Source organism: Amia ocellicauda, chromosome 2 (genome assembly GCF_036373705.1).
Source record: "Amia ocellicauda isolate fAmiCal2 chromosome 2, fAmiCal2.hap1, whole genome shotgun sequence".
Classification (NCBI taxonomy): domain Eukaryota; kingdom Metazoa; phylum Chordata; class Actinopteri; order Amiiformes; family Amiidae; genus Amia; species Amia ocellicauda.
In genome coordinates, this window is record NC_089851.1 from 47,457,580 (window position 1) to 48,034,295 (window position 576,716).

Consider the following 576,716-nt stretch of genomic DNA (forward strand, 5'->3'; position numbering starts at 1 on the left):
GGATGTCTTTGTAAATCTTTCCACTCTTCTGGCGTTCTATCTATGTATACATAAGATCTTTGGTATAATCACTGGACATACGACAACCTGCCGTCTCTTTCTGTTTACATTGTGACGCGAGAACCCAACTCTCGTTCCGCCCTCAACGCAGTGTGCGCGCTGACGTCACCGAACCGTTCCCGTCCACACCCTTTCGCCATATTTTCAGACCGAAACATACAAAAAAAAAAAAAAAAAAGGGGCGAGGCTTAAATTAATGTGTTGTTGGGAAGAAACAGCATCCGGAGCGCCGCAGAAGGGAACACGAAAACCTGTGAACTGTAGAAGATAAGAGGATACAAACGCAGTTCGTATTCCTTAAAACGAGTAGGTAAGACTTTGGAAATTTCAATGCTGAATTTCCATTCATGATGAATCAGTTTTTAAATCCCGTTCAACTCTCTGCGACTGTCATTATTTTCCGTATACACTCCACTGTTCAGGCTTGTGACACTGAAACTGACACACCGTACACCAGAATAGAGCCGAGCCTGTTTCCCAGGCACAATGCTGAAGTACTTCTTGTCGCGCTTCTTTTGTATTCCTAATCGAGTAAACTACCCCTACAGCTAGTGTAAGAAATGCACCTTTTCCATTGGGGATTACGTAATTCTGACCTCTTCGCTGTTTTTAGTAGTACTATAATATATTACCGGTGCCTTCCCTTTGTATATAATTACACATAGTCTGTTTTCTTCGGCAGTCTGGAGCATCCATGGATAATACAATATGGACGTACTAATAACTTATCGACACAGGTATTAGTATTCGAATTAATTGGTACGTCTCTGACATCATTGATTGCGTTTCACGGTGCATTTACTAGGTAAAATATACTTTCGGTTATGTAGGTAATTGTAATTAATCAGAAGGTAGGTTATATATTGTATATATTTGTATCACTTATTCGCATCGTATATGCATTACAACAGTGTACAATCAGTTTTGTGGTACCTTTCACATTCACACAACGATCTGTTTATTGGTGCAGTACTGGAAAGTTGATCGCTTTTAATAATCATTAAAGTAATTTTCCCGATGATTGTAGATTAAAATAGTTTGAACAGCCAATTCAAAATTTAACTTAACACGTGGTAATCCTAGCAGTGTTGACACTATTAACCTCTTGTATCCTTAAAGTGGTTAAAGCGGGTTGGTGGGCTACTGGAAAGTGGGTAGTATTTTATTTGTATTGTATTTTATCCACCACACCCTAGGAGAATGGACAAATTATGGTACTTCATTGCACAGTGCAATTCGCTACAGTTTTATGATCTGGTTTACTACAGGGCTGATATTTTGTGTAATCATTGTTTTGAAAACGATTGTTTGTTATCGGTTGCAGACATTCTCAGGTGAGGATACTGCGAAGAGAGTGTGGAAAAAGTTTTAATTAGGTATTTGTTTAGGTTTTATGCTCATAGAAATTGCAAAATAAACTATTCCAGTCTGGTTGTAGCTGTAAGTATTTATTTGCTACACTAGCTTAATTTACGAGCAACACAAACAATTTCTACAACATAATGATATCCTTACATCTACTAATTTAACAATAAAACATGGGTGTATTTTAAGAAATCTATCCGGAAAAAAACATTTATGATCAGATACCCGTTTTCTAATAAGAACTGGTTAATAATTGTATTTTTTTTCTTTCACTTTTAATGGTGTTTAATACGTTTGTTTGTTATATGCCCGTGTATTCTACATACATTCCAATTCTGTTTCGTAGACATAAATAAATATAGATTTTATTTTTAAGTTTCCCCAAAGTTTTGAATATAAATGCAAATGCTTGTTCAGTTGTAATTTAGATCGCTTGAGTTTTTTTCTACGTATTTTAAATTACACAAATGTTAAAACCAGTTTAGTAAATAATTAGTCTTCAACTATACATGCATACTTAACATTTAGTACTATCCTGAACACTTGATGTTTGCACATAACTTAATTAAATAAATTAAATAGTATACCTTACAGTTGATTTCTGAAAGTTAGCTTATTTAAACCAATTTAAATTAACCATTTAGAATATACCTAACTTTTTTTTTACTTAGAATTCTAATACTTTATTCTAAACCTTATTTAAACTGACTTTGAAATAAAAGTGCACTCTGGGGTATATAGCCTACATTAATTTAAATTGTAAACTAAATAAGATTTAATTAAATAGTTTTATTATTATTATTATTAATAATAATAAGAAGAAGAAGAAGAAGAAGAAGAAATGAAACAGAAAAGCTTTATAATACTTTTTTTTTTAACTAAGCCTGTATGTTGGAAACTGATACATTTCCTGTTTGTAAATATTGTAAACCCATATGAGTAATGCTTATTTAAAGCCCTATGTAGTATTTACCCATTTGTTCACTATTTGGAGAGTCCTAGCTCACTATCATACATACATATATCATACATATAACTATTTTTATGTGCACTGGGAGTAGACTGTGTGCTTACTTTAAGCCACAATTACCATTTCCAAACTACTTTTATCCTGATTTATGTTTATTGATACAAAATTGAATTGCAGTTATAATTAATGATTACATGAGCAATAATTTCAGAGGTATGCAAAACCTACTTTATGATGACCAAACAAAATAAAAAACTGTGTGGAACATACATGACTGTGATATAGGCCCTAGACTACAAATAAAAGATTGCTGTTGACAGTGTAGATATACTTGACACTTAGTAGTTTCACAGCTGTAACGTTATTTGGAGCGCTGAACATAAACCTATTTTTTCATTTTGGGGAATATTTAAAAAAGGATTATTGCTTTAGTAACTGGTCTTACGACTCATAAAAGAAATTCTGAAACGTACTGTTTTACTGCACAGATTTTGACTATTTTCATGAAAGAGGCACATGGGGGAGCTGGTGGAGCTGAAATGTCATCTGTGTCTTTTTCAATTGTTAAACATCTCACGTTTACATTCTGTTTAGATATACAATCTTACAGCTGCTGGTGGGATGAGAGCAGGGGGGTGGAAATATAGGTTTTTGTGTACTTTTTTTTTTTTGATGTTCAAGCATTTGTTTTGTTAAGGCGGCATCCTTTTTTTATATATAGGTGCATACATTATGTATAAGGTATGGGAATATGGACTTAATTTCCCAACAGGACCTCCAGGATTTAAAATGCTAAGTTTAAAACGCCAACATTTTCATAACAATGGACTTCGCAGGATAATCATTGATAAGCCCATTGCTAGGAATGACATTCTACTGACCTAACATACTCTGAACAACTGCACTGACTTCAGCAAATACCTAGGTAGACCCCTGACAAATCTTAACTGCTATGCAGATTATTACTTAATTTTCCACATGTGAGTGAAGGTCGCTTTGGCGTATCAGAAGCTATAAAATTATAACTTTTATTGGTTGTTTTCACTCATACCGGAAGCTACAGCAACAAGTGTGAAGTGGCAGAAGAGGCATTGCTTTTTACAGTTCTTTTACAGGTCGTGTATGGTGGCTGAAAGGTGTTAAAAATATGTTTTTAATGTGTTCCCATGATGTGCTTTTCTCAAAGCCTCTAATTATACAAAACATTCATATTTCAATATTAATTTTCCCAAAACATGTACCACTGAGGGTGATCACCAACGTGGCAATAGTTAGAAGAAGCAACACATTAATACAGATCTTAACATACATTGTTATCATGCATACAAAATGATTAAATAAATTATAGTTTTTCAGGTGCCATTTTGTCATTTGGTTTGTTGTCATCACAAACACAAGTAGCCTACATTTAACTAAAATGGCCCAGCATTATTGTCTGCCTTTATTCAATATAAACAGAATTCAGACTTTTAACATTTTAATTCATAACTAAATTAAACATTTAGGTAATTATTTACTATTTTTCTCCTGAACACTCAGTGTCTTTAAAGTACACAATTTTGTTGCCCATCGTAGTATTAAATAGAAACTATAGGGTCATGATATTATCGGCTGCATATTACCGCATAAATATAGGGTCGGTTTTGTACAAATGTGGATGAGTGTTATGTAGGGTCATTGTATTGTTTACCGTAAGGTTCGAAGGCTTGTTCGGTCTTTAGACCTTCAGAGGTTTTTATAAACTAAATTAAAACATTCGATTTGTATACTGCCATTACTTAGGCTAAATAAAAGTTGTTGGATATAACAACATTCAAAATCGTCATAAAAAGCCCCTCAATTGCTACTGTTGTATCCGCAGGCATTGGAGCAGATTAAATTTAAACAATGTATTTTGAAAATATAGGCTTTGATTGCACTGATATATATTTTTACTTCTTCTGAAAGAGCAGTATCTCCCATTTGCCAGCATGCCTGTGGACCACTCTGCGTTATTCTGCCCTATTGTTTCTTTATCCACCATCTTTACAGCAAAGTTGTGTGCAATATAATGGAAATGTAAAACAAAAATGTTTCAAAAAACATTGTTCAACTGAAAATTGGTACATCACGGAGGAACAATCAATCTCCGACATCATTTAACCATCTAAATTTAAATTACTATGTGTTATTTATTAGGCTTAATAATGGGTCAAATGAATAGAACTGAAAGCAGCGCACTAACTGGGGATGATCCCGTGTTTAGTATGCAGCTTCATACTAACTCGGCAAGTGTGTTGAAATCGGATTGCAGAGGATCAAGGAGTGAGTGTTGGGACAGAAAGCCCGCTCAAGAGTCTTTGAGAGGAAAGGGAATAGGGAGACAGGGCCATAGTTCTGAGGAGAGGTGGTGTCAAGGGTTGGTTTCTTGAGCAGTGGGATGACAGCAGCTTGTTTAAATGCAGAGGGTAAACAGCCAGAGAGGAGTGAGGAGTTGAGGAGGGAGGAGATGAAGGGGAGAAGATCAGGAGCGGTCACTTGGAAGAGGCGAGAAGGGAGAGGGTCCAGGGCACATGTTGTAGGTTTGTGACATAGGAGGAGAGCATAAGTTAGAATAAGATAGAATAAAGGAACAATATAAAAATATACTGTTCTATACTTTAGAACAAAGACCAAGCACAATTTCACACACACATAAATATATGCATGTTCTATACATTAGAGCAAATAATATGGTGTTAAGTGCTAGTCTAGCTTATATTAGCATTTTACACAAGTCAGGTTCTCTCAAATTCAAAAGTCATGCTCAGTGCTCAATCCTGCCGATACAACAGTGGCAAGTTATAGTGCAGGCAGCACAGCTGCATTTGTTTTAAAGAAATGTATTTAAAAATGCACTCGATAGTGTAACTTAATACGTGTGTTAAACCCCATTCACACTGAAACCATTGTCGGCATTTTGTTGCCAGCAAGGTCTGTGTGAATGGGTAATTGTCGGCAAATCGTTGCTGGCAATTTTCCGGAAAGGCTCCTAGTCTAATTGCCGGCAATTTTCCGGCAACGTGTCTGTGTGAATGTAGCAGGAAAATGATTGCCGGCAAATTCAGCATCAAGTCCTTGCGTGTCGACGCAGTGCGTTAGCTAACTGATGTAACCAATCAGAATAGGGGCACATTTTTGCGACCACAACATGACAAGGTTAAGCCACCTTTGAACAAGAACTTGTGACCATAACGAGAAACGGACCGGGTTGTTAAAAATGGTGGAGGTTGAAAATAATATAGTATAATATAGCAAATCTGAGTGTTACTATGTTATTGATATTGATTTGTTTGCTTAGAAACAATGTATCACTGTGCTCGCTGTTCACTTGTCTTGTGTACAGTTCTTAACTCGGGTTCGTTTTTGTGATTCACTTCCGTGTTTTCTCAGGACTCCGATCATATTGCAATAATCAAGTTAGCTCAGTTCCTTTTGTATTAATAAAACACCGGATATTTACATTTTACATGATTAATGCATATAAGAAATGACAGCATAACGCGTACAATAACAAATACATATGACTACATTGTATTGTTTACTGTATATTTCCTATACACGTGTGTAAATTGTAAATTGCATTATGCTTTGAACTGTACTGTACTTTTTCACTTTGTATTGCTCTTATTTGTAAGTCGCCCTGGATAAGGGCGTCTGCCAATAAATAAATAATAATAATGACGGCAATAAAGTTACTACATGTAGTCTAACACATTTGATACTGATACAACCAAATAATACATGGGTGCATTCACGTTGTGCAGAATGTGCGCAGATCTGACCAGCAAAGCAATTCATTTTCATAATCGTATGACAACAGTCTGAATAGTGACTGCATCCAACTGTCTATTTAAACATACTGTATGCAGTTATACAGAACACAACAATAGGCTACTATATTTGTGAATATTTTAAGCAGCATTGAGTGTGACGTCTCATAAATATCTATCTCGGAGTATTTTACTGCTACTGCCATATCTTTAAATGTGTCTGTGTCAGTCTGGGTCTGCTCTCAGAATCCACGGGCTTCTGTAGCGTCTCGTTCCCATGGCCACAGCGCTCTTGCCGGAAATCTGTTTTCTGTGCGAATGCATCCTTGCCGGCATTCAAACCCAGTGTGAATGGGGCTTTAAACATATTGCAATATGATTATAGCCAAAACACAATGTAGTATTTGAAATAGTGTATAGTTTCAGTTTTATCCAACATTGTCCGAGAGATGTGTTTTTCACAATTTTTTGGGGATTTTTTACTGTGATCTGAGCTTGCTTGTCATTTGTCAACATCTTCAGTGAACATTTACTGTTTTTCTTTATTTGAATTGCTTTTGAGAATTTTGAAAAGCGATTTAATTAACTTTTCAGTAAAAATGCACCTCTATGCCATGGTAATCTATGGTAATCTTCAATCATGATGAAAATAAACAATAGTCAAAACCATGGGTACTCAAATGCACTGCAGCTTTCAAAAATACTTTCTATTGATTATGAGGGTTTTAGTAAAACACATGTTTATTGGTTTATAAGCCCTGTGTTTCTCAGTGGGTGTATTTTTGTTTCACTGTGGCGCTCAGAAGTGTGCACGTGGCGTTGCTGCGCATGAGAATCAAAGGAGTCGGAAGCTTCCAGCAAAAACTAAAGCACCATATTTTTGTTAAAAAGTAATGGTAAATTATAATAACGACTAAAACCAAATAAACATGTATTTATTTATCTATCGTCTGAAGTATGAAGGATTTTATGGTAATTTGAAAAAATATTTAGCCAATAATTTGAGAAAATATATTGGTGGAATATGTGCCAATACAGGTATTTATGTAAAAGCCCATTATTGGCCGATGCTCCGATATCTGTCGGGCCCTACTTAATATATTTACAGTACACATCTACTTCCTTGAGTTAGATTCCTGCTCATCATTGCTAGTTACAGTTGCAGAACAAGGGGGTTTCAGAGAAGCCTCTTTTTTTTTTTTTTTGCTATGGCAAGAACAAATGCCCTGCTGTCTTTGACACTACATTACTTCTGATAACATCTACTCAATACACCGTTGACCATGAAATTTTGACTCCCTGTATCTCGGCCATTTATACATGAAAAACCACTTGGTTGTAATCTTCTTGTTCACCTTCTGAGGCAGTTTTGGGATTGCCATCTCATTAACCTCTTAAGCTGACAGTTGGTACTGTTACCCTTAAAAAAAAAAGTTTCCATTTAATATAAAGTGCACTCGTCACTGTTGTGTTGTTCGCCGATAGGGTTGTGACGGAGTTCGAATCTGCATTCGCTGATGTCAAACTTCGCACATGTTTAGTAAATCCCAACTCTGTCGCATACTAGGGTTGGGTATTGTTTGAATTTGATCGATTCTGATTCTGCTTATCGATTCCCAGTTTCGATTCCAATGTGGTAAAAAAGTCAAACGTTTTGATATCAAACACATTTATTCTGTGTTTTATTTTACAAAACATTTAGTTGCAGCTGAATACCATGAACAAAAATCAGCAGGCTACATAAAAACTGAGGACTCGTTTAAGAGCTATATGTGTGCAAAACTGTTAAATTAACACTAGAAGCGCTGACATTTCGAACTACCTACAACCGCCAAAGCCGGTCATTGTAACCGATAGCTCTTTAACAGTTTTGATATGAATGCCAACCAATGTATAAAACTCAGATGTTTTATTCATGAACATCAAATCCAACATTTACATAGCACAAATGGAGTATTTAAATTGAAATATGATCATAAAACATTAATATTATTGCTATGAATAACAAACCACTTTTTTTCTAAAAGTACACACTGCAGTCAAAACATTAATAACTGTATAGCCTACAATAAGCAAAAAGCTCAAAAACAGCATACAATAAGGGAATGAAAAAAGTGCAAACGTAAATATATGAATAATGCTCAAAAGCATTATTTTATAGTTCAAAAATAACTTGCATTTATCAAAACATAATTGTACACTAAAGTAAACTTTGTTTTCGACATACAGTGCTTGTATTCACTGTAGCTTTGTATTTCAAGAAACTATTTACTATATATTTAGCCTGCATACATGATAGCTCGGTACAGTCCACACAGGACATGTTTCTGCACTTTCCCTGCGTGAGCTCATACCTCACACTGCATTTTGACAGCCCTCTCCAGGTGAACACTTCACGAATATATAGCATTGTAATAAATGCTCCTCTGCTGATAATGTCCATGAATCATTATTTTGCATGTGATGTGCCTGTGCTGTTGCACTCTGTACTATTGTGCAGTAGCAATCACGCATTAATCAGTTAGAGTAAAAGCACTCTGTGCCATGTGGACCTGGCGTTTCACTTGCAGTGTTTTCACAGCACTGGCACAATTTGCCGATTCCGATTTTCTTTCTAAGAACTACAGTGAGGGAAAAAAGTATTTGATCCCCTGCTGATTTTGTACGTTTGCCCACTGACAAAGAAATGATCAGTTTATAATTTTAATGGTAGGTGTATTTTAACAGTGAGAGACAGAATAACAACACAAAAATCCAGAAAAAGGCATTTCAAAAAAGTTATAAATTGATTTGCATGTTAATGAGGGAAATAGGTATTTGATCCCCTATCAATCAGCAAGATTTCTGGCTCCCAGGTGTCTTTTATACAGGTAACGGGCTGAGATTAGGAGCACTCTCTTAAAGGGAGTGCTCCTAATCTCAGCTCGTTACCTGTATAAAAGACACCTGTCCACAGAAGCAATCAATCAATCAGATTCCAAACTCTCCACCATGGCCAAGACCAAAGAGCTGTCCAAGGATGTCAGGGACAAGATTGTAGACCTACACAAGGCTGGAATGGGCTACAAGACCATCGCCAAGCAGCTTGGTGAGAAGGTGACAACAGTTGGTGTGGTTATTCGCAAATGGAAGAAACGCAAAATAACTGTCAGTCTCCCTCGGTCTGGAGCTCCATGCAAGATCTCACCTTGTGGAGTTTCAATGATCATGAGAACGGTGAGGAATCAGCCCAGAACTACACGGGAGGATCTTGTTAATGATCTCAAGGCAGCTGGGACCATAGTCACCAAGAAAACAATTGGTAACACACTACGCCGTGAAGGACTGAAATCCTGCAGCGCCCACAAGGTCCCCCTGCTCAAGAAAGCACATGTACAGGCCCGTCTGAAGTTTGCCAATGAACATCTGAATGATTCAGAGGAGAACTGGGTGAAAGTGTTGTGGTCAGATGAGACCAAAATGGAGCTCTTTGGCATCAACTCAACTCGCCGTGTTTGGAGGAGGAGGAATGACCCCAAGAACACCATGCCCACCGTCAAACATGGAGGTGGAAACATTATGCTTTAGGGGTGTTTTTCTGCTAAGGGGACAGGACAACTGCACCACATCAAAGGGACGATGGATAGGGCCATGTACCGTCAAATCGTGGGTGAGAACTTCCTTCCCTCAGCCAGGGCATTGAAAATGGGTCGTGGATGGGTATCCCAGCATGACAATGACCCAAAACACACAGCCAAGGCAACAAAGGAGTGGCTCAAGAAGAAGCACATTATGGTCCTGGAGTGGCCTAGCCAGTCTTCAGACCTTAATCCCATAGAAAATCTGTGGAGGGAGCTGAAGGTTCGAGTTGCCAAACGTCAGCCTTGAAACCTTAATGACTTGGAGAGGATCTGTAAAGAGGAGTGGGACAAAATCCCTCCTGAGATGTGTGCAAACCTGGTGGCCAACTACAAGAAACATCTGACCTCTGTGATTGCCAACAAGTACTAAGTCGAAGGGGTCAAATACTTATTTCCCTCATTAACATGCAAATCAATTTATAACTTTTTTGAAATGCCTTTTTCTGGATTTTTGTGTTGTTATTCTGTCTCTCACTGTTAAAATACACCTACCATTAAAATTATAAACTGATCATTTCTTTGTCAGTGGGCAAACGTACAAAATCAGCAGGGGATCAAATACTTTTTTCCCTCACTGTATAATTGACAGTATATACAAACAAAAATCTACTTTTCTTCAATGCAAATTTTTATTCTCACTTCAACAACTCTCAAAATAAAGTGCTCTGTGCAATTAACTGAAAATGAGTTGATTTATATAACAAAACAGATGTCAATTTCCACTATGTTAAAAAGGTCAATTTATACTATTTTTTTTTTTTTACTCATCTCACAAACGTCCAGTCTTGTTCATAGGCTTGTAATCTTTGAAGTGTACAATACTCTTCCAAATGATAATAGGTGCAGTGGGTAATACTTAAATAACAAGGCACCTTTTCTTTGTTGCCAACATATGTATAGGCAAAATGCTATTACTTGAGCATTAATGGCAGGTTTTTCTTCACAAACAGAAGCATCTCTGCCTTGTCACCTGATAATCGGTTTCTCCTTTCATCTATCACATGTCCAGCAAAGCGCTCACTTTCAATGGTTGTACATGGAGCAGAGAGGTAGGCTTGGGCAAGTGGAGCAAGCGCAGGGAAACTGTCTTTGTTGATCCTCCAGTAGGTCAATGTGTTTTTGCTTCTGCTGCTGGGCAACTCGGAGAGGTAGCTCTGTATCTTCACAGATGAGGGGCTGGCCAGCAGCTGCTCCACGTCAGCATTCTCCTTCAGTATTTCATCATGTACTGAAAGTAGTAGACTACATGGTTTTTTGGCTGCAGGTGCTTCTGTGACAGGACCAGGTACTGCAGACACAGGTTAATCAACTGCATGTCTGGTCTCCCCCTCCAGCATAGCCAAAAGCGCCTGTTTCACTTGGTCTTTAACTTCTGCTGAAAAGTAGCAATTCTCGTACCTTTTGCATAAACAAAGACAAGAAGGATTGGTCAAATCATTTTCAATCAAAGAATCGCTACTTTTTCCAAGCTATATTTGAAACACAATCATTTGACTCAAATGATTGTGTTTCAAATATAGCTAGGAAAATATAAAGCATAACTATTAACCTATAGCTATATAGCTATGTTCATCAAATTTGTTTTATACTCTAGGCTACACAAGTTTTTAACATGATGATTATTATTATTATTATTATTATTATTATTATTATTGGCAATAATTATATTGTTTTTGTTATATTATTATTATTAGTAGTAGATGGTAGTAGCAGAAATATTGCTAATAATCATCATCATGTTTACAGTATATAGTTACAGTTGGCTATTTAACCTACCTGCGATCAATAACAGTATACAATATACAATATACAGTGGCACCTTTTCAATGTTGCTGAACCGTCTCTGAACCGCCTCCAGCAGTGTGGTTTTCTCAATAAGCCCCCACTGATGTGTGTAGAGTGGCTGGTAGCTGGTGTTCATTGAGCAGTCATCATTGACATTAAGCTTACATTAGATGTCCAAATATCAGTTGTAAAACTGATTGCTGCTTCGGGATTGGCTTGTAACAGGCTGCGTGTGTGACATGACACGAGATTCAACAACCCGGGCAACGCGACATCGGAAAAGTAGCTCCTACTCGGTATTGTGTATTTTGGGCTGAAATATATCAGATTTCTGAAGCCTCTGTCTTCAACTATGGGCAGCAATATCTTTCTTGAAGTGTGGTGCCCAGAACTGTACACAGCATTCCAGATGAGGTCTAACTAGTGCATTGTACAGTCTTAACATTACTTCCCTTGTTTTAAATTCTACACTTTTGACAATATACCCTAACATTCGGTTTCCCCACACTGTTTGGATGGAGAGGAGTGAGGAGTCCACATAGACTCCTAGGTCTTTCTCATGCGATACTTCATCTAGATCTGTACCTCCCATAGTGTAATTATAGTGGACATTTTTGATACCTGCGTGTATTACCTTGCACTTGTTCACATTGAATTTCATCTGCCAGGTGTCGGCCCACAACTGAATATTATCCAAGTCCCTTTGAATAGCCTGTGCTGCCGAGATTGTATCTGCTGAGCCACCTATTTTAGTATCATCTGCAAATTTGACAAGTTTGCTAACTATCCCAGAGTCCAGATCATTAATACAGATTAGAAAAAGCAAAGGCCCTAGTACTGATCCCTGTGGAACTCCACTAAAAACCTCATTCCAGTTAGAAGCGACTCCTCTAATCGACACCCTCTGTTTCCTATACATCAACCAGTTCATAATCCATCTACTTACATTACCCTGAATGCCTATAGCTTCCAATTTGAGGAGCAGTCTTTGGTGTGGAACCTTATCAAAAGCTTTCTGAAAATCTAAGTATATCATATCATATCATATGCTTTAATATGATCTACAGCTGCAGTTGCATTTTCAAACAATTCTAATAAATTAGTAAGACATGATCTGCCTCGTCTAAACCCATTATGACTATCTCCAAGAATATGGTTTTCATTTAGATGCTCCTCTATTTTCTGTCTAATCATTTTTTCCAACATTTTACAGGTGATGCAGGTGAGACTGATTGGTCTGTAATTTCCTGGCTCAGTTTTGTCATACCAATCCACAAGAAAGGGGACATTAGCTGTCTCCAGTCAGTTGGCACATCCCCTGTTCTAAGTGTCATTTGGAATATTTGACTTAGCGGCCTATAAATAATTTAATAATAAATAAAATACTGTTGGAAATATCCCATCTGGCCCAGGTGATTTTTTTTTTTTTTTTTTAATTCTGCTAGTCCCTTTAGTACCTCCTCCTCATTTATCCTGATCTCTCTTAGGATTTGCCTGGACTGATTGTTAACCTGTGGCATGTTATCCGTCTTTTCTTTTGTAAAAACCTCTGTGAAATACTAATTTAGAACATTTGTTACATCTTGTTCGTTTTCCAAGATACTTCCATTTTTGCCCAACAATATATTATTGTTATATCGTTGTTTTCATGACGTGCTTTAAACTTACCATTACTATGTGTACATTCACAGTTATAGGCACTTTCTAATACTATGAATAAAGGATGGATGTGCTCTGACAAACTATGATTATGGCTCATACTTTTAAACAGCCATGCGCTCACGTGTGCTAATAATCGGTACTAAAGTCCCGTATATACAAATTTAATGTGGCGTTATCATTATTAGTAACCTTAGTGGAATACGTATTAGTATATAAAGCAGTTAACGAATGTATTTAGTATATAAGTAGTAGCAGTGAATAAATATTAGTATATAAAACAGTATTATACTGATATAATGTAGTTTATATGATATGATACAGTATTGTATGGGGATATCGTATGGTGTAAGCTTCTTTAAAGCAAGGTAAAATCATAGAGAACATGCTGTATTATAGGGAATGAACTGAGATATGTAGGCTTTTTTCTAACAAAGTCTCGTAGTGCAGTTAACAAGACTGAATAATATGGAATAACATTACAAATGATCCGTATTAAAGTCCCGTATACACACATTTAATGTAGTATAATTATTATTATTAGTAGTAGTGGTATAAGTATTATAATTATACAGTATTTAATACAGAAATCCATAATACACGCTGTGACCGCAGTGGGAAATCGCAGTGCAACGCGCAAGGCGCAGAGAATAGCCGAGACAGAGAAGGGGAATCGGACGATGGGAATCGTGACCGCTGATTGGGGTACAATGGGTACAAATGTAAGTTGCCCTGGATATGAGCGTCTGCTAAATGACAAATAATGTAATGTAAATAATATACTACCGCTGATTGGCTGCCAGTCTTTCAGTTGGTCTGTCTGTGCGCGAGAATCCGTTCCACCATTCAAGTTTTTTGGGGTTTTTATCGATCAGAACTCAATAAATGTCGATCCTAGCTGAGCAAAGAGCACAAGCAACCTCAACGGTATCATAATGAACCACTGTGTGAAGTTTATGCTGGGGTCACACTACACGATTTTAAGCCCGATTTGGCCCTCACAACTCGTCACGACAGGTAGCCTGGTCGGGGTGCGTCCCTGCCACCGATGGTCGTTTAGTGAGAGATGGGCTGCGATGTGATCGTTTGCCCGCTGATCTGATAGTAGGCTCGTTGGAGCCGTTACGATTTTATGAAACGTTTAATATTTACGACTCAATCGGTGCCGATCGTGGAGAGTGACGTGATCAGCAGCCAATGAGAGCTGAGCTGACTGAAGAAGAGAAAAGAAACTGGAAGAATAAACATGACAGGAGAATAAGATTTCCATTCATATTTAGTAAAATACTTCAAATACCAATGGTTGTTTCGGGGCACGTTATTTTTAAATACTATACGCTTTTTGTGTTTGTCCGCAGAGCGGACTGTGGTCGCGTTCTTTCTGCAGTTTTGCACAGATCTGCAGAAATCCCACGGATCCCATTGGTGGAGCAGCGCAGATCTGCACTACACAAACGTGACCTGTACATGTGCATGTCTCTGTTTGTTGACCTTTTCGCTGTGTGGATCACACGTATTTCTGCGAGATTTGGAGGCTGTGACGCAGATCGCCACGATTTCAGATCAGTCATGTATTGTGTGTGCTCTTGTACTTAAGCGACCGGTAGTGTGCGCTCCTTCACGACGCAAAAGACATAAATTCGGTGCAAAATAGTCGTTAAGTGTGAGCTGCCCACTGTTCACAAAATCGGGTCGGATTGTAGAAATCGTGTAGTATGACAGTGTCTGTATGTTAAGAATTGTAGGAGGAGTAGCAGTCCAGACGAAAGGAATAATATTATTATTATTATTATTATTATTATTATTATTATTAATAAAGCTTTTGTAAGAGAACAAGACTCTGCATGTTTTCACATGCAGACTAATAAAAACTGTTTTACCACTTAATAAAAAGAAAATGAAACTTTCTGCATCTGTTTGCATTGCTTTCCAATTTATTAAAATGCAAACAATTATTAATTATTCTTAAATTTTATACAATCTAAATAACACTATCGCACCCCCCACCCCTGCTTTGTCGGGGGTGCTTGCAGATCGAGTTTAGCCCGGCGACAAGAGCGGGGCAGAACGTGTGCACTTGTGCATTAAAGTATCTTTTGGTTATTCTGTGTCAAGTTCACTCTCCTCCATGTTTGTTTGTGTTGTCTGAATGCAAATTTCTTTCTTGCATCCGGCACGTGTGGAAGAACGCAAAGCGTCGTCCAAATGACAAAAAAAAAAATGCCATAAAGTGTGGGATTTGCGAGACAACGAAATAAACGATGGAGCATAATATGAAACGATAGACGTTTTTCTTCGTCGCACGATATATATCGTCATATCGCACAGCCCTAATATTGGATATCAGTATTGGCCCAGAATTTTCATATTGGTGCATCCCTAGTTACAATTAAAACAAAATACAAACGTTTCAAGAATAAGCATTCAGTAACAGCAGATACAATATCGCAGGTTATAATTTAAGTAAAGTGTGCACATTTCTGTCATGTCGTTTATAAATGTGAACGGAACACCTGTGCTGTGTGGTGAGAAAACTGGTCTGCCCAGGACAATTTATCATTGCATTGTTCTTCAGGAAGCTTTGTGTGGGAAGGTGCTGAATTTGGATCATGTAATGCACATGGCAACAAAAACTGTACATTTGATCAGGGCTAGAGGTTTAAATCACAGCCAACTGGCTGAGTCGGGGGCATCGTACTCAGCTACGGGGAGAAACCAGACTTTTTCTGCAAAACAAAGGGAGACAAATATCAGAGCTCTCGGATTAAAGCTGGCTGTGTGATATTGCATTTCTATGTGATGTTACCGAGCATCTTAACACCTTAAATATGAAGCTACAGGGCAGTAAACGGGTCATAACCGAGATGTATAGCATGAGATTTGTGAAAGCATTTCAGCTTAAATTACGTTTATGGGACAACCTTTTCCGTTTCCCGACTTGCCAAGCCATCTGTATCTCTCTCACAAATGTCACTTTTGCAAACAGGAATTCAGTTTCCAGCTTTTCTCCAACATGTTTGGTGTTGATGTGAACAGTGCTCCAGAGGACATCCAGATGGGACTGATCGAAGTGCAATACAATGGCACACTTAAAGCGAAGATCAATTCCGTTGGTGCTGCAGAGTTTTACCCCTTATTACCAGTCCCGCCTGCAAGCTGCACAAGTCCTCAATGTTGGGAAGCACATACTTCTGCAAAGTTCAACAAATCCCCCCCAAAAATCATGACTGAATGACTGCATCTACAATTCCATACTGAAGATCGCTTCAGCACAAGACGAAAAAGGTGTCGCGTCTCCTCCACAAATGAACCCCCTCAGAGAAGCAATTAGGTCAGATGTGTGTTTTGAATAATCGTCAGTGTAAATTCTAACTAATTCATTTAAATTGAGTGTTGCAAATTTTGTTGAAACAACAGTGAATTATAAATAGGGACGAGCAAATATTTATGCAGCCCTTGAATGAAACTTGAAATGATCATATGGGCCATTGTTAAATTTGAGTTTGACACCCCTGCCTTAAAGGTATGACCATTTGTAAAGCAGTTTAGTCTCTATTTGTTGGAAAATGTAATCTTATATTAGTCACAATTCTCTGTGATTTTTCCTTTTTGTTTCTTACTTTGTCTTCGTTATGTGAACAGACCAGATGCAATCACTTTATTCTTTTACATAACATACATACATAATTTCAACCATTTTAACTTCAGCTGGGGTCCCAATTGTGTACCCCAGTCTATACAATGATAGTTGCAAGTCCCACATTATAGTACTCTCTCCCTTGCAACATGCAGTATTGAATACATAAGAGAATAGAGCTTCAGTGTTGTAGTCAGAATTGGGTAGGCCTAGTTTGTAATATCAATTTATAATTTTACTTTTAGTTTATTTTTATGAATTTTGATCCATACAGATTCATAGACAATAGCTTAATCTGTGTTCTGCCTCGTATTTTTGATACTACTGTTTCTCCTAAACATTGTGTTCCCATTGATTTTATATTCATTGGCATCCCTCTAAAGGTCTACAGTATCATTTATTCCTGCATCTTATTCCTAATATTCCTAACATTGACATACATCTTGACTTGTCTTTTATTTTGTAATTTAAATATTTTAATTACAACCATCTGGTGGATTGAGATGCATCTATTAATAACTCTGGCATTATTATAGCCAGATACATTTTTATATCCCTGGAAACTACAGACTTGGGGTTTTCAAATGAGACCAAGCTTGATAAGATCGTTGCTTGGCGTTGGTGTTGCTGTTTCGGTGTGGAGATATTGACTGTGCAAAGTATGGAAAAAATATACAGGGCTGGAACAAACAACTATTTTGGTAATTGAGTAATCTGTCGATTTTTCTAGTTGGATAAATTGATTTAATTGAATAAAAAAATAATAATACCTTGCATTAAAGGCAAGTGTTTTATTACAAATTAAGTTTTGAGTTTTTCCCTCATCTTGCACAATGCTCTATTTTTAAAACAACTTGCAATGGCAGTTATAAAACCAAAAGAAAATATGTGGAAAAAACTAAAGGGTTTTATAAAGTGCATTCAGCAACAGGTGTTTTTACATTGTTCTCAAAGCACAAAGCTGTTTACTCTTCAGTTTGAAAGATGCTAAACAAATAAATAATGAAGAAAAAAAATCAGTCTGTTTAAATTCAGTGTTTACAGGCTTTTCTACATCAAATAGCTTCAGCAGCACTCCAATACTGGACTATGGAGGTAGAATATATATATATATTTTTTTTTTTCTGAAATGAGAGACAATATGAGTATGCATAGTAGCAAAATATTTGCATTTACATGCACATTGGATCCGATAATGCATCCAATCTTTACATGCGTGAAAAGGGGGGAAAAAAGGGCGCATATTACCTTATGATTCAATCTGATTTTGAGTGCAATAAAAATGGCACTGACCAATGAAACGTGAGGAAGACGTGGATTGGTGGAAAAGTTTCTGCGTGTCTAACCATGAAGAACAATGTAACTGAGAATGGTATCTACCGTCTGATTTATCTAGAATTCAAAAAGTGGTTAATAACAGATAAACAACAAATAAACAGTTTAACATTTAAAACATGCACTCTGCGTTTGAGTCTTGATGGTGAGGTGTAGCCTAGTTTGTGTGCTTTTTTTTTTTTTTTTTAATAACATCTTTGTAAAAATTATGTAAAAGCTCCTTATTTCTTCAGCAGCCCCATTGCAAACTCGAAACAAAGGTCAAACGTTTTCAATTTGTTTTTCGTTTGATATACATATCTTTAGCCTATATTTTTGAATTCAAAATCCGTGGCTCTAATTTCATCCCATAGTCTGAGCCTTCTGCAGCACTGCACCATGGAGACTCGGAGAAGCACCCCTACACATGATAGTTTAAAGAAATGTCTTCTAAATCACCTTTTAAAAAGTATGTAAGGATATCTGTTATTTGTAAGTTTTTAAATCCTATTAGCCTTTTTTTTATTGCTTGCTCCTCTTTTTTGGCTAACCTGCTTTTTTTCTTGCTTACTTAGTTTTCTCTGTATACATACAGCCGTGGTGACGGAGGATGAAAATGGCTCGGCTCAGTACAATGTGCAGTGTCCTTGACAGACAACATTTTGGATGACGGACAACAAATGACATGTCGGATCCAGTGTGCAATGGCCTTTACCGTGCTGAGCTGTCTTCATCCTCTATCATCATGGCTCCAATGATTTTCTCTTCAGCCCTATCTTTTATGAGTTGTATTTTGATTAGTACTAAAAGGAAGAAGAAGAAAAAATTAACTAAAAAAAAAAAGACATAACTTTTAAAATTCATAATTATGGTATTTATCTTGGGCGGGGGGAGATGGTAGTGTTACAATATAGTGTCTAATCATGATCAACAATGCAGACATTTATTCTGTAGTTTATATGCTTTCATTTGAATGGTTCCACATGCTTGTGGCCCTTATAATGTAATAATGGCAATTTTGTGGTGCAAATTTTCTCAAAACTGTTACACATAGGCTAGGTCAGGGGTTCCCAATGGAGATGGAGGGCCAATTTCCAGAGGTTGCATGGGATCGGGAGTCTAGTAGATAATTTATCACAGATGAAAATGAAATATGTCCTAAATCATGCCTTTTTATTTCCTATACTTCTGCGTTAGGGAACATTTATGAACTTTAATTATTTTATTATTTTTCCCCAAATTACATATGCAATTTGTAACAGAAAAAAATCTGAAAATTTAAAAATCTAGTAAAGGTTCAGAAAAGGGGTGGTTGAAGGTTGGCTTTGGGGGGCCGCACCAAACATCCTTGAAGGCTGCATTTGGCCCCCGGGTCGCAATTTGGGAACCCCTGGGCTAGGTTCTTTCCTTGTGAAATTGTGAACGGGACCAGGTAACTTTATTAATTATCTGAATTTTGCATTAAAACAATTTAAATTTAACTGAAGCAGGTTTCCATTCAAATCAATGCATTTTAAAACGAGACCAGCTATTTTCTATGCAATCCGAAATGCGATTATATTGAGCTGAGCAGTATAATCACAAATGCCGGCGTTGGAGGAAACAATTGGGACGATACAGAAATTAAACTGCTGTTTACAATGTGGATGGAAGATAAAGTTAAAACGGAAACCGTGGGAAGTGTACAGCGCTGCTGTCTGAGGATATAACTATAGACGCATACTAATGCATATGATTTCTTGTGATTTAATGTAGATGTCCTTATAAAGGTGCTTCGCTTTCGGGTGAATTGTATAACGGCACTTTTAGACTTGCAGAACCGAAGATCGACATTTGAAAAGGGAAATGTATAAATTTGTTTCCCCATTGAACCAGCACATTTTAATTGTATTAGAAAGCTTTGGCTGCAAAGGGTTAAGATTACTTTCAAAGAAAATATAGAACTGATCAATAGCCTATATATTTACATAAATATGAATAAGTTGTGCTTATAAATACATCGCATACACCTGTAAGCAGACCTAATGTCCTGCGTCACTTTTTTTTTTTTTAGCAGATTTGTTTACTCCCAGCATGCATTTAGTTTAGGCCGCCTTTTCGCCCGCATATGTGAACGCACTTAGGCTCCTAAAACCGCAAGTGTGAACGGGGTGTCTGAAAAAAGCTGGACTAAATTTGAGGCTGCCCAGGGCCGGCCTAATAAGTATGAATGGAGTCTATGATAAATGTAATTATTTTTTTAAATATATGTATTTTTTTTCCAGATCAATTTGTCTGGTCCCATTTGTTATTGTAACTCATCTCTCTCAAGATGGCAGCAAACAAGCCCAAAGGACAGAACTCCCTGGCCCTACACAAGGTGATAATGGTTGGCAGTGGTGGTGTGGGGAAGTCTGCACTGACGCTGCAGTTCATGTACGACGAGGTAAAATAATTTGTTACCCCCCTTAATGCTGCAGTGGGAAAATGTACTTTTATTATGTTCTGTATAATATTTCTATTATAAATTGTGTAATGTTGTTATAGTATTAATTTTCAGTTTTATCTATGCAGCTATCATTTGTATTAACCCCTTTGTGCGAGCTACTTTGAAGGTTGTTTCGCTAAAATATTTTTGATCTGTAGCTTCCTGCAAAACTATGGAATCTACAGACATCTACCAGGGTCATGTTGCCCTGCCTCCACCTTGAGGTTAATTGTTTCTTGAATTGTATACAGTTATTGTATTTTGAATACTTAATCAACGACTATTGGTATGCATGGGGTAACTTGAGCTCCTCCAACTGGTTTGAACTCGTACAACTGGATTTGATTGGGAAGACTACATTCTATTGTCTATCAAAACATACAAAGGGTCTTCTTCCGACTCGCATCTTTAGTTCTTTTCCTCACTCCTCATGTGAGAGGAGAGGTTAACTAGTATTTGTTTTGTATAATAAACTTGTTACTTCTTCATTGGTGTTTCCTGGGATTTACTGAAACCACTACAATGCAATGTCTGTTGCCTCACGATTTATTTTCTTCATGACGAGCTTTCCTGTGCTGGTTCTGCCCTGTGCTGAGGATTACACACGGCCACTCACACCTTGCTCTCCCCTTGACAGTTTGTGGAGGACTATGAGCCAACCAAAGCAGACAGCTACAGGAAGAAGGTGGTGCTGGATGGGGAGGATGTGCAGATTGACATCTTGGACACTGCTGGCCAGGAGGATTATGCTGCTATCCGGGACAACTACTTCCGGAGTGGGGAGGGCTTTTTGTGTGTTTTCTCCATCACAGAACTTGAGTCATTTGCAGCTACAGCAGACTTCAGGTAACCAGACTGGCCATACAAAGAGAGAGTGTTGCATCTGCTTGGAACTAGATCCAGACCTATAGCAATGTTAAAGGAAAATACTATAGAAGTTCATGCAATTTATCATACCAAACCATAATGGAAATGAAATTCACACCCCGTTTTTTAGGCCAGGGTAGCACTGTTGCCTCGCAGCTCCTTGGACTTTGATTTGATTATACCCTTGGGTGTTTGCCTGCCTGCCTGCGTGCAATTTGCATATTCTTCCCATGGTTGTGTGAGTTTTTGACGGGTACTCCGGTTTCCACCCACATCCCAAAGACATGCTGCCTTGGTTGAATCACTACTCCATATTTCCTTGTAGGTATGCATGTGCTGCCCTGTGATGGACTGGTGTCTGTACTGGACAAGCCGTTTTTGAAAAATTGATAGATTAATGGATGGAATTTGGGTTAGTTTGTGCTCTTGGTTAACAAAACTGCTACAAAAGCCTATTTTGACCCATTAAGAAGAGCTGTAAGGGTCTAACAACAAATCTTTTTTCAGCTACAGATGTGAATGAAACTTTTAGGACATACACTACCGGTCAAAAGTTTTTATTGAAATTTACAGTTTAATGTCTCAATGTACTCAAATTAAAGCATAGAACAAATAAACCATTAAAAAGAAATCATGGAATCATTTTGTTTAACAAAATTTAACCCCTTAAGCTTAAAAATCCCATGTGTACTCTTCACTGTTGTTGTTTGCCAAGTGTTTGGTATCCCCTGAAAGCTGAGACTCTCGTGTGAAGTATTCACTGATTCGTTTTTATACCCCCCCATATTTACACCCCTCTGAAATGGAGGGGGTGGGGGGATACTTGGTCTGAGTAGGAATACAAAATCTCAGAAAATATTGACAATTATGACCATATTCTGGAACCAGACAGTCTACTGATCAAAACAAGACCATCCACGTTTTGGTAGAAGCAACACACACCCGTAGAGAGCTCACAATTTCAAGATGGAAAACTGTGTTTACAGTGTACGAATACACAACGATTTTACATATAATAATATATACTGGATTAATCGATGGGTTGTTCTGAACAAAACAAGCCTATTTGCAGAAATCCAATTGAAACTGAGTGATCTGTGACCATCCGAATGAGACCCCCCCCCAGCAGACTGTGCGTTTACCCCCCGGGCACTGAATGACGGTGGGCATCATGGAAATTGTAAATCGGATGTGTTTGAGAATGAAATGCCCTGGTAGCCAAGAGAATATGCTTTCAAACTATGTGCACATTGTAGGAATACAGTTCAACTTTTTTTATTTTTTAACGTCTGGCAGTTTACCGCTTACCTTACCGGAGTGTTTTAAACCTTTTGACCGGTAGTGTATTTATAAAGTATAGGTACACCCTTTTAATGTTAAAAAAATAATAATACTCCACCTTTAAGGCATACACACACTGGACACATGGGTGGCACAGCAGTTTTTTTATTTAAAACAAATTGCAGTGAATGGGAACATTCACAAGAGGCATGAGTGGTATGGCCAAAATAACATGTTGCTATAGAACATTACATTTTTTACATCCATGGCATCTCGAAAATGACCAATTTAAAACAAGGTTTATTTGTCAGCTACACATATAATATCATAAAAATGAGATGTACATTCAGTTTAGCTTGTTTAGTTTAGGAACCTGTAACTGAACGCTACCTATTTGTATTATTTATTTATTTATTTATTGGAAATTTTTGGGACAACCATGTAGCCTGCATACTGGGGCCGTAGAGTTCAACCAGGTGTATATAGCATTATGAGCTCGTAAGGGTATTGAGGTGCTAACCCATTTAGCACTTTATAGGTCAATAACAACAGGACTTTAAAATCAATTATGTGTTTCACTAGCAGCCAGTGAAGAGATGGTAGAACTGGAGAATTTGTGTTGTTGTTAAAATCCTGGCAGCAGCATTTTGGTCTAACCGAAGATTAGAGATAGATGTAGTTAATAGTACTAGCGAGTATTGAATTGTAGTAGTCAAGATGTGATGAAAGCATACATTCATTTCTCAATTACCTGAAAGAAAGAGAATGTCTTAATTTAGAGATTTCGGAGCTGAAGGAATGACATCACATTTTGAATGTGCATACTTAAGAGAGGTCTGTATAACTTACTTGCTGCTGTTTTAAGACAGATTATAATCATCAAAATGTAGGCCAATTTAAATCTACAGTGTCATAAGGGTTCAAGGATAAATATAATTGCATCGTCAGCATAACAATGAAAGAGCAATAATAGCAGTGGTCCAGTACAGAGCCCTGTGTCATGCCACACTTGAGATATGAGAGATGTGTGTTACTATTTATCTGTATTGAAATCTGTTTGTTAGATAGGATTAAACTAGCTAAGAACAATGCTTGAGAGGCCTAAGTTTTTGAGGTGGTCTATAAGGATTTGATGGTTGATAGACTTAAGTCCCGCCTTTGACACTAAAGAAACAATGGTTATGTTACCTACGTCAGAGGATAAAAGGATTTCAACTACTTTTAGTTAAGGCTTGTTCAGTACTTACTGTGCCCAGGGCGAAACCCCAAGTTTTAATGTATATTATTTACAGAAACAACTGTACTTGGAAAAAAAAACAAAAAAGAAATGGTGTAAATAAATATTGTAACAATGTATGGCTTACATTATAGAGTACATTGGCAATGGTGAGACTATTTACCAATTACCAGTATTACACAAGGACACATTTGCCATTAAATGTTTGGTTCAGAATTATTCTTCAATATAAACCAGTTTCAACAATTAAGCAATCAAAAAGGAACATAAAATGGGGGTTAATACCCTAGTAGTTTTTACTGATTTAATAGCAGGCCTAAAACAAAAACTTAAATTATATTTATGTTGTCAAATATATATGCTGCTCTAGTTTGCAGAAAGTCAGAAGTACTGACTTTACAAGGTGGTTTCCAGTTAAGAATGAACTTAATTATTAATAAAACTTCTAGGGGGGAAAAAGCATTAATTGTTTTAAAAAACCTTGAGATACGGTAATTCACAACAGTACTGAGTAAGTAACAAATAAAATGTACTAAAGTTGCATTATAAAAGTGAACAAATCACTACCACAGTTACACAGTCTGAGTATAATAGTTTAATTTGACCCAGAATTTAATCTTGTGTAGCAAAGTCACCGAAAAGTTGCACTGCAAGCTGGGACCCATTCTTCCAGCATATGGAGTCGCAATCCGCCTGTTTCAAATTCACTCAGCTGAAAACTCTGTGAGTAAGAAAAGTCTTGGTTTCTATTCTAATACAGTATAGTACACTCATCTCCAAAATTGTTGGTACCCTTGATAAAGATGATAAAATATGCTAATATTTGATATTTTCATTTTTAATGAGAATGTACAAGTTCTACTAATGTTATCGGTTACTTATATAAGAATAAAATAACAAAACTGGTTAATTAAAATATTTATTAAAATAACTTTTGCAAACCATTAATGCCCCGTTTCCACTGGCGGACACGTCCAGACATTTAAACGGGTGTTTCCACTGGCTAAGCGTCCGGACGCTTCAGTGTTTTGTGGACGGTTATATATCTGGTGCTAGACGTCTCAGTAAGCGTCCGCCCTGCCCACTGAGGAAATTATTCGCTTTCAAGAGCGTAGGTGTGTGCTTGACTTGTAGACAGACAGGGAATAGATCAGCTACATTATGTCGGAAGATATAATCTCAAGTGCCGTGTGCGATCACAAAGAAATTGCCGTTTATTAGTAGCATGGAGTGAAATCCACGTAGAGACAATGCGTGTTTACAGTTAATATCCGAGTGTATTAAAACTTGGATTTCAAAGGACACCGGTGCAGTGTCCTGACTAGTTAAAAATAAACTGAAGGATAATAATCGGATCCTATTAGCCGGTTTTATTAATATTTTATGAATAACTGGACGGTGTTTCAGGCTGTCGTTTTTTGAATGGTGTGCAGGGACAATCCGTAGAGACAATCAGTATGAAGGCGAACACGATTCAGTTAACGTGTGCCATTTCACAAGTTAAATTAATGAATAAATAAATACAGCAGATCTGGGTTTCCGTCTAAAACATTAAGGACTGGTTTAATAAATGCGTCCATAAGTCCATTGTATATTGTATATTGTATCTGGATGATTAATCGTGAAGTGTGTGTATTTTGTTTCAACTGTAACTTACCCTGGTTAAGCACGTCTGATAAGTAAATTATAAATAATTTGGCAAAAATTATTGTTTGCAGTTACAAATCTGCAGAAAGAGTAATAAGTTAAACGCTGTGTCGTTTAAAATACATATATACTAGCACAAATGACTATAATAATAAAACATTTGCGATTTAGTATTATTGTTGCACATGGAAACATTTTCTTACAGTAACGTAATGCTTGTCTGAATATAATGTTGTCTATACACGTTTAGCTCTTCCTAATATCTCTTAACAGAAACGTTATTATGCGGTTTACAACCATGTAAAGCAGAAAGAATAAAATAGACACAAAAGTCCTCTCCACGTCAGGCTGTGTCGCTCGTAGTGTTGTTCTCGGTCTCTGTTTTTAAAACGAAACACAGACCAAACCCACAGTCGCTGCTCCTCCCATAAGAGGGACGGACTTCACAACAGCCTGGTTTTACAAGAAAAGCTCTGGGACAGCACGGCACGGACGCTTAAGCCAGTGGAACCGAGGCGTAATAGAATCGACCTTAACTACAGGAGCAAAGTGCTAGCAAATCTCAATATAGTGAATATATGTAGTTTAAATTATAACAAAATTTGTCTAAATTAGACTTCAAAATAAACGTGACGTGCAAGAAACTGAAATTAATTGAAGTGAAGCTGTATTTTCTTCTCTCCCATTTACCCTTAGATCTGCAATTGGTAGGTAAATTTACCGCTGTGCTTGTAGCTGACTTTACCACCAGTTGCCAAGAAGCCGCCGCATACAAGGAAGGTAGTTCATCGCTAAAGTTTAAATAAAAACTGTCAAAAAACAAATGTGTATGATGTATAGATCATTAATTCAACATAACACTTTAAATTATTGATTCTGTGAGTCACCTTGGATACATTGTAATAATAAATGCCAATTATTTAAAATCTCATATTCAATTAAGTTTTCGCAGAACCATAAGGACATAGCAATAACATATTAACATGGCAAAGTAGTGTACTCCATTCGTCTACCAAGCTCCCCAGTCTTATTTCCAGTCCTGTCCCAACTCCAAAAAAGACAAGATGGGAGTCACTGGATGAGTCTCATTACAGCTATCTTTCAACAGACTGTGATGGTAACAAATTTAACTTGTGAGTGTCATGTTTTTTGTTTTGTTATTTACTTTATAACATGTATAATTAAATATTATTTAATAGGAGTTATATGGCCAAATGCTGATATGCTGTATGTCCCTTCCTTACTTGATACACAAACATGCATCGTATGACTGTACACTATGAAAATGTTGATTTTTATCCTTGAGAACCACCAAAATCAACTGTTTTAAACTGTGATTAAATTATCAATTTACCAAAAACAATTGTTTTGTAGTGCCCTTACAATTTTAGTATATTATTCTTTGTGAGTACTGTGTAGATAATTATTTGCAGTAGTTTATAATATTGCTTAAAACACCAGAAACACCCCAAACAGTCACTTTCGCTGTCAGAAGCCTTGTCATCTTAAATTTGTGATGCCATGCCATCAGGAGAGTTTCTCTATTTTTCATTGCTCATTATGAAAGAATACTAAGTAAGAGCCCATAGCCAAAAACTTGTTTTCTATGTGTGATATGGAATACAATTTCAGTGAATATTAAGACATGAGGCAGTCAATCATTCAATCACAGTTCAACAATAATAAAATGGTGTGCATTATGGTACTCCAGAATATTTTCAATAGTTATGTTGATATTACCCTGTGTATTTTCGTAGCATGAATCATATATTTAGGGTGCCAAGCAATGAATTTGCTGGACACCTATTGTAATTGTTAGGTTTATTATTAGGATTCCATGTATGTTTGTAAGGATTTTTATTTTATTTTTTATTTTTGCCATCAAAATTTGATTTGCCACTAGAACTCATACATGCATGAAAACTTGCCAGTGTTGTAGAGGCATATGCTTTCCTCAATCCCAGTGAAAACTACACATGCTGGTCACATGGTGCGGCTGCCATACTGCGTTTAGCGGCAAAGCTTTGACATGCTACAAAAATCTCCTCCAAAAGTTCTTGACACAATCATGTGCAACTGCATACACTTTATACCTTATACACTACTGTCACGGTTGTTCAAGTCAGTGTGTCGCACAGTTTGGCAGGCATATTACGTCATTGGTTCCAACTTCCAGCGACAACGACTTCAGAACCATAAGGCCTATGCCAAAACACAAGCATGAAAACTTCATATATATGCTAATTGGAATACAATTGAACCCTACATAATACAAGCATGCAATCAAGAAATGTACATCAAAGTCCACTGAGATTGAAACACTTCCCTCAAATAACACAAGCATGAAAACCTCAAATGTATACTATATTGCATTGACATTTAAATTCACACAGATTTTAAAGGCAAACTGATTTAAACAAATTTCAGCAATGGTTAAATGGCATAAAGTTGCATATACTGCAGTATTTAACTATATTATGATGTTTTGGAGTCATTGTTACATGACAGAATTAATGCCATAGGCAATATGGTGGTCATAGGTCACGTGGGTAGGTGGCCATTTTGAAATAGAAAAAAAAATGAAAACTCACAACACTTCATACAATTTTAGAGGCTTATGAAGAGCTATGCCATACGGAATATGGTGGCCATATGTTACATGACATGGCACCCATCTTCGATTTAATTCCAATTTTGGACAATCTACAAAAAAAAATTCTGAAAAAGGACTGAGCAATATGGACAAAAAATCATATCATGGTATTTTGACTATTACATTTTTTGTTTGTTGTTGGTTAGATTTTTTACAACAGAAAGGTCTAAATATGTTTAGACTGTTTCATGACCACAGAATGGCAACAAAATAAAGTGTTTTAATGGCCATTTTATAATGTTCGTATAGCAAAAATTAAAGGACACAACTAACATTGAATTAGGTCCACACTATCAACAATGTTGCACCTTTCTTCGGGACAAATTCACTGGGGTCAGTTTGCTGGGAAGTTTCCCCTACCCTACACTCCTCTATCTCATCTTCATTCATTGTGCATTTCTCATGTTTATTTTAAAGCTGCTGATTGGCTATCTATGTAGCAGTAATGAAGATTTACGGGAGGGTGGGGATTTGTTATTTCTTGTCTGTGATTGGCTTAACTTGAATGTACCTTGGCTAACGATGGGCTTCTTCACATAAACGTGCTGTGTGGAAATACTTTGACAAAGTAAATGAAAGCACTTACAATTTACAATGTGCAGTAAAAAAATTTAACTACCACAAATCTACAACTGGTATGTTAACCCACCTAGTAAAAGCCAAACACCCTTCTGCGACATTAACAATGACTGAAAAAAGTACTGCAAACAAACATTAATATTACACTAGCTCCATACATAGCCAGCTATTGCCTATGCTATTTATTTTTTTATTCACTGGAACTCGAACACACAGGTATGTTTCCAATTTGATTTAGCATAGACTGGTAGTCTATATGGTGAGTGTGGTTTGAAAACGTGGGAAAAGTAAATTGTTCAGTTAAGTACATTGTATAAATTAGCTAGTCTACTTTTGTATTTCACGGTTATGACTGGAAAACATTGCCACAAGGGGGGTGACTATTTGAATAGTCATCAACAAAAGTTGTGGAATTATCGTTTTAACATCCCTTGTTTTAAATTCTACACTTCACAATACACCATAGCATTTTGTTTGCCTTCTTATATTGGTTCCCCATTGTTTGGATGGGGAAAGTGATAAGTCCACATAAACTCCTAGGTCTTTCTCATGCATTACTTCTTCTATTGCTATTCCTCCCATATTGTAATTATAATGGACATTTTTGTTACCTGCATGTAAAACCCTGCACTTTGAATTTTGTCTGCCAGGTGTCATCCCACAACTGAATATTGTATTTATTTTATTTTATTTAGATGTATTATATTAAGTTCCTTTGAATGTGCTGCCAAGATTGTTTCTGCTGAGCCACCTATTTTTGTATCATCTGCAAGAGTCCAGATCATTAATCTAGATTAAATAAAACACAGGCCCTTCTTATGTGCAGACTAAAATGTGAGCAATCAAACATATATATATATATATATATATATATATATATATATATATATATATGGACATTTTAACACAGGGTTTAGAGTTAAGTAATTACGACTTTACGACTTGGGGGGTGGTTCAGAGTACTACATTAATAACTCAAATATTACCATTTTGGAGAGGATTTTAAATAAACCAAAGGCACGAATGTAACTTAAAATTGAAAGATCATGGTAATGTAAAGCATTTTCATATCCACTGTACCTTCTCTCTTGACTTTTAATGTAAACTGTCTGGCTTTTGGGTTTTGTTTCTGTAGAGAGCAGATTTTGAGAGTGAAGGAAGATGAAAATGTACCATTTTTGCTGGTGGGCAACAAGTCCGACTTGGATGACAAAAGGCAGGTGTCTGTGGAGGAGGCAAAAACACGAGCAGAACAGTGGAGCGTCAACTATGTGGAAACGTCCGCAAAAACGCGAGCCAATGTGGACAAGGTAATGAGGCATCACTGTGGTGCCTTTGGTCAAGATTAAATTAGATACGAATTTAACAGATATAGGTATAAATTCTGATATATGAAAGGATGTATTATAAACTTTTAGGGTATAATGAGTTCAGTTCTGTTTTCGACTTAAGAGGCAAGCTACATTGTACACTGCATTGTGTATCTGTGCAAATAGCCTCAAGACTTTATTATTGGACTACAAATGCATAAAGTTATCAACACTTGTATTCACTCATAGTATGTGGGAGCTCATGTAAGAGTTCACTTGCCCATATAAATAAATAAATAAATATGTTGAGTATATTTATCAATGTCAATACAAGTTTCATTCATGGTCAGTTCTATCAAAATGTTGACAGAAGCAGTGACAGTTGGGACAGATGTCACACAAAATCAACAAAACAACAATTATGGAGATGGATTTGGGTGGAGGAAAAAGATGAAAATGAGGGGGTGGTGGGGGGAGTCTTCAGCCATCAGTCATCAGCCTTCATGCATGTGATTCAAAACATAAAGCTGCAGTATGGGTACTTTTTGAGTCTTATTGATTCATGGTGCAATTGCTAAATACATGCATTATTATTTTATTTATTTTTAATAGATTTAAGGTCTTATTCAGGGTTTGCATGTCAAACTAATTCTGAATTTTTGAAAACTTGTCATACTACGTGTAAATAGTGGTTGAGTAACTAAAACATGAAATATTGTATTGCTATTTATAAATGTGTATAGTTGTGATTTGAAATATCAGAAAGTATGATGTGGCACTAAAATGTACAGTGTTTCAATCACTAAGCTGTATTCATAGTCATACATTCCATAATAGTTTGGTATTGTATGTTAAATATACAAGTGTACCCATGCAGTATTTATATGTCTGGTTTCTAATACCCAATTAAGTAATACATTGTTTTTTTTGTTTTGTTTTACCATTAACAAGTCGTATAGCAAAATTTGTCACTATCCTCTGAATTTCTGGAGTTGTAATACTTTTCAAATTTCTGAATTGTCAAGAAGTATATTAAGAATGAGCCCAATTGTAGTAAAATCACACACACATGCTCCAGCCTAGGTGGCCCCCAGACCTTCAGCCTATGGTGTGCACACTATCAAACTTATAGCTTTTAGTATCTTTTAGTATATTTTTCTATCTTTTCCTAGCTTTATCCCATGAGTGGCACAACCCCTAATCAATATTTCAGTATGTTACTAAATAAGTAACTATTAAATTTAAAAGGTGTGGGGAAAAACACACAAATAAAACATTTAACACCTTATTGGTGTTTTCAACTCTTCTATAGGGCGCCAAAAGTAAAACAACGCACACTTTTTTTTCACATCCTTTTTTTCAGATTTAACTAAAATCTTGTTTTTCCATATTTATAAATAAAAAAAATTATACATTAAATAAATGCTAAATCTCCATTTTGAAAAATAGAGTACTGCGGTTTGACTAATTTATTGAAATAAATCCTCAATCTGCTTTGCAAACTAAACTTTAACTTTAAAATACATATTTTGCTTTTAAATAAATGTCTCACCCATTTGCTTTACATCAGCCTTCTCATAGTAGGGGGGTGTGGAATGATCTCTGTAAATGGTGGAGGCCAAAGGGTAGTGACCACGAGTCCAATAGTTAAATTTTTCTGTTATTAAATTAACTTTGAGGAAAATGTAAAAACATGTTGAAACTTCACAAATTCATATCTTATTTTGTTGCATTCTAAATTAAACTGAATCTCACAATCTTTCATAATTGTGAATGTTTGATAGTCACTCGTTTCCTCCACTAACCCACAATACATCTGTTTATAACCAAGAACCGTGCCACAAACCCAGTACACTGGTTCAGTGGACCAGTTATGACCAGGACTATATGTAAAAAAAAAAAAAAAAAAAAGTTTTTTAAAAATGAGCTGGTGGGATTGTGGGCCAGTGTACGAAAGAAAAAAAAAATGTTCTCTGTGAATTTACCACTTCACTCCCTGAGCCAACTGCTAGTCATCTGGCTGCTGACTACATACATATATGCCCTTGGTGCATCTCTGTGAGATGATGATGATGATGAGTTTTCGGCTTTTTAACTGGGCTGACGACTGTCCACTGACTGCATCACAAAAACAGTCTGACAACTTGATGACCTAAACACAACTCAGATTATAGAGTTTACTCCAATACCATGCCCCCTCTGCTATGAGAAGGTTGATGTGCAGCAGAGGGATGGGACTAATTTGCATGTTAGCTAAATATTTATTTAGTAAAACCTAGATTGAACATTTAGATTTGTGCTAAATATTTATTTATTGAGTTGGGGATTGAAGTTAAAATGTATTTATTTAAAAGTTTAAATGTTTTTAATTTACAAAGCCCATATTTAGGCTTTAGTGAAATATATTTTGTCAAAGGGCAAATATTTATGCTTAAATAAATGCAAATATTTTAAACATTTCTTAAAAAAAGAAAAAAAGAACACGATTTAAATCTGTGGAAAAAAAAGATGTGAAATGGTATGAATTTCATATCACGATTATAGTGACCAAAATTATCAAGGTTATCAGTATTATCGCGGTATTGTTAAAATGTGCTGCAAATGTTCAAAAAGTATTGATACACACTGAAATCATTTCACCAAGTTCTATACTGAAAACCAACAAATACAATTAGCAGCACTATGCACTTTTTGTGTGCATAAACATTAAAATAATGACATTAACATTAAAGATGGCACCATGTGGCCATGAGAGGTAAAAGTTTCCCTAGTGCAGGTGTTCATGAACACAACCTTAAGTAAGCAAATGTGCATATAAAAGCAACACAAGTAAATCAATGTGCATGTAAGAACAATACAATTATATGTAAACAAATCCAATGTGCAGGTGTTGACATTAAAATAACACAAAATATGTATACAAATCAAATGAACAGCACTGATTGTATGTCTGTTCTCTCCTTCATAAAGAAATAAGGTGCTACTGGTCTAACATCCTGTATGTGTGCATCTTTGTTCACTTGAGATTGAAATGTAGAAATGTCAGCATATTTACTTTGTCCGATTTAAGTAGTGATCTGCAAGGGGAGACAATGTGCCTGCTGGCACTGAACACACTCTCTGATGGCACACTGGTTGCTGGGATGCACAAAAGCTTCCTGGCAACCCTGGCAAGGTGAGGCAGCTCTGATACATGCCCCTCCACCACACCATTGAATCCTCTTCTGTTGGAATGGGTGGCAGAGACAGGTAGACCTTGATCTCTTCTTTCACTCTGTCTTCTGGGGTGGTCAGAATCTGACCCTCTTCACCTCTCTTGCCTTGTTGAGGTAATGTTTCTCAGCAACCCAGCCAAGCCTTTCCCTTCTGAATCTGATGTGGGAGTGTTGGTGGTGGAGGTGCTGCTGGTGCTTTGTGGTTCTTCCCTGACTCGTGCAGCTGCCAGCTTCAAGGCCTCCTGGACACAGCTGTCAGTGTCACCTTTTGCAGCCTCAGGCTCATCTAAAAAGCTAATTTTGAAGCGGGGGTCAATGAAACAAGCCATGTGCATGACTCTCTTTGCCAGCTCCATGACACTTATGTCGGCATCCTTGGGCATCAGATGCCATGTTCCTCTTTCTCCAGCCATTGTCGCACAGACTGGCTGCTGTTGGCTGAGGAAACGCTCAATCATCTTGTGTGTAGATCCCTATCGGGTCACCACATCATGGATCAGAGCCTTCTGTGGCATGTTGAGGTCAGCTTGCTTGCCAGACTGGGGTGAGGTAATGGATAGTGAAGCTGATGTAGGCTTGACCACCCCCGCTTTCACTAGAAAAAGTTTGGGTCAAGACACATGGTTTGCTGCAACTACTGACCTTTGGACCAACCTCGGCTTTAACCTGGTTGTACAGGTTTGGGATTTTGGTCTTGGAAAAAATGTTCGTGATGGCACTTTGTAGTGAGGCACGGCTTCATCAGCCTCAGAAAGCCCACTCTGTAAACAAGGGTATAGCAAATGTATTAGTATTATTATTATTGGTGTTGTTACATTATAATAATTATTCACTCACTCACACACACACACACAGTCTATCTTCTGTGTGAGTATATGCAATGACCCCATGCACAATTTACATAAATACAAATGAGTCTTAAGAAGACGGTGATAGTAATTGCAGTGAGCCCAGCAAAAGGAGTCTATAGTGTTTCTCCTGTTGGAACACTTTTACAACCAAGTCGATGACTGACAGATTTTAAATGAACAAAATATGTTGGTTGGGTGACTAAACTACATAACGTGTTATCATGTGCAATGGGCGAATAGAGTCTGCAGACGCACAATGCATACAGTAGCAGAACAATGTGTAGTGTTTTTACAAGAGTAGATAACACTGAAAGCTTCAGTTTACATTATTGACAAGCTATTGGAAAGTTAGACAGACAAACCATGACCATAAGTTTCCCTCAGCACTCTTATAAAACCCAAAATACGACCACACGTCAGATTTGATCCTCTTAGAAGGCAGAAAAAATTCCCGAGCGCTGTCACTGCCTTCTGCCATGTTTTCACACAAAACAAAACCCATGTTGCATACTGCACCTGCATCAGACTGTTGCTAACTTTGGTTGATGCTGGACAGTATTTACCATGAGTTTTTCAAACCGCGGTAATCAAACAGAGTTTTAATGATAATTAAAATTTGAAACTGTAATACTAACCGTCGGGAATTTCACCGTGGTTTATCGTGAAACAGTTTCATCCCTACGTGCGATTAAAGTATGCATGTTACATTTGGCACTCCATACTCTTCAACATGTTTTAACAAATACAGTTCCATTCTGATGTGTATCATGACATGCTCATTTGAACTTCTTCTGAACAAGAGTTTACATTCACATTACAATTAACTTTTTATAGAAAATAGACATGCATGACAACAGGCAATTAAACAATAACAGTAGCAACAAATAATCTGTGAATTACATGATTACATTTGAGCAAGGCTACACTAAGAACACTTCCTTACTTTTCAGATATATTAGGTACATTATGTCAATAGTTGAATAAAAAATATCACTACTGTTGAGCAACATTTAAATGGAATTGAGAATTCCAGTGCCTTTTAAAAATGCCAATTCTAATTCCAAATCTTTCATCTTTAATTCCAATTAATGATCCATTCCACACTTGAGCACACTAATTAGAATTGACCTTTGTTCATACATGTTTTTGTTCCAGGTTTTCTTTGATCTAATGAGAGAGATACGTGCACGGAAAATGGAGGACAGCAAAGAAAAGAATGGGAAAAAGAAGAGAAAAAGCCTTGCTAAGAGAATTCGGGAGAGATGCTGCATTTTATAATGGGCAGAGCTGGAGACTTCTCCAATTGTTTTTTGTTTTTTACATTTTTATTTCTCCCTCCTGCCTCTTGAGCAGTTGGTTTATGTGCATCCCTGGCTTGAGATACCCAAAACATCAGTTGAATATTTCTTGATGGAGGGAGATACAAATCGCAAAAAAAACCTACATTAAATGCGCATGAATTTGGAGCTACTTCAGGAAGCAAATGTACATTTCATAAGGTGCCAGGAAAATAAGCACTTTTTTTTTTTTTTTTTTTTTAATCATAAATTCCTTATTGTCAAGAATTAATTTCCTTAAAGGCAATGTTTGTCTGAACATGGTGGGGGGGTCCTGCAGTCGTACACTCCATAGTTGTCTGCTTGTAACATCTGATGCCTTGATATAAATTGCAAATGTTAATAAGCAGCATACCACAAAACTACTCCTTGCAGTCTCTTAATATGCAATTTAGAGAGTGTAAGTCAGACATTGCCTGATTATTTATTACTGTATTTCATATTTAACTTAATGTGTATAAAGCACAGTTTTTCATGAGAAAAGCTTTGTAATACCAGTTTGTAGAAATATTTGACTATGCCTTAATGAAGAAAGAATAAAAAATTATAAAAGCAGGAAATTACATTGGTAGTTAAAGATAATATTAAAGTAGTTTGAAAGTTGTGTCCATATATACTGTGTGTGCCATAGGCCTGGGCACCTCAGGCTGTCTTGTCATCGCTAGGTGTACCACTCCAGTCCTGGAGGGCTTCAATACACCAGCTAGGAAATGTTGTTAAATCGGTCTAGTTTAATAGGACAGTTAAGAGCTTGGGTGGAATGAAAACCTGAAGACACTGTGGCCCTCCAGGACCAGAGTTGTTTTGTTTGACCTTTGTTCTAGCCTCTAACTTCCAAGATTCTTCACCTCAAACATCCTGCTCAAAAATATCTAGGATACTTAAAACACTTGGAGCAGCCATAAACATTACAATAGCTGTCTTCAATAGAAAATAACTGTTTAGGGTTCATATAAACCCATTATTGTAAAATTTGATTACTTGTCATGGTTCCCAAAAATGTGCATTCTGGTGGGCAATGAATTTGAGCCTTTACAATTGGTTGCTTTGTTCTTCCCAAAGTTAGAGGATGTGACCTTCGAAACAGTTTAGATTAAAATAAGATTTCCTTCAACTTATTGTGGCTTCAGCAATTTCTGGACATTTGTACAAAAAGAAAGCAAAAAAAGATATCGGAGAAAGAAAGCAAATCAAATCTTTATTATAATCCATCTAGTTGTCTGTGGATTGGTACTGTTTTTTTTTATTTTTTTATTAACTGATATATTCCTAAAGGGCTGTATAATTACAATGGTTGTGCCAGAGATCACATTGTCATGTTCTATTACTTCCAGGTCAATGGCCACCACAATTACAAGTACACGTTCACATTTATATATTTGCTTCACATTTTAAAATTGCCCTCCAGAATGACAGTTTTTGAAAAGTTATCAAATAATGTTCAGTTATTTAAGGATCCTGAGAAGTTAGCAAAGGTATGTAATCTTATATTGATCGATTTTAAAAGGAAACCTTTAAAATGATCTATTTCTAGACTAACAATAAAAGTCAGTGAGACAGTAGTCAGAAGTATCAGACGCATACTCATTTAACCCTGCTCTGGTACCATGAAAAAAGTTACACTGACAGTACCATTGGGGTGGGGTCACAGAGACCCCATGGTACCACAGCAGGGTTAAAAATGTGTATATATATTTTTTTTTGGTGTAATGAAGTAAAAAAAAAAAAAGTAATCTTTCCATCTAAGAAACCCAGAAAGTATTTGTCAATAATAGTGTGTGCGTGTGGGTGTAATGATTCAACCCCAAAATATTCTTATTAGAATTGCAGAGGACATTTATTAAAGAACTTAAACTGAGGGATAATCAGGGATAAACTGAAGAGCATTGTCTTCAACTAATACCACATATTGCAATCAACTGCAAGAAAAAAGTGAATCTATGAAGAAAACTGGAGTCTGCCTTTGCTTGTAATTTGTAGTTACAGCAACTGTATGTGATAAAACACTATTTAGTTTTTCATATTTAAAATGCACTAATCAGTCAGTTCTTTTTATATATTTTTAAATTGTGCTTTAGCTTTTTTGTGTTTATATAATGTGATTTGCCTCAAACTCATTCAAAACATTGTAGTCCTGCAAATATGCAAGCGCTGTTGGACACTACTATACTCTATACTGAAGTCCTTGCATAGGTGCAGCTCAATAGAAATCCCACTTATACATTACCAGAATAAATAGTCTGATTTGCTAAACCTCCTTGCTTACATTTTCTACATGCTCTAGAATAGAGTAATCCTGGAAAACATGATTTTGTTGTTTTTGTCTTGTTGTCAATTATACATTTGAAAACACTTATACATCAGTTTATTCTCTTAGAAAGCTAATCTGTCAGAAATTCCCTTTCCCTCGGGAAAAGGGAATTTTGTATAGGATAATGAACCTTGCCGTTTGAATGTGGGATCTTTGGAGCCCCATGGACAACAAAATGAAAATTGTAATCACCTTTTAACCTTCTCTGCCTAACTGTTGTCATTGTCCCCAACGACAACAAATAAAATCATGTATGGTATGAGCTTTGAATTTCTTCCATGTGGTGGATGATGCTAAATATGAAAACCTTTCTCCCTACCCTTTTAAGGTTAAAAAAAAAAAAAAAAGTTAATGCAAATCAGACATTAAGGTCCCCTCTCTCCTTACACTGTCTTGTACAATTAAATGAACACAGTGAGTTGAAGGATCTCCTTTTATGTAGTGTCCCCTCAATGTTTTTTTTTTTAATGGTACAGTATGCTGTGCAGTGAGCATTTTAGTTCAATAATTAAGAAATGATTGTGTGTTTTTGTTTTTAAAAATAACTTGTTCATATTTAAAACTACTATACTTTGTATACTACTATACTAAATATAAACATTTTTTTCAAATGCAGAGACTGAATATGAAGACAAGGTTAATTTCAAGCAGGATTTCTAATTCTAAAGGAAGTTAAAATAGTTCTACTCTAAAGTAACCCTTGCTAAGCCTCACATAGTCCCTTTCTGCCAGCTCTAAATTAATACCTGGTTTACATGCAAAATCCCTTTAAACACTAAGGGCTTTGAGGGACTTCTATTAAAAAAATAAGTTAGCCCCAGCTATTGATTTATCTGTTAATCATATTTTTATCTGAAGACACTATGGTACTTCCTTTGTTGGTGTTCACTAGTGAGTCTTAACTTAACCGGTCTGTAGCTTTAACAACATACACAGGTCAAAGGGGTGTGTGTCTAAAGAATGTGTTCAAAAGTTTCAATTCAATTTGTGAGGAACCTGAGATGTTTTTTTTTTAACTTTTGCTTTTTAGTTTGTTACATTTTAATTTGCAGCTAGATTCCAACTGTTTGATTTAATTTTAATGTGTTATTTGGGGTGGCTCTACTCTCATGTTGTGTAGATGCTTTGTTTTCTGCTACACATTTCTTAACCAGTCCAATTTAACCAGGGATCCTAAAACCACTAATATTAATACTTGCTGTTGGTGTGTGGTGGGTTCTGAGGTGCAATGATGCTAACTTGATGTGACCATCACCCATTTAAGGCTGATGCCCTTTTACCCACAACTTGTATGCTTTATTTTGAGACATTTGTGAGAGAAATAAATGAATAAATACCTTTTTTTTAAAAAAAATATTTCCTGTGTTCTTTTGTTTTTCTCAATACAAAAACATAGTATTGAATCCATTTTGGCAGGTCTTTTTGATTTATTTATTTTTCTTCAGATTGGACAAAACAAAAAACATTTGTCTGGTAAATATGGCGACATTTGATGAAGAAAGTGTTTAGTGGCAGCAGCCAAGGTTCTTATAGATGTATTATACAAGGATATTCATGGAGGAGAGCACACTCCCTACACACAGTTGATTGCATAAGTATTCACCTCCCAAAAACTTTTACAATCTGGAACTAAAATGGATTTAAATGGGATTTTCTGTTACTGATCTATACAAAGTATTAAATAATGTTGATGTTGGAGAAAATGTCTATTATCTTTTCTAAAAATGGAAAAGTCGTGATTGCATATGTATTCACTTCATTTTCTATGATACACTATGATCAATTTGCTACTGGTGCAGCCAGTTGCCTTAATTAGATTAATATAGTCTACTTGTGTGCTATTAAAGTGTCACATGATCTCAGATTAAACGCACCTATTTCTGGAAGGCACTAGGGCCCGGGAGTTCAGCCGTGATCTGGGTTATCAGAGTGGATTCAGTCCTGCAAATGGGTAGTTCAAAACCAAGAAAGTGGATTTGCATCAATTAGAAATCCGATCAGATCAGGTAGTTGAATCCAAATCCAGCTCACATCTTCTAAAGATGTAGTTCACAATTTATAGGGTAGGATTGGGATCATTTTGATCCACAAAATCAGGATTACCTAGATCCCAGGAGAAGGGTGGATTTAGAGTGAATTACTGAAACAAAATGTACTATACAATTAATTAAAAAACACATCTCAATATAAATAAGGTGGAAAAGATTGTAAATAATAAAAATACAATTGTACTTGTAACGAAATGGTTGAAAAATGCATATTTATGTTTTTATGTAACATTTACTGTAATACAGCAGACAACATGCATATTCTGTAATTTCTGAATAGTGGAGTCAACCAGAGTTTATCTGCACAACATGAATATAACATAATAATAAAAAAAATATATATATATATATATATATATATACACTCACCTAAAGGATTATTAGGAACACCTGTTCAATTTCTCATTAATGCAATTATCTAACCAACCAATCACATGGCAGTTGCTTCAATGCATTTAGGGGTGTGGTCCTGGTCAAGACAATCTCCTGAACTCCAAACTGAATGTCTGAATGGGAAAGAAAGGTGATTTAAGCAATTTTGAGCGTGGCATGGTTGTTGGTGCCAGACGGGCCAGTCTGAGTATTTCACATTTTGCTCAGTTACTGGGATTTTCACGCACAACCATTTCTAGGGTTTACAAAGAATGGTGTGAAAAGGGAAAAACATCCAGTATGCGGCAGTCCTGTGGGCGAAAATGCCTTGTTGATGCTAGAGGTCAGAGGAGAATGGGCCGACTGATTCAAGCTGATAGAAGAGCTACTTTGACTGAAATAACCACTCGTTACAACCGAGGTATGCAGCAAAGCATTTGTGAAGCCACAACACGTACAACCTTGAGGCGGATGGGCTACAACAGCAGAAGACCCCACCGGGTACCACTCATCTCCACTACAAATAGGAAAAAGAGGCTACAATTTGCACAAGCTCACCAAAATTGGACAGTTGAAGACTGGAAAAATGTTGCCTGGTCTGATGAGTCTCGATTTCTGTTGAGACATTCAGATGGTAGAGTCAGAATTTGGCGTAAACAGAATGAGAACATGGATCCATCATGCCTTGTTACCACTGTGCAGGCTGCTGGTGGTGGTGTAATGGTGTGGGGGATGTTTTCTTGGCACACTTTAGGCCCCTTAGTGCCAATTGGGCATCGTTTAAATGCCACGGCCTACCTGAGCATTGTTTCTGACCATGTCCATCCCTTTATGACCACCATGTACCCATCCTCTGATGGCTACTTCCAGCAGGATAATGCACCATGTCACAAAGGTCGAATCATTTCAAATTGGTTTCTTGAACATGACAATGAGTTCACTGTACTAAACTGGCCCCCACAGTCACCAGATCTCAACCCAATAGAGCATCTTTGGGATGTGGTGGAACGGGAGCTTCGTGCCCTGGATGTGCATCCCACAAATCTCCATCAACTGCAAGATGCTATCCTATCAATATGGGCCAACATTTCTAAAGAATGCTTTCAGCACCTTGTTGAATCAATGCCACGTAGAATTAAGGCAGTTCTGAAGGCGAAAGGGGGTCAAACACAGTATTAGTATGGTGTTCCTAATAATCCTTTAGGTGAGTGTATATATATATATATATATATATATATATATATATATATATATAATCTTCGTCATGGTCAAACATTTGTTAACTAAATATGTCCATCTGTAATCAATCTTAAACTTGTTTAAGGTAGTTGTTGACAATAGCATCTCTAATTGCATGACCACTAAGTCTGTCATGTAGAGAGAAGTCCACAAGTGGGCCTGGATCCTCAACAGGAGCAAGGGGCACTGGAAGCCCTATAACTGGGGTGAATACACAGATGTGGTACTAGAGATCATTGGTGGCCAGGATTCCCAATCACTGCAAGGGATACCAAATGTTCCACAGGTAAACATGTATGTGTTGAATCAGCCTGCAGTCAAGAGGTCACAAGTCTGCACCCCTGTTGAACCAGAAGCTGGACCCTCCGATAGCAGTAGGCCTACACCACCAGCTACCTTTTAAAAATGTTCAAGCGCACCAGGAATGCAGAGAGAAGAGAATCGGATGCCTTTTACAATGTGAGACAAAGAGGGCAGAGGTGCAAATCCATCTTGCAAAGGAGCAAATACAACTGACTCTACTTCAGCAAACAGAAGCCAGACTTCATATTCAGCTCCAGCATGCCTGGGGATGCTCTGCCTTTGAATGAAGAGGAGGCCTGAACAGTTTTTTGTTGTTGTTGCAGTATTATGTGTATTTTTGTACTTTACAAATGAGCTTTAGATCAGTGATTCACAAAACCCTAGAACCCACGTGACAATCGCTTCGTTCTTTTTTCTCTTGTTAATATAAATGAGATGTATTCGAAACTGCAGTACTACCCATACTACACAAACTACATACCAGTATTACTGAAATGCTGGTATGTAGTATGGGTAGTATTGCAGTTTCGAATACATCCAATTTATATTAATGAGAAAAACTGATTGACTTCAGATGTCACTCGTAGCCTGTCTAAATTAAAACATCAGATTTGTATAAAGCCCATTAGTGTATTGTGGGGGGGGCTTGGTGCAATAGGTAGCACTGTGGAGTAGTGGTTAGGGATCTGGTCTCATAGTTGGAAGGTTATGGCTTCTAATCCTGGGTTGGGCAGTGTTCCAGTTAGATTGCTCTAGTAAAATGCCCAGCTGTATAAATGGGTACAAATGTAAGTCGCCCTGGATAAGAGTGTCTGCTAAATGACAAATAATGTAATGTAATTTTGAGAAAAAAATATATATATATTATTTTGTAGGTTGGAGCTCCCGTTCGGGAATCGAACGTAGCACATCAGGTGCTCCTCCATGCATCTGCACATAAATAAGGACCTCGAACTAATATATGGAGATGTTTTGTTATTGATTAATTCAGGCATCACAACAGGAGACGTTATGGGAATTTCTAGTGTACATCAGCGGCGGAAACAGCTGATTTCCAATGAAGACGCATATGTCTAATTGGTGCACAAATCGAAAATTGTGCATACTCACCCGAAATAGATCTCTGTGAATGACAAGCACCAGAAACAGCATCTAGTTTGCCTGCATAATGTCGGTTGATGTGAGAATTTGAGCTAAGTTTTTCGACTTCAAAATTACTCATTTCAGGTCTCCAATTTTCAAAATGTTCAAGCCAGGCCATTAGGGGGGCCCCCGAGGTTATTGATAACATAGTCTAATGGTGATGAATGCTGGTTGGAGGGGCCCCCTGGGAATTTTTGCCTAGGGCCCCAACAGACTCTAGAATCGCCACTGGACCATCACTTAAATAAAAGTTGATGGATATAACAAAGTTCAAAAGTCATGTCAGCAGGTAATGGACCAGATTAAATTTAAACAATGTATTTTGAAAATGGATGATTACACTGATAATTTACCTTTTTTTTTTTTTGGTTCGAAAGAGTACTATCCCCCCATCTACCGGCATGCATGTGGACCTCTCATTTATTCTGCGTTATTGTTTTTTTGTCCACCATCATTTAAAGTGTTGTGCAATATAATGCAAATGTAAAAAAACTAATGTTTTGAAAAACATCTGCTGTTTGGGATGTTTTGCTAAATGCACAGAAAACCCCACAAGTTGAATGTAAGCTGTGTAACTGAAAAGTGGTATATCACAGAGTGAACAACCAGTCTCTGGGATCATTTAATCAATCTAAATTATTATGCATAATTGATTAGGCTTAATGGGTCAATTGCAACGCACTGAAAGGAGTGCACTGGAGATGATCCCGTGGTTAGTGCGCAGATCTGTACTTATTATTATATATTGAAAAATATATAATGTTGACACAAACTGTAGAAGGGAGTCTTTAACTTATAGTTAACCCACTATTTAATACAAATTAAAGTTAACACACATACGTCACCATACAGTTTATTATGAGTAAAATTAAATCAATAGCCTAACTATATACACTGCTCAAAAAAATTGAGAACACTTAAATCACACATCGGATCTCGATGAATGAAATATATTAAAGATCAATATCTTTACTGTATAATGTGTAATTCGTTGAGAACAAAATGACGTAACAACGGTCAATGGAAACCAAAATCACCAACCGATTGAGGGCTGGATTCAAACTCACACCGAAAATCAAAGTAAACAATTGAAATCACAGGCTGTTCCAACTTGCCAGGTCTGGGGAACGTGAGGGCCAGTCAATGGCATCAATGCCTTCATCATCCAGGAACTGCCGACACAGTCTGGCCACATGAGGCTGGCTATTGTCCTGCACCAGAAGGAACCCAGGGCCCACTGCACCAGCGTAAGGTCTGACGATGGGTCTGAGGATTTCATCCCGGTACCTAACAGCAGTCAGGGTACCGTTGGCTAGCACGTGGAGGTCTGTGCGACCCTCCAAGGATATGCCTCTCCAGACTATCACTAACCCACCGCCAAACTGGTTATGCAGGATGATGTTGCAGGCAGCATAACGTTCACCATGGCGTCTCCAGACTCTTTCATGTCTCTCACATGTGCTCAGTGTGAACCTGCTCTCATCTTTGAAGAGAACGGGGTAACAATTGGGGACCTGCCAATTCTGGTGTTCTCTGATGAATACCAATCGAGCTGCATGGTGCTGGGCTGTGAGCACAGGTCCCACTAGAGGATGTCAGGCCCTCATGCCACCCTTATGGAGTCTGTTTCTGACAGTTTGGTCAGCAACATGCACACCAGTAGCCCACTGGAGGTCATTTTGTAGGGCTCTGGCAGTGCTCCTCCTGTTCCTCCTCACACAAAAGAGCAGATACCAGTCCTGCTGCTGGGTTGATGCCCTTCTACAGCCCTGTCCAGCTCTCCTCGTCTCTTGGTATCTCCTCCATGCTCTTGAGACTGTACTGGGAGACAACAAACCTTCTTGCGACAGCATGTATGGATGTGCCATCCTGGAGGAGCTGGACTACCTGTGCGACCTGAATGGGCTGCAGGTATCGCCTCATGCTACCAGTAGTGACAAGGACACTAGCAAAATGCAAAACTAGAGAAGAATCAGTCAGGAAGGATAAGGAGAGAGCAATTGTCTGTGGCCACCACCTACAAAACCATTCCCTTTCTGGGGGTTGTCTTGCTGTTGGCTCTCCAGTGCACCTGTTGTCACTTTCATTTGCACCAAAAAAGGTGACATTGATTCACAATCACTTAGGCTTCCTAACTGTCGGTGGAAAAGCGCTAAAAGAGATCTTAAGAAAGGGATCAGGAAAGCAAAGAGGGAAATAGAAAGAAACATAGAGTGAGGGAAAAAAAATATTTGATCCCCTGCTGATTTGGTACGTTTGCCCACTGACAAAGAAATGATCAGTCTATAATTTTAATGGTAGGTGTATTTTAACAGTGAGAAACAGAATAACAACAAAAAAATCCAGAAAAATTTCAAAAAAGTTATAAATTGATTTGCATGTTAATGAGGGAAATAAGTATTTGATCCCCTATCAATCAGCAAGATTTCTGGCTCCCAGGTGTCTTTTATACAGATAACGAGCTGAGATTAGGAGCACTGTCTTAAAGGGAGTGCTCCTAATCTCAGCTCGTTACCTGTATAAAAGACACCTGTCCACAGAAGCAATCAATCAATCAATCAATCAATCAATCAGATTCTAAACTCTCCACCATGGCCAAGACCAAAGAGCTGTCCAAGGATGTCAGGGACAAGATTGTAGACCTACACAAGGCTGGAATTGGCTACAAGACCATCGCCAAGCAGCTTGGTGAGAAGGTGACAACAGTTGGTGTGATTATTCGCAAATGGAAGAAACACAAATTAACTGTCAGTCTCCCTCGGTCTGGGGCTCCATGCAAGATCTCACCTGGTGGAGTTTCAATGATCATGAGAACGGTGAGGAATCAGCCCAGAACTACACGGGAGGATCTTGTTAATGATCTCAAGGCAGCTGGGACCATAGTCACCAAGAAAACAATTGGTAACACACTACGCCATGAAGGACTGAAATTCTGCAGTGCCTGCAAGGTCCCCCTGCTCAAGAAAGCACATGTACAGGCCCGTCTGAAGCTTGCCAATGAACGTCTGAATGATTCAGAGGAGAACTGGGTGAAAGTGTTGTGGTCAGAGGAGACCAAAATGGAGCTCTTTGGCATCAACTCAACTTGCCGTGTTTGGAGGAGGAGGAATGACCCTAAGAACACCATCCCCACCGTCAAACATGGAGGTGGAAACATTATGCTTTGGGGGGTGTTTTTCTGCTAAGGGGACAGGACAACTGCACCGCATCAAAGGGACGATGGACGGGGCCATGTACCGTCAAATCTTGGTTTAGAACCTCCTTCCCTCAGCCAAATCAAATACTTTTTTCCCTCACTGTAGCTCTTGGAGCTAAAACTAATGCAAAGAGCTTTTTTCAATACTACAACAGCAACAACTAACAAGATGAGTATTTCACAGAGGTTTTTACAAAAGAAAAAATGGATAGCATGCCACAGGGTAACAATCAGTTCAGTCAAACCCTAAGAGAGATCAGGATAAATGAGGAGGAGGTATTAAAGGTTCTAACAGAATAAAAAACAAACAAATCACCTGGGCCAGATGGTATATTTCCAACAGATCTGCAGGGACACACGGACCCGGGGACATGGAAAGGCATTCAAGATGGAGAACAGGAGACACTTCTTCACACAGAGAGTTGTCACAATCTGGAACAAACTACCCAGCGATGTGGTTGAAGCTGAAAATTTGGGAACATTTAAAAATAGACTGGATAGGATTCTTGAATCACTTGGTTACTAATGGACACCAAACGAGCATGATGGGTCGAATGGCCTCCTCTCGTTTGTAAACTTTATGTTCTTAATTGATGAATTCAGGCGTCACAACAGGGGACTTGCATTCAATTTGAAACTCCTACATCGGTTTCAGCTGCTGATGATTTCCAATGAACAGCTGCTAGTTTCTTCCTATAATAAATGTAACCACTATTTATTTAAACAATTACATTCACATTGTGCACACATGCCCCTGGGCTTGTCCCCACAGAAAATCAACACCACACACTACCACCACTAGGTAAGATTTTCTCATCGCAAGCCGATTACCTTTTACCTTGTTGTTGGTCTCATCCAGATGTTGTCCAACCAGACGGCGCTCTCACCACAACAGGCGTGTGCCTCCGCCTGGCGCCACAATCTAAGGGTCAAGAACAAAATTTGGAAACACGCAGTTTCTTTTCATGTGCAAAAATATACAATCTTCAGGGGATGCAGCAGGGAGAACGATGGGAGGCACAGGCAGTGGGGACTTTCCATTTATAATCCAATCCAATGGCATGTTCCACCATGCGTCAGGGATTGCCGTCTTCTGACCATGGGTTCACAGTTCTTGCAAGCCATTTTCCACCCACACCTGGAATTGCCATCTTCTGGTCACAGGTGTGCCATCCACTGTAAAAAAGAAAGCCATCTTTGCCACCACTGCCACACACTTTCCTCAGTCTCGTCCAGGTCCCATGCACTGCACTCTGCAGCCTTCACCCTGGCTCCAGTTCAGTCCGCAGCATAACCTGCTGCCTGCTGGAGGTGGCGCTCTCTCAGCTAGGGGTCTGCAGGTACAGAGGGCAGAGGCAATGCGACCCCGGGGTCTGTGACTCCTTCCTCCGTCCGTCCGGATGTTCAGGAATTCCGGAGCTCTGGGGCTACCCATCTTCTGCCTGTGCTGCTACCAAGCTTCCACATGGACAGTCAGGGGGCACGGGTGCACACGCACACGCACACGCACACGCACACGCACACGCACACGCACACGCACACGCACACGCACACGCACACGCACACGCACACGCACACGCACACGCACACGCACCATCCACTTGACCCCCAGGCTGGGCACCGGGGCACCTCATGCGCTGCCCAGCCCCATCTCCTCCCAAGAGAGAGTGGCCTGTGCTCCAGCCTGCCACATATTCTGCTGGACCACCCAGCCTTTATCTACCTGGGGGTCAGGGCTTGATTGAGGGTTTGCAGTGAACGGTGTGTCTACGAAGGCAGGTGATTGGCTGGGTGGTGACGTAATAAACAAAACACACGTGCAAATAATAAACCAATTAAGTGAATAAGTAATTAAACCAAGCAAACCAATAAGAAACTACATATGCATATAATAAAAAGTGTCTGTGACACTAGGTCAATGTATTAAAACAAGTTGTACGGATACAGCATTTAGTCGCCATCATCCATGTCCCGGCCGTAACTGCTGTCAAACAACGATATGCCAACATCGACCATACGTCACCCCGCGACCTGTCCAACCACGCCAACATTTATTTATTTATTTATTTATTTAATAATAATAATAATAATAATAATAATAATAATAATAATAATATGTATATTTTAATAATAATTAAGAACACTGATTGGTGGGCGGGCCGGAGTTTGAGTGACAGTAGTGTACTCTAGGTATGCGAGTAATTCGCGGTACACTTTACAAACACTGTGACGCGGGAATCTCTTGCTTGGAATACAATCTTCCAAAAACATAAGACAAATTGCAGAATTGACTGTCTTCAAACAGGTCCGTGTGTCAGTGCTGGCATGTGCACAGCATTTGTTTCATTGTTATTTTAGAAAAAAGCGAGAAGTGTTTGTTTGCCAATTTAAGTTTCAGAAAAATGTTGTTTTCTAGATTGCAGAGGTTAGAAAAATATTAGCAATTGAAATGGTTCAATGTTCAAAAGATGATACATTCGTTTTTTTGTTATTCTGATTTATTTATTTAAATGTTAATAATCTATACTCTATAATTGTTATTTTCAGTTTGAACAATTTCAGACTAGAAAAAAAATGTAATTGCTGTTGATTTAACTGAATTAAGACGAAGTGTGCAAACTCTTGACTGCCACTCCATATATATAAAAACACAATCCATTTAAGGAAGGATGGACAGCACCTCCCGTCCAAAAATAGTCCGTATTCACCAATTTCACAAAAAACTATTTATTTGTATTCACATTGGTGAATACCGACGGGAGCTATATCCTTCCTTAAATTGATAATCTGTTTTATATAAACTCCCTGGGAGTTTTTTTTTTAAACTAATGTAGCGCCAGGAATTTTTGAAACTCTCTCTCTCTCACACACACACACACACACACACATATATATATATATATTAGAGAGAGAGAGAGACGAGTGGGGAGATTTCAATAATAACAAACATTGCAACTGATTAATCTGCATAGTATATAATTGCCCAACCACACAATTTATACTTCCAAACGTCCTGTTTCATAAAGGAAGCTCTCTGTTCGTGTGTATCGAACTCTAACCTCCGGCACACTTTCCCTGAAACCGGATGTTCCAGGTACGCTGGTGCAGCAGGAAAGCGGCCATGTCGCAGATATCCTTCTCTCTGTGTTTACCGGTTTGAATCGTCTGGCACCGGGGATCATCTTATTTTCTTGGTCAAAACAGTGCTCAGTGTTACTTATAAGATTTAAAACTCCGTGCTACCAAAATTGAGGGGGTTGGTCTGAAACGCTGGAGTCGGTTTCAGTTTTATTTAAAGAATCTGTTTTTTCTTTGGAGGAGGAACTTGTTAACCGGTGTCAGGGGTTTCCTTTATTGTAGTGACGTATTAGAGCGACAGACAGAGGGCATGTGTAGTAAACTAGATTGCAACAAAAAAGATTTCGTTTTTATCTCTATATATATTCCCATATTAAAAATATGAAATTTGGACCTACCTTTACATGTGTTCCGTGATCTTTACAGAACGAATAAAACCAAAGACGGAGTTTTATTTTTTTTTATTACTTAATGTTTTATTGAATCTGCCGGAGTTGAACTGAACAGTGTGCCGGATAGACACTTCCGTGTTAGACAAGAGTGCGATGGTGGCGAGCAACAAGAAGTTTATGAACTGCGAGAAGGGGGTGATTTCTTTCTGCATTTTATTCTTGTAGAAACTTTTCCCCCTCAAGTCGACGGGTGGGAATTTTCTAACAAGTCTTCGAACATTTGTTTTCTGGAATTCGTGTTAGGCGTTCCAGTTATCCTGTGAAATACCCACAACATGGGGTGGATTACAGGGGGTGCTTTTTAATTTTGGTTTCGTCGCGTGTTTTCTGTGAATATATGACTGGAGGATTGTACTGCATAGGTGATCAACCATCGAAATACAGGTATTTTAACTAGTTATTTAACTGTCATTGGATTGCGCTGTTGGGGATATACATAAACGAAAGAAAACCAAACGCAGAGGATCCGGCTGATTAATAAATGCCGAGCTCGGAGGTGGTGAAAGAGGGTCGGGGACGGAGCCCCTCTGAGCAGAGAAAGCCCCGACAGGAGAGGAGGAGTAAAATACCCAGTGGCGGCGCACAATCACAAGGTGAAAAACACCGAGACAAGCAGCGATCGTCGTCTTCTCGGCGGAGGAAGCGAAAGCAAGGAAAGGAACGGGCGCATCATCTGCCAGAGGATCCTAGCAGCGAGCGGAGAAGCGTGTTTGAGAGGGACGGTGAACTCCGGACTCTGGTGGAGTATGACGATGTCAGTTCCCAGTCAGAGCGCTTCTCTGGAAGTCCTTCTCCCAAACCCGATCACCAGAACCCGCGACTGTTACTTCAGCGGCTGGGCGAAACGGAGCTTCTGGGAAGCAGAGGGTCAACCCCAGGAAGGAGAACGAGAAAAGAGCGACCCTCCTCTCAAACCACGAAAGAGCAGAGCAGCCAGTTTACAGAGGGAAATAAGACCGAGAAGGAGCACAAGAGAAAGGACCACCATAGCAGGGAGAGGGATTCTTCCAGAAGCGGCAGCTACGGTAAGCAGCACAACAGGGATGGTATGCGAAATAGTGATAGTAACGGCAAGAAAAAAACGTTGTTGCCACTGCCATCATTGGACAAGAAAGAGTCTAAATCGCACAAAAGTAGGACGAAGCCTGAAAAGGAGCCACCATCTGCTTACAGAGACACTCCGAAAGCATATAGAGACGATCGGGAGGAACCCAAGGCCTACAGAAAAAGACATTCAGTGAGTCCGGGGTTCAAGGAGGATAGTCCGCACAGAGCCCCTTACGCCCAGAGTTATGGGTACCAGTCCCCCGGTGCTGGTTATAATCAGTTTATTTCGAGGAGGAGTCCCAGTTATAGTAATCGGAGACGTTCCCCAAGTCCTGGTTATTGTGGCCGGGATTTAGAGATTTATGGCGTGTACGGCATCTCAAAGTCCCCCGGCTCCTACTCAAACAAAAGACAGCGCTCTCCCATTAGTCCATACAACAGGCGCAGATCCCCAAGTTACAGCCGACATAGTCCATACGAACAAGGAGAAATTTCTTCCAGTCCATACAGTAACCGGCGAAGATCGAGAAGTCCCTACAGAAAGTCCTATAGCCCTTGTCCGGATCTGAGGTAAGTCGACTTTTTCCATTAAACATTCACATTCCTATTTCAAGTTACTGACACTGTAAAAAGTTACTTTGTACAGTTGAATAACGTATCACGCATTTGTTTTTGATAATCAAAACTTAATAGTTTTGTTTTGAGAGACGAGACCTGTCACTTGTCAACTTTACTTTCGTGTTGCCTTGATGTAGGCGAACTACTAGGCCTGATAAGCACTGCATTCAGGCATTACGTTGAAGTATTCAAATAAGAGTTGAGTGGTGTACACAATGTACAGGAATCACCACTTACAGTATTTTCACGGTTTTATGACTACAAATACTCATCAATAAATCTTTTTTTTACAATTAGTGCCTGACAGAACTGAACCCCGACGTGAATGGGGATGAAAAAATATATGTTTATCTCTCTCACTCGCTATCTAGGACGAATACATACTTATGAATAGCTAATCAAACATTGATATTTATACTTGCATCTTTTAAAGGACTTTAACGTTGGTCTCGTCAATACAATAATATTTTTAAAGAAATCGACTGGTTCGTTTATATATTATACCCTTTCAGAGTAAAGTGTGTTACAGGGAAGTTCAAGGTGTCTGTGTGTGCATTCATTTTAGGCCCTCATCCTATACATATTTTTGTCTTTGAATGGTGTTAATATTGATGTTTCCCATTTCCACAAAACTGTTTTGTTGATAATACAATTATACTGTTATACTGGTCTTCATTATATACATCTGGTTCAACAGATTACATAACCTTATTAACGTTTAGAAATGTATATTTGTATATTGGCCTCTTAATTTCATGAAGTTTCTGAACTAAAATGAGTGATTATGACATGCACGTTTTAATGTAATGCCTTATACAGAATATAACTACATTTGAAAAACACATAATTTGCAACAAACAAAGAGGTCATGGACTTTAAAACTTTACTGCACAATGACAGTTCCATTTGAAGGTACAAATATAAAAATGTAAGCTTTGCATGAATAATATACAGCTAGTAATATTCTGAAGAAAATAACAGGAAACTTTATTTACTAATGACTCAATCAGGGGCCATTGAGCCCATCTTGCATGTTCAGGTTTTAGTAGCTAACTGACCCCAAAATGTGCTAGTAGTAGTTAGGAACCATCTGTCTAAACAAGCACTTCCTATTTTATTATGTTAAATGTACCTAAACTTATTTTCTGTCTTTAACCTCTGATGCTTGTTTAGTTATTGATCTTGAGTAGTAGTAGAATAATTGTATCATATCTCTTTCAACAGTGTTCATGATTAAAGAGATTCAGTACAGCTATCTTTTTGGATTAGCCTAGACAAAAAGTTGCTCTTTATTGATCAGCAATGTCCTTCTTATGGCAAACATACTAATAGTTTACAGAATTAGGCTTTCTTAAATTAGGTTTTACAAATGTATTGTTTAAATTTAAAGGTTAATTTAAATTCCACTCTTCATTATAGCCCAACATTCTAGCATCCTCACGTTGTCTAGTATACTTCTTATAAGCAGGAAGAATTGACTACTGCTAATGTATTGTTAGATTTCCCCCCCTTTCTTTGGTCATCTGTAACACACTTAAATGTACAGGGTTTGAACTTATTAATTAAAATGAATAAGAGTAGTACTCCTAAAAGTGCTGCTTATTACTTCTTTTATCATTATTCTTTGTTTTACACAGTTCAGTTATTTCTCAGTCCACGGTCATCTCTTCTTGGATTTCTACAGATTTCAATTTTAGAATTAAGTAATTTTTTCTGGACAGCCCTGGTTTTATTCTATGTAATGCATTTAGAGCTGTCAATGATTTGCGAACAGTTCCAATAATATAATTTTCTCTGTTGTTCTGAAAAACACAAATCCGCAACCTCTATGCCTCTGCATAGTAGATCAGTATTGAATTAACCTTATAAAGGCTAAGATCCTGTAGTGCGCTAAACAAGTGTTGAGAGGAAACAATGATTGAAGCAATAAAGCAAACTTTACAAAGCAAACAAAACATTTGAAAGAAAGAAAAAAAGGCATGACGAATAATTGTTTGTACAGTTAAAGCAGTGTCACAGTCTGTGATATTACAGACATCAAAGGTAATAAGGAAAAAATGGAAAAGCAGGGTGTAATATTTTAAGTCTAATACATTTGCATGTTTGAAACAAAACCGTATATAATTAATATCTTCAAGATATACTTCATGCTTTTTAGATAATCACAATGTTGTACTGTACTCAATTGTAGTTCTATCAATATGTCACACATTACGAATTTAGCATAATTATTTGGATATTGACACAATTTGCTCAAATGCACTTGTTCTTAAACTTGATTTGTCACTGCAACAACTGCAAATCAGATACAATTACTGAAACTACACTTACGTCATTGTTACTCAAATAGGCCTTGGGATTACAGTAGTCTGAAAATTGTAGGCAAACTCGATAGTGCATAATTAAATGTTGGGATGGTGCTGCGATGTTGCAAGGCAATTTCTTTAATGCAGCTGATTTTAAAATAAGACTTATTTCAACCAAGAAACTGCAGATTTTTGTGTTTTATTGGTGTTTAATGTCACTGTTGCTTGTTCAAATAAATTAGATAAACAAAATCTGACTGATCTAAATCTAAATCCCCTAAAATACAATTACCATATTATCCCTTATAGCAATTAATTCATACATAACTTTAATTGTGACAGAATTAAGATTAATTGTTTTTTAGTTGTCATTTTTTTGCTGCTTTAATGCTATTACATTGGCAGTTTTCTAATTGTTGGGTACTACTCCTTTCTTAATTGCCTGTTTGAAAGAGCCTAGTTAAAGTAATTTGAATAAAATTCCTGATTTCCTTCACCACAGCTGGACAAATATTATCAGGTTGTAGTGACTTATCTGAGGACTCCCTAGTGTCATTAATACTCCTTCCAATTTTATTGACGGTATGATTCAATACTGCACCCAGTCCAACCTGGTCCTGGGACACTTTTGTCATTTTCTTCCCTATGTAAAATGTGATTTTTATATCCTTTTATCTTTTGATTCCTATCACGTGACTGAACTCTTTGTATTATTATATTGTTATAAAGCCCTTTTTGTCTCAATAATAGTTACTCATGTGACATTCTCAGAAAAAAATAGGACAAAAATGATTAGTTTTGATTATTGAGACACTGAAGCTTGGACTAAACCATTTAGTTACAGTGAGGGAAAAAAGTATTTGATCCCCTGTCTTTTTTTATACAGGTAACGAGCTGAGATTAGGAGCACTCCCTTTAAGAGAGTGCTCCTAATCTCAGCTCGTTACCTGTATAAAAGACACCTGGGAGCCAGAAATCTTGCTGATTGATAGGCGATCAAATACTTATTTCACTCATTAACATGCAAATCAATGTATAACTTTTTTGAAATGCTTTTTTCTGGATTTTTTTGTTGTTATTCTGTCTCTCACTGTTAAAATACACCTACCATTAAAATTATAGACTGATCATTTCTTTGTCAGTGGGCAAACGTACAAAATCAGCAGGGGATCAAATACTTTTTTCCCCTCACTGTATGGTTCCTCACGTGATAAGCAAATTACACTGAATGTTTTCATTCAGCAAGTAGGTGGTTTTATACTGCCATTTCTGATCCGGATCAACTGCATCTGTAGCATTTGATCATTATCAGAAAAGGCTGTGGCCCTACTTCCCATATTATAAATAAAGTACTTAAAATTAACACAAAATGGTTTGTTACTTTATCATAGCAAAACAATTGTATTTTAATTCAAAATGCTTTGGTTGCAAAACAATATGCAAGTGCATTGGTTTTAGCCTACTTGTTTGAATAATTTGTAATTAGATAAAATGACCAGCTTTTATTTTTTAACCAAAGAACAACTTTAATTAAAAAAAAATGTCCCCATTGTGGTGTGAAATCTTAAAAATACATTGGAACAAAAAAAAGATAAAATGATACAATATGCCTGCTTCTTTCAGTTCACAAATAACAATATCAATAACTACTTCCACTAAAAGTTCAAAGCAGCATAAGCAGGTTCAGCTGGTTACTTGAAATTGGAGAGACTGCTGCATTTAACTTGACAGTAGTGATGTTGCCGTTTCATAGACCCTGTTCACACTTATTAGGCCGGCCCTGGGCCGCCTCAAATTTAGGCCGGCTTTTTTCAGACACCCCGTTCACACTTTCAGTTTTAGGAGGCCTAAGTGCGTTCACATATGAAAAAGCGAAAAGCCGGCCTAAACGAAATGGATACCGGGAATAAACAAATCTGCTCAAACAAACCAGTGACGCAGGACATTAGGTTTGCTTACAGGTGTATGCGCTGTGTTTAAAATCACAACTTATTAATATCGATTGGCTATTGTTCGGTTCTATATTTTATTTGAAAGTAATCTTAACCCTTTGCAGCCGAAGCTTTCTAAAATAATTAAAAATGTGCTGGTTCAATGGGGAATCTAATTCATATATTTCTCTTTTCTTCCCTTTCAATCTTCGGTTCTGCAAGTCTAAAAGTGCTGTTATACAATCCACCCGAAAGCGAAGCACCTTTATTAGTACATCTGCATTAAATCACAATAAATCGTGTGCATTAGTATGCAATCGTCTGCATCGAAAGCAGCCTCTGTGTCTATAGTGATTTCAGACAGCAGCGCTGTGCACTTCCTGCGGTTTCTGTTTTAACTTTATCTTCATCCACATTGTAAACAGCGGTTTCATTTCTGCATCGTCCCAGTTTTTACCTCTAACGCTGGCATTTGTGATTGTACTTCTCAGCTCAATCTAACTGCATTTCGGATTGCATAGTAAATAACCGGTCTCGTATTAAAATGCACTGGTTTGAATGGAAACCTGCTTCGGTTACATTTATATTGTTTTAATGCAAAATTTGGATAATTAATAAAGTTATGGTCCCTTTCACGATGCAATTTCCACGTGTAAAATGCATACTGTTAAATTTCAGACTTCAATCATACTTAGTACAAGAACAAACAATAGCAAGTTTACCAGCTACACACTTTTATTTTAATCGACCGAGTAGTTTGAACTGTTTACATTATAACTCATTACTTAGCCTAGACTTTTATAATATATATATAAAGATGTGAGCTAGTGAAATGTAACAGTACATTTAAGGCTATAGATCGATATGACATTCAAACAATACAGAGACAATACTGTGTGTCCTGCAGTGGTGCAGCTGTTTCGGTGCCCATGTTTACTCTGTGTTTATTCTGTGTTTATTCCGCGTCTCTCAGACACGCAGTCTCTGGGGGCGGGGCTTGAGTTGCATCACACGCTGACGGTTTTCACCCGGCCCAGGGCCCGGCGCGTTCACAGTTACATTTAGGCCGGCATTAGGCCGGGTGGAAAGATTTAGGCCGGGTCGAAAAGTGGGACCAGTTTTGACCCGGCCCTGGGCCGGCCTAAATCTTTGACCCTGTTCACATATGAGTTAGGCCGGCCCTGATCTCAAGTGTGAACGGGGTCATAGTTTGTTTTAGACTGCCTTTAAAAAAAATCTATATTCAATACATTTTTATTCGTATAGCACCCTTCACAGGGTAGCCACAGAGCATATTACAGAATGATAAACATTCAACAACAAAATATATAATAAACCATTAGGCATGGAGGAGAAAAAAACAAAAAACTCCTATAGATGGCAGATTAGTATAGGAGAAAATAAATCTCTGGGGATCTACGGCTTAAGGCCTTGGCCAGGGATGGCAAACCTATGGCACGCGTGCCTACAGCACACCAGGTGAGCGACTATCTGCTTTTTTTTAATGTTTTTTTTTTGCCACCCCACCCCTCAATTGTTTGAACTGATTGGCACTTTAGAAAACCAGTCAGTATATTTAGCAATGACAGCACTGCCCCCCCAAGTAATTGAGCAGCAGGTTGGGTTCTTCCACATTTCTGCATAGATCTGCAGAATCCCACCACTCCCACTGGTGCAGAACTACGGAAATCTGCACTTCACGAATGCAATCTGAATGTTATGATGACTGTTTATGCTGCTGTGTGGCACTCAGGGACAGGGAGAAAGAGATGACAAAAACTGTCTAACCACATTCACACTGAAACAATTGCCTGCAATTTGATGGTAAGTTCTGTGTGAATGGGTTCTTGCTGGCAAATTGTTGCCTAGTCTAATTGCCGGCAATTTTCCGGCAACGTGTCTGTGAATGGAGCAGGAAAATAATTGCCAGCAAATGACGTGTCACGTCCTTGCTTGTTCGACACAGTGCTCAGCAAATGGATGTAACCAATCAGAAGAAGGGTGCATTTTTGTGACTGCAACACAGTCACCTTTGTGACACCTGTCAGTGGGTGGGATATATTAGGCAGCAAGTGAACATTTTGTCCTCAAAGTTGATTTGTTAGAAGCAGGAAAAATAGGCAAGTGTAAGGATCTGAGCGACTTTGACAAGGGCCAAATTGTGATGGCTAGACGACTGGGTCAGAGCATCTCCAAAACTGCAACTCTTGTGGGGTATTCCTGGTCTGCAGTGGTCAGTGCCAATCAAAAGTGGTCCAAGGAAGGAAAAGCAGTGAACATGACAGGGTCATGGGTGGCCAAGGCTCATTGATTCACGTGGGGAGCAAAGGCTGACCCGTGTGGTCCGATCCAACAGACAAGCTACTGTAGCTCAAATTGCTGAAAAAGTTAATGCTGGTTCTGATAGAAAGGTGTCCGAACACACAGTGCATCACAGTTTGTTGCATATGGGGCTGTGTAGTCACAGACCAATCAGGGTGCCCATGCTGACCCCTGTCCACTGCTGAAAGCGCCTACAATGGGCACGTGAGCATCAGAACTGGACCACGGAGCAATGGAAGAAGGTGGCCTGGTCTAATGAATCACGTGTTCAAGGGGTTGACTTGGACTCCAAATTCCCCAGATCTCAATCCAATCGAGCATCTGTGGGATGTGCTGGACAAACAAGTCCGATCCATGGAGGCCCCACCTCGCAACTTTCAGGACTTAAAGGATCTGCTGCCGAAGTCTTGGTGCCAGATTCCACAGCACACCTTCAGAGGTCTAGTGGAGTCCATGCCTCGACGGGTCAGGGCTGTTTTGGTGGCAAAAGGGGGACCTACACAATATTAGGCAGGTGGTCATAATGTTAACTGATTGGTGTATAATATCTATATGCAGGCAAACATGTTACACCCTCACACTGGGTTAGTTTCAAACGGGGTTCAGTTCAGTTCATTTGCTTTGAAACAATGTATCAGTGTGCTGGCTGTTCACAATTATGTACAAACATGCTCAGTTTGTTTGGAAACTAACTCGGGTTCGTTTTTGTGGTTCACTTCCATGTTTTCTCAACAATTTCTGTTTTCTGTGTGAATGGATCCTTGCCGACAATTTTCCGGCATTGAAAGCCAGTGTGAATGGGGTACAACAGGAAAATGGCCAAAGGTTGCCTGCAATTTTCTGGCATTTCATTGTGAATGGGGCTTCTGTATGGAGCGCCATTTGTGCCAAAAGTGTTCGTCCGTCAATTTGGTAGTTCGTTCGGAAATTCATCAATTTGGCCATACAGTAGTAATAGACAAATAGACAAACAGACCAACTTCCATGCAAACTTCCAGACGGCCCGATGAACTTCCAGAAAAACCAATGAACTTCCAGATGAACAGACCAATTGTCAATCATGCACTGTGCCAAACCCACTTCAGTCCTTCTTGCCAATCGGAGCAGATGCGCCTATTTTAACCAATAAAACTCCAGGCTCAAAACGGCTTCAGCCAAATAGGCACAGTTTATTAGAAAGGGCATTACTGGCGTCTCTGTGTAACCGTATGGAAATTAAAATCACCATTAACATAGGCTCGTTTATTAGAAGGTTAATTGTTAGAATAGGCAGGGCTTAACCACAGCTTTGCCTAGAGTAAATAAGTGTTTAATCACTATATATTTTACACGCAGCGTAACACATTTTTAAAATATTTGAAACTGGTGTTTATCAAAGACATTGTTGTAAGTCCTTAACCAAATACCTGTGCTCCAAAACACATAATCTCTATACTGTTTGAATATCCAGAAGACACTGGCTGAATGACATCATGAGAAGACAATGCTTGATTGAAGTAACCTCTCGGACAGAATAAATACAAACTAATGATTGCTTCATAGATAAACTGAAACAATGTATACTATAACAACATGAAACTATTAATATATACAGAATATAAAGGAAATTTATAAAAGTAAATTTTCCCACTACATGGTAAACAATGGGGATGTGTCTGTTGGACACATGGGAAAGAAGCATTTTGCTTACCATTATCTCCTGTATCAAATGGAGAAATGGCCACATATTCATATTGAACACTATGACAATTTTAAGTTGGCAAAATACAGCTGTAAATTCTAAAAAATTAATTATGCCTATGATTTGTATAGTACATTTGTAAAGAAAGAAGAAAAAAAAAAAAAAACAACAATCAGGCCACTGTGAGTGTCACAACATTAACAAAAAGTGCATCATACAATTAATACATCATTTAAATGTTGCAGTATTGCTACAATGCAGTAACATGCGTGAATCACATTTCATCATGCATTACACTGTAAATACACAGTACACTGCAGCAGAGGGACTCATGGTTGGTGACATCACACACGTGCACTGCTTTCTATCACCCATTAGCAGACTGGAGCTCACATGTTCTCCAGACTGCAGAGGGATGGGGGGTGGGGGAGGAGTTCAAGGTGGGGGGAAGTTAGCAGTGGATACAAGTAGTGGGAGCATGGGTGGGATGGGTTCTGTCTGCCCATAGTTTTTTGATTATGTGAATTGCAGTTTTTTTTTTTGGCTTATTTGCTTAACATAATTACAACAAAAAATAGATATTCTTTACTAAAATTGTTAGCCCCAGTATAAACTTATAAACATCCCTAATTTATAATTGGCACCCTTGGCACTTAGCAATGTAAACAATGCTCCATCAAGTTGGATGGGGACCTCTGGTGAACAGCAATTGTCAACTCTTTCCACATATTCTCAATTGGATTGAGGTCCAGGCTTTGGCTGGGTCACACCGGGACATTGACCTTTTTGTTTTTAAGCCACTCTAGTGTGGCTTTGGCTGTATGTTTGGGGTCATTGTCCTGCTGGAAAATGAGCCTTCTCCCAAGTCCCATGTCTCTTGCAGACTTCAGCAGGTTTTTTTTTCCAGGATTTCTCTGTACTTTGCTGCATCTATTTTGCCCTCTATCTTTATGAGGTTTCCAGGCCGTGATGTAAAGAAGCATCCCCATAGCATGATGCTGCCACCACCATGCTTCACAGTAGGGATGGTGTTCTCAAGGATGATGTGCGGTATTAGGCTTGTGCCTAATGTAGCACTTGGCGTTGAGGCCAGAAAGCTCTAATTTGGTCTCATCAGATCATACAATCTTCCTCCACTTGGTCTCCGAGTCTCCCACATGCATCAAATCTGGGCTAGAGTTTGCCAGAAGGCAAGTTTTTTTTTTTTTCTCACCTCCTCCAACAACAGCTTTCATTTTGCCAACTTTGTGAAGCACCCGGGCTATTGTTGCAGTATGCACAGTGTCTCCCAGCTCAGCCGTGGAAGACTATAACTCCTTTAGAGTTGCCATAGGCCTCTTGGTGGCCTCTGACTAGTGCCCTTCTCGCCCGGATTCTCAGTTTTTGAGGATAGCCTGTTCTAGGCAGATTCACAGTTGTGCCATATTCTCTCCATTTCTTAATAATGGGCTTTACTGTGCTCAATGGCATATTCAGTGTCTTGGAAATGCTCTTATATCCTACCCCTGATTGGTGCTTTTGAAGAACCTTATTCCGGATTTGCATTTAATGTTCCTTCGTCTTCATGATGTAGTTTTTGTTAGAAATTGTAATAACCAACTGTGGGACCTCCCAGAGACAGGTGTATTTAACCTGAAATCACATGACACCCCTTAATTGCAGGTGGACTCCAATCAACTAATTACTAAACTAATTAGTTTGGGCAGAAAATCGTCCCTCTAGTTCTCTAGCAACATACCTGCGCTGGCCAAAAACTTGTCCTGTAGTCCTCTGTGGGTTAAACATACTGTATGTGAAGTAGGGCTGTGTGATATGACGATATATATTGTATGACGATAGAAAAACGTCTATCGTTTCATATTATGCTCTATTGTTTATATTGTGGTGTCGCAAATCCCACTCTTTACGGCAATATTTTTCGTCATTAGGATGGTTTGCGTTCTTCCCGGTTCTTCCACACGTGCCGGATGCAGCAAGAAATGTGCATCAGAAACACAGACAGACATGGAGGAGAGTGAACTGACAGAATAACCAACATAAACAAGAGATTCTTTAATGCGCAAGCGCACGTTGCGCCCCGTTCTCGTCGCCGGGCTAAACTCGATCTAATTTAGATGGATAAAATTTGTATAAAATTAAAGAATAATTGTTTGTATTTTAATAAATTGGAGAGCAATGCAAACGGATGCAGAAAGTTTCATTTTCTTTTCATTATGACGGTGAAGTGGTACAACAGCTTTTATTATTATTATTTGTATTATTATTATAACTATTTAGTACGTGCTGTACTGGTAAGTAGAATCGAAACGCGACAGTCAGAGAAGAAATGTCCCTGTATAGCAGATGTTAATGCACCACTATAAACCCGACTGTGGGAAATCTACCTGAATCTGTACCATTTTATAGCACATGTGTTGCATGATTACTATTACTTGTGTTATTGTTATGTTATGTGACAGTAAATCATGTGTATGTGTGTGTGTATATATATGTGTGTATATATACACTCACCTAAAGGATTATTAGGAACACCATACTAATACTGTGTTTGACCCCCTTTCGCCTTCAGAACTGCCTTAATTCTACGTGGCATTGATTCAACAAGGTGCTGAAAGCATTCTTTAGAAATGTTGGCCCATATTGATAGGATAGCATCTTGCAGTTGATGGAGATTTGTGGGATGCACATCCAGGGCACGAAGCTCCTGTTCCACCACATCCCAAAGATGCTCTATTGGGTTGAGATCTGGTGACTGTGGGGGCCAGTTTAGTACAGTGAACTCATTGTCATGTTCAAGAAACCAATTTGAAATGATTCGACCTTTGTGACATGGTGCATTATCCTGCTGGAAGTAGCCATCAGAGGATGGGTACATGGTGGTCATAAAGGGATGGACATGGTCAGAAACAATGCTCAGGTAGGCCGTGGCATTTAAACGATGCCCAATTGGCACTAAGGGGCCTAAAGTGTGCCAAGAAAACATCCCCCACACCATTACACCACCACCAGCAGCCTGCACAGTGGTAACAAGGCATGATGGATCCATGTTCTCATTCTGTTTACGCCAAATTCTGACTCTACCATCTGAATGTCTCAACAGAAATCGAGACTCATCAGACCAGGCAACATTTTTCCAGTCTTCAACTGTCCAATTTTGGTGAGCTTGTGCAAATTGTAGCCTCTTTTTCCTATTTGTAGTGGAGATGAGTGGTACCCGGTGGGGTCTTCTGCTGTTGTAGCCCATCCGCCTCAAGGTTGTACGTGTTGTGGCTTCACAATAGCTTTGCTGCATACCTCGGTTGTAACGAGTGGTTATTTCAGTCAAAGTAGCTCTTCTATCAGCTTGAATCAGTCGGCCCATTCTCCTTTGACCTCTAGCATCAACAAGGCATTTTCGCCCACAGGACTGCCGCATACTGGATGTTTTTCCCTTTTCACACCATTCTTTGTAAACCCTAGAAATGGTTGTGCGTGAAAATCCCAGTAACTGAGCAAAATGTGAAATACTCAGACTGGCCCGTCTGGCACCAACAACCATGCCACGCTCAAAATTGCTTAAATCACCTTTCTTTCCCATTCAGACATTCAGTTTGGAGTTCAGGAGATTGTCTTGACCAGGACCACACCCCTAAATGCATTGAAGCAACTGCCATGTGATTGGTTGGTTAGATAATTGCATTAATGAGAAGTTGAACAGGTGTTCCTAATAATCCTTTAGGTGAGTGTATATATTAGGGCTGGGCGATATGACTTAAAAATATCTCTATTTTTAGAAGTTTGGGCAATACACGGTATATATCTCTTTCTTGTTTTTATCCAATCAAGCCACAAAATAAGACCAAAGACATTCAAACTACAAGTATTTCGTTAATCCTCCAATAAGCAAAACTAACAAATACTACATGCAGGCTGTCATGGTAAATATATGTAGAATGCAACACATTACAGGGCAAGTGTTGTGTGATTACTATTAGGTGTGTTATGTTGTTATGGGATATATATAAGTTTAAAAATAGCTGGCGTTACAATAGTTTTATTAAATCTTAAATGATCCCAGGGATTTTATATAGAACAATTATCCGGTCAAGGAAGGACAGCAGCTCCCGTCTAAAAACAGTCCATATTTACCGATGTCTCAAAAAAAATGTATTGGAGAAAAAGTGAACATCATAATTCTTACGCGTTTCAACTTATCTTCCTCAGAGCACATATATACATATACACAGTATGATTTACTGTCACATAACAACGATAACACAAGTAATATTAATCACGCAACACATGTGCTGTAAAATGATTCAGGTAGATTTAGCACAGCTGGGTTTATAGTGGCGCATTAACATCGGCTAGACAGACATTTCTCCTCTGACTGTCGCGTCTCGATTCTACTTACAGCACGCATCGTGTGCGCTTGCGCATTAAAGTATCTCTTGGTTGTGTTGGTTATTGTGTGTCAGGTCTCTCTCCTCATGTCTGTCTGTGTTTCTGATGCTCATTTCTTGTCGCATCCGGCACGTGTGGAAGAACCGGGAAGAACGCAAAGCGTCCTAATGACAAAAAATACTGCCGTAAAGATTGCAATTTGCGACACTACGATATAGCATAATATGAAACGATAGACGTTTTTCTTTCGTCATACGATATATATCGTCATATCGCACAGCCCTAATATATATTTTATACACAGTGAGGGAAAAAAGTATTTGATCCCCTGCTGATTTTGTACCTTTGCACACTGACAAAGAAATGATCAGTCTATAATTTTAATGGTAGGTGTATTTTAACAGTGAGAGACCAGAATAACAAAAAAAAAATCCAGAAAAACGCATTTCAAAAAAGTTATAAATTAATTTGCATGTTAATGAGGGAAATAAGTATTTGACCTCTTTGACTTAGTACTTGGTGGCAAAACCTTTGTTAGCAATCACAGAGGTCAGACGTTTCTTGTAGTTGGCCACCAGGTTTGCACACATCTCAGGAGGGATTTTGTCCCACTCCTCTTTGCAAATATTCTCCAAGTCATTAAGGTTTCGAGGCTGACGTTTGGCAACTCGAACCTCCACAGATTTTCTATGGGATTAAGGTCTGGAGACTGGCTAGGCCACTCCAGGACCTTAATGTGCTTCTTCTTGAGCCACTCCTTTGTTGCCTTGGCTGTGTGTTTTGGGTCATTGTCATGCTGGAATACCCATCCACGACCCATTTTCAATGCCCTGGCTGAGAGAAGGAGGTTCTCACCCAAGATTTGATGGTACATGGCCCTGTCCATCGTCTCTTTGATGCGGTGCAGTTTTCCTGTCCCCTTAGCAGAAAAACACCCCCAAAGCATAATGTTTCCACCTCCATGTTTGACGGTGGGGATGGTGTTCTTGGGGTCATTCCTCCTCCTCCAAACACGGCGAGTTGAGTTGATGCCAAAAGCTCGATTTTGGTCTCATCTGACCACAACACTTTCACCCAGTTCTCCTCTGAATCATTCAGATGTTGGCAAACTTCAGACGGGCCTGTACATGTGCTTTCTTGAGCAGAGGGACCTTGCGGGCGCTGCAGGATTTCAGTCCTTCACGGCTTGGTGTGTTACCAATTGTTTTCTTGGTGACTATTGTCCCAGCTGCCTTGAGATCATTAACAAGATCCTCCCGTGTAGTTCTGGGCTGATTCCTCACCGTTCTCATCATCATTGAAACTCCACAAGGTGAGATCTTGCATGGAGCCCCAGACCGAGGGAGACTGACAGTTATTTTGTGTTTCTTCCATTTGCGAATAATCGCACCAACTGTTGTCACCTTCTCACCAAGATGCTTGGCGATGGTCTTGTAGCCCATTCCAGCCTTGTGTAGGTCTACAATCTTGTCCCTGACATCCTTGGACAGCTCTTTGGTCTTGGCCATGGTGGAGAGTTTGGAATCTGATTGATTGATTGCTTCTGTGGACGGGTGTCTTTTATACAGGTAACGAGCTGAGATTAGGAGCACTCCCTTTAAGAGAGTGCTCCTAATCTCAGCTCGTTACCTGTATAAAAGACACCTGGGAGCCAGAAATCTTGCTGATTGATAGGGGATCAAATACTTATTTCCCTCATTAACATGTAAATCGATGTATAACTTTTTTGAAATGCGTTTTTCTGGATTTTTTTGTTGTTATTCTGTCTCTCACTGTTAAAATACACCTACCATTAAAATTATAGACTGATCATTTCTTTGTCAGTGGGCAAACGTACAAAATCAGCATTGGGATCAAATACTTTTTTCCCTCACTGTATATATATGTGTGTGTGTGTGTGTGTATATATGTGTGTATATATATATATGTGTATATATATATATATATATATAATATCCCATAACATAACGCACGTAATAGTAATCACACACCACTTGCGCTGTTATATGTTGCATTCTGCATATATTTACCATCCTGCATGTAGTATTTGTTATGCTTTGCATATTTAATGATTAAATAAAGACTTTGTTGTTTAAATGTTTTTGGTCTTATTTTGTAGCTTGATTGGATAGAAACAAGTCATATCGAGATATATATCGTGTATCGCCCCAACTTCTAAAAATATCGAGATATTATTTTTAAGTCGTATCGCCCAACCCTAATGTGAAGTTACTGAACAAATTGTAACCAAAAGATGACTTAACAGAATACATTTAAGTGTGCACTCATTTGTTTTCCTCAAAATAAAGGAAATATGTAAAACTGTAATACTAACTATATTACAAAATCATGTACAATAACATCGAAAATCACATTCTGATTGCAGATTATTAAGTGCCTAAAACAGATAATTTAGGCCCTGTTATTTTATTGTTTGCATTTTATATGCTTATTATGTTACATAATGTCTTTACTAGGCCTGTCTCTGAAGGTTCGAAGGTTCGTTCGCTCTCCAGACCTTTGAAGATTCGTCACATGATAATCACATCGTTTTTTTTTTTTCTCTCTAGTTGATAGAAATTGATCATGTTTGAATATTGCAGCACCACCACACCCAATAAAGGGTTAATGAGGTAACGGCAGTGCGGTGGGGAGGAGCATAGAGACAGTGGATAAAAGGTGAAGGGAGGTGGAAGAACGAGTCAGTGTGTTGTTGCACCCACAATGATGAGTTGAGTCTACTTCTTGGAAACCCCCCAATTAAAACATTTGATAAACAGCTCTGGAAAAAATTTACACCACTTCACTCTGGTTTTACTATTTATAGGTATGTGTTTTGGTAAAATTAACATTTTTGTTTTATTCTATAAATGTATTACTGACAACATTGCTCCCAAATTCCAAATAAGAATATGAAAGGGATGGAATGGCTGCCATACATGTAGAGATACGGATTTAAGAAAAATGTGCAGTGGTCTCTTAATTTATTCCAGAGCTGTATATACTGTCCATTACTTAAATAAAAGTTGCTGTAATAGTGTAAACAAACAAAAAAAAAACCTCAATTGCCACTGTCGTGTCAGCGGACATTGGACCAGATTTAAATGTAGACAATGTATTTTGAAAATATATGATTACACTGATTCAGAAGAAACTTAAAAAAAAAAAAAAAAAGAGAACTATCCCCCATTTGCCAGGATCCCAGCTAACACACAACTAAATTACATTGCTACAACATTGTGGCAACATTGTGTGTTTGCAGGGATACCTGTGGACCACTGTGTTATTAAGCATTATTTTTTCTTCAGTTTCAATTATGCGTTATTTATTAGGCTTAACGGGTCAATTGCATACAACTGAAAGCAGCGTACTGGATATGATCCATAAAACTCTGCAAGTTCTTTGCAATTGACCCATTATTATTATTATTATTATTGTTGTTTTGTTGTTGTTGTTGTTGGAAAAACATGATCAATAACTTATTTTAAACTACAAGGGGATGTTTTATTTTGTTTATATAGATTACCTGTAAACCAAAAAAGTAGGCTGTTCATTCAAATCAATACATTAGTAGCTAATGTGACATCATCAATAAATTATGCAAATTACCACCTTCAAAGGTTAAAATTTACCCTTCAGTACAACCCTAGTCTTTACTCTTAATACCTTTTGACTTTATTTAGCTAATATTCCCCTCCCTCTTTGTTTCCCTTTAAGCAAAATGCATTTTTAAAATGTAGCCTATATTAAAACAATATAACTTCTATATAATGCGTTAAAATAGAATGCCTTTTATTTCACATTTTCCCATAAAATTTCTTATATCAATTACATTGACTTATTACAATTACTAATATTATCATTAATATTTAAAATGATTTATCTTTCAAGCTTAGATTTAATATCTGTCATAGTTTTCTTATTGTGTCCGTTGTCTTTTTCTCCAGGAGAACAGGCAAGTCGCGAAGCCGCAGCCCCTATACCTCCCGTCACTCACGCTCACGCAGCCGGCATCGCCACTCACGTTCCCACAGCCGCCCTTCCAGCATCTCCCCCAGCACCCTCACCTTCAAGACGAGCCTGGCTGCTGAGCTAAGCAAACAGAAAAAGGCCAAAGCTGCAGAAGCAGCACGCACAGGGGCCAAGAACTCCAATGCGTCCACACCCACCAAGGGCCCACCGCCCACTGCCACCGCCACTGCAACACCCCAGCCTTGCCCTAACAGCCAAACCAAGGAGGCCAAGAAACCAAGGTTAGACCCCCCCCCCTCCCCACATCCTGAGAGGCCCACCAAGCCCCAAACTGAGGGCCTGAGCCAACCTCAGTCTCCAGCTGAATGGTCTGCTAAAAGGACAGCTCCTAAAGATGCCAAAGTGAAAGATGAACCTCCCTTGCCACCCAAGGAGAAGAGAAAGCCCCCAGTGCCCAGCAGCCAGGGATCCAAGGAAAAAGAACGTGTGTCAGTTCTCCCTAACTCTACCCTCACCTCCTTACCACTGCCTCCTGTGCTATCTGAAGACTTGGGAAATGCTGAAAGGTGGGTGAATTATTGTTTGAATACAAACTGAGCAGTAATAACATTTCTCTTAATTTACACAATCAAAAAATACAACTTTAAATTAAATGGAAAACATGACAATCTAGGGAAAATCATATATTAACCCTATATCCGGTATATGAGGCACAGGCATTGTAAACCTACCATTTTGTAATTTCGTAAGTCTCGAAGTAGAGGTTTGCGTCTAACTTCATGCCAAATGTTAGCATTGTACATCTCCATATAAGGAAATTACAGACATTTCAAATTGAGGTTTGGAAAAGGGGATGAGGGAAGCTGGAATTAGTCACCTCAATTTGTTTACACATTTTGTTTGTGATAATTACACCAACAAAATAAACAAATTGAAGCGCAAAGCAGATCAGGTGTCGGTTACATAATAAAGTGACGGCAAGCTGTAGTCTCACATTAAGAAGAAAACGCCATTGGTCAATGAATTTGTGCTAAAGTTGAGATGTAAAGTACTGTTGTTTTTGTATCATTATGCTATAAAAGTGTGCATAATATAAATTTCAGAATCTTATTTGCATTGTTTTGACTTTCTTAGCTATTGATTGACATCTGTGCTGCCAAAATGTTTTATCTGTCATTTCAGAATATAGTACTGTGCCTACATATTACAATGCAAGTTTATTTTAAATAGTGTATTAGTGGAATTTATAAATTAATTTCAGGAGTAAACAACTCCGATGTCATCACACTCGCTTCCGGTCAAAGAGTATAAATATCCCATCATCAACGCACACCCCTAGCGCTTCATTCTTTTGCATCATTCAAGCACGCCGCCGCACACCTGTCAGCCCATCGCTCTGTTCACCTGCGTTGCATCTTTCACTCTCCTGCCTTTCATCTGGATGATTACTTACACTAATGGATTCCTCACCATGGAACCTGTGTTCCTCCATCGCCTTCTCACCTTGCCGTGCCCCCAATCCTCTGCATGTCTCTGCCTCTGGATCCTTCAGTGCCGCGAGCCCTATTTCCTGGTTCTTCCCCGCAGTCTGGCTCCGGTCCCAGTTTCTTTCTCATGCCCTCAGACCTCTGCTGTCTCCCTCCGGCTCCAGGGGACTGGATTATTGCTCGCCTGCCTAGGTTTTTTGTGGTTCACGCATTCTCGACGTCTTCCTCTGCCTCACATCTTTTCCTCCACACAGGTACACTCAATGACTCTCGGCCTGCGCCCCCCCCGCCACCTCGACGCCAGCCCCCCCCTCCGTCTCAGTCCTTCCTATGGCCCCGCTCCCCACCCAGCTTGCTTAATAATATTAACAACAACAACAGAAGAAAAAAAACAATAACCTCACTTCCCTCCTCCCACGGTGGCTCTTGCTCACTGTCCCCCACCGCTGCTGTTTACATGTTCTTTGTTCCTGCCCAGCATCCTTGTTTCGGGCCCAGCACTGTCCTCCATGTCTGATCTGCGTCCATTTCCTCTATCCTCCATCCTCCCTCCTCCTTCCTGTCTCCACACTGCCTTCTGTCTCGACTGTTGTGCCGCTTAGCATGGGCTGCGTCCCACCATATGCCCCGCAGTGCTGGCAGTGGGTCCCACCTTCTCAAACCCCTCCTTCGCTGGTGCCCTCCCTGCACCCCCAGACGGCTGTTTCTCTGCCCCACCCCTTGCCCTGCCTGTCAACACCCATGGCCCTCGTGCAGCCCTCGTCGCCTGCAGCCCTCTTGCGGCCCCCTTCACCAAAAGCACTTATTGCCAGGGGCCCTCATACGGCCCCCATCGCCAATGAACTAGTTTCAGGAGGCACAGTTTCGTACACCGTATCGTTTGAGTCCCAAACTGGTCTGGGTCACATACTGTGACGTCCCTTATGCAGCCTGACACAACGAGTCTGTATTCTGAAATTGTAAGTACAGTAATGGCGGACACTCTCGATGCGATAGAAACTTTTGCAAAGAAAGAATGTGTGTTTACCTTGGTAAAATGATTAATCTGGAGCAGTTATTAATGCCTGGTGGAAAAGTGCAACACAGGATTAATTGCTTGGAGCAGAAAGACATTTAAGAGTCTTTGAAAAGATCACGAAAATCCTGCTGGAGAAAGGACCACATCGTACTGCAATACAATGTGCCCTGACAAAATACATTCCTTTTTTTGTTATAAATACATGCAAACGAACTATTCGTCCTGGATTTAAATTAAATATCCCAATATCTTGTAAATGATCTTAAAATTATTCAAATGGCATGGTTTTTAGATTCCCTCTGTTTACACTATCTTAAAACTATTAAAATGTTTAAAACGGAGGCTAATTTTTAAGTGATCAATCGCATGAAGAATCGTATATTTTAATTATATTTGTAATCCCTCATTATCGCTATAACTATATGTTAATGGTAATCCAACCTTACAAAACTTAGTGATTAATACAACCGATCCATTAGTTATAGTGTCAAAGGTATTTTTAAAGGAATCCCATTCGTGATAAAAGCTGATCCCACGCACAATGTTATTGATGTGTGATTCTTTTATTTTGATAAATATATATAATTGATAAAGCTGCAGGTGTAGAGAGAAAACATGCTAACACTGAATTTGTGGAAAAAACGTTCGAGTAAGTTATGGATCCCAGAGTGTTGTAGCCGTATTTATATACACATGTATTCGTTTTGCTTAAAAAACTGGTTGTGACTGTCATACTGTATATTTCATGATATAGAAATATACAGCACACTGTATTTCATAATACAACGCAGTTCATTCCCCCACAGATAAATAATAAGGGAGAATATCTAGGATACTTAAGCTATACTGTCAAATGTTAATCAGATCATGATACAGGGAGAAGTAACATGGTTATTTACGATGCGCTAGTAAACAAAATAAACTACATTTAAATTTTAAGTGATGTAATTTGTTTTATATATTGTTTCAATGTGTCCCGGTTTCTACTTTTGAATATCTGGTATAACTTATACTATAAGACTGTGTTAGATATCCTAAAAACATTTCAGCTCAAAGTTTATTGCACTTAGTGGTATTTCAGCCTCCAGTTAAAACACTAAATCCTAGAATGCTGAGCGTCCCAGACTGCGTTTTGACCTTTCGTGTCTCACTGTCACTTCCTAGGGCAGCTGTACTTCATGACAATGAGTGGAAACGCTGCCGGGCATAGTTTAGGTGTACAGTTACAGCACGGCCACGCTGAGGTGCACCTGAACATGGCTAGTGGAAACGGGGCATAATTGCCTCGTCGCCTTGAGCCCTCTTCGCCAAATTGCACCAAACTACTGTAGTCTCTTTCTGGTTAGTGCCACACAAATCATCATTTGTCATATCTCAAGAACCATGCTTGCTCAAACGATGTTGTGTGTGTGTGTGTGTTTCGTGCCTTTATTTTGCTTTGTCTTGAATTACACTCCGCCCCTGCGAAGGTATCCGTGTATCTTTGGTCACGTCGGTGTAGTGCAGATTTCTGCAGTTCTGCAGAGATTTGCGCTGCTCCACTAATGGGATCGGTGGGATTCTGCACATCTGTGCAGAACTGCAGACATTTGCAATACATGAACGTGACCTTTCTCTCTTTCTTGTGCTTGTTTTACTGTTATGTTTAATGCTTTGTGAGTCTGACAAGGCTCATTCTACCGATCTATCGTTGTAGTAATGTAATTGTATGTTTTTGTCTGTATTTTGATTACAGTGATCATGTAAATACACATAAGCACAGTTATTATTTAGTCTCTCTCTTGGTTGCACTTGTTCCGCAGGTGTGTTTCTTGCTGCGAGTCTTACAGAAAAATAATGAAAAATAAATAAATAAAAAATTCTAGTAATTCTATTGTCATCAAAACTAGTGTTTACAGTGATCATTTAAATGTGTATAAGTACAGTTATTCTACACCAATGCTTGTATATGCATTGTACACTGAATGTCTGCAATATTCTTAATATGAGAAGTTCCTAAAAAAAAAAAAAAAAAAAAAAAAAAACTCGTTCTCACCAATTCAGAGTAATTACTAGACCGACTTGATTCTCCAATCTTTATGACGTGAGACAAATTTGACAGAAGTACCAAACTTTACAAACAAAATTGTATCAAACAGTTTTTTTTTTCGGAATACCCTGCAACACTAATTCTTTCTATATTGTTGTATCTTGGAGAGCATATTTATTGTAGTTATTTCTTACATATAGCTAAATTAATTCTAGTATGTAGATATTAGGGATGGGCATTTGTAGTGTTTTCACTTGGAATAATCATATTATTTTGAGTATTCCAATATTTAAAAAAGTAGAAATCGAACAAACTACGGGCCTGATATTACAATTTTGCACAATTTCCTTGCACAATGTGTGCCGTGCAAGAAGGAAAGCGACTTGGCCAAAAAAAAGAGAGATTCAAACATGGCACACAGTTTTGCACGACATTTGGATATAGCTTTTTTTTTTTTTTTTTTCTGTATCTCGCAAACCTGTTTGTGCCGTGCAAACCTGCATGCACACACACTACCAATATACTAGCTGCTCAGGACAGCCAAAAGTTATCATTAACCACACAAGCTGCTCTCAGTGGTGTTGCTACAGTATATATGACAGCAGAGGAGACTACACAAATAAAGAAACATATACACACAATTATTGCCATGCTGTAACTGTTACATAGTATCGTCTAGGCCAGCGGTTCTCAAACTGGGGTCTGTGGCAAAATACACCCCCCCCCCTCCCATGTTAGGAACCACCCCCTCCCGCTCTCACAACACCCCCTTCTTTTTACAATGACATTTTACCATGAACAACCTCCCCAGCTCTCACAAAATTTTACTGTCCTCCCCCCCGCTTTCACGAAATTGTATTATTAAGTGCTAGCTTCATATTTTGGGGATGAACAATTGAACAATAAAGGCGGTTGTTACGTGTGTGTACTGATGTTCTGTAGTGCACCTTCAGAATTGCATTGCAGCATGTGATGTGAATATCACTAATATTGTAAAATAACATGGACAATTTACCTTTGAAGCCTACTGACCACAGCTTACTGTCCACCTACCTCACCCGTAATGATTTCTCAAGGGCATGCATCTGTGTCTGGCTGTGGCATGTAATACTCCTTAATTTTGCTGACACTTATTAAGCAATTATACTGCACATGGGTACAAAATGTTTCCATGTAAAACAGCTGGGTATACTGGGTATAGGTATGCATCCCCACAGTGGTCTGTTATTCCCACTGTTTGCACCAGCTTTTCGCACATAATGGATGAATGTGTTGCAAATATCACGTAAAAATGTGTATTTTCAGTCTAATTAGGGCTTTCACGCAATTCAAATTCGGTTGCGCTATGTGAAAAGGTTCCATTCCCTCAGTCCCTCTGCGTAGGACATTCCCTTCAAACCTGGAATAAGTCTGATTTGCTCTCCTCTGAACTGCCTGTTGAGCAGCGATATCTTTCTTGAAGTGTGGAGCCCAGAACTCTACACAGTATTCCAGGTGAGGTCTAACTAGTGCATTGTACAGTCTTAACATTACTTCCCTTAACATTACTTACCTTGTTGTAAATTCTGCACTTTTGACAATATACCCTAACATTCTGTTTAGTTATTGGCAAAGGTGCACTTTATTTTTGTGTCGAGGGTATAGATCAAATCAGCCTGACGTCATCAAAACAAAACAACTTGCTTCCAGGTAGAAAACTCACTTCTGGTGGTGCTTGATTTAGCAGCATTGTTATACCAATACCTGCCAGTAATAAGTAACCTAAGACTGATAGCTAAAATGTTGTAAACAATAAACATAGTAACAGCAATGAATACATATCTTCGTCAATTAGCAACAATACTCAGGAATATAATTATTGAGGAATATAGTGGGAGTGAGGCATAACTGTCTGTTTTCAGACAGCGCCCAAATAGGGATATGAACCTGTATAGTATTATGTACTTGTCTCATTTAATAATGTTTTAGAAGTCATCTCTGTGTTTATTCTGAGATGGTGTCTACCTCCAGACAGTAACATTTGAGACAAGTCATACACGTATGTGTCCTTATTTGAGTGACATGTAGTCCATAATGTCTGAACTTTCAATCTATGCACTTAAGTTAGAGACTGCTGATCGTGAGGTACAGTGAGGGGAAAAAAGTATTTGATCCCCTGCTGATTTTGTACGTTTGCCCACTGACAAAGAAATGATCAGTCTATAATTTTAATGGTAGGTGTATTTTAACAGTGAGAGACAGAATAACAACAAAAAAATCCAGAAAAACGCATTTCAAAAAAGTTATACATTGATTTGCATGTTAATGAGGGAAATAAGTATTTGACCCCTTCGACTTAGTACTTGGTGGCAAAACCCTTGTTGGCAATCACAGAGGTCAGACGTTTCTTGTAGTTGGCCACCAGGTTTGCACACATCTCAGAAGGGATTTTGTCCCACTCCTCTTTGCAGATCCTCTCCAAGTCATTAAGGTTTCGAGGCTGACGTTTGGCAACTCGAACCTTCAGCTCCCTCCACAGATTTTCTATGGGATTAAGGTCTGGAGACTGGCTAGGCCACTCCAGGACCTAAATGTGCTTCTTCTTGAGCCACTCCTTTGTTGCCTTGGCTGTGTGTTTTGGGTCATTGTCATGCTGGGATACACATCCACAACCCATTTTCAATGCCCTGGCTGAGGGAAGGAGGTTCTCACCCAAGATTTGACGGTACATGGCCCCGTCCATCGTCCCTTTGATGCGGTGCAGTTGTCCTGTCCCCTTAGCAGAAAAACACCCCCAAAGCATAATGTTTCCACGTCCATGTTTGACGGTGGGGATGGTGTTCTTGGGGTCATAGGCAGCATTCCTCCTCCTCCAAACACGGCGAGTTGAGTTGATGCCAAAGAGCTCAATTTTGGTCTCATCTGACCACAACACTTTCACCCAGTTCTCCTCTGAATCATTCAGATGTTCATTTGCAAACTTCAGACGGGCCTGTACATGTGCTTTCTTGAGCAGAGGGACCTTGCGGGCGCTGCAGGATTTCAGTCCTTCACGGCGTAGTGTGTTACCAATTGTTTTCTTGGTGACTATGGTCCCAGCTGCCTTGAGATCATTAACAAGATCCTCCCATGTAGTTCTGGGCTGATTCCTCACCGTTCTCATGATCATTGAAACTCCACGAGGTGAGATCTTGCATGGAGCCCCAGACCGAGGGAGACTGACAGTTATTTTGTGTTTCTTCCATTTGCGAATAATCGCACCAACTGTTCCAGCCTTGTGTAGGTCTACAGTCTTGTCCCTGACATCCTTGGACAGCTCTTTGGTCTTGGCCATGGTGGAGAGTTTGGAATCTGATTGACTGATTGCTTCTGTGGACGGGTGTCTTTTATACAGGTAACGAGCTGAGATTAGGAGCACTCCCTTTAAGAGACTGCTCCTAATCTCAGCTCGTTACCTGTATAAAAGACACCTGGGAGCCAGAAATCTTGCTGATTGATAGGGGATCAAATACTTTTTTCCCTCACTGTATATTCAAAAATTTGAGCATCATCTACTATTGCTGCCAGACCCATACAGTCTGAATGATGGGTGGTATACAGACCCCCACAAATGCTTCCTGTTAAGTTAATTGCCATCTAAAACTACTTAATTAATACCTCGGGTCTCTGCATAGATGAGTCTTTGAGTCTATAAATTATTGGAGGCTTACAATTTTGGTATACACGGATCAGCCATAACATTATGACCACCTGCCTAATATTGTGTAGGTCCCCCTTTTGCCGCCAAAACAGCCCTGACCCGTCGAGGCATGGACTCCACTAGACCTCTGAAGGTGTGCTGTGGTATCTGGCACCAAGACGTTAGCAGCAGATTCTTTAAGTCCTATAAATTGCAAGGTGGGGCCTCCATGGATTGGACTTGTTTGGCCAGCACATCCCACAGATGCTCGATTGCATTGAGATCTGGGGAATTTGGAGGCCAAGTCAACACCTTGAACTCGTGATACATTAGACCAGGCCACCTTCTATTGCTCTGTGGTCCAGTTCTGATGCTCACGTGCCCATTGTAGGCGCTTTTGGCAGTGGACAGGGGTCAGCATGGGCACCCTGATTGGTCTGTGACTACACAGCCCCATACACAACAAACTGCGATGCACTGTGTGTTCTTACACCTTTCCATCAGAACCAGCATTAACTTTTTCAGCAATTTGAGCTACAGTAGCTTGTCTGTTGGATCGGACCACACGGGCCATCCTTTGCTCTCCACGTGCATCAGTGAGCCTTGGCCGCCCATGACCCTGTCGCCGGTTCACCGCTTTTCCTTCCTTTGACCACTTTTGATAGGTACTGACCACCGCAGACTGGGAACACCCCACAAGAGCTGCAGTTTTGGAGATGCTCTGACCCAGTCGTCTAGCCATCACAATTTGGCCCTTGTCAAAGTCGCTCAGATCCTTACGCTAGCCCATCAACTTTTGAGGACGAAATGTTCACTTGCTGCCTAATATATCCCACCCACTGACAGGTGCCATGATAATGAGATTATCAGTGTTATGGCTTATCGGTGTATGTGTACAAGTAAAATGCATTAGACATATAAAAGGGGAGGGGGGAGGAATTGTGCCCCACAATTGCTTCTTGCTTTTATGTTGTTTAAAATTGTCTGTCTTGTGTATACGTTTAAACAATTTTAATCCTTTATGGGTATTTAAAATGCATCTTACTGTACTAATGTTGAATGTTATTTAAATCCAGTGTTTTCATATCATGTTTTTTCTTTTTCTTTTTCTTTAATGCAGTTTAAAAGACTATCTCTCCTCAAGATCAGACAAGAAGAGGTCTGAGAGAAAGCCTCGCCATCTCCTTAGTGAGCTCCCTCTGCCTCCAGAACTCCCTGGAGGAGATCCTTCTCCTCACAGTCCTGAGGACAGGAAGGTTGCAACCCTGCCAGTCCTCAAACGCAGACCAAAGTAAGGCTTTGAAGGTCTTGGCATGGAATGATGACTGCATTATAATAAAATGGACAAATAATTCAAATGCAAAATTTGAATTATCCATAGGCATGGATAAGACAGATGTCATGTATATGGAGTCATAACTGTTAGAATATAAGAGGTTATGAAAGAGAAAAGGGGACATTTTATTTATATGTATACACACAGTGCCCTCCACATTACAGTAGTCATACCCCTGCGTACATAACAACGAAAATAAAAATTCAGATGTAAATATGAAGATTCATGGATTTGATAGCAGTATAAAAAGAAAATCAGCAAGACACTATCTTACTGACATTGCACAGAGCAAGTACTTTAATTCCAGAAAAGGAATCTTTAGAGGTGTGAATAAACGTGACCCTCTTGTCAAATGTTTTCACACCTCTGAATATTCCTTAAAAAAAAAAAAAAAAAAAGACAACAACTTCCTGCTCTGTGGAAGTTCAATAGAAGCATTTGGAACTATATAAAGGTTTCCAGTTTCCCTGGGTTATTAAAGGAGGTAACACATAGAAGACATTCAGTAGTAGCATGCATCATAATGATTAAGATTATAGAGCTGTCCTGCAGGCAAATTAACTACTACATGTTGGGGGATGATTATAAAATAACCCATAATAAACTGAATCTATGACTTTCCAAATTGTCATAATTGCCAAAAAAAACCTGAAGACGTATAGCTTCAAAATCATGAACGCTCAGATGCCAGTAAGAAAACTGGACTCAAAATTATCTTAAAACGTAAAACCTTCATTAGGAGCAGAGGATTGACAAAGGCTGCTGATGATATAGGTTCTCATTTTGGATCCAGAAACTACATACTTAAACACAACTAAATGAATACACAACAAGCCTTCTTAATGCTTGATATCTTGAGAGCTTGAAATTTATATTTTAAAAACTAATACTTAGAAACCTGAAACGCCTGAGGCTATTATACTACAATGTAGGAGAAACTACAATGGTTATGAAATTATTCTGGTATTAATCCACATGGAATTGGATATAGCTTAATAAATACTAAAATTAACAAATTTTCTAACCAAGTTTACATTCTCACTAAGAACTTACTGATAACTGCGCGTAATAGGTATTTGTATAGGTATAAATCATCTGAAAAGTAGTTTCAGAACATCTTAAATCGTCAAAGGTATGGATTTTCTCTCTAGAAGAGAGTTCCATTGGGTGGGGGTGGTGATATATCTGATATAAGAACATAAGAAAGTTTACAAATGAGAGGAGGCCATTCGACCCATCGTGCTCGTTTGGTGTCCATTAATATCTAAGTGATCCAAGGATCCTATCCAGTCTATTTTTAAATGTTCCCAAACTTTCAGCTTCTACCACATCGCTGGGTAGTTTATTCCAGATTGTGACTACTCTCTGTGTAAAGAAGTGTCTCCTGTTTTCCGTTTTGAATGCCTTGAAGCCCAATTTCCATTTGTGTCCCCGGGTGCGTGTGTCCCTGCTGATCTGGAAAAGCTACTCTGGTTTGATGTGGTCGATGCCTTTCATGATTTTGAAGACTTGGATCAAGTCCCCACGTAGTCTCCTCTGTTCCAGGGTGAAAAGGTTCAGTTCCCTCAGTCTCTCCGAGTAGGACTTTCCCTTCAGACCTGGAATAAATCTGGTTGCTCTCCTCTGAACTGCCTCTATAGCAGCAATATCCTTCTTGAAGTGTGGTGCCCAGAACTGCACACAGGATTCCAGTTCTAACTAGCGCATTGTACAGTCTTAACATTATTTCCCTTGTTCTAAATTGTACACTTTTGACAATATACCCTAGCATTCTGTTTGCCTTTTTTATTGCTTCCCCACATTGCTTGGATGGAGAAAGTGAGGAGTCTACATAGACTCCTAGGTCTTTCTCATGCGTTACTTCATCTAGATCTGTTCCTCCCATAGTGTAATTATCGTGGACATTTTTGTTACCTGCATGTATTACCTTGCACTTGTCCACATTGAATTTAATTTGCCAGGTGTCGGCCCACAACTGAATATTATCTAAGTCCCTCTGAATAGCCTGTGCTGCCGAGATTGTATCTGCTGAGCCACCTATTTTAGTATCATCAGCAAATTTGACAAGTTTGCTAACTATCCCAGAGTCCAGATCATTAATATAGATTAGAAAAAGCAAAGGCCCTAGTACTGATCCCTGTGGATCTCCACTAACAACCTCACTCCAGTTAGAAGCAACTCCTCTAATCGACACCCTCTGCTTCCTATACATCAACCAGTTCATAATCCATCTACTTACATTACCCTGAATGCCTACAGCTTCCAATTTGAGGATCAGTCTTTGGTGTGGAACCTTATCAAAAGCTTTTTGGAAATCTAAGTATATCATATCATATGCTTACACGTGATCTACAGCTGCAGTTGCTTGTTCATGTCTTACTTATTTATTAGAATTTTTTGATCTGCCTCATCTAAACCCATGTTGACTATCTCCAAGAATATGGTTTTCATTAAGATGCTCCTCTATTTTCTGTCTAATCATTTTTTCCAACATTTTACAAGTGATACAGGTGAGACTGATTGGTCTATAATTTCCTGGCTCAGTTTTGTCCCCTTTCTTGTGGATTGGTATGACATTTGCTGTCTTCCAGTCAGTGGGCACATCCCCTGTTCTTAGTGTCATTTGGAATAATTGAGTTAGCAGCCTATAAATAATTTCCCTCATTTCTGTAAGTACTGTTGGAAATATCCCATCTGGCCCAGGTTTGTTTTTAATTCTGCTAGTCCCTTTAGTACCTCCTCCTCATTTATCTGATCTCTCTTAGGGTTTGACTGGACTGATTGTCAACCTGTGGCATGTCATCTGTTTTTTCTTTTGTAAAAACCTCTGTGAAATACTCATTTAGAATTTTTGCCACATCTTGTTAGTTTTCCAAGATACTTCCATTTTTGCCCTTTATTGACCGCTTGCTGTTGTAATATTGAAAAAAGCTCTTGGCATTGGTTTTGGCTCCAAGAGCTATGTTTCTTTCTATTTCCCTCTTTGCTTTCCTGATCCCTTTCTTACGAACTCTTTGCAGCTCAACATATTCTATGTATTTTGTTTCGTCACCATCCCTTTTGTATGTGCTATACAACATTTTCTTTCTCTTGCTATTTTTTTGCATACCTCTATTAAACCATTTTGGCCAGTGTTTTTTTGGTCCTCAATTTGCTAAGTTTTGGTACAAATTGCTCCTGAGCCTCAAGTACTATATTCTTCAAATATACCCATCCATTTTCAACTGACTCTGTATCCAATGGGCTCCAGTCTACCTCTTCTAAGTGCCGTCTCATACCTTCAAGGTTTGCTTTTCTAAAATTGTAGACCATTGTTTTAGACTTGGACCTTGTTTTTTGAAAGAATGCCTCAAAGCTAACCATATTGTGATCACAATTTGCCATTGGTTCTCTAACTACTGTCCCCCTGACTCTATCTTGGTCATTTGAAAAGATCAAGTCAATACATGCACTCTCTCTGATTGGGTCCCTGACAAATTGAGTTAGAAAGCAGTCATTTACCATCTAAACCATTTTGATTTCTGCTTCTGTAGTCTCCACTGGGCTTTCCCAGTCTATGTTTGGGAAATTGAAATCCCCCATTATAACAGCCACATCTTTGCTACATGCAATCCTGATTACACTGTACAATGCAGCATCTTTCTGAATATCTGAGTTTGGTGGCCTGTAACACACTCCTACCGTTAATCCTCCAGATCTCTTCACCCACAAGGATTCTGTTCCGTTACTGGGATCTAATACAAGTTCTTCTGCCTCAATGTCATTTTTCACATATAATGCTACCCCACCCCCTCTTCGATTTTGCCTGTCTCTCCTAAACTGCGTGTATCCTTCCAACTTCTATTCATCCCCATCATTTTCTGTAAGCCATGTTTCTGTCACTCCTACAACATCATAGTCACATGCTAGCACTGTGGCTTCCAAGTCTAACATCTTGTTCCTTATACTCCTGGCATTGAGGTACAAACATTTCAGGACTTTCCTACTAGCAGTTTCCCTTGTTTTTTTTTCCTTAGAGGAACATCTCCCATTGTCAGAGCTCCCTGCCCCCCTGGTTCCTAGTTTAAATGATTCTCAATTTCACTGCACATACGCTCTCCCAATGTATTAGCTCCCCTTCTGTTTAGACCGTCCGGTTTGTACAGGTCCCATCTATCCCAGAAGAAAGACCAATGCTCCATAAACCTAAACCCCTCTTCCCTACACCAAGCTTTCAACCACGTGTTAATCTTTCTAATCTCTGCCTGTCTCCCTGGCCTGGCACGTGGTACCGGAAGTATTTCAGAGAAAACTACCGTTGAGGTTCTGCTCTTTAGATTTGTCTTGCAGAACCTCTGTCCTACCTTTTCCTATGTCATTGGTTCCATTGTGGACCATGACCAGTGGATTCCCCCCGGCTTTGGCCAGTAGCCGTCTACTAGTTTAGGGAGATCTGCAACCTGAGCACCAGGCAGGCAAGATACCATGCGGGTCTCCTTGTCACTAGAACATACTGTGTGATCTACACCTCTAAGAATTGAGTCTCCTACTATAACTACCTCCTTCTTCTGGGGGGGAGTGGGCACCATGGTGCTCTGGTGCTCAACTGCCCCCCCATCACCCCCTGAGCTGTCACTGTCCAACTTGGTGTCCAGCAGTTGGAACCTGTTGGGCAATTCAAGCTCTTGGGGTGTCTCTAGGGGTTGTGCACGCCCTTTTCTGCGGTTACGACCTACTGTAACCCAGCAGTTCTCTACGCTGTCCTGCTCTAAGGTCTCAACTCTCCTAGGTTTTGGCGTGCACACCATCTCTCTCATGGGCTGATTGACCAATTCTTCTATATCCCTAATACAGCGCAGATCAACAAGCTGAGCCTCAAGATCACGAACCTTGATCGATTTCAACCTGCTGACAACGTTCACAAATGAAGCCTTCTTGGATGAGTTCATCCAGGAAGGCAATCATTCTGCAAACCTGACACTGTAGTGGCCACATTCTTCTAAATGTTAGTTGCCGCCTAACTAGCCCCACCTGGCTCCTCCTGCAACAGAATTCCTGCTAGTCCTAGACAAAATCTCCCTTCTCCAACCCGTTTACTTTCACCAACTCAGCAGCTGAACTGAATTGACTTCAATTTAGGCAAACTACAGACAATGCTAACATCAATTAAGGCAAACTTAAATCAAAATGAGCAATGCTAACTAATACAAGTTTTACTTATGACTGATTTGGTATCAGCATGTTAATTATCTTAAATTACTCTTGATGCCGTGCATTTGATAAAATCAGTGTCGTCTTATAACTATCTCCTTGTATAATTCTTTTTTTTTTTTTTTTTTTAAGAATCTGTGGCCCTCGGTTTGGTGAAATAAAGGAGACTGAGATAGACTGGGGAAAGAGATGTGTGGACAAGTTCGAGATCATTGGCATAACAGGAGAGGGAACTTACGGACAAGTCTTCAAAGCAAAAGACAAAGACACGGGTAACAGTATTATTATTTATTTATTAGCAGACACCCTTATCCAGGGTGACTTACAAAATATAAGCAAAATAACAGTACTAACTGTTCTGGATTAATTGTTTTAGCTGTGAAGTAACATTCTTACAATCTGTAATAATAATTTTTAGTTTGTATTGTTTTTAAATTGATAATTGTGGCAATTTAATCTGGGGCCTAAAAGCGGATGATCACATTCAACACATACTATTTTGGTATTACAGTTCATATCTGTTTACCCTTAAAAATGGCAAAACCACATTCTAGCATTCATTTGAGTTGTCTTTAGATTAGATTAATATATTTTTTGTTTGTGTTTAATAATTATATTCAGAAGAATTGATTCAGAAGAACATACTGTGTTCAAAAGTTTAAATATGTGAGCTACTTGAAAACTCTTGCCTTTATTTCTCAGTATTTTGGGGTGCTAAAGTCAAGTTTTCTCGCCCCCATAGCTGAGATGGTAGCACTGAAGAAAGTGCGTCTAGACAATGAGAAGGAAGGTTTCCCCATCACCGCCATTCGAGAGATCAAAATACTTCGACAGTTGAATCACAAGAGCATCATCAACATGAAGGAAATTGTAACTGATAAGGAGGATGCCTTGGACTTCAAGAATGACAAAGGTGCTGCCAAGACTCACTTGACTATAATTTATTTATGATCATACATTAAACATTTTTAATGATGTAGAGTTTAACATTTTCGTTTTTTGATCAAATCTCATGTCTTAGTATCTTGTTTACACAAACTGTGAATTTTACAATATGGTACTGCACAGACTATTGCATTATTCAGGTCTGGTTTTCTATTTTTCTATTCCATTTATTTTTTTAATTGGGCTATTAGGTTGTTTTCTCAGTGTAAATTAACCTGAAAGACTTTGAGCGTAATCATCAGCCACCTTCAGCAGGGTCTCGGGGCCATAACTACAGTGTAATACAGTCAACTTTTCATCGGGAGATTATTGCATTACAAGCAGTAACTGACAGCAATAACAAATTACTGTTTCTGTCTATTAATACCCTAAGAAATAAATAACCTTTGTTAGCAATACAGCTTGCCTGAAGATTTCAATTGCATGTTATATTTGGATGGAAAAAGTGAAGGTTTGAACTATAATACTTTTTTAAACACACAGTTCATTTATAAAATAAAATACGGGTCTCTATTATTATAAAGGTTTTTGAACAGACATTTTAAATCGCAATTTAACAACTTCTAAATCTAACACATTATTATAAAACTACAAAATGTGTTTTAAAAAAGTAGCTGCACCTGCTGATCAGCAAGATAAGAACATGTCTTTCATACTCCTTAAGTTGTGCTATGAACAACAATAATGTGTTTCAAATGTTAAACAACCTTTTATATAAAAATAAGGCATATATGAAATTAATAGATACTGCCATACACCTAAAAAGACTTGTAAAAGGTCTTCTTAAAATACTATCAATGAGAAAATGGTAATCTCTGTCTATCCTTGCCACTTACAGTTACTAGTTATAATTCTAACATTAGGAACATTCATTCTTAAAAGAACTATAGTTGACAATGATGCAAAAGTAGAGTGCAAGTAATACATTTTCAATGTATTAATAAGTATGATGTCAACAGGGACCACATGTAATATGTTTTTTAAAATCAAATTAATAAATGTGGTTAATGCACATGGTTGGTCACCCTTTCCAACCACTGATACTATATTCCCCTACTGTTGCGGTTGGTAGGATGCCATTAAGCATGTGATATAATTTGGGTGAATCTACATTCATCTCGAATCTGTAGAAACTCAGGGCCTTGAGTATTTATGTACAGGCACTCCTTGGGTTATGTAGATTATGAAAGTTGGGGAACGTCTATATTTATTATTGGTTAATCATTGGTTTGGATACAAATTTAAGTTTGACCATTGTAATAGGTTCCATATACAGGGAACAAGACTGTAATATGAGGGTTAGCATAGCATAAGAATGCTGTAGGCAAACTGAAGGTCTGGAGCATTATAAATCTATGCCTAATAAAATGCTGTTTTCTGAAGAAAATTTGTAGTTTTCTTCTTTCTCCTTTTTGCCATTTATTTACAAAAACATGACTGAGCATTGTAACACATAGTAATGGAATAAATACTATTTAAATAATGGGGTTAAGATTAAATCTGTTGCAGGGTGTTCTTTTTTACACATTGTTGAAAATAAAGAAAACATGGATGGGTTGTGTTAAAGTTTGCAGTGTTATCTGAATTTGTTTGTGGCTGCTAATGATGTGATCAGACTAATTTACCATGTATTTGATGCACACAGTAACAGTAGGCTTTACACACCATATAACCTCACACCTTTTCAAATTTTACATAATTACAATATGAGTGTGGCTTCTGTGATGTGTGCATTTTATTTAGTGTCTGTTTCAAATGACTGAATGTAATTGTTATTATGTGTTCTCGTTGATGATGCTTACCTTCATTTTTCATTTTAGGTGCATTTTACTTGGTGTTTGAATACATGGACCATGATCTCATGGGCCTGTTGGAATCTGGATTAGTACATTTCAATGAAAGTCATATTAAGTCTTTCATGAGGCAACTAATGGAAGGACTGGATTACTGTCACAAAAAAAACTTCTTACACCGAGACATCAAGTGTTCAAACATCCTTCTTAATAACAGGTATTTACAGTGATTCAGTTTCAGTATGAGATCATAAAAAGGTTACAAACTAGGGTTGGCATTCAGCCTATTTTTGCTTATTAGGGCTTTATTTGGAATTGACCCCAACACTGCTTGACTTTATTTGATCATTTAGATTTCTAATCCACTAATAGTTGCAAGTGTTTAGGGATAAATAGATTTATATATTAATTCCCCTTGACATCACTACTCTCTCTCCTCTTCCACAACAAAAACCTTGGTGTCACCCTTGATCCTCCATTTTACTACTTTTGCATGCCCTTGCCATTTCTTTCTCAGTAACTTCTACAACATAATATGCTTTAGTAACTACTTCATTTACTCAGCTTTTAGTCCAGGCTCTTGTCTTATAAAGACTACAACTGTATTGCAAGTTGCTTCTCCCCAACTTTATTTCCTTCTACCAATTGCAATGAGTGCAAAGCTCAAAGAATAGAAAGTGGCTTCCGACCATAAATTAAACAGTGAAAGATTACATGTTTGTAATTTGCTCTACCAGAAATAGCATTTACCTTACAAAAGTACATTTTAAAATGTCTCTACCGAGCCTAAATAACAGCTTGTCTTTTTGTTTGTGTAGCTCTATGTACATGGAATTTAATTTTATAGGGATGAAATAGCTTATGAGCTGAAGAGTTAGGTGGACACCAAGAAGACGGTATGTTCACAGGATTGACAAACACTACTTTTACTGATACTTTGTCCTACTAAAATGTTTCTTCTTTCCACAAGGGGGCAGATTAAGCTTGCTGATTTTGGTCTGGCACGGCTGTACAATTCAGAAGAAAGGTAAGTGTGCATACAAACAGTCCTGAACACACTGTATATTTATCATATTTAATCACATTTGTTTTTATCTTTGAGTCACAATAATAATTTTGTGAATTACTTTTTCTACACTCATTTCTATTTGCAAAGGTCAATACCTACAAAAATACTTAAATATTCCCACAATGCAATGTAAATTAAAATGTGTGTATACATGTGTGTGTGTGTGTGTGTGTGTGTGTAATATATATATATATATATATATATATATATATATATATATATATATATATATATATATATACACACACATACATACAGTGAGGGGGAAAAAAGTATTTGATCCCCTGCTGATTTTGTACGTTTGCCCACTGACAAAGAAATGATCAGTCTATAATTTTAATGGTAGGTGTATTTTAACAGTGAGAGACAGAATAACAATAAAAAAATCCAGAGAAACCCATTTCAAAAAAGTTATAAATTAATTTGCATGTTAATGAGGGAAATAAGTATTTGATCCCCTATCAATCAGCAAGATTTCTGTCTCCCAGGTGTCTTTTATACAGGTAACAAGCTGAGATTAGGAGCACTCTCTTAAAGGGAGTGCTCCTAATCTCAGCTCGTTACCTGTATAAAAGACACCCGTCCACAGAAGCAATCAGTCAATCAGATTCCAAACTCTCCACCATGACCAAGACCAAAGAGCTGTCCAAGGATGTCAGGGACAAGATTGTAGATCTACACAAGGCTGGAATGGGCTACAAGACCATCGCCAAGCAGCTTGGTGAGAAGGTGACAACAGTTGGTGCGATTATTCGCAAATGGAAGAAACACAAATTTAACTGTCAGTCTCCCACTGTCTGGGGCTCCATGCAAGATCTCACCTCGTGGAGTTTCAATGATGATGAGAATGGTGAGGAATCAGCCCAGAACTACACGGGAGGATCTTGTTAATGATCTCAAGGCAGCTGGGACCATAGTCACCAAGAAAACGATTGGTAACACACTATGCCGTGAAGGACTGAAATCCTGCAGCGCCCGCAAGGTCCCCCTGCTCAAGAAGTTTGCAAACATCTGAATGATTCAGAGGAGAACTGGGTGAAAGTGTTGTGGTCAGATGAGACCAAAATCGAGCTCTTTGGCATCAACTCAACTCGCCTTGTTTGGAGGAGGAGGAATGACCCCAAGAACACCATCCCCACCGTCAAACATGGAGGTGGAAACATTATGCTTTGGGGGTGTTTTTCTGCTAAGGGGACAGGACAACTGCATCGCATCAAAGGGATGATGGACGGGGCCATGTACTGTCAAATCTTGGGTGAGAATCTCCATCCCTCAGCCAGGGCATTGAAAATGGGTCGTGGATGGGTATTCCAGCATGAGAATGACCTGAATCACACAGCCAAGGCAACAAAGGAGTGGCTCAAGAAGAAGCACATTTAGGTCCTGGAGTGGCCTAGCCAGTCTCCAGACCTTAATCCCATAGAAAATCTGTGGAGGGAGCTGAAGGTTCGAGTTGCCAAACGTCAGCCTCGAAACCTTAATGACTTGGAGAATATCTGCAAAGAGGAGTGGGACAAAATCCCTCCTGAGATGTGTGCAAACCTGGTGGCCAACTACAAGAAACGTCTGACCTCTGTGATTGCCAACAAGGGTTTTGCCACCAAGTACTAAGTCGAAGAGGTCAAATACTTATTTCCCTCATTAACATGCAAATCATTTTATAACTTTTTTGAAATGCGTTTTTCTGGATTTTTTTGTTGTTATTCTGTCTCTCACTGTTAAAATACACCTACCATTAAAATTATAGACTGATCATTTATTTGTCGGTGGGCAAACGTACAAAATCAGCAGGGGATCAAATACTTTTTTCCCTCACTGTGTGTGTGTGTGTGTATATATATATATATATATATATATACTCACCTAAAGGATTATTAGGAACACCTGTTCAATTTCTCATTAATGCAATTATCTAACCAACCAATCACATGGCAGTTGCTTCAATGCATTTAGGGGTGTGGTCCTGGTCAAGACAATCTCCTGAACTCCAAACTGAATGTCTGAATGGGAAAGAAAGGTGATTTAAGCAATTTTGAGCGTGGCATGGTTGTTGGTGCCAGACGGGCCGGTCTGAGTATTTCACAATCTGCTCAGTTCCTGGGATTTTCACGCACAACCATTTCTAGGGTTTACAAAGAATGGTGTGAAAAGGGAAAAACATCCAGTATGCGGCAGTCCTGTGGGCGAAAATGCCTTGTTGATGCTAGAGGTCAGAGGAGAATGGGCCGACTGATTCAAGCTGATAGAAGAGCAACTTTGACTGAAATAACCACTCGTTACAACCGTGGTATGCAGCAAAGCATTTGTGAAGCCACAACACGTACAACCTTGAGGCGGATGGGCTACAACAGCAGAAGACCCCACCGGGTACCACTCATCTCCAATTTGCACAAGCTCACCAAAATTGGACAGTTGAAGACTGGAAAAATGTTGCCTGGTCTGATGAGTCTCGATTTCTGTTGAGACATTCAGATGGTAGAGTCAGAATTTGGCGTAAACAGAATGAGAACATGGATCCATCATGCCTTGTTACCACTGTGCAGGCTGGTGGTGGTGGTGTAATGGTGTGGGGGATGTTTTCTTGGCACACTTTAGGCCCCTTAGTGCCAATTGGGCATCGTTTAAATGCCACGGCCTACCTGAGCATTGTTTCTGACCATGTCCATCCCTTTATGACCACCATGTACCCATCCTCTGATGGCTACTTCCAGCAGGATAATGCACCATGTCACAAAGGTCGCATCATTTCAAATTGGTTTCTTGAACATGACAATGAGTTCACTGTACTAAACTGGCCCCCACAGTCACCAGATCTCAACCCAATAGAGCATCTTTGGGATGTGGTGGAACGGGAGCTTCGTGCCCTGGCTGTGCATCCCACAAATCTCCATCAACTGCAAGATGCTATCCTATCAATATGGGCCAACATTTCTAAAGAATGCTTTCAGCACCTTGTTGAATCAATGCCACGTAGAATTAAGGCAGTTCTGAAGGCGAAAGGGGGTCAAACACAGTATTAGTATGTTGTTCCTAATAATCCTTTAGGTGAGTGTATATGTATAATGTACACACACACATCTATCAAAAATTTGAGGTCAAAGTACACCTTTACATCAGCCCAGGTCACACATACGTTTATTGTGAAAAATAGCATACTTTTCCTGTGCAGAAGCAACCTGGATTAACTTTCTATACTGTCACACAAGACATTGCATCTTTTCAAGGGAGTGATTAAGTGGTTAAGTTCATGGTCTTCATTGATAAATCTAAAATTAAAGAAAGTTCTTCTGATAATGTTTTGGCCACAAGTGGATCACAACTGCAAAGAGTGTTAAGAGAGGGATCAGGAAGACAAAGAGGGAAATACAAACATAGCTCTTATAACTGAAACTAATGCAAAGAGCTTTGTTTAAAAAAACAGAACAGATAAAAGCTAAAAACTGAGTATTTTACAGAGGGTTTTAGAAAATAAAAAAACAGATAACATGCCACAGGTTAACAATCAGTCCAGTCAAACACTAAAATATATCTGGGTAAATGAGGAGGAGATACTAAAGGGACTAGCAGAATTTAAAATGAAAAGGATTTTTTTTTTTTTTTTTGAGCATGTACATCCATTTAGTTTTTTTTCTGTTATTGCACGCTTGCTGAAAAGCCTAAATGAAAATGCCTATTGGCACCGTTTGTGCTGAACTCCCCGTTTTAAAACTAACCTTTTATAGGGATGAACTTGCTGTAGTGAATATGGTATTACTGGACACTCACTACCTCAGAGTTAATTGTCCCGTTTTTAATATGATACTCACTGACAAATAGTTTACTTTATAATAAACTAAATAATACTTTGACCGATAATCGCAAATTTACATTTCAGACCAGGGTGTATGTTTAATCCGTACAAAGCTTGTAACAGTGAGTTTTGATCTGACCGAAAGGGTCCAAAATAACAAGACCGAGACCCAATTAAATGAATTACAGTAACTTATGGTTGTCAAATTATTTTTTTAAAGAAAGATAGTTGTAGGTAGTTTTATATTGTTTCAAGGGCTAAATATGATTGTTAATTTTAATTTAGTGTATCATTGTAATGTTAATTCAATTTAAAATCACAATGGGTCAGATATAAAATTCTAGTCTTATTCAGTTTTAGAAGTTATGGGAGATAATGATCTGGGCCTGCAGATCTCAAGCTAAATGCTGTAGTTCATTCTTAGTGGAAATTAAGATGAAATGTGGTCTCATTTTAGTGGTGATGTAATTTAGCCAGAAGGGTTTTGCTTTTCTGTTTTAAGTGGTTAAAGGTTTTTTTTGTTCATGTGTTTTTCAGCCGACCTTACACAAACAAAGTAATAACGCTGTGGTACCGTCCACCAGAGTTGCTGCTGGGAGAGGAGAGGTATTCTCCAGCCATTGATGTCTGGAGCTGTGGGTAAGAGTCTTGAGACTAATCCTAAACTTATTCCTTTTAGTTTTTTTAATTACTTATTTGCTTGTTTCCTGCCAGCCCCCATACTATTTTTCTTTTTTTTTTTCTTCTTCTCTCCAAGGTGTATTCTAGGGGAACTGTTCATGAAGAAACCTATCTTTCAAGCAAACCAGGAGCTTGCTCAGCTAGAACTTATCAGGTAGGTCCTTATAGTTGCAGGCCTGCATCAACCAGTAAATAACTTATATTGGTTGATTACATTACCTGTCAAAATGTATTACGTTATGATTTTTCCAATTTATATTGTAATAATAAATCAACCAATAATGTAATAACATCCACAAACGTTCTACATGGAAATACTTTGACAAAGTAAATGGAAAACAATGTTAAGTGTATAATATGTGTAGTGCAATTAAATTACCACAAATCTACAACTGGTATGTTAACCCACCTAAAAGCCAAACACCCTTCTGTGATGCTAGCAATGACAGAAAAGGAAAGAGAACCCGAAACAAACAAATTCATGTTATTAATCTACACACACCGCCAGCTATTGCTATTTATTTTTTATTAACTGGAACTCAAACGCACAGGTATGTTTCCAAACGTAGACCAGCAGTCTGTATGTTGAGTGTGGTTTGGAAACGTAGAAAAGTAAACGTTAACTATATTGTATAAATTAGCTAGACAGATCTAATACATTTTGTATTCTGCTGTTATGACCGGAAAATGTTGCCATAAGGACGCTAATGTTAAGGCATTTTCATTGCAGGTCACATTGCTAAACTATTATTGAATTAAATTTTTTATAAAAATTGGAAAAAAAAAACATTTTGGTCAGTCAGTTACAGCTGTAATTGCAAAATATTCCTTTATCCAGAAATAATCACAACCTTTATAGTTAATTTGAAAAAAAAAAAAAAAAAACTTATGGCAATATTGGGAAACAATAATAATACAAGAGTCTGACACGAGACCTGTGGGAGTTGACATACGATATGCATATTGCTGCTGTTATGCCATTTTTTACTCACATCTTCTAACGGGAAGGTATTTTTACATAACCTGATGTTTAGTTATTTAAGATTTTTAAATTAAAGTTCAGAACTTTTTCAGTCGTGAACAACTGCTGTGGAATTATCGATAGTCAAAATATTTGTCATGCACATCCCTATAAATTACCTCAAAGGATGTCGTCTCCTCAAAAAATCTTCTGAACCGATGCCTTGCAGGTGTCACATCTCATGCGCAAGGGGAGAGGAGAGGCTGACTGTCTGAGCTGCTTTACTGAAGCGACGGTGCAAAGCACATAGCAATCCTTTGTTTATTATGAGAGTATTTTTTTTTTTTTTCCTTCATTCTGAAACTGGTGGGACAAATTAAACTGTAGTGGGCTGCAATTAATGCTTAATGGATATACAGATGGGTGATTAAGAAAAACCTGGAGGAACATAACAAATGCAGATGCCTCCAAACAGGTGTACTGCATGATACAATCAAACAGTTAACATCCTATCATGCTCTGTGGCGTGTATAAAAATGCTGAGCAGGCCCAGTTGACCTCATTGTTGATCAAGATGACAAGAGGAAAGGATCTAAATTACTTGGAAAGAGGGGTCATTATTGGGGCACAAATGGCAGGAGCTTCAGTCACAAAGACTGCTCAACTGGCTAGTGTTTCTGGGCGCACTGATCTACAGAGATGTGGAAAAAAGTTATATGGTCAAATGAGTCTTCCTTCACCATCTTCTCGACAACAGTACAGGCCTGACTGCTTGACCCCTACAGTGAGGGGGTCCGGAGGCTCTGTTATGCTGTGGGGGGCTTTTTCCTGGCATGGTTTGGGTCCACTTGTCTCCTTAGAGGGAAGGGTCACTGCAAATCATTACAAAGTTATTCTGAGTAATCACCTTTATCATATGGTGAAACATTTCTATCCTGATGGGAGTGGTCTCTTCCAGGATGACAATGCCCCCATCCACAGGGCACGACGATTGGTTTGAGTATGAAAATGATGTGAATCATATGCTGTGGCCTTCACAGTCACCAGATCTCATTTTTGTATATATAAATATATAAATGTGTATATATTAACACATTCACAGGGCATAAAATGGCAAACTGTGGGTTGCCACACACGACTATGTACATGAATGGTGAATATAATAAAGTATACAATCGCCAGGTAGCAAATATATTTTGTTACATCCCCAATATCAGTGTTAATCTTGAAAAACAAAATTTGTTTCATGTTTCTGGAAGCAGGAAACATATGTGCCACTTTTGAGACTAGCGTGAGTTCGTAATGACAGCTGTTAAAATTGTTTTGCATTTTTGAAATCATACATTTTAATTTTATATTTTTCACAATTACATATAATACAAATATAAAGCTTATATTCTACAAACTGTTACACATCACTAAACATGTTTTAGAATATATATCTACACAAGCTAAGGTTTCATTTTAAGTGTTCAGTATTTGAGTTCTGTACTATTATGTATTTTTTCAGATGTAGCTATATTGTTCATGGGCTCACATGTAAAACCTCAAAAAAATGTAATCGTTATTGGTGATCATATGTTTAATACACAGTATGCAAGGTCTATTGTATATTTGTGTAGTTAATTGATAACCAAACGTACACAAAACTTTTTTTTATCTGGTGTATATAGGTATTTATGAACCCATACAAGATTTCTTTAACCGTGATCAAAGTTTTACATCCGCGGGTGGATTTGTCAAGGCCATGGAATGCAGCCCGATGATTAATAAAATGGAATTTGGCAGTCAGATAATTAATTTTAATTATAGCAATCTACCCAGTCAGAACCGAAGGAAAATGGTTTCAGATTCTAAAAGAATTGGGTTCTTTCTCTCTTGTTCCACTTTTTGGTCCACTTAGGTTGTTTTCACATAATCATTTTTAAAAGAACCAAACTCAGTCCTCTTTATGTGGACCAAAAAGTGGACCAAGAGAAAAATAACCCAGTTCTCTTTGATTTCACACTGTCCCCAGATCTTTTTTGGTCCAGTTCAGCTGTGATGGGGTCTCAGTCCATTTACCATTCACATTATTGTTCATTGAGAACACAGAACACGCTAGTGTATAAATATGTTACAATTAAATTGTGTATTTATATATGTACAGTGAGGGAAAAAAGTATTTGATCCCATGCTGATTTTGTACGTTTGCCCACTGACAAAGAAATGATCAGTCTATAATTTTAATGGTAGGTGTATTTTAACAGTGAGAAACAGAATAACAACAACAAAATCCAGAAAAACGCATTTCAAAAAAGTTATAAATTGATTTGCATGTTAATGAGTGAAATAAGTATTTGATCCCCTATCAATCAGCAAGATTTCTGGTTCCCAGGTGTCTTTTTTTATACAGGTAACGAGCTGAGATTAGGAGCACTCTCTTAAAGGGAGTGCTCCTAATCTCAGCTCGTTACCTGTATAAAAGACACCTGTCCACAGAAGCAATCAATCAGATTCCAAACTCTCCACCATGGCCAAGACCAAAGAGCTGTCCAAGGATGTCAGGGACAAGATTGTAGACCTACACAAGGCTGGAATGGGCTACAAGACCATCGCCAAGCAGCTTGGTGAGAAGGTGACAACAGTTGGTGCGATTATTCGCAAATGGAAGAAACGCAAAATAACTGTCAGTCTCCCTCGGTCTGGGGCTCCATGCAAGATCTCACCTCGTGGAGTTTCAATGATCATGAGAACGGCGAGGAATCAGCCCAGAACTACACGGGAGGATCTTGTTAATGATCTCAAGGCAGCTGGGACCATAGTCACCAAGAAAAAAATTGGTAACACACTACGCCGTGAAGGACTGTAATCCTGCAGCGCCCGCAAGGTCCCCCTGCTCAAGAAAGCACATGTACAGGCCCGTCTGAAGTTTGCCAGTGAACATCTGAATGATTCAGAGGAGAACTGGGTGAAAGTGTTGTGGTCAGATGAGACCAAAATCGAGCTTTTTGGCGTCGGCTCAACTCGCCGTGTTTGGAGGAGGAGGAGGAATGACTGCAAGAACACCATCCCCACCGTCAAACATGGAGGTGGAAACATTATGCTTTGGGGGTGTTTTTCTGCTAAGGGGACAGGACAACTGCACCGTATCAAAGGGACGATGGACGGGGACATGTAACATCAATTCTTGGGTGAGAACATCCTTCCCTCAGCCAGGGCATTGAAAATGGGTCGTGGATGGGTATCCCAGCATGACAATGACCCATAACACACAGCCAAGGCAACAAAGGAGTGGCTCAAGAAGAAACGCATTAAGGTCCTGGAGTGGCCTAGCCAGTCTCCAGACCTTAATCCAATAGAAAATCTGTGGAGGGAGCTGAAGGTTCGAGTTGCCAAACGTCAGCCTCGAAACCTTAATGACTTGGAGAGGATCTGCAAAGAGGAGTGGGACAAAATCCCTCCTGAGATGTGTGCAAACTTGGTGGACAACTACAAGAAACGTCTGACCTCTGTGATTGCCAACAAGGGTTTTGCCACCAAGTACTAAGTCGAAGGGGTCAAATACTTATTACCCTCATTAACATGCAAATCAATTTATAACGTTTTTGAAATGCGTTTTTCTGGATTTTTTTGTTGTTATTCTGTCTCTCACTGTTAAAATACACCTACCATTAAAATTATAGACTGATCATTTCTTTGTCAGTGGGCAAACGTACAAAATCAGCAGGGGATCAGATACTTTTTTCCCTCACTGTATGTATATTGAATTAAGAACATATCATTAGTCTATAATAATGAGAATCATAACAAAAACAATAATAATGCTATTCTGGTTATTAACTATTTAATTATATTCTTTGCATAGTGCACTGTTTACTGTTTGAATTTACTGTTATTGTTGTAGGCTAATTTCAGCAGGTAATGAAATTATGATTTAAAAATTGTATAAACAAAAAAATACAATACGGCTCACAAGCTGGGAATCCCCAGTACCGAGGAGCTCTTCAGTCAAGATTCAAGTATGCACAGATGGATGATGTACAGATAATTCTAAGCTCCAAAACCCTTGCTGTGTGATGATCTACAGATCACGTTCTGCACACAATCTGCTCATCGAACATGTACATTGATGTTGCAGCCAGAAGTGGCGGAGGACAGATATGTAAATCTTAATGTGATCTTGCATCATTGAAGTTAGTTCAGCATGAATCAAAATACCAAAGATGCAACAATCTAGCAAAATGAATTGCGATAAACCACAGGGGGGAAAGGTTGTATTTTTTATTTATTTTTTACTAAATCCTACGGAAGGTGGGCTAGCAATTCATATTTGTCACTTACCCTATCTTAATTCCCAGCCCTGGTCCTCGTTCCCCATTTGGAGGAGTGCCGTCCTCTCCTTCTCGGACCACACAACCCCACGTCCAGCAGTAGCCATGACTCTTTTGATTTTGAGCGCTGCAGACCGTGATATTATCATGTGAGCTATGCATTGTAAATTGCGAGAGCCAAGAAAGTAATTGAAAAAGCAATTCTTCAAGCAAGCGACCCTGGAGCACAGGTTAAACTAACCACACCGCAGATCTGAAACAAACCGTACTCTGACCACCTCCCGAGATGGTCTGAGATCAGTTTGCTTTAGAGAGGCCTGAGTTTGTTTGCAGCGTTCACATATGCATGACATTTTTTGCGAACTGTTGAGTTCACTTAAAACCGCTGAAATGAACCCAGTGTGAAATCACCCTTAAACACTATACGTTTGTGAATGAATGTATAAGATCCTTTTTACATTTGAAATTAATGCATTAACTACCTGTAACCATGTTTATGTATAGTATACCATAATATAAATAATATCTGAGTTCTTTATATGTATGCATGATAGTTATGTAGAAGTTATGTGTACATGTAGTTTAATCTGTATGACCATGCAGATATCTAGTCATTTTTCATGGTGCTGGGGACAATGATTGATGTTCCAGAAATTGATACATTGTACAAGTAGTAGATTCCATGATACCATAGGGGTATTAGTTCTAGTTAATTATTCTAGTTTTTTTTTTTTTTTTTTTTTTATACAGGTTGTTTGTTTTTCTGGCATCTGGCCCTATTTCCAAATATCACCTCACATTGTGAACTAAAGAGACTTTACTAACTTCAAGGCATACATGAGATATGACATGACATATAAACAGGAGCTTAATGGCCCCTTGAAATTGGGTTTGGCTACTGACAAAAAAATATTCAGGAGCCAGATGTATTGAAGCATATAGTGGACTTTATTCAAATGCTAATGTAATTGGAAAATGAAAATGCAATCCCACAATTGCATATTCATTTTTCATTTATGCACACATTAATTGGGTCAGAATGAAAATGCATTTGCATTTTCATATACTAGTATGCACATTCGCTGACTATTAAAATGTTAATGCAAAAGCCAATTGCATTTTCATAGACTTCACCCACTTCATGGTGGACTTTATTAAAATGCTAATGCAATTGTGAAAAGTGAACAGACAGCTGGGAGGGGCCTAAAAGGATGTGGGTCCATGACAATTTGTCACTGTCAATTCACCAATTGGTCCCCACGACAGTTCCCCCTTTGACAAATCCTACATGAGCATGTTTAACTAAGTGCATTAACTTACTGTAGAGCTATAGAACATATACATGCATATATGGTTATATTATTTTAATAAATGTATTAACCCTCACACTAAGCTCACAGGGAACGTTCTACGTGTCAGGACTACAGCACTCTCTCACAAATCACAGTGCTTGGTATAGCGCAGCAAATTACTTAATTTTACATAAATATAATGATCAGATGAAACCTATATATCACAAGAAATGTAAGACATTGAAGTTTTTAATGCTTAATATTAATTTATTTTTGGAGTGAATATGGGAATGTGCATTAGCAAAAAAACGTATGTTATACAGACACAATTTCTATTATCAAAACAATGTTTACAAAGTTAACACAGCATATAAACACTTAAACAAATCAGTTTTGGCGGATATTCAATAGCATCTCTGCACAAGAGCAATGCTTTATCATACTGAGCAGTGTCTTTCCGTTCAGGTACAGTCACGGACCACCTGGTGACACACAAAGCTGCAACACGCTTGCAGAGTCTCAGTTTCAGAAAGATTGTATCCAGTTTTCGATTTGCAAGTAGTAGTATTTGGTTATTTGTATTTCAACTACAGTTTTGTTTGGCCACTCGGGTATGTGTTTGGACTGCACCTAGACACCTCTGACAAATGCCCTTGTACAGTGGATTCGGTTTGTCCTATCAATACACAAATTGGTACCGTTGTCAATAAGCCACTGAAAGGATATGTGTAGACATAGAGGTAGACATGATTTTACTTGTTGAAACAACATGCAGAAAAACTTTTTTTTATTATCTTGTGTTTTGTGTAGTGTGTTACTCCAGGCTATGTTCTGAGCACATATATAAAGATTTTCCTTTCAAATGAGTTATGGGCTTTTGAAATTGGGCCAGTCCTTTTAGGAGGAAATCCCATTTTTTTTATGTCAGATGAAGAGGTTAATATTATATGCATTGAAAAGTTTGGAGCCTTTGAATCAAATTATAATTTTGTATTTTAAGATATAAGTTGAGCTGTGCATATGTAATATAACTGATGTCTAGTGTTTTTCTTTTTCTCCTTTACAGCCGGATCTGTGGTAGCCCTTGTCCAGCAGTTTGGCCTGATGTTATAAAGTTGCCATATTTTAATTCCATGAAACCAAAGAAACAATATCGAAGACGATTACGGGAAGAATTTGCATTGTACGTATGGTCTTTGCTTACCACGTAATAAAACATTCTGCATTTGAAAAAGCTATATTTTATCTTAGTGTATTGTTGTTGTTGTTATTATTCAAATGGATGGGTTAACATTGCCTCTCACTGTACAAAAGTACTTTATTTTACTTTTATCATTTAATTATAAGAGTGATTCAGTCACTTTAAACTTGAGGTTTTGGAATCTCTTGATAGTTGAAATTAGTATTAAATAACAATAATATTGAAAGTGTGAAACTGGATACCATTAATCCTTTTCAAGAAAGGTAATAATTTCTAAAAATCTAATATGCCTATAATATGGTGATTTTATCTCTACCTGTAGCCTACTTCATTGACAGATTGAATCTCATACATTACTGCATTGCTTTGCATTTGTTTTATTGATATATTTGCTTCTTCCCGTTGTCCATGTTCCATTCCATGTATTACTGTCATAGGAACTTTGTCCCTCTCATACCTTAGAAAACTATTTCTGGGGTATATTGTGTATACTGGTATTATCAAACTCCCCCCCCCCCCCCCCTCTCTTTTCATTAGTATCCCAACAGCAGCACTAGATCTCTTTGATCATATGCTTGCACTGGACCCCAGCAAGCGTTGTACTGCTGAACAGGCTCTTCAAAGTGATTTCCTCAAGGATGTGGATCCTGCCAAAATGCCTACCCCTGAGTAAGTATCTCTTTTCCAACCATACTTTTTAGTTGAAAATCAAAAATAAGTAATGTGGTTTCTTGTATGATGGTATTTATTAAAGGACTACTTACTAGTATTTCATAAACTTATTATCATTAACAAATATTTTAAAAAGTATAAACATTTTGTATTTTGTTGATTTTATTGTTTCCTAAAACTCATTTAACTATCATAAATGTCTGTTTTTGGTGTGGTGTTACCAACATTTGTTGGTTCTACTTTCAGCTCTACTGGCAGCTTTTGTAAGAAACTAGCTGGTTTTCAGGTGTCATAGGTCTTGCTCAAATTTAACTGCTAATTAAATACAAATAAATGTTTATAAGTGAAGGAAAGAGCAGACAAAGCAGCACTGCTTGGTTTATTGATACATTACTGTACTGCAAATGGGTAGACTTCTGCCAGATGTCTTCACCACTCAACAGGTCAGTGGATTAATGAGGATTCTCTAAAGCAGATTAAAATGTCATTCACAACATGTAAGATCAATAATTATTTATCTAAACATATAATCATAATGTGACGTATAGTAGTTTTTCCTTATAATATGATACTGATTCGGGGAGGCTAAAATGCTGTCTTTATCTTTTCTTGTAGCTGTGCTACAAACTGATCTTCTAGAGTTCTGCTAGTTTTGATTTTTTATATATATATATGTGTGTGTGTGTGTGTGTGAAATATATGACAGAGGTCTCGTATTATTTAATATAACTTGTAAACATTTGTAAAAGGCATTTTCAGTCTGTCCGACAATTTCTGTAACATCTTTTTCTGAAAATCCATTTGATAGTTACACGGGCACATGCCAAATGGCATTGAAAGACGGAGAAAGCATACTTTCGAAAGTCATGTTTAAACGAGAAACTGTCTGCCTCCCTTGTTATCCCTTTTAGGTAAAGATAAACAGAACCCTGTTTTATTAAAATGAGCAGCATTGGCATTAGGATAATAAGATTACAGTACAACAGACGTATCTTGTGGTGGGAATCTTGATGTTACATTGCAGGGCTCTGTATTGTAAATGTGGGGGGAAATAAAAACAAACTCCTTCAAACTGTTTCCATATCTGTAATCAATATTTGATTTAATGTATTTATATGTGGGTTATACTTGCTTAATGAGGCATACAGTGGGGGAAAAAAGTATTTGATCCCCTGCTGATTTTGTACGTTTGCCCACTGACAAAGAAATGATCAGTCTATAATTTTAATGGTAGGTGTATTTTAACAGTGAGAGACAGAATAACAACAACAAAATCCAGAAAAACGCATTTCAAAAAAGTTATAAATTGATTTGCATGTTAATGAGGGAAATAAGTATTTGACCCCTTCGACTTAGTACTTGGTGGCAAAACCCTTGTTGGCAATCACAGAGGTCAGACATTTCTTGTAGTTGGCCACCAGGTTTGCACACATCTCAGGAGGGATTTTGTAGATCCTCTCCAAGTCATTAAGGTTTCGAGGCTGACGTTTGGCAACTTGAACCTTCAGCTCCCTCCACAGATTTTCTATGGGATTAAGGTCTGGAGACTGGCTAGGCCACTCCAGGACCTTAATGTGCTTCTTCTTGAGCCACTCCTTTGTTGCCTTGGCTGTGTGTTTTGGGTCATTGTCATGCTGGAATACCCATCCACGACCCATTGTCAATTCCCTGGCTGAGGGAAGGATGTTCTCACCCAAGATTTGATGGTACATGGCCCCGTCCATCGTCCCTTTGATGCGGTGCAGTTGTCCTGTCCCCTTAGCAGAAAAACACCCCCAAAGCATAATGTTTCCACCTCCATGTTTGACGCTGGGGATGGTGTTCTTGCGGTCATTCCTCCTCCTCCTCCAAACACGGCGAGTTGAGCTGACGCCAAAAAGCTCGATTTTGGTCTCATCTGACCACAACACTTTCACCCAGTTCTCCTCTGAATCATTCAGATGTACAGGCCCGTCTGAAGTTTGCCAATGAACATGTGCTTTCTTGAGCAGGGGGACCTTGCGGGCGCTGCAGGATTTCAGTCCTTCACGGCTTGGTGTGTTACCAATTGTTTTCTTGGTGACTATGGTCCCAGCTGCCTTGAGATCATTAACAAGATCCTCCCATGTAGTTCTGGGCTGATTCCTCACCGTTCTCATGATCATTGAAACTCCACGAGGTGAGATCTTGCATGGAGCCCCAGACCGAGGGAGACTGACAGTTATTTTGTGTTTCTTTCATTTGCGAATAATCGCACCAACTGTTGTCACCTTCTCACCAAGCTGCTTGGCGATGGTCTTGTAGCCCATTCCAGCCTTGTGTAGGTCTACAATCTTGTCCCTGACATCCTTGGACAGCTCTTTGGTCTTGACCATGGTGGAGAGTTTGGAATCTGATTGATTGATTGCTTCTGTGGACAGGTGTCTTTTATACAGGTAACAAGCTGAGATTAGGAGCACTCCCTTAAAGAGAGTGCCCCTAATCTCAGCTCGTTACCTGTATAAAAGACACCTGGGAGCCAGAAATCTTGCAGATTGATAGGCGATCAAATACTTATTTCCCTCATTAACATGCAAATCAATTTATAACTTTTTTGAAATGCGTTTTTCTGGATTTTGTTGTTGTTATTCTGTCTCTCACTGTTAAAATACACCTACCATTAAAATTATAGACTGATCATTTCTTTGTCAGTGGGCAAATGTACAAAATCAGCAAGGGATCAAATGTTTTTCCCCCACTGTATTACATGAGTACACCTATAACTTTCCCCTTGCCATCCTTAGTCTTCCTCTCTGGCAGGACTGTCATGAACTCTGGAGTAAAAAACGTAGGAGGCAGAAGCAGATGCCTGAGGAGGTGACTGCTCCCAAGGTCCCTAGGAAAGATACTGCCTTTGGAATGGATGACAGCAGAAACAACACACCTCAAGGAATTCCTCCCAGTCAACACAAATCTCAGGGCACATCCAGCATAGGACTTGGTCAGTAATTCACAATTAAACCAATTCATAAACTAGTTAGAAACCAATACAGCATTGGTATTATTGTTCCTCAGTTGGTTTCTGTGCTTAATTAGAAAAATAAATAGCACGATACCATATAAATTAGCCATATGGTCCACACAGTGCTGGTTCTAATCTAGACTGTAGTAGGTCTTGTCCAAACTGCTCTTATACTAAAGGAGACAGCCTTTGCAAAATGTATGATCTTATAGATGTCGTCTTAAATGCACACATATCAGTATATTTGCAGTGGATTTAATTTTATTTTATTTATGTAAAAACAACAAATGTCATGGGTTGATGTCACAGCAGTAAATATATTTTTGAGCTTGCATGTACAAAATATTGGTCTTCCCTTGTTTAGACTAGATTGTGTGTAAGGGGGGGCATATTGTAAAAATTCAAAAATGTTCTTCTGGTTTGAAATTCACTTTGCATCCCATGTATTTGGTGCAGATACTAAAGGCACTGGATCTCAGCTGACCCAGGAGCAGCTGACAGTTCTGCTGAATCTGCTCCAGTCAAAGACCTCAGTCAGCATGGCTCAGTTCGCTCAGGTCATGAACATCAAAGTTAACCCAGAGACGCTTCAGCAACTCAACAAGCTGTCACTTCCTGCTGGGATCCTCTCTGAGGCAGAAAAGGCCCAGGAAATCCAGCCACCTCAACCCCTCCAGGAGCCTCATAAGGCAGCTGCAACATGTCCACATCCTGCCCCCTGTGTGCCTCGAACACCGCCACTGCCACCTCAGCTCAAAGTCGAGGGGGAGGCTGCCCCTACTGCTATCCAGAACGCCTTCACTGTGCTACTCGCCCAGCTGCTGAAGGTCCAGCAGACGCAGAAGAAAGAGCCCACAGTTCAAGGAGAGGTAGAGTTCAGTGCTGGGAACGATGTGCCTCAGGAGGATGAGCAGGCCATAGAGGCCAGTACTTCTGCTACACCAGGTAAACCAATGCCTTGCACTGAACACATCTTATACTGAGATTTTTTTTTCCCTCTTGTGGAAATTTTTATAACCCCATGTTAATTTTGAACCATTAAACCTTCACGCTTGAAATTCAAAGTACTGAGGCTTACTGCTCCACAGCTAAGACCTGCAACTCAATTATTATTTTTTTTTACTTAATTGAGTAATGTCTAATTTCCAAATTAGCCTTTCAATAAACAATAAATATGGCTACTACCTTCAGTGTGTTTAATATAAATTTGATGTAATGTAATACACATTTACATTCTTTATTTTCTTTCTTTGCTTTCCAGTGTCAGAAGATGGTGTCGCACAACAAGAGAATGTCCCTGCTCCTGAGCCTCCACGTATCCTTCCTCCAGATCAAAGGCCCCCTGAACCTCCTGAGCCCCCACCAGTCACAGAGGACTTGGACTACCGGCCAGAGATGCCACCTCAGTCGGGATGCGTGTCCCTTGCAGGCCCCTCGGACCCGCATGGTGAAGTCAAAGCTGCCCTTTTGCAGCTCTTAAACCAGAATAGTGCCCCTGAACCGGAATTTCAGCCTGAGGGTACCTATCGCCCAGATGGCAGCGATTACAGAGACCGCTTTGGGCTAGTTCCTTCATTTTCTTCCAGTGGGTACTCCACCGAGGGTTTTGGGAGCAGCTACCTGGGCAGTGGGGAGAGGTCAAGCTTCTTGAGTGGGCTAGGGGGAGGATTGCAGTCTCATGCACTGAGAGAGATGTTTAGTGGTGCAGTCTCTGCTTCTCAAGCTGGTAGCAGTGGGTGCCCCCTGACTCCTGGCTACCAGGAGCCTTTCTCCAGTACTTTGACCTATGGAGATAGTGGGGCCAGTGGAAGCAGCTATTCAGGGCGGGGAGGAGCCAGTATGATGTTCAGTGGGGATAAGGACCATCGCTTTGAGTATAATCACAGCCCCATACCTGTGCTGGTGAACAGCAGCAATTCAGAGTGTGCTCACGGGGGAAGCTTTCCCCTGCCAGGCAGTGTCCACACCTACAACCATGGCCTGAGCAGGCAGGACAGTGCTCCGACAGGGGGACATCCACAGTCCCAGAGCTGGGGATCCCCCTCTCAAGGTGGGGCCTACCCCCAAGGCTACAGGTCACACATAAACACATCCACACTGAGGGGCAGGGGGTTACCATACTAAACCTTAGGATGGATATTTAAAAAAAAAAAAAAAAAAACACTCAGGCTTTGTCTTTGAAATTAACAGACTTGTGTAAACAAACAAAAACAAAAACAAACAAAAAAAAAATTCCCCTCTTACAAAAAGTTATATGAACTGGGGAGGGGGATGCTCTTACCATTTCGTATTGTTTTTAATCTATTGTACTGCTGTCTTTTAAATTAAATTGACACTTTTGAGTGTATATTTACCAAACCAGGTTATTGTTTTTATCTGTGCTTTAGCATTTTTTTTATGGCTTTAGACAGATTAGTATTAAACACATTTTAAAACTGCTGAACAGATAGTAAAAATGTATTAGGCAAATGCCAAGGAGATCCTTGTGCACAAAGAATAAATATAGATTTGGACCAGCTGTGTTTTGCACATAGCCAAGAAAGGTTATATTTAAGGTACTTGGATACATTTGCCTCCCTGCTCTAGGAATCCCATTGTTTGGAAAGGTCACTGTTGGTCTTGGACTGAGTGTCAGTCCTTTTGCTGAAAATTCTTGAATATTTTAGTATGCCAAGTGTCTATATTTATTAAGTTACATAATTTTTACAGTTGTGCTCTATATATGACCTTTACCCATGTAAATTGGAAAAGGAGAAAAAAAGCATTTAACTCGAGCAAATCATTTTTTGTACTTTTAAATTTTCTGGAAAATGTTTATTAAATAAATTAATTAAAAAGTGGTCTTGTAGCTACCCTTTACTAATGTAAGTCAAAAATAAATAAATTGTGAACCCAAATTTCTGGATGGTTTTACAGTACTACACCCTTGTAGTGGGGACTTAAGTAAATCTGAAAAATATTATGGATGCTTATACATACCATTTTCTCAAATTTAAGAAGCACATCATTTTAAGTCATAAATTCAATTATTGTGATAATTTGGCCTTACATTTCTCATTGGTAGTGTGACAGATTATGAATTTATATTCTGAAATAAGTACAATCAATTTTTAAACATTGAAGGAACTGATCTTTTCTAACTGGTTTACCAATGTTATGTTATGAAAATCAGTGACAATTAAAAACTTAAGAAACCAATACTAAAGTTCAAAACTGAAAACAAGTGCTCACTGTATGACTGTATTTTTGTATATTCCATTTACATTTCATATCTAGTAATTTCTTTTGTGATTCCAAATATATCAGTGTGGATGGAAATTACTATAGAATTATACAAGTACAATGAAATGCTGAGTATTAAAATATATTTGCTTAAAGCAAGAGGGTAGAATGCAGACCTGGGGCCAAGTAGACGTACTTTGTTAAAGGGTGGGTACAAGTACAGATATGAGTACATATTTATCTTTGTATTTCAGTATATTTCAGTACAAGGATAAGTACACTACCGGTCAAAAGTTTTAGAACACCCCAATTTTTCCAGTTTTTATTGAAAGTCCAGTGAGTCCAGTGAATAACCTGAAATGGTACAAAGGCAAGCGGTAAACTGCCAGAGGTTAAAGAAAACTGTTTAGGTTACCAAAAATTGAAAAATAATATAAATTTCAGAGTTATATGTTAGTGTGTTACTTCACCCTCATGCATTATTTGGCAGTGTTACATGCAGCTCCTGTGCATAGAAGTTACACTGTATTCCTACAATGCGCACATCGTTTGAAAGCTTATTCTCTTGGCTAGTGGTCCATTTCATTCTCAAACAAATCCGATTTTCCACGTCGCCCGCCGTCATTCAGAGCCCAGGGGGTAAACGTGCAGTCTGCTCCGAGGGGTCTCATTCAGACAGTCACAGATCACCCAGTTTCGATCATATTGCAAATAGGCTTGTTTTGTTCAGAACAACCTAACTATTAATTCAATATATATTGTTTGATGTACTCTAAAACACAGAGAAGTTCAGATCTAATTATGTAAAATCATTGTGTATTAGTACACTGTAAAAAGTTTTCCATCTTGACATTTTGAGCTCTCTACAGGTGTGTGTTGCTTCTACCAGAATGTGGATGGTCTTGTTTTGATCAGTAGACTGTCTGGTTCCAGAATATGTCATAATTGTCAATATTTTATGAGATTTTGTATCCCTCCACCACCATATTTTAGAATGCATTTTAGAGAATGCTTCACATAATTAGAAAGCTGAGAGTCTCAGCTTTCATGGGATACCAAACACTTGGTAAACAACACAACAGTCAAGAGTACACATGGGATTTGTCAGTTTAAGGGGTTAAATTTTGTTAAAGAAGTCAAACAATTGGAGATAAAACAATTCCATATTTGTTCTGTGCTTAGTACATGGAGACACTAAACTGTGTACATTTCAATATAAACTGGAAAAATTGAGGTGTTCTACATATATACAGACTGGTGACAAATTAAACCACAAAGCAACATAAAGTGTCTCAGTAAGGTGTTGGGCACCACGAGCCGCCAGAACAGCTTCAATGCACAGATTCTATGAGTCTCTGGACTGTACTGGAGGGATGGAACACCATTCTTCCAAAAGATATTCCCTCATTTGGGGTTTTGATGATGGTGGAGGAGAGCGCCGTCTAACACGTAGGTCCAAAATCTCCCACAGGTGTTCATTTGGGTTGAGATCTGGTGACTGCAAAGGCCATAGCATGATTCACATAATTTTCATAGACATCAAACCATTCAATCAACCCTCGTGCCATGTGGATGGGGGCACTCCCATCAGGATAGAAATGTTCTGCATTCTTTATGTTCCTCCACTAATTTATTTAGTTTTTTCATTTAATTTGTCACCCATGTGTGTGTGTATAATATGTATATAATGCATGAATGAAATCTGATGAAAACAATTAGTTGAAATGTGTAATTTGATCAGAATGTTTTACTTTTTTAAAGTTTGTTCCTTTAATTTTTATTTATTTACTTATTTTTTTTATTTTAAATGTTGAACTTCGAAGTAGTGTGGATCATTGGGAACATGTGAAAAGTGTATGCCGAAGTCTCTCCACAATCTCATTAGCCCCTTCAGACCTGAATTATGTTTCAACGTTTTGAAATATTTAACAATGCCTTTTTCTTATCTTTAATGCAACCACAAATGAGACTATATACACATATATATATATATATATATATATACATATATATACATATATATATATATATATATATATATACACACGTCTATATACATATACATATATACGTATATGTATACGTGTATATATATATACACACACACACACACACTCACCTAAAGGATTATTAGGAACACCATACTAATACTGTGTTTGACCCCCTTTTGCCTTCAGAACTGCCTTAATTCTACATGGCATTGATTCAACAAGGTGCTGAAAGCATTCTTTAGAAATGTTGGCCCATATTGATAGGATAGCATCTTGCAGTTGATGGAGATTTGTGGGATGCACATCCAGGGCACGAAGCTCCCGTTCCACCACATCCCAAAGATGCTCTATTGGGTTGAGATCTGGTGACTGTGGGGGCCAGTTTAGTACAGTGAACTCATTGTCATGTTCAAGAAACCAATTTGAAATGATTCGACCTTTGTGACATGGTGCATTATCCTGCTGGAAGTAGCCATCAGAGGATGGGTACATGGTGGTCATAAAGGGATGGACATGGTCAGAAACAATGCTCAGGTAGGCCGTGGCATTTAAACAATGCCCAATTGGCACTAAGGGGCCTAAAGTGTGCCAAGAAAACATCCCCCACACCATTACACCACCACCAGCAGCCTGCACAGTGGTAACAAGGCATGATGGATCCATGTTCTCATTCTGTTTACGCCAAATTCTGACTACCATCTGAATGTCTCAACAGAAATCGAGACTCATCAGACCAGGCAACATTTTTCCAGTCTTCAACTGTCCAATTTTGGTGAGCTTGTGCAAATTGTAGCCTCTTTTTCCTATTTGTAGTGGAGATGAGTGGTACCCGGTGGGGTCTTCTGCTGTTGTAGCCCATCCGCCTCAAGGTTGTACGTGTTGTGGCTTCACAAATGCTTTGCTGCATACCTCGGTTGTAACGAGTGGTTATTTCAGTCAAAGTTGCTCTTCTATCAGCTTGAATCAGTCGGCCCATTCTCCTCTGACCTCTAGCATCAACAAGGCATTTTTGCCCACAGGACTGCCGCATACTGGATGTTTTTCCCTTTTCACACCATTCTTTGTAAACCCTAGAAATGGTTGTGCGTGAAAATCCCAGTAACTGAGCAGATTGTGAAATACTCAGACCGGCCCGTCTGGCACCAACAACCATGCCACGCTCAAAATTGCTTAAATCACCTTTCTTTCCCATTCAGACATTCAGTTTGGAGTTCAGGAGATTGCCTTGACCAGGACCACACCCCTAAATGCATTGAAGCAACTGCCATGTGATTGGTTGGTTAGATAATTGCATTAATGAGAAATTGAACAGGTGTTCCTAATAATCTTTTAGGTGAGTGTAATTTATATATATATATATATATATATATATATATAGTGTTCAATTTTTATTTAATTTTTTTAATCAAAACTCTTTAATTGAATCCATCCACTTGAATGGACATTGGGTCCAAACAATTTTAAAATACCAATACAATAGCATAGCATCATATATAGCACTTTAGTTATGGTACAGTGTGAGGTCATTAGACTGCACTATAGTTTCAGTTTAGTTTTTAGGTGCACCTCCATGTGGCTGGGCTATAACCATGTACCTAAACTTTGCTGTGTGCTTTTCCACTCATTGTCGTGAGGTACAGCTACCCTAGGAAGTGACTGTGAGATACCAAAGGTCAAAACGCATTCTGGGACCCTCGGCACTCTGAGATTTAGTGTTTAAAACTGGAGGCTGAAATACCTTAAACATTAAAGTGCAATAAACTTTGGACTGAAACGGTTTTATGATATCTAACAGATAGTCTTATACCAGATATTCAAAATTAGAAACGGGGACATATTGAAAAAAATATGAATAAAACAAATGACATCACTTAAAAATATGACAGTGTTTGTTAGGTCAAAATTAACACTTAATTTTCTATCGGTTTTATTTAGTTTATTTTGTTGAGCAACGCATCGAAACACTGCTAACTCCTGATTTATGCTTCTGCATCTCTGTGTACATGCGTGGGCGTTGTCCGCAGATGTTTGCATAGGTGTCTTCATTCTTGCACGCATCGTTGACTCGTATATAGGCGGCAGTATCTCATTTACCACTTCACAATCTACAGAAAACGTGCACCTAGGGTTGCCAACTTTCTATCATCCAAATATGGGACAGAAGGCAGGGTGCCAGGGCGGTGTGGGTACTTTTAATGAATGTTACAGGAACTACACACAAATTGCCATATTGCATCCTGTATTTGCAGATCTATATTGTCTTGCTATAGGTGGACACTAGAACCGCCAAAGCCGCTTTTTCAATTAAAAAGTAAATCTGTGTATGTGAATTTCTTGCCCGCATAGCTGTACTTATAAATGTTTCAGCTGTAAACTCCTCAAACTTGATGATGATGTTATCCGGTCAGTCAGATCTGATTCTCAGCGATTCTATAGGCCATCTCTCGCCACGCTTTCCGGTCTTGGACTTTCCCTTTCAGCTGTTCTATGCCTAAGCCAGTGTCCATTTTGATGGTGTCGAGCCACAGCGTTCTTTGGTCCTCAAACTTAATAAGCTATAAATACTTACTTATGCAGTAGGTTATACTGAATATAATATAGCCCACAATCTGGTCTTTGTAATACAATTAGTAATTGTGAAAGATTTATGATCACGTTGATTGGTGAAACACATGATTTTCTACATATCATATATTCATTATCATCATTGTGTATTAGATTAGTCCTGATCGGCTCAGCAAGTTTCTAACTTTCCTTTGGAATTCAGTCATGATCACATTGCAAACCCAGGTCTCTGGCTCAATGCATTGATCAGTCCTCCCTGTTATCGTACAATGTTGACACAACATTGTAGCAACATAATACAAAATAATTTACATTGCTACAACATTGTGTGTAAGCAGGGTTTAATCATGAATGCTAATTCTTTTGTATTCAGTATTGACTGGTGCACAAAATATATTTTTCCTTACTTCATTTTGTGGATATAATGCATACTCGGGTGTTCGTTCCATCCACAGAAGGCAAAGTACATAAAACTTTCCGTCTACAAAATTGCCAAGCACAAAATAAGTGGGCATTTCATGGGACAAAATGTGAGTTATGTTCACAAAGTGTGCATCTCAGGGGACAAAGTACTCATTATGTGCACGAAATTATGAATGACACAAACGGCACCCCATAGTTTTGTGAGACCTCTGCACGGTTTTAGCATTTTCTCTGTATAATCTACATAAGCTTAATCAATGTCACTAAATAAATTAATCACACATCAGTAACACTGCATGCGGCAACAACTTTTATTTTGTCTGGGTTCCTTTAAAAAATGTCTTGTCCTGACAAGTAATTAATGCATCAGGTAGGGGTTGTATTAATCGCTAAGTTTTCAAGGCAGTGATGTATTACTGTAGTGGGTAAAGTGTCTGTACTAGGATTACCATTATGCTAGTAGTAGTATACATATAGTTAACGATAATGAGGGTTTGCAAATATAATTAAAATATTGTTCATGTAAAAACAAGCCTTTTTAAACATTTTAATAGTTTAATAGAGAGTGTAAACAGGGGGAAAGCTAAACATTTAAACTATTTTGAGAGAACTGATATCAGGACATTTAATTTAAATCCAGGATGTATGGTCATCATAGTCTTTCACGTTTACGTGTATTTATACCACAAAAATGTAATGTATTTTGTCATACCACAGTATTGCAGTAATGCAGTCCTTTCTCCTACAGGATTTTTGTGATCTTTTCAAACACTTTTAAATGTATTACTGCTCCAAGCAATTGATCCTGTGTGGCACTTTCTATCGTACATTAATACCTGCTAAAATGAAATACTCTTCCCAAGGTACACACACATATTCCTTCTTGTGAAATGTTTCTACTGCATCTCTCGCATTGATAGTGTCTGCCTTTACTGTAAGGGACGTAACAGTATGGGCCCCAGACCAGTTTAGGACTCAGCCAGAAAGATTATGAATCTGTGCCTCCTGAAACTAATTCGGGCACAGGCGGAGGTGCAGCTGAGTCCTAGTAGAAATGCCCTGGACTTGAACGGCCACGCTGAGGAGCACCTAAATGTGGCTAGTGGAAACGGGGCATACTCAATAGTGTGAGGTCATTAGACTGTGCTACATTTACTTTACAGTATATGAGTTTTGTTGGACCTTTTTAGCTGGGATCAAGTGGGTTGGGAGACACGACTACCTTTTTCAATAGATATTGCCTTCTATTGGACAGCACCTTTGTGAACAAACAAGCATTGCAGTGCACAAAATATTTTAGTTTTTTGTTTAGGGAAAAAAAAAAAATACATACTATGAAAAAGTTTTAGGCAGGTGTAAAAAAAATCAAAATTTGGTGTGACCACCCGTTGCCTTCAAAACAATATCAATTCTTCTAGGTACACTTGCACAAAGTCAGTGATTTTGTAGGCATATAGTCAGGTGTATGATTAAACAAGTATACCAAACAGGTGCTAATGATCATCGATTCAATATGTATGTTGAAACACAATCATTAACTGAAACAGAAACAGCTGTGTAGGAGGAATAAAACTGGGTGAGGAACAGCCAAACTCAGCTAACAAAGGTGAGTTTGCAGAAGACAGTTTACTGTCAAAAGTCATACACCATGGCAAGACTGAGCACAGCAACAAGACACAAGGTTGTTATACTGCATCAGCAAGGTCTCTCCCAGGCAGACATTTCAGGGCAGACAGGTTTCCAGATGTGCTGTCCAAGCTCATTTGAAGAAGCACAAAGAAACAGGCAACGTTGAGGACCATAGACGCAGTGGTCGGCCAAGGAAACTTACTGCAGCAGATGAAAGACACATCATGCTTACTTCCCTTCGCAATCGGAAGACGTCCAGCAGTGCCATCAGCTCAGAATTGGCAGAAAACAGTGGGACCCTGCTACACCCATCTACTATCCGGAGAAGTCTGGTCAGAAGTGGCCTTCATGGACCTCCAACGTGGCAACAAGGACAAGCGACTCAACTATGCATGAAAACAGGAACTGGGGTGCAGGAAAATGGCAGCAGGTGCTCTGGACTGATGAGTCAAAATTTGAAATATTTGGCTGTAGCAGAAGGCGGTTTGTTCACCGAAGGGCTGGAGAGTGGTACACGAATTAGTGTCTGCAGGCAACAGTGAAGCATGGTGGAGGTTCCTTGCAAGTTTGGGGCTGCATTTTTGTAAATGGAGTTGGGGATTTGGTCAGAATGAATGGTCTCCTCAATGCCGAGAAGTACAGGCAGATACTTATCTATCATGCAATACCTTCAGGGAGGCATCTCATTGGCACCAAATTTATTCTGCAGCATGACAACAACCCCAAACATACAGCAAGTCATTAAGAACTATCTTCAGCATAAAGAAGAACAGGGACTCCTGGAAGTGATGGTATGGCCCCCACAGAGCCCTGATGTCAACATCATCGAGTCTGTCTGGGATTACATGAAGAGAGAGAAGCAACTGAGGCTGCCTAAATCCACAGAAGAACTGTGGTTAGTTCTCCAAGATATTTGGGCCAACCCACCCACCGAGTTCATTCAAAAACTGTGTGCAAGTGTGCCTAGAAGAATTGATGCTGTTTTGAAGGCAAACGGTGGTCACACCAAATATTGATTTGATTTAGATTTTTCTTCTGTTCACCAACTTGCATTTTGTTAATTGATAAATATAATCTATTTTTATATAATGTCTATTTTTGAAAGCATTTTTACTTTATAGCATTTTTTCACACCTGCCTAAAACTTTTGCATAGTACTGTATATATATATATATATATATATATATATATATATATATATATATATATATATATATATATAAATATTTACTCGGAACACCTGTTACACATGTAAATACAGCTATAACAGAAAATCTTAGTAGAGCTCTATAGAACTGAATACAGTGAGGGAAAAAAGTATTTGATCCCCTGCTGATTTTGTACATTTGCCCAATGACAAAAATGATCAGTCTATAATTTTAATGGTAGGTGTATTTTAACAGTGAGAGACAGAATAACAACAACAAAATCCAGAAAAACGCATTTCAAAAAAGTTATAAATTGATTTGGATGTTAATGAGGGAAATAAGTATTTGATCGCCTATCAATCAGCAAGATTTCTGGCTCCCAGGTGTCTTTTATACAGGTAATGAGCTGAGATTAGGAGCACTCTCAAAGGGAGAGCTCCTAATCTCAGCTCGTTACCTGTATAAAAGACACCTGTCCACAGAAGCAATCAATCAATCAGATTCCAAACTCTCCAACATGGCCAAGACCAAAGAGCTGTCCAAGGTTGTCAGGGACAAGATTGTAGACCTACACAAGACTGGAATGGGCTACAAGACCATCGCCAAGCAGCTTGGTGAGAAGGTGACAACAGTTGGTGCGATTATTCGCAAATGGAAGAAACACAAAATAACTGTCAGTCTCCCTCAGTCTGGGGCTCCATGCAAGATCTCACCTGGTGGAGTTTCAATGATCATGAGAACGGTGAGGAATCAGCCCAGAACTACACGGGAGGATCTTGTTAATGATCTCAAGGCAGCTGGGACCATAGTCACCAAGAAAACAATTGGTAACACACTATGCCGTGAAGGACTGAAATCCTGCAGTGCCCGCAAGGTCCCCCTGCTCAAGAAAGCACGTGTACAGGCCCGTCTGAAGTTTGCCAACATCTGAATGATTCAGAGGAGAACTAGGTGAAAGTGTTGTGGTCAGATGAGACCAAAATCAAACTCTTTGGCATCAACTCAACTCGCCCTGTTTGGAGGAGGAGGAATGACCCCAAGAACACCATCCCCACCGTCAAACATGGAGGTGGAAACATTATGCTTTGGGGGTGTTTTTCTGCTAAGGGGACAGGACAACTGCACCGCATCAAAGGGACGATGGACGGGGCCATGTACCATCAAATCTTGGGTGAGAACCTCCTTCCCTCAGCCAGGGCATTGAAAATGGGTCGTGGATGGGTATTCCAGCATGACAATGACCCAAAACACACAGCCAAGGTAACAAAGGAGTGGCTCAAGAAGCAGCACATTAAGGTCCTGGAGTGGCCTAGCCAGTCTCCAGATCTTAATCCCATACAAAATCTGTGGAGGGAGCCGAAGGTTCGAGTTGCCAAACGTCAGCCTCAAAACCTTAATGACTTGGAAAATATCTGCAAAGAGGAGTGGGACAAAATCCCTCCTGAGATGTGTGCAAACCTGGTGGCCAATTACAAGAAACGTCTGACCTCTGTGATTGCCAACAAGGGTTTTGCCACCAAGTACTAAGTCAAAGGGGTCAAATACTTATTACCCTCATTAACATGCAAATCAATTTATAACTTTTTTTAAATGTGTTTTTCTGGATTTTTTTGTTGTTATTCTGTCTCTCACTGCTAAAATACACCTACCATTAAAATTATAGACTGATCATTTCTTTGTCAGTGGGCAAACGTACAAAATCAGCAGGGGATCAAATACTTTTTTCCCCCACTGTAGGTCTATTTATACTGCATGTTCAGTATATAAAAGTGGTGAGCATTTTACTCTGTGAGCCAGGAGATGGTAATGCAAGTCAAGAAACAAAATGGTGAACAATAGCAATTCAGTTATTGCCAATATTCCACACTTTTTTTTTTTCAAATGTCAATACTTTCAATTTATACTTTTCTTTATCAGAGGCATCTTTCATCAGCTCACACACACACACACACACACACTAAAAATGTCCATTAGGTATCGGGTTGTAATTTATGAATTGGGTTTTGATTTAATCTACCCTCGTGTCAATGATCAATAAATGGTGCTGGTCTGTTTTTGTGTATATATAATCTGAAAACAAATTGCTCTCCCAATACTGTTAGAATCAGCCATCTCAAAATCCATTCTAATCTTAGTTTTATATTGCTCCAGGGTTATAGGTCATGCCTCATGTTGGGTGAGTTTCATAACATAACAACTGTAACCCACCCAGACAAAATAAAGTGTGACTCCACTCCGCCCTTCTTCTACCCACCCCCAAAATCTTTACACAGGTAGGCAAATTTCAGGCCTTTTCTGAGTAAAAAAAATCTAAAGCCATTTAAGTTACTCATAATTTATAAAAAATAATCAGTATATAAGTCCTTAAAACGAAACGCATTTGATATGTCATCTTTGTGAAATGACATGTAAAAGTTGAATAATGAAATTCTGAACTTCAGCTTGCAAAGTGTGTTTGAAGATTGAACATACCTCCTGCTGTTTCAGCAATACTAATGGAAAATGAATAGTTATTCAGCAAAACATTAAGTAGCACAGATAACAAATGTGATGATGTAATTTGTAGTTCCACTTTAAGTACTGTAACATGATCATCAAGGACAACAAATAACTCATAAAGCCCTGACAATACTTGAAACAAAGGAATTAGGAGATGTGCTGCCCCATGTAAAACCTGAACAGCCTATGACTACTTTCTAGGACCCCGTTCACATTTGAGATTTAGGCCGGCCCAGGGCCAGGTCAAAACAGTCCTGCTTTTTGACACGGCCTAAATCTTTCGACCTGGCCTAAAGGCGGCCTAAATGTGAACGTGAACGCACCGGGCCCTGGGCCGGGTGGAAAGCGTCAGCGTGTGATGTAAATCAAGCCCCGCCCCCAGAGACTGCGCGACTGAGTCAAAGAGATGCGGAATAAACACAGACACTGAAACAGCTCACATACTGCAGAGGACACACAGTATTGTCTCTATATTGTTTGAATGTCATATCGATCTATAGCCTTAAATGTACAGATACATTTCGCTAGCTCACATCTTTATATATATTAAAAAAAATTATAGGCTAATGAGTTATAATGATGTAAACAGTTCAATCTGTAGATCATGTGAAAGCATATGATATGAAATACTTAGATTTTCAGAAAGCTTTTGATAAGGTTCCACACCAAAGACTGATCCTCAAATTGGAAGCTGTAGGCATTCAGGGTAATGTAAGTAGATGGATTATGAACTGGTTGATGTATAGGAAGCAGAGGGTGTCGATTAGAGGAGTCACTTCTAACTGGAGTGAGGTTGTTAGTGGAGTTCCACAGGGATCAGTACTAGGGCCTTTGCTTTTTCTAATCTATATTAATGATCTGGACTCTGGGATAGTTAGCAAACTTGTCAAATTTGCAGATGATACTAAAATAGGTGGCCCAGCAGATACAATCTCGGCAGCACAGGCTTTTCAAAGGGACTTAGATAATAGTCAGTTGTGAGCCAACACCTGGCAGATGAAATTCAATGTGGACAAGTGCAAGGTAATACACGCAGGTAACAAAAATGTCCACTATAATTACACTATGGGAGGTACAGATCTAGATGAAGTAACACATGAGAAAGACCTAGGAGTCTATGTGGACTCCTCACTTTCTCCATCCAAACAGTGTGGGGAAGCAATAAGAAAGGCAAACAGAATGCTAGGGTATATTGTCAAAACTGTAGAATTGGGCTCCACACTTCAAGAAGGATATTGCTGCTCTAGAGGCAGTTCAGAGGAGAGCAACCAGACTTAGTCCAGGTCTGAAATGAATGTCCTACTCGGAGAGACTGAGGGAACTGAACCTTTTCACCCTAGAACAGAGGAGACTACGTGGGGACTTGATCCAAGTCTTCAAAATCATGAAGGGCATCGACCACATCAAACCAGAGGAGCTTTTCCAGATCAGCAGGGACACACGCACCCGGGGACACAAATGGAAATTGGGCTTCAAGGCATTCAAAATGGAAAACAGGAGACACTTCTTTACACAGAGAGTAGTCACAATCTAGAACAAACTCCCCAGCAATGTGGTAGATGCTGAAAATGTGGGAACATTTAAAAATAGACTGGATAGGATCCTTGGATCACTTAGTTATTAATGGACACCAAACGAGCACGATGGGTCGAATGGCATCCTCTCGTTTGTAAACTTTCTTATGTTCTTAACTACTCGGTCGATTAAAATAAAAGTGTGTAGCTGGTAAACTTGCTATTGTTTGTTCTTGTACTAAGTATGATTGAAGTCTGAAATTTAACAGAATGCATTTTACACGTGAAAATTGCATTGTGAAATTGTGAACGGGACCAGGTAACTGTATTAATTATCCGATTTTTGCATTAAAACAATATAAATTTAACCGAAGCAGGTTTCCATTCAAATCAGTGCATTTTAAAACGAGACCAGCGATTTACTATGCAATCCGAAATGCGATTATATTGAGCTGAGAAGTACAATCACAAATGCCGGCGTTAGAGGTGACAACTGGGACAATGCAGAAATTAAAGCACTGTTTACAATGTGGATGGAAGATAAAGTTAAAACAGAAACCGCAGAAAGTGTACAGCGCTGCTGTCTGAGGATATAACACGATTTCTTGTGATTTAATGCAGATGTCCTAAATAAAGGTGCTTCGCTTTCGGGTGAATTGTAAGAGCACGTTTAGACTTGCAGAACCGAAGATACAGACATTTGAAAAGGGAAATATATCAATTCGATTCCACATTGAACCAGCACATTTTTAATTATTTCAGAAAGCTTCGGCTGCATAGGTTTAAGATTACTTTCAAAGAAAATACAGAACCGAACAATAGCCTATATACATCGATATTAATAAGCTGTGATTATAAATCCATCGCATATAGCTGTAAGCAGACGTAATGTCATGAGTCACTGGTTTGTTTGAGCAGATTTGTTTAATTCCCGCGCATTCATTTAGTTTAGGCTGCCTTTTCGCCTGCATATGTGAACGCAATTAGCCCTCCTTAAACCGCAAATGTGAACGGGGTCTCTAAAAAAAGCCAGACTAAATTTCAGGCGGCTCAGGGCCGGCCTAATAAGGTCTAGGAGAAAGCAAAAGAATGAGTGGCATGTTATACTCATACACCCAAATATGTTTGGATATTGGTGAATACTCTGGCACCTGAAATAAAAGCAAAATGAAACACCGCTAATAAAATTGGGCAGGTTTTTTAGCATTAGATGTTCTAACAATGAAGTAGGCTAACTGATTTTAAGTAAGCCATAGAAATCTAAAAAATATTAATTTTCAATAAGTGCACTACTGAAATAGGGCGAAAGGCGAAATATGAAAAAAACACCCTAATTTGTGGAAACAGGTGATGGGAAAACCACATATGCCAGTAAGACAATAAAAAGAGAAGCTGAAATGGTTTAAAAGAAAATGTAAAACAATTGTGTGACGGACATTTATGACACCCATGATATCAACTACAGATTCGCCGAATAGGCCAGTTCCAAAGATGAATGGCTCTCGGATACTAACAAATTATTGTAAAGCATTACATAAAGTTATTCCCCCATCTTACACTGATTGTTTAAAATCCTAAATAGCGATGCAAAATAATTTTGTGTAATAGACATCAGTAATGGTTTTTGGAGTTTAACATTAAGAAAACATGATAATGGAATCAAAAAAAGCAGAGTTATGTCAACAAGCTCATATTTGAAAATAGACACAAAATGAGTGAAAGTAAAAGATCTATCGATGCAGCTAAAAGACTAATAAGAAGTTAATACCAACAACTGTTGGATAACTATACAGTATATTATTGCAATGAGTATTCCTATAGGAAATACATTTACAATTTCTATATATTAAGCATCACAGATTGAAAAAGGAAGATTTAGAATATAGTGATTCTTTCTGTGGTTAAACATGCCATTTTGCCTGCGTATGTAGAAAAATTTAAAGGGATAACAAGAATTAAGTGTCAGGATTGAGAATGAAATAGACATAATCTGGGAATATGTAGTACAGAAAAAACATTGCAGTTTTTGTTTGAAAGAGTTATTCCACTTTGGGTAATAAGTTTACATATACATAATGATCAGTTACACATTTAACAGTAAGAAAATATATATTTTTTAATGTCTGGCTGACATTAAATGTAATTATTGTGGCACAACATGGGGAGGGAGCCGTGCATGGTTTAGGTTGTGGCTTAGGTGCTTAATACAGTTTCACTGTTCTGTGTCAGCTGTCCATGACAACATGTCCATGATCATCTTAGGGACAAGTTCACTTTGCTGGGAAGTTTCACCCAAACTACTCTCCTCCATCTCGTCTTCATTCATTGTGCATTTTTCACGTTTCTTTGTTTACGTCAACACGCAATACACATGGCATTTCTTGTCATTTATTGGCGGCGGAGCAGCACAATCAGTTGACCGCACGGCAGCTGACATAGACGTGAATGAGCTGCGCATGTGCAAACAGCGTTGTCAAGGACCAATAACTCAAGCACAGAGAAGCAAACATGTAAAAGCAGGACACTATGCAAAATGCAAATTAGATGCGATGACGTCACGAATACGATAATGACTGTATGACGTAATCTAGTGACATTTAGCGACTTTTCAAGCAGGCTTTAGCTACTTTCCATTGAAACTAGTTGACAACACTGGCCCAGAGCGGCTCTGAGAATATGCTGCGGGAGGCGAGCTGTGGCTGTGAGACAAAAGAGACGATGCAGAGATCAAGAGAAACATGTTAAGCTGAATAATGTAACTTAAACTATTGACAATTCCAATTTTTAAAATAAAAACTAAAATAATATAAAAATGAAGTGATCCAATTACATAGATTTCTGCAGGGTTTGAGATGAAAGGCAGTCACATTTTTGTAGCACAGATTTACATTCAGATTTATCTGCAAAATACCACCGATCCCATTGGTGGAGCTGCGCAGATCTGCGTTACCAGAATGCAACTGGGGAATGATCAGATGCATGTGGCACAGTTTATTGGTTGCTGAATGATAAAGTAATTAGTAAATTATTCAATTTAGCATAGATATTTTTAAAATACTGATATGAAGCTATAGTAAATGTCCAGACCGTCCGTTAATGAATAACAGTATATAGTTATTTTTAAGGTATACCCGTGTACTACTCTCCTCTCATGCTATTAAACAATTCAAATTGCGTTGGCCAAGTCTATGGAGTGATACTGTGACCTTAAGATGATGTTTTCCTGCAATTTTATTAAGACACACAGGAACACATTCAAAGCAACTAAATACATAGCTTTTTAGTTTATGACCGGAATCATATTTAATCAAAGTAATCAAAGTGAAAAACGCACAGTGGACTGAGACCGCTACATATTTAACAGTTAAAACTGTATAAAACCATACACAATCAACGTCATGCTTATCAAAAGGGATAAGCGGTGATTCAGACCACTCGGTCCATGTGGTCCGGACCTCAGCAAGTGTACACAGATGAAGGCTCAAAATATATAATTTCAAGCAGGCAGACAAAACAGACTTAACTCCACTACTGTAGGAATAATAACGACAGGAAAGGCATAAGTATTATAGTAATAACAATAAATACGCATATGACCCAACTCGGGATTCAAACCTGGTTCATTGAGCGTCCTCACCTCTACAGCGCTGTATTCAGTCCACTACACCACAACACATTACTTTCTTATAAAGGAGATTTAAAGCCGTTCTGAGGGGTTACCTCATTTGTAATGTGTTTATTATGTAGAATGAGTGTATTTACGAATAGGCACACGTAAAATATGCTAATATGAACATGTGTATGATTATTATAATTGTAGTTTGGATAGTTTTTATGAGTTGTGTCAAGAAAACTAAAACAAACGCCAGCGCATTCAGTTTGCTCTAGAGCAGTGCGCGGTGGTCCCACTCGGCAGAACAGCGGACACACACTCACAACGGTCACTTTTGAGTGACAATTAACCTGAACCGCATGTCTTTGCACTTGGTGGAAATGGGAGGAACCCAGAATACACTTAGAAAAGAAGCGAGATACGGAGAGAATAAACAAACTTCACAGAAGCTTAAATGCATTACGCAAATTTCAGTCCAGTGGGTAGCCTATACATCAACCAAGAAGTTGTGTTGTATTTAAATTCGCGACAGTTTCAGGATCACTTCATTATTGAAAGGCATAAAACAATGTGTCTGCATTATCCTTGCTGAAAATAAACCCGAATGTGTTGACAGCACTGCTGCAGTCTCAGCACTGTCTAATTAAAATGACATCACTTCCGCTTTCTCTGATTGCGACGTAACGTTATCTCGTGATCACGACATAACGGCAAAACAACTTATGTCGTGATCACGAGATAACCAGAGGGGCTTTTTTTTTTTTCCATATCCTCAACGAGCCACCGTTTATTCCTCGTAGAGCTTTGTAAAATACTAAAGTAAAATTACAAACATTAAAAATAATTAAATACAATTTATAGAAAGACTAGAACACGTACATTAGACACAATATAAAACTATATTACATTGAAGTAAACACAGAGAAACATGAATACAATGAAAAGTAACAAAAACGTGTTTTAAAAACAAGTCACTATATTGAATAAGCTATTGTTGTGCAAGAAAAACAACATTACAACGTGGTAATAATTTGTATGAGTAAATTATAGTTTAAGTTCCATAGATACAAACTAAATAGAAATGTATGTGGTTTCTTGTGTCGTTGAGGTTTAAAATTAACATACCAATATGAATCCAAGCTTCACAACTGATGGCAATTCTGGACAGTTAATTAATAATAAAAAATACAATTCATCCAATCAGTGTCAGTACAACATAATAATTTAAATATCCCCAAATAAATGATCAAGAATATTAAATCAGCCCAAAGAAGTTACTGTCAAACTAATTCTGCAACATATCACCTTGTCACATTAAAATTGGGAGACCTATTAGTTATATACCAAAATATAATATCTCTATGCATAGGAAAATGTGTTAGACTGCATTACACTGTACACACAGTAGTTTGGTTCAGTAGTAGCACAGTAGTTATTTTATATTAAGGCAGTAATGTCAAACGTTGCCTGCATTGTGCTGGTATTTCAGTGTGACTGGGGCTTTAGTAAACAGGAAACAACAATGGTATAGACATATCTAATGTTATATTGAACTAGCTTGTGGTTGTAAACAAATGCAACCTGTACAACCAAATTTACTTTTAAAATTGCACCCTTACTGGGAACATCACAAAATGTACAGAATGGTGAATTATTGCAGATAGAGATCATTTTGATTATGAGGATCCCATGTTGTGTGATGATCTGCAGATTATCGATTCAGTCCACATGGGAGATAACCACATTGCGGGTCATACCCTAATAGGATTGATGTTAAAGATGAATTTGGAAGAAGAAAACATTGAAGTGCTCAATTCTGACGTGATGGTTGACATGACAGAGAATTAAACTAAAACAGTAGAAGCTTCCCAGATTAAAGGGCTCCATAATATATGGGGGGAAATGGCATTTGCAGCAGCATCAATCCATGTGTAATTGTCAATGTGTTTTATTTCAAATTAAACAAATCATTAGAATAAAAGCCATAAAGTAATTAAATCTGATATACTAAAGATAATAATATATATTATACAAAACTGTTTAATTGCCTCTCTTTAGATTGGTCAACATGCTTAGGTCAACAAGATGCACTACAATTACGTGCAACAGTTGTGAAGTAACCTGTTTGACCTGAAACATTAATTGTTCCTTGGACAGTCTATATAGATAATAGGTTAAATGAAGACCCGAAGACAAAAACTGTAACAATCACCCATTAAGGAGAGTCTTTTGAAATTGGGAAGATATAGTACTTGCTGATATACATATGTATAAATACATGAATATATCATAAGAAATATATATTTATAAAATATATACAAATTAGGGCTGCCTCAATTAATCAGGTCTATTAATCAACTAATGAATTGATCAACGATCAATATTTTCTCTATTGAATCGAGCAGATTGTTTCCCCCTATAATAAGTATAATGACTGGTGATTATACAGTTAGAATAATACTTATTATTTGTGGGGTAATCACTCTCAGTGTCCACACAATCTGACAACGGTTGTAAGACACTTGTAATGCTATACAATGCGTGTTTTTGATTTGTGTTTATGCAGCTTAAAAGCTGTAGGCATATTTAATACATATATTTAGGAAAAGTCACGAACGGGTATGCACCAGCGGAGGCTGGTCCATAGAGGCAGAGGAGGTTGCTCCTCCTCTATTTTTGAAAGACAATGGAGATCCAAATATAAAAAGACTAATTGGTTGAAATAAACCATTACCAAATCTCAGTATTATTTATAAAATAATTTATCTTCTTGTGAAAATCCATTATTGAAATTCTGATTAAAATGCTTCAACAGCGACACCTTCAGGCAGAGGGGAAGGGCAGGCTATGTGAAGTGGTGGTGGGAGGCAGAGGAGGACAGGTGCCTGCTGTCCTCCTTAGGGTGGGATCTCTTATATCAATTTAATGTAGTTCATTTTTTTTTCATGCTAATCTGTTAGCGATAGATACAACTACAGGGAGTTGGTGGACTTCATAGCATTCTATGACAGCATATTAGCGGAGCATATTGAAAATTCTAGTGTGTTCTCTGGCCTGTCTGAAACCATTCAGAATGATTTGATATCAGCAATTGCATCAACAATTAAAAGTGAGGTCAAAGGAGAGGTGGATGCAGCTCCGTTTTTTGCACGGCAGTTTGACGAAACAACTGATGCGAGCTGTCACTATCAATTGTCCGTTATATAGATGATAATTCAGGAGTGCTTTTTGGGCTTTTTTGATGTGTCCAGTGGAAGGGATGCCCAGACCATTTTTGAGTTACTGCAGTCAGAGATGTCTGGTTTGAACTTTGTGGAGAAACTCATTGCATAAACTTATGACGGCGCTGCCGTAATGACATCAGATCTTAATGGCTTACAAGCTAAGGTGTGAGCAGTTGCCCCCAGTGCAGTCTTTGTGCATTGCTATGCACACTGCTTCAATCCTCAACCAAGGATTGAAAAGCAAGACCAACATTTTCTTTGCTACTCTTGGTGGGTTCAGTTCTTATTTTTGCAAATCAACCAAAAGAGTAATGATGCTAGAAGAATCTGGGTGCTCCAAAGTGCCAAGAAGTGCACCCACACGTTGGAACTTCACCTCTCGTATCATCAACACAGTTGGTCTTAACAGAGAAAGCATGATAGACACATTCACTCGCATCCACTATCACCCCTCAATGGATGATGAGTATATAAGAACAGCAAATGGGCTGAAGACAAAGTTAGAAGACTTTGAATTTATGTTTTAGCTTTTTACATACGAGCAGATTTTCTCCCAGACAGATGTTATCTTTGACGTGTTGGAGACAAAAGCAATGGATGTTTCATTTTATAAAAGGAGTGTTGAGAGTCTCATTGACACTATGGAGGAGCTGAAGTCAGAGGAGGCATTTGAGAGGATTTTCAATAGAGCAGCAGATGTTACAGAGGATCCGGAGCTCATGCACAGAAGAAAATGTAGACAAGATAATGAGGATCACAGACAAGTTTATAGGCGACTGTATGACTCCATCCATGCCAGTGTTAAAAGTCAGATTGGTCAGTGTTTGACATTCATGGAGCTTCTAGATTTTGACAAATTCCCATTGTTCAGAATAGACTTTCCCATTGCTGCATTCAGAAGTCTGACACATAACTATGGCCATTTCGTTGACTTGACAAAACTGAAGTCAGAGTTGCAGGTGTTTTACGGTGACAAGGAGATCCAAGGTGGAAGCATTAAGCTATGCGATTCATTAAAGTCAATGAATGCCAGTGGACTGAATGATGCAATGCCCGAATTGTACAGACTTATATCACTCATTGACACAATCAGGGTTACATCTGCTGGGGTTGAGAGGAATTTCTCTTGTCTGAAAAGAGTGGAAAGTTATACAAGGAACACAATAGGACAAGAACGACTGAGGAACATAGCAATCCTTGCATTTGAGAGGAATATTCTCAAATCTCTTCGAAAGAATCCTCACTAGTATGAGAAGACCATAGACACATTTGCTGCACAGACTTCTAGAAGAATTGACTTCTCTTTTAAGTAAATTGGTCACTCTGCCCCACTGTCATGGTCCTGATGACAACAGCCACTCTGCCTTTTGACTTTACAAGATCTAAAAAAAGGTATTCATAGCTCAATTAAGTTACTATTACTATTAAACTTCCAAAGCTTTATTTGTGTTGATATTTTACTGACTAGACTTTTCTGACCTTACAAGATCCAAAGAAGAAAGCTAGCCTAAACTCCTCTCTTGCTCTTGGAAGACTGGATGCAACAACAGGCCAGCTATGAAGATAAACTCCCAACATGTAAAGTGAGTGGAACCCTTCCACAGGCAGAAGAACCCATAACACACCTAATTTTTGCTTTGTTTTTAATAATTCCAGATTTTCATGGTTTTTGTTTTTCCTTTTTAAATCAGAGGGTGTTGTGTAAAATTCCCACTGTTAACGTACTGGGTGCTATGTCACCCGTAATTGGACTGACAGGCTTCTACTGACACATTACGCACACACGAGGTTCATTCCCATCCAGAGCCCGCAGTGATTAGATGCGTCTTTCCCTCTTGTTCACCTGGCCCCTTTTTATATTCAGCCTTTGTAATATGATACTATGATATTTGTTCCTTATGGAAGATGGGGATAAACATTGGGTGCATTACCTTACCTTAGTTGTATAGTAAGTTTGCATTAGGTTGCTAGTTGGATTATTGCTACATTTGAACATAAGAAAGTACAGATAAGTAGCCAACTAGTGTAAAATAACATGATGCAGTGGGTTGGTTTTCCTCCTATCCTCCCCATTTTTTTGAGTCACCAGCCGCCACTGGTATGCACAGTGTATTCAGGAACACAGAGTAATTCAAATTAAATTGGTCAAACTGACCAGCTCAGGGCTTCTAGTGCTAAATTATCAAGGTGAATCACGCAAGATATCACATCACAAGAGCTACAGTACAGTGTCCACATACAAACTGAAGGGTTACAAGCCGCTAAAAGGAAAACTACAGTCTAGCTTTGGATTCAAACTGGATTCGTAAGGAAACACTGAAGAGAAAGGAAAGGTCTTCGGTGTCATTTGCAAGCAATGCTTTTCTTACAAGGGCAGTGTGAGTAGTTTACAGTATTCTGTGAGCACAACAACCGTATTCTGTAGCCATTTAAAAAAAAAATTGTTTGCCGATTATAATTTAAAGATTTTTTTCAATATACATATTTTATCCTTACCATTGCAGGTCAGTGTTTTTATACTGTAATAGCAATGCCTACAATTTATTTAAGTATTACTGTGTGGCACAACCACTTACTTATTTTAATACGTTTCCGATTAATCTACCAATGAATCAGCTAATGCCCATTGATTAACCCATCAAATATTCTAATCGACTCACAGCCCTAATTATTATTACTCTTATAGATTTACATTATATTTGTGAAAATAATTAATGTAATTATTTGAGAAAGCATTAGCATTGCCAAAGTGTCGATCTAAAATTGTATCTATGGTGTTGACAATGTTCACAGCTTTGTCGATCACCGCTATCTAGGGGGCAGCAGTAGTCGTCATTCAACTTCACATGTCCCTCTTGATCTCTTCATAGTGTTTTGTCTCTCAGCCACAGCTCGCTTCCTGCAGCAACTTTTCGGAGCTGCACTGGGCTCCGCCAATTCTGCACAGATTTCTGCAGGTGGGGCTTAGTGACATTTTTTTCTTCTTCCTGGGTAGTAAGTGTTATTTCCTAATTGCTTATGCCTCAAAAGTATAGAAAATGGCTATTATTCCCCACAATCTTTGCTTTTGTGACCAGGACAGTGATATTTTGAAATGTACCGATTTCCAACGAGAAAACGGGCGAATGTGTGTCTTTTCGTTCACATAAAATCAGAAAAAAACAAAATATGAATCCAAATTAACATGTATTTATACTAAAGTAATACAAAAATGACTACAAAAGATTTAGAATGTTCTCATTATACTGACCTTGGTAGCAGCATTCAAAGTCCAGTATATCCTGGTGGAAGCGCTCGCCTTGCTCCTCCGAGTACGCACCCATGTTCTCCTTGAATTTATCAAGATGAGCATCAAGGATATGGACTTTGAGGGACATCCTACAGCCCATTGTGCCGTAGTTCTTCACCAGAGTCTCAACCAGCTCCACATAGTTTTCTGCCTTGTTATTGCCTAGGAAGCCCCGAACCACTGCGACAAAGCTGTTCCAAGCCGGAGGAGCAAGGTGAGCAATTCCACCAAGATATACTGGACTTTGAATGCTGCTACCAAGGACAGTATAACGAGAACATGATGGGAGACTACATTTGGGGGCTGATTCGTGAAAGTGATTTACAGTATAACCGTAAATCTCTAAAAACTACTCGCTTCTAAATCTTTTGTAGTCATTTTTATATTACTTTAGTATAAGTATAAGTATAAGTGGTCACTCCTGAAGTCCTGCCAGCTGCTTTTGTAAACTTTACTGGGCTGGACCCGTCAGGTTTGCTGCAGTAGACCCTGTAAGATATCTAGAGAGCACAACGGAATGATCCATTGATTTCCTGTGTTCTGGATGCAAGGAAGTCTGGAAGGAAACCTATTTCAGAAAAAGACTTTTCCCCGGATGAAGCCATGTTATTGAGATTTTGGGATATACTTACTGTGAAGAATGGTGTATTGTACAGGTGTATAATGTTTTAACAGAAAGCCGCTCATCCTTCCAAGGGAGTATCACACAATCGTTATGAAATCCCTCCACAACGAATAGGACATTTAGGAATAGAAAGAACGCAGGACCTTGTTCTGGCATGCTTTTATTGGCCTCAGATGGCTAAGGACATTGAACATCATTGCAAGTCCTGCGCAAGATGTATACGACAGAAAAGCTTACTAACTCAGTCAGTGGCCTTAGTCAATATTACGACTGAAGCCCCACTAGAATTAGTATGCATAGATTTTCTTTCCATTGAAAATGACAATAACTTCAACAGTATCCTACAAGAGACCAGCGTACTAGTACAATTGCGAAGATCCTCTGGGAGAAGTTTTTTGTGCATTATGGGTTGCCAAGGAGAATCCACTAGGGGAGAGACTTTGAGAGTCATCCGATTAGTGAATTGCTGCAGCTTATGGGAATCAAGAAGTCTCGATCCTTGCCATACCATCCCCAGTGAAATCCCAAGCCTGAAAGATTCAACCACACCTAATTGAATATGCTCAGGACCCTTGGACCTTCACAGAAGACTGAATAGAGCAAGCACTTGGGCTACCAGGTCTATGCTTATAATTGTACCAGAAACAATTCTACAGGATTGTACCCCCTATTACCTCATGTTAGGGAAACAAAAAATAGCAAACAGTTGGAAGTCTGAACCATATGTTATCGAGAAGAAGCTACCAGGACTGCATATGAACCAGGTGAGGCCAGAAAATGGGACTGGACCAATGAAGACACTACACCGAAACCACCTTTTGTTCTTTGACTGTGGGACAACTAATGGAGGAACCAGATTGTGAACCCCAGGAATGTACTTAACCTATCAGGACTCGAAGCAAGACACAAAAAAAGAAAAAACTTACACAGTTAGTGGGTGACATTTCAAGTGAAGGTGTCAATCCCCTTTTTTCAACTGTGCTTGCAGACGATGTTCCGATGATGACATGGGATCTTTTTGTTTTTGTGTTTCTCTTTTTGCATTTGTTTCCTTTTGCAATTGCATTTTTCACTTCAGGGCCACCATAAGAGAGCGGTCTGAGCATGGGAGAAACGAGAGAAGAAAGAAAGAAAAGTACATGAAAGTACATGTACAAACCAAAGTTCTTGGTTTGAGAATTAAAAGAAAGAAGAGAACCTTAAGATCATTCCTGTTTAGTGAGTATTGAAGACATTGATGCTGCTAAAAGAAACAAAACTTACAAAAAGAAGAAGAGAAAGAAATGGATCCTGGTAAAGTGAGTACTGCACACAACTATATTGATTTTTCATAAAAAGGAAAAAGGAGCTTTAGTTAGCTAAATAGAAAATAATTTAACGTTTTCAACGGAAGTGTGGACTGTTGTTTAAATTTCATTTATAATTCTGTTTGGGACTATTATTCAAAAACAATTTTCCTGGACATTCAGTGTGTTTTGTGTTTAAGAAATTCATCCAAGGGGAGGAAAGAGGCCTTTAAAAACTAATTCAAAGACTGATGTTTTATTTTGGGGATCCCCACTAATTTAACATTTGAAAGTGGTACCACTACAAAGAAAACCTGTCTCTATTATTATTTTGATTTTGACAAAGGACCTCCCACAGATGCTCGATTGGATTGAGATCTGGGGAATTTGGAGGCCAAGTCAACACCTTGAACTCGTGACTCATCAGACCAGGCCACCTTCTTCCATTGCTCCATGGTCCAGTTCTGATGCTCACGTGCCCATTGTAGGCGCTTTCGGCAGTGGACAGGGGTCAGCATGGGCACCCTGACTGGTCTGCGGCTACGCAGCCCCATAAGCAACAAACTGCGATGCACTGTGTGTTCCGACACCTTTCTATCAGAAACAGCATCTTCAGCAATTTGAGCTACAGTAGCTCGTCTGTTGGATTGGACCACACGGGCCAGCCTTCGCTCCCCACGTGCATCAATGAGCCCTGGCCACCCATGACCCTGTTGCCGGTTCACCGCTTTCCCTTCCTTGGACCACTTTTGATAGGTACTGACCACTGCAGACTGGTAACACCCCACAAGAGCTGCAGTTTTGGAGATGCTCTGACCCAGTCATCTAGTCATCACAATTTGGCCCTTGTCAAAGTCGCTCAGATCCTTATGCTTGCCCATTTGTCCTGCTTTTAACACATCAACTTCGAGGACAAAATGTTCACTTGCTGCCTAATATATCCCACCCATTGACAGGTGCCATGATAACGAGATTATCAGTGTTATTCACTTCACCTGTCAGTGTTCATAATGTTATGGCTGATCTGTGTATTCTGCATACACAGTACAGATATTGTTCTACGTGTAGCTATTCAACAGTGACATTTAATTTGTGTATTAAGATAAATCCATCGAATATTTAGTAACTAACTGTATGTTTGCATAAAATCCTCACATCACCCATTACAATATACACAATTAAGCAACAGAGAGAAGAACCCAGGCCCCATCTCTCTCTCTTAGTATTGTGGGCACCTTGAAAAATACTGAGCAGAGAAGTGGGGTTACATAAATAAACATTTCAATTGGTTAAAAAAAAAGTGTATATGGTTATACTTACTTCTATCTCTCAGTGCCTTGTATTTATTAAAGTATTACTGTGGCACAACAACTTAAAGACCGATTAATCAACTAATGCCCTTTGATTAACCAATCCAATATTTGAAATCGACTGACAGCCCTAATAAAAATATATAATATATAAAAATGTATAAATGCATGGGTATTTCACTTGTACTTTAGAGATTCATTGGAAAGCATATGGAGATTCTTACTTCTCTCTACAAAAGCTTTTGTAATAAAACATGTGTTATTCTTCCCTGGACTACAGTTGTGGCTTTTTGGACTAACCCTACACATTGTTTCAAAAAAATATTTAATGGAAGAACTGTAAGTGACATTATTTAAAAATCTGAAGACTGTGATACTTGTGCATTACTGTGATATGTAAGGCAAAACAGAAGAGCAACTCTTTCCCAGGTGACTGAGAATGTCAATGCAGGACGTGATCAGACTGTGTCAGCAAGAACAGTCCAGAGAACTACACAGAGAGAAATATTATAGTAGGGTTGTAGTGCATAAACCCCTCATTACAAAGACAAATGCACATTTGAGAGTTCAGTGGTGCAAAAAAGGCACTGGTCTACAGAGACGTGGAAAAAAAAGTGATATGGTCAGATGAGTCATCCTTCACCATATTCTCGACAAGTGGGCGAGTGCATGTGTGGCGACACCAAGAGAAAAGTACAGGCCTGACTGCTTGACCCCTACAATGAGGGGTTATGCTGGGGGGGGGGGGGGGGGCATTTTCCTGGCATGGTTTAGTGAAACATTTCTATCCTGATGGGAGTGGTCTCTTCCAGGATGATAATGGCCCCATCCAGAGGGCATGAGGGGTCACAGAATGGTTTGAGGAGTATAAAAATTATGTGAATCATATGCTATGGCTTTCGCAGTCATCAGATCTCAACCCAATTGAACACCTATGGGAGATTTTGGACCAATGTGTTAGACAGCGCTCTCCACCACCATCATCAAAACCCCAAATGAGAGAATATCATTTGGAAGAATGGAGTTCCAGAGACTCATAGAATCTATGCCAAGAGCACTGAAGCTGTTCTGGCGGCTTATGTTGGCATAACTCCTTACTGAGACACTGTATGTTGGTTTTTCTTTGTCACCCATACACAAACGGGTGACAAAAGCAAAAACCAACATAAAGTGTGTCAGTACAGTGGCCTGTACCGTTCTCTTGGTGTACACCACACATGCACTCACCCATTTGTCAAGAATATGGTGAAGGATGACTCATCTGACCATATCACTTTTTTCCACATCTCTGTAGACCAGTGCCTTTTTGGTTTTTGTACCACTGAATTCTCAAATGTGCATTTGTCTTGGTTTACGCACTGCAACCCTACTATAATATCCCTCTCTGTGTAGTTCTCAATGGACTGTTCTTGCTGGCAGTCTGATCACGTCCTGCATTGACATTCTCAGTCACCTGGGAAAGAGTTACTCTTCTGTTTTCCTTACATATCGCAGTCATGAACCAGCAATTTCCAACCCTATTTACTGATGTCTTTCCCATAGATCTAAATGCAGATGTAACTTTAGTCACTGTTCCTATTGAAATACTAGCCCATTGAGCAGTCTTTGTTACTTAAGCTCCTGCCATGTGTGCCCCTATAATGCCCACTCTTTCAAAGTCATTTAGATCCTTTCTTCTTGCCATCTTGATCCAAAATCAAAGTCAACTGGACCTGTTCAGCATTTTTATACATGCCACAGAGCATGATAGGATGTTAATTGCTTAATAGTATCATGCAGCACACCTGTTTGGAAGTATCTGTATTCCTTATGTTCCTCCACTCATTTATTCAGGTTTTTCCTTTAATTTGTCACCCATCTATATACAGCTCTGGAAAACTTCAAGTTCAGAAATCAAAGTTAAGTGGTCTCAATTTTTTTCAGAGCTATATATATATGCAAACTTATCCCCAATGGTCCAAGTTACTCAGCCATCATCAGCATACAATGTCTCAAAAAGTACCATTACACATCAGCTGCATGAATCTGGTGTTAAAAGTCAAGGTGCAAGAAATAAACCTTTTCTTACAGTACAAAATCAAAAGACGACATGAATTTGCCAAACTACATCTAATTGACATGTTTTATGGTAAAATGAAACAAACCTTTTGCTTTACTGACATGCTCCTCAGCATTGTTTCGTGAAGCTCAAGTTGGTAAGAACATCATCCTCTCTGAAGTATGGAGGTGAATCTATTTTGCCACATATATCAGGGTAAATGAACAGGAGGTACTAAAGGGACTAGCAGAATTATGGTATATTTCCAAAAATAAATTTTGGCCGCTAACTAAAATATTCCAATTGACACTTAGAACAGGGGATGTGCCAACTGATTGGAAAACTACAAATGGCATACCAATCCACAAGAAAGGGGAGAAAACTGAGCCAGGAAATTACAGACCAATCAGTCTCACCTGTATTACTTGTAAGATTTTGGGGAAAAAAGTATTAGATGGAAAATAGAGGAGCATCTTAATGAAAATCATATTCTTGGTGATAGTCAACATGGGTTTAGACAAGGCAGATCATGTCTTACTAATTTATTACGTTTTTTTTCAGTTCACGTGAAAGCATTTGATAAGGTTCCACACCAAAGACCTATCCTAAAATTGGAAGCTGTAGGTATTCAGGGTAATATAAATAGATGGATTATGGCCGAAGTTGTTGCATAGGAAATAGAGGGTGCTGATAACAGGAGTTGCTTGTAACTGGAGTAAGGTTGTTAATGGAGTTCCACAGGCATCAGTATTACGGCCTGTGTATTTTTCTAATGTGTTCACTATAATTACACTATGGGAGGAATACATACATGCATGAGAAAGACCTAGGAGTCTATGTGGACTCATCACCTTCCCCATCCAAACAAAGTGGGTAAGCAATAATAAAGGCAAACGGAATGTTAGGGTATATTGCCAAAAGTGTATAATTTAAAACAAGGAAAGTAATGTTCAGACTGTACGATGCACTAGTTAGACCTCATCTGGAATACTGTGTATAGGCACCCTACCTCAAGAAAGAAACTGCTGCTCTAGAAGCAGTTCAGGGGAGAGCAACCAGACTTATTCCAGGTTTGAATGGAATGTCCTACTGAGAGACTGAGGGAACTGAACCTTCTTTTCACCCAGGAACAGAGAAGACTACGTGGGGACTTGATTCAAGTCATCAAACTCATGAAAGGCATTGACCACATCAAACCAGAGGAGCTTTTCCAGATCTGCAGGGACACATGGACCCGGGGACACAAATGGAAATTGGGCTTCAAGGCATTCAAGACAGAAAACAGGAGACACTTCTTCACAAACTCCCCAGCGACGTGGTTGAAGCCAACAATTTGGGAACATTCAAAAATAGACTGGTTGTGATCCTTGGATCACTTAGTTATTAATGGACACCAAACAAGAACGATGGGTTGAATGGCCTCCTCTCCTTTGTACACTATGTTCTTATGTCCTAATTTGTAAAACACATGGATGTTGCTATGCTGCTTTAACATTTTCATTTGATCAAAAATAATTGCACTTGCAATCTGTATATTTTTATATATTGTTTTACAATTTATCAAGTATTTGAAAAATATTTTAACTTTTCAGGTTAATCTGGGAAGTATCAATCTTTAATCCAAATGTCTTTCAAAGCCAATCCACTGTGGTTTTCTTTTGCATGTGGTAGGCATTTCTGCAGGTCTCATTTACAGTAAGCAGTATTTGAATTTTCCGGATCCAAACTACGCGTTACGTTCTACTGCCTCTAAAAAATAGTGAGCGGAGTTGAGAATATTTTTTTTTTCCCATTGATCCATGTTGTAATTATTCAGATTTTTCAGAATAAGAAATACAGTCCCTACAGATAATGTTTTCATGAATAAGTCTATGACACTTTCCTTTAGGACTTAAAAAGGGAACATGGCTGTTAAGTCATAATAAAGGCTACATAATTATAACAATTAAAATCATTTTAGTTCATGTGTTAATGTCCCCCCAGTGTCTTTCATGTTAAGTATTTAAACTTTTAGTAGGTATTAAAGGTTAACAAAGAACTAGATTAATACTATATTTCAGTAAATTGCACTATCAACTGCAAAAGTGTATTTTTAATTTTTCTATTATAAATCAGCGGGAACAAAACGAATACCACCTTGAAAGGCTTTTCTTGCTTTATTTGCTTTTTAACATTTGATTTCATTCTTTGTTATAAATGAATTATATAAATATGAATTATAAATCAAGTTAACTGGAGACAGATATTTGAATTTCAGAAACTTAAGTTTGTTCAGTCTTATCCATCAATTCTACTCCTTAACAAACTTCCCAATGTAGAATAACAGTGTAAATAAACCTGTTAGGACAGTTTTGGGTGATATGACGAGCTGAATATTAGAGAGGCGCAGCGAGAAAAAGTGAAAGGCACATTTGTTTTGGTATACTATTCCAAAATTCATAACCTATGATTAAATAAAACTGTTAGTTGTTCAGTTCTCAATGTATGTAGAAGTTATAACATCATATAAAATGTGTTAATCAATTAACTATTGATTACTTGTGCATTAGAAACAATGAAACAGCATGGTGTAAGTAATGTATGCAAATACAGTGGACCAAAATAAATCTTAACTGTAGTGAAATGATAAACACCTTTATCAATTCTGCTGCTAAAGATGAAATTTTACAATGCTGTGGAAAAACTAAATGACAGGTATAGCTAGGAGGAAATAATGTGTTAAACAAGTATATATCATGCACCAGATATGTATGTTGAGCCAGTGGCAAAAAACAGGTAGAGCCCCCTCATTATTATTTTAAATTTGAATCAGAACATTTTAAAACTACATGATAAAAAAAGTAATCAAAACTAATAATTGAAATTTTATTAATCAGTTTGTTCACTTGAAAAGGAATGTATTTCCTTCCCACCCAGTCCACGATTTACTGAAACAAAATACAAGTAGCCAGCATCTTTCATGGAAAGGGTCTGTTTAAAGGCAACATATCTGTTGCCTAGCAGATCTCTTTGCAAACATTGTTTACCAAGCATCACAACTTGATGGCATATGATAGGGTAACAAACAGTCCAAAGTAATACAGCATAATGTAAGGAAAACAAAATATAAAAAAAGGGATAAAATTACGATAGCACGAGGAATCACATGCTACAACAGTCTGAAGCCTCAAATAAGAATATACCCCCAAAAACTTGTATTTGGTCATTCTTTATACAAATCCTAAACGGTTACAACACACGATTCCATTCAGAAACCTATATATCATATATATAATACAAAGTATACGATGGCATACATATTCATGTGTCCTACAACAATCTTTTTCCCCAGTGAGATGTTAAACAGAATACATAAGATTTAATTCAAATCTAAATTTTCCAATTCTCTTAAAATATATACACAATTAGAAAAACCTGAGGTGGTTACAAAAAATTATTGAATAGTTGATACTGTCAATTTATTTTAATGACCTATGAAATATTTGTAAACCTACTGTAAACCATACCATTTCAACACCAATTCTATAAAGTATGTTATTTACACTGCTTTTGTGACACATGGTCACAAAATTGTCTAGGGTCACTTGATATTTATAATTGTAAAAACGAACAAGCTTGTACAAACATCCATTATAGTAAAGTATTTTCAAAAACAGTTTGGTAACAAAATAAAACGTTTTTAACCCTTTAACAGTCTCTAGTGTCAGATGGTTACAAAATACAATTAAAATCAGTGTAGTCTGAACACCAGAGTTTAACAGAAAGAAAATTATAAATAATAAACCCAGCATATACACAACCAGCTGCTGCTGCAGCAGTTCTGACTAACAAATACTAGGCATAGTCACTTAACTTTACAAGCAGTTATTTCTTACTTTTAAATCCAGTCCAATAAGTAAAACTAAATATGGACATCACCAATGTCCCATAATAGTGTTGGAAAAGTATATTACTATTTTTATTTCTTTATATTAAATGAAGAGAAAGTTGTAAATAGGGTTATTATTTATGACCTTCATTTCTGCATAATCTTCTGCAACTGAAAAAGCCTGTTAAGGGGTCAAAAGTTATCCGAGTAAAAAACAGGCATTTTATCCTGTATGAATGTAAATGAGAGGTACGATAGTGGAAGAGCTGCTGCATAAACAGTCAAAGACTGATTGCTGGTGATTGAAAAATACTATTGAAGGAAGGCAGTATATAAAGGATTATATTGTATACTTACTCCCTTTGACCAGTGCCCAAAGTAGCAGGTTTTTTGTGTTTATTTATTTATTTATTTTTTAAGAAATTTTAAGTGTTCATTTGTGGCACTGAAGCAGTACATTATCGCTAATAAAAACATTAAACAAAACAAAAAAACAAAGTAATGCTGCTTCTTATTTTGCCTTGCTGCATTAAAAAGGGATCTGTATATATTTAACTGAAATACCTCCCTTTTCTACCAGTGTTTGTTGTTCTCTCTGTGTTGTACTTCAGGTTAGTGTCTGTGACAGTAACTGGCTGTAGGCTAGCCCAGGGATCCTCAAGCATTGACGGTCTGTAATACTTTTCCACATCATTAGCCACTCTCTCCCTGCCATGCGCTGAACCAAACGGTGTGGATGTCCTGGGTGAACCCTTCGAGAGAAAATCATCATGTAAAGAAACATTTCAATGAATGAATAAAAAAAAACTAATTTAAAAAGACACCAGCTACATAAGCTTATGCTAGTCTCTTAAAATTAATAGAACTGGACCATATAATTGATTGTAGATTCAAAGTTTGTAACCATAAATTAAATCAATGACATAAACAAAAACATTGCAAGACTATACCCTGCATGTGTATGGATTTCTGGGGTGTTTCAGGGCTAGCATCTGGCTGAGGGGGGGTGGGGGGAAAGTGTCAATTGTTACATTAATCACTACATTAATTTCTACTAATTTAATAAGACCGTCTGGTTTCACCAAGTCTTTGAAAATGCACAGCTTCAGTCTCACTGAAACAAACTAAATCGTATATATATATGCTTTGTTTTTTATTGGAAGAAATGGTTTGGCCAGCAATTCAGAAGTTATAAGACGGCAGCTTTCAGTTTTGAACAAACTTCTTGAAATTCAGTTTTATCCCAGAATCCATTTGAGCTAGATTTATTTTTATTTTTTCCCCCTCTCAAGTAACTCCTGCAAACTCATAAATGTCATATACAGCAAGATTCTACTTTGCCTCAAACAGCTTTAGACAACAGAAAAAATACATTAACAAAATTATAAGTATTTCCACTTGTAGTTGGCATTTGCAAATTAGGCCTAAAAATATAAGTATTATAAACATGCAATAAGTTCCTAAAATGTATTTCCATGCATTCAATTCAAAATCCCATGTTCATGATGATCTCAAAGGCCTCATAATTCTCACCTTGAAAGGCTGAGAAGATCATGAACATGTGATTTGAATGAACTGACGTGGGAAAGCATTTAAGTAATCATAAAAGCATATGAAAAATGCATTTGAACCCATGTCTGATTTAGGTTGCAAATGTTGTATTCAGTGTAAGCTGCCTTGGATAGACCTCCATTAAAATGGTAACATAAATTGCACAAATATTTGTGCGTTGACTAACCAATTAATGTCGGTTAGGCTAAATAAAAGTATTAAAAAAAAATAATATTCTTTTCCCTTATCAGACAATTGAAAATGGTTTCACTCTAAAGTAATACAATCAGGTTCAGTTTCCCCAATTGTTTGTGAGTACATTTGTAGGCCTACATTATGAAAATAGAGCAAAACAATTGTTACATCCATTTACAAAATATTACAAAATTAAAGTGCTCCCTCTGGTTGTTGGAACTACTTCTTTCCTGTAAGCACATGGCCTTACCCAAGTTAGAAAGATTTCCATACAGACAACATACTGAGTACACAACATTGCTTTGGATGGGGGCTGTATTTTAGTCAACATTAGGCCTCGAGACTCATAGTAAACTGCATGGCAGGACCAATTTGGTATGTTGGCATTCTGAAAGTTGTTGGGAGAATAGTATTAATATAAGTAGAAACATGTTTGTTTAATTGTGGAATATTGTAGGGCTATCTCCGAAGGTTTGTCACATTGATTGTTTTTCTTTTGTGGATACAAATGTACAGTGTTTGAATACTGCAGCGTGCCACCTCAACAGATAAAGCAATAATGGGGTAAAGGCGGTGTGGTGGGAGGAGCGTGAAGGGGTGTAAAAGGGAGGCAGAAGAACAACTCAGTGTGTGAGTGTGTTCAGTCCATGAGACCTGTGTGCGCTGCAGTAATAATTAATAGGGATGAGCGAATACACCATTACCTGTATCTGTGTCTGTTCATCCAACTAAATTATCTATATCCGTAGTCAGAATGTGCCTGGCATAAACCGGAAGTGGGCGGAGCAAAATAAATGAATCGATGAACACATGAAGTATGAAGTAAAAAGCATGAACTACAGTTATGTTGACTATAAAAACTTTTCTTTTTTTACGCTTTAAAAAATAATTTTAAACAGTGTAATGCTAATGCCTAATGCTTTTCTTTTTGGGGGAACGGTATTTTTTATTTCTACACAAAGTAAAACACAAGGTTAATTATTTATTTGGTGTGTGTAAGTGTGTGTGTGTGTGTGTGTGGGGGGGGCTGGTTTAATTATTTTCTTAAATGAACTGATGGTGTGAAGCTGGGTGATTTATGCACAGACACAGCATTCAGCCTTGCAGCTGTATTCTTGAAGTCAGATGCTTTACAGAGGTAGGAGCGAGCCGAAAATCGAATTAACGGTAGAAGCAGTGAGAGTCCCGAGCTGTAACTTGCGACTGCAGTGCATCCAGTTCGAGCTAAGTTCTCAAACTAACTTGGCTGAATTTATGAGAGATGACCTTTTAAGATAGAAGAATGGCGAGCTAACAGAGAGGCTGCCTGTGATGTTGGCAAGATCGCGTCTGTGTGGGCAGCAGAACAGCAGCAGTCTGGCGGAGGCGGAGCTCTGTGTGTAGCTGGCCTATCACAGAACAATGTGGACAGACACAGCTAGCAGCTGGTAGTACTTCCCAATGAGGATTTTTCTTCGTTATGATTACGAATATTGACATATTTCACTCGGATGATACTCGTACATAAGTACATAATCTGTACCGGATACTTGTTTCAGCAGAGTACTTGCTCAACCCTAATAATTAATACATCATTGCACCCACAATGATAAGTTGGGTTTACTCATTGTAACACTTGCGGGGGTTTCCAAGACTAAACCACAATTCAGATGTCCTATTATCTAAATTAAAACATTTGATTTGTATTCTGCCCATTACTTAAATATAAGTTGTTGGATATAAAAGTTCGAAAACGTCATAAAAAGCACAATCGACGTGTCAGCAGGAATTGGACCAGATTACATTTAAACAAGTTTCTTCTGAAAGAGCACTAGCATCCTGCCAGTATGCCTGTGGCACCACCGCGATACTCTGCTTTATGGTTTCTTTATCCGCGATCTTTACAGCAAAGTGTTGTACAATATAATGGAAATGTAAAAAGTGTTTTGACTAAGTTTTGCGGTTTGCAATTTTGTTAAATGCACAGAAGAAAAAAAAAAAAAAATAAAAAGCTTAATGTACGTTTGCAACTGAAAATATCACAGAGGAAAAAGCATTTTCCGGGATCGTTTAACCAAGGTAAGTTAAAATTATTATGCGTTATTTAGGTTTAATGGGTCGACTGCATACTAAAAGCAGCGGACTGGAGATGATCCCATATTTAGTACGCAGCTCCATACGAACTCTGCGAGTTCATTGCAATTGAGCCATTATTATTATTATTAATATATAATGTTGACAAACTCTGAACTGTAGAATGGAGTCTCTTATTATAGTTAACCCAAATCTTAAGGTACTGTTCCGGTGTCTTTAGTATTTACTACTTTCAGTAGTTGTAACATTAAAAAATACACTGAACACTGTGGTATTTTCATCAAGGGTTTTACACCGATTCGCTATTTCCGAAAATTTTCCCTTATTGAATAAAATGCAAATGAAATTTAACATACATACGTCACCACGCATACATTTTATTATGAGTAAGGTGCTTTTACTTGAAGGTTAACATTTTTCATGCCAATAAAATCAATATAAACCATGTGCTTGTAAAGAACAAATGAAAACATGATTACTGTTCGAGATAACATTTTAAAATACAAAGGGATGTTTTGTTAAATTGATTACCTGTGTATATATATATATATACACACACATACAGTGAGGGAAAAAAGTATTTGATCCCCTGCTGATTTTGTAAGTTTGCCCACTGACAAAGAAATGATCAGTCTATAATTTTAATGGTAGGTGTATTTAAATAACAGACAGAATAACAACAACAAAAATCCAGAAAAACGCATTTCAAAAAAGTTATAAATTGATTTGCACGTTAATGAGGGAAATAGGTATTTGATCCCCTATCAATCAGCAAGATTTCTGGCTCCCAGGTGTCTTTTATACAGGTAATGAGCTGAGATTAGGAGCACTCTCTTAAAGGGAGTGCTCCTAATCTCAGCTCGTTACCTGTATAAAAGACACCTGTCCACAGAAGCAATCAATCAATCAGATTCCAAACTCTCCACCATGGCCAAGACCAAAGATATCAGGCACAAGACTGTAGACCTACAAAAGGCTGGAATGGGCTACAAGACCATCGCCAAGCAGCTTGGTGAGAAGGTGACAACAGTTGGTGCGATTATTCGCAAATGGAAGAAACACAAAATAACTGTCAGTCTCCCTCGGTCTGGGGCTCCATGCAAGATCCCACCTCGTGGAGTTTCAATGATCATGAGAACGGTGAGGAATCAGCCCAGAACTACACGGGAGGATCTTGTTAATGATCTCAAGGCAGCTGGGACCATAGTCACCAAGAAAACAATTGGTAACACACTACGCCGTGAAGGACTGAAATCCTGCAGCGCCTGCAAGGTCCCCCTGCTCAAGAAAGCACATGTACAGGCCCGTCTGAAGTTTGCCAATGAACATCTGAATGATTCAGAGGAGAACTGGGTGAAAGTGTTGTGGTCAGATGAGACCAAAATTGAGCTCTTTGGCATCAACTCAACTCGCCGTGGAGGAGGAATGACCCCAAGAACACCATCCCCACCGTCAAACATGGAGGTGGAAACATTATGCTTTGGGGGTGTTTTTCTGCTAAGGGGACAGGACAACTGCACCGCATCAAAGGGACGATGGACGGGGCCATGTACCGTCAAATCTTGGGTGAGAACCTCCTTCCCTCAGCCAGGGCATTGAAAATGGGTCGTGGATGGGTATTCCAGCATGACAATGACCCAAAACACACAGCCAAGGCAACAAAGGAGTGGCTCAAGAAGCAGCACATTAAGGTCCTGGAGTGGCCTAGCCAGTCTCCAGACCTTAATCCCATAGAAAATCTGTGGAGGGAGCTGAAGGTTCGAGTTGCCAAACGTCAGCCTCGAAACCTTCATGACTTGGGGAGGATCTGCAAAGAGGAGTGGGACAAAATCCCTCCCGAGATGTGTGCAAACCTAGTGGCCAACTACAAGAAATGTCTGACCTAAGTTGAAGGGGTCAAATACTTATTTCCCTCATTAACATGCAAATCAGTTTATAACTTTTTTGAAATGCGTTTTTCTGGATTTTTTTTGTTGTTATTCTGTCTCTCATTGTTAAAATACACCTACCATTAAAATTATAGACTGATCATTTCTTTGTCAGTGGGCAAACATACAAAATCAGCAGGGGATCAAATACTTTTTCCCCTCACTGTATATATATATATATATATATATATATATATATACACACACACACATTTGTAAAATGTATTATGCCTGAACTGCACTGTATTATTGCACTTTGTATTGCTCTTATATTTTGTAAGTCGCCCTGGACAAGGGCGTCTGCTAAGAAATAATAATGTGACATCAATGCATTATGCAAATTGGCACCAATGAAGCCTCGAACCTTCGTTTGGTTATGTGTTCCGAACCTTCGAAGGTTAAAATGTACCCTTCTCGACAGCCCTAGACTATTGATTTACCATTTAGAATGCAAGATAATATTTTTTTCTTCATTGTATTTAACTGTTTTCACATATGAAACTATTTACTTTTAAGGTCAACATCCTGAAAGGACACAATGAACAAGAAATTCCTAACCACAGTTAATGGATTCTGACATAAAGCAGTTTCAATGCAATTCAATTTGTTCAAAATCTAAAACTGTAATCCTCAGTAACTTTCTATTTATTTTAAGTAACTTTTTCTCTGGACCAGTGTTTCGCTCACACCATTTTTTATGATGGTAAATTCCAAGATCAACAAAGACATTTGAAATTTCAGTGCAGCATTTTAGTACATAGTCAGGTCTAGAAGACAGGATTAGAGAAAGAGAACAAATGTAAATACATTCTTGAAAATTGGAATACATTGGTGACTAATGCTCATATTCATAACTTATCTTGGTTCTCCTCATTTAGAGGAAAAAAAATTGAGTGTATAGCTAATGTCATAATTCAAGTATCCTTCCCTATCCCACAAACAATGAATGTTCTTTCAGGAACAAACTGATTGAGCTGAACCCTTAAAAATCTGACAAGGTTAGCAGAAGCCTCCAGCATTAATGAACAAAATTTAAATATATATTGGTTGTGATCTTTTAAATCACACTGGAGAAGACCCGATTTACTTATAGTTTGTAAGTTTTATGACTGCCCTACTCTCAGACATTACTGATGGACAGCTCCAAATACGAGTGAGTGGGATACAGTAAATAATGTTATGATGAAAGAATAGATGTGGTTATTAAATTTAAATATACTGTAGCACTGAGCATTTCAAACAAAACAAAAACATGACTTGTCATTGAATTTTTGATTGCATCGTTATACCAATGCAGTTCTGTTAAATTACTGAAAGTTGTATAGGCCTAGTGTTTTGGTGCGCTTGCATTATGCTTGTATCTGCAGTGGTGCGACTGCTATGCATATTGAAATGTGTGCAAGAATTTTAAACATATACATTAATGTAAAATAAAACTACCATAACTAAAATTGTTTAGGGAACGATACAATCCATGATTTTCATTGCACCTTCCCCCGAGTTTAAAAATAGTCAAACCTTAGCAAAATAAACTTAACTCAGATGCTTCAAACGGTTTGATTCGCGTATAGATCAATTTTATATTAATCCCTCTCCTCCAATGTGATTCAAATAATTTTGAAATTAATACAATTTTAAAAACTGCGATCTTAAGATATACAGTTACAAATGCACTGATGTTGAAAAGTATTCACCAAGTTTAGAGTATTTAAAATGAATTTAAGATATTTCAACCAAATATTAAGTAACAAAATAAAACGTCCGTGGCACAGAAACAGACATTCATTTCACCCACATCTTTAACATTTGGATTAGACCAATTGCTTTAAGTATTAACTAATCGTACGAAATAACACTAGGGAGGAAATGTGTAAATAGTTTGTTAAAACGGTAACTTTTTGGAAGGATAAGGTTTTAAGGCCCCTTTATTACCTGAAAGCCCATCTGTCCGGGGCTCTGATGAGAACGGAAGGGAGATTGTTTGTATGGAGGAGTATACCTAGGGCTCCCTCTGCGCGGGGTCTGACAAGGGCTATGAACCCTTCCCTTGCCTCCACTTGCAACCCCGCCGCTGTTATTATTGCTATAAAATTCCTTTGGCGGTGTATTCGGAGATTTCCCTGAAAATTGCATCGGTCTGTGACAATAAGACGGAGATGCAGTATTAGAATATCCCCGAAAAGCATGTGGTGGTACACCGGCCTGCATGCCTCCTAATCCTCCCCCATTATCGAATCTAGGAGCAGGACTGCGATACAACCCAGGTCTCGAGCCCATTCCGCCTGGTGGAGTGGGGTGTCGGAAACCCGGTCTGTACATTTCACAAGACTAAAACTACCTATTTTCCAAACTTAAAATATATTTGTGAGTCTTATAAAATAACAACACCAGTAACCCTCCACCATATTGTTCTGAAACAACAGGAAATCCTACACTACACGACTCCGGTGCAACACACACTGAATAGAAAAGTTCCTACCGTCACAGATATTTGGTTTTAATCAGAACCCCACCCCTCTCCCCAACAGATAATTAGTTTAAAGTCATTGAAAATAATATAAAATATATATATATATATATATATATATATATATATATATATATATATATATATATATACCACAGGCATTCAACAGATAATCTAGTTCATTATTCTATCGTTTAAGTATTGCTAAAATAACACTAAGGCTTAAAGTTGTGATACCAAAGCTTGTGTTGCATATATTCACAAACATATTTCAAGGTCTATATTAAAATAATACAGAAGTATTTGATTTAATATAGGCAAACTTGCGATGTATAACTAATCTGATATGTTTCACAGAATCTGCTACTAAAATAAATACATAAATAAATAATACATTGCCTGTACTAGGGTACGGCACTAGAATAAATCCTTTCGAACATTATGCTGCTTGAGTTCCGGTCCCTAGTTTAAGCACACACCCCTCCTGCCCGTACTGTTAACCCGTCAGATGTTCACGCTATATGCCACTACTAGCAACCCAACAAGAAAATGTCGGGAGTGACAGCGTTTGCGAAGGTCTTCTCGGGATTTTTCAGGTTTTATTCGAGTCCTTCAATTCATCGAATACAACAAGAATTCACGAAATACAACAAGACGAGGCTGCTCAGCTATACGCAGCCAGGTACAGCTTACAAGTTACTATAATAACTTATTCTGTGTTTATTAGTCTACATATAGAATGTAATATAATAATAATAATAATAATAATAATAATAATAATATGTCATAAATGTATACATATGTGGTTCAGTTGTATTATATTATACACAATGTATAGTAACATATTTTATGGACAAAAAACAAAACAAAAAAACTGAATAGTAGTAATGGTGACCTTTACCCAACACGCAGGATTGTAGTAAGCTAACAGCAATGCATTTGCATTATTTTATTCCGTATAACTATAATGATAAACGGAAAATTACACGAACGACAGAAAGTGTTCAAGATTGTTCACTTGGATACGTCAAATTAGGCTATTATGTAAAACGCACCTTTTCCCATTTTCTATGTATTTATTTAGTGTAGTCTGTACTCCCTCGCACACCATTCCACCCCATCATCTCCACTAGCAACATCATTTAAACCCCAGAAAATACATAGGACTTATTTGAACTGTCTCCAAAACAGTAATATAACACGAGGAACACATTGTAAACACATGTATTTGAAATTGAACTTTATTTATATATAGCGCTGCCATTTTTCAAATTATAAGCTGTTACATTCACACATAAATGCAAACTCGTAATTTATGCACAGTGAACTAAGCTGGTAACTTATGTATACTTATACTCTCTGTGATATAAACATTATTTCTGTAGTTTCCTCATAGAATATAATTATCTGTTTCTAATTCTTCTGCTTATTATTTGCATTGTAAAACAGTTCTTCAGCCATCAAAGTGTTCACTTTTTGCACTATATCTGAAGATTTATGCTGTTGTTTTTGGTGTTGATTGGTTGTCCAAATGAACTTGAGGCACCCCAAGGACCCCAAAACCTTTTCTGATAGGTTACTTTTAGCACAATACTTGAACACTAATAGGAAATCATAGATTCCCTTTCTGAATATATCATTTTTTCTGATCTTTGATCTTCTCAGAATCAGAAGCTGTTATGAGTAATGTTACTGTGGAGCCGAGATAGGAAACTGTGTGAAGTTTCCAGAAATGCTATTCGTTTTCTGATCTGAGCTATGTATCACATGGGATATCGCCAAAAAACATCTTCACTTTTGAAGGCTTATAACTCCTTACGGGTGCCAGATACAATGATGGTCACTATAGAACACGTATAAGAAACCATATGGTCTGTATCCATGAATGACCTTCAACTGGACCTCTGACCTCTCCTTCAAGGTCAGATCAGATTATCTTGCATTTCAGGGTTACAGTTTGCAAAATCAATCACAGTTATCATAAATCATGTCACAAGGAGCCAAATATGTTCTTGTGAAAAAATAATATTTGATCTTTGATGTTTCCTTTTGAGTTCAAAGGTAAATTATATATTTAACTACTTTCAGTTTGAAGATAGAGACACATGCTATTGCACCATATGGAAACCATAAGTGATCTATTTAGAAATGTCCTTGATTTTGACCTTAAAGATTTTACCACTTTTAGCTCTATAACGCCTCACAGAGAGGAGATCGACCCATGGTCTATAGGTAACACATATAGGAAACCATATATAGGCTTTCAAAATATGACCTTGAATTTGACCTTTGACCTTTCCTTCCAGGTCAAATGTACTATGAGTATTAAAAAACATTTTCTTTATCCTAGAAGCAAGGCTCAAAGCTACAATCTGTCTTAACACAGTACTGATTTGTTCATATACTATATGAACACCGATACACATTGGCAATGCTAATCGTGTTAAAAATGCCCTATAACAGGGGTCCCCAACAGGTCGATCACAAGCTACTCTCTGAGGGACTCGCCAAACGATTTAGAAAATACAAGCAAAATAGCGGCAGCCCTCCCGAAGCCTGGAGAAACCACTGCCTTGCCCTAGGCACGATATACAAATCAATACTGGCATAATATACTAATGTCTAGGTCACACTACATGATTCCTAGCCCAATTTGGCCCTCCCTACAAATCTGCACTGATCGTCACGACAAGCAGCCTGGTCGGGGCCTGTCCCCATCACCGATGGTCATGTAGTGTGAGACGGTCTGGGATGTTATTGCTTGCCCTCTGATCCGAACGTAAGCTAGTCGGAGTGCCTACAATTTTATTAAACATGTTTAATATTTATGACTTGATTGGCACTTATCGTATAGCGTGACGTGATCAGTGTCACACAGAGACCGGCAGCAGCCAATGAGTGCTGAGCTGATTGAAGAAGAAAAAAGAAACAGGAAGACTAAACACGACATTGAATAAGATTTTTATTAATTTTATTAATTTATTAAAATACTTCAAATAGCAATGGTTATTTCCGGGCAGGTTATTTAAAAATACTATAATACAGGGAAAATAATATTTTCAAATACAAATACCAATTAATATTGGTAATTGACCCAGGTCTGCGCAAAATATCGATACCTACAATGTGATGATCATTCTGTGGGATGGATATAGCCTGTAAATGTTGCTCAGCTCCAGCTTTCACATGGAGTATACAGGCTATTGACCTTGCCTCCCCAGCCATGTCTTCACACACACTCTATTTTCTCTCAGTTTTTTGTGTTTGTCCAAACAGACAAACACAAACGGCAAAAGCGGCTTGTGGTCATGTTCTTGTTGTGCAGATTTCCTCAGTTCTGCACAGATGTACAGAAAACCACTGATCCTGTTGGTGGAGCAGCACAGATCTGTGCAGAATTGCGGACATCTGCTCTACACGAACGTGACCTGTAAATGTCCATGTCCATGTTTGTTTATCATTTCTCTGGGTGTATCACGTGTGTTTCCACGAGATATGGGGAGTTTAGAGGCTGTGTCAGAGCTCCCTACGACAAAGAATTTCAGATCAGCCATGAAGTATGTGACCGCCCAAAAAGTAAATTAGCAGTTGGGGGGGGGGCTGGTTCTGTCATCGTTTATCCTTCACATTAAACGTAAATGTCTGGTTGCATACTTATCACAGTCATGTTTTCTTTTCTCTTCATCCTCTTTTTTTTTTTTTTTTTGCTACCGGAGAGATATGTCCTCTTCATCGTAGCTACATGTGTTCGCTTCAAAACAAACTTGCATGAAAATCATGGGGCCCCTTTAGGGAGATTTGTGAGATGCAGTCATTGCACTTGCAACAGTAGGAGGGGCGGGGAATCCAGGGATTTTTATTTAGATGTTGCTGTCCATGCTGCAGATTCGATTTGGTTGCCCCTCGGGGGCCCCCACAGGCAGTTGCCTGCCTTGCCTGTCCTTACGCTTCACCTCTGTGTAATGTGCGCTCCTTCACGATGCAAAAGACATGAATTCGGTGCAAAATAGTCGTTAAGTATGAGCTGCCCACCGTTCACAAAATCGGGTCGGATTGAAGAAATGTGACCCCAGCTTAAGCCAATATTATATTCTAGCAGGTTTGCATTAACCATAACCTTTCTGGGTTCTAGCAAGAAGGCACACACACCAAGAGGCAATTAATATGCTCTTAATTTTACACATGCGCTTTACACTCCACCTTTAAAAAGGCTTTTCCTTTTGAAAGAACTGCTCAACACATGAGAAAATGGGAGTATTTTCTGCCCAAGAGCAGGCATAATACAAGGGATACAATAGCCTATAGTCTCCGTTATATCATAGTATTTACTGAAAATTTCAACCGACAATTTGTACAGTTTTTTTTTTATTTTTGTTTTTTAACTGTGGTGTCAGTTTTATCCATGTGAGCATTTGCTGCTATTCATAAATTACAAATTTGTTTTGTTGTCAATGCCAAAAACAAAAACGTAAATGTATATGTATATGTAACAAAACAAAAAAAATCTGGGTATGAATCAGGTTATGAGTTCAGTTACAAAAGTTGTCAATAAATTATGTTTTTTCACAATTTGTTCCACTACTATCCATAGTTAGTCTGTAGCAGGAGTAGGAATAATTTAGCCCCATACTTAGTCTCCTCTAGAGGGCAGCAGCAGTGATTTTGGGGTTTGTTGCACTGGAAACCTTTTTTAGTCCGCAGTTCATTACAATGGGTACAACATGCGTACTAGTTTAGTACGGACCTGCAAACTAACCACAAGATCCTCCCCAGTTAATATACTGCTTTCAGTTTGTTGCATTGTTGACCCATTGTTCTTGCTCGGCTCCCTTATTATTATTATTATTATTATTATTATTATTATTATTATTATTATTATTATCTGAGTTGTATTCTGATCTTTGATCTTTACAAAAGCCAGATACTGCTCTTGGCTATTAATACTTTATTTAAACAGGGAAAACCACATTGAGGCTGAAGTCTCATTTTCAAGTGTGCCCTGCAAGACAAGCATCACAAATAAGAAATATAAACATTTAAAAAGTTAAAATACAAACACTATAAATTTTAAATAAATACAATTATCAACATACACATGACAAATAACAATTGCATTTAACATAATTAAAATAAAAAATGTACCCTTTGAACTGTCCTAAAGGCACCAACAATTCCAATTTTAAAGAATTCTGCCATTTATTCTACAAATAGGACAACAACAAACCTAAAGCAACTTTGCCTAACTGAGAGGAAACCAAAGGAACCACTAGTGTAATCCATTCATGGAATCTAGTTACAATTAATGAATGTTGACAAATATGATGGAAGTTTTTGCATACGTGCTTTATAAATAAATATTATAGCATGCAGTTCCCTTCTAATATACAAAGATGTGCATCCCACCACTTCATACAGAATACAATGGTGTGTTCTGTACCCATGACCAGTGGTGTAGTCTAGTTTTTTGTAGTGAGTATACTGTGCTTTTCCCTCCCAGCCTCATACTCACCCATCCCAGAGCGACACCCCATAAGCACCACCACACTCACTAATGCATACAGTATGCATCTACATGTAATTGAGAGCATTCTGAAAGACTGCTTATGTGTTATCAACATGTCAATTTATTATAAGCAACACAAGACTTTAACAGCCAATGACATTTATAGCTGGGGAGACTGGACTGATTTTCTAATGTTTAGTGTTAATCACCATCTAACTCAGCCAGTTAAGAGCTACATTTAGTCTTAGATGTTATATGAATATGGTCCGTGGAGCACAGGTTTTATCAGCTGGCAATTTTCAATGCACATTTAAGAGTGTAAGTTGCAGCTATTATTAACAATAATGGAAAGCTGGGGCTTATCAGTAGCAGTATTAACAATGAACATGTGTGCAGTTCTATCACCAACACTCATTCATTTCAGAATATTATGAACTAAATTATGAGGACACAACAAGTGGTCCACATCTTCTCAAGCACACTTATCTTCCAAAACCATTGTCAAACTTAGGCTATGTACTGTATCAACTTAAATGCATGAGAAAGCATCCAGGAACTGCTACAAGACAAATAAGCTTCAAATAAGAAAAAACAAACAAGGTTAATTAAGAAATAAGCCTCACCTCAATAAATGAAGGCTGAAAAGGCACTTAACATCGTCAAAGTAGGCCCTGGGAAAAGAATGGACACTTACAGACAGCCAAGCTCCTGTTCCACCTAGATTGCTGGCAGTGTCCTTGGGGTGGGGTAAGAAGTGGAGGAGTGGGGTCACTAAGAGATCAACTCTTGCGCCCTCCGCTTACAACAGCAAAGCCGGCTGCTCTACTAGTGCAGCTAGGAGTGAGGCCTTAATCTACTTGCACAATATATGGTGCGGGGCAATCAAGCAATTATGTGCTACCTCCACGCATTATCATGGCAGTGGACCCCTGATCCAACAGGAGTGGGGCCACAGGCCCACTGAAACTCAACATAATACACAGTTGGCTAGTCAATCAGATTAGCCGAGCTGAAAAACAACAGTGTGTATAGTGTGGCAGCAAGAACATTAATGCTGCCTCCGCACAGCACAGGAGCACCCTACTCAACTGAACAGGACTGTGGAGAGCTCCACTGTGCTGACAACTTAAAATGTCATACAAACAAACTATATACACCACTGGGCACAGGAACCAACTTATGCGCCACACGTGGAACACAGGAGTAGTTGACGCCTGCTGATTAGTCCAGCTAAAGCAGGGCAACGTTAGCTCAACTGTGTTGACAAATGAACTATGTACACAGCGGAACACTAAAGTCAACTCAAGTGCTTACTGCTGAGGACAGCAGCGCAGCCAGAGCGCCATCAGCTGGGAACAGCGGCAGTGAGCTCAAGTCTTCTAACAAGCTAGAACGGAGCCACAGTCCTGCTGTTTACACATGTTATATATACATGTTGGGGTATAGGCCAGACACATGCACCACCGCAACACAATGCAATAATGTACTAACTATATACAGGGTGGCCTCATAAGGCAACGTACCAGGAATCTGCATGAGAGACCCTGGGAACACATCGACAGGGCTGTCAGTAAGTCCAGGAGCAGCTCATGCGGGTGCTCGACTGGAAGGCATAGTCTGGTGGAAGGGAAAAACATGGTTCAGGTAGCTCCATCCAGGATGCGCAGACTACGAAAGGAAATTCGGAGCCAGAGCCTGTGTTGTAGGGTTGGCAGTGCTCCGAGTTTGCAGGCTACAGAGTCGCTCCAGAGGTTCAACTCCAGCTCCGGAGCTGATGGAGGCCCTCTGCTCCAGTTTTAGGTCGGCTCCAGCAGCCCCAGCTCCAGCTCTGGAGCGGCTCTGGTGCAGCTCCACACTCCTGCTCCAGCTCCGGCTGCTTTTAACCAGCTCCAGCTCTGGAGCCACAAAAAACAGTGCAAACTAGGATGCGATCATTATTTATAATGTATCCTTTATTTATTTTATGTTAATAACTTGAACAGAAACAAAATATTAATAACAAACATCTGTTTAACCATTCAAACATGAAAAAGTAGAACATTGTAAAGATGTCTATGGCAATTAGGATTGCCAGCCGGCCAGTATTTTAGTGGACTATTTGTACACTACATGGTCAATAGTATGTGGACACCCCTTCTAATTACTGTGTTTGGCATGTGGGAGACTCTGAGTAGAGAAAGATTCTATGGTCTGATGAGACCAAAATAGAGCTTTATGGCCCCAACAACGGTAAGGGCGACATTTGGTGCAAGCCTAACATCGCACATCATATGTGGAAAGAGTTGAACATTGCTGTTCACCGAAGGTCCCCATCCAACTTGATGGAGCTTGAGCAATTTTGCAATGAAGAATGGGCAAAAATTGCTGTGTCCAGATGTGCAAAGCTGGTAGAGACTTGTACACATAGACTCATGGCTTTAATTGCTGCCAAAGGTGCCTCTAGCAAATATTGACTGAAGGGGTGATTACTTATGCATTCAATTTTTTTCTGTTTTGTATTTGTATTTAATTTAGAACAAAATGCATATCATATGTTTCACTTTGACATTATGGAAATGTTCGATGTTGATCAGTGGCAAAAACTCGATTCTGATTTCATGTTGTAACACAATGACGTGGAAAAGACCAAGAGGGGTGAATACTTTCGAGAGCCACTGTAAAATCAAGCCACACAGCAATCTCCTTAGACAAGCATTGGCAGTAGAATTAACTTTACTCAGAGCTCAATGACTTTTAACGTGGCACTGTCATAGGATGCCACCTTTCCAACAAGTCAGTTTTTCAAATTTCTGCGCTGCTAGAGCTGACCTGGTGAGCTGTAAGTGCTGTTATTGTTAAGAGGAAACATCTAGGAGCTACAACAGCTCAGCCGCGAAGTGGTCAGCCACACAAGCTCACAGAATGGGACTGTTGAGTGCTGATGTATGTCTTACATAAAAATAGTCTTTCATTGGTTGCAACAATCACTTCCGAGTGCCAAACTGCTTCTGGAAGCAACATCAGCAGAAGATCTGTTTGTCGGGAGCTTCAAGAAATTGGTTTCCATGGCCGAGCAGCCACACAAGCCTATGATCTCCATGTGCAATGCCAAGCATCGGCTGGAGTGGTGTTATGCTCGCCACCATTTGACCTGGGAGCAGTGGAAATGTGATCTCTGGTGTGATGAATCACTCTTCAGCATCTGGCAGTCGGACGGAGGAATCTGGGTTTGGCGGATGCCAGGAGAACACTACCTGCATGAATGCATAGACTAACTATAAAGTTTGGAGGAGGAATAATGGTCTCAGGGCTCGGCCTCTTTGTCCCACTGAAGGGAAATCTTAATGCTACAGCCTACAGTGGCAACAGTTTGGGGAAGGCCCTTTCCTGTTTCAGAATGACAACCCGTGCACAAAGTAAGGTCCATACAGAAATAGTTGTTGAGATCGGTGTGGAAGAACTTGACTGGCCTGCACAGAGCCCTGACATCAACCCCATGCCACCTTTGGGATGAATGGAAAAGCCGATTGTGAGCCAGGTCTGATCGCCCAACATCTGTGCCCAACTTCACTAATGCTCTTGTGGCTGAAATCCCCTCAACAATGTTCCAACATCTAGTGCAGGGGTGAGGAACCTTTTTCCTATCAAGGGCCATTCCAGTGTTCACAAATGTATTCACGGGCCACATCCTATATTAATACACCTACATCAAAACATTAATACAGATTAAACTTACATTCTAATGCAAGAACAAATCACTTTTTTCTAAACGCACACACTGCAATCAAAACATAAATAACTATATAGCCTACAATAAGCAAAAAGCTCCAAAACAGCAAACAATAAGATCATGAAACAAGTGTAAACGTAAATATTGGAATAATGCTCAAAAGCCATATTTTATAGTTCAAAAATAACTTTTGCATTTACCAAAACATAATTGTACAATAAAGTAAACATTTTCAACACTGTGCGAACTTTGTTTTTAACATACTGTTTTTATTCGCTTTATATATTTCAATAAACTATTTACTATATATTTAGCCTGCATACCTGACAGCTCGAGACTCTCCACTTTCCCTGCATGAGCTCGTACCTCACACTGCATTTTGACAGCCCTCTCCAGGTGAACACTTTTACTCCACGAAAATATAGCATTGCAATAAATGCTCCTCCGCTGATAATGTCCATGAATAATTTTTTTGCGTGCGATGTGCCTGCGTTATTGCACTCTACTATGTGAAGTAGCAATCGCGTATTGATCAGTAGAGTAAAAGCACTCGGTGCCATTTGGACCTGGCGTTTCACTCGCAATGTTTTCACAACACTGGCACAAACCCACAAATGATCTGTCATTCCCAGTATCACTGATGCCCCTGAATCAGTCATGTTCATATACATGACATGTCCAAAACGAGCTCTCTTCAATCTCCATTTCCAACCCATGTTTATTTGCGGGTAATCAGTGTATCCACTCAATCTGACTACAGTTGTAAGAAAACACCTGTAATGCTGTACAATGCGTGTGTTTTTCAAGCACATGAAAAACTGTAGACGGGTAGAGATCACCACTTGAGCGCCAAACTGACTCTATTGTAACGGGCAGGCAGGATTATGGGTTATGTTTGAGTTATTATGTATTTTAATGACTGGTGAAAATAACCTGATTTTGGCTATTCTAGGTACATGTGTTTATAACTTATTTATTTTCGTGTTTATGCAGTTAAAACGCAGTACAGATGTTTATTACATATACTCGGCGCTTCTAGTGTTTAGTGTATGTCACAGAAATTATTTTTTTCAAATGGAATCTAGGGCCGGAGCAAACAGGGGCCGTATACGGGCCGGAGGCTGGATGTTCCCCACCACTCATCTTGTGGAAAGCCTTCCCAGAAGAGTGGAGGCTGTTATTGCATGAAAGGGGGGACCAACTCCATATTAATGCCCATGATTTTGGAATGAGATGTCTGATGAGCAGGTATCCACATACTTTTGGCCATGTAGTGTATGTACTTTGACCCCCTGTCCAGTATTTTTGGAAGATGTCCGGTTATTTTAAGTACTGTATTGAATATGTAGTTTAAAATGTCATCAGTGTACAATTTGCCCTCAAACACCTGCCCATCGTCGTCTAATTACCAGCACCCCCTTTAGGTTTACATTTCGCAAACCCCCCCCCCCACCAGGGGTCCGGTATTTTTGTATCTCAAGAGTGGCAAACAAGGTGCAGGGGGCAACCAACTTTTGGACAAAATAGTCAGGACATTTCAGATAACAGATGGCTATAAAATGAGGTTAATTTAGGTAGAATTTGGTTGGAATAAAATAAATTTGGAAATACTTAAAACTTTAGAGTTATAATGGACTTTACTTCTTTTGCAAGTGGTTTATTAGAGATGCCCTGAGATTATGGAATCACTTCTTGAACGGAGTGAGAAAGTGAAGTTGTCATATAATTACAATTAATTAAAAAATATTATTATTATTATTATTATTATTAATATTATTATTATTATTATTTCTTGGCAGATGCCCTTATCCAGGGCAACTTAAAACATAAGTGCAAAACAAAGTGCAACAATACAGTTAAGTACAAGACATCAAACATTACAAATTCAATTTACATTAAACATACCAATTCAAAATATAATACATTTTACAACTTCCAGTTTACACAGGCAAGTACAGTAAGTGAGGTCATACATCATGGACAGTAAAAACTAAGTGCTGTCAAGATGTAGGGTCACAGTCAAGGGCTACGGGAAAGGGAGCAAGGAGGGAAAACAATAAAAAACACAAGAAGCGTAATAAAACTCTGTAAAGTGCTATCTAACAGGGATTAAAAGGACTAATATTACAAGTACTGTCTGAAAAGATGTGTCTTGAGTAAGCGCCGGAAGGAGGTCAAGGACCTGTTCTGACTTCAGTGGGAAGGTTGTTCCACCATTTAGGGGCCAGGGATGAGAAGGAGCGGGCTCTGGAGGAAGGAGAGTGGAGAGGAGGCAGAGTTAGTCTTCTGGCACTGGAAGACTGCAGTGGTCTGGAGGGGTTGTTTGGAGAGATGAGTGTCTGAAGGTAACTTGGTGCAGTGTGGTCGAGACAGTGGTAGGTTAGGGTCAATGTCTTGAACTGAATGCGTGCCGGTATTGGGTGCCAGCGGAGGGAGCAGAGCAGTGGAGTAGCGTGTTTCGAATCGGGGCAGATAGAATATCAGACGAGCCGCTGAGTTCTGGATGAGCTGGAGTGGGCGGGTAGTAGTTGCAGGGAGGCCAGCCAGGAGGGAGTTGCAGTAGTCCAGGCGGGAGAGGACCAGTGACTGGATGAGCAACTGAGTCGAGTAGTCGGTGAGGAAGGGATGGATTCGGCGTATGTTGCTCAGGAAGAATCTACAGGTGCATAGGTGTGGAGAGCACAGGATCGAGGGTGACTCGAAGAAGGAGAGAGTGTGGTGGATTCCAAGGGGATTGAGATGGAGAGGTCAGCAGAAGGTGAGGAATAGTGGGGGAAAAACAGGAGATCCGATTTGGAGAGGTTGAGCTTGAGGTGGTGCGAGTGCATCCAGCCGGAGATAGCTGACAAGCAGGAAGAGATACGAGAGGGGATGAGAGGGTCAGAAGAGAGAAAAGACAGGAAGATCTGGGAATCATCAGCATAGAAGTGGTAGGAGAAACCATGGGATGCGATGAGGGGGCCCAGGGAGCGAGTGTAGAGAGAGAACAGGAGGGGGCCCAGGACGGAGCCTTGGGGAACGCCTGTGAGGAGAGGTTGGGGGTTGGATAAGGAACCTCGCCATGTTACTTGGTAGGTCCGGTCCGGTCCAGTAGGAGGAGAACCAGGTGAATGAAATCCCAGAGATTCCAAGGTCAGCGAGGCAGGAGAGGAAGATGGAGTGATCGACAGTGTCAAATGCTGTGGAGAGGTCAAGGAGGATGAGGACTGAGGAGAGGGAGGCCACCTGAGCACAGCTGAGGGAGTCAGTGACAGCCAGAGGGGAGTGAGGAGTTGAGGAGGGAGGAGATGAAGATCAGATCAGTAGATCAGGAGCGGTTGCTTAGAGGAGGCGAGAAGGGAGAGGGTCCAGGGCACATGTTGTAGGTGTGTGACGTAGCAGGAGAGCGGAAACTTCAGCATCTGAGAGAGGAGAGAATGAAAAAAAGGAAACTTGATCAGTGGGAGGTTTGGGTGTGATGGGAGAGGAGGGGGGACGGATGTGGATGTGGATGTCTGCAATCTTGGAGCGGTAGACTTTGAGGGCAGCTGGGAGGTTGGTCCTTTTCCACTTCTGTTCGGCGGCACGCAGACTAGTTTGGGTTGAGTGGAGAAGAGCAGAGATCCAAGGCTGAGGAGGGAAGGGATGGGCAGGACGAGACGTGAGAGGAGAGAGAGAGAGTCAAGGGAGGAGGTGAGGGAGGAGAACAAAGAGGAGGTAGCACAGTTGACAGATAGATGGGAAAAACAGTCAATGGAAGGTAAGAGAGTGAGGGCAGTGGAAGCATGGGTGGAGGGGGAGACCGGGAGATTACGGCGAAAGGTGACAGAGAGAGTGGGTGGAGTGGGGAGGGAGGGGAGGGAAAGGGAGAAGGAGATGAAGTGGTGGTCTGAGATGTCCATGGGTGTCACGGAGAGTGTTGAAGGGGTGCAGCCTCTAGAGAAGATGAGGTCTAGCTGGTGGCCAGCCCTGTGAGTAGGGGGAGATGGGGAGAGAGAAAAGTTAAAGGAGTGAAGGAGAGGAAGAAGTCTGTCACAGTGGGAAGGGTTGGAGAGGTGGATATTGAAGTCTCCCAGGAGGATGGTAGGTGAGGACAGTGAGGGGAGGGAAGAGAGAAGAAAGTCAGGTTCATCCAGGAAGGAGGTGAGTGGACCAGGTGGACGGTAGAGAACTAGAAGGAAGAGGTGAGAGGGAGAGGTGAGTTCCACTGCAATTAATTCAAAGCTGTGGTTCATGATAGAGGAGAGAGAGGGGGAGATCAGGAGCCCTGTTCCTCCTCCCCACCCGGTAAGATGAGGGGAGTGGGACAGGACAATCAGAGAGGATAAGGCAGCAGGGGTGGTAGAGTTGTCCGGGGAGATCCATGTCTCGGTGAGAGTGAGGAAATCCAGAGATTGGTGAGAGGTGAGTGGCAGTTCCACAGGCCACCAGAGAGTGGAGTAGAGGGGAGGGAGGAGGAGGGGAGAGGCAGAGAGATGAGGTTAGAGGGATTAGGGAAGCAATGGCGTGCAGCTGCACGCCGAAAAGACAGAGAGAGCAGAACAGGAATCTGATAAATTGTCATGGCTTCTTGCCGGTTCTGTACGGCGTCTCCTCGCAGTCTTCTCCTCGCTGGAGTCCCGCAGCTAGTGTCCCTGCCCTTTGGAGATGGGACCCTACAGAAGGGCTGGTTAGGATGACCCAGGATTAATGGCCGCTTTATATCTGAAAACAGACAAAGACAGTGCCAGACACACGCAGTTAAACTGAACAATAGCTCATAGTACTGCTAAATTAATGCTAAATAATCACAGCCTGCAATGTAATGCTTCTGATTTACAGAAAGTACATGTCGAGTGTGCTAAGTAAGTTGCTAAATTAACTTAAATAATGTATTATGTACTAATAGCTGGAATGAGAACTGATCTTATTTTATAACCCCCAACATACAACAATACCTATGAAGTTATATATTTTGTTAATTTAAGAGAACTGGACTTAATATCTGGGTGAATTTAATGGAGGGGGGAATGAGTGGAGCAGCTCCAATGACCTCAGCTCCGGCTCTAGGCTCTGGAGCGCTCCAATGAGCTCCACTGTGGCTCCAGCACTTACAGCTAACTAACTAACAAAAACTGTCCAGCTCCGCTCTTGCTCCGGGTCCTGGAGCTGGCTCCGTGCTCTGGAGCCGGTGTACGGCAAACCCTACTGTGTTGTCCATCTGAACCAGCTCATGTCTGTCCCACAGGACTGGCAGGAAATGACATGAGCACTGTTTGTAACTCCAGGACATTGGTATGGAGGGCCTGTGTGGGCTCCATCCACCTGCCTCGGACACAACATCTGTCACAGACTGCTCCCCAACCTTGTTTGGAGGAGTTTGTCGTCATGAGTGCTCTGTGGCAGACTGGGCCCAGGGGCACACCGAGGGTCAAATTGTGAGGGCTCCACCACCAATGGAGCGCCTTCCAGCACACCGGAGTGACTATGACTCGGCGTGCTTGATCGCGGCGAGGGTGCATCTGTAGAGACCTGAACCACCACTACAGCAGCCTCAATTGGAGGAGGGCGAGGGGGAGGGTCTGTAATGCAGCCGCTAGGAGGCCCAGCAGCCTCTGGCAAAGGAACACCCTGACACAAGCTCTCAGTCGAAAGAGGGAGAGACACGTGTATATGGAGGCAACACTCTCGAATCGAGGTACAGTCCATGAAACTGTGCTTGCCGAGTTGGTGTCAGGCGGCTCTTTTCTCGATTGACCCGAAGGCCCAATTAGGAGAGACGGCATAGAATCAAGTTCTTGTGGCTCTGAACCTTCTTCGAATCTCTCACCCCTATGTATATCTCCTGCTAAAAATGACTGGCACAATATGCAGGGAAAACAGAATACTGTATTCCATGTAGAGCAACCACAGCAACCACATAGACAGGTTTTCTTATCATTCTTATCATTCATATTTTCTTATCACTCTTGAAAGTGTCCTGTTGCAAGTTTTCCCCTTGTCATTTGTTTGTTGAGTAATGCATGAATGTCTGGTCTGTTGGGGCCAAGCTATTTCATTACAAACTTGTCTTTTTTAAGAAACTCTACACCCACACAGCAGGCTCAGCTGCATTGGTTGCCAATCTTTACAGGTGCCTAAACGTGCGGACTGACACAAGAGACAATGGAGGACTCAGAGTTGTGGAGTGTGAGGGGCAGCCTCTATTAGTGCTTCCTACAGTTCCCATATTTGACCACAAGGCACCACTTGTTGTCAAATTTTATCCATTGATTGTACAGAAACTGGGTAATATTTATTACAAAGTAATTTATGATGTATTTGTAACGTACCGCGGAGCATGGGCACAGGGGGACCCAGTTGTGGTGCATGGTAGAGGTGGTCAGACAGGTGTGGGTCAGATAGGGCAATCAAGGACAAGGTGAAGACGTGGTCATGGTCACAAGCAAGGGTCCGGCAATCAGGCAAACAGAGTCAAGAGGAAAGTCCAAAGTCATGGTCGGGAGGTCAGGCAAGGAATCAACGGAACAAGGTGATAATCAAGGCACGGGGAGTAACACTCGGATATGTAGTACAATACTGACAAAACTTTTTAGTGACTGAGAGTGAGTGAAGGGTTTAAATGTGGAGCAGAGAAACAAGATGGGAGGTGCAGGGCGAATGGGAGCAGGGGGTGATCACAGAAGTGCACAAGGGTTCCAGGAATGTTGATAGAATGATCGAAAGGAGCTGGGAGAATTGACTGATAAGGCAGGGTGATGGTGACATGTAGTGGGGGAAAGTGGAAGTGCTAGATGGTAGCCGTGACAGTATTCATGTGGATAATGAGTTTATAGGGAAGAAGTATTTTTGAGTAGATATATTTTTTAGTGGTCCTCTGCCCCTGCCCATTTTAACAAGCTGCGCCTGCTGAATATGTTGATTGCAAAGTTATTGTCTAGGACAGTATAATTAGACTGGCTGCAATGCAGTTACAACTGAATTTCAATAGCATACATTGGGCTAGATATTCAAAATGAGTGCCACGCAAGGAAAATGCGACTTGGCCAGTACCTATCAAAAATGGTCCAAGGAAGGAAAAGCGGTGAACTGGTGACAGGGTCATGGGCGGCCAAGGCTCATTTGATGCACGTGGGGAGTGAAGGCTGGCCCGTGGGGTCCGATCCAACAGACGAGCTACTGTAGCTCAAATTGCTGAAAAAGTGAATGCTGGTTCTGATAGAAAGGTGTCAGAACACACAGTGCATCTCAGTTTGTTGCGTATGGGGCTGCGTAGCCGCAGACCAGTCAGGGTGCCCATGCTGACCTCTGTCCACTGCTGAAAGTGCCTACAATGGGCACATGATCATCAGAACTGGACCACGGAGCAATGGAAGAAGGTGGCCTGGTCTGATGAATCACGAGTTCAAGGTGTTGACTTGGCCTCCAAATTCCCCAGATCTCAATCCAATCGAGCATCTGTGGGATGTGCTGGCCAAACAAGTCCGATCCATGGAGGCCCCACCTCGCAACTTACAGGACTTAAAGGATCTGCTGCTAACGTCTTGGTGCCAGATACCATAGCACACCTTCAGAGGTCTAGTGGAGTCCATGCCTCGACGGGTCAGGGCTGTTTTGGCGGCAAAAGGGGGACCTACATAATATTTGCCAGGTGGTCATAATGTTATGGCTGATCGGTATACATCCTAGATTTGTGAGCTAATAATTGTAGACAAGATATAGTCATAGTTAATAGCTCAGGGGAAGGGGACAGAGAGGCAATCAATATAAACAACACGAGTACTAGCAATGACCACATACATGCAGCATGATACTAACTACCTTCCATATGTATGTATGTATGTATTGTCATTCTGTCAAAAAGAAAAACAATTGTTAGGAACTTGTTCTGGTACAGCACACATACAACCATCAATAAAAACAGACTGGCTGTGTTGACTGTGTGTTGGAATGTCGCTGTCCAGTCGCTGCCCCCTGAAATAATGCTGTTAACGCCATGGTTTTCAACACATTTTGTGCATCGCCAACCTGTTTTTTGGGCGGCTCCCAGCTACGAAAATAGCAGGAATCACACATAATGTCAGCCACTCCCCTATTTTGCACCTTGCATACAATTAAAGGGTGAACTGCGCAGAATGGATTGCGAGGCACAAAACGGGGTTTTGAATATAGGAAATAATGAGCATTTTTGCGCGCTAACCCCTCTGCGCTGTGCACAAACCCTACGAATATCTAGCACATAATGTCTTAAAACATAATTCATGTTTTTTCATTGAAAGTGAGATAAATTATATGTAGACATTAATTTTGCATTCATTTCTCTGTTTCTTATTCTAGGCAAAAAGAATGTGAAGCCACTAGAAGGGATAACAATCCTGGATCTTACAAGGCATGTTTTCTTATTGTATTTTTGGTTATGTATATACCCACATTTATTACACTTATGTATAAATGCAATTTGCCATATATATATTTTTAACCTAATTTGTTGCAGACATTTTTACAGGAAAACCAAACTAGTGTTAATCATTTGAAAACTATGTTTTTATTTTACTCCGACTCTTAATGTAACAAACTTAACAAGACATTAAAGGTTGATGACCACATATCCTGTAACAGGACAGCAATTATTGAAACACACATGTTATTGTAATTTCAAAGTCAATAAAAACATATTCAGAGGTACATCTTACTATACATTAGATTATTACCTACATACATTATTTTTTATTTTATGAGAAAATAAAGTTACTAATTCATGCAGCTTGAATGGGTGCTACTGCCTGCACCACTGCACAGTGTGCTGTTATGCCTAGTGTTAAAACACAGTTTTGCGCAGTTATTAGCTGAATGCACCTTGCAAAAACTGGTATATTCAGTCTAATTAAGGCTTTCACACAATTCAAATTCGATTGTGCTATGCACATGTTTATTGTCAGTCCGGAGTACATTTGCATCTCATATTTCCAATTACCAAGTCATTACCATATGTTAATAAGCCACGGCATTAAAGGAACAGGACACTGCAGGTGGATAAATGAAGGCAGTGTCCTAGACAAAGGCGAGTGCTATGTTTCACATTCTGTTATTTGTACACACACACACACACACACACACACACACACACATATATCTAATGAGATATAGTGATATAGTAGTGCACACCTCTATGCCATTGTCCTGAAAGGGCAAACAACAAGGCTCATACAAGTATTATTGTGAACGTAGTAGTAATAAATATTATCCAATACCCAAAATTGCCATAATTGCCTGTATGTATGTAGGTCAACACAAAATCAAATATAATAGTATGTACATGACTGCTGCTGTGTGTCCAAAACAGGTGTGTAGCACCTAGTGCTGTGTAGCTGCCATATCCTGTTGATTTCCATAAGTATGCTTGTTTTTATTGTTTGAAAATATATTACTTACACTGTGCAAAGGGATGATTTATTTATTTTACTTACATTCAGTACATATTTGGATGTCCTATTATTATTATTATTATTATTATTATAAAGCTATTGTTTTTGATTTCTTACATTTAGTTTGGCTGAATTCGCTTAATGATCCACTCTAACTGGATATCAAGGAGTTATCAATGAGCTCGGATTTAACATTCCCTGAACCGTGTTATTGAAATGCAGTTCTAATGAAGAGAAACTGTATAAAAGCCTTATTAATTGCCTTATAACTGTTCATTCTCATTTAACTTCAGGAAAAAAAAAATCATTAAAATATATATAATGTAACGATATGGCCTTTTTGTTTGCCTTCATTGTTGGAGTTCGACACTAACGGCAGGAATAATGGAGAGGACACAGGGTTCAACACGAACTACAGGAACTTTATTGTCCACAGTCAATCTCAGGCTGGAATGACGCTCCTCAAGCACGCTACCCTCTCAGGCTCTCCACTCTAACACTCTATACCACTGAACTGTACACAACTCCTCCGCACGAGAACCGGGCAACCCTATTTATGCCCTCTGGCCCTGTGACTGGGTCCTCCAATCATAGCGCCTCCCGTGTTCCCGTGTGGGGCTAACCCTTAACCCCGGAACTAACCCCGCTACACTAACCAACACGCACATGCACCCCACGTGAACATCCAAGCACGCACGCACAGTATTAACCGCCCCACCCCCAACACACAGACAGACCCCCAAACACACATATATACATACAGATGCACCCTCCCAATCCCAGATGGCTACAATAATTTAAAAAAGAAAAACCAAATCAAATAAATTACAGCCCGCTAATTGTAGACAAGATTTAGGGTCGGATTAAATCAAAAACTTTGACCCACCCGCTAATAGAAAACTACAGAACTATACTCAGTTATTTTCAGTAAGATGGCCTTTCTTCTAATAATAAAATGTAACCGCTATGATGTATAGGTTTGTAGCTTGCCATTAGTGGGTGGGTCAAAGTTTTGATTTAATCATTTCATATATGTATTTATGTCATTCTGTAAAAAAAAAAAAAAAACCTGTGGTGCAGCACACATACAACCATAAATAAAAAACACAGAGCCCTATTGTTGATTGTGTGCTGGAATTTCGCTGTCCACTAGCTGTCCCCTGAAAATGGCATGGTTATCCACGCATTATTGTAAGCATCGCAGACCTGTTTTTTGCGTGTTGCACAGCTACGAAAATAGCAGGAATCACGCATAATTTCAGCCACGCCGCCCATTCTACGCCTTTAAAGGCGTAGAATGGATATCCATGTGCACTGCGCAAACCCCTCTTTCATTTAATTTAATTTACATCACAAAACTTCATAATTGTATTTATTCAATCTTTACATTCATCTTTTCTTTAAATAATAAGTTTGTTATATTCTGCAATGCAGGAAAATAATTGACTTGAGTAGGAGTAGTATTTACTGAGATTATTTTGATTACTGAAAGTTTCAATTTACATTTCCTGTATTCCATTGCTTTTAATTTCATATATATGAAAGAATTTCTAAACTTATGACCATTTACACTGACTTTTCATTATTTTTCTCTGTAAGTAAAAGTTGCTAACTAGTAAAAATTAGATTTCCAAAGTTAAAGCATTTTAAAATGACTTGTTATTTCAATATTTTATACTTGGACAGTTGAGATCTAGGATCTTTGGATGATCCTAATACAGAATGTTTAGAAAAAGTGTCATGTAACTCTAATGCCCCGTCCCCACTGGCGGATGCTTCCAGGTTTTGTGGACGGTTAACTATCTGCTGCCAGACGTGGCCGTAAGTGTCCGTCATGCCCACCAAGGAAATACTTCGCTTTCAGAAGCGAGATGTGTGCTTGACTTGTAGACGGATAGGGAAGAGATCAGCTACATTATGTTGGAAGATATAATATCAAGTGCCGTGTGGGATCACGAAGAAATTACTGTTTTATTAGCAGCATGGAGTGAAATCCACGTGCAGAAACAATGACTGCTTACAGTTAATATCCGAGTGTATTAACACAGGACCCCGGTACAGTGCCCTGACTAGTTAAAAATCAACTGAAGGATAATAATCGGATCGGTAGCAGCCGATTTTATTAATATTTTATTAACAACTGGACGGTGTTTCAGGCTGTCGTTTTGTGAATGGTGTGCAAGGACAATCCGCAGAGACAATCAGTTTGAAGGCGAACTTCAAAAGGCGATTGAAGGCGATTTACTGTTTACAAGTTAAATTTACAAGTTAAATTAATGAATAAATAAATAAATACAGCAAATCTGGGTTTCCCTCTAAAACATTAAGGACTGGTTTAATAAATGCGTCCATAAACTCCATGACTGAAACGTGCACACTTTAGTTAAATTATAACCTGCTATATTGTAGCTGGATGATTAATCGTGAAATGTGTGTAATTTGTTTCAACTGTAACTTACCCTGGTTAAGGACGTCTCCTAAGTAAATTATAAATAATACCGCAAAAAGTATTGTTTGCAGTTACAAATCTGCAGAAAGAGTAATAAGTTAAGGGAGTCACATTGTGCCATTTAAAATACATATATACTAGCACAAATGATGCACAGCAAAATCTGTAGTGTTGAAATCCCAGTGTTAAAATCAGTGTTGTTTCAACACTAAAAAGATTCAGTTGACACTTTTAGAGTTAAACCATCTCAAACACCAAAAATTGTTGTTTTATGGTTTTATTTTTTTCTTTATAATTGTATGTTAATTATTGTACATTAATTATTGTTTGATCGTAAAATGTATCTTTACCCACCAATGTATATATATTTGTGTTGTTTTGATTTAATCCCAGCCTAGATCTCATTTGAAAAATTACATGCCATTACAAATATGTTCAGATCTGGTTTAGCTATGGAAAAAGTTAAAGAAAATGTTATAAAAAATGTACTATAAACATGTTACTGAGTCCTATAACGTACAATAAGATCCTTTGAAATTTGACCACTTTAAGTAGTTGTACACCTGGAACATGAACAGCTTTTGAGGTGCTGTGCTTGTGTGTGAGTTACAGGTATTACAAAAAATACTAAAAATCAGCCTACACATTCTCATACTGAGGGAAACTCAAAATTATTTTATCTCTTTGCAGACAATCCCATACTATTTAATTTATAATATTCTCTTTAAATTATTGCAGAGTTTTGGCTGGTCCTTTTGCAAGTATGATTCTTGGAGATCTAGGTGCAGAGGTAATTAAAGTGGAGAGACCAGGTAAGGGAATAATACAAATCATAAATTATGCTTGAACATCATGCTGTTTTATATGTTATATTTATTGATTAAACTTCAGAAAAATGTTGTTCATTTATTGATAATATACATTATTATACAATTTTGGGGTTTTGTATTTTTAGAAATGCCAGTTGTTATTCAGCATGGCTTACTGTGGTGCTGGTGAAGGATGCATAGTTCAAGCAGCAGAGCTATGGCATTGCACAGATTATTAATTCAGTTCTCACTGATGTCACTTGATCTCAAGGTAAACTTTATTGTTGCATGAGAAGGTAAAGAAATGCTGTCCACTCAATTTTGGCAGTGCTATTTAGACTATGACATATCCAGAACAATTAGAACAGTGTTTATAGATAAAATTATACGTAGCTATATGTTTTACGTAGCTTATACATTTTAGGAAAACAAATTGTGATGGTTGTCTTTCCAACATGTAATGTTGTAGTTGTACAGGGTACTATATCTTCAAATATGTACTGTACCTGTTTTAGCCAGAAGGACATATATGTACTATATGGACAGAATATGTACATAAATAATTACAATAATACTATTGGATGGTAAGAGGAAATATGGGTATGTTACTATACCTTTCATAATATTACATTGCCATAGTTTACATAACTCCATTTTATAAACATAAAACCTGTTTTAGGTTTTCCCTTTATTATAATGTTTTATTTAATAATCATACTACATGTATAGTTATAAGTATACTCTACCTATTTTTTATTTATTTATTATATAATTTGCAACAAAAAATATTAATGTTACACAGTAATAAATAATAGTAATAATAATGGTATTGCTATTATGATGGTAGAAACCATCAGAATCAAAGTAGATTGCACAGTAGACTTTTAAACTCAATGACACTTTAAAAATAGATGTGTAGCACTTTATTATTTGGCTAAGCATAAGTGCTGGACACCTATTTCGAGAGTGTGGTTGTGTTTAAAAGTCTACTGTGCAATCTACCTTGATGCTAATGGTTTCTATGTAAATACAGTGTGCTTATTACATTGTATTATTCTATTTTTTAGCTTTTTACGGGACATTCTTTTTTGAAATATGTTTTAGTTTTTACATCATTTGGTGTTTGATGGTGTTTTCCCTATCTTTATAATGGAAAACTTATTTAATTTAATATTCAAAGCTTTCTCTTTAAAACAAAAACTATTGAATGTTTTAACACAGTCCTTAACATACACGTTATTATTTAAACAAACAATGTTTTCACATGACATGATAAGAATACTTTGTGGACAAAGTGCTGTCACTAATTCATGAGCAATTCAAGACTTATGCTATGGCCACACTACACGATTTCTACAATCTCACACAATTTTGAGGACAGTGGGCAGCTCATACTTAACGACCAAATGTATGTCTTTTGCATCGTAAAGGAGTGCACACGACAGGAACGTTAAGTATAGGGGTCACACAATTCATGACTGATCTGAAATCCTTTATCATGGTCAGCCCCAACACAGCCTCGAAACTCCCCAAATCTCGTGGAAACACGCGTGATCCATCCAGACAAAAAGTAAACAAACATGCACCTGGATATTTACAGGTCACATTTGTGTAGTGCAGATGTCTGCAATTCTGCTGTTCCACCAATGGCATCGGTGGATTTCTGCAGATCTGTGCAGAACTGCAGAAATCAGCATATTTCTGCGTATGTGTATTCATTGGCATTTTCTATGGAATTAAAATCAATCAATATGGAACACCCTACTAGCTACTATACAGTAACCTTTTATTCAGACACATTGTACAAAAAAGTGATGTACCTAATACATTTGAACTGTATCCAGGTACTGTTACTCTAGTAGTATTTTCCCAAACAAAAGATCGAAGTTGAACACCAAAACTCCTGTACAAAGAGCATTTTCCTGATGTAATTGAAGCTAAATTTAGTTTTAAAATAATCAAATCAAATCTACAACAGATAATGTGTCTGTATACTTTATAAGTTTCTTGTAGGTGCTCTGATAACATTATAGAAGCTAGCTAGCTTTTTCAACTACATAAAATAGTGTTGTTTATGGTACATTCACATCTTGATACCTGTCACAGTTCCCTAGCCTTGACCCTCTTTCCCCACTAGAGGCCACCAATGTTCCCTTGTCTTTTCCTGCTCCCTTCACTGCTTTCCTTTTTCACTCTGTCAATTAACATTCCTTCACACCCTTGTGCACTTCTGTTCCTGTCCTCTGCTCTTATTGGTCCTGCTCCTGCCTTCCTAGTTTCTGCTCTCCTTTATAAACCCCTCACTGCCCACACTCTGGGCGAAGTGTTGTCAGCTCCACCTGCATCACCAAGCCTGGCTCCTTGTTGTCCCTGGCTCCTTGTTGTCCCTGGCTCCTTGTTGTCCCTGGCTCCTTGTTGTCCCTGGCTCCTTGTTGTCCCTGGCTCTATCTTTGTCCTGTATCTCTGTCTCTCTCGCTCCCAGTCCTCCCTCTTTCGCTCTCAGTCCTGTCTTTGTCTCTATCTCTCTCTCTCTTTGTCCTGTATCTGTGCCTGTGACTTTTAGCCTGTGACCTCGACCACGTCTTTGATTTCTCCTTGGCTCCTGTCTGCTCATTGTACGAGCTCTGCACTTGGGTCCTTAGTCCTAAGCTCTGCGGTCCTCCCCCGAGGCAACTGTGACAATACCACAGTCATTGAGCATCATTCCCCATGGAAAGTGATAGGAGACGACAAAATAATTAAAGAAAAGTAGAAGTGCTGAGGGCTCAAGTACTATCATAACATGTGGAGGGATGGGGCTGACTGCAAAAAACAGAACAGAAATAAACTAAGCAATTGTTTTCATTATTGAACAAAGAATGGAACTGAAACGTTTCACTAAGTTACTTTAGTTATTATTATTATTATTATTATTATTATATACAATTTAAAACAAGGGAAGTAATCTTAATACTACAATGCACTAGTTAGACCTCATCTGGAATACCGTGTACAGTTCTGGGCTCCACACTTCAAGAATGATATCGCTGCTCTAGAGGCAGTTCAGAAGAGAGCAACCAGACTTATTCCAGGTCTTATTCCCTGCTAGACTAAGGGAACTTTTCACCCTGGAACAGAGGCATCATGAAAGGCATCGACCACATCAAACCAGAGGAGCTTTTCCAGATCAGCAGGGACACACGGACACAGGGACACAAATGGAAATTGGGCTTCAAGACATTCAAGACAGAAAACACAGAGAGTGATGCAATGTGGTTTAAGCTGAAAAATTGGGAACATTCAAAAATACACTGCATATTATCCTTGGATTAAATGGCCTCCTCTCATTTGTAAACTTTCATATGTTCTTATGTTTTTACATTATTATTGTTATTGTGGTGTTTTTTTCTTATTGCTGTTTTATGGTTGTTACCTGCTGGTAGGAGTGTGTGTGTGTGTGTGTGTGTGTGTGTGTGAGAGGGTGAGCACTGCAAACTAAATGGGGGGGAGTTACAGAATGGAGGGGTTAGTGCACCTGTTAAGGGAGGGGCCTAAGGTATATAACAAGAGTGAGGAGAACAATGGGGTTGTGTTTTGGTTTTGGCTTGTGTTTGTCTGAGTGCAGAGACCGTGAAGGAGGGGGCCAGAGCAAGTAAGGGAACTTAATGCTGAACTCAGGTCACACCCCTGAGAGTAGATTCACCCTTAGGCTGCCATCTTGGAAATTGCTTGGAGTGACGTGTTGGAATTTCCTTTTTTTTTTTTTGTGTGTTTTAAGAGATGCAATTTCATGGAGAACCCATACTGAGCCTGCCAGAATAAATGTGTAGTTTAAATGTATCCAGTGTCTCTGACTATTCTTGAAAGGGAAATCACAAACTTTCATTTTTGACAGAGAGAGAGCAAGCTCCGGTCACAATCCCACTCCCCTTCTCATCCCAGTGAAGGGAAACCTGCAAAAGTGCAGTTTTTCAATGTTAAAGTGAAGTTTTGATACCTTGTAGCTGTAACATGTAAACGTTTGCATCAGCTTTCGTGATACAATAACTGATTTATTCCAGCACATAGTTTTAATTGTGTTCTAAATTACCTAATTGAACCTTCATTGAAAAAAATGTTGCTTAATAAAACTTTAAAATCATGTTTTAATCTTATAGGGAAAGTATGAATTAAAAGTAATGTATAACATTTTATTGAGGAAGATCTGATTTTTTGTAGTTGTATCTGTAACTTTAGGTGGTGTAAAATTAATGTAACTGATTTGGGCTTCACCACTGTTCCAATCAGAACATTTTGTTATGCATTTATTTAATTCATTAATTAAATTTCATACAGAGAATTTCACACAGAGAATAGTCACAATCTGGAATAAACTACCCAGCGATGTGGTAGAAGCTGAAAGTTTGGGAACATTTAAAAATAGACTGGATAGGATCCTTGGATCACTTAGATATTAATGGACACCAAATGAGCACGATGGGTCAAATGGCCTCCTCTCGTTTGTAAACTTTCTTATGTTCTTATGTTCTTAATGTTATTGATTAATAACACATTAAAGTTGAATTGATAATATATCACATCTCTTGAGATGCATAAGGTTGTGTAATACAAGGAATGGAAGTTTAATTGTATGCAATCTTTTCCTGTTGTGGTTTTAGGATCAGGGGATGACACCAGGGCCTGGGGACCTCCATTTGTGGGCTTTGAAAGTGCTTATTTCCTAAGTGTGAACCGTAACAAAAAGGTAAAGTAATTTTGCTGAGCATAGTATTCATTTTACCATTTTAATGGCAATCATAACAGTGATCCATGTTTAAAATATTTACATTAGCATATTATAATATTATAACTAATAATATTATAACTAATTTGTATTAACATGTGCTGCACCGGTAAGTAGAATCGAAATGGCGACAGTCAGAGGAGAAATGTACCTGTCTAGCAGATGTTAAATGTGTCACTATAAACCTAAATCTACCTGAATGTATACCATTTTACAGCGCACGTGTTGCGTGATTACTATTACTCGTGTTATTGTTGTTATGTGACAGTAAATCATACTGTGTATATGTGTAAATATTTATATCCCATAACAACATAACACACGTAATAGTAATCACACAACACGCTGTAACGTGTTGCATTCTGCATATCTTTACCATGACAGCCTGCATGTGGTATTTGTTAGTTTTACATATTTAATGATTAACAAAATAATTGTAGTTTGAATGTCTTTGGTCTTATTTTGTAGCAATATATATCGTGTATCGCACAAACAAAATATCGAGATATAATTTTTAAGTCATATTGCCCAGCCCTACATAACATTATATGATATTTTGTATTATATGATACACTACCGGTCAAAAGTTTTAGAACACCTAAACTTTTCTAGTTTTTATTGAAATTTATGCAGTTTAATTTCTCAATGTAGTCTGAAATTGAAGCATAGAAAGCAAATAAACAATTGTGATTAAAAAAAAAATGGAATCATTTTGTTTAACATAATTTAACCCCTTAAATCCGTGTGCTTCTATTTAATCCTATGAGAACTCTTGCATTCTAAAATGGGGTGGGGGGGGGGGATGCAAAATCTCAGAAAATATTGACAATTGTGACATATTCTGGAACCAGACAGTGAACTGATCAAAACAAGACCATCCACGTTTTGGTAGAAGCAACACACACCCGTAGAGAGCTCAAAATGTCAAGATGGAAAACTCTGTTTACAATGTACTAATACACAACGATTTTACATAATTGGATCTGAACTTCTGTGTTGTTCTGAACAAAACAAGCCTAAAGCCTAATCCCAAAGAATTGCAGCTGAGGTTCATCCACCTTCCAAAAGTGCCTATGATATCATCCAAACAACTTTTAAAAGACAATGTATGAATTACAAATTATTTAAAAACAAGATCTAAAACTTAAGGGTTTATGTATGTTAAGTGTACATTTTGTTTTGAACAATTCTTTGTCGTCAAGACAATTCTTTGCAGACATATGCTGGCCTTTCCTTTCTGAAAGCTGCTTAAATGTATATGGAAAACAATCCCCATTTTCTTCTTGTGTCCTAGCCAGTACTTCATTCACATTTATGTGTCCAAAACTGATGAAGTTAATTGTGAATGTCTGGTAAGGTAGTGTTTAGTTTAAAAGCTTAATTGGATGTACAGAGATGTCGTCACATCTCTGTACATCCAATTAAGCTTTTAAACTAAGTCTTAGTTATGTTGTTATATTCCTGTGATGTCCTGAGAATGTTTTTATTTTTTAATGAAACAAGTAACTCTTTATTTAGCAATAACAATATACAAACATTACAAAATCATAGTTACAAATTAATAATATAAGATAAAGTGGTCCCCCCAATTTTAGGGTCTCTAAATTATTTGGACAAACTAACAAAATCATGAATAAAATTGTGAGTTTCAATACTTGGTTGCAAATCCTTTGCAGTCAATGACTGCCTGAAGTCTGGAACCCATAGACATCACCAGATGCTGGGTTTCTTCCCTGGTGATGCTCTGCCAGGGCTGTACTGCAGCTGTCTTTAGTTCCTGCTTGTTCTTGGGGCATTTTGCCTTTGTCCAAATGTCCACAGACATGCACTGCATGCTACTAACTATGTGTCCTATGTATGTATGTATTGCCATTCTGTCAAAAATAAAAAAGACTAAGGAATTTGTTCTGATGCAGCACACATACAACCATATATAAAAACAGACAGCCCCATTGTTGACTGTGCACTGGACTGCCACTGTCCAGGAGCTATCGCCTGAAACAGAGCTGTTTAAGATCCTTGTTAGAATTATTTTCAAGATAGGTTAAACTACTTCTCTGTCTTCTTATAGACTTATATGCTTACAGAGATGATTCCAATTTAACAAACTTACCTACCTAACCTACCTTGTAAAAATTAAGTTTGTTGTTTTAGAAAAATTGCAACATAAGAGAATCATGGGAGAATTTAGAAGAAGAAAATGTGGCTTGGTGACTGTACAGACAGTTTGCTTTGAGCGAGTTGAGTGTGCTACAAAATCCGTTTCCACAAGCGGTCCCTATCATTGCGGGTGATTTCAACCACTGCAACCTCAAGAAAGTGAGGTCAAAACTCTTCCAGCACATTTCATACCCGACAAGAGATGGTAAAACTTTGGACCACTGTTACACGACCCAGATTCAGCAAGTCAGATCATGCTTCTGTGCTACTACTTCCTGTTTACAAACAGGAATTGAAGACCATGCCCATCACAGTGAAAACAGTGAGAAGCTGTTTGAATGAAGCTGGTCGAATGATGCCAGTCTAAAGCTTTAAATGCTGTCAGCCACTCCATCGAAAATACTGTCAGCATAAATAAACTGGAGTTCCAGTATGGCGGGGTTTGGGGGAATGTCCCAAGGTGCACGTGGCAGGGGTTAAGGGTCCTCACCAATCAAAAGTGTCTTCATGACCTGCATGAAACAGCTGGCTCCAGTGTATACAGACATTTACAATATGTCACTCCAACAGTCCATTGCCCCACTGTGCTTCAAGGAGACCACCATTGTGCCGTTACCCCAAAAGACCAAGATAACAGGTCTTAATGATTACCACCCTATGGCTTTAACACCCATAGCCACGAAATGCCTGGCAAAACTGGTTATGCAGCATATTAATACCATCATAGCAGATTCCTTGCATCCGCTCCAATTTGCATACAGGGAGAGAAGGTCGGTGGATGACGCCATAGTATTGTCACTGCACACTTGATCATCTGGACAGGAAGGGCACATACCAGGCTGTTGTTCATTGACTACAACTTGGCGTTCAACACCATTGTCCCGGCTAAACTGGTGCTGAAATTGAGGGACCTGGACCCAGACATATCTACCTGTAACTGGATTCTTGATAGGTAGGCCCCAAGTGATGAAAATAGGACACTATACTTCATCCACTCTGGTCCTTAACGTGGGGACACTGCAAGGCTGCTGCTTTAGCCCCCGGCTGTATTCCCCGTTTACTCATGACTGCACTGGCATTCACAGCAACAACCGGATCATCAAGTTTGCAGATGATACCACTGTGATTGGACTGATTAGTGATGACAGTAAGACAGATTACAGATATCCGATAGCACAACTGGAGAGCTGGCAGTAGTGTGGATTGGTGGTTAAGGCTTTGGACTCTGGAGCGGAGGGGTGTTGGTTCAATCCCATGTGGGGGACACTGCTGTTGTACTATTGAGCAAGGTACTTTACCTAGATTGCTCCAGTAAATGCCCAGCTGTATAAATGGGTAAAATGTAACAAAAAAAAAGTGATATATTGTAATAATTGTAAGTCACCCAGGATATGGGTGTCTGCTAAGAAATTATACAAAAGTAATAATAATACAAAAAAAATAATAATGGTGCAGTGACAACAATTTAGTTCTGAATGACACCACTAAGCAATCCACCACCATATTTATATCAACGGGTCACCAGTGGAGGTCATCAATTGTTTCTGTTTTCTTGGCGTGCAGATCTTAAATGACTTGGCCTGCAATGTTGAAATAAAGCACACCAGCGCTCTACCCCCTACATTGCCCGAGGAAATGCGGCATCAGCACTCGGTGGCTGGTGAATTTTTACAGAGGCACCGTAGAAAACGTCCTGACATGTGGCATTACTGTGTGGTTTGGCAACACCACTGTCCAAGACAGAAAAGCCACCGAGAGGGTTGTGAAGACAGCAGAGAAGATCATTGGGTGCAGAAGATTTCTCCCCCAAAGTTACCAGAATTCCTGAGCTCATCGGCCCATGAACTGTTCTACATCAAAGTGATAGTCTTGGGAGGATGGCACCGAGAATGGGCCAAATGGCTTGGAATCCCTTCTGTGAAATGTCTGGGGAATAGGGCCTGGAGGTAATAAAAAAGCTTCGAAGTGGACGACAGCCGAAATCCCGACACAGAGCTACGAACCCAGGCCAACCGGCATTTCCAAAAGATGGCATGGATTGACATCAGTCACAAATCAAGCCTCCTCCAATAGAACACTGCGGTCTGAAACCAAAATCCAATCTCGCAAACTCAAGAACCTATCATCTATGATCTGACAGGCGTATAAAAGCTAGTGCACGGCATCTCTCTCTCTTTCTCTCACTTGAACCGATAACTCGCTGCCACAGCTCAACCTGTAGCTCTGTCGCCAGAAACGGAACCGGAAACCAACCAAGTCTTTGCCGGCAACAGAAGAGTTAAACTGGGAGAAGGAGATTGAGCTGTACGAATAATTATTTTAAAGGACTTTTTCAAGTAAAGAACTTTAGAAACTGCGCATTCCCGCCTGTACCCATCTGATCAGTGGAGTTTTACAGCTGGACAATTGACTAAGTCGACTGCAATACGAAAGTGTTCAGTCATTTGAATAGCTATTAACTCTTAAGAAACTTGAGCCTTGGAAATTTACAGGGCCCTGCTTTCCTCAAAGACTTTGTCTTCAAGTAACTATGGTGGAACACCCTGCTTGCAAAGAAGATCCTGTGCACAACCTTGGAACCAGTGGAAAATCTGTTTGGAAAAGACTCTACTTTCGCGAAACCCCAACTTCCAGGTTCCAGCTGAACCATTTAACAGTTTGGAGTTTATTATTCATGACATTTGAGAAATCAATTAGAAATGTTATTCTGTGAGTCATAAACTTTAGAATGTGTAATATCATTTAGTATTTTCTTAAATATAAATGAGTGCTGCATTAAACTGTTTTGTTTGACAATTTTAGAAATAAAATCTGTCAACGCCGAGAAATATCTTCTCATTCCTGTTTAGTCTGAAATTGACACAGTTTAATAGACACTAGATTATAGGTGTCCCTGCCTATCCTTAATCATTGAACAGTAATCAATTAGGGAGAATTGTGGTAACAAGGAATGGTATAATCTTTCTCGGCACCCAAACGTAAATGAGACTGATATATGTACCGAGAAGTTATTTGACTTAAATACTAATCTGCATTAGTTATTTAATGTCCGACTAACAATACTAATGAGAGACTCACCTTCGTCTTATTAACCGGTATTGTTGTTAATGTGTTTGTAATTTTGTGTAACGTTTTGTGAGTCATCATATGCGATTACATGGTCTTTGATTTGGTCACGGAAGTGATTTGTCTTTGATTTGTTGATTTGATTTGTTGGTCTAGAATTTTAATTAGTTTTTTCCTTTTTGTATAACTAGTGTAGTGCTACATTTTATCTTTGTTTTTAATAAATTTGAGAATTTATATCTTTGGAATTGGTGTCTGCATCCAATTATTGCAGAAATTGAGTTCTACAAGATTCTAGGATTCTTGATACTTAAATTCACTGAAACTGAAAACTGAAATTTGTTACGCTACACTAACCTAAATATAAATGGATACTGGACGGCATTACCTTTGCCCTTCTGTTGGAAATACCCTTCTAGAATAAGCTGTTTCTCACTGGTGAGTGCATTGTCTCATTTTAAAATTGAAAGGAACAAAGCCCACCTTTCTGTTACGTGTAAATCTTTAAACTAATGCCAGATGTATCATGCATGGAAACACCACCCTTATACACCGATCAGCCAAAACATTATAACCACCTGCCTAATATTGTGTATGTCCCCCTTTTGCTGCCAAAACAGCCCTGACCCATCGAGGCATGGACTCCACTAGACCTCTGAAGGTGTGCTGGGTATCTAGCACCAAGACGTTAGCAGCAGATCCTTTAAGTCCTGTAAGTTGCGAGGTGGAGCCTCCATGGATCGGACTTGTTTGGCCAGCACATCCCACACATGCTCGATTGGATTGAGATCTGGGGAATTTGGAGGCCAAGTCAACACCTTGAACTCGTGATTCATCAGACCAGGCCACCTTCTTCCATTGCTCCGTGGTCCAGTTCTGATGCTCATGTGCCCATTGTAGGCACTTTCGACAGTGGACAGGGGTCAGCATGGGCACCCTGACTGGTCTGCGGCTACGCAGCCCCATACGCAACAAACTGAGATGCACTGTGTATTCTGACACCTTTCTATCAGAACCAGCATTTTCAGCAATTTGAGCTACAGTAGCTCATCTGTTGGATTGGACTACACAGGCCAGCCTTCACTCCCCGCGTGCATCAATGAGCCATGGCCGCCCATGACCCTGTCGCCGGTTCACCGCTTTTCCTTCCTTGGACCAATTTTGATAGGTACTGACCACTGCAGACTGGGAACACCCCACAAGAGCTGCAGTTTTGGAGATGTTGTGACCCAGTCGTCTAGCCATCACAATTTGGCCCTTGTCAAAGTCACTCAGATCCTTACGCTTGCCCATTTTTCCTGCTTTTAACACATCAACTTTGAGGACAAAATGTTCACTTGTTGCCTAATATATCCCACCCACTGACAGGTGCCATGATAACGAGATTATCAGTGCTATTCACTTCACCTGTCAGTGGTCATGATGTTATGGCTGTATATGATATAGGCTGTATATACATAACTTTGTAGTGAGTACAAGTGAGGTATAATGTTTATTCGATATTAGGCACTACTCCCACGAAAGATGTGTTAAGAAGGAAACCATTTTAAGACATCAAATAGTTTTCAGAACAACCAACAAAGCAACAGCAGAATAAACGAACAAGTGAATTAAAGTCATGAAAAAAACGTAAAAACATAAATCAAAACACTGACATATTGCTGAACAAAATATAATATAAAATTACATTCAATAACAACATATTTTCTCTCTGTGCACAAACAATAGGTAACATTTGGAACAATCTGGAACAAACTACACAGCGATGTGGTTGAAGCTGAAAATTTGGGAACATTTAAAAATAGACTGGATAGTAATCCTTGGATCACTCAGTTATTAATGGACACCAAACGAGCACAATGGGTCGAATGGCCTCCTCTTGTTTGTAAACTTTCGAATGTTTCTTATGTTTGTTATCTTGTATGTGTGGATGTTAGGCGCAACATGTAATTTGTTACCCGCACTGTACACCTGTATTAGTTACTGTAGCAATAATCAGTTATTTCCACTGGACACACAGAGCCGCGGAGGCTTGATTTAAAATGTAACCACTCCCACTGTATTATTGGGTGGGATTAACTACAGCTTTAACCAGCCGCTATTAGAAAACTACACAACTGTACACATGGGATTTACATTAAAAATTAGGAGAGTAGCATCTATGTAAACATGAAAGCACGACTAAGTACAGTGGTGTAGTTTTCTAGTAGCGGCTGTGGGAAAGTTGGGTTTTATTCTCTCGCGTTGTGCAAGAAAGGAGCTGCGAGAAGGTCATTTTGTGGCGCATATCGGGTTAGATTTAATACAGCAATAGTTTAGCAGTGCGATTTCCATTTGCAGACATGCCACTAATGTTTCTGCGAGCGACTCGCAGCGCGAACATTTCTGATTTAATCCTGCCCTTGGTTTCAGAGCCATAAGTGAGCACTATTACTATATGTTAATCAAAGACATTTCTCTTCAGGCAAATGGTTAGATTTCCTTGCAACAGCGTGTGGTTTCTTCCAATTCCATCTATTTTTCACTTTTCTTTTGATTTTCTCTATAATATCTTTATCTGCACTGATTTGTTGTCCAAGGTAGACATGACTTGTGACTTTAAGTATTTTCTTATATTTATTAAAGCTGTTAAACATAACTTTGGTTTTACTCAAGTTAATTTAAAATCCAGTTTTCTTGCTTGTGTCTGAAAGTTCATGAATTTGAAGGTGAAGTCATCTGCAAATCGTAAGTGGTTCTCACAAGCTCCATTTAACTTATTTTCCTCCCAGTCCAGAGTCTTAAACACTTCAAGATTTGCCATGAAAAGTGTTGGAGGGATTGGGTCTCCTTGACATGCTCCTTTGATCTTGTTTGTGTCTTGGACCTGGCAATTCACAATTTTTCATTTTGTGTTGAGTCTTTTTATTATTATTATTATTATTATTATTATTATTATTATTATTATTATTATTATTATTTCTTGGCACACGCCTTTACCCAGGGCGACTTACGACATAAGTGCAATACAAAATTATATTTATTTTATTTTTGTAGAGCATAGCTGTGAATATGAAGCATCCAGAAGGAAAAAAAGTTATTCTGCAGGTAAGAATGATTTTTTTGTTTGTTTTTTTAGTTTTTTGTTAAGGGCGGGGGTTTGTCTGATATGCTGTGTGTCAGTGTTATGGGCCTATCTGGCCTGAATTAATACAACTGGGACAGAAATAAGAAAAAGACTGGTCTGTTTTGTTTTTAACCAATAGTTTTTTTTTTGGCATTTTACTGTAAGCATATATTAAAAAAGCACATACATTCACACTTACAGTGAGGGAAAAAAGTATTGATCCCCTGCTGATTTTGTGCGTTTGCCCACTGACAAATAAATGATCAGTCTATATTTTTAATGGTAGGTGTATTTTAACAGTGAGATACAGAATAACAACAAAAAAATCCAGAAAAACGCATTTCAAAAAAGTTATAAATTGATTTGCATGTTAATGAGTGAAATAAGTATTTGACCCCTTCGACTTAGTACTTGGTGGCAAAACCCTTGTTGGCAATCACAAAGGTCAGACGTTTCTTGTAGTTGGCCACCAGGTTTGCACACATCTCAGCAGGGATTTTGTCCCACTCCTCTTTACAGATCCTCTCCAAGTCATTAAGGTTTCGAGGCTGATGTTTGGCAACTCGAACCTTCAGCTCCCTCCACAGATTTTCTATGGGATTAAGGTCTGGAGACTGGCTAGGCCACTCCAGGACCTTAATGTGCTTCTTCTTGAGTCACTCCTTTGTTGCCTTGGCTGTGTGTTTTGGGTCATTGTCATGCTGGAATACCCATCCACGACCCATTGTCAATGCCCTGGCTGAGGGAAGGAGGTTCTCACCCAAGATTTGACGGTACATGGCCCCGTCCATCGTCCCTTTGATGCGGTGCAGTTGTCCTGTCCCCTTAGCAGAAAAACACCCCCAAAGCATAATGTTTCCACCTCCATGTTTGGTGTAACCGGTGGGGATGGTGTTCTTGGGGTCATAGGCAGCATTCCTCCTCCTCCAAACACGGCGAGTTGAGCTGACGCCAAAGAGCTCGATTTTGGTCTCATCTGACCACAACACTTTCACCCAGTTCTCCTCTGAATCATTCAGATGTTCATTGGCAAACTTCAGATGGGCCTGTACATGTGCTTTCTTGAGCAGGGGGACCTTGAAATGCGTTTTTCTGGATTTTTTTGTTGTTATTCTGTCTCTCACTGTTAAAATACACCTACCATTAAAATTATAGACTGATCATTTCTTTGTCAGTGGGCAAACGTACAAAATCAGCAGGGGATCAAATACTTTTTTCCCTCACCGTATAGGTATTCACTGACTCAGTTTAAGAGCTTATTATGTTAAGTTCATCCCATAATATTTAAGTCCTTCTTTCTTATGTAAGTAATGCTATCAAAGAACATGACCCACAACGACAGGTTCCCTAGCTGAAAGTACATCAGAGCAAATAAGAATGGTATTAGGCCTATATTATTTATTTGCAAATATACCCTTTTCTCAAGAGTTTTCTAAAGAGAATTTCTCTTTATGCCTTTAATACATTGTATAGTTGCCACTTGTTTTCAGCTTTTGAATGTGATCTGCACTGTGTGGTGTGTATGGGCTTTTATTGTCATTTCACAGTTGTAAACATAATTATAGAAACACAGGCATTCAATTGTATCTACTTCTCTGCGGAGTAACTTAATCTGTTGGAGATAATTCCACACCTCTCTTTTATAAATTAGTTTTAATTCGTTTTTTGTCTTTTGTTTTAAGTGATAACGAAATCTTACTCTCCATTGCAAGGAGTACAAGTTGTGGTAAAATGGCATAAAGACCTTTCCCAATTCCAGTTGAAGTTTTTTGGTTAAAATGTGGAAATTGAATTAAAAACCCAAGCAAATAACAAGTGTCTAGCTCCCCATTAAATTAAATCTCTTATACAGTATCACTCATTTATCCCTCACTTTGCTGACTTTTCTGAATCATTATGCAATGTGATGAAAAAATCTATTGAATTAGCCTTAAAATTGCTTTACTTGCTAACTCATTACTGTTCCAGCCATATCTTTCACTGCAATTTCAACTTCATAGTGATGCTAGTGATATAGCAGTATTGACTAAGAAGACAACAGAGGGGGAAAAAATCACTTATGCCTCAAGAGCCCTGAGAGGGGCCGACTATCCCACATTAGGAAAGAGTGTTTATCAGTGCTAAGGAAGTTCATTTCAAAGTATATACTGATCAAACTGCATCATCATATGCATTCAACAGTCTAAAAACATGTTCTAGACTTACCCAATAGACAATGGAGACTGCATCAATTCAAATGTAAAGTACAGTATCATAAAGAAAGTAGTTCCCGATCTCATGCCCTTGCATCTTCATCTATCACTACTTGTTACTTATTCCATTGTCAGCTCTTACCTTCCAACCAATACCAATATCAGAGCAAAGCCTAAGAATCCATTGCCAAATGACATTTGGAATAAAATTCCATTTACAGACCCTGCTAAAAAAGTCGGCATTTGTAATGTGGAGTTCCAAGTGTTTGGTGTACAAAATAATACCTGTCAAATAAAGGGGAGTCAGGTAGCAGTTTATTCCCCCGGTTGGCATTGCACTGTTTCCTTGATTACGTCAATACAATCTACTTGGGGGTCACCTCAGATATCGTAGAACCTTACTGGGTATCCTGGAAAAAGACAAACACTGGCCAACCATAAGGAAAGACACCTATGAATGTGCTACACTCGATGGAAGCATCTAATTTGAATTTGAATAATTTTCATAGCCAAGGGGCCAGATTAAATCAAAACTTTGACCCACCCACTAATAGCAAACAACAAACTTGTTCATCATAGCGGTTACATTTATGATTAGAAGAAAGTAGCATCTTACTAAAAATGAAGCTGCAACTGAGTACAGTTCTTCAGTTTTCTATTAGCGGGTGGGTCAAAGTTTTGATTTAATCCTGCCCAAGGTCACTTTTTCACTTTTAGATGATCTTTCCCAGGTCACAACTTAAAGGGGGAACTACTTGAAAAAACAATGACTAGCATTTTTTAACTTTGGTTAATGATGTAGCGTAAGGTACACTTATACATTTCAGTTCAAAGAAGTGAATTTAAGTATCACCTTATCAAGAATCCTAGAATCTTGTAGAACTCAATTTCTGCAATAATTGGATGCAGACACCAATTCCAAAGATATAAATTCTCGAATGTATTAAAAACAAAGATAAAATGCAGCACTACACTAGTTATACAAAAAGGGAAAAACTAATTAAAATTCACTCAAGATCAACAAATCAAAGACAAATCACTTCCGTGACCAAATCAAAGACCATGGAATGGCATATGATAACACACAAAACGTTACACAAAATTACAAACACATTGACTACAATACCGGTTAGTAAGATGAAGGTGAGTCTCTCATTAGTATTGTTAGTCGGACATTAAATAATTAATGCAGATTAGTATTTAAGTCAAATAACTTCTCGTTATATATATATATATATATATACACTCACCTAAAGGATTATTAGGAACACCTGTTAAATTTCTCATTAATGCAATTATCTAACCAACCAATCACATGGCAGTTGCTTCAATGCATTTAGGGGTGTGGTCCTGGTCAAAACAATCTCCTGAACTCCAAACTGAATGTCTGAATGGGAAAGAAAGGTGATTTAAGCAATTTTGAGCGTGGCATGGTTGTTGGTGCCAGACGGGCCAGTCTGAGTATTTCACAATCTGCTCAGTTACTGGGATTTTCACGCACAACCATTTCTAGGGTTTACAAAGAATGGTGTGAAAAGGGAAAAACATCCAGTATGCGGCAGTCCTGTGGGCGAAAATGCCTTGTTGATGCTAGAGGTCAGAGGAGAATGGGCCGACTGATTCAAGCTGATAGAAGAGCAACTTTGACTGAAATAACCACTCGTTACAACCGAGGTATGCAGCAAAGCATTTGTGAAGCCACAACACGTACAACCTTGAGGCGGATGGGCTACAACAGCAGAAGACCCCACCGGGTACCACTCATCTCCACTACAAATAGGAAAAAGAGGCTACAATTTGCACAAGCTCACCAAAATTGGACAGTTGAAGACTGGAAAAATGTTGCCTGGTCTGATGAGTCTCGATTTCTGTTGAGACATTCAGATGGTAGAGTCAGAATTTGGCATAAACAGAATGAGAACATGGATCCATCATGCCTTGTTACCACTGTGCAGGCTGGTGGTGGTGGTGTAATGGTGTGGGGGATGTTTTCTTGGCACACTTTAGGCCCCTTAGTGCCAATTGGGCATCGTTTAAATGCCACGGCCTACCTGAGCATTGTTTCTGACCATGTCCATCCCTTTATGACCACCATGTACCCATCCTCTGATGGCTACTTCCAGCAGGATAATGCACCATGTCACAAAGGTCGCATCATTTCAAATTGGTTTCTTGAACATGACAATGAGTTCACTGTACTAAACTGGCCCCCACAGTCACCAGATCTCAACCCAATATAGCATCTTTGGGATGTGGTGGAACGGGAGCTTCGTGCCCTGGATGTGCATCCCACGAATCTCCATCAACTGCAAGATGCTATCCTATCAATATGGGCCAACATTTCTAAAGAATGCTTTCAGCACCTTGTTGAATCAATGCCACGTAGAATTAAGGCAGTTCTGAAGGCGAAAGGGGGTCAAACACAGTATTAGTATGGTGTTCCTAATAATCCTTTAGGTGAGTGTATATACGTCTCATTTACGCTTGGGTGCCGAGAAAGATCCTATCATTTCTTGTTACCACAATTCTCCCTAATTGATTACTGTTCAATGATTAAGGATAGGCAGGGCCACCTATAATCTAGTGTCTATTAAATTGTGTCAATTTCAGACTAAACAGGAATGAGAAGATATTTCTGGGCATTGACAGATTTTATTTCTAAAATTGTCAAACAAAACAGTTTAATGCAACACTCATTTATATTTAAGAAAATACTAAATGATATTACACATTTTAAAGTTTATGACTCACAGAATAACATTTCTAATTGATTTCTCAAATGTCATGAATAATAATTTCCAAACTGTTAAACTTATCTGAACTTCGTTACAGAGAGGCCTCTCTGTCTTCGGGCTCAAATAAAACACACGGCATGAGGTCCGTGTGGTTTGGAACAAAGGCAGTCAGGTTCGGCTTTGTCCAATAACTTCCACTCAGTCGATGCACCTGGAAGTTGGGGTTTCGCGAAAGTAGAGTCTTTTCCAAACAGATTTTCCACTGGTTTGAAGGCTCCAAGGGTTGTGCAAAAAATCTTCTTTGCAAGCAGGGTTTCCACCGTAATTACTTGAAGACAAAGTCTTTGAGGAAAGCAGGGCCCTGTTCGTTTCCAAGGGTCAAGTTTCTTAAGACTCAATAGCTATTTAAATGACTGAACACTTTCGTATTGCAGTCGACTTAGTCAATTGTCCAGCTGTAAAACTCCACTGATCAGATGTTGCCGGCAAAGACTTGGTTGGTTTCTGGTTCCGGTTCTGGCAACAGAGCTACAGGTTGAGTTGTGGCAGCAAGTTACTGGTTCAGGTGAGAGAGAGAGAGAGAGATGCCGTGCACTAGCTTTTATACGCCTGTCAGATCATAGATGATAGGTTCTTGAGTTTGCAAGATTGGATTTTGGTTTCAGACCGCAGTGTTCTATTGGAGGAGGCTTGATTTGTGACTGATGTCAATCCATGCCATCTTTTGGAAATGCCGGTTGGCCTGGGTTCGTAGCTCTGTGTCGGGATTTCGGCTGTTGTCCACTTCGAAGCTTTTTTATTACCTCCAGGCCCTATTCCCCAGACATTTCACAGAAGGGATTCCAAGCCATTTGGCCCATTCTCAGTGCCATCCTCCCAAAACTGCCACTTTGATATAGAACAGTTCACGTGCCAATGAGCTAAGGAAATCTGATAACTTTGGGGGAGAGGTCTTCTTTAGATCAGAGCTTCAGCTCAGAGCTAAAATGCTCTATCAAAATACACCCCCCCCCTTAATGCTACAATGATGATGATGTGGCAATCCCATATACAACGCTTACATTGTAAATAGTATGTGTCCCATTCATAAAAATATATTTTATTGGGAAATCTTAATGTTCTTAGCTGTTATTTATAACTCATAGTCATTTCACCATATGTCATTTTACCATATATCATGCATTTCAACATGATTTCTCTTTATTTTCAGTTGGCAACAATTTGTGATGTTTTAATGGAAAACTACATTCCTGGCAAACTAGGTGAAATGGGACTGGGCTATGAGGATGTAAGAAATGTTGCCCCACACCTTGTGTACTGTTCCATTACAGGTATGTAGATTATCAAACAATTGTGATTCCCAAACACAGTTGGTATATCAGTAGTAACCAAAACACTTAATTCACATTCATTTTCTTTGTGATTTGGATGCAAACAGACACAAATGGATGACATTCGACTAGTCCTAATTACCTTTTCATAAAATATGGTGAGGATGGTGGGTGGTATTTTTAAATTATAATAAACTTTATACATATGTGAAACAGGTTTTAAGCTTGCAATATATGGATTTAATGTTGTTTCAATTATTAAAAATATACTCCAATTATTTTATCACACTTTGCTTGTAATAAAAGTAATATGTTTTATGGATTCTAAGTTTATAATGTCCATGAATATGTTTTGTACAGTTTGGTATTCCTTTCTTAGCACAATATAGTTTATTAATGTCACGTGTTTCCTATTAATTTTTTTGTAAAAAGAGTAGACTGAGGGTAAAACAATGTACAGAAACTATCTAGGGAGGCAAAGGAAATATGACAGAAAGAAGTGCAACCATGGACTTGTACAGGCTGTTTACTCATAGTCTGTGTATGGATGCATGTAAATTGTTACAACAGTGTTAAAACAGCAAAATAAAGATTTCAGCTAATCCACAGTAGATTTGTGACAAGAAAAGAAGGATAGAGAAATGTTTTCTGTATTTTACTCTCCTAGGCCAGACATGACACAAGCATAGACCATAGGCTACTTAAAAACTGCAAAGATTTGAATGTTATTTGGAAATAAGTATTTTTAAACCATATTTTTAAAAATGTAAGTCTTACTCTGTGAGAGACATTTCAGAATGTATGTATCTAAGCATATTCAAGTTGTCACAGACACAGGACAGTACAGGGGAGAGGCAGCCATCTTGTTGTGTTCCTAGTTTCAGACAAACTTAGCATTCCTGATTTTGTTTTAATTGCCTTAATTGAAGATAATCTTGTCTGTAGTTTGCCTTAATTTAAGTCAATGCAGTACAGATGCTGAGTTTGTGAAAGCAAATAGGTTGAAGGACAGGTGATTTAGTCTATGACTAGCAGGATTTCAGTTACAGTAATTGTGTTGTGCCAAGTGGATCCAGTTGGAGACAGTTAGGTGTGAATTGGGGCAGGTAGACAAAAGGGTACTTAAAGCTGCTCTTGAGAAAGAGCTACGCTGTTTCTCAGGGACAAAGAAGTCAAGCAGTTGACCGGGGGACAGAAACCAAGGGCCCAAAAAAAATTAAATTAAAATGAAAAACTTGCAAAATTTAGAGGCATGTGGCCACTACAGTGTCATGTTTGCAGAATGATTGCCTTCCTGGATTAACTCATCCGAGGTTGATGGGAGGGCAGTTGAGAACCAGTTAAACTTTTGAATAAAAGATCCAGATGATTAGTGGTAGGAGTGTTACAGACCACCCAATTCAGATATTCAGAAAGATGTTGCATTGTACAATGTAATCTGGACTGCATGTAGCAAGGATGGGGCTGTTTGGGGGGTTTCAATTTCCCAAGCATAGACTGGGAAAGCCCATTTGGGACTACAGAAGCAGAAATAGAAATGGTTGAGATGGTAAATGACTGCTTTCTAACTCAATTTGTCAGGGAAACAACCAGAGAGATTTGATTGATTTTATATTTTCAAATGACCAAGATAGAGTCAGAGGGACACTAGTTAGCATCGGCGTCGTTAGACACGGGCTTCCGGGGCTTAAGCCCCCGATATTTTAGTAATAGCCCCGGGTCTTTTGATCCAATTATTTCCCATAACTGCATTTCTGCACGATTATATTATACCCCGGTCTTACCAGAGAAATCACCGTCAGCACCCTTCCCCCCCGCTCGTACCGGAGAAATCACCGTCAGCACCACCACCCCTCCTCGTACCGGAGAGATCACTGTCAGCCCCGGGTGACCGGGCTCAAGCCCGGTTAAAACCTGAAGTCTAGCGACTTATATATATGGTTAAAATTGAGGCATATCTTTAAAAAAACGAGGACATGGGACAGGATTCAATAAAAAATGTTCGCAAAGTGCGACTGCGAAAAGTCGCAGAAGAGTCGCAGGAGGGGATCTCACAGCTCAGCTCCTCGCCGAATTAAATCTAAAATATGAGGAGCTGCCAACCAGGAGGAGCCTGATTTTCTGGCGTGGCTTCCAGGATGGGCGGGCAGCGCGAAACCGCGAGCCAAACAGAGTGTCTGAAATTGGAGAGATAGCGGGGGCGGTAGAGCAGGACGGGCTGCGAGAATAGCGATATTTGGGGGCAACATTTGTATGGGGGATATTATTTTGAACTTGGGGGAATTTAGGAGTTTGGCACAATCGATTTCTCCCACCACTGGATCTCACCTCACCAGCACCTTCCCCCACGGACCTCACTTCACCAGCACCAACCCCCCCCCCCCCCCCCCCCGGACCTCACCTCACCTCACCTCACCACCACCACCCCCGACCTCACTTTATCCAGCACCCCCTTCCCCCCCAACCTCATTTCACCAGCAATCATATTTTGGGGGGGATACGTGATTTGGGGGATTTGTACGACCAGATGGGGGGGAATTTATGTAGAGGACCTAGCAACACTGGCGATGGGTCAATAAAGCAGAGAAACAGCGGGATTAAATCAAAACTGTGACCCGCCCGCTAATAGCAAACTACACAACTGTACTCAGTTGCGGCTTCATTTTCAATAAGATGACACTTTCTTCTAATCATAAATGTAACCGCTGTGATATACAGGTGTGTAGTTTGCTATTAGCGGATGGCTCAAAGTTTTGATTTTATCCGGCACCACGATAAGCATGAATCTACCCACTGAAACACAATTACAAACCTGTACTTTGTAGCGGCTACAAATATGAGTAGGAGAAAAAATAATACAATAAAAACAAAAGCCACCATTGATGACAGCTGTGTATTTTATTTTTTTATGTTTTCGCTGACAACCTTATCCAGGCGTTATCTATTAGCCGGTGGATCAATGCTGATATCTTCGGTTATATGTGAATACCAGAACAATGCAAGTCTCTTATTCAGGGACGCCTTAAATCAGCGTTTGATTGTCATGTGCACTTTGTATTGCTCTTTTTTGTAAGACTGCCAATAAATAAATAAATAAACAAATATAATAATAATAATAATAATAATAATAATAATAATAATAATAATAATATGTGTAGCGGGTGCATTCAATAAAAACTGACCCACTGGCTAATACAAAACTACAAAATGAACATCATAGTTGTTACATTAATTATTAGAATAAACGATCAACTGAAGAATGAAGCCGCAACTGAGTCCAGTTCTGTAGTTTTGTATTAGCGGTTGGGTCAAAGATTTTATTCAATCCGGCTCCTAGTTTGCCTGCATACTGTCGGTTGATGTGTGGTTGTTCAGTTGATGTGTCCCATTGTGATATGTGGTTGTGAAGCAAATATATATTTCATGGAGCTATTGATATAAGTTGTTCGACTCCGAAATGACTCAGAATCGCTCATTTCAGGTATTTAATTTTCTACATTTTCTGGTGGAGGACCCCCAGACCACCGCCGTGAATCCCTCATTATGCCTCGCCCTCATTTTCCTGGCTACGCCACTGATCCATACATAAATACTCTTTACAGTACACGTTGTAATATGACAGTGTAATATAATTGTGTATATGTCAGTTGTATATATGTCAATCTACATCATTGATTTTCCACAGTGCCAGCTGTGATAGCGGTGCTGATAGTCGCTTGGCGCTCCCACAACGTCCCCTACTGTAGTTTGAAAGGAGCCTGTAGCATTATAGGCTAACGCGGCACATAATTGTCTCCACAGTGAGATGATGGTTGCGTGCAAATCCATTATTCAATGTATCCTTCAGCATGTGACACAATAACGCTATGCTGTATCTATCAAAACGATAACATTTTATTAAAAGGTGATCTGAAGGTCTAGAAAGTTCCGATGGATCTGAAAGTGTAGGGCTGGCATCGTCTTTCACGCCTTCAGGCAAGGAGAAGGACGCAGGTATCGATATCTGTCATTATAATTTTAATTGTCATAATAGTCCACTTTCTCTTGTATAGACGGCGATGTGGTGCGCATTCAATCCAATTTCGTCATGCGTGTGTGATCTGTGATTTGTAAAAAATGATTGACTGATGTTACATTATTACAGGTTTCGTTATGCTGTTGCGTAAAATGTTATATATATATATATATATATATATATATATATATATATATATATATATATATATATATATATACACTTATTTATATTTGAAATTGGCCATATCTCCCCTTCGAAAACCTATGATTACCTATACATTGAATAGTTTTACGGGTTATTGTGGCAATTAAATCGACCAATTAGTGGCAATTGCTATTAACATTGCAACCTTCTTTCTATATTGTGTGTGTGTCAATGTAACGGTGCGGAGCAGTACAGTAGTGTATCCTTATCATTTCCGTGTTATATAGGCTGTTGTGTCTAGGATAAAGGCATAACGTTGGCCACCTGCTACTAGATAATTGATTGTTCAGATTATTCAATATTTTTCTAGATTAAAAAAAAAAATGTGTGTGTGGGTTTTTACACCCAACGTGCAGTGCACAAACGTGATACACTTGTATGTGTACTGGCTTGCAAGTTATACAACCATCTGTGCCTGTAACTATATTCTATAAATCTCATCCAGACGTCTCCAGATGCTTTACCTTTTTATGTACATCTTCATAATAGCAATTATACAGCTGCTGACAGCAGTGCAATTCGATTTAGTGTTCGTGTCTTAAAAGTCGCCTTCATCATACCAATAGCCCATGGGACCCTATTCAGTGGCGTTTCAGTCCCCCTATATTTTCTGTCAGCCCCTCTAAAAATATTACGATCAAAGACGTACGAAGCAACGGAGAACACCGTCCAAACTCCGCCCCCATTACGCCGTCTTTAGAAACACCGTTTTCCAGCCCCTATAACTGTCACTGAGAAGTGCCCCGAGCAGCCTATAGAGAGAGATGCGTGAACTGTAGAAATCTGTACTGTCCCAACATCGGGTACAAAATGCATACATCAAAATCCACATTTAATCCGTGGTGAGCGCGTTGTATCACAAAGTATAATGCATCGAAAAACCACCCTTACAAAGGGTATATGCTGAATTTATGTCAGTGTAGTGAGTACGAGTTAAGTGTAATAATATACACTCGATTGAAGACACTTTTCCCACGAAAGATCTCATAAGAAGGAATCAATTCTTAAAACATGAAAGGAAGAAAGCAAGGGCAGAATAAACGAGTTAAACAAGTAATTAAATGAAAACGAAACGAACACTGACACATTGCTGAACAAAACACAATATAAAATGACATTCAATATCAACATATTTTCTCTATGTGCACGAATAATAAGCAACATTTCGTTAATGTGGATGTAGGGCGCAACATCTAATGTATTATTATCGCACTGTACACAGTTATTTCCACTGGACACACAGAGGCTGTGAATAAAGCCGGAGCTGCGCTTTCTCTCCCCTGTGCCTCAACCGCGAGAGGCTTTAGACAGCTCCGAAGTTGTCTAAAACTAGAGGAGCTGCGAGAGCATTTTCAGGGTGTTTTCTCGCAGATATTTTCAGATTTAATGCAGCGAAAATGTAACCACTCCCACTGTATTGTTGGGCGGGATTAATTACAATTTTAACCAGTCGCTAACAGCAAACTACACAACTGTACATCATGGGGTTTACTTTAAAAATTAGAAGAGAGTAGTATCTAACTAAAAATGAAAGCGCGACTCAGTACAGTGGTGTAGTGTTGTAGTAGCGGCTGTGTGAAAGCTGTGTTTTATTCTCTCTCATTGTGCCAGAAAGGAGCTGCGAGAAGGTCGTTTTGCGGCGCAAATGGGGTTAGATTTAATACCGTGATAGTTTAGCAGCGCGATTTCCACTCGCAGACATGCCCTAATGATTCTGGGAGCCACTAGCATCGCGAACATTTTTGATTTGAACCTGCCCTGGATGAGAAAATTAGCTGTGACTGGATGAACACATTTGAAGAGCCCTCACAAATCTTTAGGCCTCCCAACTGTAAACTGAGCCACATAAACAATAACAATAATTAAATAATAATAAAAAAAACAGATTAAGTATTGGAACAAGCTCAGTGCTTCCCAAAGTGCATTTGTGCTTTTATTATGTAACTAAGGCAGGATTGATATAGTGAACTTTGAGTCAACCTACTAATTGTAGCTTCCTTGCATTTCACACTTAAATAAAATCTGTATTGTTTCAACAGTTTCTGTCTGAAGAACAGCTGGATTATTTATTCTGTCATGTCTGTTTGTATTGGACTGTAAAAGGGGTGGGACTATGTGACTAACAAAAAATGGTTAGACATTTAAATGATGCAAGGGAGGGTTTATACAATGTCATGTTGTTAGTATACATTTAAAGGTATGTTTCAATTTTTTCTTTATTTTAATATTACCCCTGACATTTCAGCAATCTTAGAACTTTAAGATCAACATGTTGGACCTCATTATGTGATTTTTAAACATTCTCAGTCTTGCTTTCAGTCAGATTGTGTCATTTACACTCACCCAGTGCTCTGACTCTGAGAGTAAACTGGCATTCTCAATAAGGAATATATTTTTTCTCAGACAAATAATAAAATCTGAGTAATAATCCAACATAATTATCAAGCTGTATCAAGTAGTTCAGCATGAGAGAAAAGAGATAAAGACACTTGGGTTCTTTATAAGTAACTTAGTCACTTTGATTTAGTAATGTTTAAAAAAAATGCTGTGCAGTATTTACATTGAGGAAGTTATTTGCAAATATATATATATATATATATATATTTAGTCCTGAACTTGAGAGAATTTATAACACAACATGACCTGAATTTACTGCCCTTGTAGATATGTCAAGAAATATAACCTAACCATGTAAAGAACCTACTTAACCCACTGACGCCCCTGCAATTTAATGCAAAACAGAAAACATTCAGTGGCAGTTAAAAGATTACACTACCTGTCTTGAACAACTGTAATTTTTGTAACAAGACTATTTTTTTGCTTACAATTAATGGTTTTCTTATAATACTGGGACCAGCACTACACAATATTCTTGGTTCAATCACACTAGTATACATTGTGTTAACTCTCTCTTGAGGCTTCTGACTTTCAAAAGTTTAAAAATCAGTTACTTATTAGTTTTCTAACTAAAACTTTTGCAGCCCTTTCAAAATAGCTTTAAAATAATAATAAAAAAAAACCATGTCACAATGTTTTGTACAATAAACTTGTGATGATACTCTAAGGGTTCAGCCAGATCTACTAGTTGAATATTAACCAGATACGACCTTCTTTATTACTTGATCTGTGAAAAAACAAACTTCAGGGGGCATGACTTCAGACTTTGCAACCGTGTTAGTACATTGCCATTGATATTATATTGGATTTGTAAAGATTGGAGCTGGTTTGTGAAACTTTAACGGTTAACGGTATAATGCCATTTTACAAAAACATATTTATATACAAAACAAGGTGTAGAGCCCACATAAACAGCCCTGGTCCTTTTTTAATTCCTTAACCAAACATTGTGAAAGCATATCAAGTGAAATGCACCAAACATTTGTATGTAGCCTTTCACATTGGAAAACGTACATTCTATAATATACGGTAAAAGCATCAAGGCCATCTTGGATTTTGACTAAAGAAATTGAGGCTTTTCAGCTTTGACAAGAGAAAAAATTACAATAAAATACAAAATAACAAATTTCAAAGGCAGCAATCTTGACAAATCACCCAGGGTTCACTGTATGTTGCCACCTCATGAGCATGATGGGTTGAATGGCCTCATCTCATTTGTAAACTTTGTTTCTTTTGTGACTTAATCACCCAGGATGCACCATATATTGTCATGTGGCTTTCCTAAAGATCAGAAAGGGGATTTGTTTAACTGTAGTTGCAAATTAGTTTGTGACATTAATATACTACATATGCAGCAACATTTGTTTAAGTAGATAGATTTATAATAATAATAATAATAATAATAATAATAATAATAATAATAATACATAATTAAGCAGGCATCTAACATGGTTTTATACTTTGAAAAATGAATGCCCCATTTATTGAATGGCTATGTGGTTTCCAGTGGATTCTAATAGATTAATTGTGTTAATATATAGCATTCAATAAGAAATTAGACTAATTAAGGAGAAAATAAAATGAGAATTAAGAAAAATAAGTGAAAATATAATAATGCTAAGTTTCTCAGTCTCAGACATATTAAATAGGCAGGTGTACATGGGACATTTATAATTTGACACTTTTAGATATCTGTGCCACCCATATACAAGCCTTGAAGGATGTAATTGTGGCATTTTACTGTGAATGGCATTTCTAAGGAAATGTTTAAAAACAAATTAAATAATTATGACTGTGTTCATATCAACAGCTTGACAAAACTCTCCATGAAATAATAACAAAGTTGATTCTTATGGTAAAGGTAAAACTTTTTGTATTTAAAGATAAAACTAGCTATGAGATCTTTAAATATACATATAAAAAAACCTGTGTACTTTTAATTTGGAATATTAAACAGAATTATTTATTTTCTAGCTCAGAGGTAGTCTATTTCTAGACATCAGAGAAAAAAAAAAATCACATCTTGAAATGCCCCTACCTTTCCAACACACACACAATTCTGTGAATTAGTAATATACTCCGTTGCTTATATGTAGTACATTCATTTGACAAAGTGCAAAAACAAAATGTTTAAATAGATGTAAATATAAGTATTATAGCACTTTCAGACCACTTTTAATTGTTGTAATTTGTTAAAGATTATTGTAGGCATATAGATAAACATAATAGAAACTTTCAAGCATTTTGTGTCTTATTAGATTCAAGTCTTTACCACTTTACATTTATCACTGTCCACTGTTCAAAATGAATGTTGCAAAATGAGGGCAAAGAGGATTGAGTAATTCTGGGGGGGAAGGGGGGATCTGGGGGTCCTCCCACTGAAGATTTTGAAAATTGAAGACCTGAAATGCACAATTCTGAGTCATTTCGAAGTCGAAAAACTAGGCTCAAAATCTCCATGAAATCATGAAATCAGGCAGATTTGGACTCAAACATATCTTTGCTTCACAACCACATATCTCTAGCAAAAAATCGCAGATCAACTGAGATTATACATGCAAACTAAATGCGGTTTCTGGTGCTTGTCAATCATAGATCCATTTCTGTGGAGCTCTGTAATTGTAAAGGGTGAGGATGCACCATTTTCTATTTGTGCGCCTGCTAGAAATGTGTCTTCATTGGAAATAAGCTGTTTCCACCCCTGATGTAGGAGGTTCTAGGTGAATACAAGCTATGGCACAGCGAGCCCCCCAGCCCCCCTCCCTGGTCATGTGTATGCACTTTTATATTTTGGAGGCAAGGTTGAAACATGTCCACACGACAAACGATCCGCAGTTTAGCTGTTCATTTACAGAAATCAGGAAAACAAACCAAATACCTGTGTTTTGGCAAGTACAATGCTCTAGCTCCAGTCAAGAACATGTATAGAGTCGTCTGAACTGGGAATCTGCGAGCAATCATCTAATCATTGAGCTCTATATAGGACATCCCATATTAATACTAGGTGCAACAACAAGCACTGAGTGCAACAAACTTCCATAATAATACGTAAAGAAAAAAAAAATCATGATTAACATTTAATTAAAATTATTCTCTGGGTCCATTCAAAAGCATCTGGAGATCCGGATTTGGCCCGCGGTCCATCTATTGACTACCCCTGTTCTAGCTATTTGACATTTATGTTCAGATTGCCTGCAATTTGAAGTTTACTACCAAGAAGTACTGAAACAATTAATTTGGTTTCTAAGAATTATTGTGTGATTTGAGTGGAACTGAGAATTCGAGTGATCACCAACATATGGTATACATTAAGGCTGTGTGCTTTAAATGACAATGTTTAATAAAACTTTCTTGAATCGTGAAACTTTATGAACTGAAAACTGATCTAATAATAATTTCAAAAAAGTAGTATGAATTTTATAACTTTCAATTGCTGGAGTAATTTTTTATTTATTTTTTATGTAGAAGCTATAAGTGTAATTGGGTATTTTGTAACTTTCTGGCAATGCTCCTGTTTTTAAGTAAAACTTGACCTTTCAACAAATATCCCGCCTTTTCCTTGTGAAAGCAAAACACTTATTTTTATAGAGGCTTCTTATCTTTATCCTTTTTTTCTGGCATGTAATCTGAATGTGTGTAACCTATGCATTTTATAAAACCAATGTTGGTAACTTAAAAGCATCAATAAATAAAACACACACAGGAGCCTAACAATAGTGAAACAGCACTTTCAGTGGGGTCCCCATCTGTAACAGTTCAAATACATATTTTTCCCAAGACTGAGCAGTTAAGTTCTATATTAACTAAGCAAAATAAGCAATAAAAAGTGTAATAAAAGTTAAGATCACATTTGTGTAGTAACTGTAAAGGCAAATACAGCAAGTAACAATAAGACAATACAGCTCTGGAAAAAATTAAGAAACCACTCCAAGTTCATAAATCAATGTTAAGTGGTCTCTTAATTTTTTCCAGAGCTCTGTTTTCAGCAGAGTTACATTTAAAAGTTTGTTGCAATATATTCACAAGGAGAGCAGTCTTTTTTAAACATATCAGTTTGTTAAATGCCTACAAATACTCATGATTATGTTTAGGGGCAAGGTTCTAGGTTGATTATCATGTGGCTTGTACTTGTAAACCTGTACCTCTTTATAAGTTTTGATTTAGTCTAGGCCATTGTAACCTTCTTGCTGCAATCACAGTGGCCATTCTTAGTAGACAACTCTCCTACATCACCTTGCCTTTTAGATACTGTATCATTGCACCAAATTACCCTGCTTTTTAAATTCCTTAAAACAATTAGACAAGTGTGAGGCCTGCAGTCACCAGCAGCTTTAATAAATTAGACAGAATGTGTGTTTATATAATAGTGTGTGTTTTATTAATCCCATCCACAAATTCATAACTCTCACAACCAGTTTCATGAATGAAAACATGCTCAATTTAGTAACCCCATATGTATAAATTATGACAGACATAAAACCATAAATACAAAATAGATCATAATAGAAACCATAAATTACATTAATAGCAAACTCTAACTACACAATGATCAGATATTACCCATCTCTATGCAGTCAGATGTTGCTGTCAGCTGAAGCTAGGCTGCTTTGACAATGGTCTTCCTCTGGTCTTCATTAATATATTTCTGTTCTTTTCTTGGTGTCTGTGCTATTTTATAGCATTAAAAAAACTCTTAAAAAGAGAAAATTGATTTAACCTTCAGCTGTACTCCAGAACTGTTCCTGTGTCCATAAAAAAAAAAAAAAAAACTCCAAAAAATGCCGAACAATAGGGTTAAATACTCTTGTATGTTGTTATTTTAATGCCCTGGCTACAACACTGCTGAATACAATATATTGATAATACTTTCTCTGTTCACAGGTTATGGACAGACTGGTCCAGCATCCCATAGAGCTGGATATGACTCGATAGCATGTGCGGTTTCAGGCCTTATGCACATAACAGGCCCAGAGGTTAGTTGCTTTTAGTTTTTTAATTTAATTTGTGTGAGAAATTATATGATGCACTGAGTAATTCCAATCATACTATTTTGTAAGTTCCTACAGAGTTTAACACCAACCAATTTTTCCCTATAAAGGTCAAGCAGCTAGATGTAATATAAATTTAAAAATATTATGTGTGGCTTTACAAGTAGTGAACCCTGAGCCCTGAGTGTAATGCAGAATGTGAAATGCAGTGGGAAAAGAAACTATCAACCTGAAAATGTCTTGTAGCAAGTATGTGTCTGTGGTCAGTGGGGTGTTGCAATTGTAGATCGAGTTGAGTCATAGGGCAGGATTAAATAAAAAAATTGTGCAAGACGCGAATACAAAAGGTTGAGGAAGAGTCTCAGGAGGGAATCTCGCAGCTCAGGCTCTCACTGAATTAAATCTAAAATATGAGGACCTGCGAAGGGTAAGGAGACATGTTTTGCTGTCGTGACTTCTGCAATAGGCAGGCAGCACGCCAATCACAGTGTCAACCAGAAGTTACAGATGGTCCTCTGAGGGGCAGTGAAGGTGCATGAAGGGATATGCACACAACAATGTGGTGCTCCGTGATGTAAATCCAAAGCATTAATCTCTCTACTAATCTCCAAAACTACAAGCCCCTTTGTAGCGGTTAAAAATATGAGTAGAAGAAAAAATTATAAAATAAAAACAGAAGCCACCATTGATGACAGATGTGTAGTTATTATTATTATTATTATTGGCAGACGCCCTTATCTATCCTATGTAGCCTATCTGTAAGAAAGTATACTTAGATAGGCGGCATCTGGATGTGAGTAACAACAGTGAATGCTCAACTTGAGAACTGCTGCTGTGGATACATTTTAACAAGAATATGTATGCTAACCTAATATAAATGGATACTGGCCAGCATTACATTTGCCTTCTGTTGGATATACCCCATCTGAGATAAGCCATTTGCTCACTGGTGAGTACATTTTCTAATTTCAAAATTGAAAGGAACACAGCCCTGTTACATGTAAAACTTTAAACTAATGCCAAATGTATCATGCATGGAAACATCCCCCCTATATAGGATTTAGGCTGAATATAGATAACGTTGTAGTGAGTACGAGTAAGGTTTAATATTTACTCAAAAGATCCACAAAACACCCACAAAAGATCTGTTAAGAAGAAAACATTTTTAAGACATAAGAGTTTTCAGAACAAAGAACAAACGCAAGACCAGAATAAACGAACAAGTGAATTAAAGAAATAAGTAATGAACAAATACGTAAAAAACATAACCAAAACGAACCCTGACACATCACTGAACAAAAACGTAATATAAAATGACGTTCAATATCAACATATTTTCTCTCTGTGCACAAACAATAAGCAACATTTCGTTTGTATGGATGTTGGGCGGCTTTCTTTACACTTTGCCTTAGCCACGAGAGGCTTTAGACAACTCCGAAGTTGTCTAAAACTAGAGAAGCTGCGAGAGCATTTTCAGGTTGTTTTCTCTCAGTTATTTTCTTGATTGGATACAGTGAACATGGGACCACTCCCATTGTCCCATTGTTGGGCGGGATTAAATACAACTTTAACAGAAACAGTACATCATGGCGTTTACATAAAAAAAATAGAAGAAAGTAGCATCTAACAGTTTTGTAGTAGTGACTGTGTGAAAGTTGTGTTTTATTCCCTCGTGTTGTGCAAGAAAAGAGCTGTGAGGTTGATTTGTGATGCAAAATGGGTTAGATTTAATAACATGAAAGTTTAGCATATTCATTCACTAATGCTTGTGCGAGCGACTCACAGCGTGAACATTTTTTATTTAATCCTGGCCATAGTTTCTGGGCATTTTTGGGCTATTTCCAAAGAAATCTAAAGGTTTGTTTATATAGGAAGGAAGTGCTGGCATGCCTGGAATTTTGGGTCAAAGACCTTCACATGAGCTTTCATTATATACCAGCAGTCAGTCCAATTACATTGAATGAAGGTTACCTGGCACCTGGCAAGGATACAATTAGAGCTTGTGTAACAACGTTTCACTTGTGTTGGACTGGCTATGTGTAAATTAGTACTGTCAAGTTTGTAACTTGTTAGTTTATACTGAGTTTTGATAATTTAAGAGATGAGAGACTAAAACAAGTAATGTTTTACTCTTCTCAGAAGCCAATTCGCAAAAATAATTAACTTATTTACCTAGAGTTATTTGGTAGTGATTAACATTAAATCAGTCTGTTGCTGTGAATCAGGACAATGCTCCTGGCCAGTAGGCCACAAATGTGGATTTCTATAAGTAAGGCAATAAAGAGTGAATACTCTTTATTGCCTTACTTATAGAAATCCACATTTGTATAAGACTTTATACAATGTACTTGTTTATATGATTATATATTGTTTTAAGTATTGAATTCTTCATTAGCAGCCCATGAGAGAGATGGTATGCACACCAAAACCTAGGAAGGTTGAGCCCTTCCTAGGTCCTAAGTGAAGAGAACTGCTGGGTTACAGTAGGTTATAACTGTATAAAAGGGTGAGCACACTCTGTAGAAGAGACAATCCAAGAGCTAGACATACCCAACAGGTTTGAACTGCTGGACATCGAGTTGGACAGTGACGGCTCAGAGGATAATGGGAGTGCAGTTGAGCACCAGAGCACCACGGTGCTCACTCCCCCCAGAACAAGGAGGTAGTTAGTAGGAGACTCAATTCTTAGAGGTGTAGATCACACAGTGTGCTCTAGTGATAAGGAGACCCGCATGGTATCTTGCCTGCCTGGTGCTCAGGTTGCAGAGCTAAACTATTAGACAGGCTACTGGCCAATGCCGGGGGGAATCCACTGGTCATGTTCCACATTGGAACCAATGACATAGGAAAAGGTAGGACAGAGGTTCTGCAAGACAAATTTAAAGAGTTAGGAACAAAACTAAAGAGCAGAACCTCCACGGTAGTTTTCTCCGAAATACTTACGGTACCACGTGCCAGGCCAGGGAGACAGGCAGAGATTAGAAAGTTTAACACGTGGTTGAAATCTTGGTGTAGGGAAGAGGGGTTTAGGTTTATGGAGCATTGGTCTTTCTTCTGGGATAGATGGGACCTGTACAAACCGGACGGTCTACATCTAAACAGAAGGGGGGCTAATGCATTGGGAGAGCGTATGGGCAGAGAAATTGAGAATCATTTAAACTAGGGACGGGGGGGGCAGGGAGCTCTGACAATGGGAGATGTTCCTCTAAGGAAAGAAAACAAAGGGAACCCACTAGTAGGAAAGTCCTGAAATGTTTGTACCTCAATGCCAGGAGTATAAGGAACAAGATGTTGGACTTAGAAGCCACAGTGCTGGCATGTGACTATGATGTTGTAGGAGTGACGGAAACATGGCTACAAGTTAGAAGGACACACACAGTTTAGGAGAGAGGGGCAAAATTGAACAGGAGGTGGGGTAGCATTATATGTGAAAAATTACTGAGGCAGAAGAACTAAAATTAGATCCCAGTAACGGAACAGAAGAGGTAGACAGGCGGCACTTAGAAGAGGTAGACTGGAGCACACTGGATACAGATTCAGTTGATAATGGATGGTTATATTTTAAGAATATACTACTTGAGGCTCAGGAGAAATTTGTACCAAAACTTAGCAAATTGAGGACCAAAAAACAGAGGCCAAAATGCTTTAATACAGGTATGCAAAAAAATATCGAGAGGAAGAAAATGTTGTATAGCGCATACAAAAGGGACGGAGACGAAACAAAATACATAAAATATGTTGAACTGTAAAGAGATCTTAAGACAGGTTTCAGGAAAGCAAAGAGGGAAATAGAAAGATACTTAGCTCTTGGAGCTAAAACTAATGCAAAGAGCTTTTTTCAATACTACAACAGCAAGAGGACAATAAGGGAGGAAGTGAAACAGATAAAGGGCAAAAATTGAAGTTCTAAATGAGAATTTCACAGAGGTTTTTACAAAAGAAAAAACAGATGACATGCCACAGGTTAACAATCCAGGCAAATCCTAAGAGAGATCAGGATAAATGAGGAGGAGGTACTAAAGGGACTAGCAGAATTAAAATCAAACAAATCACCTGGGCCAGATGGTATATTTCCAACAGTACTTAAAGAAATGAGGGAAATTTTTTATAGGCCGCTAAGTCAAATATTCCAAATGACACTTAGAACAGGGGATGTGCCAACTGACTGCAAGACAGCAAATGGCATACCAATCCACAAGAAAGGGGACAAAACTGAGCCAGGAAATTACAGACCAATCAGTCTCACCTGCATCACCTGTAAAATGTTGGAAAAAATGATTAGACAGAAAATAGAGGAGCATCTTAATCTTATTCTTGGAGATAGTCAACATGGGTTTAGATGAGGCAGATCATGTCTTATTAATTTATTAGAATTGTTTGAACACGTAACTGCAGATGTAGATCATGTGAAAGCATATGATATGATATACTTAGATTTTCAGAAAGCTTTTGATAAGGTTCCACACCAAAGACAGATTGGAAGCTGTAGGCATCCAGGGTAATGTAAGTAGATGGATTATGGACTGGTTGATGTATAGGAAACAGAGGGTGTCGATTAGAGGAGTCACTTCTAACTGGAGTGAGGTTGTTAGTGGAGTTCCATAGGGATCAGTAGTAGGGCCTTTGCTTTTTCTAATCTATATTAATGATCTGGACTCTGGGATAGTTAGCAAACTTGTCAAATTTGCCGATGATACTAAAATAGGTGGCTCAGCAGATACAGTCTTGGCAGCAGAGGTTATTCAAAGGGACTTAGATAATATTTAGTTGTCGGCCGATACCTGGCAGATGAAATTCAATGTGGACAAGTGCATGGTAATACACGCAGGTAACAAAAATGTATTATATATAATTACACTATGGGAGGAATAGAACTAGATGAAGTATCGCATGAGAAAGACCTAGGAGTCAATGTGGACTCCTCACTTTCTCCATCCAAACAGTGTGGGGAAGCAATTAAAAAGGCAAACAATGTTAGGGTATATTGTCAAAAGTGTAGAATTTAAAACAAGGGAAGTAATGTTAAGACTGTACAATGCAATACAATACTGTGTACAGTTCTGGGCTCCACACAGAAGGATATTGCTGCTCTAGAGGCAGTTCAGAGGAGAGCAACCAGACTTATTCCAGGTCTGAAGGGAATGTCCTACTCGGAGAGACTGAGGGAACTGAACCTTTTCACACTGGAACAGAGAAGACTACGTGGGGACTTGATCCAAGTCTTCAAAATCATGAAGGGCATCGACCACATTAAACCAGAGGAGCTTTTCCAGATCAGCAGGGACACACGGGGACACAAATGGAAATTGGGCTACAAGGCATTCAAAACGGAAAACAGGAGACGGTTCTTTACACAGAGAGTGGTCAGAATCTGGAACAAACTCCCCAGCATGTTGTAGATGCTGAAAATTTGAGAACATTCAAAAATAGACTGGATAGGACCCTTGGAACACTAAGTTATTAATGGACACCAAATGAGCACGATGGGTCGAATGGCCTCCTCTCGTTTGTAAACTTTCTTATGTTCTTATGTAATAAATAATTTAAATTTGCCCCAGGCAAAATTAATTGATAATTTTGATTCCTGATTCCAATGAATGTGGCAATAACTGGCTTCAATATTAATCTTAGGTTTAATATATGTATTTTAACAGAGCACCAGGTAAACAAGCCATCTTGTAATGATGTGTATATTGTTATTCAGCTCGGCTACTCTGTTGACTAGCCGGCTATGTATTATGTCACAAACCCACAACGTGTGCCCTGGACCCTCTCCTTTATCGTCTCTTCCAAGCAACCGCTCCTGATCTTCTCCCCTTCATCTCCTCCCTCCTCAACTCCTCACTCTTCTCTGGCTGTTTCCCTTCTGCATTTAAACAAACTGCTGTCATCCCACTGCTCAAGAAACCAACCCTTGATGCCACCTCTCCTCAGAACTACCGCCCTGTCTCCCTACTCCCCTTCCTCTCCAAGACTCTCGAACGGGCGGTCCACCGTCAGCTCTCTGACATTCTGTCCCAACACTCACTCCTTGATCCTCTGCAATCCGGCTTCCGCACAGCTCACTCCACTGAGACTACTCTCCTGGCTGTCACTGACTCCCTCAGCTGTGCTGCGGCGGCCTCCCTCTCCTCAGTCCTCATCCTCCTTGACGTCTCCACAGCATTTGACACCGTTGATCACTCCATCCTCCTCTCCTGCCTCGCTGACCTTGGGATCTCTGGGACTGCTCTCACCTGGTTCTCCTCCTACCTCAGTGACTGGTACTAGCAAGTGACATGGCGAGGCTCCTCATCCACCCCCCAGTCTCTCCTCACAGGTGTTCCCCAAGGCTCCGTCCTGGGCCCGCTTGTCTGCTATTTCCGCCTGGATGCACTCGCACCACCTCAAGCTCAACCTCTCCAAATTGGATCTCCTCTTTTTCCCCCACTCTTCCTCACCTTCTGCTGACGTCCCAAGTCCAGTCACTGGTCCTCTCCCGCCTGGACTACTGCATCTCCCTCCTGGCCGGCCTGCCTGCATCTACTACCCACCCACTCCAGCTCCTCCAGAACTCTGTGGCTCGTCTGGTATTCTCTCTGCCACGATTCGCACACGCTACTCCACTGCTCTGCTCCCTCCACTGGCTCCCGATACCGGCACGCATTCAGTTCAAGACTTTGACCCTCACCTACCGTTGTCTCGACCACACTGCACCGAGCTACCTTCAGTCACTCGTCTCTCCATACATCCCCTCCAGACCACTGCGTTCCTCCAGTGGCAGAAGACTAACTCTGCCTCCTCTCCACTCTCCTTCCTCCAGAGCCCACTCCTTCTCATCCCTGGCCCCGAAATGGTGGAACGACCTGCCCACCAAAGTCAAAACAGCAGAGTCCTTGACCTCATTCCGGCGCTTACTCAAGACACATCTTTTCAGACTCTACTTATAATATTAGTCCTTTTACCCCTGCTAGATAGCACGTCACAGTTTTTTATTATGGTGCTTGCATTCTTGATTTGTTTTCCTCCTTGCTCCCTTTCCCATAACCCCTGACTGTGACCCTACATCTTGACAGCACTTAGCTTTCATCGTCCAGGATGTAGGAAGTCACTTATTGTACTTGTGTAAATTGTAAATTGGAATTTGTAAAATGTATTATTTTGAATTGCTGTTTTAGCTAAATTGAATTTGTAATGATTGATGACTTGTACTTCACTGTATTTTTGCACTTTGTTTGCACTTATGTTGTAAGTCGCCCTGGATAAGGGCGTCTGCAAAGAAATAAAAATAATAATAATAATAATAATGTTGTGTTTTTCAGTGGGTCTGTGGCCCCGCTTCTTTGGATCAGGGGTCCACTGCCATGATATGCGCGGAAGCCGCACAAGTTGATTGATTGCCCACGCCAGATATTGTGCAAGTAGATACGTACTCACTCCTAGCTACACTAGTAAAGCAGCCGGCCTTGCTATTGTTTGCAGACGGCATATAATATGATTCTAGACAGTTCCTGGTAATGGCGTGACAATGGTCCTCACTTCTGTGTGGCTCAGGTGTGGCTCTACAGGGCCCCAGAGGTTACTGTCTGGAGTTGAGTTGCCGAGGCCCCTAGCAGTGCACCTCGGGGCAGGCTTCCTTATCAGCTCGCTGCCTCCTCCCTTGCAATGGTTTTGTTATACAGTAACCCCTCCCCCTTGGGCAGTGCTTCCGACTTGAAAGATAACGATAGGTTGTGAATACAACCCTGGTTATCTGACAAAGGAAGCACTGCCCATGGGTTGCAAGGTCGCACGGGAGTCCTATCTCTTGGCAAAAGAGGACGAACCTGCGCTGATGTCACGTTTTATAGAACAGGAAGGGGGAAGGGATAGAGTGACGTTTCATTCGGGTTCCTACAGAAGTGTACAGAAACCCGTCCACCTTGGGCATTGCTTCCTTTTTCAGATAACCAGGGTTGCATTCGCAACCTATCAATTTATATATTTGAGTTCATGTAAATGTTTTTTTATTAGAGTTTATATAATTTAGTTATTTTTTTCAGTTATTTGTTTTTTTATAGTTTGAAGATTACATTTGGTAATGTTTAATCTGCTATAATGTGAATGTTGATAAGTTAAATGGACTTTGGGTATGCATCTTCCTATGTTCTTTATGATAAGTTAAATGGAAACGATAGTTTAAATATTATATATATATGATCTGGTCAGATGAGTCATCCTTCACTGTATTGTCAAGTGGGCGAGTGCACGTGTGGCGCACACCAAGAGAACGGTACAGGCCTGACTGCTTGACCCCTACAGTGAGGGGGGTCTGGAGGCTGTGTTATGCTGTGAGGGGTATTTTCCTGGCATGGTTTGGGTCCACTTGTACCCTTAGATGGAAGAGTCACTGCAAATCATGACAAAGTTATTCTGAGTAATCACCTTTATCCTATGGTGAAACATTTCTATGCTAAAGGGAGTGGTCTCTTCCAGGATGACAATGCCCCATCCACAGAGCACGAGGGCTCACTGATTGGTTTGATGAGTATGAAAATGATGTGACTCATATGCTATGGCCTTCGCAGTCACCAGATCTCAACCCAATTGAACACCTATGGGAGATTTTCGACTGACATGTTGGATAGCGCTCTCCACCACCATCATCAAAACACCAAATTAGGGAATATCTTTTGGAAAAATGGTGTTCCATCCCTCCTCGTAGAATCTATGCAGATTGAAGCTGGAGGCCCGTGGTGGCCCAACACCTTTTTTTTTTTTTCTGGCAGTGTGTATCTGTTTGTGTATGTGTGTGGGGGTGGGGGTTGGGGGTTGTCAGGTTTCTGCTCCACCTTACAAAAACCCCACCACCACTGATTTTTGCTATGTGTGTTCCTGAACGTTTATGTTGTGCTTTTAACGTTTTACGTTTTTCGCTCCACTAGGATTTGTTCATTCCATCATGACTAGCTAACTAGTGGCCTAGTAAGAGTTGCTAATATGCATATCATATTGTTATGAGTTTTTTTATATATATATATATATATATATATATATATGAAATACGTATGAGTGGAATAGCTAATTATAATGGGAAGTAAGTGCATCATGATCTTTGTTGTAAATCAGAGGAAATTTTGATACATTTTACATGTTTAGAATTTTATTCAGCATTTCCATGTAATACAAGTAATAAGATGATCAAACAATAGGACATGTATGTCGCTTGGCCAAAAGCCAGCCATGCCTTGTGCTGCCTTATATGTTACTCTTCGGGTGAGAAAAATGAAAAGTGAAATTACAGGTATGTTTCCAAAAAAGTGATAGCAACATGAAATAATGTGTAATGCTTTGTTTTATATTGTATTGATCAGTTTAACCCCATTAAAGGCTTCTTGAAGGTACAAGTTATGCCATTACTTGGATTTTAAGATTCTCTTGGAATGCACCTCTTGAGATAATAGTGGAATAAATGTGACAGTTCTTTCATATGGTATACTGTCTTCATCTCAACAAACAGTACCCAAATTGTTCACAGCAGAAAGTAATTATTTCCACTGCCTAAGATATTCTGGACTCTCCTGTCCTGTTTAGTTTGGAAATTCTAGTGAATCTTCATTTCAGCCATTTTACTAAGCATGAAATAAGAAAGGCTGCACCTTCTTCATAGACTTCTGTATTGTTCCCATTATAAATACATCCAAGACAGGCTATAAAAAAGTTGTATTTCTATAGCAGTTTACCAGTATTCAAAATAGTTTGGTCAGAACTTCAGTTGATGTTGTCAAAAAGCATTTGTGGCAAACATCTACTATCCTTTTAAAATAATATCTTGTTTATGCAATTCTCCAGACTATGATATGAGTTTTCTTAAGCATAGATTGAAATATCTCACAGTGTTCAAAGATTCAGGATTTACATGGCTGCTCAGTACAATATTTTAATCATTAACCCATGCTGTTCCCCTTCATTAGGATGGTGATCCAGTAAGGCCAGGCGTGGCAATGACAGATCTTGCTACTGGACTCTACACCCATGGTGCAATAATGGCAGGACTTCTACAAAGACAGAAGACTGGAAAGGGGCTTCATATTGACTGCAATCTCCTGTCTTCACAGGTACTTCAAATTCACATACCTTTTAAATAGAGCATCCTGAGCCTATGCTTGTTCATAAGTACACATAAACATTATCTTCATGTGTGGTCTAAACTTTAGTCTGCCACTGTGTGGGGAAGCAGCCCCTGTACTAAGGGGTTAAATTGGGCCGGGGCTCAACCCGGCTCCGGCAGCCTCCGTGGTCTGGGGAAAAAAGTTTGCAATACGTTAGAGCTTAACACAATGGAGAAAACACCGTCACCCCCCATCCCCCCTCCCCCACTAACTCTGTGGAGGAAACACCATCACCACCCCTCCCCCACCACTAACTCTATGGGAAAAACATTGATTAATTATTTTTTATAATCACAATAACATTTCACAATTGGTAATGTACAGATTACAGGAATACATTTATAAAGGACTAAAGAAGAGAAGAAAGATAGAGAAAATAAAACCGAAAAAAGGCAGAATGAAGAGAAAAGAGAAAGACAAGAAGTCAGAAAAAGATAACTATAGCAGGTCTTCTAAAGGCAAAGTATGGAGAGCATCAGCCAAATTATTAGGGCAAAGATGGGAACTGGAAGTGATTAAAATAAGACAAATAAGGTTGCCAAGCTGTGCAAAAGTTCTCTGTGGAACCCCAAAGGTTATATTTATTTTTTGAGGAAGTGTAGTACATCCCTAATCAAGCAGATGTAAGTAGATGGGGCAGCTTGTTTCCAGTTTAATAGAATTAAATGTCTAACTAGGAGAGTTACAAACGCCACAGTGTCCAACCTTATTTTGGACACACAGACTGTGCCAGGTACAGCACCAAACAAAGCAATCAGGGGTATGGGTTCAATGCACAATTGTTTGACATGTGATACAGCTCCAAAAATAGAGGACCAATAAGAATGTAGCCAGGGACAAGACCAGAACATATGCAAAAGTGTGGCTGGTGCTTGTTTACATCCGTCACATGTTTGATGAGATTCAGGGAAGATTTTGGAAAGTTTAAGTTTGGTCAAAAACCTGTGATGAAAAATGTTAAACTGTATGTGACAAAACAATAAACAACAGTGCTAACAGAAAAAAAAAAGTATATGATATCTGAACGCAATGCTAGTAGGATTGCTAAGAGTAAACACAACAGAGTAGAGCAGACCTGGGCGTTTTACGGCCCGCGGGCCACATCCGGCCCTTTGGCAGTCCCTGTCCGGCCCGCGTAAGGTCAGAAATTAGAAATTACATGTAAGTAAGTGTACGCCATGCACGCAATACAACTGCATTGCTTTTATTTTGAAGGTGAACGCTATTTTTTTTTTTCAATTTACGTATGTGCGTGTGTGCCTACGCATCTTCACAGTAATGTGTTGGAGAACTTTGATGGGGAAAAATGTCGGACTTTTGAAATGGTTGCAGGTTAAAGTGACTGAAATTAACCCTGAACAGAAATTGGTATTTTTACATTGTATTATACATCAGGAGGTGTTGTGTAAGTCAGTGCTATAAATTAACCATGTTATTGATGTTGTAACTAAAATAGTTAATTTCATCAGGTCAAGAGCATTGAATCACAGACAGTTTGTTTCACTTTTGGAGAAGCATAAGACTGAAACATCGTGACATAGGCTACCACAGCTGTCAGATGGCTAAGCCTGGGCAAAGTGCTTAAAAGAGTATGGGACCTAAGAGCAGAGATTCAAGAGTTCTGTGAGAAGAAAGGGAATGACATCCCAGAGCTCTCAGATGCAGACTGGATAGCAGATTTTGGATTTGCTGTTGATGTAACTGCACTAATGAATGAGCTAAATACCAAACTGCAATGCAGGGGCATTTTTGTATATGAAATGTACAGCTTGGTGAAGGCTTTCATGAAGAAGTTGCAGTTTCTTTCAAGCCAAATAGAGGACAACATTCTCACCCACTTGCCAGCACTAAAGGAAGCCACACCATCAACTGATCACCTCTGCAGGTACTCATCCATGTTAGGAGCACTGCATGGTGAGTTTTCAAGGCGATTTCAAGACTTTAAAACAGTTGAGAATGAAATGCACATGACTTTTTCCTCCCTTTACCTGCAGTGTGAATAATACACTCAGCGATGTTCAGCCCGAACTCATTGACCTGCAGTCTGATACACTACTGGCAGAGCACTTTAAGTCAGTATCACTGGATCTGGATTTTTACTTTTCTCTCAAAGAGGAGAACTTTCCACACATGAGGAGGCATGCTCAAAAGATGTTAGTTCTCTTTAGATCTACCTACATATGTGAACAAACATTCTCAGTGATGAAGTTTAACAAATCCAGATACAGATCCTCTCTCACTGATGATCACCTGTCAGCTGTCCTTCGCATATCCACCTCAGACATTCAAACAGACTTCAGTGCACTTGTTCAAGCCCAAGACAAAGAAGAAAAAAGTACTGGAAAACATCAAAAGCACTTATTGCTTTTTGGATAAAGTTAATTAATTGTTGGTCTTTAACATACTACGAAACATACGCATTTTCAGTATTGTTATTGTGAAAGTTAAGTATTGTAGTGATCTCGGACTTGGGGGGTGCATGTATATTTGTGTGTGTGTGTGTGTGTGTGTCAGGTTATGTGTGTTGGGGGATGGGCTGTTTAGAGCGGGTTAGTTTAGCATGGTTTAGTTCTGGGGTTACAGGTTAGCCCTGCGTGGGAATGCAGGAGGCACCGTGACTTAAATAGAGGTGCCCGGTTCCCACACGGAGGAGTCAGGGAGTAGTTCAGTTCAGGAGGAGTAGTTCAGTAGTTTCATGAGAGTTTAGTGAGACAGATGGTCGCTCCAGCCTGAAGATCACTGTGTTCTGAATAAAAGTTCCTGTTGTGGTTAACCCTGTGTCCTCTCCATCATTCCTGCCGTTGGTGGTGAACTCCAACAGCGATATGGCAAACAAAAACCCCGTATCGTTACAGTATGTTATGTTAAAAATATAATTAAATAGTGATATAATAATTGGTATTTTTACTAATTTTTAATGCTATATTTGACCTACTCCCCATTTTCATAGCCTTATCGTAATATGAATTCCTACCAATAGCAGCTAATCAAAACCATATAATTTACTGCTTTTTATAAAGCAATAAAATTAATATTGAGCAGAATTAAGTTCATCCTATTGGTTTGGCCCTCCACAACAGTCCCAGTTTCTCATGTGGCCCCTAGGCAAAATTAATTGCCCACCCCTGGAGTTGAGGATCGAGAAAGGATTACCAAAACAATGGAGTCACCCCACCTGTGACTGCCCTGTATATACTAACAGGTGCTGTCTAGTCTGTGATTGGACAATGGAGGATTTGGATTAGTCAATGGGGGGAGAGATAAAACCAGAGGACTGTGGAAAGTGAAGTTTTTACCTGGCCAGGTTACTGTCTCTAGTTAAAGGGACAGGTGGGTGTTTAACCACCCACTTGTGTATCATTGTGAATGTCATTTCATGCTATGTGGATGAGCTCTAGTTTTGTAGTTTTCCATTAATATCTACAGCATGCTGTTTTATGTGATCTAGAACTTGCTTGGATGAAAGAGTCTTAGAACATAAGAACCAGGGAATAAAATTAACACCCACCACCCGCCAGATGTGGGTAGATTTAGCCAGTGGTGGGTAAATCTGTCAATTTTACCAGCTACTTTGGCAGGTAGCCAACAAGTGTACAGGAACTCATCTTGTTTTCATTTCTCCTAGCGTATTGGTCAATATGTTTCAAAATACAAATTCATTAGTTGACTTTGTAGTGTTGGTATCTTAGTTGATTTGGTCAACCGCAATATCTTATTTTTTGAAAATATATGGCAGTTGGACAGCCTTCTGTCCAGGAGGACATATTTCATGGAGAGCAATGAAGCAGAAGAAAGGTTCCTGCAGGTTAAGGATGTGGAAAGATAATGACTTTTAATTACTTTTCATAGTCATAATTACTGACTTTTTAATGACCTGGATCAACGTGTTTTCGAATTATAATAGTTGCATTGACAAAGTTCATACACGCACAATTGGTGGAATTCTGCATTAATGTATAATAATGTGCAGTGCAATTAAACTACCAGGAATCTACAGCTGATATGTTAACAAACCTAAAAGCCAAACACCCTTCTGTGAAACTAGCAATGACAGAAAAGGAAAGAGGAGCAACAAACACATTCATATTACATACACAGCAAGCTATTGCTATTTATTTTGTATTCGCTGTAACTCGAACGCACAGGTGTGTTTCCTAACGTAGACTGGCAGTCTGAGTGTGGTTTGGACAGGGAAAGTCAATCGTTTAGTCAAGCAGATTGTATAAATTAGCTAGCTAGATAGGTCTTAAACATTTTGTATTTCGCTGTTGTGACCGGAAAACATTGTCACAAGGACGCTAAAGTTAAGACATTTTCGTTGCAGCTCACATTGCTAAACTGGCAATTGAATGAAAATGTATAAAAATTGAAAAAGAAAAACATATTGGTCGGTCAGTTACAGATGTAATGGTAAAATATTCCTTTATAAACAAATAGTCACTACCTCTATATTTAATTTGAAATTGTCACAATAAAAAGTTTATGTCGACAACAATAATAATACGAGAGTTGACAGGTCTGCTGTTATAATGCCATTTCCATACATCTTCTAATAATGCATTTTTACATAGATATTTATTTAACAAAGTTGTTGTTAGATAAGTATTAATAATTTATGATGTATTAATTATAATCCATTTTACATTTTGAATTGCTATGTTTAATGTGAATTGAATTTGTGATGCTTGGAATTAACTGTATGTTTGCACTTTGTTTTGCACTTATGTTGTAAGTCACCCTGGCTAAGGGCATCTGCCAAGAAATAAAAATAAAATAATAATAATTAATTTATGAGGAAATGATAGAGACATGCATTTTTTGCTGCTTAGCAGAGATTGTGCTAAAGAGAAACGTGCGGTTTGTTTACATTGCGTCTTTGCTGGCGTGGATGGTATTGACCAATGGAAAGGACGTTACTGTCTGTTATCATCCCTATAGATTATATTTTGTACCCAATCCAAAGGACCTGACTCAGCCCTGGCACTCTATACTGATAAAGCAGGTATCAGGTTATGCGCTGCCGCGAGAGCAGATGAGAGAGAGAAACAGACTTTTACATTGTAGTTTATAAACAATGACTTTTAATGAAAACATTAATTTTAATTACTTTTAAGGGCCTTAAGAAAATACTTTGAAATGTAATGACTTTTAATGACATGCAAGAGACCCAGAGAAGGGAGTAGCAGTGAAGAGGAAGAGGAGTATGAAGAGCAATAATGTGTCACCATATAACACCCCTTCTCATGTGTTAGTTTAGTGTGTTTATACAGATCACCATTATCTGCCATGTTATTTCATATGTGATTGATTAATTTGAAAATGATGCTTCCATCTCCACTATCAAGTGTTATAATTCAATAAGAATGCAATGTTTTGGTCAAAGACCTTATAACACTTGCAAGTAGAAACAGTGTGTGGATGCATGTTTTTTCTATCCAGATCCTTTTCCCTCATGTGCATATATGTCTAAAAGTCTATACAGGTGTGGGATTAGCTTTTGTTATTGTGATTGATTAATTACCCGAATAAGTGTCATGTTTTAACGTGTTCACTACACATTTATACACCCTCATGTATTTCTGGTGATGTTTGCCTTTGGCTGGTAAAAATACTGTGACGTCCTCAAGGACCAAAGGAAAGGATCCAAGTGCAGGCTTAGAGTTGAAGCAGATAATCCGATAAGGGCAAACGAGAGAGAGTAAACCGGGAGAGTACAAGGTCAATCGATCAAGCGAACAGGCTAGTGGGGAGATCCAAAAGGAGTAAACGAGAGAGGGAAGCAAGAGGTCAAAATACACGGTAAGGCAATCAAGAAACAAGGCTCAGAATTGATCCAGGAGAGAATGCAAGACTTCGCTATAAAGCTAGGAAACAGAGGGGTTTAAATACTGTGTAGCAGAGAGGGTTTGAACTAGGTGAATGAATGATTAGCCAATGATAGGAGAGGAGGACAGAACAGGTGCACCTGGAAGGAAAGAATGTGGAAAGACTGGTTTGACTGAACAAAGAAAAGGAGAAGCACTAGACTAGTATTCGGGAGAGGGAGACCTCTGGTGGTGAACTAAGGTGGAAACAGGGGAGACTGTGACAGTAGCCCCCTCCCCAGAATCGGCCTCTGCCGGACCGGAGCAGTGAGGACGGCGGCGAGGACGGCCACAAGGCCAAGGAGCAGGAGCAGTGGGATGAGCTCTGTGAAAGTCCGCAATGAGAGACGGATCCAGGATATCCGAGGCTAGAACTCAAGAACGTTCCTCTGGACCATACCCCTCCCAGTCGACCAAGTACTGCAGGCGTCCTCTGTGGCGACGAGACCGTAACAGGGTATTGACTGCATATGCCGGACCGTCGTCTAGATCCAAGGGAGGAGGAGGCGGAGAATCAGAAGGAGAGAAGGGATCGGGGCCTACAGGTTTTAACAAAGAAACATGAAATGATGGAGCTATCTTGTAGTGAGGAGGTAACTGGAGACGATAGGTAACAGGATTGATTTGGCGGAGAACAGGAAAGGGACCGATAAAGCGAGGGCTCAATTTCTTGGATGGGAGTTTAAGTTTAATATCTTTAGTAGATAGCCAAACCAACTGTCCTGGGTGGTATTGTGGAGCGGGTTGTCGATGTCAGTCTGCCAAGGTCTTTTGACGGCGGATAGCTCTTTGGAGACGGACGTGTGTAGCATTCCAGACATCTGCACTGCGACGGAACCAATCATCGACTGCTGGGATGTCGGTAGACTCCTCATTCCAAGGAAACAGAGGCGGTTGGTATCCTAAGACACACTGAAAGGGGGTGAGGCCTGTGGAAGAACTGGTCAGGGAATTCTGGGCGTACTCAGCCCATGGCAAAAAATGACTCCAATCATCTTGGGAGGTACTACAATATGAACGAAGAAAGCGTATGACCTCTTGATTAAGACGTTCTGTTTGACCATTAGATTGTGGATGGTAACCGGAGGTGAGAGTGACCTTAATATTCAGAGCCTTGAAGAAAGCAGACCAGACGCGGGAGGTGAATTGAGGGCCTCAGTCGGAAACAATGTCTTCAGGAATCCCATAACTGCAGAACACGTGATGGAACAGAACTTTTGCAGTTTCAAGAGCGGAGGGAAGCTTCTGTAAGGGTATAAGCCGACATGATTTAGAAAAACGATCTATTGCTACTAGAATGGTGATATAACCCTGATAGCTGGGAAGATCAATAACAAAATCAATAGAAATATGAGACCAGGGACAGCGTGGAATTGGAAGAGGTTCCAGGAGACCAGAGAGGGGATGTCGTGAAGATTTAGACTGGGCACAGATGGAACAGGCATTAACAAACTGGGTAGTATCTTGTGCTAGAGTGGGCCACCAGAATTTCTGTTTGATCAAGGTAATGGTGCGATGGATTCCTGGATGTCCAGAAGCGGGATTAGAATGAATCCATTGAAGAAGTGTAGGACGTTTGGATGTAGGTACATAGATCTTATTGGAAGGACATGTGGAAGGGGCAGGATTGGAGGAAAGTTCCCTTTGAAGTTGATCCAAGAAATTACATTTGATTGGAGCGACAATACAGGTAGAGGGTGGAATTGGATCATCAGATAGGGGTTCATGAACTGAGTCAAACTGACGAGAGAGAGCGTCTGCTTTGATGTTTTTGGATCCTGGGCGATAAGTCATAGTGAATTGGAAACGGGTGAAAAATAATGCCCAGCGTGCTTGACGGGTTGAGACGTTTTGCTGCTCGAATGTATTCCAGATTTCGGTGATCTGTGAGTACCAGAAATGGGTATTTTGATCCTTCCAGCCAATGCCTCAACTCCTCAAAGGCCAACTTCACTGCCAAGAGTTCCCTGTTACCGATGTCATAATTCCTCTCCGCAGGTGATAATTTCCTACAGAAGAATGCACAGGGATGGAGCTTAGATGGTTGACCGTGTCGTTGAGAAAGCACTGCCCCGACGCCGTTTTCAGAAGCATCTACTTCCACAACGAAAGATTAGGGTCTGGGTGCTTGAGGACTGGAGCAGTGGTGAACAGGGACTTAAGTTTCTCGAAGGCGAAATCAGCAGAATCCGTCCATAATAAACGACGAGCAGAGCCTTTTAATAAAGAGGTTAAAGGAGATGCGACTGAACTGAAGTTACGGATGAAGCGACGATAAAAGTTAGCAAAACCCAAGAAACGTTGCAACTCCTTAATTGTTTGAGGCCGAGGCCACTCAGTTACTGCTCTGACCTTCTCAGGATCCATGTGCACTCCACTGGCATCGATGATGTATCCCAGAAACGCCACACGCTGTCGATGAAATTCACATTTCTCAGCCTTGACATAGAGTCCATTTTGTAGCAGACATTGCAGCACCTGTTGAACCTGGGAGATGTGTTCAGAGAGAGTAGAGGAATAAACCAGAATGTCGTCTATCACAAAGTGATGAAGATAAGGACGTAACACCTCATTCACGAAAGCTTGAAAGAGTGAAGGTGCGTTGACCAGACCAAAGGGCATGACTAAATATTCATAGTGGCCAGAGTTAGTAATAAATGCCATCTTCCACTCGTCTCCTTTTCATATCTGGATTAGGTTATAAGCACTACATAGATCTAGTTTTGTAAAGTATCGAGCTCCTCTTACCTGTTCCAAGGCGGCAGGAACTAAAGGTAAAGGATATCTATACTTGACCGTAAGTGCATTAAGTCCCCTATAATCGATACAAGGTCTTAAACCTCCGTCTTCTTTGCCACTAAGAAGGAGCTTGCCGCAGCAGGTGAAGTGGATGGCCGGATTATGCCTTGTGCTAATGCCTCCTTGATGTACTCCTCCATGGCCTGCAACTCTGGAAGAGAGAGAGGAAAGATTCTGCCCAGAGGTGGAGTAGAACCAGGGAGAAGATCAATAGCGCAATCCCAAGGACAATGTGAGGGCAGAGAGGAGGCTTCGGGATTTGCTAAACACGGCAGCCAAATCTTTGTATTCAGGTGGAAACTCGGGCGGGGTTTATAGAAACGGACTCTCGATGTGGGTGGCTCTGCAAGGTGAAGAAAGACAATTAATAAGGCAATGTTCTCCCCAAGAATACCCCCTGAGTCGTCAAAGCTGCAGCAACGTCAGGTAAAACCACTGGATCCATGTTAAAGGCGAAGTCTTCTGTGACGTCCTCAAGGACCAAAGGAAAGGATCCAAGTGCAGGCTTAGAGTTGAAGCAGATAATCCGATAAGGGCAAACGAGAGAGAGTAAACAGGGACAGTCCAAGGTCAATCGATCAAGCGAACAGGCTAGTGGGGAGATCCAAAAGGGGTAAACGAGAGAGGGCAGCAAGAGGTCAAAATACACGGTAAGGCAATCAAGAAACAAGGCTCAGAATTGATCCAGGAGAGAATGCAAGACTTCACAATAAAGCTAGGAAACAGGGGTTTAAATACTGTGTAGCAGAACTAGGTGAATGAATGATTAGCCAATGATAGGAGAGGAGAACAGAACAGTTGCACCTGGAAGGAAAGATGGGGAAAGACTGGTTTGACTGGACAAAGAAAAGGAGAAGCACTAGACTAGTATTCGGGAGAGGGAGACCTCTGGTGGTGAACTAAGGTGGAAACAGGGGAGACCGTGACAAATACCAAGTGTCTACTAAGTTTTTTCCTTCTACCAGACACAGTGGCTAGTGGCCAAAATAGTTAATTTTATCCTCTAATAAGAACATAAGAAAGTTTACAAATGAGAGGAGGCCATTTGACCCATCGTGCTTGTTTGGTGTCCATTTAATAACTAAGTGATCCAAGGATCATATCCAGTCTATTTTTGAATGTTCTCAAATGCCTTGAAGCCCAATTTACATTTGTGTCCCCTTGTCCATGTGTCCCTGCTGATCTGGAAAAGCTCCTCTGGTTTGATGTGGTCAATGCCTTTTGAAGACTTGAATCAAGTCCCCACATAGTCTTCTCTGTTCCAGGGTGAAAAGGTTCAGTTCGGTCAACCTCTCCCAGTATGACATTCCCTTAACCATAAGTCTGGTTGCTCGCCTCTGAACTGCCCCTACAGCAGCGATATCTTTCTTGAAGTGTGGTGCCAAGAACTGTACACAGTATTCCAGATGAGGTCTAACTAGTGCATTGTACAGTCTTAACATTACTTCCCTTGTTTTAATATACCCTAGAATTTGGTTTGGCATTTTTATTGCTTCCCCACATTGTTTGGATGGGGAAAGACTCCTAGGTCTTTCTCATGCGTTACTTCTTGTAGTTCTATTCCTCCCATAGTGTAATTATAGTGGACATTTTTATTACCTACATGTAATACCTTGCACTTGATCACATTGAATTTCATCTGCCAGGTGTCGACCCACAACAGAATATTATCTAAGTCCCTTTGAATAAGCTGTGCTGCCGAGACTGTATCTGCTGAGCCACCTATTTTAGTATCATCTGCAAATTTGACAAGTTTGCTAACTATCCCAGAGTCCAGATCATTAATATAGATTAGAAAAAGCACAAGCCTTAGTACTGATCCCTGTGGAACTCCACTAACAACCTCACTCCAGTTAGAAGTAACTCCTCTTATTGACACCCTCTGTTTCCTATATATCAACCACTTCATAATCCATCTAATTATATTTTCCTGAATTCCCTTGTGAGAAGCTTTCAGAAAATCTAATTATATCATATCACATGCTTTAACGTGATCTACAGCTGCAGTTGCATGCTAAAAAAAACTCTAATAAATTAGTAAGACATGAGTAAGACTGCCTTGTCTAAACCCATGTTGACTATCACCAAGAATATGGTTTTCATTGAGCTGCTCCTCTATTTTATTTTATTTTATTTCAGGTAATGTAATTTCCTGGCTCAGTTTTGTCCCCTTTCTTGTGGATTGGTATGACATTTGCTGTCTTCCAGTCAGTTGGCACATCCCCTGTTCTAAGTGTCATTTGGAATATTTGAGTTAGTGGTCTATAAATAATTTCCCTAATTTATTTAAATACTGTTGGAAATGTACCATCTGGCCAGGGTGATTTGTTTGTTTTTATTTCTGCTTGTCCCTTTAGTACCTCCTCCTCATTTATCCTGATTCTCTTAGGGTTTGACTGGACTGATTGTTAACCTGTTGCATGTTATCTGTTTTTTCTTATGTAAGAACCTCTGTAAAATACTAATTTAGAACATTTGCTACATCTAGTTTATTTTCTAAGATACTTCCATTTTTACCTTTTAGCCATCTCCATTCCTCCTTGTTTGACCTCTTGCTGTTATAGTATTGAATAAAGCTTATTTTCTTATGTTTATTTCTATTTCCCTTTTTGCTTTTGTAACAACCACAAAGGCACCTCCACATATCCCCACCAGAGGTCACCATCACCCTCTCCATACCAGTCACCTCTCCCAGCTTAAGTCATTCAATCAACATTCCTGAACACCTTGTGCACTTGCTCAATCACCCTCTGCTCCCATTCACCCTGCACCTCCCAACTTGGTTCTCTGCTTCCCTCTGCTCAACATATAAACCCCTCACTGTCTCTTACTCATAGCGAAGTTTTGTCAGTTCTGTGTACAACGCTGAACAGTCTCCCTGTGCACTTTGTACATTCACTTACAAATTAAACACACGCACTCTACACACACACAGTCTATTTTGATTTAGATTGAATATTCATTAATGACCTATGATTCCAAAACAGACTTTTGTCAGATCATACAGTGATAGCAGTTGTAGTCTGTTTTTCAACAATTTAATTTCACCCACCCCTTAGTTCTAATGTTTTTCAACACTTTAATTTCTCCCTTTTATTGATTAATGCATCACTCAGTCGGCTTGTTTACACAGGGCGCATTAACTCGTGCAGACTTTCTGCAGTAAGTGTGAAGGAAGCTGTTTACATGATCTAATATTCCATTAATACATATTGGGAGGAATACTTGCATATGAACCAGCTTCGAGGAAGTCTTTTACCACCCTGGAAGTAAGTTTCTTGGGTTACATCATCGATGCCAGCAGCTTGCACATGGACCTGGAGAAGGTGAGCTGGCCTCTTGAACCTGCTTGCAGTGATGCTGTACAGTATTGTTACGCATTGCTCATGTGCAGAGATGCTACTGAATATCTTCCAAAGCTGCATATCACTTGAAAGCTGAGTTTATTGGCTTCACGTGTGTGTCAATCTCACAATGATATGGGGGGAGGGACCCACTCAGACGCTCACAGATTCCTCAAATTCAATCGGATTTATTTGCAAATAGGCTTGTTTTGTTCAACCTAACGATTAATCCAGCATATATTATGTATAATATTTGATGTTCTATCAAATACAAGAAATTTCATATCCGATTTTATAAAATAGTTCTGTGTCAGTACACTGTACAGAGAGTGTTTACTTCTTAGCTCTTACTTCAGCAGACTCTCTGCTTCCAGACTGTGTGTAAATTGTCGGTATTTTCTGAGATTTTTTTATTCTGACCAAATAACCCCCGCCTTCAGAATGCGGAGGAGGGGTGGGAGGGTATGAAAATGGGGGGGGAGCAATTTTTTTAGTATCAGAGAATGATTGACAGCATTAGAGAGCTGAGAGTCTCAGCTTTCACGGGATACCAGTCACTCGGCAAACAATACAATGGTGAAGAGTACACTTCATATTAAACACAAAAACACGTTTTTGGTGCCCTTCTGAGGGCCTGGTTTTTAGCATGACATCACCAGGTTCATTATTGCCTGCTCCACCTGTGTGCAGTCAAAAGCCTCCAGACACCTCCCCGCAGGTTTGCTTGAGCCGCTTCCTGTCCCTCACTGTCCGTGGTCCCACATTGCCATGGATTTCTCACCGATCTCCCCAAATCAAGGCTACACTACCATCCTGGTAGCCATCATTCGGTTTTCAAAGGGCTGCCGGCTCATTCCACTGAAGGGACTCCCCACTGCTCTTGAGATGGCAGAGATGCTTTTCAACCAGGTTTTCTGCATCCACAGGCTGCCAGAGGACATTGTATCTGACAGAGGTCCCCAATTCACCTCCTGAGTCTGGTCTGCCTTTTTCAAGGCACTCAATGTAAATGTCAGCCTCACGTCCGGCTATCACCCCCAGTCAAATGGACAAAGCGATCGCCTGAACCAGGAAATCGATACGTTTCTGTGCTTCTACTGCAGTATGTCCCAGACTGAGTGTAGTTGCTTCTTACCATGGACAGAATACATGCAGAACTCCATCACCAGCTCTTCCTCTGCTCTTACCCCATTCCAGTATACACTTGGCTACCAGCCTTCTCTGTTCCCCTGGGATGAGGAATCCACAGATATCCCGGCACTGGATGACTGGTTTCACCGTAGTGCTGCGATCTGGCAACTGGCTCACACCTGGCTGCGTGATCCGCCGTCAGAAGAGCAAAGCAGACCGTCACTGCTGTCCAGCGCCACAATATCTGCCGGGACAGGAGGTTTGGCTATCCACCGGGGACATCAAAATGAAACTGCCCCCTAAAAAACTCAGCCCATGATACATACAGTCGCCTACTGCAGTTGCCCCCTCACTACCAGATCACACCCACTTTCCATGTCTCCCTGTTTAAGCCTGTGGTGTCGGATCCCTTGCCTTCTCCTTCTCAGCCTGTCTCGTATCTGGCTGCTCCTCCTCCTCCTCCTCTCCCTCTGGATCTGGAGGATGGTCCTGCTTATACGGTGTGCTCCCTGCTCCGCTGCTGTTGCCTCCGGGGGGCGACTAAAATACCTGGTGGACTGGGAGGGCTACGGTCCAGAGGAGTGCTCCTGGGTTCCCGCTGCTGATGTGCTCGGCCCTTCCCTCATCTCAGAATCCTGCTGCTCCTGCTCCTCGGCCCCGTGGCCGCCCTTGCTGTGTCGGGTTTGGCTGCGTCCGATTGTGGAGAGGGGGTAATATAACAACTACTGTATGAATGCACCTCCACATATCCCCACCAACGGGTCGAACTTTCTAATCTCTGCCTGTCTCCCTGGCCTGGCACGTGGTACCGGAAGTATTTTGTGGAGGTTCTGCTCTTTAGTTTCTTTCTTAACTCCTTAAATTTGTCTTGCTGAACCTATGCACTACCTTTTCCTATATCATTGGTTCCAATGTGGACCATGACCAGTGGATTCCCCCCAGCTTTGGCCAGTAACCTATCTACCAGTTTAGGGAGTGGGCACCATGGCACTCTGGTATTACCCTCACATTACCCTCTGAGCTGTCAGTTCAACTAGGTTGGAACCTGTTGGGCATTTCTAGCTCTTGGGTTGTCTCTTTTAAGGTGTGTGCACTCCCTTTTCTGCAGTTATGACCTACTGTAACCCAGCTGTTTTACTGCTCAAAGGGCTCAACCTTCCTAGGTTTTGGTGTGCACACCATCACTTGCAAAGTTTTTGGTCTCTTGGTTTCTGTCCCCTAGTCAACTTCTTAACTTTTTGTTACCGAGCAACAGCGCAGCTTTAAGTACATTTTGTCTAGCTGCCACAAATTCACACCTAGCTGGCTCCACCTGGCTCCATCTGGCACAAGCCACTTAAGAGTGTTTCTTTGGTTTAATTACTTTGGTCCCTTTACACTCACCCCCATTTTCACTTGGTTGGACTTCTTAAATGAGCAAGTGTTTAATATGGACATTATAAGGAGTACAGGTATGTGACATCTGTCAAATGAAACTAGACAACCTGTACTATAATACTATCCATAGATCATCCTTAGACCAACTATATTACAGTACTACCAAGTTTTTTTACAAAAACAAAATGCGTTTTTTGACATTTTGACCCTTTTGACCCTTTTCCTCCATTAAAGTATTAAAATAATTACAATCTGCATTATTAGGGCCAGAAATACGTGGGGCCACTCAAATGAAAGCATACAAACTACAGAATTAGCTTCTGCATTGATGATCATGATTAGACACACTATATTGCAACACTACCACCTTTTTTCTAAGATAAATAATAGCATAATTATGAATTATATTAGGATTTTATGAAAAAAAAAATCTTTCAAATTTCCCTTAAAGTACTAGTCAAAATACAACTTTTAAAACAAACTGGGTAAACATTTGATAGAAACAGAAGGAGTTATGATGATTTATTTTGTATGTATTAATAGCAATTCTATAACCTGAGTAAATGTTTCCCCTACTTTGCAAGTCAGTATCTCCACACAGCAACATCTGATCTTAACAGTCTTGGTATCATTTGAAAGCACCATCACTTTCCCTGTTACACAAGCATATCTGTCTGATAAACAACATGTAGGCTCTACATCTGCATCTCTTGGATCATTGCACAACCACATCCCTAGATACAGTTAGGTCCATAAATATTTGGAAAGTGACAGAATTGTTATCATTTTGGCTCTGTACGACACCACAATGAATTTGAAAGGACATAATTAAGATGTACTTTAAGTGTAGACTTTCATCTTTAATTTGAGGGTATTTACATCCAAATTGGGTGAACGGCGTAGGAATTACACCCATTTATATATGTGGTCCCCCCAATTTTAGGGGCTCAAAAGTAATTGGACAAACCAACATAATCATTAATTAAATTGCGAGTTTCAATACTTGGTTGCAAATCCTTTGCAGTCAATGACATAATATAACATACATGCAGGATAACTAATGAATTGTAATGTAAATAATTAAGTTGCAATTTAAGTTCTAACAGATATCATATTCACTTTTTTAGTGCATTGCAATAGTATTATTTATGTATCAGTACTAAATTACATGATCAGATTCTGAGACCTCAGTGATAGAAATGCTACTGCTTGACAGGATATGACAAATATACCATAATAAAAGGATGCCATAGAAATTAGACAATTTCAACTGTAAAAGCTTTGACAAATACACACTATTAGGCATAAAAAAACAAGAATGATTAGCTTTTTGCACAATTGGGTGGATAGTGAAATGCCAACAATAATACATTTAATTAATCTCTACATTGTAATCCACTATCACAAGCAGCTAGTTGGTTGGGTGCACTGTTCAGTTTTTACAATTTTTTAAATGATCACAATGTGTTAAACAACTAGGAATGCATCAATTAAAAGAATACTGATTTGTTGTTGCACAAATATGAAAGGCACAGGATCTACTGGATGCTTATAAATTGTTTGGTCCATTTAGACAAATTTATTGTGAAGACTCTTAGGCAATGAAACTTGGGACTATAGAGAAGCAACCTTAAAGTGACCACCATTTGTGTCCAAGTTGAATTGCATATTTTGCAAGTCATGGTATAAAGATGCTCTTGGAGGCCATGTTCCTCAGGATTCCATTGTATGTGCAGCAAATTTCATATGAACAAGTCGGCTAATTTGATCAGCAACCCCTACTTTTTAGTATCATGATAAAAACATGTATTAATCAGTCTTATTTTATCTCTACACATTTCCATGTAACATATAAGTCACTGTGCACAGTGGTGTGTCCAGAAATTTTTGAAGGGGGGGCATATACCCAATTTTATGGGGGGCCATCTTTAATCAATGCAATTATTCAACTTAGGTTTAGTACATTTCCCTCTTCAAATAAATAATAATTCAATTCCAAGAAGGTTAAGATTTTATTTTAATAAGGATATTAGCATTGCATTAGTAAATTTGTGCCTTCACTGATTTGTACTGAACTCAGTGAAGATTAGTCAAAATGCAGCTGTCATTCTACTCCCCACTCACCCATTATAGTTTTATAGAAGGAATAATGGATTAAGTTATTCAAGCAGGTCTATTCCCAATTTGTAATAATGTCCAGACATTTTAATAACCATTTTCCTATTGGTCAGTATAGCATACATCTCTTTGCAAGTCAGGTTAGGGCAGTGGTTCCCAAACTGTGGGAGGGCGTGGGTAAAGAGCTGAAACCACTCTTTACATTTATATTGAATAAACTGATTTATTTTGCAACAACCTATCTCTGTGAAATGACTTTTTCTACACTTACATACATTAAAAACAAACTGTACTATTGCGTCACAAGAGTGTAAATTGGTTCTCGGTTATTGGATTGTTCCATATCCAATCATGGCCAATCAGAAAAGAGGACTGTCAGGTAGCAGCATCTGTCAAAGCTGCTAATTGGTAGTTTCAGACCAAAATACACAGCAGATTATGTGAGGTGATAATTACGGTAAAATAAATACATAAAAATAACTTGCAGCTCCAAAATGTCAACGAGCTCACCAGGATTCTCTGCTACAATATTTTGGAAACGCATTAACAACAAATACAAGGGCAGTAACAAAAAAATAAAATAATTGAGTTTGCGCAGTTGCAACTGAGGCAGACAGTGAAAAGACGTCCGTGAAGTCCCTGGGCAAACATTTGGAGTTCAGAGGTATGGGAAGAAAAAAAACAACTTTACATGTCCCTTGATTGTGCAGCTAATCTGGGGTGTCATGTGTGTAGAGGTGTTTGTACCGTCAGTTTTAAAAAGTGGGCAACTAAATAATTTTAATTACAAAGAGTTCCAGTGGATACAAAATACATTTCAATATCTGGCTGGTAGCTTAATAAAATGAATGTATTTGTTGTGGTCCTTTTTCCTTTTCTGTCATTTTTAATTGCACTGCACATATTATACTCTTAAGTGTTTTCATGCACTTTGTCTTTCCATGCAGAATTTCTCTGTGAAGACGCCATTGTTTGTGTCCTTTTAGCACAGATTTCTGCAAATATGTGCAGATGTTCAGAATTCCACTGATCCCATTGGATCTGTGCAGAACTGCATGAATCTGTGCTACACAAACGTGACCACTGTCAGTCAGTCAATCACAGACAAGAAATAACAAATCCCACCCTCCCGCCAATCTTCATTACAGCTACATAGAGAGCAAATCAACAGTACAGGCTTATACACTCAACTAAAAGATTATTAGGAACACCTGTTCAATTTCTCATTAATGCAATTATCTAATCAACCAATCACATGGCAGTTGCTTCAATGCATTTAGGGGTGTGGTCCTGGTCAAGACAATCTCTTGAACTCCAAACTGAATGTCTGAATGGGAAAGAAAGGTGATTTAAGCAATTTTGAGCGTGGCATGGTTGTTGGTGCCAGACGGGCCGGTCTGAGTATTTCACAATCTGCTCAGTTACTGGGATTTTCACGCACAACCATTTCTAGGGTTTACAAAGAATGGTGTGAAAAGGGAAAAACTTCCAGTATGCGGCAGTCCTGTGGGCGAAAATGCCTTGTTGATGCTAGAGGTCAGAGGAGAATGGGCCGACTGATTCAAGCTGATAGAAGAGCAACTTTGACTGAAATAACCACTCGTTACAACCGAGGTATGCAGCAAAGCATTTGTGAAGCCACAACACGTACAACCTTCAGGCGGATGGGCTACAACAGCAGAAGACCCCACCGGGTACCACTCATCTCCACTACAAATAGGAAAAAGAGGCTACAATTTGCACAAGCTCACCAAAATTGGACAGTTGAAGACTGGAAAAATGTTGCCTGGTCTGATGAGTCTCGATTTCTGTTGAGACATTCAGATGGTAGAGTCAGAATTTGGCGTAAACAGAATGAGAACATGGATCCATCATGCCTTGTTACCACTGTGCAGGCTGGTGGTGGTGGTGTAATGGTGTGGGGGATGTTTTCTTGGCACACTTTAGGCCCCTTAGTGCCAATTGGGCATCGTTTAAATGCCACGGCCTACCTGAGCATTGTTTCTGACCATGTCCATCCCTTTATGACCACCATGTACCCATCCTCTGATGGCTACTTCCAGCAGGATAATATACACTCACCTAAAGGATTATTAGGAACACCATACTAATACTGTGTTTGACCCCCTTTCGCCTTCAGAACTGCCTTAATTCTACGTGGCATTGATTCAACAAGGTGCTGAAAGCATTCTTTAGAAATGTTGGCCCTTATTGATAGGATAGCATCTTGCAGTTGATGGAGATTTGTGGGATGCACATCCAGGGCACGAAGCTCCCGTTCCACCACATCCCAAAGATGCTCTATTGGGTTGAGATCTGGTGACTGTGGGGGCCAGTTTAGTACAGTGAACTCATTGTCATGTTCAAGAAACCAATTTGAAATTATTCGACCTTTGTGACATGGTGCATTATCCTGCTGGAAGTAGCCATCAGAGGATGGGTACATGGTGGTCATAAAGGGATGGACATGGTCAGAAACCTCTTTTTCCTATTTGTAGTGGAGATGAGTGGTACCCGGTGGGGTCTTCTGCTGTTGTAGCCCATCCGCCTCAAGGTTGTACGTGTTGTGGCTTCACAAATGCTTTGCTGCATACCTCGGTTGTAACGAGTGGTTATTTCAGTCAAAGTTGCTCTTCTATCAGCTTGAATCAGTCGGCCCATTCTCCTCTGACCTCTAGCATCAACAAGGCATTTTCGCCCACAGGACTGCCGCATACTGGATGTTTTTCCCTTTTCACACCATTCTTTGTAAACCCTAGAAATGGTTGTGCGTGAAAATCCCAGTAACTGAGCAGATTGTGAAATACTCAGTCTGGCACCAACAACCATGCCACGCTCAAAATTGCTTAAATCACCTTTCTTTCCCATTCAGACATTCAGTTTGGAGTTCAGGAGATTGTCTTGACCAGGACCACACCCCTAAATGCATTGAAGCAACTGCCATGTGATTGGTTGATTAGATAATTGCATTAATGAGAAATTTAACAGGTGTTCCTAATAATCCTTTAGGTGAGTGTATATATATATATATATATATATATATATATATTTATATGTTAGATTCACTTGTGATAGTGGCCATCTTTATCGAATATATATATAAACTGGTAAAATCGAATGAAATGGATAGGGGGTGTTACTGTATCTTTTGTATCTATGAATATTAATTCAAATGAGTGGTACTAGATGGAGTAAGAATAGGTGATAGAGAGATTCCAATGGAAATGGCCAAATACAATTGTGAAAAGTGAAATGCAAACAAGTATTAAAGTGTATTCCTCCTTGTTAAGCATTCAAAACAATAAATGGTAATATAAATATGAATGTGTGAGCCAGGGAGGGGGGGGAGCGAGCTGTGACCATAATGTTTTTGGGGGGGCGCCACGCAAAAAGTTTGGGAACCACTGGGTTAGGGCAGTTAGCTTTAGAGTCACCATTAGAAATAAGAATATTGGCACTAAGGAGCCCGGAGCCAGCTCCAGGACCCGGAGCTGGAGTGGAGCTGGACAGTTTTTGTTAGTTGTACTCCGGAGCCAAAGCGGAGCTGGAGCTGTAAGTGCTGGAGCCGGAGAGGAGCTCATCGGAGCGCTCCAGAGCCTGGAGCCGGAGCTGAGGTCATGGAGCTGCTCCACTCATTCCCCCCTCCATTAAACTCACCCAGATATTAAGTCCAGTTTTCTTAAATTAACAAAATATATAACTTCATAGGTATTTGTTGTGTGTTGGGGATTATAAAATAAGATCAGTTCTAATTCCAGCTATTAGTACATAATACATTATTTTTAATTAATTGTAATAATATGACACCTTCACTTTCTCACTCCGTTCAAGAAGTGATTCTAGAATCTCAGGGCATCTCTCATAAACCACTTGCAAAAGAGCGGAGCCCCACCTTTTCCCCCTCCCCCTCCAGCTGTGACTCTTATCTGTGCTCACCACGCCAATGGAATTGCAGGGGAGCCTCTCTATCCACTCTGCAGAGAAGGACAGTCAGCAGGCGACCTGGGAGGAGGATCATATATGTCTTAGCCCACATGGGGGCTCAGATTTGGAGGCAGAACTCATCTGGGGGGGAAGCCGCTTCCCTCCTGCTTTGACAGAACAGCAGCTTGGGTTCTGTTCAGTCATCCAGCAAGCTGTGGAGTAGTCCCTCCTGATCCCCTGGCCAGTGGAACCCACCCCGCCACCCTTCAGGTTTGAGAGAGGATGAGCAGTTGCAGCGGCCCACCCGGGCCCTCGTGCTACTGCCTGACCTCCTTGCCAAGCTGCACTCCGCCTGGGATCACCTGGCAACGCTCCCCCCACCCAGGCACAGGCAGGTGAGATAGATCTCACAGGACCCAGGGTGCGAGAGAGGCAGGATTGGTGGATTTCCTGCAGGTACATTCCACCATCTCAGCATTAGTTTCCTTGCCCCCCCTCTCAGCGGCGCCACTGGACCTGTCCACAGGCAGCAGCCTCACCCCCTGCTGACCTCCACTAGTGCCTCACCCAGGCCCACCGCCATAAAGCTAGGCCAAATCCCAGGAACCCAGGATGGGTAGCCGTGTTGGCCTCCTGCAGTGGTTTTTCGGTTCCCATGGGATGCATCCTCGCTGCGACCGAGCACATCTAGTGATGGTCACTCAGGCATGCTGGAAGGCGCTCTGTTGGTGGCGGAGCCCTTCAAATTTAGCCGAGCTGGCTCTTGTTGCCCTGCTGTGTAAATAGTTTGTATACAGTAAAATCTGCTCCTGTTGTTAGTGGAAGATACATATGTGCCCTGCTATGTATATAGTTTCATTCTATATATATTGTTGTCCAGCAGTGGCAACCCAGACTGGTTAGTCTGCTGTGTATGTTGAGCACAGGGTACAAGAATGTACCCTGGTGCTGATATGGTGCTCCTCCCCATTGGGCAGTGCTCCCAACTCAAAAGATAATGATAGGTTGCGAATAGAAACATGGTTATCTGAGAAAGGAAGCACTGCCCAAGGGTTGGAAGGTGGAAGTGCTTGTGCAGACGTCACCTTTTATACTAACAGGAAGTGGAGTCCTGTTGAGTGACTGGCACAGGGGCCAATGGCAGCTTTGATTGACAAACGTCTCTGATACGTTCCAGTGGATGTGTGCTGAAACCCCTTCCTGTTGGGCAGTGCTTCCTTTCTCAGATAACCATGGTTGCATTTGCAACCTATCGATATCCTGGCTTCTTATCATGTCTGGCTCTGGCTATCTGTCTGGGTGAGGAAATCTGATTAATTAACTCAATATTCTTTTTCTTTTTTTACTGTATTGCACATTTTCCACTCAAATACCGTCTTATAAGTACATGCATACTACTTTTAGCTGAAGTTGTTCTGAATCCATAACTACCATAAACATTGTGGTTCATAGCAAAAGCATGTTGTTTAAAAGCTATAATGTAAAAGTCTCTCTCTCTCTCAAATGATTTCAAATTAAAGAGCTTTATTGACATGACAAACAAATTAATGTTTGCCAAAGCAATTGGAAATAAATACAAAAAAATAAATCACAATGCTTTATTAAAGTACAGAAAAAGAAAGGACAATATAAATTATGTTATACATAGAGGGGGAAAAAGAAAGGATAGTGATCTTAATATTCATAAACATACATTTACTTTTTTTATCAAACAGAAATAACAAGAACATACAAGAATAGTATTTACAATTCCTCTGCTCTCTCTCCCAGCTGTGGCGCAGCATGTAATCTGACACCTGCCTTTTGAGCTCAGCGTTCTAGGGCCGAGAGAGGTCCTTTGGATAGCCTACATATTTGTAAAGTCATGGTTTACGATTGATTACAACAAATATCAGATCTTTATGGCTGATGACAGCCATAATAACATCCTTTCCATTTGTCAATTCTGTGCCCATGTTTTGCAGTTGCACATTGGATTGCAAAAGACACAATTGTAAACAAACCGCACACGTTGTTTTTCAGCAGAATCTCAGCTACACAGCTAAAAACAAACTTATGTCTTTTCCCCATAATTAATACTTTGCATTTAATGCCCCAATTTTGGGTGGACCCGCCCAATTCGTGATCTAAGGAAAGACAAAAATATCTGTGCAAATACATACTGGTAGAACATGACGACCAACCTGTTTAGTCCGTTTGGTGTTCATGTGGTGTCTTCTGGCTTCACTTTGACTTGGGCCGGCTCATTGACTCATTGGCTTAATTGGCTTGGTATTTGTCTAAAGGGGCTTTCACACTAGACGCGGTGCGGCAGCATAGAGGGGCAGAGTTAAGTGGCAACACTGACATCAGATCAGCTCTTCCAAGTGTCGCTGGTTCCACCTTTCGGTTTGATGAACTTGACTAATGACCAATCAGACCTCAGAATTTCGAAACATAACCCATTGTGCACTGTTCAGTCTTCATTGAATTTAGTCAATGAGATTGCTTGTGAGTTTAATAAATCTGTGGTTTAAATGCTAGTATTGGAAAAATATGCAAAATGTCAAAATGCCAACATCATGACAGTACTAAAACATTAAAACAATTAGTTCTAGTGTATAGAATTTTTCTTAATGTTTTTCTATTATTCACGATCATACAATATGAGCATATACTTATAGAAAAGGTAAACAGAGCAAAATATTTGTATTAACATTATCACCTCATGCTTTTTGTATTTATTTTTATTAAATATGATATACAGTTCCTATAGAAAATATACAACCCCTTGAACTTGTTCCACATTTTGTTCTGTCAGAATTTCATGCATTTAAATTAGGATTTTTTTTCTTTTCCCCCATGTATCAACACACCATACTCCATACTGATAAGGGGGGAAATGTTTTTATTGTGATATAAATTATATATTAAAATAGAAAACTTAAATATTTAAACTTGTTGGAAGAACCTTTGGAAGCAATTACAGTGAGGGAAAAAAGTATTTGATCCCCTGCTGATTTTGTACGTTTGCCCACTGACAAAGAAATGATCAGTCTATAATTTTAATGGTGTTTTTTAACAGTGAGAGACAGAATAACAACAAAAAAATCCAGAAAAACGCATTTCAAAAAAGTTATAAATTGATTTGCATGTTAATGAGTGAAATACGTATTTGATCCCCTATCAATCAGCAAGATTTCTGGCTCCCAGGTGTCTTTTATACAGGTAACGAGCTGAGATTAGGAGCACTCCCTTTAAGAGAGTGCTCCTAATCTCAGCTCGTTACCTGTATAAAAGACACCTGTCCACAGAAGCAATCATTCAATCAGATTCCAAACTCTCCACCATGGCCAAGACCAAAGAGCTGTCCAAGGATGTCAGGGACAAGATTGTAGACCTACACAAGTGTAGCATTATGTTGGGTGTATTTTGATAAGAGCATTTTAGCTCTGAGCTGAAGCATTGATCTAAAGAAGACCTCTCCCCCCAAAGTTATCAGATTTCCTTAAAGTGTGGAACTGGTTTACATCAAAGTGACAGTTTTGGGAGGATGGCACCGAGAATAGGCCAAATAGTTTGGAATCCTGCTGTGAGATGTCTGGGGAAGGGGGCCTGTAGGTAATAAAAACTCTTTGAAATGGACGAGAGCCGAAATCCCGACACAGAGCTACGAACCCGGGCCAACCGGCATTTCCAAAAGATGGCATGGATCGACATCAGTCATAAATCAAGCCCCCCTCCAATAGGACACTGGGGGCTGAAACCGAAATCCAATCTCAAAAACTCAAGAACCAATCACCTATTGATCTGACAGGCGTATAAAGAACAGCGCACGGTCTCTCTCTCTCTCTCTCTCTCTCTCTCTCTCTCTCTCTCTCTCTCTCTCTCTCTCTCTCTCTCACCCTCACCTGAACCAGTAACTCGCTGCCACAGCTCAACCTGTAGCTCTGTTGCCCGAACTGGAACCAGAAACCAACTAAGTCTTTGCCGGCAACAGAAGAGTTAAACTGGGAGAAGGAGATTGTGCCGTACGAAGAATTCTTTTAAAGGACTTTATTAAATAAAGAACTTTACAGACTGCGCATGCCCGCCTGTGCCCACCTGATCAGTGCAGTTTTACAGCTGGACAATTGACTAAGTCGACTGTATACGAAAGTATCAGTCATTTAAATAGCTATTTGAGTCTTAAGAAACTCGACCCTTGGAAACAAACAGGGCCCTGCTTTCCTCAAAGACTTCAAATAAGTACGGTGAGAGACCCTGCTTGCCAAGAAGATTTTGTGCACAACCTTGGAGCCTTCAAACCAGTGGAAAATCTGTTTGGAAAAGACTCTACATTCGCGAAACCCCAACTTCCAGGTGCATCGATTGAGTGGAAGTTCTTGGACAAAGCCGAACCGGACTGCCTTTGTTCCAAACCACATGGACCTCATGCCGTGTGCTGTTATCTGAGCCCGAAGACAGAGAGGCCTCTCTGCGAAGAAGTTCAGATAAGTTTAACAGTTTGGAGTTTGTGATTCATGACATTTGAGAAATCAATTAGAAATGTTAATCTGTGATTCATAACTCTAGAATGTGTAATATCATTTAGTTTTCTTAAATATAAATGTGTGTTGCATTAAACTGTTTTGTTGATAATTTTAGAAATAAAATCTGTCAACGCCGAGAAATATCTTCTCATTCCTGTTTAACTGTTTAGTCTGAAATTGACACAAATTAATAGACACCAGATTATAGGTGGCCCTGCCTATCCTTAATCATTGAATAATAATCAGTTATGATTAAGTAATGATAGGATCTTTCTCGGCACCTAAACGTAAATGAGACTGATATATATATAACGAGAAGTTACCTGACATAAATACTAACCTGCGTAGTTATTTAATGTCTAAATAACAATACTAATGAGAGACTCACCTTCGTCTTACTAACCGGTATTGTAGTCAATGTGTTTATAACCTTTTTTGTTTAACGATTTGTGTGTTATCATATGCGATCCCATGGTCTTTGATTTGGTCACGGAAGTGATTTGTCTTTGATTTGTTGATCTAGAGTTGAATTTTAATTAGTTTTCCCCTTTTGTATAATTAGTGTAGTGCTACATTTAGTCTTTGTTTTTGAATAAATTTGACAATTTATATCTTTGGAATTGGTGTCTGCGTCCAATTATTACAGAAATCGAGTTCTACAAGATTCCAGGATTCATGATATGGTGATACTATAAATTCACTTCTTTAATTGAAATTTATAAGTGTACCTTACGCTACACAAGGCTGGAATGGGCTACAAGACCATCGCCAAGCAGCTTGGTGAGAAGGTGACAACAGTTGGTGCGATTATTCGCAAATGGAAGAAACACAAAATAACTGTCAGTCTCCCTCGGTCTGGGGCTCCATGCAAGATCTCACCTCGTGGAGTTTCAATGATCATGAGAACGGTGAGGAATCAGCCCAGAACTACACAAGAGGATCTTGTTAATGATCTCAAGGCAGCTGGGACCATAGTCACCAAGAAAACAATTGGTAACACACTACGCCGTGAAGGACTGAAATCCTGCAGCGCCCACAAGGTCCCCCTGCTCAAGAAAGCACATGTACAGGCCCATCTGAAGTTTGCCAAGAGGAGAACTGGGTGAAAGTGATTTGTTCAGATGAGACCAAAATCAAGCTCTTTGGCATCAACTCAACTCGCCGTGTTTGGAGGAGGAGGAATGCTGCCTATGACCCCAAGAACACCATCCCCACTGGTTACACCAAACATGGAGGTGGAAACATTATGCTTTGGGGGTGTTTTCCTGCTAAGGGTACAGGACAACTGCACCGCATCAAAGGGACGATGGACGGGGCCATGTACCGTCAAATCTTGGTTGAGAACCTCCTTCCCTCAGCCAGGCATTGAAAATGGGTCGTGGATGGGTATTCCAGCATGACAATGACCCAAAACACACAGCCAAGGCAACAAAGGAGTGGCTCAAGAAGAAGCACATTAAGGTCCTGGAGTGGCCTAGCCAGTCTCCAGACCTTAATCCCATAGAAAATCTGTGGAGGGAGCTGAAGGTTCGAGTTGCCAAACGTCAGCCTCGAAACCTTAGTGACTTGGAGAGGATCTGCAAAGAGGAGTGGGACAAAATCCCTCCTGAGATGTGTGCAAACCTGGTGGCCAACTACAAGAAATGTCTGACCTCTGTGATTGCCAACAAGGGTTTTGTCACCAAGTACTAAGTCGAAGGGGTCAAATACTTATTTCACTCATTAACATGCAAATCAATTTATAACTTTTTCTGGATTTCTTTGTTGTTATTCTGTCTCTCACTGTTAAAATACACCTACCATTAAAATTATAGACTGATCATTTCTTTGTCAGTGGGCAAACGTACAAAATCAGCAGGGGATCAAATACTTTTTTCCCTCACTGTACTTCTGTGAGTCTGTTGGGATAGATCTGTACCAAACTTTGCACACCTAGATTTGGCAATATTTCTTTGTTATATTTGATCATTCTTCTTTACAAAACTGTTCAAGCTCAGTTAAGTTGCTTGGGGAGCGTTGATGGACTCATGGAAACAGGAAGATCTTCAAGTCATGTCACAAATTTCCGATTGGATTTAGGTTGGGACTCTGACTGGGCCATTCAAGGACCACTCAATTTACCTTTTTCCTTAGCCACTCCAGTGTAGCATTGGCTGTGTGCTTCAGTTGTCACATTAAATGCACTTCCATCCCAGTTTCAGCTTCCTTGCAGAGGGCAGCAGGTTTTCCTCAAGGACTTTTCTGTACTCTATTCCATTCCTTTTCCCTTCTATCCTGACCCAGTGCCCCAGTCCCTGCAAATGAGAAACATCCCCATAATATCACGCTGCCACCGCCATGCTTCACAGTAGAGATGGTGTTCTTTGAGTGATGTGCTGTGTTGGGTTTTTGCCAAACATAATGCTTTGCACACAAAAAAAAAAAAGAATTCACATGGTTACAGAATCTCCTGAGTGTTTCAGGTGGGCTTTCTTGGGTAATGTCTTCTTGCCACCCTACCATACAGGCCAGATTTGTGCAGTGCTTAGGATATTGTTGTCACGTGCACACTTTCACCAGTCTTCGCCATAAAAGCCTGAAGACTGGTTTCTTGCAAAATTGCCATTGGGTTCTTGCTATCCTCTCTGATCAGTCTCCTTCTTGCTTAGTCATACAGTTAAGAGGGTGAAGAACCTTTTTTAAAAAGTGGAAAAAGACTGTGTGGTAAAGCAAATAGAAACTTTATTACAAGCTAGCTTGGAAGCTTCACTCTTGGGAGCAATCCCTTAGTGAGACTTAGTTCTTTGCAAAAATGATCACAGTTTTAAAAGAAAGATGACGTAGGATACTGTGACTGTTTATCCAATCAAAACTTCAAAAGGTGCAAGCTCTGCAAAGATTGTAGGCTGTTTTTCTGGGGGGGGGGGGGGGCATATGGCATCCAAGGTGTCCAATCTCACGGTTTTCTTTAACAATGGGACAATGCAATCATTAATCAATCCAATGTGATATTTTCAGCCTTAAGTGGAAAAACAGGAAACCCACAAACAGACACTGAGCAAGCTGGCAGAAGCTTGTGGGCTGTACATCTGTGGGTTGTCCTCTTATCATGGAAACAGGAAGATCAGAACTGGAATCGGTGAGAGGAATTTCTCGAGGATATGCCCTTAACAACCAGCTTTTGCTAGCTTGAAAATAAATTTTGCTGAGTCTGTATACATGCTATATATTAATGCTAATATTAATATAAAACATTATACAGGGTTCTTTAGACAGCACAAGGTCAAGGCACTGTGTAAATCAGGGGTAGTCAATTATTTTGTATGTCAAGGTCCAGAAATCGGGGGGTGTCACACCTTCAAATCACCCTTTCCAACACACACACACAATTCTGTGCATTAGTAATATACTTCATAGCTTATATTTAGTACATTCATTTGACAAAGTACATAAATAAACCGTTTAAATAAATGTAAAAATTAGTATTAAAATGGTTTCAGACCACATTTAATTTAAATTTCTTTATTATTGATTATTGTGGGCATTTAGATAAATATAATAGACACTTTCATGCATTTCATGTCTTATTAGATTCAAGTCTTTAGACATCTTCCCCTTTGTCCCACTGTGCACTGCACAAAATTAATGTTGAAAAATGAGGGCAAAGACGATTGAGTAATTCAGGGTGGGGGGTCTAGGGGTCCTCCCCCCAGAAGATTTTGATAATTGGAGACCTGAAATGCGCGATTCTGAGTCATTTCGAAGTCGAAAAACAGCTCAAAATCTCCATGAAATCGGGCAGACTCAAACATATCTTTGCTTCACAACCACATATCACCAATGAACAATCACACATCAACCAACATTGTGCTGGCAAACTAGACGCTATTTCTTGTGCTTGTCATTCACAGAGATCTATTTCGGGTGAGTATGCACAATTCTCAATTTGTGCGCCTGCTAGAAATATGCGTCTTCATTGGAAATCAGCTGTTTACACCACTGATGTATGAGTTTATAGGTGAATGCGAGCTATGGCACCGTGCACCCCCAGGTCGTGTGTATGCACTTTTATATTTTGAAGGCGAGGTTGAAATATGTCCACAAGACAAACGATCCGCAGTTTAGCTGTTTATTTATAGAAATCAGGAAAACAAACCGAATACCTGTGTTTTTGATGAGTTCAAAGAGACGCTCTTGCCCCAGTCCAGACCATGTATAGAGACGCCCAAACCGGGAATCTGTGAGCAATCAACTCACTAACTAACTGGATCACGGGCTCTATATAGGACATCCCATATTAATATGTCACATCCTATCGGCTAATAACCAGGAAGGGCTGCTACTAGGTTCCTCACAACAAGCACTGAGTACAACAAACCTCCATAACAATACATAAATAAATAAATAAAATCATGATAATAAGTTAATTAAAATGATTCTCGCGGTCCAGTCATAAGCATCTGGCGGTACGGATTTGGCCCCTGGTGTAAATTAGGCATAGATCAAGTGATGTACCAATAATTCTCAAAACCCCTGGTGTGTGATGATATACAGATCACATATTGTGTGCACAATCTGCTCATCAACTTGGCTTAAGAACCTCCAGATGCGGCACGAGGACAGATGTGAAGAGCTTAAGGTGGACTTGCCTCTTTGAAGTTAGTTCAACACGAAACAAAATACAAAAGACTCAGCAGTGTAGTAAAACTCAAGGTATTGTGATAAATCACATGTGGGGAAAAAACTGTCTGTATATGTTTTTTTTATTAACTAAATGGCTGCTCACCAGGTGGGCTAGTAATTCATATTTCTCACTTGCTCTGGCTTCAAAATATGTGCCAGTGGCGAGCAGGCAGTCTTAATTTCCAGCCCTGGTCTTCGTTCCATATCTGGAGGAGTGCTGTCGCCTCTTCCTTGGACCACACAACTCCACGTCCAGCAGTAACCATGACGGCTTTGATTTTGAGAGCCCCAGACAGTGTTGTTGTATAACATGAGCTATGTATGGTAAGTTGTGAGGGCCAAGAAAGTAATCAGAAAAGCGATTGTGAAAGCAAGCAAACCTGGAACATTTTATATGCACAACGCACATGTTAAGCAAATAGTGCAGACCTGAAAAGAACCCTACTCAGACCAACTCCCGAGATGGTCGGATTTCGGTTTGCTTTAGAGGGGTCTGAGTTCGTCTGGAGCTTTCACATGTGTGAACATTTTTTTTACCACTCTGAGTTCTCTTAAAACTGCTGAAACGAACCAAGTGTGAAACACCCTTATTTAAACAAATTTACAGAACTTCCCACATAAACATTTAAAAATGGTAAAAAAGTAAAAAAAAAAGTATACATCCTATAATAATTAATCAATAAATATCCATTTATAATTTTAAATACATTTTGTAAATATTTGTATTTAATTTTATTTTACAGGAAAAATAAATAAACCAATTATTAATTGCTTTTAAACCCTTACAAATACTGAATCAGCAAATCTGGTGTATGCTATGAGTCCTTTACTAACACATGAGTAGGGAGTAGGGAGTAGACACTGTGGGATACATTTTCAAAGGTGACTAAGGGCTAGACCAAATCAAAACATTTGACATTTCTGCAAATGGCAGCTCATCACAGGTTTCTAATTTGCAACTTTCAATACATGCTGTTAAAACAAAAACTCTCTGTACAGCAAAAGGGGGTGGAGAACCATACTGCTTAAAGTGGGAAAGTAAAGAAAAACACGTCAACCAATATTGAAATGTAGCTTTTAAATATTAGGAAAACAAATTGTAATATTTGTCTTTGCGGAGTTATATATTGTAATACACTATGCAATCACAGGGTACTATTATACATTACATTTCAATTGTGCTTGTTTGAGACAGAAATAAATATAAAATATGCACTTATAACCAAGTTATCAGATGGTATGGGGAGACCCCAGTCCTGTATACTGGAATTTACTTTTGCGTGATCTCAATTATTATGTAAATGTTCTTGCATAATATTATACTGCATTCTGTATCAGCGGTACAGCTGTACTGGGGGATGACACATTCAGTGGTGTCCAGGAGGACTGGAAATATAGTCGTATAATTAACCTGTACTGTAATGATGCTGATAAGCATGAATTCATATTAAGAGCTTTGTGTGGATTGATATAAATGTTAATCACGATCATATTATTATTATAGGTGATATTTATTCTACTGCTAATATTATTAATGTGCACCTCACTGATATATATATATATATATATATATATATATATATATATTATACATTTAAGTGATTTTTCCAACTACAAGAATGTTTTTGTTATGCTGTTATTTCTTTTACCTCAATTTGTGAAAAATGTGAACAGCTTGGAAGTCTATAAAAAGCAGAAAGATTTGTTCTGAAATTATTTATCTTTGAAGGTTCTTTGCTTTGGTAAAGTGAAGTGAATCCACACCCCTTCCCTTGACAGTGAAAGGGATCCTGCAAATGTTTAAAAGTGAAATTGATTTGTTATACTACTGGGATAATTCACAGGACTGTTTAATGAATTTTGATCTGGTAATAGGAAAGCTTTTGAGTAAACTTTTGTGAAACCTTATATTCTCAGGCCTTTCATTCTCAGTTTCTTCCGTTATAATATATAGTTTTGTATTTGAGACCTTGGAACTCCTAGATCTAAATGGTGTCCTTTGGATGATGCTTGTAAATAAGAAGGATGTGGGTTTTGGAAGTGGTTCTAATTATGTAATTGTTTGTATTCTTCTATTGTGGTATATGAATTATTTTCAAAGCTTTGTGAATATCCTTCCTGCATATAATTGCATCCAGGTCTCCAGACCAACTATTTAGTTGATTTACTTTTGTGAGTTGTAAGTCTTCATTTTTCATAGAACATTTTCACACTTTTTATGTTTTGTCCCTTTTGTGAAATACTTCTATATTTAGTCCAACACATTGAGCTTTGTGGTTTTAGAGTCATGTAATACATTTTGTCTCAAAGTTTCTCTATTGCATGACTGCTGTTGTCGTACATGGTACATGCTTTATTGCCGAGAGATTGTATTTTTGTTCCAAAGAGAGACTTGTTAGGAGAATGATCTAGTGCTTAAAAAATGTTTATGTATTACTGTGGAAGCACTGCAAATCCCACTGAAATTAATTGTACTTTATTATTCAGATTTAGAAATTGTTACAATTAATGCCTTACATGATTTTTTAAAAACTCGCTTTGTTAACATTTATTTTTCTTCCATCTCTTCTGTAGGATAATTAATCGAGACAGACTCAAATACTAACATAGTTGTGGTGGAGATGGCTATGAAATTACATACTGAGCTAATGTATTGTTTTTTGTTTCAATAGTATGCATAAACACATTCCAGGAAAGTATGGAATTAACTTCTCAAAGTGTAGCAAATGTCTCATACTAGGTCTGCATAAATCTTTTTTTTCTCACGATAGACAATTTGAGTTTTGGGCAAACAAACTCCTTTCATATTTACCTCTGCCCTACATTAATACCTATGCACATTTAATATCATTTAGGTTGTTGTAGCAACAAAAACAAAAATGCTTCACAAGTTATTTTTAAATGAATTTGTAATGATTTTAGCCAAGTATGGTTTTATTAGGACATGAGGCATTGCAAATGTACAATTGTATTTTATATTATTGCAATAAAATACTGTTCTAAATTACTTCCAGTAGCTAATAAAGCCAGCAACGTTTTCTTAAATTGTTTATATAGGTCTTTACATTTTTCATGTAGTACTATTGATTCATATTGTAGCATTCTCTGCTTTTTGTGTTTCTTCAGTAATTCAACAATTATCAGAGAAAAGTGGGTTTCATGAATGGACTACAGATTAAGTGGAGCAACACTCCTATCTACTACCCACACTACCTCTATCTCACTACCTCTCTCATACTACTTCTGCAACTCTCCCTGTGGGAACAGGGACACCCACGCGGGTTCCTACGTGGGGCTAACCCCTGACCCCGGAACTCACTACTCCCTGTTAACTAACTAAATAACTAACAAGCATAAAACATGAACTGCCCCACCCGCAACACACTGACAGACATAATGCAGTCCCCACGTATCCACAGACCCAGATCGTTACAATTTAAAAAACAATATGAATTACTAAAAAATCAAACCTTTTATATTTAAATTAATTTCTATTAATTGTTTATAGATTTTAAATGAGAAATGGTACAATATATTTACTTGCAATAAATAATCACTCTGTGTAATACAACAGCTGATTAAGTGTATTCATGACAACACTTTGCATATCTACAGTGAGGGAAAAATCCCCTGCTGATTTTGTGCGTTTGCCCACTGACAAATAAATGATCAGTCTATAATTTTAATGGTAGGTGTATTTTAACAGTGAGATACAGAATAACAACAAAAAAAATCCAGAAAAACGCATTTCAAAAAAGTTATAAATTGATTTGCATGTTAATGAGTGAAATAAGTATTTGACCCCTTCGACTTAGTACTTGGTGTCAAAACCCTTGTTGGCAATCACAGAGGTCAGATGTTTCTTGTAGTTGGCCACCAGGTTTGCATACATCTCAGGAGTGGCTAGGCCACTCCAGGACCTTAATGTGCTTCTTCTTGAGCCACTCCTTTGTTGCCTTGGCTGTGTGTTTTGGGTCATTGTCATGCTGGAATACCCATCCACGACCCATTTTCAATGCCCTGGCTGAGGGAAGGAAGTTCTTACCCAAGATTTGACGGTACATGGCCCCGTCCATCGTCCCTTTGATGCGGTGCAGTTGTCCTGTCCCCTTAGCAGAAAAACACCCCCAAAGCATAATGTTTCCACCTCCATGTTTGACGGTGGGGATGGTGTTTTTGGGGTCATAGGCAGCATTCCTCCTCCTCCAAACACGGCGAGTTGAGTTGATGCCAAAGAGCTCGATTTTGGTCTCATCTGACCACAACACTTTCACCCAGTTCTCAACTTTATCGTTATAATGCGCCAAGACTGGACTTCATTGCCATATTGTATCTTTAAGTCAAGACTAAGTTTACACAAAGGCAAAATAGCAGTAGGCTCACAGGGCATGCTCTACACGTCAGGCCTAGAGCACTCTAAAAAAAATCACAGCATTTAATATAGCGCAGCAGATTACTTAATTTTACATGAATAAATATAAAGATAATATGAAACCTATATATCACAAGAAACATAAGACACTGACGTTTTTCATTCTTCTATAATTCAATAATTTTTGGAATGAATACAGGAATGTGCATTGGAAAAGAAACTAAACCTATGCAGACGCCATTTTTATTTTCAAAACAGCGCAGGATTTAATATGAACCTGGCTTATAAACACTTAAAAATCATATACATACGAATCAGAATGTTCTTTTCAAAATACAAAAATCACAGATGTTTACAAGGAGCACACCTGTCTAGAAACTAATCAGAATTACACGATAAAACAACAAAAATGAAACGAATTGGCTGGTCGGCTTGTTCTGTGTGTTGAATAAATATAAAAACATCTTCAAAATGTACAGATTATTATTGTTGTCGTTATTACTTCCAGTAATATTTAATAATAATAGCAATAATAATAATAAATGTAAATTGCTTACTTTGCATTGTTTGTAAATGCGTGTGTTTGGCTCGGTGCAAATGTGATATTTCTCCTTTGCGGAGAAATTGGCCGGTCAGGGTTGCCGTGTTGAAATACATCTCGGACTATTATTACTTATTTATTATTTATTAATTTTAGTGGCTTTCTTTTGTGTCAATTTGTCTGTTATCTGTTATTCGTGTTGAAAAGGGGATTGTGACATTTAGGTTGACCAACGGAAATAAACTAGAAACGTTTAATCTGCACCGTCACTTCCTCGCATCTACATTCCCGTGATAAACTTCTGCCTCCCCCTCTTCCAAATTGCTGTCATAACTGTCTACAATACTAATCAATGTGCCTAATTAAAAGTTAACAGTACTAAACACTTTGTTTAATTTAGTTTTACCGGTCTCAGAAGCAGTAAAATTTTGAAAACATTTGACTCCTTTAAAAGCACCCTCATGTAGTGAGCATTTTCAGCGCGCTACCATCTTTTCCCATCTTCTATAAGAGACAGGTGTTTTTTAACCAATACAAAAAATCTGTTCGTTTTAAAAGCTTTTTGAATAGCTTTTTTAATTCTCACAATAAACATCTCTGCTATTGGTTAAAACAATGTGTTGCTATTGCAGATTTGTTCAATAAAAACCCTTTTAAGGCTGAAAAGGGGGCGGATGGTTGGGCCGAAATTCGGCCCTGTAGTCCTCTAGCTTCGCCCTTGGGCGGGCCGATTTTCGACCCTGTACTCTTCTGGGGGTTAACTGTATTTTAAACATTCTATTAATTACATTTTCTTTGGACAGCACTTTGAGCTGTTTTTAGTATGAAAGGTGCTATATGAAGTTTAATTATTATCATATTTTTTGTTAAATGAACTCAAATAATGTATTCGGTATTCAAACTGTCATTAATTACTACAGGAGATCAGTGTTTCTTCCTTTAAATTCCCTTTGTCACATTCCCCCTTTTTCTCCTGGAAAACAGTATCAAATATATGGTAACATTACATTACTGTGAGACAAAGACCGTGACTACAGCACCTGCCCTTTACACCACAGCACTGCACCCGACATTTGTGCCTGCCTTGTACAGCACACACCCATCTCACACACACCCGCTCCTCTCAGCTCCCATCTCACCAGCTCTTCCTTATTACTATATAAATATAAAAGAATACATAAATAAATGTTGTTGCATATTGGGTCATAATTGTATTCTATGTTTTTTCCCCCTATGAATCATAAAGAGTGGTAAAATATAGTTCATTATTGCTTGACTTGACAAAACCAAACTGCTCTTATATGAACATAAGAAAGTTTACAAACGAGAGGAGGCCATTCGACCCATCGTGCTCGTTAGGTGTCCATTAATAACAAAGTGATACTATCCAGTCTATTTTTGAATGTTCCCACATTTTCAGCTTCAGCCACATTGCTGGGGAGTTTGTTCCATATTGTAACAACTCTATCTGTGTGTCCCTGCTGATCTGGAAAAGCTCCTCTGGTTTGATGTGGTCGATGCCTTTCATGATTTTGAAGACTTGAATCAAGTCCCCATGTAGTCTCCTCTGTTCCAGGGTGAAAAGGTTCAGTAGGACATTCCCTTCAAACCTGGAATATGTCTGGTTGCTCGCCTCTGAACTGCCTCTAGAGCAGTGATATCTTACTTGAAATGTGGAGCCCAGAACTGTACACAGTAGGGTTGGCAGTTCTCTGTGTTTGCTGGCTCCAGCTCCGGAGTGGCTCCAGAGGTTCAGCTCCAGCTCCAGACTGGCTCCGGAGTTGATGGAGGCCCCCTGCTCCAGCTCCACACCAGATCCAGCATCCCCAACTCCAGCTCCGGTGCAGCTCCACACTGCTGCTCCAGCTCTGGCTGCTTTTAACCAGCTCTAGCTCCGGAGCCACAAAAAACAGTGCAAACTAGGATGCAATCATTATTTATAATGTTTCCTTCTTTTATGTAAATAACTGTTTAACAAAAACAAAATATTAATAACAAACATCTGTTTAACCATTCAAACATGAAAAAGTAGAAAATTGTAAAGATGTCTGTGGCAATTAGGGTTGGCAGCCGGCCAGTATTTTAGTGGACTGTCCGGTATTTGTACACTACATGGCCAACAGTATGTGGACACCCCTTCTAATTACTGTGTTTGGCATGTGGGAGACTCTGAGACCAAGTAGAGGAAGATTCTATGGTTTGATGAGACCAAAATAGACCTTTTTGGCCTAAACAACGGTAAGGGCGACAATGAAGAATGGGCAAAAATTGCTGTGTCCAGATGTGCAAAGCTGGTAGAGACTTATACACATAGACTCATGGCTGTAATTGCTGCCAAAGGTGCCTCTACCAAATATTGACTGAAGGGGTGATTACTTATGCATTCAATGTTTTTCTGTTTTGTATTTGTAATTAATTTAGAACAAAATGCAGATCATATGTTTCACTTTGACATTATGGAAATGTTCAGTGTTGATCAGTGATTAAATCCATTCTGATTTCATGTTGTAACACAATGACATGTAGAAAAGTCCAAGAGGGGTGAATACTTTTGAGAGCCACTATAAAATCAAACCACACAGCAATCATCATAGACAAGCATTGGAAATAGAATGAACTTTACTGAGAGCTCGATGACTTTCAACGTGGCACCGTCATAGGATGCCATCTTTCCAACAAGTCAGTTTTTCAAGTTTCTGCCCTGCTAGAGCTGACCTGGTGAGCTGTAAGTGCTGTTATTGTTAAGAGGAAACATCTAGGAGCAACAACAGCTCAGCCGCGAAGTGGTCAGCCACACAAGCTCACAGAATAGGACTGTTGAGTGTTGAAGTACGTAGCGCATAAAAATCATCTTTCGTTGGTTGCAACAATCACTTCCAAGTGCCAAAATGTTTCTGGAAGCAACATCAGCAGAAGAACTGTTTGTTGGGAGCTTCATGAAATTGGTTTCCATGGCCGAGCAGCCGCACAAGCCTAAGATCTCCATGCGCAATGCCAAGCGTTGGCTGGAGTGGTATTAAGCTCGCAACCATTAGACCCGGGAGCAGTGGAAATGTGATCGCTGGCAGTCCGACGGAGGAATCTGGGTTTGGCGGATGCCAGGAGAACGCTACCTGCATGAATGCATAGACTAGCTGTAAAGTTTCAGGTTCTTGTGGCTCTGAACCTGCTTCAAATCTCACCCATATGTATATGTCCTGCTAACAATGACTGGGACAATATGCAGGGAAAACAGAATACTGTATTCCATGTAGAGCAACCACAGCAACCACATAGACAAGTTTTCTTATCATACCATGCTCTTGAAAATGTCCTGTCCAAGTTTTCCCCTTGTCGTTTGTTTGTTGAGTAATGCATGAATGTCTGGTCTGTTGGGGTCAAGCTATTTAATTACAAACTTGTCTTTTTTTTTAAGAAACTGTACACCCACACAGCAGGCTCAGCTGCATTGGTTGCCAATCTTTACAGGTGCCTAAACGTGAGGACTGACACAAGAGACCGATGGAGGGCTCAGAATTGTGGAGTGTGAGGGGTAGCCTCTATTAGTGCTTCCTACAGTTCCCATATTTGACCACAAGGCACCACTTGTTGTCTAATTTGATCCATTGATTGTACAGAAACTGGGTAATATTTATTACAAAGTAATTTATGATGTATTTGTTACATACCACGGGGCACGGGAACAGGGGGACCCAGTTGCGGTGCGTGGTAGAGGTGGTCAGACAGGCGTGGGTCAGATACGGAAATCAAGTACAAGGCGAAGACGTGGTCGTGGAAACAGGCAAGGGTCGGGAAATTGGGCAAACAGAGTCAAGAGCCAAAGTTGTGGTCGGGAGGTCAGGCAAGGAATCCTGCAGACAAGGCAATAATCTAGGCATGGGGAGTAATGCTCAGAAATGTAGTACAATACTAACAAGACTTCACAGTGACTGGGAGTGAGTGAAGGGTTTAAATGTGGAGCAGAGAAACAAGATGGGAGGTGCAGGGCGAATGGGAGCAGGGGGTGATAACAGAAGTGCACTAGGGTTCCAGGAATGTTGATAGAATGATTGAAAGGAGCTGGGAGAAGTGACTGATAAGGCGGGGTGATGGTGACATCAAGTGGGGGAAAGTGGAAGTGGTAAATGGTACCCGTGACCATACCCCCCCTCCATGATTGGCTATAGCCGAACCGGGCCGGAAATGCATTCCTGCCTACAGAATGAACTATGTACAAGTCAAGGAAAGGAAAGGAAAACAGTTCTGCGCTGCTTTTCCCCAAGCACACTCAACAGGGGCAGACAGGGATAGAAAAGCCAGGAGCCAGTGCCTGATAGGCTACTGAGGCTCAACTGAAGCCAACACTGGATTCCCAATAGAAGGAACCGGGCCCGTCACATCCAGCCTGTAGAACCGAACAAAGGTGTGCGGCGAGACCCAACTCGCAGCTGTGCAAATGTCTGCTAGTGGGGCGCCTTAAAAAAGGGCCCACGACGTGGCTACACCTCGAGTCAAGTGGGCCACCAGGTATTGAGGCAGTGGGGCTCCAGATGACTTGTAGGCCGTGGTAACGGTGTCCACAATCCACAAACAAAAGTGTGAGAGGTGCTGCTTTGAAAATGCCTGTCCCCGCGTCCATAGGATACAAACAATTGGTCCGAGCACCGAATGTCCTTAGTGTGCTCCAAATAACACCTGAGAGCATGCACTGGGCACAACAGGTGTAGTCTACTCTCCTCCTCAAAAGAGAATGGAGGAGGATGGAAAGCTATCAACTCAATAGGCCTGTTGATATGGAAAGGAGACAGCACTTTCAGGAGGAGTGCAAGATTAGGCTGATGCGTAACCCTGGAACCATCTCCCGCAATACGGACACAAGAAGGGTGAATGGACAGGGCATGTAACTCACTCACGCGTTTTGCAGACGTGATTGCCAACAAAAACGCAGTCTTAAGTGACACTAGCTTCAGCTCAGCTATCAGCCAACAAAAACGCAGTCTTAAGTGACACTAGCTTCAGCTCAGCTGAGTTCAATGGCTCAAATGGGGCTTGGAAAAGTGCATCCAGCACTACATCAATGTGCCACGCAGGCAGGGAAGGAGTGCGGGTAGGCCTCAGCCTGTGCGCACCTTTCAGAAACTGCACCACCAAAAAATGTAGGAGGCCCGGGTTTGGATGCTACAGTGTGCCCTGCACCTGAGACAGCAAGTCCACCCACAGAGGAAGCTGCCAAGGCTCTCTGACCAAGAGGGAAACCAGGTTCACAAACCACGGGGCCAACGAGGCACTACCAACAGAACTGTCACTCGTTCCTGCCTGATCTTCTCCAGAATCCCTGGGAGAAGAGGGAATAGTGGGAATGCATAGAGGAGACAGCGCGGCCACGTGTGGGCTAGCGCGCCGATGACCAGGGTTCCTGACTGATCCTGAATGGATAACCATAGGGGACAATGTGTGGACTCCGCCGAAGAGAAGAGGTTTCAACAGAGTTTCTTCCAGCATGCCTAAGTGACTGTCACTCGACATGCTCTGTCGCAGCGAGGATGCATCCCATGGGACCCGAACCACCACTGCAGAGGCCTTAGATGAAGGAGGCTGAGGGGGAGGGTTTGGGATGCAGCCACTAGAAGACCCACTTCAGTTAGGACAGGACAGGTCCCTTGGTGTCGCAGAGAGGAGGGGCATGGACACCAGTGCCGAGATTATGGAATTAACCCTAGAGAAATCCACCAGCCCCGCTTCCTGCACACCCTGTGTCCTGGCGTAGACCTCATCTGCCTGTGCTTGCCTGGGCAGGGGGGCGGGGTCCACTGGCCAGGGGATCTGGAGGGACTCCACAGCCTGCTGGGCGACTGCCCAGAACTCGGCCTGACAGCCTGCCAAAACAGGGACAAGATCCTCACCTGTGGGAGGAGGAGGGGGAGAAGCCACATAACTCCCTCAGATCCCTCTCCAAATCGGACCCCCCCATGAGGGCTGAGGGAGATGACATCATCTCCCCAGGACGCCTGCTGACTGTCCTCCGCAGAGTGGACAGACAGGCTCCCCTCAGACTCCATAGACACTGCCGGTAGAATGGCAGGTGGAGGAGGAGGAGGGGGGCCGCTCAGGTCATCTCCGCAGCAAGTAGGGCGCAGATCTGGTCCATCCTGGTGTCGAGAGCCAGGATGGCAGCATCTCGCCCCCTGTCCGCAGAGCTCGGACCCTTGCGCCGGCATATTGATTGAGATGAGAGCGATGGTGAGGAAGAGGAGGGGGAGGGGGCCTTCCTCTCTGTCTCCTAATTGTCACGGCCAGCAGTAGGGCAGAGGCCCCAGCAGTCACTGGCCTGACAGAGGAGACAGAGGGGCTGAGGACTAGGTGGAAAGAGACATCCACTGAAGCCCTGCCCTCGCTTGTAGAGGAGGACAACCGCGTCGGTGGCGGCCAGGACATGACTGGGACCGCGTACATGCCCGAGCGGGGGCGGGGCCCACAGATGCTCCGGCCCCTTGGCTGGTCCCAGACAGAAGTAAAGGGTAACTTGTGGTGGCCGGTCAGTGTGGGTACCGAAAGCACACCAGCAGCCGAGGTGCTTTCGCGAAAGCTGAGCGCCTGGTGGGACTTGCTGCTGTAAGCACGTCTCCACTGGCAACGCAACGCAACGCAACACAACACAGTGGGGGAGGGGGACCTAAACGCCGACAACATGTTACTGCACTGGGGCACTGGGTTGAAAAACCAGGGAACACATCAAGTTATGACTTTTCTTTTGTTGCAACAACACGGGAGGTCCCAAGGACTAACACCAAGCACCGCCGAAGTGCGACGAACAAAGCAGTGCACACTGCAAGCGCAACACAGGCTGTTCAGGCCTAGTCACACCACGTGTGCCGGGGGGGGGGGGGGGGTACTGGGGACACTGGGCTCCACACTGTTCAGTATCCGGTATTCCAGTATTAAAATAGCACAATAACACACAATCGGTGTAAGGAAAGCAAAGTATGTACTGCCAGCCAACACAGATTTCTGGTTTTTACAAACACAGAAGGCTCTCTTACGTGTCTTGACGAACCAAGGCAAAGGGCAAATAGAGGAAGTCTTTGTGCAGACGTCATCTTTTATACAAACTGTTTGAGTGATGGGTACAAGGGCCATTGGCAGCTTTGATAGACACATGTCTTTGATATGTTCCAGTGATGCACGCTGAAAACCCCATCCCCCTTGGGCAGTGCTTCTAACTTGAAAGATAACCATCGTCTTTCTTCTCAGTGAGCACCACCGGAGAGGCCCATGGAGAGTTGGAAGGTTCAATGACGCCACCGAGGCACATGTCCTGGAGGTGCTCATTAATCAAGGCTTTCTTCAGAAGGAACACTCTCTACACTCGTCCTCTGATTGGCATCTCATCCTATGTGGTGATGGAATGCCTTGTGCCTGTCAGTACACACTGTGGATCCTTTTTGCTGGAGCAATTTTAGTTGAGGCTCAGGTATCTCCTTCACACTGGCAGTAGTGATCTCTGCTGCTGGATGAGATGGCGTGGACTTGGTAGGAGGCTTCTGAGGAGAAACAGTGACATACAAGCTGATGTTTGATGCAGGACTGTTCCATGCTTCCCAATCAGCCAATGGTTGAAAGGTATGATAGGAGAAACCCTTCTGATGTTTCACTCCATAACATCAGTTAGGAATATCAGTCCTGGTTTGAGTCTTCTCCAGGAAATCCAAGCCGACAATAAGAAGAAATGCTAGATGGGAGTCCTCTAGAACATGAGTGTCCAGAAACCAGACCTCACCGTGCAGCATGTTAGTCAGAGGTATGTGACATATGGCCTGATGGACCTGTCCATCTGCCAAGGAGAAGAACTGGTCTGGGGCAGGGCTGAGTTCCTCACCAGCGCGAGTGATCTTTCTCCATATACCCTCTCTCATGAGAGAGGACGAGCTGCCTGTGTTCAAGATAGCAGGCCTGTGGAGCTGTCGGACGCTAATCAGCATGACCAGCAATGACATACACGGGACCGGATCCTGTTTTTTTTAACTCTTGACCATACTGGCCTCTGCTGGCTTCCTCACAGCTGTTTTCTGCCCCTTCTTGTCCAGGTTACTCTTGAGAGGGGTTGCCTTGGCCCAGTAACTTCTCTGAGCGGCACAGTCTCTCCCCGCCTGGTTGCCAACTCGTACCAGGTTTGCCACCGTCTGTACCGTTCCTCTTAAGCAGCTGGCATACTTGGGAATCCTCACCATACCTGTCTCTTCCAAGGTTGGTTTCCAATACAAGAACAGTGCCCCGTTAATCTTTCCCATTCCTCCCTAAGGTATACAGTGCATCCGGAAAGTATTCACAGTGCTTCACTTCCATATTTTGTGTTACAGCCTTATTCCAAAATTGATTAAATTTATTATTTTCCTCAAAATTCTACAAACAATACCCCATAATGACAATTTGAAAGAAGTTTGTTTGAAATCTTTGCAAATTTATTACAATTAAAAAACAAAAAAAGCACATGTACATAAGTATTCACAGCCTTTGCCATGACACTCAAAATTGAGCTCAGGTGCATCCTGTTTCCACTGATCATCCTTGAGATATTTCTACAACTTGATTGGAGTCCACCTGTGGTAAATTCAGTTGATTGGACATGATTTTGAAAGGCACACACCTGTCTATATAAGGTCCCACAGTTAACAGTGCATGTCAGAGCACAACCCAAGCCATGAAGTCCAGGATTGTATCGAGGCACAGATCTGGGGAAGGGTACAGAAAAATGTCTGCAGCATTGAAGGTCCCAATGAGCACAGTGGCCTCCATCATCCGTAAATGGAAGAAGTTTGGAACCACCAGGACTCTTCCTAGAGCTGGCCGCCCGGCCAAACTGAGCGATCGGGGGAGAAGGGCCTTAGTCAGGGAGGTGACCAAGAACCTGATGGTCACTCTGACAGAGCTCCAGCGTTTCTCTGTGGAGAGAGGAGAACCTTCCAGAAGAACAACCATCTCTGCAGCACTCCACCAATCAGGCCTGTATGGTAGAGTGGCCAGACGGAAGCCACTCCTCAGTAAAAGGCACATGACAGCCCACCTGGAGTTCGCCAAAAGGCACCTGAAGGACTCTCAGACCATGAGAAACAAAATTCTCTGGTCTGATGAAACAAAGACTGAACTCTTTGGCCTGAATGGCAAGCGTCATGTCTGGAGGAAACCAGGCATTGCTCATCACCTGGCCAATACCATCCCTACAGTGAAGCATAGTGGTAGCAGCATCATGCTGTGGGGATGTTTTTCAGCGGCAGGAACTGGGAGACTAGTCAGGATCGAGGGAAAGATGAATGCAGCAATGTACAGAGACATCCTTGATGAAAACCTGCTCCAGAGCGCTCTGGACCTCAGACTGGGGCGAAGGTTCATCTTCCAACCGGACAACGACCCTATTCACACAACCAAGATAACAAAGGAGTGGCTACAGGACAACTCTGTGAATGTCCTTGAGTGGCCCAGCCAAAGCCCAGACTTGAACCCGATTGAACATCTCTGTAGAGATCTGAAAATGGCTGTGCACCGACGCTCCCCATCCAACCTGATGGAGCTTGAGAGGTCCTGCAAAGAATGGGAGAAACTGCCCAAAAATAGGTGTGCCAAGCTTGTAGCATCATACTCAAAAAGACTTGAGGCTGTAATTGGTGCCAAAGGTGCAAAGTATTGAGCAAAGGCTGTGAATGTACATGTGCTTTTTTTGTTTTTTATTTTTAATAAATTTGCAAAGATTTCAAACAAACTTCTTTCACGTTGTCATTATGGGGTATTGCTTGTAGAATTTTGAGGAAAATCATGAATGTAATCAATTTTGGAATAACAAAATGTGGAAAAAGTGAAGCGCTGTGAATACTTTCCGGATGCACTGTATGTCACTAAGACGGGTGGTTATTTCAGTAACTGTCTCAAAAACTGTAGAATATAAGGATAGAGAAGGGATATGAACAGAAAAGTACTGGGAATATAATGGGAGAAGAAGAAAGAGAAAAATAAAGTGTTGAGCTGGAGCAGGAGCCCAAAACACTCACTAACATTCAGACCATCCACAGACAAACAACCCAACAAACACACCCTGTAGAAAACAATTAGAATAATTACAATGGAGATACATGAGACTGAAATAGATGCTGTCCAATAAATACAATTGAAACAGGCTGGAGCACAGTATCAAAGTAAAGGCAAAATGGACTGTCCTGCAAAGTAACAAAGGAAATTGGCCAAGTCTTGATGAAAATGATCATGGAAAAACAAACCAATGTCAACAGAATGGAGTGAGCTCACCCAGCAGAAGTCCAATGAAAACAGCATGAATGTTGAGGAGATTGGAAAAATGTAGAGCATTGCAATGGTCTTGGTGAATAAGGTATGAGGAGTGGAGATGAATGTAGCAATGCCAAAACAGGCCAACACACAAACTGTAAAACAACACTCAACAGGATTCCACACTAGACAAAACAATAAACACCTACATAAACACACATGGAGTGAGGTCTGTCTCTGATTGAATCATATGTATTTGTCAGACAGCGGTCATTTATTGTTTTGAAGCTGTGGCTGCTACAGCGCAGTACCTCTTGAGAAGCTGCGTGGCTGTGCAGACTTTTTAGTCTGTGGATGTGTGACCTGGTGACATCTTTTCCAGCTGAGTTCACGCAGACGGCTTGACTTGGACAGGTTTGTCACAGAGTCTGTGCAGATTCTGTGCAAACTCGACAATGCGTATGCGTGCCATGAACGCATTCCAGCTACGGCTGCTCTGCATATACTAACAGGTGCTGCCTAGGCTGTGATTGGACAATGGATTATTTGAATGAGCCAATGGTGGGGTGAGATAGAACCAGAGGACTGTAGGAAGTGAAGTTGTTACCTGGCCATGCTACTGTCTTTAGTTAAAGGGACAGGTGGGGGTTTAACCACCCACTTATGTAACATTGTGAGTGTTACATTATAGCACCTGACAGATACCCACCCAACAATTGCAAATTTAAATTCCAATACTCTGTTGGGTCTTTTTGTTTACCAGTGGATTCTTCCTTCAACTTTGTTTTTAGTTGGGATTTTAATTTAGATTTGGGGATGGGACAGTTTAATCTTGGACTGTGCCTGTGTCTTGCCAACAAACCAGAAATTCTCCACCCCCTGGCACAAAAACAAAGAAAAGAATAAAGGTATAATACATTGTATTTTTCAGTGCCACATAGGTTGATGTAGTCTGAAAAAGTGTGTAGAGTTACAATGAATCATATCTGTTTTCTGTGTTCATGCTTCTGTGAAATCAGAATGCTGTACAGATATTTCAGTTTCAAAGCATAATTATCTGCAAAGAGTTCTAACCGTTTGATTTAGAATTGCTTGTAGATTCATTTTGATTCTGTGTAGAAAAACCTGCTGCAACTAGGGCTGTCACTAATGACTGTTTTGGTAATCGAATATTCTTTCAAGTATTCTGACGATACATTGAGTTATTCACATATAAAAAGTTTGCAAAAACACTGCTTTTTTAAAATGCTTTATTGCAAAAGTCTTGTTTTTCAATATAAAAATAAAGTGTCAATGTGTAAGCACACATGTTTTGCCTTAGTGTTTCTTAACCAACAGCAGAGAGGTTTGTTGTGAATAAAAAAGTTCTTAAACAGATTTGTTTTGTATTGGTTACAAAATCTTAAAGGAAATGAAAAAAATATCACCATGCTGAAAGTGCTCATTTAATGAGAGTGCTTTTAAGGGAGTTAATTAAGTTTTAAAATGTTCAAAACATCCTTCATTTAAGCAATTTATTTAGTATTGTAAACTTTGAATTGGGCACATTATTCAGTATTGTAGACAGTTATGACAGGGAGAGGCAGAAGTTTATGTGAGGGGGTGAAGGTACAGATTAAGATGTTTCCTAATCTGATCAACCTAACTTAGTCAAATGGTGTCTGTTTAACTGTTTCTTTGCAAATGCACATTTCTGTATTCATTCCAAAAATAAACAAATTACAGAAAGAATGAAAACTTCAATGCCTTACTTTTACATGATATATCAATCAATCAATCCATTTTTATTTGTATAACGCCCTTCACAGGGTAGCCACAGAGCACTTTACAGACTGGTAAACATACAACAAACGTACACCAAAATAAAATAATAGGCTACATAAATAATAGAATCAAGTAAAAATAAAAATACACCATTAATAGTTTAAGTGATCTATAAAAATTTAAATAAAAATTTAAATAAATAAACCATTAGGCACGGAGGAGAGAAAAACTGAAAACTCCTATGGATGTCATGTAGGAGAAAATAAATCTCTGGGGGTCCATGGGCTAGGCCTAATGGTTGCCTCCCCTCCAGGCAGTATAGTAGTTACAGCTGCAAGGTGATCAGAAAGTTCTTAATCGGTGCTGCTGGCTGTGGTCTTCCCTCTGGTGGGGGCCTTTCACCGGCCCTCTGGGGTGGGGGGGTTGGACCATCAACAGCCTTCCATAGTGAGGTGCCTCTGGGGTGGGTTGTGCCTCTATGGGCTTGCCTCATTGGACCCTCAGAGGGGGCTGTTGCTGGAAGACAAAAAGACAGTTGTGCTCAGATATTGGTCATGCAATGCAGGACATCTCCAAAAACAGTTGTGCATTGCATGTCCATGCACACCAGTGGCAATATGTGCTAGAAAAACAGAGACTAAACAGATGAGTCTTCAGGCGTGGTTTAAGGGCTAAGACAGAGGGGGCATCTCTTACATTGGCTGGAAGATGTTTCCACAGTTCTGGGGCCCTATAACTAAATGCTCTACCACCTGTGATTTTCTTGTGTATTTTAGGGACCACTATGTAACCGGCTTCCTGGGATCTCAATGGCCGACCTGGAGTGTATTCGATAAGGAGATCTTTTAAGTAGGGAGGTTCCAGTCCCTTTAGTGCTTTAAATGCTAGTAGGAGAACTTTAAAGTCTATCCTGAAGCGCACGGGCAGCCAGTGAAGAGAAGCTAATACTGGAGTGATGTGTTCATCTTTTTTTGTTTCAGTTAGAATTCTTGCAGCAGCATTTTGGACTAACTGAAGTGCAGAAATAGCTCTGCTTGTGCTGCCTGACAGAATGGCATTACAGTAATACAATCTAGATGTAACAAATGCGTGTATCAATTTCTCAGTGTCATGTAATGAGAGGAATTGTCTTAGTCTTGCAATGTTTCTAAGCTGGAGGAAGGAAGATCTCAACACATTCTGAATATGTCATTCAAAGGATAGATTAAGGTCACAGATGACACCCAGCTTCATGCCATCTCCTTAGGGGAGAAATTAAAGTTATGATTACTCAGTTTTTTCAGTGTATGATGAAAAGTTAGATTTTTGTCCCCTAAAATTAGGACTTCCGTTAAATCAGAATTAAGCATACAAAAATTACTTGTCATCCATGTTTTAATCTCGGACAGTCAGTAGATTAGTGTTTCTATGTCTATGGTATTGTTACATTTGAGTGGTTCTCATTAATCTGTACATATTGGAGTCTGCTTGACAGATATGATTTAAGCCAGGATAGAACATTGTGAGACAGGCCAACAAAGGTTTCAAGATTTGGTGGTCAGTTCTATCAAAAACTGCATTTCAGACTAGTAAAATAATAACAGTGGCGTGCCCTGCGTCTGAAACATGTCATTTAATACTTTTAACAGGGCCATTTCTCTACTGTGGCCGGAGCGGAACCCTGATTGAAATTTTTCATAAAGATGATTATCAGTTAAAAAGCTTGCAATTGTTTCGCAACTGCTTTCTCTATAACCTTAGAAAGAAAGGGAAGGTTTGAAATAGGTCGGTAGTGTTTAAGTGAGTTAGGGTCGGCATTGGATTTCTTAAGAAGTGGTTTAATTACAGCTATTTTAAATGATTTGGGAACAGATACTGAGGATAAAGAGGCATTAATACTATTGTGTATTAGGTGAATAATTAATGGCAGAGATTGTTTTAGTAGTTTAGGGTCTAGTGTTCAGGTTGTAGTTTTCATTTTATTAATTAAGGAGACTAATGATGATGATTTACTGTGTTAAACGAATCCAAGGTAGGCAGGGACTGTGAAGAACTGCATGCATCAGCTCTAGTATTTGTGTATGTTTCCAGTTCTATCTCTTTTCTAATGCTGTTAACTTTGCTATTGAAATGATCCATGAAGTCATTGCAGGTGATATGCGGGGGGATAACCTCTGAAGGCTTTACCTACTGATGAGTAAGTGTCACTATTGTGTTTAAACGAAAACGTGGGTTATTCTTATGCATATCTATTAAATTAGAGTCATAGGCAGACCTAGCAGAGGACAGGGCCTGCTTGTATCTTATTATACTGTCATTCCATGCCATATGGAAGACCTCTAATTTTGTTGCTCTCCATTTACGTTCATAGCTATTAATATTATTATTATTATTATTATTATTATTTTTATTTTATTTATTTATTTATTTATTTAATAATTAAGGGATTAAAAGGACTAATATTACAAGCATTACAAGGATCGAGGGTGACTCCTAGATTTTTAACGGAAGAAGAAGGAGAGAGTGTGGTGGATTCCAAGGGGATTGAGATGGAGAGATCAGCAGAAGGTGAGGAAGAGTGGGGGAAAAACAGGAGATCCGATTTGGAGAGGTTGAGCTTGAGGTGGTGAGAGTGCATCCAGGCGGAGATAGCAGACAAACAGGAAGAGATGCGAGAGGGGATCAGAGGGTCAGAAGAGGGAAAAGACAGGAAGATCTGGACATCATAAGCATAGAAGTGGTAGGAGAAACCATGAGATGTGATGAGGGGGCCCAAGGAGCGAGTGTAGAGAGAGAACAGGAGGGGGCCCAGGATGGAGGCTTGGGGTACGCCTGTGAGGAGAGGTTGGGGGGTGGATGAGGAACCTTGTAATGTCACTTGGAAAGGTCCGGTCGCTGAGGTAGGAGGAGAACCAGGTGAGAGCAGTCCCAGAGATTCCAAGGTCAGCGAGGCAGGAGAGGAGGATGGAGTGATCGAAATGTCAAATGCTGTGGAGAGATCAAGGAGGATGAGGACTGAGGAGAGGGAGGCCGCCGGAGCACAGCTGAGGGAGTCAGTGACTGCCAGGAGAGTAGTCTCAGTGGAGTGAGCTGTGCGGAAGCCGGATTGCAGAGGATTAAGGAGTGAGTGTTGAGTCAGAGAGCTGACGGTGGACCGCCTGCTCGAGAGTCTTTGAGAGGAAGGGGAATAGGGAGACTGGGCGGTAGTTCTGAGGAGAGGTGGCGTCAAGGGTTGGTTTCATAAGGAGTGGGATGACAGCAGCTTGTTTAAATGCAGAGGGGAAACAGCCAGAGATGAGTGAGGAGTTGAGGAGGGAGGAAATGAAGGGGAGTAGATCAGGAACAGTCGCTTGGAGATGGTCCAGGGCACACGTTGTAGGTTTATGACAAAGGAGGAGAGCGGAAACTTCAGAGTCCGAGAGAGGCGAGAATGAAGATAAGGAGGCTTGGTCAGTGGGAGATTTGGGTGTGATGGGAGAGGAGGGGGGACTGCGGATGTCTGCAATCTTGGAGGAGAAGAAGGAGGCAAAATCATCAGCAGTGAGAGATGAGGGAGGAGGAGGGTGAGGGGGGGCAAGGAGGGAGAAGGTGGAGAAGAGTTCATGGGGGTTGTTGACAGTGGATACAAAGAGTGACTGGAAGTAAGACTTCTTGGCTGAGGTGAGCGAGGAGGAGAATGTAGACAGTAGAGAGTGGTAGAGTTCGAGGGAAGCTGGGAGTTTGGTCCTTTTCCACTTCTGTTTGGCAGCACGCAGACTAGTTCCGGTTGAGCGGAGAACAGCAGAGATCCAAGGATGAGGAGGGGAGGGACGGGCAGGACGAGACGTGAGAGGACAGAGAGAGTCAAGGGAGTAGGTGAGGGAGGAGAACAAAGAGGAGGTAGGACAGTTGACAGATAGATGGGAAAAACAGTCAATGGAAGGTAAGAGAGTGAGAACAGTGGAAGCAAGGGTGGAGGGGGAGACTTACGAGCAGAGATTACGGCGGAAGGTGAAAGAGGGGGTGGGTGGAGTGGGGAGGGAGGGGAGGGAAAGGGAGAAGGAGATTAAGTGGTGGTCTGAGATGTCCATGGGTGTCACGGAGAGTATTGAAGGGGAGCAGCCTCTAGAGAAGATGAGGTCTAGCTGGCGGCCTGCCCTGTGAGTGGGGGGAGATGGGGAGAGAGAGAAGTTAAAGGAGTGAAGGAGAGGAAGAAGTCCAGCACAGTGGGAAGGGTTGGAGAGGTGGATGTTGAAGTCTCCCAGGAGGATGGTAGGTGAGGACAGCTGTTTTAAGTGAGCGAGTGTGTTAGTTAAACCATGCTGAGCATTTTGTTGGTTTAATTAGAAATCATCTCCTATTATTAGGTATCTAGTGTGTGATTGTGACGATGTGTGGTTCCTGACACATGCTGAGTGAAGCCTACAGACTCCAATAGGGACAAGAAACTAACAGTAAGGGGGTCATCTTTAATGTCAATATGTATGTTAAAGTCCCCCAAAATAATGAGTTTATCATGGTGTATGGCTAAGTAAAAATGGAGTAGGATCCAGGTGGCCTATAAACAGCTATAAGCTGAAGAGGAGGATTAAGCCTAAATTCTACCTGGTAAATTACAAAAGATGCGAAGCTGTCTAATGGCTTAGTAGATAGACGCAGGTCTGTGCGGTAGATGGTGGCTAGGCCTCCCACACGGCCTGTTGTACAGGCCTTCTGGCAATAAGAGAAGTCAAAAGGGGAGGCTTCTACTAATTGAATTGTGTCGTTTTGTCTTAACCAGGTCTAAGTCAAGATGAGTGTCAGTTATGTTGTCATTTATTAAGGTTGCTTTCCTAGGTAGAGAGCGGATATTTAAGACTGCAATCTTATACATAAGAGAAGCAGTGTGAGCAGGTAATTTCTGTTGTGTAGTTTTAACTTTTATTAGATTGTTGAAGTAATGGCCCAGAGAGGAAGGAATACATCCAAGCCTAGGAAACAATATTGTTTTAATAGGATAACTATTCTTCAAGTCTTCAAAATCATGAAAGGCATCGACCACATCAAACCAGAGGAGCTTTTCCAGATCAGCAGGGACACACGGACCCGGGGACACAAATGGAAATTGGGCATTCAAGGCAAGACGGAAAACAGGAGACACTTCTTCACATAGAGAGTCGTCACAATCTGGAACAAACTCCCCAGCGATGTGGTTGAAGCTGAAAATTTGAGAACATTTAAAAATAGACTGGATAGGATCCTTGGATCACTTAGTTATTAATGGTCACCAAACGAGCACGATGGGTCGAATGGCCTCCTCTCGTTTGTAAACTTTCTTATGTTCTTAACACTATATGCTTGAAACCTTGATATTCAAATGTAGACAAGATAACTAAATACCACAGTTCACACTCACTGCCATCTTCTTGGCAAGATCAAACACAGTATATGTTCCAACAGCCTAGAAATAATATAATATAGCTAAATGATGAATATATTATATATATATATATATATATATATATATATATATATATATATATATATATATATATATATATATATATAGAGAGAGAGAGAGAGAGAGAGAGAGAGAGATATTACAGTATACTGTTGGCCAGCACAGAGCTCTATGTAATATCTGCATAGGTCTGGGATAAATTATATTGATCCACCACAGTGTTCTAGGGAAATTATCATCAATGCAATTAAAACAATTAACTAAAGCATTTAACTTATTTATAATTGTTTGTCAGGCTTCTTCCCTCCTTGCTAACACACAAGGTGTTATATTTAGAAAGTATAGGTACAACTTTCAATTAAAAAAAAAATTCCATCCTCTATTCTTCAAAATATTTAAAGGAATAATCATTACAGTAAATTAAACAAATCACAAGGTTATGAAATGTAATTGTAGTGAAGTATGAGGGGGCGTTCAATTCAAAATTAACAGAAAAAATTAATCATATACCAAAGTGGATATAACATATAGCAGAAAAAATAATTAATATACCAAAATGGATATATCATATACCAAAGTGGATATAGCATATAGTAGAAAAACTAAAAATCATATACCAAAATGGATATATCATATGGCACAGAAATATTAGCATATACCAAAGTGGATATTTCACATAGCAGAAAAAAACAAAAACATATACCAAAGTGTCACTCTGCACAAAAAATATATACCGAAGACACATGGTGGGGATGTTGGGTTGGACAGGCGCAGTGTGCCCAGTTGGTTAGAGATGAGAGCGGATCCTTCACAGGGTCACAGACATTAGAGCCGAATGAGGGAGACATCGATGCGTTTACGAGCGTAAGATGATCATTATCGCTGAGTGTACATATACATTAATATACATATATTACAATTATACAGTTTTTTAAATTATTGGTACTGTATTTGTTATTTGTGATGTATTAATAGCTCTATTTGTTTTTAAATGTAATTTGGTGGTGAATTGTCGATGTATGACCAATGTGATGCTGTTCAAGTTTATAACAAACGGAGGCAGCAATCACATTGACAAAACATATCGGCTAATAATCAAAATCAAGACAAGACAATTAGAGTAGTGAAACCAATCTAACTTCATGAGTGTACAGTACTGCCCTTACATACTTATTTTGATCAATCTGTCAATTAAGTGTCTGCCACACCATTTGTACATATACAGTATGTTAATGCTATTTTTCGTTTTTTAATTATATTAACTATATCACCCAACAGTGGATGATATAGTTAATATAATTAAAAAACGAAAAATGTACACATATTTCGTTGCCTTTTTCTGAATTAATACATTAATTGGAGATTCCAATAATTGAATCATATACAACTAATCAGTACACCTGTCTATGGCGGCTGTAGGCACTTAAATCAAGTTTCAGATTAATCCTCATGTCTGTGGGGCGGTGGTTATGAACAGCGCTGTGATTTCAATGTTGCGGGTTCGGTCCCGATGTGTGGATGTTATTTCTTATGTACAGATTTTGTATTACATTTTTTGAATATATATTTCCCTGTGTTTAACGGTATCAGAGTAGAACAAAAAAATATAATAATTAATAAAGCGTTGACACAGCTTGTCTTTATTAGAATGGCGTGTCAGTATCATGGCTCAGGGACTGGCTCTACACCACAGAAATGAACACACTGATGCACTAGACTTCCCATCATCAATCTTTAATTCGCTGCGAGTGAGATTTTGAGTCCGCCACCTTGGGTAATAATCACCCTTCTTCTGAAAACACCAACATGATAAAAGCATAGCCTATTAATAATAAAGTACAGCATACAATAAAACATAGCGAACAACGTATACACTAGCCTCAGAGTATACACTTGTAAACTTTAATTTAGGCTTCATGAATGGTATCTTGATTAATGCCTGCACATGAATGTCCACATCGATGTCTCTCTCATTCAGCTCTAATGTCTGTGACCCTGTGAAGGATCCGCTCTCATCTCTAACCAACTGGTCACACCGCGCATGTCCAACCCAACATCTCCACCACGTGACTTTGGTATATATATTTTTTGCAGAGTGGAATTTTTTCTGGTATATGATATATCCACTTTGGTATATGATTTATATTTTTATGCCATAAGATATATAAATTTTGGTATATGATTTTTTGTTTTTCTGCTATATGATATATCCACTTTGGTATAAGATATATCCATTTTGGTATATTAATATTTTTTTCTTCTATATGACATATCCACTTTGGTATATGATTTATTTTTTCTGTTATTTTTTAATTATAATTTAACGGCTCCTCATAGTAAAGATGCATTTCTACTATTTAAGAAATATTATTATTATTATTATTATTATTATTATTATTATTATTATTATATTATAAATAATATATTGTATCAGGGATTCCACTATGACACATTCGTTATGATTAAATAAATTAATCAGGAGGTGATGAGTGATTTCTTAACATAGATAAAATAAAATAAATGAATTAATACAACAGCAGTGAGCAACGTTGTGTGTTAGCTGGGCTGGCTTTTGTAGCTGCAGCAGTGTTAGCTTAATTCAATAAAATGTTCTTTGCCTCCTCATACTCTTCCATATTTAGCGCTGAAATAGGCAGCAGCTCGTTTGCCTTTGCCAAATCATTAATTCAACGCACCACTGAGCGTCCTTTCGTATCCACCGGGAACAAGCACTTATCTGCGATAAGGAAAGTCTGTCTGTCGGAAGAACCGAAAATCACAGATATCAGTAACCCGTTTGCTTAAGCCACAATATGTCAATTTAGCCTGGATTTGTTAAACCATGTATGAAGAATGGATCCCTGGTATTGCATTATGGTTGACTGTAGTAGTTGTGGGTTCTTTATGGAATTGGAGCTTAATTAATCTACTTATGAAAACAGTTTTTTTAAAGTTATGGTATTTGTTTCTTTCCTTCTCTCAGGTGGCTTGTCTCACCCATATAGCAGCAAACTACCTCAATGGTGGGAAAGAAGCACGGCGATGGGGCACAGCTCATGAAAGCATTGTTCCATACCAGGTACAGACAAAGTATATATAGTTTATACAATATGAAATCAATTGTCCTTTATTTTAATGGATCATGTTATACATTTCTTAAACTTTCACAACCACAAAGTACTTATGTTAAACTTACGTATTGTGCGCAGAATTGTAAATTAATGTATCATAACTTATTTTCTGTTTGGTTCAAGCTTTATTTTTTGAAAGGGCACTTCATATGTTTACACATTATTGTGAAGTTATAACGTCATAATATCTTTGCCAATAAACTGTATGCAGCATTGTTTTGCCTATGCAATGGGATACAAATTCCAGCATTGTATGCATTGCAAACAACGTGGATGGTGGACATAACATTTTATTTTGCATAGATGACATTCCTACTAACATTTAAAGCTTTAAAATTTTAGTGCCAAATATACCACTACTATGCATGCATAAAAAGAAGGCTTGAATTCACATAAAATAATTTAAAACAAATTCAAAAGTTTTGTATATATACACCAGTGGTACTACTGTCAAGTACAGAGGAAGATCTATTTTGCTTCAGGGCTGTTGTCCTTGTTAGGATTAAAGGAAGGATAGACCACGTAATTTAATTTAATTTAAGATTTTTCATTATATATCAGTATTCAATAAATGTGTTAAACTAGAAGAAAACATCATTCTACATATGAAACCATTTAAATGCCTTTAGATATACATTCTGTTTATTGATTTGCTACAGATTGTTTTTAGAAACATATTGAGGACCCGTTTAAATAAAAAATATTTCCAAGCTGCTAACACAAAGAGTTGTGAAAGAGTCTCAGCTCTGAATATTGCAGTACCACTCATGTCAAGAGCTGCGAACAGGGAGATGTTTTGCCGGTGTGGCTTCTGAAATGGGCCCGCAGCAAGAAAGCCCAGTTGTTATTCAAGCTACAACAGAGAGTGGGAGCACAAGATTCTCCGTGAGAGAACATTAGTTTACAAGTATTACAGGTGTAACGTCTCCTCCCTGCTTGCAGACGAGGTCATTTTGGTAGTGCTGCCGCAGCCACCACACCTTTGATGTCCAATAAGGTCTGGATATTCTGAATAAAGTAATGGAGGAACCAAAGAATACCAGTCTCACACAAAAATATAAAAAGCAATAACTTTCATTTCACAGGCTAATTAATGCTCAATCATACTATTAACACTCAATCACAGGCAATGGTAGCAGTATCAAATTATGCTATGTCATTTACACTTCAAGGAAAGGGAAGGTTAAATACACACAGCTGAAGTGAGCACACATAAAGAGGTTTCACTAAAATCACACACACTCATAACCAATAAAAAATCAATGTGCAAAAGTCACCCCACAACATAACCCAGAATTGAAAACATAAACACACATACCTGTAAACCCCCACAGGCAATGCCAACTACCAAATTCGGCAGTAAAAACACCCCCTCCCCCTTCAAGGTATGATAATATGCTACACAAAGTCTGTGATAGTAACCCACTTTGTTAAAATAATCCCCTACATTACAATTTGAAGAAGAGGTCCCAATCACTAGGGAAAGAGAGGCTTGTTGTATTCCTTGTTGTAACACTCAATGCAGCGCTCCACACACTGTTTTTGTGGTAAAACAAGTTCAGAACGGTTAGAGTGCCTGGAAGCCACTGGTCTCTTATTGCTTGTGTGTGGTGAAACAGGGTATTGTTACTTACTCCAGATAATGGGTCAAATTCTGCTCCCCGTCATTTTTATTTTCTATATAAACAATTCAACTGCTTTAAATGATTACATAATAAAGGAACACTCCAAAAGAACAAAACATTTGTTTAACATTTCCTGCAGTAACCTGGCACCACATTCCCATATTTCTGTCAAACACATTTCACACATTTACATTGGAGAGTTGTTCTCAGTAAATGCATATAATTTTTTTTAATTCAGAGAGCTTGTCCTCAATTTGTATCTTAATGTTCTGTAAACACTGTGCGTCACAGACTAAAGTTAAGTTGCTGGTTGATTAAGCTTTTTCAGCATAGTCATCTGCTGACTGTAGCAGTGCCTTCACATCAGCTTCTGCTCTGCTTTTTTTTATTTTTTAAGTCTTCAACCTCATCCATTAGAGATTTCCTTTTCGTTCCAACCATTTCCTTCTCTTTCAGTAGTTTTTTATTCCTGATATTTAGGCCTGATATTTTTGTCTATTTCCTGTGACTGACATCAAGAGCTATTTAATCATCTTTACTTGTGCAACACCTCCAACAGCTTTAACATAATTAGCAATGACTCTCTGTGCGACCAGTGATTGCTCCTGGAGATTCTCTATATCTCGGAACCCCTCAGTTTGTAATGCATATTCACAAAACTCCCTGTACTCCCTCTTTACATCATCACAGACATACTCCTTACTGTGGTTTGTAGCAACAAGCATAAGCAGAACTTGCTTCAATTTCTGCACACATTCTTCCTTGCTGACCACCATCAACCGTGGATGAAAACACTGCATATTTCAGACAAGGGGATACTTGATAGGAGCCCTCTTCAAGCTTGTCTACTGTTGTTAACACAAAGCTTTTGCAGTCAACTTTCAGTTCTAACAGCTGTTTGTCTGTAATCTTCTTGGCACCTTTCAGCTGACCAACAGCTACTTCTGCTGAAATGTCATTGTCAATCTCGGAGTAGCCTTGTCTGTAAAGGCAATATCAAGGAGCTTCAATGTTAAAGCATGTTTTTAATTTTGAAACATGTTTCAATGTTTTCATATAAGATATTAATATGAAAATATACTTAAGAACTATAAGATAAATCATACACATAAGTACACATCTTATGTAAGAATGTTATCACTAAACTAAAGTGTATGATATACAGTGAGGGAAAAAAGTATTTGATCCCCTGCTGATTTTGTACGTTTGCCCACTGACAAAGAAATGATCAGTCTACAATTTTAATGGTAGGTGTATTTTAACAGTGAGAGACAGAATAACAACAAAAAAATCCAGAAAAACGCATTTCAAAAAAGTTATAAATTGATTTGCCTGTTAATGAGTGAAATAAGTATTTGATCCCCTATCAATCAGCAAGATTTCTGGCTCCCAGGTGTCTTTTATACAGGTAACGAGCTGAGTTTAGGAGCACTCTCTTAAAGGGAGTGCTCCTAATCTCAGCTCGTTACCTGTATAAAAGACACCTGTCCACAGAAGCAATCAATCAATCAGATTCCAAACTCTCCACCATGGCCAAGACCAAAGAACTGTCCAAGGATGTCAGGGACAAGATTGTAGACCTACACAAGCAGCTTGGTGAGAAGGTGACAACAGTTGGTGCGATTATTCGCAAATGGAAGAAACACAAAATAACTGCCAGTCTCCCTCAGTCTGGGGCTCCATGCAAGATCTCACCTGGTGGAGTTTCAATGATCATGAGAATGGTGAGGAATCAGCCCAGAACTACACGGGAGGATCTTGTTAATGATCTCAAGGCAGCTGGGACCATAGTCACCAAGAAAACAATTGGTAACACACTACGCCGTGAAGGACTGAAATCCTGCAGTGCCCGCAAGGTCCCCCTGCTCAAGAAAGCACATGTACAGGCCCATCTGAAGTTTACCAATGAACATCTGAATGATTCAGAGGAGAACTGGGTGAAAGTGTTGTGGTCAGATGAGACCAAATTCGAGCTCTTTGGCATCAATTCAACTCGCCGTGTTTGGAGGAGGAGAAATGCTGCCTATGACAAATCTTGGGTGAGAACCTCCTTCCCTCAGCCAGGGCATTGAAAATGGGTTGTGGATGGGTATTCCAGCATGACAATGACCCAAAACACACAGCCAAGGCAACAAAGGAGTGGCTCAAGAAGAAGCACATTAAGGTCCTGGAGTGGCCTAGCCAGTCTCCAGACCTTAATCCCATAGAAAATCTGTGGAGGGAGCTGAAGGTTCGAGTTGCCAAACGTCAGCCTCAAAACCGTAATGACTTGGAGAGGATCTGCAAAGAGGAGTGGGACAAAATCCCTCCTGAGATGTGTGCAAACCTGGTGGCCAACTACAAGAAACATCTGACCTCTGTGATTGCCAACAAGGGTTTTGCCACGAAGTACTAAGTCGAAGGGGTCAAATACTTATTTCCCTCATTAACATGCAAATCAATTTATAACTTTTTTGAAATGCGTTTTTCTGTATTTTTTTGTTGTTATTCTGTTTCTCACTGTTAAAATATACCTACCATTAAAATTATAGACTGATCATTTCTTTGTCAGTGGGCAAACGTACAAAATCAGCAGGGGATCAAATACTTTTTTCCCTCACTGTATACAGTGCATCCGGAAAGTATTCACAGCGTGCCACTTTTTCCACATTTTGTTATGTTACAGCCTTATTCCAAAATGGATTAAATTAATTATTTTCCTCAAAATTCTACGAACAATACCCCATAATGACAACTTGAAATAAGTTTGTTTGAAATCTTTGTAAATGTATTAAATATAAAAAAATAAAAAAGCACATGTACATAAGTATTCACAGCCTTTGCCATGCCACTCAAAATTGAGCTCAGGTGCATCCTGTTTCTACTGATCATTCTTGAGATGTTTCTACAACTTGATTGGAGTCCACCTGTGGTAAATTCAGTTGATTGGACATGATTTTGAAAGGCACACATCTGTCTATATAAGGTCCCACAGTTAACAGTGCATGTCAGAGCACAAACCAAGCCATGAAGTCCAAGGAATTGTCTGTAGACCTCCGAGACAGGATTGTATCGAGGCACAGATCTGGGGAAGGGTACAGAAACATTTCTGCAGCATTGAAGGTCCCAATGAACACAGTGGCCTCCATCATCCGTAAATGGAAGAAGTTTGGAACCACCAGGACTCTTCCAAGAGCTGGCCGCTGACAAACTGAGCAATAGGGGGAGAAGGGGCTTAGTCAGGGAGGTGACCAAGAACCCGATGGTCACTCTGACAGAGCTCCAGCGTGTCTCTGTGAAGGAGAACCTTCCAGAAGAACAACCATCTCTGCAACACTCCACAAATCAGGCCTGTATGGAAGAGTGGCCAGACTAGTCAGGATCGAGGGAAAGATGAATGCAGCAATGTACAGATACATCCTTGATGAAAACCTGCTCCAGAGTGCTCTGGACCTCAGACTGGGGCGAAGGTTCATCTTCCAACAGGACAACGACCCTAAGCACACAGCCAAGATAACAAAGGAGTGGCTACAGGACAACCCTGTGAATGTCCTCAAAAAGACTTGAGGCTGTAATTGATGCCAAAGGTGCTTCAACAAAGTATTGAGCAAAGGCTGTGAATACTTATGTACATTTGTTTTTTATTTTTAATAAATTTGCAAGGATTTCAAACAAACTTCTTTTACATTGTCATTATGGGGTATTGTTTGTAGAATTTTGAGGAAAATAATGAATTTAATCAATTTTGGAATAATGCAGTAATTAAGTTGATAGCAGCTCATCCATGTGCGGGAGCGGGTAGCAGTCCATGATGACAGCTTTATTCGGCTCCCGGAGATTGAGATACATGCGAATGCCACCTGTTTTTTTCTGCGTGACTACGATTGGAGAGACCCAGGCAGAGGCGTCAATTCTCTCGATCACGCCAGCGGCCAGTAATCGATTCAGCTCATCTGTTACCGCACCTCTCACAGACAGTGGCAATCAGCGTAGCTTTTGACGAACAGGTCGAAAGCGGGGAGGGCTGGCAGACTGTGTCGACTTGAGGACGGTTGCAAATCTTTCAGCTTTTTGGTGGAGAAGTTCTGGTTCTGGTTTCATTCAGTCTTCCTGAATTTCATCTCCTTGGTTTCTTCTTCCAGGTTGTTCCATTCCACTCCCAATTGTGCCACTCCGAATTGCTTGTTTTGGCTTTCTGTTTTTATCCATTTTAGACAAAGAGATTCTAATCTCTTTCCTTCCAAACTTCTGATTGGTCAGGTTTGGGGTAATAAAATTGAAATTTGAATCAAAGCAGTCTTTGCCATTCCTCTCCCTTGATTCCTACAGAATGTGTATTTGGGGTTTGATGGCTTTTAGGAATGTGAAAATGGTTCAAATGTTACCTAGAGTTTCTAACTCTCTATATTGTGAACTACATTTTCAAGTCCCTCAAAGCATGACCTTACCAAACAAGCCAGGTGTTCTTTCTCGGTAATGTTAAATTTGAGTCTTTTGGGAATTCCAGGGGGGCTGGCCTGATGCCCATGTCAGTGGAGGATCAATTAGGATGTTTGAATAATTCTCTTACAAAATGTTAATGTTGCTTTGCATGTGAAATATAAATGGTCCAATGGTTGTTTTAGCTAATAGTCTTTCTTTTAAGACCAAACATACATTCGTACTTTGCTGAGCACAGGCCTGTCGTAAAACACAAAGCTTCAAAGTTGTCTCCTTAAGTCCTTTAGCACAGGCCGAAATTTCTCAGTTAGGAAGGTATATGCATTTCAGTATATATTTGCCAAAATAAGGTCATATGATTTACATCTCCTACTATAACTACCTCCCTGTTGAAGGAGTGGGCACTGCAGTGCTCTGGTGCTCAACTGTCCTCTCATTACCCTCTGAGCTGTCACTGTCCAGCTCAGTGTCCAGCAGTTGGAACCTGTCTAGCTCTTGGGTGTGCATACCCTTTTCTATTATCACAAACTAAAGTAACCCAGCTGTTCTCTATACTTTCCTGCTCTAAGGTCTCAGCCTTCCTAGGTTTTGGCGTGCACACCACCTCCAATTCTTCCAGATCACTAATACAGCGCAGAACAGGAAGCTGAGCCGCAAGATCACAGACTCTGATCTCTGGACCTCAAAATGCTGACAACGTTGACAGATTAAATCATTCTGGATAAGTTCATGCAAACCTGACACTGTAGAGGCCACTTGCTTCTAAATTTAGCAAGTTGTTGGTGCCCTAAAACTGTTTCTTGGTTTTTGTCCCCAAGTCAAATGCTTGACTTTTAATGAGAAACAGTGCAGCTAACTGCCACCACCTGTCTTGTGTCTGTCTTCGACAACTTCTAACTTATAAAAACAGAGACAATTCCACACTTTGTCGTACAATCCATTCTGTGGCGTGCACCAATTAATTGTCTGCATGGTGCAATATGGGGTTTGAATATGGCAAATAATTATTTACGAGTGATAGTCATTTGCGACGCGCATACCCCTCTGCGAGGTGCGCAATCCCATTGAATATTGGGCCCTAGATCTTTTTTTATAAGATTATAAAGAATAATTCCAGATCCTACTGTACATAGTGTGCTCTTGAATCCTTCAACAGCCTGTAACACCTTGCACATGACCGTGTAGAATCATACAGATATATCACGTCCAAGATCCTGTACATCATATCATGTCAAGCATCTGTAAAGTCACATGGGTCACTGCTATCAAACATGGGAGCCCCTATTGATAATTTATGTAGGTATGTTGTTAATAGTTTTTCACCACCTTGTTTTCACATGCAAAATTCAGATTTTGATCAAAAATACCACATTTACAATATGATTTTTGGCTATTGCAAACGTATAGACTCAATAATAATAAACCATTTTAGTGTACTTTTCCCCTAGCCTATTTTTATTTTAAATTGAAAGTATTTAAAATGTTGATCACTGAAAAGATCAAACAATTACTGTTTTTTTTCAGCTGTACAGTGTTTTTCTCACTCTAGTATTGTAAACATTTGCATTTTTGGGAATGTTGCCAGAATAATGTCTCTTATAAAATAAGTAATTTAACTTGCTGATGTACAAAATTGGATAAACAGCATAAATGCATTGGGTCTTTTTCACATACAGAAGTAATTCTAAAACTTAAAATGTTCATAAATGTTACCAGTTTGTGAATGAACACTAAATGTTGTGTAGTATGGAGTGTAGTTTTCCTGTTAAATAATGTTTCTACCATACAAACATGTTGTTTGGCGTATTTTTATAATAATGTATATACAATATTTTATTCTCTTATAAAAGAAATGCAGATAATTATATCTCACACACACAAAACATTGAACGGAGGACAGGAGAAATCTTTTGCTCTGATACTTAATGTACAGTGTCCATATTAGGACATCCTCACTCCTCAGTGTCAGTCTTATTTGGCATCAAGCATCATACCTATTTTATGACAGATCTCATGAATATGAATAATAATTGACAGCTGAATGCTAAAGTTACTGAGGGTTGATTGAAAAACTAAGTGATGCGTGACACTGAGGAGTGAGGATATCCTAATATGGATATCATGAACAAAACTGAAAGGTACTCTGTAATGTTGAATGGTTATGTAAAGGAAAAGTGTTCGATAAAAATAAAAAATATACAAAGAAGTACATTTTTGTGTAAACTCTAAGGACAAAAAAAGGATATATGGCACTGCCCAATTAAGTCATATACAATGTCAATCTTAAACCAGATTCATATTTATAGTGCTATTTTAATGTAGCAAGACTGCACTGATTGAGAACATGTAAACAGTAACTACTATTTCATGTATAATAATATAATAATAATAATAATAATAATAATAATAATTGTGATTATTTTATAATTTCAATATAGTAGAATGGGTTGTTTTTTTCATGAATAATTGTGAAAATATTTACTTGGACATGCCATGTTAATACTGCTAACAGATGTGAGACTTTTAATGCATGTTGTTAGTTCTGTAGGAAAAAGGATTGCAAAAATGTAAATGGCTCCTGACATCTGCATGTCTTTGCGTGACTGGACTGTGACCACAGTCAAACTAGGATATTGACAAAATGTGTAGTGTTCAATTCGATTTTCATAAGTGTGCATGCAGTTAACTCTAATTTCACCTTAATTCAAAGCCTTGGGTTACTGTGACCTTCCATGATTAGTGCCTATAGTATCTCAGAGGAGTTCTTTTTGCAGAATTACATATTTTGTGGTTCACTTCTCAATTTCCCCCCCCTCTTTATTTGGATCGTTATATCAGGTGGTGACTTATATAATCCTCTGGTGTATTTCAGTTCATAGACTTTTTTTGTGAATAGCAGAGAATAAAAATAAATTGTCATAAACAAATTACCCTCTCTTTAAAAACAACTATTATAATACTGCCCATAACTTTCAAACCACTTTTGAAAATTCTGATTTATATATGGAAATGTTTTAGAATTACGTAATGTATATATACATTTACCAGTTTAACATTGCCAACAATAATTAATGCATTCTGAGTAAAACAAAACAAAAAATTGTGAATGTGAATGTTTTGTCAGTGTCGTTGTTTCCCAGCACACAAACCACGCAATTGTGTGTGGCCCGGAGGGGCTAGGGGGCCCCCTGATGCCTAGTAGTAGTGTTACATTACAAGCTGAATTGTAACTGGCAACAAATCCTTATTTTTTCAGATGAAAAATAATGTATTATCAATATTGCCTTTTTTCTTATTAATGTTGCAATTCTGAAGCCTCCCCATTTAGTGCTCCAGTAAGGTATCTTCACTGTGGTCTGGGAGACCCAGGTTCAATTCCTGCTGTGGCTGTTCAATGAGAAAGTGCTGTGAGAATAAAAGCGTCACTATAAGTTAGAATCCTAATAGCATATTTAATTGGAATATACATTAGGGCATTTTTTTTTCGAATTGCATTTGTATCATTGTGGGATATTTTTGTTTTAGTATTTTGTATTGTTATGCTAGGAAGTGTGTGTTTGTATACATAGCTCTGAAGTCACACGGAATCAGTCGAATGTCTGAGCATTGACTAAATGTTAATTTGTGATTAAAAGCTTGTGATGAAAAGTGTGTGGCAAATTGATGGGATACCTTATGCTCCATTTGTTTTTAAAGCAAATAGTGTACATTGCAGCTCTGCTGCGATCATCGTTAAAGCCAGACTGTCATGTTGGCATTTTTGGCACGTTTTTGGTATTTGTTAAGTGTTCTCCACAGAACACTTAAAAACTACAACATTGAAACAGATTCATTTACTTATAGATCTTAAGTTGGAAACTTTATAACAATTAAACAATTTGCAATGCAATTTGCACATCCTTCTTTTATTTTTTATTTTATTCAGTTTGTGTTGTGTAATTTTTAATATTTATTAATACTACCATTTGTATTTGTATCATATCTAGTTCTACTGTTTGGTTGAGCAATAAAGCAGAATAGCAGATCAAAGCTCCCTGAATTCCACGATTCTGTCAGTGTTCTCCACAATGCAGATTTCATAGTGCACTACACACCCCATTGGAATGTCTATCCATTTACAAACAGTAATTTGATTCAGCCTCATGACACATTTGAGCCACCATAACTCAGTCAGATTCAGTCCGTGAAAGAAAGTGAAGAAGTTCTAGAAGGTAAGAAAATGTCTTTCACTCTCCCATTTTAACTTTAGTTTGAGTGCACTGGCGATACTCTAGCCCACCCTTAATAATGACAAAGGATTGTGCCAGCCATTGGTGTGTGTGGTGACGCTAAAATGGTAATGACAGGTAGAGGTGGAGGGACCCCTAAACTGAGCTTTGATTGGGGCCACCTAATTGACAAACTGTCAATTGTTGGTGTCTTCATCCATGGACGCTCTGAACCCTAAGCACTTCGATGCCCACCTGGCTCAATTGATGAAACAACGATGAAATAACACGTAATGAACAATGGGAAATCGACTTGCCGGCCACTTGATGAGCGCCAATGGACCACAATGAAAGAACAATCACCCGAGACATTAACACATTTTGGGATACCCTAAAGGACAATACTACTTCAAGAAGAAGTAGTTTCTTCAAATTACCTACTGGGACCATGGAATGAGAACTGTGCCTCTAAAAGATCAAACGTATGACAAGGAAATAAAGCCTCAGAGGTGGTGGAAACTGCTGTGTTTACAGAATCTGATCAAGAGAGCTTACTTTGTGATTAACATGTCCAAAATGTCTTTTTATATCTAACGCAATTTTACAGAATTAATGTAACATGTTCATGTTTCATTAAAGAGGGCAACTGTTGGGGTAAAATTGCCCCCTATGTATTGTATATACCCACTGTATAATACTCTGCATGTTGGGAGAACAAAGTACAAGGATTTTTATATAACATATTCTACTAACTGTTAGGAATTATTAAGCTTTGTTCTGATATTAGGTAGGCATACTCATTATTTAACCTACTGTAACCATGTAACTCATTGTATTGTATTCTTATTGTAGGATTAGATTAGAACAGATGCTGCAGATTTGACATTGACATATCTCACTGGAAATGTTGCCGTGGTGGGGGGGGGACTGAAACTTGTAATTATTGCAAAAATAACATCTGTATCGAGGCACAGATCTGGGGAAGGGTACAGAAACATTTCTGCAGCATTGAAGGTCCCAATGAACACAGTGGCCTCCATCATCTGTAAATGGAAGAAGTTTGGAACCACCAGGACTCTTCCTAGAGCTGGCCACTGGCAAACTGAGCGATCGGGGGAGAAGGGCCTTAGTCAGGGAGGTGACCAAGAACCCGATGGTCACTCTGACAGAGGTCCAGCGTGTCTCTGTGGAGAGAGGAGAACCTTCCAGAAGAACAACCATCTATGCAGCACTCCACCAATCAGGCCTGTATGGTAGAGTGGCCAGACGGAAGCCACTCCTCAGTAAAAGGCACATGACAGCCCACCTGGAGTTTGCCAAAAGGCACCTGAAGCAAAATTCTCTGGTCTGATGAAACAAAGATTGAACTCTTTGGCCTGAATGGCAAGCGTCATGTCTGGAGGAAACCAGGCACCGCTCATCACCTGGCCAATACCATCCCTAAAGTGAAGCATGGTGGTGGCAGCATCATGCTGTGGGGATGTTTTTCAGCGGCAGGAACTGGGAGACTAGTCAGGATCGAGGGAAAGATGAATGCAGCAATGTACAGAGACATCCTTGATGAAAACCTGCTCCAGAGTGCTCTAGACCTCTGACTGGGGCGAAGTTTCATCTTCCAACAGGACAACGATCCTAAGCACACAGCCAAGATAACAAAGGAGTGGCTACAGGACAACTCTGTGAATGTCCTTGAGTGGCCCAACCAAAGGCCAGACTTGAACCCGATTGAACATCTCTGGAGAGATCTAAAAATGGCTGTGCACTGACGCTCTCCATCCAACCTGATGGCGCTTGAGAGGTCCTGCAAAGAATGGGAGAAACTGCCCAAAAATAGGTGTGCCAAGCTTGTAGCATCATGACACTTTTCAGCCCAAAGTTTGTTGCACTTTAATGTTACCGGTATTTCAGCCTCCAGTTTAATACACTAAATCCCAGAATGCTGAGTTTCCCAGATGCGGTTTGACCATACGTATCTCTCAGTCACTTCCTAGGGCAGCTGTACCTCATTACAATTGAGTGGAAACGCTACCGGGTATAGTTTAGGTGCACAGATACGGCACGGCCACGCTGAGGTGCAGCTGAAAGTGGCCAGTGGAAACGGGGTATTAGGCACTATATTAATTATTTTTAAAACTGAACCAAGGCACAGCCAGACCTCCAATGTGCGGACAGAACAGAAAACGTGAATTAGTTAAAACAACTAATAACACACACACAAGACAGGTAACTGTAGCAATAAAACGGTGGTGAATGACACTATGGAGTGAAGCCAGCCAACCAAAATATGCAGTTTGTAATAATGGTCTTATGCACACACAGACACAAAGTCTTATGTCTTGGGTCCAGCGAAGAGGCAAAAGAGGAAGATCCTGTGCAGATGTCACCTTTTATACAAACAGGAAGTGGGAAGGGACCTGTTTGAGTGATGGGCACAGGGGCCAATGGCAGCTTTGATAGAGCGATGTTTTGATCAGATTCCTACAGAATGCGCAGAAACCCCTCCCCTTAGGCAGCTAACTTAAGTTGTAAGGGCATTTCAAAATTGTCTTTTATTTATTTTAGTTTAGGTGGATTTTAATACTTTCCTTTACATTCCAACTGTATAATATGTAGGTATACTTAACCCAAAAACTAACTGTGCAGTGCTTCTGTCCTGACAGTGCTAGCACTGCTTTAACTGGACATAGTGTCCTCGTGCTGTGTGCTGCAGGTACAGTAGCTTACAAGTGCTCGGAGATAAACTACAGAAAACTAGTACAGTTTTGTACTAGTACAGGGTGGTTAGTGTTTTAATGTGTACATCTTGTCCTTGCTGTTACTGCTGTTCTTTCAATAAAATGTAGTGGTTTGCCTCACAAATTTCTGTTATTCCCAGATATAGCTAGTGATGCAATATGTAATCTAAATATCAAAACATTATAAGTTTATTATCCCAATAAAATTTATGGAAATCATGTTTTACTTCTTATTGTCATTTAAATAAAGGAGAAAGCTTAATGATTATACAAACCTGCTGTTTGACTTATGCAAACAGGTCCAAATGTTGATCTGATAAATGTTTGAACTAATTGGCTGTTTTGCCTCCTTTTGTCTGAATTTCTTTTAGACATTTTCTGCATTTTGGCTTTCCATTGTCAACTACCTGGCCCTCGTCATTGCACAAGAAACCAAAATAATCCCAAATCAAACTGGTAACATTACTCTTTGTTGAGGAACATTTTGGTGATTTGACTCTGTTCAGTTTTTCAAACTGCATGTGCAATGAATCATGGCAGGATTGTCTCCCAGTAGTACCAGTACTTCTGTAATTCATTTAAGTATCACTAGTACTGGTACTACTAACGCCCACCACTAGACTCATGGAATTTTTAGACTTCTTAGTGGGTGGATTAGAGAGGCTCTGGAAAAAACGATGCAACTTTCACAATTTAGCTAACGCTAAAGGTACTACAGCTTAGAACCCGAGAATCCTGAATACCTGAAGACAAGGGCAAGTATTTCAGTCAAGGCACCGTGTAGATTCTGCGCAGATCGAGTGATGCACAAATAATTCTTATTGCCAAAAACCTTGGTGTGTGATTAGATCCAGATCACATATTCTGCACAGCATCAGCTCATTGATTTGGGCTGGGATAAATTCAAAACTTTGACCCACCTGCTAATAGAAAACTGTACTCAGTTGCAGCATCATTTTAAGTAAGATGCCACTTTCTTCTAATCAGAAATGTAACCGCTATGATGTACAGCTTTGTAGTTTGCTATTAGCGGAAGGGTCAAAGTTTTGATTTAATCCAGCCCTTGATTTAAGAACTTGCCTACTCACGAGGACAGATGTGGAAAGCTTAATGTGTACTTGCGTCATTGATATGATTTCAGCATGAAAGAAAATAAGAAAGATGCAACAGTCTAGCAAAATTCACGGCATTGCGATACAAGTAAATCACAGGAAAATAACTTTTTGTATTTGTTGTTTTTATTGACTAAATGCTTCTTGATGGGTGGACTAGTAATTCATATTTGTCACTCGCCCTACTATCACCAGGGGTGAGCAGCCAACCTTAATTTCCAGCCCTGATCACAACCTAAATAATTCCCGGCCTTGAATGAATGTCATATATTGGCAAGTTAAAGTCAGTGTATCTCTTTAATATTTGACAGAAAAGACTAAAAAAGGAAGTTACACATATTTACAAAGTAAACTAAATAAATAAATTGGGTCAGATGCACTAACTAATTAAAATTGAAGCGTTTCTTTAAAGATTGTCAAAATCTGGAACAAAAGAAAGATAGTTATCTGGGTTTATTCAAGAAAATGCTTGGATGGGAGTCTCCGATAGATTGGCTATTAGGAACGAAATAAGCAAAATATGAATAATGACCTTTTCTTGTTTGCAGACTTTTCTTTAATTTTGTATGTACTGAAGACATTTCTACTCATGTGGCAGTGAAATATCCAAATATTAAATGTCTGATTGGTTTTGAACCACAGAAAGTATATCACAGTGTTTATGAAGAAGCTGATTTGTGGGTATAATTGTATATTTTAACAGGGCAAAAGATATCTTTCAAAGATAATTTAAATTTAGGCAGCCAAGAAAATGTTTATTTCAAAATAATGATTTTTTTTGTTTTAATGTGCCAAATAAAGACCTCATTATTCAATTTATTAAAAGATAAATTGAAACAAGAATTCAGACATAACCATCCCAACTAAACTCAAACACAGTGCCTTTATATCTTCATATAAGTGCTTTTGTGTGGGCCTTTCCCTTGATTTAAATCAGTGTTCCGGTTCAGTTTCTGATATACTAAGAAGATGGAGTTCTAAGCAGCTCTAGGAATTTACATTGTAGTAATTTGCTTTAGATTTTAGAATTAATGTTATTAGAGATATTGTTAAATATATTGAAAACTGCAAAGTGGAACTAAACAACATAAGTAGGTAATTTTTTATTGTTGACTGTTGGATTTATGGTGAATTAAAGATGCTAGTCTGAACAAGCACATTCTTTTGACATGTACTTAGTTTGTGGTGTATTCTGTAGTGGATTTATTCTCTGTTATCCACAGAGACTCAGGACTCAGGATATTTTATTCAATGCATGCAAGGGAAGAGCACCCCATCACCCAGGAAGCAATAAAGCAACTCTTAAAGCACTGTCAGAAATATAGATATATATACATGTAGTTTTGATGGGTGTATTGGTTGGGAGGGCACACAGTGTACAGGGACCAATCATGATATTGGTGTAACGCAGTGGCGAACTGTCAGGGCCTTCAAGGTATTCAGAGAAGGCCCTGGACTCCTCAGATGAAAAAAACAAAACATATGTGAATAATTCTATAAATAAAATAAAATAAAATTCCGCAGACTTGTTTCTTTTGTTTTCTGTCCATGCACTGCGCATTTGAATGGTTTTGTGTTGGAAAAAAATGCAACCAATCAGATATTTTTCTACGGAGTCTTGGGGGAGAATAACTTCCATCCAGGGTATTGTATTTCCTCTATAGAATGCCCTGACCATTAAACGGAATGAGAGCGTACATTTGGATTGACAACTTAATCAACCAATCATATTTGGATTTGTAGCCAATGGATGTATTGTTTCAGATTTCCCACGGTTCCAGGGTATTCTAGAAGACCTGCTTACATCACGAGACCTAGCTTAATGCTGCTAACTAGCGATTGATAGCCGACGTCGAAAATGGCAACAGGTGGAGATGATATTGACGCAGTAGGGGGATATGATATTGTCACGGATTTATTATGAAAACATGGACATTGTTAAAAAAGGCCGCCCAACGCCCGAACATCTCCAGCTCAATCAACTGGCAAAAGCGGGATATGTTCACCATTTTCAGGCTAGCAACTGGGAACGATACACTTGGCTTATAGGCTCAGTTCGACACAAGAGGCTCTACTGCTGGGGGTGCTTGTTTTGGGACCGACAAGGCAAGGCTGCACAAAAACACCAAAACACAGCAGGATGGATTTTGTCTTCAAGTGAACGTCATTGGTGAGTGAAACAGATAGAGTGAACCCTATTGCTGGTTTTGTTACAATGTTGCATCTCGTTGAACTGGTTGCATTTTGTTTCCACACATTTGTTGAATGATTGTTGTTCATAAAGTGACTGCCTCCGTGACGTCCGATAGTGTGTGTGTGCGCGCGTAACTACAGCAACGCGATTTTCGAAGATGGAGCAGTAACAATTATATTTTGCCTAAAGCGGAAAAATATCCAGGGACGCCCCTTATTTTTTGTTAGTGATTTTTTTTTTTTGAGGGGGGTGGAGGTATAGAAGGCCCAGTCCTGAAAGGCACAGTTCGCCACTGATGTTTTGGGAGAATGACCCCTCAATCTTGTAATGTTACTTTCCAAAGCAGCAGAAGATGTTTAAGATGATCCATATTTCTGTTCTAATTCTAAAAGTCTCTGAAGTCGAATTATTCTCATCTATCATTTTTATTCTCACATTCCACATAATATATTTATTTCCATTACGTTAATCTGCCTTTACAATACATTATTATTATTATTATTATTATTATTATTATTATTATTATTATTATTATTGCACACCATTTGTTCCTCTTTATCAAGGCTGCTGCTCTTAAGCTGCTTCTTGGCACGGTCGACAATTTTGTTAATTTACCAACCACTACCTTTTTAGGGTAATCAGTTAAACTGTATTTTCTTTTTATAATATTTTACATATCTGTTGATCCGTGTGAGGTATTTCTTTCATTTTATACACATATTAGATTCTTCTCTGCCTGTTTAAATAAATAGAAAATCCTGTGGAGTTGTATTATTATTATTATTATTATTATTATTATTATTATTATTATTATTATTATTATTATTTTCTAGATGTAGTTTAAATATTAAAGTATTTTCTACTACTGGCTATTTGAGAAAATTGATAAATAAATATATATTTTTAAAATATATATATTGCCAGGTTTTAATATTGTAAAAAGAGATTAATACAGTATAATTTTTGTTAGCAAATATGTTTGCTACACTGGATGAAGTGCAGTGTTATCAATTGCAAAATACATAATGGCTGACATTCCTAACTTTAATAATAATGTAACTGAAAAGCTTGCAACAATAAGAGCAAACTTTTTGGTATTGCTTCCAGCAAGAAACAGATCCACTAGACATATTCCACTGAGGGCAGCTCCCTGGATGCCACCCCCACAGACCCCACCCTGTCAGCTACATCTGAGGTGTGACCCACAAACATGTTGGCCACCTGCCGCCACTGCTTGGGGGCTAAATTACCAAGAACATGAACCTGCTTGGTGTACCTATTGGTTTCTGCAACCATTCATTCAATTACATCTGTAGTAAACATACACAGAAAATAATCATATGTATTTAAATCTCCCTGCCTGTCAATGTCACTTTGCACCACTCCCCCTGACCTGCCTCCCCTGTCTGTGTTAGCCTGCCTGTCTCCTCCTTCTCTGTCACTCCCTCTTCTCACTGATCCATTCATTTCTACACACTGATTTGCATCTCCTAGCCCCACAAGATCTTCATCAGCAAATCCCTCAAACTCCTCACTTTCATTATCCCAATTAAATACAAATAATGCACACTCTGAAATTCAATTCTCCTGTCATTTCTCAGGCTACTAATTTTTTAACTTGAAAAACCACAATATATCCCATAACACTAAAATACAAATGAGATTTCAATACTTAAAAGTTGTATTTTTATGAACAGGATTTTTTTTAATTTATAGCAACATGCAGTTGATTAGATAGAAAAGGTAATAATAATGAATTATGCATTTCTGTAGAGAAAAGTCCGTATAGAACACTGAGTTTAGGGACAGGGAATAAGTTAAGTGTTACAAGTGGCTAATATGATACAATTGAACAGAAAAAAATATGTATACATTGTTATATATACATATTGTTTATAAATACTAAAATTACATACTTTTATGATGATATTGACACAATCTCTGCTATAAATTATATAAATATAAAAATATTGTCAGTAGTCTGAACCTGTACATGTCGTTTATAATCCAAACTCTGGTCTGTTTCTTTTTAGATAAAAACAATTTCCTCTACTGTCAAGAACCAGTGTGCAATGTATTGGTTAAACTATCTTCCTCCTAAGCCTTTTGCTTTTGTTTTGTCAGCATTGTGCTTGTGTTTCATGCCTTCATTTGAAATAATTTAATCTGATGGACTAAAATTTGTCAAAACAAAATCTCATTAAATATTGTCTGTGAACTTTGTTCTTAATTTCCTTTTGTATATGCACGGCAGACAAATAACAACCTGGTGGATGCCGGAATTCTGATGAATAAAACCTTTGTTAGTAGTAGATTCTCAAGTATCTTCATTTACCACCCCAATAAACAGAAAAAAATGCACACGTTCTTGTGTTGAGGGCAGGAAGTTTGATCACAGTCAATATGAATTGTCTTTAGCTGAGATAATTCCTGTGGTTATTAACTTTTTTGTAAACAGAGACTTAATTAATCATTCAAGGTTTTAAAGAGGTAAGGCATCAGTAATGGGAGTTTATTTCCCACACACAGCAGAAACAGCTGATGCAAAAATGCTAATCACTACAGATTCAAGCTACAGTATATTTACAGTACTTCTTCTCCTGTTTAGTTGTTTATTTAGAGGTTGTTTGAGCAGCAGCAAAAAGATCAGCTTCACTGTCAACATGATTTTGAAAATTGAAACCATTTTGAAACTTATCTTGTGTTATGTGTATTGTTACTCCAAGCTATGTTCTGAGCAAATATAAATTCCTTCAAATGATATCATCCTAAATATATCCTATATCATATGTCTGTGATGCAACAGAGTTATTGGTTCTTGAAATTGGGCCAGCCCTTTTAGGAAATTCAATTTTGTTAAACAATGTGTCCATATTGTACTCTACGCAATCCCATCTTTTCGTCTTTCCCTTCATCACAAACATTTAATCACCAGCATCAGTTCATCAGCAATTTACATATTCACTTACAAATTACACACATCTTATTTAAAAATTATATACATCTTTTAGATCGAATATTCCTTTATGTTGTTAGATTGCAAAACAGACTTTTAGACCAGCAGTTGTAGTCATTTTTTTTCAAATTTCATATTCAATTCAGTGTATGTGTGTATATATATATATATATATATATATATATATATATATATATATAATTTATTTCTGAGGAGACACCCTTATCCATATATATTTTGTATTTTATTGTGGCACAACAATGTTGTATAAAAGGGAAATATTGAACAAATACTGAAACCACCCCACACAGGTCCCCTTCGGTTAAAGTAAGAATATTGATATGTAATTCAAAAAGATGCCCCTAAGAGCAGTTTATTCACACAATAGAACATAATTAATAAATAGTTCAGATAAAACAAGCAGACAATAACATTGAAAACAATTTAACACTAGAATCGCCATAGCTACTTTTTGTCTAGGTTTTGCAATTCAAAGGAAAATATGTCTGCGTATGTGAATATCTCCCTCATATCCGTTCTTATATGTTACTAAATATTTGAATTAAATACAGCCGTAATCTTAATTAATAAGTTATAAATATTTTCTCTTCCAACCACCGGACTGCAGATTATGTGGTAGTCTAGAGTTAATACCCAGACTGATTCACACTAATTCTGGCCCAGTACTGGCCCGATTCTGGCAGCGAGACAGCCCGGTGTCAAATTGTATTACGGCCCAGAATCAGCCAGACGGTACTTGCTGGAATTGTTCCGGACCTGGTTGCCAGAAACAGCCAAGACCTGGTCGCTGGAATCAGTCCGATGTCAAATGGTATTACGACCCAGAATCGGCCTTTTTAAAAGTTATCCTTCGTCACTCACGGTGTAGGTTCAATTGACACACACAGTTGTAACACAGTTCAGAGCTCATCCCTACAGTGTGACAGTATGTTGTCCTGCTGACTGACAGCCGCACCTGAGTGCCTGCAGTCTCTCGCACAGCAGAGTCTCTGACTGAGGATCAGCGTCATCAATGAGTTCTTATTATTCCGATAATCTCCCCCTTCCTACATACATAATGATCATCTATAATCCATGCTGACACAAAATAAGACATTCAGCATTACTGTAATTTAATGACACTGTGTTCAGAACACACACACCACTTATATATATATATGGGTTTTCATAGAGGGTCATACATTACAAAATAGGAATGTCAATATAATAACAGTTTAATCAATTGTCTTGTATTTTACATGTTACATTTGAGTTTTACATAATGATAGGTTGCAAATGCAACCCTGGTTATCTGAAAAAGGAAGCACTGCCCAAGGGGGAGGGGTTTCTGCGCACTTCCGTAGGAACCCAATCGAAAACGTCACTCTATCAAAGCTGCCATTGGCTCCTGCGCTCGTCACTCAAACAGTTCCCTTCCACTTCCTGTTTGTATAAAAGGTGATGCCTGCACAGGTTTGTCCTCTTTTGCAGGGAGTCCTACGCAACCTTGCAACCCTTAGGCAGTGCATTCGCAACCTATCGTTATCTTTCAATTCGGATGCACTGCCCAAGGGGTAGGGGTTACTGTATAACAAAACTTTTGCAAGGAAGGAGGCAGCGAGCTGATAAGGGAGATTACAACCCCAGACAGTAATCCCAGTGGCCCCATAGGGCTGCGCCTGGGTCACCCAGGAGCGAGGACCGCAGTCACGCTCTTACTGGGAATTGTCTGCAATTAGCATGTACAAAGCGGGGCTACAGAGGTCAACTCCACTCTACTAGTGCAGCTAGGAGTGAGACACTCGGAACATCGGAGCCATGGCCGCCAGCTCTACTAGCATAGCTAGGAACAAGGCCACACCAGCTCGACCGTATGGAAGCAACCCTCTCTAGTACCAGTGTGGCAAGCATGGCAACGTAATCATTGTGAGGTCCGAGGAACTGTGCCTGCTGAGTTGGCATCAGGCGGCTCTTCTCTCGATTGACCCGAAGGCCCAATTTGAAGAGACGCCTGAGAATCAGGTTCATGTGGCTCTGAACCTGCTGCCTGGAGTGAGAACAGACCAGCCAGTCGTCTAGATAATTGAGGACACGGACCCCCTGGCAAGGCAAGGGGGCTAACACGATGTCCATGCACTTGGAGAAAGGGGCCAAAGGGGAGAACAGCAAACTTGAACGCTTGGCCTTCGAAGGCGAAGCATGGAAACTTCGTGTGCCTGCGTGATGGGGATGTGAAAGCTGGCATCTTTCAGATCCAATGTGGTGAACCAGTCGCCAGGCTTGATGGCCTGGGACATGGTGCACAGGTTGAGCATCTTGAAGCGCAACCCCTTGAGGTGGCGGTTCAGGTGACTCAGATCCAAGATTGGCTACTGGGCCTGGGGTGCAACGGGGTAAACCCAGGCCAGCTGCAGGGACTGCTCTCTCTCCTGGAGGGTGTGTGTGAGCATCTCCTCCACAGAGGGGCCAAAGGTAAAGCCTGGCGAGATGGGGGTGTCCATGAGGCAGGTCCTGTCCATCTCGGGTCATACTTGTATCTCCTATACAGAAGAGATGACCCCTCATCTTCGCTGTGGAACTATCTGTCAATTATCGTTAGTGACCACTCTCTCTCTCCATGTCAATATATAACCTAAAAAAGCTTTTGTTCTTTCCTTTTACCTATTAAATTTGTCTTTGTTCAAAGTTATATTTGTATCTGATTCATCAGATTGTCTCTTGTTTATATCACGTTATTCCCAATACACATTGTATATTTATATTATTTTGTACTTAATTCTGGGATATGAATGTATAGTGTATATTTGTTATGCCTTATTTTGACCTGGTCCTCACTCTGAAAATACTGGACTGATTGATTTATATTTAGGATTGACATGTTGATTTAAAATATACACAGTCTTATTCTATAATAAATATTTGTTTGATATTAATTGAACATACAAATCAAAACAACTTGAAAATGGGATACTGACATTTATTCCACCTAAGTATTATGTCTGTGTTAATTAATGAGAACCTTACCTTTTTATAGGCTTTTCAGACTCAGGATAGCTACATAATTGTTGCAGCAGGTAACGACCATCAGTTTGTCAAAGTGTGTAAGGTAAGATGTGCTACCTACCTTCTACATTTCGGTCAGTTCTTCAACTGCAAAAAAATGCTTTCATTTTAATGTAACTTTTGTAGCATTGTAAAACATTAAAATTATTATTGTAAAGGATAAACATGCCCACATACAAATTTAAAAAACAAACTGCTTTGACTGTATTTAATCATTATATCATTATAGAATACTCAAAAAAAATTATATTGCCACCTATCTGTATGTCACTATGTACCTGGATAAAGGTGTCTGCTAAGAAATAAATAATAATAATAATGTGGCCGATTTCACTGATGGGTTGTATTTTATATTTGGTATGTTTTGATAAATACACAGAAATCTGTGAAGCGATTATCTTGTACCCCAGATAAAAAAAGGCAAATAAATCAATGTAATCTTAGTTCCTATCATAGTACAATTATATTGTTTCCCTTAAAGATATTCCCAATAAACACACCGATACTACAGAAAAGGTAAAAATAAGGCATTACCCTTTTTAAGCAACTATAATATAAGAATAATCAGATATCAGTATACAACCAGTAATAGTTGAAACACTGAAATGTGTAGCTGGTAAAAAAAATCCGACTTAAGTACAGTTGAGATTATACACTTAATGTGTTCAAACATGTTACAGTAGCAACTTGTGTTCAATGATAACAAGCAAGTAATAAACATATTCTAACATTTCCAAATAACAATTCATATTTTGTATTATTATTGGCCATCAATGATTTATTCATCTGGTTAGAGTATTCCTGCATAAACCTTATTTTGACTAAAACACCCAAAACCTAATCTGTTCCTTTTTCTGCAGGCTATGCTATATAAATAAAATAATCAAATAATAGCTGAATGCTTCCTTCTGGCTTTATTTATTATTTAAATGGTGATATTGTCAATGTATGTAACTTAGATGTAAGTATTTTTAAATTCATATCCATTTTCTGTAGTTGTAATAGTGCCAAATACTGTAGCTCTCCATGTTTTTTTTCTGCTTTAATTTCTGCTTTAATGGTTAATTCCAATAAAATAGCAAATAAATAGAGAAGTTCAATTAAAATTTAAGGGGAACTCCACTGAAAATCCATATTTTAAAAGTAGAAACATATTCTGTGGAGTTAGGTTTTCATATCCAGCTCATTCTATGTACCAGAAATTGGAGATCAACAAATATGCTATGATGTCACTGGGAAACTGGAAATACAGCTTTTTTAATTTTCCAAAATAACACTTGGTTATTACATGCAAATCTCAGTTAAAAAAATAAGACAGAAAGAAATAAATATTTTGTATACAAAGTCAAGATTATATGAAACTTACTTTGAAATAGAAACAAAAAATACATGTTTTTTTATACTACTAAAAATGTAAACAGGAAAATTATTACAGTAGTTCCAGTATGACAACAAGGAAATTGTTTTTATTTCAATGAACATTTACAGAACAAGCCTCTGTAATGCTATGTGATACAGTGTTACATTTTGTTTTAAAAACTGTAAACATATTGATTTCAGATTCTAAACTTGACAAATCTGGCAGAGGACCCAAAATATAAAACCAACAAGCTGCGAGTTCAGAATAGAAAAGAGCTTCTAAAGAAATTGTCTGAAAGGTAGGTTCTGTGGTTACAGAGTGGTTTACTATACTATCCTGTGTCTTTCATTACTTTTCAACTAACTTGTTTATATACAGTTATAGCTGGAAGTGTTTGGTGAACACTGATTATTATTATTATTATTATTATTATTATTATTATTATTATTATTATTATTTTAAATAAATGCTTTTCACAAACAAAAAACAGTTATCCTGATTTCCAAACTACTATTTTTTGGCCACTAGAATTGTGGTCAAAGCATAGACTTTTTATCTTTGTAACAACAGAAAACATTTTGTAGTTACCATTTGTGTTAATTTCACCATAATAATCAGGGAAATCTTCATAAAAGCTCAAGTGATATCTTGGGCAGAGTTCAGGAAGTTTTCTAATACCCAGGATGAATAATACAAAAACTAACCTACTAAAATTGCTAGTTTCTAGCTGCTGAATTGGACAAAATTCCCCTTATTATCCAGTTAAAGCTTGCTATTTACAATTATGAGCTTACAACAAAGGCACTTTAAGCTTAGCAATCAACCTACAAGGTTTTTTCTCTATAAAAAATGTAGATAAAGAATGTTATTGGCAAATAAAGGCATTGATCTTCAATGAATCGTGCACATTTTTGGTGGCTACAGATGCTGGAAAAAAACAGACAACTATGATCTGGTTTTAAAACTGTGTTCTTTGCTTGAGGGCAGTATCTGGTGCTTCCAAGAAACACATGTGTATTGAATTTTATATGTTATTCACTGTTGGAATGTACCCATAATGGCCCTGTATATCTTTTAAAACCATAATACAAAGTTCAAACCGCAAGACTTTGTTTGTTCCTAGATTCTCAGAAAAGAGGACTGAGGAGTGGTTAGGAATCTTTGAAGGTACTGGTGTGCCCTACGGCCCAATCAACAGTATACAGCAAGTCTTTGCTGATCCCCAGGTCAGTCTCTGGTTTTAGTTTGTATTAATACTGTTACACGTTTATTTGGCAAATTTCTGTTAATTGAAAAATGTAATTTTTTGAAGCCATTTTTAAAAATAGTTAGATGGTACTGTAATGCATTTGTCTACCCAATTATTCACATTTCCAATGTCACAAACATATGTTCCATTTTATTTAGGGTTTTCCTGTTTTTACATCTTCAGGACATAAAGGGTTAAGTGTGAATGAAACTGAAATAATTCCCAAGACAAAGGCTGACACAAGAACAAAGTATTGTTTTGAACATTTAAGTTCAGAAGTAGTACTCAGACCTGCAAGATGTGGACATGAATATATATTTAAAATCAATATTTTTACAGTACAATACTATTGCCATTTTCCAAATAAGGAGCATTTCCTCTCACAATATAACATTTCTAAGCATCTTGAGTGTACAGTTATAAAGAAGAACTGTGTTTTAAAATCATACATACATACCATACAATATCCTCTTCATGTCCAATCAAAATTGACGAGAATAAGCTGTTTTGTCCACATTTTGCATTGCTAATGATCCCATAAGTGTGTAGTGAGAAATCTGTAGGTAAATAAAATGTGATATGGATTTACTGCCTCAACAATTAGGAAAGGAGCAGAATTTGCTTGTTGCAGGCCAAGGTTACCTCAGTTTTGTGTAACTTGGAGTTGTTTCAACTTGACAGGATTTTGTGGTGTAGATATCACACTTATAACCACACTCTGTTGCTTCTATATAGTACTTCTATAGCTTCTATAGTATAGCTTCTAGTACTATATGTTTTTATTTGAATATGGTGTTTGGTACTGACATGCAAGTGGAAGTATGTTTATGCATATTTGTGTCTCTCTATGTATCTATTTATCCATATTTTTGTATGTAAATGCAATGAGAAGATATATAAATGCTAATGACAGCTACAGTACAGGCCTGGCAGAGCATCACCAGGGAAGAAACCCAGCATCTGGTGATGTCTTTGGGTTCCAGACTTCAGGCAGTCATTGACTGCAAAGGATTTGCAACCAAGTATTGAAACTCACAATTAAATTCATGATTATGTTTGTTTGTCCAAATACTTTTGAGACCCTAAAATTGGGGGGACCACATATAAAAATGGGTGTAATTCCTACACCATTCACCCACTTTGGATGTAACTACCTTCAAATTAAAGATGAAAGTCTACACTTAAAGAACATATTGATTGTTTCCTTTCAAATCTATTGTGGTGGCATACAGAGCCAAAATGATGACAATTGTGTCCTTGTCCAAATATTTATTGTTCTACATTAATTACATAAACAAAACAGAAAATAACTGAATGTATGAATAATCACCCCCTTTGTTATGACACACCTGATTGAGCTGTGGTGAAACTAATTGTCTTTATAAGTCACGTAATTAGTTGAATGGAGTCCCCTCTGCACTATTAAGGTGTGTCACATGATTTCAGGTTAAATACACCTGTCTCTGGGAGGTCCCACATTTGGTAAGTACAATTCCTAACAAAAACCACATCATGAAGATGAAGGAACATTCAACTCAAATCTGGAATAACGTTCTTCAAAAGCACCAATCAGGGATAGAACAGTTCCAAGGCATTGAATATCCCCTGGAGCACAGTAAAGTCCATTATTAAGAAATGGAGATATATGGCCGTAAATGTATGGACAGTTTGACAAAAAATATCTTAATTTCATCTTGTCCGTAAATCCGTAAAAAGTTTGGCTGTCCATAAGAATTTCCCATTACTACTACTTCCTTCATCGCTAAATTTCTGACTGCCATCAAACTTTCCTTGTAGATACTAACATTATTTCAACAAGTTTAATGAAGAGCGTAGATAGGTCAATGTCCCTGACAATCAAATGTGTTAACCAATCTGAGGACTAAGTCCCCAAAATGGGGGCATCAATTGTAAAGTATTAATAATCGGAGAAACTAGTTGTTTACATTGTGCACTTCCTGGTTTTAGAAATTCAATGTGCAATGCAGCACATGGGTCTGGAATTGACCAATGGAGAGGGTGTTACTGTGTGTGTTATGAGCCATGGAGATCTGCTTTTACTAGCCACAGCCAGAGAGAGAGAGAGAGGCTTCATAATTCAGCTATAATAGATGCTATTGCTATGTATGTAATATCTATGGATTCAGAACAGCTTCAGCTATGCATGTGTGCATGTATTATGTACTTATAATGCAGTATATATTATATTAAGTGGGAAATGTACAATAAAGTAAAAAAATAAACAGAATTAGATTTTTTTTTTCAGCAGTGGAATACAGAATCTGATCCAGGCACCCATTCTGCCCAGATTTACCCCTGCCAGCCCCCCTGGGGTGCAACTGGACCAAATAAAGACTCACACTGCACTTGATCACAGGCAAAAAATGACACACCTTTACCAATTGCCGATCTGGACACAGCAAACCGCCAATATTTGGATAAAGATAACTGTAGAAATGCATACTACATGTAGTGCAAGAAGTCATTTTCTATTGCTTCTGGTGGTGTTAGAGATGTGCAGAGCCATGCTTGCAGCATGAAGCATTGTGCATTTTCTAAAGCTAGTCAGGAATTACGGTGGCCCTGAAGTGCAAAACAGAACAACAAAAAGGATAACAAATTAACAAAAAGAAAAAAACTAGTTAACAATAAGAAAAAAAAATAAAAAAATAAGTTGCATGCAACGTTTAAGGCTTCCATGCTGTATCAGTAGGTTTCAGATTTCAGCAGGCATGTGTAGTTTAAATGCATGCGTTATTAAAAGTGTAATTTTCAAGTTCAATCCATTGTAGTATACATTTGAGGTTTTCAGTCTTGTTATTAGTAGTGCATATTTCAGTGTCACTGGACCATAATATTAATTTCTTGCATGCATCAATTATGTAAGGTACCATTGTATGTTTCACTTAATTCTTTCAACTTATTTTCAATTTCAATCCAATGTAGTATAAATTTGCGGTATTAATTTTTTGTCATTTGAAGTATGTGAAGAATCCCCTTTTTAATTGCTTTCAGAATAGATTGAATCAAACAGAGTCTTTATTCAAGCCTGTTATGGACCAAGGGCCAGATGTTAAAAAAAACAGGAACAGGTGTGCAGACAAGCGAAAAAAGGTGGTGTCCAGAAAAACGTAGTTTATTCATAGTCACTGGTTATGAAAAACGTCCATAAGGAATAACAGTTTCTAACAAAACTCAGTCCAAAAAAGAAACAAAAACAAAAGAAACAAAAAGCCCATCAGCAGGATAACTAATGCCCCACAGCTTCCTAGTCCCAGGTTCAACTACATTCTACACCAAGACCTTAACCCCCCCCCCCATGTCTGTAATAAGGTGACCTAGGTCCCTAAAGTCCCTTCCTAACATGGCCTCTGTAACCCTTCACTGCCTTCCCCAAGATGGCCGCTCCACCACCCCACCCTAGGTAAGCCTTTGTTTGGGAGGGTTTTTTCAAGCATCTTTAACCGAGGGATTAGCCCGCTCCACCACAAAGCCACTTGGAGAAAAGCAATACACACAGACACGCGGGTCTCTGTCCTTACTTGCCTAAAATCAAAGAGCTTACATGATGTTATATACATACTGTGATATCCTGGACAGGATGAGTTTGAACCAATAAGGGGGAGACAACTCCCTATCTTCCTGATTAAGCTTAAACACAATGTTTTCTATTTTATGCCCAAATATGGAGACATATGTAGCCATTTCGTTATTTATATTCCACACGTATCTAACACATGTCTAGATAGGCAAAGGGGGGTTGTGTGCCCACTTCCCCATCTTCATGTGGTTTTACTAAAACGTACATTCTGTACTAAATTTGTATTGTGTGTCTGCAGAGAGATGCATCTGGTACAAAACGGTAGAAACTGGTCTCATTATGTGCTCTTCGGTAACCTCATGTACGGGTGAGGAATTTGGGGCCTCTTCATATGTATTAAAAGTCAGTGGACTTTAATATCAATTCCTTAATTGTTTGCTTCAATGATGTAAGGTTCAATTGTATTTTTCACTTAATTCTAGCATATAAGTGTAGATTTCATTATTGTGTCATTCAAGATGCAGAATGCAATTTACAGGTTTGGCCACATGCTGGAGGTAGGGATCTACATAAGGAATTTCAGTATCAGGCTGAAATGAAATGCTGTCATTTTAATTGGTGTACAGCAGCCATGTTTTGTCCCCTATCAACTTTGCTTCATCAACTTTGACATGTTTTTGCTAGTGTTTATCACTGAAAATTTAAGCGCCTCACCACAATCAAGCATAATGTTGTCATTTATTATTGTACCAAGTTTGGTGAGTTTTTAAATTTGCCTTGTTGGTTTCTTCTGGGGTCAAATTTCTTGCTTTTATAAATACGTGTATATATTGTATTTTCATACATGCAGTCATTTTCTTGTGGCTGCCATGTTGTTACACACAGTCACTTGCCTCTTGCAGATGTGATAGATAGCAGTGTCTATGTAAGATATTCAAAGTTTCAGGGCACTGGGCTTTAGAGTTCCGGAGTAGTAGCTGTTTTCATTTTCGCACGCAGACACACGTTAAATCCATCATTGTGGCTTAACCGTGTACCCCACAAATGTAATAATCTGGTTTTAAGTTCAAGACACAGGCCTAAATATATGTGCACAGTTTCATGTGTGTACTGTATTCCAGTGTGCAGGAAATGTGTAATGTGTCTGAAGTGGAGCACCCATGTTGTTCACTAGGGCAACTACCCTTTAACACCCTTGGTAGCACTCTGTAGTAGTATCATGCATGCCAATTTGTGTCACAGTGGGTATAAGTGGCATGGATTAGAAGGCACCAAAGCTGGAATCAGAGAATGCTACATGGCGGACAAAGCGTGCACCCGGGGAACCTCTGATGAACATGCGTAATAGTGGGGCCATAAGGTATGCATGTGTATGAAGTGGCATATGCATGTGTCATTAGGTTTTGAAGAAGGAGATTTCTGTTGCATTTCACAATTTAGACTCCTATTACAGTTTTTAGCAATACCATGACACCAGCATGTGCACTTTTTATGGAATTTGTAGGTATAAGTGGTTTCTACAATACGTGTGAGTTTCGTGAGTGTTCATGCATGTATAAGCGTTGTATGGACATTTTAATGTTTCAGGATTTCTGCATTAAAGATACAGAATGCAATTTCCAAGTTTGTCCTCATGATGGAGGTAGAGGGCTACAAAACGAATGTCAGTATATGGTTGAGGCTGTCATTTTCTTTGGTGTATAGCAGCCATGTTTTTTGTCCAATCAACTTGGTTTTTTCAGCTTTGACAGATGTTTGTACTAGTGTTAATCACTGAAAATTTAAGCACCTTAGGATTCACTGTTCTGTAGATATTCACTGCTGCATGTGACATGGCCTTCAGCATCGGTACCAGTGCGCCGTTTCACAGTTGGTGATAAAACTCACCACAATCAAGCATAACATTGTCATTTATTATTGTGCCAAGCTTGGTGAGTTTTTGAATATGGCTCATGGGGTTTTTTTGGGGTCAAAGTTCATGCTTTTATAAATACGTGTATTTTGCATATGTGCTCAGTCATTTGCTTGTGGCTGCCATGTTCTTGCACGCAGTCACTTGCTTTTTGCACATTTGATAGATTACAGTATCTATATAATACTTGCACAGTTTCAGGGCACTGGGCTTTATCGTTCTGGAGTAGTAACCGTTTTCATATTCGCACGCATATTCATGTTAAATCCAGCATTACGACTAAACCGTGTACCCCACAAACTTCATTCTCTGGTTTTCTCTTCAAGGCAGAGGCATACACACATGTGCAGAGTTTCATGTGCGTACTGCATTCCACTGTCCAGGAAATGTGTAACTTGTCTGAAGCGGCGCGTACATTTTTTTTCATTGGCCCACAGCAACCATGTTTTTCACTGGGGCAACTCGCCTTTAACAACCTTGGTAGTACTCTTCAGTACTGTCATGCATACCAATTTGTGGCACAGTGGGTATAAGTGTCTTGGAGTAGAAGGCACCAAAGCTTGAATCAGAAAACGCAGGCTGGCGGACAAAGCGTGAGACCGAGCAACTTCTGATGAAAAAGCGTAACAGTAGGCCATAAGGTATGCATGTGTATGAAGTGGCATATGCATGTGTCCGTTGGTTTTGGAGAAGAAGATTTTTGTAACATTTCACAATTTCGACACTCATCGCAACATGGTGGCGGCACCATGTGACCGACACATGTAGTTTTCACTGGATTTGTAGGTATAAGATGCGTCTACAACACTTGCGAGTTTCGTGAGTTTTCATGCATGTATGAACGTTTTAGGGGTATTAGAAATTTTGGCGGAAGGAAAAATAATAATAACTAGAAGTTGCATGCAACTTTTAAGGCTTCCATGTTGTATCAGTAGGTTTCAGATTTGAACAGGCATTTGTAGTTTAAATGCATGTGTTATTAAATGTGTAATTTTCAATTCTAATCCAATGTAGTATAGATTTGAGTTTTTCAATATTTTGTCACTTGAAGTGTGTATTTCAATGTCAGTGAAGTACAATATTAATTTCTTGATTGCATGCATCAATTTTGAAAGGTACCATTGTATTTTTCACTTAATTCTAGCATATATGTGAAGTTTTCATTGTGTCATTTAAGATGTAGACTGCAATTCCCAAGTTTGGCCTCACGATGGAGGTAGAGGTCTACATAAGGAATGACATGATGTGGCTGACATGTGAAGCTTTCATTTTGGTTGGTGTACAGCAGCAAGATTTTGTGTCCTATCAACTTGGCTTCATCAACTTTGACAGATCTTTCTTCTAGTTTAATCACTGAGAATTTAAGTTAATTAGGCTACAGTTCTGATTATATTTGCTGTCATAAGTGATATATTGTAACACAATTTGGTGAGTTTTTTAATATGGCTCATGGATTTTTTCTGGTGTCAAAGGTCATGCGTTTGTAAATACGCGTATTTTCCATACGTGCACAGTCATTTGCTTGTGGCTGCCATTTTGTTGCACACAGTCACTTGCCTCTTGCAGACGTGATAGATAGCAGTGTCTATGTAATACATGCAAAGTTTTAGGGCACTGGGCTTTAGAGTTCCGGAGTACTAGCTGTTTTCATTTTCGCACGCAGACACACGTTAAATCCAACATTGTGGCTTAACTGTGTACCTCACAAACTTAATCATCAGGTTTTATGTTCAATGCACAGACATAGACATAGGTGCTGAGTTTCATCTGCATACTGCATTCCAGTGTAGAGGTAATGTGATACTTGTCTGAAGTGACGCAAAAGTTTTTTATCATTGGCCCACAGTACCCATGTTTTTCACTGGGGCAACTAGCCTTTAACACCCTTGGTTGGACTCTGTACTTGTGTCATGCATGCCAATTTGTGTCACAGTGGATATAGGTGTCATGGATTAGAAGGCACCAAAGCTGGAATCAGAGAATGCTACATGGCGGACAAAGCATGCCTCCGAGGAACTTCTGATGAAAAAGCGTAATAGTGGGGCGTAAGGTATGCATGTGTGTGAAGTGGCATATGCATGTGCCATTTGGTTTTGGAGAGGAAGATTTCTGTTGCATTTCACAATTTAGACTCCTATCACAATACTTAGCAATGCCATGACACCAGTTTTCACTGCATTTGTAGGTATAAGTGGTTTCTACAACACTTTCGTGAGTTTTCATGTATGTATAAGCATTTTATGGACATTTGAAAGTTTCAAGTTTTCTGCATTGAAGATACAGAATGCAATTTCCAAGTTTGTCCTCATGATGGAGGTAGAGGTCTACATAACGAATGTCAGTATATGGTTGAGGCTGTCATTTTCATTGGTGTATAGCAGTCATGATTTTTGTCCAATCAACTTGGCTTTTTCAAATTTGACAGATGTTTGTACTAGTGTTAATCACTGAAAATTTAAGCACCTTAGGATTCACTGTTCTGTAGATATTCACTGCTGCATGTGACATGGCCTTCAGCATCGGTACCAGCGCACCGTGTCATAACATTGTAATTTATTATTGTGCCAAGTTTGGTGAGTTTTTGAATATGGCTCGTGGGTTTTTTCTGGGGTCAAAGTTTATTTTTATAAAAGTTTACTTTTATAAATACGCGTATTTTGCATACGTGCTCAGTCATTTGCTTGTGGCTGCCATGTTTTTGCACGCAGTCACTTGCCCCTTGCACATTTGATAGATTGCAGTATCTATGTAATACATGCACAGTTTCAGGGCACTGGGCTTTATCGCACCAGTACTTTGTGCATGGAAGCCTAATAATAATAAAAATCCTAACGGAAAGAATAGGCTTCCATGCACGTAGTACTGGAATAAATATTATTATTAAGAAAAATCATAACATTGAATAGAAGTGAATTTTCTAACAAGATGCAAAGTCAACTGGTAAATAAGCTAGTTTTAATAAAATAGTCAAATGTAAACTGCGACTTTGACATTTTTTATGACAGAATTTAATAATATCTGTAATATGTTCAATTAAAATAATAATACAAAAAAACATCAGCTGTTAATTCGCTCAGATAAGTAATAGTTATTTTATCTGTACTCCAAACTGCTGTCAAATGTTGTCATGCACTGCAATTACACTTGCAGACGTGCAATCATATTATGTTTTATGTCCAGGTGGGATCGGGTGATCACATTTTAAATATTTTTTTTGAAGACCTTCAGTAATTGTTTTCTGTAAAGGGAAGATACCAACTTGGTAGATCGTGAAGCATGCAACCAGGCGATTAGTGCTTCAGAAGAAACGTTAATTATGTTTATGATTTGAGTGTTTTTATCACCATTTAATTTTAAATGTGGCATTATTGGCTGAAAAGAGAAAGGAACATGTCTACGAATGCTAAATTAAATGTTCAAAGTAAACCGTATTGAAATAAAATATTGTATATGCCTGTATCTGTGAGTATGCAGTTGCAGAACTACTGAGGATAGCATCTCTTGCTTGATATACTATGGTATTGCACACCAGAAGCATACACTGCCACATTGTTTATCATTTTACCTTCTTAGAGTATAGTTCCACTCTACAATACTATTAATAGTGTTTTGAAATGAACATTATCAAATATTACACATTAATAATTTAATAAGTATTGTTAACATAACGTTTCTAAGTAATCTTGGGGAATTCTGTTTTCTGAAATGCATTTTAGTCTTAAATTAAATGTTAACTTAACTTTGGGAACTCTGAACTGCTTAAAAATGACATGGAAGGCTGTGGCTGAATTCCTGACGGCGGTAGTGATCTCAGCGCTGTTGTAAACATCAGGACATTGTTCAGGGACACATTTCATAAATATTAAAACCTTTTATAGTACATACTTTTCAAAATACTTCCAAGTGTCACACTACAAATGTGTAACCCCTTAGATATCACACACCATATTTTTCAATGATAATGGACATAATTAATCATTGTTGTTGTGGAATTAGGAATTTAACAAAAAAATTTAAAGAAAAAAAAACTAGGTCTTTCTGCAGTTTTTGCTCTTCTGTAGTCCAGAAATTGTTTAAAAGTTTTATTGACTACTGTAAAATATATAGGTATTGCATAAACATATCAAACTCTATCATATGAGGAAATCTGTAATTCAATTAATCAGATGGGAAATCTCCCAAATTAAGAAATTACATATTATGGTAAAAATATGTAATAAAACTATGGTATTCCTATGATTAAGTACAAATTCAATTTAACACTGCAGTCACTGAAGTCTCTTATGCATCACAGTCTTTAATTTACTTATATTATAGGCAATATATTCATGCCATCCATTGATACCATAAGACAAGAAGGCGATTACACTGTAAGAGTTTTTAAAACGCATACATCACTACAAAAGTAAATATTATTAATATCATCCATAAGGGAATCTGGAATCAACTGGATTGATTTGCCACAGTAACTGCATAATTCATTTGCTATCTCAATAGGTTCTACCACAATGGACAATGCAATTTAATATAGAAAAACAATATTCACATCTCACACGTCTTCAATTAATATTAATTGACAATATTACAATATCCTCAGGGGTTCTGGCCTCAGCGAGAATCGAACCCGGGTTTGCCACAGTGCAGCGCCATTACCCCATAACTACAGACCCCGGCCTTAGTGAGGCCTCAGCATTGCTATACTAATATAATGTACAGTTAATTAGAGTGGACTAGAAAAAGTGATTCGTCATATACTTCTTTTTAATTTGCTTCTGTCCATAATTTCACATTGCAAACTGTCTTCGTTTACATGTTAATTTCTTTCAATTCGCCTCAGCCTACCCTCTAATAATTACATTATCTGCATTAGTGAATAGAATTTGACAAAATACAAATATTACACATTATTCACATCGTCAAAGAAGATAAATATTACTCACCATGAGCTTCCAAGTACTCCTGTCCAAGCAGTCCTGCTCCACAATGATTGACATGTTGTTCCTCCAATCAGAAGCATTGTACAGCATTGCCTATGTAACCTCCCTTTCCGATTTAGAGTTAATGTTGTGTTTTCTCTTATTGTCGTTGTGTTTTCTCTTATTTTCGTTGTGTTTTTCATTTTTTTAAATTTGTTTTTTCTTTTTGTTGTTTTTCTTTTTGTTGTTGTGTTTTGCACTTCAGGGCCACCGTAAGGAATAGCAAATTTTCTCGTAAAAAAGCCAACAGGGCAGTTCTGCACCATAGGGTGTTTATATACATTTTATTTTCACACTTTTTTAAGACCAAAATAGTCAGTAAAAAATGTCATGGACTATTTTTACTGACAACTAAGTCAGTCATGTCAGTAAAACCTCAAATGTATGATTGGCAATCCTGTATATGGCACATCTGTAAATTTGCCTAGATCAGGCCATCCTCAAAAACGGAATATCCTAGAGAGAAAGGCATTAGTCAGGGATGCCACCAAGAGGCCTATGGCAACTCTAAAGGAGTGTCTTCCATGGCTGAGCTGGGAGACATTTTGCATACTGCAACAATATCCCAGGTGCTTCACAAAAGTGGCCTTTATGGGAGAGTGGCAAAACGAAAGCCATTGTTGAAAACAACTTGCATCAAATCTTGGCTCGAGTTTGCCAGAAGGCATGTAGGAGACTCAGACCAAGTGGAGGAAGATTATATGTTCTGATGAGACCAAAACAGAACTTTTAGGCCTCAACGCTAAGCGCTATGTTTGACGCAAGCCTAACACCACTCATCATCCTGAGAACACCATCCCTACCATGAAGCATGGTGGTGGCAGCATCATGCTATAGGGATGCTTCTCTGTGTCAGGGCCTGGAAACCATATAAAGATAGAGGACAAAATGGACGCAGCAAAGTACAGAGAAATCCTGGAAGAAAACCTGCTGAAGTCTGCAAGAGACCTGGGACTTGGGAGAAGATTCATCTTCCAGCAGGACAATGACCCCAACATACAGCCAAAGCCACACAGGAGTGGCTTAAAAACAAAAAGGTCAATGTCCTGGAATGACCCAGTCAAAGCCTGGACCTCAATCCACTTGAGAAAATGTGGAAAGAGTTGAAAATTGCTGTTCAGCAAAGGTTCCCATCCAATTTGATGATGCTTGAGCAATTTTGCAAAGAAGAATGGGCAAAAATTGCTGTGTCTATACGTGCAAAGCCGGTAGAGACTTATCCACATGGCTGCCAAAGGTGTCTCTACCAAATATTGACTGAAGGGGATGATTACTTATGCATTTATTTTCTGTTTTGTATTTGTAATTAATTTAGAACAATTTGCAGATTATATTTTTCACTTTGACATTATGGACATTTTCTGTGTTGATCAGTGGCAAAAACTCCTGATTTAAATTCACTGTGATTGCATGTTGTAATACAATTAAATGTGGAAAAGTCCAAGGGGGTGAATACTTTTGAGATCCACTGTATATCCTTTTTTTTTGCCTAATTAGTGTTTTGAACAGTGCCTGTTTCTCCAACCATCAATTTCTGGATTACCTACTATTAATAGTTTGTTTGATCGTTCAACCTCTTACCCACTATTGCTACCTGCTCCCTATTAATACCGCACCAGGATCCGCACTCCAAGACCAGTGTAACAGATAGATCCCCAAGCATTGGCATATTCTTTCCACACATTCTTTTTTTCAACCATACTACTGCTTACATTTGCAAATACAGCTGTCTGAAAATTATGTCCAACTATTGACAGATTAGACTAATATCTGCTGTTCTGCGACACAATTAAGAGAACTAAAAGCACTCTTAAGTGGTTTAAATTCAACAGCAGTATGATTTGTTCACTTTTCAATTCCATTCTTGGTGGGATTAATTATAAAACCTCCTCATAATTTAAGAACAGGTCCCTTCCCACATCCTGTTCTATAAAACGTGACGTCCGTGCAGGTTCGTTCCCTTTTGCCAGGAGCCAGGACTCTCATGCGACCTTGCAACCCTTGGGCAGTGCTTCCTTTTTCACATAACCATGGTTGCATATGCAATCTATTGTTATCTTTCAAGTCGGAAGCACTGCCCAAGGGGGAAGGGTTACTGTATAACAAAAAGGTCGCAAGGGAGGAGGCAGTGAGCTGATAAGGCAGCCTGCCACGAGGTGCACCACTAGGGGGCCTTGGCAACACAACTCCAGACAGTAACCTCAGGGGCCCCGTAGGGCCGCACCTGAGCCATCCAGGAGCGAGGACCGTAGTCACGCTCTTACCGGGAACTGTCTGCAATCAGCATATACAAAGCGGGGCTACAGAGGTAAACTCTTACGCCCTCCGCTTACAAGAGCAAGGCCGGCTGCTCTACTAGTGCAACTAGGAGCGAGGCCGTAATCTACTTGCACAATGTCTGGCGTGGGCAATCAAGCACCTGTGTGGCATCATGGCAGTGGACCCCTGACCCAATAGCAGCGGGGCCACAGACCCAATGAGAAAATACAATATAATACATAGCTGGCTAGTCAACAGAGTAGCCGAGCTGAACAATATATAATATAAACATATCGCGTGACAGGAAGACCTTCATGCCGTCAGCGCGTAGCACAAGAGCATCCAACTCAACTGAACAGTACAGAGTGGAAGAGCTTCATTGTGCTGACAATTTAGATTTCGTACAAACGAACTACAGTGCATCCGGAAAGTTTCACGGCGCTTCACTTTTTCCACATTTTGTTATGTTACAGCCTTATTCCAAAATTGATTAAATTCATTATTTTCCTAAAAATTCTACAAACAATACCCCATAATGACAAAGTGAAAGAAGTTTGTTTGAAATCTTTGCAAATGTATTAAAAATAAAAAAATAAAAAAGCACATGTACATAAGTATTCACAGCCTTGGCCATGACACTCAAAATTGAGCTCAGGTGCATCCTGTCATCCTTGAGATGTTTCTACAACTTGATTGGAGTCCACCTGTGGTAAATTCAGTTGATTGGACATGATTTGGAAAGGCACACACCTGTCTATATAAGGTCCCACAGTTAACAGTGCAAGTCAGAGCACAAACCAAGCCATGAAGTCCAAGGAATTGTCTGTAGACCTCCGAGACAGGATTGTATTGAGGCACAGATCTGGGGAAGGGTACAGAAACATTTCTGCAGCATTGAAGGTCCCAATGAACACAGTGACCTCCATCATCCGTAAATGGAAGACGTTTGGAACCACCAGGACTCTTCCTAGAGCTGGCCACTGGCAAACTGAGCGATCGGGGGAGAAGGGCCTTAGTCAGGGAGGTGACCAAGAACCCGATGGTCACTCTGACAGAGCTCCAACGTGTCTCTGTGCAGAGAGGAGAACCTTCCAGAAGAACAACCATCTCTGCAGCACTCCACCAATCAGGCCTGTATGGTAGAGTGGCCAGATGGAAGCCACTCCTCAGTAAAAGGCACATGACAGCCCGTCTGGAGTTTGCCAAAAGGCACCTGATGGACTCTCAGACCATGAGAAACAAACAAAACAAAACAAGTGTCATGTCTGGAGGAAACCAGGCATCGCCCATCACCTGGCCAATACCATGTGAAGCATGGTGGTGGCAGCATCATGTTGTGGGGATGTTTTTCAGCGGCAGGAACTGCAAGACTAGTCAGGATCTAGGGAAAGATGAATGCAGCAATGTACAGAGACATCCTTGATGAAAACCTGCTCCAGAGCGCTCTGGACCTCAGACTGGGGCAAACAGGACAACAAGACAACAATCCTAAGCACACAGCCAAGATAACAAAGGAGTGGCTACAGGACAAATCTGTGAATGTCCTTGAGTGGCCCAGCCAGAGCCCAGACTTGAACCCGATTGAACATCTCTGGAGAGATCTGAAAATGGCTGTGCACCGACGCTCCCCATCCAACCTGATGGAGCTTGAGAGGTCCTGCAAAGAATGGGAGAAACTGCCCAAAAATAGGTGTGCCAAGCTTGTAGCATCATACTCAAAAAGACTTGAGGCTGTAATTGGTGCCAAAGGTGCAAAGTATTGAGCAAAGGCTGTGAATACTTATGTACATGTGCTTTTTTTTGTTTTTTATTTTTAATAAATTTGCAAAGATTTCAAACAAACTTCTTTCACGTTGTCATTATGGGGTATTGCTTGTAGAATTTTGAGGAAAATAATGAATTTAATCCATTTTGGAATAAGGCTGCAACATAACAAAATGTGGAAAAAGTGAAGTGTTGTGAATACTTTCCGGATGCACTGTATATGTGTGTGTGTGTGTGTGTGTGTATGTGTGTGAAAAGAAGCACACATGTAATTGCTAATGCTGTTCTCTCATATATAGGCCTATATATGAATGTACAAATAACAAAATGTATAAAACATGTCACTCACCTCTGTCCAGCACATTGCCTTCATTCATCCACCTGTTCCTTTAATACTGTGGCTCTAGCATATGGTAATGACTCATTAATTGGAAACATGAGATGCAAATGTATTTTGGGGCTGACATTAAACAAGCACACAGCAAATTGAATTGTGTGAAAGCCCTAATTAAACTGAATATACCAATTTGTGCATGATATTTGCAGGGCACATTCATCCAATAACTGAGCAAAGCTGGCTCAAACAGTGAGAATAAATGTCCACTGTGGAGTGTGCAGGCGGTTTTGTGAGGCATAAACAGATTTGCAAGCCACGTAAAAAAAAAAATGCTATATTCCAATGTCGATATGCAAATTCCAAGGCTTTGCACCATGTTAGAATTTTTCTTTTTTTTTTTTTGGACAAATCGCATTTACGTTTTGCGAAGCACACGTTTTGCGAGGGAATTTATAGATGACAATTACTGGATTACTGTTATTTTTTCATTTTTTTGCCCTGATCTGCCTGAGAAAGTAAAGACCATGGAGTTAATTTTCAAGTACATATAAACCCATCCTTTGCATGCCAGCAAAAGTTGGCCTCTCCATCTTTGAATTCCTCTGTAGCCTTCATTTATGGCAAGCTTCCAGAGATTCCCATGCATGCCTGTTTATCACATTTCAGTGGTGTTTTGTCTCACAGACACTTTAACAGCTAGGGTAGTTGACCATTGATTATTACCACCATATATATATATATATATATATATGTATGACCAGTCCATATGCATTACCATTACCATATGCATGTCCAGTCATAGGTAGGCACATTTCGAAACTTGTTTATTAAATGCAGTATATAAGTCCTTCCTGTCTTCATGTATTGTTTAAGACTGTAGTCTTATAAACTAACTGCACACCACAGTGAAACTCAAGAGAATCAAAAACTTTATTTTTAAACATTATTTTAAAAGTGGATGTTGTTTGTTTTGTGTTAGCTACTGGCATTTATCAATGACTTTGGGATGATTTTCAATATTCTGTTGAAAAATATCACTGTTGTTATTGTGTTGTAATAACAAAACCCCACCTCAATTAAGAAAGAATTAGGGCAGCTTCAAACTAAAATAATGTTCTAGGAATAAGTAAGTGTTATTTATTAATTAGTTCCAGGGAAGCTGCTGTTCATCAGTGTTGTGATGAAGTAATGGATTCAGTTTGTTGAGTATTAAGGGGTTCTGTTTTCGACTGATGCAGGCTGCTATTACTTAATGCATCCCAAGGAACATGTATATGAACCTTGATGTGGATTGAGGTTTCCCTTATTAAAAAGAAACATAAAAGACAACTATTTTTAATTTCAGAGCCAGTTTTATTTTATTAGATACTGAAATGCAAAAACTATCATAAAAAAAAATACTGTCAAAGGAGAAGTTGGACTTTGATTTGCAACACAAAAGAGACTACAATGTTGAGCAGACTAGTAGGAGTCAAAGGGTGACAGGAGAGAAAAAAAAATGTATGCACACGCCAAGAACCACAACAAGCAATGTTCTGCTGTTTGTCCATATTAACCAGATCACTGCTGGACTTAATTAGGGAAAGCGGCAGCAGACATCAGAAGGATTCTTTCTTACCATAAATTATAGGGTCCAATGGAACATTTCCACCCCCCCAAGGTCCTGAGTGATAAAGCTGACAATGATTTCAGCTGAATCAACAATAACAGAAAATAAAGTATAATTTTTATATATGTATGTGTATCTACATCTTTTTTCTTAGCAGACTTACAATTGTTACATTATATCACATTGATGTACATGCAATTAACCATCAAACAGCTGTTTTGGTTTTGTTTTTTTTACTGGAGCAATCTAGGTAAAAGTACTGTTTTCCAGGGTAAAACAGCAGTGTCCACCACCCAGGACTGAACCCAGGAGTCCGCAGACTCTTTGACTAACTTTTTCTATCCCTGTATGAATGAACCTACCAAAACCATGCAATTCTGCATAGGAAATGCAGCATTTTGATCCCTGCTCCTAAAATAGAATGATTTAGCTAATGATTATGTATTTTCATGGTTTAGATCTGGAGCATTTTCTATTGATGTTTCATTCCATGTACATTAGTGGAATATGCCTTTGGTTTGGTGCAATGTACAGTGTTTTAGGGAGAGCTGTGCATGGCTAGTCTTGTTAACCTCAAGAGGGTATCAAACACTAAGACTATGTGCACAAAAGATGCTGTCACTGCATGTAATTAAAGGCTTACAAAACCTGCAAACTCTTTGTAGACTCAAGAAATCTACAGGTTGAATACATTTATATGGTGTGTAAACATTAAGTTCACACTGTTTCTAGAGATATACTTACCTAGTAGCTCACCATATAGATTGTACAGCTGGTTTACATACTGTAAACTTAATGTTTACACCTTGAGAAACATCAGTTGTACAAACTCATAAATCACCTGGCACATGGCACATTTACAAAACTTAAATTACACAAACATTGTATGTCATCAGGTTCAGAATTTGTGAACTTTAGGTTTATGTACAGTTTGCACAGCAGTGCAATGTAAATTTAAACTAAGTAACTGCATGTCAAGCCACCTGTAATTACTGGTAAACTGAAAGCTTAATAGGACATCCATATCAATTGTGAGAAAGATCTTCACAGCAGCAGCACAGACACAGATTACTGGGAAAAATAATTTAGATTTAAAAACAGTAACCCTCACAAGGCCTAAAACATAGAAAACCCTACCATTTCCACAGCTCCACTCTCTTCCATCACAGCCTGAAGTTCCTTTAATAGGGTGTTGGGCTGGCCCAGGCAGTAATTGACTGATTAGGCAACCATCCATGAGGTGACAATTTGCTGCATTCTCATGCTGGCCAATCAGTCAATAAAGTTTCCCCAACTCCAACAGGCTGTGAGCAGCAGCCAGTCTCTTAATAGGGTACTCTCTCCTGCCACATAATCTTAGCTTGTAAACACCTAGGCCTATATTTTCCACTGTGTGCAAATTGCAGATGCCATAGTAAATGTATGTGAGCAATTTGTCCTCAATGGAAAGTTAGGAGCTTAGTGTTCACAATGTTTAGAATGGAAATAAACATTTTTATCTGTCGCTTATACTTTTTTTTTTCATGAAAAATGTAATAATTTAAAAATAATAGTGAAGACAGTAATTGTTTTATCTCATCAACTCCTCATTACATTTCAGCAAATATATGAACGTATACCCTCCGGTGGAGCTTTGCAAACTTAGTGCTCCACTCCATTCCGTAACATCTGCTCTCTCCCATTCATACTGAGCTCCGGCACATTGTCATTTACAAATTAAGTTCTGCTGCTAGATATGAACAAATATGTTACATATTTATTATGGAATAATGTGTTTTTTTAACATTAGGCTACAGTAACAGCTATATTCTATGTGTGTACTGCATTCCTGAAATTCATAGGGTTTGCATGAAATAGTCCTACAGCACATGATTGTCCAGAGGTAATGTTTCACAATTGCATAATAGCATATACGTTATCAGCTGGAAAATGTATTTAGAAAATATGCACGGGGAACACAAGCCAAGAGCATGTTGTAACAGGTTGGGGGGCCCGTCCCAAGAAAGGGCTGTATGTAGGAGGGGTCTGGTCTTGAAACACACAGTAGGAAGGCAGGCAAAGGGTACAAAACAGGCTTGCTGTTGTTTTATTGCTTCCCTAAATGGCAGGCACAGAGTCAAAAAGCAAAACAAAACCTAGCTCTGTCCGAGCACTAACTAAACGTAAACAATCCCTAACTACAAAACAAACAATAACAGTAAATGCCCGGGCGTGGAGCCGAACACCGGCAAACTGACTACGGACCTGCCTTGCCCTTGTCAGACAGTCCGGGGTTTAAGAGGGAGAATGGTCCAGAAAAAGGGTCGTAAGCCAGTGAATCCATCAATTGGGAACACTCTCTCTCTCTCTCTCTCTCTCTCTCTCTCTCTCTCTCTCTCTCTCTCTCTCTCTCTCTCTCTCTCTCTCTCTCTCTCTCTCTCTCTCTCTCTCTCTCTCTCTCTCTCTCTCTCTCTCTCTCTCTCTCTCTCTCTCTCTCTCTCTCTCTCTCTCTCTCTCTCTCTCTCTCTCTCGTCCTCCTGTGCACCTTGCTATCCCAGCCAACCATGCACACAGTGGTTCGCTTCCTTCTTCCTTTTATAGGGGAAGTGATGGGCGGTGCTATGGCCATCAGGAGCCCTGCTGGCTTCTGGGGTTTGGAGTCTTGGAGGAGGGGTTTTGTAGTCTCCTCCACTGAAAGACCCGCCCTGACCCCAGCCTTGCCTCTGACACTGCCACAATGTGTATGTATCATTGTGCCTTTCTTTAAATTAAAATACAAATACTGTATGTAAATTCTCTACCTGCCCAATTTGATATGGCAACAGGAGTGCACATCATGGTGTGATTCTTCCCAGCAGAGCCATCTGCAACACCTTCCACAGAGCTATTAAAACATCAGTATTATTTTTTATAGCTATTTCAAACGATTAGCTAGTGCAAATCAAAAATATTATAGAAACCTAGCTTAGCCATTTGAATTCGAAACCAACCAATCTGAAGTAACCGATACAAGCTAATTTGCAGTAAATCTTTTTTTCTTTTTATTAAATTCCTGGGATTTCTGTTGTCCTATTCTTCTCTGGCTTCAGGTGTCTGTTAAAATATTTAATTGGTTGCCTTGAAATAAACACTTATTATAGTTAAAAGGCTGTGTTTTTAACACATATACAATTCAGATAAATGTTATGTCAGCCAACATATACCATAGGTAATGCTAGTAAGCATTGGTTTTTATTTAATATTCATGTTTTGCTGCCCTCCAAAAAAAAAAAAAAAAAAAGTGAATTAGGTCATTAAGAAACAACACGTCTCCATGTCCATGCCTGAAGACATACAATGCAAACTAGCTGGGAAGATATTCACAATTCTGGTCGAGAAGATGGGTACTGGCAGATACAACTAGATGACGAATCTGCAGAACTGTGCACATTCAATACTCCATGGGGAAGGGCAGAATTATGCTCATATGGAGAAAGAGCTCCTGACTGAAGTGTAGGCACTGAATAAGTTCCACCTCAAGCACTTGGAAGCTATTATAAGCAAACCCACAGGGAAGGCACCTGTACGGCTTCAACAAATATTTCTTAATAAGAACATAAGAAAGTTTACAAACAAGAGGAGGTCATTCAAGCAATTGTGCTCATTTGGTGTCCATTAATAACTAAGTGGTCCAAGCATCCTATCCAGTCTATTTTTGAATCTTCCCAAATTTTCAGCTTCAAACACATCACTGGGGAGTTTGTTCCAGATTGTGACGACTCTCTGTGTGAATAAGTGTCTCCAGATTTTCCATCTTGAATGCCTTGAAGCCCAATTTCCATCTGTGTCCCCGGGTGTGTGTGTGTCCCCTGATCTGGAAAAGCTCCTCTGGTTTGATGTGGTTGATGCCTTTCATGATTTTGAAGACTTGGATCAAGTCCCCATGTAGTCTCCTCTGTTCCAGTGTGAAAAGGTTCAGCTCCCTCAGTCTCTCAGTAGGACATTCCCTTCAAACCTGGAATAAGTCTGGTTGCTCACTTCTGAACTGCCTCTAGAGCAGCAATATCTTTCTTGAAGTGTGGAGCCCAGAACCGTACACAGTATTCCAGATGAGGTCTAACTAGTGCATTCTACAGTTTTAACATTACTTCCCTTGTTTTAAATTCTACTCTTTTGACAATATACCCTAACATTCTGTTTGCCTTTTTTATTGCTGCTCCACATTGTTTGGATGGAGAAAGTGAGGAGTCCACATAGACTCCTAGGTCTTTCTCATGCGTTACTTCATCTAGTTATATTCCTCCCATAGTGTAATTATAGTGGACATTTTTATTACCTGCATGTAATACCTTGCACTTGTCCACATTGAATTTCATCTGCCAGGTGTCGACCCACAACTGAATATTATCTAAGTCCCTTTGAAAAACCTGTGCTGCCGAGATTGTATCTGCTGAGCCACCTATTTTAGTATAATATGCAAATTTGACAAGTTTGCTAACTAACCAGAGTCCAGATCATTAATATAGCTCAGAAAAAGCAAAGGCCCTAATACTGATCCCTGTGGAACTCCACTAACAACCTCACTCCAGTTAGAAGCAACTCCTCTTATCGACACCCTCTGTTTCCTATACACCAACCAGTTTATAATCCATCTACTTACATTATTATTATTATTATTTTATTTATTTCTTGGCAGACGCCCTTATCCAGACATCATCCTGAATGCCTACATCTTCCAATCTGAGGATCAGTCTTTGGTGTGGAACCTTATCGAAAGCTTTTTGAAAATCGAAGTATATCATATCAGATGCTTTCACGTGAACTACAGCTGCAGTTGCATGTTCAAAGAACTCGAATAGATTAGTAGGACATGATCTGCCTCATCTAATCCCATGTTGACTATCTCCAAGAATGTGGTTTTCATTAAGATGCTCCTCTATTTTCTGTCTAATCATTTTTTTTAAATGTTTACAAGTAATGCAGGTGAGACTGATTGGTCTGTAATTTCCTGGCCCAGTTTTGTCCCTTTTCTTGTGGACTGGTATGACATTTGCCATCTTCCAGTCAGTTGGCACATCCCCTGTTTTAAGTGTCATTTGGAATATTTTAGTTAGCGGACTATAAATAATTTCCCTCATTTCTTTAAGTACTGTTGGAAATATACCATCTGGCTCAGGTGATTTGTTTGTTTTTTAATTCTGCTAGTCCCTGTATTATGTCCTCCTCATTTATTCTGATCTCTCTTAGGGTTTGACTGGACTGATTGTTAACCTGTGGCATGTTATCCTTTTATTCTTTTGTAAAACCTTTGTGAAATACTCAATTAGAACATTTGCCACATCTTGCTAGTTTTCCAGAATACCTAATTTTTTACCCTTTATGTTTCACTTCCTTCTTTATTGACCTCTTGCATTAGTTGTAGCTCCAAGAGCTATGTTTCTTTCTATTTCCCTCTTTGCTTTCCTGATCTCTTTCTTAAGATCTCTTTGCAGTTTGTCTCTATCCCTTTTGTATGCGCTTTTCTAATATTGTAGACCATTGTTTTAGACTTGGTCCTTGTTTTTTGGAAGTATGCCTTAATGCAAACCATATTGTGATCACAGTTTACCATTGGCTCTGTAACTAGTGTCCCTCTGACTCTTGGTCATTTACAAACATCAATGCTTGACCTTTCTATGGTTGATTCCCTGACAAATTGAGTTAGAAAGCAGTCATTTACCATTCAACCATTTCTATTTCTGCTTCTGTAGTCCCAGCTGGGCTTTCCCAGTCCATGTTTGGGAAATTCAAATCCACCATTATAACAGCCACATCCTTGCTACATGCAGTCCTGATTACATTGTACAATGTAATCATCTTTCTGAAAATCTGAATTGGGTGGTCTGTAACACACTCCTACCACCAATCCTCTTGCTCTTTTATTAAAAAGTTTAACCCACGAAGATTCTGTTTCGTTACTAGGATCTAATTTGAGTTCTTCTGCCTCAATGTCATTTCTGACATATAATGCTATCCCACCACCTCTTTGATTTTGACTGTCTCTCCTAAACTGTGTGTATCCTTCCAACTTGTATTCATCCCCATCATTTTCTGTAAGCGATGTTTCGGTCACTCCTACATCATCATAGTCACACACCAGCACTGTGGCTTCCAAGTCTAACATCTTGTTCCTTATACTCCTGGCATTGAGGTACAAACATTTCAGGACTTTCCTACTAGCAGTTTCCCTTGGTTTTCTTTCCTTAGTGGAACATCTCCCATTGTCAGAGCTCCCTGCCCCCCTGGTTCTTAGTTTAAATGATTCTCAATTTCACTGCACATACGCTCTCCCAATGCATTAGCCCCCCTTCTGTTTAGATGTAGACTGTCCGGTTTGTACAGGTCCCATCTATCCCAGAAGAAAGACCAATGCTCCATAAACCTAAACCCCTCTTCCCTACACCAAGCTTTCAACCACGTGTTAAACTTCCTAATCTCTGCCTGTCTCCCTGGCTTGGCACGTGGTACCGGAAGTATTTCAGAGAAAACTACCGTGGAGGTTCTGCTCTTTAGTTTTGTTCCTAACTCTTTAAATTTGTCTTGCAGAACCTCTGTCCTACCTTTTCCTATGTCATTGGTTCCAGTGTGGACCATGACCAGTGGATTCCCCCTGGCTTTGGCCAGTAGCCCGTCTACTAGTTTAGGGAGATCTGCAACCTGAGCACCAGGCAGGCAAGATACCATGCGGGTCTCCTTGTCACTAGAATACACTGTGTGATCTACACCTCTAAGAATTGAGTCTCCTACTATAACTACCTCCTTCTTCTGGGGGGGAGTGGGCACCATGGTGCTCTGGTGCTCAACTGCCCCCCCATCACCCTCTGAGCTGTCACTGTCCAACTCGGTGTCCAGCTCTTGGGGTGTCTCTAGGGGTTGTGCACGCCCTTTTCTGCGGTTACAACTGCTGTAACCCAGCAGTTCTCTACGCTGTCCTGCTCTAAGGTCTCAACTCTCCTAGGTTTTGGCGTGCACACCATCTGTCTCATGGGCTGACTGACCAATTCTTCTATATCCCTAATACAGTGCAGATCGACAAGCCGAGCCTCAAGATCACGAACCTTGATCTCTAGGATTTCAACCTGCCGACAACATTCACAAATGAAGCCTTCTTGGATGAGTTCATCCAGGAAGGTAATCATTCTGCAAACCTGACACTGAAGTGGCCACATGCTTCTAAATGTTATTATTATTTTTTTTATACGTCTCTTGGTTCCTGCTGCTAGTCAACTGCCTAACTTTTGTCAGCGAGAAACAGCACAGCTCTTTCTCAACAGCTGCTTTAAGTAGCTTTTGTCTACCTACCCCCAATTCACACCTAACTGGCCCCACCTGGCTCCTCCTGCAACAGAATTCCTGTTAGTCCTAGACAAAATCTCCCTTCTCCAACCCGTTTACTTTCACCAACTCAGCAGCTGAACTGAATTGACTTCAATTTAGGCAAACTACAGACAATGCTAACATCAATTAAGGCAAACTTAAAACAAAATGAGCAATGCTAAGACTGGTCTGAAACTAGTCAAACAACAAGATGGCTACCTCTCACCTGTACTCTCCTGTCTCCCTCTGTGGCAACTTGTAAATACTTCTGTTTACCTCTGGTCTCAACAGCTGCTTTAAGTAGCTTTTGTCTACCTACCCCCATTTCACACCTAACTGGCCCCACCTGGCTCCTCCTGCAACAGAATTCCTGCTAGTCCTAGACAAAATCTCCCTTCTCCAACCCGTTTAATTTCAACAACTCAGCAGCTGAACTAAATTGACTTCAATTTAGGCAAACTACAGAAAATGCTAACGTCAATTAAGGCAAACTGTATGTGCAGTGCATTCAAGTCTGGACACATCCTTGGAAATATAATGTATACCTCTATGTAATTGTACTGACAGGGCATAAAACAAGCTGGAGCGGAACAGAGTTCATGGAGCTCTCCCCTCCATTAAATTCACTCACATATTAAGTCCAGTTTTCTTGAATTAACAAAATATGTAAAGTCATAGGTATCGTTGCGTGTTGGGGTTTTTAAAATAAGATCAGTTCTCACTCCAGCTATTAGTGCGTAATACATAATTTTGTATAAATTGTAATTATATGACACCTTCACTTTCTCAGTTCAAGAAGTAATTCTATAATCTTAGTGTACATCTCTCATATACTACTTGCAAAAATATTAAAGCCCATTATAACTTTTAAGTATCTCCAAATGATTTAATTTCAACCAAATTCTTCATCTGTCTAAATTCACCTTATTTTAAATTAAATGACTTTAGATTGTACAAAAGTTGGTTGCCAAGGAGTTAAGGTCACATGCTAGGTGCCCCTGCACCTTGATTGCCACTAGGGTTGCCACTTTTGAGATATGAAAATACTGGACGCATGGGGAGGGGGGTTTTGGTGAAACATCAACTGAGGGGGGGTGCTGGTGAATTGATGATGACAGGGGAGGTTGAGGGCAAATTGTACACTAACAACATATCCAATATATTGCAGTGCTTAAAATAACTGGACATCTTCCAAAAATACTGGACAGGGGGTCAAAGCAGCCAAGTCCCCAGTGGGGTTCGGGGGTACCAACCAAACCCCCATTTAATTTACATCCAGTAAGCAGTTATCCACTTTCTAGAACAGTGTTACTCACTATTGTTTGTAAGTGGGCCACTTTGGGTTGAGACAATCATTTAGAGGGCTGCACAGATTTTTAATTTGTTGTACTTTTTCTTCCAATATTATCAATTGAGGGCAAATTCAGAGCAATAGAACACATGTAATTGATTTGATGTACAGTACATCACAAATATAAACATACACACATCAAATTGGATGTGGTGACTGCTCTGAGTTTTGGGAAATGAACAAACTATGTTTCAGGTATGAACAGTGTGGTGATTTTATTTTGAGATGCTGTGACCACACGCAGCATTTTGCCCAGAGTTTTAGCTTTCCCTTGGAGCTGGAGATTCACCGTGTTCAGGTGGCAGGTGATGTCAGTTAAAAAAGCCAGCTTTAATATCCACTGTGGATCATCCAGCTCTGGCTCCTCTCTCCCCTTGCTTGCAACAAATTCACGGATTTGATGGAGAAGAGAGAGGAATCTTTCAAAAACTCTGCCACGAGACAGCCATCTTACCTCATTGTGAATTATCAAGTCGCCATATTGTGTCCGGTATTCCTCCAGCAACTCGCGGAATTGCCGGTGATTCAGTGCCCTCGCAATTATAAAGTTCACCACACGCACAACTTGCTGCATCACATTCTGTAAGTCACAGTCTTTGAGTTTAGTCACAAGTGCTTCCTGATGAATGATACAATGAAACGTAACAAATTCAGGAATATCCTCTCTCTCTCATCAGGCCTATGAGTCCCTTCTCCTTCCCTCGCATGTTTGGGGCGCCGTCAGTGCACATAGATGCCAGATTTGTCCAGTCAATATTATTATCAGCCAAAAATTTAACAAGCGCTTTCAGAATATCCTCTCCTCGTGTTTGCCCCTGAAGAGGCAGTAAACATAAAAGTTTCTCTCTGAACGACTCATTTAGAGGGAAGCGGACCCAAACACATAATTGGGCAATGTCACTTACATCAGTGCTTTCGTCAAGTGCAATACTAAAACATTGGTGCCACGGATATGTCAGTAATCAGTTGCTTACCGATGGCCTCGCCAGTGTCTTCTATGCATCTTGGTATGGTTGAGTCTGAGAGTTGCAGTCCCTTCATTTGCTTTAAAATAGCTTCCTTGTTTGTGAAATCAGTATACAATATTTTGGCTGAGGCCAAAAAACATTCTTTGACAATTTCTGCATCTGTGAAGGCCTTCTTGTTTCTTGCAAGTATCCAAGCAATCTCATATGTCACCACATTGCTAGATCTGTCCATCATTTTTTGTTGTCCTTTGATCTGTCCTTTGAGCTATTTTGTTGTTTCTGAGGTTGCTTTGTGGCGGATATGTTTTGTCAAAGTAGGCATGGTGTGACTGGAAATGTTGCTCTAAATTTGCTTGTTTAAAACAATTGACTGCCTTCTGGCAAATAAAGTGAGCTAGTCCCATCATGCGGTACAAAAAAATATCTGTCTGTCCATTTCTCTTGGAACTTTCTGTGTTCTTCTTGAATCGACCGTATCCTTCTCTTAGCCACCGGAGCCACGTTAGCTAGCTGCATTTCCCCGCCACCATCTTCCTGATTTTCCTGGTTCCCCGGTGGTTGTTCGTTCATAGCTGTCACGCTGTTCTCCAGCTCTTCCCCTTCATTTTCATTTTCAATAGATTTACGTTTCTGTTTTACAATACACTCACCTAAAGAATTATTAGGAACACCTGTTCAATTTCTCATTAATGCAATTATCTAACCAACCAATCACATGGCAGTTGCTTCAATGCATTTAGGGGTGTGGTCCTGGTCAAGACAATCTCCTGAACTCCAAACTGAATGTCTGAATGGGAAAGAAAGGTGATTTAAGCAATTTTGAGCGTGGCATGGTTGTTGGTGCCAGACGGGCCGGTCTGAGTATTTCACAATCTGCTCAGTTACTGGGATTTTCACGCACAACCATTTCTAGGGTTTACAAAGAATGGTGTGAAAAGGGAAAACCATCCAGTATGCGGCAGTCCTGTGGGCGAAAATGCCTTGTTGATGCTCGAGGTCAGAGGAGAATGGGCCGACTGATTCAAGCTGATAGAAGAGCAACTTTGACTGAAATAACCACTCGTTACAACCGAGGTATGCAGCAAAGCATTTGTGAAGCCACAACACGTACAACCTTGAGGCGGATGGGCTACAACAGCAGAAGACCCCACCGGGTACCACTCATCTCCACTACAAATAGGAAAAAGAGGCTACAATTTGCACAAGCTCACCAAAATTGGACAGTTGAAGACTGGAAAAATGTTGCCTGGTCTGATGAGTCTCGATTTCTGTTGAGACATTCAGATGGTAGAGTCAGAATTTGGCGTAAACAGAATGAGAACATGGATCCATCATGCCTTGTTACCACTGTGCAGGCTGCTGGTGGTGGTGTAATGGTGTGGGGGATGTTTTCTTGGCACACTTTAGGCCCCTTAGTGCCAATTGGGCATCGTTTAAATGCCACGGCCTACCTGAGCATTGTTTCTGACCATGTCCATCCCTTTATGACCACCATGTACCCATCCTCTGATGGCTACTTCCAGCAGGATAATGCACCATGTCACAAAGGTCGAATCATTTCAAATTGGTTTCTTGAACATGACAATGAGTTCACTGTACTAAACTGGCCCCCACAGTCACCAGATCTCAACCCAATAGAGCATCTTTGGGATGTGGTGGAACGGGAGCTTCGTGCCCTGGATGTGCATCCCACAAATCTCCATCAACTGCAAGATGCTATCCTATCAATATGGGCCAACATTTGTAAAGAATGCTTTCAGCACCTTGTTGAATCAATGCCACGTAGAATTAAGGCAGTTCTGAAGGCGAAAGGGGGTCAAACACAGTATTAGTATGGCGTTCCTAATAATCCTTTAGGTGAGTGTATATCGATCCATGTCAACCAGACTGCAAAAGTAGCTAGTAGCCAACTGATATGTGTCAGTCACTGTAGCTGAGCAATTGCGTTCTGTTTCGGCAAACACTATTTCACCCTTTCACAGCTGCGCTATACTGCCAACTATCTGCCATACAGGGAACAATATGCCCAGGCCTCTTAGCGAGGCTAGTAATCTCTACAATATATATTAAATTACGTGATTCAGGCCTGCATTAAACACATGGAATTCAAATTGTATCGTTGTTATGTATAATGAATGGAAAATTGGAAAAGCACCGCGAGCCGCAAATTAAGAGCTCGCGAGCCGTGCAATGAGTACCACTGCTCTAGAAGTACAACATGTGTGGGTTTTGTTCTAAGTTTTAGTCCCAAAACTATGAAGACTGAAATTCGTACGTGATAGGTTAAGAACATAAGAAACTTTACAAACCAGAGGAGGCCATTCGACCCATCATGCTAATTTGGTGTCCATTAATAACACATTAATAACAATAATAATAATTCATAACTGAATGGGTACAGCTTCCAGTTTGAGGATCAGTCTTTGGTGTGGAACCTTATCAAAAGCTTTTTGAAAATCTATGTATATCATATCATATGCTTTCATGAGATCTACAGCGCAGTTGCATGTTCAAAGCACTCTAATAGATTAGTAAGACATGATCTACCTCATCTAAACCCATGTTCACTATCTCCAAGAATATGGTTTTCATTAAGATGCTCCTGTATTTTCTGTCTAATAATTTTTTACAACATTTTACAAATAATGCAGGTGAGACTGAATGGTCTGTAATTTCCTGGCTCAGTTTTGTCCCCTTTCTTGTGGATTGGTATGTCATTTGCCGACTTGTAGTCAGTTGGCACAGAGTTTGTTCTAATCTGATACCATTTAACTTCAGGATGTGTGTGTGTGTATATATATATATATATATATATATATGAGAGAGAGAGAGAGAGAGAGATTTATGTAGATAGATAGGTATAGATATACAGTTAGGTCCATCAATATTTGGACAGTGACACAAATGTCATCACTTCACCTCTGTATGCCACCACAATGGATTTGAAAGGAAACAATCTCCTTTAAGAGTCAACTTTCACGTTTAATTTGAGGGTAGTTACATCCAAATTGGGTGAACAGTGTAGGAATTACACCCATTTTTAAATTTTAGAGGCTTTATGTATGGTAGAACAATTTCCTCAACAAACATTTTTAATAGACTAAAAATAAAGAAAAGTACTTGAGTAAAATGTGACTATGGGCCGGATTAAATCAAAACTTTGACCCATCCGCTAATAGAAAACTACAGAACTGTACTCCGTTGCGGCTCCATTTTCACTAAGATGCTGCTTTCTTCTAGTCATAAATGTAACCTCTATAATGTACAGATTTGTAAATTTCTATTAGTGGGTGGGTCAAAGTTTTGATTTAATCTGGACCTATATCTCATAGACATTTTAGTCAACTTGACTAAACTACAACTAAATAAAAAACTGATGACTAAATTAACATTGTGTATGTAGTATATTGCAAATTTTGGCAAATCACTAAATTACGTTTAACAGCTTTTTTGATTTTATATGTGTCTATTTGTGTTGTAAAATTTGACTAACAGGATAAAGAGAATCAAAGAATTAATGCATGATAATAAAAAATAATAATTGTGATATAGTAAATTCCTGGTTCCAATAATTAGTACTTTATTATTAAACAATAGCTAACAGCAGAAGAGTGAATAATAATAAGAGCGACTGGTAATGAATTAAAATTACCCAATAAAATCCACACTAAACTCAAACAGGAATTAAAATTGTTTATACATTTTTAGATGTATTACTCAAGTTCACTTGAGTGTATGCTTATTTCTTGTGTTCATATAATTATGAATATTGAATGTTTAAAACGTTTAAATCAAGGGTAGCTGCTGGATAATTCTAGCATCTTATGAGGTGGTTTGACTTCATTGACAGATTTTAGAAGTAAAGAGAGCAGCACACTGGAGCAAGATTGAAGGTAGACTCAAGTTTGATAGCAAGTAAATTAAACTGACTAACTTATGAACTGCAGAACCTGTTGGATCTTAGTGAACTTGTGTAAACCTCCAGATCTCGTGTATGAAACTTTATTCATACTGAATGCACTAGCTATTTTTACATTTTCCTTGTCTGTGGTGAGTGGACATTTCATATTCATAGGATAACAGTGAGCCAACAACACGCTGGTTGTTCATTAGTGTTTCATGTCTTGGAACAGCCCACCATTGTTGACTGGTCAAGTGTCCAACCAGTGGATGATAGGTGATTTGCAGGTGTCAGCAGATTCATGACCTGTCACCTCACCCACTCTGGTGGGTTTATAGTTGGTTCTCCTAGGCACATCCCTGTTGATATTGTGCTTTTTTGTTTACATAAGTGAGTATTTGCTGCTGAAGACACTGTTCAATCCCACAACCTCTTCTGGACATGAGGTATAATAGTAGGGATGTCGAACGTTCCCTAAAAGTGTTTATCACAGTGTAGAAGCTCTCCGTGAAGAGGTTACAGGCATTTACGTGCACCGTTATATAATTACTATTAAGAAAAATTAAAATAACCATCCGATCCAAATACAACATAGATTAGTAATACAAAACCTATCAAATACAGTAAACAAAACTGTGTGTCAAAACTAAAGGCTTTTTTCTCTGCACACCGGTGTGAAAAGCCAGGCTCTCCTATTGAGTGAAAAGGAGCAGCGCCTCTCAGGGCGCAGCGGCACCAAGATTTTTGGTCCCTCCCCTTCTTTAAAAGCTCAAGCCCAAATGGTGGTTTCACGCACACCCCTAATGAAGGTCTCATCTGATAGGTCACATCCCCACCAATAGCATATTAAGAGCCATTTTGTACCCGAAGTCAGGAAGTTTGAAAAAAAATAGTTTTGTTTACTTTAACACATGTGCTGCTAGTCTGAACAAAACGCCTGTGTCGCCACTGATATGAGAGTTGGCTGTACCCCTCTACTTTCAATATTTATACATACCTAAGCCAAACTTTTTGGGCTATGTAATTCACAAGTGTACATTATAACGTTAAGTGTGGGGGTGTATTCTGATAAGAGCATTTTAGCTCTGAGCTGAAGCACTGATCTAAAGAAGACCTCTCCCCCCAAAGTTATCAGATTTCCTTAACTCATCAGCGTGTGAACTGGTTTACATCAAAGTGACAGTCTTGGGAGGATGGCACTGAGAATGGGCCAAATAGCTTGGAATCCCTGCTGTGAGATGTCTGCATCAACCGGCATCTCCAAAAGATGGCATGGATTGACATCAGTCATAAATCAAGCCCCCTTCCAATAGGACACTGGGGGCTGAAACTGAAATCCAATCTCACAAACTCAAGAACCAATCATCTATTGATCTGACAGGCGTATAAAGGGTAGTGCATGGCATCTCTCTCTCTCTCTCTCTCTCTCTCTCTCTCTCTCTCACCTGAACCAGTAACTCGCTGCCACAGCTCAATCTGTAGCTCTGTTGCCAGAACCGGAACCAGAAATCAACCAAGTCTTTGCCGACAACAGAAGAGTTAAACTGGGAGAAGGAGATACGAAGAACTTTATTAATTAAAGAACTTTAGAAACTGCGCCTGCCCGCCTGTACCTATCTGATCAGTGGAGTTTTACAGCTGGACAATTGACTAAGTCGACTGAATATGAAAGTGTCAGTCATTTAAATAGCTATTGAGTCTTAAGGAACTCGACCCTTGGAACCAAACAGGGCCCTGCTTTCCTCAAAGACTTTGTCTTCAAGTAACTACGGTGGAAACCCTGCTTGCAAAGAAGATTTTGTGCACAACCTTGGAGCCTTCAAACTAGTGGAAAATCTGTTTGGAAAAGACTCTGTTTCGCGAAACCCCAACTTCCAGGTGCATCGACGGAGTCGAAGTTCTTGGACAAAGCCGAACCGGACTGCCTTTGTTCCAAACCACACGGACCTCGTGCCGTGTGCTGTTATCTGAGCCCGAAGCCAGAGAGCCCTCTCTGCGACGAAGTTCAGATAAGTTTAACAGTTTGGAGTTTATCATTCATGACATTTGAGAAATCAATTAGAAATGTTAATCTGTGATTCATAACTCTAGAATGTGTAATATCATTTAGTTTTGCTTAAATATAAATGTGTGTTGCATTAAACTGTTGTGTTTGACAATTTTAGAAATAAAACCTGTCAACGCCGAGAAATATCTTCTCATTCCTGTTTAACTGTTTTAATCTGAAATTGACACAATTTAATAGACATTAGATTATAGGTGGCCCTGCCTATCCTTAATCATTGAATAATAATCAGTTAAGGGAAATTGTGGTAACAAGTAATGATAGCATCTTTCTCGGCACCTAAACTTAAATGAGACTGATATATATACAGTGGGGGAAAAAAGTATTTGCTGATTTTGTATGTTTGCCCACTGACAAAGAAATGATCAGTCTATAATTTTAATGGTAGGTGTATTTTAACAGTGAGAGACAGAATAACAACAACAAAATCCAGAAAAACGCATTTCAAAAAAGTTATAAATTGATTTGCATGTTAATGAGGGAAATAAGTATTTGACCCCTTCGACTTAGTACTTGGTGGCAAAACCCTTGTTGGCAATCACAGAGGTCAGACGTTTCTTGTAGTTGGCCAACAGGTTTGCACACATCTAAGGAGGGATTTTGTCCCACTCCTCTTTGCAGATCCTCTCCAAGTCATTAAGGTTTCGAGGCTGACGTTTGGCAACTCGAACCTTCAGCTCCCTCCACAGATTTTCTATGGGATTAAGGTCTGGAGACTGGCTAGGCCACTCCAGGACCTTAATGTGCTTCTTCTTGAGCCACTCCTTTGTTGCTTTGGCTGTGTGTTTTGGGTCATTGTCATGCTGGAATACCATCCACGACCCATTTTCAATGCCCTGGCTGAGGGAAGGAGGTTCTCACCCAAGATTTGACGGTACATGGCCCCGTCCATTGTCCCTTTGATGCGGTGCAGTTGTCCTGTCCCCTTAGCAGAAAAACACCCCCAAAGCATAATGTTTCCACCTCCATGTTTGACGGTGGGGATGGTGTTCTTGGGGTCATTCCTCCTCCTCCAAACACGGCGAGTTGAGTTGATGCCAAAGAGCTAGATTTTGGTCTCATCTGACCACAACACTTTCACCCAGTTCTCCTCTGAATCATTCAGATGATCATTGGTGAACTTCAGACGGGCCTGTACATGTGCTTTCTTGAGCAGGGGGGCCTTACAGGCGCTGCAGGATTTCAGTCCTTCACGGCATAGTGTGTTACCAATTGTTTTCTTGGTGACTATGGTCCCAGCTGCCTTGAGATCATTAACAAGATCCTCCCGTATAGTTCTGGGCTGATTCCTCAGCGTTCTCATGATCATTGAAACTCCACGAGGTGAGATCTTGCATGGAACCCCAGACCGAGGGAGACTGACAGTTATTTTGTGTTTCTTCCATTTGCGAATAATCGCACCAACTGTTGTCACCTTCTCACCAAGCTGCTTGGCGATGGTCTTGTAGCCCATTCCAGCCTTGTGTAGGTCTACAATCTTGTCCCTGACATCCTTGGACAGCTCTTTGGTCTTGGCCATGGTGGAGAGTTTGGAATCTGATTGTTTGATTCCTTCTGTGGACAGGTGTCTTTTATACAGGTAACGAGCTGAGATTAGGAGCACTCCCTTTAAGAGAGTGCTCCTAATCTCAGCTTGTTACCTGTATAAAAGACACCTGGGAGCCAGAAATCTTGCTGATTGATAGGGGATCAAATACTTATTTCCCTCATTAACATGCAAATCAATTTATAACTTTTTTGAAATGCATTTTTCTGGACAAGCATTTTCTAACAAGCGTAGTTATTTGATGTCCGACTAACAATACTAATGAGAGACTCACCTTCGTCTTACTAACCGGTATTGTAGTCAATGTGTTAATAACCTTTTTTGTTTAACGATTTGTGTGTTATCATGTGCAATCCCATGGTCTTTGATTTTGTTACGGAAGTGATTTGTCTTTGATTTGTTGATCTAGAGTTGAATTTTAATTAGTTTTTCCCTTTTGTATAATTAGTGTAGTGCTACATTTAGTCTTTGTTTTTAATACATTTGACAATTTATATCTTTGGAATTGGTGTCTGCGTCCAATTATTACGGAAATTGAGTTCTACAAGATTCCAGGATTCGTGATAAGGTGATACTATAAATTCACTTCTTTAATTAAAATGTATAAGTGTACCTTACGCTACAACATTTTTATTATTGCCCATATTATGATGAAAAATTGATTAATGTATATGACAGACAGGAAACTAATAAACTGAATCCTAGTTGTGGATTTGCCTTTCTTTTATTATTATTATTACTTGGTTTCTTTATTATTTTTCTGATTATTATTATCTGCATTGAAAAATGCAGATCTTGTTATTACTCAGTTTCTATATTATTTTTTATCTGCGTTGAAAAACGAAGATCTTGTTATTCTCGGTTTCTTTATTATTTTTCTGCTTATTATTATTATTATTATTATTATTATTATTATTATTATTATCTGTGTTGAAAAATGCAGATCTTGTTATTACTTGGTTTCTTTATTATTCTTCTGCTTATTATCTGCGTTGAAAAACACAGATCTTGTTATTACTCAGTTTCTTTATTATTTTTCTGCTTATTATCTGCGTTGAAAAATGCAGATCATGTTATTACTCAGTTTCTTTATTATTTTTCTGTTTATTATTATTATTATTATTATTATTATTATTATTATCTGCGTTGAAAAACGCAGATCTTGTTATTACTCGGTTTCTTTATTATCTGCATTGAAAAACGCAGATCTTGTTATTACTCGGTTTCTTTATTATTTTTCTGCTTATTATTATTATTATTATTATTATCTGCGTTGAAAAACGCAGATCTTGTTATTACTCGGTTTCTTTATTATTCTTCTGCTTATTATCTGCGTTGAAAAATGCAGATCTTGTTATTGCTCAGTTTCTTTATAATTTTTCTGCTTATTATTATCTGCGTTGAAAAACGCAGATCTTGTTATTACTCGGTTTCTTTATTATTCTTCTGCTTATTATCTGCATTGAAAAACGCAGATCTTGTTATTACTCGGTTTATTATTTTTCTGCTTCTTATTATCTGCGTTGAAAAACGCAGATCTTGTTACTCGGTTTCTTTATTATTTTTCTGCTTATTATTATTATTATTATTATGATTATTATTCTTGTTTGCGCACCAAAATGTCAACGCATCTCCTCCTACAGTTTTGCACTGATCCACACCAAACTTGGCAGTCTGCAGGCGCTATGTCCCGAATAGTATGCTATTGTTTTTATAGTGGCTGTGTGGTCTATTTCTGGACCTACATGCCATATGCTGTGAAAATGAAAGTAGTATATAACTCTCTAACGGCTACAGTCATCGTACTTATTGAATGCTTATAGGAAACCTTATGTGCTCTATCAGAATAAACCACTTGCCATAACCTGTGACCTTCCTGGACTGAGATACAGCATCTAGGATCTGATATATCTGTCATCAGATATTGAACATCTCTTTACGCCTTCTAGGATGCTTTTATGGCCAAACATACTATTGAACACTAATACGAACTCCTACATGAAGTTTCCAAAAATGCTATTGGTTTTCCGATCGGAGCTATGGATCATGCGATATTTCAATAAAAAAAGAACAAGTTTGACGGCTCATAACTCCTCTTGTGTGCCAGATACGATGATGGTGTCTATAGAACACGTATAGGAAATCATATAGCCTCTATCCATGGATGTCCTTGTACTTGACCTATGACCTCTCTTTCAAGGTCAAACATGAATTGTAGGATTGTAGTGTGAAAACACTGCAAAAGCCATAACAGGCACCATGCCACATATAAAACAGGCCAAATGTGTTCTTTTGAAATAAAAAAGTTTGAAATTTGACCTTTAATTGAGGGTTCAAAGGTCAATTGAATGTTATTTTGCCTTATAACTGCTTACAGGGTACAGATACAGTCACATTTACTATTGGACACGTATAGGAAGGCATACAGTGAGTGAAAAAAGTATTTGATCCCCTGCTGATTTTGTATGTTTGCCCACTGACAAATAAATTATCAGTCTATAATTGTAATGTTAGGTGTATTTTAACAGTGAGAGACAGAATAACAACAAAAATATCCAGAAAAACGCATTTCAAAAAAGTTATAAATTGATTTGTAACTAAAGTATTTGATCCCCTATCAATCAGCAAGATTTCTGGCTCCCAGGTGTCTTTTATACAGGTAACGAGCTGAGATTAGGAGCACTCTCTTAAAGGGAGTGCTCCTAATCACAGCTTGTTACCTGTATAAAAGACACCTGGGAGCCAGAAATCTTGCTGATTGTAACATCTACAGAATTAAGTTCCTCTAATGTCCGTTAGATGTCACCCTTGTTCCAACATTCACCTTTTTTCTGTGTATTAGCACCTGATTATTGAGTGATAATTTCCTATCCCTTGCACTATTTACCATACTTGCACAGTCTTCTACTTCTCAACGCTGTATTTATACAACTTTGTCCTTTCCTTAAACTCTTCAAATCCAGATTAAAAAATTAAAACCCTTCCTAGGTACCAGAGTTTGAAAATAATGATAATAATGTTTCAATACCTGAAATTGCTTTAAAATGTAAATATATGATGAATGAAATACAACAATGAATCAAAATGAGTATTCCATTAACTGTTTATGTTCCCATGTACTTCAAATTAATGTTAAGTAATCATATAAAAACAAATGTTTTTTTTTATTTGTTTTTTTAACAAAGAGAACAATGCAAATGCAATTTAAATAGTTTTTTAGTTTACAATATTATATTTTATGATAAATAACTTTTGCAGTATAAAATACACTAAAATGCAACTAAACATAATAAAAAAAAGCCGAAACACACATACAATTAATACACAATACACTTGAACTCATATGGAAATAATAAACACTGAACTGCAAATATAAATCATACACTGAAACGCTATAGTAATAAACAATGAACAGTCATTATCAACTAAAACTCAGTCACAATCAAAATCTGTGCCATCACCGGCTTGCTCTGTGACATTTATTTAAATGTTCAATACAACAAGCTTGGAAGACTGTGCTACAAACGTGCTACAGGGCTTTGTGCAGCATTGTGATGGATCTCGTTACTGCAATGCCTGCTTCATAGACCTCTATTCAGCACTATTTTATAAACATCTCTGTATAAACACCTAAACTAATCACAGCATTGTATAACTTTTGCGAGAAACTACACAATCTACAAATAAATAAATACAACTAGCAGTAATAATATAAAACTGTATTGATATACTTTTAACTCTGAGGACGAATTAGGCAGATCCGCCCAAGATGTGGGCATACATTACAATGTATTAATTTACAGAGAAACAATTTGAGATAGAAACATGCGGTTGTTTTAGTTGCGTAGCTGAGATTCTGCTGAAAAGAACCATGTGTGGTTTGTTTACATCTCGTACTTCCTGGTTTTAGAAATTAAATGCACAATGTAGCACATGGGTCTGGAATTGCCCAATGGAGAGGATGTTACTATGTGTCTCATGTGCCATGGAGATCTGCTTTTTTAAACTAGCCAATCCAAAAAACCCTGTCTCAGGTAGCTGTATTAGAACAGCTGATAAGGGGAGTCGAGTTACAGACACTGAGCAGAGGCAGCTGAAGCCAGAGAGAGGGGAGGAGGAGGGAGAGTGCCAGAGAGAGAGGGAGAGAGAGAGGGGCTTTTCTAATTCAGCTCATAATTCAACTATAATAGATGCTTTTGGTATGTATTTAATATCTATGGATTCAGAACAGATTCAGCTATACATGTATGATGTACTTATAATGCAGTATATATTATATTATTATAGTATATCATATATTATATGTGGAAAATATGAAATAAAATATGAAAAGAAAAATAATAAGTTTTTTTTTTCCAGCCATGGAAAATAGAAGCAGATCCAGAGAGGGCACCTACTATGACCAGATTTACCCCTACCAGCCCCACTGGGGTGCAACTGGACAAAACAAAGACTCACAGTCCACTGGATCACACACAGACACCTTTGCCAGTTGCCCCTCTGGACACACTACACCCTCAATATAGCCCTGCTTCTTTGAGCAGGAACTGTGAGCACTGTAAGGTCAGCAGAGTATATGCCAGGTGCCCCTCTGCAACTTTCTGGAGAGACCCAGCTTTGCTCAGTTGCATCTCTGAGTGACCTGAATAACTCAGGGAAAATAGAATAACAAAATCTGATATGGTCTATTTGCAAGACAGGTGCATTATTTCTGTGTTATTTATATAGTATATTGAAAAACAATGCATATTTCAATACCTAAGGCTTTGAATAGCATATTCTAAGTGCAAAAACTGTTCACAATTACTGTGTAGGGTGTGAAATCAATAATAATAATACAATACATTCAGTTTCTTAACTTTTTTACTTTATTGCACATTTTGCACTCAAATACTATGTTATACGTACATTATACGTGAAAAATTAGGTTGTTTCAAAACGATAGATATAACACACATTTTGGTTCATAAGCAAATGTATATTGTTTATCAGCTAGAAACATTGGCTCAGTCCTCTGAGGGTTAAAAGGTGAATGGATTATCACAATATTCATGTGACATCTAGATGCGCCCAGCTACAGTGGAAGCTCTAATCGACATGTCATTGTATAAAAATGTTGCATGATCACCTTCCTCAGGTTTCGATACACACTGCATCGTAGCAGCACCACCTTTAGGAAGGAAACCTGAAATGCTGGACTGAGAAGCCGCTAATAGAATAGAATAAGAAACTCTGTACACAAATACAGCATTATACTGTGTAAGGGGTTTCATTTGACATTTGGTGCACTTTAACTGCTTACAGAATAGAGATACAGTCACTATTACTCATGGACCCTTGAAGTCACCATAAATGGGCAGTGCAATAATGTCCTTAGTCTTGACTTTTCATTTCAGGTGAAATGCTCATCTTGATTAATTTTAGGTTCATAACACCTTACAAAGAGGAGATGGGCCTTTGGTCAATATGGACCACATATAGGAAGTCATATATGCACCATCTAAAGAAATGTCCTTTGTTGTGACCTTTCACCTCTCTTTTAAAGTCAAACTCATATTCAAAGTCAGTGAAGTTATAATTTCACCAAGAAAGAATGTTCACAGCTGCAATCTGACTTCAGATTCTAAAAGAGCATCTTTGGTTTAGTTATGACTTTGACTATCACCTTTGTGCTCTGCATAAATCTCGTTAACAAATTAAGTTAACATCAAAGACCAACAAATTGGCAAACTTGACACTAATAGAGTACCAATGTGAATCAATCCAAGCTGCTACACATAAGAACATGGTTGTCATGACCCAATTCAAAATATTGTATGTGCTGCGTCACACTGCAATTGTTCACTGATCATAAAGACAGCTTCTCATTTGAGTCATTAAGTGACATTCCTTATGTAGACCACTGTTGCTATCATGTGGACAATATGTGAAATTGCATTCAGAATCTTGAATAACAGACATGAGAGCTACACATATATGCTATGATCTGTCTGAAAACTACTGATATAATGCAAATACACTTAACTGATTGCAGCACTTAGTGTTTTTTTGAAGCTTTTTAAGCTTTTCAACTGCATTGGCATTCTATTTGATTATAGTGTTTGCATTCAACAGCTATTGCTTAACACAGTGGAAAAACTATCCTTTAACAACGCAGACGAAGTTTCATCAGGAACTTCCAATCTAGTTATTATTATTCTCGTTTCTGATTGTTTTGTAAACGCATCTCCTCCTACAGTTTTCAACTGTGCCTTACCAATCTATGATCATTGCGTTGCACAATGTCCCAAATGATATGCTATTACTTTTGGTGTAGGTCTGTGGTCTACCTTCAGACCTACATTCCATTCCTTGTGAAAGTGAAAGTAGTTTATAACTCTCTGTTGGTTGTAAATATAGTCAAGGTATGTATTGAACACGTATAGGAAACCTATGGAGCTTTATCTGACCATGCCCTTTTTATTGACCTTTGACCTTTCTGAATCCAGATACTGATCATTTAATCTGATCTGTGGTGCTCTCAGATATTGAACATCTCATTACTCCTTGAAGGAAGCTGTTCTGATAAATGTTACTATGGAGCATAGATAGGAAAGTGTATATGAGGTTTCCAAAACTGCTAACAGTTTTCCGATCGGAGCTATGGATCATGGGATATCGCCCAAAAAAATCTTGATCTTTGAAGGCTTATAACTCCTTACGGGTGGCAGATACGATGATGGTCACAATAGAACATGTATAGGAAACCATATGGGTTGTATCCATGCATGACCTTGAACTTGACCTCTGACCTCTCCTTCAAGGTCAAATCACATTTTCTTGCATTTCAGTGTTAAAACGTGCAAAATCCACCAGTCTTTCTTTCTCTCTTCACTGCTCTCTTCTCTCACTCTTTCAATTAACATTCCTTCACACCCATGTGCACACTTGTTACTTACCTCTTCTCTCATTGTCCCTGCACTTGCCTTCCCACCTTCTGCTTCCCTTCTTAAGCCCCTCACTGCTCTCACTCTGTGCGAAGTGTCGTCAGTTCATCCTGCATCACCAAGCCTCGCTCCTTGTGCTTCTCACTTCTCACTTCTCGCTCCTCGCTCCTTGTGCTTCTCGCTCCTCGCTCCTTGTGCTCTCTCGCTCGCTGCCAGTCCTGTCTCTCTCTCTCTCTCTCGCTCACTCCCAGTCCTGTCTCTCTCTCTCTCGCTCGCTCGCTCCCCGTCCTGTCTCTCTCTCCCTCTCCTGCTCCCTGTCCTAGTCCTGTGTCTCACTCGGCCTCCTTGATCTAGACCTTTGTCTGTCACCTCGACCACGTCCTTGCTTAGTCCTTGTGTCTTGTCAGCCGCCTCTACAAGCACTGCACCTGGATCCTAACTCCCTTGCCCTACGGTTCTCCCTTGAGACCATGACACCTACATTAGCCTTGTATACTAGGCAGATTTTGTTGATTTATAATCCAAAAAAAAGAGCACAATGATCAGTGTGAGATTATTACATATATATATATATATATGTTCACTTAAGTTTAAGTGATGCATACTTACAAAGCATGGCTTGAAGAATTCTGTGGAGTTGTCACCCAGTTGGACAGAAAGCCCTCTCAGCACCAGAATTTGCACATCAGTAGGCTCGGATGTCTATTTTGACACAGAGCAAGAATATAAGTTATGTAGACTTTTACTGCAGGACTTCAGAGGAAAGTCTATGCAATGATGATAAGGTAGTCTGTGTCACCAACAAAATAAATGTTAATAAAGTACATGACAGAATGACAACACAAATGTGTAGATGCACGAAATGGTAAAGCGAGAACAATTAACAATGTTTGGTAATTTACATGATTCACCCTGTGGCATTACGTTTTCATATATCTACTTAAAGTATGTCCCATTGATGAACACTTTGTCTGACCTTATAACCTACAGTATCACTCAACAGAGCGTATCAGCATTCTTTTAGCACTACAAATATAACTAAACCTGTGCAGTATGATTTAGTTAGTAACATATCAGACAGTGGTACACATGTGAATGAAATTTACACAAAACTTGACTTCCTGTAAAAGGCTTTACAGCAATTGCCCAGCAGTCCCACTCTTGGATTTGCAAATCTCCATGAAACGAACACTGTGATGATCTAAACCAGGGGTAGTCAATAGGCAGCCCGTGGTCCAAATCCAGACCGCCAGACGCTTTTGAATGGACCGTGAGAATAATTGTATTTAAGTTATCATGATTGTTTTTTTTTTATTATTATTATTGTTACAGAGGTTTGTTGCACTCAGTGCTTGTTATTGTGTAGAACCTAGAAGCAGCCCTTCCTGGTTATTAGCCAACAGGATGTGACGTATGTGATGTCCTATAGAGCTCGTGTTCGTGTCCACTTTAGTTTAAAAGGCCGATTTATACTTCTGCGTAGTGACGCAGAGTAGGGGATTCTGGGTAAGTGCAGCCCGCAGAGGCTCGCAGAGGAGCCGACACGCACTCCTCCGAAATCTCAACAGCACGTCTCTGCATCCTCTGCGTCAGGCCAGCAGGACATTCTGAGAGCCGCGGCCAAGCGCACAATACTGGGGTGACTGGTGTGCGTTGTCTGTCTGTAGGCACTGCAGCAAGTCAGAGAAACGATGTGGTGACATACGAAAGTATTTAAATTGCATCTCCTCATCCACAAAATGCATTTGTCCACATAATGAGCATTCTATCCCTTGAACTGCACAGTTCGTTAATGTAATTCACATTTCGTGAACATAATTCACATTTTATCCCACGAAATGCCCACGTATTTCGTGCTTGGCAATTTTGGACGAAAGGTAAAATGTAGTTTGCTTTACGTGGACAGAATGAACGATTAGTATTCATGATCAAACAGGTGACCGATCAAGGCATTGATCCAGAGACCTGGGTTTGCAACATGGGGCCGGATTAAATCAAAACTTTGACCCACCCGGTAATAGCAAACTACACACCTGTACATCATAGCGGTTACATTTCTGATTAGAAGTGTCATCTTACTGAAAATGAAGCCGCAATTGAGTACAGTTATGTAGTGTTTAACCAATCAACATGATTATAAATCTTTCACAATTACTAATTTGATTACAAAGCCCATATTGTCGGCTATATTTATTATATTATTCAGTGGGCTATAGCCTATCACATGAACTGTGGGTCTGGCAGTTGGAGAAGAACGAATTTAACAGCTTGATTTTACATCCAACAGCTGAAACGCCATATACTGTATGAATTTAATTCAAATATTTAGTAACATATAAGAACGGATACGCAGGACAAATTCACATATGCAGAGATCAGTGTATGTATGTTCTAGTGTTAAGTCTCTAGCCAACTATAGCAAGACAACAGATCTGCACATACAGGATGCAGTTTCTATTTGTGTGTGTGTGTGTGTGTGTGTGCGTGTAGTTTCTGTAACATGTCATTAACAGTATGTGTTAATTTACATCCATACAATCATAGGTGCACCATAGAAATCGGGTTTCGTTTTCTGTCGATTGCGATGTGTAAATGCGACACTGCCCCCCTATGGACGCGTCAACCTTACGTGCAAATATGTTGGCAGACAGCTATGCGACCGTCTGCACATGACGCCCGCACATGTATATGGAGGGTGATCAGTGCCAAAATTAAGATGAACGTGATTATGAACATGAAGATGATTATGAACATGATTATTAACATGATTATGAAGATGAAGATGAACCTGAACATGAAGATGATTATGAAGATGATTATGAACACTGGATAGGACAATAAGTGCACTGGCTACCGCCCACTAGCTCTGATTGACAGAGTTCAATTTTTTGTCACATCGCAAAAAAAAAAAGAAATACAAGAGACGCTACGAAATGTAGAAGTGCACTGAGAAATGTAAATAGCAAAGAGACAAACAGGGAATAAATATATACATGTTGAAACTAATGAATGTATAAATAAATGTTTAAATAAATAAATAAATAAATAAATAAATAGATAGATAGATAGATGAATAAATACATAGATAGGCCTAAATGTCCATATTTAATCGTGTATTTATTTTCTCTGTGTATTTATTTTAAATTTCAGTTTGGATAGTCCTCCATACTCTGAAACCGTGTAACTCCACGAAATTAAATACATATTTTTTTAAAATATATATACCTAAAAAACATCATCCATACATTATAATTTGGACCCAAAAAATACCAGTCTCACAGTTGTGTGCCTTAATCACTACATAGAGCAGCCCGCTGGCGCCTTGCTAAATCTGAATCTGCATTGCGGCGCGGGAGAACGGGGTTCGAGACCCCTAAGTCGTTACATTATGAATATAGCCTTCTGTATATGTATGTTTTCTATAGCTCCACAAAACATTGTATAAAGCCAAAAATGAATGCAATAGACTACATTGTAGCACTTAATTTAACACCTCCCTTTATCGATTGATACCGTGTGAGCGAGTAGATGTGTCTCTGTACCTTTTCCCAAATAAAAGGGATGTCCGCCATCGCTCTGCGTCTGACTTCCGACCACTTTCTATGGCAACATTGTAAAAGCGGACAGTCTTCATCTTCATCACCATCACTGGTATTTTTTGGGTCCGAATTATGATGTATGGATGATGTTTTTTAGGTATATATCTATTTATTTGTTTGTTTATTTCAACATGTATTTATACATTCATTAGTTTCAAAATGTATATATTTATTTCCCGTTTGTCTCTTTGCTATTTGCATTTCTCAGTGCGCTTCTACATTTCGGTTGTGAAGCAAAGATATGTTTGAGTCCAAATATGCCTGGGGCCGGTTGCATAAAGATAGACAAAGTCTTTGTCTTAGTATGATAATAAGTCCTACTAACGATAGACACCCCGTTAAGACCATTGCATAAAACTTTCCTTAGACTGGTTTTAGACTGGTCTTACTTAGCCAATTAAGCACTGCATTCTGGGAATTTTAAGACACCTGAAGGAAAAAAAAAAACATGGCGGACATGGTTTCTCTAAAACAGCGATGATCACAGTTAACTGATAATCTATGCTAGTTATTGAAATATAATGTAGAGAAATGTATCAATTGGACGCCATTTTCGGAAACTTTCACTAACGCATTCAAACACAAGGTGTGGGGTGAAATGAAAAAGTTAACATTGTCAAACTGCGGTGTGCGCTTTGCGGTCTGTAAAAGACGGGAGAAACAATTAAATAATATGCTAATTTAAGAGGAAACATCCGTGAACTAAACGCAAAGCAGCACAGAGTTTATTATTATTATTATTATTATTATTATTATTATTATTATTATTATTATTATGTATTCCTTTGCAATGCGCCCTTATCCAGGGCGAATTAGGATAGCAAATAGCAAAACAAAAGTGCTAAATACAGCACACAATTACTAATCGGTCATAATACAAATTAAAGTATTGAATTTTCAGAAGTGCAGGTAAAATACACAGTTGGTTATTGCAGTGTGTCGGGAGGGGTCTCGGTGTTTGTGGGGATTGCAGGTGGCGGGACAGGGGTTGTGAGCTGGCGGGAGGCTCCATCTGTCAGCGTCAGTGTCGCAGTGATTCGGGCAGCACTTTCAATGGAAAGACAGACTTAAGTTCCAAGTCTTTCTTAGTCAGTCTTAATTTTTATGCAACTGACTAACTTGCATAGACTAGTCTAACTGTCAAATTAAGACCAGTCTAATGGTTTAGACCAGTCTAATATAGTTTTATGCAACCGGCCCCAGATTTCATAGAGATTTTGAGTTTTTTGACTTCGAAATGACTCAGAATCATGCATTTCAGGTCTCCAATTGTCAACATCTTCTGGGGGAGGACCTCCAGACCCCCTGCCCTGAATTCATCAATCATCTTTGCCCTCATTTTGCAACATTAATTTTGAACAGTGTACAATGATAAAAGGAAGTGGTAAAGACTTGAATCTAATAAGACAAAATGCTTGAAAGTGTATATAATGTTTATCTATATGACTACAATAATCTTTACAAACTACAACAATTAAAAGTGGTCTGAAAGCGCTTTAATACTTATATTTACATCTATTGAAATGTTTTATTTTTGTACTTTGTCAAAAGCAATGGGGTACAGTATATTACTAATTCACAGAATTGTGTTTATGTGTGCTAGACTATACCTTGACCAAGAAATTTGGACCCTGACAAAAAATAATTGACTACCCCTGATCTAAACCCTCATAGAACTCCTGCTTCAGGTTCTTGCCAGCAATCCTGTTGAACTCCATGTAGACCTGTAAAACACCATTATTGATGAAAGTGAAACAAATTACTAAAGATTAATAAAGCACTAATTTCACTGCTGCAAAATGTATTGATAAATAATCCATTATTTCAAGATTTTCTCAGTAATTTTATTAACAGACAAAATGAATGCATTCACTGAAACACACCTGCTTTTCATTGAAGAGAGCAGGCCAACGTTCAACCATCTGGGTTATGGCAGGCCCTGACTCAACCACTTCTCTCCATCTCAGAGCAAATGTCAGGTCCATCTTCAGTTTTATAGTTTATTCATTTAGTGTCATTTTCTTCATTTCTTCTACAAGTAGTTTTACTTTTTAATAATTCGTACATGAGGTACACGAGGAATAAACTGAATTTAAATTTATCTAAATGTGATAAAAATGTATGAAGTTTTGGTTGACTTAAGTCCAGGACCTGATCAAAACTATGATGCCCCACCATTGACACTTTACAAAACGGAACATTATCGCTTTTTGATTTTCCATGTAGGAGAGACTAAAATGTGACTATATCTAATGGACGTTTTTTGTCAGCTTGACTAAGCTAAATCGAAAACTGCTAACTAAATTAACACTGATTATCAGAAGTAATTTGGTAAACTTACCTAGATAACTCTGAAATGACATCCTCTGATCAGCACCGATGTCCCTCTTGTTAATGGCCTTGCTCGGCTCGTGTGATGCACCAATCAGAATAAAGCACTCACTGTTGTCTGGCAGAATTTACTGATGAAGGTTAGCCTGACCAATCAGGAAAGAGGGAAAAAGACGTTTCGCCAGCAGTCTTTTCTCTGTCCTTCAGGGAATTTCATTAATTTCTTGCTAATGTTAAACTCTGCGATCCTGTCCTCTTCGACATGGCGTAAAATTATAAAAATAAATACCCTGTTCACCTAAATGGTAGTTTGCAGGACCAACGCTAGCAGGTTGTTACTGTTCAACTACCCCACAAATGACGCATGCAACTTGGATCCTACACGCAAATAGCTGCACGGGGATTATTCTTGTGTTTCTAAAATCAGAAAAGAAAAAAAAAATAGGCCTAAGATTATTGCTTCAGCCTGGTAAACATAGAGCTTTATAAATGAGGAATCAGTGATAGCCAGGCGAACACACATTTATGGATAGCTATGACATAAGCCCATTCATTTCATGCCTTTAGAACTGCATTTTTGAAAGCTGGCTTTAGTCTATGGGAGCTACCTTGAGCCTTAATGGGAAACCTTTACCGAGGCAGTGGGTTTTCTTGATTAACATCATTAGTAACTGGATAATTGCATGCAAAAAGTACAGTAAGCTAATTTGATTTAGTGATCATAACATCTTACTCAAAATTAAGTACATTCCATTCACATTTGGGTTTACAGTGTGGTACACAGAAAGACTAAAGAGTACAATTCTTACAGAAAATGACTGGACTCTGCACAGATGGGACAACAAAAATAGGTCAAGTATTTTTTAAGGATGGTACAAGGATGCATTTAGGATTCTGGGAACTGACACCAGGCTCTGCTCAGTGTACATTTGATACTGTCAGAGAAATGTGACTTGAATGTATATTTTTGTGAGTGAAATTATCACAACAGTTACAAAAAAAAACATCAATAACATTTTGTCTCAGTACAGATCAGACATTCTTCCACAGATCGTGGAAGACTTTGAGCAGCACAGTGAGGCTGATAAGGCTTGTGGATTGCATTTAGTTTATGGTTTGGTCTACCAGGCTGATGTAATACTTCTATCTGAGAGAGATTAATTTTTGGTGGAGACAAAGTAGTTAGCTTGTGCTTACATTGGGTACACAAAACAGTAGGAGAAAGCGGGACAGTTGGATTGATCAGAACTGTATGCAAGGCAGTGCAGGAAAGAGGCTCTGAAAAAAGTGGAAAACCAGTGCAAGGATAAATCTGAATTTGTGCCACTGGTAGCATTCAAAGGTAACGTTACTTTTTTCAGTGCAGTTGGGTTTTTTACCTGTACTCTGTATTGCTGGAATTCAACATGAAAACAAATTGGTGCAAGATGTTTTTGCTGATCTAAATCTTAGACGGTACTTGGCAGGATGTAGGGCACTTGGATTAATTTGTAAAATTATGACAGAGACTCTTTTGAGAGTTTTGTCAAGGAAAGGAGCATGTTCTTGAGATGAATGACAGGTATCAGGAACTTGTCCACAAACTGAAAGGCATGGCAGTCAGACAGCCAGAGTTTTGTTAGAGGAGATCTTCAGTTGTTTGATTATGTAGAAGTGAGTGTGTAGCCTATCCTTCAGAAACTTACAGAGGAGACAACTTCAGATTTTGACAGCATGACTGTGCAGGTAGTGAAGTTAATTCTAGCTAGTCTTGTTAAACTGTGCTACAGGATGTTAGCTGATCACCTAGAGCAGGGGTTCCCAAAGTGCAGCCCTCAGGGATGTTTGGTGTGGCCCCCCAAAGCAAACCTTCAACCCCTCCTTTTCTGAACCTTTACTATATGTTTACACTTTCTGAACATTTTCTGTTACAAAATGCAAATAATAAAATAATAAAACAATTACAATCAAATAAATGTTCCCTAACAGAAGTGTATAGGAAATAAAAAGATATGACATATTTAGTTTTCATTGGTGGTTAATTTTCTACTGCAGCCCCCCATCCCATGCAACCTATGGAAATTGGCCTTCTATCACCAGACATTGGGAACCCCTGACCTGGAGCATGGGCGGTATGCTGAGGTATCAGCAGAGCTGCACAATAAGCTGCAGTCCGCTCCAAAAACCAATGCCAGTTGTGAGAGGGATTTGGGGATTTTTGACCGGTTGTTGAGAGAGAAGATGAGAGTGACAAGAAATGCTATTCCTTATTTTGTAATTTGCCAAAAAGTGGTCAAATTACATGAAGGTAGAGCTACATTTACTTTAACAAATGTGAAGTTTGTTATTCTTCTTTCAGAAAACTTGAAATAAGTGTTGATTTAAATTAAAAGTTTCCATGGTTGATTTTTATTTTCTGGGAAGAATTCCCTGCTGTTTTTAATGTATGTATTTGTGTTTAATATTTTTTTCTGAACTGTTTGCAGTTACATTGTAAGCTATTTACAATCAATGTGGTATTTATAAAACACTGATACAATTGTTTGTTAGTTTTGTTATGAAAACAGCCTTTCATTGTGCCTGCAGTTATTTTTCTTGGTACTTGATCACGTTACAGTAATGTGCTACAAACATATTGCAATTCTCCTGGCAATAGATACGCAGTTTTAACAGGACACGATGATGACCAATAGTAAACCGATTTATTGATCAGTTCAAATAATGAACTTGCATTGCAGTTCACACAAAAAATATGCACTGAATTTAATATTATATTTACCTTATTGTCTAATTGAATTACTATACTGTAGGAACATTTTATTGGGTTGTATAAATCAGTATTTGTGTTGCAATACTTACAACACTGCTAAAGTCGACTAAAGTCCACGCTTCCAGCGGTATGGTGCCGATGCACACACAGCGCACAGCCACAGCTCAGAGCTGCTCAGTCTATATGAAAGGCAGCGGTGGCGGCGGCGGCTGTGGCATTTGACAATGTTTTGAGGTGTAGTTCACACAAATCAATAAAAATAAAAATAAAAACTATCACATCCAAATGATAGACAAGGGTCTTGTACTATGATACATGTGGTGGTTATTAATATTTTTACATTTATTAAGTTTTAAAACATTGTTTTAATGACGCTAGGTAAAGACAATCCAAGATTTGATTAAAAAAAGTATTTGGTGTATAAAAATACATATTTATTAGGGTTAAAGTCACAATTTAGTTTTTTTTTTGTGTATTGCACATATCTAAGTTAAGGCATAATCTAACCATTTAAGTGTATGACAGCTTTAATTAATTGTTTTAAAAAAATCTATCGACCACCCTAATAATGGTATTTCATTTTGAATTTACAGATAAAAGATTGCTGAGTTTGAGGGGAGCAGGTGCTAAATATTCAGTAGTGGAGGTTGCAGATATTTTTGGAACAAACAGGATAATGATAATAATATAATTAACTTTCAATTTGATTCAATTGTCGCTAGTACGGGAAAAGATTTTATGTCAAAGCCAGTGAAAGTGCCTGCTGTGGGCAGGTACAGACCCTCTATGTGCACTGGTGCTTTGGTGGAGATACCCCTTAGACACTCTGGCACTCAGTGCACGAACTACTAAAGCAATTTAGTGTTTGGTGCTCAGGTGTACATAGTCTAAAAATGCTCCAGCACACACATCCCTTTTAGCAAATTTACTTTTGATAACGCTTAGCTTAAGCACTTCTCATAGGCACTGGATTCTTATTGGTTAGCCTATAACACACAGGCCTGGCACAAACATTTTTGGGAATCTGACTTATGCCTGACACTAGCACTCCTAATGAATGTATACAATAGGTACCTGACACCTCCAGCACAATTTTATTTGGCACCTCACTGGTTGATTCACACCTAGCTGTGCCCCACCGATTCAGAGGTGTGGAGGTAACCATGGTGAAGGACCCTCTTCAACACTCGACTCTCGATCAAGGGATCCAAGCATTTCTATCTAAATGTACTATTTGCACAGTGGACCCAGATTCTTTGGGAGGAGGCTTGTATTCAGAATAGTTCCTGGTACCATAGAAAGACTTGGACATCTCAACCACTATATTAAAGCCTGGCAAGTAATTCACCTCCATGGACCTGAAGGATGCATACATTCATATCCCCATAAATCCCGACCACGGGAAATATTTAAACTTCTCCTTCCAAGGAACACATTTCATGTGCTTTAAAATACTATTACTATTGTTACTGGACTGCCACTTTAAGGCAGTGCAGACTGGGAAGGGGGCGTGGTTTAATTAGGAAGTAGTTTGTTAGAGCACTCGTGCCAACGTGGCCATTCGCTGTGTGCCACACCCAGCTCATGGTATAGTGGTGGCAAGATGTGATTCGTCAAAGGAAAACATTATAAAAGTACGAACAGACAAAGTGAAACTCAGAACAATGACAAGGAGAAGGAGAAAGAGCAGATAGAAAGAGACTGACACACCAGCCTGCCTGCCTGATCAGACTGACTTAAACTGCCCTGTGAGGAGAAGAGGAGAATAGGGGTAATATCCCATCCTTTCTGTAATCCAATAGAACTTAATATTACTTGTTTTCAGTAATATAATTCAATTATATTAGTTTTCTATTTTTGTCACAAATACATGATTCCACATCTTCCCTCTAAAAATAATCTTATTGAGGTATAAATTGGCCTATGCATTTTCAGTTCAACTATTTATTGGATTGGCTGAAAAACCAAGGATAGAAAAAAATCCTCTGTGTGCATGGTCACGGTAACCGGTGTGGGCACTGGTCAGCACATCAAACACAGAGATGCCTACATGAGGTCTGGTGTGACAAGCGGAGCATGTCCTGGTTTAAGTCCTACACCACCTTACACAAAAACATGCTCTCTATAGCTGATGGAGGGCTGCTCTGGACTCACTGCACCACGCATCGGGTGTACTGTGTACCGTAATGTAGTGGTGGGCAATACCAACATTTTGCTCCATGATACCAATAATAATTTTAGTATCACAATACTTGATACCACCAGAAAAGTAACCTTATGCAGAACAGTAATACAACAAATTGGGTTCCTGGTAATTTTGAAATTCTTCTTTTCATATAAATATTTTGCACCATATTCCATTAAAACAACAAATCATAACATGTTTTACTATTTTGTTTTGTTTTTTCAAGAAATAGTGTGTAAGTATGTCAACATGCCTATTTTCTTGTAGGTTATAAATAAATAACTTTCTTATGCTGATACATCAATTGAGAAAGCAAACTGCACAATTTGCAATTAAGTGAACTAACAAATAAGTGCAAAATAATAGTCATTAATCCATACACTAATTCTGCAGTGTTTCTGTCCTGACACTGCTAGCGGTGCTATAACTGAACACTATGTTCTTGTGCTGTGTGCTGTAGGTACAGTAGCTGATTTTAAAAAAGTGTTAAGCGTTAAACTACAGAAAACTAGTACAGTAGTTAGTGTTTTAATATGTACATAATGTGCTCGCTGTTGCTGCTGTTCTTTCAATAAACCCTGGTGGTTTGTCTCATGAAATTCTTTGTTATTCCCAGATCCCACTAGAACAATATGCAATATAAATAACGAAACATTATAATTTTCTACCATCATCTTTCCCACTCAAAAAATCTGAAAAAATGTTTTAGTTCTTATTGATATTTAAATAAAGGAGAAATCTTAATAACTTTGCAATCCTGCCATTTGACTTCTGCAAACACTTCAGAATGTCGATCCACATTTTGTCTTTTCGTTGTCAACATCTCTATTGCATAAGAAACCAAAATAATCCCAAATCAAACTGGTAGCATTACTTTTTTTTTTTTACAAGTTGAGGAACATTTTGGTCGTTTGACTCAGTTTTTCAACCTGCACTCCTGGGAGTCCATGACATAAGAACTGCTGCATTTAGCTAATGTGGTGCACTACTGGTACCAGTACTACCACCAAATACTACTCTAATGCACCGGGAGCACTGTGCAGCACCATGTTACAGTGCTGTTGTACTGTGCACCAGTGTACCATGCTCCATGTACCACTTTGCACCGAGGGAGTTGCAGGAAGAAGGTCGGGAAGGCCGTGTAGGCCTACTGTGTAGTGTACCGTGCTGCTCTACCTCCGGATAAATAATGCATATGATGATATCCTGTATTGTGATTTAATGTAATGTAGACGTCCTACTAAATGTTCTTAGCTTTTGGGTGAATTGTATAACAGCACTTTTAGACTTGTAGAAGATGCAGACATTTGAAATGGGTAATGTATTAATTTGAGTCCCCATTGAATCATGCACATGTTTTGTTGTCATGTATTTTTGATGCAACATCACTTACTTTTGAAAAAAAAAAGAAAGTGTAAATGTTTCTATAGTTCTGTACTGGTGGCCATACACTTTACTATACATTGCACAACTAGTGATTTTCATGAATTCAGTATCATGAATGTTTAAATCTATTGTATTTATTTTCATTAAGCAATTAATAAATACTGTACATTCAGTAGCACATAGCATTGTTATTTAAGTACAATTCAAACAAACAAGAATAAACAATGTACAGTACTGTACTTAATATGCAAGCCTACATTCAGACTTTACAAAAATCTACAGTACTCATAACATAAACCTCTCACTTTACATTTATTTGTATTCTTTTGTGATAGGGAGTCAAGGAAAAGAGACTTAAGTTATTGAACTTTGCTTTGGATGTATGAACTCTGATTTTGCTTGGTTGCTGTATGCCTTGTGTGCATCATTTATTAGTATCTGAGTAGAGAGGGTTCAGTCATTTGTGTAGTTTAGACTTGAGAAAGGAGTTAGGCATTTGTTTAATTTTTGGTGTCTCTTTTGTTTGAGCATGAGCACTGTACATAATAAATATTCAAATATTTGACCATACCCCTGCTGCCTGTTATCTAAACCCTGCCTTATATCAAGCCCAAGTTTTGTTTTGGTTCACACACACTGTTAGTAATAAACTTGCATGTATTTTACACTGTGCCACTGTGTTTACACCTTGATAACATGTTCTTTGAAGATGCAATGCCCGATTTAAATGGAAGATGAGCATATAGTATATGTAAATATGTAAATAAAATTGAACTGGCCTGGATTTTGTATAGATGTTGAAGGAGTTCAGTAAATGTTACATACATAATTTTGCCGTTGTAAAATGTTCTCAGTGAGTAATTATGCTGTTTAATGTAGCATAATACTGAGTTGTTGGGAATGTATAGTAAGCTGAGGGAATATAATAATGATCACATACAAGTTAATGTATCAAAGTTGTATATAGAAACTTATAGACAGCACCATGAGCTACAGTTTTGAGGACAGATTTTCTTCTTTATGGGGAAACCATTTCTCTCATTTGTTTAATGTTCATTGGTATCTGATTTGAACAAATCTGGCATAGTATGACAAAGGATTGTTCTTAATAATATAATGTTTGAGGAGGAATTGATTAATGTGCTCTGGATAAGATTGTGCTCTGGCATTGCATTGCAAAGTTGTTGTCAATCTTTGGATCAATACAAATATATGAGTAGATGCAATGGAATACATATAATGCAACAAGCATAAGACTGATGGAAACCTCAGTGCTAAATTATGACACATAGAGATAATTTGATTGTCTTTTGTTAGTTACTTACTTTTTAAATCACAAATAAATATAACTTACTAACATTTATTGATTCAAGGATACAGATAATATACTGAACAAAAATATAAATACAACATGTAAAGAGTTGGTCCCATGTTTCATGAGCTGAAATTAAACATCCCAATTTTCAATACACACAAAAAGTTTATTTCTCTAAAATTTTTAGCACACATTTGTGTACATTCTTGTTAAGCCTGATTTATACTTCTGTGTCTGTGTCTCCGCGTGCATGCACGGCCTTCATAGGACGATGTTCACGTAGGTGTCTGCCAACATACTTGCATGTAACGTTGATGTGTGAATAGGGGGCAGTGTCGCAATTACACATAACAACAAAGAAAACAAAACCTGTTTTCTATGGTGCACCTAGGGTTGTATGGATGTAAATCAACACATACTGTTAATGACATGTTACAGAAACTACACACACACACACACACACACACACACACACACACACACACACACACATACAAATTGACATATTGCATCCTGTATGTGCAGATTTATATTGTCTTGCCATATAGTTGGCTAGAGACACTAGAACCACCATAGCCACTTTTTCAATTCAAAAGTAAACATCTCTGTGTATGTGAATTTCTCCCGCATATCAGTTGTTATATGTTACTAAATATTTGATTGAAATACATATGTGGCATTTCAGCTGTAAACTCCTCAAACTTCAGCTATAAATTCTTACTTCTCCAACCGCCAACCCGGAGTTTATGCAGGCTATACTGAATATTATTTAGCCCACAATCTGGTCTTTGCAATACAATTAGTTATTGTGAAAGATTTATAATCATGTTGATTGGTGAAACACAAGATTTTCTACACATCATATATTCATTATCATTATGTGTTGTATTAGATTTGCCTGTATTGCCTGTCCTGATTGGCTCATTTGCATTTGCATTTCTCCTTTGCAAGATAATCCATTCACCTGACAAGTGTGGCATATCAAGAATGTCTAAATTTTGAGGGAGCATGCAAATAGCGTGCCGACTGTAGGAATGTCCACCAGAGCTGTTGCCAGCTCCGTTGTTTTAGAGAATTTGTCTTTAAGTCCAACTGGCCTCACAAACGCAGACCACGTGTAACGACGTGTACATCAGGGTGTTCCAATATCCAACAACTTCACCCAGCCATTGAAGATACTTACTGGTTTTCTGATCAATATTCTGTATTCCAAGTCATGTCAAATCCATAGATTAGGGCCTAATGAATCTATTTCAATTGACTGATTAACCTTATATGAACTGTAACTGTGTAAAATCTTTGCATGTTGCATTTATATTTTTCTACAAATAACTTGTTTACCTGAACCTACTGGGAAAACATGAGCACACCCTTTACAACAAAGAATTACAGAGGATAGGTAGGTCTTCAAGATGTTTCTTTTATACAGGCGAATGCATCTCAAATGATTATATTTTTTCATTTTCATACCCTGTCTATTTTGCGGCTGATTCACACAACATGATTATCTAGTGTACAACATATTCAGCCTTTCATATTATCTCATGAATCACCTCCAAGTGTCCAGCCATCATCCTAGACATTTACACTCTGTTGTAATAACAGTCTGTCCCAGACTATTGTGTTCAACAGGAAAACAATGGCCTATTCTATTTCTGCTATTACTAGCTAGTACTGGAATGGGTCGTAAATCACATCGTAAATCACATAATACCTAAATCTGTGTAGAAAATGTAAGCCAATTGTCCTTACATGTGTCGAACAAATGTTTTATTAAAATGATATATACCAAATAATAACTACACATACAGGACATATCTATGTGTAATAACTATAGATAACAAATTAAAAAAATATATATTTTGTTCCAGTCATGAAAACTTTACATTTTCTGAAGTGCATACAGTACTGTCTTCCTGGCCTTGCAGAAACTGGATCAGGTGTGTGTGTGTGTTCCTGACTCTGCTCATGTAGATGCTAACCACTATTTAGGTACTGAGACTCTCCTGCACTTTGTTACAGCCTGGTGCACTTCTCACTCTGGATATCAGCACCTATCAGTTACCTTATTTCAAATAATTTGGTGCAGTTATGTTTGCCAAAATGTATACATAATGAATAAAATTTGGCACTGTATATTTGAATACAAATTTGAAACATTTAAATGGAAATAAATACAACAATGATACCATCCACTTCATCACATAGTGTAATGATATAACATGTACTTATATCTGTTACATCACTTACATCACTTACATCATGGTTTCCTTGATCAATGGTGCCCTCCTCTTCTGAACACTATACATCTGGCTATGACCTGCTTAAAGCAGAAATCCTCAACCGCTTGGGACTCAACACCTTTGCTAGGGCAAAATGCTATCACAATTTGATTTTTAATCCTGTTGTCCCTCCAAGACCTCAGATCCAACTTAATATGCATCACGAAGCAATGGCTATAGCCATACAAGGAGTCATTGATGGTGAAGAAACACCAAGCTACAGCGGAGCTACTGAGTTGAGGACGAACTGAAAAACTAAACCAGAGGCTAAACAATGAAGGGAACAAATGGGCTGAGGTTGTCCCAAAACATATTGAAAACCGAGAGCGCGAGAAAGACCTGTGGATACAGGCAGAGGGAGACAACTTCTATTATCACGACACCCACCACTGCCGGAAGTACGGTGAGACAGGACATATTTTATGGCAAGGTCTTTTGGCCAAGACCATAGAAAGAGCCATGGAATGTCCGGTAATGACTGCAAAGAAGCAAATACAGGTGCACCTGACCTCAAGCAGTATGGTCACACTGGTGATGTAATGTAATGGTAATGTAATGATTCCAAGCAATACCCGAGGACTGTCATCACTATTCTTATAGCCAGAGGACTCTGCCGGCTTAAAGTGGGAATAGTAGAAGACCTTCCTGTGCTTGTTCTACTAGGCAAACTTCCCCAAGTTCCAGTCCACTAAGTCCTCCAGCAAACACAAACCTAAGAAATGCAAAAACACTGAGACTACCATGAAACCTCCTTTTCTGTTCTTGCAAGGGGATGCACACAACACAGCCGCCCCCCTTTCTGAAGACACTGGTAATGAGGGAGGTGAAGAGGAAGTAAGAGGACCTCTCACTGACCCCTCAACAGTTCCACCTATATCAGGACGGTTTGAAGAAGCACAGATACAGGACCCAAATCTTCAAAACCTCCTCCAAAATATTAGAGTGATGGAAAGGGTCAGCTTAAGCCCCACACCGGTGACATATCCTCACTTTGAAGTAAAAAAACTGCCTATTGTATCAAATACAAAAAATCACGAGGACATCATCAAACAATTACTGATACCCCAACCCTCTCAAAATGCCATCCTACAGCTGGCACACACCTACCTTCTGGAGACAAGAAAAGACCCGTGAACACATTCTGAAACGTTTCTACTGGTCAGGCATATTCAAAGCAGTAGAACAATATTGTCGGCAGTGTGACACCTGCCAAAAGATCACACCAAAACCTGCATATCAAGAGCCTTCGGTTCCCCTGCCAATAATTAGAACATAAGAACATAAGAAAGTTTACAAACAAGAGGAGGCCATTCAACCCATTGTGCTCGTTTGGTGTCCATTAATAACTAAGTGATCCAAGAATCCTATCCAGTTTATTTTTAAATGTTCCCAAATTTTCAGCTTCAACCACATCGCTGGGTAGCTTGTTCCAGATTGTGACAACTCTCTGTGCAAAGATGTGGTTGATGTTGAAGAACCCAGCACAGATGATAACATGTATTTATTTAACATGCCAGGCCTAGAGGGCCCCAACATAGGATCTCTCCAGCAGAGACTCTTTAAACAACAAGTGGACAGCTTTTATACAATGCATGACATGTGGGTCTGTGGGCAGGGTTAGTCACAGGTTTCCCAAAGTGTTGTCTTTTCTGAATGTTTGTGGTGGTCTTCCTGAGGAGTGGGGTCATCGTGGAGGCAGGTGTTTTCCTGTAGTGGCATACAAACTGCCCAATCTCACATTTCTTTAACAATGTACAATGAGGTAATCAATCATTATAATGTAACATCTTCAGCCTTGAGAGGAGAACAGGAAACCCCAAACAAACACTAAGCAAAATGGGAATTGTGGGATAATGATCTGTTTGGGTGTTGCTAGCTTGAAAAATCTAATTTGCTCAGTCTGCATATTATTATTTCTAATATAAAACATAATACAGTTTATACAAAACATTAATAACGGCCCTTCAATGTCTTTCATGATTTTGAGGACTTGAATCAAGTCCTCACGTAGTCTCCTCTGTTCCGGGGTGAAAAGGTTCAGTTCCCTCAGTCTCTCAGTAGAACATTCCCTTCAAACCTGGAATAAGTCTGGTTGCTCTCCTCTGAACTGCCTCTAGAGCAGCTATATCTTTCTTGAAGAGTGGTGCCCAGAACTGTACACAGTATTCCAGATGAGGTCTAACTAGTGCATTGTCTTAACATTACTTCCCTTGTTCTAAATTCTATACTGGATTCTACCTGGATGTAATACCTTGCACTTGTCCACATTGAATTTCATCTGCCAGGTGTCGACCCACAACTGAATTTTATCTAAGTCCCTTTGAATAACCTGTGCTGCCGAGATTATATCTGTTGAGCCACCTATTTTAGTATAATCGGCAAATTTTACAAGTTTGCTAACTATCCCAGAGTCCAGATCATTAATTTAGATTAGAAAAAACAAAGGCCCTAATACTGATCCCTGTGGAACTCCACTAACAACCTCACTCCAGTTAGAAGCAACTCCTCTAAGAACTCTAATAGATTAGTAAGACATGATCTGCCACATCTAAACCCATGTTGACTATCTCCAAGAATATGGTTTTTATTAAGATGCTCCTCGATTTTCTGTCTAATAATTTTTTTATTTTAATTAATGCAGGTGAGACTGATTGGTCTGTAATTTCCTGGCTCAGTTTTGTTTTTACCATGGCCTACGAGTCCACTGGGACCCCAGTGCCTGGATACCTGGTGGCCCACTCGACTCGATGCATTGCCACATCATGGGCCCTTTTTCAAGGTGCCCCCTTGGCAAACATTGTGTGGCTGCAGCTTGGGCCTTGCTGCTTATATTTGCCTGGTTCTACAGGTTGGACTTGACGGGATCTTTCCCTTCTATTGGGAACACGGTGTTGGCTGCAGTTGAGTCCCTATAGCCTACGGGCTCTGGCTCCGGATCGCACCATACACACAGCAAGGCAAAATGAAAAATGGAGATCCCCATAATAAGATTCTCCTGGAACACAAAACACAAAATTAAATGGCTTCTGTATTGATCACTGTAAACAAAATACAGACAAAATAAACATTACAATACTAGAAAGATAGATGGAATAAACTTTTTTCCCTAAACTCATACAGCAATAAACACAGGACGAACTGAAATATATCTCTTCAAAGTGTAATTCAACACTATGCACACAGCGAGACAATAGCAAGATGGAATAAAAAAATTTGCATATCTGCCGAGTTACAATTTAATGATTTTTTTACACCACCCAGAGAGATACACAGATAAAAACATGGCAAAAGATAATTTTATCAATGATCGGTTACATTACTAGAAAGATTTTTTCCCAAACTCGTAAAACGAAAGCACAAAAAATAAAAGTTTCTGTAATGAGGTGCCTGTTCAGCCCCAACATCATAGATTATAATATAAAACAGCAAAGTATTTACAACATGTCATTTGGATTGGGGAGGTGGTGGAGGAAATGAATGTTCAATAGTGCTTCAGTCTGGAATTTCCTGAAACATGGATCCATGCTCAAAGAAGTGTCACACTCAACACACATGAAGCGTGAGTCATTCTGCTTGGGTCTGCGGGGGATGTGCAAGCAGACGTGGCACTAGCGCTGTGTGCCACCTCCCTGTCAGAGCCAGGCGGCCCTATACACTCACTACGCAACTTGCGTAGGGCCCTGCAAATTACACAGGGGCCCCGCCTCCCCCTCATGTCAAAGTGGGTGTCAATGTTTACAACTTCGATGAGAGGATGAAGCTGAACTATCATTCTGGTCACGAAAAGAGAAGATGAGAGTGAATTGCGGGCAGGCCCTACTTAACGCAAGGGCTTACCGGGGCTCTAGCCCCAAGGCCCGAGCCAGCAAAGGGCCCATGCAACTTGGGGAAAATGTGTATTATGTATCTATGTTGTCTTTGCTCGTGGTTGGGTTTGCTCTTGTGTGAGCATGCATCTGTGCCGCCTGACAGCCTGTGATGCACTTGTGGGAGGAGCGGGGGCTGACAGACACAGATGTTTGATCTGGGCAGGTTGCTTTCTTACATGCCAGTGTTAAAAAAAAAAATACAACAAAAACATTTTTTCTTTTATTGTGATTGGTGCATGGACCATGGAAGTAGTGGGGGGCGAATGTGGAGCCATCATCTTCAGCTTGCCATCCGTGGACACTTCAAACTGTACAATGTCTGCGTATTGCTGTGTGTTAATGGACTGTAAGGGTTGGGGGTTTCGGGGGGTGCTTAGAAGGGGGGGCTAGAAAAACGTCATAGCCCTAGGGCCCAGTGTGGTTTAATGCGGGTCTGATTGCAGGAACAGCAATCAGGTAAACTTGTGTTCTCTCCTCTCCAGGTTTGATGTTAGCAAATAACAGTAACATTAAGTTGATGTGCTAGCTTGCAGGGCATCTCTCTCTAGTCTGTCTGTTTTGGTAACGTAGCTGGGCAGTGCATCTCTTGGTCTGTCTTGTGTCTTGCTTGCTTGCCAGCCACTTCCAGAGCTGTTTTCTGTGATTTTGTGCCTGACAAAAGTGAGATGGCACTCCTCATAGGCGCACATCATTTTAAAACAAGACAATGATTATCTAGTCTCTCAGTCAAGGTTTAGTTACAACTCTGGACTAATGCAAGATGGAAAGCAATGAATTGACATTGACTATTGATTTATATATTGAATTTAAAATGTTGATTAGCTGGGCATACTGGGCAATATGGATGCACATCTCTCAGTAAATAGTTTGTCAGTAGAGGAGATGCCGGATCATCAGCCAGTACAAGCATAGACTCAGTTGATCCACATCCAGCCTCAGCCAGTACTAACACAAACCCAGTGCAGCTCAGTGTTATATTTTATAATTTTCTACATTTTATATTCTCTACAATTTCTTATTTATGTTAATGTTAATATTCATTTATCTTAAGATTCTATTCAAAATATTCTTTTCAATAAATATTGTTTGTTTATACCTCATTCTGTTCTGTATAGGTCTACTTATTCTTAGACAGACAGATGGAGCAAACTGTTGTAAAGGAGGGAGGATTGTAGTGGGAGCACTGGGGTGTCAGGTGTGACTGTGTGGCAATGGCAAATGGTTTACATGGCTCACGGGTCAGGTAGGAGGGCCCCTTAGCCGAGTTTTGCTTGGGGCCCAAGGAAGGTCAGGACCGGCTCTGCTCCCTGTACTGCTGTTTGGGGCACCAAATGTGGAAAGTGGCGTGCAGTGAGGCTGACAGGATTGTCTGTGCTTTTATCGCCCTCTGCTGGACTGCCTCCAAGGGATGTGATTTTCTTCCACCAGCTGCTGAACTACATTATTTCGGAACTGGCCAAAATGGACATTTCCTGTAACCATTTTCAACAATTGCATTTGGTGGAGGAGCAAGTGGAAGATAATCTTCTTGTAACCATTTCACAGTTTTGCGTGTACTGACACTTTTATCCATGAAGCCCATTTTTAATTTTTTTTTTATAATCAATCACACACTGCAGTTTGTTTGGCCAGTCACATGGTCTATTTTTTCTATATGGATGTTGCGTTTGTATGACCCTTATCGAGGTAATTCTCCAGGAACGTCATCATGACTGAGCCAGACATTGCAATCATCAGTGTGCTTACATACATAAAAAAGAAACACCAGGCGACAGCATATGGTATTGCAAAGTGTTTATAGTTTCCAATGGTAACCATATAGTTTTCCCTCGATCTGTACAGGCTTTCAAATTAACGTTCAAAGTCCAGGACGTACTGGTACGGCGGTAGTCATTTCAGCCCAGAGAGCAGCTGCCATACCGGTTCGGTTGTATGTTCCAAAGTGCAAGAGTGTGTCCTCTTTGTGTGTTTTTTGACCCCTTTCAAATATACAACTAATATTTGTTTTTATGAAAGGTGTTGTATCTTGGGTTTTGTTTAATTACTGTAAATCAGGATATATATATATACGGAGCCCAGGGGTGAGTAAACACAGCTTAGCTTTTATATCTGCATCACACGGAAAACATAAATATTTCAGATATAGCGTGATCTATCCCACAAGACTTTTAGCTATAAAGTCAAGCAAAAAGGGACATGTGGAGCATGCCTGTAAAATAAACCACCTACATGGCAAAGGGAAAAATCTGTACACCACACAGCAGACCCCAGAAGAGAAGCCATTACACATTATAGCAATGGCACAGGGCTCACATGGCTACTTGCATGGAACTGGATAGAGGAGTGGCAGTTTCGCTAGTTTCAGACACTGTTTACAAGGAAAAACGTATGTATACGGGGACAGACTGTTGATGTTAAAAGCTTAATGGACTCACCTGCCACCTGTGGTGAAGGACGATTACCCAGCCCTGCTTGGAAGGTCATGGCTTAAAAATAATAGCCTAAATTGGACTGAACTGCATCGCAGAAGAAACAGGTCTGATGGCAGTACTGAAGAAACATGCTGTTTTTGAAGGTGAATTGGGAAATATGAAAGGAATCACGGAAAACTAAATACAAACCCGGAAGCCAGCCAAAGTGCTGAAAAGCCAGAACTGTACCAAATGTCATTAAGCCAAAGGTTGAAGCTGACCTGTAGTGCCTGGTCAAGATTGGAGTCTTAACGCCTATAGCACATGGTGAATGGGCAACACCAGTTGTCCTCATTCTTAACATAGATGGCTCTATTCGATTTGTGGGGATTTTAAGGTGACTGTTAACTCTGTCTTGTGTGCAGAACAATACCAACTTCCTCGCATTGACGACCTTTATGTATGCTTTGCAGGGGGACAGAAGTTCAGCAAGATTTACCTGTGTCAGGCATACTTGCAGATGTGTGTGGATGAGAAATCACAAGAGCTACTGACAATCATGACACACAAGGGTATTTCACCGATTTGCGTGGGGGCAAGGGTATGTCATTTAATTGATTTAACTTGTTCTCTTGGCTATGGGAATAACGGTCTAGAGCAGGGTCCAAACCGTCAAACCCCCAAAAGAGTGAAGCTCCCGGTATTGCCTGTGCAGTTTTAAGAGCAAATTCTAGCGTGAGCTACTTGGATGTCCTGGATGTCGGATCGGATATAGGTTTGGTAAGCTTCGGAAAACCAACGTCCAAGAAACTTAATGAGGTCATCTGGTATACCCTTATGTGCAGTGGAAGAGGTGGCTCCGATACAAAATGAATGGCCAGAAAATTGTTCGGCAGTGAACCCGAATGGTATCAGAACTTGGCGGAGATGGAAGAGGAACCAGTGCCAGGTAATGACATGTCCTTCCTCATCTATGAATAACGGGTCGGTGGGTGTGGCTCCTTGGGAGTGACGGAGTTGAAGTATAAATGAATAAATGAATGCACCATGTCCTAGTTGATACATTTTGCTTCGTTTGAGGCGAAATATGAAGCAGTCAGTTGAATGAGAAAAGAGGTCTGCGATGCAAGGATGAATAGTAGGGTTGAAATGGGCATTTGAAGCGGTGAATTCTGAGCATCTCAGAAAACTGAAAAAAGCAATAACAAACATAGCATGGAGTGTCAGGTCTGTGGCAGGTGAGTGATAATATTTTTTTAAAGTCAAGATGCAGTGCGTGAGCGTGTCAGTTGTTATAGGCAGGTGAGTGGGAGGAAGAGGAGTTTCGTTCTTCTGTAGTACTTTGAGAAGGAGGACGATTTGGGGGTGTGAGATGAGCGGGCCTGACAGGTGGACTTTGATGGAGGAGACTCTGAGATGCGAGTTGCGGTGTAGGAAGCTGATGTGGGAAGAAATTATTAGTAGGTGGAAAGTGGGGAAAAGGATATTAAATGAACCATGAAATGTATTAGAAAAGTTTCCAAGCTGACCAGTAGGATTGTAGGGTTCTGGGGGTGAGACCATTGAGGATGCTGTCTAGTGAGTGAGCGAGCCAGTGATTCAGAGAATGATTTATGGGAAGATTATGTCTGAATAAGGAGGTATCATCACTGGGAGGAGGTCTGCTTCTGGAGCCAATGTTCTGAATTTCTGAAATTATAAACGAGAAATAGAATCAGCAATAGTGATTAAATGGGCAGGGATGTGTTGCGCGCAGATTAGAAATTGGTTTGTGATGGACAGCCATATGAGTCATTTAAATAGTTTCATTATGTGTAAGTGATTGTGAACGTCCTTTATTGATGATGTGTAAAATTGCTAAGCTGTCTGAATATACAAGAACTGAGTTGCGAGACCAGGATGAACCCCAAAGAAATGCAGCCACGATGAGAGGGTATAATTCACATAATGCGGAGGAGAGGACCGAGGGGGGGAGCAAGGAAAGTTTGGGAGGCCAGGGGGCAGCGAACCATTTGCCCTGATAATAGGCACCGAACCCGACAGAGGGGGCAGTGTCAGTGAAAAGCTGCAAGTCTTCCAGTGACAGCAAGCAATTTGCATAGAAAAAAGTAATGCCGTTCCATTGCTGCAGGAACATCTGCCACATGCGGAGTTCTGCAATGCAATTGACCATGAAATTGACTTGGTGATGGAGGGAGGGGACAGAAGAAGTGAGGGTGAGCAGATGGAAAATGAAAGCGTGACCCTGGAGTGCATGGTTATTGAGGAGGATCCAGCATAGTGCCTTGGCGAGAGTGTCTAAAATCTTTGGTCTGCTGCAGCATCCGAAAGGCAGGCAAACTGAAAAATAGAATTGGTGCCGCTAGCTGATGCCAAAAAGGTGATGTGGAAGGAGCTGAAAAGGGGATGTTTGAAAAGAGCCGATGAGGAACCCTGAAACGAGTTCCTTGGAAAGGAGCGAGTCTACGGAATCGGGATCCAGAACAGCCGATTGCAGGTTTCAACAGAACAAGGAGGAAGAGGGAATGGAAATGAGGCGCAACTCCGTGTTTGTGTAAAACTTGGTACAGTCTCAAGACGAGTCGAGTGTAGCGCTGGAAGAAGCAGGGCAACGAGTCAATGCCAAACTATGTCAAACAACGAACGCTGTTTTTGTGTGTTGATGATGGGGTATTTATACTCTTTGACCGGAAGTGAGAGTGAATACATTGGAGTTGTCTTACTCTCCAAATTGATTTATAAATTCCACTTATCAATATTGTCATTTGCCTTTTGGGATAACTTCTGCACCATCTGTGTTCCAAAGGGCCATGGACCAGATTTGAGTGGACTGCCTCAGGTTCAATGTTATCTCAACGAAATCCTGGTCACTGTCAAGAACGAGGAAGAATATCTCAGGAACTTGGATGCAAGAACAAATGTGCTTTTTTCACACCACTGGTAGAGTATCTGGGGCATGTCATTGATGCCACTGGCCTTCGAAAGACAACTTCAAAGGTCAAGGCTATTGTAGAAGCCCCAGCTCCTTAAAATGTCAGCCAACTTTTTGAGGGATTGCAACAATACTGAAGCTGCTACACAATTTTCTCTGTCAAAATAAAGCCTGGAAGTAGACAGGCATCTGTTATGATGCATTAAAGAAAGCCAAAACTGCATTAATACATTCAGAACTGCTAGTACATTTTTGCATCCAGCCACAGAAAGCATCTTTCTGCTTTAAATTATTGGAGACAGCATAATAAATACCCAGGTTTCTGTTAAGAAATATTAGGAAGAGCTAAACATAGATAACATTTTATTCAGACAAGCGTTACGTTACTGTAAGAAAACTCTTCAATGTGCAACAATAAAGTAGTATGATTTGCTATTTGTTTTCTTCTCCAGTGCCAAACTATATTGTGCTTCAATCATTGCAATAATGTTTCTGAGCAGTTTTTTTTTAAACACAGCACACCTCAAAGAAGATTGGAGAAGATTTGTCAATTGCAACATACTGTAAGCAGCAAACTAACTGGGGATGATCCCATGGTTAGTGCACAGCTCCGTACTAACTCTGCAAGTTCGCTGCAATTGACCTATTATTATTATTATCATCGTAATCATCATCATGAATTCTTGTCTCTTTTGTAGCACGCCAAACACCTTCCTTGCATTTCCCCTCAGGTACTTTGCATCTTCTGAAGGGAAGTGGGTTCCTTTTATAGTCTGCCGGTGTTTGTATCCAGCAGCTGTCCACAACTTCTGCCTTGCAGCCTTTCATAGTTGTGCCTGTCATAGTTCAGTGTGTGTATTTCTGAGCAGCAGCTCATGAAGGGGAATTCACTGGGTCTTTACATATCTCCCATTCTGCACCACACCCTGCACATTGTCACAAAAGCAACCTGTGTGGACCCAGTGCTAGCCCAGGTTCAGGACATGGTGATACATGGCAAGTTTCTGCCCAGGCCTCTCCTGACCTTCGCCCTTACTTGTCCAGGAAAATTGAACTTTGTTAGCTTGCTATGGGGTATGTGGTTAATTATTCCAGCACCACTAAGGAAACAACAGTGCTACATTTAGGTAATTGCGGAACAGTGTGGATGAAGGAAATTGCAAGTAGGCATTTCTGGTGGCCTGGTTTGGATGGTGCTATTGAACAGAAAGCTAACGCTTGTTCATCCTGCCAAGAGTGTGAGAAATACACCTCCATTTGCACACCTCAACTCTTGGAACTGGCCTGAAAATCCATGATAAATCATACATGTTAATTTTGCCAGTCCATTTGTGGTAAGCATGTTTATGATAATGGTCGACGCTCATTCCAAATAGCCAGAAGTGTTTCTGATGACAGCTGAGTGCACCATATGAACACTGAGGGAGTTGTTCAGTTGTTACAGTCTTCCAGAACAACGAGCCAAAGTTTGTCTCTCAGGAGTTTGAAAACTTTATAAAGCTCAATGGCATACATCATATTGTATCAGCACCATACCCCCCAGCCAACAATGGGTTAGTAGAGAGATTAATTCAGACCATGAAAGAAGTGTTAAGATGTGTACTGGGGCATTCTTCCATCCAGAAGTGCCTGGATACCTTCTTATTGTCCTACTGAAATACACCTCATGCCACAACCCAAGCTTCCCCAGCTTTTCTAATGATAGAAAGAAAGCTGCTTTGACTTACTAAAATCAACAACTGCATGACAGATTTTTAAACACCAACAGTTGGAACAAGTTAATAGACTTAATAGACAGACAGGACCTGTCTCCTACACTGTTCAGGCAGCAGACAATGTTAAAACATGAAAAATAAATAAATAAAACAAATATGAAAGATAACAAACAGGTATTTTACTTCAACAGCTGTAACAACATCTAGGGAACTATAATGCTATGTTTGTTGGAATAGTATTAGGATATTGTATCTTTATGTGGGCCACAATGAAAATACTTTGGACTTGAAACAATCATAGTATTGAGGCAGCAACAAAAATGACAAATAGTCTCTGAGTTGCAAGGTTACCCAATATGCAAGACTTCTGACTGAACTCTTTCTCTTGGAACTTGTTAATAAGAGGTCAGTGTTTTTGTAATTTTTTCCTGGTAGTGGTTTGGCCTTTTTGATCTCTTTCTTATTATAGAAATGCGATACAACTCAGCAAATATAGCTAACTTTTAGTGAGTTTTGGCACATACTTCTTATTCAACTGGCCTGTTTCAGTCCTTGTTCCTGTTTTGTAATTCATCGGTAGTTTTTCAGAATGAGCTAATACACAAATGATAAACATAATTTTCCTTCAAGATCTGGGTAATGTAGTTTGTATTTTTTTAGCTTTTCACTCTATTTAAAAAAATTAAATGCAATACAAAACTTCAGTTGAGAGTAACACTGTTTTGTAGGACTAATTTTGGAGAGCAAATTTATACTGTATCTATTGTCCAGTTATTGCTGGTTTGACTGGGTTGTCATAGTATGGCAAGCAAAATAAACATTTAGAGATATTTCTAAATACATTTGAAGATATCTTAAAATATTTTGAGATATCTCTAAATCATTTAAAGCTATCTTTTAATCATTTAGAGATATCTGCAAACTCACTACACCCACCCCAATTTCCACCTATTTGGAACTTCTTAGACATGCTATAAGTTTTTAATATGGACATTATAAGGAATACAGGTATGTGACTCCTATCAAATGAAAATAGGCAACCTGTACTATAATACTCTGCTTAATGGATCATGACAAACCTATATGACAGTACTACCAAGCTTTTTCACAAAAACAGAAATGTTTTTTGAAATGTTGAAATGTTTGACGTTGTCCTACATTACAGTCAATGGGAAAGTTTTAGATGGAAATTGTACGTTGAAATGCTACTCAAATTGAAACTTGTAGAAGTTGTTGGATGAAAATAGCATAAGAAATTAGGGAATAATGTTCATTTGAAAGAACCTACCCTATGCAGAAAGGTTTTGAGAAAATATTTACCACAAAATACACGCAAAAGGGCCATTACTCCATTATAAGGGCCACAAGCATGTGGGACCACTCAAATGAAAGCATACAAACTACTTAATATGTTTCTGCATTGTTGATCATCATTAGACACATTATACTGCAACACTACCACTTTTTCCCCCAAGATAAATAATAGCATAATTATGAATTATGACATTTGTTTTTTTATTAAACATTTTTAAATATAAACTTTTTTTTGTAATTCCTTGAAGTACTAGTCAAAATACAACACATAAGACAAACTAGGTTAAAAATTGGATAAAAATGTAAGGAGAATGTATGATAATTCATTTTAAAGTATCAATGCTTGAACCTATTTTGCAAGTGAATATCTCCACACAGCAAATGTTAGATCTTATCAAGGGAGGTTTCATTTGAATGCCCCAAATCTCTAGTTTCCAGGGATATACAGTGAGGGAAAAAAGTATTTGATCCCCTGCTGATTTTGTACATTTGCCCACTGACAAAGAAATGATCAGTCTATAATTTTAATGGTAGGTGTATTTTAACAGTGAGAGACAGAATAACAACAACAAAATCCAGAAAAAACGCATTTCAAAAAAGTTATAAATTGATTAATGAGTGAAATAAATATTTGACCCCTTCGACTTAGTACTTGGTGGCAAAAACCTTGTTGGCAATCACAGAGGTCAAACATTTCTTGTAGTTGGCCACCAGGTTTGCACACATCTCAGGAGTGATTTTGTCCCACTCCTCTTTGCAGATCCTCTCCAAGTCATTAAGGTTTCGAGACTGACGTTTGGCAACTCGAACCTTCAGCTCCCTCCACAGATTTTTTGGAGGGATTAAGGTCTGGAGTATGGCTAGGCCACTCCAGGACCTTAATGTGCTTCTTCTTGAGCCACTCCTTTGTTGCCTTGGCTGTGTGTTTTGAGTCATTGTCATGCTGGAATACCCATCCACGACCCATTTTCAATGCCCTGGCTGAGGGAAGGAGGTTCTCACCCAAGATTTGACGGTACATGGCCACGTCCATCGTCCCTTTGATGCGGTGCAGTTTCCTGTCCCCTTAGCAGAAAAACACCCCCAAAGCATAATGTTTCCACCTCCATGTTTGACGGTGGGGATGGTGTTCTTGGGGTCATAGGCAGCATTCCTCCTCCTCCAAACACGGCGAGTTGAGTTGATGCCAAAAGCTCGAATTTGGTCTCATCTGACCACAACACTTTCACCCAGTTCTTCTCTGAATCATTCAGATGTTCATTGGCAAACTTCAGATGGGCCTGTACATGTGCTTTCTTGAGCAGAGGGACCTTGCGGGCGCTGCAGGATTTCAGTCCTTCACGGCATAGTGTGTTACCAATTATTTTCTTGGTGACTATGGTCCCAGCTGCCTTGAGATCATTAACAAAATCCTCCTATGTAGTTCTGGGCTGATTCCTCACCGTTCTCATGATCATTGAAACTCCACGAGGTGAGATCTTGCATGGAGCCCCAGACCGAGGGAGACTGACAGTTATTTTGTGTTTCTTCCATTTGCGAATAATCGCACCAACTGTTGTCACCTTCTCACCAAGCTGCTTGGCGATGGTCTTGTAGCCCATTCCAGCCTTGTGTAGGTCTACACAAATGGCTTTTGTGTGAGCTAATGGGTGGACCTGAGTGGACATGTGACTGATGACCGATCTCACCATATGTGGAAGTCAAATCTCACTGTATGCATCTCAGTATATAGTGTATGCATTTCAGTATGTAGTGTATGCATCTCAGTATGTAGTGTATTTACCACAGGTTGAATTATGTCCCTAACGGTGCCTCATAAAAATTAAGTGTTTGTTGACAACCATATAGCAGTAGTATTAGCAGTAAAATACTGCAGAAATACTAAAAGTATTTCACATGTCTGTGTTAAAATGAAAATGTCAAAGGCAGCTATTTCAAAGTTAGTGTTGGCAAAATCAAAATATCAGGATAAATTGTGAGTTTGTACCAAATTCAGTTCAGGGTTTCTCTGTGACCTCCACATAACATTAGGTGGCAGCAGTTGTTTCATACAGTATGTGATATTTCTTTCATCTTCAGACTTGGAAGCATTAAAGCAGAAATGCTAAATTTCAAGGCTAGGTTTCAATATATAGAAACCAACCACTCTCTCTCTAACACACACACACACACACACACACATTCCTACTTTGAAATGCTTTAAGTGTTTCCAGCGCAGTAATTTAAATATTTATAATTTATTCAAAGCAAACTTTGCACTGCCCACAAGGACATTTTTTTAGCCGAAACATGTACAAACTTGAATTTCTTGAAAATGTAACATATTCTGGGTCAGACGTCTAATATTATGTAATTGAAATATATACAGCTAACAGACTGAAGATTAAAAAATTGGGGTGCAGTTCCTGAAGAACCTTTTACAGAAGTGAAGGAGGCTGTCACAGGAGCCCAGCCATAGTTGAGTCTTAACGGCTTTCAAGTTTGTTGTAAGTTTTATACACTTTTTGTTTCCTGGGCTGGGCATATGACCGTTGTTTCCCCAGTCAAGAAACAGATGTTTCATTGTCTTCAGTACACGTCCGGCCTTAAAAACAGGAAAGCCACAAACAGATACTGAGTGAGTGTCAGCAAAATCTTATCTCGTAGACTGCAAAACAGTCTTGTTTGTTTGACCCTTAACATGTTAAGACAAATCATTTAAGTTAATAGTAATTATTACACTGATTTCTTCAATTCCCCTTTAATCCAAAAACTAAAATCGTTGGAAATACAGCTAGATAAGTCAATGGATATTTCCTAACTAATGGTTGTGTTTGTACGCCTCATAGAACATAATGAAATGTGTGAGGAATTTGTGTTTTGTAAAATGCTGCCTGAACATAAGTCGAGTTGCAAGATTTTGAGTCTGTCTCCACTAGGATAGAACAACTGTGTGCTACTCACCAGGGTCAGTCATCTCACTGAGGTAGGCCTATGTCAATGGGACTAAACAAAAAACTAATTGGGGATTTCTCAAATGTGGTTATTGATAAGATCCAGTGGATAGAGTACATACATATTCATAAAAGTAATTTAAGAGTTACATTTGAGAGTTTTTATCTGAAATATATTGCATCCATATGATGGTTCAGAATACTTCACCATGCTTCTTGGCCAGTGCTTCAACAGATTATTTTAATACAGGAAATGTATTCAGGAAATAAGCATCTGACATATAACTGATGAGCAGTTCACACATTGTCTCATCATTTCCTTTCTCTCCTTCTCATTGATAGATAATACATTTCAGATTAAAACAAGGATTTCTTATAATTTTTAGCAGCCATGTCTACCCTGACTTTGATCCAATGATGATAAATTCCTCTACCAATGTTAAACATTTCCATTCTGATTTCAAAGATTCAATGAACAGCAATGGAATATTTTGTTCTGATATTTTTGTATGTTTGTAATAAATACCCAAAGATACCAAAATGAAACATGGCTTCAGAAACTTCAGAATTAAGGCAAACTTTCTCTGTACAACCAGTGTTTCTTCTTGGCCGCAACCTTTAAAAATACTATATGATAAAGCAAAGCACCTTGCTGATTTTTTTTTTTAATGAAGGCTGCCATTTATTTTGCAGTGTTCGGCATTATTTTATTATTTTAAATTGCATTCAAAACTATAAAACCTTCATATGAAATCTATTTTTACTAAAAAGTAAATGCCTCAAATGATATTAAATAATTTACATTTAAAGGGAGTAATAGGCCAAGTTTAAATATGTGAAGACCCAAAGGGAACATTAATTGTAAATCTATTTAAATGTGTCACACAGTATGGTGCATCTTTGGTATGTCATATATTTGTGTTTCAACCACACATTTCTATGGATGGTTACATTTCTATTTACCAGTATCATTCTGTCCAATACTGGTAAAATTAGGATTAATCTAATCTTAAAGTCCTGCCAAATGTACATCAGGTATAAATCAAATTAGTGTACTAGGTAGCTGTATTGCTTTTTATAGTAAGAGTTGGTTTTCCACAAATAAGTAACTCTTAATAATGTTAACTAAGTGACCCTTCAGTCCTGTGTGATGTAATAAAATGAGGTTATATTCAGAGGTTATAAAATGCCTTAATTCACATATATTTTATAAGTGCACAAACAAGAAATGCAGCAAAAGTGATTATATAAGGGCATAATATGATTCCATAAGAACATTGTTACAATGTATGACCCATCATGTAAGATTGGTTGCTGGTAACTTGATAACCTAAGAATCTTATCAAGTTTTCTTTTTTCAGTTTTCTTTGAAATACTATGCTAGTATAATACAACTGTATGTGTAAAGAGGTGTCTCCTATTTGCTCCTGAATGTTCCTACATTTAGTTTGTATTTGTGTCCCCAGTCCATTGTGTCTATGATCATCTTGAAGATGGCTTGAATTTGTCAGACCCTTTTGGATACTTGTATCAAGTCCCTATGTAGTCTTCTCTGATCCAGACTGTAGAAATGTTGTTATTTTAGTCTGTCCAAGTATGACATTCCTTTCAGAGATAAGTCTTTTGCTTTCCTCTCTAGGCCAGGAATATTTTGTGTACCAACATTACCTTACCATTACATTATATTACATTACAATTACACTCCACTGTAACAACTCTGGTAGAATACCATGCTGTCTTACTTTCATGTTTGCACACAACCTGAACACATGACCGCACATGCATAGAACTACTTTCGGAATTGAGTACACATGTCCACTGGTGACATATTTTTAGCACCTGGGACCCAGGTGGTGGGGGGTGGTGCTACAGAAAGGATGAGAACCTTTGTGAAAGAGAACAGGCAGGTGTTTGTAATTGAAATATATATATTTTAAATTACAATAATTTAAAATACAAGTGTTAAAAATAAAGTTAAAATCCATTACAAGAAACATACAACACACACAAGACAACCTATGACTAGTGCAAGCAAGAGGAGAGAAAATATTTAAAAACTGTTTCATTTTATTTTTGAAATTCTCTTTACTCTTTCTACTCCCTGATCTTAACAGCTTTGTTCTGCACCCATGCTTGTGGCTTTGTGTGTCTGACTGGGAAGTGGCTAAACAAAATGTAAAATAATAAAAATAATAAAAAATAATAATACAAAATTAAATAAATTAACTAGTCTGGATTAAAAAAAAAAACATTAGACCCTGTAGTCCTTCAATACCAGTTGAAAACCAGAGATATACATTCAGCAAATGAAAACATAGATTACTGAAGTCTAATTTCTTGTATGTGTTTATTTGATAATTATTTATCTGAGAGGGTTACATTTATTGATAATATAGTGCTGATAATATAATTAGATTTATAATTACTGCAGTTCACTTTTAAAAGTGTCAGACTGTTGTAAGACTTATATTGTAAGTCATATTTTTTCTTAACCTCTTAAGAACATAACAACATTTACAAACGAGAGGAGGCCATTCGCCCCATCATGCTCGTTTGGTGTCCATTAATAACTAAGTGATCCAATGATCCTATCCAGTCTATTTTTGAATTTTCCAAAATTTTCAGCTTCAACCACATCGCTAGGGAGTTTGAGGGAAATTATTTATAAACTGCTAATTAAAATATTCCAAATGACACTTAGAACAGGGGATGGGGCAACTGATTGGAAAACTGCAAATGTCATACCAATCCACAAGAAAGGGGACTAAACTGAGCCAGGAAATTACAGACCAATCAATCTCACCTGCATTACTTGTAAAATGTTTGAAAAATAGAGGAGCATCTTAATGAAAACCATATTCTTGGGAATAGTCAAAATGGGTTTAGATGAGGCAGATCATGTAATACTAATTTATTATATAACTCAACATGAAATTCCTCTGTACAACTTTTTCAATCAAAGAATTATGTCAGGCTACTGACTATTAACTGTAACACAAAATTACATGATAACCAGTTTAAATGTGTAATTATATTGGAAATCAATTATGAATAAATCAACAGTATTTTCATAATGTGAAATCTGGGACTTTGCTCTTTTAGACAAAATGGGAATATACAATTTGATAGGTGAGACCTAGGCCCGGTTTTGTGGTGGAGTGTCACATATTTGCATTCACCATATGGTTTTCCTGTATAGGTCTACCAAAGAAGTTAAAATAATAGCACAGAAGTACTTTTTGAGGTCAATATTTATTAATTAACAAACAAAATACATCAAATTCAACACTGGAGGTGGGGTCTGGTAGCTACAATTTACAATAATTTCCAGACATATTCTTTTTGTACCCTTCCCACCACATTGTTTTTTTGGAGCATTCTTTGTAATGTAATTCTTTATAACTTATCCAGTGCCATAATTTGAACAATGTAATCACATTTCTGGACCTTATGCACCCCTTTAACAGATTGCTATACTTTCCCCAAAATAATGGGGGATTTCTGATAATGGGGTAAAATATAGAATTATTAAAGTGCCACCATTTTATAATATCAATGTAAGGGTAAACAGATGTCGATATCCAGGTAAGATAAAAATAGAAAATGTGTACATTTTCCATCATGATTCATGCAGTTTTATGTGTTTTAGTCTGAATTACATTTAATATGGATATCAATGTGTCTATAGTTGCTCATATAATTATGTCAATACCAGGTTTGCAAATACTTTCTGAAAAATAATATGAAGCGTCTTAAATAAACTGGATTTATATACATGTACAAATATTGGAGGTTTTTACAGTTATTCCAGTTATCTCTTTGAATATGAGTTTATTTAGTTTTTTGATACTCTGCTGATCTACCCTTTGTCATTCAGCTTATAGCAACACAATTATCTGCTTAATTTAAGTAAGTATTTATTCATTTATTTTATATTTTACTTTTCACTGCATGATCAACCAAAAATGTTTATGCTTATTTATTTTGTATCAGCACTCTTTAAAGTGTTATTTTTTTACATATTAGTAAATGCCTGATATTGCACTGGAAAAAATTAGGTTCACCCTGAAGATCTGCATACTACTGCTGCAAACTCCTGACACACATGGGGTTAAAAAAAAAAGCTTTGCATGTCCTTTCCGTCACGACAAGAATAAATATTACATTAAAGCGTAGCTCTCAACATATGCGTGATTTAGACACCCACATAGTACGTGGGTTATAACATTTTCAGCATTGGTTAAAAAAATAAATGTGTTTTACTTAAAAAGTGCAACCAGTACCAGGAATCTTAGACAAATGACTTGGCATGTCAAGCTTGGAATACATAATTTGAAAGTAGTTCACTCTGATCAAAGCTGCAGATCTTTTTGATAGAAAATGCATTCTTATCACCATTACTGATCTACAGTATAGACTTTAAAGTACACATTTCTCTAACATTTTCCTAAGTGAGCAGAAATTTTTGATTTGTGTATCTCCATGAACCATGTATTGTATTTTCTTTTCAGAGATAACATATTGTTTTAACAATGTATACTAGATTCTATAATATGCACAACTAGGTATGTTATCTGTTATACGTTATGAATTCACATACTCCTTTTTTCTTCTTTATTATTTTTATGAGAGCTGCAAATAATGCTGAAACACTGAAAGCTTTTTGTGCTTATGGAACATTTCTGTGATCTTTAATTTCAGCTCATGAAACATAGGACCAACACTTTACATGTTGTGTTTATGTTTTTGTTCAGTATAGTATATATATAGTAGTAGAAATATGTGTACAAAACCAATAGCCCTAAACTCTAACCATTTATAGTATCAACTGTGTTAACTTACATAAGCTTTCTGCTTTCTGATGGTTAGTATTGGAGAGAGGGAAGGTGTTTAAGCAATCCTGCCAAAATTAGGCAGTGGATTCACACATCAATGTGTCTGAATCAGTGCATCTAAAATAGCATGGACTCAATATATAAAATTGTCCAATATTGTTTATAGAAGGAATACAATATAAGAAAGTGCATGCACGGGCATAGGTTTGGTTTCAGATTTGGGGGGGACATGCATTTGTAGTCCGCGGGTGGACATGTCTGATGATGATTGCTCCATTACTGTAGATGTAGATGTAGATTTACAACACAAAAATAGTGGCACTGTCCTTTCACACATACATACATGTTGAGAAAGCTTTTGCCTAATCTTGAAATGGGCGTAGAAGCATATTCTTTGAAATAACATGATTATTTGGTATAACTGTCAATTTTTGTATCATGCACTCAACTGGCTGATTTGCAGATGTTTTCAAGTTGTCTTTATTTGACTAATTTGAATAAAAGCTTAGACACAGCCATTAATTACAAATCCCAATGCCAATACTTGATGATAGCTTTTTGTTTAACAAACAAATATTCAAAGTCTCATCTAGTACTGTGTTTTCAATTTGCTTCTGGAAGGTGGGTGTACATTTTCATTTGGTCAGGCCAAATATGTTTCCATTTATATCTCCTGTGTGAACTGAAAGGTATTTGAAAAAATATATATCTGCTGAAGTATTTTTCAGATTTCAGAAGTCCACCCTTCAGCCTTTAAAAAAGTTAGGTTTTCTGTTCATGATCTTATACAATGACCTCGCAGTCCTGGAATTGACTGAAATTCTTCTCTCTAGACTCTAGGTATGACAGAGCTTCATAGTATCACTGGACTTATTCTTAGATGTTATACAACTGATATAATGTCATGCATAACATAAAATGTTCAACAACAACTACTATGTATTCTGGGCACTTATTCTGTGCTATAATACTAAACTTATTGGGGGTACATATATAATACTGTGTTTGTTTATCATTTTGAAACATTTTACAAAAACCTCAATATTCAAATTGTGACTGAGGTATACAAGTATTGCCCAATAGATCTCGATCATTCTAACATCCAGTAGTTTTAACATTTATGTTATCAGTGCTTTCAAAACCATTATAAATTGGCCTAAATTACCCCATAATAGCATAAACTTGTGTAGCATATGTATCGGTACACATTTTTAAAGGTTATCTTTCAAGAGAGACATCAAACCATGCATGATGTTTAAATTAAAGCCATCTATCATAGTTAGTTTGCATTACTCTTTCTCTCCCACGCCTTTCATATAACCACAAAGTCACTAAATGAGTTTCTGTGATGTATGTGAAAGAAGTACTTATAGATGGGTATTATATTTTATACAGGCGCACAGCTGTTGAAAATAAGAGGAATACATATAAATTAAGATTTTATACATATGCATGGAAGTGTAAACTGAAAACTAATAAATGTATTATCCCACATTGAGCTCAATACGATTTTACATCTGTTTCTCATATGGTAACCTAATTTGCAATCTGTCGTTTCTATATAATTAAAATTGAAAGTCAGCAGAGGAATATATAGCCACGATCTTGGTTTAAAGTAGGAATACTTTTGATTTCACTTATCTAAATCGTATATATTTGTCTTATAAGAAACATAAGAAAGTTTACAAATGAGCCATTTGACCCATCGTGCTTGTTTGTTGTCATTAATAACTTGGTGATCCAATGCTCACGTCCAGTCTATTGTTGAATGTTCCCAAATTATATCTTCAACCACATTGCTGGGGAGTTTGTTCCTAATTGTGACAACTCTCTGTCCCCGGGTCCATGTGTCCCTGCTGATCTGGCAAAGCTCCTCTGTTTTGATGTGGTCGATGCCTTTCTTGATTTTGAAGACTTGAATCAAGTCCCCATGTAGTCTCCTCTGTTCCAGGGTGAAAAGGTTCAGTTCTCTCAGTCTCTCAGTAGGACATTCCATTCAAACCTGGAATAAGTCTGGTTGCTCTCCTCTGAACTGCCTCTAGAGCAGCGATATCTTCCTTGAAGTGTGGAGCCCAGAACTCTACACAGTATTCCAGATGAGGTCTAACTAGTGCATTGTACAATATTAACATTACTTCCCTTGTTTTAAATGTGTTTGTTTTTAATCCTGCTAGTCCCTTTAGTACCTCCTCCTCATTTATCCTGATCTCTCTTAGGGTTCGACTGGACTGGTTGTTAACCTGTGGAATGTTATCGTTTTTTTCTTTTGTAAAAACCTCTGTGAAATATTCATTTAGAACATTTGCCATATATTGTTCATTTTCCAAGATACTTCCATTTTGGCCCTTTATCTGTTTCACTTCTTCCTTTAATGACCTCTTGCTGTTGTAGAATTGAAAAAAGCTCTTTGCATTAGTTTTAGCTCCAAGAGCTATGTTTCTTTCTATTTCCCTCTTTGCTTTCCTGATCCCTTTCTTAAGATCTCTTTGCAGTTCAACATATTCTTTGTATTTTGTTTAATCTCTATCCCTTTTGTATGCTCTGTACAATATTTTCTTTATCTTTTTTTTTTTTGCATACCATTTTGGCCAATGTTTTTTTGTCCTCAATTTGCTAAGTTTTGGTACAAATTTCTCCTGAGCCTCAAGTAGTATCCATTCTCAACTGAATCTGTATCCAGTGTGCTCCAGTCTAACTTTTCTAATTGCTGCCTCATACCTTCAAGGTTTGCTTTTGAAAAAATGTAGATCATTGTTTTAGACTTGGTACTTGTTTTTTGAAAGTATGCCTCAAAGCTAACCATATTGTAGTTTAGCTTTACTGTCTTCTGATTGAAATCAAGTGAGTTGGTCATTCAATTTCCTCTGTAGGTTTTTGCAAAATAAGGAGTTGAATATTACGGCATGCGGTCACATATTTGTTCAGTACATCAATTTTTTGGAGCCTCTCTAAGCTTGTCTGTAAATGCATCCATTTCTAAAATAGCCATAACAGGTACATACTAATTATGTTCTAATTATGTGAAGTGAACTGCACTGATCACTTATAGTATACACATCTAACATCTATTTATTGATTGATTAATTTGTTTTGTGAACATGTTGTGATTAATTTTCTTGTAATACCTACATCATTTACTTTATTATTATTATTATTTTTATTATTATTAACTTTAAAAAAAAGTTATGATTGTGGCCTATAACGATAGGATATTATCATAACCCCGGTTCCCTGAAAAAGAAAGACACATATTCAAAAACAAGTCATCTTACAATTGGAATGTATTTTGAATACATCTGCACATATGTATATTTTTAATTTGTTACCAGTGATAGATATCTAGTTCCCTTTTAAATCAAAAGACAGCCATTACCTAATGGGAAGACTATACCAGATCAGTCGCGAGTCCTGACACCTGACTAAGCCTAAACCCACAATGACAAGGATAGCAGAGCCTCACGGTGCTTGAGGGCTAGCAGTTTGCAGTACCTGGGACCCCAAGCCTGGGCACAGCCGGTTCGCCATGTTGAGGCGGTAGAACCTTGTGAAGGTCTGTTGCCTGGACCAGGTCGCAGCATTGCACAGTTCTTGTAGTGTGGCACTGTGAAAAAGAGCCCACGACGTGGCCTGTCCCCTTGTTGAGTGCGCTGAGATGTGTTCAGGCATGGGAACATTAGCAATCTCGTAGGTGAGCCGGATTGCATCCACCATCCAGTGCGCCAATCGTTGTTTTAAAACCAACTGCCCTCTGGTGGTGGAACCGTAGCAGACAAACAGCTGGTCGGATTTGTGGCTCTGCGCAGTCCTCCGCATATAGCACATCAAAGCCCGGACAAGGCAGAGTGTGTGTAGTCTGCGGTCCTCATCCGATTGTATGTGGAGGGGGATGGAAAGACTCCAGGACAATAGGTTTATTTATATGAAATGCCGACACGACCTTGGGCAGGAAGGCCGGGTTTGTCCTGAGAGTGACTCTGTCGTTGCTTCCCGAGAAGATCAGACAGGCTTTATCCACAGACAAGGTGTGAAAGGGAGCTCAAAGGGAGCACCGCTCAGTCCTTTCAGCACTAATTTCAAGTCCCAGGCTGGAATTGTGTCCTTTATTGGTGGTCTCAAGCGTCTCACACCTTTCAGAAACTGGATCGTCAGGAAATGCGCTCCTGGTGAGACATTGTCAATTTTATTGTGACATGCCGAGATAGCAGCCAGATAAACTTTCAACGTGGATGCAGATTTCCCGTCTTCAAGCAGCTGTTGGCAGGAAGCACAGGATTGTCGATATTGGGCAAGACACTGGATTCACACGTCTCTCTAGACAACAGTTCTGAAAAACTGACCACTTGTAAGTATACTGGGCCCTGGTGGAGGGGGCCCTGGCCGATTGCAGCGTTTTCACGACATTCACAGGCAGCCCCAGAGACATCAGACGGTGCCTTTCCGGGGCCAAACCCACAACTGCAGCTGTGCTGGTTTGGGGTGTCACAACAGTCCCTCTGCTCAAGTCAATAAGTCCCGTCGAAGTGGAAACTGCCACGGGTCCGCGCTGATCATCTGTGCCAGTGTCGCGAACCACAACTGTCTCAGCCACCGGGGGGCGATCAGGAGAACTTGAGCTCCGTCCTGGCGAATCCTCTCCAGTGTCAGTGGAAGAAGTGGCAGTGGGGGGACGGCATACAGCAGTTCCTGCAGCCACGGGTGAGCAACAGCGTCCACACCCAGCGGGCCGCCTCCTATCTACAGGGAGAACCACAGAGGACAGTGGGTCATTGCCTGTGTAGCAAAGAGGTCAACCCGAGCTCGTCCCAGCCTCTCCCAGATCTGCTTTACCACATGAGGATTCAGTCTCCACTCCTAGCTGTCCGGACCTCCCCTGGAGAGAATGTCCGCAGCTGTATTGGACACACCCGGCAAGTGTATTATCCATATGAAGCAGAGATTGTCTTGCGCACTCAGGAGAAGTCTGCACGCCACACGATGTAGTCTAGGGGAGTGTAGGCCCCCCTGGTGGTTGATATAAGCCACCACCGACATGTTGTCCGTCTGAACCAGGACGTGTCTGTCTGCCAGACCGTGACGAAAGTGGTGCAGCACCAGTCGCACCGCTTAGAGCTCCTGTACATTGAGGTGTGCGGCTGACCAGAGGCCGTTTCACACTCCTTGGACTCCCATCCCATTCCAGACCGTGCTCCAACCTGTTCCGGATGCATCTGTGGTGATGACTTCCCTTCTGTGCGGGCATCCGAGGGGGGTGCCGAGGCGTAGATTGTTCCGGTTTCTCCACCAGGACAGTGCCTGCCAGCATGCTGCGGTCACTGTCAGTGGGTGGTGTTTGTGTCTCACTGGGTGTAGCTTGTGGGCGTTTACCCAGCGTTGCAATGGGCTCATGTGCAGTAGGCTCAAGAGGAGAATAATCAAGGCGACCGCCATCAGCCCCAACAGTTTTTGAAAATTGACCAGCCTGAGAATCAATGCCCTTCTGAATTTGCCAGGCATTTCTCCAATAACTAGATTCTGTCTCTGGACAGGTAGGCAAGCATTTTTTGAGAGTCCAGCTTCATTCCCAAGAAGCCCACCGTCTGTGCGGGCTCGAGGGTGCTTTTCCCTGTGTGAACTGTGAGACCCAGTGCAATCATATGATGTATGACCTCTGCTGTATGTTCCTCCGCCAGGTCATCCAGGTAGTTCAGGTTCCTTATCCCCTTTGTCCTGAGGGGGGCCAAGGCTGCGTCCATGCACTTCGAGAATGTGCGGGGAGCCAGGGAAAGGCCAAACGGCAGCACACTGAATTCATATGCCTGGTCCTGGAAAGCAAAGCGTAGATATTTCCTGTGCGCCAGAAGGATGGGGACGTGGAAGTAGGCGTCCCTGAGGTCTAATGATGTGAACCAGTCGCCTGCCCGGATGGACTGGAGGATACGCTGTACAGTCAACATGCGGAAGGGTCTTTTCTTCACAAACATGTTGAAGCCCCTCAGATCGAGAATGGGCCGGAAGCCTCCGTCCTTCTTTGGCACCAGGAAGTCGCGCCGTCATAGAGTGCAGCATCTGTTGCTGGGAGTCCAACCTGTGCGACAGCTCCCTCACTGTTTTAATCAGAGACTCAATCCCATCCACTTCCCTTTCCTGCGCCTTGGAGGAGTTCGTGGAGCAGAGTGTCTGGCAGATCTGGAGTGAGAGTGCTTCGGTCTTGAGGACCTTCGTCTGGGGGATTTGCGCTCTCCTCCCGGGGGAGCACTTGCGAGACGGAGATGGGGAGACAGACTGTGCCCTCGCTGGTGAAGATCTGGAGGAAGACAAACGCCGCCTCCTTGGAGAGACACTCACCGGGGGTCCGTGCGGAGCCGAGCCCACAGAAGAGCGGCGGGCAGAGCGGCGGGCAGAGCGGCGGGCAGAGCGGCGGGCAGAGCTTCCGCTGCAGCGGCTGGCCGATGGAGAGTTCCAGGCATTCTTACGGCGCATGGCCGCTGTAAGTGCCACGCAGTGCATGCAGCCCCCTTCTGCCATCAGTGCGCTCTGGGCATGCTCCTCGCCCAGACAGTGCTCGTGTCTATCGTTCGAGGGCAGCTTGCCCTGGCACCCAGAACAACGGTGGAAAGCCCCCTTTGACTTCATCTCGGTTAACAGATCCGTGTCTGTCTCCTTCATTCAGACTCTCTAAATAGGTTGACCGCTCTTCTGGCAGATGGGCTTTGCCAAACTCCTCAGCTCCCCCTGCCCCCCCTCGATGTTTAAGTCGAGGTTGTCGACGTCGAGGTCCGAGAGGGCATCCAGAGGTTGAGAGCAGGTCGTGTTGTCAAGAGGTTGATGGAGCACGAAGGTCGACGAGGTTGGTCGAAGTCGACATGGGATGGACACAGGGAGGAATTCCACGGTCAATATCAACAGAAAGGTCGAGGGATCGACAGGGTAGTCTATATCGACAAGGGATTCGAGGGATCGACAGTTCGTTGTCGACAAGGTGTTCATCGAGCGTTACTCTGGACGTATCAGGCAGTTTAAAATCCACCGACAGAGGTCGAGAGAATCTTGATCGATATCGAGCAGCAGGAGCAAGGGATCGGTGGGGTTGGTCGATGTCGACAAATGTCAAGGGATCGACGAGCTCGGTGTGTCGAGAGCTGTTTTCGGCGTGTTGAGCGGTTTAAAATCCGCCGACAGAGGTCGAGATCCCAGGATAGAGCAGGTGGTCACAACCGCGGGGAGGCTGCTCCATGGAGTAGACTCCTTCTCTACCCTCTCCTATGCCACTCGAATCTGCAAGGAATAAAAATGGTGCAGAAAGGTAAAATCGTGCAGTAGATCTCAGAGGAGGGACCGAAGCCAGCTCCGAGACTCCTACTGCACACTTACCTCCAAGAGAAGCTGAAAACGCAAATAATAATAGTAGTAATACACAAAAATACCATAGTCTGAGACCTGAAGAGCGAATAATAATCAAAGGATATAATCCAATGAGGAACCGAACTCGGAAGAGTAGGGGAGCGCACTTCTCAAGCTTTGGGATTGCAAGTGAAACCGTCAGCACATTCACTGTGAAAGAAGAAATGGCAGGGAGCTGCAGTCAAGAGGAGACTTTTCACAGGCGCCGGGGGCAGGTCTCTCCTGACAGCAGGGCCCCTATTGGGCAGCTTTGGTACATGCTTTCAATGATTGGCAGGTAAGAAGGCTCTTCCCATTAGGTAATGCCTGTCTTTCGATTTGAAAGGGAACTAGATATCCATCACTGGTAACAAATTAAAAATATACATATGTGCAGATGTATTCAAAATACATTCCAATTGTAAGATGACTTGTTTTTGAATATGTGCATTGTTCAAACAGGTGAAAACATGTGATTGCACATACAGTGCCGGTAATCTTAAAACATTTTTTGACATGGATTTGCTGTGAAAGAAAATTTGTATTTGTCAAGAGAAAATGTTACCATTGGGCTCATCTTTAAAAGTGCCCTCTGGATTAAAATTTATGTTTTCAGGGATTTGATGGTGGTTAGGCCTGTTTTTTTACATTCCTCAGTTCACTGACTTTTTTCCCCAAACTGACATGAATGAATACTTAGTTACCTAAATTCCTTCTAAATATCTTTTATTGCTGGCTGATGGGTTCAGTTAGCTGGAAAGTCTCCATAGTCAATCATCAGTTCTGAGCAGGCAGGCCTTTGCTACCAGGTAGAGTAGTTATATTTTTTAAAACCATAGTTGATGTGACTAGTTTATATGACCTCTGTAACGAAGGACTTCCGTGGCAAGTAACCCAAGTACGGAGTGAAAGGTGGTCAGGAACAGGCTGGGGTCAATGCCGGCAAACAGTAATGTCCAGGGAAATCCAGAAGTCGTGGTCAGTAAGGCAAGCAGGGGGTCAATGATCAGGTGAACAGGCTGGTAGGAAGAATCCGGGAATCAGTGGTCTAGGAACATGTGGAGGTCATAAACAGGCAATCAAGGGAATACTGAGAAATACAACAGGAACAAAGACCAGACTTAGCAGTGAATGGACGTCACAGAGGGGTTTATATGTGTAGCAGAGGGGAGCAGCGGGCAGTGTAGGAGAGTGCTGGTCCAATGGGAGTTTGAGGATAAAAGAACAAGTGCACATGGTACCGAGGAATGTTAAGTGGCTGATTGCTGGGGAATGTGAGGGTTAGTATTCCGGTGATGATGACCTCTGGTGGTGAGATTGTGAATTGTGGGATGTGTGGGATACAACAGTGACAATCTCTAATACAGTGAGGGAAAAAAGTATTTGATCCCCTGCTGATTTTGTATGTTTACCCACTGACAAAGAAATGATCAGTCTATAATTTTAATGGTAGGTGTATTTTAAGAGACAGAGAGACAGAATAACAACAACAAAAATCCAGAAAAACGCATTTCAAAAAAGTTATAAATTGATTTGCATGTTAATGAGTGAAATAAGTATTTGATCCCCTATCAATCAGCAAGATTTCTGGCTCCCAGGTGTCTTTTATACAGGTAACGAGCTGAGATTAGGAGCACTCTCTTAAAGGGAGTGCTCCTAATCTCAGCTCGTACCTGTATAAAAGACACCTGTCCACAGAAGCAATCAATCAATCAGATTTCAAACTCTCCACCATGGCCAAGACCAAAGAGCTGTCCAAGGATGTCAGGGACAAGATTGTAGATCTACACAAGGCTGGAATGGGCTACAAGACCATCGCCAAGCAGCTTGGTGAGAAGGTGACAACAGTTGGTGTGATTATTCGCAAATGGAAGAAACACAAAATAACTGTCAGTCTCAATGAGTTTCAATGATCATGAGAATGGTGAGGAATCAGCCCAGAACTACATGGGAGGATCTTGTTAATGATCTCAAGGCAGCTGGGACCATAGTCACCAAGAAAACAATTGGTAACACATTATGCCGTGAAGGACTGAAATCCTGCAGCGCCCGCAAGGCCCCCCTGCTCAAGAAAGCACATGTACAGGCCTGTCTGAAGTTTGCCAATGAACATCTGAATGATTCAGAGGAGAACTGGGTGAAAGTGTTGTGGTCAGATGAGACCAAAATCGAGCTCTTTGGCATCAACTCAACTCGCTGTGTTTGGAGGAGGAGGAATGACCCCAAGAACACCATCCCCACCGTCAAACATGGAGGTGGAAACATTATGCTTTGGGGGTGTTTTTCTGCTAAGGGGACAGGACAACTGCACCGCATCAAAGGGACGTTGGATGGGGCCATGTACCGTCAAATCTTGGGTGAGAACCTCCTTCCCTCAGCCAGGGCATTGAAAATGGGTCGTGGATGGGTATTCCAGAATGACAATGACCCAAAACACACAGCCAAGGCAACAAAGGAGTGGCTCAAGAAGAAGCACATTAAGGTCCTGGAGTGGCCTAGCCAGTCTCCAGACCTTAATCCCATAGAAAATCTGTGGAGGGAGCTGAAGGTTCGAGTTGCCAAACGTCAGCCTCGAAACCTTAATGACTTGGAGAGGATCTGCAAAGAGGAGTGGGACAAAATCCCTCCTGAGATGTGTGCAAACCTGGTGGCCAACTGTAAGAAACATCTGACCTCTGTGATTGCCAACAAGGGTTTTGCCACCAAGTACTAAGTCGAAGGGATCAAATACTTATTTCCCTCATTAACATGCAAATCAATTTATAACTTTTTTGAAATGCGTTTTTTTCTGGATTTGTTTGTTGTTATTCTGTCTCTCTGTCTCTTAAAATACACCTACCATTAAAATTATAGACTGATCATTTCTTTGTCAGTGGGCAAACGTACAAAATCAGCAGGGGATCAAATACTTTTTTCCCACACTGTATATTTATTCAAGTATACATATCTTGTTGCATATGTTATGTTTATTTCCCTTCCGTTTTTATTTCTCTGAACTATCATGATTATTGTTCCAGCCATTCAAGGGATTTCCAAAAGTGGCAAGTGTACAGCTAAAAGTACATCAGGAAACTGAGAAAGCATTACAGAGATATTGACTGAAATATTGTGTTGAATTTCAATATTTTTGTTACTGGATTTTTTCAAGTAAAATGTATAATCAGCTATCTTTAAGGTGTTATGTAACTTTGTAATCATAAACAGTAAGACATAAGACAAGTAGGTGTCAGTTCAGTGCAGTATAATATCAGAGTTTGCTTATACTGTACGTGTACAGATATACACCTGCTTACAGATATACTAAAAATCAAACTTTGCAATTATATCAAAACACTTAATAAAAACATTAGACATTTACACTTTAGCTGATATTAGTTGCAGGTGAAGAGAAATTAGGACATTTTACAAGTACATTGTGGCAATAACCATTTTGAAGAGGAATTTTCAAATGTGTGCATATGCCAATGACAATTATGCCTCAATGACATAATGTGTGCTGACATGTATATTCTGAACTGTTTTTGTAAGAACAATTGAAATGGACTGTCAACAGTATTTACTTACAATGTGGGTGTGACAATGTGAGTGCAGCTAGGTGTTGTAACTTCAAATGTTTAAATGTCATTATGTACATCATTAGCATATAATTATTGTTTGTTAATATCAGAACATTCAAAATGCAAATGAACAGTCTACATAATCTAAGATTTGTCAGTTTAATGATAGTTATTAAATTTTAAACTGTTCTGAGCCAGTTAAGATGTCTGAAAAATACTTCAGGATGCTCTCTGAAACAAAATAGGAAGAGAATAGAATGCTCTTTGTATTATTAACATACCTAGGTCCTGATATTCAAAAGTCACACAATTCCCTTGCAAAATAGGTGCATCACTCACGGTTTGGCACAAAAAGTGAGATATTCATACATGGTGAAAAGTATTCATGTGACATATAGCACTTTTCACTGTGCCTCGCAAATCCGCCTGAACACTCCACTATGGACTCTAATTCTCACAGTTTGAGCCAGCAGTGCACTGTGGACAGTTATTGGATGAATGCACCTCACAAATATTGGTATATTCAGTCGTATTAGAGCTATGTGCATGTTTAATGTCATCCCCGGAATATATTTGCATCTCATGTTTTCAGTTTCCAATTCCAATGAGTCACTACCTATGCTAGGTAGGTGTGCTGTGAGTGAGTGCCATGTTTCTACACTTATTTGTTAGATTATCGATGTTCTATTATTTGTACATATATATATATTTACACCGTTCAGCCATAACATTATGACCACTGACAGGTGAAGTGAATAACACTGATAATCTCGTTATCATGGCACCTGTCAGTGGGTGGGATATATTCATTATATCAGCAATGAACATTTTGTCCTCAAAGTTGATGTGTTTGAAAGCAGGAAATATGGGCAAGCGTAAGGATCTGAGCGAATTTGACAAGGGCCAAATTGTGATGGCTACACGATCTCCAAAACTGCAGCTCTTGTGGGGTGTTCCCGGTCTGCAGTGGTCAGTACCTATCAAAAGTGGTCCAAGGAAGGAAAAGCGGTGAACCAGCGACAGGGTCATGGGCGGCCAAGGCTCACTGATGCACGTGGGGAGGGAAGGCTGGCCCGTGTGGTCCGATCCAACAGATGAGCTACTGTAGCTCAAATTGCTGAAAAAGTGAATGCTGGTTCTGATAGAAAGGAGTCAGAACACACAGTACATTACAGTTTGTTTGTGTATGGGGCTGTGTAGCCACAGACCACTCAAGGTGCCCATGCTGACCCCTGTCCACTGCCGAAAGCGCCTACAATGGGCACGTGAGCATCAGAACTGGACCACGGAGCAATGGAAGAAGGTGGCCTGGTCTGATGAATCATGAGTTCAAGGTGTTGACTTGGCCTCCAAATTACCCAGATCACAATCCACTTGAGAATCTGTGGGATGTGCTGGCCAAACAAGTCCAATCCATAGAGGCCCCACCTCGCAACTTACAGGACTTATAGGATCTGCTGCTAACATCTTGGTGCCAGATACCACAGCACACCTTCTGAGGTCTAGTGGAGTCCATGTCTTGACGGGTCAGGGCTGTTTTGGTGGCAAAAGGGGGACCTACGCAATATTAGGCAGGTGGTCATAATATTATGACTGATCTGTGTATATTCAGTAACTTTTTAAAGCAGACATAAAGTACACCTTTAAAGCTGTAGAACAGTCCTAAAGATAGAGATTCCATGTGTGCTTTAATTCTGTTTGAGACATTTGAGAAAATTAAAAATAGCCCTTCAACATTCAAATTTTAATAATGATAGTAATAATGCATTATTATTATTATTACAATTAATAATAATAAAAATAATAATAATAATAACTTGAGGAATTGTGAAACTGCCCAACTGAGATATTACATATCACTGTGTTTTAAAACGGTTAGAGATTTCAGAAATCTGAAACATAAAGGCTTTTAATTTTTTTCATGTGTTACAGACGTGCTCAAATTTGTTGGTACCCTTACAACTAATTGAAATAATGCTTCATTCCTCCTGAAAAGTGATTAAATCATGTATACTTGCATGCCTTTGGTATGTCATAGAATAAAGCAAAGAAGCTGTGAAAAGAGATAAATTATTGCTCATTCTACAAATATATTCTAAAATGGCCTGGACACATTTGTTGGTACCACTTAGAAAATATGATAAATAATTTGATTATAGTGATATTCCAACCTAATTATTTTCTTTAATTAATATCACACGTCTCCAATCTTGTAATCAGTCATTCAGCCTATTTAAATGAAGGAAAGTAGTCACTGTGTCATTTGGTATCATTGTGTGCACCACACTGAACATGGACCAGAGAAAGCAAAGGAGAGAACTGTCTGAGGAGATCAAGCTACAAGACCATCTCCAAGCAGCTTGATGTTCCTGTGACATGTTCCATGGAACTGTAGCCAACCTCCCTTGGCGCGGCCTCAAGAGGAAAATCAACCCCAGATTGAACAGAAGGATAGTGCGAATGGCAGAAAAAGAACCAAGGATAACTGCAAAAGAGGTACAAGCTGACCTCCAAGATGCAGGTACGTCAGTTTCTGATCGCTGCATCCGTTGCTTTTTGAGCGAAAGTGGCTTCCATGGAAGAAGACCCAGGAGGACTCCACTTTTGAAAGAAAAACATAAAAAAGCCATACTGGAATTTGCTAAAATGCATATTGACAAGCCACAATCCTTCTGGGAGAATGTCCTTTGGATAGATGAGTCAAAACTGGAGCTTTTTCGCAAGTCACATCAGCTCTGTGTTCGCAGATGAAAAATTGAAGCTTTCAAAGGAAAGAACACCATACCTACAGTGAAACATGGAGGAGGCTTGGTTATGTTTTGGGGCTGCATTGCTGCGCCTGGCACAGGGTGCCTTGAATCTGTGCAGGGCACAATGAAATCTCAAGACTATCAAGACATTCTGGAGCTAAAAGTACTGCCCAGTGTCAGAAAGCTCTGTCTCAGTTGCAGGTCATGCGTCCTCAAACAGGATAATGACCCAAAACACACAGCTAAAAGCACCCAGGAATGGATAAGAACAAAACATTGGACTGTTCTGAAGTGGCCTTCTATGAGTCCTGATCTGAATCCTATCGAACATCTATGGAAAGAGCTGAAACTTGGAGTCTGGAGAAGGCACCCATCAAACCTGAGACAGCTGGAACAGTTTGCTCAGGAAGAGTGGGCCAAACTACCTGTTAACAGGTGCAGAAGTCTCATTGAGAGCTACAGAAAACGTTTGACTGCAGTGATTGCCTCTAAAGGTTGTGCAACAAAATATAAGGTTGAGGGTCCCATCACCTTTGTACATGCCATTTTTACAATATTATGTTGAAAAACAAAATCAAAAGCAAAGTCTGATTTCTATTAAATATTAAATAAACATGGTGAATGCCAATTACTTTTGTCAGTTTCCAACCAATTTGAGCATGTATGTATGTTATTATTGCCTGTAAATTTAATGTAGCCCATCCTACTATGTGTCTATTTTGGTTTGTCGACAGACCCGATTCATCACAAGATTCTCAGCTGAACTTTAGATTACTCTATTACATTAAAATGCTGAAAAATCATTTTGTACTGCTGCACATTTTTAAGTTCTCTTTTGGGTGGTTTATGTATTTAAGAGCTTAACTCAGAATGAGCTCCAACTGAATACTAAAGTTAATACTTAACCTGTGTTTCGTTAGTATTAATTTATGTATATTTCTGATGCAATACACCACCTTCTATAGAAAACAATAGCATCTAAAATGCAACTAAAATGTAATTATAATGATTATCTCTGGAAATGTTGTATAAATATCACAAAAACCACACAAAGTAAAGTTAGTAAATTAATAAAGCTGCACATATAACTCCATAAACAGCAATTAAGATTAATGTGCTACTGTACCATTGAGTAGATGCCATACCAAATTATAAACTGCCTCAGGGAGTCAAAGATGGGAAAACAGTGATGTAATCACTCATCAGTGAAGTGCTCTTGCTGAAATACATGTAAAAATATTTATTTATCCCACCAAAGTCGTGGAATACCTTTTCACAAGTTTGCCTTTATTCAGTTATTTTTATCTGCACTTTAGTACCACATTGAACATATTTATTAGTGTTATTGCAACACCGCCTTAAAACTACCAACACAAATTAGTTTAATCCCTATCTATAAAATAATATAGGGCTCCTAACTTTTCCTGTAGCATTTACAAAAGCACCTTAAATCTCTTAGTGTTACTATGAATTTCTCTTGGAATGTATATTTGTTTCCTCTCTACCTCACTTCAAAAACCACAAGTTTGTTATTTATTGCTAATAATGCATTGCATTAATATCTGAGTGATCCAAGGATCCTATCCAGTCTATTTTTAAATGTTCTCAAACTTTCAGCTTCTACCACATCGCTGGGTAGTTTATTCCAGATTGTGACTACTCTCTGTGTAAAGAAGTGTCTCCTGTTTTCCGTTTTGAATGCCTTGAAGCCCAATTTCCATTTGTGTCCCCGGGTGCGTGTGTCCCTGCTGATCTGGAAAAGCTCCTCTGGTTTGATGTGGTCGATGCCTTTCATGATTTTGAAGACTTGGATCAAGTCCCCACGTAGTCTCTGTTCCAGGGTGAAAAGGTTCAGTTCCCTAAGTCTCTCCGAGTAGGACTTTCCCTTCAGACCTGGAATAAGTCTGGTTGCTCTCCTCTGAACTGCCTGTAGAGCAGCGATTATTCAGTGCCCAAAACTGTACATAGTATTCCAGATGAGGTCTATCTATCTATATAGTGCTACACTTCTGAGTATACCCTAGCATTTTGTTTGCCTTCCTGTGGCAGGATAGCTGGGAATGGAGGCTCAGAGGCAGACCACAGGAACAGAAACAATACTTGTATTAAATAAACACACAAAATAAACAGGCATCAGGGCCAAAGAAAAAGTACACAAAACTGAAACCAAAAAACACAGGATGGTCACTGTGGAACAATATTTAAACTAAACAGCAAGCACAAACAAACCTTGCTTGTTTTCCAAGCTCTCCAACTAACACTCTAATGCAGGGGTTCCCAATGTCTGGTGATGGAGGGCCAATTTCCGGAGGTTGCATGGGAAGGGGGGGCCGCAGTAGAAAATGAACCAAATCATATATTTTTATGAACTTTAATTGTTGTTTTATTATTTTCCCCCAAATTACATGCACAATTTGTAAAAGAAAATGTTCAGAAACTGTAAAAATGTAGTAATGGTTCAGAAAGGGGTGGCTGAAGGTTGGCTCTGGGGGGGCGCACCAAACATCCTCGAGGGCCACATTTGGCCCCCGAGCTGCACTTTGGGAACCCCTGCTCTAATGTGAGGCTGAGGCCTCCTTTTATAGCAGGTGGCTGGGATTGATTGATCAGTTAGTGCCAATCAACCCCAACCACCTGCAGTCCATGAGCAGGCCTGGAGGAATCATTAACCCCCTCCCTGCCTGCCACACTTCCCCACATTATTTGGGGAAAGCGATGAGTCCACCTAAACTCCTAGGTCTTTGTCATGTGTTACTTCTTCCAGTTCTATTCCTCCCACATTTTTCTTACCTGAATATAATACCTTGCACTTATCTACATTGAATTTAATCTGCCTGGTGTCAGCCCACAACTGAATATTATCTAAGTCCCTTTGAATAGCCTGTGTTGCCGAGATTGCTGGGCCACCTATTTTAGTATCACCTGTACATTTTACAAGTTTGCTAACTATCCCAGAGTCCAGATCGTTAATATGGATTAGAAAAAGCACAGGCCTGGATACTGATCCCTGTGGAACTCACTCCAACCTCACTCCTCACTCACTCCAACTCCTCTTATTGACACATTCTGTTTCCTATACATCAACCAGTTCATAATCCATCTACTTATATTATGCTGAACACCTACAGCTTCCAATCTTAGGATCTGTCTTTGGTGTGGAACTTTATCAAAAGCTTTCTGAAAAGCTAAGTATATCATATCATATATGCTTTCACGTGATCTACAGCTGCAGTTGCATGTTCAAAAAACTCTAAATAAATTAGCAAGACATGATCTTCCTGATCTAAACCCATGTTGAGTATCACCAAGAATATGGTTGTCATTATATGCTACTCTAATTTCTTTCTAATAATTTTTTCCAAAATGTTACAAATAATGTGGGTGAGACTGATTGGTCTGTAATTTCCTGGCTCAGATGTGTCCCTTTTCTTGTGGATAGGTATGACATTTACAGTTTTCCAATCAGTTGTCACAACCCCTGTTCTAAGTGTCTAAATTGGAATATCCATATCTATGGAGTTCTAGACATTATTATAGATTCCCACTCCTTGTTGTTTTTCGTTTGTTGTAAGTTTACTTTCATCATGCAGTGTTTTTAATTAAAATATATTCCTGTTTTGGTTACCTTTAAGGGTGTAGGGAGGAGATTTCCCATTTTCCTCTAGCGTGTTTGTCTTGTTTTTCCACTTTCTGGTGGCCAAAGTGCACTAGTAATTTGCATTCAACAATAGGTGCCGATTGATCAGATAATTAAATGTTATTTAAATTAAACAAATGTGTTTCCTTGAAAATAAATCAATCATAGCAGTGCTATCACACTGAAGCACTACATTCTTCTGAAAGCTGTCTGATCCACTGTGTTACCATATTATCCTGGGGGTACACTTCAACCAACAGTCATTCAGATATGGCAGTGTAGCATATAATAAAAACATTTTAAAAATAAGAGTGTTTTTTTCCCCCTCTGTAAAACATTTCACATTTGGCTATGATATATTTCATATAGGTCTTGCATATATTGTGATGTTAAGGTACTCTTAGCATTCTAAGTGAGTTTGTGACGTGTTTCATCTTTGGGTCATCCATGTGGGTTTTTCGCATATTGCTGCCATAGATTTTAGCTGTAAGGCAACTATATTTTAAGAGAAAACAGTCCATGTAAGTAATGCTAATTAGATATTAGTAGGTGTTTCTTATCTGGTTTGGCAATGAAAATGTGGGATATTATTAGTACTGGAATGCAAAAGCAATGACAGACAGTCCTACAGCACTCAAGCTCCACTTGCTGTGTTCAAACAGAGAAAACAAAACAGATTAATAACACTGATAGATAGTGTCTAAACTAGTGTTCCTCAACCTTTTTGGTGCCTTCCTAAATTTGGAACGTTTAAGGTCCATTTAATGTTTTGACCAATTCTGTAGTCGAGACCTCCACATCTGTGTCCGAGTCGAGACCAATTCCCCATTTCCACTAGCCACATTTAGGTGCACCTCCATGTGGCCAGGCTGTAACTGTACACCTAAACTTTGCTGCCAGCATTTCCACTCATTGTCGTGAGGTACAGCTGCCCTAGGAAGTGACTGTGAGACACCAAAAGTAAAAATGTATTCTGGGACATGCGGCATTCTGGGCTTTAGTGTTTAAAACTGGAGGCTGAAATACCTTAAACATTGTGTAATAAACTTTGGACTGAGATATTTTTATATACCAGATGTTCAGAAGTAGAAACTGGGACATTCTGAAAAATATTTATAAAGCAAAGGACATCACTTAAAAATATGATTGTGTTTTTTAGAAAATTAAGTGTTCATTTTGACTTATCTGCTCCCGTTTAATCTAGTTTATTTTGTTGAGCAGTGCATCTAAAAAATAAATAAACGTGTATTACTTCTCCCTGTATCATGATTCAATTAACAATATAGCTTAACTTAAGTATACTAGATAGTTTCCCTTATTGTTTATCTGTGGGAGAATTAAATGCGTTGCATTATTAAATAAAGTCCGTGTGTGGTTAAATCTGTCCTGCATAGCCACTTAGCATATCATGAAATATACAGTATGAAATATACAGTCAAAGCCCATATATGTAGTTTCTTAAGACCAACTAATACATTTATATATAAACACTCTGGGATCACTCAAACAGTTTTTCACATTACAATATTACAGTATTACAGTATTACAATTGTTTCACTGTATAACCTACATAAGCTTAATCAATGTTGCTAAATAAATTAATCACACATCATTAACATCGTGCTCAGCATCAGCTTTTATTTTGTCTGGGATTCCTTTAAAAATACCTTGTCCTGACACTGTTATTAATGGATCAGGTAGGGGTTTATTGTTAGCTACGTTTTCAAGGTAGTGATGTATTTCTGTAGTCGATAAAGCGTCTATACTAGGATTATCATTATGCTAGTAGTAGTATACATATAGTTAGCTATAATGAGGGTTTACAAATATAATTAAAATATTTGCTTCTTCATGCGATTGATCAAATAGAAACAAGCCTCTGTTGTGAAGATTGTAATAGTTTTAAGAGAGTGTAAACACGGGAAAGCTGAAAACCGGGACATTTCAACTATTTTGAGAGAATTTAAATCCAGGACGTATGGTCACCATAGTCTTTCTTGTTTGCATGTATTTATACCAAAAAAAGTTAATGTATTTTGTCATGGCACACTGTATTGAAGTCAGTCCAGTGCAGTGCTTTTTCCAGCAGGATTTTCGTAATCTTTTCATACACTTTTAAATGTCTTACTACTCCAAGCAATTGTTCCTGTGTGGCCCTTTTTATTGTACATTAATAACTTCTCAAATTAAATCATTTTCCCAAGGTAAACACACATATTCCTTCTTGTGAAAAGTTTTCTGCCGCATCTCTCAGAAAACTGCCACTATTACTGCAGTTACAATTTAAAAATGCAGTGGTGTTGCATCTGGCTACGTAAGGGACGTAACAGTACATGCCCCCAGACCAGTTTGGCCCTGGACTCGAACAGCCACGCTGAGGTGCACCTAAACGTGGCCAGTGGAAACTGGGTACGATACCGGGACTGTCCGAGTCCAAGTCAAGACCGTGTCCTCAAGGGTCTGAGTCAGAGTCGAGACTGAGACTGAGACCAAGACCAGATGTGTATAAAGGTTGTTGTTAATCTTTGTCTGTTCATATTTAGACATTAAGTAAATGTGTATCAAACAACAGGTCTATGATTAGTACATGGCATAGCTGTTATTAAACCAAGGCAGATGTTAAAACACTCCCAAAATGAATACATAAAGTGAGAAGATGGTAAGGAGCCTTATATTCCAAACAGATGAAGTCTTCAAACAGCAGCATTTTAAGCAACATTTTCTGTTTTATGCACCTACATTATGTGTGTTTTGTATACAGAAATCTACCTTGGCAGGGCAAAAGTAGATGCACACTGGACATAACAGATAGAGAGGAAATAGAACATAGAAAAGCATACATCAGCAAAGTGTTTAAAGTGTTGGGGGGTAACAATCGTGTTATTTACATTATTTACATATTGACTTACCGATTCTTCTGTAACTTATCTAAAATATAGGCCACTTGCACAAATGCTGAAGACCTAAATCACGTAAAGGTATTTCCATTGAGGACTAGTAGGATTTTTTTCTCTCCCTTTGTCATTAATAAAAAACATCCTAGCAGGGTAAAGTATTGATACCCCAATGGGCTATGATGATGGCAAATACAAGAAGAGTGAAGAGCCCCGTAAAGAATTGAAGTCTTTGGAGCACAGAGGATACATATATGTGTTTAACGAGCTAGGAAGAATCATATGTGAGGGGCAACCCCACAGTGCAACTTAACTCTTAACACAAATGAGTACAGTTTTAAAGGAAAAATGACATAGGGTACTGTTTATCCAATCAAAAGCTTCAAAAGGTGCAAGTTTTTTTTTATTAATATATTTATTATTAATATGTGCAATGTACTTTGACATTGCTTAGTATAGCTACGAGTTTTGTGTTTACAACTGAGTACCAGATATGAAACATGTTTGAAACACATTTTTCCAAAAGTATTTTTTAAAATTTGTAAACAAGCTAACTATAAGTTAAAATCCATTAAATAATAATAATTTACCATTTTACTTCCCTATAATGACATTGAACAATGGAAATAAATCAATAATATGACACGATTACAATCAAATATTATAAACTATGCCACTGCACACAATACTACAGCTTTTTCTGATTTTTTACAATTATTATTAGTACGGAACTGACAATGTATTGTCTGAGGCAAGTTAAGTACTGTTCAGGGAGCAGCAAAGTGAATACATGGGTTGACATATACACAAAGTTACCATAAAGTAAGGAATGCACCAATGCTTACTTTTAACTAACTATTCAAAACTGAACATAAAAACCATACCGAAACAAATCAATTCCCTTGGATACAATTATTTACTAGGTCAAATTATACTAAATGAAAAGATTACAGGCTATCATTGGTACCTATTTTCTGTACTAAAAGTGACAGCCCTGCAGCTCAGCTACATTATTATTAAATGCAATTATGAATATGAGCAAAGTATCATTTTAATAAAATACTAATCGCAGTGTGTCCATTATTCATAGCAGAATGCTTTAAAAATGTACTTACCAGCCTTCTTTTTTTACAGATGCTTTACATTCTTGAGAATCACAGGTTGCATATTTTTGGGCTTGTTTTATTTGGAATATGCTTTTTGGCCTTTAATTATTATTAGCCTACATTTGAAAAAAACCATTGGCTAAATTGGACAGTTTGTGCAGAATAACAAAAGTCTGCATGACATAAACAGCCCATATCATATATTCATCAAGGGTCAATTGCAACAAATTTTCAGTTAGTACGGCGCTATGTACTAACCACGGGACCATCTCCAGTTATTGTGCTGCTTTCAGTTCGATGCACTTGACCTTAAATGTTTGCTACATTATTTAGAATATTTATAGCTTATCAGAGCAAATAATAATCAAACTGGATGGCACCAGCTTACTGTGGACTGGCAATGCCCCCCAGTACCCCCGTGGTGCCGGCCCTGCCTCCAGGTCAAAGAGCTTGTAATATGTGCAGCTTGTCTGTGCTTGGTTGTGTAGTGTGTGCACCGTTACGTCAACAAGACGAGAGATTACAAGAATGAATGTTGTGTAATGAATGTAAGTAGTATAGCGATTTAGGTATTTTGAAAGTCGTGTAGTGTGAAACTGGCATAACCTTCCCCCGAAACAACCATTGGTATTTGAAGTATTTTAATAAATACGTATGACAGTCTTTTTCTCCTGTCATGTTTAGTCTTCCTGTTTCTTTCTTCTTCAATCAGCTCAACTCTCATTGGCTGCAGCCGGTCTCTGTGTGATGCTGATCACGTCACCCTACACGATCGGTGCAAATCGAGTTGTAAATATTAAACTCGTTTAATAAAATCGTTGGGGCTCCGACAAGCTTACAATCGGATTGCAGGGCAAGTGACTGCATCGTGTGACCATCGGTAATGGAGAAACATCTCGACCAGGCTGCTTGTCGTGATGATCATTGCCGATTTGTCGTGAGGACCAAATCAGACTCAAATCGGGTTTAAATTCATGTAGTATGCCCACCGGCATAAGGTGTGTACATTCTGAAGGGGTGTGTTCTGGGGCACTTTAGCCGAGGGCCACCCGGAATAAAATTAAGCGCAGGATTTGACAGAAAAGCCATCTTTGTGAGGGGCAGACGCAATTTTTGAAAAAACTTTAATGTAGAAAATTAAGTTAACTCCAATTGTTTATTACATTTTAATAACAGTTTGCTTGTTTCAACACTTTAGGTGTTGAATTTCACTGACATCATGGCTGGGCTGTCAGGGAAAATACTGACCTGTGTACATTCTGAGGAGGTGTTCCCAGGCCCCATTTAGGGTTGCTGAATTAGCTGAGAGACATCAATCTGTAGATGTCACTTTTTCCAAACATTGGGAATATTCAAACTTTTCCACACAAAGGCAGCACTGTGAAGTAGTGGTTAGGGCTCTTATAACCAGAAGGTTGTGGGTTCAAATCCCAGGTGGGGCAATGCTGTTGTACCCTTGAGCAAGGTACTTCATTTAGATTGCTCCTGTAAAATTTCCTGCTATTTGTCTGCTATTTCCGCCTGGATGCACTCGCACCACCTCAAGCTCAACCTCTCCAAATCGGATATCCTGTTTTTCCCCCACTCTTCCTCACCTTCTGCTGACCTCCCCATCTCGATCCCCTTGGAATCCACCACACTCTCTCCTTCTTCTTCCGCTAAAAATCTAGGAGTCACCCTCGATCCTGCGCTCTCGTACACCCAGCACATCACCACGCTGACACGCACCTGTAGATTCTTCCTGAGCAACATACGCCGGATCCGTCCCTTCCTCACCGACTACTCGACTCAGCTACTTGTCCAGTCACTGGTCCTCTCCCACCTGGACTACTGCAACTCCCACCTGGCCGGCCTGCCTGCATCTACTACCCGCCCGCTCCAGCTCATCCAGAACTCTGCGGCTCCTCTGATATTCTCTCTGCCACGATTCGCACACGCTACTCCACTGCTCTGCTCCCTCCACTGGCTCCTGATACCAGCATGCATTCAGTTCAAGACATTGACCCTCACCTACCGCTGTCTCGACCACACTGCATCAAGCTACCTTCAGTCACTCGTCTCTCCATACATCCCCTCCAGACCACTGCGCTCCTCCAGTGCCAGACGACTAACTCTACCTCCTCTCCACTCTCCAACCTCCAGAGCCCGCTCCTTCTCATCCCTGGCCCCTAAATGGTGGAACGACCTGCCCACCGAAGTCAAAACAGCAGAGTCCTTGGCCTCATTCCGGCGCTTACTCAAGACGCATCTTTTTCGACAGTACTTGTAATATTAGTCCTTTTATCCCTGCTAGATAGCACTTCACAGTTTTATTATGCTTCTTGCTTTCTTGATTGTTTTCCTCCTTGCTCCCTTTCCTGTAGCCCTTGATGACCCTACATCTTGACAGCACTTAGCTTTCACTGTCCAGGATGTAGGACCTCACTTACTTTACTTGTGTAAATTGTAAATTGGAATTTGTAAAATGTGTTTTGAATTGCTATGTATTAGTTAAATTGAATTTGTAATGATTGATGCCTTGTACTTAACTGTATTCTTGCACTTTGTATTGCACTTATGTTGTAAGTCACCCTGGATATGGGCGTCTGCCAAGAAATAAAAATAATAATAATAATAATAATAATAAAATGCCCAGCTGGGTTCAAATGAAAGTCACCCTGGATAAGAGCATCAGCTAAATGACAAATAATGTAATAATGTAATGCCTAAAATCTAAATAAATAAAAATATTTGCCCCAAAAAATAGATATTCTAACATGGTGCAAAGTCTTGCTCGTTATTGGAATGTAGCCTTTTTTTCCTCTGCCTCACAAATCTGTTTATGCCTCGTAAACCCTCCTGCATTCCACTGTTTGACCTCAGCTTTGTGCAGTTATTGGATGAATGTGCCCCACAAATATGACCCCGTTTCACACTTATTAGGCCGGCCCTGGGCCGCCTCAAATTTAGTCCGGCTTTTTTTTAGAGACCCCGTTCACATTTGAGGTTTCAGGAGGCCTAAATGCGTTCACATATGCGGGCGAAAAGGAGGCCTAAACGAAATGCATGCTGGGAATTAAACAGATCTGCTGAAACAAACCAGTTACGCATGACATTAGGTCTGCTTACAGGTGTATGCGCTGTATTTATCATCACTTTAATAAACAAACTTATTAATATTGATTATGTATATGCTATTGGTCGGTTCTATATTTTCTTTAAAAGTAATCTTAACCCTTTGCAGCCGAAGCTTTCTAATATAATTAAAAATGTGGTGGTTCAATGGGAATCGACTTTATCTATTTCCCTTTTCAAATGTCTGTCTTCGGTCTAAAAGTCTAAAAGTGCTGTTACACAATTCACCCGAAAGCGAAGCATGTAGGACATGTGATTATTAAAACACAATAAATCGTATGCATTAGTATGCAATCGTATGCATCGAAAGCAGCCTCTGTGATCACTTCTATATCCTCATCCACATTGTAAACAGTGCTTTAATTTCTGCATCGTCCCAGTTACCTCCAACTCCAGCATTTGTGATTGTACTGCTCAGCTCAATATAATCGCATTTTGGATTGGATAGTAAACAGCTGGTCTCGCAAAATTCGGGTAAGTGAATAAAGATATCTGGTCCCGTTCACAATTTCACAATGCAATTTTCAGGTGTAAAATGCATACTGTTAAATTCCAGACTTCAATCATACTTAGTACAAGAACAAACAATAGCAAGTTTACCAGCTACACACTTTTATTTTAATTGACCGAGTAGTTTGAACTATTTACATCATTATAACTCATTTCTTAGCCTATGCTTTTTTTAATATATTGTCTGTGTGAATGTGCCAGTTGGACAGCCCAAAGGTGGGGGGGAGGGTGTAAAAGTATGTATGCAGGGTGGGTGAGTCAGTTTGGGGACTCTGTCTGTCTATTTGTGTGTGTGTGTGTGCATGAGTGTGAATGGGTGTTATGTGTGGGGCATTATTGTGTTGGGTTAGGGAGGGATATTTGTGGCTAAGTGTGTCTGTGTGGCTCCCCCGTCTCGGGGTGGTACAGCCGGAGAGCGGTAATTGGACGGGGAGATAGGGGAATATATAAGGGCATGGTGATGGGTTAGGATTTGAGTTGAGTGGGAGTTTAATGGAGAGCAACATATGTGTGTTTAGAGAATCTGAAGGAAAAAGGGGGAAAGGGAAGTACCTCTGTGACAGATTAATAAATCACAGTTTTTGTTATGGAAAAATTCTGTCTCGAGTGCTTTATTTTATTAGCAACCTTTAGAAAGGTAAGGTCGCTACAATTTATAAAGATGTGCGAAAGATGTGCTAGCGAAATGTATCTACATTTACGGCTATAGATCAATATGACATTTAAACAATATAGAGATTACTGTTTGTCTTGTGAAGTCGTGTAAGCTTGTTGGCTGCCTGTGTTTATTCTGCGGTGGCAAAGCGGTGTCTCCTTTGACTCAGACATGCAGTCTCTGGGGGCAGCTGGAGGCGAGTTGGTGACGTTTTAAACATTCTGTTATTTGTACATATATATATATACAGACAGGTGACAAATTAAAGGAAAAACCTGAATAAATGGGTGGAGGAACATAATGAATGCAGATGCCTCCAAACAGGTGTACTGCATGATACAATTATGCAATTAACATCCTATCATGCTCTGTGGCATGTATAAAATGCTGAGCAGGCCCAGTTGATCTTGATTTTGGATCAAGATGGCAAGAGAAAAGGATCTAAGTGACTTTGAAAGAGGGGTCATTATTGGGGCACCATAGGCACTCGTCTACAGAGATATGAAAATGAAGTGATATGGTCAGATTAGTCATCCTTCACCATATTCTCGACAAGTGGGCGAGTGCATGTTTGCCGACAAACAGAAGTATTTACAAGTGCCACAGAGAGACACAGGAAAGTACAGGTGAGAGGCAGCCATCTTGTTGTTTGACTAGTTTAAGACCAGTCTTAGCATTGCTCATTTTGTTTTAAGTTTGCCTAAATTGAAGTTAGCATTGTCTGTAGTTTGCCTAAATTGAAGTCAATTCAGTTCAGCTGCTGAGCTGGTGAAAGTAAACAGGTTGTAGAAGGGAGATTTTGTCTAGGACTAGCAGGAATTCTGTTGCAGGAGGAGCCAGGTGTGGCCAGTTAGGTGTGAATTGGGGGTAGGTAGACAAAAGCTACTTAAAGCAGCTGTTGAGAAAGAGCTGCACTGTTTTTCGGTCTCAAAAGTTAAGCAGTTGACTAGGCAACAGGAACCAAGGGACTTAAAAAAAAAAACAAAACTAAGATTTAGAAGCATGTGGCCACTACAGTGACAGGTTTTTCAGAATGATTGCCTTCCTGGATGAACTCATCCAAGAAGGTTTCATTTGTGAACGTTGTCGACAGGTTGAAATTCTAGAGATCAAGGTTCGTGATCTTGAGGCTCAGCTTGTCGATCTGCGCTGTATTAGGGATATAGAAGAATTGGTCAATCAGCCCATGAGAGAGATGGTGTGCACGCCACAACCCCTAGAGACACCCCAAGAGCTAGGTTCCAACTGCTGGACACCGAGTTGGACAATGACAGCTCAGAGGGTGATGGGGGGGTGGGCAGTTGAGCACCAGAGCACCATGGTGGCCACTCCCCCCCAGAAGAGGGAGGTAGTTATAGTAGGAGACTCAATTCTTAGAGGTGTAGATCACACAGTGTGCTCTAGTGATAAGGAGACCCGCATGGTATCTTGCCTGCCTGGTGCTCAGGTTGCAGATCTCCCTATACTAGTAGACGGGCTACTGGCTAAAGCCAGGGGGAATCCACTGGTCATGGTCCACATTGGAACTAATGACATAGGAAAAGGTTGGACAGGTACCACGTGCCAGGCCAGGGAGACAGGCAGAGATTAGAAAGTGTAACACGTGGTTGAAATCTTGGTGTAGGGAAGAGGGGTTTAGGTTTATGGAGCATTGGTCTTTTTTCTGGGATAGATGGGACCAAACCGGATGGTCTACATCTAAACAGAAGGGGGCTAATGCATTGGGAGAGCGTATGGGCAGAGACATTGAGAATCATTTAAACTAGGGACCAGGGGGGCAGGGAGCTCAGACAATGGGAGATGTTCCTCTAAGGAAAGAAGACAAAGGGAACCCTCTAGTAGGAAAGTCCTGAAATGTTTGTACCTCAATGCCAGGAGTATAAGTAACAAGTTGTTGGACTTAGAAGCCACAGTGCTGGCATGTGACTATGATGTTGTAGGAGTGACGGAAACATGGCTTACAGAAAACGATGGGGATGAAGTTAGAAGGATACACACAGTTTAGGAGAGACAAGCAAAATCAAAGATGTGTAGCAATATGTGGGAGAAATGACATTGAGGCAGAAGAACTTGTATTAGATCCCAGTAACGGAACAGAATCTTTGTGGGTGAAACTTTTGGACAAGAGATGTGGAGGATTAGTGGTAGGAGTGTGTTACAGACCACCCAACTCAGATATTCAGCAAGATGTTGCATTGTACAGTGTAATCAGGACTGCATTTAGCAAGGATGTGGCTATTATAATGGGGGATTTCAATTTCCCAAACATAGACTGGGAAAACCCGGTTGGGACTACAGAAGCAGAAATAGAAATGGCGGAGATGGTAAATGACTGCTTTCTAAATCAATCTGTCAGGGAACCAACCAGGGAGAGTGCATGCATTGACTTGACCAAGATAGAGTCAGAGGGACACTAGTTAGAGAACCAATGGCAAATTGTGATCGCAACATGGTTAGCTTTGAGGCATTCTTTCAAAAAACAAGGCCCAAGTCTAAAACAATGGTCTACAATTTCAGAAAAGCAAACCTTGAAGGTATGAGGCGGTACTTAGAAGAGGTAGACTGGAGCACACTGGATACAGATTCAGTTGAAAATGGATGGTTATATTTTAAGAATATACTACTTGTGGCTCAGGAGAAATTTGTACCAAAACTTAGCAAATTGAGAACCAAAAAACAGTGGCCAAAATGGTTTAATAGAGGTATGCAAAAAAATATCAAGAGGAAGAAAATGTTGTATAGTGCATACAAAACGGACAGAGACGAAACAAAATACATTGAATATGTTGAGCTGCAAAGAAATCTTAAGAAAGGGATCAAGATAGCAAGAGGGAAATAGAAAGAAACATAGCTCTTGGAGCTAAAACTAATACAAATAGCTTTTTTCAATACTACAACAGCAAGAGGACAACAAGGGAGGAAGTGAAACAGATAAAGGGCAAAAATTGAAGTATCTTGGAAAACAAACAAGATGTGGCAAATGTTCTAAATGAGTATGAAGTTTTTACAAAAGAAAAAAGGGAAAACATGTCACAGGTTAACAATCAGTCCAGTCAAATCCTAAGAGAAATCAGGATAAATGAGGAGGAGGTACTAGCAGAATTAAAACCCAACAAATCACCTGGGCTAGATGGGATATTTCCAACAGTACTTAAAGAAATGAGGGAAATTATTTATAGGCCGCTAACTCAAATATTCCAAATGACACTTAGAACAGGGGATGTGCCGACTGACTGGAAGACAGCAAATGTCATACCAATCCACAAGAAAGGGGACAAAACTGAGCCAGGAAATTACAGACCAATCAGTCTCACCTGCATTACTTGTAAAATGTTGGAAAAAATGATTAGACAGAAAATAGAGGAGCATCTTAATGAAAACCATATTCTTGGAGATAGTCAACATGGGTTTAGACGAGGCAGATCATGTCTTACTAATCTATTCGAGTTCTTTGAACATGCAACTGCAGCTGTAGTTCAGGTGAAAGCATATGATATGATATACATAGATTTCCAAAAAGCTTTTTATAAGGTTCCACACCAAACACTGATCCTCAAATTGGAAGCTGTAGGCATTCAGGGTAATGTAAGTAGATGGATTATGAACTGGTTGATGTATAGAAAACAGAGGGTGTCGATTAGAGGAGTTGCTTCTAACTGGAGTGAGGTTGTTAGTGGAGTTCCACAGGGATCAGTACTAGGGCCTTTGCTTTTTCTAGTCTATATTAATGATAGTTAGCAAACTTGTCAAATTTGCAGATGATACTAAAATAGGTGTCTCAGCAGATACAATGTCGGCATTCAAAGGGACTTAGATAACATTCAGTTGTGGGCCGACACCTGGCAGATGAAATTCAATGTGGACAAGTGCAAGGTAATACACGCAGGTAACAAAAATGTCCACTATAATTACACTATGGGAGGAATAGATGAAGTATCGCATGAGAAAGACCTAGGACTCTATGTGGACTCCTCACTTTCTCCATCCAAACAGTGTGGGGAAGCAATAAAGGCAAACAGAATGCTAGGGTATATTATGGGATCACTTTGATTTAAAAAAGGATCAAGTTCACTTCAAATACTGTGATTCTGTGTTAAAATATAACACCATGACTACGCCAATGATGTATCACCTGACAAACAAACATCCTACCGCCTTGGTTAGTGGTTCGTCCTCCTCTCAACCAACCATTACATCGATGTTAGCTAGAAATAATGGTAATGAACATCGGGCAGAGAGGATATCACAAGAGATTTGCTGGTTAATAGAGAAAGATATGATGTCAATAAATATTGTTGACGACATAGGTTTTCTGGGCTTAATGAATTTGGTAGGATATAGCATTCTATCGCAGGGCACAGTCACTGGGCTCATAGAAAGGCGCTACAGAGAAAAGAAAGCAGATCTTAAAGCACAATTGACTACAATAGAGAAGGTGGCCCTAACTACCGACTGCTGGACTGCCTTGACCGTGGAGACTTACATCACCATCACCTGCCATTACATCAGCAATGATTGGAAGGTGAAGTCTGCAGTCCTGCTAACCGAAAGTCTGCCAGTCCGACACACAGCGGACCACCTTGCGGAAAAACTAAACGAGGTAGTGGATATAAGGGGACTGCCAGAGTCATTTAAATGTAATACTCATCCAAAGATGGAGAGTCGGATATTTTTAAATATAGGTTAAAAACTCCTTATTTTTTGATTGATCTTTTGACTCCATTTCTGTTTTAAAATATAATGTTTTCATGTTTAATCCAAAAATGAGGTTCGTTTTCTGATGTGTGGTTATCTACATGGTGTCAAATATGTCCATATCTTGTTAAAATAAAGATTTTATTTAGGAATCTAATCTAATCTAATTTTATTTAGATTTTCTGTCATAGGCAAAACCCCACACTTTTTAATAAGATTAATCGATTGATTGATCTTTAACGATGTTGACGGTCGATTAAGGAAAAGTCTTTAAATTTGCAACCCTAGTCAAAAGTGTAGAATTTAGAACAAGGGAAGTAATGTTAAGACTGTACAATACACTAGACCTCATCTGGAACACTGTGTACAGTTCTGGGCTCCACACTTCAAGAAAGATATCGCTGCTCTAGAGGCAGTTCAGAGGAGAGCAACCAGACTTATTCCAGGTTTGAAGGGAATGTCCTACTGAGAGACTGAGGGAACTGAACCTTTTCACCCCGGAACAGAGGAGACTACATGGGGACTTGATTCAAGTCTTCAAAATCATGAAAGGCATCGACCGCATCAAACCAGAGGAGCTTTTCCAGAAATTGGGCTTCAAGGCTTTCAAGACAGAAAACAGGAGACACTTCTTCACACAGAGAGTTGTCACAATCTGGAACAAACTACCCAGCAATGTGGTCGAAGCTGAACATTTGGGAACATTTAAAATGAGCATGATGGGTCGAATTGACTCCTCTCGTTTGTAAACTTCCTTATGTTCCCAAAGTGGAACAGTCTTGTTGCAAAGGAAGTTTAAGATGCCATTGGCATGAAATAGCCAATGGATGTCCTGCTTCAACTATCCTTCCTGCTTAACTTTACAAATGTCTTAATGTCTTATATTGTACTAATACAATATAATATTTCCTGCAACACAAAATACCTTAATTGGAAGTTTTAGATAAGGGGTTTTAACATGGTCTTACATTATGTTTATTCCTTCTCAGGTTATCCACAATGATCTCATCATGGAAATGCACCACCCCTCAGCAGGAAAGATAGCTGTACCAGGTCAGTCATATTTTCTTTATTACCTGATTTCTTAGCAGACTAATTGTTACAACATATCACATTATTTTACATAATACTCAGTTTACTTCATATATTAAAATAAAACATTGATACAGCACTTAATTTCCTAAGTTAATTAATATTGTTCTAAAAGATGAGAACTGCTTGAATTTAATGTAAATATTGGATGTTTAGTTTGAACTATAAAGCAGAAATGTAGAAAGTGCTGGAAGCTTTTCATGAGGGATAACATGGACATTTCTATATTTCTGTACTATCAGTTTGATTATTCATTTACTACTTATAAATAGTATATATTGTAGCCTGGATAGTCATGCATCATGCATATTACAGGTCAAATTGTTGAATAGTTTGTTCATTCATTTCTTTTTAAATTTCTTCATGTTATCCCAGGCATACATCTTTCCATGCTTCTTTGCGTTGTCTGCAGTTTCTGTAACATTTTTGCATTTAGTGACCAGGTTATTATTTACTATGAGGGGCCGTACAAGCCATTATTCATTCTGGGCTTCTCACATACATACATTCTCCTTTCACATACATATATTTTCACTCGCACATACATACATTCTCCTTTCACATACGTATATTTTCACTCTCACATACATACATTCTCCTTTCACATACATATATTTTCACTCTCACATACATACATTCTCCTCTCACATACATATATTTTCACTCACACATTCATACTTTTGCTTTCATGCACATGCAGTCAATGTATACATGTAATATTATATATAATATATGGATGTAAGAAGAGAATATATGTATGTGAGAGGAGAATGTATGCAATGTATGTCTGAGAGAGTATAGTGGAAACAGAAGGCAGGTCATTTATCGCGCTGTGATTGGCTGAGAAGCTTGTACTGGGTCATGTTCAGGTCACGGTCAGTGTGGACGGTTAAAATTAGCGAGCACAGAAATACAACTTGTACGTGTAAAACTATACTTACGGTTTTTATTTTATTTTATTATAAATGTACTTTGACTTAAACAAAAAACGTATAAAGACAAGGTAGTTGATGTTTTACCTAATCAACTGCATATATTTTGATGGTAAATGTTTATTTTGAAATTGATGCATGCAACAAGTTCCAAAAAAGGTGGGACAGGGGCAATATAGGATTAATAGTGATGTGACAAGATGAAATTTGAAGGTGATGTGAAACAGGTGAGGCAATCATGTAATCATAGTATATAAGGAACCTCCAAAAAAGGCCTAGTCCTTCAAGAGCAAGGATGGGTCAAGGCTGGCGAATCTGCCAACAGATGCATCAGCGAATAATCCAACACATTGAGAACAACATTCCCCAAAGACAAATTGGTAGGATTTTGGACATTTCACCTTCTACAGTGCACAATATAATTAAAATATTCAAGGAATCCGGTCAAATCTCGGTGCGTAAATGAATGCGTTGAATGCACGTGATCTCCAATCCCTCAGACATCACTGTCTTAAAAACAATCATGAGCCTGTAATGGATATCCTGACATGGGCTCGGGAATTCGTAAACCTTTGTCAGTCAACACCATTCGCCGCTGCATCCACAGATGCAAGTTAAGGCTTTACTATGCAAAGCAGAAGCCATACATCAACACTCCCGAAAAGCACCGCCGACTTCTCTGGGCTCGGTCTCATTGGAGATGGACAGTAGCACAGTGGAATCGTGTTTTGTGGTCCGACAAGTCAACATTTCAAATAGTTTTTGGACAAAACAGACGTTGTGTTCTCTGGGCCAAAGAGGAAAAGGACCATCCAAGCTGTTATCAGCGTCAGCGTCTGTCATGGTATGGGGGTGTGTCAGTGCCCATGGCATGGGTAACTTGCACATCTGTGATGGCACCATTAATGCACAAAGATTTGTACACATTTTGGAGCAATATACAGTGCATCCAGAAAGTATTCACTTCACTTTTTCCACATTTTGTTATGTTACAGCCTTATTCCAAAATTGATTAAATTCATTATTTTCCTCAAAATTCTACAAACAATACCCCATAATGATAACGTGAAAGAAGTTTGTTTTAAATTTTTGCAAATTTATTAAAAAAAATTTTTTTTGTTAAAATCCATGTCTATAAAATACAATACTATGAAAGTTTATTTTATCTCCTCCATGTGTTAGGCCTGACTAACTGCATATTCACAAAACAAAGTTAATTACTTAACAATTTACAAATTAATATGTTGCATTTAAATATATTGTTTATCAATACTTACACAACACAATAACAGAATAATGTACCTGCCACATAGTAATCATTTTTCTTCTATTTGTGTTAAGGATAATGCATTTCCTACGGTCTTTTAAAACTTAAAATTGTCACACTTAAAGATTTTCAAAAATATCATGCAGTTCTTACAGTCAAAATTGTTCTCAGCTGTAATCCATCTAACATTAATATATTGAGGGAGGAATACCCATTATTATGTTTTTTTTTTTTTTTTTTTTTTTAAGAATGAACCAGAGACAAAAACAATTGCAATTGTTCACTACATTTTAATCTTGATGTCCAAATCCATTGCAACTGATTTGCCACTGCAGTAACTGCTTGAACATTTGGTACATCGGCTCCTTAATTTCTTTACCCTCAGTAGCCCTCAGTCACATTGTTCACCCCCTGGTTAACTGGCACTAATTTAATTCCAAAAGCGTTCCAGATTTGCACTCCTTACTGAAGCAGAATGACCCGTTTTTCCAGCCCACATAATAACATCAAATTAATGTTGTAGCGGTTTTGGAACTGTAGACATAATAACAAAGGTGGAGGGATTATTTATGTAACATTCCATCAACAACAAATGCAGAGCTTTTTCTTGAGGTGGCTGGAAAACATTATGAGGCAAACCGTACAGGCCTGTGTGTTTGGAGAACATCAATTTATCATCAATTTAATAACTAGGCCCTATGCCATGTAGCATTACAATATGTGAAGTATTTATTAGTGATTTCCTTTCATATGCATCTATGCTAAGAAAAAGTCATAGTTTTATAACAATCTATACTTTAAACGTAAACTATATCTCACTCAGAATGAAAACAGACTTTCATGCAGTTCAGCTCTCTGCATAATTCCACACGTGACAAAGAAGCTCCCTTCTCCATATTAAATGCCCATATAACATCAGCAGTATTAAGGTGATGTGTTATCTGTCTTAATTCTTCTGTATTTTTTTTGTATACCCTCATTCTTTATCCATGGAACACTTCAGAAACAATTAATGCTGTTTTCTTGATGTTGCCGTCTTTGCCTGAAAACGAGTTACTTGTGGTCTATGGGAGATACAATATATAGCCTACACTACTATGTGAGGCTTTGTTTTGTTTTAAGTAAGTTACAGACAGCACTACCCAAGATTAGATTGCTAATGGAGTAAGGCACTATGAAATCTGCCACAAAAAATTTAGGTTTGGATTGCAAATTGCAAAGCTTTACTACAATTCACTGTGTGATCTTTGTTTCGGCTCATTCATAAGAAGCGACAAGGACAACATTCTGACCCAAGTGCGTACTGTGCAGGCGAATTTTCAGACTGAACAACAAACCAAACGTGCAATGAAAGTACAACATACTCTGTAATTACTTGATCAATTCCTTAGTTTTAACAAAAAGGAACTGAGTTCTACCAGTCTACCAAATTAGTGGTTTTCATTTTCATACATTTTGAGAAAAAAAAAAAAAATCTGTAACTTGTAGATTACTGAAAGGATTTTCACAAATTTATGCCACAAAATAATATTGGTGTGAAGGAGACCATCCTAATGCCATTTTTTACAACATACGTTTAGTGGTTTACGAATTTTTGCCCCAGGCTCAATCATAGTCAACTGCATTCCATCATGTGTAGTCTGAAGCCTGTCAGTCAACAAAGGTCCTGATTGATATTTATTAGACACTTTGCAGGTTTAAATAAGTCTATCTAGACCAGCAGTTTTCAAACTTCATCAAAATGAGCCTTCCTGAGCAATGACAAAAAAATGACTGTGCCTTCTTACTAAAACAATATAACAAAATCTTGATTTGATCAATATAGTATGAGTTGCAGAAGTAGGCTTTACAGTTTGAGATCAAAAACAGTAGAAATGGAAACAGCTAAACTAAAAAAATAAAACCATTTAAGATACATGACATAAACCAATTAAAGCTGAATTCTGTATAATATTAATTATTCACACCTTATCAGTGGGAGAGGTGTGTTTGTTTCCTCAATGTCCAAAGTAATGGGATTGGGGGTTGCAATTTAGACACATAAGTCATCTTCCAAAGTAAGCCGGGTGTGATATTTTGTTTGAATTGCAGCTAATGCTGAGAAGCTGCTCCATGTAAAGTCCAGTTTTAAATAAGTTTCGTTATATTTTTGACTTCTGCGTTTTGCTGGAACTTCCGCTGCTGCCCTCACTTCGGCTTGCATTGGACGCTTTTCTCCCTTTCTCACAAAACGTTCAATTTCTCACAGGTTCTCTCAAAGCACGCTGCTGTATATACTTATATACTTATACATATTTACGTTATATAATAACGTATAATAATAATTTATTTAGGAGCACCTTTCAGGGTACCCCAGGACACTGTACAAAAATGTCACTGTTGCTTTGGAACAGAAGAACTTTAAGCAAATGCTTATTTATTTATTTATTTATGTATGTATGTATGTATTTATTTTTAGTTATTTTAGAATATAATATGTTTAATATATACACTCACCTAAAGGATTATTAGGAACACCTGTTCAATTTCTCATTAATGCAATTATCTAACCAACCAATCACATGGCAGTTGCTTCAATGCATTTAGGGGTGTGGTCCTGGTCAAGACAATCTCCTGAACTCCAAACTGAATGTCTGAATGGGAAAGAAAGGTGATTTAAGCAATTTTGAGAGTGGCATGGTTGTTGGTGCCAGACGGGCCGGTCTGAGTATTTCACAATCTGCTCAGTTATTGGGATTTTCACGCACAACCATTTCTAGGGTTTACAAAGAATGGTGTGAAAAGGGAAAAACATCCAGTATGCGGCAGTCCTGTGGGCGAAAATGCCTTGTTGATGCTAGAGGTCAGAGGAGAATGGGCCGACTGATTCAAGCTGATAGAAGAGCAACTTTGACTGAAATAACCACTCATTACAACCGAGGTATGCAGCAAAGCATTTGTGAAGCCACAACACGTACAACCTTGAGGCGAATGGGCTACAACAGCAGAAGACCCCACCGGGTACCACTCATCTCCACTACAAATAGGAAAAAGAGGCTACAATTTGCACAAGCTCACCAAAATTGGACAGTTGAAGACTGGAAAAATGTTGCCTGGTCTGATGAGTCTCGATTTCTGTTGAGACATTCAGATGGTAGAGTCAGAATTTGGCGTAAACAGAATGAGAACATGGATCCATCATGCCTTGTTACCACTGTGCAGGCTGGTGGTGGTGGTGTAATGGTGTGGGGGATGTTTTCTTGGCACACTTTAGGCCACTTAGTGCCAATTGGGCATCGTTTAAATGCCACGGCCTACCTGAGCATTGTTTCTGACCATGTCCATCCCTTTATGACCACCATGTACCCATCCTCTGATGGCTACTTCCAGCAGGATAATGCACCATGTCACAAAGGTCGAATCATTTCAAATTGGTTTCTTGAACATGACAATGAGTTCACTGTACTAAACTGGCCCCCTCAGTCACCAGATCTCAACCCAATAGAGCATCTTTGGGATGTGGTGGAACGGGAGCTTCGTGCCCTGGATGTGCATCCCACAAATCTCCATCAACTGCAAGATGCTATCCTATCAATATGGGCCAACATTTCTAAAGAATGCTTTCAGCACCTTGTTGAATCAATGCCACGTAGAATTAAGGCAGTTCTGAAGGCGAAAGGGGGTCAAACACAGTATTATTATGGTGTTCCTAATAATCCTTTAGGTGAGTGTATATTTACATTTTCTACACTTTCTTTTTAACTGTAACTAGCTCAAACCTTCCTTGACACACTCCTGCACCCCCCTTGGAAGGCGCAACGCACAGTTTGACCTAGACCAAGCTACAATTGCCAAATCCCATTTGCTGATTTTAACTTACTAGCTAATTAGCTTACTTGATAATTGATGCTGCGGAACTAGGTTGCAGTGTTATAGCATAGATTTTCACTGAGGCAGAAACAAAAAAAGGACAAACCTCTTTTAGATCCTATTCAAGGTAAAACTCGCTACAGATGCAAAAACACAGCCACCATGTTATAATAAAATGCTATTTGGTGGCAGGTGAGGTGAACTTGGACTGTCCAGTGAAAGTAACAAGAAAATACAGCTAGGTATAGCTACACATAAATGTCATCGTCATTGAAACAGTATGCAAGCAGTTACTGTAAATAAAATTGAAGCATAATCAAATAACAAAACAATACCTTTCTCTTGTGCTTGTTTTTCCTTCAGTTTATTTTTATGATTTTGGTGCGTTCTTGATTTTTTTTCCACCATTATAATTTGGATAAGACCATCTATTTAACTGTTCGACAGCAACATTTTGTTCACATTGTGTCGTAATCCCATTTTTCTTTCTCTTTTTTTCTACTACACCCAACAAATACCAAAACCAGATTGATGATAGATTTCTAGAGCATAACTTATGTTTGATTCCATGATTAAACATAAAATTCAATCTGAAAACTGATCACTGTGATCAATTATAGAAAATAATTGAAAATATATTCAATTTATTAATTATTAGTTTTTTCTAGGGGGCCCTAGCGGATGCTTATGTTGCTTATGCCTAGAAACAGCTCTGATCGTCGTTCTGTAATATAAATTCCTTCTTTAACTAGAGGTATGCATTCTCCCACCCAACCAGTCCTTTAAGCTATGAACACAAGAACGATTGTGACTTTGAATGTTCTTTAAAAATAGTGAAACAAAGTTTATTCTGGTAACAATATCAATAGCCTTAATGCAGACTTTGTATCTTGCTTAGGAGGCCTACATTGTCACAGAAAATCACAAAGGACAACTCATACTGCCAACATTACTGCTGTGCCAAGTCCTATTAGTTTAAATAAAGAGGTTTATTTTGGGAAATGCCTCATAATAAATTATTTTATATACTCATTAATGAGGCCTCATTCACGAGCAATAGCCGAAAACATTTCCAGAATGTTTCTATGCCAAGTGATCCATGATTGAAAGCATAAAAGAACTCTGTAAGAGTCACTGTTACACAAAGTTTAACAGGTATTGTTAAACACTTACTTAGGTGAGGATTTTGAAACCTTTGCAGCATCTCTGTATTTATTCTATGCAATTAACAATTCACATCAAATCAATACTAGAGGGGGTGACAATTGCCATGTTACGTAATTGATTAGTATCCTGCTCTTGTTTACATTCAGCCCTTCATTTACTGTTCATTTTAAGTGACTTATTGAATCTGAAGCCCCAATTATGCAATATTTCCCAATATTTTCTATGCAGCAGCTAATGACCAAGTCTTGTCTTTTGTTCAGTGGAATTCCACCATGACCCCATCACTTGTTTTCTCCTCAAACACAATGGAACTGTTCCAAGGCACAGCACGTTTCGCTGCTATCCACACATTCACCATAAAACGTTAAGATAAGACCATCTATTTAACTCTTCGACAACAAAAGACTATCTATGGTGCATTTTGTTCACATCCATGTCAATAAAATACGGTACAATTAAACTTTATTTTATCCCCCCCCAGCCTGATAGGCTGACTTTCAGTTTCACTATTCACAGTAATAATAAATTATGTATATAATTTACACATTTATATAGATTTTATTTAAAGGGGAACTCTCACAGTAACATGGTTTATATGTGTTTATACTTATGTGTCAGTAGGAGTACAGAGGTTAAGTATCTGTGATTTTTTTTTCTGTGATCTTTTTAATTTCAGTACCTTTGTAATACCCCTAAATGAAAGCTTTTATGTGTATCAGGATGTGACATTTCAACACCAGATAGCAGAAAAGACTACATCTTAAGAGCATGGGATCCCCCTAACAGCTATGTTCAGTGATTTTATTACCATATGACATTGTGTTTACACTTTGCCAAATTGAGTCCTGTTGCACTGAAATAATTACATTGAATAAAGGCTGATAACATATTGTTTTTCTTAAATTGTTTGCTGTTATTAATACAATGTACATACAATGACAATGAAGAACAGATCATTTAGGGTTGGAAGATATGATTTGCACCAGTGCCAACTTGCGTGCAGCAGCTGAGGAGGTGACTGTATTGGAGAGAGACAAAGAAGGCAAAGCAGAGTGACTTTGACTGGTATATAACACGTATTGGGCATAGTCTTTGGGTAAATGTAAGTGAGCATATTTACCCGAGCAAGTATTTAAACTTAATGCCCCATTTTAAGATGAGCACTATCTGTCCTATTTATTTATTATGCCAACTAACTGATTTTATTTAATCTTGTAGAGTGAATTGCATAAGTATTCACCACCCACATTTTGTTATGTTACAATCAGGAATGAATATTGATTTAATTGGGATTATCTCCCTTTGATTAACACCACGTGTGCAACACCTTGAAGGTGTAATATATATATATACACTCACCTAAAGGATTATTAGAAACACCATACTAATACTGTGTTTGACCCCCTTTCGCCTTCAGAACTGCCTTAATTCTACGTGGCATTGATTCAACAAGGTGCTGAAAGCATTCTTTAGAAATGTTTGCCCATATTGATAGGATAGCATCTTGCAGTTGATGGAGATTTGTGGGATGAACATCCAGGGCACGAAGCTCCCGTTCCACCACATCCCAAAGATGCTCTATTGGGTTGAGATCTGGTGACTGTGGGGGCCAGTTTAGTACAGTGAACTCATTGTCATGTTCAAGAAACCAATTTGAAATGATTCGACCTTTGTGACATGGTGCATTATCCTGCTGGAAGTAGCCATCAGAGGATGGGTACATGGTGGTCATAAAACGATGGACATGGTCAGAAACAATGCTCAGGTAGGCCGTGGCATTTAAACGATGCCCAATTGGCACTAAGGGGCCTAAAGTGTGCCAAGAAAACATCCCCCACACCATTACACCACCACCACCAGCCTGCACAGTGGTAACAAGGCATGATGGATCCATGTTCTCATTCTGTTTACGCCAAATTCTGACTCTACCATCTGAATGTCTCAACAGAAATCGAGACTCATCAGACCAGGCAACATTTTTCCAGTCTTCAACTGTCCAATTTTGGTGAGCTTGTGCAAATTGTAGCCTCTTTTTCCTATTTGTAGTGGAGATGAGTGGTACCCGGTGGGGTCTTCTGCTGTTGTAGCCCATCCGCCTCAAGGTTGTACGTGTTGTGGCTGCACAAATGCTTTGCTGTATACCTCGGTTGTAACGAGTGGTTATTTCAGTCAAAGTTGCTCTTCTATCAGCTTGAATCAGTCGGCCCATTCTCCTCTGACCTCTAGCATCAACCAGGCATTTTCGCCCACAGGACTGCCGCATACTGGATGTTTTTCCCTTTTCACACCATTCTTTGTAAACCCTAGAAATGGTTGAGCGTGAAAATCCCAGTAACTGAGCAGATTGTGAAATACTCAGACCGGCCTGTCTGGCACCAACAACCATGCCACGCTCAAAATTGCTTAAATCACCTTTCTTTCCCATTCAGACATTCAGTTTGGAGTTCAGGAGATTGTCTTGACCAGGACCACACCCCTAAATGCATTGAAGCGACTGCCATGTGATTGGTTGGTTAGATAATTGCATTAATGAGAAATTGAACAGGTATTCCTATTAATCCTTTAGGTGAGTGTATATATATATATATGTAATTTTTTATGTAAATTGTGTACTTTTTTAGAAAGCAGCTTGCTTACTGAGGCATTTACCACTTGTAAAAATGAAAAGAAAATAACCATGGATTATATTTATAATTCAGCACATGCCTACAGAATGATACTTTGTGTAGAGCCTGTCATGTAATTGGAACTCACTTCCCCATGTTGGGTTCTGTCTCCCCAATTCGTCTGAATGAAATGCTTTTTGGTAGAAATGCAATTTGAACATATGAAATATAATTATAACATAGCTGAAAAAGTATGGAAGACCTGTGGCAGTTTGGGAGAATAAGCAACTATTTCATTTTGCTAATGAGATGGGTAGAGTTACTAATGTGTTATTTCACAATTCTGCAGCCAAAGTATATGGAAAGCATTCAACTGAAATCAAGTACTGCATTCTTAGCATATGGTATTTTCCATGTAATGTTTGGCTTCATGATGATGTTTGGTCTTGTATGAGAAGTATTGATGTGATAAATATGAATATTCTGGGATATATTTCCATTGAAAAAGAACTACTTTTCCAATAATTTTGTATAGTCTAAAGCAGTGGTTCAAAACCCTGGTCCTGAAGGACCCCCTACCCTGCTGGGTTTTGTTCCAATCGAGCTCTCAATTACTTAATAAACCCTTCATAAACACACAATTAAAGTTCTGAAAAAATATTACTGAATTATTAAAAAAAACTGCAGCATCCAAATTAACTACAGTCAAATCAATAAACTGAACACTTAAAAAGTAAGTGAAATAGTCAAATTAATTTGCCCAACTTCACCTTGATCTAATGTTTTCTTAATAAATATTCAATAAAAAAATACTTCTTGTAGTACTGCTGTTATTAGTATTAATTAGTAAGAATAATAGTAATTTTGAGTCTTCAGTAACTTATTTCAGATTTTTCATAATTTCATAATTTGTTGATATGAGGCAGGTTTCTTTGACAATACTTTTTTATATGAGGGGATGGTGAGGTGACATTTAGCTTTGATTCAGCTGCTGAGAATCAGTGAATCAAATCAGCAAAATATTGAGTTTACAAACAACTTGTTAATTTTGAATAACTTAGATGACAAACTTATTAATTCAATTCCTTCATTCCATTCCTCAAATATAATCCAGGAGTCCAAAACAAAGTGCATCATATAATTGAAACCTGCCCCTGACTCAAAAGAATCGATTTACACTGGACTGTGAGAAAACAATTAAATGTTCACGAACTGCACATCACTGAGAATCAGCCACCTAGGAAAACTTATATCTAGAAAGTCAGTGTGTATGTAACAAGCAATATATCAATACAAATTAAGATTATATCACAACCTCCTAAAAATGATTTACTTAAAATAAAGTTTAGTATAATCTCAAACATTTTTATTATATTGTTGGCTTCTGCTTTAATGATGGTTATTTTGCACCAGACCATTATGACACAGAATCTGACTGAAACTGAAAAAAAAAGATAGAAAATATGACAGAATTCCACTTTCCTACACATAGGTGTGTATAGCAAGCTCTATATCTGTTTGAATAATTAAAAGTAAGTAGCTGTAAACAGAACTTAACCCCTAAGCTATGTAGGATCTGGTCTGATCACCCTCAAATGCAGTCAAACTGGGCGTATTCTCTGCATTTCCAGCGTTTAATCTTAACCATTATGGAAATCAAACAGTGTAAATGCAGGTGAGGTTTACTCCTTGTATTTAATAAAAATGTATCGTGATAATTATTATTATTTATATGTGTTTGTGTATGCAGATTGTCATCATCCAGGATATGGTTTGCTACTTTACACTTGATAACTCAAAATGGGGACAGGCACACAACTCACAAGAGAACTGACATTTCAGAATGCTGTAAAAATGTTGCATTATCCAGAGCAGTGATAGTTAACTTGGGTGCATGACATTTTTCCAGGGGTAAATGGAGGTAATGGAGTGCATGGCATGAACAGTATGCAGTATGCATGGTATGACTGCATATTGTGTAAAAGTCTAATTTTACGGTTCTGTTTATTTATTTATTTAAAAAATATTCCAAATAAATAAAACATCTGACATGTGCACACACCAAAGAATGGATGGCAAAAACATTACTCATTTCATGTAGGATGCCACAGTCCCACATAAACGAATAATTTGATACCATCTGCTGTTTTCTGCCATTTAATTGCTTACTTTTGCATATTCTCTCATTCATATTTTGAGTGGTTCAATATTATTGTATAATGTCGGCTAACTGATAAATCAGGAAAATTATGTATTAAAGTAAGAATAAATGTACTTTTTTTTTTTTTAAAGCATACAATTCCTTGAATTAGTATGGTTTGTAAAAAACAAAGTGGTACATCAATCCAGCCATCCATTTTCAATAACCACTTCATCCACTACAGGGTCATGGTGAGCCAAAGTGCTAGTGTTTTAAACAAGGTTTTTTTTTTTTTTTTTTTTTTCATTCCTGATAGGATGGTGGGAACACGGATGCTTATGGGTTGTGTCAGTCCTAGTCCTAGTCCTACTACATTGTGTCAGTACTAAAGTAAAGTCACTGTTTATCTCCTGTTAATAAATAATACAACATTGCAATTATAAAGGCTAAATTTTGAGTCCTCTACCGATCAAATCAGTAGCGTTGCTAAGCTGTTTGCACCACAACAGGAATAGTGAACATCTGATAAGTAATGAAACAATTAACTTTTTTTATGAAATTACTGCAGCATTTGGCAATATTATAATGTGTACACAACACTTTTGGGCACATGTCATTAAATTAGTTAGAACCTGACATCAGAACATGCAGGCCCGGTAGGATGATTTGGTACTTTGGCATTATTTTGATGTTTTTTAATACAGTATTATGCTATAATAATTCAATACATCTACAGCTGTAAGATAGAAACGTCTATGTTTGTTTTGTTAAACCAAAAATATGACTTCAGCCCAAATGGGCATTTAGAGTAGTTAAGAGGATCTGAAAATAAATTAATTTATTTTAATAGTGATATACACTCACCTAAAGGATTATTAGGAACACCTGTTCAATTTCTCATTAATGCAATTATCTAACCAACCAATCACATGGCAGTTGCTTCAATGCATTTAGGGGTGTGGTCCTGGTCAAGACAATCTCCTGAACTCCAAACTGAATGTCTGAATGGGAAAGAAAGGTTATTTAAGCAATTTTGAGCGTGGCATGGTTGTTGGTGCCAGACGGGCCGGTCTGAGTATTTCACAATCTGCTCAGTTACTGGGATTTTCATGCACAACCATTTCTAGGGTTTACAAAGAATGGTGTGAAAAGGGAAAAACATCCAGTATGCGGCAGTCCTGTGGGCGAAAATGCCTTGTTGATGCTAGAGGTCAGAGGAGAATGGGCCGACTGATTCAAGCTGATAGAAGAGCAACTTTGACTGAAATAACCACTCGTTACAACCGAGGTATGCAGCAAAGCTATTGTGAAGCCACAACACGTACAACCTTGAGGCGGATGGGCTACAACAGCAGAAGACCCCACCGGGTACCACTCATCTCCACTACAAATAGGAAAAAGAGGCTACAATTTGCACAAGCTCACCAAAATTGGACAGTTGAAGACTGGAAAAATGTTGCCTGGTCTGATGAGTCTCGATTTCTGTTGAGACATTCAGATGGTAGAGTCAGAATTTGGCGTAAACAGAATGAGAACATGGATCCATCATGCCTTGTTACCACTGTGCAGGCTGGTGGTGGTGGTGTAATGGTGTGGGGGATGTTTTCTTGGCACACTTTAGGCCCCTTAGTGCCAATTGGGCATCGTTTAAATGCCACGGCCTACCTGAGCATTGTTTCTGACTATGTCCATCCCTTTATGACCACCATGTACCCATCCTCTGATGGCTACTTCCAGCAGGATAATGCACCATGTCACAAAGGTCGAATAATTTCAAATTGGTTTCTTGAACATGACAATGAGTTCACTGTACTAAACTGGCCCCCACAGTCACCAGATCTCAACCCAATAGAGCATCTTTGGGATGTGGTGGAACGGGAGCTTCGTGCCCTGGATGTGCATCCCACAAATCTCCATCAACTGCAAGATGCTATCCTATCAATATGGGCAAACATTTCTAAAGAATGCTTTCAGCACCTTGTTGAATCAATGCCACGTAGAATTAAGGCAGTTCTGAAGGGGGTCAAACACAGTATTAGTATGGTGTTCCTAATAATCCTTTAGGTGAGTGTATAACTATATAGAATGCATATTCAAAATTATGCTTTTTTAAGTAAATTGTACAGTAATTTTTTAACTATATATTTTAAAGGTCCCATGGAATGTATTTTACCTGCAGCACAGGATCGTTTCAGGAAGGGTTTTAGCTGTCTGAATCTTGTTTCCATGTTGAATTTGCAGTCCATAAACAAAATAAGAAAAATGTGTTTATTGCAAATTGGCTTGAATGAAAACAGTAATTTGCAACTGGAGAATAAAAAGTATTTGAGGTTACCAGCAACAAAAAAAAAAAAAAAAAAAAAAGAATTATACGTTAAGTAATATCTGTATGATGTTGTTCATTTATTCTGTTTTCAATTAGGGCAGTCTCAAAAGAACTGTATTTGGCCCACAGTACTACATTTTGGCATACACAATAAATGAGGGCCCCCGCAAGATCAGCTGAACTGTTATTCAAGCTTGCAGGTCCTCATAAGCACTATATCAAGTGTCCAGTACTTGTGTAGGAGATAAGTGTAAGCAGGAAATTAGTTTGTTAGCAAGATGGTGACAACAAGTAATGACTTCAAACAGCCAGAGTTTGACTTGTATAGCTCTTAAAAAAATACAATGATGATGAAAGTTCTCAGTTCATCTCCTCCTACACTCTATTTCCTTGATCTATTTTCCATATTTAACATTCAGATGTCTGTGTATCTGCTTAAGGCCATAGCAGGTGATTGTTATTCTAAACTGATGGTGAGCAGAATACATAAGATACATCTGATATGCCTGTTCATTATTTTTAATTTCAGTGTAATTTCACATACAAACATAAGAACATAAGAAAGTTTACAAATGAAAGGAGGCCATTTGACCCATTTTGTTCGTTTTGGTGTCCATTAATAACTAAGTGATCCAAGAGTTCTATCCAGTCTATTTTTAAATGTTCCCAAATTTTCAGTTTCAACCACATCACTGGGGAGTTTATTCCAGACTCTTTGTGTTTTCCGTCTTGAATGTCTTGAAGCTCAATTTCCATTTTTGTCCCCGGATCCGTGTGTCCCTGCAGATGTGGAAAAGCTCCTCTGGTTGGATGTGGTCGATGCCTTTCATGATTTTGAAGACTTGAATCTTCAAACGTAGTCTCCTCTGTTCCAGGGTGAAAAGGTTCAGATCATTAATATAGATTAGAAAAAACACACAGGCCCTAACATAGGCTTAGAATGTATATTATGGGGCTCAATAGTAAAATCCTCTACTTGGATTGCAAATGGAGACCTATACATCAGCACTATGTCATTGTGACCTGTAAATAGTCTAATGAGTGAAAGGATGCTGGTCTGTTAACATACAGCCAAAATGTTGCAATGGACAAATTCTTTTAAGTGTATCATTACAGTTTTTGTTTTATTAGTTAGTAATTTCGATTGGCCTAGGACTTTAAACTGGAGTGTGGCTTGTTTGTCTGGTATCAATATCAGAAGAAATAATAATTGCTGAATAAAGTCCAGTTATCTTTCGAGTTAGAAGCATTGCCCAAGGGGGAGGGGTTTTCAGCACGCATCGCTGGAATGTATCTTCCAGTTTTCTGGATTGAGCTCTCCTGCGCTCAGTCATCCGTGTAGTGGTTCTGGTGTGTTAAGCCCCGCATCAACTGGTGGTTTTTCTACCGTGAGCCCTCTGGATTCCAAACAGCGCAGTGCCCAGCCTATACGGCCCGCGCGGCAGTGCTTTGTATGGCACACTTCGGCGGTGCTTGGTGTTACTCCTCTGGACCTCCCATGTTGTTGCCACAAAAGAAAAGGCACAGCTCGGTAGAAGTGTTACCTGTTTTTTTGACCCACCGCCCTAGTGCAGTAACGTGGTTGGCGTGTAGTGCCCCTCCCCCACTGTGTTGTGTTGCATTGCCAGTGGGGACGCGCTTATAGCAGCAAGTCCCGCTAGGCGCTCCACTGTCGCAAGAGCACCTCGGCTGCTGGTGTGCCTTCAGTATCCGTGCTGGCCAGAGCACTCACTGCGTGCTCACGTTGCAGTGTACGAGCGTGGTACTGACGGGATGGAGAGACCCTGTTCCTCCTTCTCCCGCCCCCGCCGCTTGGCCATGTGTGGCCAACGCACGTTACCTGCTTGGAGCGGTGACGTGATATGCCCCCTCTGTCCAGGATTGGACCAGGAGGGCGGAGCAACTGTGAACAACCCACCACCCCCACCTCCACCCGACACGGGCACGTGTTCGGGAGCATATGGGGTCCCAGGCACGTCCTGGAAGCCAGCGTCGCTGCCACGTCATCAGGCTGTCCTCCTCTCCAAGCAAGGGCGGGGCTTCGGTGGATTCTGCTTTCCACCTTGCCCTTAGCCCCTCTGTCTCCTCTGTCAGTTCCAGTGACTGCTGGGGCTTCTGTCCCACCGCTGGCTGTGACAATTAGGGGACAGAGAGGGAGGCCCATGGAGAGGCGTCCCCGGGCCCCCTCCCCCTCCTCTTCCTCACCGTCAGTCTCACCTCCACCGAGACGCCGGCGCAGGGGCCCGAGCTCTGTGGACAGGGGGCGAGATGCTGCCATCCAGGCTCTCAACACCAGGATGGACCAGATCTGTGCCCTACTTGCTGCGCAGGTGGCCTGAGTGGCCCCCCCTCCTCCTCCTCCTCCTCCTCCTCCACCTGCCATTCCGGCAGTGTGTATGGAGTCTGAGGGGAGCCTGTCTGTCCACTCTGCAGAGGAGGACAGTCAGCAGAGAACCTGGGGCGATGATGTTATCTCCCTCAGCCCTTACGGGGGGTCCGATCTGGAGGCAGATCTGAGGGAGGATGTGGCTTCCCCTCCTCTGCCCCCAACAGGTGAGGATCTTGTCCCTGCTTTAGTGGGCCATCAGCAGTTGCTACAGCTCACCCAAGCAGCACCTCTGGGCCAGACCCACAGACAAACTGCAGGGCCTAGAAGGCCAGCCCCAAGGCAGCAGTAACCCCGCCCTCCTGCTGATCTGCGCCAGCGACTCACTGGCAGGCAGGCGCCTACCCAGTACAGCCAGGCCTTTGCCAGGAACCATGGCAAGAGGACGGGCAGCGGACCTCCGCCTCCCCACCTCCCGCCCCATGGCCCTGAAGTGTTCCAGCAGCCTCTGGCCCACCCATACACCCCACAGCCACTCTCCAATTGGCACCTCCACACCCAGGACAGTTGGCTACTCACTACAGTTCCAGATCTGTCCACACCCCTTCAGAGGCGTGGTGTGGACACGAGTGAGGGACCCGCTGCAGTGTGTGGCACTTCTGAGAAACGAGCAATCTGTGAAGTGCCGCCTCTGGGGCAGCACGAGGGATTTTATTCTCCATACTTCCTTGTGCCCAAGAAAGATGGCGATTTCCACCCCATCTTGGATCTGAGGTACCTGAATCGCCGCCTCAAGGTGTTGCATTTCAAGATGCTCACCCGGCACACCATGTCTCAGTCTATCAAGCCTGGAGACTGATTCACCTTGGTGTATTTGAAAGATGCCTACTTTCACATCCTCATTGTGCAGGCGCACAGGAAGTTTCTCTGCTACGCCTTCGGCCAAGAATTTGAGTTAACTGTTCTCCCATTCGGCTTGTCTCTAGCTCCTCGCGCTTTCTCCAAGTGCATGGACACAGTGTTGGCCCCCTTGCATTGCCAGGGGGTCCGCGTCCTCAATTATCTAGATGACTGGCTGGTCTGTTCGAACTCCAGGGAGCAGGTTCAGAGCCACACGAGCCTGATCCTCGACCGCATCTCTGAGTTGGGCCTTCGGGTCAACAGAGAGAAGAGCTGTCTTGTGCGAACTCAGCAGGCACAGTTCCTCGGACTGCGCCTCGATTCCATCGTCATGCTGTCCACGCTGGTGCCACAGAGAGTTGCCTCCATAAACGCGTCTCTCCCTTTTCTGGTTGAGAGCCCGCGTCAGGGTGTCCCTTTGCCAGAGGCTGCTGGGCCTTTTAGCGGCTATGTCCCAAACCCTCCCCCTCGGCCTCCTTCATCTAAGGCCTCTGCAGTGGTGGTTCAGATCCCATGGGATGCATTCTCGCTTCCTGGTGTTGGAATGGCGCCTCCACCTACTGGTGATTCAGCAGCTTTGGAGCTGCTACGGCAGGGCAGAGGTGGATCTCTTCGCTTTGGCGAAGTCTACATATTGTCCCCTTTGTTCGGGATCAGTCAGGGACCCTGGGGATCTCCTCTATGCATTGACACTGTTCCCTCTTCTCCCAGTGGTTCTGGAGAAGATCAGGCAGGAATGAGTGACAGTTCTGCTGGTAGCACCTCGCTGGCCCCGCAGACTGTGGTTTGTGGACCTGGTTTCACTCTTGGTTGGAGAGCCTTTGCAGCTTCCCCTGTGGGTGGACTTGCTCTCTCAAGTTATTATTATTATTATTATTATTATTATTATTATTATTATTATTATTATTTCTTGGCAGACGCCCTTATCCAGGGCTACTTACAACATAAGTGCAAAAATACAGTAAGTACAAGGCATCAATCATTACAAATTCAATTTAACTAAAACATAGCAATTCAAAATACATTTTACAAATTCCAAATTACAATTTACACAAGTACAGTAAGTGAGGTCCTACATCCTGACGGTGCTGTCAAGATGTAGGGTCACAGTCAGGGGTTATGGGAAAGGGAGCAAGGAGGAAAACAAATCAAGAATGCAAGCACCATAATAAAAAACTGTGACGTGCTATCTAGCAGGGGTAAAAGGACTAATATTATAAGTAGAGTCTGAAAAGATGTGTCTTGAGTAAGCGCCGGAATGAGGTCAAGGACTCTGCTGTTTTGACTTTGGTGGGCAGGTCGTTCCACCATTTCGGGGCCAGGGATGAGAAGGAGTGGGCTCTGGAGGAAGGAGAGTGGAGAGGAGGCAGAGTTAGTCTTCTGGCACTGGAGGAGCGCAGTGGTCTGGAGGGGATGTATGGAGAGACGAGTGTCTGAAGGTAGCTTGGTGCAGTGTGGTCGAGACAGCGGTAGGTGAGGGTCAAAGTCTTGAACTGAATGCGTGCCGGTATCGGGAGCCAGTGGAGGGAGCGGAGCAGTGGAGTAGCGTGTGTGAAACCGTGGCAGAGAAAATACCAGACAAACCGCAGAGTTTTGGATGAGTTGGAGCAGGCGGGTAGTAGATGCAGGCAGGCCGGCCAGGAGGGAGTTGCAGTAGTCCAGGCGGGAGAGTACCAGTGACTGGACGAGCAGCTGAGTCGAGTAGTCGGTGAGGAAGGGACGGATCCGGCGTATGTTGCTCAGGAAGAATCTACAGGTCCGTGTCAGCGTGGTGATGTGCTGAGTGTAGGAGAGCGCAGGATCAAGGGTGACTCCTAGATTTTTAGCGGAAGAAGAAGGAGAGAGTGTGGTGGATTCCAAGGGGATCGAGATAGGGAGGTCAGCAGAAGGTGAGGAAGAGTGGGGGAAAAACAGGAGATCCGATTTGTAGAGGTTGAGCTTGAGGTGGTGTGAGTGCATCCAGCTGGAAATAGCAGACAAGCAGGAAGAGATGCGAGAGGGGATGAGAGGGTCAGAAGAGGGAAAAGACTGGAAGATCTGGGCATCATCAGCATAGAAGTGGTAGGAGAAACTATGGGAAGCGATGAGGGGGCCCAGGGAGTGAGTGTAGAGAGAGAACAGGAGCGGGCCCAGGACGGAGCCTTGGGGAACGCCTGTGAGGTGAATTTGAGGGGTGGATGAGGAGCCTCGCCATGTCACTTGGTAGGACCGGTCACTGAGGTAGGAGGAGAACCAGGTGAGAGCAGTCCCAGGAGAGGAGGATGAAGTGATCAATGGTGTCAAATGCTGCGGAGAGGTCAAGGAGGATGAGGACTGAGGAGAGGGAGGCCGTCCGAGCACAGCTGAGGGAGTCAGTGATAGCCAGGAGAGCCGTCTCAGTGGAGTGAGCTGTGCAGAAGCCAGATTGCAGAGGATCAAGGAGTGAGTGTTGAGACAGAAAGTCAGAGAGCTGATGGTGGACCGCCCGCTCGAGAGTCTTTGAGAGGAAGGGGAGAAGGGAGACAGGGCGGTAGTTCTGAGGAGAGGTGGCTTCAAGGGTTGGTTTCTTGAGCAGTGGGATGACAGCAGCTTGTTTAAATGCAGAGGGGAAACAGCCAGAGAGGAGTGAGGAGTTGAGGAGGGAGGAGATGAAGGGGAGAAGATCAGGAGCGGTCGCTTGGAAGAGGCGAGAAGGGAGAGGGTCCAGGGCATGTAGGTTTGTGACGTAGAAGGAGAGCAGAAACTTCAGCATCAGAGAGAGGTGAGAATGAAGAAAAGTAAGCTTGATCGGTGGGAGGTTTGGGTGTGATGGGAGATGAGGGTGGAGTATTGAAGAGCCTGCGGATGTGCAGGGCACACTGTGGCATCCCAACCCGGGCCTGCTCCAGCTCTGGGCCTGGCCCCTGAGCGGGATCGCCTGATGGCTTGGGGTCTGTGAGACGCGATATTACTATTCAGACGCGGTGGCTACTATTCCATCGGCGAGAGCTCCCTCTACGAGGTCACAGTACTCTTACCACTGGCAGACTGTTCAAACTTGGAGAAGTCTCATGGCCCAGTTAGTTGCCATATAGGTGTCATTCTGCAATTCCTGCAGGAGCTGTTGGACCAGGGCAAGTCCCCGTCCATGCTCAAGGTTTATTTGGCAGCCATCTGCTCATGTGATGTCAAGATTGATGGAGAGCCTCCGGGCCAGAATGATGGAAAGAGAAGAGTATGGAGAAGGAAAGGAACTCATGATCCGAAGCATACCACTTCATCTGTGAAGCATGTTATGGCATGGGCATGTATGGCTGCCAAGGAACTGGTTCCCTTGTATTTATTGATGATGTGACTGCTGACAAAAGCAGCATGGCCAATTCTGAAGTGTTTAGGGCTATATTATCTGCTCAGATTCAGCCAAATGCTTCAAAACTAATTGGATGGTGCTTCACAGTCCAGATGGACAATGACCCGAAGCATACTGCAAAAGCAACCCAAGACTTTTTTAAGGCAAGTGTCCAAGTACTTCTGAGCCCCTAAAATTGGGGGGACCACGTATAAAAATGTGTGTAATTCCTACACTGTTGACCCAATTTGGATGCAACTACCCTCAGATTAAAGATGAAAGTCTGCACTTACAAGTGCATCTTGACTGTTTCCTTTCAAATCCATTGTGGTGGCGTACAGAGCCAAAAGAATGACAATTGTGTCACTGTCCAAATATTTATGGACCTAACTGTATATATAACCATACACATACATACATACACACACACATATTATATATAGATATATTACATTTATGTCAAATGATGGTCTAAATTCAGAGTTAGGGAGACAGTTCTAAATTTTGCAGTAGAAAAGGTACATTTTATTTATTATGAAGATTGCTTTTATTATGAAATGTAAGAGTTTAAAATAAGCCACTGGGACTGTGGTAAGCCATTTATTTTAGTGTTGTCAGGGCAGGGGATGTCATGAGTGGAGGACCCAGGTGCGGGGCTACTGCAGGACTGGGATGGGGTTGAATGATAACAGGTCAGGGTAATGGAAGAGGGATAAGAAGCAGGCTGTCAGGCTTAAAAGGAAAATCCAAGAGACGTTGTCAAAAGGCAGGCAAAAGGTCAGTCAATCAGCAAACAGGGTTCAAGGGACAATCCAGGAGTCATTATCAAAGGCAGAAGCAAGGTCAGGAACACAGAGCATTTGTACACACAAAGGAAGGTCTCAGAATTGTTTCTATACAGAAAGCAAGACTTCACGAAGACTCAAACGAACAGAGGGATATATATAGAGAAGGGAGCAGATAGCAGAGCAGTGGAGTGCTGGACCAATAGGAGGGAAGAATGTCAGTTAAACTGAATACACATGTGGCTATGGAATGTGATGCCAGAGACAGGACTAGTACTCTGGCAATGATGACCTCTGCTGGTGAGGTGAGGACATGTCATTATTATTTTTTCCGGTGTCATTTTTTTAAAATCTTTTGCCTGCTATAGTTATTTTCTTTTAAGTAATTTTATTCATATTCCATTACCTATTACTTCACAATTGTTATTTTGCTTTATGAGATGTGCCCAGTATATATGACCATACAGCTGCATGACCAAGTCAATGCAAGCCACTTAGAGTACAGGCTAATTATTATTATTATTATTATTATGTTATTTTAGAGTATGGGTTGTCCATATAAAAACAATGCATAGCCTAAAGCCATAAATGAACCCGAAAACCCAAATGAAGCACACATTTAATGCAAGTTACCTGAGTCCAAGAGAGAGAGTCTTCTTCCTGGTCTTACATACAGCTGTCTGATTGGCTGACTTCCTGTGAAGTTAAATGAGGTGTATCCTACCTTACACCCTATGTCTGCCGGGTTAGACTCGGGCTCACTGTGAACTTTTACTGGATTAAGTGGTTATTGAAAATGCTTTCAAGGAATTTAATTTAAGAAAACTAGTAAAGGCTTAACATTAATGTATTTACACATCAAGTAATACTCTGATAGCATCATGTGATTTTTAAAAATTAATACAAAAGGGTGGGAAGGCAATTCTAATTTTGATAGTTGTCTGTATTGACATATTACATTTCATAAAGGGGCATCCCTGCTAGTTGAGCAGAACTGCACTAAGGTAAGATTTAATTAAGACCCTATTGCCACCTTTGTTTCTCCATCACACATTTTTACATGTACAGTGTCTCAAATAGTAATTGATATACCAAGTGCTCAAATACTTAACAAATCCACAGTCAGTTTTAAAAGTATTTTTACTTACATACAGCCAGAACCAGAACTAGAGCATAAAACGTTCCTAGCAATATGTGATGATGTTATATCTTCTGCACTGTAAAATACACTATTGTGTGGGTTACATAGCCTATGAAATATACATTAAGGACATAAGCTAGTGAGAAGATGTTCAAATTTTAATCTGAACGTAACAGTTTGCATACAATCATGAAACTTCAATGTGAATTCTATGACTAATCAGAAATGTCATAATCTGTAGCTCTGCATTATGGTACTGTATAGTGTTTTTTTCCACTTTCCTTTAAAAACGAACTGCACTAGAATGAAAATTAAAGTTAACACTAACTGTTCAATTAATTAAACAATTAATTAGCTGCAAGCACTATGTCTGGGTTAAGCTCCCTGATTCACTTGAGCATAAATTCATTTTGCAGTAGGTTCTCATTATCAGAATTGTTGTTCTATTTCTAGTAAGGCTCCACTGTGGCATAAAAACCTTACAGTTTGACAGCAAAGGTCAACACGTGGAAGCGAAACCTTTATATAGGACTTGACCTTTTGTGCTTTTCCGCTGGGAAAGAATCTTTTTTATTTTTTTATTGTTATAGTACCATAACACACATTTTCCACGTAGAGACATTACTGCTTTGAAACTACAGGACAACATTGTTTTGGCACAACAGAGCATTCTGACACTTGGCTGTTCAATGTTGATTCTCCAATTCAACTTTTTTTTTTTTTTAACCACCCTTAGCAACTGAGAGTGTAGCCTATTTTTACCCTACTTACACACCATGGGAATAAATCCAATCCCAGAAGCATGCCAAAAATAACTGCGCCCACTACTAAGTTCCTATAGACCTTATTCTGTGATGACAAGCAGTGTAATAAGTATTGTAATGTATTTTGGCTTTCATGGATAGCAAAAGCATGAGTCAGCATGTCAGCTTCATTAGCTCTCTGTGGAATTATGGTGATAGATAAGTTTCCTGAGTTGGAGGCTTATTATTACTTTTACAGATCCTAAATTTATTACAATCTATTTTAGTCAGAGATATTGCTTCACTTACATATTTTACTTTTACAGGATCTTAAAGACTTGTAAATTGGGGGAGTTCAAATTAAATAAAAAAACATAAAAAACGATAAATATTCAGATTACAGTTATATTATTGTTTACAAACAGAAGAAAATAAACAATAATATAATTCATAGCATCATACATTTTTTTTTTCTGCAGTACAACCACTGTTTCCTGAAAACTGCAGCACTATGAACAAGTGCAGTAAGAATCTGAATCCAAATATGCACCTACAATATATATATGTATGTACAATAATTTGGAGGTAAATCCTGCTATATGAGTCAGGTTGCCACGGATACCCCCTACTTAATATTGCTCCAGTTGCACTGTGCAAAATGTATATTTTTAATAACCATAAAACATTAACACATATTCCAATACACACATTGTACAATCGCATAGTATAAATCGCTCAGGAGTCCATAGCCCTAACCACTCCTCCACACTGCTGCACTGGAGATATAGGAGATGTCAATAATTTAATAAACCGAGTGGTACATACAAATGCAAAACTATTGTATGTCAGTCTTTCTGATTTTCTCTTGCTTTTCTGTTGGTTTTCACCCCCTTTAAAACGTCCAAAATACCAGCTGTGGATTGGCCCACAAAGTGTTTAATTTTACCTTCCCACTTTCCTGCCCACGTTTAGTGATGTTTCTTCCTTGCATTTGCATAAGTTTGTTATGGTTGTGCCAATTAGAATATGCAAATTAGGATAACAAACTGCAGTAAATTAATTGCCTTTCACCTCAAGAATGGACAGTGAGTGAAACGTTAAAAAAATATTCTGAAACAAATTGCAATGGTTGTCCGGGATGTTCTTGTTGTAGTACACTGAATACTACTGTACTTTAAACTGGCTGGTTGAGTCAGTAGGCAAATAATGCACTTCATTAATTAAGACATAACAATTGGATGTATATTATTTTAGATTTATTTAACAACCTAGTCACACTTCATGTATGCAGTTATACTGTATTGTTTTTCACAACAGCCACAAAATTATATGGCTACAAAGTTTATTATTGTTGTTGTAATTAGTATTATTTCTACTGTAAAACAATCATGTTATACACTCACCTAAAGGATTATTAGGAACACCTGTTCAATTTCTCATTAATGCAATTATCTAACCAACCAATCACATGGCAGTTGCTTCAATGCATTTAGGGGTGTGGTCCTGGTCAAGACAATCTCCTGAACTCCAAACTGAATGTCTGAATGGGAAAGAAAGGTGATTTAAGCAATTTTGAGCGTGGCATGGTTGTTGGTGCCAGACGGGCCGGTCTGAGTATTTCACAATCTGCTCAGTTACTGGGATTTTCACGCACAACCATTTCTAGGGTTTACAAAGAATGGTGTGAAAAGGGAAAAACATCCAGTATGCGGCAGTCCTGTGGGCGAAAATGCCTTGTTGATGCTAGAGGTCAGAGGAGAATGGGCCGACTGATTCAAGCTGATAGAAGAGCAACTTTGACTGAAATAACCACTCGTTACAACCGAGGTATGCAGCAAAGCATTTGTGCAGCCACAACACGTACAACCTTGAGGCGGATGGGCTACAACAGCAGAAGACCCCACCGGGTACCACTCATCTCCACTACAAATAGGAAAATGAGGCTACAATTTGCACAAGCTCACCAAAATTGGACAGTTGAAGACTGGAAAAATGTTGCCTGGTCTGATGAGTCTCGATTTCTGTTGAGACATTCAGATGGTAGAGTCAGAATTTGGCGTAAACAGAATGAGAACATGGATCCATCATGCCTTGTTACCACTGTGCAGGATGGTGGTGGTGGTGTAATGGTGTGGGGGATGTTTTCTTGGCACACTTTAGGCCCCTTAGTGCCAATTGGGCATCGTTTAAATGCCACGGCCTACCTGAGCATTGTTTCTGACCATGTCCATCGTTTTATGACCACCATGTACCCATACTCTGATGGCTACTTCCAGCAGGATAATGCACAATGTCACAAAGGTCGAATCATTTCAAATTGGTTTCTTGAACATGACAATGAGTTCACTGTACTAAACTGGCCCCCACAGTCACCAGATCTCAACCCAATAGAGCATCTTTGGGATGTGGTGGAACGGGAGCTTCGTGCCCTGGATGTGCATCCCACAAATCTCCATCAACTGCAAGATGCTATCCTATCAATATGGGCTAACATTTCTAAAGAATGCTTTCAGCACCTTGTTGAATCAATGCCACGTAGAATTAAGGCAGTTCTGAAGGCGAAAGGGGGTCAAACACAGTATTAGTATGGTGTTCCTAATAATCCTTTAGGTGAGTGTAGACATATGATATAAACGGAACCACTATGATACATTTAGACTTTTATTGTGTTGACCAAGTTTCTACTCTTTGATAATGTATTTGCTTGGCATATTTCTATTGTACAAACATTTTCAGTTTATTTTAATGATACGTTTAATATTTGTCGATCACATATTTAAAGTTACTAGTATATTGCATCGGTCAAAATTATGTATGTATTTTAGCTACAATATATTAGTTACACAGTTTATGTATTATTACTACTACTATGACTACTACTACTACTACTACTACTACTAATAATAATAATAATCATCATCATCATCATCATAATATTAACAATGATTGTTTGATTGTTGAACTGTGTGGCAAGCAATTTGCAGCTCAAACGTTTTTTATTTAATCGGCACATTAATTAAGTAACATAGATACAATAGCACATTGACAAACACAATGCATTGGCACCATCACCTGACACCAACACCATGTCAGGAGTATAAGGACAAGATATTAGACCTAGAAGCCACAGTGCTGCCGTGTGACTATGATGTTGTAGGAGTGAAAGAAACATGGCTTACAGAAAATAATTTGGGGGTCAAACTTTTTAATAAAAGAGCTCGATGATTAGTGGTAGCAGTGTGTTACAGATTACCCAAATCAGATAGTCAGAAAGATATTGCATTGTACAATGTAATCAGGACTTCAAGTAGCAAGGATGTGGTTGTTATAATGGGGGATTTCAGCTGGGACTTCAGAAGCAGAAATAAAAATGGTTGAGATGGTAAATGACTGCTTTCTAACTCAATTTGCCAGGGAACCAACCAGAGAGAGCGCATTAATAGATTTTATATTTTCAAATAACCAAGATAGAGTCAGAAGAGCATTAGTTAGAGAACCAATGGCCAAACTGCAATCACAATATGGTTAGCTTTGAGGGATACTCGGTCTAAAACAATGGTCTACAATTTTAGAAAAGCAAACCTTGAAGGTATGAGGCAGCACTTAGACGAGTTAGGCTGGGGCACACTGGATACAGATTCAGTTGAAAATGGATGGTTATATTTCAAGAATATACTACCAGAAGCTCAGGAGAAATTTGTACAAAACGTATTAAATTCAGGACCAAAAAACAGGTGCCAAAATGGTTTAATAGAAGTATGCAAGCAAATATCAAGAGAAAGAAAATGTTATATAGCATATACAAAAAAAATAGAGACTAAACAAAGAATACATAGAACTGCAAAGAGATGTTGAGAGGGATCAGGAGGGAAATAACAAGCAAAGAGGGAAATAGAAACATAGCTCTTGGAGCTAAAACTAATGCAAAGAGCTTTTTACAATACTATAACAGCAAGCGGTCAGTAAAGGAGAAAGTGAAACAGCTAAAAGCTAAACATTGAAGTATCACAGAAAATGAACAAGATGTGTCAAATGTTCGAAATTAGTATTTCACAGAGGTTTTTACAAAAGAAAAAAACAGATAACATGTCACAGGTTAACAATCAGACCTGTCAAACTCTAAGAGATATCAGGATAAATGAGGAGGAGGTACTAAAGGGACTAGCAGAATTAAAAACAAACAAATCACCTATTCACCTATGATTCACCAAATCACCTAGAGATGGTATATGTCCAACACTTAAAGAAATTAGGTAAATTATTTATAGGCCGCTAACTCAAATATTCCAAATGCTTAGAACAGGGGATGTGCCAACTGATTGTAAAACTGCAAATGTCATACCTATCCACAAGAAAGGGGACAAAACTGAGCCAGGAAATTACAGACCAATCAGTCTCACCTGCATTACCTGTATTTTTTTTTTTAATGATTACACAGAAAATAGAAGAGCATCTTAATGAAAACCATATTCTTGGTGATAGCCAACATGGGTTTAGATGAGGCAGATCATGTCTTATTAATGTATTAGAGTTATTTGAACATGCAACTGCAGCTGTAGATCACGTGAAAGCATATTATTATTATTACTTGATTTCTTAGCAGACACCCACATCCAGGATGACTTAAAAGTGTTATCTTTCAAGTCGGAAACACCGCCCAAGGGGGAGGGGTTTCTGCACCCTGAACCTGATTGAAATGTCACTCTATCAAAGCTGTCATTGGCCCCTGCGCACGTCATTCAGAACAGGTCCCTTCCACTTCCTGTTCTATAAAATGTGATGTCAGTGCAGGTTCGTCCTCTTTTGCCACTTGCCGTGAACGTGAGCTCTCTGTGTCTTGTCTGTGCATTAGACCTTATTATTGTTTATAACAATAATTATTATTCGCTTGGTTGGCTTCACGGCTGTACTGTCATCACAGTTTACTTCCGTGTCCACCTGTATTGTTTAGTTATTATTGATAGCTAATCGAACTCTGTACCGTCCGCACTCCGGGGCTCCGGTGTGCTTCGGTTTCAGTTTCGGCTACAAATAGTACACTTTAAAAATAACAGTCATGTTTATATAGTACCTTATATATTCCGACTGCTGGTGCCAAGACGGCGATCAATACCCAATTCATTGCCCCATTGGGGTCATATTGCAATTTCTACAGGAGCTGTTGGACCAGGGCAAGTCCCGTCCACGCTCAAAGTGTATCTGGTGGCCATCTCCGCATATCATGTCTGGATTGATGGTGAGCCCCCTGGGTTTCATTTCCTGGCTGTGCAGTTTTTAAAGGGAGCTCGACGGCCATGGCCTCCTCGCACCCCTTCACTACCCGCATGGTGTCTCGATTTAGTGCTGGATGCACTTTCCCAAGCCACATTTGAGCCACTGAACTCAGCTGAGCTGAATCTGGTTTCACTTAAGACTGCGTTTTTGCTGGCAATCACCTCTGCAAAACGCGTGAGCGAGTTACACGCCCTGTCGGTACACCCATCGTGTGTCCGTTTTGCGGGAGATGGCTCCAGGGTCATGCTACGGCCTAACCCTGCATGTTATGTGGTGGTGCATGATTTGCTTCCTGCACCCCACGATGTGTTTAGTTGTTATGACAGCACAGTGGAGCTGGATGTTCTGTACCATTCAGTGAACGTGATTTTCCTGTGCTGTGCGGAGACAGCATGAATGATCCTGCTGCCACACTGTGTATACTGTTATGTCCAGCTGTGGCTACTCAGTGACTAGCCAGCTGTGTGTTATTCAGTGGGTCTGTGGCCCCACTCCTGCAGGATCAGAGGTTCACTGCCACGTCAATGCGTGGAAGGCGCACAAGTTGCTTGATGGCCCGCGCCATATATCCTGCAAGTAGACATGGCCCCGCTCCTAGATGCACTAGTAGAGCAGCCGGCCTTGCTATTGTAAGCGGAGGGCGTAAGAGTCGACCTCTCTAGCCACGCTTTCTATATGCTGATTGCAGACAGTCCCTGTTAGAGCGTGACTGCTATCCTCGCTCCTGGACAGCCCAGTTTGGCCCCAAGGGGCCTCTGTGGCTCCTGTCTGGAGATGTGTTGCCGAGGCTCCTAGCGGTACACCTTGGGGCAGGCTCCCTTATCAACTCACTGCCTCCTCCCTTGCAACGGTTTTGTTATACAGTAACCCCTCCCACTCGGGCAGTGCCTGTAATGTACTCTTCTTGTATCAATCACTGTGAATGGGTTATTTGGGATGTTTATTAAGATATGGTATAATTTGGACTTTGCATGACAACATTTTGACAAAACATGATTTTAATTTGATGATCTGATGTTCATTGACAAAATTAAAATAAGGTAAAAATGACATACACATTTTTGTATTTGGGGGTATTTTTGTATTAAATCTTAAAATGTTCATGTAAATTAGACCCTCTTATAATCATGCAAGGGAACTGATTTTGTATTCCGAAGGAAAGGGTAAGTTCTTCTGGTTTGCCAATACCAATTCCGGCAACATCTGATTTTTTTATGTAACAACAGGGACCTCGGCGGGGGTGCTACACGGTGAGAATGGGGGGAGCAGTGTTGTGGGAGAGAGCAGCCAGATGGTTTACATTTCAGTGTTTTATTTTCATACTTTAAAAGGAATTAAAATACAAAGATATTAAAAAGTTAAAATACATGGAATACACAAACAGACAACCAGTGAACAGTGCAGGCGAGAGTTTTCTCCGTTGACAGCGGGGAAGTTGTTGACGTTGTGGTTAACGCTGTGGATTCCATTTTGTTACCCCTCGGGGTCCCCCTTCAGTCCCGTGCCGTAAGCTGCGCCTCTGGACGTGTGCTGTGTTGCACTGTGTTGTACTAGCAAATTGCTGTTCCTGTATCCAGAAGCACCATGTAACACACTTCACCACAGGAAGCTCAGCTGCACCAGGATGCATGAATGGCACTGAGTTGCAGAGCACACTGAGCTTTAACAGGGTGCTTGCAACACTGGTACCATAAAACATGCTGTCAAAAACAGCAGAGATTGATCATAGGCTCTCAGGGTGAGCATGATAGAGAGCAGACACTCAATGCCTAAAGCCTTTGGAGACGAACAGATCTGAGCTATAGCCACAGCCAAGGGCTATAGCTCGTGTCATACCACTAGAGCAGACACTCTAGGCCAGTGGTGTCAAACTCAGTAGGGCCAGTAAACTCATGGGCTGCACTGGACCAAATAGAACTTCATGCAGGCCAGAATAAAATCACAGTGCAGTGTCCACTTTAATACCATGCCTATAACGTTCATATTAAGCACACAAACAACACAGTTGAGCTATTTTTAATTAAAAGACCCCAGCCCAGAGAAAAGAGAAAACTGGCCCCTATAACTTATTTTATTAAATCTTACATGTCGGGCTGTTGGAGAAAATGTATGCGGAGACATGTAAGTTTTAATAAAAAGTGCAAAGAGGCAGGCTATGGAAATATAACTAAGGGGATGTGTAGGGTAGTGTAGCGTAGTAAAAACATAAAAACTACCACTTTTAAGGTGACCAGATTTTCAAAAATATTTTTTGGGAAAAGTATTGAAAAAATATTAATAAAACACATAGCATAACATTTTTTTTTTGTTAAATACATATGTTAAAATAGTAGTAATAATAATACAAAGTTAATTTCTAGATATCTGTTGCCATGTATGTTAGCATATCAATATGAAATATACACTCGCAGCCTTTATGTAGCTAACTGATTGTACCTAACTGGCAGAACTTACATACAACCATTTATAAATATGCCAACAACACACTTGAATCCATACTTACTCAAACTGTTTTTCACAAACTCAGTGCTTTTCCAAAGATAACCTTACAATAAGAGTCACTAATTCAATTAATCACACATCTATAACATCGTGTGCGGCATCAATTTTTATTTAGTTTTTTTTTGTATGGGACAGTGTTGTCAATGGATCAGGTAGTGGTTGTATTAATCAATATTTGTTGATAATCATTTGTCAAATTCGCAATGGTTTACACATAATTACCAGTAATGGTTTACCAATACAATTAAAATATTTGCCTCTTTATGCAATCAAACATAAAAACATGCCTTGTCTACTTTTAAGGGTTTAAGTGAGTCTAAACACGAGATCTCTGAGAACAACATTTTCAAGTTCATGTTGGCTGGCTAGCTAGCAATGATGACAGCTTACATTTTGTTGTCTCAAATTTGCATAGCAGTTATGCTAATCAAACATAATTTTGCTAAGCAACATGAGTTGCTTGATTAGCAATTTAAATTGGTCTACCAATGATCAAAAGTGGTGTTTATGCTTTGTTCTCATGATATATGATATGTGCATTTTTATCTACATTACTTTGCATGCATTTTAGATTGTGAAATGTATTTTACAGATATTTGCATTCTTATTTAATGCTTGCATGTTGCAGGTGTGTGACTGTAGATAATATCCTGCCCTATGCTCATCCCTGTACCCAAGTTATACCACCAAGTCTTCCATGCTTCTCCTGTAGTACTAGTGTAGTCAAGTCTTTCCAGAATCCTGCACAGTACTATCCATCTCTTCTCACAGACCCTGACTGCACTGTCTATTTATTAAGTAATGCTTGCATTCACCATTGCATAGGAGAGGAACTGGTGTGCTAATACAAGTTTTAAACTCTGTAGATGCATAACATTCAGCATCAGACTCAATGCAGATAATGATATCTGTCTTGACTAATACAGTTATGCACTTGAAGTGACTTTCAATACAACTTCTTTATTTTAACCCTCTGAGGCCCCCCCATTTTTGCCTGATTTTACTGTTGTCATATTTTTACTTATAACTCTGTAACTACAAGGGCTAGAGGCAAGTATCTTATATGGAAACACTCAGCACAAATTGGAAATTCAGAAAATAACAAATAATTGTATTTGCCCCACCAGAGTTAATACAGAAATCAAAAGACATGCCTAGTGGACAAAATAGGAACTACACACTTTGGCTCCATAATTGTATTTTTTGAACTTTTAACTTTTTTTTATTAAAAAAGGGGGGGAATGGGGTTCTCAAATCACCCTTTGGGCTGGACTGGACCCCTTGGTGGGCCGTATGTTTGACACCCCTTCTCTAGGCAGATAGGATCCAGGCAGAGAATGGGGTCAAGGAGATGTATTGCTATTAGGCAAGCTGTAAGGAAACCCTGTAAGAAAAGGTTATATTACAGCAAGAAATAAATATAATATATATATAGCAACTAGGCAGGTGTTTTTGGAGTTTATTAAACTAATTATACATTTTTGGATATATATCTATTTTTCTTAAATTTGCATAACATAGTTGACATTTATAAAGTACCTTATGAGCACAGACAAATTAGCTTTAAATATATATTTAATATATATATATATATATATAAAGCTATATATAGTAATCATCCTCTTAAGTAGGATATTGTCACTGTTATAATTACTGAAAGTAACTTTTGTCCCTTTTATCATATAAATGGTCTAACTTCCTACTGTATCTATTATTTTAGTAAAGGTACACTGACTGTGCTAAATCATTTTATAATTAAGATAATAATGTCAGATCTATTCTTATGAATCTGGTCAAATCTGGTTATTTCATTAATATATAATAGCACTAAAACTATGTTTGTGTTTCCAGACATAACACTTGCCCCATAGTTAGAGTGGTCGTACGTTCCTTCTCAGTTCCCATCCCTGCAGCAGTGCCTCCACACAGCAATTTTCAGCTCCTCCCTTCATAAAAGGAGTCAAGCCTGGTTGGGCGTTGCGTTGCTCCAGGTTGCTGTAGCTATTAAATCTGACAGTTAAAAAATATATCGTTTGATTACTTTAGCGAACGTGCAGCTAGCCTAAACCAAAAATCACCACTTGAGTGGTACATGTATCTGTATTACATTGTTAGAGACCTAAGCCTAATTCATCAGGATTTTTAAATTATGAGCAAAAAGTAGGAGATGCACATGTTTTTTAAAATAAATGTCTTTTTAGAATCTCAACCATCATTTTGAGTCGAAAGTGAACGTCTGGCGTGCGAGACTTGGCATTCCGTGTGAATAGCAATCCTCTCTCTCGGATTTGTACTAGTCTCGATTCAGTATTAATTATTGATTATGATATCTGGTTTTCACTGCCAAATTGTCAAGGTCTCCCCTGCTTCTACCTTAGTTCACCACCAGAGGTCTCCCTCTCCCAAATACTAACTCTAGTGCTTCTCCTCTCCTTTGTCCAGTTCAACCAGTTCTTCCACATTCTTTCCTTCCAGGTGCACCTGTTCTGTCCTCCTCTCCTGTCATTGGTTAGTCATTCATTCACCTAGTTCAAACCCTCTTTGCTACACAGTATTTAAACCCCTCTGTTTCCTAGCTTCTTCGCGAAGTCTTGCATTCTCTTTTGGATCAATTCTGAGCCTTGTTTCTTGTTTGCTTAACCGTGTATTTGATCTTTTGCTACCCTCTCTCATTTACCCCTTTTTGGATCTCCATACTAGCCTGTTTGCCTGATCGATTGACCTTGGATTGTCCTTGTTATCTCTCTCTCGTTTTGCCCTTATCGGATTATCTGCTTCATATCTAAACCTGCACTTGGATCCTTTCCTTTGGTCCTTGAGGACGTCACACAAATAAATATGACTAAGTATTAGAATATAATAATACAATATTCAATCATCACATTAAAAACACTACGATTATCAATAACTGAAGCTGAAAACCACCCGATCAGGCTGCAACTCTGCTCCCCCATCTGCATACTTTATGCAATTAAGTATGAACCTACAGTATATAGTTTGGAAAAGCTCATATATTATTTGCTTACATTTGCTTCACATAAAATGATCCCCAGTGTTTCTCAAACGCAGTATATATTTTTCTTAGTGTTACAAATCTTATCATCCGAGTTTGTATATTTAGAATATATATAGCAAAGTAAAACAGTGAAGTAGTGCCATATAGATTTGGGAATGTAATTTATTGAGGTACAAACTGGGTTTAGTGTATTCATTTATAGGCAAAATTATAATTGTATATTTTGAAATGAAGATTTAATTTACACAGTGACATGATTAAAGCAGAAACCGAAAAGATGGAGATTTGTCTTAAGTGCCATAGCAGGTTCATGTGGTGACGCTGCTTTCAATTTGATTAATAATAATATGCACGAAACATATTAAACCTTTGTTTGTTGTTGAAAATAAAATGAGGTTTTGAAATCAACAACATTTCCTTACCAGACTTTATTTTATATAGCCTATTATTTATTTTCACGTATGTTTTCTCACAGAATAATGAATAATTGTATATTATATTTTTACAACATTATTTTAAAATGTGCTGCATATTGCAATTCTTCTTACAATAGATAAGCAGTTTTAACAGGATACGATGATGACCAATAATTTGATGGTTCAAAATAATACATACATACATGTATATAAGGCCAATCCAATCACGGCGCCTCCCGTGTTCCCGCACGGTGCTAATCCCTGTCCCCTGGAAATAACTAAACACTAGTATCATAAACATAACAGAAAGAACACAAACAAATCTACACATACCCCACATGACCTCCCCCAGTCCTAGATCGTTACAGTATGAATGGTGGCTCTGGCAGTGGAATGTAAAAGTATCAGTCAGGCCGCTCTGCTGCTACATTCCAAACTGAACACTCAAAGCGCGCTGCACACCAAACACTGGATTCGCACCATTTCATAATGTTTTGGGGTGTAGATCCCACAAAACATAGCAATTTTACAATCCAAACATCCAAATATTATATATGGTGGTTAATTATATATTTACTTTTACTAAGTTTTTAAACATCTTTGTAATGACGCTAGATAAAGAAAATCCAAGATGGCAGCGTGGATGAAAAAAAGTGACGTATTTGGTGCTAAAAATCCATTTTGATGAGGGGTAAAAGCTCAGTTGAATTTTTTCCATAGTATGCTTGGCCCACTATTGGAACAGCCCGTAGTCTCACTGTGTCTATATACTGTGTTTTAGATCCCCTCAGCATTTCTGTATTATGAATAGTTCTAAAACAAGGAAAATCACATTCAAGTTTTAGTCCACACAGTGAACACATATTGAAAGTTGTTCAACGGTTAAATATCACCCTTTGTCAGGTAGCAGTGAAATCCCACATTCTGCATGACTTCAACTGTTTCCTCACCAAGTCAATTACAATGTACAGGATCCAATTTTGTATTCTATTGCTTGGCATGCTAAATATGACATGCAGTTTTCTTTGAAATTCCTCATCATATTTTGCAAGAAGAGAGCATGAACATTTACTCTATTTTCCTCTGTTTTCTTTTCATCAAGGCCAGTCCTTGGCATGACAGGTCATTTTTCGAGCATTCTGTTTTCCTCAACTGTCTACTTAGAGTTAGAGTTTGACAAGTGATACAACTGAGTCTAATTTACAGTTTGAGAAATTAACTTCACCTGAATTTCCTCATTGCCTGCTTTGTTGTAGAACTTTTTTTTTATGTCTGTCATTATCACAAGTTTGCATGCTCTCAACAATGTTCTGTGAGGCTCAGGTAATTTTGAGTACCTTTGCAAGTTATTTGTAGAGTTTAAAGTAATCCTTGTGGTAAGGATTTAGAAGAGTTTCTTTATTATATTTATTGTATGTTTAGGGGGGCTGAGCCCTGTTAGTCTTGGCCTTCTGCTGCCTATGAAGTCAACTGATTACAAAATACATTATAACTGACTGAAGAATTATATAAAACATATTCTGCATATTCACTTTACCTGCTCTATAAAAGATAAGTAAAACTGACTAATCTGTAATTAGCCCGCCAATCTGCACTATGTAATACAATCAGTCATTGTACAATAATTATAATCTTGTTGAGTGCTGAAACATGAATTTCTAAACATCATATAGTCATATATGATAATAATTATTTTGTTATTTATTAATTTCCTTTGGAATTAAATCTTGATCATGTTGCAAACCAGTCTGATCATGTATTTGTAAGTATTTTGTATTAGATGTAGGGCTGGCAACAGGCTGCCTGGTATTAGCATTTATTAGTGTGCAGTTTGCACTACAATTCAGTATCTATACAGGACTGAGAAGAAGGCCCTCAACCTACATCCAGTGCTTCCCACTGGCACACAGAATATAAAGACACTGCCAGGTTGCTAAATGCAACAGTAACAGCCCTGTTGATGTGTGCACATGGTATGAATGGCAAGCTGTGGCAAATGCATTGTCGTTTTGAAAAGTAAATTTTCTGCAATGATATATGCAGCTGTAACAGACAGACCCAGACCTGGGTTAAGACATTTTGTAGCTCTAGACTATGAACAGTTTGAGGCCCATTTTTACAAAGAAAAACATAAAAGAAACATAATGCAACAACCAAACAACACCAGTGCTGCACAGCCTATGAGCCTCTCACTGGTAAGACCACTGTAACATTATTAGGTCATTACACACACATAAGGCAGGGCCAACAAATGACAGCAACTCAGACATTTGGTGGCATGTGTGTAGCACAGATTTCCATGGTTCTGTGCAGCTCTGTAGAATCCCAGCGATCCCATTGGTGGAGCCATGCAGATCCTCGCAGAAATTCAGTAATGTGAGATTGAGATTCTTGTAATGTAATGCATTCAAAATATCCACCTTACCAATTTATGTTATGTTAGTGGATCTTTTTCCTGCTTTTCTTTGAGCAAACTCACTGATTGATAAGGGTGAAGTCCCACTGATGCACCAGATCATATTCAATAGACATCAAGTCAAGTGGTTAAGTTCACCCATTGCGGTCATAAGTTTATTTTGATCAGGCCCAGCTTGGAAAAAGACCTCTCACGACTTGCATTTGTGACAGGTAAAGTCAAATATATTCTGAAAGCAATATCCACATTAGGGAAAACAGTATGGCGTTCCTTATCCATAAGTCTAATCAACCTTTTCCGTGGTGACTAGGCAGTGCAAAACTTGATCAATACATTAGTTGATAAATATACCCAATTCATTGAGGCAGCCATAATATATGTAGTCCCTATACATATATTATTATTATTATTATTATTATTATTATTATCATTTAAAAAAATTATAAACCTTACTATAAGTCCTATAATTAACTTAAATGGGTTAACGTCGTTCGTACACAAAAAAACACCTTCACTCATGTGGGCGCCCCTATGGATGGACAGCGCCCCTAGCATTTGCCTATTCCACCTATGCCATGGACCGGCCCTGATCATCATGATTATTTATCAGATTTCTTCCTTATCCAGGGCAACTTACAGAATATAAGAGCAATTCCCAAGATATCTAAAGAACTTATGGCCCCAGAATAAATAAAAAATTCAACCCAACTGGGTATATAGGCTTGCATTAGGAAGAATCCTCTACAAAATAAAAAGCAGCTTACAAGAATTAAAATGTAAGCTTGGTTGGAGGGTCAAAGTTGCTATGTGGTTTGGTCCTCAGATAATCACAATTATTTTTGTTTCTTTATTTATGTATTTTAATAGGTCCTGCTGTACGGTTCAGTGATTTTAAGACTGATGATCCAAAGCCCCCTCCACAAATTGGGGAACACACTGTGGAGATTCTGAAGAACAACTTGGGTTACACTGATGACCACATCCATGAGTTGCTAAAAGCTGGGACTGTTACTCAAAATTAAGTTAATTGGAAACTTGCAAGTTCCTGAATTCTTTTGTGCAGTACAATCTGGAAAATCCATACATGATACAGCAACCATGGTATTTCAATTAGAATACATTAAGTGTCATATTACTTGACATGCAAGTTTTATCAGTGTCTAATTAAATTACAAAATGCGTATTTGATAACAAAACCAAATTGTAACTGTAATAGTAATATAATGGCACACGCAGATCAGATTAATCATTTTTTGTGCCAATAGAAAAGCAGATTTTTCTATTTTGTTAAGAAACAAAAATCCAAAAAGCTGTCTTTTGATATGAAACAAAAATCCAAAAAGCTGTCTTTTGCTTCTAAATGAATTTAACTTCCTCAATTTTTCATACTGTCATTGTTCATAAAGTTTATGTACCTGATATTGAATAGCCCTTTGAAATTAATAAAGTTAAACATCAGTTAAAGAATCAGTGTTTGCTTCATATTTCTAAACTGTTAGATGTTCTTTTTAAGTTTGTAAATAATTACAAACACTGGTATTCCTATCTGTAATAGTATAATGGCTCAATAAAGAAGATGTCATAATTTAATTATTTCCCAACCCCCCAGAACTATGAAGTGAATACAGATCACAGGTGATGAAGAAAGCACATAATATAGCTTTATAGGATATAAAAAGCGCACAAATATAGAACTACAAGAACATACAGTGAGGGAAAAAAGTATTTGATCCCCTGCTGATTTTGTACGTTTGCCCACTGACAAAGAAATTATCAATCTATAATTTTAATGGTAGGTGTATTTTAACAGTAAGAGACAGAATAACAACAAAAAAATCCAGAAAAACACATTTCAAAAAAGTTATAAATTGATTTGCATGTTAATGAGGGAAATAAGTATTTGATCCCCTATCAATCAGCAAGATTTCTGGCTCCCAGGTGTCTTTTATACAGGTTACGAGCTGAGATTACGAGCACTCTCTTAAAGGGAGTGCTCCTAATCTCAGCTCGTTACCTGTATAAAAGACACCTGTCCACAGAAGCAATCAATCAATCAGATTCCAAACTCTCCACCATGGCCAAGATCAAAGAGCTGTCCAAGGATGTCAGGGACAAGATTGTAGACCTACACAAGGCTGGAATGGGCTACAAGACCATCACCAAGCAGCTTGGTGAGAAGGTGACAACAGTTGGTGCGATTATTCGCAAATGGAAGAAACACAAAATAACTGTCAGTCTCCCTCGGTCTGGGGCTCCATGCAAGATCTCACCTCGTGGAGTTTCAATGATCATGAGAACGGTGAGGAATCAGCCCAGAACTACATGGGAGGATCTTGTTAATGATCTCAAGGCAGCTGGGACCATAGTCACCAAGAAAACAATTGGTAACACACTACGCCGTGAAGGACTGAAATCCTGCAGCGCCCGCAAGGTCCCCCTGCTCAAGAAAGCACATGTACAGGCCCATCTGAAGTTTGCCAATGAACATCTGAATGATTCAGAGGAGAACTGGGTGAAAGTGTTGTGGTCAGATGAGACCAAAATCGAGCTCTTTGGCATCAACTCAACTCGCCGTGTTTGGAGGAGGAGGAATGACCCCAAGAACACCATCCCCACTGTCAAACATGGAGGTGGAAACATTATACTTTGGGGGTGTTTTTCTGCTAAGGGAACAGGACAACTGCACCGCATCAAAGGGACGATGGACGGGGCCATGCACCGTCAAATCTTGGGTGAGAACCTCCTTCCCTCAGCCAGGGCATTGAAAATGGGTCGTGGATGGGTATTCCAGCATGACAATGACCCAAAACACACAGCCAAGGTAACAAAGGAGTGGCTCAAGAAGAAGCACATTAAGGTCCTGGAGTGGCCTAGCCACTCTCCAGACCTTAATCCCATAGAAAATCTGTGGAGGGAGCTGAAGGTTCGAGTTGCCAAACGTCAGCCTCGAAACCTTAATGACTTGGAGAGGATCTGCAAAGAGGAGTGGGACAAAATCCCTCCTGAGATGTGTGCAAACCTGGTGGCCAACTACAAGAAACGTCTGACCTCTGTGATTGCCAACAAGGGTTTTGCCACCAAGTACTAAGTCGAAGGGGTCAAATACTTATTTCCCTCATTAACATGCAAATCAATTTATAACTTTTTGAAATGCGTTTTTCTGGATTTTGTTATTGTTATTCTGTCTCTCACTGTTAAAATACACCTACCACTAAAATTATAGACTGATCATTTCTTTGTCAGTGGGCAAACATACAAAATCAGCAGGGGATCAAATACTTTTTTCCCACACTGTAACTCTTAATTGCATGTAAAACATTTTAATTAAAACAAATGTAATCTACATCAATAAAGTATATGTGCTATTTAATTATGCTTTGTATTTCACTCAAGCAACTCTTCATCCTAAAGCTTCTTATAAAAAATATACAATACTGTGCAAAAGTTTTAGGCAGGTGTGAAGAAATGCTGTAAAGTAAGAATGCTTTCAAAAACACACGTTAATAGATTATATTTATCAATTAACTAAATGCAAAGGGAGTGAACAGAAAAAAAAATCAAAATCAAATCCATATTTGGTGTGACCACCCTTTGCCTTCAAAACAGCATCAATTCTTCTAGATACACTTGCACAAAGTCAGGGATTTTGTAGGCATATAGTTGTATGATTAAATATTTAAACTAGATAGGTGCTAATGATCAATGATCAATGATCAATTCAATATGTAGGTTGAAACACAATCATTAACTGAAACAGAAACAGCTGTGTAGGGGCAATGAAACTGGGTGAGGAACAGCCAAACTCAGCTAACTGACTTACTGTCAAAAGTCATACACCATGACAAAACTGAGCACAGCAACAAGACACAAGGTAGTTATACTGCATCAGCAATGTCTCTCCCTGGCAGAAATTTCAAGGCAGACAAGGGGTTTCCAGATGTGCTCTCCAAGCTCTTTTGAAGAAGCACAAAGAAACGGGCAACGCTGAGGACCGTAGATGCAGTGGTCGGCCAAGGAAACGTACTGCAGCAGATGAAAGACACACCATGCTTATTTCCCTTTGCAATTGGATGATGTCCAGCAGTGCCATCAGCTCAGAATTGGTAGAAAACAGTGGGACCCTGGTATACCCATCTACTGTCTGGAGAAGTATGATCAGAAGTGGCCTTCATGGAAGACTTGTGGCCAAAAAGCCATACTTGCGACGTGGCAACAAGGCCAAGCGACTCAACTATGCATGAAAACACAGACAGCAGGTGCTCTGGACTGATGAGTCAAAATTATTATTATTATTATTTGTATTTCTTGGCAGACCAGGGCAACTTACAACATAAGTGCAAAACAAAGTGCAATAATACAGTTAAGGAAAGGCATCAATCATTACATATTCAATTTACATAAAACATAGCAATTCAAAATATAATACATTTCACAACTTCCAATTTACACAGGCAAGTACAGTAAGTGAGGTCATACATCCTGGACGGTAAAAGCTAAGTGCTGTCAAGATGTAGGGTCACAGTCAAGGGCTACGGGAAAGGGAGCAAGGAGGAAAACAATCAAAAACGCAAGACGCATAATAAAACTCTGTGAAGGGGGTCCTTTTGTAAGCGCCAGAAAGAGGTCAAGGACTCTGCTGTTTTGACTTCGGTGGGAAGGTCGTTCCACCATTTAGGGGCCAGGGATGAGAAGGAGCGGGCTCTGGAGGAAGGAGAGTGGAGAGGAGGTAGAGTTAGTCTTCTGGCGCTGGAGGAGCGCAGTGGTCTGGAGGGAATGTATGGAGAGACGAGTGTCTGAAGGTAACTTGGTGCAGTGTGGTCGAAACAGCGGTAGGTGAGGGTCAATGTCTTGAACTGAATACGTGCCGGTATCAGGAGCCAGTGGAGGGAGCAGAGTAGTGGAGTAGCATGTGCAAAACGGGGCAGAGAGAATATCAGACGAGCTGCAGATTTCTGGATGAGTTGGAGCGGGCGGGTAGTAGTTGCAGGTAGGCCGGCCAGGAGGGAGTTGCAGTAGTACAGGCGGGAAAGGACCAGGGACTGGATGAGCAGCTGAGTCAAGTAGTCGGTGAGGAAGGGATGGATTCGGCGTATGTTGCTCAGGAATAATCTGCAGGTGCGTTTCAGAGTGGTGATGTGCTGGGTGTAGGAGAGCGCAGGATCGAGGGTGACTCTGAGATTTTTAGCGGATGAAGAAGGAGAGAGTGTGGTGGATTCCAAGGGGATCGAGATGGAGAGGTCAGCAGAAGGTGAGGAAGAGTGGGGGAAAAGCAGGAGATCCGATTTGGAGAGGTTGAGCTTGAGGTAGTGCGAGATAGCAGACAAGCAGGAAGAGATGGTAAAAGTGGTAGGAGAAACCATGGGATGTGATGAGGGGGCCCAGGGAGCGAGTGTAGAGAGAGAACAGAAGGGGGCCCAGGATGGAGCCTTGGGGAACGCCTGTGAGGAGAGGTTGGGGGGTAGATGAGGAACCTTGCCATGTCACTTGGTAGGTCTGGTCGCTGAGGTAGGAGGAGAACCAGGTGAGAGCAGTCCCAGAGATTCCAAGGTCAGCAAGGCAGGAGAGGAGGATGGAGTGATCGACAGTGTCAAATGCTGTGGAGAGGTCAAGGAGGACTGAGGAGAGGGAGGAGTGAGTGGAGTGAGCTGTGCAGAAGCTGGATTTCAGAGGATCAAGGAGTGAGTGTTGGGACAGAAAGTCAGAGAGCTGACAGTGGACCGCCCGCTCGAGAGTCTTTGAGAGGAAGGGGAGTAGGGAGACAGGATGGTAGTTCTGAGGAGAGGTGGCATAAAGGGTTGGTTTCTTGAGGAGTGGGATGACAGCAGCTTGTTTAAATACAGAGGGGAAACAGCCAGAGAGGAGTGAGGAGTTGAGGAGGGAGGAGTTGAAGGGGAGAAGATCAGGAATGGTTGCTGGGAGGAGACGAGAAGGGAGAGGGTCCAGGGCACACGTTGTAGGTTTGTGACGTAGGAGGAGAGCGGAGACTTCAGCATCTGAGAGAGGTGAGAATGAAGAAAAGGAAGCTTGATCGGTGGGAGGTTTGGGTTTGATGGGAGTGGAGGGAGGACTGTTGAAGAGCCTGTGGATGTCTGCAATCTTGGAGGAGAAGAAGGAGGTTGAAATCATCAGCAGTGAGAGATGAGGGAGGAGGAGGGGGAGGGGGGGCAAGCAGGGAGGAGAAGGTGGAGAAGAGTTTGCAGGGTTTGTTGACAGTGGAATCGAAGACTGATTGGAAGTAAGACTTCTTGGCTGAGGTAAGTGAGGAGGAGAATGTAGCTAGTAGAGAGCGGTAGACTTCGAGGGCAGCTGGGAGCTTTTCCACTTCTGTTCGGCGGCACGCAGACTAGTTCGGGTTGAGCGGAGAACAGCAGAGAGCCAAGGCTGAGGAGGGGAGGGACGGGCAGGACAAGACGTGAGAAGACAGAGAGAGTCAAGGGAGGAGGTGAGTGAGGAGAACAAAGAGGAGGTAGCACAGTTGACAGATAGATGGGAAAAACAGTCAATGGAAGGTAACAGAGTGAGGGCAGTGGAAGCAAAGGTGAAGGAGGAGACAGAGTGGAGATTACGGTGGAAGGTGACAGAGGGAGTGGGTGGGGTGGGGAGGGAGTGGAGGGAAAGGGAGAAGGAGATGAAGTGGTGGTCTGAGATGTCCATGGGTGTCACGGAGAGTGTTGAAGGGGAGCAGCCTCTAGAGAAGATGAGGTCTAGCTGGCGGCCAGCACTGTGAGTTGGGGGAGAAGGGGAGAGAGAGAAGTTAAAGGAGTGAAGGAGAGGAAGAAGTCTGGCACAGTGGCAAAGGTTGGAGAGGTGGATGTTGAAGTCTCCAAGGAGGATGATAGGTGAGGACAGCGAGGGGGAGGGAGGAGAGAAGAAAGTCAAGTTCATCCATGAAGGAGGTGAGTGGACCAGGTGGACAGTAGATAACTAGAAGGAAGAGGTGAGAGGGAGAGGTGATTTCCACTGCATAGAATTCTAAGCTGTGGGTTGAGATAGAGGAGAGAGAGGGGGGGACAGAGGAGAGAAGGGGAGAGCAGGACCCCTGTTCCTTCTCCCTGCCCGGTAAGACGAGGAGAGTGGGACAGGATGAACAGGGAGGATAAGGCAGCAAGGGTGGTAGAGTTGTCTGGGGAGATCCATGTCTCGGTGAGAGCGAGGAAATCCAGAGACTGGTGGGAGGCGAAGGCGGAGATGAAGTCGACCTTGTTGGAAGCTGAGTGGCAGTTCCACAGGCCCCCAGAGAGTGGAGTAGAGGGGAGGGAGGAGGAGGGGAGAGGCAGAGAGATGAGGTTAGAGGGATTAGGAAAGCAATGGCATGCAGGTGCATGCCAAGAAGACGGAGAGAGCGGGACAGGAATCGGAGGGATCATCATGATTGCCTGTTGTTGCTGTGCGGCGTCTCCTTGCAGTCTTCTCCTTGCTGGAGTCCCGCAGCTAGAGTCCTTGCCCTTTGGAGACTGGGCCCTTCTGAACTGGGGCACTGAAGGCTGCTGGCGCTGACTGCTGGTGCAGGGGTCCAGGGGGCTGTTAAATACTTCACCTGTAACTAATTAGGATAGCGCACACCTGCGTTGCGTTGAATGACACAAGGCTGGTCAGGATGGTCCTCCCTCCCACGCAGGACTACTAATAGCACAATGAATGGCCACTTAATATCTGAATACAGACAAAGACAGTGCCAGACACACGCAGTTACACTGAACAAAAGCTCGTAATAATGCTAAATAAATGCTAAATAATCACAGCCTACAGTGTAACGCTTCTGATTACAGACAGGGCGTGTCGAGTGTGCTCCGTAAGTTGCTAAATTAACTAACAAACAGTCGCTGCTCTTACTACAATACAGGTGCAAGATATATAATTTGTAGCTAAACAATCAACCACGTAAACAATCAATGAAACTCTTAACTAAATTAGGAAACACAAGAGAAAAAGCGATACTTAACTGCGTCGACTTGAGCGACTTCTCAGCTGGAAAAAAGAAATATTTTCTATTCTGCTCTCAAAGCTGAAGATGTTACATTATAGTGATTGATTACCCCATTGTCCATTGTCCATTGTTAAAGAAAACTGTGAGATTGGGCCATTTGTATGCCATAACAGGAAAACACCTGCTTCCATGATGACCCCCCTCCTCAGGAAGACAACCACAAACATTACAAGGGTCAGGGACCTGACCTCAAGACAACACTTTGGGAAACCTGTGACTGGACCCTGCCTACAGAACCACATGTCATGGATTGTATAAAAGCTGTTAACTTCTACTGTTCAGAGAGAGACTCCGTTCAGGTGGAGAGCTACCATGTCAGGGCCTCTCAGGCCTGGCATGTAAAATAAATACATTTATCCTCTTGTGAATCAAGACTGGGTTCTTCACTTGGCGTCACAAATGAGTATCTGAACTTGCCTCCACTCCCAGTACCAAAATGGGTGAGTATTTTTATTCTACCACCCTGTATATTTAGATTTGGTCTCTGTATTTTTTGAGGCTCTGAGAGTGTAATTTAAAATTGAACCTGTGAAGGAGATGCACAGATGATAAAGGGTAAATGTGTGACTGTACAGTTTGTTTGTTATGTGTGTTGTGTGTTATTGACTGCGCAGAGGAGGTTCTCAGTAGGGGAGAACTCCATGTTGAGACAGATCTGCAGGGATTGATGCCAAGGGAACTGAACGGCATGGCAAGACCTACTGAGCCCTATGTTACGCAAGGAAATCCTATGCTAAAGCCAGTGTTAGTGGCGGTCAATAGCCTAAGGTACTGTGGTACTGACGGAACCTAAGGTTCTGTGTAAGTCCAACGATTTGCCCCATCATTGGCAAAGATAGGATTGGCATAATGGCATTACAATACATGTCTATATGTGAATTCCTACAAGAGAAGTTTAAAATGTTAAACTTAAAATGGTAAAGACAGAGTGGGATCCTGACTGGACTCCCAGGTAAAAACAAGATAAAAAACGACAAAGTTTCTATAATTCTTTGTCAGAATAATAGGAATTTAGAGAAGAAATTGACCACTATGGATCAAGAAAACACAGAAGTAGTGAAATAATTGAGAGAGATAATTTTATGTTATTCTAAATAATAAGAGGCTTCATAAATAAATAAATACCATAATAAATAAATAAATAAATAAATAAATACATGATAAGGGCTGTTTGAGACACTGCAGGGTCAATAAAACATGCCACAAATCTGATATCTAAATTATCTTTGGATATCAATGTGTATGTGCTTTATGTGTTTATGTATATGTATAGTCTGAAGGTTATGTAAGGTAAATGTCTATGTTTTGTATGCATTGTGTTTTTAATATTGTGCATAGTCCAGAATAAGACTAAGAACAGAAGTACCCAATAATTTCAGAATTATATTTAGAATTACGCAGTTAATGATGTTTTAACAACAGATTAATGAGGATCTAAATATTTAACTGTATACATAGTGCATAAGGCATCAGAAATAAAAATAAATAAATAAATAATATATTCTATTATAAGAATAATGTTAATGTAATACATAATAAACAAACACTAAATACATAGATCAATAATAGTAATAATAATACATAAACAGTCATGGTGTCCTCTAAGACCCAGAAGGACAAGGATTTGTTTGTTTAAAATCATATTATGGACAAATTCTGTAAAGTCAAATTAAAGAAAACAAAATGCTGGAATCCACATGAGCAGCAACGAGCAGAGAGACTGGTGGCTTTACAGCCCTGACAGCCTGTGAAAACAGGAAGTATGAGACAGACAGCCTGATGTAAAATCCAGGCAGGAGAATGCAAACAGATTAGTGGCATATTATAGTCTAACTTTCAGAAATGTTTGGTTATTGGTGCATAGCATAAAATAAGATCAGTGAAGTAGGCAAAGGGTAAGAATTTTAAGGAGAGGTATAAAATTACAAGCATTGAATAAGTGATCTAAATTAATATTGAACAATTTAAAGGAGAATAAGTAAATATGATTAGAATGAGTTTTACAAACCAGAAATAAAAATAAAATGTTGAAAATTGAATTAGAGCAAATTTTTGAATTTGGAATCTGAGGAAACTACAAAAAATGTGAAGGTTTCCTTAATATGAATAAATAGATAACCAGATACTCCAGGAAATTAAACATGTGGTCATTTGGTAGCTGTAAGTTCCACAATTAAGAGTTTTTGAAATCCCTAGAAATAATACAAACTCTACCTGTGTTTAACCTCTAACTGTGTTTATTAAAGCCAACATAAAGATATTTCATTATACTGACTTAACTCACTTATGTAAATGTGACTTAACTGTTGGACCTCCATTACTAAACTGCATTTAGTAAGACCAACTAAACCGTACTTTGTAGTTCCAACTTAACTGACTTAAATAAGTGTGGCAACCACTGGATTTTGTTTTACTTAACTGGTTTTCATTGTTATAATAGTAGTAATTTTAAGCTGATTTACTAAACCTGATTAAGTCAACAATTTTCACACTGTGTATAAGTAAATTCAAATCATACTTTGGTTCTGTGAAAAAGTTACTTTATTACAAATGAAACAATATAGCACTTGGTCAGCTGCCTGAGTTTAAAATAATGTAAACCTATAAAGACTGATTTGTATCACCTTATCAATCAACGTTCTTCTTCACAATGTATTACAGTGTTCATAAAAGAGTAAATAAACAGAAAATGTGGCCTAATTCACTTTTACCTCAGCCAACCATCAGCTGAACTGTCACAAATGTTTAAAACCTTAAACCTTGAACTTGTTTGACTGTAAATGGTACACATATGATTAATAGTTTCAATTAACTCCTAGAACTGATCTGAGAAAGCATTTGTCAACATCTCTAGCTTATTTTTGTCCCAGTTTTCAAATTAAAATGTTAAATGGTATTCTTCTGAATTCAATTTAAGAATACACAGATTGATTAGATAGCAATTATTTAACTTTATATAAAAATATATATATTTTTTTTTTGTCTAACACTAGATATAAAAAAATGCCCAATTAAACAAAACAGGACCTTGCACAAACCCAACACTGAGAAGCTTTCCAATAGGGGACAGAATGAAAATGGTTGAAATCAATATTAAAATCTGAATACATTTTCTATTACAAGAAAACTGTAAAATTACATAGTATTAACTAATAGTCTTGTTCTTCTGTTTACCATAATTAGAAGTTGTCTTCATTGCAATAAAAAATTATATTAAAAGTTATTAAATTCTACATATAAAGGGTGAACCAATGTTATGTCATGCCATGTAGGAAATACTTCAAAATGAAATAAATAATAAAGTAAACAAATTCCCTTTTTTTCCTTCCTGCCACTTCAGTGTACAGTTTTGTTAAATAGACAATACAAAATACAAATAGAAAGATTCCAGGAGTGCACCACATTTAGCTAGGAATGGACATTTTCAAAACAGTGCTATATTTAAATCAACATATCATGCTAATATATCACTTAACTAACAACGTAAAATGTGCACGTTAATTTGGTGCCTTTGACTCTTGACCCTTGTTCCGTGCTCTCACACGATCGCCATATGTCACTGAACAATCTCGATACATCTCTTATTGCCCTCTCCTCCACGGCCATCTCTCTGTCACTTTCTCCATTTCAAACTGTTCAGACACCTCTCTCGTAGTGCAAAGTCTTGTCTAGATTGTTCCTTCAAACAGTTTGTTTTTTAGCACTTGATACTTTGTTGTGAGGTGGTTGCCATCTAGTTCCATCACATGTTTTTGTAGAACCTCAAATGTGTACTTGAGGTTTCTTGGGTAGCTCAAGTCCAATGAGTACACTAGGCCAAATAAAGTGGCAAGTGCATTTGCAATGTTACTAAGGTTGTGAAGCACTTCCACACCTTTGAGGATTATTTCAACATCTTCCAGGTCATCTGTGGGTTCTACACCTCCCTTCTTTATGGCGAAGATTCCCAGGATCATCTGCTCTATAGTCTCCTGGTTGTCCTCAACATCCTTAAAAACAGAACAAATAAACATTCAGCCACAACATACACACACAAGAATTTTCTCTTTTCTAGATGACATCAATCCAGGCCCCAGATTACCATCCCTCCAAATACATTTGGTGTATCTTTTCTAGTTTTGACATTATCTGCTGTTAGTATCTTGGTATCTGTTGTCAACCATAGATCTGAAAAAGGCTGTACAAAAAGTTACATTTGAGGAACTAAACAGCACCATCCATAAATTCTGCCTTCAAACAACAGTGCACAAACTGCTGTTAATGTTAGTGAGAAGGGATTTTAACTATGCAAGCATGGCTGTTATCTTTCTGTGTGAGCTGAGGGAAGCATGGCTGTGTTAAAGGATATGTCTGGCAATTATCTATATTTTTCTTATTGTCAACAAATCTCATGTTGGATCCTAACCATCAATGAACTGATCTACTACACACAATACTACACAAAAGTATTTTGTGTGTATCCAAAGCCTGATATATATTATTCTTCTGTGCCGTAGTCAGTTGTTGTCCCAAAACTATTAAGAACAAGCCAATGAGTCAGACCGCTGCACTGGGTGACTTGTTCCTTCATTGCGAATTTTTTTTGTTGTGTTAGGTTATTTAGAAACAGCTCCAAAAAGTACAAACATTGATCACATTTTCAGTCTCTGGAGAGTAATTCTGTGAAAAGCAGAAGCCAAAACACTTACAAGGTACTCCCTTATGAGGTTTTCAGGGTCTTCGTTGAGGTAAACAATTAGTGTTCAGTATGCAGGCTCTCCTTATTTCAATGGTGTCATTCTGCAGCAAAGAACAAGGGAAATGTGTAAGAGGGGTTATGATATTATTGTATTGTGCAGCAATTAACACTAGTTGCATCACTGCACAAGCAAACTGTTCAGGCTCCTACTTTTTTGCATGCAACTTCATGCTTGCTTCCTCATGCCATTTTTTAAGTTTACAGGCAGTGTTTGGGTACATTTTATCTTGGCATGGTGGAATGGATTTGGAGTACATATTCTAATACCACAAGAAGCACCTGTAATGTAAGCATTTTATAATTACTAGTGGTAATTTGTTATATTTTGCAAATAATTATATTATAATTAAAGATACAGTCTATTAACAAGTGTTCATGGAAACCTAGGATAATGATAATCTAAGCAATATATTTACAGTATATGCATGTTTTCATTACCTCTATATGCAGCACAATAAGCAACAATGACTGCAATCCACAAAAAGCCAACTAGGCATTTCAAAATATTACCTATTGAAACATTTTTTTGGGGGGAGCGCTGTATCCTAGGATTAGCTAGTCATGTTAGAGTGTTAATTAGGTGCCCATCAAAATCAGCAAACTCATCAAGATGACTCAAACAATCATCTTAATATTCATTCACAGACAAACTGATCAGGATGTAACATGAGGTCAATTTGCTTTGCCAAAACAGTTTCTGTCCAAAATTACATACCACAGAAAGGAGGAGTGGTGATCTAGCTGCTGCATGAACTTAGATCTCAGTGGGACAGTGGTGATGAATGCAAACTCTGCTTCCACCTACAAACATTTTACAATTACAGTATATCAACAAATGTTTTGTGGTCCACAGTTCAAAATGTGTCTTATAATATACATGTGCAGCTACATTCAGTTTATACTGCTCACTCAGCTCTGCGCCGATCAGCACCTCGATAGCAGCCACACCTCTCGCTCGCCCTCTCACTCCGCCGGTTTATTGTTAGCTGTTAGCCTGCACACTGCAGTGCCTCAAATTGTCAAGGACATTCCGGTTATGATTGTGCATTTCACTCAGCACTGTTACGTTGTATCAAATCAAGTGTTTTTTGTGGCATTAACAAGTCTTCAGTTTAAGTTAAACCTGCTAAAGTGGATTAGGTTTAAAAAGCTAACACAGATATATTAATTAAATTGGGTATAGGTGCATTGATTAATTTCAACAACTCACACAGTTCACTGTTTTGAGTGCAGGCTCTTCGTTGGGGAAATAATTGACTGAACACATTTTTTGAAAAATTGTTTTCCTGAGGTACCTGGGAATCATTATTGAAAAGGCTTATTTTCCTAAATATATTTTTTAAGTAAATATTTTAGCTAAAATAATGAAGTGAAATATATGTATAAATAGTAATATAACATATTAATAAATAAAAAATAGGGAAAGGAGAAAGAACAGCTGTTGGGATGCAGAGCGATGTTAACCAAAGTTTCAGAAGGTCTGAGAAATTTGATGAGGGTGGGAGAGTTGATAGGGCTTGAGAAGCTGACAAAGGAAAGTATGTTTTAAAATAAATAAACAAATAAATAAATAAATAAGGTGCTACCAAGTTTCTAAGGGTGATTGAATGGAATATGAGGGAAAATAAGGAATTCACTTAAGGTTCAACTTAATGTAAAATAAATAAATAATTGAATAAGACATAGTCTTGGCAAGTTTAAGTCATGAAACTGTTTGGAAATAGTCCTTTTACAAACAGAAATACCCTGTCAATTAGGAAGGGATCCACCCCCCAGAAAGGAGGGGAGGAGTAGGGGTGAGAAATTGCCTGTGGCCTGAGATCACCCTGTTCACCTGTCAGACAACTCTCTCACAAAAACAAAAAGTTTAAATAAGAGAGTTGCTTTATAAGTAAATGCATGTGTTCTACTACAAACAGAGCAAAAGTGTCGACCAACAGTAATGTCCAGAAATAAATAAGTATAGTTATATTACTAATGCTAATAATATTGATGCTGATACAGATGAATAGAAAAATAACTACTATTATCTGTCTTCACATGAGCCAGCAACAATGAAAATCTCTTACATTTATTCCACAGGTTCCCTACCTACATGCCATGGCACTGCAAAGTGTGTATTCTCCCCTCCCGCTCCTAGTGGTGCGGCCCATAATCTGTCCTCATGGCCATTGAGACCAGTGCCTGTGTGGACAGGCAGGAGGGAGGGGGATGGTGTAAGCATCCTATGCTTACCATACTATTGTGAAAGTAATAAAACTAACTAACTCTGTTTATTCCAACAGGAGGGTGGCGATGCCCAAGAATAGACCGACAGAGCATTAACGAATAATTTCTCACTGTGCTGAAAATAACAATTTTATCTTTCAGAAAAAAATTGGAGAAAGGCCTGAAGAAACAATAAGGAAATAGATTACAAAAGAAACATGAATAGTCATACAACTCCAACTGCTTTTAAATCTTTAAATCTTTTAAATAAGCGCAACTGAAGGATACAGAGTCTGGTGGGACTATGGGCATTTTATTGACTATCTGTTCCATAGTTTAATAGAGTGACTACTGGATTTAGAGAATTGTGCTGTTTGGCTGTGTGACTGAAATGTGAAATGTAATGTTTCAAGGTAACTGTAAGTGGGTAAACACTGAATAAAGCTACTATGGTACATTGTATTATTGTATATGGGAATATAGTTCTAAAAATTGTATGTGGTAACAAAGCCAATGCTTTGTAATGAACAAATTATACATATTTGCTCTAGTTAAAAAGGTTTTATAGCATAATAAATAACTTACAGGAGTTAAGTTTTATAAAATTTATAAGTTTTATAAATAAATATTATTTATTTATTATGCTATTGGGTGATAGAATTGGCCTTAGAGCAGTGACAATGTGGTTCTAACTTTTGGGAAATTATAGATGATAATGTTCATACAAAGATTTGTACAGCAGTCATCACTAGGTTTAGTTTTGTAGAATAAGGATGGAATTATATAATCCATTATTAAAGATTTATTAAAGGTTTATTCGAAAAAAAAAATATATATATATATATTGTGGCAAAGTGCATGGCCATGTAGTGGATGGGTGCTATTATAGGAACTACAAACTACAAAATTGCCGCTGCTAAAACAAACTACATTCCCCAAAAACCATCCAGGTCCTTTGTTTCCAAAGGGCAGCAGACTCACCTGTCAGGCATTATGGGCTAATGCAATGCCTATATAAAGTGATCTCTGCTCCTGGAAAGGGTGTGGTAGTAGGAGGACACTGTGTGTGACTTTGTGCGTTGTTTGGAAGACAAAAGGATACACCTTACTGTGTATGACCCTTGCTTGTTTGGACTTACTTTCTGGCGTGATATATATTGTTTGGGGGAGGAACTTCTTTTGGTGTACTGAACTTTGGACTGGCTATTGGAATACGAGACTTGTGCTTTATAAGGCATAAATTACAGACATTGACCCTGGTAACCCAGAAACCACTTTGAACAGACGGTATCCTTCCTGCTCAAGAGTGTGCAAGAAGTACCTGAGGGAGCCTCTTTGTCACAATATGTATATATACACTGATCAGCCATAACATTATGACCACCTGCCTAATATTGTGTAGGTCCCACTTTTGCCGCCAAAACAGCCCTGACCCGTCGAGGCATGGACTCCACTAGACCTCTGAAAGTGTGCTGTAGTATCTGGCACCAAGACGTTAGCAGCAGATCCTTTAACTCCTGTAAGTTGCGAGGTGTTGCCTCCATGGATCGGACTTGTTTGGCCAGCACATCCCACAGATGCTTGATTGGAATGAGATCTGGGGAATTTGGAGGCCAAGTCAACACCTTGAATTCATCAGACCAGGTCACCTTCTTCCATTGCTCCCATTGTAGGCGCTTTCGGCAGTGCACAGGGGTCAGCATTGACACCCTGACTGGTCTGTGGCTACCAAGCCCCATACGCAACAAACTGTGATGTGCTGTGTGTTCTGACACCTTTTTATCAGAACCAGCATTAACTTTTTCAGCAATTTGAGCTACAGTAGCTCGTCTGTTGGATCGGACCACACGGGCCAGCCTTCGCTCCCCACGTGCATCAATGGCTGCCCATGACCCTGTCACCAGTTAACCGCTTTTCCTTCCTTGGACCACTTTTGATAGGTACTGACCACTGCAGACCGGGAACACCCCACAAGAGCTGCAGTTTTGGAGATGCTCTGACCCAGTTGTCTAGCCATCACAATTTGGCCCTTTTCAAAGTCGCTCAGATCCTTACGCTTGCCCATTTTTCCTGCTTCTAACACATCAACTTTGAGGACAAAATGTTCACTTGCTGCCTAATATATCCCACCCACTGACAGGTGCCATGATAACGAGATTATCAATGTTATTCACTTTACCTGTCAGTGGTCATAATGTTATGGCTGATCGGTGTATATGTGAACAGTTAAGGTGGGCAACCTATATTCCCCTGGCGGCACCGTGCACCCACACTGATATATCTACATCAAAACCCAGGCCAGAGATGACACCAGGTAAGGGACTCCTGTTTACCATTAATCAGTGCTACAGAGCACCCAGCACACAGATACATTAAAAAAGAAAACCTTACATTTTGGAGGCACTGCTGGGATCCTTTGCTAAGCAAGCATTAATTGGGCCACCATTTAGTGCCATCAGCATTGTTCTTTTGCTTATACATTGTTTTTGAGCTGCCACAATGGACAAAAGTAAGTTACTAGCATGGTGCAGTGCTGTAGGTGTTGCTCCATCACAAGCTTTCTGTGTGGTTTGTCTCCCAGAAGCCATTACCAGCCAAAAGTTAGTAGAATTAGTCAGCGCTAATGTTGATTTGGGAAGAGTAAAGTGTGTGGGAAGATATCATGACCGGAATGATGCACAGTGGTTTGCACTGGACTTGTAGTGGACTTTGCCCTACCAGAGGTCATAGATACAGGTCGTACAATTCCCTCAATGACCTTGAGTACTTCTTATGTCTGACCCACCCACTCCAACGTTCGATTTCCAAAAGAAGCTGCAATTGTTTTTGGAAACTGAAGGCAAGACACTAAGTGACATTCCTGATATCACTGGGATTCAAGCAACCCCATCAACAAGCACCTCAGATGCCTTACTATCTACTATAGGGAAAGCACTGGAAAGTCCCCTGCAGAGGGCAGCTCTTACAAACGGCTTAGAGTGTTTCTGGTATCAAGCCCACACCTAGCCAGGAGGATGATTATGACACCTGGATGGACCAAGCTGACCACATGATTAATGAATGGCAGTGTAGGGAAGGAGAAAAGCAGAAAAGGTTAGTAGAGGCCCTGCTCTTGATGTTGTCAAACCTCTGTGTGTGTCAAACCTAGATGCATCAGCTGAAGAGTATCTTAGTACCCTTGAGAACTTGTTTGGCAGTACAGACAAGTGGAAAAGACTTATATTTAAGATGTGGGGGTGCAGCAGCCATTGGAGACACTGGCTTTGGTCTGTCCATCTACTGGTTCCCCCAACCATATCCCCCTGTTTAATATGGACCAATGTGGCCATATTTGGAATATTGACTCGAATGTGTCGTGACCAAGCAGGCGCTAATTACGCCAATAAACTAAAGATCCATGTCATGTGTCTTGATGCTTACCTCAAGAAAGAAAAAGAGGGCCAATAGGGACCATCCGTTCTTGGCCCGTGGCCATACCTGCTGGAACAGTACAACTGGTTGAAGAAAGAGCCCAAGTCTCAGAAGATGGAAAAAAATCAGTTGATTCTTGTTGAAGCTCCTGTAGATGACCGACTGCCAAGTGGTCTTTTGATTAGAAGGGGGGTTGCTCAAACATCACACAAGAAAACTGCTAAAGTTCAGGTCCCCATTTGCAATGCATCAGAGCATCCTGTCACTATACCAATGGGAACACAGATTACACACGTCTACCAGGCCGTCACTGTGGCTCACTCCATTCCTACCAAGCAGCAAATACCATGCTTTGAGGTGGCTCAGCAAAATATTGGGACTTCCCCTCTTCCTTCCAATTGGAAGAAATGGCTACAAACAAAGCTAGCACAGAGAGCTGATGTGTTTTCCACCTGTGAATGGGATGTGGGATGTGCAAGTGGAGTAGAACATCACATTCGTTAGAGAGATGACACCCCTTTTAGACAGAGATCAAGATGCAGAAGACGTCCACAGACATAAGAACATAAGAAAATTTACAAATGAGAGGAGGCCATTCGAACTATCATGCTCGTTTGGTGTCCATTAATAACTAAGTGATCCAAGGATCCTATCCAGTCTATTTTTAAATGTTCCCAAATGTTCAGCTTCAACCACATTCCTGGGAAGTTTGTTCCAGATTGTGAGAACTCTCTGTGTGAAGAAGTGTCTCCTGTTTTCCATCTTGAATGCCTTGAAGCCCAATTTCCATTTGTGTCCCGGGTCCGTGTGTCCCTGCTGATCTGGAAAAGCTCCTCTGGTTTGATGTGGATGATGCCTTTTATGATTTTGAAGACTTGAATCAAGTCCCCACGTAGTCTCCTCTGTTCCAGGGTGAAAAGGTTCAGTTCGCTCAGTCTCTCCGAGTAGGACAAACCTGGAAAAAGTCTGGATGCTCTCCTCTGAATTGCCTCTAGAGCAGCGATATCTTTCTGGAAGTGTGGAGCCCAGAACTGTACACAGTATTCCAGATGAGGTCTAACTAGTGCATTGTACAGTCTTAACATTACTTCCCTTGTTTTAAATTCTACACTTTTGACAATATACCCTAGCATTCTGTTTGACTTTTTAATTGCTTCCCCACATTGCTTGGAAGGAGAAAGTGAGGCGTCCACGTAGACTCCTAGGTCTTTCTCATGCATTACTTCATCTAGTTCTATTCCTCCCATAGCGTAATTATAGTGGACATTTTTGTTACCTGCATGTAATACCTTGCACTTCTCCACATTGAATTTCATCTGCCAGATGTCGGCCCACAACTGAATATAATCTAAGTCCCTTTGAATAACCTGTGCTGCTGAGATTGTATCTGCCGAGCCATCTTTTAGTATCATCGGCAAATTTGACAAGTTTGACAACTATTCCTGAGTCCAGGTCATTAATATAGATTCGAAAAAGCAAAGGCCCTAATACCGTTGCACAAAACAGTCTTTCCTTAGTCTGGTCTTAGACTGGTCTTACTTAGTCAATTACACACTGCATTCTGGGAATTTTAAGACACCTGAAGAAAAAAAAAAACATGGCGGACATGGTTTCTCTAAAACATCGATGATCACAGTTAACTGATAATCTATGTTAGTTATTGAATTATAATGTAGAGAAGTGTATCAATTGTGCGTCATTTTCTGAAACTTTCACTAACGCATTCATACACAAGGTGTGGGATAAAATGAAGAAAAAGTGAACATCGTCAAACCGTTGTGTGTGCGCTGTGAGGTCTGTAAAAGACGGGAGGAACGATCAAATAATATGCTAATTTAAAGGGTTCATGAACTGAGAAATCAAAATTCCCTTGATCTTTTGACATAGAAGAGGTCAAAATATACAATTAGTTATTGAAGTGTATTGGGAGGGGTCTTGATGTTTGTGGGGATTGCAGTGGGCGGAACAGGGTGTGTGAGAGCCGGCGGGAATGCCTACAGCTTCCAATTTGAGGATCAGTCTTTGGTGTGGAACCTTATAAAAATCATTAAGATGCTCCTCTATTTTCTGTCTAATCATTTTTTCCAACATTTTACAAGTAATGCAGGTGAGACTGATTGGTCTGTAATTTCCTGGCTCAGTTTTGTCCCCTTTCTTGTGGATTGGTATGACATTTGCTGTCTTCCAGTCAGTCGGCACATCCCCTATTCTAAGTGTCATTTGGAATATTTGAGTTAGCGCCCTATAAATAATTTCCCTAATTTCTTTAAGTACTGTTGGAAATATTCCATCTGGCCCTGGTAATTTGTTTGTTTTTAATTCTGCTAGTGCCTGTAGTAGCTCTTTGCATTAGTTTTAGCTCGAGGAAGCTATGTTTCTTTCTATTTCCCTCTTTGCATTCTTGATCCCTTTCTTAAGATCTCTTTGCAGCTCAACATATTCTATGTATTTTGTTTCGTCTCCATCCCTTTAGTATGCGCTATACAACATCTTCCTCTTTATATTTTTTTGCATACCTCTATTAAACCATTTTGGCCAGTGTTTTTTGGTACTCAATTTGCTAAGTTTTGGTACAAATTGCTCCTGAGCCTCAAGTAGTATATTCTTAAAATATACCCATCAATTTTCAACTGACTCTGTATCCAATGTACTCCAGTCTACCTCTTCTAAGTGTCGCCTCATACCTTCAAGGTTTGCTTTTCTAAAATTGTAGACCATTGTTTTAGACTTGGACCTTGTTTTTTGAAAGAATGCCTCACAGCTAACCATATTGTGATCACAATTTGCTATTGGTTCTCTAACTAGTGTCCCTCTGACTCTATCTTGGTCATTTGAAAAGATCAAGTCAATGCATGCACTCTCCCTGGTTGGTTCCCTGACAAATTGAGTTAGAAAGCAGTCATTTACCATCTCAACCATTTCTATTTCTGCTTCTGTACTCCCTACTGGGCTTTCCCAGTCTAAGTTTGGGAAATTGAAATCCCCCATTATAACAAAATGAGCAATGCTAAGACTGGTCTGAAACTAGTCAAACAACAAGATGGCTGCCTCTCACCTGTACTCTCCTGTCTCTCTGTGGAAACTTATACTTCTGTTTACCTCTTGGTCTCAACAGCTGCTTAAAGTAGCTTTTGTCTACCTACCCCCAATTCGATTCGACACACTCAATTCGGATCTTGTCCATTGTTAATCTGAAACCAAAGTCAATATAACTCTCCTGGTCAGTCCTCATTTTATTTTTGACAGACACAGAGTTGCAGTCTCCCTGGCGCTTAGCCATCATTTGCTTTTTGAGCTAGGTCTTTCTTTAGCTAGTTAGCAGACTTGCTACCAAACTTAAAGGTCGCAGTGAGATCATAGCCTATTGGTCAGTTTGCACAGAAGACTAATTTTTAATAGTGCTGTAAAATAAATAAAATTAGTTATTGTTGCCAAATTACTCATGAATCTCATTTTTTCAAAATAGAAATGTAGAAAATAATTTGCACATTATTATTATTCTTTTTTTAAACCCCTCAAATCAAGTAGGCCAGGCAACCCCCCAGAAAACTCTGGCACACCTCTTTGGGGGTTGGGCCCCCCAGGTTGGAAACACTGATCTAAAGAGAGTGCAAACAAATAATGTCCAGGTCAAAAATAATATAAAACATACAATTTGTCAAGTTTTAAAGTTAAGGCTTAAACAAAAAAAGTGTTCTGTCCTTGTGATTTATGGCAATGAAGTCCATGGAAATAATTCAGTAATATGTTTCCTGTTTTTGTTCATGTCTTCAAATCCTTTTGTGAACTAGTTAACCAGCTAAAGCACAAGTACAGCTGTCTGTAAGCTTCCTCTTCCTCTGTGGACTCCTGTGCACTACTGAAAAGGATATGGACCTCATCCATGTCTAATATGCCACATGAATCCCAGCACTGTGTACTATGTTTCCATGGTAACATAGGATTGAATTTAAAAAAATGAAATAACCAGATTGTCAGTGTACCAAAGAAAAAAATACAAAAAATGACTTAAAGCCAAAACCTAAAATGTGTACAGTCAATCAAGAAATTATGAGATTATTTTGTTATACAATGGCAGTTAAAAATGATGAGGTTGGTTTCAAAACACATTGTAATATACAAGTTGAATCATACTTGATTATTTATATGAAAATGCATTACCATTCTCAAAAGGAAATGCATTAGAGGTTATAAATTATTGGCATTTTATTGCAAATATAATTTGAATGAGGACATAAATGTTTTTTTTGCCTGTGTTTTTATGTGCTCATACAATCTTCCCTCCACTTTAAATAATAGTAACAGTTGTTCCCATTAATTAACAAAACTGTGTTCTCTCATAATATACATAAAAGATTGCTATGTGTTTTTCACCCACGTTATCACCAAAGCACCTCTCACTTGCAGCCAGTCAGCCTCTCCTCTCCCCTTGCACACAAGATGAGAGCAGGCCTTACAACATCGTTTGAGATCATGATATTTTCCATGTGAATGTGGTTACAATAGTTTAAAATAGGGATATGCATGACAAATATTCCACAGCTTTTGTCCACGACTATTTGAATAGTCACTGCCCCCATTCAAAATGTGTCATACATTAAATGCAAAGTAATACAATGTGACATTTTTTGCAATTGCAAAAAGTTATGGACTTTATTAAAAAAAAAAAAAATCTAACACAACAACTTTGTTAAATAAACATTAGGCTATGTAAAAAATACCTTCCTATTAGAAGACATATGGAAACAGGATAAGAACACCAGCAATAAGCACACCTGTCACATCTCATGCATCTTGTCAGACTCTCATATTATTATTGTTTCCTGATATTGTCAAAAATATAAAAGTCTCAATTTCAAATTAACTATAAAGGTTGTGACTTTGTTTATAAAGGAGTAGTGCAATTACAGCTGTAACTGACCAACTAAAAAGTTTTTCTTTTTAAATTTGTATTAATTTCATATTCATTCAATAATAGTTTAGCAATGTGAGCTGCAACGAAAATGCCTTAACATTAGCATCGCCGTGGCAATGTTTTCTGGTCATAACAGCGAAATACTAAATGTATTAGACTATCTATCTAGCTAATTTATACAATCTACTTAACTAAACAATTTACTACTTACCCACGTTTCCAAACCACACTCAACATATAGAATATTGGTCTACATTCAGAAAACATACCTGTGTGTTCAAGTTCCAGTGAATACAAAATAAATAGCAGTAGCTGGCTGTGTATGTAGTTTAATAATATTAATTTGTTTAATGCTCCTATTTCCTTTTCTGTCATTGCTAGTTTTGCAGAAGGGTGTTTATCTTTTAGGTGGGTTAACATACTAGCTGTAAATGTGTTGTAGTTTAATTGCACTGCCATATATTATACACTTAAAAGTGTTTTTATTTACTTTGTTAAGTAGACTTTGTCCATGCAGAACTTCTCTGTTATAAAGCCATTGGGTGCGTTCTTGTAGTGCAGATTTCCACAGATATGCACAGATATGCAAAATTCCACCAATCCCATTGGTGGAGCTGTGCAGATCTGAGTAGAACTGCAAGAAATCCGTGCTACACAAACACGACCATTGTAAGCCAATCACAGACAAGAAAAACAAATCCCACCCTATCATCAATCTTCATTACAGCTACATAGAGAGCCAATCAACAGTACAGGCTTTAAAATAAAATCAATATATCGCTTCTTGTCTATAGTGGCCATCTTTAACAAACAGTTGAATTTTTGAAAATTCGGCCTCATTTCTAGTGTAGCCCTGCTCTGGTACCATGAAAAAAGTTATGTTGACAGTACCATGGGGTCAATTTGACCCCATTGTAAAAAACGTACTATATAACCATATTAAAAAGACTGTTTATTATAATATTTAGTTTTTCTCCAAATAATATTATACGACAATGTATTACAAAATCCAAAGAATATTGCACAACACTTCATGTGTGAGTTTCTGATTATTTTACATCACTGTAGGCCAAACTTTTACTGCTGGCATTGGTTGCACAACCATTTGCTATGCTCTTCGCACACAAACTTATTGCACTCATTACAGATTAATTTGTTTTTTTTGTCCTTTGATCTGGGACAAATGTAGCATCTCTTGCGCTGTCCTGAATGACGCTGGGTGGTGTTTGGAGCTGATGAGGGTGCCTCTGGTAAAATGCTGCAACTGCGAATGACCTGTTTGACATCTTGTGGTGTCTGCTGCACTTCAAATCTTTGACGTGCATGTGGAATCATCAAAGCAAGGGCCAGTTCCTTCAAGAATTTTTGTTGTTTGTCTTTCTTATGTTCTCCAAAGTTGGGCACATTTTCAGGGAAAATAACAAACGCGTTCAAGGCAGCACTGTCAATCATTCCATAAAAGACCCTCATTGGCCAATGGTTTGTTTTTCTTGCCGTGATGTACAAGCTGCACATTTGATCACCACCTTTTTCGTGGTTGTAAAACACATTTATCTTTTTTTTGGAATGCATAGTGGACAGAAATACGACCCTCTTGTTTTTCTTTGGAGCAACGGACAATAGAGTGAAATTGTTTGCATGATCAAAGGTATATTGAACTGTTGCTTCTGCTGCTTTCACCAAGAAGCTGGGTGGAATGCACGCTTTGTTCTTATTCATCATGCCAACCAAAGTGAGACTTCGGGATTTGAGCTCCGTGGCCAAAGAAATTGACATGTAATAATTGTCAGTTGTAATGTTTCTGTTTGTTCCCGAAATTGACAGGACCAAATCCAGAACAGCTTGGGTTGGGACTGGCAATCCTGGTGCATGAGTGCCAGCTCCCATGTACATTTTGGAAGAAACCGAGTAGAAGGTTTTGCTATCAGCCAGAACATATACCTTGATGCTGTATTTACTCGGTTTATTTGGTATGTATTGTTTGAAACTACATCTTCCTCTGAATCCAAGGAGAGATTCATCCACTGTGCACCCAGTTGCTGGAGTGTAGTTTGCTTCACAAGCTGCGACAAATTTGTTGTATATGTTGCGAACAGGTGCCAACTTCACTTCACTTCACTGGGCCCTCGTGGTTGAATCGTCAAAGCGTAGGCAATACACAAGAAACAAAAAATGCTTCTGACTCATCGCTGATATGCAAATTGGCTTGCCAGTACCATCTTTCGCCCAAATGCTTGTAGTACTTTCTTTGGAGCTCTTTGTGGCACCCGAAGAACAGCAGGATGCCTATGAGTGCGCGAATTTCGGTCACGCTTGTATTGTACAGAAATCCAGGCTTGCTTTTGTAACTGGTTTTCACATTTTCAATCTTCTGGTTTCTCTTTGACAATATTTCGCATTGGTGTTCTTCTGACAGCTTTTGGCTTCTGTGACCACACATACCCATCTTTTCCAACAATTTCACGACATCTGTCATCTGTCATCATCTTGCCCTTTTTCCGAATCTGATTCACTTGCACTTAGTTTACTGTGGCAGTCTGACTATTCATTGGGTTCGGGGTCGCTTTCATCCCAGCTCTAACCATCTTCAATATCATCCTCATTTTCACTGTCGACGTCACTTAGGTCATCTAAAGACTTCAGAACGTCTTTGCGCAACAATCCCTGTCGTTTCGCCATTGTGTTACGCTGCGTCCGTCACAGAACCTCGAAATAAGAGAAAATACTTATATTATATGGAAGGTAATATACGGAATACGGAAGTAAATATAAATAAAAAATAAGCACAAAGACACGGAAACTAGCGAACGTGTGTTGCATACTTAGGAAGGCATTACGAAAAAATAAGTGAAAGGAGAGGTCATTAATTGTGAAAAAAAAAACATGGGCCAAAGAGGGGTGGGGTCACAGAGGCCCCATGGTACCACAGCAGGGTTAAAACATTATTTACAGCATCAAGTTAGCAAAGCTATCTGTTTATCCCGACTATGATGTGTAGCGTAAAGCATTACATTTCCAATGCCGAGGAAAATGTCTCCAAATGCGGGATGCAAACTTTGCCACTGATGTGTGTGCCCCCCTGTATATTTTTGTTTTCTTCTTCTTGATAATTGACTGAAGTAGAATGAAAACACTTTAAATAAACCACATAAACCATGTGACAGCTTTTACTTAATTTCATTCAGGCTCAAGCGTCTTACAAGTTGATACAACTGCATGGGTTTATGATTGGATTGTTTACAAAAGCACAAAGTTCTTTACGGATCTAGCCTCTTTTATTCTCAATCTGCACCAGATTGATGCATTTAACTGATCCCTAGAGGAGTCGGGGTCCCCCCACCATAGTTTCGCAAAATGCTATGGGAAACACCATAGTAATAAAGTTTAAAATTGCAATTTTTGCTACGTTGTTTTTGTTTACGGTCTCTAGCCAAACAGTGTGTGATTCGGCGTCATTGTACAACAAGCAGCAGAATGGAAGCTGCTAGTCAGCATCCCAGCTAGTAACACACAGTTCAACAACTGTGGCTGTTGTGGCAACATTGTGTGTTAGCAGAGATTTAACTCGTGGAAGTACAGGCAATTGTTAGCTTCCAAAGAAAGAAAATTGAACACATATTAAAGTGCAATACAAGATGTGCTGACCACGGGACAATGTACTGTCTGCTTCCAAGGACTAAACTTACAATCTAAAAAACATCTGGAAGTAAGATATTATTTTTAAAATGTATGCAACTGTAATACAATTATGCTTAACATGCGAGTAGAAAATATAAATTTTAATAACAATTATAATAAGCATAGAAATAGTATTGATAGTTTGTATTTGCAGTAATAAGCTATCTTATTTCAATTTAAGATACATCCACATACATTACAAATAGTTCCTGTGCTAGCTGGTTTTGTCACCTTTTTTTGTTTTGTGAACAATGAAATACTTAATATAATACCTATACTTGTTTATAGCCTAAAACAGGGATTCCCAAAGTTTTGGTTGATGGAGGGCCAATTTCCGGAGGTTGCATGAGATGGGGGGCTGCACAAGAAAATGTACCAAATATGTCCCGAATCTTACTTTTTAAAATTTTATTTCCTGTACATTTTTAAATTTAAATTAGGAATGTATATTACTACCACTTGCAACACCAGCTTTGAAATGTTTGTGTTTTATCCTGTGTCTTGGTGCCACAACAGGCTTAGGTTTGAGCACCAATATGATGCTGTCACATAATTACATTGTCCTGGTCACACAAATTAAGGAAGATAATAGCATATCAAGATAGTTACTCTTTAAAATATACCAACTAAGTAAACAATGATTCTCTGGGGTTCATACAAATAGTTTGAAATGTGTAAATGTAATGTGGCATTACTATATGTTACCTTGATGTTTTTATTTCTATTGTTTCTTTATGAATAAGAAATCACACATTTATATTTAAAGTGTACCATTAATTATTAATAAGTCCTCTGTTATTATAGTTAATCAATATGTAACATTCAGACACATTGTACAAAAAAAATAATGTAACAGTAACAAAGTTCAACTATATCAAGGTATTGTTACTTCAGTAATAATTTCCCTAACAAAAGATCCAAGTTGAACACCAAAACTACTTTACAAAGTGCTTTTTCCTAATTTAATGCAGTTTTACACTCACTCAGTTTTATTACTTAAAATAATTCAATCAAATCAAGAACCAATAAAGTGCCTGCATATTGAACTGTAAAGTTTGTTAACAGTGGCTAACTAGCTGCATCAACTACATAAAATAGTTTTGTTTATGGAGCATTCACGTCTTGATACCACGCATTTTCCCCGGTAGAAAGCGATAGGACACAACAAAATAATTAAAGAAAAGTAGAAGTGCTGAGGTCAGTCTGGATCTCAATTTGGATTTGTTGATGTTCATGGTGGAGAAGGTTTACTCACAACTGTATGTGCTTCCAAACAGAGAAGCCATTCGAAAGGCATGTTGGCTAAGCGCAGTGAAAGTTGTTGGAGATAGATTTTGGTAGAACAGTATCAGGTTTTTGCCTGTGAACTCTCCTGTAAATCAAATAGTTCTAGTTGCATTTCTGTTGGAGCTTCTTCAGGGGCACAAAAGGATCCTGAAAAATATCAAACGCCTGCTCATGTCTCCTGAAGTCCGAGAAGCGGCGGCAGAATTCTGCCTGAAAATCTTCCATGATCTGATGGTTTTTGTCTGAGCGCAGGTGATCTAAAACCTTTCCTGCCTCTTCCTGGAGCTCTTTGCAAGCTGGGAAATGGGCTAAATTCTAAATCCTTCAATTGCCCCTTCAACAGTTGGAGTTTTCTCTCGAAAGACTTGACGCTGTCAGATAGATCAGAAATTAGCTTCCCATGCCCTTGCAGCTTCATGTTCAGATAGTTGTAGCATAAGGTACACTTATAAATTTCAATTAAACAAGTGAATTTATAGTATCACCTTATCACGAATCCTGGAATCTTGTAGAACTAAATTTCTGTAATAATTGGACGTACACACCAATTCCAAAGATATAAATTGTCAAATTTATTCAAAAACAAAGACTAAATGTAGCACTACACTAATTATACAAAAGGGAAAAACTAATTAAAATTCAACTCTAGATCAACAAATCAAAGACAAATCACTTCCGTGACCAAATCAAAGACCATGGGATCACATATGATAACACACAAATCGTTAAACAAAAAAGGTTAATAAACACATTGACTACAATACCGGTTAGTAAGACGAAGGTGAGTCTCTCATTAGTATTGTTAGTCAGACATTAAATAACTACGCAGGTTAGTATTTATGTCAGGTAACTTCTCGTTATATATATATCAGTCTCATTTACGTTTAGGTGCCGAGAAAGATCCTATCATTACTTGTTACCACAATTTCCCTTAACTGATTATTATTCAATGATTAAGGATAGGCAGGGCCATCTATAATCTGGTGTCTATTAACTTGTGTCAATTTCAGACTAAACAGTTAAACAGGAATGAGAAGATATTTCTCGGCGTTGACAGATTTTATTTCTAAAATTATCAACAAAATGGTTTAATGCAACACACATTTATATTTAAGAAAACTAAATGATATTACACATTCTAGAGTTATGAATCACAGATTAACATTTCTAATTGATTTCTCAAATGTCATGAATCACAAACTCCAAACTGTTAAACTTATCTGAACTTCGTTGCAGACAGGCCTCTCTGTCTTTGGGCTCAGATAACAGTACACGGCACAAGGTCTGTGTGGTTTGGAACAAAGGCATTCCGGTTCGGCTTTGTCCAAGAACTTCCACTCAGTCGATGCACCTGGAAGTTGGGGTTTCGCGAAAGTAGAGTCTTTTCCAAACAGATTTTCCACTGGTTTGAAGGCTCCAAAGTTGTGCACAAAATCTTCTTGGCAAGCAGGGTTTCCACCGTAGTTACTTGAAGACAAAGTCTTTGAGGAAAGCAGGGCCCTGTTCGTTCCAAGGGTCAAGTTTCTTAAGACTCAAATTTATTTATTTAAATGACTGCACACTTTCGTATACAGTCGACTTAGTCAATTGTCCAGCTGTAAAACTCCACTGATCAGGTGGGCACAGGCCTTTGTACGGCTCAATCTCCTTCTCCCAGTTTAACTCTTCTGTTACCGGCAAAGACTTGGTTGGTTTCTGGTTCCGGTTCTGGCAACAGAGCTACAGGTTGAGCTGTGGCAGCGAGTTACTGGTTCAAGTGGGAGAGAGAGAGAGAGAGAGAGAGAGAGAGACTGTGCGCTGTTCTTTATACGTATGTCAGATCAATAGGTGATTGGTTCTTGAGTTTTTGAGATTGGATTTCGGTTTCAGCCCCCAGTGTCCTATTGGAGGGGGGCTTGATTTATGACTGATGTCAATCCATGCCATCTTTTGGAAATGCCGGTTTGCCCGGGTTCGTAGCTCTGTGTCTGGAGTTCGGCTCTCGTCCATTTCAAAGAGTTTTTATTACCTACAGGCCCCCTTCCCCATACATTTCACCGCAGGATTCCAAACTATTTGGCATATTCTCGGTGCCATCCTCCCAGACTGTCATTTTGATGCAAACCAGTCCCACGCTTTAAGGAAATCTGATAACTTTGGGGGGGAGGTCTTCTTTGGATCAGTGCTTCAGCTCAGAGCTAAAATGCTCTTATCAGAATAACCCATCATAACGCTACATAGTTGAACAGAGAGGTATGATCTACCAGGAACGCAAGATCACAAATCCATTCAATGTCACTTAGCCGTGACAAATGTTGCCCTTTCTGTTGCATGAAATCTGATATTTCTTTTCTCAGCAGAATAAATCACTTCAGCGTGGTCCCTGCGCTTAGCCACCTGACAGCGGTGAAGTAGATCACGTTGCCAAATTCAGCCGCTGATTGTTCCAAAAAAGCCTTAAATTGGTGATGATTCAGACCTCTGGATTTAATTAAATGAACGGTCTTGATAACGATGTCCATTACGTGCTCCATCCCGAGTACATGTGCAGCAAGACCTTCTTGGTGAATTATACAGTGATATTGAATTATGTCCCTACCCCCATCTTCCAAAACTTTCTTCCTTATCAGCGCCACAGCACCCGCCTCTCTGGTGACACCAACCCAGGATGACAACTTTAAGTTGTATGAATTGAGAGCACAACACACAGCATCACATATTGTCAACCCCTCTTGTTCGACCCTTGAGGCTCTCCAGAATGAGTAGGTCTTCTGATATTTGGAAGTTTTCCACAACACTCCAAATGAAAATCAGTAATTGTGCTGTGTCGCTAATGTCTGTGCTCTCGTCCAGTGCTATGGAAAAGGCTCCCAGCTTTTCAGATCGCTCAATCAATTGGCTTTTTAGATTGCTGCCAATGTCTTCTATACGGCATGTGACTGTCATTTTTGACAAGCTAATATGTTGAAATGCAGTCTTTTGCTCTGGACATTTCAGCCACCTTAACCATAAAGTGTTTAATGAATTCGCCATCACTAAATGGCTTGCTTCTTTTTGCAATTTCATGAGCTACTATGTAGCTAGCTCGTGTTGCAGCCTCACTTGATTTACTTACATTTTGGAAGATAGTTTGTTGAGCCGATAGTTCTCTTCACAGTTTCTCGAGTTTTTTCATTCGCTGCTCGCCCACAAGACCATTGTAAGAGCCGTGATTTGTCTCATAATGACGCTTCACATTGTACGCTTTCATGGCAGATACCTGCTGTTTACAAATCAGGTACATTACATCACCATTGCGAACAACGAAATACGAACTATTCAATTTTTCTTGAAAAGTCCTCTTCTCCTCAATGATAGAACGCTTTTTCTTAGGAGGTTCCATGCTTGTTTGTTTTTTCAGTGAGTGCGGCAAATCTACTGTGAGCTAGAGGCTCCGTTATTATTTTTAAAGGGACAGTACACATATAATGAGTGAGCTTTGGGGGGCCGCACCAAACAACCTCGCGGGCCGCATTGGCCTGCAGGCCGCACTTTGGGAACCCTTGGCCTAAAACAAAACAAATCACACAAACTGAATAAACTAGTCCTAACCCGTGGCATGCCATTCCGTGCCCGTGTGCGTTCACATGTCAAACCTTTAAACTTTTACAAACTGATAGATATCACTTAAAAGAAGACATCAATAATGTGTTAATTGCAGAAGCAAGATGCATAACACTCCTCACTTGATGATACTTAAAAATAGTCAAATTCTGATTTATGTCGGTATGTAAAAAAAAATGAAGGGTATCAAGATCAGGTCTGGCACCAAAAGGTGGGCAATGCCCCCTCAGTTGGAATATTGTACCCCCTCATATTTTATTTTGGTCTAGTTAGGTCTTGGGGACCCCCGAGACCTCAGACACAATTTGAACACTTACTGCCCTCCAATAGCTACTTTATGCTATGTGGGTTCGCCACCAATACAACAAATAACCAGAAGGAGTCAGGTTTCCTGCAACAGGCTACAGAGCAACAGCTTCTTAATGCAGCAACGCTTCTCATTATCACTTCTGTGATAATGTACAACATTACAATTCAGGCCCATAGAGCTCTTAAAAGTAAAATAAAATATTTTGTTTCTAATCCCAGAGTTTTGCATAAATAAATGCAAATAAAATATTATTAATTTTTTTAACTTAAAACGGCCTTTTCTGTTGTTTATTATGCTTTTAGTTTTTTGATGCAACAATAATATTCTGGTTTCACTTGACTTTAAGTGCACTATTTGCTGTAAGAATGTCCACCTGACATATCAGTTATTTTATAAAAAAAAAAAAAAAACATAAAACAGTTTTAACAAACTTAAAAGTGGCCTTGTACTGGCAGCTAAGGCATAACATGTTTTCAGATTTTTGTGCAGAAACAACAGTTGATCAACATGCTCAGGTTTCAGAGCACTTCTCTGAGCGGTGGAGAACACCCTCTCTGCAGCTACACTTTTACCTGGGATGCAGAGGGTATTTCTAGATAAGTTAGACAGTAAGGGGAAAGCAGTCTGGTGCTCTGTTTCTGTATGTCACGCCCCTTACGCCAGCGCAGCTGGTACGTTCGTTTTGCATATATGTGCACTGCTCCACCAATGGGATCAGTGGGATTCTGCAGATCTGCGCCACAATAACTGGACCACTTTGCTTCCAAGGTTTTGAGTAACACACATTATATATTTATAATAAATAGTATATAAATCAATACACAACCATGTATCAGCAATTTATCAGCTTTGTATTTTAGTTTTAATTCATTTTATCATATGGAATTGATGTTGTTTTGGCTTAATCTGAATGAATTTTAGTTTTTCTTCTCAGATCAGAATAAATATGTTTTCAATTATTATGGTATTGAACATGTGTGTGTTTTGAATACAACTGCAGTATATTAAACTCTCTACATGTAAAGTACTCTGAAATTAAACTAGTTTTGACACTTTTGACCAGCAGCAGTGCAGTGTGGGGGACGGGTTCAGCCCTGTGGGGCAGCGTCTCTGTGGAATCCCTGTATAAACAGACTGACTCGGTCAAAAATACTAACAAATTGACCGGCGCACCTCTTATTTTCACACTCATAACTGCTAAGTCCCAACCAATTAGCTAAAAACAATTACAGATATGTAATATAGACAAGCACTTGAATATGTCATGTAAGTGTCGGCTATGTGCTGTTTGATTTACATTTTTTAAACATGAGGTAAACGGAATAAATGTGTTTTTTATTTTTTTATATTGGGCCATTTCTATAGCGCATTCAGAGAGATATTGGTGAAACCCTCTACTTTAAATTGATATGCAGTATATTTGTCAAATCATACTTCTAGTAGTGGGACGTTTCCTTAAAGGAGGGGTGCTACTGAAATTTTTGGTGCTGCCTGGCGGAAAAAAGGGCTACTGCAGACACGTTTCAAATGTTATATTAAATCTGTTCAGGAGTAATTTTATTGACACAGACATTGAGTATATTGATGTACAATCATGTACAATTGATTTTATAGCAAGTTATGATAATCGGAGAGAGTAATATACATGTTTAGTTCTCCCATTGAGGAAAAAATGTGAATAGGTGATGTTTCTTTTTCAAAACTGCCATCACAGCATTTGCTGCCGTATCGATACAGTAGCATCTGCATTGATGCGCGCATCAGCAAGGAGTACGTCACGATATATTGCCATATCGATTTTTTGAGCACAGCCCTACCTGGAACTCAATATTTCCCACTTTCTAACAGTAATTAGCACAATAACTACCCCCACAACACACAGAAAGACATAATGCAGTACCACATATCCACAGTCCCAGATCACTACAATATATTAAACTGTATATTTTACTGAATTTCACCATGAAGATCTTACAGCTGATTGCCTGCTTGCATAAATTCCAGTCATACAATACCGGTCAAACGTTTTAGAACACCCCCATTTTTCCAGTTTTTATTGAAATGTAAGCAGTTCAAGTCCAGTGAATAACCTGAAATGGTACAAAGGTAAGCGGTAAACTGCCAGACGTTAAAAAAAATGCTGGGGGGGGTATAAACATGTTTTCATGGGATACCAAACACTTGGCTAACAACACAACAGTGAAGAGTACACATGGGATTAAAGAGAAGCACACGGATCAGAAGAATCATATCAGAAAAAATAAGTTCTCCACCCAGAGCAGTTCTGTCCTATGAACAGAGTCAGTTTCCTAAACCTGTCTTAACTGATTGGGTATTGACTTATTAAAGGCGGGACTGAGCACAGAAAGCTTATGAGTGGTTATTATTTTTAAGAAAAAAATTGGAGGAATCAGTCCGCGAATTTGGAAATGTTATGCAGGCAGGTGATCGGCTGTAAGAGCTTCATGGTGAAATATCATTAAAATATACAGTTTAATATATTTACATTTTGCATAGAATGTAACTGGCCCTGTTGGTAGGTGTACTATTTAATGTTTTGAAATATCTCGATTAAATATAAGCACTAACATTTTTAAAATCCTTTTATTATTGTGCTCCATATTTGTTTGTGATCGTATACAATTTTTCAGTATTTCCTTGTGCCTTTTTCTTGTATATGTCTGTAAAGCACATTGCACACCAGAATAAATAAAGGTATTCATAATAATAATAATAATAATAATAATAATAATAATAATAATAATATCATTGAATACCATGGACCACGTTAATGATCACCCAGCAGACCCCATGTGTGACTCGATTCAGTCACATTGGATGCACCATTTGTGTAGTAGTTGTACATCCCAAACAGTATGTATAGTATAGTATGGCTTTATTATAAAGGTCTACACATGCAATGTTCTTAAGGAAATTACATGAGTAAGTCATTACTTTAAAATAATTGGCTGTAAACATGAAGTACACATGATTAGCTTGTAAATGAGGATTATTCTTTACAAGAAAACATAACATAATGCCAATTTTTAGTAAAGTAAAAGTGAAAAAACATTTTATTGCACTTATATTTTATAAGTCGCCCTGGATAAGGGTGTCTGACAAGAAATAAATAATAATAAAAAATAATTTTAAAATTCAAAATTGTGATACATACATTTTGTTTGCTTAAAATGATGCTTTTATTCATATAACTAGTCCTGATTTGTATACGTGATTATTACCATTTGTTGCAAAGAAATTATGAATTAATTCATGAGGAACATACTGGAGAGAAAAATACCCTTGATAAGCATTAATCTTAATGAATGTATACCCTCTTGCTCACCAGGAGGCTGTGAAAAATAAGAATTAATGTTTGAAGACATGATTTATACATATGATCAACTTAATTTATTAAAATGGACTTCTATATCTATAAGCCTTTAAATCATTATGAATTCACATACAAATAAATTTAATCAGATTACTGATTACATAATTTATTTAGGTGTTTCCTGTGTTTGTGAAGAATTAATGCCCATCAGCGGCATAGAAAAGGTGGGAAAGGTGATGATAATTCAGGGGGGCTCTGGGGGCATGGAGGGGGGGCTGCGCATCTTGGTGGTGGGGCCCATGCAGCAGAGATGTGCCTATTTGTTGCGATCACCCCTTCCCCTATCTAAGCCACAATCCGCAACTTGGATCAGCAGCAATCCCCACCCCCACACCGCACTTCGCCAGCACCCCCCACCCCCTGGACTGCACTTCGCCAACACCCCCCCTCCTCCTCCAGAAACGAACATGTTTTCTTTCATGGGGCCCTGAATTCCTGGCTACGCCCCTGATGCCCTATTCTATTGGGAATCCAGTGTTGGCTTCAGTCCCTGTCTGCCCCTGTTGAGCATGCTTGGAGAAGCTACGCAGAACCGTTTTCCCTTCCTACCAGACTGTGACTTGTATATAGTTAATTCTATAGGCAGGAGTGAATGTGTTTTTTACACCTGTACCCCACCATTGTACATTTTTCCTTTGCCAGAAGATCTGTGGCCCCACCCTAGCTAAGCTAGCTGTGCTGGGGGCCACTGCTGCTGTGTCCAGTGGAAGGCACTTGAGTTGGCTCTTGTTGCCCCGCTGTGTATAGTTCCATTATTATTAATTTAATTATTCAGAGTGGCTATCCTGTCTGGTTAGCCCCCTGTGTGTTGAGCATAAGGTGTGGTCTTGGAATTGGGGCCCCACTCCTGGCCCTGCTAGTAGAACAGGAGGCCGCTATTAACAAAATACAAAACAAAATACAAAGAATATGTTGAGCTGCAAGAGATGTTAAGAAAGGGATCAGAAAAGCAATGAGGTAAATAGAAAGAAACATAGCTCTTGGAACTAATGCAAATAGCTTTTTTCCAATACTACAACAGCAAGAGGTCAATAAAGGAGAAAGTGAAATGGGTAAAGGGCAAAAATGGAAGTATCTTAGAAAACGAACAAGATGTGGCAAATGTTCTCAATGTGTATTTCACAGAGATATTTACAAGAAAGAAACAGAGAAACAAGAAAAACAGATAACATGCCACAGGTTAAAAATCCATCCAGTCAAACCCTAAGAGGGATCAGGATAAATGAGGAGGAGGTACTAAAGGGACTAGCAGAATTAAAAACAAACAAAACACCTGGGCCAGATGGTATATTTTTAACAGTACTTAAAGAAATGAGAGAAATTATTTATTGGCCGCTAACTAAAATATTCCAAATGACACTTAGAACAGGGGATGTGCCAACCGACTGGAAGACCGCAAATGTCATACCAATCCCAAAGAAAGGGGACAAAACTGAGCCAGGAAATTACAGACCACCTGTAAAATGTTGGAAAAAATGATTAGACAGAAAATAGAGGAATATCTTAATGAAAACCATATTCTTGGAGAAAGTCAACACAGGTTTAGACGAGACATATCATGTCTTACTAATTTATTGGAATTTTTCGAACATGCAACTGCAGCTGTAGATCTTGTGAAAGCATATGATATGATATACTTAGATTTTCAAAAAGTTTTTGATAAGGTTCCACATCAATGACTGATCCTCAAATTGGAAGCTGTAGGCATTCAAGGTATTATGGATATTGAACTGGTTGATGTATAGGAAACAGAGGGTGTCGATTAGAGGAGTCACTTCTAACTGGAGTGAGGTTGTTAGTGGAGTTCCACAGGGATCAGTACTAGAGCCCTTGCTTTTTCTAATCTATATTAATGATCTGGACTCTGGGATAGTTAGCAAAGTTGTCAAATTTACAGATGATACTAAAATAGGTGGCTCAGCAGATACAATCTCGGCAGCACAGGTTATTCAAAGGGACTTTAATAATAATATTGAATTGTGGGCCGACACCTGGCACATGAAATTCAATGTGTACGTAATAGTGCAAGGTAATACATGCAGGTAACAAAAATGTTCACTATAATTACACTATGGGAGGAATAGAACTAGAGGAAGTAATGCATGAGAAAGACCTAGGAGTCTATGTGGACTCCTCACTTTCTCCATCCAAACAATGTGGGGAAGCAATAAAAAAGTCAAACCGAATATTAGGGTATATTGTCAAAAGTGTAGAATTTAAAACAAGGGAAGTAATGTTAAGACTGTACAATGCCTAGTTAGACCTCATCTGGAATACTGTGTACAGTTCTGGGCTCCACACTTCAAGAAGGATATTGCTGCTCTAGAGGCAGTTCAGACAAGAGCAACCAGACTTATTCCAGGTCTGAAGGGAATGTCCTACTCGGAGAGACTGAGGGAACTGAACCTTTTCACCCTGGAACAGAGGAGACTATGTGGGGACTTTACAGATAGTACACAGACTACTTTCTGAAAAAGAGTGGTGAATTGTAAACTGTATAGCTTTACTACAATTCATTTACAGAGTTGTGTAAAAACGAACCACAAATGTACAAAGAAAAGTACAAATTACCTTTTTTTTTTTTTTGAGCAACACAAATGTTTAATTACTGAATGTATTTTCACGATCCACAAATATTCTCTTGGTCAAGGACACCCATGTGCCAGACTAGAAAATCCATCCCTTCAGATCAAGTTGAAACAAAAACCTGTCATAAGTCTGTAATATATACATAGTGAGAGAATTATATATTTATAGATTTTGGTGGAGTTCCCCTTTAAATTGTGACAGATCAGAATTACTTAAAATATTTACATTTGAACAAAACAAGAAAAGTGAGTACAATTAATAATGATTCTAAATAAGTCATGTTTAATTAATTAATTTTAGTTTGCCCTACTAAATTAAAGTTAATTGAGCCATGTACATTTCTTAGTTTGATACCCAGAATCCACTGTGTTCATGAACGTTGAATCCATGAAGATTTGTAGAAAGGTAAGATATTATCATTCTTTTGTTCATAATAAAATGCCTATTGATAATTGTATTGTTTGTCAATGAAGTGATTCACCTGGTGAGAGAGCAGTGAAGAATTCTTCATTACTGGAGGGTTTATCCAGGTGAATCAGTTGTTTCCCTCATTTCTTCCCACTTCACTGATAAATCAACACAAACTTACTATTATTATTATTTTTATTTCTTGGCAGACACCCTTATCCAGGGCGACTTACAAAATATAAGCGCAATACAAAGTACAAAAATACAGTTCAGTATAAGGCATCAAACATTACAAATTCAAATTTACATTATACAAATCAATTCAAAGCATAATACATTTTACAAATTCCAATTTATACAAGTAAATACAATAAGTGAGTTCATACATCCTGGAAAGTAAAAGCTAAGTGCTGTCAAGATGTTAGGTCACAGTCAAGGGCTTGGGGAAGGGGAGCAAGGGGGGAATCAATAATACAAGTATTAGTAACGTAAGAAGCATCATAAAATGTTGTGAAGTGCTACCTTACAGGAGAGTAAAAAGACTAAAATTACAAGTACTGTCTGAAAAGATGTGTCTTAAGTAAGCGCCGGAAGGTCAAGTACTCTGCTGTTTTGACTTTGGTGGGAAGGTCGTTCTACCATTTAGTGGCCAGGGATGAGAAGGAGCAGGCTTTGGAGGAAGGGGAGTGGAGAGGAGGCAGAATTAGTCTTCTGGCAGCGGAAGACCACAGTGGTCTGGCGGGGATGTATGAGGAGACGAGAGACTGAAGGTAGCTTGGTGCAGTGTGGTCAAGACAGCGGTAGGTGAGGGTCATTGTCTTGAACTGAATGCGTGCCGGTATCGGGAGCCAGTGGAGGGAGCGGAGCAGTGGTGTAGCGTGTGCGAATCAGGGCAGAGAGAATACCAGACAAGCCGCAGAGTTCTGGATGAGCTGGAGCGGGCAGGTAGTAGTTGCAGGCAGGCCGGCCAGGAGGGAGTTGCAGTAGTCCAGGCGGGGGAAGACCAGTGACTGGATGAGCAGCTGAGTCGAGTAGTTGGTGAGGAAGGGACAGATTCAGCGTATGTTGCTCAGAAAGAATCTGCAGGTGCTTGTCAGCATGGTGATGTGCTGGGTGTAGGAGAGCACAGTATCGAGGGTGACTCCTAGATTTTTAGCGGAAGAAGAAGGAGAGAGTGTGGTGGATTCCAAGGGGATTGAGATGGAGAGATCAGCAGAAGGTGACGAAGAGTGGGGAAAAAAGAGGAGGTCTTATTTGGAGAGGCTGAGCTTGAGGTGGTGCGAGTGCATCCAGGCAGAGATAGCAGATAAACAGGAAGAGATGCAAGAGGGGATGAGAGGGTCAGAAGAGGGAAAAGACAGGAAGATCTGCGCATCATCTGCGTAGAAGTGGTAGGAGAAACCATGGGATGCAATGAGGGGGCCCAGGGAGTGAGTGTAGATAGAGAACAGGAGGGGGCCCAGGAAACTGTTGCAGCTGTTCTTCAGTTGCTGGCACCATTCACTGCCTAATTATTGCCTACTTAATTATTTAACTAAAACTAATAAGTCAACTTTTAAAGCAATTAACAATTTATGAACAATTTATTATTGCTTACTTATGTATAGTCAACTTGAGTTAAAATTAATAATTTGAATTCAGTTTTCCATAATTATAGTAATTAAATTAAAACTACTTATGCAATCATTTACCTATTTTTTTATGGTACTTAAATGATTTAGTTTTTTTTCTTTCTTTTTTTTTCAGTATTTTCAACTAGATTTTATTTTTCAAACATGACCATATCTGAAATATTCTGCTGAAGATGCCTCAAATTATACCACTATTAAGAAAACAAACAATGGTTTAATTAAATAAGCATTTTGTTTTCTGCTGACTCTGGACTTAAAATTGTACATATCAGATGTAGATTGTCCTCGGCAGTATGCCTTCAGTTGCAATTGCTGCAACTAAAATACTAATATTCTTCTGTTATCATTCCATCATCACATTCAATATATGCTCTGCTGTGCAATACTGAAAGACCTGTGGTCTTGTCAGAAATTTAAATACAATAAAAGACATATCAGCTCTGCATAAATATTCAAATATAAATATATATATGTATATATTTATTTGAATGGAATATGTAAAATATTGTGTTGTATGGTTTTCTCTCTCTAGCTCTCTCCCCTACACCCACTTTTCAGGTTCCACATGTAAAACACATGGAACAACTCTCTCCCCTCCCCCTTACAGTCCTTTGCACATCCCAGAATGCTTTGCGGAGAAAACGGTGACGTCGCCTCCACTGCTTGGTAGTCCTACCCTCCAAAGGAGGAAGAGGAAGTAGAGATGCTAGGGCTGAGCAAATCCACGTGCACATCCGGGACACTGCCCTCTACTTATTGGACATTATTCACCTTTTGTTTAGAACTTCCGGAGTGAAGCATCTGCTGGGAAGCATAAGAAGAACATATTTATCAGGACTGGGAGGGCCTCCTCTGCAGAATTGATTTATTTAAGTATTTCGTATTTAATTCTAAATGTGTTTTTAAAGATTTTGATAAACTATGCTTTAAGATTTTGATTTGGGTTGTTTATGTTTATGATTTGTCTGATGTATTGACCGTTTTAAATAATAGAACAGAAATACATTAGACGGTTTTGTTTGTTTCAATGATATGTTTTGGTTTGTTATTTTGTCTAATGCATTTACCGTTTTGAAACAACACATCAGATTTTTGTTTTGGTTTTATAGTTATTTGGGCAGTTTGCAACCTTACACAAATTGTTTTGATATTAATGCACTTTTGTTACTTGTTTGGTTTAAAACTTTTAAGGATTTTATATGTTTTAGAAATGATTTTAGAACTGTATTTAAAAAAAGTTTTAATCATAAGTATTAAAATTTTGTAAGTTTTATCTATTTGTAATGTAAAATACTTCACCAAATAAATAGTATTTTGTTTAGAACTGTAAAAAATGCAAAACCCAGAAGAGAACTGTAAGAAAGCAGTCTGAACATGAGACTGCCTCGCGTTCGCTCTGTTGTTCTTCCAGGCTGGCCTGCAATAAAGACTTCTTTTCCACTCCTGCGCTGTAGTTTTCATCATTTTAAGAGCGTTTCTTCAGATACAATCCTAAAATATATATATTTTTACAAATGTCAGTCCATTTTAGAATCCTTACTATATATATATATATATATATATATATATATATATGGTAAGGATTGTGCTCCTTCACATTGTTGAAGTACTTGCATTTTAGAGTGTTTTTTTTGTTTAACAATTACAGTCCTGAATTTGAAGTCCTAGTTACTTAAAACAATTTGGGTTCCAGAGAATAAACATTTCTGTTAACAGATTCATTCAAAATTCAAGTGGACATCTTGTAAAATTTTTGAAACTTCGTGCAGTTTTCAAATGGTCAAAGCTTTCTTATTTTTTAAAGGTTCAGTTATAACTATTTCACATTATTATAATCTTAAAAGCACTGTGGAAGACAGCCTAGTTAATATGCATAAGAATGAATGTAATTCACTTTGTGCCATATATTGTTTAATTAATAAAATTAAGTTTAGTTAAACAATATTGATGTGAGATTTGGACTTTCTTTTTAGGATAGTTGCTGTTTCCAAGCTGCTGGCTTGTTTTCCTGCTTAGTTTTTATATACATGTATCCCTGAACAAAGCATTCCTATCATGCTTCATAAACAAATCTGTAACACTTTTGTAGTACCAACACACCAAAATAATATGTGCTTCTTCTTTTTTTTATGTCAAATATCTTTTAATAGAAACTTAGAGAGGTGAGCGTTTAGTTAACATGACTGGAGAGTAGATGTCAAACTGGTTTTCAACATGTGGATATTTACTGCTGCTGATGTATTTCTGAATGGATACTTTGAGCTATTAAATTTCCCAAAGCAATGTGGGCAATCCTTAAATAAATCAGGCAGCACACTACATTGGGACAGCTTACATTTCACAAGAATCTACACTTCAAAGAAAACTGTAGAAATGTCCCTTTTTGATAGTAATTTTAGTTACTTATTGACTTGTTACAGCATAATCCAGATAAGCATGTTTTTGGCAAATAACTGTAGAGAACTTTAACAAATTTCACTTTTCATCAATTGATTATGTATTTGTGCATGTACATATTTGGTTGTTTGCATGGATTATTTTGTCTGCTTGTTTATTTTACGTAAATATTAAAGATTCTGACACTATCTTGTTGGGATAAGTAATTTAGAACTGGGTTTTGATTTGTGATTTATGTTTTCTTTTTTTTTTTCAAAATCATTATGGTATTATATGTAGCTTTCTTCTTTTTATATACAAAATTGCACCACTAACACAAGTGTAATAATACCATGGAAAACCCCACTTCATTACAGATAGGGCCTTTTTAGAAGTACTAACATGTGCTTAGCGTCAGTCTTCAAAATATCTGTCAATGCATACATTTCATGATGTATTTTGGATGTATGGTAAGTTCAACCATGAAAATAAATATATTCCACATCTGGTTTCCACAGTGTCATAAACAGACAACCTTACTAGTAATTTTATTTATTTTATCATTGTTTTAACTTCATCTTGGCATTGTTGGCATTACTACAGTATTAGTAAAATAGAATATTGAAGGAATGCTTTGCTGAACAGGTGTGAAGACCAGACAATAATAATTCAATATCCAACTGTATTTAAGTAATGAAAAAGGTTTCAAAAACAGGTTATATTAATTAAAATGAAAGAAAATACTAGAAATCATTGATAATTGTAAGAGCTGCATTGTATGTATAACTAACTTAGTAATTGTCACTGGCATGGTTGGAAAAATAGTTGTAGGCCCTTTGTTTTGATTAAATAAATTGTGTTACATATTCATTTTGAAAACCCCTGTGACACATGTTAATATAATTATGAGATACAGTTGCAGAGCTGTGGTTTCTGAGGTGACTGTAGGGGTCACTGTTGTAGCAGAAATGAGGGAAAAAACATTTTTAATGTATTCAATTAGGAATCCCACTCCGCTATTCAAAAGTAAAAAAAAAAAGTACCATGGTTTTGTGACTGCAACTTAAGCTTTCGTTTAAATCAAAGACATTCTTGGATGTTAAAAATAAAATAACTACAATCTTAGCATCGTTACCAAATTCCTATTTTTTCTCATAATCGCCCCAGGGAAATAAATAAATAAACAGAGAGCTCATTATGTAGACCAAACAATCCAAAATGTGAAATGACATTTTCATTAATGAAGGTTTTTATCAAATATTGTGAAGTTTCATTTAAGATTCTGGGCAGGCATTAAAGTGTTCCCAAACCACATTATTAAAATTACTAGCACAAGCATAGTTTATCAAACTCTTGAAGGTTTATAAAACAATTGCTTTAATAATTTAGGTGTATTAAACTAAACTGAATTAGATTTTTATGTTAAATGGGAAATATGTATTTAAAGTTCTAAATAAGGTGGTTACATAAATAAAATTCATCCAGATATATAAAAAATGTTAATTAAAAAAATGTGACATGTTTCTAAACAATAGATAGCAGAATACAAAGACTTGTCTCATATTAAAATGCCTGCAGTTAATTGCTTTAGCCACAGTCCCGTTTTTCTTTTTATAGCTCTAAAGGTTATTTAAGGTACACTGTGAATGGGAAATATTCAAACCAGACTGATGTATTTTCCTCTTTGGTTAAACAGCAATTTTTGATTCATGTTGCTCAGGGAAACATTTAAATTTACATTACATTACTGAGTACATTTTGAATACAGCCTAAAATCTGTAGGCAAAAATAGCAGAAAGCCAGTGCAAAAGATTTACAGTGTATTGAAAATACATGTTTTTTGGGAGGTCTTTTTTCACTTCATTAACATAAGCTGCATGAATTCGGAATGTTACATACTGACACAGTTGTATATTGGTTTTCTTGGTTGTTTAATGATTTATAAAGAATGACTTTTAGTAGGAACTGTACATTTTAATGTCCATTATTAATATTTCTGATTTTAATATATAATTATTAATACTTATATAATGGATTTTCAACACACGTTTATCTTTCAAGTTATCTGCCTTATCTGCCCAAGGGGGAGTGGTTTCTGCGCACTTCTGTAGGAACCCGATCGAAACGTCACTCTATTAAAGCTGCCATTGGCGATCGTCACTCAGAACAGGTCCCTTCCCACTTCCTGTTCTATAAAACGTGACGTCCGCACAGGTTCATCTCTCTTTTGCCTCTTCGCTGGACTTTTGAATGTAAGCTCTCTGTGTCTGTGTTTGTAATAAACATTCAAACTGCGTATTTCGGCTGGCTGGCTCACTTCATAGTGTTGTTCACCACCGTTTTCACTACACATCGTCTCTGTCTTGTGTGTGTTTAGTTATTATTGATAGCTAATCCCGATTCTGTCCTGTCCACGTACTGGAGGTCTGGCTGCGCTTTCGGTTTCAGTTTCGTTCACAAGAAGAGCCTTTTAAAAAAAATAGTCGTGTTTATATAGTGCTATATATATTCCGACTGCTTGCTGTATTGTTTTTTTTGTCCACAGGGCTTTTTCCTCCACAGCAGGAGCGGTAAATTCCACGGCCCGGCTTCCCGGCCGGAGTCACGGTGTGTAGTAAGAGATCTCGCCTGTGTGAGGTGCTCCTCCGCCAGCTTGAGCCCGCACTACAGCCCGCGACTGCGGCTGTAGGAGATCTTGCTCTCTCAGTTCGCTGAGAATGAACACTGCTAGTCCTCCCGGTCCGTGCGTGCGTGCGTGCCTCGGTTTTAGATCCCACTACGAATGGTGGTCTACTACCCTCGGCCCCTGCGGACCCCGGACTCCGGGTCACCCGGTGTCCCCGGAAACCCAGGCACACACGTCCGTCTCCTCCTCCAGGATGGTAGTGCTGGGGACAGCCGTGCCTCCTGCGCCATCGTCCCCACCTACTCCTGCTGCTGCGCCGGCTGTTGCTCCCGCACCTGCCACGGCTGCCACGGCAGCTGCCCCCACTGCGACAGCCGCGCTGCCCCTGCCTGACGTGCCCGTGGTGCGTGCTATTGTCATATATGCAAATGACAAGGAAGAGCGGTGGAGCGGTGCCCCCGGGCTCCCTCCCCCTCTCCTTAGTCTTCACTGGCTCCCACCCCTCCTCCTCTGTTGAGCGTGGATGCCCCTCCTGCTCCCACGGGACAGGACAGGGAGTTTTGGGCAGTCATCCAGAGGGCTGTGGAGTCTCTTCAACTCCCCAGGCCCTCTGATCCTGCCCCACCGCGCTCCAGGATCGAGAGGAGTCAGTGCGCGCAGCGGTCCACATGGGCCCTCCCACTGCTGCCTGACCTCCTTGATGAGCTGAGGGCTACCTGGGACCATCCGGCAACAGCCCCTGCCCTAGCCAGGAGAGGGGAGGCTTATGTCAGGACCCAGGGCATGGCAGAAGCGGGCTTAGTGGATTTTCCCTGCGTAAATTCCACCAAAGCTGCGCTCGTCTCCCTACCTCCGCTGTCCGCGGAGCCATGTAGACGTTGCTCCGGAGGGCGTATGAGGCTGGAGCCCAAGCGGCTCGCCTCAGAAACACCAAGAGCCTGCTGGCCCTGTACTTGGCCCAGCTGGTGGAGCCCTCGGAGCAACATGGCGCATAACCCACCCCGCCCCCTATCTCGGAGACAGCGGTGGTGGCAGATCAGCTGGTCATGGTGATGCACCAGGGGGCAAGGGCGAAAGGGCAATCCTTGGCGGCCATTGTGGCGGCGTGCCGCCAGCTTTGGCTGTCCCAGGCACGGCGGGTCCCTGAGGCGGACAGGACTCGCCTCATGGACGCCCCTATCTTGCCGGGCTTTACTTTTGGCCCCTCTGTGGAGGAGATGCTATAGTGCACTTTTAAGGAGAGGGAGCAGTCCCTGCAGCTGGCCCGAGTGTACCTAGTGGCACCTTAGGTTCAGCAACGCAGGCCATCTGCGGCAGCTTGCCGGTGAGGAGGCAACTCCGACCGCGGCTCCCAGGCCACAGCCCAGGCCACAGGCCGGACCATAGTCCAGGTCACAGCCCCGCCCACCTGCCGATCTCTGCCAGCGCCTCACTGGCAGGCAGGCACCCCCCCAGGCTCGCCGCCCTGGTCCCCGGCAGCCCACGGCAGCTTATGGTAGGAGGGGACCCGGCCCGACCCCACCTCCTCCACCACCCGAGCCCCGTCCCTGAGGCATTCCAGCACCCTCTGGCCCACCCTTACACCCCCCAGCAACTCTCCAAATGGCAACTCTGCACCCAAGACTCTTGGGTGCTCCAAATTATATCAGTTGGTTACTCCCTGCAATTTCAGACACGTCCACCCCCCTTCCAGGGCGTGGTGTCGACACGAGTGAGGGACCTGTTGCAGTGTGTGGCGCTTCGCGTCGAAATCACCACTTTCCTGGAGAAGCGAGCAGTCTGTGAAGTGCCCCTGCCGGGGCAGCACGAGGGATTTTATTCCCCATACTTCCTTGTGCCCAAGAAAGATGGCAGTTTCCGCCCCATCTTGGATCTGAGGTGCCTGAATCGCCACCTCAAGGTGCTGCGCTTCAAGATGCTCAACCTGTGCACCATGTCCCAGGCCATCAAGCCCGGCGACTGGTTCACCATGGTGGATCTGAAAGATGTTTACTTTCACATCCCCATTGCACAGGCACACAGGAAGTTTCTCCACTTCGCCTTCGAGGGCCAAGTGTTCGACTTTGCTGTTCTCCCCTTCGGCCTGTTGCTAGCGCCACGCACTTTTTCCAAGTACATGGACGTCGTGCTAGCCCCCTTGCATTGCCAGGGGGTCCGCGTCCTCAATTAGCTAGACAACTGGCTGGTTTGTTCTCACTCGAGGGAGCAGGTTCGGATACACACGGACCTGATTTTAGGCCGCCTCTCCGAATTGGGCCTTCGGGTCAATCGAGAGAAGAGCCGCCTGACGCCAACTCAGCAGGCACAGTTCCTCGGACTGCACCTCGATTCCATTGCCACGCTGGCGCCAGAGAGAGTTGCCTCAATATACATGTGTCTCTTCCTCTTCCGACTGAGAGCTAGTGCCAGGGCGTCCCTTTGCCAGAGGCTGCTGGGCCTCCTAGCGGTTGCAACACAGACCCTTCCCCCTCAGCCTCCTCCAGTTGAGGCCGTTGCAGTGGTGGTTCAGGTCTCTCAGGATGCACCCTTGCCGCGATCGAGCGCGCCAAGTTGCAGTCACTCCGGCGTGCTGGAAGGCGCTCTGTTGGTGGCGGAGCCCCCACAATTTGACCCTCGGAGTGCCCCTGGGGCCAGTTTACCACCGAGCAGTCATGACGACAGACGCCTCCAAGCAGGGTTGGGGAGCAGTCTGTGATGGACGTGGAGTCCGAGGCAGGTGGACGGAGCCCACACTGGCCCTCCATATCAACATCCTGGAGTTACAAGCAGTACTTCTTGGACTGTCTCATTTCCTTCCAGTCCTGCGGGACAGACATGTGCTGGTCCGGACGGACAACACAACGGTGGTTGCCTATATCAACAGGCAAGGAGGTCTCCGGTCGCACAGACTGTACTGTCTAGTACGCCGTCTGCTTCTGTGGGCGCAGCCACGGTTCCGCTCCATCAGAGCAGTTCACCTCCCAGGCCTGTCCAACACGGCGGCGGATCTCCTCTCTCGGGGAGGCCCCCCGGTCTCGAATGGCGCCTCCACCCACTTGTGATACAACAACTGTGGAGCCGGTTCGGCAGGGCGGACGTGGATCTCTTTGCCTCGGCAGCGTCCACACACTGCCCACTATGGTTCTACGTCCGAGACCGCTCAGGAACCCTAGGGATCGACGCGCTAGCCCACATGTGGCCGCACTGTCTCCTTTACATGTTCCCACCTTTCCCCCTTCTCCCGGTGGTCCTGGAGAAGGTCAGGAGGGAACGAGTGACAGTTCTGCTGATAGCCCCATGGTAGACTCGCAGATTCTGGTTCGTGGACCTGATCACCCTCCTCCAAGGAGAGCCTTGGCAGCTCCCAGTGAGAGCGGACTTGTAGTCCCAGGTGCAGGGCACGCTTTGGTACCCCAATCCAGACCTCCTCCAGCTCTGGGCCTGGCCCCTGAGCAGGAGCGATTTATTGCCTGGGGTCTGTCGGACGCGGTAGTTGCCACTATTCAGTCAGCAAGAGCTTCCTCTACGAGGTCGCAGTATTCCTACCGCTGGTAGACGTTTAGCACCTGGTTCCAGGACGACGGTCAAGACCCAATTAATTGCCCCATCGGGGTCATATTGCAATTTCTACAAGAGCTGTTGGACCAGGGCAAGTCCCCGTCCACGCTCAAAGTGCATCTGGCGGCCATCTCCGCATGTCATGTCCGGATTGATGGCGAGCCTCCTGGGTCTCATTTTCTGGCTGTGCAGTTTATAAAAGGAGCTCGACGGCTACAGCCTCCTCAAACCCTTTCACTGCCCGCATGGCGCCTTGATGTAGTGCTAGACACACTGTCCCAAGCTCCATTTGAGCCACTGAACTCAGCTGAGCTGAAGCTGGTGTCACTTAAGACTGCATTTTTGCTGGCAATCACCTCTGCAAAACACGTGAGCGAATTACACGCCATGTCCGTACACCTATTGTGTGTCCATTTTGTGGGAGATGGCTCCAGGTTCACGCTACGGCCTAACCCTGCGTTCCGCCTGAAAGTGCTGTCTCCATTTCATGTCAACAGGTCTATTGAGTTGATGGCTTTTCATCCTCCTCCCTTCGCTTCAGAGCAAGAGAGTCGGCTTCACCTGCTCTGCCCTATGCAGGCTCTCAGGTGCTATTTGGAACACACTAAGGACATTCGGCACTCAGACCAACTGTTTGTGTCTTATGGAGCGTGGACACAGGGCCAGGTGCTTTCAAAGCACCTGGCCCTGTGTCCACGCTCCATAAGACACAAACAGTTGGTCTGAGTGCCGAATGTCCTTAGTGTGTTCCAAATAGCACCTGAGAGCCTGCATAGGGCGTTGCCACATCGTGGGCCCTTTTATAAGGTGCTCCCTTGGCAGACATTTGTGCGGCTGCAGCTTGGGCCTCGCCGCTTACATTTGCCCGGTTCTACAGGTTGGATGTGACGGGACTGGTCCCTTCCATTGGGAACCCGGTGTTGGCTGCAGTCGAGCCCCAGTAGCCTACGGGCTCTGGATCCTGCCTTTTCCTCTCCCAGTCTGCCCCTGTAAGTGCTTCCTGAGGGAGCTAGTGAACCGTGTCTTTCCCTTCCACTGGACTATGCCTTCCAGTCGAGCACCCACGCGAGCTGCTCCTGGATGTACAGACAGCCCTGTCGATGTGTTCCCAGGGATTGTCATGCGGCCTACAGGCATGTTGCCTTATGAGGCCGCCCTGTATATAGTTCGTTCATTATAATTGTGTTACAGTGGTGCATGCGTTTGGCCTGTACCCTGCTCTGTATATTGGTCAGCAGGTCTGTGGCCCGCTCTGGCTGTATTACGCCATAGAGCCGCTGCTGTTGTCCTCCAGTGGAGGGCACTTGAGTTCTCCAGTGCCCCGCTGTGTACATAGTTCATTTATTCACACAATAAGAGCTGTAGTTGCCCTGCGTTAGCTGCGCTATTCGACAGGTGTCAACTGCTCCTGTGTTCCACGTGTGGCGCATAAGCCAGCTCCTGCAACCCGTGATGTATATATGTGTATATATGTATTATGTGTTAAACAGCAGGACCGTGGCTCCATTCTAAAATTGTAGAATGGAGTTCACTGCCGCTGTTCCCAGCTGATGGCGCTTGAGTTTCGCTGCCTCGCTGTGTATATAGTTCCTTTGTTAACACAGTAGAGCTAATGTTGCCCTGCGTTAGCTGGTCTAACCAGCAGGAGTCAACTGCTCCTGTGTTCCATGGGCGGCACATGAGTTCGTTCCTGCGCCCCGTGGTGTATATAATTCGTTTGTACGAAATCTAAATTGTCAGCACAATGGAGCTCTTCCACTCTGTACCGTTTAGTCGAGTTGGATGCTCTTGTGCTGCGCGCTGACAGCATGAAGGTCTTGCTGTCACGCGATATGTATAAATTGTATTGTTCAGCTTGTTGACTAGCCAGCTATGTATTATATTGTATTTTTCTCATTGGGTCTGTGGCCCCGCTCCAATTGGATCAGGGGTCCACTGCCATGATATTGCGCAAAGTGCTTGATTGCCAGTGCCAGACATTGTGCAAGTAGATTATGGCCTCGCTCCTAGCTGTACTAGTAGAGCAGCCGGCCTTGCTCTTGTAAGCGGAGGGCATAAGAGTTAACCTCTGTAGCCCCGCTTTGTAGCCCTGCTTTGCTGATTGCAGACAGTTCCCGGTAGAGCGTGACTACGGTCCTCGCTCCTGGACGGCTCAGGTGCGGCCCTACAGGGCCCCTGAGGTTACTGTCTGGAGTTGTGTTGCCGATGCCCCCTAGCACTGCACCTCGGGGCAGGCTCCCTTATCAGCTCGCTGCCTCTTCCCTTGCGACAGTTTTGTTATACAGTAACCCCTCCCCCTTGGGCAGTGCTTCCGACACAGCGCGTTGGCAGGAGCATGCAGCGATGGCACTGATCAGTGCAGGCGTAGTAGCGGGAAGCTCTGACTTCACTGGCTACATAAAGATTTTGTTATATATTATTTTTGTGTGTTTCAAACAAAGAAACACAAAAACAAAACAAAAAAGTTTCCACATGACTCAATACATTTCAAACAGCATACTGTAAGCAAACATACAATACATTTTACATATGCAAAGGAAGAAAAATAGGCCTACATTGTACTACTGTATGTTAGATAAATTGTTCAAAATAGATAAAGAAACTGTAAAAATAAAGTAAAACCAAAAAATATGTGTCATGCCTGTTGTTTTAGTCAGGACACAGATGTTCATCAACCTGGCCAGACAGCGGGGGAAATATCGTCTGGCATGGCGCATCCACACCTGAAAGAACTCTGCTGGGATGACTCCATAGGTCTCCTCCTAACCCTATCCCTAACTCTCCTGGATAAGTGGGAATGCCTTCCACGCCATGCTAAAAAAAACTCCTCTATGAGATTGAGAAATAGTTAATAGGGTATGAGATACAGAAATGTAAACCTGGGATGGTCATAACACCAGTTGTGGACCTGAGCAGCCTGAAGGAAACTCATGTTGTCCCAAATGAGAACATACATGTGCTGCTCAGGATCACCTGGCCCTCTCTACTGCTGATGAAAAGATTAGGGTGATCAGGAAATTAAGGAGTGTGGTATGGCCCAAGGGTGGCATGGTGGTGGAGGTCATTGTGACTCATAGCTGCACATGTGGTGACATTTCCCCCTCATATGTTACCTCAATGATGGCGCATTGACCAATGATGTTCCTTCTCCTCCTCCTTCTCTCACTCTTCCTCTACCTCTACCTCTCTCTGTCAAGTTTGCTTCCAGTGTTCTCCAATTACAGGTGTACTCACCTGTGGTCTTTTTATCAATACTAGAGGTCTGATTGCAAAGTAAACTCATGCATTTAGTGTTGAGTGAGTCAATGTAGTCATTTGGTCAATTTGAGCTTTTTGAACAGTGTTGCTTTTTATTTGCAAATAGGAGATTTTGGTTGTGAAGATTGTGCCAAATGTAAACATTTGTGTGTTGTATTTTGTTATCGATAGGTTGCGTATGCAACCCCGGTTATCTGAAAAAGGAAGCACTGCCCAAGGAGGAGGGGTTTCTGCGCACTTCCGTAGGAACACGATCGAAACGTCACTCTATCAAAGCTGCCATTGGCCCCTGCACTCGTCACTCTGCTCCTCCTCCGCTCGTCCCCACCGTTGCACCGCTTGTGGCCATCAGACCTTGCCCCCTTGGAGTGGAGAGGTAATCTACTCCATTTTTCTGCCAACCACAGGCACAGTTCAACCATGTACCCCAGACCTAAGACCCGCCACGTCAGCAAGTGACAGTAAGCACTACAGAGGTGCCGGCGAAGGGGCCCCAGCTCTGCAGACAGACCTCGCTTTGCTGCCCTTCTGACCCTAAATGCCAGAATGATCCAGATCTGTGCAATCTTAAGTGCTCAGACGACCCACGTGGCGTTCCTTCACTCACTTCTCCCCTGCCCTCTGTGACTCCACTGCCTGCGCACACCGCACCACTGGAGTCCGAGGGGAGTCTCTGTGCCTGGTCTCTGGACAGGGGCAGTCAGCAGGCATCCTGGGAGGAGGACCAGCTCTCACTCAGTCCGCACGCGGACTCGGAGCTAGAAGCAGACCTGATGTGAGGGACATGGCTATTCCTCCCACACCTCTGCTAACTGAGTACCTTCCCCCTGCTCCTATGGGACGACAGATGGAGTTCTGGGAGGTTGTTCAGCATTCCATGGCATCTTTTCAGATACCAGGACCCAATGACCCTACCCCCCCCACGCTCCAGGCGCAGGCCCCCACATAAGCGAGCAGGCAAGGCCTTCGCCAGGACACAGAGCGTGTGAGACAGGTTTGTCAGACTTTCCCACCATTGCGGCATTAGTGCATTATTGCCATCTGCGGAGATGACATCTACTGTGTTGGGTGAGGGCACAAGGGTGCCTCTTGCTAACCCATCTTGTATATGGTTCCTTCTTTTCACACAGTAGAGCTTGCCATCACCCCACTCCTAGCTGTGCTGGTCGAGGTCGAGGTGACTGCTCCTGTTTAAGTGTAGGCCACAAGAGCTGTCTCTTGTTGGTCCACTTTGTACACTATTGCACAGTAGAACAGCTAGTCAGTGCTCCTGTGTTCAGCGGAGGGTACATGAGCAGATCTCCTATCACCCCCACTCTGTATATGGTCTTAGTTATTGTTCAAGGTGAAGGTAGAGGCCCTCCCCTCTCTGCATTATTGTTTGCAGTAGAGTGTAACTGATGTCCTTACACCTGGGCAGCCAGAATGTGGTCCCAAGTGGCCCCCACAGCCTTTTTATTTGGAGGACTGACGCACTGCCTCACATGTGTCTCCTCTATAGACCAACCCAGGCCTGCTCCAGCTCTGGGCCTGGCCCCTGAGCGGGACCGCTTGATAGCCTGGGGTCTGTCAGATGCGCTAGTAGCCACTATTCAGTCAGTGAGAGCTCCTTTCGAGGTCGCAGTATTACTACCTCTGGCGGACGTTTCACACCAAGATTGTGCCAAGACGGGGGTCACCCAGTTAATTGCCCCATTGGGCAATATAAACTGTCTTATGTTCTTATGTTCTTGTATTAACATTTTTAAAGGAGCTGTTTGACCAGGGCAAGTCCCCATATCTGGTGGCCATCTCTGCATGTCATGTCCAGATTGATGGCAAGCCCCCTGGGTCTCATTTCCTGGCTGCGCAGTTCTTAAAGTAAACTGTCGCCCCTTCACTGCTTGCATGGCGCCTTGATGTAGTGTTGGATGCACTTTCCCAAGCCCAATTAGAGCCACTGCAGTCAATTGACCTCAAGTTAGTGTCACTAAAAACCACGTTCCCAGGGACTGTTATGTGGCCTTCAGGTACGTTGCCTTGTACGGTGCCCTGGCGCTGTGTATATGTTGTTTTTGTCATTCGCCACAGGACATCTACACAAGCCAGCATAGCAGTCACCTAGCTCAGCTCAGCTAAGTAGCGGTTGTTTTGCTTGTTTACTTATACACTATATATATATATATATATATATATATTGCACCTGTATTGTAGTAATGGCAGCTACTGTTCGTTAGTTAGTTAGCGACTTACTTAGCACACTTTGACGATATATCGATGCAGCTTCTGTAATCAGAATCGGTTGCATTGAAAGCTATTATTATTAGTAGTATTTTTGTGATGGGGGGTCCTGGGGGGGGGGGGGTAGAAGGGGCTCCCCCACTAAGACCCCACCACGTCACTATATCTCCCCCTTCCGCCACCCCGTTTTATTAATGTGAGGGTGAGGGCCTCACCAACAACCACTTCCCCCGTACAGGTCTGACGCTTGAGGCACCCAACACAGAGACAACAGCTTCTATCCTTTCAGAATTTATTTAGAATGATCAGCAATATAAACCTAAAAGCAGCACATAAAGTCTATCACCATACATTACATAAATAGTAATCTATTACTCTAAATAAAAAGCCTTTAATAAAAAATCTAAAGTTACTCAAGGAATTAAAACCAGTACATATGTTGAGGAAAACCTGTCACGAAGCTCCCCTCTAAACAATCCCTCAGATTGCAGGCTCTGATCTCGGCTACCCTTGGCTGCAGTCTCCGCTCTCGGCTGCCCTCGGCTGCAGGCTCCGCACTCGGCTGCCCTCGGGGCAGGCCGATGAGCGGTCATGGGCGCAACACCGATGCATCCCGCTCTTACACTCACTGGGCCGGGTGGTCGCTGGGCTTCTCGGCCCTCTCACTCAACTGCCCTGCCCTCCTTTCTCCATTTCCATCCTGCTGCCTGGTAACTCACTCGCACTAATCCAGCCGCTGTTTACGCTGTGCTCCCCCCTGCACGGCCTATCCTCCAAACCCTGCTCACCCTGTCTCTGATCTGGTTCAGCCTCCTTTGTCTTCCTCAACTCCCTCTCTTATAGGGCTCTCCTCTCATTCCAGCAGCAGGGAACAGGTGGGCCAGTGATTGAGCTAGAGAACTGGCAACGCCCCATCTAGCGCAGGTGTGATCTGGCACCAAACTCACCCGTGATAAGCAATTTATAAATCAATCAAAACAAATCAAAACAATCATGAAAGATAAGTAATAACAAGTGAATATACAATTGAATAAAAAAATATATACAATTAACCAATTAATACAGTAGCCTTATCCCGTCTGTGACACTGTTGCAAACTATTGTTCAGTGTAACTGTGCGTCTGGCACTGCCCTTGTCTGCATTCAGAAGTGGATGTTCATTGTGCTATTAGCATTCCTGACTGGGAGGGACTTGTGCGAACCTGTCAGAGTGGTGTAATTCAATACAACACAGCTGTGTACTCTCCTAATTAGTTACAGGTGGACTATTTAACATCCCACAGGACCTCTGCACCAGCTGTCAGCGCCTGCAGTCTTCAGGGCCCCCCTTCTGATGGGCCACGCTTCCAAAAGGCAGGGACTCTAGCTGTGGGACTCAAGCGAGGAGACTCTGCACATCAACACCAGGCAGCTATTAATATCTCTCCAATTCCTGTCCTACTCTCTCCTGCCTCACAGCGTGCACCCGCTTGCCATCTCAGACCACCACTTAATCTCTTTCTCTCCCCTCCCTCCCCTCCCCACCCCACGCACTCCCTCTGTTACCTTTCACCTTTCACAGCTCTCAATCTCCTACCTTCCATTGACCATTTCTCCCATCTGTCTGTAAATTGTGCTACTTTCTCTTTGTTCTCCTCCCACACCTCCTCCCTTGATTCCCTCTGTCCTCTCACATCTCATCCTGTCTGCCCTTCCCCTCTACAGCACTGGATCTCCTCCATCCTTTGCTCAGCCAGATCCACTCTGTATGCCGCTGAACAGAATGGAAGAGGTTCATTCTCCTCAATTCCTCGCTCCTCTATGGCTGTTTCCCCTCTGCTTTTAAACAAGCTGCTGTGATCCCACAACTCAAGAAACCTACTGAAGACTCTGTATTGGAATGAGAAGAAAGTATTTTATATTAACTATATAATGTTTTATATTGATATTAGAAATAATGACATTTTGTGCAGACTTGGAAAATTTGATTTATTAGTGGGAGGTCAAATAAAGCAGTTAACGATACACCCTTTCTTAAATTCTCTTACCATTTCTGTTTTTGTATGATAAGAGAAATGGGTTTGTCCGAATGTATCGCCCATGGGTTTTCCCGAATGTATCCACCCTTGGGTTTGTCTGTGTGTGGATTTCCGGTTTCTCCTCTCAAAGTCAAAGATGTTACCTCGTTGTTAAGAAAACCACAACATCGTACCGTTTGTATGCTATAACAGGACCAGACATCTGCCTCTATGATGACTTCCTCCCTTGGGAAGGGCAGCCTACAAACTTTCCAGAGCTTGCATCTTTTGGAGCTTCTGATTGGATGAATGGCCACAAGATTCTATGTCATTTTTCCTATAAAGCTTCACTCTGTTCACACTGAAGGAATTTCCTGACGTGGAACTTCCAAGCCGGCTTGATTAAAGTTCTATTTGCTTTATCTCGATGACTTCTCCACTTATTTCCGAGACGGATTCTACACCTACCCTTCACCCTTTCTCTCCTCAGAACTCCCTACTCCCCTTCCTCTCAAAGACCCTCGAGCATGTTGCCCACCATCAGCTCTCTGCATTTCTTTCCCATCACTCACTTGTGGATCCTCTGCAATTCGGCTTCCACACTGCTCACTCCACTGAGACTGCTCTCCTGGCAGTCACTGACTCCCTCAGCTGTGCCCGGGTGGCTTCCCTCTCCGCAGTCCTTATCCTCCTCAATCTCTCTGCAGCATTTGACACTGTCAATCACTCCATATTCCTCTCCTGCCTCACTGACCTTGGAATCTCTGGAACTGCTCTCACCTGGTTCTCCTCCTACCTCAACAGTAGTCTAGATGGCGGCATCACTTACTATTTTGACAGCCGGAAGTCCCGCCCTCCACAGACAGGAAGTCCCGCCCTCCCCTGTCAGCCATCTTGGATGGCGGCCATCTTGTAAGGTCATAGGTCATCTTGGATGGCTACAGCCATCTTGGATGGCGGCCATCTTGTAAGGTCATAGGTCATCTTGGATGGCGGCCATCTTGTAAGGTCATAGGTCATCTTGGATGGCAGCGGCCATCTTGGATGGCGGCCATCTTGTAAGGTCATAGGTCATCTGGTAAGATGGCAGCCATCTTGGATGGCGGCCATTTGTAAGGTCATAGGTCATCTGGTAAGATGGTAGCCATCTTGCTAGGGTGACATCCATCGTGGTGAGGGTCCGAGGGTACCTCACCCTGCTGGTGTGGAGGTGTAATGTTTAATAACATAAACGGTGTTTTTAAGGTTATATTGTTTTAGGATATGGTTTTAGTAAATTAAAAAATACAAGTTTTAAACACATATATTATTTTAGGTTATATTGTTTTATGATATGGTTTTAGTAAATTAAAAAATACAAGTTTTAAACACATATATTATTTTAGGTTATACTGTTTTATGATACTGTTTTAGTAAATTAAAAGAGAATACAAAATGTTTTAAATACACACATATATTATTTTAGGTTATATTGTTTTATGATACTGTTTAAGTAAATAAAAAGAGAATACAAAATGTTTTAAATACACACATATATTATTTTAGGTTATATTGTTTTATGATACTGTTTTAGTAAATAAAAAAACAAGACTCAACATAGTTGAGTTAAAAAAACATGACAACATAGTATCAGGTCAGAAGTAAACAGTGAGCTTAGATACTGACACGTGTGACCAGTGATCTCCCATGCCCAACTCCTACAGCAGCCAGGAAGAAACAGCTGAACTGCACTGCACTAGCAACACCCTCTACCTGTTTACTGGCAAGGGCAGCGACACAGATAATTGCTATTTTGTCTAGCACAGTGTAGAAATTGGACTTGGTCATGATAGGGATGGTGTTCCCAAAGGGACTCTGGAGAACTTTTTGAACAGCTGTAAAAGCCGGTACACCAGGCCGTGGATCTTTATACAGCATTCTCTTCAGCATGTTGGGGAGGGCATCCACAGTTTTCACAATATCCTCAACTAGCAAGGTCACATTAGGATTACCAGTATCATACAAATCACCAAACTTGTGAGCTATTAGAGTGAGGATGGTATCTTCAAGCAGAGATTCCTCAAACATACGTATTCGTAAACCCACGGAAGCAGTTTTCTTTCTCTGAAAAAAAAAATATAATGTCTTATTGCACAAAACAATTTACAGCACACACGAACAGTATTTTATGCATGTTTGTAAAACATCTTATAAGGCTTGTTATTTATAACCTTCTCAACTAATTGTATCACTAGCTCATCTACACTTTCCAACAAGTCACTGAACCATCTCGAAGGTAGAGTGCATGTTTCTAAGCTATGCAAAAGAGATTTCACTTCTTTCTCAGTCCGTCTGGTGATGCATAGCCCACATAGGACACGTGCAACACATAACACAACATTTAGCAAGCGGGTGACACTTATTTTGTCACATATAAGAGCTACACTACTCCAGACACTCCCTTGCTCATGATTTAAAGTTAGACAGAGATGCTGTGCTTGACTGGGGTCGCCTATCAGACAGGCCTCACACTTATCAACTAATTCACGGCCTATACAATGTTGTAACACTAATGCAACGCTCCCCTTTATGGTGTGAGCCATAACTAGTGTTACATGATCATCATAGGTTTTACAATTATATCTCACAACTTCCCTGTCTGAATCAAAACTCTTGTGGGCTCTAGCAAGGCAAGAACAGAAGCATGCAATGTTCAATCTTGTTCGAGGTCTTAAAGAGTTGACAGAGGTATCAATATCACTGGTGTCAGGTACTCCATTATTCTAATGAAGAAAAAAGAAAATTACACTTAAAACTGTAATGACTGTTGGTAAGTAAAGAAGTACATGACTATACACAGTTGTCAGACCTCTATATTTACCTCTCTTTTCGTTGATGGACCGGCTCCAGCGTCAGTGTCTGAGGTTTTATCCTCACTGCCATGTTCATGGACCTTTTCAGGATCTTCAAACTCATCACCGGTGTTGACACCTTCGTCTTCATCAGACATTAGTAGAGCATCCCTGGGGCTCGGAGGAGGAGCATTGACACCACTCTTTTGACAAACATACAAAGAAAAAAGCATTTAGATTAACTTTTCATTGAAATTCATATATACACACATACACCCTAACAGCATTATTCTAAAATTATTCTAAACATATTTTTAAGTAAAATAAAATGTTACCTCTTTTGGTTCCCTATCTCCCGCCCGTCTTGATTTTGTGTTAGACCCCCCTGCATCTTCAACAACGGTGCTAACTCCTTAATCTTCAGACATCAGGGCAGCTTCACCAGGACTCAGGGGAGGAATTCCAACACATATCATTGATAAACATACAAAGAAGAAAACATGCATTTAGATTAACTTTTCATTGAAATTCATATATACACACATACACCCTAACAGCATTATTCTAAAATTATTCTAAACATATTTTTAAGTAAAATAAAATGTTACCTCGTTTGGATCCTTGTCTTCCATCTGTCTTAATTTTGTGTTAGGGGCCCCCGCATCTTTATCAGCAGCGTGGTCGCTAGGGGGTGTCTTCTTAGCTGGTGTAGCCATAGTGCGCTATGGGGGTTTCCACCGGTTACCACAGACCTGTTCTGTCCCGAACGGGGTGACATGTTTTCTGTGTTTACCAGTGGGGTCTTTATACTGTAAATGGTGGGCGGCGGCTCTACAGAGGAGGAGGAGTGTGGGCGGAGTTGGGTTGTGTGTATGGGGACACGTGGGTAAATGGGGGGAGTGGCTCTACAGAGGAGGCGGGGTGTGGGCGGAGTTGGATGCGTGTCTGGGGCCACGTGGGTACCGCCAGCTTCTGTACCCATTAGGCTCATGTCCAGAACAAATATGTGATAACAATTTATCTCTTTCAACGGTCACCTCACCCAGTGTGTACATGTTGTTTTTAACGTGAGACCATGACCATAGCACGCATAGATACAGATGTCTGTAGGAGATAAACTTTATCGGAGTGAAATAGACACCCCCAACATACGGCACCCAACTGAATTCTGTAATGAGAACGACAGTTTTGGCGGTTTCCTGGTATGCTATGTGGAATACAACTTTGTGTGATTCTTAGAAAAATTATGAAATACCGTTTTGCACCCCCATAAATAAGCCGCTCCAAGCAGTTAATTTTACACAGCCGATATAATATATGAAGGGACACACTCTTCATAATGGCATCTGATTGGGGTACATTTGATGAGGAAGAGCTAGTAAATGCGTTATCATGTATTGATGGTAAGAATGTTTTTTATAGTAATAGTGTTGGGTTTAAAAGTGTTAGTATATCATGCATAGTTCATGGTTTGTATAATTTAAGGTGAAACACCGGTCTTGGAGAGAACCGAGATATTACAGCACAGAATAACAGATCCGAGACTGTCAGGCCGAGCACCCCGCAGGGCACCACGGAGAGTGGAACTCACAACCCCCAACGCCTACGTCCCGAACAGCGCCTTCCAAACCGCAGGAGACACGTGTTCTGAAGGTGGGCCAAAGCAATGTGTTTAATGTCCCCGTTTTATTCAGATTTCATGGTAAGCCATAGAACAAGTTGTTACATATTATGAATTAATTACATCTTCTAAAACATAATAATGTGTAAATTTATGGGGCCAATGTTTGTTTTTTGATTTGACAGTTGTCAACGAGACCGTGTTTAACCCGCATACGCACTCCCCCAACCACCCCAAGTCACAGAGCAAACTTTGAATGGAGGTGTGTAACATTCACTGTTTTTTACCAATGTTATTATTATTATTATTATTATTATTATTATTATTATTATATTTTTTATTTTTTCGAAATGTAGTGAAAAGTCACTGGATAAAGTGTAATTGACATGTTTGTTTTATTATAGCTAAAAATGCTGCACACCCTGCATTGCCCTGCTTGAGAGGCATGTCAAGTGGTAAACAGCTGAAGAGATCCGATTGTGCTGATAAGGGGAGGTCCGTTCTACAGCGGGGGAGACAGACACCAGGCACACAAAGGGAAAACACAGCGCCCAGAAAAGCCCTGAGTAAGACAAACCGGGTCGCACACGACACCACCGATGTGGGGGTGCAATGTGTGAAAGTGAACCGACCAGGCTCCGCTACTGTAAAAGAGGTAAACGGGATAAAAACACGGTTAAAGCCACCACTAGTGGGGATACAACGATGAAATGTGATCAATCACCCTGTGTTGACATACAGTCCCCTGGTGATTCTAGGGCCCTGGTGTTTAGCGAGATATGCAGTCAGCTTGTGGAGGCGTTAAACACCACTCACGGAAAAATTCATGTTTTGACAAATTTGTTAAAACAAATAGGGAATTGCCCCGTTTCTGATGAGAGTTTGATGAATGGTGACACTGTGAATCAATCAGTCTCTCTACAAGATCTAGAAGTGTTGTTACAAAAAATAATCAATTCTGAAAACAACAATTGACAAACAATGAAAAAGGAGAAACACAAAAACGGTCAGTCTGCTTGTGTAATTAGGGGGGTAATGAGAAATAAAATTAATGCTGCGAAAAGAATGCTGCGTAGGCTTAAATTTAGAGCAAATGTGTCACAATTAGCACGGTCACAGACACTGTTGCGCACTCTCCAGACGGGGGGCCATTCGGGCCATTACGAACTAGCACTAGGTGGTAATAATAATGATTAACCAGACTTGGAAATTCAGGAATATATAGATCAGGATGTATCTAACGAACTAGCACAAGGTGGTAATAATAATGATAATCAGAACGGGGGTGGTGGTGCGGCAATGTTAGAGATGAATAATGAAAATGATGAACAAATGCCCGAGGGTGGGGTTGGTGGGAGCCCTCCTCGGGTGTTTTTAGAGATTATTCGTCACTATGACCGAGAAATTAATAGGTTTCGGGGTATGGAGTTTTATGAAGAATTCAGGTTTGTGAACCTGGATCTGGTGGAATCTTACACTCACCTAAAGGATTATTAGGAACACCTGTTCAATTTCTCATTAATGCAATTATCTAACCAACCAATCACATGGCAGTTGCTTCAATGCATTTAGGGGTGTGGTCCTGGTCAAGACAATCTCCTAAACTCCAAACTGAATGTCTGAATGGGAAAGAAAGGTGATTTAAGCAATTTTGAGCGTGGCATGGTTGTTGGTGCTAGACGTGCCGGTCTGAGTATTTCACAATCTGCTCAGTTACTGGGATTTTCACGCACAACCATTTCTAGGGTTTACAAAGAATGGTGTGAAAAGGGAAAAACATCCAGTATGCGGCAGTCCTGTGGGCGAAAATGCCTTGTTGATGCTAGAGGTCAGAGGAGAATGGGCCGACTGATTCAAGCTGATAGAAGAGCAACTTTGACTGAAATAACCACTCGTTACAACCGAGGTATGCAGCAAAGCATTTGTGAAGCCACAACACATACAACCTTGAGGCGGATGGGCTACAACAGCAGAAGACCCCACCGGGTACCACTCATCTCCACTACAAATAGGAAAAAGAGGCTACAATTTGCACAAGCTCACCAAAATTGGACAGTTGAAGACTGGAACAATGTTGCCTGGTCTGATGAGTCTCGATTTCTGTTGAGACATTCAGATGGTAGAGTCAGAATTTGGCGTAAACAGAATGAGAACATGGATCCATCATGCCTTGTTACCACTGTGCAGGCTGGTGGTGGTGGTGTAATGGTGTGGGGGATGTTGGCACACTTTAGGCCCCTTAGTGCCAATTGGGCATCGTTTAAATGCCACGGCCTACCTGAGCATTGTTTCTGACCATGTCCATCCCTTTATGACCACCATGTACCCATCCTCTGATGGCTACTTCCAGCAGGATAATGCACCATGTCACAAAGGTCGAATCATTTCAAATTGGTTTCTTGAACATGACAATGAGTTCACTGTACTAAACTGGCCCCCACAGTCACCAGATCTCAACCCAATAGAGCATCTTTGGGATGTGGTGGAACGGGAGCTTCGTGCCCTGGATGTGCATCCCACGAATCTCCATCAACTGCAAGATGCTATCCTATCAATATGGGCCAACATTTCTAAAGAATGCTTTCAGCACCTTGTTGAATCAATGCCACGTAGAATTAAGGCAGTTCTGAAGGCGAAAGGGGGTCAAACACAGTATTAGTATGGTGTTCCTAATAATCCTTTAGGTGAGTGTATATGGATGCTGTCCGTATTGTGCATGGAGCTGTGCAAGGGTTGTTAAATGAAATATCACACAATGTGGGTCCTAATGATTTTGTACAGCTTAGACTGAGCTCGGGGTCATTAAATAATCCTTTCTATTCGAGGAGGCGAAATTTGGGTGAGCTGGACGCTGCAGATTTCTTAGAGAGCATAGCTAATTTACTACAAAGTCACACCGAAATTCTAACAGATGGGAGTTTGCGAATAACAGTCACCGTGATTAGAAATATGCAAGGTGGTGGTGGTGCGCGGAGGCGCTTAAAAGGTATTTTATTTAGTAAAATAATAGACAAAAAAAGGGCTTGTCTCATTGATTTAAAAAACCAAGGTAACAATTTATGTTTTGCTGCCAGTGTGTACCGGTTGTGGAAGGGTAAAGAATGTACAGATTCCGAAATGTTAGATGGTGCCAAATGATTGCACAGTCAGCTTGGGTTTTCAATTCAGAAAAAAAAATGTTTTTCAGATATTCAGGCATTTGAAAGACTATTGGGGGTCATTATAAAAGTATTGTACCATGAAAACGGATGGGAATATTTTACTACAGGGCCTACACCTATAAATTCTAAAGTCCTGTTTGTGTTTCTTCACGAGCAGCATTACTATGGGATTTTAAATATCAGAACATTTATAGGTGCTAGCTATTTCTGTGATTATTGCCATGCGGTATATGGGCATAAAAATAGACACAGCTGCCGGAGTCGGTGCAGAGCGTGTTTAGACCCCCACTGTTTTGAGGTTAAAGAGACCATCAATCAAAAAAATACATATTCTTTGATTTTGAATGCATGCAAGAAACAGGGACACACATCCCAAATTATGTTTATGCATCACACATTAACAACGAACGCTCATGGGAGTTTTATGGGGATTCTTGCTTATCTGACTTTGTGAATTGTTTCATCGACACGCGTTTTAAAAACTACACTTTTATTTCACACAATGGTAAAGGCTATGATAACTACTTGGTCATTAGAGAGCTCATACGTGAAAAGATAGATATAAACTTAATCACACAAGGAGGTAAAATTATGTGTATGACAGTGACCGCTCTGAACATTAGGTTCATTGATTCATTAAATTTCCTGCCTATGAAACTGAGCAATATGCCAAAAGCAATGGGGTTTGAGGGTGCGAAAGGACATTTCCCACACTTTTTTAATACTGTTGCAAACCAAAATTATGTAGGCCCCTTACCTGGTGAACAATTTTACGGGGTAGACTACATGATGGGTGCTGATAAAGCAGAGTTTCAGGAATGGTATGACAGGCACAAACACTCTGAATTTAATTTCCAAGATGAATTGAAACGCTACTGTAGACAGGATGTGGACATACTGAGACAAGCTTGCACGATATTTAGGGATGAGATCTTAAGTATGACAGAGCAGATATGTCTGAAGTGTCCGTCTGACCCTGATTCAGACCTGATTAAAGTCAGCCTTGACCCGTTTCAGTACATCACCATCGCTATGACGATGTACCGGTACATGTTTCTCAGACCGGAGACCATAGCATTAGTCCCACATGAGAATTATCACAGCCAGTGGCTATTCAGTGGCTCATGTATACTGAACACACAGACAACATCAGTATACAACACGCACTAAAGCCGGGTGGGGAGCGTCAATATGGCCCGTACTATCTAGACGGTTTTGCAGTAATAAACAGAGTGAACGCGGCATTTGAGTACCATGGTTGTTTTTTTCATGGCTGTGATAGATGTTATAGTGAAAATGACATTAACAGCGTCACACACACAACATTTGGTTGGTTATATCAAAAGACAATGTATAAAACCGAATTCTTAAAATTACACGGGTTTGATGTCAAAGTGATGTGGGAACACGATTGGTTGGCAATGCAGAATGAAAATCTGGATGTTAGCACTTTTATTTCTGAAGTCCAGTTACCGGCACCTTGAGACCCCAGAGAGTCTCTGTTCGGTGGTAGGACTAATGCCATAACCCTGTATTATCAGCCAAAGCCTGGTGAGCAGATCCGATACTACGATTTTACCAGTCTCTACCCTTTCATGAATAAAACCAAATTGTACCCTGTTGGTCACCCAGATATAATATCCGAGGCCTTTGAAGATTTACTAAATTACTTTGGGCTCGCAAAAGTCAAAGTTTACCCCCCCACGGCGCTTGTTTTTCCCGGTGTTACCGACCAGAGTTGGTAAAAAACTGTTCTTTACACTCTGTGGGACGTGTGCTGACACCCAGCAGGGCCCCCCCTGCACACACAGCGAGGAGGAGAGAGCACTTACTGGTATCTGGTGCACGCCCGAGCTGCTGGCGGCTGTAGATAAGGGCTACAGAATAGCAGAAATATACGAGATCTGGCACTTTAAACACTCATCCAACACGCTGTTTAGTGACTATATTAAAATGCATTTAAAAGGCAAACAAGAGGCCTCAGGCTATCCAGAGTGGTGCAAAAATGACACAGACTGTGAACGCTACATCAGAGAGTATTATGACAGAGAGGGGGTACACTTAGGGTACACGTAAAAATAATACGTTTTTTATTATTATTTTGGTGTGGGTTGTTTGCTTATATATAGGCTATAGAAATAGGCTGTAAAATGTTTAATCCTTGTGTGATTCTGATAATAAACAATAAACAAATTATTATTATTATTATTATTATTATTATTATTATTGTTATTATTATTGTTGTTGTGTTTGTATACCAAATAACAATTGTCAGTGGTGTTTAATTGTTGTTTTTATATATATATATATTTTTTTTGTGATAATAGAGATGAATAAAAATGTAATGTGTGATGAACAATGGTGTTTGTATGTGTGAATTTATTAACTAGGTAAAACCGTACTTATTGTGCATATAATATTTTATTATCTGCTTAACAGGCATTGAATATATGAGAATTACAAATTTCATTAACAGGCACTATACATATATAGCGTTATTCATACATGGCTCTAACGTCGTTCATTTCTGTTCATGGCCGGTTTAGCAATTATGACCGATCCTAAAATCATGCATTCGGTTACACATCTGACAATTCTCATTTAAATGAAGCTTAAACAAATACATGTGTCTCATTCTCCTGTTATAACTTTTAACTAACTGTATTACCAAGTTGTCATTACTAATTAAATCTTCAGAATACAAATCCAATATCTGATTATAAGCTAAACCTTTACAACGCTGTTGTAAAAAATACACACAGTGGTTTCCACATGTTGTGGACAAAGCATCTTGCAACTGGTTACTGTTATACATGATTAAAAAGGCATTTGTGTTTAAAAAACGCATGATTGATTTAGGGAAAAAAGGAGCATTGGGTGGGAATCCATAAGAATCAAAGAATTCAGCCTCCCCATCTCCTCCTAGATAGATAGCGAGCCAGTGCTCCCCGGGTCGGTCGTGGGGGTGGGTGTTAATGATGAGACAGACTGGCCTCCTATTCGGGACTCATGATCGTTTGGGTCTCTTGTGTAAATGTCCTTATTCATGATGGCTAAAAGTTGTTTGGTATCCATGCCCCGTTTAGTGAAAGGTACAAATCAATAGTTTTTTTTCCTTTTCAGCTGTAGTCATAAAGGACTTGGCGTCTCATGTTAATTTCAACAATGTTGTCAAAAACAGCATACACTATCATGTTCACGGTGGTTGGTAATGGCTGGGCAAAACGAATTTCTGCTCTCAGGTTCCCTGTTTTTATGAGCGAATAGTGCCCGGTGCACTCTTGATCCGGGCTCAGGTTGAATGCAAACAGTGTGTAACCTCTGGCAAACTCCTTACGGTCCACTACCAGAGGCTTGTCTTTGAGGCACTTTCCGGCTGTTTCCACCAGGTTAAAGTACTCCCGGACACAGTTATCATTTGCGAAATCCGGTTGTAGTGGTTTAGTAGGGATCTGTTCGCCATCCGCATACAGGAAATTAATATCACAATGTTTAAAGTTGAAGGGGTTTTGTGTAACGTCACCACTGAATGCGGCGTTATCCACAAAACCAATTACTATTATTTTAGGCAATTGGCCCAGAAACAAATTTTCCTGGTTGCAGACCCGGCTACCTCTGGCCAGACTGAACACTTTCATCTGAACCCGATCAACAGGGTATTTTGCATTAGCCACCTGCAGCGCATCGGCATGACCCAGCCTGACAGCGGGGGCCACCCGGACCCTCTTGACAAACAGAGCTGCTGAGAGAACCGACAGCTTGAAATCCTCAGCGTTGCTCATGAGACAGAACGCTTCTCTGTTACGGGTGAGTTTAATTTTTATATAAACGCCGTTCAGCATTAATTTGTCTTGAAAAAACATGTCTGCATGAATACACCCCAACAATTCTAGTTTTCGGCTTCCTGCTGTATAGGCAGCTCTATTTTTGAACCCCAGGTTTGCCCCGTTCACCGCGGTTACTTCATGCTGTCCGGCAGTGTCCTTGACAAAAAGGCCTGCAGAGTACTGTGTGTTCAAAGTGCTTTCACTGTAGTTGAGAATGGATTCAATAATAGCTCTGTACGGATAACAGTTGTTGCTCTGGCTAATAAGTCGGTCCCCGATCGTCGACCTGGCTGAAAAGGGAGGCCACGGGGTAATTAACCAGACCCACCCGATCATCCAGGGCCAGATCGGTGCCATCTAGCCAAGTTATTTTACAAGTCAGGTAGATGACGGTATTATTCAAGTCTAAATAATCTTCACCGTTTCCAGTGATGCAGAATTCCAGGGGGGCATTGTCAGAGAGTGCTGTGAGGGGGGGCACCTCCACATAGAAACTCTTCTCGATGCTGGTCTGTGTGGGTGCAAGCTGAAAAAGATCCAGTTCAGATTTGGTACACTCCCCAGAACTGCAGTGAACGAAAGCCATGTTTAAAATATATCCCCGCGATGTTGTCGCCTGGAGCTCTTCTTCTTACCGGTCCTGTTTCTCTTATGATTGTGTTTCTTCCGTACGGCCCTTCTTTTAACAGGGGCCGGGGGTCCTGTGAGCTCCAGGGGTGTCATTCGTTTCCTTTTAATGCCTCTCCTGATATACATTAGTCCCGAGCCCTCCTGTTTTGGAGTGTTTATTCTACTGGCCACCGCACTTGTAACCTGGCCGACCACATCTTTAGCTATGTTTGTGGCAGCCGATCTGGTTTGACAATTTCTAACTCGCGTCTCAGAAAAGGCATAGCTTTTCTGAATAATTCTCTAAATATACCCGCTACCACTGCACCGTATTGTACCGGCATCCCGGCGAAACCGGGGAGGCCGTTACCCGCCTGAGACTTGTAGTAGTTCCTTTACATGTGCGTGTCTCCATAGTCTTTAACAATCACCATGATTTAAAAGTGGTTGTATCTAACAGGTCGGAAATGCAACTTCACAATCACCTTGCCGTATGCGAATGTGACATGTTCGTTCTGGTCAGTCTTTATTTCAATGCTTATGGTGTCAAATTGATCCATGCTCAGGGGGACATAGTGGGGCTTATCATATAACAACGTAACAAACTTGCCTTCTTCCCCTTTTTTAGGTACACAGCGCAGAAGTGGGGCATAAGTGTCACCCACTAATTGGTGTTCAATTATATCGGTATAAACATACATGTGGTTAAAACCCGCAGTAATATCCGCAGGATGGGGTGATTTTTCCCCCCCTTCTCGGGAATGAACCCCAAGACGTGTGCTAGCTGGCTCCTGGTAAAAAACAATATAGTCGAATCCCCGAAAATGCGCACACTTCTACTAATATAGTTGTATTGAAAGTATACCTTGGGCGATGTGGGGACAGCCTTGACAGCATTATTCATGGCTGTTAACAGCACATCAATGTTTTTATAGTAGCCTTATGATATTTCATAATACCAGTTTGTGTCGGTTGTTTCAGAAAGCAATTCGAAGCTCTGTTTCCTGTCAAACGTATTGACAGTCATGGGGTAGTGCATCTCCACCATCCCTACCTCCCATTTCCCTGCTAGATCGATGGATTTGGCTAGATGATCAGTAAAGTTGGAGCTCTTGTTATTAGGAAATAGATCCTGTGAGGCATTGCTGGTTAAAGTTAGGTAAAATCCGTTTTCACTCATTTTCTCTCACAACCCCGGGGCTATGTCTTTCACCTCCGAAGCTTTAATCCAACTATTACATTTAACTCCCCACCCCAACCATTTGACTAAAACTTGTTTATTTTTACCACGACCTCTCGAGTCTAAAATGTTTTGTATACGATATACTCGGTCAACATTCGGGTTTATCTTTTGTAAATCTTCTGTGTAAAACTGGCCTTTTATCTCATCACCCGCATAATCTTTTAGTTTGTAAATGGGTCTTAATCCCGGGATACATTCTTTGACTATGAAAATCTCATCAGTGAATGTCTGCTCATACCCCTTTTCAAATCACCCTTTTACCCTTGATACTCTCACATGATCACCTTGTTTAAACTTTAATATTGAAGGTTTGCTTTTTAAAAATGATCCATACACTGTCCTCCATACCCTCAGGGCATTGTCAGGGGTGACATCTACTGGACGTTCCTTGACAGTTCTATGGAATGTGTGATTGTAACTGCGCACCAGGTCTGGTAAGACATCCACATATCTAAAAGTGTTCACGGCTGTAAACATTTTCGATTTTATAGTCCTATTGAACCTCTCTACCACGCTGGCTTTCACTTTACTGTTTGTCACAAAATGCACAATTTGGTGTTGCTTGAGAAGACTTTGAAAACCATGGTTGAGGAATTCTTTCCCCTGATCTGTCTGCAGTTTCTTTGGAACGCGTCCTTGGGTGAATATTCTTTTAAAGGCTGTGCACACTTGCTGACCTGTTTTGTTTTTTAACGGTACTACCCAGGCATATTTGGACAACACGTCAATGCAGGTTAAAATGTATTTCATACCGTTATTGAACTTTGAGAACTGCCCCATTTCCACCAGGTCTGCCTGCCATTGCCAGTCAATGTCTTGTACCAGTGTCAAGTTCCTCTTAAACCTAACCCGCGCTGGTTTGTGCACTGAATATGTGTATTGATCTGATAACCATTGTGAAACACGTTCTCTTTTTACATTGACACCCTTTGCTCTGGCACTTCTCAGTAGTGTATCGAGTCCTCCAAAACTTCCTGCTTCACCGGGTGTATAATATATCTCTTTTAATCTCTTTTCATAACTCATCCTCTAATGATTAAAATATCTACACTGTGCTAGACAAAATAGCAATGATCTGTGTCGCTGCCCTTGCCAGTAAAAAGGTAGAGGGTGTTGCTAGTACAGTGCAGTTCAGCTGTTTCTTCCTGGCTGCTGTAGCAGTTGGGCATGGGAGATCACTGGTCACACGTGTCAGTATCTAAGCTCACTGTTTACTTCTGACCTGATACTATGTTGTCATGTTTTTTTAACTCAACTATGTTGAGTCTTGTTTTTTTATTTACTAAAACAGTATCATAAAACAATATAACCTAAAATAATATATGTGTGTATTTAAAACATTTTGTATTCTCTTTTTATTTACTTAAACAGTATCATAAAACAATATAACCTAAAATAATATATGTGTGTATTTAAAACATTTTGTATTCTCTTTTAATATCCTAAAACAATATAACCTTAAAAACACCGTTTATGTTATTAAACATTACACCTCCACACCAGCAGGGTGAGGTAGCTTCGGACCCTCACCACGATGGATGTCACCCTAGCAAGATGGCTACCATCTTACCAGATGACCTATGACCTTACAAATGGCTGCCATCTTACCAGATGACCTATGACCTTACAAGATGGCCACCATCCAAGATGGCCGCTGCCATCCAAGATGACCTATGACCTTACAAGATGGCTGCCATCCAAGATGGCTGCCATCCAAGATGGCCGCCATCCAAGATGACCTATGACCTTACAAGATGGCTGCCATCCAAGATGGCTGTGGCCATCCAAGATGACCTATGACCTTACAAGATGGCCGCTATCCAAGATGGCTGACAGGGGAGGGCGGGACTTCCGGTCTATGGTGCGTAGGAGGGCGGGACTTCCGGCTGTCAAAATAGGAAGTGATGCTGCCATCTAGACTACTCTCAACAACCGGACCTAACAATTTACATTGCGAGGTTCTTCATCCACTTCCTAACCTCTCCTCACAGGCATACATCAAGGCTCTGCCCTGGGCCCCCTCCTGTTCTCCTTCTACACTCGCTTCCTGGTCCTCCCATGGTTTCTCCTACCATTTTTATGCAGATGATGCCCAGATCTTCCTATCTTTCCCCTCTTCTGACCCTCTCATTCCCTCTCACATCTCTTCCTGCTTATCTGCTATCTCTGCCTGGATGCACTCACACCACCTCAAGCTCAGCCTCTCTAAATCAGACCTCCTCTTTTTTCCCCACTCTTCCTCACTTTCTGCTGATCTCTCCATCTCAATCCCCTTGGAATCCACCACACTCTCTCCATCTTCTTCCGCTAAAAATCTAGGAGTCACCCTCGATACTGTGCTCTCCTACACCCAGCACATCACCATGCTGACACGCCCCTGCTGATTTTTCCTGAGCAATATACGCCGAATCCGACCCTTCCTCACCAACTACTCGACTCAGCTGCTTGTGCATTCCCTGGTCCTCTCCCGCCTGGACTACTACAACTCCCTCCTGGCCGGCCTGCCAGCAACTACTACCCGCCCAGCTCCAGAACTATGCGGCTCATCTGGTATTCTCTCTGCCATGATTCGCAAATACTACTCCACTGCTCCGCTCCCTACACTGGCTTCCGATCCCGACACACATCCAGCTCAAGATACTGACCCTCACCTACCACTGTCTCCACAAGACTGCACCGAGCTACCTTCAAACCCTGACCTCTCTGTACATCCGCTCTGTAGCCCTGCTTTGTATATGCTGGTTGTATACAGTTCCCAGTAAGATCGCTCCTGGGCAGCCCAGGTGTTTCCCCAAGGGGCCCCTGTGGCTCCTATTTGGAGTTGTGTTGGCGAGGCCCCCCTAGCAGTGCACCTCGGGGAAATTGTTATTGTTATTAATTGTATTTTGTATTGTTTTAATTATTAATTTTCCTATTTACAATTTCCCTCTTTTTTAGTTCAGGTCCACAGTCAATATTTGTCTTGCTGACATGAAATATAAACTTTTTTTTTCTCCTGACATTTTTGGTTAAGTTGCCCCTTCTCTGTAAAGGCACAAGGCTCCACAACTTACAGGTTGTGGCCTGTTCTTCATACACAGATAACCAGGTTAGCCAGCTTAGTTTCAGGATAGCTTGGCATAAACATGGGATTTTCCATCCTTCAAAGTGAGCTTAAAGTTCAGCCAGCTATGTTACTACAGCAACATGTCCAGCATCTCAAACCTGCTCCCTGGCAGGTTAACTTAAAGCTAGCTGGCTAAGAATTTGATTGTATTTAATTATGCCCAATGAAATGACAGCTGACACACCCCCAACAATGACAGCAGATTCCTACCAGATTCAGTAGGTGTGGGAGCAATCTTAATAAGGCAAGCTTTTTGGCGAGAAATAATTATTAGAAATCGCCAAGATCCTTTAAATCATACAGGTGATTATGTATTTGAGCGTTTACAAGTTAGCTAACCAAGGGAAGATTTATTTAGTTTATGTATTAGGACCGAACATCTCTAATGTCACCCGCCACAGTCATGCATTGACGTGCCACAGACCCTGTGTGGCTGCACTACTTAGCCTGTGGTACTTTCTTCTTCACACTGTAGGTGACATGGAAGATTTTAGCAAATCTGCAGTGTGCAACACTGTTTGGAAACTGTATATGTCCCTCCCCTTATTCCCATAATTTTGTTGAATTATATCACCTTTGGTGTTTTGGTAAGTGGCATAGTGTTATGAGTACACTCTTTTGCCATTGCCAAATCGTAGTTTTGGCGCACCACTGAGCATCCTTTCGTATCCAAATGGGAACGTGCACTTATCATCAATGATCGATGTCAGGTCCTTGGTTGCATAGATACCCAAATACTAAAATGACAAATTTCCTAAGGTGTTGATTGGAAGCAGAACAACAAATGTGTAAAATAAAACTGCAGTCTAATGCCGGGAGAGACTTCGAGACAAATTTTCTCCTCCATTGAATAAAGCAGGGAAGGAAGCTTCAGTGCATGGAAAATATGAGAGTGATCAGCAGATTGGTGTGCAGGCATTGTTGCCATGCCAAATAAGACAGGCACTGTATGCATCTGTGAAGAATTATCTAGCTTAATGTATGTCTCTATATCAAAAAAGACATCTGTCGAACAAACACCAAGGAAAGCTGACTAGAACAAACAAATATATATATCAAGTTAGATGGTAACATGTGTCTTGGAAAGATTATTAAGATTATTAAGAAATGGAGAGAATATGGCACAACTGTGCCATCCTCAAAAACTGAGAATTCAGGCAAGAAAGGCACTAGTCAGCGAGGCCACCAAGAGGTGTATGGCAACTCTAAAAGACCTTGGGGACACTGTGTATACTGCAACAATAGCCCAGGTGCTTCACAAAAGTGGCATTTTATGGGAGAGTGGCAAAACAAAAGCCATTGTTGAAAAACATTGCCTCAATGCTAAGTGCTATGTTTGGTGCAAGCTTAACACTGCACATCATCCTGAGAACACCATCCCTACCGTGAAGCATGGTGGTGGCAGCATCATGCTATAGGGATGCTTCTCTGCGTCAGGGCCTGGAAACCTTGTAAAGATAGAAGGCAAAATGGATGCAGCAAAGTACAGAGAAATCCTGGAAGAAAACCTGCTGAAGTCTGCAAAAGACCTGGGACTTTGGAGAAGATTCATCTTCCAGCAGGACAATGACCCCAAACATACAGCCAAAGTCACACTGGAGTGGCTAAAAAACAAAAAGGTCAATGTTCTGGAGTAGCCTGGACCTCAATCCAATTGAGAATATGTAGAAAGAGTTGGAAATTGCTGTTCGCCAAAGGTCCCCATCCAACTTGATGGAGCTTGAGCAATTTTGCAAAGAAGAACGGACAAAAATTGCTGTGTGCTGTCTGTATTGATCAGTGGAAAAAACTCCTGATTAAATTCATTCTGATTTCATGTTGTAACACAATGAAATGTGGAAAAGTCCAAGGGGGGTGAATATTTTTTAGAGCTACTGTACAATTATAAAAAGAACCAAAGCCAACAATCAGTACAGGGCAAGCAGTCTGTACCCAGGCAATCTCTTTCCAAAGGGAACAGCAATTTATAAAATCGAATTAAAACTGCCTTTAATAGCCTGGGCGATAATACTATAAAATCCATTCCCAAAAATAGAAAATAAATATACAAAAGAAAAAAACACAATGTAATAAAGATGCTAAGTAACACCATAAAAAGATACTAATAATTCTCCTCTTTCTTGTACAGGTAGCATAAAGTGCGGAGCGTGCAAACTTATCCTTGGCTTGCCCCTACAGACAGCAAAGCAACACCAGACACCACCACCACATCTCTCAACCACAGGTAAGTGCTACCATGTTATACCACGACTAAATAGTTAACTGCTTACCTGTTGTCTCTCTCTTGTCCAGGTGCCCATAGCAACTTATTGGAAAGAATAAAATGCTGCACCGATTTTCCATCAGGCAAGTCTAGTTGTCTTTATTTGTCCCGGGAAACACAGACAGTGTCCAATCCAATAACCCAGATACATTTCAGTTCAGGAATTCTTGTGTCACCCGGGGAGGGGCACGAGACGAGGCAAAATAATAAAAGTAGCTGTACTACGACACCTGAATTTCGGCTGTCGAGTATCAGGACACCCCCGAGCAGCCACAACCATTTACAAAAATACCTCTTCCTAAAGATTATTTTATCCAGGGGTCCACACACCAGTTACAGCAGACCAGTACAAATGGGGATGGGTTTCAATAATTTAATACAATTACTTCCCATGTTTCATACAAAGGTTAAAAAGAATTAAAACACAACAAATAAAATACTGGACTTGTCAACCAGGGCTCCCAGACCGTCTTCCACTCAAGCGGTAGGCTAGCCTCTTGATAGAAATCCTGCCTTCGTCCGCAATACCTCAAGAACAAAAGAAGGAGAACAGAGGAATAGAAAAAAAAAGAAACAACCAGTCGAGTAAAAGGAACGCCTAAATAATTGCAACAGCACAGCAGGCGGAGCACCAGCTTCCACTTCCGTGGCTTAGTACTCGGGACAGGTGTACTTATCAAGTCTCCCGAGTGTACGCCTCCAAGCCAATTGTTGCTCTGCTCATAAACATGGTGGTGGTAGTGTGATAGTGTGGGGATACTTTGCTGCCTCAGGGAACTGGAAGACTTGCCATCATAGAAGGAACCAAGAATTCTGCTCTCTACCAGAAAATTCTGAAGGAGAATGTCTGGTCATCAGTCCGTGATCTGAAACCAAATCGTAATTGGGTTATGCAGCAGGACAATGATCAAAAACACAAGAGTAAGTCCACCTCAAAATGGCTCAAAAGAAAAAGGGTTTTGGAGTGGCCTAGTCAAAGTCCTGACTTGAACCCCATCGAGATGCTGTTTCAGGACTTTAAACGAGCAGTTCATGCTCGAAAACTATTCAATGTCACTGAATTACAGCAATTCTGCAAAGAAGCAGAATTACAGCAATTCTGCAAACAGAAGTATTTACAAGTTGCCACAGAGAGAGACAGGAGAGTACAGGTGAGAGGTAGCCATCTTGTTGTTTGACTAGTTTCAGAATAGTCTTAGCATTGCTCATTTTGTTTTAAGTTTGCCTTAAATTGACGTTAGCATTGTCTGTAGTTTGCCTAAATTGAAGTCAATTCAGTTCAGCTGCTGAGTTGGTGAAATTAAACGGGTTGGAGAAGGGAGATTTTTTCTAGGACTAGCAGGAATTCTGTTGCAGGAGGAGCCAGGTGGGGCCAGTTAGGTGTAGGTAGACAAAAGCTACTTAAAGCGGCTGTTGAGAAAGAGCTGTGCTGTTTCTCGCTGACAAAAGTTAGGCAGTTGACTAACAGCAGGAACCAAGAGACATTTAAAAAAAAAAAAAAAAAGTAACACTTAGAAGCATGTGGCCACTACAGTGTCAGGTTTGCAGAATGATTGCCTTCCTGGATGAACTCATCCAAGAAGGCTTCATTTGTGAACGTTGTCGGCAGGTTGAAATCCTAGAGATCAAGGTTCGTGATCTTGAGGCTCAACTTGTCGATCTGCGCTGTATTAGGGATATAGCAGAATTGGTCAATCAGCCCATGAGAGAGATGGTGTGCACACCAAAACCTAGGAGAGTTGAGACCTTAGAGCAGGACAGCGTAGAGAACTGCTGGGTTACAGTAGGTCGTAACCGCAGAAAAGGGCGTGCACAACCCCTAGAGACACCCCAAGAGCTGGACACCGAGTTGGACAGTGACAGCTCAGAGGGTGATGGGGGGGCAGTTGAGCACCAGAGCACCATGGTGCCCACTCCCCCCCAGAAGAAGGAGGTAGTTATAGTAGGTGACTCAATTCTTAGAGGTGTAGATCACACAGTATGTTCTAGTGACAAGGAGACCCGCATGGTATCTTGCCTGCCTGGTGCTCAGGTTGCAGATCTCCCTAAACTAGTAGACGGGCTACTGGCCAAAGCTGGGGGGAATCCACTGGTCATGGTCCACATTGGAACCAATGACATAGGAAAAGGTAGGACAGAGGTTCTGCAAGACAAATTTAAAGAGTTAGGAACAAAACTAAAGAGCAGAACCTCCACGGAAGTTTTTTCTGAAATACTTCTGGTACCTCCTTATAAAAGGCATCGATATCACATGGACAGTAGTTGACATTCGCACAATCTATAAGGTTTCCAGTATAGGGACAATTCAAAATAATAATAATCTTAATTCCAATTTCAGTACAGCACTCAGCTGTCATCAGCAGCATCATATCTCCTGTGTTACTGAATCAACTTTACTTCCTAGTGTAAATACTCTTCTGTGTGGAGCTGTCAAACTTTCAAAACAATGTGCTTATCTCTTTCCTTTTTATCAAACTTAAATATCTGAGACCATTATAATAATTATTACAGCAGTTCCTTCAACAACATAGTTAATAGTTGTTTGGTAAATGATGGCAGTTATTAATCTTTGTTTCTCAATTCATTTTTTACCAATAAACCATCATTTGAAATTATTTCCATAGTTTCATTAGGAAATTATTCCTATTTTCATTATTATTATTTATTTCGCTAAAATTTCCTTCCAACATTGCCATTGTCTTGATTTGTATCTTACCCATTAATGGACATTCATTGTCTCAATATATGAATGTACTTTTAATAAACCGGTCATCTATAATAATATTTTATATAATTCCATCCTTTTTCTACAAAACTAAACCTTGTAATGACTGCTGTACAAATCTTTGCATAAACATCATCTACTGATCTAAAGCCAATTCTATCACCCAATAGACTTATTATGCTATAAAACCTTTTTTTAACTTGAGAAAATATGTATTATTCATTCATTACAAAGCATTGGCTTTGTTATCACATACAATCTTAGAACTAGTTTTTACACAATTCCCATATACAATTCTACAATACACCATAGTAGCATTATCCAGTGTGTATCCACTTACATCACATTGAAACATCACATATCATTCCACAATTCAGTCATACAGCCAAACAGCACAACTCTCTCAATCCAGTAGTCACTCTATTAAACTATGGAAAGGATAGTTAATTAAATGCACATAGTCCCACCAGACTCTGTATCCTTCAAATGCGCTTAAATTTAAAAGAGGTTGGAGTTGTAGGACTATTCATGTTTCCTTTTAATCTATTTCCATATTGTTTCTTCAGGCCTTTCTCCAATTTTTCCTGAAAGATAAAATTGTTATTTTCAGCACAGTGAGAAATTATTCGTTAATACTCTGTCGGTCTATTCTTGGGCATCGCCACCCTCCTGTTGGAATAAACAGAGTTAGTTAGTTTTATTACTTGTGGGCAGAGAACCTGTGGAATAAATGTGAGAGATATTCATTGTTGCTGGTTCCTGTGAAGACAGATAATAGTAGTTATTTTTCTATTCATCTGTATCAACATCAATATTATTAGCATTAGTAATGTAACTAGTCTCGATTTCCCAGGACATTACTGTTTGTTGACAAGGTTGCTTGTTTTGTAGTAGTACACTTGTATTTAGTTACAAGGCAGCTCTCTTATCTCTCTCTCAGTGGGGAAGCTGAGCTCAGACACTTTCACCGCCCCCCCTTTCTGATTGATAGGGTATTTCTGTTTGTGAAAGGACTATTTCCATACAGTTTCATGACTTTAGGCTTTAAACTATATCTCATTCAATTATTTATTTATTTTACATTGTTATACCTTCAGTAACTTCCTTATTTTCCCTCATATTCCATTCGATCACCATCACAACTCTCATGCTGAAAGTGGCAACACATTCCTTTCACACATATCAAACTCCCTTTTTCCAGCTTCCCAAGCCTTATTAACTCTTAAACCCCTCGTCAACGTCCTCAAACCTTCATCAATATCGCTCAGACCCTCTTAAAACATCGCTCTGTATCCTAACAGCTGTTCTTTCTCCTTTTCCTAATTTCTTACTAGACAATTCAAGTTTGATCAATAATTGATCAATTTGTATTTTTACTATTTATATACATTTCGCTCCATTATTTGAGTTAATGGATTACGATATTTACCTAACAAAATATCTTATAAAATAAGCATTTTAATTGATTTCAATAATGATTCCCAGGTACCTCAGGAAAACAAATTTTCCAAAAATGTGTTCAGTCAATGATTTCCCCAATGAAGAGCCTGCGTGGGCACTAAGACTGTCCGCCTGTGCGGCTCATATCTGTCTTTATTGTGTTAACTTCCTCCTATTGAAGTCCAATCTACACCGATCTACACATGTTCAGATTAACTGTTCCCAAAGCCAGATTGAACTGATCAATAGTTCATATCTTACCTACACAGTGTATTTAGGGATCTATTTCTAGGGGTTTCAAAAACTCTTCATTGTGGAACTCATAGCTACCAAATAATTTCCTGGAGTATCTGGTTATCTATGTATTCATATCTTCACCACATGTTTTACTGTGTCCTCAGATTCTCATTTCAAAAATTAGCTCTAATTCAATTTTCAACATTTTATTTTTATTTCTGGTTTGTAAAACTCATTCTAATTTTTATTATTTTTATTTTTTCCTTTAATTTATTCAATACTAATTTTTGCTCATTTATTCAATGCTTGTAATTTTATATTTCTATAGTATCCTTAAAATTCTTACCCTTTGACTAATTCACTCATCTTAAATCCAAGGTCTAATTTTAACCTTTATTTCAGGTATTTTATGCTAGGCACCAAACATTAAAAAAAAAAAAAAGATTATAGTATGTCACTATACTGTTAACATTCTCCTGCCTGGATTTTACATCAGGCTGTCAGGGCTGCACCTGTGGATTTCAGCCTTTCATTTTCCTTTAATTTGACTTTACAGAATTTGTGCATAATATGATTTTTAACAAACAAATGCTTGTCCTTCTGAGTGTTAGAGGACACCATGACTATTCATTTACTTTTATTATTATTAATCTATTTATTTAGTGTATATTTTATATTGTATTACTATTTATATTACTTATAGACGGGGAGTCTATAGAAGGTACTTTTTATGAGGAGGAGTTACAAAATATTGTAGTGGGGAATGATAGCATAAAGAGTAGAAAAGATTTTAGGGAAAAAAACTGAAAACAGGAAAAAATATGTGCTGGTAAAATGGGTGGGGTGGCCTGAAAAGTTCAATAGCTGGGTTTTGGCTAGTGCGGTGCGGGATATACGGCCGGTATACAAGTGAAAGCTCATGGAGGATCTTTCATTATGGGTCATGAAGATGGAAGAGGGAGGATTCTATGTGACACTGCCTAGTAACATGTCCCTCGACATTTATCCTAACAACACCATTTATAGTTTTATGGTCAAATTTGTAAAACCTATAGAACTGCTGGGGCCCTGGGAGGTGGGGTTGTCAGAAATACAGTACCCCCACACTTGGGCTGTAGTACGCGATGAAGACTCGGTCTTTTCAATTTTGGACGTCGGAATTAAAAAACAGTGGACTTTCACATTACAAGATGGTTATTATGAAAATATTGAAAAATTATTAGAAGAGATGAACAAACAGATCTCTGGAGGGAAACAACCTGTCAGATTACATTACAGTTCGATTAAAAATAAAGTTTACATGGAGTCTGCACCTACGATAAGAATTAAAACCAGTGGTAACCTAGGCCGGATTTTAGGGTTTTACGCCAACAAGGAGGATGAATTTAAGGATATAATAGCTCCATACCCCGCGGATATCCGTGCAAGATTTTACACCCTTTATATGTACACGGACGGACATCATTTCACACCAGAGTGTGGGGGATAGTTACGTCCCCCTTTTAAGAAATGTACATATTAAGGGTAAAAACAACGATGTGGTCACAATTACTTATGACAAGCCACACTACGTACCTGTCTCCAAGACTCATTTTGACAATATTACGATTGAAGTGAAATCGGATCAGAATATTGACATACCCTTCCGTTTTGGTAAGGTTATAAGCAAACTACATTTTCGACCTGTGAAACATTGTGTACACGGCTAAAATGACTATCATGAGGGGTTATGTCGATCCTAAAGACTATGTGAACTATTACAAAATGCAGGCCTGTAACGGTTTGACCGGGTTCGCTGGAGCTAATGTGATGTATGGGAGCGGAATAGGTGGACTCTTTTGAGGACTGAAAAAAAGAGCAACATTTTCTACAGCAAGTAAAACAATTGAGCTTTTTGGTCATGTTCATTCCGACATATTTTTTCAAGAGAAACTGATGCTCAACAGGGTTGATATTAAGATAAAAATGATTCGGAACAAAAATGAATTTTGTCTGATGAGCGATGATGATGAAAAATATAAACTCATTATTTTATCGGCCTCGCTGTTTGATAAAAAGGTGTCTGTTTCACCAGCTGTTAAACTAGGCCACGCTCAGGCTCTAATGACCACTAACGCCAAGTACCCCATTGAAAGAGTCTATATGAAAGTGCACAGCATCGTGGCAGGAACTCGCGTTATGAATCAGGAAAACCTCTTCCTCGGACAGCTCCCAAAACATGTCATTATCGGGCTGGTGGATGATGACGCATTTACAGGGTCATATACAAAGAATGCATTTAATTTTAAACATTATAATGCAGAATTTATAGCTATGTACGTTGATGGCACGCAGGTCCCCGCCAAACCTTTTCAACCCGATTTGAAAATGGTTGCGCGGACATCAGAAGGACCAGCCTCTGCTGATAAACCGTTCTGAATACATCAACGGCTACACTTTGTACGCCTTCAACCTAACCCCAGATGAAGAGTGCGGGCAACATTTCTCCCTGGTGAAAACAGGAAACATGAGACTGGAAATACGTTTTAAGCAACCCCTAGCCGGTACTGTAAATATGGTTGTGTACGCCATGTTTGACAATATTATAGAAGTGAATCAGAGAAGGAATGTGCTCTATGATTATTATTAAACATGAACACCAGAGAGCTCACGGCTGTCATGAACTGTAACCCCCACACTAAGAAGCTGTTTCACGGAGTCTATGCCTGCGATCAGTTACCTGAATTGAAGCTAAAGAACTTACCCGCCATGTTTATAATTTACACCCTGAAACCATGCCTGGGGAGCACTGGCTAGCTATTTATCTGATGGAAGATCATCGCGGTGAATTTTTTGATTCCTACGGAAACCCTCCAGATTTTATTCATTTTCCAGCTACGATCAACAACTTTTTAATAAACAATTGTAAAGAACCGGTTTATAACTGCCGCCAAGTGCAAAGTCTACAGACTACAACCTGCGGTCAACACTGTGTGTTTTTCTTATATCATAGAGCTAAAGGTCTCCACTACACAAGTGTTATGACGCGGTATGGCCCTGATTTAGGAAAAAATAATAAAACTGTGTCCTGGTTTGTTCAAACCTTGTGTCCTAATAATAACTATGTTAAATACCTAACATGTATACAGAATGTCTGTCCTTGTAAAGATTTTAAAAAATGTCATGCGTGTTAAAGAATAGAAACGCTTTAATACAAAAGCATTTTTATTTGACATAATCCAATATAATCATTACATTATAAATGTTATAAATGTTAAAAAAAAAACATTACAGAATAAGAATATATCATAAAAGAAAAAATCATTCCAACTGTAAGTACACATTTATACCATTAATAAGGTGTCCATCTATGTTTTGATGCAGGTTTCGTTCTTTTCTTTCTGGCGAGCGGTTCAACCCAATCACTCTCACCGGCCTTACAGAGGCGGATTTTGTTACGGGTGGTTTGGTTAGGGATTGTTGATTGAGGTATGTTCAGACACGCCATAGGTTGTAGGAAATCTCTCCACCCCGTAGGCCTCCTACTATCCAAAATCTCATAGAACTCGTTACATTCTTGATTAAATCAAACATATGTGATCCTTTAATCACCCGACCTTTAAAAATAAATTCACCTTGGTTATTCCAGGAGGTCACCCGAGGTGTGTTAAACATTTTATGTAGAATATATTTTGCATTTCTTTGACTTCTTACAGGCATGCTTTTCAATACATCTGATAAAACCACATCTGTCTCTACAGGGTCTTCTTCTTCTGTTTCAATAACCGCACTACTTTCAGAAAGCTGCTCTTTCTCTGAAGGTAACATTAAAGTTAGAGTACTCTGGCTTTTTGCAACCTGTTTAACGATACTCAGATATCTTTGTAAGGCGGCTGTATAAAGCTGTATTTTTTCATAAGGGTTTAAATCGCATCGCGACAATATAGACTTCATTTCAGAGTCTAGATTATTTTCCACAGTCTGTCGGAGGGATTCTGGAGGCGGTGGGGGTTTTGTTAGTTTGTCAAGTTGTCCTTGAGGTACCAAAAACATTTTTTGGGTGTATTCCATCACTACTATACAGATCTGGAAGCTAGAAGGTTGGTTAAGAAAGGCAAGGCTATGCTCAAGAGGGGACCGATAAAACCACCTTTCTGGTTAATAGCCTTTCTCTTCTTTTTAACGGATAACTTCTTGATAGTGAGGATCTTTATAACAGACTTTTGTTGTTTTAGTTCACCCAGTTGAAAAGCTGTTAAGGGAATATTACCCCGTAGAACGTTTAAGGCGATTTCACATAAAGTTTCTATCAGATCAGAAGGGGCGGCCAACAACACAGCTTTCCTCTGATGAGGATTACCCTCATATAATATCTTTAAAAGCGGTAGGTTTCTTCTTATCCTAGCCGACATTCTATTTTTTCTTCTCTCTCAGGCCAATCTGGGGGCAGCAAACCCGCTCTGAGTCGATAGTCTTCGGGAGTTTGCGCTTTTAAATCCACTAGCAAGTATCCGTAAGGGTTTTTAGTCAGGTCTTCGAACGATTCCAAAAAGAATTTAGATTGTCTGGGGTACATCTGCCAGGCCAAAGTGTTCACCTGCAGCTTATCTCTAGGATTTTTGAAAAGAATAATATAATTAGCATTTAAATTGATCGTTCGACTCTTTACCTTGAAAAAAAATATTTTGAACTGGATAGATGATGCTCAAATTTCTATGGTTTGTATATTTTGTAAAAGCTTTCTCCACTTCGCTATTGTCACTAGCCGTTTCCATGAGATTGTCTATCACTATTAAATTGCATTTGTCACTGGGTAACAAATCATCGTCGCAAAGTGATGCGGGGACACCTTCCACAAATTTAAGATTTTTAATTTTAACCATTAGCTCATCGTACAGAGGTTGCCAACATGAGTAACACCAAACTATGTTATCGAGAGTTTGTGTTATAGCCGTTGCAGAATTCTCTAAAAGCCTTTAAAGAAAAAAGCTTTTACCAGAATTGGAAGGGCCTGATATAATAGATGAAAAGGGGTGTTGCAGTCTGTTATCGAATCCCCCGTCAATATCCATAGGGTAGCGTATTATAGTCTCTATAGTCTATAGCTCTCTTTCTGGTTTCATCAGTACACCATGAAGGGTAGCCGGAAGCCTCCTGCTTCCCTTTAAGGTGTGTCATGATGTAATAGGCAAAAAGCGTGTCAGATTTTTCAGAGAAATGCCAGACCTCGTACACTTTACCGACACTGTAGCCTTTCTCAATCGCTTTATTAAGCTCCACGCTGCACCACACCCCTGTCAATGACCTCTCATCATCCTCATGCAGACACTCCACCGTCTGGTTTTCAGTTTCAACGCACGTTCTACATAGCGGAAACATCAATTTTCCCGAAGCTCTATAAGGCAAAACTGGCAAAAAAAGCTCACTGGGTGGATACATTGTGACCTTGATTAAGCCAAAGTATTGCTGGAGATCGAGAAAGTTGCTATAAATTATGGTGGGGTGTCCTACGGGGTAAATTTTTGTCTTGTTGACAAAGGGATACAGGCTAGTGAAATCATAGTAATCTATTCTCTCCTCAGCCTTCACCTCGTAATGTAAACAGATTGCGTTAGTGCACCCTCTGAACAAAGCGTCTCTCGGTTCGAGACGTTCGGGAAAATCAAAGGTTTTCATGAACGTTCGTACACTACCGTCCTGCTTTTTCATAGCCGTCCACTCATGTTTCCACATCACTTTCACAGTTAAACCATAGGTGTTTTTTAGAGTCTCGATTCTTTGTAAGAAATCAAAGTGCATATCTCCACAGATTTGACGAGTGACAGGATTAAAAGTGTTTGCGTCAAAGCACTGAGGACAACCGTGGTAAATACAACCGGTAAACTCATAAGCTGTATCATAACCCCATTTTCCTCCGAAAAACCATCCAGAAAGTAGGGACCCATTTTAACCTCGCCATAATTCAAAGCGTGTCTGATCAAGATGTTATGATTGTCAGACATGTATTCCAACCATTGGATGGAGGCTGTAGAAAAACTCTTCTGTCGGCACCTGTAATTGTCCGGAGTTGTAATGGCGATGGTGTTTTTCTGCAAGAAATTGGCTCTTTCTTACAGAGAGAAGCTATTGTCGTACACTGTAAAGGGTCAAGACCTGCTGTCTTAATGACTTCATGCCTGAACCTTACACATGATTCTTTAAGGATCAACACATAATTTCTTCAATAGGCGGCCATGTCCTTTCTGAAATCAAAAATGTCATCCTTAACCGTGTCATACCAGTTGAAGAAGTCCTGCCTTTCCCGAGTCATCATGGATTCAACCCCATAATAACTGAGTGCTGGGTAGGCGCCTCTATAATTCTGTGTTTCGACTGTGTTAAAAAAGTGGCAGAACCAGCCCTTTTCTCGCGTTTCAAACCCCAACGCTTTAGGTAAAGCGCTCAGTTTCATGGGTAAGAAGTTGAGCGAGTCTATGTAATAATGGTTGAAATCATGGTCTGTGAAACACATTATTTTACAGCCCTGCGCGATGATGTCGGGGGTTACACCGCTTTCCACAAAATATTTCATCAAGATATAAGAGTCATACCCCCTAGCATTATGAGCTATGAATGTGTAATCTCGATACTTTGGACAGCGATATTTTTGAAAGAAACCCTCAACACATGACTCACCGGCCCACTCGCGATCCAACATGTCTATACAGTGAATATAATTTGCTATATGAACGCCTCCTTCCTGCCTACACTCAAAGTCATAAAAGACATACTTGTTATGTAGGGGTGCCGGTTTAACAGACTGTATGAAACATTGGTGTTCGGTCTTGGGTGTTAAGTCGGCGTTACAGAGATGACACCTCAGAGCGGCACACTTGTGGGGTTTATCCTCTTTATAGGTGTACTGTCTGTAACACTGGAGACAGAATTTTGTTTTATCGCAAGGGCTGGTGCTTTGACCCGTACCCCCTCTAGGTATTTTGTGTTCGGAAAAACAGAAAGCGGACCGACAGATCCTTAAACGATCCTTACACCGCACTGTGGGAGCTTCACCCTTTCGGCATTGCGGATGGTAACACACATTACAGTAACCGGCGCATTGATGGTTCTTCCTATCGTTAAAACCCTTGTAGCAAAAATCACAGACGTACGAACAACCCAAAAAATCCTTCAAATTTCTAATACCATAGTAATGATTTTCGTGAAGGAAAAGAAACAATGTGTGGGGGTTAAACTCTGAGTGAGTTTGAAATGTGTCAAATACATAATTTATCTCACAACGGTACCAGACTACGATCTTAACACCCGCCACCTCCTCAAATTTGTGGATATCTGAAAAAGTCACCATCTCCTGTTCCGATAGACCCGCTGCCTGATGCATTTGCAAAGCATCATGCAAAACCTGCTCTGCAGCTATATTAGGTTTGAGCAGGCGTACTATAATATACGCAAAGCATGTTTTGTTATTTGTATTACCCTCATTCACTATTTGCCCGAGTTTCTTATGAATTATTTCAGTCTTGAGACAACTTGACAATCTCCTACGAACACCACCCTCAGGGTTACGAACAACATTAATGACCAAGACCAGACTTTCATCGGCCAAGATGGAAGCTTGAGTCTGAAGCAGGTTTTCAATTTTAGATAGAAAAGCCTCAACATCTAACTCATCACCTCTCATTATGGTAAAAACACTGCTAAATAATGAATCCGCTCTCAGCTCCAACTGCACCACATCCTGGGGTTTAACACGTTTGGTAATTCAGTCAAGCATATTTTGTATAATATCATGCATTGTAACAAATATCTCGGCATAATTGTCGCTGTTGAATAATTCTGCAAAGCTAAATCAAAGCTAAAAACAATTTCAAAATTACGGAAGTTTGGTCTGTCTACGTGCTCTACACCCCCATCATTATTATCAGCATCGATATTATGGCAATCCCCACCACCACCAGTATTTGTTCTATCGTTACTCCCCCGAACATCTTCAGCCTCTTTGTTGATATTTTGAACATCGCTAAGCTCGCGACTAAACCCATTGTCAACACCTGCAGCTTCACTGTTCTGACCTCCGCCACAACCCTTTTGTTGTACATTGTTTAAAGCATGCTGAAGACCTTCAAAAGTGTCAACACAATTGTTATTTACAACGTGGTTAGAGGCATACTCAGGAACGTTTTCTGTTGGAGCAGGACTAGTAATAAGTTGGGGTTGTTTTGTTAAATTGTTTGCGTTCGGAAGGGGTAGGTGTTCTAAGGAATCAACCATTTGTAACAAGTCAGAATTTACAGAGGGATACAAGTCTATAGCAGGCGCCGGTCGGTTGTTTATTTCACCCACCCTTTCTAATAGCTCGGGGGTAATCGGTACATTTGCTAAGGCCTCAGGGTCGTTCGTATCAGGATCATTCTCTCTAGGTCTTTTGGACTCCTGCTCGTGAATGTCTGCATCATTGGTCCTTTTATTACTTTCAGACATGTTCAATCCCCGATCCTGTTTATATAGCTTGCTAAGGCATTAATTAAGATTGTTTGACCCTCAATTACCTGTCTTTGGTTATTCAACACTATATGTAGCAACTCACGCAGGTCCGTAGATGCCAACTCAACCTGTAGATTGATAGTCTCCCGCAAGGTTGTAGTTAGATCTTCTTCTTCACTCGATACGACGCTGGCTGGTGATGCAGGCAGCCCAGGGGAGTCCTGGCTCCTAACTTGCGGAGACACCCAGGCGGTTTCTCGGGGTGTTGCTGGTGAATAACTGGGGCTACCTTGCTGTGTAATCAGCCGCAGTAATGAACTGTCTGAAAGAGATCCCGATGAACCTGAAACACATGAGAACGGATACGTTTAATCACAGACGGTAACACACACACACACACACAAAATAATAATAATAATAATAATAATAATAATAATAATAATAATAAAATTAATTAAAAATAAATTAAATAACAATAAAATACATAACAATAATAAAAACATAAATAACATCCTTAAACAAACAATACATTATTATCATAATTCGATTTATGTAGACCTATAGCTTTTAAATGAACTATTATTACACTTATTAATACAATAGTGTTCAGATTATAGTGTTATTTATTATTATTCATAATAAAAATATATAAAAATGTTTAAAAGAATAACTACATCTAGAATGTTGTATTACAATAATAGACAACGTTAATAATTGTCTCAATAAAGCGTGTGCTACGAAAACATTAATAATAACGGTCTAAGTAAGTACATTGTAAAATGACAAGAACCCGGATAATATTATCGTTTCATAAATAATAGTTTTAGATACTCGGTTGTAAAAGCGTATAAACGATGCAAACAGACCGTTTAAATGCAGACGTCTTCTTAGATCTGGCGTTCCTGATTCAAGCTCATCATCACTTTCGGTGTCTTAAACGGAGACATGTATAAACATAAGTTAATACCCTAGGTTAGTCTGGGCGCTGCAGCCAGGTTACTTTCACTTTCAAACGTAGACTACTACAGCCCTTTAAACACTACAGATCCCAGCATGCCTCAGGGCCGGCCTGCGTGCGCATCATTCTGCTCAGATGGCTCGGCGCAGGCCCTCAGCACAGCACGACCTGACAGCGCCAGACAATAGAGCCATTGTGCACACTGTGTACAATATGACCACGGCTCCATCTCTTGGAGTAATGAAATAAAGGTCTCACTCACCCTCGGAACGCGTTCTTTTCCATAAATACTTGACACAGGCCGGTCTGGATAGATCCTCTGATAAAAACACAAAATAATATAAAAATCCGCCCGTATAGATCCATAATTTAACATCACACATCCTGGCGAGATATTTATTACATTACATAAAATGAAAAGTATAACCTACGCAGTTCAGCGTTTGACGTGCTGGGTCGCTAGTCATCTAATGTCGGGAACAAATCTGAAAGTAAATATGATTATATGAAAATAAAAATGTACATACATTCATAACGCGTATAATTAATACGGTCGATACATTATTAAATGAGTCTTACCCGTATTCATTGATTCGCTCGTGTAGAAATCGAGTACATTGTATGGGGCGCTCGGTAATCCTGCAGATACACGGGTGCTTGTTAGAAACATCGCGCTGTGCCTAATATTTATAAATGTTAAAAAATATATCAATAAATAATAATACCTAGTGTAAAAGGCTCTTGAGACGTTTGAAAATCAATGGTTCCTATAAACAGAATTTAAATGTTTAAATACAATTCAAATATATTTAAAACATTTCAAATATTAGATTTCTTAAATGTAGCATATTTTAATCTTTCTGAACGTGTGTACGGATATCTAAACACTTTGCAATTATATGTCTTGATTAATTGAATTATACTTACCATCAAAGTTTGAGAAGTTTAGTCTCCGATCCGCATGGTCGTGGCCGGGCATCTTGATGTCTCTTTGTGTGATCTGGACCCGTGCAGACAGCGTGTTGACCAAATGGACTGAATCTCCGCCGCGACCCGCATTTAAACACCGCGCTGTGCGCGTCAATGCGCTGATGACCACCGCAATTCCCGCAACCTTTCCGTTCACGCGCTTGAAAAAATGTCTTTGACAATCCGTAGGGTGGCACTCGAGGATAAGTAATCTAAGTTTGTTCATGAAAATATCGGGCTTATTAGATTTATTTAACCTTAATATCTTTAAATGTTCTGTAAATTACACGTATCTATTGTATGTTGTAGATCATGTACAACGCTTGTTGTTGACATATGTTTAATAAAGTTTTCTGTAGGTCTTTCCATTTATTTTTATATATAATATATATCCCTACGTGTTTAAAACTATGTAAAGAATATAGTTATATAAGCAGTTGACCCTAAACATTATGACATCAACATTAAATACACACATTTAAAATGAAATAAATAAAATTGTCTTTTCTAGGTTTGTATACATCTCTTATTATATTGTATTACATTTTATAACCAAAATACCTCTTTAGACAAGGGGACTTATTAAGTGCTCTCTCTCTCTCTCTCTCTCTCTCCGAGTGATTGATGTTACAACCACCCCCCACCACTACCACTCGTGTTATCTTTTAACACATTGCGGCTGTATGTACCTCCAGATTCCTAAGTGTTTTGTCGTAACCATCATTAATTAATTAAATCGTTATCATGTTTTTATATCTTCATACAGCCTAATGGTTAAGAATAACGCTTATATTTTGATAGCCTTATAGTTACAGGTTTCCAACATCGTTTCGGTTAGGATTCTTTATCACATTATTGTGTTAAGTTAAACTTTTTTTTGTAATTATTATTATTTTTTTAAACACAAGCGACTAGAGAACGGCTCGTTCTCATCAGAATCTGAGCCCTTGAGATAAGCGTTCCAGCCTGCACTCGATATATATGTAAACACACACACACACACTCCTCTGTAAGAATGACACTACTTAAAAGTACTGAAGTCTGTTCAAACTTGATATTGTCAAGCTATTCTAATGTGTAAATTATATAAATATACATACACACACACACACACACACACACACACACACATAGGATGTGCTGAGATCGTATTGAGTGTATTTACTTAATCTTAATGCATGAATGGATTATATTACATATTTATTTAAAATAATTTGATGTTTGGTTACTAATATTATTACAAAAGGTGATTTTATTGAGTTGTATTGACATTTCCCAGTTTCTACATATAGTCTATGCTTCTTATATAACATATACACTCACCTAAAGGATTATTAGGAACACCATACTAATACTGTGTTTGACCCCCTTTCGCCTTCAGAACTGCCTTAATTCTACGTGGCATTGATTCAACAAGGTGCTGAAAGCATTCTTTAGAAATGTTGGCCCATATTGATAAGATAGCATCTTGCAGTTGATGGAGATTTGTGGGATGCACATCCAGGGCACGAAGCTCCCGTTCCACCACATCCCAAAGATGCTCTATTGGGTTGAGATCTGGTGACTGTGGGGGCCAGTTTAGTACAGTGAACTCATTGTCATGTTCAAGAAACCAATTTGAAATGATTCGACCTTTGTGACATGGTGCATTATCCTGCTGGAAGTAGCCATCAGAGGATGGGTACATGGTGGTCATAAAGGGATGGACATGGTCAGAAACAATGCTCAGGTAGGCCGTGGCATTTAAACGATGCCCAATTGGCACTAAGGGGCCTAAAGTGTGCCAAGAAAACATCCCCCACACCATTACACCACCAGCAGCAGCCTGCACAGTGGTTACAAGGCATGATGGATCCATGTTCTCATTCCGTTTACGCCAAATTCTGACTCTACCATCTGAATGTCTCAACAGAAATCGAGACTCATCAGACCAGGCAACATTTTTCCAGTCTTCAACTGTCCAATTTTGGTGAGCTTGTGCAAATTGTAGCCTCTTTTTCCTATTTGTAGTGGAGATGAGTGGTACCCAGTGGGGTCTTCTGCTGTTGTAGCCCATCCGCCTCAAGGTTGTACGTGTTGTGGCTTCACAAATGCTTTGCTGCATACCTCGGTTGTAACGAGTGGTTATTTCAGTCAAAGTTGCTCTTCTATCAGCTTGAATCAGTCGGCCCATTCTCCTCTGACCTCTAGCATCAACAAGGCATTTTCGCCCACAGGACTGCCGCATACTGGATGTTTTTCCCTTTTCACACCATTCTTTGTAAACCCTAGAAATGGTTGTGGGTGAAAATCCCAGTAACTGAGCAGATTGTGAAATACTCAGAGCGGCCCGTCTGGCACCAACAACCATGCCACGCTCAAAATTGCTTAAATCACCTTTCTTTCCCATTCAGACATTCAGTTTGGAGTTCAGGAGATTGTCTTGACCAGGACCACACCCCTAAATGCATTGAAGCAACTGCCATGTGATTGGTTGGTTAGATAATTGCATTAATGAGAAATTGAACAGGTGTTCCTAATAATCCTTTAGGTGAGTGTATATATATATCTATATATATTTCACAGAAACAATTTTTATTTCCACTGCTGTGTAAGTGTGAAAACAAATTATAAGTCCAACACAACAAAATGTGAAAAAAGTTATTTGCATTTTTGATGCTCTGCATTTGAAAAGATTTAGATGAAACAAATGTTTCTGAAAGATTTAAACATTGCAGCATAATCTAATTAAGACCCTTAAAATTATTCTACCGCTTCCTTAAAAATCTAAATCTGAAATAAATATGTATTAACATTTGATATGTGTTTTACTCAGTAGCAGTATAATGGAGAGTCTGATATCTATTAACGCATTTCCAGGAATATTCCTTTTATTTCCAAACAACATTATTGACGTAACTATGAGGTAAAAGTCTTTGTGGACAACAGATGAGCACCTATTCTTTCTAGGAGGATACTTAAAGCACACAATAACATGTATCTTACTCCCTTAATAGTGCTCTACAGTAAGTTAGTCATACTTCTTCAATTTTCTCTCATGACCACTTTAAGCAAAAGCACCATCTGTGCCTCAATAGTAACTAGACAATGAACCAAACAAAGTTCATGAGTTTTTACAGCTGTGTGTGGGCGGTGGCGCTTTATGAATGAAAGGCTGCCTGATAAATCAAGTCTAGGGCGATTCAGAATCAGTGCTGCACAAATTTGTAATGTGATTATGATTCAGTGGGACTACGTCTTTTCCTCTAATTGCCATTCAAACCAACAATTATCAACAGAAATAGGCATACGGCCTATTCCCCAGCCCAGACTCAACATCATGTCTTTCCATTTCAAAGGATGCTGGTTTATTAGTAGTACAGGTACTGCCACCACCTTTGTTATACCAGGAGCTTCTAGTATTTTGCATGAATCTGTGGGCCAGGGAATTAATGGGTGCTAGGAAAACAATTATTATTTATATTAATGTAAAGGCACAGTAATTAAAAGACCCTAAAACTTAAAATCATAGTTACATTTGGCTTATTTTCCAACCCTTTTAAGTAAACAAACTGAGAAATAAATACCCTGGGTTAAAAGCTATCTGTAACAAACTCACACAGCCACACAACAGACAGCATGCGAAATATTCATTTTGTTGTGGTAAATGGTCTGTTTTTAATCAGTATGCAATCTGCTTAAAACAACATTTAAGGAAATAAAAAAATATAGGTGTTGTTTAATCTCTTGTACTATTGTTTTATAAGGCAGTGACAAAACCTGCTTCTACAAACATGCTTTTACACAAATGCTAAATTATTTAAAAAAATTGTAAAGTTATTCAATGTTTTGTGTACAGCATAAATCACTGCCAATCATTTTACTGTTGGTACTTTATTATTATTTAAGTGTTCAGGTGCTTTCCTTTTTTTCTTTCCTAACAACACGTACAGTTGCCTCCAGAATTATTCACATCCTTCTACAGTGGGTTTTAGCAACATAAATGCAAGTGCATATTCAGTATTTGTTGCATAAATGATTGACAACAGTACTATCGTCAGACATAAAGTATTGTATATTTGTTCAATTTTTTTTTTTCAAAATTATTCATACATTATACATTCAAATCCAAAAAACTGACTGTCTTAGTATTTTATATTTGCATGTATTTATATATTTAAAAAAAAAATACACTTTGCTGATTCCAACTTTTTGTTACATTGAATCGGTAAATAAATCTGGAGGGCAGTATACATTTACAATTAGTTCAATGTGATCTGCCACTGTGTGGAGATACAGAAATACATGCAAATGTGACTAAACTTATTATTATTTTTTTAGACCCTTTCCTCATCAAAAAAATGTTGAGCAACGATGCAGCGCAGAATAATCAAATTTGTTTTTAAAGCCCCTGTGACTGAAGTCTCCTCTGAAGCCAGCTGTAGTAGCAGTGTTAGTGAGGTGGCATAGTTATGTCAGAAATAGAACTACAAGACCGAATAAGTGGAAGTGGAACCATGTAAAAAGCTTCAGTTGCAATTACATTGACATAATTCTTCTTGGTTTGTACAATACAGTATGCACACCATTTTGAAGTACTTTTTTTAAATAATCAGAAACAGAGACAAGTTTAATCGTGCCTAAAGATCGACTGGTAAGAGATGAGTATATAAGAATGGGTCTCACACAACCAGAGCAATAGCCGATCAAAATTATTGAATAAGTATGTAGAGTAACTGTTACTGAGAACCCCGAATTTGTGATTGAACCTGGACTGGCTGAGGACCCACTGCCTATTGATTTGGACAAACACTTTCACATGTCAGAGAAGCCTCTGGTGTTTGATCACTTTAAAACTTAAGTGATGGTAACAAAGAAGGAAGCTGTTAAGGATTAAGGAATTGGTGTGGGAGAAATATCAAATTGGAATTGAGTTTGCAGAATTGATCCGAATTTGGAATTAATCTAGCAGAATTTATCCGAATTTGGAATTGAGATGAATTGAATTGAAAAGGAATTTAGGTACACTTACATTAAAGTACACTTACATTTAAAATAACTTATTATACAGTATAGATGTAGTTAAAAGCATTAAATACCAACCATTTGTAACAATCGTAATTTGTTTTTCGACTGTGCCCCCCAAAAACATTTTTAGCTGCATGATGCCCTTGATCTTGCCTATTATTTCTTCTCTGTTCAACACTCTCTTGAGTCTTTTATCTGGTCAGTATTGTAAAATCCTTCACTGCTCCACTGTATTTGAAATATCTACTCATGCATCTAATAATGCATGTGGTATAGTAAAAACGTATTAAAAATAATTCAAAATTCACAAAAATACAATACAATAAAAAAATAAAATAAAATGTTATGTTATGAGATCTATAATTTATGAATCGGCTCTCATAAACAATGATGCTGATCTGTAACTGGCAACCTGTTGAAGTGCTGAACCCCTGAGCCATGATTTGGGTGTAATCCACTACAGAAGGGGTTTGTTCAGTCCCTGCTTTAAATATGTAAGGGACGTGCAGGGGCAAGGATGCAGTTTTTCAGCAGGGCATAATATGAAATTATGTATATTGTCTACCTGCCTGGATCTCCAGTGAAGTGGTGCACAGGCTTATTTTTCTCTTTGAGTACATGTGTGTGGGCTGCATAAGCAGATTTGTACATGCAAGCACCATTGTGACAAATCCACTGAAAGAGCCAGCTTTGTACGTGAGCCTTGATCTAGAGGTCACCTAAATGCACTGAACGTCACAATCGTGGAAGATGAAAGCTCATTGATTTGCAAGGCTCCTTCTGATGGCTGTGACAAGCAATTGGGATGGAGAGTCACTGACTCATACCAATATGAAAAGACCCGACAGCATCACAATAAACTGACCTATAGGGAAAAGGGAATAATATATATATATATATATATTGTAGCAAGCGGGGGTCTCTTTTATCTTCTTGTTTAATAACAGGCTGCAGACAGCTATGTAAAGCAATGTCTGGAGTTTATTGGCCTATTAAATACAAAACTAAGGATCCCTCTTGGTTGGGAACCACGCCAAAATAACACAGATAACTCTCTCTCCCTATTCCCTAACTATGTACTATTCCCCTTCCCCCCAGACGTGGGCTCACCTTACAATGCATAAACATGAACACAGACACAGACAGTCCCCCTGCGTTGGTCAGATCGCCCCCCACCCCCCCCTCTGATGGAGCCTCTAAGGGAGGGCAGGTGTGTCTGTAGGGAAAGAGGAAGGTGAAGGGGGTGGAGGGGTATCTGGGGACAGGGAAGGGGTCAGGATTTGGACAAGGGGGATAATAGTAGAAAGGTGAGGGGAGGGTACTGGGGCTGTGGTACTATGGAGAATGAGGTGGTGGCCACATGGAGGCATCTTAATGCAGTAGACCACCTCACCTACCTGCTCCACAATCTCGCATGAGGAGGGCTGGTGTGCAGCGTCACTGCCTCCTGGTCTGGCACCACCTATGGCTACTTGGTGAAATGATCTACTGCCAACATGGTTGGGGTCAATTCAATGTAAATTGAAATTCATAGGCTAATTCCAACTCAAATCTTACACTTTTTTAATTGATCAATTCCAATTTGAATTCTTAATGATTCTTGTAATTCAAATTCATGAATTGGAAATGTGAATGTTTCAGTCTTTGGAATTGGAATTGATTTGGAATTTAGAGATTTTAAACTGGAATTGAATTTGTAATTGTCAGTATCTCATACTTCAGAATGTGCCTTGTTTTAATCATTTTACCATTTTACCCTTTTTAATTGTGGTGGTTTTGTCTGTGTTACCATATAATTTTTTAAGGATTGCTTGTGTTTTTGACTTGAACTGTTACTGAGAACCCCAAATTTGTGATTGAACCTGGACTGGCTGAGGACCCACTGCCTATTGATTTGGACAAACACTTTCACATGTCAGAGAAGCCTCTGGTGTTTGATCACTTTGAAAACTTAAGTGATGGTAACAAAGAAGGAAGCTGTTAAGGATTAAGGAATTGGTGTGGGAGAAATATCAAATTGGAATTGAGTTTGCAGAATTGATCCGAATTTGGAATTAATCTAGCAGAATTGATCCGAATTTGGAATTGAGATTAATTGAATTGAAAAGGAATTTAGGAAAGTGTTTTGGATAATGAATTGATTTGATGGAATTTAAAGGGAATAAAGAATTTAATTGGAATTGAATTAGTGGAATTGACCCCAACCCTGACTGCCACCAAGACAAACCTGGTTCCTCTGACAGAGCGGGGAAACGAACCCAGGATATCCACCGCAACCCGTTCCATCTGGGTGCCGATCAGGTACTGCTGCAGGGGGGCTTGTGATTGCCCCAGGGTGGCATTCCTGGATGTGCAGGTATCACAGCATCGGCAGAAGTCTTCCACATCCCGTATGCACTGCCCCCAGTAGGAACCCTGGCAGAGGGGAGGCTACACAGGTAGTGCTTGAAGTGCTGCACTGACTCCACAATTGCCAGCAGCTCCTTCCTGGTCACACAGTTATTATGCTCCGCCTGGTCCAGTGCCCTGTTGAAGTAAGCAATGACTGCCTCACCTTCTGTAGTCTGTTGGGGCAAGACTGCGCAGATTCCCATATCGTTGGCACTACTGATCTGGGGCTGCCAGCACAGGTGCACGGCAAAGGGCCTGCCTCTCCTGAGACCAGGTGAAAGCCACGTTTTTTTGTGGGTCAGGTGGTTAAGTGGGGCAGCAATCATGGCAAAGTGGGGCATGAACCGAAGATAATAGGAGGCGAGTCCCAAAAACACTCAGCTGGTGGGCTGTAGCCAGCCCTGGACAGCCTCAATCTTATCCACCTCAGTGGTGATCCCATTCCCACTCACCTGATGACAGAGGAAGGACATCTTTCTTGACAGCAGGTGGCACTTCTCTAGGTTGAGATTCAGCCCAGCCTTGATCACCTCAGCAAAGCTGCTGCCATGAACCAACAGGTAAACCAGGCAGTGCGTGGGGGGCACCCCTGCGAGGACCCTCTCCATCAACCACTCGATCGTCGCAAGGGCGTTGCAGAGACCGAATGGCATGGCCGTGAACTGCCACAAGGAGAAAGCAGTCTTGGGTCTTGCCTCTAGGGTCAGAGCCGTCTGCCAGGAGCCACTCCGCAGATCCTGTGAGGAGAACCACTTTGATCCCACCACGAAATCAAGTGACTCATTGATGCTGGTGAAGGGATATCAGTCTTTCAGGGTCACCTCATTCAAGCTTTGGTAGTCCACACAAAATCACCACTGGCTGTCTTTCTTAAGGACCATGACCACTGGGGAGGCCATGGGGATGTTGGAGGACTCAGTCACTCCAGCGGCTTTCATCTCCTCCAGGACCAAATTGGCTGTTGTCTGATGAACTTTCAACAAGTGGTGGGGTTGCTGCCTGATAGGTGGGGCCTCCCCTGTATTGCTGGGATGCTGGAACAGGTGTGTTCTCCCGAAGTCCAATGGCGTGATGGCAAAACTGTGGCAGAACTCAAACAGGAGCTGACGGCATTGCTGTGACTGCAGCGCCTAGCAGCTCTGTTTCCAAATTGCCTGGGCGGTGGCAGGGGTGCTGTCGTCTGCATCCATCTGTGAACAGGGAGGAGCGTAGGTAGAGAGGGAGCACACAACTGGCCTGTCCCCATTGGGCTGGGGAGAGGGGCCAGCATGGGATCCCAGGGGAGTGGGGATCTGGCGGCTTGGAGGGTGGCTTGGAGGGTGGCTGGGGTGCGCCCACAGCACAGTCCCCTGTGGTGGGATCAAACACAGGGATAGTCCCTGCCTGGAGTCTGCACCATGAGGTTGATGGGGAAAGGTGTGTTGGGGAGGAGTGAGGGTCTGGGCCAGCAGCCTGCATCTCTGGGACTGAAAAAGGGTCCCTTCTACAGTGGCGTTCTACTGTTTCCCTGAAGGCCGGGGTTTGGTGTGCCAGCAGAGCAGAACTGCTGCATGTGTCTCTGCTTGCCCACAGCGCCAGCACCTGCGGGGTTGGTGGTCGAGTGGAAGCCCTGGGGCTCCTGTCCAGTGTCCTGGTCGGCACGCCTTCTTCCAGTACTTCCTCCACAAACCTTCGCCTGCTTTAAAACCTGCTCCAAGGAGGCAGGTGCACTCAAACACGTGGTGACGCAGGGGCTCAGAGGTCAGGCCATGGTTGAACGCTTCCATTGCCAGGTCCTCCTGGGCTTCAGCTGTGAAGGTGGGGTAGTACTTCCGGGTGAGGTAGCGCACCTCTGTGGCAAACATGCCCAGCATGTCCCCAAAATGGCATTCAAGTGCTGTAATTACAGCCTGGCTGTCAGCAAGTTCAGCCTCATTCAGGTCCCGCAGGGCCCATAGTGCTTCCCCCTCCAGGGTCGCTGTCAGCTGCACCGCTCTCTCCCACGGGCTCAAGCTATATGCCTGGGCCACCATCTGAAACTTAGCTCACTCCCACTTGGCCCGACCGTCATTTTGTCCGACCTTCACCTCCATGAGATGGTCTGTCGGCCCCTTCTGTTCTGCAACCCGTTCCGGGTCTCTCATGTATGCAGTCTCACTGCTGCTGGTGGAGCAGCGGCCATGTCAGGCCCTATCTAAGTACAGTTCATCTAGCCACGTTTTGGCAGTCTTCAATGCCAGGGTTTGTTCACCCAAAGCTTGCTCAATTGCCCCGAACTATTTAAGCACCTTGTTAACTGTATAAGTCTCATATCACTGCTTCAATTATTTACTTGTGCTCTGTCTTCAAATTCCCTCTTGAAACTCTCACAGTTTCACTCACCTCTCTCCCATGGCACACGGCCATCTTTGTTTACATTCTCCCATCCGGTGCTTTCTATGCTGTTGTTGAACACGGCTGCCATGTTATGTCCCAGCTCATTTTTCCCCGTGATCGCCTCACCTACTTTTCTCCAGCACTGCTCTCATACCCTCTCCTTCCCCATTGTGTCTGGGCACCGCTCCGAAGCTGCCTCCTAGCCTGTTGGAGATCTGTGTATTTGGAAGCTGTCTCCTTCGCTTTAGTTGACAGCTCGTTCGAGACGTCCACTACCTCACCAAATGTCTGGCTGGGGGTGATGGGAGCATCAAGAAGCACCGTCTTCTCCGTGTCCTGGAGCTTGGCCTGCGTGAGGCAGAGATGGCGTCAGGCTGCTACCATGGTAGTGAGGGTTCTCCCCATGGCTTCATAAGCATAGCATCGGTGGTCCTGCACTGTATGTTAGGACAAAGGGGTTATTTGCCTAACAATGCATTAGCCTGCACAAGTGTCACACAACTCCCCACCAAGTGTGTTTACCTGTGTGGGTACGGGCCGACAGGTTCTCCAAAGAAAAAATACAGGGAGTCCAAAAGTAGGGCAAAAAATAAGGTGCTTTATTTACAGTGTCCCGCACACCCTTTGAGCAGAATACTATAACTAACTATTGTGTATAATATATATATTTACAGTAAACATCCAACAAAACAGCACGTGTTCACCAACCGAAAAAAACAAAAAACAAAATAAAACAAACAAAAAGTAAGTTTCCACTAATAACAGGAAACAATACACAAAAACAAGAAAAAAAAACAACAAACAAAACTCTCCCAGCACTACAATAACTCTCCTTCTAAATATTGCTCTACCTCCTCTCTCCAAAACACTCTTACTGCTCTCTTCCCTTTGCTTTAGTCAAGAGGCTCCATTTATCCACCACTCAAACCAACTATCATTTGCACAGGTAATTAATACATCCATCAACATAGCTCTGTTAGATCTATCTGTTACGTTTTTACTTTCTTCATTAATCTTATCACAAATAACAATAAAACAGAGATAAAAAAACTGTTTCCTACTGAAAAAAACAGGATTTAATCATAATAATATCCCAAGCATCTTCCCCCTTCTCATGAATGACATTTATTCAACCCATAGCAAGCTCGTAAAACCAAACCCGGATTTGCTCTGCTCCACTTACTTGGATAATGGCGGTTATTTCAAATGCAAACGAAACCTTCTCTTGCCTTGTTGTTAGCAAGAGGAAAGTTTGTTAGCAGGTTTTCCACTCCAATGTGTGCACCCATGAAGCGGAGCATCCACAAACAAATATTTAGTACCATATTTGTCAAAAGTGTCAAATTTAAAAAAGGTAAGTAATGTTAAGACTAGTTAGACCTCATCTGGAATACTGTGTACAGTTCTGGGCACCACCCATCAAGCATGCATGATGGGTCGAATGGCCTCCTCTCGTTCGTCCTGTCACATCCAACCTGTAGAACCGAACAACAGTGTGCTGCGAAGCCCAGTGACAGCAAGCTCTACTGTGTCAGCAAGGCGGGGCAATAGGAGACCAGCTCATGCGCCCTCGCCTACCACAGCAGCAGCCTTCTCTGCCCTGACTAGCACAGCAGGGAGTGGGCAACAGCAAGCTCTGCTGTGTTGTAGCCAAGAAGTATGCACAAAGTGCAGTAAGAGGAGACCAGCTCCATGCCCTCCGATTAATACAGGGGTTCAGTGAACTGCATACGGGGTAGCAGAACAACACACACATTCTCCCGTGACAATATATGTGCATTCAGCGGGCTACACAGGGCCAGTCTGGGTGACCTCTGCTAAGAAGGCACTGAACTATACACAAAGGCAGCTTAGCAAGGCGAGCCTCATGTTGTGGAGGTGGGCCGCTTGGGCCCAAGCCTCACAGGCCCTCCAGCAGGTTGTCGGTAACCCAACACTGCCTTTTGGGACAAGACAGGTCCTGGTGCTCTGCAGATGGTCAGGGGGTGGCGGGGAGACTAACGCCGCAATGGTGGAGTTGACTTACAGAAAGTCTTACAAACCTGCCTCACACGCTCCCTGTATCCTGGCGAAGGTCTTGCCTGCCACCTAGGCGGGGGTCGATGCTGGGTGGTTCCAGGAGGACTGGCAGTAGCGGGAGGGCGCTGGTGGGCTGCTGCAACCACTGTCCTCTCTCAAATATGGAGTGTGGGGGGATAGGGTAATTGGACCATGGGAAAAGATGCCACAGCATGCTGAACCAGAATTCCACCTCCCAGAACTCTGCCTGTCATCCCATAGGAACAGGGGGATTGTTCTCAGTTGCCAGAGGTATGGGAGGCAAAAGCCATGTCCCTCATGTCAGGTCTGCTTCTAGCTCCAAGTCTGCGTGTGGACTGAGTGAGAGCTGGTCCTCCTCCCAGGATAGCTGCTGACTGCTGCTATCTGGAGACTGGGCAGAGAGGCCAACCCCGGACTCCAGCAGTGTGATGTGCACAGGAGGGTCACGCGGGCGAGATCTCTTGCAACAGACAGCCTCAGGCCAGTCAGCCAGGCCTCAGATTTACTGCCGCTACTTGCTCTCGCGCTATGGAGGAAAAAGACCTGGAAGGCAAAAACCAACAAAGCGAGTAGCCTACTAATTTATATAAATAAATATATATATTAAAAGCGACTAGTTTTATGAGTTTTTGTGTACAGAAAACAAAACTGTAACTGAGGCACAGCTGGGGCTCTGGGGCGTGGACAGCGCAGTGCGGCTTTTTAGTAAGACAAATAAATGTAAGTAAATAAGTAAATACCCAAACCCAGTAATACTATTTATTTGAGTATGTATTTTACAATTACAAAAGATAAAACAATACAACATTTTAATACTTTAATTTTTATAAAATCAAATCTAAAACCTTTTCTAAAACTTTTAAAATCCTTAAAAGTTTTAAACAGAACAAGTGAATTCCAAAGTGCAATAATATCAAAACAATCAGTGTTAATATGGCAAACTGCCAAAATAACTATAATAAACCAAAACAATCTGATATTTTTTTTCAAATAAACAGTAAATGCATTAGACAAAATAATAAACCAAAACATATCACTAAAACAAACAAAACCATCTATTACATTTATTTTCTAATATTTATAAACAGCCAATACATCAGACAAACCATAAACATAAAAAAAATAAAAGAAAATCAAAACATTGTGCATTTAAAACCATTAAAAACAAAGACAATCATTTAAATAAATCATTCTGCAGAGGAGGCCCTCACAGTCCTGATAGCGACATTCTCGCTTTGCTTCCCAGTGCTGATGTTTCACTCTGGGTTGGCTCCCCCTTCCACAGGCCATGGTCACTTCACCAGAACCCTCATGCTACGTGGATGTTAACTAGGCGCCGGCATTGGCTCCTCACAGACCTGCAGAGAGAGAGAGAGCGCCAGTCCGGGTGCACATGGGAAGCTTTACTCACGTCTGTACCACTGAGACCAGTTTGTCAGGTTGGGCTCTGCTCCTGAGGAACGGCCCTGAGGTGGGGGCCCTAGGACCCCCGGACCAAACATGTTAGGATGAGGAGAGCCTTTTAACTCCCCCCTCCCCTTCTACTGATCTTCTTAACAAGAGGGAGGGGGGGGGAATAGGGGAATCTCTTCTCCCATCTCTTCTTCTCTCTCTCTCTCTCTCTCTCTCTCTCTCTCAACTCCTCCTCCTTCCCAGAGGCCTTGGCCCCCAACATCTCTGTACATTTCTCCACGGCTCCTTCCTCCAGGTATGGAACTCCTCCCCCCCCCAGGTTAATACTTTGTAGAGCCACCTTCTGCAGCAATTACAGCTGCAAATCTCTTGGGGTATGTCTCTATAAGCTTGGCACATCTAGCCACTGGGATTTTTGCCCATTCTTCAAGGCAAAACTGCTCCTTCTCCTTTAAGTTGGATGGGTTCCACTGGTGTACAGCAATCTTTAAGTCGTACCACAGATTCTCAATTGGATTGAGGTCTTGGCTTTGACTAGGCCATTCCAAGACATTTAAATGTTTCCCCTTAAACCACTCGAGTGTTGCTTTAGCAATTCTGACCAGTTTCCCAGTCCCTGCTGATGAAAAACATCCCCACAGCATGATGCTGCCACCACCATGCTTCACTGTGGGGACGGTGTTCTCAGGCTGATGGGTTTGTGCCAAACAGTGTTTTCCTTGATGGCCAAAAAGCTCAGTTTTAGTCTCATCTGACCAGAGTACCTTCTTCCATATGTTTGGGGAGTCTCTCATATGCCTTTTGGTGAACAGCAAATGTGTTTGTTTATTTTTTTCTTTAAGCAATGGCTTTTTTCTTGCCACTCTTCCATAAAGCCCACCTCTGTGGAGTGTACGGCTTAAAGTGGTCCTATGGACAGACACTCCAGTCTCCCCTGTGGAGCTTTGCAGCTCCTTCAGGGTTATCTTTGGTCTCTTTGTTGACTCTCTGATTAATGCCCTCCTTGCCTGGTCCATGAGTTGTGGTGGGCGGCCCTCTCTTGGCAGGTTTGTTGTGGTGCCATATTCTTTCCATTTTTTAATAATGGATTTAATGGTGCTCCATGGGATGTTCAAAGATTCTCATATTTTTTTTATAACCCAACCCTGATCTGTACTTCTCCACAACTTTGTCCCTGACCTGTTTGGAGAGCTCCTTGGTCTTCATGGTGTCGCTTGCTCGGTGGTGTCGCTTGCTCGGTGGTGTTGCAGACTCTGGGGCCTTTCAGAATAGGTGCATATATACTGAGATCATGTGACAGATCATGTGACACTTAGATTGCACACAGGTGGACTTTATTTAACTAATTATGTGACTTCTGAAGGTAATTGGTAGCACCAGATCTTATTTAGGGGCATAGCAAAGGGGGTGAATACATATGCACACACCACTTTTCCATTTTTTATTTTTTTTATTTTTTTAAAACAAGTTATTTTTTTCATTTCACTTCACTAATTTGGACTAATAGGAAAAATGCCAAGGGAGGTGAATACTTTCGCAAGGCACTGTATCTCCGCATCAATCTGATTCAACAGTCCAAATATAGATGGCACCAAATATAGATTATCTACGTTCAATAAAGTGACTCCAAACGTGGGATATGAGTTGAAATGTTTTACTATTAAACTGTTATTTACATAATGACATTAATTCAGAGAAAACAAAGGGTCACACACTGTACCACACTGAAAACATTCCTGACAACAACTAACACAGAAACAAAAGTTCCAGTTTCCTAGGCAAAGCATTATGGTACCTTTAACCCTTTACAAGTAATACATATAAGTAGTTCATTATAAAACAAAATAAAATAAAATTATTACCATTTACATATCAACTCTAGAAAATATCCTTAAACATATTAAGAACATATTAACAGTAAAAGAATAGCAGAGTCAGACTACACCATTGTCATGACATCATTGTATTTACAGTTTTTCTTGATTGCTAAGACACTTTTAATGAAACTTGGGTCAACTTAACCTAATGAGCAAAACAGTATTCATTTTTGCAAAACACTATGTCATTTCTCATTGCTTTCACACATAATGCCAATGTTAAGCACAGTTTTGCAAAACAGTAAACACAACTCTCTACAAAAGACACAAAACTCAGTTGAGTAAATCATGTCAAACAAAATTAAAACATTTGGTCACATCTACTACAAATTACTCCCATGAATGTGAACCTCTTCTGTACGTGTGTAAAACTTCTTTGCACAATTGTTCATTCAGCAAGCAGTTCTTATTCATACATAAAAGAGCTCACATTTGAGCTGTTTGCAAGGATGGAACAAGGTGGTAAGGGTGGGGGCAAGGACAAGGACATGCACAAGGACAATGGTGAGGTAGAGCTACCCATAAAGGAAGAGGGGATCAGAAGTGTGGTGGTGGAGTAGCTCAAAGGGGAATACAAAGAGCTAATGTTTCAGATTACATTTGTGCCACAATTATTGACCATTTTGTCAATCATGGCCTTTCCATGAGAGAGGCTGGGAAACGCAACTCCCCATACATTACTGTAATTGATGTGAGTGAAGCCGCCTTCAACCTTTCAAATGTAAGGATTGGAGGGAGGAACCCTCACTGGAGTGCCACTGTGAATGTGCAAAGGGGTGCACACATTACCATGTGTGCCACTGTCTCCAGCGCTGGGGTTCTTTACCATATCCCTACAACTGGCCCATACAATACAGAACGTCTCCTCATAATTCTTGATGCACTGGAGAGTGGTTCCACCAGACAAGAGAGGGCTGGTGAGACCTGACATGTCCTGCTTCTTCATCATATGGGACAATGTTGCTTTCCACCTCTCCCATCTGGGTACTGAATGGTTTGCAGCCTACCCAGGAATTGTGATGCAATGTCTCCCACCATACTCTCCTTTTCTCAGTGGAATTCTACTCTGCTTGGAGGTTGAAAGTTCATGATTTCTGTCCACATGACCAGATGTCCCTCCTAGATACAATGAATGCCAGTTGTCTGGAAATCACTACAGAGGATGGCCAAGCGTGGATGTGCCATGCAAGGAGATTTGTTCCTCACTGCATTGTGAGGGAAAGCATCCAGTGTGATTTTGATGAAAGCATGTGACCTGATCGACAACAACGAATGGACTGATTGTGGTGTATAGTATATTTGTGTTGCCTGTTTTGACATTGCTTTGTTTTGATTGATGTGTCAGCTTGGAGTATTTTATTTGTATTCTCACTATCTACATCATCATTGCATTTGTAAAGGACAAAATGAAAAAACGTAAAATATAGCCTGTTGGTTCTGGATATTCCTGCTCTTGAGTGACATTCTTACTGCATTGATCATCTTTGGTAAAATCATTTTAGGAAAAAAAGAATACAGGACATGCTCATACTTTTATGGTACATACTATAATTATAGTATAAACAAATGGCACAGATATGTCAAAGTGGGTTAACCATGTTAGGGTATATTGATAGTTGTATTTAGTATTTATTGGGCTATTATGTAATGAATGATTTCAATACCTTTTCATTAGATAACAAGTTGTGTGTTTTGATGGAGGTAGTTGATTCTGTGTCAAGTATTTAATGTGTCATTTTTGCCAATGTGTTTCAGTTTGGGGCTGTGTGTTGTTTTGATAAGGTGAATTCTTTTTGGACAAATGTGCTCAAGCAATCGAGAAAAACTAACAAAGTTAATAGAACAATTTGCAAGTAAAACAGACTATATTTGTTACATGAGTGCAGTCTCTTCACTTGTCCAAGGCTTATAGTCCATTCAGTCATTACATTACATTACATTACATTATTTGTCATTTAGCAGACGCTCTTTTCCAGGGCGACTTACATTTGTACCCATTTACACAGCTGGGTATTTTACTGGAGCAATCTAAGTGAAGTACCTTGCTCAAGGGTACAACAGCTCTGCCCCACCTGGGATTTGAACCCGGAGTCATACGGAGGCTTCCTTGAACGGCAGAACGGAGGCTTCCTTGAACGGCAGACAACAACCGCATTTTAACAATTTTAACGTTAAACAATAAAGTAAACAAACCTATATACAAAAACACACTTGAAAAAAGCTAAACAAAGCCAAAAGAGAATACATAAAAAAGAAAAACAGTAAAAATAAAATAAACTAGTCATTTCCAACTCCATGTCATTTAAAACCACAGCTGAATTGTACACAACTGCTTACTAGTAGTGTTCACGTTTTAACTCAATCTCATAATGCGTTGTAATATCAAAATGACTAACACAGTCAAAGAAAAACAACAAACAGAAATTGCATTCGATGTGGTCTTCGTTGCAAGAAGTCTGAAGTGTGGTTTTTAAACTGTACCAGACGCATATAGTAAGAAAACAGTGTCAAACCCTCTTTCAATCCAGAATATCTGTTCTTCTCTTCATACACTCAGTTCGATCCTACTGAAGGGCAGGATTCCAGCAACTCATGAGTAGCTAGTCGACAACCATCTGTGTTTCTCTTTAACCATGCCATCCTGTCACTCCCACACACCATACAGACTTCATGGGAACAGGTAGTAAACCACACATGTGAACATCTACAAACAGAGCAAATTAGCTTGGTAAAGCGGAACAGGAAGTAGAGATAGCATTTCAGAGGCTTATATGGGAGTGGGAAGGTCGGAAGCTTGACCAAGTATTTCTAACATTGTATTATCCAATACACACAGTTGCTGACGTCTTATACAGGCTCAACAGAACCAAGCCTAATTAAATAATGAATTTAATATTAAATAAGAATTATAGATCCCTAGATCAAAACACAATAGTAAGACATGTAAGATCATATATTCAAATCACTCAGCAGAGGCATCATTAAGGAATAACAAGCACCAATTTTATTCACAAATAGTAGATGAAACATTTAAAAGAATAAACGACAAACGTGATCTTGCTTCTCAGTGATCGAGTTCCTGAATCATCTGGACACGTCTGCCTCAATTCTAGATAAACAGATAAACCAAAAATAACTTTAAACTACAATGCATTCAATAAGCCTTATTAATTCTTATAACTGATATTCTGAAAACAACCACAGTCATACATACAACCCTGAACTTCATATAATGAAATTTTCAGTACATTTAAACATTTTAATAATAAGTCGTGAAGGTGAACTTACCTTCAAGCGGCTCTCCAGTCTGAGGAGACGCCTCTTCTGGTGTCAAGTAAGAGCGCTGGAGTGCTTTCAGATAATGAAGCTGGAACATTTGTGACAGTATCAAACATAGTTATAATTATTATTATTCATGGGTATTATATTTTACAGTTTTATATGTCCATTTAATAAAACAGCTTAAAACTGATATCGCATCTGTCGGCATTTAGTCGGACATGATCCATCTTGCCGACTATTACTGCTGTCCAATCATGCCCACCATATGCTGATGTCGGTCATCCTCCACCTCCCCGACCTACTGCTGTCTGACCATGCCAACCGTAATCCAACGTCGGCTATACGTCACCCCCCGACCATACTGGTTTCTGACCATGCCAACCATAATCCAACGTCGGCTATACGTCACCCCCCCGACCATACTGCTGTCCGACCATGTCAACCATATGCCGACGTCGGCTATACGTCACCCTGCCAACCATGACTGTTGTCCAACCATGCCAACCATATGCCGACGTCGGGTCAACATCCTGTGCTATCTGTGAAGACGCATGAAAGCTGTGATTGAAAATCAGGGTTATTCCACCAAATATTGATTTCTGAACTCTTCCTAAATTAAAACGATAGGTTGCGTATGCAACCCTGGTTATCTGAAAAAGGAAGCACTGCCCAAGGGGGAGGGGTTTCTGTGCACTTCCGCGGGAACCTGATCGAAACGTCACTCTATCAAAGCTGCCATTGGCCCCTGCGTTCGTCACTCAGAACAGGTCCCTTCCCACATCGTGTTCTTATATAACGTGACGTCAGCGCAGGTTCATCCTCTTTTGCTGGGAGCCAGGACTCCCGCGAGACCTTGCAACCCTTGGGCAGTGCTTCCTTTTTCAGATAAGTGGGGTTGCATACGCTACCTATCGTTATCTTTAAAGTCGGAAGCACTGCCAAGGGGGAGGGGTTACTGTATAACAAAACTGTTGCAAGGGAGGAGGCAGCGAGCTGATAAGGGAGCCTGCCCCGAGGTGCACCGCTAGGTGGCCTCGGTAACACAACTCCAGACAGTAACCTCAGGGGCCGCATAGGGCCGCACCTGAGCCACCCAGGAGCGAGGACCATAGTCATGCTCTTACTGGGAACTGTCTGCAATCAGCATATATAAAGCGGGGCTACAGAAGTTAACTCTTACGCCCTCCGCTTACAAGAGCAAGGCCGGCTGCTCTACGCTGCTCTGAGGCCGAATCTACTTGCACAATGTCTGGCGCGGGCAATCAAGCACTTGTGCGGCCTCTGCGCAATATCATGGCAGTGGACCCCTGATCCAATAGGAGCGGGGCCACAGACCCAATGAGAAAAATACAATATAATACATAGCTGGCTAGTCAACAGAGTAGCCGAGCTAAACAATACAATTTAAACATATCACGTGACAGCAAGACCTTCATGTGTCAGCGCGCAGCACAAGAGCATCCAACTCGACTAAACAGTACAGAGTGGAAGAGCTCCATTGTGCTAACAATTTAAATTTTGTACAAACTAACTATATACAGTACACCACGGGGCGCAGGAATGAACTCATGCGCCGTCCATGGAACACAGGAGCAGTTGACGCCTGTTGGTTAGACCGGCTAACGCAGGACAACATTAGCTCTACTGTGTTAACAAAGGAACTATATACACAGCAAGGCAGCGAAACTCAAGCGCCATCAGCTGGGAACAGCGGCAGTGAATTCCATTCTACAATTTTAGAACAGAGCCACAGTCCTGCTGTTTAACACATAATACATATATACACATATATACATCACGGGGTGCAGGAGCTGGCTCATGCGCCACACGTGGAACACAGAAGCAGTTGACACCTGTCGAATAACGCAGCTAATGCAGGGCAACTAAAGCTCTTACCATGTGAATAAATTAACTATGTACACAGCGGGGCACTGGAAAACTCAAGTGCCCTCCGCTGGAGGACAACAGCAGCGGTACCCTGCTCCATGTCATAAAACAGCCAGAGCAGGCCACAGACCTGCTGACCAATATACAGAGCGGGGTACAGGCCAACGCATGCACCACCGCAACACAATCATAATGAACGAACTATATACAGGGCGGCCTCATTAGGCAACATGCCTGTAGGCCGCATGACAAGCCCTGGCAACACGTCGACAGGGCCGTCCGTACATCCAGGAGCAGCTCGCGTGGGTGCTCGACTGGAAGGCATAGTCCGGTGGAAGGGAAAGACTAGCTCCCTCAGGAAGCACTTACAGGGGCAGACTGGGAGAGGAAAAGGCAGGATCCAGAGCCCGTAGGCTACTGGGGCTCGACTGCAGCCAACACCGGGTTCCCAATGGAAGGGACCGGTCCCGTCACATCCAACCTGTAGAACCAGGCAAATGTAAGCGGCGAGGCCCAAGCTGCAGCCGCACAAATGTCTGCCAAGGGGGCACCTTGAAAAAGGGCCCACGATGTGGCAACGCCACGAGTTGAGTGGGCCACCAGGTGATCAGGCACTGGGGTCCCAGTAGACTCGTAGGCCATGGTAATGGTGGCCACAATCCAATGCGAGAGGCGCTGCTTTGAAAGCTCCTGGCCCTGTGTCCGCGCTCCATAAGACACAAACAGTTGGTCTGAGTGCCGAATGTCCTTAGTGTGTGTTGTTGCAAAAATAAACTGAAGACAAACGATCTGGCATTGTGTCGGTGACTTTACTTCCCGGGCTCGTAATGCAGTGAAGGGTTCCTACTGTTGCTGTGATACACTTGGGAAGCGACCCACATGTACCTGAAGGGTTTTGACTGGCAGTCAAGTACCTTTACACGAATGGTCCCAGGTAACCCTCAGCTCATCGAGGAGGTCAGGCAGCAGCGGAAGGGCCCGTGTGGGCCGCTGCATGCGCTGACCCCTTTCAAACCTGGAGCGCGGCGGGGCAGGATCAGAGGGCCAGGGAAGCTGAAGAGACTCCACAGCCCTGTGAATGACTGCCCAGAACTCCCTGTCCTGTCCCGTGGGAGCAGGAGGGGCGTCCACGCTCAAAGGAGGAGGAGGGGTGGGAGCAACCAGAGATAGGTGGTCCTCCTCCCAGGTGGCCCGTCTGCTGCCCTCCTGGGATGGGGCAGACAGACTCCCCTCAGACTCCACCGGTGCAGTGTAAGCCGGTGGCGGAGTGTCATGGTGTGGGGGGGGCGGCACCTGTTGCGCTGCTTGCGCAGCCTGCGTGGCTAGGAGAGCGCAGACTCGGAAGAGGGGGAGGGAGCCTGGGGGCATCGCTCCACCGCTCTTCCTTGTCGCTCACGTGCACAGACATGGGGGGCACACGCGGCCGTAGCGGCGTGCACCGCGGGCACTGCAGGCAGGAGGGACGTGGCTGCTGCGGGGGACGCAGCTGCCGTGGCAGGTGCGGAAGCGGCAGCCAGCGCAGCAGCAGGAGCAGGAGGAGACGCAAGCGCAGGGGGCACGGCTGTCTCCGTCCCTGCAGCCCTGGAGGAGGAGACAGAGGGGCTCGGGGAGAAGTGGAGATACAGGACCCCCGAAGCCCCCCCGTCACTCGCCGGAGTGAGGGATCTCTGGACGCGGCGGCTATTGCAGCGCTGCCCGGTGAAACGGCGGACCTCCAAGCGCACCGTAGCAGACCCGTAAGTTGGGGCCAGACTGCGCCCGCTGTCAGTGCCCAGACAGACGGCGCATATGACCTCCCCACTCCAGGCAGGCAAGGTGCACTGGCCGCAAGCGGCACAGTGGCAGGGGCGAGAGGAGCTCATCGCCGAGCCGAGCGCACACACGCGTGCACAGGGAAACGTGCAGCAGAGGCTCCAATCAGTGTTTGCACCGGGGGCACACAACAACTGGAACGCCTCTGCAACAAGTGGAGCGCCTAGTGGGCCCGCCGCTCTAAGTGTGTCTCCACCCCGCAACGTTTATATGCATGGGGGTGCTGCGACACCAACCACACCACCAACCACACACAGCCTTGCTGTTGCCGGACTGAACACTGTGTATACCCAACACTAGGTTCTGGATACAAGTGCCACGTAGGCCCGTAGGCTTAACCACACTGTGTGTGCCAGGGTTTCCGGGTGACGCGGAGTCCGGGGTCCACGGGGGCCGAGGGTAGTAGACCACCAGCCGTAGCGGGATCTAAAACCAAGGCACGCACGCACAGACTGGGAGGGCTAGCAGTGCTCGTTCTCAGCGAACTTAGAGAGCGATACTACAGCCGCAGCCGCGGGCTGTAGTGCTGGCGCAAGCCGGCGGAAGAACACCTCAGGCCGGCGAGATCTCTTACGACACACCGAGGCTCAGGCCGGGCAGCCGGGCCTCAGATGTTACTGCTGCTGCTAGCGCTCCTGCTGTGGAGGAAAAAGCCCTGTGGACAAAAAACCAACACAGCAAGCAGTCGGAATATATAAGACACTATATAAACACGACTATTATTTTTAAAGTGTGCTAATTGTGGGAGAAATTGAAACCGAAGCGCACCGGGGCCCCGGAGCGTGGACGAAATAGAGTCGGATTAGATATCAAAGATAATAACTAATAACACAAATAGACACAGACAATAATAACAGCACAGCCGTGAAGCCAACTAACCAAGCAATAATCATTGTTTATAAACAATCAGAGTCTAATGCACAACACAAGACACGGAGAGCTCACGTTCTCAGGTCAAGGCGAAAAGGCAAAAGAGGATGAACCTGCGCTGACGTCACGTTATATAGAACAGGATGTGGGAAGGGACCTGTTCTGAGTGACGAGCGTAGGGGCCAATGGCAGCTTTGATAGAGTGACGTTTCGATCAGGTTCCAGCGGAAGTGCGCAGAAACGCCTCCCCCTTGGGCAGTGCTTCCGACTTGAAAGATAACATTAGTATTGTGTTGTTAAAAAATGAATATGAACTTATTTTCTTTGCATTATTCAAGGTCTGACAACACTGCATCTTTTATGTTATGTTGACCAGTTGTCATTTTCTGCAAATAAATGTTCTAAATGACAATATTTTGGGGGGGAATTTGGGAGAAATGTTGTCAGTAGTAGAATAAAACAAAAATTTTACCCAAACACATACCTATAAATAGTAAAACCAGAGAAACTGATCATTTTGCAGTGGTCTCTTAATGTTTTCAAGAGCTATATATATATATATATATATATACACTCACCTAAAGGATTATTAGGAACACCTGTTCAATTTCTCATTAATGCAATTATCTAACCAACCAATCACATGGCAGTTGCTTCAATGCATTTAGGGGTGTGGTCCTGGTCAAGACAATCTCCTGAACTCCAAACTGAATGTCTGAATGGGAAAGAAAGGTGATTTAAGCAATTTTGAGCGTGGCATGGTTGTTGGTGCCAGACGGGGCGGTCTGAGTATTTCACAATCTGCTCAGTTACTGGGATTTTCACGCACAACCATTTCTAGGGTTTACAAAGAATGGTGTGAAAAGGGAAAAACATCCAGTATGCGGCAGTCCTGTGGGCGAAAATGCCTTGTTGATGCTAGAGGTCAGAGGAGAATGGGCCGACTGATTCAAGCTGATAGAAGAGCAACTTTGACTGAAATAACCACTCGTTACAACCGAGGTATGCAGCAAAGCATTTGTGAAGCCACAACACGTACAACCTTGAGGCGGATGGGCTACAACAGCAGAAGACCCCACCGGGTACCACTCATCTCCACTACAAATAGGAAAAAGAGGCTACAATTTGCACAAGCTCACCAAAATTGGACAGTTGAAGACTGGAAAAATGTTGCCTGGTCTGATGAGTCTCGATTTCTGTTGAGACATTCAGATGGTAGAGTCAGAATTTGGCATAAACAGAATGAGAACATGGATCCATCATGCCTTGTTACCACTGTGCAGGCTGCTGGTGGTGGTGTAATGGTGTGGGGGATGTTTTCTTGGCACACTTTAGGCCCCTTAGTGCCAATTGGGCATCGTTTAAATGCCACGGCCTACCTGAGCATTGTTTCTGACCATGTCCATCCCTTTATGACCACCATGTACCCATCCTCTGATGGCTACTTCCAGCAGGATAATGCACCATGTCACAAAGGTCGAATCATTTCAAATTGGTTTCTTGAACATGACAATGAGTTCACTGTACTAAACTGGCCCCCACAGTCACCAGATCTCAACCCAATAGAGCATCTTTGGGATGTGGTGGAACGGGAGCTTCGTGCCCTGGATGTGCATCCCACAAATCTCCATCAACTGCAAGATGCTATCCTATCAATATGGGCCAACATTTCTAAAGAATGCTTTCAGCACCTTGTTGAATCAATGCCACGTAGAATTAAGGCAGTTCTGAAGGCGAAAGGGGGTCAAACACAGTATTAGTATGGTGTTCCTAATAATCCTTTAGGTGAGTGTATATAGCTCTGGAAAAAATTAAGAGACCACTGCAAAATTATCAGTTGAACTACATTTGTTTTCTGATTTTGTTTCCCATTTACACTCTGAAAACATTTCTAGGCATTTCTTTATATATATATTTTCAGAGTGTAAATAGGAAACAAAATCAGTTAACAAACATAGTTCAGCTAAAATATTATGGTGAAGAAACATACATTATTTCAAAATTTCCATTGCAAGTTGCAAACACAATTCCACATTAGTTACATCACCATATCTATATAGTACGGCCTGTACTTCTTAGTGTAATGGAAAGCTGAGACTGACAAATTGATAAGCCACAGGATTTGAGGTTTCCTCTTTACCAATGTTTTGTTTGTCTTACTGCAAAATTCTTCTTTGATCCAAAAGGAGTATGGCTTAACATGTTAACATCCCAATTAGAAAGCAGACAGCAATGAATAAAACATAAAGAATTACCATTGTGACAGTGTTGCTCCCTTCTGATTTACACTATTGCAGGGAGCGCCCCCCCAAAATAGTACAAATAAATAGAATATATCAGTTGGTCTGGATCATCATCGTCTTTATATTAAAAATGCATCATCATCTTTATATTAAGACAAATTTGCAGTGGTCTCTTAATGTTTTCCACCAGTCTTTCACATTGATGTTGGTGAGGAAGCATCAGATTCTGTGTATATTGACCAGGAAGGAGCATGTCAGGGTGGAGTAGGAGAGAGAGGGGTCAAGGTGACTCCAAGATTTTATGTAAAAAATAATGTGATATTATAATCATATACTGTAATAAAAAGGATATCTTGTGTTAGAATGGTTTTTGGTGCATTTTCAGTACCACTTGATTGCAGTTAGGGGTTTTTGATAGGACAAGAGAAAAAAGTAGTTCTGCTCTGATGAGTTTCTAGTCCCCAGTCAAAAGTTTTTGCTTTTGTCAGAACACACAGTGTATTTTTGAATACTTGCAACAGGATTCAAGGTGGTCTTTCTTGAGTAATGGCTTCCTTCTTGCTACCCTACCATACTGGCCAGATTTGTGGTGGGCTTGGGATATTATTGTAATATGCACACTTTGAGCACTCTTTGCCATTAAAAGCCTGTAGCTCTTATAGCTCAGTTGCCATTGATCTTTTGCCCTTTTGGTAGTCTCTCTCAGTCTCTATCAGTCTCCATCTTTCTTAGTCATCCAGTTTTGGAGGGATGGCCTGATCTAGGCAGGGTCTTGGTGGTGCCATACACTTGCTACTTGGCCTTTCAGAAAAACAAAATACCCACCCCCTGATCTGTGCCTTTGAACAAGTTTGTCCCAGAGTTATTTTGAAAGCTCCTTTGTGCTTTGTTGATTCCTTACTTTGAAATATATTATCCAGCAGAGGGAACCTAAAAGAACTATTAAATTAATCCTGAAATGCTGTGAGTCACTACAATGTAACACATATGGAGGCCACTTCAATTGGTGTGTGATTTTGAAGGTGATGGGTTATACCTGAGCTAATTTAGGGTTGCTATTTCAAGGGGCATGGATATTTATTCAACCAAGCTTTTTCAGTATTTGTTAATACATTTTCTAGTTTCTACATTAAAAAAAAAAAAAAAACACTTTCACTTGGAAATAGTGGGGTAGATTATGCCAATAAATTGAAAAATAAATATACATAATGCATTTTAATCCCAGGCTATTATATTTACTGTACTGTATTTAAAGTTATAGAATGTTTTGGGTGAAAGCTAAATCACATGTATCTACTGTATACAAAAAAAATGCTTTATATAACAGTAAAATACATGCAAACAACATGTCCCATGTCCCTCAATTACCATTCCTCAATCTGAGAAATGCAGAAAAATGTGCAAATAAACAAAAAAGTTATGTGGCAAGATGTGCCTACCATGGGACAATGTACTGTCTGCTACAAAGGACTCAACTTCAAATCTAAACAAAACATCTGGAGGTAAGATTTTATTTTTTAAATGTGTGCAATACAATTATGCTAGACATGCAAGTCAAAAGTAAGCATATTAATACAAATTATAATAAATATGATTTAATAATTACATATTTTTATGAAAGCATAATAATAAGCAAAACGGCAGCATGGACATAGTATAACCAAAAACCTTATCAATAGGATAACGTAATACTGCAAATACAAACTATTTAAATTTAAGATAAATCAACGTAACATATAAATAGTTTCTCTACATCCTAGCTGGTTCTGTGACCTTATAACTACATACAAACATGTTTATAAAACCAAACAAATCACACATGCGTTTATGGAAATAAGATGCATAACATTCCTCACTCATTGATACTTAAAATTAACGCCCTAATTGCATTGATTTCAGTCTGTGTTTTCGGTGCTGGAGACTTGGAAACGGACGACTGCGTTTCTCATGGATATAATACATGACATTTAAATCCCCTTTATTATGTCGGTTTATACAAATTTAAAGGATATCAAAATGCAGTTTCACTTGTTTAAAAATGCATCCACTACTACAAAATGCAAAGTATAAATATGCAAGAAAATTAAACTGATGCAAATCTTAATTACCAAATTAAACAATTTCAATAATATTCCTTCATATTAAAATGTGTAGTACATTTTGTTTCACTTCTTGAACTCAGCTGCTTTTGTTTTTTAATAAAGGAAAAAAATGCCATAAATAAAATATTCCAAAAGTAATCTAAAAGTATTCTGATTATTTTACTGACTATGAGAAATGTATTGGATTAGGTTACAGATTATTTTCAAAATCAGGTAATTAGTATTCTGTAATGGAATACTTTTTAAAAATAACCCTCCCAACCCTGCATATAAATTACATGAGTAGAGTTGCCATTAATACAACTCTGAATTGAGTATTTATGAGTGTGGATGAGTGAAAAGTTAGACAACCAATGGTAAACTGTGATCACAATATGGTTAGCTTTGAGGTATACTTTCAAAAAACAAGGACGAAGTCTAAAACGATGATCTACAATTTTAGAAAAGCAAACCTTGAAGGGATGAGGTGCCTATTAGAAGAGTTAGACTGGAGCACACTAGATACAGATTCAGTTGAAAATTTAGTTATATTTTAAGAATATACTACTTGAGGCTCAGGAGAAATTTGTACCTAAACTTAGCAAATTGAGGACCATGCAAGCAAAGTATGCTAGAAAAATAATTTGTTGTACAGCGCATACAAAAGGGACAGAGATGAAACAAAATACAAAGAATATGTTGAACTGCAAGGAGATTTTAAGAAAGGGATCAGGAAAGCAAAGAGGGAAATTGAAAGAAACATAGCTCTTGGAGCTAAAACTAATGCAAAGCGTTTTTTTCAACACTACAACAGCAAGAGGGCAATAAAGGAAAAAGTGAAACAGCTAAATGGCAACAATTGAAGTATCTTGAAAAACTAACAAGATGTGGCAAATATTCTAAATGAGTATTTCACAGAGGTTTTTACAAAATAAAAAACAGATAACATGCCACAGGTTAACAACCAGTCCAGTCAAACCCTAAGAGAGATCAGGATAAATGAGGAGGAGGTACTACAGGCACTAGCAGAATTAAAAACAAACAAATCACCAGGGCCAGATGGAATATTTCCAACAGTACTTAAAGTAATTAGTGAAATTATTTATAGGGCGCTAACTCAAATATTCCAAATGACACTTAGAACATGGGATGTGCCAACTGACTGGAAGACAGCAAATGTCATACCAATCCACAAGAAAGGGGACAAAACTGAACCAGGAAATTACAGACTCACCTGCATTACTTGTAAAATGTTGGAAAAAATGATTAGACAGAAAATAGATCTTAATCAAAACCATAATCTTGGAGATAGTCAACATGGGTTTAGACGATGCAGATCATGTCTTACTAATCTATTAGAGTTCTTTGAACATGCAACTGCAGATCATGTGAAGCATATGATATGATATACTTAGATTTCCAAAAAGCTTTTGATAAGGTAGTGTCGATATGAGGAGTCACTTCTAACTGGAGTGAGGTTGTTAGTGGAGTTCCACAGGGATCAGTACTAGGGCCTTTGCTTTTTCTAATCTATATTAATGATCTGGACTCTGGGATAGTTAGCAAACTTGTCAAATTTGCAGATGATACTAAAATAGGTGGCTCAGCAGATACAGTCTCGGCAGCACAGCTTATTCAAAGGGACTTAGATAATATTCAGTTGTGGGCTGACACCTGGCAGATGAAATATGGACAATTTGGACAAGTGTAAGGTATTACAGGTAGGCAGAAACGCATAGGAATAACCCACGTTTTCTTTTTAATACAATAGCGACACTTACTAACCAGCAGGTAAAGCAGGTTATCCCCCTCTATTTCACCTGTAGTGACTTCATGGATCATTTCAATAGCAAAGTTAACGGCATTAGAAAACAGACAGAACAGGAAACATACACAGATACTATAGCCGACACATGCAGTCCTTCACAGCCCCTGCTTACCTTGGACTCGTTTAACGTAGTAAATCACCAGGAATTGGTCTCCTTAATTACTAAAATGAAAACAACAACCTGCACACTAAACTACTAAAACAATCTCTGCCATTAATTATTCACATAATACACAATATTATTAATGTCTCTTTATCCTCAGGATCTGTTCCTGAATCGTTTAAAATAGCTGTAATTAAACCACTTCTTAAGAAATCTAGTGCCTACCCAAAATAACTTAAACACTATCAACCTATCTCAAACCTTCCCTTCCTTTCTAAGGTTCTAGAGAAAGTAGTTGCAAACCAATTGCAAGCTTTTTTAACCGATAATCATCTTTATGAAAAATTCCAATTAGGCTTCCGTTCTGGCCATAGTACAGAAACAGCCCTGTTAAAAGTATTGAATGACGTGTTTCAGTCATCCGATGTAGGGCACGGCAGTGTTAATATTTTATTAGACTTAAATGCGGCTTTTGACACAATCGACCACAAAATCTTGATACACCGCTTAGAAAACCGTATTGACTTATCTCACAATGTGCTGTCATGGTTTAAATCATATCTGTCAAACAGACTCCAATATGTACAGATTAACGAGAACCACTCAAATTTAACTGAGGTTAAGTACGGAGTCCCACAGGGCTCAGTCCTCAGACCTATACTTTTTTCATTGTACATTCTCCCTTTAGGTGATATTATTTGACGACATAATATTAACAATCACAGTTACGCAGAAAACACACAATTATATCTGTCAGTAAATCCTAACAATACCATAGACCTAGAAAAACTAATTTGCTGTCTGTCTGAGATTACAACATGGATGACAAAAAAAATTCTTATGCTTAATTCTGACAAAACAGAAGTCCTAATTTTAGGAGACAAAAATCTAACTGTTCATCATGCACTAACAAAACTGAGTAATAACTTTAATTTCTCCCCTAAGGAGATGGCACGAATCCTGGGTGTCATCTGTGATCATAATCTAGCCTTTGAATCACACATTCAGAATGTGTTGAGATCTTTCTTCCTCCAGCTTAGAAACATTGCTAGACTAAGACAATTCCTCTCGTTACAGGATACTGAGAAATTAATCTAGATTGGATTACTGTAATGCCATTCTGTCAGGCAGCACAAACAGAGCTATTTCTGCACTTCAGTTAGTCCAAAATGCTGCTGCAAGAATTCTAACTAAAACAAAAAAACATGAACACATCACTCCAGTATTGGCTTCTCTTCACTGGCTGCCTGAGCGCTACAGGATAGACTTTAAAGTTCTCTTATTAACATTTAAAGCACTTAAGGGATTGGCACCTCCCTACTTAAAAGATCTCCTTATCGAATACACTCCAGGTCGGCCACTGAGATCACAGGAAGCCGGTTACATAGTGCTCCCTAAGATACACAAGAAAACTGCAGGTGGTAGAGCATTCAGTTATAGGGCCCCGAAACTGGGGAATGATCTTCCAGCCAATGTAAGAGATGCCCCCCTCTGTCTTAGCCTTTAAATCACATCTGAAGACTCATCTGTTTAGTCTCTGTTTTTCTAGCCCATAGTGCCGCCGGTGTGCCATAGACATGAAATTGCACAACTGTCTTTGGAAATGCCTGCACTGCATGACCAGTATCTGAGCATGACTGCCTTCTTGTCTTCCAGCAACAGCCCCCTCTGAGGGTCCAACGAAGCACCTCTTCCCCACCATGGAAGTCTGATGAGGCACAACCCACCCCAGAGGCACCTCACCATGGAGGGTCAACGGGGCATCCACACCCAAGGTCTGACGAGCCATCGCAACCCAATGTCTGTTGATGGTCCAACCCCCCCACCCCCAATGGCCAGCGAGAGGCCTCCTCCAGAGGGAAGAGCACAGCCAGCAGCACCGATAAAGAACTTTCTGATCTCCTTGATGCTGTAATAAGAATAATAAGAATTATAATAATAATAATAATAATAATAATAATAATAATATTATTATTATTATTATTATTATTATTATTATTATTATTAATAACCATACTTTCTGGAGGGGAGGCAACCATTAGGCCTATGCCCTAAGCCGTGGACCCCCAGAGATTCATTTTCTCCTACATGCCATCCATAGGAGTTTTTTTGTTTTTCTCTCCTCCGTGCCTAAATGGTTTATTTACTTAAATGTTCACTCACTTTATTCTAGATCATGTAAAATGTTTACAGGTCTATATTTTATTTTATTGTATTTATGTATTTTATTTTGCTGTATGTTTGTTGTATGTTTAAAAGTCTGTAAAGCGCTCTGTGGCTACCCTGTGAAGGGCGCTATACAAATAAAAATTGATTGATTGATTGATTGATTGATTGATTGAATAGAACTAGATGAAGTAACACATGAGAAAGTGAGGAGTCCACTTATGCCTCGGTTCCACTGGCTTAAGCATCCGTGCCGTGCCATGCCGTGCCGGACGCGTCCGTCCTCAGATGTGACTCAGAGCTTTTTCTGCAAAACCAGGCCGCTGTGAAGTCTGTCCCTCTGATGGGAGGAGCAGCGACTGTGGGTTTGGTTTGTGTTTCGTTTTAAAAACAGAGACAGGAAACACTACGAGCGATACAGCCTGACGTGGAAAGGACTTGTGTGTCTATTTTATTCTTTGTGCTTTAACAGCGTAATAAATACACGTTTCTGTTATATTAGGAAGATATTAGGAAGATATTAGGAAGAGCTCAATGTGTATAGATAACATTATATTCAGACAAAGCACGTCCCCATAAGAATACGTTTCCATGTGCAACAATAATACTAAATAGCGAGAATGTATTGTTATTATTATCGTCATCATTTGTGCTAGTATATACACTCACCTAAAGGATTATTAGGAACACCATACTACTACTGTGTTTGACCCCCTTTCGCCTTCAGAACTGCCTTAATTCTACGTGGCATTGAACAAGGTGCTGAAAGCATTCTTTAGAAATGTTGGCCCATATTGATAGGATAGCATCTTGCAGTTGATGGAGATTTGTGGGATGCACATCCAGGGCACGAAGCTCCCGTTCCACCACATCCCAAAGATGCTCTATTGGGTTGAGATCTGGTGACTGTGGGGGCCAGTTTAGTACAGTGAACTCAGTGTCATGTTCAAGAAACCAATTTGAAATGATTCGACCTTTGTGACATGGTGCATTATCCTGCTGGAAGTAGCCATCAGAGGATGGGTACATGGTGGTCATAAAGGGATGGACATGGTCAGAAACAATGCTCAGGTAGGCAGTGGCATTTAAACGATGCCCAATTGGCACTAAGGGGCCTAAAGTGTGCCAAGAAAACATCCCCCACACCATTACACCACCACCAGCAGCCTGCACAGTGGTAACAAGGCATGATGGATCCATGTTCTCATTCTGTTTACGCCAAATTCTGACTCTACCATCTGAATGTCTCAACAGAAATCAAGACTCATCAGACCAGGCAACATTTTTCCAGTCTTCAACTGTCCAATTTTGGTGAGCTTGTGCAAATTGTAGCCTCTTTTTCCTATTTGTAGTGGAGATGAGTGGTACCCGGTGGGGTCTTCTGCTGTTGTAGCCCATCCGCCTCAAGGTTGTACGTGTTGTGGCTTCACAAATGCTTTGCTGCATACCTCGGTTGTAACGAGTGGTTATTTCAGTCAAAGTTGCTCTTCTATCAGCTTGAATCAGTCGGCCCATTCTCCTCTGACCTCTAGCATCAACAAGGCATTTTTGCCCACAGGACTGCCGCATACTGGATGTTTTTCCCTTTTCACACCATTCTTTGTAAACCCTAGAAATGGTTGTGCGTGAAAATCCCAGTAACTGAGCAGATTGTGAAATACTCAGAGCGGCCCGTCTGGCACCAACAACCATGCCACGCTCAAAATTGTTTAAATCACCTTTCTTTCCCATTCACACATTCAATTTGGAGTTCAGGAGATTGTCTTGACCAGGACCACACCCCTAAATGCATTGAAGCAACTGCCATGTGATTGGTTGGTTAGATAATTGCATTAATGAGAAATTGAACAGGTGTTCCTAATAATCCTTTAGGTGAGTGTATGTATTTTAAACGGCACAGCGTGACTCCCTTAATTTATTACTCTTACTACAGATTTGTAACTGCAAACAATATTTTTTGCCGTATTATTTATAATTTACTTAGCAGACGTCCTTAACCAGGGCAAGTTACAGTTGAAACAAAATACACACATTTCACGATTAATCATTCAGATACAATAGAGCAGGTTATAATTTAACTAACGTGTGCACGTTTCAATCATGGTGTTTATGGACGCATTTATTAAACCAGTCCTTAATGTTTTAGAGGGAAACCCAGATCTGCTGTATTTATTTATTCATTAATTTAACTTGTAAATGGGCTGTGGCAGGGTAGTCAGTAAGGGAGGCTTGGTGACAGACCACAGGCAAACAAAACAGGCTTTATTAAATAAACAAAATAAACTGGCACGATGGCCAAACAAAAGATACACAAACCTCAAACAATAATACATGGGCTGTGTCAAAGGACTTCACCGTGACACAAAAGGAGCAAAACCGAAAGCCCCAACAAAACAGCAAACTGGGCAGGTTTCCTCCCAGACCCAACTCTCCAACACCAACTCTCTCTAATGGGAGGCTGAGGCCTCCTTATATAGCAGGTGGCTGGGGTTGATTGACCTTAACTGATCAATCACCCCAGCCACCTGCAGCCATGAGCAGTCAGGGAGGGACAATTCCCTCCCTGCCACACACCTCCTCGCCATCGGCCACCCCCTCCCCAGCTGGAACCCAGCAGTAGGCTGGCGACCCTGAGCGGTCCGGGCGTGTCCTCCCCGGGTGGTGGCAGTGGCAGGCATACGACCCCGGGCGGTGCGGGTGCGTCGTCCCCGGGCGGCGGCAGCAGCAGCAGGCTGGCGACCCCGGGCAGTGCGGGCGCGTCATCCCCGGGCGGTGGCAGCAGCAGGCTGGAGAGCCCGGGCGGTGCGGGCGTGTCATCCCCGGGCGGCGGCAGCGGCAGGCTGGCGACCCCGGGTGACGGCAGCAGCAGGCATACGAGCGGAGGCGGGAGCGGCAGCATGTACCCCGTAGACGGCAGAGAGGGCAGGATGTCCCCCTCTGTCGCTCGGGACAGCTTCAGCCAGGGCAAATGAGCTCGCATCCACTCCCCTCAGCAGTACATGCAAAGGCTGCTGAGGAGGAGCCCGTGCCTGCCCCCGTCCCCCCAAAAAATGTTCCAGCTCCTCCCCCTCTGGCTACGGGGATGGGGACGGCAGCTCTATCTCTTCCCCCTCTGGCTCCGGGGATGGCAGCTCTAGCTCCTCCCCCTCTGGCTCTGGGGACGGGGACAGCAGCTCTAACTTCTCCCCCTCTGGCTTCGGGGACAGGGACGGCAGCTCTAGCTCCTCCCCCTCTGACTCCGGGGACGGGGACGGCAGCTCTAGATCCTCCCCTCTGGCTCCAGGGACGGGGACGGCAGCTCCAGCTCCTCCTCCGGCTCCAGAGGTGACAGGGCCTGGTATCTCACCCAGAACCACCCTGCCGCATCCCCCACCAGGCCCTGGTTCCAGGCCTCCTCAAACTTGGGGTCTCCATAGGGGCAGTCCACCCTGTCATGCCCGAAGTCGCCACAGGCCGTGCACATGGGGGCCCCTTCAGCCCTCCATTGTTCCTGCTCCGCAGCCCAGTCCGGGGGCCCAAACCGACTGGGGGCCCGGGACCACCACCTCTTCTTCACCGGCTGGTGTTGCTGCCTGCTCCTCTTCCCACACGGACCCGGGGACACAAATGGAAATTGGGCAATCTATATGGAAAACAGGAGACACGTCTTCACACAGAGAGTTGTCACAATCTTGAACAAACCCCCCAGCGATGTGGTTGAAGCTGACCATTTGGGACCATTTAATAATATAACCCCAATTCTGAAAAAGTTGGGACAGTATGGAAAATGCAGAAAAACAAACAAAAAGAGTCATTTGAAAATTCAGTTCACCCTGTACTATATTGAAAACACATTATTAACACATTATTTGATGTTTTATATTGTGAATTTAATTTATTTTTGAAAATATACACTCATTTCAAATCTGATGACTGCAACACACTCCACAAAAGTTGGGGCAGTTGACTGTTTACCACTGTGTAACATCACCTTTTCTTTTAATAACACTTATTAAGCGTTTGGGCACTGAAGACACCAGTTGGTTAAGTTTAGCAAGCGGAATTTTCCCCCATTCATCCATTATGCCATTTCTTCAGCTGCGCAACTGTACGGGGCCTTCATTGCCTTATTTTGCGCTTCATAATGCACCACACATTCTCAATCGTAGACAGGTCAGGACTGCAGGCAGGCCATGCTAGCACGTGCACTCTCTGCTTATGCAACCATGCGCTTGTAATCCGAGCAAAATGTGGTTTGGCGTTGTCCTGCTGGAAAATGCAGGGACGTCCCTGGAAAAGGGATGTCTGGATGGCAGCATATGTTGCTCCAAAATGTGTACATATCTTTCTGCATTATTGGTGCCCTCACAGATGTGCAAGTTACCCATGCTATGGGCACTGATACACCCCCATACCATGACAGATGCTGGCTTTTGGACTTGATGCTGATTACAGCTTGGATGGTCCTTTTCCTCTTTGGCCCGGAGAACACAACGGCTGTTTTGTCCAAAATCTATTTGAAATGTTGACTCGTCTGACCACAAAACACGATTCCACTGTGCTACTGTCCATCTCAGATGAGACTGAGCCCAGAGAAGTTGGCAGCGCTTCTGGACAGTGTTGATGTCTATGCTTCTGCTTTGCATAGTAAAGCCTTAACTTACACCTGTGGATGCAGCGACGAATGGTGTTGACTGACAAAGGTATACCAAAGTATTCCCGAGCCCATGTCAGGATGGATACATTACAGACTCATGACGGTTTTTAATACAGTGACGTTTGAGGGTTCGGAGATCACGCACATTCAGAAGTGGTTTTCGGCCTTGCACTTTGCACACTGAGATTTGACCGGATTCCTTGAATCTTTTAATTATATTGTGCACTGTGGAAGGTGAAATGCCCAAAATCCTACCGATTTGTCTTTGGAGAATGTTGTTCTCAAAGTGCTGGATTATTTGCTGACGCATCTATTGGCAGATTGGCAAGCCTCGACCCATCCTTGCTCTTGAAGGACTAGGCCTTTTTTGGAGGTTCCTTATATACTATGATTGCACGATTGCCTCACCTGTTTCACATCACCTTCTTATTTCATCTTGTCACATCACTATTAGTCCTATATTGCCCCTGTCCCACCTTTTTTGGAACGTGTTGCATGCATCAATTTCAAAATAAACGTTTACCATCAAAAGAATATACAGTTGATTAGGTAAAACATCAACTACCTTGTCTTTATACGTTTTTTGTTTAAGTACAAATCAAAGTACATTTACAAATCACTCCTCTTTGATTTTATTAGCATTTTCCATACTGTCCCAAGTTTTTGGGAATTGGGGTTGTAGACTGGATAGGATCCTTGGATCACTTAGTTATTAATGGACACCAAACAAGCACTATGGGTCATTTGTAAACTTACTTATGTTCTTATATATAAAACCTAAATTATACTGCCTTTCATTAATCAGGCAATAAAATACTAAAAGCCCTACCCAAAATATAATATAAGAAAATAATGAAAAGGAAGTGAGTAAAAGAGTATAAAACCCAATCATTCCCATACAACTACATTAGCAAAACAACTAAAATAGCAAAACACAACTCCGCTGCTAGTTCTCTATATCTGTTGTCGCCGTTCTTGTCTCCAGGATCTCCTGATAATATTTGTAATCCATAACAGGAAAGGTCTGCTCGTCTCCTCTGCTATGTCCACGCTTCCCCTCTCCGGCCCTTTGTCTTGTGCAGTCAGGGTTCTACGTTTAGGTTTTTAAGTATTGGCCCCTTGGGCCACCGAGCTAATGATTTTACTGTCCCGGATACAATTGTACATGGCACAATATTTCACCCCCACCCCCTGAACAAACATTGGATCACAGAATTCTACTCATAGCATGGAGGTCCCATCCTACATAACTTGCATTTAAACTCTATTTGATATCCACTAATTTCAACATAAACAATCTCTATTTTACAAAGTATACAGTATAACCCAAAATTAATGTGCCACTCATATTTATACACTTATTTGAATAATACAATTAGAATTGAAATTGAAACCAATTCTAATAGTGTGACTAGTTCAGTTTCAATAAACAAGCTGTATGAACTGTAAAAGAATAAAACATTTTGTTGCTAGTACAATACATAACGTACCAGTGCAATGATAGTATTATTAAAAAAATAAACAAACAGCTTATTTGTATATTTATGAAATCTTAAATCATATTAAGTAAAAGCTGAAAGGAAATCAAATCAGCACTCTCACCTGACCTAACTAGTAATATTCTGGCAGTTCAGTAAACTAAATTTTTATTGTTCACATATTGGTCAAGATTTAGGTAACGACTGCTTCAATTCTTCACCCTTTTTTAAACACTTCAACGTCTAAGTCTTTAAGTCTAACTCCAACAATTTCTCCTTAAAAAAAGTTAAGCTGCATCTCTTTAATACATAAAAGCAAGGACATCACTAGGATTTGAACACATTCAGGGCTGAGCCACAGCTCTGTGATTTTGGTAGTAATCACAAAAGTAACCAACGCAATGAAGCATAGTTATTTAAAATATGTACGGATGCAATCATGTTTTACGATACTTTTAGACTTCACAAATTAAAACAAAAGTCTGATACTTTAATCGTTTTTTTTGTTTTTGTTTTTTATGGATAACTGTAGGTTGCACAAGTGTAAACAACAGCATGTAGCATGTAACAATTGTAATTAACTACAAGTCTGGAATGATTTGTACTGGTATGTTTTTACACACTTCCTAATTACCAATCTGAGATAAAAGGATATTCAAACTGTGTAAAAGTAATTTAATGTCCCGGTAAGATTCAAGCCCAGGTCTCCTGATACAGGGTCAGCAAAGGTACCTGATTTCTAAACAAGGCTTCAGCATTGCTACAGTTACACATTTCATTTTTGATACTACAACACGTTAGTTCATTGGACCAGCAACAATGAATCTAATTATCTATAATTGTTAGTTTGATACTTGGGATTTATTCTACCAATGAGTTTGTGAAATTCCTCTTTAGTGCGGTTTCCACACTGGCCTATATCCCACACTCTGGTTAGAGAAAATAGTTAATCAGAGTTTATATCCCTGCATTATGTAATAACTAATGACGTGCACTGATATGACTTCTGTGGTTCAGTACAGTTGTCAGTGATGAAAAGTGTAATCACTTTAGTCAGAAATTAAATTTTGAACATTTTATGTGCCTTGTTCTTGCCTATATTTTGCTTGTTTACAATCACGTTTGCTAGTGATCATTGTTCAGTGGGGTACAGGCGGTTTATATTAAATATGACCTCACTTATAATACTTGGATAATTTTACGCATGGCAGCTTGAACGTAGTATGGTGTTTTTTGAATTATTTTATAGGACCTGCAGTATTAAAGACCAAATTGTTGATTGCTTTACATGCAATAGCATATTTTGCTATTGATTTCTGTCTATTTTTGTGCTTCTGGTACCTACGGGCTATAACTGAAGCCCATTTTGTGCTGTACTGGTTATAAAACTGATTTATACGATTCATATACACATGAACATGTGCGCATATATTATTGTCTTTGTATTATAGTCTAATAACTTGCCCAATTATCCATTGTCCACTGTACACAATTATAATGTCATAATAATCCTAAGGAAAACAGACATTTTTATTTTTCTCTCTGTCGGTCAACCTCTAAATGAGTTTAGATGTGTTTAGGAGGCCATGTTGTCATGGGAACAGGACGTACCACTTTTGGAGTGGGTAGAGAAGGCTTTTTTTTTTCCCTTCATTGTTTTAGAACAGTGCATGTTTTATCAGTTTAATGAATTGGAACACAATAATATATACTCCTGAAAAAAAAATGTACTTGCCCAGTTGGGCCCATGATGCTCTGTTGCAATAGGCTAAACTATGATTTCTACTGGCCCCGGGCCTGTGGGCCATGGTGAATGTTGAACCCTGGCAGTGTGTGCCGTCTCTTGGTGTTTCGCAGCTGAATAAACTGAACTCCAAGCTTAAATAGTCAGATCTTGGACTCGGGTTTCCCTCCAATAGTGAGAGAAACCTTTGTCCAGCAGGGGGCTTTTTGAGCTGTATTTGACAGTCTTTCTTTTTTCCTTGCAGGGAGCTGATCCATCAGGCCAGACCAGACGAGACGGGGAGGTGCCGGTTGACAGAGCTGCAGAGTCCTGGGTCCTTGGAGCGGTCCGGAGGCCGAGGCGAGTGGAGATTGGGACGGACCGGGAGCGACAGGGGACCTAGCCAGAGGAGTCGGAGGACTCCTCACGGAGTGGGTCCCACCTAGAAGCCCGGCCGACCATCTACCCGGAGCCCGGCCTGACCAGGACTGCTCCCCGCTGACGTCACCAGCCAGGATCCAGGAGAGGCCTCGGATTCCAGGGACCGACCAGGCCGATCGGCAACGTCCCTGAGGGAGGCCTCCTGCAGCCAGGGCCCGGACTTCTCCCCGCAAGGCCCGCTCCCTGCAAGAGCCCCGGAGGTGGAAGCTGCTCCCCAGCCAGGTGGACTTGCCCCAACCTCCGGATTGAGAGCCTCCCGACCCTTCTCCCAGGTAGGAAAAGCGCAGCATGGCCCAGCGAACCGCCGGTGTGAGGCGCCATAATGCGGTGCGCTTCAGCCGTGAGGCTGGAGCCGAGACCGCGGCCCTCACCCGGCTGGAGTTCAGCAGGTCCGTGCTGCAGAGGGGCCTGGGCTTTGCCCCTTCTGAGCTGAACTGTGTGGTAAAACTGCCTGGACCTAGGGACGTGTTTGAGGTGAGCTTTAAGAACCCTCAAGTGCTGGAGAGTTTTTGGAACCTGTATAGGGAAAAAAAAGACAGCATGCCCCTGAATGACTTTGTGGTCGACGCCCTGACAGATAGAGAAATTAAAATTGTAACTATTCAGTTTTATAACGAAGCAGTGGCAGAGTACGACGTAGAAGTATGGCTGAGGAGACACTGTGAGATCCTGTCTGAAAGCAGGAGAGTTAATGATGAGGATGGGGTCTGGACCGGTGCTCGGCGGTGGCAGGTGCGCCTGCAGGTGGAAGTGGCCGCCATCGGCGGAGTACGCCACCTGCCAAGCACCGTGGTATTAGGAGCAAATAGGGGGCTTGTCTTTTATCATGGCATGCCCAAATTATGTAGGAACTGCGGGGCCCTGGGTCATTTAGCCGCAGCCTGTACTGTTGTCAAGTGCAAGGTCTGCGGCGGAGAACATCAGACCAGGGCCTGCAAGCAGGAGAGGGCCTGCAACCTGTGCGGTGGGGGAGGGCACCTCTTTAGGAATTGTCCCTCCTCCTATGCAAATAGGGCGCGGGCCCTCGGGGGTGGTGGAGAGAGAGAAAATCAAGCGGAGGCTCCTCCAAAGGTGATACCCCAAGATGGGGGTAGAGAGGAAACAATCCTCAGGAGCCTCATAGGCTCCCTCTCTGACTCTGGGTCAGAAGTGGAGGCAGAGGGAGAGTGGACAGTGGTAGTGGGGAAGAGAAGGAGGGCAGAGAAGAGGAGCATGGGTAGGGGGGGTATGATGAAAAAAAGGGTCCATTCTGCAGATTCTCCCCCCCCTGCCGGCTCCTCCCCCGCTCCAGAGTCCCCTCCCTCTAATTTCTATACGCCCCACTCTGACTCCGGAGAGGAGAGTAGTGGGCCTTCTCCACTGCCCCGAGTGGGCAGCCTGGTAGATGAGAGGCCCCCTAGAAATAACATTCCTCCTGCCCCACAACTGAGACTCTCCCAGGGGAGGGGTCAGGTATGCCCTCCCGGCAGTAGTGGGAGAGCCGCAGGTCCTCAGGAGATGAGAGTCGGCGCCAGTGTCCTTGCCCAGAAAGACATCAGGGACGTGATGGTAAGGTCACTGGCGCTGGGGGAGGAGGCCTGCGGCGGCAGACAGCCGGGAAGGGAGAGACCACCCCCTCCCCCACCATTAGTTAAAAGAACAACTAGCGGGGTCTACACAGTTTTCTCCCCAGTTGTACATAAAGCCTCTGCCCTGCCATCTGTTCGTCGGGCCTCGGCCTCAAAGGAACCAGGGAGAACCTCCAGCACCACGGGCCCTGAGCCCAGTGGAGTTTTGCCAGCCTTACCGGGTGGCGGGAGCCGAGCCCCCCCCATAGTCTTCCTAGAGGATCAAGCGGTGAGGCAAATGATTGAAATGATGGGTGCTAGCGCTAAGCTAGGTGAGGGAGAAGAGAGGAGTGGGGAAGAGAAAGGTTTCTTTACATGATTGTTACGGAGCGGGTAATTGCCCTCACAGCCATTATGGCATTAACTATCATTTCAATAAATGTGAGGAGCATTGCTGAGGTGAAAAAGAGGACCGATGTTTTAAACTCTCTGGCTGGAATGAAGGCAGACATTATTTGTTTACAGGAGTGCGGCATCCCGTTCCAAAAAGAATATAAAGATCTCCGGGACACTTGGACCCTAGGGGAATCCTTCTGGTCGGGGTCCAATGTGTCCCGAGCGGACGGGATTGCCGTACTCCTGAAAAACCCCTTCTTAGCAGTAAAAACATTTAAGGTTATAGAGGCGGGCAGACTGGCCAGCCTCGATTTTAAATACAAGGGGGCTGTATTGAGGCTGGTCAATGTCTATGCCCCCACCAGCCAGAGAGAGAGAGTCCTCTTTCTCCCTCAGCTACGCCCGCTCCTGATCGGCACCTTGCCAGTTATCATTTCAAGTGATTTCAACTGTGCTCTGAGGGATGTAGACCGGAGTAAGCCCCGCAACGATAGATCCAGCAGGGACCTCGCTGCGTTCGTGGAGGACTTTGAACTCTGCGACGCAGGTCGGGACCTGGTCCCCTTGTTCACCTGGGTGAGTTCTTCTGGCTCCTCCTTCTCCAGGATAGATCTCGTCCTCCTCAGCAAGCCACTGGAGAGGACCGCCATGTCTTCGGAGGCGGTCTTCTTTTCAGACCACAGGCTCCTGACGACAGAGGTGCTCATTCCGAGCACACGGGAGTCGGGGCCTGGGGTCTGGAAGCTCAACACCTCTCTGCTCGATGACCCTCGTGTGATTAAGACCTTTAGCAGACGCCTCGAGGAGTGGAGGACCCTGAAGGACCTTTTTGATTCTCCCATAGAGTGGTGGGAGATGATGAAGAAAAGAACCAAGGGCTACTTCATTCAGCTGGGGAAACGGAAAGCTCGCGAGAGGCGGGCGAGATATTCCCATCTAAACGCCCGCCTCCAGCGCCTGAGTCTTTTACAGCTCAGAGGCTTCGACCTAGCTGAGGAGGTGGCCCGGGTCAAACTGAGTCTCTCCGCCCTCTATCGGGAGGAGCAAGAGAAGATCAAGGTCCTTTCCAGGGTCCGCATCATGGAGGACGATGAGAAATGCAGCCGCTTCTTCTTCAATAAAACGAAGGAGAGGCGGCCTGCAATGTCCTCCATGATCGACTCCTCGGGGCAAGAGGTGGAGGGCAGAGAGGCTGTTGAGACAGTGGTGCGGGATTTCTACAGGGAGTTGTACGACCAGAAGGTGGTGGATCAAAATCTGATCCATCACTTTCTGTCCCTGTTGGAGTCCCGCAATGAGGGGGACGAGGAGGAGGAGGAGGATCCAGAGATCACCACCACTGAACTCTCCCAGGTGATAAAGAGTCTTAACTCTGGAAGGACACCGGGTCCCGACGGGATCCCTGCTGAGTTCTATAAGATCTTTTGGGAGGTGCTTAAGGAAGATCTGGGCCAGGTCCTGGGGTCGATGTACAGAGAGGGCAGATTGGCCCCTTCGATGAAGAAGAGTATCCTCTCCCTTCTTCACAAGAAGGGAGACCCGAAAGATCTGAGGAACTGGCGGCCAGTCAGCCTCCTGTGCACCGACTACAAGATACTGGCCAAAGCACTGACGCTCCGGCTGCAGCGGCCACTCCCTCAAGTCGTGGGTCCCGACCAGGTCTGTGGTGCCCGGGGGAGATCGGCGGCCGACAACGCCATGCTGCTCAGGGATGTCGTGGCCTACTCGAACGAGAGAGGGCTTCCCCTGGTCCTAATCAGCTTGGACCAGGAGAAAGCCTTCGACAGAGTGGGCCACGAATACCTGCAGCTCGTTATGGAGAGGATGGGTCTCGCTCTTGGCCTGAGGAAGTGGGTCAAGATCATCTACAGCGGCCTAAGCAGCAGGGTCCTTGTGAACCGCCACCTGACCGAACCATTTCCGGTCAGGTCGGGGGTCCGGCAGGGTTGTCCCCTGTCGGCCCTGCTGTACATCCTCTGCTTGGAGCCGTTCATGCAGGCGATCCGCCGGGACGTCCGGGTGACAGGTTTCCATCTCCCGGGTTCCGGCGGAGAGCAACTGAAGGCCCTGGCCTATATGGACGACGTGGCCGTGGTCTGCACGGACGCTCCGTCCGTGGCCAGGGTCGAGGAACTGCTGGACGGCTTCTGCAGGGCGATGGGGGCCGCTGTGAACAAGGTCAAGAGCGAGGTCTACCTCTCCAGGGCATGGCCTGTCGGCCGGGGCCCGCCGACCGTGTTCCCTGTGAAGCCGTCTATCAAGGTTCTGGGGATCACGATCGACGGGACCAACACGGGCACCCGGAGCTGGGAGGAGGCCATAGCAAAGGTCCAAAGGAAGATCCACGGCTGGAGCACAAGGACCTTGACGATGGCTGGTAAGGTGCTGGTCGTAAAGGCCATCCTCTTCCCGATACTCCTCTACGTAGGAATGATCTTCCCCCCAGACAAGGTCATCGCAAAACTAGTGACCCGAATTATATTTCGGTTTGTCTGGGGGAGCAAAATGGAGAGGCTGAAAAGAGTGCAGATGGTGAAGGGTACCCTGGATGGAGGCAGGGGGGTCCCGGACGTTGTGCGGCTGATAAAGGCGCAGGGGCTGGCCTATGTGGTCAAGAACATCCAGGCTGCTGGCAAGAAAGTGAGTTTCATGAACCGCTTTTATTTTGCCAGCAGCCTGAGACCATTCGGCCTCTGCGCCATGGATAACACCAGGCCGCACTCGTGGGATCCCCCGCCGTTCTACAGGGCGCTCCGAGCCTTTGCGCTCGAAGTAGGCCTCCATAAAGTCGTGCTGGCCTCCTGGGATTACAAGACCATCTGTAGTCAGATGAGATCTACCCAGGAGACCAGCCGGATAGAAGATTTCCCTCCCGAAACCTGCCGGTTTATCTGGGCTAACGCTACGCACGTTTGCCTCACGAACACGCAGAAAGATGTCTCCTGGATGGCTGTGAGTCGGTGTCTCCCCACCCGAGTGTTCATGCACAGAAGGGGCATAGCTCCTTATGACACCTGCCCCTATAAGGGTTGCCTGGGGAAGGAGACGGAGGCTCACATCTTTAGTGAGTGCCCCTCCGCCCACAGGGTCTGGCTCCTGTTTTCTCCGTTCCTCCACAGGTTTGCCGTTCCTGCGCGGGCGACCGCCCAGCAGATCTTGTATGGTCCGGCCAGGGGAATCTCATCATCTACCCTGAGGTGCTGGTGGCGTGTCGTCTGCGCAGTGAAGCAGGCACTGTGGGAGGGACGGAACATCTGTTTGTTCAATAAGCAGGAGCTGGACCCGATCGTCATCGCGCGGAGGGGCATGGTGTTTGTAAAAGACTATGTCAATCTGGAGGTCCATCAGAGGGGCAAGGAGGAAGCCTATAAGAACTGGCGCATACAAGATCTGGGGGAGCTCAGGATCCCATGATGGGACCCACCTCCGGGGACGGTCAGTTCCCCCTGCTGGAGCCCGAGTCCAAGATCTTTTAAAGATTTTACGACTGATTGTTTTTAAAAAAGATTTTAAATAACGAATCTTAATTGTTTTTAAAGATTTAGTTGTTTTTAAATCACATTGTTCAGGGTTTTTATTGGTATAGTTTTGTTATATTTTGTTGTCAAATACATTGACCGTTTTGGGTTTAATTTAAAATGCATTAGACCTTTTTTGTTTGTTTTTTATTTTTACTTTTTAATTGTTTCTTTAATTTGTTTAATGCATTTTCAGTTATTTTCAATGTATTTGACCCTTTTGTTGGTGTGCAGTTTTTGCTTTTATCACGTTTGTTTTGTTGATTTGAGCACGTTTATTTTAAAAGTTAATTGTTTTAGTTTTTGTTAAAATCACAAAGATTTTAAAATTTTTAAGTGATTTTAAGGATTGATTTTAAAGATTTTAATCAAAAGTATTAAAAATTGAATTGTTTTTATTTATGTAAAATGTAAAATACCTAATAAACAGTATTAAATAGTCAGATAGAGAGCCAGGGTTGCAGGTGGGGGTAATTTGGAAAGAGAGTGCAGATAAGTCCAGGTGAGAATTTGGGTCAGTGGCATGCACAAAGAAACAATAAATCAATAATAAAGAAAAATAATCAAAGCGCACAAAGAGAAGTGAAAAGAACACACTTCATATAATGAAAAGACAATCCGTGATCATGAAATAATATGTGCAGACATCTAGCACAAACAAGTGAAAAGATAACTCATAATAGATAATTAATTAAGTGATTTAAGTGCCCGTCACACCCCGCTTGTGACACTCCCCTTAAACTGGACAGATGGTCATCCCCAAACATCTCTCAATAATTTACAATGAGCCATGCCTCTCCCTATACCGTTTTGGGCCTGCACACTCCTTCCACAATTGGGGCCGCAGGAAGTTCAACTGGTTCTGGTTCCTCTACCCCAGGTTCTTCCCCCCCATCTACCTGTAGGTCCGGAGGAGAAGGAGCAGGTCGCTAAGGTACAGGCAATGTAAGGCGAGCACATGGGGGAAAGGCCAACCATGGTGGCTCTGGGGGCATGGCTTCCATTGGCCATAAGCCCGGCAAGACCTTAGATGTCGCTGATGAATCGTGCGGACAGGACCCTGCCTACCCTCCAGGTGAAGCTGGTACACTGGGCTCCTGTCCCACAAACGACACCACCACAAAAAGGTTGGGAGCCCAGAGCGGAGCCAGTTTGCCCTGGGCCCTGTGTCGGAAATTATGAATAAAGTCCCTCTCACCTGGCAAAAAGGGGTTACTCACCGCTCCTTGGTTACAGCAGTGCCCATCCGGCTCTTGTCGTTGTCCAGCCTTCCTAGCCACAGTCAGATACGCAGTGCTTAACCACCAATGATGGCTGGCTACACACCCCTCCAATATCTGTGGTTCCATAGATGGTAAGGCAGACCGGCTGACCAAACATTCTCATGGACTACATTATTGTAGGCATGGATCAACTTGGGGAGCCGGTCAGGTCACTTACTCTGTTCAGCCTCCCAGTTGGGAGAGAAGGGTCTGATTTATCTGCTCGCAGGCCCCATTGCCCTGCGGGTGGTAGGGAGTGGTCCTGCTCTTACATATAACATATATATTGGCCAGATTGGCCATAAGTTTAGACTCAAAACTAGCCCCTCTATCACTGTGCAGGTAATGTCTGGGCAACCAATAGGCTGTATAATAGCCTTCCACAAGGCTTTCACCATGGTGGGGGCAGTCTTATCCCACACCGGCACAGCCCACACAAAGCGTGAGAACAGATCCACCATGACCAATATGTAAGGATAGAAATCATCAGGGTGCCCCAGTGACAAATGATTGAGCGCAACCAACTCTAACATGTGGGAAGTTCTAATGGAGACTGTGGGGGCTCATGCTCTTGCCCAGGCACACTGAGGGCACTCCCCCACCCAGCACTTTGAATCTTCACCCTTACCATGCCAGAAATCTTGTAAATATCCCGCAGTACTGAGAGAGTGCGAGCATTGCTTGCATGACCGGCAGTCTCATGGTACTGGACCCATACCTTCATGTAGCTGCAACTGGGGCCACTCACGCAGAACTTCTATAGGCCACAAATGGGAAACCTCTTTCAGGGGATATTGTGGTTTCCCTACTCATGCCCAAACTTCCTGGAGTGCTGGGCCGTATCACTGCCACTGAGCCCAGGGGAACTCTTCACTAGTCACCGACTTGCCCGTAGAGCCCACCATATCACTCTCCCCAATCACAACTCATACCTGGCACGGACCTTCAGAGCTCCCTTCCCCTGGAAGTCGAAATATCTGCGTTTTGGTTTTATTTTTCCCCACCTATGCTTAATAACAAATGTAAAGTTCGCCAACTGAGCTGCCCACAGTTGCTCGACCACCCCTAGCTTAGCCGTACTCAGGTGGACCAAGGGATTATTGTCAGTAAAGACTGTAAAAGTCATCCACCACAGATAATCTTTTAACTTTTTTTGGCGAATTTGGCAAAGACGGGGATTAAATGCCAATAATACCCCACAAAACCCAGAAAGGACCGCGCCTGCTGCAGACTACTGGGAACCTCCCAATTCCCCACGCCTGCGATCTTCTCTGGGTCGGGGGTCACCCCCGCTTTACTCACCTTATGACCAAGGTACCCCACTTCTTTCTGTAGCAGGCAGCATTTCAGAGGCTGCTACTTCAGCACGTACTCATGGAGCATCCGAAAAAACTGTTCTAAACGAGACAGATGTGTACCAAAATCAGGGGAATAAATAATACCATCAAGATAGATAAGTAAGGACTTAATTACCTGTTCCCCGAGGCACCTCTGCATGAGATGCTGAAAGAAGCTGGAGCATTACATAAGCCAAACAGCTTCCTCTCACATTTGTACAATCCTAACAGAGTGGCAAAAGCTGTTTTCTCTCTGTCTCGAGGGTCTAGGATGACAAGGGTGGCCCAGGGACTGCTGCTTTCAGAGGAAAAGCCCTGTGGACAAAAACCAACACAGCGACTAGTCTGTAATAATATATCACAATAGTTAAATTAAAACAACTAGATAAGCCTTGCATGATATATTTTTTAAACCAAAACTGAAACCGAGGTGTAGCCGGACCTCCGGGGCGCTGATGACACAGAACAGTGTCTACAAATACAAAACTAAAAATACACAGAGACAGACAAATGTGGTGAATCGGAGGGTGAACAGCACTATTTGTGCAACCATCTGACTGAAAAGCGCAAGTTTGTGTTGCAAAACATTTATGTTCTTTAAACAAACACACAGAGAGCTCTCAAGTCCAAGGCGAAGAGGCAAAAGAGGAAGTTCCTGTTTGTGCATCACCTTTTATACAACCAGGAAGTAGGAAGGGACCTGTTTGAGTGACTGAGACAGGCGCCAATGGCAGCTTTGATAGAGAGATGTTTCGATCAGATTCCAACGGAAGTACACTGAAACCCCTCCCTCTTGGGCAGTGCTTCCGACTTGAAAGATATCACTGGTGTTATAGGAAATTCTACTTTCATGAACTCAAATTGATTTGTATTAATTAAATTGCTTTCTAATGCCCTTTCTTGTTTCAGTTGTACAGTCGGATCAGCTGTTAATAATTTATAAAACACTGTATTATTTAATTGTTGCATTATTTCACAAACATAATCCTCAGTATTCTGAATAATGATAGCCCCTCCCTTGTCTGCAGATTTAATTACTTTTCTTTCTCTTTGACTAACATTGTGATAACTAGGTGTTGGACATTTTTTTTAAATCTTAGCTATGTCACTTTCCAATAGTTTACTAAATGTACTCAATGTCGCATTTTGTTTCCCTACTGGGAAAAAAGTTTACTTTTTCTTAAATGTATCTAAAGGATTTGATTCAGTCAATTTGTAATTGTCTAAAAAACTTATAACAATCCAATTTCAATTTAAATGCATTAAGACCATTAGTTGGAACAGTACCTTGTTAAAATTATAAATCAGAGACATTAAGCACAAATTATCACTATTATTATTATTGCTTGCATGTGTGCCTTATAATCATGTTTTCCTTTGAATGAATCACAGCTGCACAACTCACCTGGGTCCACCTGCATTCCATCACCAAGTGTCCTCAGATCACCCTGCCCTAGCAGGAGGATAAGAGCAGCTGTTTGATCAGCACTAAGCAGATCTCACCGCATTGGAAACCGGACAGCGAGTGAGCCGGCTCGCGGATTACAGGCAGACATGACGGGAGGTGGCAGAACTGGACAGTAGGAACAGTGATCAACACGGCACAGAAAGTCGCCAGTTCACCGCTTTTCCTTCCTTGGACTACTTTTGATAGGTGCTGACCATTGCAGACCAGGAACACCCCACAAGAGCTGCAGTTTTGGAGATGTTCTGACCAAGTCGTCTACCCATCACAATTTGGCCTTGTCAAAGTCGCTCAGATCCTTGCCCATTTTTCCTGCTTGTAACATATCAACTTTGAGGACAAAATGTTCACTTGCCTAATATATCCCACCCACTGACAGGTGCCATGATAACGAGATTATCAGTGTTATTCACTTCACCTGTCAGTGGTCATAATGTTATGGCTGTTCGGTGTATTATTGAAATCTAATGATAAAGTCTAAACTAAAATAAATCTAAACAATATCTGGGGTTAGAAAAAAATATATTTAGCTTACATGCCAATAATTCCCACCCATCTGGTAAATCAGCCTTCTACATCCAAAGGGGGTGTGGAATGTGTTTTCGTTCAATGGCCTGGTTACACGGTGTTCTGATTGTGATTTTGTGATGTGGTCAGTGACAAAATGGCTCAGAAGAACTTTAAACATTTTCACGAGTTGCATCCAGGGTAGAGGTAGTATATGCAGTGAGCAGCAAAAAGACCACACTAGAGCCAGGGTAGTGTTACATCAGCTCTCCACACTTCCCCAGTTCGACATACAGAGGTCATCATCACCTGAATTCTAACCCTGTCTCTCATTCCCCAGCACAGTGATCAATCACCCAATTATATATAAAACATATACAAGTATTTTATTATAAACAAACACAATAGCATGGCTACATTACTAATTACTAATTTAAGGTTACTGTGTGGGGGATTATGAGGTGGGGTAAAACATATTTATGTAGGGCTATGCATTTATTTTGTGTAATGAATACATACATATTTATCCTAGGCTCTTCTCCCTTCCTGATGCAATTTAATGCTAATTGCTTGGCAACCAAAAGTCATACAGCTTTGATTTAATGAGAGCCCACCCACTGACTGCCCTGCCACGCACACAGTGCATTCAGTGTGAAGGGGGGTGTGCGGTGACTGCATATGCGTTGCGTCAAGTGTGTAAGCACCTTAAGTCGTATACTTCATCTGTTGTTACTATTATTGAACAAATTAATTGTATACAGGTGAATTTATTGGTTGTTGCTTTTTTGTTTTAAATCTTGGTGTCACAGGGGCCCACAATTACCTCTTGAACCCCCTCCTATTAAACACTATGTGTGCCCCTGATTTACCATACAATGTTTTTCTTTCTAGACAGTTCAAGTGTTTTTGTCTTTTTTCAATATTTTTAAAATTAAACTGTGTTCAATGAGCAATACATTTCAGTTATTAATAACATTGCATAAGTATTCACCCCATAAGGACATTTTGACATTTTGTAGTGTTACAATCTGGAACTAAAATGGATTTAACTGGGATTTCCTGTCACTGATCTACACAAATAACTTTTTTAATTAACTACAAATTAAAACCTGAAAAGTCTTGCTATAATACATTTAAATAACCTGTGGTGCAGCCAATTGCCTTCATAACATAATTACTTGAATAGAGTTCACCTGTGTGCAATTAAAATGTCACATGATGCACCTGTTTCTGGAAAGCCCCAGAGTATGTCAGAGAGCTTACCCAAACTACCACACCATGAAGACCAAGAAACGATCAAAACAAGAGGGTTCTGGAAAAGCACCAGTCAGGGTTAAGCTATAAAAAAATATCCCAAAATTTAAAGAATATGACACAACTACAACTGTGCCTAGGGAAGGCCGTCCACCTAATCTGAGTGACCGGCCAAGGAGGTCAGTGGTCAGATAAGTCACCAAGAGGCCGATGGTAACTCTGAAGGAGCTAAAGAGTTCCATGACTTGGATGGGATAAAACTCTTTATATGTATACTATTATCTGAGTCCTCCACAAAGCTGGACTATATGGAAGAGTGGCATGGAGAAAGCAATTGCTGAAAATCTGTTACATCAAATCCCATTTAGATTTTGCAATAAGGCATGTGGAAGACACGGCAAAGATGTAGCAAAATGATCTCTGGTCGGATGAGACCGAAACTGAACTTTCCTGTCTAAGTGCAAAATGCTACTGCTCATCTCCCTGAGAACACCATCCCCATGGTAAAGCATGGTGATGCCAGTATCATGTTATGGAGATGCTTTTCATTGGCAGGGGAAAGATGGATGGACCAAAATTAGGAAAATCCTAGAGGAAAACCAGCTTCAGTCTCCAAGAGACCTTGGACTGGGGCAGAGGTTTACCTTTCAGCAAGTCAGTGAACCTAAACACACAGCAAAGGCTAGACTGCATTAGTTTAAAAACAAGTTGAGTGTCTTGGAATGGCCCAGTCAAAGTCCAGACCTCAGTCCAATTGAGAATCTGTGCCAAGACTTGAACCTATGGTGCCCATCCATCTTGAGCAATTTTGCCTAGAAGAATGGACAAAAAGTGCAGGAATCAGTTGTGGAAAACTGGAAGAGACTTACACCCAAAAACTCACAGCTGTAATGGCTGCCAAAGGTGGTTCTACCAAGTATTTAATCTTTTGCTTATGTTTAACTTGTTTCACAATAAAAAGTATTTTACAACTTCAAGGTGTTGTGTATGTAGTGTTAATCAAAAGGGAGAGAACCCCAATAAAATCAATTTTCATTCCTGATTGTAACATTAAAAAATGTGAAAAAATCCTTGGGTGGTGAATATTTTTGCAATCCACTATATACAGTAAGTTCACAACAGTGAGACCCGAGCAATTGCAATAGGTGGGAAACACTTCAAACACTTCAAACAAGGTTTGATGGAAACCGCAAATGTTGATTTCGTAAACATTGACCAAAAGTTTTTACGTTCGACAGAGGTGGATTTTTTCATAGTCGTTATAGTCGGTTATGCGACAAATGCCAGTGGAAATGGGTTTTACCGACTACAAATGCCTTTGTCGAATAAGCTTGCAGTCATGTGATATGATTCGGTCAGGTGTCTGGGAAGGGTAAACAGTGAAGAAACATGAGTTTATTAAAAATTCTTGCTGAATTGCTAAATGTGAAGTAGGGGTTTTAAGAAGCTGTAGGAATAATGTTAGTTGTATTTATAAGTATGTGTATTCTATTATTTTAAAACCTGTTTACAGGGTGTCTGTGGCCTACTATAATGTCAATAGCTTATTATAATAACAGCTAGATTAAGAAGTTTCTAGAAACTTAATCTGCATTGTACAAATTAAGTTTTAAGACCCTTTAAAAGACGTATCTGATGAAGTTCAGCATGTTAAACACCTTAAATTGTAACTTTAAAGCAGCTTCATAGCTTTTCCCTGGAAGAATTTTAGAGAGCATATTGAATTTGACCTTACAGGAAGGTCAAAGGTCATCAGAAAGGGCATTTTCAGATAGATCATACATGGGTTCCTATATGTGTTCCATAATAATTATAAGCCTAACTGCACTCTGTAAGAAGTAATGAGCCAGTTCTCACTTTGACCTTAATGAAAGGTCAAAGGTCAGAATGGAGGACATTTTTGAACAGACCACATATGCGTTTCTAATTGACCATTAAGGGGAGGTCAAAGGTAAGTGGCTTGGACTATTTTAGAAGTAAACATATGATGTTAATTACAAATCCGAAGTCAGATAGCAATTTTGAGCCTTGCTTCTAAGAGAAAAAAATGTTTTTTTTTTAACTCATAATTAATTTGGAAAGGTCAAAGGTCAAACTCAGGGTCATATTTTGAATATTGTTTCCTATATGTGTTCCATATAGACCATGGGTCTGTGTCTCCTCTCTGTGAGGTGTTATAGAGGTAAAAGTGTTAAACTCTTCCATTTGAGCTGAAATGAGAGGTCAACATTTGTGGACATTTTCAAATAGGCCACTTATATGATTTCTTATATGTGTCCAATTCTAAATGTGAGTCTATTGTGGAAGTAAAGTTAGAAATTCCCCTCACAAATGGTTTACATGTATACTTAAGAAAGATAAGGTCAAGGCAACAGCCAGGCCAGAAGGTAGTTTGACCCCTGTTTGTTATTTTCGATGAGCATCTTGGAGAAGATGACAAACAGTATGATTTCAGTGTCTGCTTCTTAATCCTTGTATTGACCCATGGACTCTGTCCTCTAATAATATATTCTGCTTAGCAAGCTTTTAAGATAACACAGTAATGACTTATTAATAGTAACCATCTTTGTTTCTGTGTATAAAAAGCTTTGGCTTTTAGCATGGAATCAGAGCAGCTTTGGGATCTTCTTGATTCACTGCTGTTCTCCAAGTCACTTGCAACGAACATTCCAACTTGATTGAAGACTGATTGTTCTTCCACATTACCTTCAATCTAGAAGCAGATATAAAGCAATATAACATTAAATTAACCTTTGAACCCTCAAATAAATGTCAAAGTTACAACTTTTTTTTTTCAAAAGAACACATTTGGCCTGCATCATATGTGGCATGGTGCCTGTTATGGCATTTGCAGTGTTTTCACACTAAAAACCTAAAATGTCATGTTTGACCTTGAAAAAGAGGTTGTAGCTCAAGTTTAAGAGCATCCATGGATAGAGGCTACATGGTTTTCTATACGTGTTCTATAGACACCATCATTGTATCTGGCATCCGAAAGGAGTTATAAACTGTCAAAGTTTTTTTTTCTATTTTTTGCAATATCCCATGATCCATAGCTCTGAGCAGAAAACGGATAGCATTTTTGAAAACTTCATACAGGAGTTCCTATTAGTGTTCCATAGTATGTTTAGCCATAATAGCATCATAGAAGGTGTAATGAGATGTTCAATATCTGATGGCACTTGCATCAGAGCCTAGATGCTGTATCTCAGTCCAGGAAGGTGACAGGTCATGGCAAGTGGTTCATTCTGATAGCGCACCTAAGGTTTCCTATAAGCATTCAATAAGTACTATGACTGTATTTACAGCCTTTAGAGAGTTATATAGTACTTTCACTTTTAAAGCATATGGCATGTAGGTCCAAAAGTAGACCACACGAGCACAATAAAAACTATGGCATATTATTCGACAAATAGCG

General features: G+C 40.0%; 5 protein-coding genes, 2 long non-coding RNA genes and 1 pseudogene across 10 annotated transcripts; 4 read left to right on the forward strand and 4 right to left on the reverse strand.

The window, feature by feature from the left end:
- The first annotated feature begins 235 nt into the window (after positions 1-235).
- Positions 236-38,308, forward strand: LOC136711174 (ras-related protein Ral-A). Of its 3 annotated transcripts, none has more exons than XM_066687240.1 (5): positions 236-366; positions 20,466-20,626; positions 21,306-21,514; positions 30,068-30,242; positions 35,464-38,308. In XM_066687240.1, exons 2-5 carry the CDS (start codon positions 20,513-20,515, stop codon positions 35,584-35,586), a joined length of 621 nt encoding a protein of 206 aa, XP_066543337.1. In that variant the 5' UTR covers positions 236-366; positions 20,466-20,512; the 3' UTR covers positions 35,587-38,308. The 3 variants fall into 3 exon arrangements, with proteins under 3 accessions (XP_066543337.1, XP_066543329.1, XP_066543346.1); XM_066687232.1 differs by having other exon boundaries at positions 250-370; XM_066687249.1 differs by lacking the exon at positions 30,068-30,242 and having other exon boundaries at positions 251-370.
- A 10,976-nt stretch (positions 38,309-49,284) lies between these two features.
- On the forward strand, positions 49,285-104,820 carry cdk13 (cyclin dependent kinase 13). Its single transcript, XM_066687261.1, has 14 exons — positions 49,285-51,404; positions 68,023-68,613; positions 77,360-77,530; positions 82,898-83,037; positions 83,508-83,678; positions 85,531-85,720; positions 86,474-86,530; positions 90,900-91,001; positions 91,120-91,197; positions 98,676-98,792; positions 99,348-99,479; positions 102,245-102,441; positions 102,919-103,407; positions 103,724-104,820. The coding sequence occupies exons 1-14, from the start codon at positions 50,269-50,271 to the stop codon at positions 104,584-104,586; spliced, it is 4,434 nt and encodes a 1,477-aa protein (XP_066543358.1). The 5' UTR covers positions 49,285-50,268; the 3' UTR covers positions 104,587-104,820.
- A 30,869-nt stretch (positions 104,821-135,689) lies between these two features.
- On the reverse strand, positions 135,690-144,994 carry mplkip (M-phase specific PLK1 interacting protein). Its single transcript, XM_066687274.1, has 2 exons — positions 144,386-144,994; positions 135,690-137,458 (listed from the first exon to the last, which is right to left on the reverse strand). The coding sequence occupies exons 1-2, from the start codon at positions 144,770-144,772 to the stop codon at positions 137,258-137,260; spliced, it is 588 nt and encodes a 195-aa protein (XP_066543371.1). The 5' UTR covers positions 144,773-144,994; the 3' UTR covers positions 135,690-137,257.
- A 417-nt stretch (positions 144,995-145,411) lies between these two features.
- Positions 145,412-434,244, forward strand: sugct (succinyl-CoA:glutarate-CoA transferase). Of its 2 annotated transcripts, XM_066687287.1 has the most exons (14): positions 145,412-145,602; positions 162,428-162,479; positions 166,703-166,776; positions 171,411-171,496; positions 179,798-179,848; positions 186,005-186,125; positions 197,626-197,717; positions 207,665-207,808; positions 262,902-262,997; positions 285,333-285,404; positions 286,922-287,019; positions 287,845-287,947; positions 395,562-395,625; positions 433,645-434,244. In XM_066687287.1, the coding sequence occupies exons 1-14, from the start codon at positions 145,470-145,472 to the stop codon at positions 433,797-433,799; spliced, it is 1,341 nt and encodes a 446-aa protein (XP_066543384.1). In that variant the 5' UTR covers positions 145,412-145,469; the 3' UTR covers positions 433,800-434,244. The 2 variants fall into 2 exon arrangements, with proteins under 2 accessions (XP_066543384.1, XP_066543394.1); XM_066687297.1 differs by lacking the exon at positions 179,798-179,848.
- Positions 208,175-210,688, forward strand: LOC136712790 (general transcription factor II-I repeat domain-containing protein 2A-like; annotated as a pseudogene).
- Positions 333,513-334,686, reverse strand: LOC136712793 (uncharacterized). The gene is made up of 2 exons (XR_010804888.1): positions 334,380-334,686; positions 333,513-333,762 (listed from the first exon to the last, which is right to left on the reverse strand). It is a non-coding gene; the product is annotated as an uncharacterized LOC136712793 (long non-coding RNA).
- Positions 434,245-499,661: 65,417 nt separating the features above from the next.
- On the reverse strand, positions 499,662-501,322 carry LOC136713134 (uncharacterized protein F54H12.2-like). Its single transcript, XM_066690121.1, has 3 exons — positions 501,317-501,322; positions 500,790-500,895; positions 499,662-500,659 (listed from the first exon to the last, which is right to left on the reverse strand). The coding sequence occupies exons 1-3, from the start codon at positions 501,320-501,322 to the stop codon at positions 499,662-499,664; spliced, it is 1,110 nt and encodes a 369-aa protein (XP_066546218.1).
- A 15,398-nt stretch (positions 501,323-516,720) lies between these two features.
- On the reverse strand, positions 516,721-521,729 carry LOC136711216 (uncharacterized). Its single transcript, XR_010804719.1, has 3 exons — positions 521,673-521,729; positions 521,319-521,384; positions 516,721-520,795 (listed from the first exon to the last, which is right to left on the reverse strand). It is a non-coding gene; the product is annotated as an uncharacterized LOC136711216 (long non-coding RNA).
- Positions 521,730-576,716: the final 54,987 nt, after the last annotated feature.

Excerpts from the sequence above, each read along its gene's own strand:
- LOC136711174 (XM_066687240.1), top strand. The coding sequence starts at position 20,513 with ATGGCAGCAAACAAGCCCAAAGGACAGAACTCCCTGGCCCTACACAAG. Across the intron at positions 20,627-21,305 it reads TGCAGTTCATGTACGACGAG|TTTGTGGAGGACTATGAGCC; the intron begins GTAAAATAATTT and ends TCCCCTTGACAG. Across the intron at positions 30,243-35,463 it reads CGCGAGCCAATGTGGACAAG|GTTTTCTTTGATCTAATGAG; the intron begins GTAATGAGGCAT and ends TTTTTGTTCCAG.
- cdk13 (XM_066687261.1), top strand. The coding sequence starts at position 50,269 with ATGCCGAGCTCGGAGGTGGTGAAAGAGGGTCGGGGACGGAGCCCCTCT. Across the intron at positions 83,038-83,507 it reads AGCAAAAGACAAAGACACGG|CTGAGATGGTAGCACTGAAG; the intron begins GTAACAGTATTA and ends TCGCCCCCATAG. Across the intron at positions 99,480-102,244 it reads GCCAAAATGCCTACCCCTGA|TCTTCCTCTCTGGCAGGACT; the intron begins GTAAGTATCTCT and ends TGCCATCCTTAG.
- mplkip (XM_066687274.1), bottom strand. The coding sequence starts at position 144,772 with ATGTACAGACCGGGTTTCCGACACCCCACTCCACCAGGCGGAATGGGC. Across the intron at positions 137,459-144,385 it reads CCGGACAGATGGGCTTTCAG|GGTTCACCCAGGACATCCAC; the intron begins GTAATAAAGGGG and ends TTTCTCTCGAAG.
- sugct (XM_066687287.1), top strand. The coding sequence starts at position 145,470 with ATGTCGGGAGTGACAGCGTTTGCGAAGGTCTTCTCGGGATTTTTCAGG. Across the intron at positions 179,849-186,004 it reads GAAAAAAAGTTATTCTGCAG|TTGGCAACAATTTGTGATGT; the intron begins GTAAGAATGATT and ends CTTTATTTTCAG. Across the intron at positions 285,405-286,921 it reads AGTTTGTCAAAGTGTGTAAG|ATTCTAAACTTGACAAATCT; the intron begins GTAAGATGTGCT and ends TATTGATTTCAG.
- LOC136713134 (XM_066690121.1), bottom strand. Across the intron at positions 500,660-500,789 it reads ATTCTGCATCACTGGAAACG|CCAGGTCGACGATCGGGGAC; the intron begins GTGAAGATTATT and ends CTCCCTTTTCAG.